The 509,279-nt window shown below is 49.2% G+C and overlaps 10 protein-coding genes, 4 long non-coding RNA genes, 1 other non-coding gene and 2 pseudogenes across 78 annotated transcripts; 10 read left to right on the forward strand and 7 right to left on the reverse strand.

Annotated features, from left to right (window-relative positions):
• The first annotated feature begins 6,339 nt into the window (after positions 1-6,339).
• On the forward strand, positions 6,340-77,980 carry CIITA (class II major histocompatibility complex transactivator). 48 transcript variants are annotated; one of them, XR_010152261.1, is made up of 21 exons: positions 6,547-6,653; positions 36,359-36,505; positions 36,746-36,841; positions 39,747-39,809; positions 39,999-40,079; positions 42,593-42,637; positions 43,117-43,263; positions 43,737-43,880; positions 44,809-44,973; positions 45,822-45,890; positions 47,569-49,219; positions 50,099-50,257; positions 51,258-51,329; positions 56,631-56,711; positions 57,428-57,520; positions 59,494-59,580; positions 63,233-63,316; positions 63,473-63,556; positions 64,299-64,396; positions 76,230-76,314; positions 76,713-77,394. XR_010152261.1 is itself a non-coding variant. In XM_054668196.2 (21 exons), exons 2-20 carry the CDS (start codon positions 19,015-19,017, stop codon positions 64,372-64,374), a joined length of 3,441 nt encoding a protein of 1,146 aa, XP_054524171.1. In that variant the 5' UTR covers positions 17,240-17,451; positions 18,603-19,014; the 3' UTR covers positions 64,375-64,396; positions 76,230-77,394. The 48 variants fall into 48 exon arrangements, 41 of the variants coding, with proteins under 41 accessions (XP_063652699.1, XP_063652697.1, XP_063652698.1 ...); XR_010152263.1 differs by lacking the exons at positions 6,547-6,653; positions 76,713-77,394 and adding exons at positions 17,228-17,451; positions 77,751-77,980; XR_010152262.1 differs by lacking the exon at positions 6,547-6,653 and adding an exon at positions 17,228-17,451.
• Positions 69,983-83,629, reverse strand: DEXI (Dexi homolog). 4 transcript variants are annotated; one of them, XM_063796656.1, is made up of 3 exons: positions 82,696-83,599; positions 74,958-75,118; positions 69,983-70,650 (listed from the first exon to the last, which is right to left on the reverse strand). In XM_063796656.1, exon 1 carries the CDS (start codon positions 83,130-83,132, stop codon positions 82,845-82,847), a length of 288 nt encoding a protein of 95 aa, XP_063652726.1. In that variant the 5' UTR covers positions 83,133-83,599; the 3' UTR covers positions 69,983-70,650; positions 74,958-75,118; positions 82,696-82,844. The 4 variants fall into 4 exon arrangements, with proteins under 4 accessions (XP_063652726.1, XP_003315015.1, XP_009428562.1 ...); XM_003314967.6 differs by lacking the exon at positions 74,958-75,118 and having other exon boundaries at positions 82,696-83,629; XM_009430287.4 differs by lacking the exon at positions 74,958-75,118 and having other exon boundaries at positions 82,696-82,846.
• A 1,984-nt stretch (positions 83,630-85,613) lies between these two features.
• On the forward strand, positions 85,614-322,189 carry CLEC16A (C-type lectin domain containing 16A). 11 transcript variants are annotated; one of them, XM_054668203.2, is made up of 24 exons: positions 85,614-85,910; positions 98,915-99,043; positions 103,602-103,735; positions 110,306-110,454; positions 112,267-112,372; positions 114,079-114,202; positions 118,356-118,530; positions 120,459-120,512; positions 124,011-124,124; positions 143,244-143,475; positions 160,420-160,552; positions 164,910-165,010; positions 179,812-179,934; positions 182,319-182,428; positions 184,094-184,138; positions 187,367-187,417; positions 191,582-191,710; positions 200,947-201,067; positions 260,645-260,796; positions 263,786-263,990; positions 266,022-266,189; positions 306,434-306,598; positions 314,206-314,329; positions 318,375-322,189. In XM_054668203.2, exons 1-23 carry the CDS (start codon positions 85,831-85,833, stop codon positions 314,280-314,282), a joined length of 2,877 nt encoding a protein of 958 aa, XP_054524178.1. In that variant the 5' UTR covers positions 85,614-85,830; the 3' UTR covers positions 314,283-314,329; positions 318,375-322,189. The 11 variants fall into 11 exon arrangements, with proteins under 11 accessions (XP_054524178.1, XP_063652730.1, XP_063652731.1 ...); XM_063796660.1 differs by having other exon boundaries at positions 143,244-143,427; XM_063796661.1 differs by lacking the exons at positions 306,434-306,598; positions 314,206-314,329; positions 318,375-322,189 and adding exons at positions 296,602-296,710; positions 296,794-296,901; positions 297,115-297,267 and having other exon boundaries at positions 143,244-143,427.
• Positions 165,396-168,983, forward strand: LOC129137277 (ribosomal protein uL30-like). The gene has a single exon (XM_063796662.1). It carries the CDS (start codon positions 167,096-167,098, stop codon positions 167,861-167,863), a length of 768 nt encoding a protein of 255 aa, XP_063652732.1. The 5' UTR covers positions 165,396-167,095; the 3' UTR covers positions 167,864-168,983.
• A 313-nt stretch (positions 322,190-322,502) lies between the features above and the next one.
• On the forward strand, positions 322,503-333,350 carry LOC134808735 (uncharacterized). Its single transcript, XR_010152269.1, has 4 exons — positions 322,503-322,644; positions 327,093-327,235; positions 329,110-329,435; positions 333,229-333,350. It is a non-coding gene; the product is annotated as an uncharacterized LOC134808735 (long non-coding RNA).
• A 1,023-nt stretch (positions 333,351-334,373) lies between these two features.
• On the forward strand, positions 334,374-336,647 carry LOC129137278 (uncharacterized). The gene is made up of 4 exons (XR_008539739.2): positions 334,374-334,469; positions 334,583-334,670; positions 336,156-336,260; positions 336,572-336,647. It is a non-coding gene; the product is annotated as an uncharacterized LOC129137278 (long non-coding RNA).
• A 7,597-nt stretch (positions 336,648-344,244) lies between these two features.
• LOC104002516 (uncharacterized) lies at positions 344,245-364,778 on the forward strand. 2 transcript variants are annotated; one of them, XR_010152268.1, is made up of 11 exons: positions 344,321-344,598; positions 345,235-345,319; positions 345,414-345,526; positions 345,937-346,148; positions 346,564-346,682; positions 347,830-347,990; positions 350,398-350,520; positions 351,642-351,793; positions 353,107-353,265; positions 363,935-363,958; positions 364,056-364,778. It is a non-coding gene; the product is annotated as an uncharacterized LOC104002516 (long non-coding RNA). The 2 variants fall into 2 exon arrangements; XR_008539743.2 differs by having other exon boundaries at positions 344,245-345,319; positions 350,398-351,793.
• Positions 364,779-382,452: 17,674 nt separating this feature from the next.
• On the forward strand, positions 382,453-383,427 carry LOC737021 (heterogeneous nuclear ribonucleoproteins C1/C2-like; annotated as a pseudogene).
• A 5,987-nt stretch (positions 383,428-389,414) lies between these two features.
• LOC129137279 (uncharacterized) lies at positions 389,415-476,693 on the forward strand. Of its 2 annotated transcripts, XR_010152270.1 has the most exons (4): positions 389,415-389,598; positions 471,736-471,855; positions 475,092-475,152; positions 475,463-476,693. It is a non-coding gene; the product is annotated as an uncharacterized LOC129137279 (long non-coding RNA). The 2 variants fall into 2 exon arrangements; XR_008539744.2 differs by lacking the exons at positions 475,092-475,152; positions 475,463-476,693 and adding an exon at positions 471,071-471,139 and having other exon boundaries at positions 389,513-389,598; positions 471,736-471,821.
• SOCS1 (suppressor of cytokine signaling 1) lies at positions 390,598-396,023 on the reverse strand. Its single transcript, XM_016929424.3, has 2 exons — positions 395,883-396,023; positions 390,598-395,332 (listed from the first exon to the last, which is right to left on the reverse strand). Exon 2 carries the CDS (start codon positions 395,280-395,282, stop codon positions 394,647-394,649), a length of 636 nt encoding a protein of 211 aa, XP_016784913.1. The 5' UTR covers positions 395,283-395,332; positions 395,883-396,023; the 3' UTR covers positions 390,598-394,646.
• Positions 407,636-412,588, reverse strand: TNP2 (transition protein 2). The gene is made up of 2 exons (XM_001141940.6): positions 408,642-412,588; positions 407,636-407,791 (listed from the first exon to the last, which is right to left on the reverse strand). Exons 1-2 carry the CDS (start codon positions 409,039-409,041, stop codon positions 407,775-407,777), a joined length of 417 nt encoding a protein of 138 aa, XP_001141940.3. The 5' UTR covers positions 409,042-412,588; the 3' UTR covers positions 407,636-407,774.
• On the reverse strand, positions 412,974-414,644 carry PRM3 (protamine 3). Its single transcript, XM_001142027.5, has one exon. The coding sequence runs from the start codon at positions 413,380-413,382 to the stop codon at positions 413,059-413,061; it is 324 nt and encodes a 107-aa protein (XP_001142027.1). The 5' UTR covers positions 413,383-414,644; the 3' UTR covers positions 412,974-413,058.
• LOC112205948 (small nucleolar RNA SNORA48) lies at positions 413,900-414,023 on the reverse strand (annotated as a pseudogene).
• PRM2 (protamine 2) lies at positions 415,441-416,250 on the reverse strand. 2 transcript variants are annotated; one of them, NM_001009084.1, is given in 2 exon segments: positions 415,441-415,707; positions 415,870-416,198. In NM_001009084.1, coding segments are annotated over 2 exon segments (309 nt in total). In that variant the 5' UTR covers positions 416,141-416,198; the 3' UTR covers positions 415,441-415,669.
• On the reverse strand, positions 420,760-421,006 carry PRM1 (protamine 1). The gene is made up of 2 exons (NM_001009168.1): positions 420,895-421,006; positions 420,760-420,803 (listed from the first exon to the last, which is right to left on the reverse strand). Exons 1-2 carry the CDS (start codon positions 421,004-421,006, stop codon positions 420,760-420,762), a joined length of 156 nt encoding a protein of 51 aa, NP_001009168.1.
• Positions 434,794-434,897, forward strand: LOC112205968 (small nucleolar RNA U13). The gene has a single exon (XR_002940100.1). It is a non-coding gene; the product is annotated as a small nucleolar RNA U13 (small nucleolar RNA).
• Positions 476,694-485,791: 9,098 nt separating the features above from the next.
• RMI2 (RecQ mediated genome instability 2) lies at positions 485,792-492,065 on the forward strand. The gene is made up of 2 exons (XM_009430309.4): positions 485,792-486,140; positions 490,952-492,065. Exons 1-2 carry the CDS (start codon positions 485,846-485,848, stop codon positions 491,098-491,100), a joined length of 444 nt encoding a protein of 147 aa, XP_009428584.2. The 5' UTR covers positions 485,792-485,845; the 3' UTR covers positions 491,101-492,065.
• The last annotated feature ends 17,214 nt before the right edge of the window (positions 492,066-509,279 follow it).

Consider the following 509,279-nt stretch of genomic DNA (forward strand, 5'->3'; position numbering starts at 1 on the left):
GACCATATACAGAAAGCATCTAACTCCCCAATATTCTCACTTAAGAAATCATATCTGAATTTTAAAAATTGTTATCATCATTGATTTCCAGCTGGAGGAGCAGGAGCTAGAGAAGCCAGTTGCCCCCCACCCAACAGGTAGGTGACGTCAAGGACCACCTAAGCCCCAAGCCTTGAACTGGGGAAATAGAGCCTGAGCATTTTACATGTAACCAACTTCACTGCCCCTCTCAACAGATCCCTCAGCACCCTCTCTTTTCCCTGCTTTCAGCCTCAGGCCCCAAGCTTCTCATCCCCAGGATGTCTTGAGAATCAAGACCCAGATCTTGATTGGTAACAGAACCATGACACCAAGCACTAAACTGGTGTTTCCCAAAGTGTGGTTTCTGTGTCACCCTTCTGGCAGGCAAATACCTAAGGGAAAAGGGGTTCACCCATAGGTGTTAAATAACAACCAATCACTTAGTAAGAAAGCCCCCTCTCCATCATCATCATCTTCATCCTTATATTAGGTTACACCATATGAAACAGCAATTTTTATGAATCTAAAACAAACAAATATCAGCAGTTTTATATGACTCAATCTAATAGGATACTTTAGACATATAAAAACTTATAAAGAATAAAGGCCAGATGCAGTGGCTCACGCCTGTCATCCCCGTACTTTGGGAGACCGAGGCAGGCGGATCAGGAGTTTGAGATCAGCCTGGCTAAAATGGTGAAACCCTGTCTCTACTAAAAATACAAAATTAGCTAGGCATGGTGGCACGTGCCTGTAATCCCAGCTACTCCAGAGGCTGAGGCAGGATAATCACTTGAACCCAGGAGGCGGAGGTTGCAGCGAGCCGAGATCATGCCATTGCACTCCAGCCTGGGCAAAAAGAGCGAAACTCCGTCTCAACAACAACAACAAAAAACTTATAAAGAATAATGGCTAGGCTGAGTGCGGTGGCTCTCACCTGTAATCCCAGTCCTTTGGGAGGCTGAGGCAGGAGAATCGCTTGAAGCCAGGAATTCGAGACCAACCTGGGCAACGTTGTGAGACCCTATTTCTACACAAAATTTAAAAATTACCCAAGCATGGTGGCACACTCCCAGCTACACGGGAAGAGGCTGAGGTGGGAGGATCACTTGAGCTCAGAAGGTTGAGGTTACAATGAACCATGATCGCACCACTGCATTCCAGCCTGGACAACGGAGTGAGATCCTGAATCAGAAAGAAAGAAAAAAAAAGATGAACAGTATTTTCTTTAAAATGACTAGTTTTTTGTGGAAGAGCAGTCACAGAGAGCCCTGATGGCAAATAACTTATGATGATTCTGGAAGGAATTACAGGTTGGTAATCATAGATGACCAATGCTACCATTGGTGTGGAGATTGTACTAGCAGCTGAGCTCATGAGGAGAAGACTCTAGAATACCTATATCTGAATGTTGTACCTTTAGCAACCTGTGTTAAGGGTCTCTTCTTAGAAATGTAGCAGTCCCAGGTCATAGCTTATGGATTCACTTTTACATGTAACACTATACTATGATGAAACAGAAGGAGAGAAGATGATAAAAGATTCGACTATTAAACCTTTAAAACTCACTCACTGTCCCAATGTGTAATTTATTTGAATAACTTTATTTTTAACAAACATCAACTTCCTACACTTTGATTAAGTCTATTAAGTTTAATTGGTTAAAGGCATACGAACTCCAGAATGTTTATAAGACATTTCTATTTATTCTTACGGTGATTTTTATTTCTTTCTCTTTTTTTTTTCTAGCACAAACAAACCTGCTTTGTGTGTCATAATGCCCATGTGTAAGAATTTTTCTGGCATATATACTGAAGAGTGGAAATCCTGAGTATTATTTAATGATTTTGTAGGCATTACCAAATTACTACCCTAAGCAATTACACCATTCTACATGCTCTCCAACAAAGCAGAATTCCCATTTTTCTATACCCTTAACATTTTTACTTATCTGCCAATGCAAGAGAGCTTTAGCTTGGTGCTACTCTATCTTTAATACCTTTCTAACACTTGCTAACTACCTTTTGTCACAAAAGGAGATAGGTCCCCAGGATCAGAAACTCGAGGAAACTGAAATCTACACTTTCATATTATCATTTTCCATTCTGCGTGGGTTTTTTTGTTACAGTTGCCTACTATTCTTGCACAAGGGATACTGGCTTTCCAATTGTGATAAAGATAGAAAATTTCCTTTTAAAAGAAATTAAATCAGTAAGACAGAGTAAAACAAAATATTAGGTAAATAATAGTACAGATTGCATGTGATTTGGAGGAGAAAAAAATTATGCAGGGAGCTCTGAATAAGTAAAGATGGGAGAAGTAATACACTGGTGATTAATTGCAGGGGAATATTGTTGAGCTCAAGACCAGTGGGTTCTGCAAGTAGGTAACACCTCCCTGGAAACTGTAGTATTTCAGAAGTGAAAAATCCTGGGGATCATGTAATCCAACCTATGTGTTTCATGGGTGACGACATTGTGGTCCAGAGAGAGGAAGTTTCTTGCCAGGCACAGTGAGTCAGTGGCCAAGTGGAGGCTGGCACCCAGGTTTTCTTGACTAAGCACATGGCAAGTGGCCACTGGATTGATAGGAACAATCAAAGCAGACTTATTAAGTGATTACGACAGCAGATCCTTATCCCTGGCTCTGTGCACCCACTGTTGGTTGTTTCGTCATCTTGTAATGCAGATCTCCTGCAACCTATCCTTTTAGTTTTCTTTTATCTGAAAATGTCTGTTTCTGTCTGCGTTCTTGAGGGATATTTGCACTGAATGTAGAACTCAGGATGAACATATTTTAAAATCTTATCTCTTCTAAGATATTCTTCCACAGTCTTCCAGCCGCCATGGTTTCAAACAAGAAGTCGGTCATCATTCAGGTGTTCTCCTATGTGTACTGTGTTATTTTGAACTGGCTGCTTTCACGAGTATCTTTTTAGCTTTGATTTTCAACAGTTTGGCTATTATGTGCCTAGGTGTGGTTTTCTTGTATTTATCCTACTTAGATTTGCTAAGCTTCTCAAATCTGTATTCCTTGGCTATTTTTCTTTTTTCTTTTCTTTTCTTTTTTTTTTTTTTTTTTTTTGCTTAAAACAACACTAATTTATTTTCTTACCATTACTGTATAAGTCTTACATGGGTATCAATGGGCTAAAATCAAGGTGAATTTGATTCCCTTCCAAAGGTTGTAGGAGAGAATCTATTTCTGCGGTTTTTCAAGCTTCTAGAAGCTACTCACATACCTTGGCTTGTGACTTCCTTCCTTCATCTCTGAAGCCAGTAACATTGTATCTCTTTGACTAGTCTTCCACAGTCACACCATATCTTTTGTCCCCATTTTCTACTTTTTAAAATTTCAATAGTTTTGGGGGAAACAGGTGGTTTTTAATTAAATGGGTAAGTTCTTTAGTGGTGACTTCTGAGATTTTGGTGCACCCACCACCCGAGCAGTGTACACTGTACCCAATGTGTAATCTTTTATCCCTCCCCCACCCCAACCCTTCCCCCAGTCCGCTAAGTCCATTATATCATTCTTATGCCTTTGCATCCTCATAATTTAGCTCCCACTTACAAGTGAGAACATACGATATTTGGTTTTGATGAGCATATTTTCCTTTACATCTTAGATGTCTTTTTCCTCCATGGTTATAATCACAGCTTTAAAAATCATTGTCTTCTAATTTCAACATCAGCATCATCTTGAGGCCAGTTTTCATTGATTGTCTTTTTCTCTTGAAAATGTTACCTTTTTCCTGTTCCTTTATATGTCAACTAATTTTGTTTTTATTTATTTATTTATTTATTTATTTTTGAGATGGAGTCTTGCTCTGTCACCCAGGCTGGAGTGCAGTGGTGCAATCTCGGCTCACTGCAACTTCTGCCCCCTGGGTTCAAGCAATTCTCTGCCTCAGCCTCCCAAGTAGCTGGGATTACAGGCACCTGCAACCATGCCTGTCTAATTTTTGTATTTTTAGTAGAGATGGGGTTTCACCATGTTGACCAGGCTGGTCCTGAACTCCTGACCTCGTGATCCACCCGCCTTGGCCTCCCAAAGTGCTGGGATTACAGGCATGAGCCACCGCGCCCGGCCTATGTCAAGTAATTTTGTATTGAACACAGGACATTAGGGATAAGTTGTAAACACTCTGGATTCTGTTATAATCTGAACAGCATTAATATTTTTGGGTTTTATTTCAGTAGGGATATAACTTGGCTGGAATCAAATGCAAAATCTCCTACCCCTACACCCATTGCAGCTCAAATCTTAGTTCAGCTTATTTAGCCTTAGCTGAGCTGCTTGGAGTCTGACCTACGAATATATACATGGTCCAGAAGCCAGCCAGATATTTAGACAATTATATGCAGAATTTGGGCTACTCCTTTCTCCTTCTCTGTCTGGGATTTCTACTTTCCAGTAGGTATTTTTGCCCCCAAATTCTATCCTCTGATTATAAAGGGCAGTAAACCTTTCTCTTTTTTTTTTTTTTTTTTTTTTGAGATAGAGTCTGACTCTGTTGCCCAGGCTAAAGTGCAGTGGCACTATCACAGCCTACTGCAACCTCAACCTCTCCAGGCTCAAGCGCTCCTCCCACCTCACCCTTCCAAGTAGCTGGGACCACAGGCATGTGCCACCACACCCAGCTAACTCTTGTAATAGCAGAGATGGGGTTTCTCCATGTTGCCCAGGCTGGTCACAAATTCCTAGGCTCAAACAATCTTCCCGCCTTGGCCTCCCAAAGTTCTGGGATTATAGGCGTGAGCCACCATGCCCAGCCTTTTTTTTTTTTTTCTTTATTAAATAAAAGTCTTAACTGCCCTGCACAGCACTGATTGGAACTTGCCTTCAGACTAAACTCATGAACTGGGAAATTCACCTGTGAAGTTCTCATTTTCCATATATTGACTCCCTTCCAGTATCTGCCTGGCCTGTCACTCTCCAGTGCCTTCGGATAGTTGTTTTTTATATTCTCCCCCGGGTTTATAGTTGTTACCTGTGGTAGCGTTGATTATATGGGAGCTGGTCAGCCACACTGGAAATGGAAATCCTTTGTCTCATTTAAATGAATAATGCAAATGGCCCCATCTGAGAGATGGTAATCCTGAGTCTGGAAGGAAACAAAGTCACGGCATGTTACAGAATGGGCAGGAGAACAGTCGCCTATGGTTCTTTAAAACTGGGTTGGGGATTTTTAGAATCATAAACCAGACTGGCTTCTATGCAAATCCTCTGTTTTGTGCATTAGTAAGTTGGGGATAGTATTAACAAATAGTCAGTGTTCGTTAAGTGCTTACTAGGTCCAGTGTTGAGACCCTCAAATGCATATGAGCTCGGATTGCTTTTAGCGGGAAATTTTGCAGAGGAGGAGACTGAGGATTTGTGAGGTTAAACTCAAGCTGATAGTAGTTTGCATGATTAATCAATAATAATGATGGCTCATATTTATTGTATTATTATCATGTTGTAGATAATGCACTAGGGACTCTATTTATGTTATCTCATTTAATCCTCCCAACAACCCTATAATGTAAGTACTGTTAACAAACAGAGACTAAAAATGCTAAGTAAGGCAGGCGTGGTGGCTCACACTTGTAATCCCAGTACTTTGGGAGACTGAGGCAAGAGGATCACTTGAGCCTAGGAATTCAAGACCAGCCTGGGAAACAGATTGAGACCCTGTCTCTACTAAAAATAAAAAAATAAAAAATTAGCGGGGCATGATGGTGTGAGTCTGTAGTCCCAGCTACTGGGAAACAGAGATGGGAGGTTTGTTTGAGCCTGGGAAGTTGAGGCTGCAGTGAGTTATGATCACGCCACTGCACATCAGCCTGGGCAACAGAGCAAGACCCCGTCAAAAAAAAAAAAAAAAGGCTACGTAACACGCCCAAAGTCACATAATTGGCAAGGAGCAGCAGATCTGGGACTTGAACATAGGCAGATTAACTCCAAGCCTATTTGCTTAACCTCTATACCGCAATGCCTTCTTGCTATGGTAAAACATCTGAAAAGACCTATTACCCTATAGGTCCTCCAAGGAGGCATGTCACCTTCCTCTTAGCAATACTAGATTGGCTCCAACAGAAGGCTGTGGGCTTCTCTGGCACATGCACCTGGGTGGGACCCAGAGAATATCTGTGGAGTCTGAATCAACCCAAAAGCCAATATCCATCCGTTCATCAGGAACCCCAGCCTACAACGCAAAAGAGGAAATCTTCCTAAGTAGAAATAAACTGTAATAAATTGCAGAGGTTCCCTCGTCCTGGTTTTCACTTCATGTTTTGGATGCTGCATGCTGGGTGAGCGGAGATTCCAGGCACTGGCCAGGGCAGCTGCCCTGACTCCAAGGGCTGCCATGAACAACTTCCAGGCCATCCTGACTCAGGTGAGAATGCTGCTCTCCAGCCATCAGCCCAGCCTGGTGCAGGCCCTCTTGGACAACCTGCTGAAAGAGGAGCTCCTCTCCAGGGAATACCACTGCACTCTGCTCCATGAGCCTGATAGTGAGGCTCTGGCCAGGAAGATCTCTTTGACCCTACTAGAGAAAGGAGACCTGGACTTGGCCCTCCTGGGGTGGGCCCGGAGTGGGCTGCAGCCCCCAGCAGCCGAGAGGGGCCCCGGCCACAGTGACCATGGTGGTAAGTTGGCATCACTTTTAATCAAGGAGAAATGACAGACTGTAGACAGCTCAAGGATTTTCCCTCCTCTCTGAAAGGGAAGTCAATGGGAAGGCAGACTGGTGAGAAATCCAAGTGTCTAGTGAGCTGGCAGGAGCAGTGAAAACTTGGAGCACTGTCTCTGTTGCTGGGTGTGCTGGAGCGAACGGCGTGCTTCCCACTCTGCTGGAAGGAACCATCCCAGGGGCATGCAGCCAAATGCCTGCTTGGGTTCACTCCCTGAGCCCTGATGATACACCAACATTAATGGGGCATGGATGGACAGATCAGCTCCTGCCTTCAAAGGGGTCTGCTCTCTAGTGGGGAAGATGGATGCAGGCACAATCAGTGTGAGTCAAAATGAGAAAAATGGGGCCGGGCGCACTGGCTCATGCCTGTAATCCCAGCATTTTGGGAGGCCAAGGCAGGTGGATCACCTGAGATCAGTTCGACACCAGCCTGGCCAACATGGCAAAACCCTGTCTCTACTAAAAAATACAAAAAACAGCCAGACATCCTGGTGGGTGCCTGTAGTCCCAGCTACTCAGGAGGCTGAGGCAGGAGAATTGCTTGAACTCGGAAGGCAGAGGTTGCAATGAGCCGAGATCACGCTACTGCACTCCAGTCTGGGCAACAGAGCAAGACTCCATCTCAAAAAAAAAAAAAATAGAGAAATGGGGTGCAGAGAAAGGAGGAGCCAGAGAAAAAGCTGAAAGCAGAGCCCACTGTGTGTGTGGGGGGGGGGGCATGTGTGCGTTTGCATGCATTTGCTTATGTGTGCATGTGTGTGTCTGTGTGACACACAGAGACAGAAACCAAAAGACAGAGGGAGAGCGAGAAAGGAAGGGAGAGAAAGACAGACATAGAGACAGAGAGACAGGCAGAGACAGGGAGAAAAGGGAGGGAGAGGAAGGAAGGGGGAGGCTGATGGAGGAAGAGAAAAAGGGAGAAGGTGGGGGAAAGAAAGAGAGAATAAGAACTCGCTTACGGGAGAGAGAATGAAGGCCTTATTTTTAAGAGCGTTGGTGGCACACAATCATCTCAAACCAGAAAGACAAGCCTGCACTGTACTCTTTCCACACACATCCTTGGCTCCTCCAACTGTTTACGTCTCCTACCCAGTTACAAAGAAGTTCTCCCTTCATTGTAATGTCACAACTTTCTTTCTTTTTTTGAGACGGTGTCTGTTCTCTTGCCCAGGCTGGAGTGTAGTCGCATGATCACAGCTCACTGCAGCCTCCATTTGCGGTGCTTAAGTGATCCTCCCACCTCAGCCTCCCAACTAGCTGGGACCACAGGCATGCACCACTATGCCTGGCTAATTTTTTTTTTAATTATTTTTTGTAGAGCTGAGGTTTCACTATGTTGACCAGGCTGCTCGCAAACCCCTGAGCTCAAGCGATCCTCCCACCTTGGCCTCCCAAAGTGCTGGGCTTACAGGTATGAGCCACCACACCCAACCTGGTCATAACTTTCTAAAGACGGTGTTTGTTCCATCTCCTTCTGCAATACAAGTCTTGAGAGAATAACAGTGATTGACATTGATTGAGTATTTAGTGTGCCAGAAACAGCCTAAGCACAATCTAGAACCCTCTTACTTCTCCCTTGACCTTGAGCCCTTTGATCCCCATCCTTATTTAACACTTAAAGAAGAAAACAGACTCTGCCCAGGGGTGACGCAACTTGCCCAGGTCCCCCAGGTGGGAAGCGGTGAAGACTGGATTTGAAGACAGACAAGCTTGGATCTTCAACTTAGCCTTCAGGGCATCAAATGCATTTTGGTGGCCTTATCTTGGGCACCAGGGCAGTGTTGTTTACCAGCTTTCCTGCCAAGACATACATTTCTACAGGGCTGACTCTTCTTGTCGTCAAATTCTCACCCAAGTGGTTTCCATCGTCTATTGGACTCCTCTTTAATTCTCTTCCTCCTAACAGACACCTAGGCAAAGGGGCATCTTTACCCCCCAAACATTCTCCCTTGGCTTCTCAACAGGGGCGCAGAGAACCAGTGTGGTCTTGATGGTGGCACAGATGCCAACTGGGGGAGAAGCCAGAACCTTCCTCTCTCCCTGGCTGCAGCCCCTCCTGCCCCAGCCACATGTGCCTTCACTGCCGGACACTTCAGCCCCTCCCACCCCCTCTTTCCGAGAGTGCTGGTTCCTGTTATTTAACTCTGTTTCCTCCCTCGGGAGGTAATATATTTATTTCTGATCCCACGTGACTCCAGAAAGTGGAACTGCACTCGGGGCCCAGTGTGGTCTTCGGGGAGCTGGGAGGGGTGCAGGGCAAGTTGCTCTTTTCCTGCTTTCTCTTTCTGCCCTCCAGCCAGCTTCCCTCCAGGGCTGCCAGGCTTGACCTGCGACAGTGGGCAGGTGTGCTGCTGCTGGGCAGCTCTCAGAGGGGAAGAAAGAGGACAGGGCAAGAGAATTGCATGGTTTGTAAACAAAGGGCACTGACTTTCATTTTGATGGGGGTTTGGAAAAGGAAATCATCCATGTGGGGTTTTTGTGACCCTCCCTCTCAACCACTCTATAATGACCTTGGCCCTCTGCTGTGCTAAACGCTGCACTGGCTCCCATGTTACTCAGAGAAAAAGCTAAATCTGGACAATGGCCCACAAGGCCTTTCCTACCTCATCAGCTCCCTGCTCTCATCCCCTACTCCTGTCTGCCTTGTTCATCTACTCCAGCCATGTTGGCACCCTCGCTGTTCCTAAGACACGCTCAGCACACTGTCTGCCTCAGAACCTTTGCACATGCCGTTCCCTCTGCCTGGAGCACTGTTCTCTAAGCATTCTCTTGGTCAACCTCCTAAATTCCTTCTATTCTTTGCACCTTATCAATGAGGCCTGCCCTGACCAAGCCATTTAGAATTGCAACTCCTCCCTCCACACTCTGAGCCCCCTCCCCAGGTTGATTTTTTCCCCACTTTTTTTTTTTTTTTTTTTTTTTTGATACAGAGTCTTGCTCTATTGCCCAGCCTGGAGTGCAGTGGTGAGATCTCAGCTCACTGCAACTTCCATCTCCCGGGTTCAAGCAGTTCTCATGCCTCAGCTTCCCAAATAGCTGGGATTACAGGTGTGTGCCACTATGCTTGGCTAATTTTTGTATTTTTAGAGACAGGGTTTCTCCAAGTTGGCCAGGCTGGTCTTGAACTCCTGACATCAAGTGATCCGCCCACCCCACAAAGTACTGGGATTACAGGCATGAGCCACTGCGCCTGGCCCCCCACCTTCTGTATATCTTACTTTTGTATTGCGTGTGTGTTGTTTATTGTTTGATCCTCCCACTGGAAAATAAACTCCACATGGACATGGATCTATGTTTTGATCACAATATGTCCCAAATACCTAGCACAGGGCCTGAGCACAGGGTAGGTATGCAATATATATTTGTTGAATGTTCAGTGGATGGATGGGTTGATGAGTGGGTAGATGGATGAATGGATAGTTCATGTAATGCCATTATTCCTACTTTACCAATGAGTAAACTGAGGCACAGAGAAGTTAAGTGATTTGCCTCTGGTCATGACCTGAGGAGGGAGACTATGGGGTCTCATGAGTCCTGGCCAATTGCAGTACTTCCTGCAAAAAAAAAAAAAAAAAGTACTGCTTTAGCTTCCTCTTCTAAACAACCCAAGGGGCTACCGTAAATCTACCCCAAATAGGTTCGCAGTCTTCACACTGAAACCAGCCTGATGATTCAGAAGTCCCCTTCAGATATTGCAGTGCCTTAGGTGCAATTGTGCAGAAAGCCCAGTTCTGGAGATGGGAGCTTAAGGGTTTCGCTCTGTGCTACACTGAGCAACCTGTGTGCATCCAGCCCCAGGAAAGTTCCAGTGAGTCCCAAGAGTCAAAGTCCTTGCCCTGGAGGAACTCAGGTGCCTCAGTGGGAAGTTAAAGCAAACATTTAGGCAGTCCCTGGTCAACAGTGGGTCATGACATCTGAACAACATCTATCAGAGGCCAAAGAAGGGGGAGCTAGGATGGGTGATGATGGAAAAAGAACCAGGCTGGAGGCTGGACAGCTGGACAGCTCTGGATCTGAAGCCATGTTCTGCTCCTTACGTACCATGTGACCTTGGCCACATGACTAGACCACTCGGAATCTCAGTTTCTTCATCTCTGAAATGGGAGCAATGATACGAATCTCCCAGGGCTCTAGTGAGGGTTAAATGAGATGGTAGGTAGAAACCTTCCAAGGCAGTGCTTGGCATTATGTCGCACTGTATAAATATCAGACCACTCTGAGTCTAACAGCAAGGAGAATGGAACAAGAAGAAGATAAACCAGGGGTTTGAGGCACCAAGAAAAATAATTACTGCAGTCTGGGGGCCCCAGACAATATCTAGACACCTACCCCATGCAAAATGCAGTGCTGAGTGCTTGGGTACTGTGCATATTTGAGAAACAAATCAATGTGGCCCCTGCCCTCGAGTTGAACTGGCACATGGGCCATGTCCTCAGACAGCCTGAGTGCCTGTCCTGCCCTCCCAATTCCAAGAGGTATGACTTTGAGCACTTCCCGGGCACCCCGCCTCAGTTTCCCCATCTATAAAGTGGAGATGATAATAGCATTCAGAGTCATTGATCTAAGGGCTCAGGGACACCATTCCGTGTAAGCCCCATACACTCCCTGCAAGAGGAAGCTGGTTCTGACTCAGCCCTGAGGCTGGCGTCTGAGGCAACCACAAGCCCAACGTGGATGGTGGAAAGATGACTCTAAGTGGGGGCAACCTCAGCTGGCCTTGGGTTTGACCATGGAATGCGAGGCACAAAGGGGCCCATTTTGCATACTTTCTCAGAGGCTGTAGGGCACCTGCCAGGGTCTTACATTTTATTGATTCCTCTGACTCTACTTTGTTGCTTGTTTTTGTTGTTCTGATTTCATTGTGTGATATTTTTGCCCATGAGGTCTCAGTTCCAGGAATGACAGAACAAAGTCTCCCTCTGGGAAGTCGCCTGATTTATTGGAAAGGGAGGAACACCCCACAGATCGCTAAGCTCCCTTCCTCCAGCTTCCTTCCCCATCTGGCCCTTAGGATGTGAGAAACCAGAGCTGTGACACACCAGAGAGGAGAGAGGCTGTGCCCTCCCACCTTCCGGGCTTACTTTCCTGAGAACCAGCCCCTGTTCTGATCTTGGGAGTCTCCTTTGCCTCAGGGAAAGGGATGTGTTGGCGAGGAAGACTCGTGCCTTTCATCTTGGACTGCTTCTCTGGCCCTCTACCCCAGGAACCACAGAAGGAGACACACCTGCACCCGGAAGCTGGCATTTCCCCATGGGTTTTCCCAGGCCAGCCTGTTCCAAACACAGCTTGCCCCCAAGCCTGGCACTTCTCCAACCAGGCACGGTTTCTGTTCTCTGTTGCTATGACCTTGAGCGGTTCACCTGCATTCCTTACTGTCTACTTTCCCATCCACCTACCTGCCTGCCCTCCAACTTTCCTGATCTGTCTACCTACCTTCCTATATCTACTTCTTTTTATTATTATTATCATTATTCTCACCCTGTCTTTTTTTAATTTAATTTTTTTTGGGGGGGGGGCACACAGTCTTGCTTTGTAGCCCAGGCTGGAATGCAGTGGCGTGATCTCAGCTCATTATAACCTCTGCCTCCCAGATTCAAGCAATTCTCCTGCCTCAGCCTCCCGAGTAGCTAGGATTACAGGCGCCTGCCACCATGCCGAGCTAATTTTTATATTTTTAGTAGAGACAGGGTTTCATCATGTTGGCCAGGCTGGTCTCAAACTCCTGACCTCAAGCAATCCACCCATCTCAGCTTCCCAAAATGCTGGGATTATAGGCGTGAGCCACTGTGCCCAGCCTCTCGCCCTGTCTTATGGTGGTAATCTACTTCTCAATTTATCTATTTATATCTACTGTCTACATACTTATACACTTATTTACTCATGTCTACTTATCAGTTAATCCATTTCTCTACCTACCTAATCACCCATATATTTCCCATATATTTACATGTCAAAGTATTTCCCTGCGTTCCTACCAGCTAAGCCCCCTATACAACAATCCATCAGCAGGTCCAGGTTCTCATACACCCTCCCATGTCCCTCCCTAATTTGGATACATAGCAGTTGTATTCTGCTCACCTATCTCCCTATTCACCGATCTCTTTCTCTCCCTTTCTTGCCTCCTTTCTTTCCTTCTCCTGAATCATTTATTTAGCACCTGCTAGAAATTATGGTGGACTCCCCACCCAGTGCTCTTTCACCAAAAAAGCATGAGATGAAGAAGCACTTTTAACCTAGTAGGGGAGGAATCTTCATCCATTTGGAACTGCCTTGATCATTCAAATCTAAAACTCCATTCATTCCTTCAAATGGTCTTAGAATAGTGTATCTTTTATTTTATTATTTTATTTTATTTTTTGAGACAGGGTCTTGCTCTGTCGCCAAGGCTGGAGTGCAGTGGCACAATCACAGCTCACTACAGCCTCAATCTCCTGGGCTCAAGCCATCCTCCCACCTCAGCCTCCCAAGTAGCTGGGACTACAGGCAGGCACCACTATGCCCGGCTAATTTTTTTATTTGTTGTAGGGATGAGGTCTCGCTGTGTTGCCCATGGCTGGTCTCAAACTTCTGGGCTCAAGCGACATACCTGCCTTAGCCTCCCAAAGTGCAGTGTGCCACTGCACCTCGCCTGATAATGTGTCTTTCAAATGCTCAGTTCTGTGTAGGTATTGGGGTAAGTGTAGAAAATTAAAGACCTGATCGTAGACATTAACAGATGTATGATCTAATCAGAGGTAGCAGGGATGATGCTTATGAACTTGAAAGTTAAAGTTGTATTGCCAAAAAATGTTGCAGCAAGTTTTGTAAAACACAGCAAAGCAAGAAAATTATAGTTAGCTGGAAGCGCGATGAAGGTGGGAACTCGAGCTTTGCAGGATGGCTAAAATATAGACCAAAAGGGAGAAGGCAGGAGAGCAGCACCGGGAGGGAGCAAGTTCCCAGCATTCTTCCTTGGCTTGCAGGGAACCAAGGTGCGAAGGTAGGACTGAGCAGAATCTGTTTTGGGAGACTGCAGCAAGGACCGGCAATTTTTCCAGAACAACTGTTCTTTACTTGGAAGACCTAGTTAACTCCCCATCTCTCCCTGGGACTTGCCAGGGGACCCCAGCATGGCAACCTTAATGATGGTTCTGCTGGGTGCTAGTGGTTGCTGGCATGCTAGTTTCTGACTCGAGACAAATAAATTCAGATCCCTAGGGTAAGACCGGCTTCAGCAGCACCTCTCCTGACAGGGTTCCCGTCTCAGGAGAGAACTGACTTTGTCCCAAGCAGACCTGGGCTCGGGGAATCCTCATCACCTCTGCAAGAGTTTTTTGTTGTTGCTGTTGTTGTGTTTTGTTTTGTTTTGTTTTTGTTTTTGATTTTTTGAGATAGAGTCTCACTCTGAAGCCCAGGCTGGAGTGCAGTGGTGTGATCTCGGCTCACTTGCAACCTCCACCTCCCAGGTTCAAGCAATTCTCCTGCCTCAGCCTCCCAAGTAACTGGGATTACAGGCGTGCACCACCACACCTGGATAATTTTTCTATTTTTAGTAGAGACAGGGTTTCACCATGTTGGCCAGGCTGGTTTCGAATTCCTGACCTCAGGTGATCCGCCCGCCTCAGTCTCCTAAAGTGTTGAGATTACAGGCGTGAGCCACCACGCCCGGCCTGCAGGAGTCTTTAAGAGGCAGGAACAAGGATGCAGGTGTTTCAACAGAGAGGAAGCCTGGGGTGGGCTTCATTCCTCCTCGTGCTCTTTGCCCCCATTCACTTAGTGCTAGAGGTTGTCATTCTGCCTCTGAGACATCCGGCCCCCTCCCTCTCCATCCCCACACCCTCACCTGCCACTGCTGAAATCCAGGTGCGCCTCAGCTCCTGGCTGGGTACCACTGCCACTCATCTGTAGACTCTCTACCCTGGTGCCTTCAGGTGCCAAAGTGCATCCTCTGCCATCAGTCAAACACACAGGTTGACGGATGTCACTTGCTCTGCTCAGAGACCTGCACCGACACAGGCATGGTCATGTTCAGGTCTTGTGGACAAGAACTGGGTCTGGAGGAGTCAGGGAAGATGTAGATGAGGAAGGGGTACTGAAACGAACCTCTGGTACAGGGAAGATGTACCAGGCAGCTGCAGTCACCCAGGTGAGAGATGGTAGTCCTGGCTGGCCCATTCTAAGTTCCAAAGCTGCCTTGGCCATCGGTCTGAGGGTGGGATAGGGGGACATCAGAACCAGCTGTCTCTGAGAACATAAAGGGACCCCCATATGGGACCTCAAGACAGCTGAGCAGTCAGAGGCGCCTCTCCCATGGCACCAGGTCATAGGATAATGAGACTTCTTAGAATTTCTTTCTTTTTTTTTCTTTTTTTTGAGACTGAGTCTCACTCTGCCACCCAGGCTTGAGTGCAGTGGCACGATCTAAGCTCACTGCAACCTCCACCTCCCGGGTTCATGTGATTCTCATCCCTCAGCCTCCCGAGTAGCACACGCACCATCACGCCCAGGCTAATTTTTGTATTTTTAGTAGAGACAGGATTTTGCCACGTTGGCCAGGCTGGTCTTCAACTCCTGACCTCAAATGATCTGCCCACCTCAGCCTCCCAAAGGACTAGGATTACAGGCATGAGCCACTGTGCCTGGTCCTTCTTAGAATTTCTGACATTCACCATGTCCGTTTGTTAGCCCCACTAAGCAAGGCTGTTTCAAATTGACTCAGCATTTCTTATTTGTCAATTTCTACCCCACTCCTCACCCGGGGACTTCTGAAAACAATGAAGGCTTCAAAGTAATCACCTTACAAAGAAGGGCATCATCCTCATTTCACACATGGGGAAACTGAGGACCACAGAGAGGAAGTAAAGAGGCCAAGGTCACACACCTGCTACTAAGTTCCCCATCCAGTGCTCTTTCAGCAAAAATGCATGAGGCACACAAGTCATGTTTCCAAACCTTCATTTCAGTACCACCTTCATCATTTTTGTGTTTTCTACATAACACTTTACTATTATTTATGACAGGGTTTTTTTTAACCACTCACCTTTTTTACTTATCTTTCTTTTCTTTTTCTTTAGGAGAGGCAGGATCTCACTCTGTTGCCCAGGCTGGAGTGTATGTCATGATCATAGCTCACTGCAGCCTCCAACTCCTGGGCACACTCGATCCTCCCACTTCAGCCTCCAGAGTAGCTGGGACTATAGTTGTGCACCATCATACATGGCTAATTTTTAAAAAATCATTTGTAGAAAAATTAGCTGGATGTAGGAGAATGGCGTGAACCCAGGAGGCAGAGCTTGCAGTGAGCCAAGATAGCGCCACTGCAGTCCAGCCTGGGCGAAAGAGCGCGACTCCGTCTCAAAAAAAGAAAAAAAGAAAAGAAAAGAAAAATTAGCTGGACATAGTGGCAGGTGCCTGTAATCCCAGCTGCTTGGGAGGCTGAGGCAGGAGAATCAGTTGAACCCAGAACCCGGGAGGCGGAGGTTGCAGCGAGCCAAGATCATGCCATTGCACTCTAGCCTGGCAATAAGAGTGAAACTCCCGTCTAAAAAAAAACAAAAACAAACAAAAAAAACCCCAACAATTTGTAGACATAGGGTGTCACTATGTTGCCCAGGCTAGCCTCCAACTCCCGGCTTCAAGCAATCCTCCTGCTTCGGCCTCCCAAAATGTTGGAATTACAGGCACAAGCCACCTGGCCCAGCCATCTACTTTATATTCAAATAAAACTTTATGTCCCATTATAAAGGGGAAAAAATGGCAAAAACAGGAGGTAACCATTTAACAAGAAAGCAGAGTGATGTTAGATTATAGCAAGATACTGTTGACTGTAGAAGGCTCTGAGGCTAGAGAGCTGCTTTCTATAAAACGGAGTGATCATATATTAGAAGAGGTGTTAAAGACATGTTCACACCAAGCTGAGACTTCCTCCTTGATACCACCAGGAGGATGGGCAGAGACTGGAAAAGACACTAACTTTCTCCCTATGGGAGTCAGTATTATTTAGCATCACTTTGGCGGGTCACCCCAAACCATCTGACTACAAGGGTACCATATTTGGGTTAACACTCTTTTAGGTATAATTTATGTTTTAGTCCAATGTCTTGGGATGAAAATGACAGGTGGGCCACTTATGATCTCCAGAGAAATTCAGGGCAATTTGGTGTGGGAGTAGGCATGGTAGAGGAGAGCAGCATCTAAGAAGTCCCCAGCAGAGGCTCTCAGCTTGTCTTGAGGCATCTGGGCGGAGGGCTATGATACTGGCCCCATCCTGCAGAAGGTGGCAGATATTGGCAGCTGGCACCAGTGCGGTTCCATTGCGATCATCATTTCTGAACGTCAGACTGTTGAAGGTTCCCCCAACAGATTTTCTGTGCAACTTTCTGTCTTCACCAAATTCAATCCACAGTAAGGAAGTGAAATTAATTTCAGAGGTGTGGGGAGGGCTTAAGGGAGTGTGGTAAAATTAGAGGGTGTTCAGAAACAGAAATCTGACCGCTTGGGGCCACCTTGCAGGGAGAGTTTTTTTGATGATCCCTCACTTGTTTCTTTGCATGTTGGCTTAGCTTGGCGGGCTCCCAACTGGTGACTGGTTAGTGATGAGGCTAGTGATGAGGCTGTGTGCTTCTGAGCTGGGCATCCGAAGGCATCCTTGGGGAAGCTGAGGGCACGAGGAGGGGCTGCCAGACTCCGGGAGCTGCTGCCTGGCTGGGATTCCTACACAATGCGTTGCCTGGCTCCACGCCCTGCTGGGTCCTACCTGTCAGAGCCCCAAGGTAAAAAGGCCGGGAAAGCATCTTAATTTAGCGTGCAGTCTCAGCTGGTCCTGCCATTCCAGATAAACAGAGAAACCATTCTGAATTGGGGATGGGGGTGAGGATGGGAACAGGAGTCTGTGTCCTGCTGGGGCAGGCCATTGGAAGATGTGAAAGAGTTGTCTATTTCCTTCCACCGGAGGGAAACTTCAGGTCAGCCAGGTGTCTGGAGTATGAACCATGTATCAGCACCGAAAGGTTCTAGAAGTCAGACTTTCGGGCAGTGTGTCACTAACTCTCAGCATGCTGGCCTGGCTTGGCCCACAGCAAGGTCTTCTCGCCTCCCTTTGGGTAAATACTGAGGGGTGCCTCTGCAGGACGGGACCTCTGCCAGACTCTACTCCATACCCAGAGAAGCAGGGAAACCAAAATTGGAGTCAGCCTTGAGGTGTAGCTGTTGAGCCCTCAGCAGCTGGGGAGAGCTGGCGGATGCCGCCCTCCCCCCAGTTTCCAAATGGTGTTGTTTAAAAAGGGTCAGGGGACGGGGGAACAGATGGTGGGAAGAGCACAGTGCAGACACCTGGCACCGGCTCTGAAGGCAGCATGGCAGCTACACCGTTGGCTGGGAAGGGTGTGCCCCTGAAGAAGTCATTTACATTCTCGAGTCACTTTTCCTGGAGTGTACAATGGACCTGTGGGAAAGCCTGTATGAAAGGGTAATGATGAGGGACCTAGCACAGTGTCCAGTATTTTATAGGAACTGGAATTGAGCTCATAGGAGCTCAATTTTATTGGCATTGCTGTTGTTGGATGGTTAAAGGGGTGGTATCCCTTTTCTCAGACTCCCCTGAAATGTATGGTTTGCTTTGAACCCAGAGACTGATGACAGGTCTGCCGGTGTGGTTGGGTGCAGCCTTAAGTTGCTACGGGAAAGTGTTGGAGGGGGAGAAGTCAGAGGTAACCTTGCCCCCTCCCTCAATTCCAGATGAGGAAATTCAGGCCTGAAAAGGGAAAGTGACCACCTCAAGGTCTCCTGCCCTGGAGGACCCAGCAGGAATCCAAGACCTCTGAAAAGGACGGGCAGGGCTCTTGCCACGGCTGGGGGTGTGGTCATGGGAACACAGGTTTTCCATCCATGGAAGGTACCTGAGGGATTTTCTCTTCCTCCCTAGGGCCAGCATCAGAGGAGTGAATAGCTCAGTTAGCTCATCTCAGGGGCCATGTGCCCTCAGAGGTGGTTTGCCACTTTCACGGTTGGACTGAGTTGGAGAGAAACAGAGACCCACCCAGGGGTGGGGACAAGCTCCCTGCAAATCAGGACTTGCAGATCACTTGCCCAAGTGGCTCCCTAGCTCCTGGCTCCTGGCCCGGGGCCTGGGACTCTCCCCGAAGTGGGGCTGGCCACTGTGAGGAACCGACTGGAGGCAGGGACCTCTTGGATGGCCCAGGCAGTTGGGATGCCACTTCTGATAAAGCACGTGGTGGCCACAGTAGGTGCTTGGTTGCTCCACAGCCTGGCCCGAGCTCAGCGCTGTAGAAAGAAAGTGAAAGGGAAAAAGAACTGCGGGGAGGCGGGGAGGTAGGATGACCAGCGGACGAGCTGCCACAGACTTGCCGCGGCCCCAGAGCTGGCGGGAGGGAGAGGCCACCAGCAGCGCGCGCGGGAGCCCGGGGAACAGCGGTAGGTGACCAAAGTCTCCTCTGTAACCCCTAAGGTCGGGCTGAGAATCGAGGCTCCGAGACTGTCAGCTACTTGCTCAAGGTCACACAGCAAGTCTGGGAGGATGGGGGGATGGAATATGCAAAATGTAGGGCCGGGAAACACCTCGTTTCCAGCATCCCTGCAACGACTCTGCGCGGGAACCAGGAGCCGGGAACCCGGAGCTTGGCTTGCTGTGCCCAGAGCTCCGGGGCCGTGGGCGGGTGGCAGGAAAGCCTGGCGGCAGCTTCTGCAGAGAAGCCGGAGCGCAGACTGGGAGCGCGGAGCAGACACACTCCCCCGGCCACCCTTGGCCGACTCCGCGCGCCCGGGATCCTGCAGAGGTACGCGCCCTTCTTGTACGCCAGACTTTGGACCAGGGCCGCCGTTCCCTGAGCTTCACTTTCCCTGTAGGGTCATATTCCATCTCTAACTCTGGAATCTTGGGTATTGGGCTCTCCAGGCGGGGGGCCCTGCGCAGGGAGGCAGTAGGGAGCCAAACCTTTAACCAGAGGATGGGAGAAGTCCTCAACTCTCGTTGAACATCTTGGCGAAGGTGTGTGCTGTTGGGAGGGGTGGGGGAGGGATCCCCCGGACTGAACCGATCTCTTGATCTCTCACTTCTCTACCTCGCTTTGGGGCCCTGAGTCACACCCTCTAAGGAGAGAGGCTAAAGCGCCCCGGAAAGCCAGCGTGCGAATGCCGGGGTGGGAGTGGGAGATTGGATCTCCCTGGGGTCCAGGAAAGCCGGAATCGGAGCCACCATGCTTAGCTTAGTCTGGAACTCTTAAAAGCCGCGGTCCTCCTGAGTCCCACAGCCCCTCTCCACCCTAGGTGGCACAGGAGAGGTGGCAAAAGCCTAGAAGTTCAAGGCATGGCTCCCTCCCCAGCCGCAGCCTGGAGTGTCTAACTTTGGCAGGAAGTCTTCCGTTTCTGCTCCCCATTCCAAAGAAAAAATAAATAAATACTTCTCCGGAGTGAGATTAAGGAAACAGGTACTACTTCCTCTTGGAGAAAGAGGAGCCAAAGGAACTTGACTCCAACAAATGATCACCTTGCAAACCCCCGGCTCCCTTAGGGGATGACCTGGTCTCCAACAATCTCAGAACGTTTGGAGGCAGGGTCTTTGGAGATGACTGAGTGGGGAATCCCAGGCTCCCCACACATGAACATCACCTGGGATGATCAACCTGTTCAGGATGTAGGTTCCCGGGCTCACCCCCAGGCCCGGTTGGCTAGGCCTGGGGTGAGGCTGAGATCCTGCAGGTTAAACCATCTATCCCAGGTGACTCCAATGTTCGTTTGTGGGGCAAAAGTCCCTCAAGTCAGAGACACTGGGAGGCGCTGATGTGGTCTCATCTCTTTACTCTCCCTGTTACAAAACCTCTATCAGAAAAGGAGTACCAGGAGGTGTTTTGTTTTGTTTTGTTTTGCTTAACGCCACATAGCAAGCAGTTTGCAGACGCAGGATTTGAACCCTGGTCTACTGAGAGCCCAGCCCAGTGCAGCAAGCAGATGTGAACCTCCACAAATGCAGGGCAGGACCCAGGCAGTCAGAGAGAAACCTGTTGATACCCAGTCTGTCTGATGGCTGGGGCTTGGTTTCATGTCCTAAGACCCAGCCTCAGATACCTTGAGAAGAGCAGAATCAGAAATTAACCCAAGGAAACTCTGGATCAGTTCCAGGCAATCAGGGAAGTGGCTGGAGGGAGGTAGGAAGCTTCTGGACTTAGCCTCAGATTTGCCTTGAGTCACACTGACAAGTGACTTCCCCTCTCTGAGGTTCATCTGTAAAATGGATAAAACATGAGAGCTTGCTTGATGACGTCTGATGTGTACAGAAAAAGCACTTTAGAAAACCACCAAAGAATATTCATGCATTGGGAATAATTATTATAGATCCTAAAGGGATTGTTTAGAAAGATCAGAGAGGGGCCGGGAGCAGTGGTTCACACCTGTAATCCTAGCACTTTGGGAGGCTGAGGCGGGTGGATTGCTTGAGGCCAGGAGTTCAAGACCAGCCTGGGCAACCTGGAGAAACCCCAACTCTACTAAAACACTTTTTTTGTGTTTTAGCCAGGCATGGTGGTGCACACCTGTAATCTCAACTACTTGGGAGGCTGAGGCACGAGAATCACTTGAACCCAAGAGGCGGAGGTTACCCGAGAGGTGGAGGTTACCCGAGAGCTGAGATTGCACCACTGCATGCCAGCCTGGGCAACAGAGCAAGACTGTCTCAGGAAAAAAAAAAGAGAGAGAGAAAAGTCAGAGAGGAAAGCATAGGCAGATGGGAGGTTTCCAAAGACCAAGACACACACAGTCAAAAGACAGTTCAGAAAGGGGCATTAGTTACCATCGATTCTCATAGGAAGGACATAGATAGTTTTCAGATTCCTTCAATCCTTCTGACATCAAGGACAAAGTCTCTGATTTTCCCTGATGTTTGACAGTGCCCTAATGCTTGCTAAGATTTCTTTTTAACAAAGTGGTAAAGAAGCTGAGATTATTTTAGTAACATTGTTTCTTTTTCAACCACAAGTGATACTGTTGGTTTGGTTTTGCTTTTCCGTTTATACATGGAAAAAAAAGTTTTCTTTTTGTAAAATCATGGTAAAATACATATAACATAAAACTTACCATTTTAACCACTTTCAAATGTACATTTCAGTGGCATTAAATATTTCAAACTGTTGTGCAACCTCCGCTACCATCCATCTCCAGAACTTTTTCATCCTCCCAAACTGAAACTCTACCCAATAAGCAATAACTCCCCACTGCCCCTTCCACCCAGCTCGTGGTAACTCCAACTTCCTGTCTGTATGTTTTGGGCTACTCTAGACACCGCCTATAAATAGAATTACGCGATATTTGTCTTTTCGTGCCTGGCTTCTTTCACTTAGCATAATGTCTTCCAGGTTCATCCATGTCGTGCCATGTGTAATTCCTTTCTATGGCGGAATAGTATTCTAATATGTGGATATCCCATATTTTGTTCATCCATTCATTTGTTGATAGACACTTGGGTTGTTCCTACCTCTTGACTATTGTGAATAATCTTGCTAGGTACATGGGTGGACAAATATCTGTCTGACTCCCTGCTTTCAACTCTAGAAAGCTTTCTTTTAAAATCGGTCTATTTAAGTTTCTTTAAAAAGTTAATTTAAGAAAAATACTAAGGTAAATTGTAGAACAGGTGATATGTCAATATGACCCCAAAAATTGTAAAGATGGAAGACGAATGCCTGCAGTTTGGGAAACCGGATGAGAGGAAAGACCTGGAAGCTATTGTAAAATCTATGCTGACGGTCTGGTAACTACTAGACCAAGGGCATGGCAGCAGAGGGCAGCTGAAAGACTTCAGGAAGGAAAGATATAAGAATTAAGAAAGGGGCCTGGTGCAGTGGCTCATGCCTGTAATTCCATCACCTTGGGAGGTCAAGGCAGGATGATGGCTTGAGACCAGGAGTTCAAGACCAGCCTGGGCAACAGAGCAAGACCTTTTTTTAGGAAAAAAATACATAAATTAATAAAAATAAATTTTTGAAAATACAGATTCCAGGCCGGGCATGGTGGCTCACACCTGTAACCCCAGCACTTTGGGAGGCTGAGGCCGGTGGATCACCTGGGATCAGGAGTTTGAGACCAGCCTGGGCAACATGGTGAAACCCCGTCTCTCCTAAAAATACAAAATTAGCCGGGTGTAGTGGTGCATGCCTGTAATCCCAGCTACTCGGTAGGCTGGTGGAGGAGAATCGCCTGAACCCGGGAGGCGGAGATTGCAGTGAGCCGAGATCACACCATTGCACTCCAGCCTGGACAACAAGAGTGAAACTCCGTCTCAAAAAAAATGAAAGAAAATACAGATTCCTGGGCCCGGCTGCAGACTCCCTGAATAGAATCACCGGGGGTGAGGCCCAGGACGCTGTGTTTTTAACACCCTTCCCAGGTAATTCTCACTCACAGCCAAGCCTGCCAATGGCTGGACTCCGTAGTCAGATCTCAGCAAGCAGGACTGGCTCGTGGTTCATCTTGGGGTCTCCAGCACCCAGCAGAGTGCTGGTGGGGGGACTGTGTTAAGTAGAGCCGGATGGGTCAGGACTGGAGTGTGGGGCCTGGCTTTGCTAACTGCAGTCACAAGATCCTCATCACTCCACCCCCTACCCCAGCACCAGGGTCAGGTTCCCTTCCAGGAAAAACTTGTTGGACTCCTTTCCAGGTCATTGACTGCAGTTAGGAGTGGCATGCAGAAGGGAGGCTATCTGGAGCTGGGACAGACCAGGCAAGCGGGGAAGGGAACTCTTATCCCAACCCTGCATTCTGGACAGGGACTGAAGGTCTCCTGGCTGCAGCTCATACAACTCATCTTCATTCTCATCCTGGGACCACCAGGCCCCTCACCCACAATAAGTTTACCCTTTACTGGCAAATGCACAAGCTGGAGATGATGGCTCGTTTGAGTTTTAAGATTTTCCAACTTGTTATGAGGTCAGTGTCCTCAATCGGGACCCAGAGAAGATAGGTGGCTTGCCTGAACTTTCAGAGGGGGCATCTGTGGTGTCTTTTGTGGGGTCCTGTAGGATTTCCAGGCCCCTCTTGGAGGAAAAATAGAAGTAAGTTGTCTCAGGTCAGATTGTCTGGGAAGCCAAGTAGGAGATGGAGATTTGCATATAGGAGGTTTACTGGGGACATTCACAGGAGGGAACACCCGAAGGAAAAGGGAAGAAAGCAGGGTTGGGAAGCAGCAGGAGTTGAGGTGCAATGCAGTCACAGCAGAGGTCTTAGCCAATCCCATAGGGAGCACTCAAGCTGGGACAGCAAGGAAGCTAGACCTTCACATCCCTCATCTACCTCCGTCCTCCCATACAGGCATAGCCTCCCCCATGATGAACACTCAGCACCAGACTGATACATTTGTTATAATCAATGAACCTACATTGATGCATCATTATTACCCAAGGTCCATGGTTTGTTTACATGAGGGTTTACTCTTGGTGGTGTAGATTCTGTGGGTTTGGACAGATACATGATGTAATGTATATGACATTATAGTATCACACAGACTCATTTCACTCCCCTAAAGATCCCCATGCTCTGTCTATTCATCCCTCCCTCTCTCTCCCATAACCCTGGGCAACCCCCGACCTTTTTATCTCCATCATTTTGCCTTTTTCAGAGAAATAGCTGGAGACATACGGTATGTAGCCTCTTCAGATTGGCTTCTTTCACTTGGTGGAGTTGTGTTTTTATTTTTTTTAATTATTTTCATGTATTTATTTATTTTTGAGACAGGGTCTCACTCTGTCACCCAGGCTGGAGTGCAGTGGCACAACCACAGCTCACTGCAGCCTTGACGACCTCTCCAGGCTCAAGTGATCCTCCCGCCTCAGCCTTCTGAGTAGCTGGGATTACAGATGCACACCACCATGCCCAGCTAATTTTTGTATTTTTTGTAGAGACGGGGTTTTGCCATGATGACCATGCTGCTCTCGAACTCCTGGGCTCAAGTGATCTGATCCACCCACCTCGGCCTCCCAAAGTCCTAGGATTACAGGCATGAGCCACCACGCCCAGGCTGAGCTGTGCTTTTAAATTGTACTCTGTACAGCTTATTTTAGGCAAGAGAGGTTTCAAGGACAGAAATGAATCCTGCCTCTCCTTGCCCCAATAACCCATCCCTTCCAAGCCATCATCTTTCCAGAAGTCAGAGCTAGAAGGGACCTGAAAAGGGCCTCTAAGCCACAGATGTCAAACCCAAGAACCAAAAAGGCCATAATGGTGAGAAATGTGTCCCAGCAGAAGGCAATAGGAAGTAATGGAGCCTCTGGCAATCCTATTTAACCACAGCGCTCTCTCTTCACCTGTTCAGGAAGTTAGGATCCATGTAAAAGTTCATCTGAAAACCACTGCTCTTGTGTGACCCTCTTATTTAACAGATGAGGGCCCTGGGGACCAGAGAGGGGAACGAGCTTGCACAAAGTCACACAGCCTCTCAGAAGCAGAGCAGTGCCCAGATCTCAGGTCTCATGACTCCTGGGTCAATTCCATCCCACCAGGCTGTTGTAAACACCGCCATTTCCATGACTGAGCTTGTCCTTCTTTCTTTAACCTGCCTCCAACTGCTGAGAAGCCCTTTGGCTAGGGATTGCAGCCAATTTTGCTTTGTTTTTCACTTTCCTGCTCTGAAGTTACTTTGTTTGCCAGAGGCTGGTTGGTTCAAACCCAAAGGGCAGGGAGCTGCAATGGAAATCCATTCAAGGGTACTGGAATTGGGATGGCAAAAAGGAGCAGCAGGCAGGTGTCAGCAGGGAGCAGCTCTTTGCATCCCACAGTTCCCAGGGAGCTTACCATTCTTTCATTCATTCATTCGTCCTTTCATTTATGAGACAAGGTCTCACTCTGTTGCCCAGGTTGGAGTGCAGTGGCACAGTCATTGCTCACTGCAGCCTCAAGCTCCTGAGCTCAAGCCATCCTCCTGCCTCAGCCTCCAAAGTAGCCGAGACTACAAGGGCACTCCACCACACCCAGCTAATTTTTGTATCTTTTATTTCTGAAGCGATGGGGTTTCACTATGTTGCCCAGGCTGGTCTCAAACTCCTGGCCTCAAGTCATCCTCCCTCCTCAGCCTCCCAAAGTGCTGGGATTACAGGTGTGATCTCAGACAGCTTACCTCTTAATCACCTTTCCATCTGAGCTGGCAGCAGAGCTGGGAAAGTGCACCCAACACCCCAGATGCTGCAACTTTAGTGCTTCCTGCTCCTTCTCTGTGTGGAACTGGCCTGTTTGGGTACCCAGGGCCAGTCCCCTCCAAGACCCTCTGTAGAAAAAGACCCTACTGTACACCTCAATTCCATTGCAGGACAGGACACAATTGAATCCTGCCTCTCCCTGCCCCAGTCACCCATCCCTCCCAAGCCATTATCTTGGGACCTGCAAGGGCCTCCAAGCCAAGGGTGGCAAATCCAAATACCAAAGGGGCCATAATGATGTAAAATGTGTCCAGGCAGAAGGCAATAGGGAGTAGTGGGGCCTCTGGTAACAATTGTGTGTACTCTATATAGAGACATTGTGATGGTGATTTACACACACACACACACACACACTTATATTGGCTTGGGAAACAAAACAAATAGGCCTATCGACTGGATTCAACTTTTGATTTTGCAGCCAAGCCCCTGTGGCACAGCTGAGGAGCTTGCAGGTCAGAAAGGGGATTTAGAGCCAACCAATAGCAATATTTCCAGACCTCTCCTGACATGAAGCTCATCTGACCTCCTGCCCCCATTACACACATATACATGCACACCCATGCATGTAGGCACATGCGCGCACGTCTTCTAGTCTCCCTGCCTTGAGGACAAATGATCAGATCCTGCAACTGTTTCCAGGCCCATAAGCCCCTGAGCATTGCAGTGTTGCTACATGCCTTAGTTTCCTCTCCATCTCCTGTGACCTCCTCGTGCCACTCCAGGAAGTGAAAGTCTTGAGTGAGACCAGTAGTTTCTCTTAAGTCCTCTCTCTGTCTCATTCTCCTGGGATATCTACACTTGGTTTGCAAACAGCAGGCTGGAGAGTGAGGGGCTTCTTCCTCTACATCCAGCTCCTCCCCCATCCTGCTCCAAGTCCAGCATGTTCCTATCTCTTCCCCAGGATCCTGGGCTCTTGGGCACAAATCAAGCCATCCCCAGACAGCCTATGGGGTGGCAAGAGCAGAGGTTTGTTTCTTTGTGAACATCTATAGGTACCAGGCTCTGTGCAGGCCCTATTGTTGGTGAGCCATAGAGGTACCAACCTCACCCCATGAATCCTCCTTTGTTTCTTTTCTTTTCAACCCTTGGGCCTTTAAACCTTTGATTAACTGCCCAGTGCAGCCCAGGTCATGGTACACTATGATCTTTGGTTCACATGAGGGTTTTCTCTTCATTAATGTCCCTATTTCCCATACTGGGTGCCCATTCTAATGCATTTCAGGTGTATCTTTCTGTTTGTATGTGCTCTTATAAAACATGTTTTGCCTTTTTTTTTTTTTTTAGATGGAGTCTCACTCTGTCACCCAGGCTGATTTTTCTATTTTTAGTAGAGATGGGGTTTTACCATCTTGGCCAGGCTGGTCTCAAATTCCTGACCTCAGGTGATCCACCCGCCTCGGCCTCCCAAAGTGCTGGAATTACAGGTGTGAGTCACCATGCCTGGCCACAGTTTCTTACTTTTGCATTCTGTACTATGTTTTAAGGATCTACTTGCCTTGCTTCTGATGCATTTGATCTTTGCTTCTAATCACGGACATTGTTCTCTATGGAGTGCAGTGGTTACTTTTCACCTGTCCATACCCCCAGTGATGGACACCTAGGTGACCTCCAACTCTCTGTCACCACAAATAACACAGCAGTAACCATCCTCAGATGGGTTCTCCTGGGGAGTTGTGGGAACATTTCTTCAGGATATATAGACCCAAGAGCTGAATTGCCAGGTGGTAGGATCTACATATCCTTAGATATTCTACATGATGCCAGGTCGTTCTCCAGAGCGGCCCCATCCATCTACATTACCACAAACCCGTGTAACCAACACTTGGCATTTCCCAGATGTCTAACTTTTGCCAGTTGTACAGTATCAAGTGTCACCTTACTGTTTTATTTTTGGAGTTTACATCTTAGTACCACTTACTCGCTAAGTCACTTTAGGCAAATCACAACAACCCAGTGAGGTAAGCACTGTGCCAACAAAATGCAGTCGATTCTGTGACTCAGAGAGGTTGAGTAACGTTTGCAAAGTCACACAGCAAGTGTGGAACTGAGATTTGAACCCAGAGCCTGCACCCTTAACCACTATGCTATTATTATGTTTTGTCTCTCTCCTAAAATATCATCTGGGTCTACATTGCAAGCCTCTTTGGCAGGGACTGTGTGGTAAACCTCTTTGGGGCCCGTAAGGAACTGAGCTCAGTGACTTTCTTACGGGGTGCTCAGTAAATCATTGTTTTACAGCTTTAGAGGGGAAAAGTGAGAGATGTTTCTTAAAGTTTATCTGGAGGACTACAGGGTGCATGAGCAAAAGCGGAACTCATTTGAGCTACTACCCCCACAAAGAAGCTGTTTGGGGTCTGGTCGTGGTAGATAGGCATTCCTAGGCCCCTGGCTTCCCAACACCATTTGGCCCCCGGAAGCAGCTTGTCATGAGGTTGGGGAGCAGGTTGGTGTTGGGGGGGCCTTGGGGGAAAGGAAAAGGAGAAGACTGCCAGGCAACGAGGAATCAGAATCTCAAAAAGACTCAATTGAAGGGGCTCCAACACTCGTTGAAACGGAGGCTCAGAGGGCTAAGGTAATGTACTCAGGATCAAAGGCAGAGCAGAAACTCAAACCATGTCTCTAGGCACACAGTTCAGAGGTCTTCCCATTATTCCTCAGGAGGAGAAGTTCATGGTCAAGAGTAGGGAAGTATTCCTTCTCAAGCTTTTTTTTTTTTTTGTCTGAGACAGAGTCTTGCTCTGTCACCGAGGCTGGAGTGCAGTGGCGTGACCTCGGCTCACCGCAACCTCCGCCTCCCAGGTTCAAGCAATTTTCCTGCCTCAGCCTCCCAAGTAGCTGGCATTATAGGCACCCACCACCACGCCCAGCTAATTTTTGTATTTTTGTAGAGACGGGGTTTCACCATGTTGGTCAGGCTGGTCTTGAACTCCTGACCTCAAGTAATCCGCCAGCCTCGGCCTCTCAAAGTGCTAGGATTATAGGCGTGAGGCACCACCCCTGGCCTCCTTCTCATGCTCTTTAATCACAGTTCAGAGCAGTGCTGGAGGCTTTTAGGGGTAGCAAAAGAGCCTCCTTCTCCCTTGCAGTGCCTCCTTAGACCCTCAAAGATAGACTCCCCGCGTCTGGGAAGAAAACATCTAATGAACTGGACGTAATCTCAGCGCCTGCGTCTGTAAAATGGCTATAATAACACCAATCTCCCAGAGTTGCCGTTAACAGTTGAAACAGAATAGTAAATGCAAGGCATCTAGCACAGCCCCAGACACAAAGAAATCTCCCCTGGTCACTCTCACAGAGGTAAGAAGCACATTAATAATAAAAATGGTCATCACACATATTGTACTCACCATGCAGAAGTTGTGCTGCCTTAAGCTACTGTTCATTGAGCACTTACTGGTCGCCAGTCCCCTTTCTAAGGGCTCCATGCAACTTAACTCCCCTAATCCTATGAGTTGCCAATTATTATCCCCCACTTTACAGATAAGGAAACTGAGGCTCCAAGTGGTTTAAAAAACGAACTTACCCAGATTGTAGTGCGTTGGTAGGTAGGGATAACCTGAAAGTTGGGAAATTTCACCCCAAAGCTCACCATCTGAGCTCCCATTCATCTCCCACCAGCTGAGATGGAACGTTATGCTGTGCACAGAAGAGATGCACGCACTGATCTTCAGATAGTTTAAGTCTGAGTTAGAACATTCTGGCGACACCTGATTTCCCTCGGGGGAGAGAGAGGTGAATTGTTATTTCAGACACCTGTTTAGCGTCTACACTTAGCCTTTCAAATCCTGCATGCAGTGTGAAGTGGGGACGAAAATAAACCCCAAAAAGGACTTTTGATGGCAAAACGATCAGGAATATTTTCTCGAGTTGGATGTGGAAGGTGGTGGCCCAGGGGGAAGCACAGTTTCAAAGAGGACCTTCTAAAAATACTGCCCATTTACCAAAAAGACACAGACCGCGCCTCTGCCCTGCCCCCACATGGCTCCTCAAAAGGAGAAATTGTCTTGCCACCCACGCCTTCCCTCGTCGGGGTGGTGGGGGGCCAAGAGCAATTCAAAAAGGCTATAGAGGGGGCTGAGGCCTTGGAGATGGGTAGTTTGGTTCAAATCTCAGCCCACTAATCTCTCTGAGCCTGTCTCTTCATCTGAAAAACAGGAATACAAATAGCTGATGTGTAAGTTAGACCAAATGGGGTAATGCCTACGAGTCATGTCATTTGGTACCTGGCACTTGCTGGACACTGTGAATTCTAGTTCTATATCATTGCCACGAATGAAGAGAGGCTGCCATACGCAGAAACATGCTGAGAGCTGGGAGAAGGTGAGCTAGAGGGATTCGGTCCCTGCCCTCAGGGAGAGCTGAAGGGCTCTGTCTCCTGCCACAGGATGATCAGGGCCATCTTTTCCCTCCATCCCGCTCTGGCAATGTGGGTTGGAGAAACAGTCCAATGAAGGGACCTTTGAAGCACTTCCTAAGCATCTATAGACATAGGAAACTTGGCTCTGGGGATAGAGGAAGGTCCCATGCCAAGATTCAAGTAGATCTTGGTGTGACTGGGAGGCAGCTGTGGCGTTGTGGGGAAATCTAGAGTCTTGGGCCTGAATTTCAGCTTTGACACCCTCTAATGTAATGGGCTTCCTTTGACTGTAGGCTTCCCACGTAGCTGGCACCCCACACAGACCTCCCCTTGGCCTTCTGATGATCCCGCAGGACAATCTTTTTGTTTTTTGTTTTTTGTTTTTTTTTTTTTGAGATGGTATCTCACTTTGTCGCCCAGGCTGGAGTGCAGTGGCACAGTCTTGGTTCACTGCAGCCTCTGCCTCCCAGGTTCAAGCGATTCTCCTGCCTCAGCCTCCCAAGTAGCTGGGATTACAGAAGCACACCACCATGCCCGGCTAATTTTGTATTTTTAGTAGAGACGGGATTTCACCACGTTGCCCGGGCTGGTCTCAAACTCCTGACCTCAAGTGATCTGCCTGCCTCGGCCTCCCAAAGTGGTGGGCTGCAAGGCAATCTTCATTCTCCGGATCTAATATTGGGAAAACTGATGTTCAGAGAGGTCAAGCGACTTGGCTAAGGCATCACAGCCAGAATTCAGATGCAAGCTCCTAAACCACGTGACCTTGGACAAGCCATTTCACTGAGGCGTGTGAACCTCCTCTAAGCTCAAATGGGCATAACACTCTACCCTGCCTTTTCCCCAGAGCTTTTTGGGAACTCAGATGGTGTGGAGGATGGAGGCAGAAGTCCACTGTGAGCTGCAAATCCTTGATCACCCAAGAGGAAGTGCTTAAGGTGCAGGCTTCGGTCTTAGGGAAGCAGGAAGTGGGGCGCTGAAATGTGTATCGGGGGCTTCTGGGAGGGGGTTTCTTCTTGTCCAGATTGAGCCAATGACGCAGATCTTAGGCCCTCTGGTGACTTTTTCCCTAGGCAACTTCTCAGTGGTGGTGATGGGGGGCGTGGCCAGACCATCCAAGCTGCCCTGCTGGCTGTGGGGGCCTTTTTTTTTTTCTGAGACAGTCTGGCTCTATCACCCAGGCTGGAGTGCAGTGGTGCAATGTCAGTTCACTGCAGCCTTGACCTCCCCAGGCTCAAGCGATCCTCCCACCTCAGCCTCCTGAGTAGCTGGTTCTACAGATGCACATCACCACGCCCGGCTAAGTTTTGTGTTATTTGTAGAGATAGGGCTTCGCCATGTCGCCCAGGCTGGTCTCAAACTCCTGGACTGAGGTGATACTCCTGCCTTGGACTCCCAAAGTGCTGGAATTTCTACAGATGTGAGCCACCATGCCCAGCCTATGGGGCCCTTCTTGTTCCTATGAAGTCTGCAGGGTCCCCTTATGTAAAAGAACAGAAAGCTCGGCTTCACAAAGTTTGACCTCAGAAGAAATGGAAGGAAAAGGGTCCCTTTGTCACTCTCACGAACGTAAGAAGCAAACTAATAATGATGGCCATCACACATATTATACTCACCATGTAGAAGCTGTGCTGCCTTAAACTTCTGTTCATTCAGCACTTACTGATTGCCAGTCCCATTGCTAAGGGCTCCGCGTGACTTAGCTCCCCTAATCCTTGTGAGTTGCCAATTATTACTCGCATTTTATAGATATGGAAACTGAGACTCCAAGTGGTTTAAAAGATGAACTTGCCCAGGTTACAGTGTGTTGGTAGGTAGGGGTAGTCTCAAAGTTGGTAAATTTTACCCCAAAGCTCACAATACTTGCCTTCTTTCCCTTCTCAATTTATTTCTCTGACTGTGTGCTTAACCACACAGCAGTGTCATCCAGAGTTTGAAGCAGAGCTCATCAATAAGTGGGGGTGGGCTAAATGTCTCCAGGCTCCTCCCTGTGGTCCCTCCCACCATCCCCCATCTGTGATACCACCTGTGTCTCTATGCTTGAGCCCAGACAGGACAAGGGTGATCATTTCATTGGGAACATTTTGACTGGGGGGAAAGAGCACCAGCCTGGGAGTCTTGGTGGGGGGAGTGGGGGAGAAGGGGCAGGGGCAGCCACCGACAGGCTATGAGGTCTTGTGCAAGTCACGTCCTTCCCGGGGTCTCAGTCTTGTCATCTGCAGAGTGAAGGAAAGAGGTCAAGCTTGAAGGTCCCTGGCAGACCCAATGCCCTGTGAGAAAACTGAGTTTGGGTAACTTATTATTTTATAGATATGGAATTATCTTATAGAAATGTTATAGATATGGAATCATTTTATAGATATGGCCCAAAGTCCAAAGTCACACAACTCATTCATGGAGTTGCTAGGATCAGTCTGGAGCTCTTGTCACGAGATCACACTGCCTCAAAGAGGAGGCAGATTGCTGCAATGTAGGTTCTTAATAAAGAGCATGGGTGGAATGGGAGGCGGGCATCAGGCAGGAGCTGGGGCAAAGGTGTCTTTTCTCACTGCTCTGAGAGAACAGATTTCGTGCCTGTGTCCCTGACCAAGGGGCTGGGAGAGGTGGAGCATCTCACCCCCAACCATCTCCCAGCTTTGGCCCTGCTCCAGGAAAAGGGCGGTGGCCCCATCTTTCAGTTCTGCTTCCTCTAGTCATGGTTGGCTGGGATCTCGCTGCAAGCCGGTTATGTTTGGGTTCCTGCAGCCCCCGCTCAACCGTCATGAACAAGTGGCCCCAGCCAGTGCCCCAGCTTGGACTGGAAAGATCATTCTCTGTGACATCCGGGGGTCTGTGCTGAGCCTCTACACAGGCAGTGAAAGCTGTGGATGCGTGAAAGAAAATGGGTCTCTGGGCCGGGTGTGGTGGCTCACACCTGTAATCCCAGCACTTTGGGAAGCCAAGGCGGGTGGATCACCTGAGGTCGGGAGTTCTAAACCAGCCTGACCAACATGGTGAAACCCCATCTTTACTAAAAATAAAAAAATTAGCCAGGCATGGTGGCGGGTGCCTGTAATGCCAGCTACTTGGGAGGTTGAAGCAGGAGAATTGCTTGACTCCGGGAGGCAGAGGTTGCAGTGAGCCAAGATTGCGCCACTGCACTCCAGCCTGGGCGACAGAGTGAGACTCTGTCTCAAAAAAAAAAAGAAAAAGAAAAAGAAAATGAGTCTCAGGAATGGGATGGCAAGTTGAGTGTGTGTTTTCTCATGAGCTTACTCTTCAATGTATTCTCTTCTGGGCCCAGAACAGGGCAGTAGGAGGCTCCCTCTGGTCTTCCAGCTTCAGGGCCAGCTCTCCTCTTACCTCCTCCAGGAAGCTCCCTCTGTTTCTTTCCAGCCTTCATCTGCATGTCATGTGTGGTGGGTTGAAAGGTGGCCCCCCAAAAGATATGTCCATATCAAATCCCTGGAACCTGTCAGTGTGACTTTATTTGGGAAAAGGGTCTTTGCAGATAGAATTAAGTTAAGGGGCTGGGTGCAGAGGCTCATGCCTGTAATCCCAGCACTTTGGGAAGCTGAGATTGGAGGATCACCTGAGGTCAGGAGTTCAAGGCCAGCGTGGCCAACATGGCAAAACCCCATTTCTACTAAAAATACAAAAATTAGCTGGTCATGGTGGTGAGCACCTGTAATCCCAGCTACTCAGGAGACTGGGGCAGGAGAATCGCTTGAACTGGGAGGTGGAGGTTGCAGTGAGCCGATATAGCGCCTCTGCATTCCAGCCTGGGCAACAGAGCAAGCCTCTGTCTCAAAAGAAGGGAAAAAAAGAATTAAAGATCTTGAAATGACATCATCCTGGATTATCTAGGTGGGTCCTAAATCCAATGACAAGTGTCTTTATAAGAGAAAGAGACTTGCTACATGAGGAGTAGGTGATGTGGCCACTAAAGCTGAGTTTAGAGTGATGCAGCCACAAGACCACAAGTCAAGGATCACCAGTAGTTCCCAGCAGCTAGAGGAGGCAAGGAAGCATTCTCCCCTCGAGCCTCCAGTGGGAGCGTGGCCCTGCTGACACCTTGGCTTCAACTTCTGGCCTCCAGAACCTTGAGAGAATAAACTGCTGTTGTTCTGAGCTACCTGGATGCTGGTACCTTGTTTCAGCAGCCCTGGGAAATGAATATACCATGGAAAGATGGACCTGAACCACGGATCCTGGCAGAGGCCTTAGAGCCACACAGATGAGCCTTCAGCTTGGCTTTCCCCAGCAAGAGCTACATGATCTTGAGGAAGCTGCTTGTCTTCTCTGGGTCTCAAGTTCTTCATCTGCCAATGGAGACAATAATGCTTACTTCCTAGGTTTTAACAGCTTTATTGAGATGTAATTCACATATACAATTTGCCCACTTAAAAAGTACAGTTCATGCCTGTAATCCCAGCACTTTGGGAGGCCGAGGAGACAGGCGGATCACTTGAGGTCAGGAGTTTGAGAACAGCCTGGCCAAAATGGTGAAACACTGTCTCTACTAAAAATGCAAAAATTAGCTGGGTGTGGTGGTGGGCGCCTGTAATCCCAGCTGCTCAGGAGGCTGAGGCAGAAGAATGGCTTGAACCTGGGAGGCAGAGGTTGCAGTGAGCCAAGATTGCACCCTGCACTCCAGCCTGGGTGACAGAGACTCCATCTTAAAAAAAAAAAAAAAAAAGTACAGTTCAGTGTTCTTTTGGGAATACTCAGAGAGTTGTGTGACCATCTCCCATCCCCACAGTCAATTTTAGCACATTTCATCACCCCCTAAAGAAACTCCAGACCCATCAGCAGTTGTTCCCCATTTCCTTCCAAAATCCCTCTCCGCCAAGCCCTAGGCAACCACTAATATGCTTTCTTTCTTAAAAAAAAAATTAATAGAGATAGGCTTTTGCTATGTTGCCCAGGCTGGTCTTGAACACCTGGGCTCAAGCGATTCTCCTGTCTCAGCCTCCCAAAGTGCTGGGATTTCAGGCATGAGCCACCATGCCCCGCCCCTTATACTTTATGTCTCCATGGATTTGCCTGTTTTGGTCATTTCAAATAAATAGAATCATACAATATGTGACCCTTTGTGTCTGGTTTCTTCACTTAGCATTTTTTTTAAGTTTCATCCATGTTCCAGCATGTATCAGTGCTTTCTCCCTTTAATGGTAGAATACTTTATTGTATAGATAAGCAACATTTTGTTTATCCATTTATTTTTTGGTGGATATTTGGGCTGTTTTTATATTTTGGCTATTTTGAATTATCCTTCTGTGAACATTCGTGTATAGGTTTTTGTGTGGATATATCTGGTTTTTCTTGTTTTCTTTTGTTTTATTAATACATAATATGATACATATTTATGGGGTACATGTGAATATTTATTACATGCATAGAAGGTATAATGATCATGTCAGGATATTTGAGGTATCCACATCTGGGATTGTTTAAAGATTAAATGAAATAGTGTTAAAAGTATTTAATATGCCCTTCAACAAATGATGAGGAAATCTTAGAATCTGCTCAGACTCCTTCAATTTACATATTAGGAAACTGAGGCACAGAAAGGAGCAGAGACTTGCTCAAGTCCACCCAAAGCAGTAGAGCAATGTGGTTAAATGCAGGGCTTCAGTCAGACTGTCTGGGTTCAAATCCTGCTTCCACTTGGACATGGTTTCCTTACATAAATCACTTCACCTCTCTGAGCCTCGGTTTTCTCATATGCAAAGTGAGGATAATAATAATACCTTCCTTACATGGTTGCTGATATGAGTATTAAATGTGCCAGCTCATGTGCCTGGCATATAGGAGGTGCTTTATAAATCTTAGCTGTTACCACTCATGGCATTGCCAAATGTGGGACGGGTCTCCTGACTCTCTGGTGTGAGATTGATGGAATCCACACTTTCCAGTTCCCTTTTCTACCTCCTGGGTATCTTCTCATATGGTTGTAAGTTCCTTGGAGGAAGGGAATGTGGCTTCCTCTCTCCACCACCCTGAGCATATAAGAGGTGCTGAATGAGCGCTTTTATTCACTCCCTCTCATCCCCAGCCCTCACCAGCTGGGAGTTGTTGTAGGTGTCAATTTTCTGCCTCTTTCCAACACCCTGTGAGGTGACTGAGCATTGTCTTCCCTCCCAGGCAGCTCACAGTGTGCCACCATGGAGTTGGGGCCCCTAGAAGGTGGCTACCTGGAGCTTCTTAACAGCGATGCTGACCCCGTGTGCCTCTACCACTTCTATGACCAGATGGACCTCGCTGGAGAAGAAGAGATTGAGCTCTACTCAGGTGGGCCCTCCTCCCTCTGGTCTCTTCCGGTATCCCCCACCACTCAGCTTGCTGTAGAGACGGCAATCAGGGGAAATTCTGGTCCCTGTGCTCCCGTCAGCACCACGGACAGCTCCCACGTCTGTGGGACGCTCTCTGCAGATGGGGATGATCTCCCAGCCCTGCCCCGCCTCTCCCTCGTTCCCCACCAGCCCTCTTTCCAGAAATTTCCTTCTTCATCCAAGGGACTTTTCCTCCCAGAACCCGACACAGACACCATCAACTGTGACCAGTTCAGCAGGCTGTTGTGTGACATGGAAGGTGATGAAGAGACCAGGGAGGCTTATGCCAATATCGGTGAGGAAGCACCTGAGCCCAGAAAAGGACAATCAAGGGCAAGAGTTCTTTGCTGCCACTTGTCAATATCACCCATTCATCATGAGCCACGTCAGGCCCCTCCCACAGAAATCATTGCAAGGGGGATGCGGAGCAATGGCTGGAGGAACGGAGACTCCAGGGAAGAGAGGGGAGATGGAGGCCAGTGGGGGAAATAGGCCCCTTCACTAATGACCACCAAGAAAACAAAATCTCATGTTTACATCCTCCACCTCCATTTCTATATGCATTTCTGCTTCTTGCTCTTCTGTCCATCCTTTCTACAAAGCCCATACCATACACTTCTTTCCCTTTTCCTCCCAGCTCCTTAGCCAAGCTACTCTAGTATTTGTAATAACTAGCATTTACTGGATACTCATAGTATGCTCATTGCTGTCCATACATTATCATCTGGAATCCTTACAACAACAAAGGAAATACATATTATTAGTTTCTGTCTTTTACAAATGAGGAAATTGAGGTTTAGAGAGGTGAAACGACCTACCCAAGTTTGCATTAGAGATAGTAATGTGCAGATCTGAAATTCTAATCTAGGTCTTTCTCATTTCAAAGTCTCCATTTTTAACCACAAAAAAAGAAAGTGTCTGGGGTTGGAAGATTTGCTAAGGCTTAAGCAGAGAAGCTAATTTGTAGCCTTAAGAAGAGCTACAGCTTTCAGACAAGGGCAGGACTCTTGGGGAGAGGTGGTGGTGGTGTTGCTGCTAGTGGTTTGTTTTTTGGGGGAGAGACGTGGGATAGAGAATCCCTTCTCACCAGCATCACCACCACCTCATACAGAGCCTATGTTGAAATAGAAAAAAGTGGCCTTTTTCTGGAGGATGCAGCCCCTACCAGGAAGTAACTGCTTGGCCATCAAAGTACAAGCCGGAGTCCTGCCCCCATTTTCTTTGTTGGCTTGGGCACCTGTGTGCAGTGAACAACCTGCAAAACTCTTCTTAGTGGTCTTTTTCCTGGCAACCCAGGAACAGCAGCATTCAGCAGTTCTGTGCTTGATCCAAATGTGGCCAATTTTTCCCCAGAGCACAGTTTATTGAAAATCATACCAAGGAAGAAAATGGAGGAGACTAGTAATTGTTCATGTTTCAGAAATTACAGAACTGAGAGCTTGACTGCTTCCTTCCCTTCCTGGGGATTTACATGGGGGAAGCAGAAGTGATTGGGGCTGAGGACATTCACATTTCCTCACAACTGGAGGCAGTCATTAAGGATTTGGGCATGTCATAGGATTTGGGTGTTTTTTTCCCCCCTTAGTGGCATCTCCACAGGCAGTGAAAGCTGTCTAAGCAAATAGGTGAGGCAGTGCGTTAGTCCATTTTTTGTTGCTTAAAACAACATACCTGACACTGAGTAATTTATAAAGAAAAAAATTATTTCTTACAGTTGTGGAGGCTGAGAAGTCCAAGGTTAGGGGCTGCATCTGGTGAGGGCCTTCTTACTGGTGAGGACTCTCTGCAGAGTCCCAAGGCAGTGTGGGGCATCACAAGGCAAGAGGTTTCGGTGTGATAGTCTCTCTTCCTCTTCTCATAAAACCACTAGTCTTACTCCCATGACAACCCATTAATTTATTAACCTGTTTATCCACTAATCCATGAACGGATTAACCCATTCGTCAAGGAAAAGCCCCAGTCACCTCTTAAAGGCCCCACCTCTCAATACTGCCACATAGGGGATTACATTTATACATGAGTTTTGGAGAAGACAAACATTCACGTCATAACAGGCAGCTTCACCCAAGTCTGCTCCTCAAGTCTGTGGGTTTTCTCTCTGCTTCTGGAAGGTGAAGCCCAGGCCTGGGCAAGTATTCTTTTGCAGCATCCTGAAATATGACCTTAGCTTCTAAATATGTACAATGGAGATAATAATCACACCCACCATCATGGGATGGTTGTAAGACTGAATAAGTTACAATGTGTAAAGCATTTAGAAAAGGAATTTGCATAGAGTAAGCATTCAGTAGATGTTAGGTACTACCCCACAACCACCATTATCATTATTATCACCATCATTATTATCATCTTCATTTTCATCACCTTCATTATGGCCATCATTCCATTCCTCAGCTCAGAAGCCTTCTATGGCTCCACATTGCTTATAAAATCAAGTCCTAAATTTCCCCAGCATGAAACTTCTACCACCGTCACCTATCTCTCAGGGTTTCCTAAACATACTCTGAACATCTTTCCTCACTCTGCCACTGTGACCCAGAAAGCTATCTGTTCTCCTTCTCCCAGACTCTGCCTCATCTTTCAAGGCCTGGTTCCAGGATCCCTTCCTCCAGGAAGCCTTCCCTGATTGCCCTATTCCACTATAAACTTTTTTTCTCGGACCTCATGTCATGGTGCCTATATTCCAAGGGCTCTGAGCCATGTACCCCTTTATATAGTTACCACTATTTATTGAGTGCCTACTGTATACCAGCTACTGTGTTGGATGCTCTAGATGTAGAACCTCTAATTATCACCATCGATTCCTGGGTAGTAGGCATTATTTATTCATCTTTCACAGATGAGAAAATGGAGGCCCAGAGTGGTTAACTAACTAGCCCAAGATTGCACAGCTAGTAGGGCTAGTGGAAAGTAGAGGTGGAATTTGAACTCAAATCCTGCAGTAACTCTACCATTCTGCCTTGCTCTTCTTTGTAGCAGTAGATAAGTTTTCATGGATACATACCTCACCCTTTTGATTAGATTAAGGGCCCCTGGAGTGTCAGTGTTCATTCATTTGTTTGATCATTCATTCATTCAACAAACATTTCTTGAGTCCCCACTGTGTGCCAGGCCCAGAGGGTCCCCAGCCCAAGGCCTGGCACACAGTAGGCCTTCAGTTAGACCTTGTTGATTGACTGCGCTTTTCCTTGTCTGGGCAGCGGAACTGGACCAGTATGTCTTCCAGGACTCCCAGCTGGAGGGCCTGAGCAAAGACATTTTCAGTAAGTTTGTGGTGGGTGGGGAGGTCTTGGCTCAGCCTGCATTTCCTGCCTTGTTCCCTGGGGGGTGCCCTAATACCTGATGACCATTCATTGATGGGCAGTCAGACCCCTCTCCCCAAGGTGGGGACAATAGAGACTCACCTTGGGCTTTCATTGATTGTGTGAGTTGGTCTCTGGTTTTTCTCAAAGTAGAGCACATAGGACCAGATGAAGTGATCGGTGAGAGTATGGAGATGCCAGCAGAAGTTGGGCAGAAAAGTCAGAAAAGACGTGAGTGAGCCCCTCCCTGAACCAACCTAGCCTTGCTTGAGACCTGGCCTTTCCTTGACTCCAAAGCCTGCTGTGGGTCCAACTTCCTTCCCTAGCTAAGTCCTGTCTGGTTGGGAGGCCCTTTAAAAGCCAACAGGAGCCTTAAAATGTACATCTGATTATTTCATGGCCCTGATAACCCTCCAATGGCTACAAAATACATGCCACAAGGCCTGTATGGCCCTTCCACCCTCTCCAAACCCACTATGAGACACCACACTTCAGCCACCACCAGCTTCTCCACTCCTGTAACCCATGTGCCCTTTCAAGCCTCGGGGCCTTTGCAGTTGCTGTAGTCTCTATCTGGAATGCCCTTCCCCCAGTTCTTCCCATGGCTGACTCCTTTGAATCTTTCTGGTCTTGGCTAAACTGTCACCTCTTCCTGGAACCCTTCTCTGACCATCCTTCCATGTAGATTAGCCCAGTTATTCTCACCTTGTGTGTCTTTTTCCTTGCAGTTTAGCACTCATTACCATCTGGACATATTTTACGCCTTGCTCTCCCACTGTGAGGACAGGGACCTTGTCTTTCTTGCTCATGACTGTTTCCCCAGCATTTAGTGCAGTGCCTGGTATGCAGTAGCACCTCAATAGATATCTGTTGAATGAAAACATCTGTAAAATGGGTGTAACAGTTAACTGCGTACTTATTATGGGTCTGACCATGTGTAAGCCCTGTATCTATTTATTCAGTTCTTAAACAGGTGAATCGCACACAGGGTATGAGATTTTAAAAGTGCAAAGAATATTCAGTGAAGGCTGGGCACAGTGGCTCACACCTGTAATCCCAGCAGTTTGGGAGGCCAAGGGGAACGGATCACTTGAGGTCAGGAGTTTGATACCTGCCTGGCCAACATGGTGAAACCGCATCTCTACCAAAAAATACAAAAATTAGCCGGGTGTGGTGGTGCACACCTGTAATCCCAGCTACTCGGGAGGCTGAGGCAGGAGAATCGCTTGAACCCAGGAGGTGGAGATTGCAGTGAGCTAAGATCACGCCACTGCACTCCAGCCTGGGTGGCAGAGTAAGACTCTGTCTCAAACAACAACAACCAAAAGAATATTCAGTGAAAAAAAAAATCTCCCTCCCACTCCTGTTCTGTAGTCCCTCAGTTTTGCTCCTGTCTTAGTCAACCTATGTGACCAGCTTCCTTTTTGCCTTGTCAGAAATAAAGCGAGCTCCTGTATTTGCTTTAATTTTCCATGCAAATGACCACATTTTATTTACACTATTCTGCACTTTGCTTTCTTCATTTACTTCATTACTCCCTGTCTGGGAGGTCATATTCCATATTATTGAGGGAGAGGACATGGTCCTATCTTCAGCAGCTTCTTTATTTTCTTTCTTTTCTTGTTTTTCTTCTTTATGTTTTCATTTGATAAATATTTCCCCCCAAGATTTTGTTGTGAAAGTTTTCGGCCAGGCGTGGTGGCTCACATCTGTAATCCCAGCACTTTGGGAGGCCAAGGCTGGCAGATCACCTGAGGTCAAGAGTTTGAGACCAGCCTGGTCAACATGGTGAAACCCCATCTCTACTAAAAATACAAAAATTAGCCGGGCATGGTGGTGAACACCTGTAATCCCAGCTACCAGGGAGGCTAGGGCGGGAGAATCGCTTGAACCTAAGAAGCAGAGGTTGCAGTGAGCCAAGATTGCGCCAGTGCACTCCAGCCTGGGCAACAGAGCTAGACTCTGTTTCAAAAAAAAAAAAAATGTTTTCAAGATACAATAAAGGTGAAAGAATGGTACTATGAACGTCCATATACCCACCATGTACCATTTTGATTCTACAATTAATGTTGGGTTTTATTCATCTTATCACATCTCTATTCATCTGTCCATCCCTCTATCCATCCACACACCCATTCATTATATTTTTGGTACATTTCAATGTACATTTCAAATGTAAATTGCAGTTTTACACTTCCCCTCGTGTACTTCAGCATCCTTTCTTTTAAGGCCATGCGGTGTTTCGTTGGGTAGATGAACCATAATTTGTTTAAGCAGTCCCTTGCTAAGGGACACGTGGGTTTTTAATCTGTTGCTGTGAGTGCGTGATACTCACTCACTGATTTCTGGCATACTCCTGCAATGTAGGAACCACCACCCCCATTTCATAGGTGTGAGATCAAAGGTTCAGAGAAGCTGCATTGCAAAGGCACACAGCTAGCAAGCGGTTCAAAAGCAGGTTCCTTTGTTTTGTTTTGTTTTGTTTTTTGGCTCAAACCCATGTTGTGTCCGTATTTGTGACTCGGCCTCTTCTGCTGCTACACTGCCTGGTATGGTTTGAGATGGGGTTTGGGTTCAAGCCAAGGAGCTGGGGTTGGAATGGTTAGAGGAAGGGGAGGAAAATGGACCCCCAAGACCACTTCCCAGCCTTGAAGTTAAGGCCATATAGCCTGCTAGAGTCCTGAGCCCCTTCTGGCTTGGGACATCCTCTCCCTGGGGCAGCTGATCACATGTTTTCTCTGCAGCCTTCCCAGAGGAGCTTCCGGCAGACCTGAAGCACTGGAAGCCAGGTGTGCGGGGCAGGTGGGCTGGGGTTGGGAAGGGTGGATGCCTTGGGGAGGGGATGGAAGAGATTGAACTCCTGGCCCAAGTCTGATGGGGACGGTGCATGGTGCAGCCCCTGCCCTTCTTTGGGTAGAGCCTGAGAGCTTGGGGCCCCTTAGAGTCCTCTAAGGGGCTCACGACTGTTTGTGGAAGGTGGTAGGGGCTTGGAGCTAACAGATTGTTCATAGGTTCTATTCTGCCCCAGCTCTCCGTGTGGAGGCCCTAGTGTCCTGCTCAGCATAGCTCTCAGAGCCAAGTCACAAGGAGAGGACTGGGGGACTGCCTGGCACAGAGCAGTTGCTGATCAACACAGCTGCAGCCAGGGCTGAGAAGATGACAAGCATTTCCTCTGTCAGGAGAGACATCCATGCCACTCCAGGGCCCTCCCCATCCCAGGAAGGCCCCTCCAAGCACCCAGCCTCTAACACAGCCCACTTCCTCACAGCTGAACCCCCCACTGTGGTGACTGGCAGTCTCCTAGTGGGACCAGTGAGCGACTGCTCCACCCTGCCCTGCCTGCCACTGCCTGCGCTGTTCAACCAGGAGCCAGCCTCCGGCCAGATGCGCCTGGAGAAAACCGACCAGATTCCCAGTATGTTAGGGGGCTTGGAGAGGGTGGGCTTTGTCCCTCTTGGGAGGTGGATAAGGAGTTGACACTAAGGCAAGGACTGTCAGGAACTGGACCTCACCTCTCCCCAACCCTATCAGTGTCACTCACCTCTGCCCCAGCCAGTTTTATCCTTGGGGCCCCCGTCAGCTCAATCCCTGGCAGAGAACATGCCTCAGAAGGAAACACATCCGTGCGAGCATCAGGAGGGAATCTCCACCAATTAGAGCATTCATCTGCCAGCCTTATTCATTCATCAGCTCTTCATGGAGCCCCTTCTCTGTGCCAACTGCTCTGCTAGGTGCTAAGAATTCCATCAGGGCAGGACAGAAACAGCTACTGCTCTTAGGGAAATTAGGGCCCTTTAGGGGGGTCAGACATTAATCAAATAAGCAAAAGCAGAATCGCAAACACAGGTGCTATGCAAGATCCCACCTCACTGCCTTTGTCTCTTGCAGTGCCTTCCTCCAGTTCCTCGTTGAGCTGCCTGAATCTCCCTGAGGGACCCATCCAGTTTGTCCCCACCATCTCCACTCTGCCCCATGGGCTCTGGCAAATCTCTGAGGCTGGAACAGGGGTCTCCAGTATATTCATCTACCATGGTGAGTGCAGGGCCTGGCTCCCCGACCACCTCTCCCTCCTACCTGACTACTCCCTGACCTCATCCTCCCCATACTCCATGCACTTGGCAGTGGTGCCCTAGCACCTTCTCATGATCCTCCCTCCCCAGCACAACTTTCTCTGTCCCTATTTCCCAAAAATCAAAGCAGAGGAGCAGAGATTCCTGAGGTGGTCTGGGTGCATGACCAAGAGTGGTTGTGTGGCCTTCCATATGTTGCTTTCCCCTTCTGACCCTTAGTTTTTCCTTATTTTTTTAAATGTTTTTGTTTTTAAATTGCAACATCAATACATGCTCATTAATAAGCTAATGATAAGTGATGTTTACAAGAATTCACTGTCTCTCTCACTCTTTTAGTATACTGATGTGAATAGTTTGGTGTGCATCCTTGCATAGCTTTCTCTGATTTGTCTTGTTTCCTAATCAGTAAAATGGTCCCTACTGACCCACGACACTGAGGGGTTATGACTTGTCTCAGGGAAGGTGTGTTTGGGCTGTCAGGGATGAGACCAGGAGGATGCTTCCACTCAAGTCCAGAGCATCCATTCATGGTTGCATGACAGTTTCAGTATAATGCACTGGTATCTCAGAAGCAGAGAAGCAGTTCCTGATATCTAGGAAAATGAGCACTGACCACACAGCAGGAAGAGTGCAATAGTAGTACCTGCCCTAAGCTCCTTATGAGCTAATTGCACCCATTTCACAGATTGGAAAAGCAAGGTTCCAGGAGTTAGACGTAACTCCAGAGCTCTTTCTTCAGCTCTGTCCTGAAATATCTTCCTTTGGAAGTTCTACTCTCTTCTCTCCAGACTTCCTGAGCTCCACAGCCCAGTTTGGAGTAGGGGTGACCCAAGTGCATTTCTGGAATCAATACCTGGTTATTCTCACACCCCTCTCCACCCCCAATGTAGGTGAGGTGCCCCAGGCCAGCCAAGTACCCCCTCCCAGTGGATTCACTGTCCATGGCCTCCCAACATCTCCAGACCGGCCAGGCTCCACCAGCCCCTTCGCTCCATCAGCCACTGACCTGCCCAGCATGCCTGAACCTGCCCTGACTTCCCGAGCAAACATGACAGGTAAGGACCCTTAGGGCCTGTGAGAGGTACTAGAAGCAGGATCGAGGCCCTGGGGAAGGAATTGTCTCAAATAAGATCCACAAGCAAAGCTGCCTGTAGGGACAACAGGTCATGTTTAGGGGTCAGTCAGGACAGGGAGGGTCTCCAGGGAGTGGAGGCATGGTTGTGGGGGAATGGACAGCTAGAGAATCCACATCCCATCCAAATACAGCCATCAGCCTTCAGCTGCTTGTTACCCAGCAGAAAAGCCAGACAATGTGGTCAGATCTTTTGAAGTTGAAAACCCTGATTTTTACATAGATATTGTGATTTTTTAATTTTTATTTTATTATTTATTTATTGTTGAGATGGAGTCTCACTCTGTTGCCCAGGCTAGAGTGCAGTGGTGCGATCTCAGCTCACTGCAACCTCCACCCTACAGGTTCAAGTGATTCTCCTGCCTCAGCCTCCGGAGCAGCTGGAATTACAGGTGTGCACCATCACACCCAGCCAATTTTTGTAATTTCAGTAGAGACAAGTTTAACCATGTTGGCCAGGCTGGTCTCGAACTCCTGATCTCAAGTGATCCACCTGCCTCGACCTCCCAAAGTGCTGGGATTACAGGCGTGAGCCACTGCACCCAGCCTGATATTGTGATTTTCTTTTTTAAACCTGAGTGAAATTTTTAAAAGTACAGTTGGCCAAAGAAAGACATATTTGAGCTAGATACAGCCTCAGGACGCTATCTTATAACCTCCGTCTTGGGAAACTCAGCCCATGAAGGCTGTAAGGACTAAGTGGCCCAGAGGGAGGGGGGTCCCCAGGGGTAACCCTCACCCTAAATCTGGCACCTGCTTCTCCATCTCCAGAGCACAAGACGTCCCCCACCCAATGCCAGGCAGCTGGAGAGGTCTCCAACAAGCTTCCAAAATGGCCTGGTGAGTGGTGCGGGATCTCTCTGCCCTGGGTGCTGGAGATGGAAGCCCATATCTGGCTTCACATTGCTCATTCACTTGACGCTTATTCAATCCCTTCTTTGTTGGCTCACACACTCATTTATTTATTTATTCATTCATTCATTCACTTATTTGATTATGCCATCATTTCACCATTCACTCCACCACTCCCTCAAATAATATTTATTGCCCTTCAATAAGCCTGCACTGGGTGTTAACATTTCATTTTCAGGCTGAGAGAATGAATGAGGGGCAAGCGAATGATGAAGTGAGTGAGTGGAAGAAGTGAGAAGTTGATGAGGATGGGAGCAATGGAAAGTGGGAATAAACCAGTGAATAAGAGAATTACTAAATTACTAAATGCTTACTCTCACATACTGGTCTAAGCATGTTAGGTATGTTAAATCATTAACGTCTCACACAATCCCAATATTATCCCCATTTTTCAGATGAGGCTACTGAGGCATGGTAGGATGTATAGCATGCTCAGAATTGCTCCAGCAAGTGGTAGAACCGGGATTTGAACCCAGACACGTGGGCTCCACTGTCTTAACTCTTAACACTCCCTCCCATGACCTCCCCATGGTGAGTGAGTAGTGATCAAGCGAAGAAAAAGCTTAGTGAGTAAATGAAGGAATGAGAAAAGATGGCCATGCATGGTGCCTTACGCCTGTAATCCCAGCACTTTGGGAGGCCAAGGCAGGTGGATCACCTGAGGTCAGGAGTTCGAGACCAGCCTGGCCAACATAGTGAAACCCCGTCTCCATTAAAAATAGAAAAATTAGCCGGACGTGGTAGTGGGTGCCTGTAATCCCAGATACTTGGCAGGCCGAGGCAGGAGAATCGCCTAAACCCAGGAGGTGGAGGTTGCCGTGAGCTGAGATTGTGCCAGTGCACTCCAGCCTGGGGCACAGGGCAGGATCCATCTCAAAAAAAAAAAAGAGAGAAAAGGTCTAAAAGGAGTGGACACTTAAACAAGAGAGAGGATGAGTGAAGGAATGGGTGTGGAAATGAGTGAACTAATGAATGAGTGGGTGACTGAATGAAGCAGTTGATGAAGACGGTATGGGGGCCAGATGTGGTGGCTCACACCTGTAATCCCAGCACTTTGGGAGGCCAAGGCAGAACGACTGCTTGAGCCCAGGAGCTCAAGACCAGCCTGGGCAAAATAGTGAGAACTTATCTCCAAAAAAAAACAAAAAAGAAAAATTAGCCAGGCATGGCAGTGGGCGCCTGTAGTCCCAGCTACTCAGGAGGCTGAGGTGGGAGGATTGCTTGAGCCTGTGAGGTTGAAGCTGTGGTGGGCCATGATTGTGCCATTGCACGCCAGCCTGGGCGACATAGTGAGACCCCATCTCTACAAAAAAATCGAAAAATTATCTGGGCTTGGTGTCACATGTCTGTGGTCCCAGCTTCTTGGGAGGTGGAGTCAGGAGGATCGCATGAGCCCAGGAGGGTGAGGTTGCAGCGAGCTGTGATCACACCACTGCATTCCAGCCTGGGCAAAAAAGCCAGACCCTGTCTCAAAACAAAACAAAACAAACAAAAAAACTGTGTGGGGAACAGATGTAAATGATGGTGGCAGTGCTGGCCTTGTGGTGGCTGGCCCTGGCCCTGCCTCTCGCATACCCCCACCCTGACACGCCCCTGGCCTTTGCAGAGCCGGTGGAGCAGTTCTACCGCTCACTGCAGGACACGTATTGTGCCGAGCCCGCAGGCCCCGATGGCATCCTAGTGGAGGTGGATCTGGTGCAGGCCAGGCTGGAGAGGAGCAGCAGCAAGAGCCTGGAGCGGGAACTGGCCACCCCGGACTGGGCAGAACGGCAGCTGGCCCAAGGAGGCCTGGCTGAGGTGCTGTTGGCTGCCAAGGAGCACCGGCGGCCGCGTGAGACACGAGTGATTGCTGTGCTGGGCAAACCTGGTCAGGGCAAGAGCTATTGGGCTGGGGCAGTGAGCCGGGCCTGGGCTTGTGGCCGGCTTCCCCAGTACGACTTTGTCTTCTCTGTCCCCTGCCATTGCTTGAACCGTCCGGGGGATGCCTATGGCCTGCAGGATCTGCTCTTCTCCCTGGGCCCACAGCCACTCGTGGCGGCCGATGAGGTTTTCAGCCACATCTTGAAGAGACCTGACCGCGTTCTGCTCATCCTAGACGCCTTCGAGGAGCTGGAAGCGCAAGATGGCTTCCTGCACAGCACGTGCGGACCGGCACCGGCGGAGCCCTGCTCCCTCCGGGGGCTGCTGGCCGGCCTTTTCCAGAAGAAGCTGCTCCGAGGTTGCACCCTCCTCCTCACAGCCCGGCCCCGGGGCCGCCTGGTCCAGAGCCTGAGCAAGGCCGACGCCCTATTTGAGCTGTCCGGCTTCTCCATGGAGCAGGCCCAGGCCTACGTGATGCGCTACTTTGAGAGCTCAGGGATGACAGAGCACCAAGACAGAGCCCTGACGCTCCTCCGGGACCGGCCACTTCTTCTCAGTCACAGCCACAGCCCTACTTTGTGCCGGGCAGTGTGCCAGCTCTCAGAGGCCCTGCTGGAGCTTGGGGAGGACGCCAAGCTTCCCTCCACGCTCACGGGACTCTATGTCGGCCTGCTGGGCCGTGCAGCCCTCAACAGCCCCCCCGGGGCCCTGGCAGAGCTGGCCAAGCTGGCCTGGGAGCTGGGCCGCAGACATCAAAGTACCCTACAGCAGGACCAGTTCCCATCCGCAGACGTGAGGACCTGGGCGATGGCCAAAGGCTTAGTCCAACACCCACCGGGGGCCGCAGAGTCCGAGCTGGCCTTCCCCAGCTTCCTCCTGCAATGCTTCCTGGGGGCCCTGTGGCTGGCTCTGAGTGGCGAAATCAAGGACAAGGAGCTCCCGCAGTACCTAGCATTGACCCCAAGGAAGAAGAGACCCTATGACAACTGGCTGGAGGGCGTGCCACGCTTTCTGGCTGGGCTGATCTTCCAGCCTCGCGCCCGCTGCCTGGGAGCCCTAGTCGGGCCATCGGCGGCTGCCTTGGCGGACAGGAAGCAGAAGGTGCTTGCGAGGTACCTGAAGCGGCTGCAGCCGGGGACACTGCGGGCGCGGCAGCTGCTGGAACTGCTGCACTGCGCCCACGAGGCCGAGGAGGCTGGAATTTGGCAGCACGTGGTACAGGAGCTCCCCGGCCGCCTCTCTTTTCTGGGCACCCGTCTCACGCCTCCTGATGCACATGTACTGGGCAAGGCCTTGGAGGCGGCGGGCCAAGACTTCTCCCTGGACCTCCGCAGCACTGGCATTTGCCCCTCTGGATTGGGGAGCCTCGTGGGACTCAGCTGTGTCACCCGTTTCAGGTGGGGCGAGGGCCTTGGGGAAGAGGCATCCTTGTGTTGGGCATTAACTGCGGTCTTGGTGCCAAGCCCAGTGCTCTGTGGGGTCTCTTTTAGTATGCAGAGCAGCCGGGTGGGGCAGAATGGATTCTCTCCATTTTTAAGATGAGGATGTTGAGGCTCAGAGAGGGGCAGCCACTTGCCACATAGCAAGTGAGAGGCAATGGCATTCTCCCAATCAATATTTGAAGGCCCGCCATGTGCCAGTCACTGGGGTATGTCTAGAATCTGAGACTGACCTGGGCTCAAATTTGTTTTATTCTTTCCACCCCCTGAGCAAGCCACCGTTTTCTTATGCTAAGAGTAAAGCCATGGTCTCCCCTTGGACTCTATGCCTCCATTCTCTCCTCTTCCACTCCATTTTGTATTCAGCAACCAGACCAATCTTCTCAGAACTTGAATCTGATTGTATCCCATTCCTGCTTACAGTCCTTCAGGGACACTCCACCACCGTCAGGATGAAGGCTAAATTCCTTAATTTGGTTTCATTAAGTCGGTCTGCAATCTGCTTGAGCATTTCAGCTTAATCTCCAGAGGATTGCTTCCATATTTCCCCCTAAACATACTTTACCCAAGCTGTAAGGTCCTACATAATTGTGCCAATAATTTAGCAGTGAGCTTCCTGGTAGCCGAAGCAAAAAGGGAAAGAAAACCACTGTGTGAGTTGTGAGAAAGTAGGAATCAATAAAGGCTGGAGTGGTCATGGAAGGCTTTCTGGGAAAGGTAGAGGTTGAGCTAAGGAAAGAAAGTATTTTAATAGGTAAGAGGACCCTTCATGGAGCTGCCCTTCCATTAAGGTCTAGCCTGGTCACCATGCCTGGGTCTGAGGCCCTCCCTCCACAGGGCTGCCTTGAGTGACACAGTGGCGCTGTGGGAGTCCCTGCGGCAGCATGGGGAGACCAAGCTACTTCAGGCAGCAGAGGAGAAGTTCACCATCGAGCCTTTCAAAGCCAAGTCCCTGAAGGATGTGGAAGACCTGGGAAAGCTTGTGCAGACTCAGAGGTGAGGGGAGAGGCGGATGGGAGGTGGTTCACGCCATGCAGGTTGAGGACATGTAGGACCCATTCTCAAGTTTGTCATGGGCATTTCCAGTGCCCCCTGTCCTCTGGGACACCCCATGCCCTCTTTCTGGGCAATGGCTAACCAGAGTCTCTCACTGCACTCGCTGCCCAGGCGGAGCCTCCAGAATTGAAAACTTTGCTGCATTCAAAACCTGCCATCATGTGCGCAAGTCTTAGCTAAAGCCATGGAGAACCTCTCCCCTTCTAGGAGTTAACAAGGATGTCTTGTGCACCTAGTAACAGAAGTGACACCTACTGCCACCCTTTGAGGCATTTAGGACAACTGTTGTCCCACATTTATAGATGGCAGAGCTAAGGTCCAGAAGGCAGACAAAACTTGATTACAGAACAAGTTAACCGTCTTTCATTCATTCCTTCATCACACATTGTTTGAGCACCTCTTAGGTGCTGTCTGGGATAGGTACTGGTAAGTGCCTAATCTGAGGCTCATTTCCATGAAAGATACAGTCCTGAGACCTTTTATTTTTATTTTTATTATTTCTTAAAGACAGGGTCTCGCTGTGTCTACCAGGCTAGAATACAGTAGTGCGATCATAGCTTACTGTAGCTTCGGAACTCCTGAGCTCAAGCGATCCTCCTGCCTCAGCCTCCCAAGTAGCTGGGATTATAGGTGCACGTCATCACACCAGATGATTTTTTAAGTTTTTGTAGACACAGGGATCTCGCTATGTTGCCCAGGCTGGTCTTGAACTCCTGGCCTCAAGCAATCCTCCTGCCTCAGCCTCCCAAAGTGCTGGGACTACAGTCACGAGGCACCACACCCAGACAGATCTTTTTTTTTAAGAGGGGGACAACAATTGCCCCAAGGAAAGCAATCCCCCTGGGGAATTTGGGGCACTGGGGCAGCCACCATGGAACCCATGGGTAAGGGCTCAGTGACAGCAGTGCCTGCTCCCCCTAACATTGCCTGTTCTTTCCAGGACGAGAAGTTCCTCGGAAGACACAGCTGGGGAGCTCCCTGCTGTTCGGGACCTAAAGAAACTGGAGTTTGCGTAAGCAAAGGGGTGGATTGTCTTGTGGGTCTGCGCAAGGTTTCCCCTGCAACATTAGCTGGGCTTGTACCACCTGAATGGAGATGGATCTCCAGAATCATTCTTACCCTCTTGCCCACCACTTTGGAAATAGCTTCCAGCAGCTGGAAAGTGACCAGTGTGGGCAAATGCTGGAGGTTCTCAGATTTGAAGCTAATGGACCCGTTTGCTGGTTAACATGGTCATTCCCATCACTCATTCAACAGACGTATTGAGCACTTGAATGACTGAGGCTGCTGTCCTCATGAGCTGACAGTCTAATCAACTCCCCTCTGGAGGAGGTCAGGGGGACTTCCTGGAGGAGGTGATATATGCATTGAAGCTTCAGTGAGGATAAGGAATGAGCTGAGTGGGGAGAGGGGAGTAAGAAAGGCTTTCCAGGAATTGTAATTTGGCCAGGGATCAGAAAAGGCCCAATGTGTCCCCAACCTTCCATAGGAGGATGCCACTATGACTATGGAGTCCTTTTCCCTCCTGTGGCCAGGAACTGCACAACGTCCCTTGTGCCTGAGCTTGTTTACTTCCGCAGCCAAGGGATGGCCTCCCCGGGGAGAATCTTTCCCCCATTTTGAAGGATTCCCAGGAGCTTTTGACGTGCAGCTAGGATGAAAAAGCAACCCTACTTGCCTGGGACTATCCTGGTTTGAAAACTGAAAGTCTTGCATCCCAAGAAGCCCCTTAGTCCCAGGCAAACTGGGACAGTTGGTCGCTCTATGTGTGGCCAGGGCTGGGGGCCAACACCCTAGGCAGTGCTGCTGGGGTGACAGAAATGGAGACCTAGGCAAGGCTCTAGGGAGTCCAGTTGTGTCTGGGTCACTGAGGAGGGGCAGCCCACCATACATGGGCCCCAAGAAAGCACAATAATTATTATATTTAGATCTGTCAGAATATAGCTTTTCTTTCTTTCTTTCCTTTCTTTCTTTCTCTCTTTCTTTCTTTCCTTTCCCTTCCTTTTCTTTCCTTCCCTCCCTCCCTCCTTCCTTCCTTCCTTCCCTCCCTCCCTTCTTCCCCTCCTTTTTCTTCTTTTTCTTTCTCTGTTTCTTTCTTTCTCTCTCTCTTCCTTCCTCCCTCCCTATCTCTCTCTTTCTTTCTTTCCTTCTTTCCTTCTTTTCTTTCTTTCCTTTCTCTCCTTTCTCTTTCTTTCTTTCCATTCTGTTTCTTTCTCTGTCCTTCCTTCCCTTCCTTCCCTTCCTCCCTTCTTTTTCCTTTCCTTTCCTTTCCTTTTCTTTTCTTTTTTCTTTTCTTTTCTTTTCTTTCTTGAGGCAGAGTCTTACTCTGTCCCTCAGGCTGGAGTTGAGTGGCACAATCACAGCTCACCACAGCCTCAACCTCCCTAGGCTCAAGTGATCCTCCCACCTCAGCCTCCCTAGTAGCTGGGACTACAGGCATGCCCCACCTGACTAATTTTTGTATTTTTTGTAGAGACAGGATTTCACCATGTTGCCCAGTCTGGTCTCGAGCTCCTGGGCTCAAGCAATCCTCCCACCTCAGCCTCCCAAAGCGCTAGGATTACAGGTGTGAGCTCCCGCACCTGGCCAGAACAGGCTTTTAAATTTGCAACTCACCTTCCATCTCAATTATCTCAGGCCACCCTCCTCTACAGGCATTGTCATCATCTCCCCATTGTACAAATGGCAATGCTGAGAACAAGAGACTTTAAATTGTTTATCCAAAGTCATAAAAGTCAGGTCAGCCTGGCCCTAAGCTCCTTCCACAGAAAAAGCTAAATGAATGTTTGTTCCTTGGTAGGGGTGTAGATCATCTAATGATTAGGAAGGAGTTGTTATGCCTATGGTATATTCGGTGCTGTTTTTTTTTTTTTGTTTTTTTTTGTTTTTTTTTGGAGATGGGGTCTTGCTCTGTCGCCCAGGCTAGAATGCAGTGGTACGATCTTGGCTCACTGCAATCTCCACCTCCCGGTTCAAGCAATTTTCCTGCCTCAGCCTCCCGAGTAGCTGGGATTACAGGTGTACACCACTACACCTGGCTAATTTTTGTATTTTTAGTAGAGACGGGCTTTCCCCATGTTGGCCAGGCTGGTCTTGAACTCCTGGCCTCAGATGTTCCTCCCACCTCAGCCTCCCAAAGTGCTGGGATTACAGGCGTAAGCCACCATGCCCAGCCTATAATTCAGTGCATTTTATATATAATCTCATTAATCTCAAGAGCTACTGTGGAAGACAGACAGTCATCATCTTCCCCATTTTACAGATGAGGAGACTGAGGCCTGGTGAGGTTAAGTGACTTGCCCGTGGTCCCCCAGCTGGTCACCCACAAGCTATCAGCTCTCCCTGATCACTGATCCCCTGTGCCCCAGAAAAAAGCCAGTGTCTCTTGTTTGGAACAGAGACAAGGTGCTAAATTTGTCCAGAGGTAAAAATGATACTGAAAAGGGGAAATGTCTGAAAACAATAACTGAGGGCCCTTTCTGGCCTTAAATTATTTTCAGCTGAAAAAGCCCCTAGTTTAAGATCGGAACTGCGCTCTGGGGAACAGCGGCCACGGGGTGGAACAGCCTAGAGCCGGGTGATCAGCCACCTGGAGACCGGAAGCCCCCGAGGAGGTTCTGAGGAAGGAAGGAAGGAAGGAAAAGACTATTTCTGGCATTTTCTCAGGCTTCTACTGTGCCAGGCACCCTGTAGACCTCATCTGTCTGTCAAATCAGGGTTCTTAGCCACTCACAACCCTAGAGGGACTTCGTTTGTACACAGAGTCCTTCCCCAGTTCAGTCCCCACTCACCTGTTCACTCTTATCTCCTACACTCGCTGGGTGCTCTCTCCATTCCAGCCACAGAGCCTCCTTGCTGGCTTTCAACCTCCTAGGCATGCTTCTGCCTCCAGGCCTTTGCACCGGCTGTGCCCTCTGCCTGGAATACTTCTCCCCAGATATATGCATGGCTCATGCCTTCACCTCCTCTGGTCTTTACTCAGTGAGGCCTTTTCTTTTCTTTCTTTCCCTGTTTCTTTCTTTCTTTCTTTCCCTTTCTTTCTTTCTTTTTCCTTTTTTCTTTTTTCTTTTTCTTTTTTTGAGATGGAGTCTCGCTCTGTCACCCAGGCTGGAGTGCAGTGGCACAATCTCGACTCACTGCAACCTCCTCCTCCCAAGTCCAAGTGATTCTCTTGCCTCAGCCTCCCGAGTAGCTGGGACTACAGGCACATGTCACCACACCTGGCTAATTTTTTGTATTTTTAGTAGAGACGGGGTTTCACTGTGTTAGCCAGGATGGTCTCAATCTTCTGACCTCGTGATCCCCCCACCTCGGCCTCCCAAAGTGCTGGGATTACAGGCGTGAGCCACCACACCTGGCCTCAGTGAGGTCTTTTCTGACCCTCACAGTTAAAAATAAAACTCTGGCCAGGCGCAATGGCTTATGCCTGTAATCCCAGCACTTTGGGAGGCCGAGGTGGGTGGATCACAAGGCCAGGAGTTTGAGACCAGCCTGGCCAACATAGTGAAACCCCATCTCTACTAAATATACAAAACAAATTAGCTGGGCATGGTGGCAGGTGCCTGTAGTCACAGCTACTTGGGAGGCTGAGGCAGGAGAATCATTTGAAACCGGGAGGCGGAGGTTGCAGTGAGCTGAGATCGCGCCACTGCAGTCCAGCTTGGATGACAGAGTGAGACCCCATCTCAAAAATAAATAAATAAATAAATAAAACTCCATTCCCCTCATGGTTAAAAAAAAAAACTCCATCCCCCTCACCACTGTATATTTCCATATGATTCATTGTCTCAGACATCAGCTTGCTTTCCGATTTCTTTGATTATCTGTCTATCTTCCCCCCTGGAATGTCAGCACCCAGAAGGCAGGGATTTTCGTCTGTTTGGCCCACAACTTTCCTCCCTGGGCCTGGCACATAGTAGGCAAGCGGTCAATATTTAACAACGAATGCCTTAATCCAAGAACCCCCATAAGATTGGGGTGAAATATTTGAGGAGATCAAGACTTAAGGGTGAAGGGATTTGCCAAGGCCTTTAGCAGGGAGCCAAATGCCAGATCCTGGAGTCAAACTCTGATCCTGTGGCCTTTTGCTGAGGCCAGTGTTCTCAGACTTCGGGATTTCAGAGGCCGAGAACATTTCAGAATGAATTCGAGTGACCGTGCGCGGTTACTGTTTTTTAATGTTTATCAAGGATGCTCATTCAAACAAACAAATAACAACAAAATACCCACTGCTGGCACCATAATTTTACCAAAGAATGATCATTCTAATATTGAAAAAGTTCAAAGGACATAATTGCCGAATAAAAGACAGCTCTTTATATGGAATGCATTTAACCATATTTTTAAACTAAACGGCCCTTCGTTGTCCTTATTTTTCTCATCCCCTTGAAGTCTGGTCTCAATGTTGATCCAGGCTGTGTGACCCTGTGTGAGCTATTTGATCGCCTAGTGCCTCAGTTTCCCTATATGTAAAATGGAGATAAGAGCCCATAGCTCAGAGTCTTGAGGAGTAAATGAGATCTAGGCCTAGGGAAGGGCCTAGCATGCCCCTGGCTTATAATAAATGCTCAACAAATGGTTCCTTTTGTTATTAAAATGCAAAGGCATATTAGTCATCCACCTGGTTTACCACTGGCAGTGGTCGTCAGCTGGCATTTCAGGACCCCTTCCCCAGGCTGCGGCGGGAGAAGGGTATCTGTGGATGTTGGGAAGAGTAAGAACTGGCTCCCTACTTAGAGACAAAAGCTGGGGAGCCCCAAGCTGGGAGCCCAACTTACCTCTTTTTCTTTTCTTTTTTTGTTTTTTTTGTTTTTTGAGACAGGGTCTCACTGTTACCCAGGCTGGAGTGCAGTGGTGTGATCATGGCTCACTGCATCCTCCACCTCCTGGGCTCAAGCGTTGCTTCCACCTCAGCCTCCTAAGAAGCTGAGGCCACAGGACACACCATCACACTCGGCTAATTATTGTGTTTTTTGTAGAGACTGAGTCTCACTATGTTGCCCAAGCTGGTCTTGAACTCCTGGGCTCAAGCAGTCCTCTTACCTTGGCCTCCCAAAATGCTGGAATTACAGACATGAGCCACTGTTCCCAGCCTCAACTGGCCTCTTATGGGGGGCTATGAAATCTACCCCAAGCAGAAAAGATTGGGGTCCTACGTGGAAGGGTTGCAGGGACCTAAGAGGCTGGGGTGGAAGGGAAGAGGAGGGGCCTCAGACAGGACCTGACTTCTGTGCCTTGTCTCTGCCCCACCCTGGGGCTGAATGAGGGGCTGTGACTGTGACTGGAGGTCTTACCCTTGCTCTTTGCCTCCTAGGCTGGGCCCTGTCTCAGGCCCCCAGGCTTTCCCCAAACTGGTGCGGATCCTCACGGCCTTTTCCTCCCTGCAGCATCTGGAGTGAGTATAGACTCTGGGACCCCTTCCTCTCAACATCTGGGTGCAGTGCTGTGATCATAGTTCACTGCAGCCTCGAATTCCTGGCCTCAAGTGGTCCTCCTGCCTCAGCCTCCTGAGTAGCTGGGACCACAGGTGCATGCTACAGTGCCCAGCAACCTCTGGGTTTTGACAACCCCAAATCCTGCCCCCAAGGCACATGCAGAAAGAAAAGCCCTCACTTTGTCCCTTTTTTTCTCTCTTCCGCCTACTGCATCCTCAATGTGGCTGGCACATGAGTGATGAGATGACGCCACATCAGATGGGAATCCCCAATGACAAAAAAAATTGTAGATCCTTTCGTGACCTTTGAAACTCCTTTCCTCACAACCTCATTTGCTGCTCTCAGCAATTCAGCTGGGGAGGGATTGGGGAGCATAGTCCTACTTTACAGTGGAGGTTAAGGAAGTTGCCAAGCCTCAGGGGCTTAGTTCCTAAGAAGCTAAACAGGGATTCAAGTCCATCATGAGTTAGACTTTGCCCTCTGGCTGCCTGGTTGGAGCCCCCAGGTGATGAAGTCCTCGTCTGAAAAGCTCAGGAATGTGCCGGCTGCCTATGGTGTATTAGAGCTGGGGGGTGGGAAGGGCAGGTGCCAGGGCTGAGGAGGCCCTCACTGGGATGGGAAGGGTCAGATGGCCCCAGGACGCTAGCTGATGGCCCCCATCTGATTCCACCTGCAGCCTGGATGCACTGAGTGAGAACAAGATCGGGGACGAGGGTGTCTCACAGCTCTCAGCCACCTTCCCCCAGCTGAAGTCCTTGGAAACCCTCAAGTGAGTGAGCTGGGCCTGCCCTTCCTGCTGAATCGGGCCCCCAAAGTCCAGCTGACTTTTTCAAAATTAATTTAAATTTGTTTTTTTAGACAAGGGCTCGCTGTGTCACCCAGGCTAGAATATAGTGCTATGATCATATCTCTGCAGCCTTGAACTCCTGGCCTCAAGGAATCTCCTCACCTCCACTTCCCAAAGTGCTGGGATTATACCATGCCCAGCCCCAGTGGATTCATCCATTCACTCATTCACCTATTCAATCAGCCATTCATCCTTCCATTCAATGATTCATCCATTCACTCATGCAGTCATTTCTTTACTCCCTCATCCAACCACTCACTCAATCATTTCTTTATTTAATTATCCAACCATTTATTAATTTAATCAACAAATATTTAAGGAGGACCTACTATGTGCAGGCACCTTTCTAGGCCCTGGAGACCCAGCTTTAAACAAAACAAATAAATCCCCTGACCTCAGGAATCTTAAATTCTAGTGAGGAGACACAATGAACAAGTAAACAAGTCGGTAATTATAAAGTATACAGTAATGAAAATAATGTTTGGTGACAGAAAATTATACTGGGGGGTGAAATAGGAGAGATAGATTAGGATTTATCAATAAAGCATTATTATCAAAACAGTAAAATTTTTAAAAACTGTTCTGGGCTCTGGGAAGTTGGAGATGGATAAGATACAGGAGGATCAATGTGATTTTTTTTCTTTTTTTCAGACAAGGTCTCGCTCTGTCACCCAGGGTGGAGTGTGGTGGTGTAATCATGGCTCACTGCAGCCTCAATCTCCTAGGCTCAAGCAATCCTCCCATCTCAACCTTCTGAGTAGCTGGGACAGGTGCATGCCACCACGTCCCGCTAATTTTTGTATTTTTTTGTAGAGACGTGGTTTCACCACGTTGCCCAGGCTGGTCTTGAACTTCTGAGCTCAAGCCATCCTCCTGCCTCTGCCTCCCAAGTACTGGGATTACAGGCATGAGTCACTGTGCCTGGTTCAATGGGATTTTTTTTTTTTTTTTTTTTGACACGGAGTCTCGCTCTGTAGCCCAGGCTGGAGTGCAGTGGTACGATCTATTTATTGCAAACTTCACCTCCTGGGTTCAAGCAATTCTCACACCTCAGCCTCCCAAGTAGCTGGAATTACAGGCATGCACCACCACACCCAACTAATTTTTGTATTTTTAGTAGAGACGGGGTTTCACCAGGTTGGCCAGGCTGGTCTTGAACTCCTGACCTCAAGTGATCCGCCCACCTCAGCCTCCCAAAGTGCTGGGATTACCCGCATGAGCCACCATGCCCAGTTCAACATGATTTTTCACTGAACCTAGAGGATATCAAAATCTTCCCACACTCCCCCTCACAACCAAGGTCTTAGGATGGCCAAATAATTTACCGGAATTTACTTAGCAATTTCCTTAATTGTAGGACCGTGGGACTTCTCCAGTAATTTCTAGTGTCCTAGGTAACACTGTAAGCTAGATTTCTTCTCCTTAGTCCTTCCCTCCCCCTCTTTCTTACCCGCCACCCCACTTAAGTATTTATTGAGCACCTACTATGTGTCTGGCAGTGCTCTAGGCACAGGGATACAGTAATGAGCAAAACAGACACAGCCCTGCTCCATGTGAAGCCCACAACCCGGCAGAAAGGATTACACAGCCATTAAACAAATAATGCCAACACTTATTTCATTATAGTGCTGAAAAGTGGCGCAGAGGGAAAAGAGGGGATGTTGTAAAATCATGGGACAGGTGGGGGCAGGAGGGTGCACTCTCCCTCCCATCCACCTCCTCATCCCTGCCCTTCCACTTGGCCACAGGACCTAACAGTATCCTCCTATTTACCGAGAGGTAGCTTAAATCTGTCGACAGCGCCATTCATAGCCTATGACCCAGAACTCTCCTTGAGGTCAAAGTGAGGCATGCAAGTTTGGTTCTGAGCCCTCCCCCTCACTGTGTCCCCGCAGTCTGTCCCAGAACAACATCACTGACCTGGGTGCCTACAAACTCGCCGAGGCCCTGCCTTCACTCGCTGCATCCCTGCTCAGGCTAAGGTGAGTGGGGCCCCGGATACTGGTCAGGTGCTGAGCTGGGGGGCTGCAGAGAGCAGGGAACCCACATCGTGCTGGCTGCAGGGGACACTGAGACCCTAGAAGCAATCACCACAGCCCTGAACAAAAGGATTAGCGGGACGTGGTGGAAGAAACTCTGAGCAACTCACTTATTCATTCCTAGCCCCTGTTTTCTTACCTGGAAAATGGGAACCATCCTAATGGTCTATGTAAGCACTTGTCACAATGCCAGGTTCTGTTATGCAATAAATATTGGTCCTTTTCCCCCAGGGATGGCGGGACCAGGCTTTTTCTGGAACCTAGGGGTGGTGGCTTCTGGAAGGCTAACCACGCACGTCAGCTTTTGCTGGCCTTGTCACTTACATGCCGGTCAGTGTTTCACTGCCACCTTCTGGTAGGCCTTGGCATAGCACCTCTTGCTTTTGAGTGACTTCCATCCAGGCCCTGGTGTGGTCCCAGAGGTAATGAGAGGACTGAGCTTGGACCAGAGCCCCAGTCATCCAACTCAGCATTACCAGCTCTTCTCACTCGCCAGACTGAGAGAAACTGCTCTCCTCTTCGCCAGAGCTCTTCACTTACTGAGGACAACCAGAGTCAGATTCCCAGGAAAGATGGCATTTGGTCCCTTATTATTTATTTTTAATTTTTTTCATTTCTGTTTTTGAGATGGAGTCTCGCTCTGTCACCCAGGCTGGAGTGAAGTGGTGTGATCTCAGCTCACTGCAACTTCTGCCCCCCAGGTTCAAGCGATTCGCCTGCCTCAGTGTTCCTAGTAGCTGGGATTATAGGCGCCCACCACCACGTCCAGCTAGTTTTTATATTTTTAGTAGAGACAGGGTTTCGCCATGTTGGCCAGGCTGGTCTCAAACTCCTGATCTCAGGTGATCCACCTGCCTCGGCCTCCCAAAGTGAGTACTAGGATTACAGGCGTGAGCCGCCATGCCCAGCCAACTTATTTATTTATTTATTTATTTATTTATTTATTTATTTATTTGGAGATGGGGTCTCACCCAGGTTGTAGAGCAGGGGTGCAATGATGGCTCACTACAGCCTCGACTACCTGGACTGAAGCGAACCTCCCACCTCAGCCTTCCAAGTAGCTGGGTCCTATACCCTCCTGAGCCTTGTTAATTTCTTCCCAGCATGATCACTGTTTTACAATATTTTATTTATGTAGGTGCTTACTTCTTGCTATGCAAAGAAACTCAGAAGCAAAAATAGAATCTATCTGGTTCATAATTGTGCTAAAAACTAGAGATACAAGTATGAACTAGAGAGATGTCGTTCTTGCTTTTGAGTTTCTTTGCGTAGTAGGAATTAGGCACATACATAAATAAAATATTGTAAAACAGTGATTCATGCTGGGAAGGAAACTAACAAGCCCCAGCAGGGTACAGGACCTCTGGGGAGATGATTCTTCCGTGGGAAGCTCTAGGGGAAAAGGACTCTAGGAAGAAAGAACAGCAGGTGCAAAGGCCCTAAATGGGAAAAGGGGCTGTGTTTTGAGGGTCAGAAGGGCCACTGTGGCTGTGTGTAGTGAATGAGGGACAGAGGCTGGGTAATGGTGGAAGTAGGGGAGGTCAGGGGAATCCAGATCACACAGGGAGGCCCTTGTGGGTCACAAGAGGTATTTGCAGTTTTTCAGTGTGAATGGAAAAGTAGGTGGGCCTGGGAAGGTGACACTTGATCTGATTTACACTTTTCTTTTTTCTTTTCTTTTCTTTTTGAGACCAAGTCTCGCTTTATTGCCCAGGCTAAGGTGCAGTGGCATGATCTCAGCTCACTGCAAGCACTGCCTCCTGGGTTCAAGTGATTCTCATGCCTCAGTCTCCCAAGTAGCTGGGATTACAGATGCCCGCCACCACACCAGGCTATTTTTGTGTTTTCAGTAGAGACAGGGCTTCGCCATGTGGCCCAGACTGGTCTTGAAATCCTGGGCCCAAGCGATCCACCCACCTCAGCCTTCCAAAGTGCTGGGATTACGGGTGTGAGCCACCATGCCCAGCCTGATTTACCCTTTAAGAAACATCATATTTCATGGAATCTAAGATGCCATCCATTGTAAGACCCCAATATGAGGCCAAAATGCAAACTGTGACACGCTATTGGTTATAAGACACATCCTGATCTCAATGATATTCAAATGGTGACATATATGTCTTGGCATCGATGAAATATGGTCAGATTACTCTCCCTGTGGGGTGGAGGAAGGGTCTCCAGGGTTCAGAGATTGCAAAATCCCCATCTAGTTTCTGCACTGGTACCGGCCGACCCGTGATGTGAGTTGATTTAGCCTGAATCCACTTGGCAGCAGTGTAAACCTGCTGCTTTTATTTATTTTTTTTTTCTTTTTTTTCGAGATAGAGTTTCGCTCTTGTTGCCAAGGCTGGAGTGCATGCAGTCTCAGTTCACTGCAACTCCACCTCCCGAGTTCAAGCAATTCTCCTGCCTCAGCCTCCCAAGTAGCTGGGAGTATAGGCATGTGCCATCACACCCGGCTAATTTTGTATTTTTAGTAGAGACAGGGTTTCTCCATGTTGGTCAGGCTGGTCTCAAACTCCCGACCTTAGGTGATCCACCCGCCTCGGCCTCCCAAAGTGTTAGGATTACAGGCGTGAGCCACTGCACCTGCTGCTTTTATATGCAGCCCTGCAAGGGAGTTCTGAGGCTGAATCATGGCAAAGTCATGGCCCTGAAATCATACCCGCAGCAGCACCTGACCTGTTAAAAGGCTGCTTGGTGTCGAGTAAACAGCTGAAGTTGGCATCAGTGACACTCATCATGCTATTTTCACTGCTACTGATGCTGGTTGTGAATACGCTGCAGAAACTGGAGCTGGTCCAGTGACTGGCTTTTTCTCTTCCTGCCCCCAGTGCTGGTCACACCCTCTATGTTAACTCATGCGACCCTCACCAATGTTCCTGTGAGGTAGTCAGAACCATAGCTAACGTTTAGTTCATTCTAGGCACCAAGGCATATTCTAAATGTTATACCAGCATTGATTCATTTACTCTTCCCCACAATGACTCTATCATGCCCATTTTACAGATGGGTAAACTGAGTCTCAGAAGAGTTGAGTAGCTTGCCCAAGGTCACATAGGCAGTAAGAGGCATAGCTGGGATTTGAACTTGGGAAGTTGTTCTGACAGTTTCCACACAGTAAGGCAAGAAATGACTTCCTTTTAGTCCTGCTGTTTTCCTGGGCTCACTGTTTGACCACAGAGAAGTGGTCTCAACTCTCTGGGTCTTGGTTTGCCTGTCTTTAAAATAGGGCAGTAATCCCAGTAGGTGGTGACTCCCACGGGGCTGACCACCAGGCTGCAGGGGACACTGAGACCCTAGAAGCAATCACCACAGCCCTGAACAAGAGAACTAGTGGGACCTGGGGAAAGAAACTCTGAGCAAGTCACTTATTCATTCCTAGCCTCTATTTTCATATCTAGAAAATGGGAACCATCCCAATGGCCTATGTAAGTACTTGGCACAATGCCAGGCTCTGTTGTGCAATAAATATTGGTTCCTTCCCCCAGGGATAGTGGGACCAGGCTTTTTCTGGAATCTAGGGATGGTGGCTTCTGGAAGGCTGACCATGCACGGGCCTCCAATCCCTCCCCCTGGCCTCTGTTTCCGACAGCTTGTACAATAACTGCATCTGCGACGTGGGAGCCGAGAGCTTGGCTCGTGTGCTTCCAGACATGGTGTCCCTCCGGGTGATGGAGTGAGTGTGGGAGTCTGGGCGGTGGGTGGCTCAGCCCGGGGTGGGAGACACTGAAGTCTCTCCCTGGTGTCCTGGAAGAGCTGGATGTGGGGGTGGCCTTGGTCTGGAGCTGGAGAGTCCCAAGGGCCAGGCCCCAAGGTGAGTTTCTCTTGCCAGCGTCCAGTACAACAAGTTCACGGCTGCCGGAGCCCAGCAGCTCGCTGCCAGCCTTCGGAGGTGTCCTCATGTGGAGACGCTGGCGTAAGTCCAGGCAACCCTGGTGGGTGGAGAACAACTCACTCCCCAGGTGTGTGGCCCAGTGTGACCCCAGAGCTCAAATCATGCTCTTCCCTTCACCAACCTGCAACCCTGGGTGAGCAGACACTTCCCCCTCTGGCTTCAGCTTCTTCATCTGTAAAGTGGGGATGGTAATAATATCCACCCAAGAGGTTTTGTGAGGCTTAAACTAATCAAGCCCTACAAAGCTCTTATAACAACAGTAGCTGGCACACAAAAATGCCAATAAATGCTATATTAGGCTGAACCATATGAAATTGCTGACATCCACCCATTTTTGACCTGTAAAATTGGCAATTTCATATGGTTCAGGTTTATCTTTTATTAAGTCACCATGATGTCCAATACTGGTTACTTTATATTCTTTCAAAGCACTTTTATCTCCACAATCACTCACCTCTTCTCTTCTAAGATGCACAGGGTGGGTCTTACAAGACCCATTTTACAGATGAGGAAAATAAAGCACAGAGCAGTTAACTAACCTTTCTGGGGTCACACAGCAAGTCAGCTGCAGAACCATAAAGGAATCTCGGGCCTCCTAGGCTTCTCGTTTTCCCCATGACCCACACCGGTCGGTATCTTGCCAGGGGAAAAGTCCCCAACGTTCTAGGCTGGGTGGAAGGAGGGATTTGGGGGCAGCTGTCACTGGGGCCCCAGGCCGCCCTCTCTCCTCTAACCTGGCTCTGAGTCCCATCCCCCCTTGCAGGATGTGGACGCCCACCATCCCATTCAGTGTCCAGGAACACCTGCAACAACAGGATTCACGGATCAGCCTGAGATGATCCCAGCTGTGCTCTGGACAGGGTAACCAGGGTGGGCTTGGGAGGGGAGAGCCGCAGTGGGTTGGGGGCAGTGTCCTTGTGAAGGTGGCATTCATAAAATGTGGGCGGGACACAGGTGGGGCTAGGCCACCACCCTTGGACGCATGCGTCATCAGAGACATCCCCTCATCTCCACCCTGGGCTCGGTGGAGCTGTCCTCCAGGCTTTGCGAGCTTGGTCCCTGTGGTCAGGCTTAGAGATCAGGGGACAGGAAAGTTGGCCATCCACATCCCACAGCCTCAGTGCTTGGAAGAGCTTCCTTTGGGGACTCCAAGCCTTCCCAGCTGCTGTTTCGGCTTGGTGGCTGCCCTGATGCTCCGGGTTTGTCTCAGATGAACTTGCTTGACAAGTCTCCTGCCCCTCATTATGAAGATCACTGTCCCCCAGCCCTGTGCTCCCCTCCCTGTGCTGCATGTCCACCTCCATTCCACTGCCCCTCCCATCCCCTCATCTTGATAGCACCCTTCCCAGGTGTCAAGCTGCCCCTCCTAGAGTGTCCTGCCTAAACCCCCTCTCCTGGCTCCTCCCCCTACAGCATGTTCTCTGAGGACACTAACCACGCTGGACCTTGAACTGGGTACTTGTGGACACAGCTCTTCTCCAGGCTGTATCCCATGAGCCTCAGCATCCTGGCACCTGGCCCCTGCTGGTTCAGGGTTGGCCCCTGCCCGGCTGCGGAATGAACCACATCTTGCTCTGCTGACAGACACAGGCCCGGCTCCAGGCTCCTTTAGCGCCCAGTTGGGTGGATGCCTGGTGGCAGCTGCGGTCCACCCAGGAGCCCTGAGGCCTTCTCTGAAGGACATTGTGGACAGCCACGGCCAGGCCAGAGGGAGTGACAGAGGCAGCCCCATTCTGCCCGCCCAGGCCCCTGCCACCCTGGGGAGAAAGTACTTCTTTTTTTTTATTTTTAGACAGAGTCTCACTGTTGCCCAGGCTGGCGTGCAGTGGTGCGATCTGGGTTCACTGCAACCTCCGCCTCTTGGGTTCAAGCGATTCTTCTGCTTCAGCCTCCCGAGTAGCTGGGACTACAGGCACCCACCATCATGTCTGGCTAATTTTTTATTTTTAGTAGAGACAGGGTTTTGCCATGTTGGCCAGGCTGGTCTCAAACTCTTGACCTCAGGTGATCCACCCACCTCAGCCTCCCAAAGTGGTGGGATTACAAGCGTGAGCCACTGCACCGGGCCACAGAGAAAGTACTTCTCCACCCTGCTCTCCGACCAGACACCTTGACAGGGCACACCGGGCACTCAGAAGACACTGATGGGCAACCCCCAGCCTGCTAATTCCCCAGATTGCAACAGGCTGGGCTTCAGTGGCAGCTGCTTTTGTCTATGGGACTCAATGCACTGACGTTGTTGGCCAAAGCCAAAGCTAGGCCTGGCCAGATGCACCAGCCCTTAGCAGGGAAACAGCTAATGGGACACTAATGGGGCGGTGAGAGGGGAACAGACTGGAAGCACAGCTTCATTTCCTGTGTCTTTTTTCACTACATTATAAATGTCTCTTTAATGTCACAGGCAGGTCCAGGGTTTGAGTTCATACCCTGTTACCATTTTGGGGTACCCACTGCTCTGGTTATCTAATACGTATCAAGCCACCCCAAATCATAGTGGCTTAAAACAACACTCACATTTATTCTGCTCACATATTTGTCATTTGAGCAGGGCTCAGCGGGGACGGCTCCTTCTGTCCTACTCTGTGTCAGGTGGGGCAGCTTGAGGGTTGGGCTGGGGTCACCTGAAGACTCATTCTTCTGTACGTCTGACAGGCAATGCTGGCTGTTGGCTGGGGGCCTCAGTGCCACTACGGAATAGTTGGCTAGGACCCCTCCATGTGGGCTAGTTGGGCTTCCTCATAGTATGGTGGCTGGGTTGGAGGGTGTCCCAAAAAGAGAGGAGGGGATAGAGAGAGACCACTTTTCATAACCTAGCCTTAGAAGTCACACAGTATTACTTCTGCTACATATATATGTTTTAAGAGGCAGGGTCTCGCTCTGTCGCCCAGTCTGGAATGCAGTGGTATGATCACGGCTCACTGCAGCCTCAACCTCCTGGGCTAAGTGATCCTCCCACCTCAGCCTCCCGAATAGCTGGGACTACAGGTGTGAGTCACCAAGCCCAGTTAATCTTTAGTTTTATTTTTGTAGAGCCAGGGTCTCACTATGTTGCCCAGGCAGGTCTTGAACTCCTGGCCTCAAGTGATTCTCCTGCCTCAGCCTCCCAAAGTGCTGGGATTACAGGTGTGAACCACCACACCCAGCCCACTTCTGCCATATTCTGTTGGCCAGTGTGACAAGGATTGCTACTGTCCTACCCACCCTCCTTTCACCACATGTGCACATGCACGTGTGTTCACGTACACACACATACACACACACGCGTGCACACACCAGAGCCCACCTTGGCTCAAGTCCTCTTTTCTGAGAGGACTTTTCTTTGTGGCTTCCTAAAATTCAGTGGAAAATTCATTGTTTGGGGATGAGAAAGGTTGAAGCACCAAAAGCTTACCAAGGGGAATGTTTGCCTCTGCCTCTGACACACAGCTCTGTCCTGGGAGTGAGCTGGTTTTTAGCGGAGATGGAGTCCCACCTTGGCTGCAGTGAGTCTGAAAGGGACTTGGCAGCTCCGCTTTCTACCCAGCGAGCTGCCGGCACGACTGTTGCTTTTCACTCGGGCATAGTCTGCTCAGAAGCCCCAATTCAAGACATCTTAGCTTACTCCTGGTGGCAGTGGGAGCTGACTGTTCAGCTCCAGTTCACCAGCCCCAGTGCCCACAGGATCAGCCTGATTCCCAAGCTCTGCTCCTCTCCCCAGCAAGTGAGAGCTGGGTGTCAAGAGGGTCTGAGGAATCCAGACCCGGCTGCATGGTTGATGATCTTTGCAGACAGGCAAGCACCTCCTGCCTCCAACTGGCTGCAAAGGGTATCAGGTGCTGCCATCCAGGTTCAGCTTGTAAATAGCTCAGGTGTCACCCTGCAAGGGATCCCTGCACTTGCAGACTCTACAGGGGCCATGGGCCTCCTGTGTGTGCAGCTACAGGAGTGTGCACTGAGGTGTGCTCTGATCATCCACTGTGCCATATGCCAGGTTTTTGGTCTGACCCACGCTTTTGGTCTGTGTGATGATGAAATGAGGTCAGAGCCTGCAGTTATTCACACTAACGATTTGTTAATGATAGCTACTGTTTATTATTTTATTTAATTTTTTTGAGACAGAGTTTTCACTCTTATTGCCCACGCTGGACTGCAGTGGCATGATCTCGGCTCACTGCAACCTCTGCCTCCAGGGTTCAAGCAATTCTCCCACCTCAGCCTCCCAAGTAGCTGGGATTACAGGCATGCACCACCACGCCTGGCTAATTTTTGTATTTTTAGTAGAGATGGAGTTTCACCATGTTGGCCAGGCTGGTAATCTGCCTGCCTTGGCCTCCCAAAGTGCTGGGATTACAGGGGTGAGCCACCGCACCCGGCCACTACTGTTTATTTAATGAGCAGATACATGCAAAGCCCTTATCTCAGTGCAAGGGAGATTCAAAGCGCTCAGAAAGTATTAGCTCAATAAGTGATGACTGTGTGCCAGACACTGTGCTAAACTCCTACTCAAGAGGGATAAGAGTCTAGGGGCGAGTGGCAGAGACTCTAGAATGAGATTGCCTGGGCTCAACGCCCACCTCACCACTTACTTATGCAAGCTAGTTCTCTGTGCCTCAGTCTCCTCATTTGTAAAATGGGCATAACCACAGCACCTTCTTTATAGGATTATGTGAAGGTGTGGTGAGCTAATACGTTAAGAATTGGAGCTCAATAACATGTTGGCTGTCATTATTACATATATCTGTGTTTCATTCTTGCCTCTGGCTGGAATGTTCTTCCCAGCTCTCCATATGGCTGATTTCTCATCCTTCAGGACTTGCCCCATTCTCCATCTCCATCACTAGTTTTATCTTTTTCACTTATTTATGCAGTCTGCTCTTGTCCTAGGACATGAGCTCCAGGAGGGCGGGAAACATCTTGCTTTGTACACTGCTGTGCCCTCTGTACCCAGCAAGGCGCCTGTGTATAATAGGTGCTCAATAACATAAAATGAACAAATAATCCTCACCTAACGGTTTCATTCATTCTACAAATACATACTGACAGCACAGTCATGAATAAGATGTTCCTGCCCTGGTGAGTCTTATATTTTAGCAAATTAAAAAAACTCTTTGGACAGGGCTGCCAGGTGAGGTTGGCCAGTCTGTACACTGCACAAAGGCACCTGGGACAAGGGGGAACATGGGGGCTGCAAACCAGTCTGGGTTCTGCTTGCCAAACTGGGAGTCCTGGTGTGGAGCCTTTTAACCCAGAGGGGGACCTTTTTGTAGTTAACGCACAGTCATCGTAAGATGTGGATAAATTACTGTCCCCGTGTCACAGACCTAAGTGATACTTATAGTCACACTCCTATAAAGGAATGGACTTCTGACTTCTTTGGAGGACCTCTCTGCAGGGACAGGCACAGTGTGCCGGAAGTGCCCCTGAACCCCATTTGTCAGGTGGTAAAGCGCTGCTCGGAGGAATCAGGGCATGATGGTGCAATTCCATGTCCAGTGGATTGTAAGTCCACGCACCTTCCAAATGGTCACTCTTCCTCGCAGGCCTCTCTCTGCATGCAAATGTCTCCCTCCTGATGCTCACCTTTTTCCCTGGGGCTCTCAAATGTCTTCTTTTCAGATTTCGTAGCTTTTCTTTCTTTAGCATCACATGAGGGCAAGTGGTGCTCCAACTGTCTCCCCCCAGAGTTCTGCCGCCTGTACTCTCCCACACCTCAGTCTCCTCGCCTGTAGAAAGGGGTCAATCGTTTGAACCCTGCTTCGCTTGGTGTGTATGTGAAGGTGCTTTGAAATCAAGTGCTCTGCAAACTGGAGAGAATTACTGCTAGTATTCCGTGAAACTACAAGCTGCCAATTCCACTCATTTAATCCCTCTCTTGCTCTGTTGCCCAGGCTGGAATGCAGTGGCGTGATCTCAACTCACTGCAACCTCTGCCTCCCTGGTTTCAAGCAATTCTCCTGCCTCAGCCTCCCGAGTAGCTGGGACTATAAGTGTGCGCCACTACGCCTGGCTAATTTTTTTGTATTTTTAGTAGAGATGGGGTTTCACCATGGTGGCCAGGCTGGTCTTGAACTCCTAACCTCAAGTGATCTGCCCGCCTCGGCCTTCCAAAGTGCTGGGATTACAGGCATGAGCCACCATGCCAAGCACTTCCCCCCTATCTTTAATGAAGGTCTACCATGTGTCTGACACAGGGGATACCCACCCCCACTTCTATGGGATTCAGGCCTGGTTTCCAGCTTGGCCTTCAGGCTTTTCCCACCACACCCCAAATGCTGTCCCTGGCTTGTGGAGTGGGGCAGGGGGCCAGCCTGGGACTTTCACGCCAGCCCGACTGGGGCAGACTCTCTGAACCCCACTGGATCTCCAACTTGGGAGGCCCTGATCTTCTGCTGTTTGTCAGCCACAAGGTTCTGCCTAGAACTCCTTTCCCGAATCTCAAAGTTAAAAAAAAAGGCAGGGCCCCAGGGGTTGGAGTTGCATACATTTTTTTAATCCAAAGAAGTAAGCCTCCTAAGTATTGCTTAGACAGGTTTATCAGAATTAAGTAGGCACAACACTCATACTTTCAGAAAAGCATTTCCAGCCAGGGGAGTAACGTGGCACTCACCAGCATGATGTCTGTTTTGCCAACTTGCTGAAGAACGAGTAACCTGAAATGAAGAAGCAAAAATCCCACCCTCAGCCCCCCAACAGCTTCCTCAGCTTCTTTTTCTTCTGAGTCACTCCCTGAAACAGTCGCTGCATCTAAGACCAGCCTCGGGCTAAACCCAGCTGGGCTGAAGGCTCAACTCACATCAAACGGAGCTGGGAGTCGCTTTTGCGTGTGTCCGCAGTTTGAAGTGTCCTCTCCGAAGGTGAAGTGGGGGAAGCAGGTGCGCTCCGGGATGAAGTGCAGGGAGGCAAACTCTGGCTGGGTTCCTGTAAACATCCATCGCAGCTGCAAATAATCAGAAGCCAAGGCCAGGCCATCGATTTGACACTGCAGGCAGATGAGGTCTTGGGATGCCCCTTGCGTTCCCCCTTCTGTGGGAGCAGGTGCCTTCCCAACCTCAGCACTCAGTCCCAATCTCTCTTCCACTCTCCTGGGTTCAAACAGGAACCTCTCTGTTGGCACGAAGCTTTTGAGGGGAGCAGGTCTAACAAGAAGGAAAAAGGGGGGTTATTAGCACGGAAGCCCCACCCTGCCACCAGGTTGGCTGGGAACAGGGACCAATCCACCAGGCTCGGGAGGCTTGGGGTGGGGCAGGGAAGTCTTCCTCCATCCCTCAAATTTAGGGAACCACTGGGAGCCCCAGACTCAGGCTGAAAATGTCTTTCTGCAAATATAAAACTCTTTTTAATGAGTTTGTCTAATTTCTCAGAGACCCTTGGCTGGAGAACCAGTGCAATGTCACACGGGAGAGGAAGGACTGTCCTGTTTATTGGGAGGGAGGAGAGGGATGCTGGTGCAGCCTGCTCAGGAGTCACCCAGGGTCTGAGGGCTGACTTGCAGCTCTGGGCCAGCTGAGCCAGCGCTGGGTAGTGGGCAGGGCTTGGCAACACCTCCCACCTTGCCCGGAAAAATGCTTTGCAACCTACAGGAAGGCACTAGCCACAGCCAAGTTACTCAGCAGCCCCACTTGGCTCTTTCTCCCAGGATGCAGCATCATCTCCATGGCCTGGCCCCCTGGCACGTCCCCGTTTCCCACTGCCTTCTCTGTGTGCCTAGCTGGGTGCCAGTGTCTCTGTAGCACCTCGTGTTCCCATGCCCAACCCCTCTGCAGCCCCCTCAAGCCCTGCTCTGATTCCAAGCCTCATCTCCCAGCTCACTATCCTTTCCGCAAACTTCACTGAACATCTCGCAGAACTTGTATGTTAAACATGTGACATGTATTGTTGTTTGACAGGGTGCTATTGACATTTGGGGTAGGACGATTCTTGGAGGTGGGGTGGCTGTTCTGGGCACTGAGTATTTAGCAGCATCCCTGGCTCCAGGCCACTAAATGCCAGTAGCACCCCTGGCCACTGGAACAACTAAAAATGCCCTCCTACCCTATTTCCAAGGTCGACCTAAGGGGGCGGAACTGTTTCCATTGAGACCCATGCATCGTATAGGATAAGAAACTGAGGTTCTTATCATTTAATAGGATAAGAAATTGAGGTTCAGAGAAGCCAAGTAACCTGCCTAAAGATGCACAGCTATAAGAGGCAAAGCTGGCACTGGCTTGGTAATAACAATGGAAACGGTCTGAATGAGAGCAGGTACCATTTCCTGAGCTCTTAGCAGACGCTGAGGACCCTGCTAAGTGCCATGAGACCTTAGCAGAGGCTGTGGGTGCCCCGCCCCATTCCCTCCACTCACTCTTCCTTGCAGGTCGACCTGCCCTTCTTTGCTGAGGCCTTTCTCTGCCTCCAGAGCCTGCTTGGTCCTCAGGCTGTAAGTGCAGGCAGAGCTAATGTCTCTCCATAGCTGCCCTCCACCAGCCTGCTCCTGAGACACCTGCTGGCCAGCAGCCTGAAGCAGAATCCTTTACTCAGATTCAGCCGCACAGATGCTCGCTGCAGAGATCTCCAAGGCCTGTGGTCATCCTTGAGCCCATCTCAGATTTGTGTGGATAGGGTGTTAGAGAACATGGAATCAGCTGGATAGAGTGGTTCATGCTTGTAATCCCAGCACTTTGGGAGGCTGGGGTGGGAGGATCACTTGAGGCCAGGAGTTTGAGACCAGCCTGGGCAACACAGTGAGACTCTGTCTCTATAAAAAATTTAAAAATTAGCCAGGCATAGTGTAGTCTCAGCTACTTGGAAGGCTGAGGCAGGAGGATTGCGTGAGCCCAGCAGTTCAAGGCTGCAGTGAACTATGACTGTGCCCCTGCACCCAGCCTGGGTGACAGAGACCCTGTCTCAAAAAAAAGAGAAGATGGAATCACTCGGTGAGGACCTCACTCCTCTCCCAGTCCTGTGACCACAAACCGCATCCCCGACAGTCCCAGCCAGGCGCTAGTCTGGCTGTAGCTGCCCTCTTTGTGCAGATCTCCAGTCTGAATGGGCTACACGTGGAATTTACTAACACTCCGGTTTTCATTGTGTTTATCTGTAGGGTTACCTTCTATTTATAGCAAGTGATGCCAAGTTTCCATTTCTGGTAGTAATATAGTTTTTCTTTTCAAAGTCGCTCACACCTGTAATCCCAACACTTTGGGAGGCTAAGGTGGGTGGATCAGTTGAGGTCAGGAGTTTGAGGCCAGCCTGGCCAACATGGCGAATTGAGATCAGGAGTTTGAGACCAGCCTGGCCAACATGGCGAAATGAGGTCGAGACTAGCCTGGCCAACATGGCGAAACCGCGTCTCTGCTAAAAACAAACAAACGAAAATACAAAATTCGCTGGGCATGGTGGCAGGTGCCTGAGGTCCCAGCTACTCGGGAGGCTGAGGCAGGAGAATCGCTTGAGCTAGGGAGGCAGAGGTTGCAGTGAGCTGAGATCACGCCACTGCACTACAGCCTAGGTGACAGAGTGAGACTCTGTCTCAAAAAAACACAAAAGTTTCTCTTTTCAAAACATTTTACTTTAAAAGGAGCCAATTTAAAGAAAACTGTTAATAGTTCAGGTAACAGGCAGATACAGGAAAAGCTGCTGACAGTGTTGTATGAGGTTTGAGGATTTTGATCCAAGCTGGTCCCACTCAGTCCATAGCAGAGAATGAAAGGGCCCAGAGAGGGTGGTGACCTCTGCCTGAAGTCACACAGTGAGTCGAGGACAGGGAGGTGACCCCAGGCTTCTATGTGTAGGGCTGGAGGATGTTCTGGGACACAGTTCAATTCTCATTTGTCACCCACTTTGGCTATTAGAGATCAACAACCCCTTCGCTCCTGTGTCTTGCAATGGCAGCCTTGGCAAACGCTAAATGAAAATCGTGACAACACTTGTGTTATGAAGCATTTACTTTGTGTTCACCTTGTACTACTCGAACTCATGTCTTAACTCACTTATCCCTCAAAAACAACTCTAGGAGGTAGGGCCAAGTAGGACCATCATCCCTGCATTTCACATGGAGCTCAGCCGTGCAAGGCCACACAGCTCATAAATGGCAGAGCCAGGATTTGAACCCCCGTGGCCTGACCCCAAAGCCGAAACCACTCGGCACTGCAGGTTCGTCCCTTTTCTCTGAGACGGGGTATCCAATCTTTTGGCTTCCCTGGGCCACAGTGGAAGAACTGTCTGGGGCCACATATAAAATACATAATGATAGCTCATGAGCTAAAAAATAAAACAAAATCACACACACACACAAAAAAACACAAACCAAAAAAAAATTCTTTTTTTTTTTTTTTGAGACAGGGTCTTGCTTTGTCACCCACGCTGGAGGGCAGTGGCATGATCTTGGCTCACTGCAGTTCCAGGTTCAAGCAATTCTCGTGCCTCAGCCTCCTGAGTAGCTGGGACTACAGGCGCATGTCACCATGCCTGGCTAATTGATGTATTTTTTAGTAGAGATGGGGTTTCACCATGTTGGCCAGGCTAAAATCTCATAACGTTTTAAGAAAGTTTATGAATCTGTGTTGGGCCACAGTCAAAGCCGTCCTGAGCTGTATGCAGCCTACAGGCCGCACCACGGATTGAACAAGTTTCCTCTAAGGCATCAAGAGCCCCAGGCTGAAAAGCACTCCAGAGCTGCAGCTTATAGAACCCAGGGCAGCAGGTTCTCCAACCTTCTGACATCATTAGAGCACAGCAGACAAGTTATCAACCACTAGATTTTTTTCCCCCTTTCTGAAACTGTAACCTTTCATTCCAGCCATTCCCCAGAGCTGGACAGAGGACGTGGCTGGCTGGCTGGTTTCCGTAGTCAGAATGACAGTTGGGTGCTAGATCCCCTTCGTGAAGCAATGTCTTAGCTCAGTAACTCTGCAGAGAAGCTGCCTGGTTCAGGATGTGGCTTAAGTAAGAAGATGGGCCTGGCGTTTTACGGGCACTGGTGGGTGAGGCTCTGAAAGTGGTAGAAGGGAATTCTTTCCTAGAGTTCAGCTGCCTGCTGTCCTGCTCCTCAGGGCAAATGCTGTGAGATCTGCATTTAGCCTGTCTGTGCTGATTGTGGTTCTGCCCCTTCCTGGCTGTGTGACCTCAGAGAAGTCACCCACCCTCTCTGGGCCAGTTTCCTCATCTGGAAAAGGGAACAGTGCCCACCACATTGGGCTGTTTGTGTCCATGGAGTGCCTGACAATACCCAACACACATGAGGCATCAGTATGTGGTGGTTCCTTCCCTCCTTAGCCCCACCTGTTCCCAGGTAGAAACCAATACCGGCAGGGAACCTTCTCAAGGCTAGGGGCCTTCTGAAAGCAGCAGCACTTTTCCTCCTTCAAAGACCTTGCCTTCTAGAAACCCATTGCTCATTCCTTTCTCCATGTACCAAACAATCAATTAAAGTGGCTAAAGACAGATGTCACCCTCCCCTACTCACGCAGCCATTCTGATCCTCCACGCTGGTGACAGGCTATGTGGCAGGAGGGTCTCTACCTTATCTCAGAATGAAGGCATGGCTGGGGTCTGGCTGTCTCCTGGTGGCCGGAAGGAGACAGATGGCAAAGGAGAAGCTGCCTGTCTCTGCACAGGTCCATGTCCCTGAGGAAAGCCAACGTCACAGAGAAATGATGACCACTTTCTCAAACCTGGCTTCGGATTTGCACGTTGGCTGCCAAAGCTGATCAGCAGCGGGCTTTGTGAAGATGCCTGGTCTACCACCTGCCTCCAGCTGGTCACGCCCAAGACTCCCTGAGGCCTCTGGAAGGGCAGCACTTGCCCAGTGCCTCCCTCCAGGTCCTGCCACATCCAAGAACCACCTGGACTATTATTTACTTAGTATTTTAAACCAATGTACTTTTTAAATTCCAATTTTTTAATAAGATCATTTATGTCACCATATAACACCCAAAGCAGTAGAATTTGTCATACACAGAAGGCAATGCTAAAAATACAATGAAAATGGAACCAGGAAGTCTAGCTTGATACCCTTGGCCTGTATAACTGAGCCTTGTGCCAGTTAAAAGGGCAAAGCAGTAGGTGCTCAGGGGGTGTCGGGGCCCTGAAAGCCGATCTGATCCGCTGCTGCGTATTCACTGCCACCCTGGGACGCCTCCAGCAGACCACCTCACTGGGGGAAGCATCAGGACAGTGTGGCCAGGAGCCCAATGCTGCCACCTCATAGATGGGTATCTGAGATGAGTCATCGAACTTCTGCAAGCCTCAGTTTCCTCCCTTGTCTAATGGAACCCTCCTTGGCGGCTTCACAGGGTGATGCTTGGGGCAAGTGATGGAGATGTGGGAGAGGCAGTTATTTTTAACCACCCAGCCGAGCCCCTTGCCAGGAGGGACTCCCAGGAATGAAGCCTTACCCTTGAGGGAGTTCCCCGCCACTCCAAGCTTGGGGCCTGGGATGGCAGCTGTGAGGGCACCAGCACCATCTGGGGACTCGCTGGGTACCAATTATCACCACCCTTGGGCTACTTCAAAGGCTGCCCACACAGACACACCCTCCTTGGTAACCAGTCCTCAGGAGGAAGGGCACCCAAGGAAAGGGGGAAGGCTTCCTGGGCTAGAGCCCCTTCAGGGTCTGACACGCCATTGACACTGACCACGTCATTCATTAAGCAAGCACCAACTATACATCATTCACTATCCCAATCTAATTTGCACAAGCCCTTAGGCAGGTGCTACTATTATCCCTGTTTTACAGAGAAGGAAACCGAGGCTTAGGAGATGAAGTCTGAGGTGTTGGTGGAGCTGGGATTTAAACCAAAATATGTCCAACTGCAAAGCATGTAAGTAACAATTTTAGAGGGTATATGGAGGTGACCCTAAGTAACAAGGAATCACATATAGTGAGCAAGCAATTTGCTTTTCAGTTTTTGGTCAATCCTTATGATTATTTAGAGGAGAAAGTTCAGTTTGGTGCTGGTATATCTTATGTTTATCACCTGACAGTTGTTATTCTCTTTTTAACAAAGAATACAGGCCAAGGCCCTGTGTCTTTAGCTGGCTTTGGTATTTGGCCAAAAGTTAATGACTTTGGCAGTTAGTGTTTTTATCCAATGCCAAGTGATGATGATTTTCTCTTTAGTGACAGACATTTTTTAAAAAATTAATTCACATACAAAAGTAGTTTTACAGATGAAGCACTAAAACTAGTGCATTTCATCTTAAACTGCAAATTATAAAGGGAATAATAGTAACTTGACAGCGGAGAGACCTGGCAGACACCACGTTCACCAACTGATCAAAGTTAACATCGTCAGAAAGGGGACAGACGGCATGTGCCTCTCGATAAGATGCACTGAAGACACACACTCACTTCTGCAATATTCCTGCCAAGAATGCCTCATCTGAATCTAATCTGGAGTATAACCATCAGACAAACCCAAATTGAGAGACAGTTTACAAAACACCAGCCTTGTACTCTGCTAATATGTCAATGTCACGAGAGAGAAAGACAGACTGAGGAGCTGATCCAGACTGAAGAAGGCTCGAGATTAATGCAAAAGCTGATCTGGGATTGCATCTTGGACCTCAACTCTCCCCTTTTTATTGTTAAGGGACACTATTGGGACAATTTTTTTTTTTTCTTTTTGAGACAGGGTCTCGCTCAGTCACCCAGGCTGGAGTGCAGTGGTGCAATAATAACTCACTGCAGCCTTGAACTCCCGGACTCAAGCGATCCTCCTGCCTGAGCCTTCCGAGTAACTGGGACTATGGGCGTGTACCACAACACCTCGCTATTTTTTTTTTTCCTACTTTTTTAGAGACGGGGTCTCACTATGTTGCCCAGGCTGGTTTCAAACTCAAGTGATCCTTCCACCTCAGCCTCCATAAAATTTGAATAAAGTTGTAGATGAGATTGGTCATGGGATTGTATAGTGTATCAATATTAGATTTGCTGATTTTGACAACCCTACTGTGGTTATGCAAATTTGTCCTTGTTCTAAGGAAATAAATACGGAATTATTTAGGAGTAAAGGTGCATAATGAACCCATTTTCAAATGCTTATGAAAATTACATATATACACGTGTGCATATACACAGGCATGCATATACAAACAGAGGTTAGAGCATGTACGTGTACATGAGCAAAGTGCTAACTGGTGCAACTGGTGAGTTTGGGTGGGCATTCTTTGTGCTCTTGCAACTTTTCTGTAAGTGTGAAATTACTTCATAACAGAGGTTTTTGTTTGTTTGTTTGTTTGTTTGTTTTTAATTCAGGAAAAAGTTGGAAGAGTGCGTATGAAACAGGCCTGGCAGAAAATATGAGCTGGTGTTCCAAGGTCGGGGATGGGGAGCCCTCACTGGAGGCACCCCTCAAGCCCTCGGTGCTGTGGCCAGGGAACCGGGCTGGCAGTCTTAGTTGGCTTTGTTCCCTCGGCCTCCACTTCCCCATTCTGTGCCTCCATTTATTTGTGAGACAGGGATAAAGAGGTCTGCCACTTTTATTGTGATCTTAGGTTTCCCAAAAGCAGAGTATGCTTTCAGAAGTTCTGGGAGGAAAGCTAGCAGATAAACCAGAAATATGAATATCCAAATTGAGAGAAGCCCTCACTTTCTTAGTTCGGCAAAACAGACACATGAGCTGTAAGTGGGGCAGACCCTGCCTGTTTCTTGGCTGAAATCTCCCGTTTGTGTAATTCAGGGCTAAGAGAGCAGGACTCTTGACATCTCACTGTCTTGAGACACATACTGGGGTTTTCTCCTGTCTGAAGACACAGCCGGCACCAATGTACCCTGTGGCCAAGGACCTTCTGGGTGAGCCTCATGTCAGGAGCAGAGCTGGAGAGGTGGCCAGGCCTGGGGGTATACTTGCCTCCCTGTGTCACCATTGTCTGTCTCTTGCTTAGATGACAGCCACAGCTTCCTGGCCTGGTTTCCTGCATCCGCCCTGACCCCTGGCTGTGGGATCTCCCATAACTCGAATCTGACTGTGTCCCTGCGGAAGGTTTGGGTTTCTGACCTGGGCAGCTCTATGTCCGGCACAGGGGTTCTGCTGATAGCACAGGCCACAGATTGGCAAGGAGGGACCAGGTTAGGAAGGAGCAGCTGTGGTTCCTAGTTGGGAGATAACCAAAGCCTAGGAAATCCTGGAATAAGATAGACCAATGCGTCGATAACCCTCAGCTCCAAATCTGAGCTGTACCAGGACAAGCTGACTCTGGTGGCAACGTTCTCCAGTCTCTGCATTTTCAGCTCGCTGTGTGCCAAGAGAGGGCTGGCAGGTACCAGCAGCTTTCACTTTCATTAGGAACCGGGACGAATAATCCAACTGAGCTGCCTCTGCACCAGAACTGCTGGGACGTGAGGACTCTCCCTGGCTCCCAGGCCAGCCACTGCGGCCCTTTCTCCTGGGAAGGAGGGAGCTCCCGATTCCCCATTCCCTGCTCCTGGGCAACAATTAACACTCTAGGAAAACCACAGAGCTGGCTCTCCAGGGTTCTGGTGCCCTGGGGACCACAGGGCAGCAAGAAAGTTCTCCTAAGGGTCCTGGGGCTGGGAAGGCAGAGTGGGAAGTCTCCCCCAGCTAGGCTAGACCTGGACCTCCCTGGCACTCAGGCAGCCTATCCTCTTCTGCTCACAGGATATAAATATTCATGCATGAGTATAGGTGCAGGTTTGTACATTTGCAAGGGCATGGGTATAACACACTTTCCATTGTATCCGACTATGACTATGAGTGGTTAATATTAATACATCTCTTACTATATACAAGGAGGTCTAAGTGCTTTATGTAGATCTCACCTAATCCTCACAACAAGGGAGATTTTCATTATTTCCATCTTCTAGAAGAGGAAACCAAAGTACAGGGAGGTTAAGCAGCATGCCCAAGGTCACAGCTACCCTGGGATGTGAACCCAGGGCCCTGGCTCTTAAGCATGACCCTAATACTGCCTCCTCAAGTAGGTGCTCAGCAAATGTTTGAGGAACTGAATTATGTGGGTCCACACATAAGAGAAAAAAAAAAAAAGAGGGAGCAAAAGTAGGTGCACCTGTTCATCTTGAGATTCATCCTGGGCCCCACTGTGTGACATGCTCCACACCCTTAGTCACCGTTTCCTGGATTGGCGTGTGGGGAACACATGTGACCACATGAGAATGGCTGAGAAAGAGCAGGACTGACTACCGGCGTTCCCCTGCTTATGGAAAGGGGCCTGGAGATGAGGCTCGGTCAGATCATCTTGAGGTCTTTCCTGGCGGCTTCCCTGCTGCTAGCCACCCCTCTCATACCCTGGGGTTCTGAGCTTCCTTGGCACTTGGGGGCAAGGCCTCCTTGGCTTGGATTTGAGGGTGGGAGGAGGGAAGGCTGTGCATGGCTTCCACCACTTCTCCAGGCCTCCCCACTTCCCAGGGTCAGGCCCTGACACCCCGAGAGCTTTGCAAGGGTGTCCCTGAGAGATATTTCCTGGTGTTTCTGCTTAAACAGCGTTTGCTGCAAAATATGTCGAAGCATTTGGGATTCAGTTTTTAGTTCAGAATATGCCAATGTTTTCACTTGGAAGGGGAAGTGTTTCTGTTGATGTGGTAAAGAGATAAAATAAGACGTTCCTCACCAAGTTACACTGCTTCAAAGTCAAAAGCTTGGCTTGGCGACAGGGATTTATCTTGGGATCACAGGCCCTTAGCACATGGCCTGGCAGAAGAGCAGGCAGGGTCAAAGTCTGTTGAATGAGTGAGTGCATATGCAAAGGGCCTAGACCCAGGAGTGCGATACAATCAATGCTCAGTACAGATTTTGAATGGATTCCATAGGTTCTACTTTTGAGAGTTGTTCTCAGTCTGTTCATGTTTCTCTATCTTCACTAAACTCCCCTCATCCAAGCCTCTGTCACCTCTGGCCTGGACAACTAACAGCATCCGAGGTGGTGGCCCTGCTTCCCCTCTTACCCCTCAGCTCATTCTGTCCACAATTGCCAGAGTCATTTTTGCAAAATAGGAATGGGATTGTGTCATCTCCTGCCTAGAACCTTCCAATGGCTTTCCACTGCTCTTGGCTATGGCCTTCCAGGTCCTCCATGGTATGGCTCCCACCCACCTCACTGACCTTTCCTGGGGCTGTTCTCCAGCCACATGGGCCTCCTTTTGGTTGCGGAAAAACCAACTCTCTCTCACCTGAAGGCCTTGGCACCACTGGTTCCCTCAGCCTGGACTGCTTTTCTCCAGATCCTTCTATCAAATTAAGGCTCAGCTCAAAAGCATCATCTCCTTAGAGAGGCTTTCTCTGACCCCTCAGCTAAAGCAGCCCACCATCTCTATTCTACCGTTTCACTTCTGTTTCACTCCATGTCTACACCTACAGAGACCATCTACTAGATGCCAGGCACAGTTTTAAGTGTTGAGGACATGGCAGTGAACACAACAGGGAAGCTCATGTCCTTCTTGCCTGCCTTCATAGTTCCGAAAAAATCTGATTCTCTTGTTTGGATTCCTACTAGTCTTCCTCACCAAGCGCCAAAGGGCCAAGGCTTGGTCTGTCTTGTTCACTGTGTTCAATCACCAGGCACTGTACTGAACCAACAAGCATTCATTCTGTAAAAGAACGGACGGATGGATGGCTGGCAGGCAGGCAGGCAGGCAGGCAGGCTGGGGAGGTGTGCAGAGCACCTGGCACACTCTCCCCCTGGCACTTGGTTCTTGCTAAGATCTTACTGAGCTCAACTGAAGCTTTCTTCAAAGAAAACTCACTGTGAACCCATTAGGAGAGCCCTCTGCCCCCAGCTATGCTGTCAGTAGGTCCTACCCCACCCTGTACCACCATCTGCAACAGACTCAATGTTTGTGTCTCCTCAAACTTCATATGTTGAAACTCTGATCCCAAATGATGGTATTGCGGGGTGAGGCCTTAGGGAGGTGATTAGGTCATGAAGGCAGAGCCTTCATGGATGGGATTAATGCCCTTATAAGAACAGTAAGAGATAAATGTTTAAGTCCCCCAGCCTATGGTGTTCTGTTATAGCAGACTGAACTAAGACACCCTCTGCCTGTGGTTGTCTTGGCAAAGCCAGGTAATGCAGGAGAGGGGTGGACTCAGCCTGCTTGCGGTGAATGGCATTAGTGTCCATTTTCCTAAAGGAGCCCTTGCCGACCATATCTCAGCATCCCCTCTTCATTGCCACTTAGACCCTGTGCCCAGTGACACTCCAGTACTGTCCAGTCTCAGGGGCTGAGCCAAGGCGTTCCTGCCTGCCCTGTGACCCTCACCAGACCTGGCAGCTGCCTGACAGCTTGTCTGGCTCATGTGTTCTCTCTAATTGAGTCTAGCTGCCTCTCTTCCTTGTGACTATGACCAAGTCTTACTCCTTCCTGGACCTTCATTTCCCTACCTCTCACATACACAGTGGGCTGGATGCTGGATGCAAAGCTCCCTCGTCGCAGCCCCAAAGACAGGACTTGACCATCTCAGTGCAATGACCCTGTGGTGCCTTCTCCCGAGGACCTAAGAGCCCCCTGAGCGCTTGCAAACACTGCAGACAAAGCGAGCCCTAGCACCAGCTCCCTGCCTGCCTGTTCTGTGAAGGGAGCCTACAAAACTGGCAGCCCCTGCAGTTCTGAGCTGCAGAACTGATGAGCTGGGGCACCCTGAAACCTGACTCCAAAATAGCAGCAAACCCAAGGCCAAAAGGAAGTACGGGCTTCTTTGCTTGCGATTTCTCCTCTCACAGCCTTGGCCTGGAGCCCCTGCACTTAATCCGCACCCAGCTACCCCAAGGGCCACAGTACAAAGGTGATTCGTGCCTGGCTCCCTGTGTCTTCTGACACCCCTAAATCTTTATCCTTCTAGGACGAGCGAGAATCCCCCAAAAGCCAAGGTCATCATCAAGCCAGGATGAGGACTGGGGGAGGAGCTGACAGCTCTGCCTCAAATGGATTTGGGAGCGAAGGCTTTTTCCATAAGCTTTGGGGGGTAAGTCACAGAGCTACCCCACATGTAACTTAGTCTCGGGGTCTCCTTCCTTTTCACCAGCTGTCCCCTTTGCTGGAGGAAGCTTTCCAGCCCAAACGAAGGGCTTAAGAGGAGTCTGGCCATTCCTGGCATCCAGTTAGACCTGGAGGAGGTGAACGGAGGAGAAGCCTGAGGGAGGGGTGTGTATCCGGCCTGGGAGTTCCTCCCTCTCCCTTGCTAGCGCCCCAACCCGCCCTCATCCTGTTCAGAGAGGGCACTTACAGGCCTCGGAGGCAGGGGAGGGTCTCCTCCTGGGGAACCATCCCCGTCCAGATGGTGCCCCCAACCAGCTGCGGCGGCATGATCTGGGCGGCTGGTCCAGGGCGTGGGTTGCGGATCGTGTAGGGAAGAGGGGAACAGCAGTCGAGACCCTACTCCAAGTACGCATCAAAGACGTCGAGCTCCGAGTCAGCATCGTAAAGGCCCGAGCCGGGGTCGGAGAGCACGCCGAGGTCCACGAGCGCCTGGTCCATGTCCTCGGGCAGGAAGACGAGGCCCACGTTGAGGACGATGTACTCCATGAGGAAGGCGTAGTACAGGATCAGCACATTGACGAAGAACAGGCCCACGTAGAACATAGAGGGCAGCAGCGGCGGCGGCACGTAGGGGACCAGGGGGCCCAGTGCGTCCAGGTGGGCCGCGACCCGGGCGCCGAGCATGCAGCGGGTGGCAAGGGCGGCGGCCCGGCGATCCCGGCGAACTCAGCCGCTGCGGCGCCCGGGCGGCCGGCGAGGGCACAGCGCAGCCATCCAGGGGTACCCTGGAGCCCGACAGAAGCAGGGCCGGGCTCCAGATGTCCCCTGGCAAATGCGCCCCGACCCCCGAAATGCGCCGGGCGGGTCACCGCACCCCGAGATGTGCCCCCAAGGCTCTCTCCACCGCCCGGGCGGCGAGGCGGGCCCCCCTGAAGTGGCCGGCGGCTGCCCGGCTCCCTCGAGGCGCCTCCCTGGCGCTCGCAGGGCCTCGCAGAGCCGGTGGGGATCCCACCGCGGCTCAGTGTCTAGGGCCGGTCCCGGCAGCCTTCTCTCCCGCCCCGCCCCGCAGGTCCTCGCGCACCCCCCGCGCCCCCGCAGGCCCAGCACCCATGGCTGCGGCCGCCGCGTAGCCCTCCCGGTCGCTCTCGGAGCTCCGCCTCCCGAGCGGCCCAGAGCTCATTGGCAGGCCGCCCCCTGCACCCGCTAATTGGCCGGCTCAACGCCCGCGCTGATTGGCTTCGGCCGCCAGGGGGCGGGTACCGCTTCGCTCCGCCCCTCGGGGCGCTCGCGTCTGAGTTGTTTCCCTGGTTCGGGTCTGCCCTCAGATCTCAAATCGAATTCGCTCTGCGTATGGAATAGGGGAAGGGAAAAGAGACTGAACACAGTTCAAACCTAGACATAATGCTAAGGCCGCAAAAGCCGAAAGAAACCCGGGCTTCCGCTGCACCTTGCTGCATGCCTCTTTGGGACTCTGTTTCTCCTTTAAAAGGAGGCGGGGTCGGGGAGGGGCGACGGACGGTTGCCCTGGAAATTTTGGACATTCCCAAAGCGCCAATTTTCATGGTGGAGATCCACCAGTGTCCCCTTCGCTTCTCCAAACTCTGGTTGCTGGAAGGTCCGCCCACTACGGAACCTGCATCCTAGAGTTAAGGAACACCTGAATAAAGAGATTCCGAGGTAGTTCAGATCTTCAACCATAAGGATGCTTTTCGTTTCTTTTTACTTTGTGAATCATGTTTAAAAGCAATAAGACACATGGCTAAACATTCAAACAACCGTGAAGTACACAGAAAAGTGAGTCTCTCCCACCCACTGGTTCCCCTTCTCTTGGGTAACCATTGCATGTCTTTCAGGAAAACATGATCTCGCCCAAAGAGCCTTCCAAAGCAGTTCAAGAAACCTTTAAATCTCAGGCCACACTGAGCTGAGTATTTTACATGCATCGCTTAATCGGAGGTATACAAGGCAGTGTAGTATGTATGTGCGTACTTTTTACAGATGAAAAATACGAGCCCAGGGATCCTACATTTCTGAGCCTGGGTGTGTTTCTTTGGAGGCCAGATCCTGTTCTTTTTTGCTCCATGACTTTGTCTTGCTCCACTCTATATGAATTACAGGACAAACCATTAAGCCTCCACTCTTACCCATTTCTCCAACTGCTGAAGGTGAAGCAAACCTTTACTCATTCATGCACTCTACCAATATTTGTTAAACACCTGCTATGTGCCAAACCTTGTGCTAGGCACTGGGGAGAACATTGGCCTCTGGCCCAGTTCTTTCTTGAGCAGAGTTAATGGGACACGGTGGACCTTTAATAAGGTTGATATATAGAAGTGACTGAATGAATGAATGGATGGTAAACTTGAGAAGTCTTGCCCACACTGAACTTACCACTTCTAATCCAGGGTAGAAGTTAGATATATTCTGGCTCATGCAGAAAGTTGGGTGTTTCCTTTCTCATTTTAACGTGGTACTTTGGGAAATAGCATGGATTCTGGGTGAAGACCAGAGGAATCCTCTGGAAGTACAAAATGTTCAGTTTGGTGCATTGTTGCTTCCAGCCTTTTCCAACACACACACACACACACACACACACACACACACACACACACTTAATTGAAGTGGAAAAAGAAAAAGGCTGTCAGGACAAATAAGGTTGTTATCTAGTGCCGTTTTGGTTTATAAAGGGAATGAAAAATAAGGGTGCGTGCGTGGTTATGAACCCTGGTTTTGCCACTTATTAACTGCATGATCTTGGGTAAGTCAACCTCTCAGTGACTCCGTTTCCGTGATGATAAAATAGGTTTGATAATAGTACCCAATTCATAGGATGGTTGTGAAAATTAAATACCTTAATATGTAAAGCCCTTAGGATAGTGGCTTTGCATAGTATACACCATCCAATACTATTCTTATTCTTATTATAAATCTAGTAATTGTTACTACAGTGGTGACTTTCCTTGACCCATCTACGCCGATTCCCTCTCCGGGACTGCGCCCAAAGCTTCCAATTCCCGCCCACCCGGACGATTCTGCGGTCGCTCCTCCTCTCGCCCCGCCTTTTCTGGATGGCCGTAGGCCCGCGGTTGCGCGATGCATGCCGGGCCTTGTAGTCCGTTCGCGGAGTCCTGCCGCCGAAGGCCTCGCGGGTGAACTGCATTTCCCAGCGCCCCACGCGGCGGCGGCCGTAAAGCGCGGCGGTCGAACGGCCGGTTCCGGCTGAATGTCAGTGCTGGGCTGTGGGCCGGGGAGGAAGGCGGCTCGCGGTTCGTCCACCGCCTCCGCCGCCGCATCCTCCGCTTGTGCTACCGCCGCGGGCGCTGGGCCGCTCTGCTGGTCCGGCATGAGACCGTGAGACGAGAGACGGGTCGGGGCCGCCGACATGTTTGGCCGCTCGCGGAGCTGGGTGGGCGGGGGCCATGGCAAGTCTTCCCGCAACATCCACTCCTTGGACCACCTCAAGTGAGTGTGGGGGGCGTAGCGGGAGGCCGCGGGGCTGGACAGGGGGACGGGGCGCCGAGCTCCGGGTCGGGGCTCTAGGAGGCGTGAGAGCGGCGGCGAAGGGCGCCCGGGGAAGCCCGTGTGGTGGTTAAGAGCGAGGGCTCGGGAGTCAGGGCGCCTGGGTTCGAACCCTGACCCCGTCGCTCTTGGCTGTGTGACCTTGGACAAGTCGCTTAATTTCTCAGAGTCTCCGTATCCCCACCTGTAAAGCGAGAGGATGCGATTTCAGTTTATGGACACAGACTTTGTTCTTGACGGTGTCCACCAAGTTTCCTGGCGGAGTACTTCTTAAACTGAACAGCTTAGGGGGTCAAAGGCCTGGGTCCTGGAGTCGGGCAGATCTGGGTCCGAATCTATCTGTGTGAATGTAGGCCTCAGGTTCCCCACTTGTAAAAAGAGTAGAGTGACAGCACCTGCTTCCTGCCATTGTGTTGAGGGTTGGTTGGATAAGAGAATGAACGTTAAGCTCAGAACACGTACAATTGCTCATTAAACGGCATTAATTATTATAAAAGAACAGATTATTTTCCGAGGGGAGTCTAAGCTGGGGGCATGCACGCTGAGACCCAGGATTTTGGGGCGATTGGGGAGGATGATGAAAAATAGAGACCTCTGAGGAGGGAATGACTCTACAGCTCTGGGGGAGGACAGGTGGCAGATAGGGTCTTGGGACCAGGAGGGCAGAAATTAAGTGGCTGGCTTTGCAGCCACACCTGCGTTCAAATCCTGAAACCACCATTAACTGGCTGTGTGACCTTGGGCAAATTACTTCACCTCTCTGAGTCTCCAGATTCCCATTTGCAAATGGGGATCGTGAACATTGTAATGGAAATGGAAGGTGACTGACCCAGTAGGTACATAGTAGGTGGCCAGTAGTGGTAGCTGTGTTTATTATCAGCTCAGCGAGGCCTTCCCAGACCACCCTACCTAACGTGCTCCCCCCATCCCAGTTCCTATCCATCACATCTTTCTCTTGCTTTCATTGAGTGCTTCTCCACTCTCTGCAATTATTCTTTATTTTTTATTTATACTTATTTTCTGTCTCCTGTTAAACTGGCACTTCACGAGGGCACAGACTGCTTGGTTTGTTCACAGTTGTATTCCCAGCATCTAGTACTGCTCTCTGCTTACTTAAAGAGTGGAAAAATGAATGATTGAATTGGGGAGAGGTGAAGAGCATGCAGGCCAGGACCCAGGATTTGGGGGCAGGTGTGGAGGATGATGAAAAATAGAGATCTGTTTGAAGGGAAAGGCTTTAGGGAGGGAAATGGCGGGGATGCTGAAGAGGGGAGTAGACAAACCTTCAGTGTCAAGAAATAGGCAGGTTTCCAGAAGGAGATCCTGAGACTACTAATGGGAAAGGAGGAGGATAGGGTTAGGGATATGGTGGGAAGCAGTGGAAGGGAGACGGGGCTGTGGAAAGGATTGGTGGGAGGGAACTAGATAGGGACTTCTCATGTGTCCCCGGGAGTGGGGTAGGGGTAGTGGCAGGGCCGCAGTTCTCAGCTGTGACCTTTCTAGCATGGAGCAGCATTTAGTAAACGTTTGTGAGTCTTGAAGAGTAGGGAGCAGGAGGGTTCACTATGTGGTAAGGGGCACTTTTAGAGCAGGAGGTGGTGAGAGAAGACAAGGGGAGGAAAGAGGCCCAGGACAAGTCTGGGGTGGGTAGGGAGGCGGGGATCTTAGATGGGAGGGCAGCTGGCCGGGAAAGGGAGTGGTTGAAGGATTTCAGGAATTTATCGAGTGGGTGGAGGTGGCTGAGGAGGGGAGGGGAGTTATCCAAAGGAGGTTGGGCCTCCTGCCGGCACCCAGGTACCTCCAGGTTCTCACCTAACTCTGCTTAACTCTAGCCCTTTTAAATTACCTTAATTTATTAATTTATCGAATGCATTATTCTGTACCAGGTATTTGCTAAGGACTGCCTGTGTGTTATTTCCCTTAGTCCTCACAAGTCTGAGTTACAGGAACCATTATTGTTTCCATTTTACGGAAGTGGAAACTAAGGTTCAAGGGGCTTCAGTGACTTGCCCCAAGGTGTCAGCAGCTGAAGGGTACCAGAGGCAGGATTTGATTCCTGAGCTTGTGTTCATTATACTGTCTTTCTGAATAAAACTTCCCAATAAGTCTGTTTGAGAACACTTGACTTGGCTGAGTCTCATCGCCAATGGGGCATCTTTGCCAGCCAGCAGGGAATGGTAAACGGTCTCTGGTTCCTTTGCAGTATCCTGGGAACTGCCTGGGTTCATTGTTTAGATCACATGTCTATCGGATGCTTCTTTGGAAACCCGAGTTGCCTGCCCTGAATCAGGCAGATCAGCTTAATCCATATTACAGCCCCAAGAACCTGAGATTTGTGTATTGGTGGGGGGGTTAGAAGATCCCCCAGTGACTTGGAAAAGAGTTTTGTAAACAGCCGGTGCCCACCCTGGGGCTTGTGCCACTCTGCATTTGGCTCTGTTAGTAAACATCTTGGGTCTTGGGTACAGAACAGCTCGTTCCCTGAGGGAGTTTGCAGGCTGGTGGGGGAGACAGCTGTAGAGCCAGTGACTGTACAGTGTGACAAGTGCTGAGATCGCCATGGACCCAGGGTTCTGTGGGAACCCTTATTGGGAGCTTTCTGGAGGAGACAACACCAGCACGGGTTCTCCAAGAACGAACAGAAGCCACCATGGGGGGGGCAGCAGGGGCGGGAGGCGGAGCACTGTGACCAGGACCCTGGGGGTTTTGTGGCATGTCCAGGTGGGGGCTGATAGCTGTGGGAAACAAGGCTGGAAGTAGGAAGGGGCTTGGGATTTATCTGACACTTCGGGTGACCAACCGTCCTGGTTTGCCTGGGCTGAGGGGTTTCCCAGGATATGGGACTTTCAGTGCTAAAACTGGGAAAGTCCTGGACAAACTAGTATAAACTGGTCACCCTACCAGTGACAAGTGACAGTTCTTAATACACTCTTGCCTTGATCTAGAGCAGTATGGATGGAGAGGGAAAGTTTAAGATAGTTAAAAGAATTATTTATTTATTATTATTATTTTTTAAATACACAAGGCATCTGGAAACCCTCTTCTTTTTTTTTTTTTGAGATAGAGTCTCGCTCTGTTGCCCAGGCTGGAGTGCAGTGGCACGATCTTGGCTCACTGCAAGCTCCGCCTCCTGGGTTCACGCCATTCTCCTGCCTCAGCCTCCGGAGTAGCTGGGACTACAGGTGCCCGCCACCACGCCCGGCTAATTTTTTGTATTTTTAGTAGAGATGGGGTTTCACCGTGTTAGCCAGGATGGTCTCGATCTCCTGACCTTGTGATCTGCCCTCCTTGACCTCCCAAAGTGCTGGGATTACAGGCATGAGCCACTGCACCCGGCCTAGACTTTACTTTTTTAGAACAGTTTGAGATTTACAGAAAGATTGAGAAGATAGCACAGAGAGCTGGAAACTGTTTTTAGCTTCATTATTCTTTGTAACACTCCCAGCTTGCAAACTGGTAAGGAATTTTCCTGTTAGGGTTTTACTTTTGCTAAATGGTAGAAAACTTCATACCTGTGGTCTCTGTCTACTGAACTGAGTTAGTGATTTAGCTCAGGCAGATTGAAGTAGTCAAGAGGTTATTTGCTACACACCATGGGTGGTTTATTGTCCAGATTAGTGGCAAGGCTGTGACATTGACTGACAAATGTCCACCACCAAGCGGAAGCCTGAGTGATGGAATCGTATGATTGCTACTGAAACATCATCTTTACCAGGGACTGCAAGTCTGCGGCTGGTAGAAATTGGTCGTTTTTGTATTGTGGCCTTCATTCTGGTCCACTTTGTGTGGGGGTCAAGATTTTTGGTTCCAGTTACAGAAACCCAGCTAGAATTGCCTTAAGCCTCAAATGGATTGAATAGCTCCTGTCACTGAATGGTCTGTCCCCGCTAAACCATGGCTGAATCCAGGTGTTTGGAGCCATCAGAAATCGGCCTTTTTCCACCTTTCAGTTCTACCTTTTTCCTGTTGGTGTCATTTTCAGGCAGGCTGCAGGCTTACATCATATCAGCTTAGCATTCCTGAGGAAAAAGAGAGCTTCTTTTCTCAATATTGCCAGCAGAAGTGCAGAATTGAGATTGAGTATCCCTGGACCAGCAAGGTCTCATGCCACCCCTGAACTGTCACTCTGGCCAAAGGTATAGGGGGATCTGATTGGCCATTCCTCACTCATATTCCCTTCCCTGGAGCAAGAGTGGGATTAGCTCCACTCAAGCTAGTGGAAAAGAATGAGAGAAAAGGGTGGTTCCCCATGGGAGAATCAGGGGTTATTGCCCAAAGAAGGCGGGGAATGGATCCATGGCAGGTAGACAGACGCACACCTACTCTTGGTGCTTTCAAGTTTTGGCTAAGGTGGCACTGACAGTGTTAGAGCTTGGGGTACAATATTGCCATGTTGATTTTCTTAAAATATCGTCTTCACCATGCCACACATTATGGGTCCTAGGCTCCCACTATGTCACGTCTAAGTTCTTCCAGGCCTTCCCACCATCTAGTTTGGGAGCACAGGGAGTTAGGAACATCCTTGGTAGGCAGACGCTGTTTAAATGGAGACCAACGGGGTGAGTAGTTGTTACCAGGCAGCGGGGTGTCAGGTGGAAGGAAGGATGTTTCAGGCAGAGGAAAAGGCATTTGAGAAAGCCTAGTGGGGCAAGGGGAGCAGTGCACATTGGCAGAACTCACGTGGTTCAGCAGGGGAGTGTTCACTGGGTGAAGAGGAAGTGAGGACCCAAGCTCAGAGCCATGCTTGGGAGAGTCTCCAGAGGCCAGGTCCCCTGGGGCCCTGTAAATCACTTTAAGGAATTCAGACTATGAGTGAGAACAGTAGGGAGCCACTGAAGGTTTTTTAACTACAGAAAGGCTGTGGTCTGGCTGAAGCTGGCAGAATGGATTGGACGACGGGCAGACTGGAGGTGGGCCTCCACATGTGTTGGTGGGGCGGGGAGCAGGGGCGCTGCTGCCGTCCCCTGGTGAGTTACGGTAGCAGCTGCTGTCATCCAGGTGTATCTCCTGTGGGTGGTCCACTCACACACATACCTCGCCTGCCCACTTGAGCTCCCCTGCTCTTTTCCTCCTGCCCATCCAAATCCCTAGCTCTATCCCGAAAATGCCACTTCTTCCCTAAAAATTGCCCTGGTGACTTCAGCCAACAAGAGTTTTGCTATCTTCTCTAACTTCTCCTGTGCCTGTTCACACTGTCCCACACAGTTAACACATTATTATGTACTTCTCATCGCCAAAGAGTGGGTCGGCTGTTAGCTCCTCTGCGTTCTTAAAGTTTCATCTCGGCCTTGAGTTAGACCCTCAGGAAGCTGGCCGGGGTTCCTGTACTTTGGCTATCAGACATTGTCTTCCTTTGTTACATATCTTTTTGTTGTTTTCTCCCAATTTGAACATAAGAATCATGAAAGCCTGTATGGCTTGTTCAGCTGGGTACTGGTATGCCAGCACAGGACGTGGCAGATAGTAAGCAATCAACAAATATTTGTCACAGGATGAACGAGAGGCAGACCTCTGTTTTCAGAAAAGGTCAGTCTTTTCCCAACAACTGCTTGTTCTCCCCAGTTTAGTCACAGCACCTATGCCAGAGCCATGACTTTCTCTAGGGCTAAAGCCCTAAAGAAAGGTAGGGTATAGCCCTGCCTATACCCTACACATCCCCGGCCCAGCCTCACTTGCCGGCCCTGTTTGACATCTTTAGGGGATGATTCACCAGGGGAAGCACAGCCTGTGAACACCTTCTCTAATCCTCTAGCCTGATTCCACCCTCCGTGAAGCTTCTCCTCATCCTGCTGGCCAGAAGGCTGAACACTGACCAGATGGTGGTTTTCAGGGCACAGAGTGGGACACACTGGGGAATGTCTGCAGGGCCTCTGCCCAAGTGCTGAATGGGCCAGACAGATACAGGCTCTGTGTCTCCCATCCCTCTACCACACCTGAGACATTGTTATTTGAAGCTGTGTGGATATTGGGGGGTAAATTTCTAACCCCCAGACCTCCTATCATTCTGCTTATCCTTTCTCATGCCCCACCTTGCAAATGTACATTTCAAAATCTTGAAGGAGGAGCATCCTAATAAGCTCATTATGGTGCAAGGCATAGCATGTGCAGAAAATGCTGTCACTGAAATGAACTTGGACCTAGTATTCCTGTCTCTGAAATGGACTGAATTGCTAATTTTTGAAGGATATGGGGCTTTATTAACTGTAGTGGTTTAACCTGTGAAATTAGTGACTCTTGAGAAAGCAGAGGCTATTGAGGCGAGATTTGTTTACGTCTGTCATCCTTGGTGATGCACCTCGAGTGTGTTGGTTACAGTTTCTCTTCTCCAGGCATTTCAAACTCTGAAGCTCATCTGTCGGTGGAGAGTTAGCTAACAGGCAAAGCTCGGATATTGAGACTGCATCTGCAGAGCTCCTGCTGGGGATATGAGAATACTGGCTCTTTTCCAGACAAATGGGAGTTAGAGCCTTTTATAAGGACTTTCCATAAGATCTGATAGTATTTTCATGCCTTTTTGGTTTATCTATTTGGTGTTTTTAAAATTTATTTTATTTTTTGTGTGTTAGGCATTCATAACCTCATGTAAATTCTTGGCCAATAAAATTGTTGCTTACTTCATTGTTTGCATTTCTGTAGTCCTAGAAGGGTTATAATCACGGGGTCTGGAGTTCAGTCTGCCTGGTTCTAACCTAGGCACCTCCTGTGCTGCACCAGGGCCCTGGGCAGATGCCTTAGCTCCCAGAGCATCATCCCCAAAGGGTCGATTGTTTCTGGGATTAAACGAAGCACTCAGACAGAGACTGGCAGTAATAGGAAGCTTCATCTGTTTTACTGAGGTACATACATAGTTTGAGAAAACACGTTGTCATTCTAACAGTGGTTATCATTGTAAGAGAAACATTTTAATTTGCTGCCAGTAAGTAGCAAGGTAATTATTCTGTCCTTTGAAACTTTTCTGAGATAAAGACACAGCTTTGCATACAAAGATGGTCATAGCAACATTGTTATCACTCACACAATTAGGAATCTTAATGCCCTTCAAAAGAGTTGCTACTGTGCTTGTCCTTTCAATGTCATACTGTGTAGCCATTACAGATATTTGCAAACAGTTGTTAATAACCAAAAAAAGTATTTTTGTTTTAGCTGAGGTGGGAAATAAGATTGGCACTGAAATGGATAATGCAACATGACCTCAACTATGTAAATATCCATAGCAAAGAAAAAGACCCGAGGAAATAGATTGCAACTCCAGCAGCAGTCATCTCTAGGCACCACGGTTGCCGTTTCTCTTTCATTGTTGTCAAAGTTTCCTACTTCTCTAAAGTGAATGTTACATTTATAATCAGAAGGTTTTATTAAAATGGGCCGGGTGAGTTGGCTCACACCTGTAATCCCAGCACTTTGGGAAGCCGAGGCAGGCAGATCACTTGAGGTCTGGAGTTCAAGACCAGCCTGGCCAACATGGCTAAACCCCATCTCTACTAAAAGTACAAAAATTAGCTGGGCATGGTGGCCTGTGCCTATAAACTCAGCTACCTGGGAAGCTGAGGTAGGAGAATCGCTTGAACCTAAGAGGCGGAGGCCGCGGTGAGCCAAGATCATGCCACTGCACTCCAGCCTGATGACAGAGCAAGACTCCATCTCAGAAAATGACAACAACAACAAAAAGTTATTAAAATGTTTATATCTCTGAGGTGGTTGAATTACCTAATCTTCCAAAGCCCTGGAGTTAGATACACCATTAAAACATTAAATCTTAATCCATTCAGCCTTTCCCCCCATTACATTCAAGCAAATGTATATTGAGCATCTCTTCCTAAAACACTGTGTAAAACGGTGTGCTAGGGCATTGTGGGACAGAAAGACGAGCAAGGTAAAGGTGTAACCCCCATTGGGCTTTGGAGCTTGCAGTCTACTGAGTATTTCTGTATACCAGCAAAAGACATTTAGAAAATGAATATTTGAAACAATATCATTTACAATAGCATAAAAAAAAATCGACTACCTAGCAGCAACTCTAACAATAGATCTGCAAGACTCCTGTCAAGTGAGCGTGGAAACAAATGCTGTAAATATCAGAATGTTACACTATTGTAAATATGTCAGTTCTCTCCAAATTTAGCCGTAGATGTAGGGCAAGTCTAAGAAAATTTTAGCACGTATTTTTGTGGAAATGAAGAAGGTGATTTTAAAATGTATATGGAGATTAAAAGGGCCAAGAATAGGCAATATTGAAAAACAGAAGGAAAGAAGTTGGAAGACTTAATTACCATATGGCAAGATTTACTGTAAAACTGCAGTAATCAGACAGTATGGTCTTGATACAAGGATAGACAAATAGATCAATGAAACTGGAGTATCCAGAATGAGACCCACATGGGTAGTCACCTGATTAATGACAATGGTGGCGCTGGAGTGCAGTAGAGAAGTGAGGGCCTTTTCTGTAAATGGTGCTGGGTCAAGTAGATTTCCATATAGAAAAACTTAATTTTGGCCAGTACCTCATATCATACACAGAAATCAGTTCCAGATGTACTCAAAGTCAGAATGCGAAGAGTAAAACAGTAACTTTGTTAGAAGTAAAAAGCATTTCCTTATAACCTTGGGGTAGGTAAGAACCTCTTAAGCTTGATACAAGAAACACCATCCAAGGGAAAGATTAATAAATTGAACTACATTAAAATTAAGAACCTCTACTCATCTAAAGACCCAGTATAAAGGGAACGAAAAGGTAAGCCACCATCAGAGAAAGTATTTGCAATATTTATCTCCAGTAAAGGGTTTGTGGTCAGAGTATATAAAGAACTCTACCAAACAAGCAAGAAAAAGCCACACAGCCTAATTTTAAAAATGGGCAGGCTAGGCGCGGTGGCTCACGCCTGTAATCCCAACACTTTGGGAGGCTGAGGTACGTGGATCACGAGGTCAGGAGATCGAGACCATCCTGGCTAATATGGTGAAACCCCATGTCTACTAAAAATACAAAACAATTAGCCGAGCGTGCTGGCGGGCGCCTGTAGTCCCAGCTATTCGGAAGGCTGAGGCAGGGAAATGGCGTGAACCCAGGAGGCAGAGCTTGCAGTGAGTGGAGATCGCACCACTGCACTCCAGCCTGGGCGACAGAGCAAGACTCCGTCTCAAAAAAAAAAAAATGGGCAAAAGACTTGCACAGGCACCTCACAAAAGAAGATATTCAAACAGTCCATAAACATATATGAACAGGCACCCAGTTTCACTACTGCAAGAAAGCCCCCACGCAATATCACTGCATACCCAGCAGATGGCGCCACCGACCAGGGCAAAGAACACCAAGTATTGAGAGGCCAAGAAACAAATGGAGTTCTCAGACCTTTCTTCCTGGCCACAGGTCTGTGGGCGAGCTACTGAAGGTCGCCAAACCTCACTTGCTGTCTTATCCTGTGCAGTGGCAACAGTGTGCACATCTTCAGGTTACTGTGAGTCTGTAGGTCACATGAAGCCCTCGCAGAGAACCAGGCACATGGGGGCTCCTAGAATCTTTTTTTCAGGACTTACTGCCCTGCCCTCTCTGCCTATAAGGGCCTTCTGGTAGTTACTAGGACTTTTCCCCCCAGAAATTATTTAATAAGGGCAACAATAACAATAGCTAGCACTTGTATCATACATAGTAACTGCCGAGTTAGTTATCTGTTATCTCCCAACCCCACCAAAATAGGTAGATACTAAAGTATTCAGGTACCATTGCTGTTTACATTTTACAGGTGAGACAACTGAGGTGCACAGAGGGAAAGTAACCTGCTCAGGATCACCCAGCTAATAAGTGATGGAGGTGTGCTCAGATCCAGGCATTCCAGTGTCTGTGATTAACCCTATGTTCTAATTATACCAGTGTTTGTAATTAACCATATACTCTAGTGCCTCTCAGGAAATACCAGACTTTCTCTACTTCCTGCTCTGGTTTCGCTGAACCTTCCCATCACGACTCCTGCCCTGAAGCCCTCTTTCCCTGTTTGAATCTAGCCTGATCTCTTTTCTACCTTCCTGGAATATTCCTTAGATAATGTAGTAATAATGTGAATAACGGCCCCCACCACAATGACCATAATCTAATCACCATGGCAGCCAAGCCTGCTTCTGTTGAGCCCTTGCTCTGTGCCAGGCGCTGTGCTTGGCTCTTTCTGTGCATGGTCACGTTGCCTCTCTGGAACAACCCAGTGAGGAAGCCTTGACTGTTCCCACCACTGTGTAGAATCTGAGCTGCAGAGAGGTGAAGCGCCTTGTCCAAGGCCACAGTTAGGAGGTGGCAGGGCCAAAGGTCAAGCCCAAGTCTGTCTGCCAGACTCCGAAGCCTGGCCTCTTCACCAGAGCTCTGCGCTGTCACTTGCCGTGTCTGGCGTTTGGATCCCTGGCTATGTTCAGTCGTGTATGCTTTGATCTAAGTTATGTTTACAAAGATCATCCCCTGCCCCATTCAGCATTTATTGAACACCTGCTGTGTATCAGACATTTGGAGTGTATTGGGGTCACCAAGATCAATAAGGTGATGGTGCTGACCTTGAGGAGCTCAGGTCTAGTATGGGAGGCAGATCTTTGCAAATGAGGGTGGGCTGTGCAGTAGCAAATATGTGTGGGTACAGAGGTGCCAATGAGGAGGGAACAATTAAATCCACCTGGGAGGGGGGCATGGGGAACGCTTTACCAAGAGATGCCCGAGCTGGGTTTTGAAATGTAAGTAAGAGTTTGCTGGTTGACAAGGACAGCAAGGGCATTCTAAGCAGAAAGCCCCATCAATTGAAGTCATGTGGTCCTAAAGAATTTAAAATTTCCTCTTCTTGTTGGGGATCTTCAGAGCAGACCCACCCACCTAAGCCACCGTCTCCCATTGACCAGGAGTATGATGTGTGATGCTAATAGATGTACACAGAAGAGAGGAGGGAGAATCTGCCCTTCTTCCATATTGCCAACAATGTCTTGTCACTGGCAGGGTGTCAGGCACATGGGGGCCTGTGTGGAGAGTGTCACTGATGGCCACAGCTGGAGTGGTGCGGTGACTGTCAGACTTCAGTGGGATTGGGGCCCTGCACCAAAAGTCCAATTCAATGGGTCTGGGACAACTTACAAAGGTGATTCTGATGCAGGATGCCTGGGAACTGCAGTTTGGAAAACTCTGCCGTTTGAAACTCTTGGGGAAGATGCACTTGAGGCAAGATGAAGATGTAGATTTGGGAGTGGGTCCTCCAATGATTCATCCCAGGGTGGTTCAAGTGCTGTTTGAGTTACCTAATTATAGAGGGAAACTGGGCCCATGCCCCCTCCCGCAGCCTTTTGGTAGATTTGGGTACAAGTGGTTGAGGATTTGTGTTTTTTGAGGGCTCTTCTAATTACTGCATGTTAAAAATTACATGCAATTTCTAATAAATTAATTAAATGCTTGATTATACTAGGTCTTTAAAGCATAACAAACAGTAACAGTATTCATAAATAAACCCTAGCCCCTTTAAATAGCAGATTGTTCTTTATTGTTTCATCTTCAAGCTGCTTCCTCTTTATGTCTTACCCATTTTTAGAGATTGTAGATGGGACAATCCTATCTAGACCTTTCCTTCCTTGCTCTCACCAGACCCCCAGCCCTGAAAACTGAAGTTAGCCATAAAAGAAATCAGGAGAGGAGGGCACTTTTCCTGAGTCACTTCCTCTTGGTGTCTGCTTTTCCTTCTCAAGCCTGAGCTCCCTTGACAGGTGAAGTTACCTGGGGCTGTGGGCCCTGGAGAAGCCATCTGAAAAGCCGTACCCGGTGGCACTCCCAGGGCATCCAGCTAGGCTTCTGGTCCCCACGCTGTTCAGGACTGGCCTCGGTGATTCTTTTGGTCTCCCCCACCAGCAAAGAGGCCTTGAGGACTGGAAGGTGTCTACCTGTCTCTGCTCCAGCACCTGGCATTCAGGCCTGTTTGGGTAGATGAAGTACAGCACCATAGCCTCTCCAGCCCTTATTTATTTATTTATTTAGAGTCTCGCTCTGTCACCCAGGCTGGAGTGCAATGGTGTGATCTCGGCTCACTGCAACCTCCACCTCCCAGGTTCAAGCAATTCTCCCTGCCTCAGCTTCCAGAGTAGCTGGGATTACAGACTTCCGCCACCACACCCAGCTAATGTTTGTATTTTTAGTAGAGACAGGGTTTCGCCATGTTGACCAGGCTGGTCTTGAGCTCCTGACCTCAGGTGATCCACCCACCTTGGCCTCCCAAAGTGCTGGGATTACAGGCATGAGCCACCGCTCCCAGCCAGCCCATTTAACTCAGTGAATTTAACAATCTGTTCTCAGCAAATAAGACCATTGCCCTTGGGCTGCAAACCACCCAGATCATTTGAGCCATAAGTTCTGATGGGCTCACTGCACTTGAGATGGATTGTGGGCATTCCAAGGGGAATTGCATGTGATTTTTCTCCCAGCAACTGCTGTGGGACCCAGCCTTCCTAAGCTGTGGCTCCATCTCTCTAAACCTCAACATTAGCCTGGCTGCAGGTCCCGTGTTAGGCATCCAGCCTGAGCTGTATGTCCCCACTTGCTCTGAAGGCATCAACATCATGGGAAGCATATGAAACAGGTGGCTACTTGCTCTTCTGTCAGTCCTGCTGAATCTGAATTTCCGAGGGGGCTCCAGGAGCCCCCACTTGATTCAGTTCTCCGGGTGATTCTCTTGCACACTGCAGTTTGAGAGTAGTTAACTTCAAGGGTTTGACGATTTTCTTGTCTCCGTCTGGGTTGGTGTGTCCTTGGTTTAACCCTTCAAAGCATTGTCTGCTATTTTTCTTGGGTTGTGAGTTACATCTAATCTGAATGGGAAATTGCATTACCCAAACCTGAAAAAGCAGTGCTGTATTGTCTCCAAAATATTGCTAATGGTCATGGAACTTGGCTTGCATTTCAGTTGGTAACCTTTAATTTCCTTTTCTCTCATTTCTCTCAGGTATCTGTACCACGTTTTGACCAAAAACACCACAGTCACAGAACAGAACCGGAACCTGCTAGTGGAGACCATCCGTTCCATCACTGAGATCCTGATCTGGGGAGATCAAAATGACAGCTCTGTATTTGAGTAAGGGTTTCTAATGATTGCTGTTCTTTGATTATTCTTCTTTGAATGTTTTTCTAAATGTATACTATGAGTCATTCTGGATGATTTCAGGATTTGACGCTAATTTGATCTTGCCTAGATATCTATCTCTGTCTAGCTGTAAAAAAAAAAAAAAAAAAAAAAATGCCCCTGAAGCACTATAGAAATGCAAGCCAAAAATGGGGAAGTTATGGAAATGAGTGTCTCTAGAAAACCTGAAAATGTCATGGGTAATTTTCCTCCAGGTTGTGTCTGATTATTTTCCCAAAGGAAGGAGAACATGTCTGGTGGTTAGATTTGACATGAACAGAAGGCCTGTGCCCTGGGGGAGTCCCTGAGGGCTCCCAGTTACCATGTTTACTGATGACCAGGCACAGGGCTGAGCTCCTGATGAGACGGTCCACCTAAGTTTCCCACCCACCCCGTGGTAGAGGCCCTGTTGGTGTCCCCTTTTTTGCTCAAGGTCACATAGCTGGTAAGCGGTGGAAAAGTGACACACCCAGAATCAGTGAGGGGTCTCGCAACTCACCACTTCCTAGGTGAGCAGTCCTCAGCCAGGCTCTTCATCTCCCTAAGCCTCAGTTTCTTTACCTTTAAAAGAGAGAGAAAAAGTTCTCTTTGTCTAGTGCCTGGTACAGGAATAAATGATAGCAAATGATAAAGACAGACGTGCCTCACTGGACAGTTAAAAAGCAAGGGCCGCCAGGCGCGGTGGCTCACACCTGTAATCCCAGCGCTTTGGGAGGCTGAGGCAGGAGGATCGCTTGAGCCCAGGAGTTTGAGACCAGCCTGGGCAACATACAGAGACCTTGTCTCTACGTATAATTAAAAAATTAGTCATGCATGGTTGTGTGTGCCTGTGTTCCCAGCTACTCAGAAGGTTGAGGTGGGAGGATTGCCTGAGCCCAGGAGGTCCAGGCTGCAATGAGCCACGATCTTGCCACTGCACTCCAGCCTGGGTGACAGAGTGAGACCATGTCTCAAAAAAAAAAAAGCAAGGGCTGTTAACTGTGAACTACCTCCCTAATAGATGTGCCTTGATGTCTTAGTGCAGAAGGATTTGGGGCTGGGTTATGACAACCACCAAACACGGGTGTGTGTGTGTGTGCGTGTGTGTGTGTGTGTGTGTGTGTGTGTGTGTGTCTGTATTATAAATATTGAGGCCACTTTTAAAACTCATTTTTGAAAAGTAAAGGTGTTCTATTTTTAACCTGGTTTCTTATTAGATATCCAAATAAGAAGGATATTACCTTTTCATGGATTCAGACAGAATTAGGCAGCACTGAGCAAGTTCCTGAATATAGGTTCAGGGTAGCTTTATATTTTCATCAGCAAGGTTATCCAATAAAGCTACTTGTGGAAATGCAGACTCTTTAAAATGCAAACCTGTAAACACTGGCTATGATCTCCAAAGCAGAACATGTGAGTCATGAATTTGTGTTTATATACAGACCTAGTTCCTTTAAGGATCCATGGGGAATTTTGTTTTTTTTGTTTTGTGAGATGGAGTCTTGCTGTGTCATCCAGGCTGGAGTGCATTGGCGGGATCCCGGCTCACCGCAACCTCTGCCTCCCAGGTTCAAGCAATTCTCCTACCTCAGCCTCTGGAGTAGTTGGGATTACAGGCATGCACCACCACGTGGGGCTAATTTTTGTATTTTTAGTAGAGACGGTGTTTCGCCATATTGGCCAGGCTGGTCTCAAACTCCTGACCTCAGGTGATCCACCAGCCTCAGGTTCCCTAAGTGCTGGGATTACAGGCATGAGCCACCGTGCCCAGCTGGAATTTTTTTTTTAATATCTTTTTGGAAATCAAAAAGACCCTTGGGTTAAAGATTAGAAACTGTGTCCCCCTTGACTAGAATGAACTTATTTTTTTTTTTAGAGACAGGGTCTTGCTGTGTTGCCAGGGCTGGTCTCAAACTCCTGAGCTCAAACGTTTCTTCCTCCTCAGCCTCCCAACATGGTGGGATTACAGGCATGAGCTACTGCACCCTGCCTAGAACGGACCTGTCATTCTAGGTCCCAAGATGACACCCTGTCCATCTGTCATCTTAGAAAAGCTGCTGAGCTCTTAGGGTCTCCATGATTCTTAAACAGTTATCCAACAAAGTCCCTAAGAAAATTTTGTTTTTACTACATTTTAAAATTTTGGAATAATTTTAGATTTATAAAATAGTTTCGAAGATAGTATAGAACGTTCCCATTGTAAGTGTCTTACATTACTGGGGTGAACTGGGCAAAACTAAGAAACTGACATTGGTACAGTATTATTGAGTCAACTTCAGTCCCCATTTGGATTTTGCCAGTTTTTCATTAATATCTCCTTTCTGTCCTAGGATCCCATCCATGTTCCCATAGTACATTTGGTTGTCGTATATCCCCAGCCTCTGATCTGTGACTCTTTTTTAGTCTTCCGTTGTTTTTGCCACCCTGAAAGTTTTGAGAAATGCTAGCCAGGTCTCCTGTGGAATGTCCCCCAATCTGGGTTTGTCTCATGTTTTTCTCATGATTAAACTGGCAGTTAAGGGGAAGAAAGCTATAGGAGTAAAGTTCCCCTCTCTTGCCATCATCACAAGGCATTCACGATATCCACATGACATCCTGGTGATGTTACCTTTATCACCTGGTTAAGGTGTTGTCTGCCAGGTTTCTCTACTATAAAGCTACTGTCTTCTCCTTTCCCCACACTGTTCTTTAGAAGAGAGTCACCAAGTCTACCCCACCTTTTCATGATGAGAGGGTGGGGGTTAAGGTCTACCTTCTAGAAGGGGGCAGTATCTACATGTATTATTTGAAATTCTTCTGCATGGAAGATTTATCTCTTCTCTCTCATTTATTTATGCAGTCATTTGCTTATATTAATATGGACTCATGGATATTTATTTATACTTTGGGCTATAATTCAGTATGTTGTTATTTTATTGCTCAAGTTGTTTCAGCTTTGGCTATTGGGAGCTCTTTCAGTCTGGTTCTTGTATCCCCTTGATATGCTCTCTTCCTTTTGTTTTTTGAGCACTTCTTACTTCCTGGTACTGTAAAATGCTCCAGTCCTACAATCACCCTTTTTTCCCAACGAATTGCCCACTCCCCTATGGAGTTTTAAAAAATCTAGGTTCATGGATTTTATGCTAGACCTACCCTGTCAATCCCTGGGGCAAGATCTAGGTACAGGCATTTTAACAAGTTCCCAAGTTGGTCACAGTGTGGCAGTGAGTTTGCTGGTGGCCCTTAGGAGTCACTGATTTATGCAACTTGAACTGAAGGTAGACAAAAATAGGCCAAATGACAGAAATACTCTGGAGGTCAACATGAATGGCATTTACAGGCAGATGGGCCTCCGAGTTGGAGAAGATTGTAAGGGTCTTTTTTAGGCCATTTAAATTTTTTCATCTATCCGTTCATGGATTCAGACAGAATCAGGCAGCACTGAGTAAGTTCCAGGCCCATGACCTCACCACTGTGGAGATGCCAGACGAGGACAGAGAGGCACCCACAACTGAGTCAGCCCGCAGGCACACCTCATTTCTTCCAAGTGTCCCAGATGCAAGATTATCTGGTGTTAGCTTGAGTACAGAGAACACATAACTAGAAACGTCATTCTCTTCCTTTAGAGAAAGGCACTGGATGGTCTGTTTGCTTTTCAAGACTGAAAGAGCCAACGTGTACCCCCAGAAGCCAGTGCCGCTAGGCTGTGTACAGACAAGTATCCTATCCACAAGGAGAAAGGCAGAAACAGACCTGGGGATGGGTTAGTAGGGTTTCTCCACCACATCAGTACCTGTGTATTTCTTTCTAGTTATTTTCCCCTAGAACTTGACAATTTGGGAGCCACAGTACATTTGGTTGTCATATCTCCCCAGCCTCCTGTGTTCCGTGACTCTTTTTTAGTCTTCTGTTGTTTTTACGACCCTGAAAGTTTTGAGAAATGCTGGCCAGGTCTTCTGTGGAATGTCCCCCAAAATGGGTTTGTCTCACTTTTCTCATGATTAAACTGGCAGTTAAGGGAAAGAAAACTGTAGGGGTAAAGCTTTTTGGGAACTTTTTTTTCTTTTTTCTTTTTTTTTTTTTGGCTCTGTCACCCAGGCTGGAGTGCAGTGGCCTGATCATATCTCACTGCAGCCTTGAACTCCTGGGCTCAAGCGGTCCTCCCACCTTAGCCTCCTGAGTAGCTGGCACTTCAGGCATGCACCACCACCTAATTTTTTTTTCTTCTCTGTAGAGGTAGGGGTCTTGTTATTTTGCCCAGGCTGGGTCTTGAACTGGCCTCAAGCGATCATCCTGCCTCAGCCTCCCAAAGTACTGGGATTGCAGGCATGAGCCACTGTGCCCAGCTCTAAAACTCATTTAATACTCATAATTATCTTATTCCTTTGCTGGGAATTCCAGTTGTGGCAGGTGACAATGGGTGGCATGACCTGTGCAGATGCCTTGGGGGAGAGGGGTGAATCTAATACTTGTGTTGTGAATGAAACCAGATAATAATTTCTGTTTCCACATGTGGAAGCAAGCCACTGATGCTTTTCCATTCTCTCCCCAGCTTCTTCCTGGAGAAGAATATGTTTGTTTTCTTCTTGAACATCTTGCGGCAAAAGTCGGGCCGTTACGTGTGCGTTCAGCTGCTGCAGACCTTGAACATCCTCTTTGAGAACATCAGTCACGAGACCTCACTTTGTAAGGACATTCCTTGGTATTTGCCTCTGTGCTGCTGTGCATGTAGCAGGGTGAAGTTGAGCGTGGTTTTCTGTGTCTGCGCTTACTATTCGTCGGCTCAGGCTATCCTAACAAAATACCATAGACTGAGTGGGTTAAACAATAGAGATTTGTTTTCTCACTGTTCTGGAGCATTGAAGTCCAAGATTGGCCAGGCATGGTATCTCATCCCTGTAACCCCAGCACTTAGGAGGCCAAGGTGGGCAGATCACTTGAGCTCAGGAGTTTGAGAACAGCCTGGACAACAAGGTGAAACCCCGTCTCTACAAAAAACCACAAAAATTAGCTGGGTGTGGTGGTCTGCACATGTAGTCCCAGCTACTCAGGAGGCTGAGGCAGGAAGATTGCTTGTCAAGGAAGTCGAGGTTGCAGTGAGCCGTGATTGTGCCACTGCACTCCAGCCTGGGTGACAGAGCAAGACCTTGTCTCCAACAAAAAGAAAAAGTTCAAGATCAGGTTGCCAGCAGGGTTGGTTTCTAGTGAGGGCTCTCTTCCTGGCTTGCAGACGGCCACCCTCTTGCTGTGCATGGCCTTTCATCTGTGTGTGAGTGGAGAGAAATTGAGAGAGTGCTAGCTGGTGTCTCTTCCTCCTTCTATGGGGACGCCAGTCCTATTGGATGAGAGCCCCCACCCTTATGACCTCATTAACCTTAATTACCTCGCCAAAGGCCCTGTCTTCAAATACAGCCACAATGGGGGTTAGAGCTTCAATGTAGGAACCTGAGGGGGACATAGTTCAGTCCCTAAGCCTGTGTTTGTTTCTGTGTGGTGGGTACTATGAGAGGGTTCCCCTCTGCTGATGATGCTGGGGGTGTTTGCAGTTCTTCTTTATGACTTGCTATTAAAGAGTTGGGGTCGCTGAATCATCAGCCAATGGAATAAGCACTGGAAGAAGTAAGACAAGGAAGACCTCTGCCAGAGGGCAGGCAAGGGTGTGTGCATTGGTGCCAACCCTCCTGCTTCAGTCCCTCCACCCAGCTAGTGAGTGTGTGACTCCGAACTTCTTACCTGCCCTCACTAAGCCTCAGTTTCGTCATCCGTAATAACCACCCCTGAGAGGCAGGTGCCGTCAGTGCTTTCATTTTAACCCCCAGGCGCCAGCTCTAGCAAAGCCAGAATAGAGAAGGGGTTTCATCCCAGGCGATTAGCTCAGTGGCCTTCAGTGAGGGGACATTTGGCATCATCTAAAAACATTCTTGGGGGTGCTGCTGACATCTAGTGGGTAGAGGGTAGGGGTGCTGCTAAGGACAGGCCCCCCACAACAGGGAATTACCCGGCCCAAATTGTCCCCAGTGCTGAGGCTGAGAAACCCTGGTTTGGTTCCTAATCCTCCACGCTAGACTGCTAGCTTTGTTATTCCAAGGTGACTTCACCAAGCCCTGGCCCTGCCCGCCAGAAGTGGGGGACAAGTGGCCAAATGTCTATATCAGAGACAGGCTCTAAGTCCCCAGGACAGGTCTGAAAAAAGTCTGCAGTGGGCAGAAAGAGGTAGAGATGGTGGCATTCCTCTGGCCAAGAGGGAGAGGTGAAAGGGCTGCTGAGTGATGGCTCTCGCAGCCACCGCTAGGTGGTGCTGCTGCCTCAGAGATGCCTTATGCTTCCCAGTGACCGCAAGTTGACAAATGTGGGCCGACTCCTGTCTCCCTAAATGGTTTCCCTTGTTACCAGCGCCTGTTTCACTGGATGTGAAATGACTGCGGTTTCTAAAAGCTCTGAGGGGAAGATCCAGCTCAGTGGCACAGGCCCTTGACTCAGACTGAACCAAGTCCCAGGCCCAGTTCTGCCCCACACTCCCTCCCTGCACGTGCCTGGACAGTGAAGGCTCCGAGCTGCTGTTTATGCATCTGTCAAGAGGAGAGCACAGTGGCTGCAGCATAGAGTGGCTGGGCGTGAGCGTGAGAGCAGGTGTTCAGAGCGAGGCACAGGGTCTGGCAGATAGGACATGGCCATGGTGTCGGTTTTGTCCTTTAAGGCAACATCACCCTCAGTGTCCCTGCCCTGGGAAGCCTCTCAAAGTCCAGCTAGGCACGGGGTGACTGGATTGAGATGGGGGTGGGGCAATCACAACTTACGGCTTTTAGAGTGTTTCTCTGAATTATATGGCTTTTAAAAATTGTATATATTTAATGTGTACAACTTGATTTAATATATACATATACACAAAAAATGTGTACATTGTAAAATAATCACGGCAATCAAGTGAATTAACATATCCATCACCTCACTTTTGTGTGTGTGGGTGGGGGTTGTGTGTGCACATTGTGTGATGAAAATATGCAGTAGATCTGTTAGCAGATTTCAAGTCTATAACACAGTAGGATGACCTGTAGTCACTGTGCTGTACATGAGAGCTCCGGAACTTACTCATCGTGCATGGTACCCTTTGATCAGCGTCTCCCCATTTCCCTCCTCCCCAGTCCCTGGTAACCACCCTTTGACTCTCTGCTTCTATGAATTTGACTGTCTTAGATTCTCCCTGTAAGTGAGATCATGCAGTATGCGTGGCTTTTCTTGTCCTGGCACCGAAAAGGGTGCCCTGCTGTGGGAAACCCAGGCAGATGCCCCTGGCTTTATAGCCCCTTCACCACAGTGCTTTTATAAGCCCTGCAAAAGGGGTAGAAATCATTGCACGTTTACAGAACTTGGATTTGTAAGGGGTGAGGAGGTTAGAAGACCTTTGCTTTTATTTTTATTTTCTAATCACAGAAGAAAAAATGTCCTCATTGTTAAATAACGAAAAGCCAAATGTTAGAAAAATGTAAAGTCAAGTTTCTGCAGAATTTAACCCTAACAATCCATTGTGCACCAGCCATTCTGCTGTTTGCTTTTCTTTTTCCCACCTTCCCAGTGTATCTTAGATCTCATTGTCCCGTTCTGTAACCCTGCCTGGTTTGGTTTAGGAGTGGCAGCTTGTTGTGCTATTATCTGTTTAACCTGACCACGGGCATTTAGGTGGTTTCCAGCTTTTCACTATTACAAGCTACCATTTCACAAATGCACCTGTTGCCTGTTGGGGTTAGTGACCTAAGTGACAGAGTCCCGAGAGACTGAGATTACGTACAGGCTCCCGGGTTTATTAGAAAAGGATACCACAGAAAGTCAGCCACATAGTGAGGGGGTAGTAGAAAAATCCCAGCCTGATAATAGAGGCACCTCCAACTGTCCTTTGGTGGCCCCCAACCACCCACAGAGTCATCTCTTGGAGGCCCTGGAAAAGTCCCTGCTGGGGAGTGGAGGGAGCCTGTCGCTGTTCCAGCTCCAGGGTACAGCTGAGAGACTCACAGTTGCACATCTGAAGCTCCCAGTATGGTGTCTGTGCTGCTGGTGGTCTGGAAGCCACTAACCAGTCACAGCAGGGCTCAGTAAGACACCCCAACACTCCTTATCCTGCCAGCCCATTACCCCTCCCTACTTCTCGCCCAGCAAGAGCCAGAATGACACAGAAAGAAAAAGAAGTGCTCTGGGTATCAGAATCACCTGGGTGACACGATACCCATGTTAGACTCCAGGTGGATAAATAAACTGTGGACTATTCAGAGAATGTACTACTATATAGCAAAAAAGAAAAGAAAATGGAAAAGGAAAGAAGGAATGAACTACTACCATTGCATACACAGCAACCTGGAAAGCCCTCAGATGTGGTAATAAGCGAAAGGGGCCAGACATAGGAAGTGTGCGTACTGTCTGCTTCCATTAGATAAGGCTCATGGACAGGCAAAACGAGTCTGATGTGCTAGAAGCAGAATAAGGGTTGCATTGGGGTAGCGGGTACTGACTGGGCAGGGGCATGAGGAGGCCTTCTGGAGAGCTGGGAACGTCAGATTTGGGATCTGGATGGTGCTTACACCGTGTGTATATGTAAAAATTCATCATGCTGGGCACTTAGGGTTATGTATCTATGTGTTTTATACATAGATATACCCGAGGCTGGGTACTTTATAAGGGAAAGAGGTTTAATTGACTTACAGCTCAGCACTGCTGGGGACGCCTCAGGAAACTTACAATCATGGCAGAAGGGGAAGCAAACACATCCTTCTTCACATGGCAGCAGCAAGGAGAAGAATGAGTGCTCAGCAAAGGGGGAAGCCCCTTACAAAACCATCACATCTCGTGAGAACTCACTATCACGAGAACAGGATGGGGGAAAGTACCCCCATGATTCAATTATCTCCACCTGATCCCTCCCACAACACGTGGGGATTATGGGAACTACAATTCAAGATGAGACTTAGTTGGGGACATAACCATACCATATCATACATGTATGTGTGTGTATATTTCCACATATGTCAAGCTGTCCACTTAGGATTTGTGATATACATAACCCCATCTCTAAAAACATTAAGATTCCTAAGATTCTGCCTTAGACCCATTGACTCCTTGCTTGGAGGGATCCCCAAGCACTGCCTCAGTAGTGTGATGAGCAGGCGATTTTGAAAACTGCTCTTCTAAGACTACAGACCGCACAGCCTGTCTGCCATGCCCGCTCAGAGTGCATAGTGGCTTTTCTGAATGCAGTGGCTTTCCCGGAGAACTGACTTCCAAGGAGTACCACGCCACAGGCCCACACTGTGGCTTCCGTCACAATCCCGGGCTCCCAGATTCCTCTTTGTGGTGTTTTTGATGATTCCCAACAGACTGTTGAGTTTGACTTTGATCGACCTCAGTTAGGTACCTCGACGGCTCCAAATAACTTAATGGTTTATTTCCTCTTCACCCAAGAGGAACTGTTTTCATTCCTGGAATATGGTAGAGATTTTCTTTGTTTGTTTTGTTTTTAGAGACAGGTCTCACCCTGTCGCCTAGGCTAGTCTCCAGTGATACGATCATGGCTCACTGCAGCCTTGAACTCCTGGCCTCAAGCTGGGACCACAGGTGCACACCATCACACCTGGCTAAAGCTGAGATTTTGAATCTCCGAATAATAGTAATAATAAGAAGAAGAATGGCAGTTAACATTATCAAGTGCTTGCATTGCGGCCCATGCTGTCCATTCACACAGCCAGTGAATCAGTGACTACTACTACTGTCCTGAGTGCTTTCTGTGCATTTTCTCCATTAACCCTTACCACTACTTCAAGAGGAAGTTTTGGCTTCATGAAACTGGGGCGTGGGGAGGGTCAGCAGTTTGCCCAAGGTCACAGCACAGCTAGGAAGTGGCAGGGGCGAGATGTGGACACAAGCAGGCCAGTCCAAGTCCACGATTGAACCCAGAGCTTCCCAAACACGAGCACGCATGGGGAGCCCTGCACACTTCTCACATGCAGAGTGCTGGGCCCACCCCTGGAGATTCTGACTCCGTGGCGCAGGGCCGGGGCCCAAGATCCTACAGGTCTGACAAGCTCCAGGGTTGCTGTGCTCCCCATCTGAGGACAAGACTCTGAGTAGCGAGGCTCCAAACCATGCCCCCAGCAGGTGTCAATCGTGTTCTGCCTTTAGCTGTCCTGGGGGCCGGGCAGGTGAGCTGGTGCAGCGCTCACACAACATTCCAAAGGACAGGCGATGGGACAGCAGTGCCTGCCTTGCAGGGTGGCTGGTAAGAACACAGAGGGAAATATGCCTGGCAAGGGCCCAACACTGAGATATCAAACTGCAGGCCATAGGCTGCAGCTGGCTGGTAGACATGTTTTTGCCGGCCAGCACAGCTTTAAAAGCTAGTTGATTTCAGTGGCAAACATGTCAGGATCAGGAGATGCAGTGTTGGAATCTGGTTTTGCCTCTCTTCACTGTTGAAAGCCCTCGCCATACTGGCCTGCATTTCTGCAGGGCCAGGCGCTGGGAGCTGGGGAATGGGGTTGCTCTTCAGTTGACCCCAGTGCCCTTGGGCCCTCATCACCCAGTTTTCATAGTTGGGCCCCCATGATGCATGACAAACTCTGACATCAGACCTAAGTTTGAATCCCTTCTCTGTGACTGTCTCTGTGCACGGGTAAGTTAACATCTCCGAGATGTTTTTGCTTATCTGCAAAATGGGAAGAATGAGCAGGATCATGTGATGGTTAATGGTCATGTAAAGCACTCAGCCTAGTGGCCGGCATGTAGTAGGGATTCAGCAGAAAGGGACCTTTATGAAATCATGTTGCTATATAAGGAGGAAAAAAACCCTAGTGTGGCCTGTTGTGGCCTTCAGAGTTGATGATGTGATTTGTGATGGCAGAAGGGGGCAGCTTTTTACCCTCATTCATGGGTGGTTTGTGAAAATGCCCACACACCAGCTAATTTCCCCCTACTCCCAGCTCTTTGTTACACTTTGCCATCAATGAAAAGAAAATGTTGGAGTGTCTTTTTTTTATTTGGTGTGGGAGGGCGGGGAAGGGCTGTTCTCTGGTGATGCATTTGAACTTCCTGGTGACTGTACATCGAAGATGATCTCTTTGCTGGTTAAAAGTTAAGCTCTTCCCAGTTAGTGTGTTTAATCCCAGCAACCCAGAGGCTTACCTGATTCAAGTACATTAACGTGGTCATCTGCTTGTTACCTGGCTTATCTTTCCTCCAGCATGAGTTAACCTGTTTTGTTTTTTCTCCCTCTAGATTATTTGCTCTCAAATAACTACGTAAATTCTATCATCGTTCATAAATTTGACTTTTCTGATGAGGAGATTATGGCCTATTATATATCGTTCCTGAAAACACTTTCGTTAAAACTCAACAACCACACTGTCCATTTCTTTTATAATGAGGTAAGTAATTGCCAGAGGGGCACATGTGGGTGTAAAGCCACACGTGGCTTTTTTTTTTTTTTTTAACGGCAGCGCCTTATATCTGGATGGTCTTGTGTCTGTTTACAAAGCTCTTATATGCTTGTTATGATTTTCATGGCAACACTTTTGACTTTGGCATGTTTAAAAAATTTTTGTAATTAAATAAGTTACCTTTCTATTTAAAAAATGTAATTTTTTGTAGAGACAGGGTCTTACTATGTTTCCCAGGTTGGCCTTGAACTTCCGGGGCACAAGCAATCCTCCTACCTTGGCCTCCCAAAGTGTTAGGATTACAGGCGTGAGCCACAGCACCTGGCCAGCCTTTCCATTGTTAATGTAAAATTCAGTTTGTTCTGAGAGCTTTATACTTGGTAGAGAGGAGACATGCCCAGATGTTGTCTTGGGGAAGTGTTGCCCTGTGGGAAAAACAGGAACTCCAGTCAGGGCTGGTTTTGTCACTTCCCTGCTGTGTCACCTTAAGGAAGTCCCAGTCCCTTTCTGAACCTCAGTTTCCTTATCTGAGAAATGGGGTTAAGAATATACATCTTGTAGGGTTATTAGGGGTTGAATTAAATGAGATGATGTCTTCAAAGTGCCAGTATGTACATAGCTCCCTAAAATCATAGACGTTGCTATTGTTGATAAGATAATGTCCCTGACATTCTTTGGGAGAATTATTAAAATGAACAACTTAAATAAATAAATTGCTCCTGTCCTCACACCTAAAAGGGGTTTGAACAATAGGGTCAATGTATCACCCATACCAAAAGGTCTAGGCACTGGTCGTGCTGGGGCTGGTTCATCCTGTGGTTCAACAATATCAGCGAGGACCCAGGCTTTCCCATCTTGCTGCTCTGCTGACTGTACAGCTGGCATCCATCCTCAGGTTCAACCCCTCATGGTCACAGGGTGGCTGCCACTGCCAAAATGCCTGATGAGATCACTTCCCTTCTTGTGTCCCTTTTTAACTTCCAAAGAAAACTTTCTCGGAAGGTTCCCACCAGCCTTCCCCTCATGTTTCCCTGCATCCCACTGAGTACTTCTTAGGTATCAGGTGCTGGGATAAGCACAAGACCAGAAATGATCTCATTTAATCTGGAAACCATAAAGTAGATGTTATTATCCCCATGTTATAGATGTAGAAACAGAGGTTTAGAAATACTGCATTGCACAGGTTAGAAGTGGTAGAATGGGTAATGAACCCAGGTCTGACATTATCTGGACTCATTTTCTTTTTAATTATAATTTTCGAAGTAGAGATGAGGTCTCGTCACATTGCCCAGGCTGGTCTCAAAACTCCTGACCTCAAGCAATCCTCCTTCCTTGGCCTCCCAAAGTGCTGGGATTCTGGGCATGAGCCACCACTCCCAGCCAATCAATCAGTGATTACTACTACTACCACTACTACTGCTCTTTTTTCTTTTTTCTTTTTTTGAGACAGGGTCTTGCTCTGTTGCCCAGCCTGGCGTGCAGTGGCACGATCACATCTCACTGCAGCCTCCAACTCCTGGGCTCAAGCCAACCTCCCACCTCAGCCTCTCCCAAGTAGCTGGTACTATGGGTGTGCACCACCACACGGACTTGGACTCTTCTGTTTCTTCCATGGCTTTGCCTTCCTGTCCCTTTCTACATGCCCCATTGGGAATGAACCACTGACTTACGGTTCACATTGGCAACTTTTTTTTTTTTTTTGTCTTTTTCTGAAGTCTCTGATGGAATTCAGAGAGTTGGGGTGGGGCCAGGCCTGGCTTATGGGCTTATAATTTGTTTTCGTTATTTCTTTTGTTTTAGCACACCAATGACTTTGCCCTGTACACAGAAGCCATCAAGTTTTTCAACCACCCTGAAAGCATGGTTAGAATTGCTGTAAGAACCATAACTTTGAATGTCTATAAAGGTAAGTGTCCTCATGGGCTTGCGTCTCGGCTGATTTCTGACTTGGCAGCAAGTGCTCACTCCCGTGTGTGTGCGTACAGTTCTTCGATTGTCACGAGGGAGCACATTGATGATGAGCCGTGGCAGCTTCTCTCATGAAAAACTTGGAATCCCCTAGCATTTAGCTGGCCGCTCATGGAAATCCTTGCCTTCTCCAGTCATGTCGAAGTCTTGCTCATGCTGCTACATAGAAGTAGGATGTCCTGAGAGGCACGTGTGGGATTCAGAGTGGCTATGTTTTAGAATTTGAGAAAGCAAAGTTGTCTTTTTAATGTGTCATTTAAATTTTTGTGTCTTGGCTTGTGAAATGTACTTTAATACAGCTAAGGGGTAATTTGACTTTTAAGTAATATGTAAAAGCATGTCACATTGTGAACAGCAGGGGGCAATGTTGTATTCCCAACAGGCTGCAAAGCCCAGCACTAACAATTCCTCCTTTCCCTCAAGATGTTCTTAATGCCCAAAACATTGCCCCAGGGAAAAAGCCATTCCCCCACTCTCCGCTGCACTGACACAAAGGCTGCCTGGCCACAAGTTTCCTGAACTGGAATTGCCCTTCCAAGGCGATGCTTGGAAGTTCTCTGCCCAATTCCTGGGTTATTTTCCCCGGAGTCACCACAGTGGAGATGGGACTATTTTCTCAGGGATGAAAGGGCTTTGACTTTCATGAGCCAAAATGTTATTACTCCCTAATGAGGGTGGGGGCTTCTCAGGGACTCACTCCAGCCTAGCACTGGGCTTACATTAAATTTAAGAACCTTTCTAAGAGCCCAACTGGACCCACCCAGGGGTCGCAAACTGAGGACCTGTGGGCCATATCCAGCCATCAGACATGTTTTAACTGGCTTAGTTTTTGAAAAAATGTGTAGTTGCCAGTATTTAAAAATTGGGAGATCTTCCATGATAATCTGGATTTGCACCTTGAAGATGTAGATTTGGCTAGTCAAGGCCCACAGTCCTGCAGTTGGGGGGGTCAGCTGGCACAGAAGCAGCTGCCCCTTTGGGGTCAAGGCCCGTGCTCCCAGGTCACACGCTGGACCTCTGGCAACTAGCCAACGTGGCAGGCTTGTAAGATTGTGACCCTGGTCCAAGCCACAGTTGGTTCTGCTGCCTCCTGCTCTGTTTTCTCCTGTCTCCTTCTAACCTTATCTCTCTGTGCAGATGCCTCCCGCCCTAGTCTCTCTCCCTCTGAGCAGCTCTCTCACCTTCCCAGGTCCTAACCCTGTTAACTGTTGTCTGTTTTTTGCTTTTCCTTCAATGACGATTCCTGTGTTCCTTATTCCAGTGTCATGTAAGTTATTAACCTCTGGTTTTCTGCTTTCTTAATCTACCCTTATATGTAAATACCTTGCTTGAGAATGGTGTAATTCTCAGTGTAACTAGCTCAGTCTGCTACTGATAAGTAGGCTCTCCCATGCACCATTAATGTTTAGCCCAACTGATTTATTTTTAAGTATAAAATATCATAAGAACTGCCTTGATGACTATAGTTTTATGAATAAGATAAACATTTTTAAGTATTTCCAGGAAAGACAGACAATTTCAGATTATAGCAGAGGGCTTTTTCATTGTGGTTTTTGGGTTTTGCTTTGTTTTTGTTTTTTTTTTAATCTTCCCCAAGTTATTTTTGGTAGCTTGACTTTTTTTTTCTTCTGTGAATTTTCTCAGTGGATAACCAGGCCATGCTGCACTACATCCGAGATAAAACTGCTGTTCCTTACTTCTCCAATTTGGTCTGGTTCATTGGGAGCCATGTGATCGAACTCGATGACTGCGTGCAGACTGATGAGGAGTAAGTGACACCCCCAGGGCCACTCAGTAGATAGACAGGGTGGTTAGGGGAGAATTCTGTTTTCATCAAGGAAAAATAAACACAAGAACCGCACTTCCCTACCTCTGTGTAGGGAGAGCATGGACTTCCGTACTGTAAAAGGTCCTGCTCACCTATTTGTAATAATGAAATGCTGGAAACAACTCAGACGCCTCCCAGAGCAGGCGGGGTAAATCAATTCAGTACAGCCATAGATGGGGATGCTACGCAGCTGGTGAGAAGGTCAAGGGGCTCTGTGAGCTGATGAATGCATTAACAAAATGTAGTCTGTCTGTACGATGGAATAGTGTTTGGCGATAAAAAGGAATGAAGTGCTGACACTTGGTGTGGCGTAGATGAACCTCAAAAGCATTATGCCTAGTGAAATGCCCAGAATAGGTGAATCTATAGGGGCAGAAAGTAGATTCCTGGTTTCCTAGGGCTAGGATGTTGTGTGGGGACATAGGAAGCAACTGCTAATGAGTATAGGGCTTTTTTTTCTTTTTTGAGACAGAGTATTGCTCTGTCACCCAGGCTGGAGAGCAGTGGGGTGATCATGGCTCACTGCAGCCTTGACCTCCTAGGTTTAAGCATTCCTCCTGCCTCAGCCTCCCAGGTAGCTAAGACCACCAGGCCTGTGCCACCATGCCCAGCTAATTTTTTTGATTTTTAGTAGAGATGGGGTTTCGTCATGTTGCCCAGGCCAATCTTGCATTCCTGGGCTCAAGCAATCCTCCTGTCTCGGCCTCCCAAAGTGCTAGGATTACAGGTATGAGCCACACATCCGGCCAAGTAGGGGCTGCTTGCTTTTTTTTTTTTTTTTTTTGAGACAGAGTCTTGCTCTGTCTCCCAGGCTGGAGTGCAGTGGTGCAATCTTGGCTCACTGCACCTCTGCCTCCTGGATTCAAGTGATTCTTCTGCCTCAGCCTCTGGAGTAGCTGGGATTACAGGCATGCACCACCACGCCTGGCTAATTTTTGTATTTTTAGTAGAGACAGGGTTTCACCGTGTTGGCTAGGCTAGTCTTGAACTCCTGACCTCATGATCCACCCACCTGGGCCTCCCAGAAGTGCTAGGATTACAGGTGTGAGCCACTGTACCCAGCCATAAGGTGCTTTTTTTTGCAGGGGGGATAACAGTGTTCTAAAATTGACTGTGATCATGGTCAGGCAACTCTGTGACTCTACCAAAAACCATTACATTTTGTACTTTAAATAATTGAATGTTATGGAATGTGAATTATACTTCAATAAATCTCTTTTAAAAAAGAGATTAGGATGGTGGTTTTGTCCTCAAAGGGATGATTAGAACTTCCAGAGCAGGATTTCTTTCCCTTGGCTCTATTGACCTCTTGAACTGGGTACCATTGTTGGGGGGGCTGTCCTGTGCGTTGTAGGATTTTTAGCAACATCGCCAGCCTCTCTACCTGCTAGATGCCAGTAGCACCCCTCCCCAGTCGTACCAACCAAAAATGTCCCCAGACATTGCCAAATGTCCCCTTTAAGGCAAATTCACCCTCACTTGAGAACCACTGCTCCAGGGTGACAGCTTTGCCCAGGCCTAGTGAGAGGTGCTCCTAGATGGGGTAAGGATGCTAAAGGGACCAGGGCAGACCCATTGGAGCAATTGGGAAAGCTAGAAGCCTTATGGATTTAAACAGTCATGGATGCGAGACATAATGAGACACTTAACTATAGAAAGAACAAAGTTATACAAGCAAGGAAATGAAATCATAGTCCTCTATTTGGCTCCACAGCGAATGTTATGACATCAACCCCAATTACTGATAACTACTTGTGGGGAAGGGGCAGAGAGAATGGAAGAGTTCTGTCATAACAGGAGGTCAATAGATAATACCTAAAATGGCTCAATTGCAAAATTGGAGTCCATGCAGATTTTCTAGAAATATGGGAGGAACTATCTGCAGAAACAAGTAACTGCCTCTGGACAGTGAGGAGAAGTAGAGGAGGGCTGGGTGCGGTGGCTCACACCTGTAATCCCAGCACTTTGGGAGGCTGAGGTGGGCAGATCACTTGAGGCCAGGAGTTGAAGACCAGCCTGGCCCCATCTCTACTAAAAATACAAAAATTAGCCAGACATAGTAGTGCACCCCTGTAATCCCAGCTACTAGGGAGGTCAAGGCAAGAGAATTGCTTGAACCTAGGAGGTGGAGGTTGCAGTGAGCTGAGATCGCACCACTGCACTCCAGCCTGGGTGACAGAGCAAGACACTGTCTCAAAGAAAAGAAAAAAACAGTGGAGGAGGCGAGCCTGGGCCAGGAGCTGCTCTTTTTCATTATCAGCTTATCAATGCTATTTGAGTTTTAAACCTAGCTGCATATATTACTTTGATATTTTTTAAACCAAAGTATTAAAAAGTGAGGCACTTTAAATATACCATTAGAGAAAATGTTCCAAAGTATCTTATTAAGTGGGAGAAAAGTGCAAAACATTGTGCATAAATGTTCTAGGTCTCAGGCGCACGGTGGGTTCATAGACATTCATTATACTGTTAGGCTTTACAACATGTATTTGCTATAAATATTTACCAAATATCTTTTTTCTTTTCTTTTTTGAGATGGAGTCTTGCTCTGTCGCCCAGGCTGGAGTGCAATAGTGCAATCTTGGCTCACTGCAACCCATCTCCCAGATTCAAGTGATTCTCGTGCCTCGGCCTCCTGAATAGCTGGGACTACAGGTGCATGCCACCACCCCTGGCTAATTTTTTTTTTAATATTTTTAGTAGAGACGGGTTTCACCATGTTGGCCAGGCTGGTCTCGAACTCCTGACCTAAAGCAATCTGCCTGCCTTGGCCTCCCAAAGTGCTGGGATTACAGACATGAGCCACTGCACCCAGCTGAAATATCTTGTTGAAGTATAAGAAATAATTGGTTGGGCATAGTGGTTCATGCCTGTAATCCTACCACTTTGGGAGGCCGAGGCAGAAGGATCACTTGAGTCCAGGAGTTTGAGACCAGCGTGGGCAACATGATGAGACCCCTCCACCCTCTATGAAAAATTTTTAAAAATAGTTGGGCATGGTAGCAGGTGCCTGTAATCTGAGATGCTTTGGAGGCTGAGGTGGGAGGATCCCTTGAACCTGGGAGGTTGAGGCTATAATGAGCTGTGCTCATGCCACAGCACTCCAGCCTAGGTAACAAAACAAGACCCTATCTCAAAAAATAATAATAAATAAATAAAAGGAATAATTATCCAGAATTATGTAAAAGAAGCAGAATTGATCTTGTTTTTACTTTTTTTTTTTTTTGAAGTATATACAGTTAGACGGATAGAAATGTGACATCTATATTTTAGATGTGACTACTACTAGGAGAGGTAAAAATGTAGAAAAAACAGACATTAGGGTTATAAGTCCCAAAATGTTAATAGTGGATATTTGTTAGTGGTGGGTTTGAGACTTTGAATTCTATTTGCTTTTATATTTTAATTTGCTGTTGTCAAAAATGATCATCTATCAGTTGGGTAATAACAACAATACAAACAAAATGCCTAGCTAGCATTTGCTGCATACTCCTTGGGGGTGGTTAAAGCATCCTCACCAGCTGTTTCTGGTGTGTGAGACTGACTCCACCCAAGAGACATTACCCCCTGGCCCCCCATCCCCAGCATGCTGTTGCTAACTGCTGGGAGACGGAGACCTCCAGGGCAGGGGCCTGGGGGAGGGGTGTCATGTCTTTGCTCTATGTCTGCATGTCGTCAGGGCCACTGGGGTGGCCACGGCTGTGGAGGCCTGCTTTTCTCTTTAGAACTCCTCTGGAGCATTTTAATTACAGTGGATTTATTGCTCCATTAGTGCTGCTTATCTGGGGAGCCAGGGGATCTTGCCACAGTGGCTAGTAGCTGTGCTTACGCAGTGGCTTGCTGGAAGAGTTTAGCAGCATTTTGCTTTGTTTACCTTATTCTGGGAGACCCCAGCAGTCCCCTGAAATTGATTGCAGTAAACCTGCCCATTTTCCCTTGTATATCTCCCCAGTAGGGGCCAGGATAAGTGTCTCTTGAGACTAACTCAAATATGTGGATGAACTCACAGTGACCTAAGTCTCAGGCCATTGATGTTAGGCTCAAAGGCTCCTAGTGTTGGCCTCCAGGCTGAGGTGGTCATTTCTCCTGGCAGGCATCGGAATCGGGGTAAACTGAGTGATCTGGTGGCAGAGCACCTAGACCACCTGCACTATCTCAATGACATCCTGATCATCAACTGTGAGTTCCTCAACGATGTGCTCACTGACCACCTGCTCAACAGGCTCTTCCTGCCCCTCTACGTGTACTCACTGGAGAACCAGGACAAGGTGGGTCCAGCCCCGTGGCTCCTGCTGGCTGAAGGCCATCAGAAGTGGGGAAGAACAGTCCCCAGTCCCCTGGAATGGGGCTGAGCATTGCAAATCAGGACTGAGGTTTTTTTTTGTTTGTTTATTTTTAAAAGACGGAGTTTTGCTCTTTTACCCAGGCTGGAGTGCAGTGGTGCGATCTTGGCTCACTGCAACCTCCGCCTCCTGAATTCAAGTAATTCTCCTGCCTCAGCCTCCCGAGTAGCTGGGATTACAGGTGCATGCCACCACGCCTGACTAATTTTTGTACTTTTTGGAAGAGACGGCGGCATTTCACCATGTTGGTCAGGCTGGTCTCAAACTCCTGACCTCAGGTGATACACCTGCCTGGGCCTTCCAAAGTGCTGGGATTATGGCCAGAACTGAGGTTTTGAGCCCAAGGGAGATTCCTTTCAAAGCACACTGGCTTTCCTTTCCTTTCCTTTCCTCTTATTTCCTGAGACAGAGACAGAGTGTGTGTGTGAGAAGACTATAAAAGTGAATGGGAAAAGATTACCGACATCAGGAGGAAACAGGAAACATCTACAAATGTAGGGTTTTGGTTTCTGTGCATCCTTCCCTGAAGTGTTCTCCTCCCCAGTAACTTTTCCTGGTAGTTGCCAGAACCCACTGATTTGGAGAAGATACAGACAGCGACAGAACTTGCGCAGCATGGAGGGAAGGGATGGAGCACACTCAGGGAACGGTCCCAGGGTGGTGACTGTCCACTGTTAGCAGGCCCCAGAGGCCTGTGGGGATGACGGCTGGTAACATGCAGGGCCTCAGGACCAGGAATCTGCATGTCTCACCTATCCCTCAGGTGATTCTGATTCTGTGCTGCTGGTTCTCAGGGCCCCCCTGTGAGGAATGCTGCTTCTGGAGGGGAGGCCTCTGTGCAGTTCCTCCGGAGGTAAAAGGGCCTCAGCAGGAGGCAGGACAGAGCCAGCTGGTCACCATGCAGAGGTGCTCCAAGGGGATGGAGTTTTCAGGATTCTCACTACAGATGAGTAAATAAAATAAAGTGTATTTTTAGTAGAAACGGGGTTTCACCATGTTGGCCGGGCTGGTCTCAAACTCCTGATCTCAGGTGATACGCCTGCCTCGGCCTCCCAAAGTGCTGGGATTACAGGCATGAGCCACCGTGCCCGGCCAGGACTGAGGCTTTGAGCCGGAGGGAGATTCCTTTCAAAGCACGCTGCTTTTCCTTTCCTTTCCTCTTATTTCCTGAGAGAGACAGAGACAGAGTGTGTGTGTGAGAAGACTATAAAAGTGAATAAGCGCCTTAGCTTTACCAGAGGCAGCTCTGGGAGGCAGAGACAAAGTATGAGAATTGGAGTTTTCAGACCTGCATTCAAATTCTGCCTCTTCCCTTTCCTAACTCTGTGACCTAAAGCAGTTAACCTGAGCCCGTTTCTTCGGCTGCAAAATGAGGGCCTAACGATTCTTCTCTAACAGGGTGGGTGTGAAATGGAGCATCTTGAAATTCAGTATAAACGAGGGGCTTTTCCAAGGCCAGAGTGCCCTAAACCTCCTCCCCCATGCTTTGAAAATAACTTCCCAAGAACAGGCCTCCTGGAGGCCTCTCCTGCCAGGGCGTCCAGTGCCCCAGCTGGTACAAATGAACGTGCTTGGTAACTTAAGGAGCAAGTTCTCGTGGGTCAGCCTCTCATCCGTGAGTAACGGTGAAAGGTTTCTCAGATGGAAAAATAGTGTCCTTGCAAACAGTATTGAGTGGGATTTTGCGGAGTGGACTTTTGAGTAGCACCAAGAAAGGACAGCCCTAGGGCCGTGGAGGAAGTCAGTGGGACAGGACGCCTTTGTTCACACAGAAGGCTTTTGGCTTTGTGTATTTTGTGCTGCTTGCTTGTGTGACCTGATCTCTCTCTCTCTCTCCTGCCACCCCGCACTAGGGAGGAGAACGGCCGAAAATTAGCCTGCCGGTGTCTCTTTATCTTCTGTCACAGGTATGCTTGATCATTCACCAATGTCCCCACTACATTTGGGGTCCCTTGGCGTGCCACTGCCTTGAAGAAAATCCCCAGGCCTTATCACCCCATCTTCTCTGTCCCCCCCATGCTGGAGTAAAATAACAGCAAAACAGAAGGGGCTTTCTGTTTTCCAGGTACTAAATAGAGGTAGTGTGTATCTTTTTCATGGTAGGAGATGGAAATCCAAAGAGAAATGAAAAATAAACCAAACCTAACTTGTGTAGTTGATTTTTACCATGAAGACTGAGGTTTCCAAAACAACTGAGGAGTGCTTGAAATGCCCTGGAAATGTGGGCTGCATCGCTTTTACTCTTGCAGCTTTGAATGAAGCCCCACACTGCAGAACCCACAGCGTGCATACACACAGCAACCTTGGTGTAACAAACTTCCTGAAATGAGTCTATTGTTAAAGGGCTTTATCGCGGTTCTAGTTCCCAGATTACCGTGTGGAAGGAATCTTGTAGCAACCTTAGCTCTCAGATTTGTGTCTTGAGCCAATTTTTCTCCCTCCCCTCCTTCAACAAGTGTGTTTCCTTCATGTAATTACGTAATATTTACAAGAAGGGAAAAACTCCATGGCGACCCAGTTACATAACTTTAAAAATATTTTTATTACAAGCAGTCCAGACTCTCAGGGCATCTCATTAGACTATTAAGTAGTCCAGCATTTACCCAGAACTCTGTTTCCGCTTTTGCAATGGCACAGGTATTTATTTGCTTTGATGAGGAACTGTCCTTCTGACTTGATCCCCAGCTGTTTTGAATTTGGGGCGGGGCTTTGTCTTTTTGGCCCAAGAGGAGAGGTTCAGAGGCCACCTCCTCCCCGGCAGGTAGGCCAATCCGGACATGTCCTGACCATCACTCACAGCCCAGAGTCCTATTCTGGGGCTGTTTGCTCAGAGCTCTGCATGGGGCCAAGTTTGTCTGAATGCCGCTCTGTACGACGGCGCTGAGCACAAACCCCAGCCTCTCCTGGCAGCTTTTTTCTGCTGCCTCTTTCCAAGTCTGCCGGCATCTCCTGCTTGGGATTCTGAGAGTCCAACAGGACCCAAGCAAGCCAGTTCTCAGCCCCAGGAATCATATGGAAAGCATCCTCAGGACCCTTCAGCTGTTGGAGCATTGCCCGGGCAGGGTCTCCTCCAGAGAGCATGGCCGCCAACTGCCCACAGCGGGAACGTCAGTGGAGAGAGTTAGGCCTTTTCTCTGAGACTCCTCCCTCACCGGTTTGCTTTGTAAAGGACCAGTAGCCCATGCACCCAATTACTTGTTTCAGTATCTCACAGAAAACATAGCTTGTAATTCATTGTTCCTCAAACTTGAGTAATACATCCCTTTTAAAGATAAACAACCTGAAGCCCTGTTTCCCCCTGCATTTTCATTTAGCTTAATGAAAATGTGACCTAAATGTGTGAAAAACCTAAAATCAGGTATAAATCCTGTGTCCTGAAAGCCCCTACCTCAATATAAAATCATTGCATACTTGCAAATTATTTTACAAGCATAGCTAGAAAACCATGAAAATTTTTATGGATGACGTTAATTTGGTGTGACAGGTGATGCTGTCCTCCTAAAACCATACTGCTAACAGAGTGTGGTGTAGGCAGCTGGGCCCAGCTTTTTGAGTCTGGCCTGCACGTGCTTCCACGTACCTTACAGTTACTCACCCTCCCTCTTTTTTGGGTTCAGAGCCAGGGAAATGAGCACTGTGTGTGTCCACAGGCAGGAATTGGTTGCTTTGTTCAGGGGGGCCTTTGTAGGTGCTCACTGAATGCTTGTGGACTGAAAAGAAGGAATAAATGATCAGTTAAGGCCGCATTCATTCAAGGTACGTAACAGATATTTGAGAATGAATGACCACAGTGATTGGTGTTTTGTGTTGTTGGTAGAGTGATGTGTGGCAGTAATTCGGCCATAAGGAAGGTGAGAAAAATCATCATTGCTAACATTTAAGGGCCTGCCAAGCCTTGGACATGGGTTAACTCATTGAATCATACTATGTGTTCTCTGTGATAGAAAAGGTTCCCAGTATTTTTTTAAAAGATGCAATTTTTTATAGGGAGGTGCCACATGGCCATTCTGCCTGTACCTTTTATCTAATTTGAATTCTATGTATTTGTTAGAATAATATATTCCCCTTGTTCAAACAGTACAAAACATGGCATGTGAAAAGTCTCTCTCTCACTCTATACCCTGAGCACCCAACTGCACTCCCCAGAGGCAGCCTGTGTTGATTTTTGCCTTCACTTTTTAAAAAATAATTTTTTTTTAAACAACGTTTTTTAAAGTTAAAAAGTTCAAACATGTAAAAACCGGGTTTCTGTTCTAGTTTTGTTCAGGCTCCTGACTTCTATCCCCAGAGACAATTAGGGTTACAGGGTTCTCGTATGTCCTAACAGAGACTTCTGTCAGGGGTTCTCAACTAGGGGCGATTTTGCCCCTCAGGGGATACCTGGCAATGTCTGGGGAGATGCATTCAGTTGTCATGACTGAGGCTGGGGTGCTACTGACATCTAGTGGGTAGAGGTCAGGGATGCTGCTAACCAGCCTGCAGTGTCTGGGACAGCCTCCCTCCATACTCAGTTACAGCCCAAAGTGTCAGCAGTGCCAAGATTGAGAAACCCTGGCCTATGCATGTGTAAATAAGCAAATACAAACATGCACACGCTTTTATATGCAAATGGTAGATAAGCCACACCCTGTGCTACACCCTCTTGCCTTTACATTTTAAAACAAAATAGCAGGCATGTCTAGGCCAGCTTTGCAAGACAGTTTTGAATACCCTGATTCTTAAAGCTGGTCCTCTGAACATTGGGCAACAGATGTGGGAGCAGGGCCAGCTTAGCCCAGAGCCAGCCCTCTGATTTTGCATCCTGGCCCACCTGGGTTTGCCTCTGTCTCGTGTGATTTTCAGCCCCGTAGTTCACATACCTCCTGACGATGCTGTGGAATCCCCGTGTGCTAAAACCCACCACAGGGTCAGAGCTCCTTCCCGTGATGGAATCTCTGTGTAGCCAACCCTCTGCCAAGTCCTTGATTGGAACAAAACTCTCCGGCCCCTTCTTCTTGTATCACTAAAGTATTGGGACAGTGCCTTCTAGTCTTCTCATAATCAAATTTGACACTAAAATGCCCATGGAAAGGAAGGAGTATGCTGGTTTGGCTGTTCTTTCCCGCATTGCTCCACTTCAGCCGGATTTGGCTTCACCCAGCCATGAGGGACAGTCTCGCATTAATGCACTTCCTTCCGAGGAAGAGCAGCCAGCCAAATAGGCAACAGTCTGAAGGAGAGACTGACCTTACAAGAGTGGAACCGAGTCCTGCTTCCTGTGGCTCATTCTTTGAATTTTGCATCGTAGGAATTGCTGCTTAATACAGGACTTAGGTAGCCCAGCCTGGTCGCTTCTGATCCAGGAATCAAGAGGTTGAAAATACCGCACACTTTCATGCAAATCCCGTTTCTTTTTTTTCCGCCAGGTCTTCTTAATTATACATCATGCACCGCTGGTGAACTCGTTAGCTGAAGTCATTCTGAATGGTGATCTGTCTGAGATGTACGCTAAGACTGAACAGGATATTCAGAGAAGTTCTGTAAGTCATTAGCTTCGGGACTGACCTAAATAGGAAACCATTGCTCATTTTGCTAATCTGTGTGTTTCTCTAAAATCAGAAACTAACATTCTGAATATATAGCAGTGATGATGCATAAGCTGGTCCGGGATTCAGTGAACCTAATCAGAGTCTTGATTGCATACCCAAGAGAAGCTGGGATCAGGTACCACCTGGATTTGATTGATTGTGTGTTCTTAAACGTGGAATTGTACCACTCCGGGCCTTAGGTTGCATATCTGTGAGACACTGTTATCGGGACACAGTGAGAAAATGCCTTATCAGAGGAACTAATGTCTACAGAAGTTGGGCGATGAACATCCATGAATGACTCAGGCCCCAGGTGAGGGCAGTAGAGAGTGGCGAGGGGTGTGGCAAATTGGAGAGTGTATGCCACCTTGGCGAGCAGCTCCTGTTCTACCCCAGGCTGCTGCTGTTCTGCAGGAATATGGATGTAGGATTACTAGGTTTTTTCATGTTTCTAGAGAAGCGGGAAAAACGCATTGTTACGTGTAATCTCTAGTTTTAAATGATCATCAAGCTTTGGACTAAGTAGCATGTTTGTGGTCTGCAGGAAGGAGCCTTGGCGTTCCATTTGGTACACTGCTGAGGGAAAACACCTGATGGCCAGTGTTGTGACTTCTCTTGAAGCTTTCCCATCTTGTCCTCTGTATATCTCTGCTGTCATCTCTCAGATCCTGCTCACATGTCCTCAGCTCCAGCTGCCTTAATCCTGGTCTGACTTGCTTTTCCCCCAGCACGTCCAGCATTTGTGCCTTTGAACCTGCGCCTTTACCGTACCTACAGCCTGGTTCCTGATGCACCTGGTTCCCTCTTTTCAAAGGTCTTACCCACTCTAAGCTCCTTATGGCAGGGATCTCACCTGTCACTGAATCAGCTGCAGTCTGGGCTGCACAAATGCTCATCTCACTTATGCGGAGCCCAGGCTGCAGCTGATTCAGTGACAGGTGAGATCCCTGCCATAAGGAGCTTAGAGTGGGTAAGTGAGATGAGCATAGTGCGTTTTATACAAGGGCTGTTTCGTAAAGGTTTCCTCTCTGCAGCCAGGTGCTCAGGCAGTGGCCAGGCTGGTGAAAGGGCCAGCTCGCCCTGGGGTAGTAGATTTGCTGCCCCACCTACATGAATGGGTGGAATGTGACCCTGTGGATGAAAGGCCACCACTGCATGGAGTACAATTACAAGAGGCCCCTGCCCTTCCACTGGTTTTGGTGTATGATGGTCTGGCCAGGTCATTTTGTTATTCAGGGGAGCATTAGCGCCTCTGAAAAGCTTCCCAGAAACTCTGTCCTTGTTAGTGGTGGTGGCATTAGTGAATTGATTGGGGCCTTTTCATGGCCCCTGTCTGGCCTATCCCTTTCTTGATTCATTCAGCAGTGTTGATGGAGCTCTTTCTTTGGGCCAAGTATCATGCTAGTTCTGGGGATACACAATGTCATAAAGAGTCTGTGCCATATTCGAGCTTTACAGTACAGTAGAGAGGTGGACATGGATCAGATATGCAAATAACTCACTGTCTTAACTCTTATAAGTGCTCTAAAGGGAAGAAGTGTTTGGTGAGAGGCTTTGGCCTAGAGGTGACAGGGGTGATGTGTTAAAGATTTTCCTAGTGGTCCATCTCATGACAACACACAGTCTGGCAAATGTACAGCTGACTCAGAGTTTATGGGGCCCTAGATATTTCTCTGCAACTTTCTTAAACTAGCGTTTGCTAAATGAATGTAAGTCACGGAAGGCTGAGTCAGCAGAATCAGCAGGGCCTCCAGTTAGAGGTGCCGAGTGCCCCGCCAGCCTAATGGGTTGTTTCACTCCATTTAGAAAACAGGCAGCGCAAGCCCTGCTCTAGAGAGCTGATGGAGATGGGGGCAAAATATAAAGTGCCCGCTGGGCACGGTGGCTCACCCCTGTAACCCCAGCACTTTGGGAGGCCGAGGTGGGTGGATCACCAGGTCAGGAGATCGAGACCATCCTGGCTAACACGGTGAAACCCCGTCTCTACTAAAAATACAAAAAAAATTGGCCGGGCATGGTGGCAGGCGCCTGCAGTCTCAGCTACTCGGGAGGCTGAGGCAGGAGAATGGCGTGAACCCAGGAGGCGGAGCTTGCAGTGAGCCGAGATTGCGCCACTGCAGTCCAGCCTGGGCGACAGAGCAAGACTCCATCTCAAAAAAAAAAAAAAATATATATATATATATATATATATAGTGCCCATCAACTGCCTGCTGGGTTGCAAACTGGCCACCAGACTCATTTGGTTTGGTCTTTGCAGTGTTTAAAAGAAAATTTTCTGAATTGCCAACATTAAAATTTAGGAAGAAAAGTCCAGATTTTTGGAATCTTCTCCAACAGTCAGAAGATCTGGTCCCCATCAATGCACGTTTCTACGGGAAGCTTCGCAGAGCCTGCCCCCCATCAGATGAGGTGTGTTTACCGTGAAACCTGCCCACTGCTAACTGGGACTACATTGATGTTAATATGTTAATAGCAACTGGAGATGTACTGGGTCCCTCGGGAATTTTTTTTTTTTTTTTTAGTTGCATGATTTCCAAGCCTGAAGATAGCTGCCGTGGCTTCATCTCAGATTGTCTTACTGTAAGATACCCTCTGCAGTGCTGAAGGCTAGACTTGTCGTTCTAAGAGATGAAACCAGAGATTGCTGGGCTCTGGGGTTTGCAGCATTGTTTATTTATTTTTATTTATTTATTTATTTTGAGATGGAGTCTCTGTCGCCCAGGCTGGAGTGCAGTGGCGTGATCTCGGCTCACTGCAGCCTCTGCCTCTGGGTTCAAGCGTCAGCCTCCCAAGTAGCTGGGATTACAGGCATGTGCCACCACGCCCAGCTAATTTTTGTATTTTTAGTAGAGATGGGGTTTCACCATGTTGGCCAGGCTGCTCTTGAACTCCTGAGCTCAACTGATCTGCCTGCCTTGGCCTCCCAAAGTGTTGGGATTACAAGTGTGAGACACTGCACCTGGCCTGCAGAATTTTTTTTTTTTTTTTTTTTTTTTTTTTTTTTTTTGAGACTGAGTCTCGCTCTGTCGCCCAGGCTGGAGTACAGCGGCACGATCTCAGCTCACTGCAAGCTCCGCCTCCCGGGTTCACGCCATTCTCCTGCCTCAGCCTCCCAAGTAGCTGGGACTACAGGCGCCTGCCCCCACACCTGGCTCATTTTTTGTATTTTTAGTAGAGACGGGGTTTCACTGTGTTAGCCAGGATGGTCTCAATCTCCTGACCTCATGATCCACCCGCCTCAGCCTCCCAAAGTGCTGAGATTACAGGCATGAGCCGGCCTGCTGCATTTTTAGAGTTGTGATAAGAACACAACATGAGATCTACCCTTTTAACACATTTTTATTTGTATAGTTAACATTATTGTTGAGTGTAGGCACAGCATCATTCAGCAGATTTCTAGATCTCATTTATCTTGCATACTGAAACTTCAGAAGTACAATATGCTATCCATTGCTCTGTGGAGTCACCTGCATGACTGATACTTCATACCCACTGGACAACAACTCTCCATCCCCCCAGCCCCAGCAATCACCATTCTCCTCTCTGCATGAGTTTGACAATTTTAGATACCTCATATAAGTAGAATCGTGCAGCATTTGTCTTTGTCACTGGCTCATTTCACTTAATGTAATGTCCTCGAGATTCATCCATGTTGTCGCATATATCAGAATTTATTTCTTTAAGGCTGAATGTGTGTGTGTGTGTGTGTGTGTGTGTGTGTACCAAGAAATATACCACATTTTCTTTTTCTTTTTTTATCCATTTATCCATCATTATGCAGTTTTAGTTTTTTTGATTTTTTTTGGTGTGTTTTGTTTTGTTTTGTTTTGTTTTTGACAGAGTCTGGCTCTGTCGCCCAGGCTGGAGTACAGTAGCGTGATCTCGGCTCACTGCAACCTCTGTCTCCAGGGTTCAAGTGATTCTCGTGCCTCAGCCTCCGAATAGCTGGGACTACAGGCATGCACCACCACACCCAGCTAATTTTGTTTGTATTTTTAGTAGAGATGGGATTTTACCATGTTGGCCAGGCTGGTCTTGAACTTCTGGCCTCAAGTGATCTGCCCGTCTTAGCCTCCCAATGTGCTGGGATTACAGGTGTGAGCCACTGCACCCGGCTTTTATGCAGTTTTTTTTTTTAATTGAAATTTTTTACTGAGATAATTATAGATTTGCGTGCAGTTGTAACAAATAATACAGAGAGATCTTCCTCAGTTTCCCCCAGTGGTAACATCTTGCAAAACTCTAGTACACCCTCACAAGCAGGATATTGACAGTGATACATAGGATTTATGTTTGAGCAAAAGCAAATTGCAGGTTACTGGCAACCTCTCAGTTTAGGACACTGGCTGTAGCTGAACCATTTAGTCAGGGGAAGTGTTTAGGAGATCTGTCCTCTCTCCTGATATGGCCTCTTCTTAGGATGAAGGTCTCACCTCCCCTGTGAGAGACACACAAACTGCCTTTGGGATGTAAGAGCCAGTTGTGGTGGACACCTGAACTGAAAATGAGACTCTGTAGCGTGGAGGGAATTGCCAGCCCACATGTGTCGGCTTTCTGCTTCCAGTTACTACCTTTCTCTCAGTGTGAAGTTGAAGTTGGTTGTAATCTGATGACTATCGTTCAGGTTTGGGAAGAGCACAGGCTGAATTCCTTCTGTGACTTGTTTGATAATAGTCCTGGTACGATTTACCTTCCTTCCCTATGAGCGAGAACAGACTCCTATTGTTTCCTGCCCAACTCGGATGTGGTTTGATTATACTTGTTTTAAGTTTCTTGGTCTTTTTTAACCTACTTTCTCCTTCCCGTAATTTGTAGATAAGTTACTGGTATTGCCTCATTTTTACCAGCAGACCTTTCACAAAACCAAACCAAAATTGAAGAGAGAGAAGCAGAGGGGAGATCACAGTTATTTGAAAGGACTGTAATTTAGGGTTAAATGGAAAACACATCAGCATGGTTAGATGAATGTCTAATTGAAATTCATCTGTGCGTTAAAATCATATGGTTCCTGCTAAAGGCTAATTCTTGCTATAATTCGAATGCAGAGCAGATAGTGTTTCTTGTGTGGGGAAATCGAGTAGGACAACACTAATTCTGAAACTGCTAACATCTCGTTGTTTTTGCAGAATGAACATATAGATTAGAATTTGGGATATGCATCATTACTTGTAGGTACTTTTTTTAAAGGACTTTTTTTCCTCTTGGGTTTCTGTGGAATGGTGTCCTTCATTTTTGCATTCGTTCATTTATTCATCTATTCATCCATTCCTTCAGCAGCCATCTGTTGTGTACTTGTGCTGAGAGATGAGGGATGTGGTGGTGCACTGGAACGACCTGACCCCTGCCCTCCCTGGGCTTCCGTCCTCCCATGAGGACAGGGACCATGTCTCGGAGATGCCTGTTCCACCTGTGCCATCATGGGGCTTGCCAGAGATGCCCAGGAGGTGTTCGGTGCAGGAATGAATGACTCAGTGGGTGAAGTGGTAGCAGAGTCACAAGGGCTCTCGTGACATTCTTGTAATGACTCTCAGAGCAGAAGTCACTTCCTAGCCTGCCCCTTGAATGCCGCCTTCTCTTTGCCTCAGTGGCTGGGTTTGCAGTGGGCTGCTTTTGGTGCTGTTCCATGTTCCACCTCCAGAGGCAGCCTTGTGGAGTGGGTGCTGAAACCAGTTTCCCTGGGCTCCTCAAATTGTGGTCCCTGCTTTTACTAGGTGTTCCCGGGCCTCAGTTTCTTACCTCTCCAGTGAGAATAGCAAACATGGGTTTATGATGAGAATTAAGTGCCGTGTAAAGTGCTTACTCCAAAGCCTTTTTATGTACACAGCAAGTGCATAAATATTAGATGTTATCATTATAATGACCTTAGTTCCTAAGGCTGCGCAGTGACCTTCCACCTCCTAGCTGGGACCTTCTTCCCTGGGCTTACGAGCTGTCTCTGGACTGATGAATGTGGAAACAGACACCATGCGCCCTTCAAGGGGGTGGCTTTTGAGCAGACACCAAGGCACAGAGGGAGAAGTGTTAGTAATAACAGTGATGATGAAACACCAATGTTAGCCATTGCCATTGAGTGATGGTAGGTGAAGCCCTCTGTGTGTATACTGTGTGTATACTGTGCTCTCCATTCAGCCAGACCCAGATTTAATTTCTGGAAAGTGCAAATACTGTTGTCGTTGTTGTTTTTTTTTTTTGAGACAGGATCTCGCGTTGTTGCCCAGTCTGGAGAGCAGTGGTGTGATCCTAGCTCACTGCAGCCTCAGCCTCCCCAGGTCAAACGAGCCTCCCACCTCAGCCTCCTGAGTAGCTGGGACTAAAAGCACATGCCACCATGCCCAGATAACTTTTGTTTTTTTTTGTTTTTTTGTTTTGTGGAGATGGGGTTTCGCCGTGTTACCCAAGCTGGTCTCGAACTCCTGGGCTCAAACAATTCACCCACCTTGGCCTCGCAAAGTGCTGGGATTACAGGCATGAGCCATCACACCCAGCTGGAAAGTATAAATACTTAACTGCTAATGTGGGTTCATATGGTTGGCTGGTTGTGAAGTCAGGGTCTGAGGATTCTGGGGCAGAATAGGCTTGCTTATCTCCACATAAGGACATTGACAGTCTGTCTGTAGATACCAGTTTAGCAGTTAGGATGGTTTCCAGATGAATCTCTGGACACCTGTCACTTCTAGTAGCAGGACTCTCTGCCCAGCCGGATACTCCCCCAGGATATGGTGTGTGGAGCCAGTGGCTAGGAAAGTAGCAGCCTTGCTTCTCTGGGTTGTGTGTTTGCAGATTCAGAGCATTAATCATTGACTTAGCTCCCCTGGTCGCTGCTGCAGGGCTTTCTTTACAACTCAAACTTGTATCCGATGTCAGCCGAGTCTCCCGTGTGCTGAATGCATCAGGCAGGATAGCACCCCTTCCGGCCAGGATTAGAGTTCCTGAGTCTTTTAGTGACCCTGACTGTACTCATGATCCCCCAGCTAATCAGTGCTGGTTCCAAGGCGCACACATTCTTCTTCCTGAAAATGCTAATAGGCTTCTGGGAGAAGGTTGATTGTGAATATCAAAGGGTAAAGATAGACTTCTATAAATTAAGGGCCTTAATTGACCCATCGTAGACATTCCCACAAGGGAATTAGAGCTTGGTGTATATTCTCCCTTTTGGCTTTGCCATTGAGGTCTATCCCCTAATCCCTCACTGCAGTTACGGCTCTGAGGTGCCATTCTTGCCCACCGAAGTATTGAATGTGGCAGCTCTGGTCTATGTTTAAGAGGATTTGATATAATCAAAATCCAGAGTGCAACATGAGGTCCAGTACTAAGGAGCGTATCGTTGTCTGAGAAACAGTTGTGTCTCCCTGTTTCCTGGGGCAGAAGGTGGGCTGGACAACTGAGGAGGGTCTCAATGTCCCTTAGTACTTGAGAAGGGAGCAGGCTTTAGCCAGGGCCGCGGGCGACTGTGACCAAAGGCCCGGGGTTTTCGCCTTGGGCCAGCTAGCCAGAGAAGGGGCAGGTGCCTTCATTGCTACATCCTGGAGAAGCCAACTGGTAACAATGGAGTGGGCACAGTGGGCAGGGATGGGAGCAGGAGGCAGATGGGGAAGAAGCCTTGTGACTTAGACCCTAGCTGGCTTTTCTATATCTGTCCTGCAGTGTGTGACACAGAATGGGCTTGGGGCAGCCACAAGGCTGGAGGCAGCTCCATGTAGAATGGGGACCTTTTCTGATTGCATTGGGCCATTGATGACTTCTTCTGGGTTTTAATTAAAATCAGAAAATTGAGGGTGAGGACAGACAAATGAGGTACGTGCCACCTCTGGCCTCTGTCCCCTGTGGCATTGTTAGTTTTCATGAGTGGGCTAGCCTCTTCGGATATTTGTGATTTTTAACCTGATTTTGAGTTACCTGAAGCCAGGTCAGTATTATTTATTCAGATATTCAGCAGATAATTATTGGGTATCTGCCGTATGCCAGGCACTGTTCTAGGCCCTGGAGATATATACCCAGTGAGCAAAACAAAAACCTTGACCTCCAGGAACTTGGGTCTCATGCAGAGAGACAGAGGAACAATAAAGCAAATAGTAACATCAGGGCACGTTAGATGTGAGAAGCCCTGGGAAAACAGTAGTGAAGCAGAGGATGGACATGGGCAATGCTCGGAGGCTGGAGTGTTACAGTTCTCAGTAAGGTGGCTGGGGTTGGCCTTGTTGGGAAGGTGAGGTGGAAGCACAGACTCAAAGGAAGCAAGAGAGTGAGTCATGTTGGTATCTGGAGGAAGAGCATTTTGGTCATAAAGAACATCGTGAACCAGGGAGGCGGAGCTTGCAGTGAGCCGAGATCATGCCACTACACTCCAGCCTGGGCGACAGAGCAAGACTCCATCTCAAAAAAAAAAAAAAAAAAAAAAAGAACAGCCAGTGCAAAGGCCCTGCGGTGGGATGGTGCCTAGTGTGTTGGAGGAACAGCAAAGGGCAATGTGGCAAGGGGATGGGAAGTAGGAGATGAGGTTGGAGAGAACAAGTGTCCAAGGCACATGGCACCTATGTGCCATTGGAGGACTCAGGAGTTGCTGTGGAAGGAGACTGGAACCTCTTCGTCTTTGTGTCCCCATGTCTAGCATGGTTCCTGCAGTCAACGTTGATTGTCTTGATGTGACAAGTCTCGGTACGGGAATCAAACACATATCTCTAATGAGCGGTGGACATCCAGTCTTGGGCAGTGTGAGAGTCCGCAGGCAGGTGCTGTGAATGAACAAGACATCTGTCCCTTCCCTGATGATCTATTTGTTGGGGGATAGACAGTAAGCCAGCTCATCCTCACAAATTTAAGATTTGGATATGGGAAGGAAATAGAAGCAACTTTGGGAGGTATGATGAGGGAAGCCCTCTAAGGAGGGAGCCTAATATTGAGAACTGAGGTCAGGGAGCTAGGCCTGCTGAGAGTTGAGGGGTTGGGTCGGGGGGCGTGGCCAAAACATGAGAAATGGTGAGTCAGAGGCCTCTGTGGGAAGGAGTTGGGTGTATATGGGATCAGAAGAGAGGCCAGTATTCAAGAAATATCCTGGGTTGGTGGAGGAGAGGGACGGTTTTCGTTTTATAGAAGATGAACCTGGCTGGGCTTGGTGGTTCATGCCTGTAATCCCAGCACTTTGGGAGGCCGGTGTGGGCAGATCACTTGAGGCCAGCCTAGACAACATGGTAAGACCCTGTCTCTTCAAAAAAATACAAAAATTAACCGGGTGTGGTGATGCGTACCTGTGATCCCAGCTACTCAGGAGGCTGAGGTGGGACCATCTCTTGAGCCTTGGAGGCGGTGGTTGCAGTGAGCCATGATCACACCACTGCACTCCAGCCTGGGCAATAGAGTGAGACTGTCTAAAAAAGAAAGAAAAGAAGTCAAGCTTACTTGTTTGTCTCATTGAACATCTCATTTCACGCCCATAATGAAAGAGAGCGAGGTGGTGTTATTGTCACACGCTCCCCAGAAGGAAGCCAAGGTTCCGTGATTGTTCCTTTGGGATTGCAGGTGACTAGCCCCAAATCGCACACTGTTTCTATTCCAAGTCTTTTTATCACCACTTGCAATTATGTTTTCCAGTTTGGCATGAGATGTCAGGGCAGTGTAGCATTTTGGGCTGTTTCGAGTAACAGAATAACCAGTGTTTCACAGTTCATCTTTTTCAAAGTATAGTAAAATACTCTTTCCAAAGAAATACCAAGTAAGTGCTTGGTTCGTCATTGTTTAGTAAGGGAGTGTGAGATGGCTCATTTTGTGTGATTGAAGAGGCCTGTTCAGTGCTCGTGATGATCTTGCAATTAATTCATCCCACAAGCATTCCCTCTTGATTGAATGCCAGAGACAGTGCCAGACATGCTGCTTGGCATTGAGAGGGACAGAGAAGGTGACCTGGGATGGGGAAGGCAAGGGAGAGGAGGCTGGCCCCCTACAGACTTAGTGACACGCCAGAGGTCACTTTCCAAGAAGAAATTGCAGCACCATCTTGACGTTAGCTGCTCCTCATCTCAGCGTCGAGTGCTGAGCACGCGGCTGCAAGAGGCCTGTTAGTGCTGTGAGTCTGTTCCAATTCCCGAGAGATGGACATTTCCTTGCTTTATGCCTCTGCAGCTGCAACACTTGATAACTGGTAATTCATGGAGAAGAATGCCGTGTTCTCCTTGTTAATGAAAGCGGCCTGCTACCTTTGCATGTTCCCCACTCCGTAGCATTCATTTTCTCCTTTACATTTCGGCAGTGCCATCAAATCGCCTCACTGATGTTGCAGCTGTGCATTCTTCATGCATGTTGGGCTTTGGTTCCACAGCTCCACGCAGCTCCTGGATTGGCGAGTAAGGCATATGTCTATACATCACCCTGGGGTACATCACCCATCTGGTGCTTGCTTGCCAATCACCTCCTTCTGGATGAGAACAGGTTCACTCTGCTGCACTCATCACCTGGCTTCCTTTTTCAGCCAATGGCCAAGCCATGTGCTACAGTGCTGTTGGTTACAGTGGGTGTGACCTCCTGTGACTTTTTGTCTCTGTGTTTATCAGATAAAAATGTGAAAAGATGTGTATGTCTGTGGTCCCAGCTACATGGGAGGCTGAGGCTGGAGTATCACTTGAACCCGGGAGACGGAGGTTGCAGTGAGCTAAGATCACACCACTGCACTCCAGCCTGGGTGACAAAGTAAGACCCTGTCTCAAAAAAAAAAGTGAAAAGAGTCACATTATAGACAACCATATAATTGTCAGGCTAGAGGACCACCTGTTGAGTGATGCATAAACTGTCACTGCATTTTTGTTGCAAAGAGCTACTGTTTCTCTGATTAGTGTGACGTCAGCATGGCCTAGTCTTTACATCAGTGCTCCCGGGAGGCTGGCCCAGCGTTGGGAGGTGCAGCAAATGCATATGGAAGGGAATCGTGTTTGAGCCATGTGGCAGGAAGGTTATGCACCTGGGCACTGGAGCTAGATTCTTCCTGGGTTCAAATCCTGCCTCTGCCTCTCACTAGTGGGTGACCTTGGGCAAGATCCTCACCTGTGTAGTTCCTTGCCCCATTTGGTTATTTGTAGGATAAAGCAAGACAATGTATATAAAGTGTTCAGAGCCATGCTGGGCACATTTTAAGTGTTCACTGAGTATTCAGGATGGCTGTTATTACCTGGAAAGAGTAACAAGAGTGTGCCATCTCTTGGCACCTCTCAGCAGCACTGTTGGGGAGATGCTAATATGATGCCCATTGATGGCTGTGGCAACTGAGACCTATAGAGGAGAAGGTAGGAAGCAGTGGAGCCAGGACTGAAACCACGGTGGATGGGACTCTGGGCCTCTGAATCCCACCCTGGCTTTGTACCTTGCTGTGTACCTTGCCAGTCCTGGCGCCTGAGGCCGGAGATGGGGAAGGTTAGCCAGGGGCCCAGGAGCATGTTGGGGAGGCTGAGTCTAGCCCACTAACAAAGCAGAAGGCCAGCGAGCAGTAAGTTGCTGGGAGCTTGGGAGTCAAGTTTAAAGCATAGAACCTGACTGTTCCTTAAAAGCCCCTCCCCTGCCCTCTCTTCCATCCTCGTGATCTATTTGCCAGGGGGTTGAAGGGCAATGAAAATTTCTCTGGTGCCCCCTTGTACCAGGCATTTTGCCTGTTGGATCCCACACTACCCCCATGGTGGCGTGTGATGATATGGAACTACTCTTGTCTCTGTTTTACAGATGAGGAACTGAGGCTCCTGTGGTCAGGGTCGCTTGGCTAGTAGAAAGTGGGTCTCAGACTTGGGGCCAGGTCTGCCTGGGCATGTTTTTTGTTAGTCACCATGGCCTGTCTCCTTTCTTAAGGGGAAAAACCTTTCTCCTACTTCTCAAATCGCTTAGCAGAGCTGTTTGAGGAAGCATCCTCAGAGGGTGAGTAGGCTCGGCCTGGGAGAGCCTGGAAGGGTCTTCTTAGCTTGATTATCACAACAGCTTTGATAGATTCAGACAGAATCTCAGGCCCTGGGATCTCTCCTTCCTTTACCTGATGCCTCTGGCCACCGGTCTCTCTTTCCTTCGTGCTCAACCAAGATTCTTCCCTGGGCAGGCTGCCTGGTGCCCTTACATCCCCTTTCCTGGTCACTCGCAAACAACTGCTTTCTCCCCTCCCTGCTGCACCACTGAATAGATGCTGAGAAACCCACTCAACTCGTTGCATCTATAGGGCATTGAGTCAAGGTATTTGATATCTCTTCTGAGGCTGTGAGCGTGAAGAACCCCTTTGTGAGCAGCACGGGCTAGTGCCTGACTGAGAGGCTACTGGCTGGCCCGGGACCACTGCCCTGACTTCCTGCAAAGTCCAGCGGCTGTGCATCTGCCCCTACCTGGGGAGCTGGCCGAGCACCTTGGGTCCAAGGGTACCACCACTGTCACCAAGCACCAGCCCCAGGTGACCTAGGCCTCAGCAGAAATAAAAGGTGAGTGGCTTCTGGGCACACCTAGCGAGCTGGCTCCTCCTGGGCTCTGAGCTGGCTTTCCTACTATTCTTTCCTTCCTGAGCATGCTGCTGAAGTCCTGTTGACATCCAAGACTTGTATCAGTCATTTCCTCCTCTATCAAGCCGTCCTAAGCTCCCCCTATGCCTCCCAGCCCTGGCGCATTTTCCCTCCCTTCCTCTGCGGCCCCATCACTCTTGTGTGAACCTCTTCTCTTCCAGCGTCTGCATGGGCCATGTGGCAATAAATGCAGGATTCACCAGGATTCACCTGTCTGGGGTGGACTATGGGCTCTGAGAGGGGTGGACTGTGGGCTCTGAGAGGCGTGGACTGTGGGCTCTGAGAGGCGTGGCCTGTGGCTTCCTGCGCTTGCCTGAGTCCCCCTCGTTTCATCAGTGATCAGTGAATCCAGCTCTCCCGCCTGTTCGCTTTGTCCTACCTTGTATTTAGGGCATTACAGCAATCCGACTTCATTGAAAATCCTCTTGGTAAACTTTTTGGTGTTTTTTGTTTCTTTGTTTTTGAGACAGGGTCTTGCTGTGTCACCCAGGCTGGAGTGCAGTGGCACGACCACAGCTCACTGCAGCCTCAACCTTCTGGGCTCAAGTGATCTTCCTGCCTCAGCCTCCCAAGTAGCTGGGACTGCAGGCATGCACCACCATACCCAGCTAAATTTTGTATTTTTTGTAGAGACAAGGTCTCACCATGCTTCCTGTGCTCATCTTGAACTTCTGGGCTCAAGTGATCCTCCTGCCTTAGCCTCCCCAGATCTTGGGATTACAGGCATGAGCCACTGCGCCCAGCCTGGGAAACTTTTTAAATTGAGGAATCACATAAATACAATAAAGTACATAAAAGTTTAGTAATCTTAGATGTACTGCTTGATGATTTTGTACACATGATTATATTCATGTATAATTCGAGTGAAGATGGAAAACATTTCTGGTATTCCCATAAAGCCCCTCCTCAGTTTGTAACCCATACCTCCACCCCACCCAAGAGAATCACCATCCTAACTTCTAAACTTGCCTTTTCAAAGTTTTTTTAATTGTGATAAAATAAACATAAAATTCACTCTCAACTATTCTTAAGTGTTTAGTTCAGTGGCATTAATGCGTTTTGTAAAGATGTTCTTTACGTTTAAATAGTGCTGGTAATAAAAGTTTCTAGTGCTGGTAATATCTAAATAGTGCTGGTAATAAAACAATTGAGTGATGTAGACGCAGGTAGAGCAGAAAGTGAAAGTTCCTCCAACCTCAGTATCTTCCTCAGAGGGAACCACTGTTCTCAGTTTGTATATTCTTCCAGACCTTTCGCTGTGTATTTTCATGTAAGTATCAACCCAGGAATACATGATATACACGTATGTTTCAGCCCTATAGTTTTGGTTTTATTTTAACCATAAACTGAATCATTAACTGTTGATTGATTGCAACTTGCTTTTTCCTGTGCAGCCTGTGTCCAGGTCTTTGTAAGCTGCTGTACCCACACCTGGTGGAACATGTTTGTTTGACATCTGTCTTCTCAGCCATGTGTCTCCTCTCGTTCACTCAGGCACCCAGTCTTTGGTTGTTTCCATCCTCCCTCCCATCCCGTTGCTGCCCTTTGCAGTTTCTGCACACAGATTCCTCCATTCCATGAAAGATTGATCCCTGGGGATTCACCTTTCCCAAAGTGTTTGACTTTTGAAAAAGCAAGGACCAAAGCCTCAGGTGAAGGGGTTCAAGACTGATGGAAGACATCATTAACCAGCAGGCAGGTGCAGACGCTTAGGGAGTAGTTAGGCCCCGGGGCACCTCTAAAATGTCGTTGCTGACTGTTAGCTGGCCCTCACCCCAGAAGCCAGCCCAAATATTCAGCTGCAGAGCTCAGGGCTCCCTTGTGTTTCACTGCAGTCAGCAAAGAGGCTCCTTCCCTTCATGCTCCTCCTGCAGCCCAGCCTCAGGCACCTGGGAGATGAGCGCGTGGTGAAACCTAAACCTGTGGCATTTGGGACATGTAGACCTTCTTTGCAGAATACTTTTCCCTGGGGCATGTGTTGTGTACTTTCTTTATGAGAAAATCAACCCAAACGCCTTGTGATTTCTTACTCTGAAGTGGGCTTTTCCACTTCTGGTTAGTTTGGGTGAGCTTGCTCTTTCATTGTGCTACGTTTAGCTCCTGAGAATGTTTGGCTTTTTTTCCCCTTCTTTCCCTCCCTTCTCCTTCTTCTCCTTTTTTCATCATTCTGTCTTGCCCTTTGGGTACAGCCTGGTACAAACATTCATTCCTATAGCCATGAGCTCACTCAGCAGCAGCCTGTCCGCCCCTGCTCTGGTCCAGGCACCGTGGGGTAGAGATGAGAGCACAGTGGCGAGAGGAGGGACAGGAGCCCTTCTCCTAGGGGCTTCAGACTGGAGCATCCTTGGAGGCTGGCAGCCAGAAGGAGGGTGACCGGAGCAACAGAAATGGTCACAAATCTCTGCCCACATTTCCCAGCCAAATTCTACCAGCCTCTGCATGCTAACTGTGATGTTTTGGTGTTAGCTTTAAGAAAAAACAAACAAACAAAAAACAGGTTTTTAAAATATAGAATAAAAGGGAGCAAAAATAGTCCTTAGTCCCAATGTCCAAATGACCCCTGCTGAATTTGTATTATGTATCTATTTATATGTATATGTTTAGAGACAGGGTCTCACTGTGTAGCCCCGGCTGGTCTTGAACTACTGGGCTCAAGTAATCCTCCCATCTCAGCCTCCCAAAGTGCTGGGATTACAGACATGAGCTCCACACCCAGCTGAATGTTTAAAATAAAGTTAATATATGTTCATGATTAGAAATCTCAAACCAAAAGGTATAAAATAAAAAAAGTGTGCTTGTGTGGGTGTGTACACAGTGCCACTGCTTTTTTTAATTCCCCCAAGATGCCAATACATTCTTAGGCATCTTTCCAGGAAAAGGCGCGTTTACACCATCACGTATAGCCTTTGAAAAGCTTTACTTGAAAGGGACCCTACTGCGTACTTGGTTCCTGCATTTTCATCCTGGTGCTGAGTCTGCATCAGTTTATTTAGGAATAAAAAGGCCCCAGTCTTCTTAGATTCCCACCCTTTGGACAAACAGATCATAATTACCTAACAACTCCCCTCTCGATGGACATTTAGGTTATTTCCAGTTGTTTACTGGAAGGTCGTGTTATAAAGGTTTGAAATTTCCCCAGTAAGCATGCCCTCCCACACCAGACACCTGATCACTGAGAAAAGTAGATCCCTTTGGAAAGTTTTAAAATTCATTCTTGCAGCTGATTTTTTTTTCTTTTTTTAGATGTAAGCAGGAAAAGAAGGTAATGTTTTGTGTTGGATGTTCACCGTTTCGGCACTCTCTGAAGGAACTTTATTACTTACTTATTTATTTTGAGACGGAGTGTCACTCTGTTGTGCCCAGGCTGGAGTGCAGTGCTTTAATCTTGCTTTACTTCAACCTCCCCCTCCCAGGTTCGATCGATCCTCTTGCCTCAGCCTCCCGAGTAGTTGGGACTACAAGCGCCCGCCACCACACCTGGCTAATTTTTTGTATGTTTAGTAGAAGCGGAGTTTCACTATATTGGCCAGGCTGGTCTTGAATACCTGACCTCAGGTGATCCACCTGCCTGGGCCTCCCAAAGTGCTGGGATTACAGGCGTGAGCCACCACACCCGGCCTCTGAATGAACTTTATATCCATGGGTTCCTTTGGTTCTAGGGGGCCAGAATTACTCTCCGTGTTTTAGAACAGGAACCTGAGGCCTAGGACAGGCCAGCTGGGTTGGGTTTCAGACCACTCTGGCCAGCCCCAGGCGCTGAGCACTTTATTTCACTTCGTCAGTTCTGCCAGTTTGTTCTGTATGTCTGAGTCCACACAGAGCTTAGGGAGGGGTTCTATATCTGTCTGTGTGAATTTCTGCTCTTAATTTCAAACTAGGGGACATTTTGCCCTGCGCTTGGTCTCTATTTTCTGTTTCTGAAAGCTTTGATTGCTGTGTGGCCGGCTCTGAAATTCACTAGGAGTTGGCAGTGATGGGAGGAAGCTAACTTCCTGGGTTTGGATGCTTCAGGAGAAGATGAGAGGGCGACTAGGCTGCATTCGATCACCCGGCATCCTAAGTGGGCTCTGATGGATGCTGTCTGTCAAGCAGTGCATTCTCAGAACGCTCCCATCTGGGGGCCCTCGGTTATTGGTGTCTGTAATACGCTATCTGGGTTTCCTGGACAGTAGAATCATGCAGCAATTTATGTGTCATTTTTTTGTGGTTGAATAATCCACAGTGGGCAAATAAAAATTAATGTTTGTATTTGGATGCTAATTCACCTTTCAGTTAGGTTTTGTTTTGAGCGTTATTGAAATTAATCTGTGTTCCTTGAGCACATTTCCATTTATTGGCAAGGTACGGTGTCCCCCAGCATATAATTGGTGGTCGTTTGGGGTAAATTCAGATGGATAATCTATATCAAGATAATGGAAAAGTTTATTTTGAAACTTTTTTTAAATGACAAAATGATATCTGAACATTATTCAGACTCTGGTAAGAGAAAAACACTTAAATCAAAATCCCGCCCTAAACAAATCAATTTTCTTCTGTCTTTTGTGCCTTTCTAGTCTGTTTGCATGTCTATACCCTTTTTTTTTTTTCTCTTTTCTTTTTTGAGACATCTCACTCGGTCTCCCGGGCTAGAGTGCAGTGGCGCCATGTTGGCGCTCTGCCTCCTGGGCTCGAGCGATCCTTCTACCTCAGCCTCTGAAGTAGCTGGGACTACATGGGCATGCCACCATGCCCAGCTAATTTTTCTATTTTTTGTAGAGATGGGGTTTTGCCATGTTGCCCAGGCTGGTCTTGAAATCCTTGGCTCAAGTGATCCTCCCAGCTTGGTCTCCCAAATTGCTGGGATTACAGGTGTGAGCCATGTGCCTGGCCTTCCTCTTTAAAGAGCATTAAATGTAGAATTAAGTTTTAGCTCCTGGTGAAACACTGTTCTTTTAGGAAGAGTGTGAGCTTTGGAATTGGCAAGCCCCAATAAGCCCCAATTCAAATTCTGACTCCAACTCAGTAGCTGTGTGACATTGGGCAAGTTATTTAACCTTTCTGCTCCTCTATTTTCTCAACGATAAAAATGGGACTGATAATTCCTATATATTATGGTTGTTATAAAGACTGAGATATACTAATATGAAGCATGAACCACAGTTGACACTAGCCTCATTCTGTCGCCCAGGCTGGATGGAGTGTAGTGGCACGATCTCGCTCACTGAAGCCTTGACCTCCCAGCCTCAAGCAATCCCTCCCACCTCAGCCCCGCAAAGTGCTGGGATTAGAGAGGTGAGCCACCACACCCGGCCATCTCTGACTTTTTAAAGGAAGAACTTCGTCCTTTGGGGCGAGCTGATCTTTGACTTATTGCTGATACTTACTAGGCTTCCTTTCTAATGAGAGCCAGAATTTGACAACACCCACTACACTTGGCTTTTTCTTTCTGGTTATTTATCTTTAATATAATAGCAAGGCACGCTAGTGTTCCATTGCCTGTAGTGATAGTTTTGTTTAAAATGAACTTATTTGGGTTAAAATTAATAATAATATCAGTGGGCTGTAGCTAAGACACAGCTTGTGTGGCTGGTACATGGTTTTGAATCCCGGCTCTGCCACCTCCTGGCTGTGTGACCTCGGGCAGATCCTTTTCTGTCTCTGTGCTTCAGTTTCTTCACCTGTAAAATGAGGATGACACAGTAATATCTCATGCAGTTGCTATAAAGTTCAAGTGAGATCATATAGTCAGAGCCTGAGAACAGCATCTGACACATAAGAAAGTACCACAGAAGTGTTCATCAGAATTTCTCCTTACACAAACAGCTAATATTTGGGGAGTGTAGAGCTGCTGCTGGTAAAGTGCACCATTTCTGACTTAGGGCAGTAGACAGTAAATGGTAGCTGGCACTGTTGTTTTGATTATTTGATGATGATGTTAATAATGGGCATAATAATAGATCTGGAGGTGGCATTTGTTTTGGAGATTAATTTCTCTTTATTAAAATATGTTTTTATTGTCTGTGTTCATGGGGTAAAATGGCAGTGTTGCCACATTGATGTATTGCATTTGTGGTGAAGTCAGGACCTTCATTGCATCCATCACTGGAGTAATGCGCACTGGACCCACCAAACACCCTCCCATCATCCACCCCCTCCAAGTCCACCACCCCTCCCAGTCTCATTGTCCATCATCCCACACTCTGCTGCCATGTGCACATGTTATTTAGCTCCTGCTTATGAGAATATGCAGTAAGTGTCTGAGTTATTTCACTTAAGATAATCGTCCCCATGTTGCTGCAAAAGACATGATTTCCTTCTTTTTTAGAGCTGAATACTATTCCATCGTGTGTATACATGTCATTTTCTTTATCTAGTCCTCTGTTGGTGGACACTTAGGCTGATTCCATGTCTTTGCTATTATGAATAGTCCCGCAGTAAGCATGCGAGTGCAGCTATCTTATGATATAATGGTTTCTTTTGGAGATGAGTTTCTTAGGACAGAAACTTTTGGGCAACTTGATAGCATCCAGCGGGATTCTAGTGTTCGAATTCACCTGTTGCCTTCGTTGGACTTTCCTAGGCCAAGCCCAGCATTCGGTGCTTCATTAAACCCACCGAGACACTCGAGCGGTCCCTTGAGATGAACAAGCACAAGGGCAAGAGGCGGGTGCAAAAGAGACCCAACTACAAAAACGTTGGGGAAGAAGAAGATGAGGAGAAAGGGCCCACCGAGGATGCCCAAGAAGACGCCGAGAAGGCTAAAGGTACAGAGGGTGGTTCAAAAGGCATCAAGACGAGTGGGGAGAGTGAAGGTGAGTGTCCCCATGAACGCCGCCCTGCGCCTGCGCCGCCAGCCAGCCCACCAGCGAGGCTGCCACCTGTGCCCTCTCCACCCCGACTTCTGCTCCCCACAGTGTCCAGCCAGTGATTCGATTCCTTCCTCACACTGGCGTACCTCATTCTATACAGCCCTGCCACTCGGAGGCTGCTGTAGGTGTATGTCATATGCAGGTCCAGGGCAAGTCCCGCCCTCATGGGATGGGTGACCTGGGGCCAGTTTTCCTCACCTATTAAAGGAGGGTAACAAATAGTACCTACTTTGTAGTGTTCATACAAGAATTAAATGAGTGAATATATGCAATGTGCTCCAAACAGTGCCTGGCCCATTCTAAATGCTACAAAGGCTTCGATGCTGCAGAAGTGTTTGTCATTATTATGACAGTAGGAGCAGCATGGAATTATTATTATCTTTATCCTTATTACTGATATAATTATTCCCAATAACCTGGGGTTATGATTTGCATCCTGTGCACTGCGGGAAGAAAGAGGATTTGTGTTTAATGAAATGATATGCTTGTAGGCCGAGTGCAGTGGCTCACACCTTAATCCCAGCACTTTGGGAAGCCAAGGTGGGAGGATCGCATGAGCCCAGGAGCTTGAGACCAGCCTCACCAACATGACGAGACCCTGTCTCTACAAAAAAAAAAAAAAAAAAAAAAAAAAAAAATTTAGTATTTTTAAAATACTGAAAAATCAAATATAACTCTCTCAATTCTTACGTTAAGGTTTTTTAAGTCCTGTCTGTTTAGAATGAGGTGCACTCGTGTGTAGTACGTATGTGCTCTGTAAGCAAAATCATTCATTCCTCGTTTTGCCCTTTTTGGGAATTCTGGTCGATTTTTCACCTCCCTCTCGTTGAGATGCTAAAACCTTCTTGAATTGGAGATCATTTACTCTGGGATTAAGCAGAATGGAACTGCCCTATTGCTTGTGTCATGGGCCAGGCTCACAGCCACACAGCTGGGGTCTCTGCCCGTGGTCCTGGGCACTGGGGCTGGGGACAGCGGGAAGTGATGGGGAGCTTGATACTTGGTAGAAGTGGAGCTGGGGCTCTTCTCAGGAAGGTCTGGCCACACTTTCTGGAATGAACTTGGCATCTCCTCAGCAGTCTGGTTGCAGTCTCTGTGGGTGTGGGGAACACTTCCTGTGAGCCGTCCTCCTGGGCCTTGGGCTCACAGTGGCTGCTCTGAAACCAGCTCTGCAGAGCCCTGTCAGCAAGGACTGCGTGAGCTTCCCAGTCCAGGGCATCTGAAGCTGTAACACAGAGCCACTCGTTCAGTGACTGGGAGCTCATTTGCTTTTGGGAGTTGCCTGAGATTCTGCAGCCAAAGAATGCCTCCGCCACCACCTTGCTTGCTCCATCATGACTTTCTTGGCAGTTGTCAGTGAATACCATGATCACATATCAACAAGTGTAACCAAAATGTCTCTCTGGTGCCACCGAGACCTCTTTTTATGGTTGAGATCTCCAGCCTCCTCTTATTTCTGTTTAAAGTGTGCAGTAGGTGTTTTGGTTTAGGAATTCATTTTTGGCCTGGGAAGCCTTTGCCAATAAATATCACTGTGGTGGGGAGGGGAGGGCCAAACACAAGGTAAGCCATGCTAATTTGCTTATTGGGGTCATTCTGATTATTTTGTTGTTAATGCAGAAGAAAAATGTCTGCCTAATCCCTAGGTTTAGTTGTTCTGTTGCCACACTGGGGGAGAAATGGACATCTTCACCTCATTTTGTGCATTGTGTTCTCATCGATTTTGTTTTGGAAAGATGCTACCTCTTTCATTCCAGTCCTTTTAAGGATGCTCTCTAACCAGGCCTCAGCTGTGACTAACAGTGGTGTGGATCAGACAGGCTTAGCCCCAAAATCACAATCAAATTAGTCAGCCAGCCAGCCCAGTCCTGGCACACAGGGGCTTCAGGCCAGTTCTGCAGGCTGCTGTTTCAGCTTGAACTGCTTGAATTAGAGTAGGGGCTCCTGGAAGCTGTGCCCGGCTGCCCTGGGCAGGGTACAAGGGAACGAATTTCTGCCACCTCCAAAAGCCTGTTTTCCAGGTGGTTACTTAGCCAGATCGTGCCACACAGGACCCAGGAATCTCCCCAGAGGCTTTGCTTGAACAGTTGGTGCTTCAGGGCTCAGTCACACATGGCTCTCAATGACCTGTGCAATTTTGATGCCCTCCTAATTTCTTGAGCACATTAGTCATTTCAAAATATGATGGATCTGTCATTTTGTCACTCAGCTCACCATAAATACATACAACTTTCATAGACCGGTCCTGCCAGGCAACAGCACTTGTATTCTGGAGCTTTCTGAATTATATATTTGCTCTCTTGATTATTTGTAAATGTGAAGGTGCAGTTGGTGGGTGTTCTCTCCTTAGACGGTATCTGTGTTTGGATGAAACTGCACAGCTGTTAATTCCTGTGAGTCGGAAGGGTGTCAGGCACATTTCTTCATTCACATTGCATACCAGAGAACAGTGTAGATGCTGGGCAGTGCCTAGAAGATGCGAGATCTGACTCGCGGTCATGTCTCAGCATCTAGGTTTATTGTGTGTCTTGGATGGCCTCTTGAAGCTCTGGACCTCATTGTTCCTGTCTGGAAATTTCTGAATATAGAAAATATAATTCACATGATGACTTTTTTTTTTTAAGTGAAGATACATTGATATTTGTGATTGCAAGATTTAGAAATCCAACTCAGACTGGCTTAAGCAAAGAGGGTGTTTATTGTTCATGTTCCTGGGAAGCTTGGACAGGGCTGGGCCCAGGTGCGCTCACATCCTCCCAGCTTGGCCAGCAAGTGGAGAGGGGGCTTCTCCTTCCCAGTGGCTGCCACTGAAGTCCTGGGGCCAATGCTTGTGGGTACTGTGGGCCTGACTTGGGTCCACTTCCCACCCCCAGAGATATTCTGGACCGATTGGCCTGGCCCACATGACAAATCTATGCTACAGTGGCTCCCTCAGTGAAAAATGAGATGCGTTTATCAGAAGCAAGGGGCATGGATGCTGGGCCAGCAGAAATAGCAGATTTCCCCCTAGAAAGTCACACTGTATTTCTGGGTACTCCCCTTCTCTCTCAAGGCCATCTTCTGCCATCCTATTTTGAGATAGACATGCGGCTCTTTTCTCTTCCACATTATTTCTTCTCTAGAAGCTCCTTTCATTGTCCCTAGATCCACGGACTTGTCGACAGATGGACATGGTGACTCTTAAGGAAAGAGATGCTGACACTCTGCCTCTGCATACCCTGCCAATCCCATTTTAGTAGTGAAATTTTGACTTTAAAAGACAGGGGGAAAATACAGGAGTAAAAAAGGCATGTGGTCACGAGGCACAGTTTTGCCATGACCCGATTTGGATATGGCATTAGTGTGTGTTGTTTTGTTGTTGTTGTTTTTATTTTTTATAAATGCAGCACCCAGAATTCACACCTCCTCCAGATTTAAGCTCAAACAAGGAAGTTGTGTGAAATGAATGTGCACCCCTAACCCATCCACTCCCTTCCCCAGTCTACAGAGGAATTTGCTCTGCCTCAGGTCCCAAGTAATGGGTGACTCATTCTGCAACCAAGAAATCACAGGGCCCCTAAATTTGCAGAAATTAAATACTAAAAAAGGAAGGATATCATCGTCCCTGTAGGCAAAGAAGCATTCACTCTGCCCAGGAAGGCAGACTTCCTAGGGTACGTGCTTGTTTTTTAGCTTGCCCTTGAGTCTGAAAGGACAGTTATCTCTTTTGGAATTTACTTAGAGCAGTAACTTAATAAGCATATCCTAGGGACTGAATCCTTCAAACTCCTCATGTAAAAATAGGGCTGGACTACTGTTTTTTTGCCTATGGAAAAAGTAATTGCCCGGCCTGACCTTCAAAGCCTACTCATTTGTTGAAATTCCAGCAAGGGCATGGAGTACAGATGATAGGCCTTTGAACCTGCCAGGTTAGCTGGGTTTGAGAGGGTACCTGGGAGTTTAGAGACCCATCTTTGCCTTTTTCTTTTTCTTTTGGAAGTCTCTACTGAAATGGGATGAAACCTGGCCTCATTTCCAGCTCCTCTTTCAAAATTAGAGCCAGCCCCAGGCCTGGCAGTGTCTTGGTTGGGGCAAGCCAGGGACTGACTATCGGAGAGTTGAGATCTGAATCCCAGCTCTGCCCCTGAACAGCTGTGTGGCTCTGGGCAAGTAATTGCCCTCTCTGCACTTCTCCACCTATAGAGGGGACTTCCTAATGCCTGGGCCTCAGATTGTCATAAGTGAGAACATCAACACTCTAGCGTTCAGCATGTGACACAGGAGCTTTCTACGAACCCTGGCCAAGGTGGAGGGCAGAGTGAGGCGCTCAAACAGCAATTTGAGTGTGGTTGCATGACCTCCGCTTGGGCACCAAGCACGTTTCTGTGGGACCCGTTTCTCTGTTAATTTCTACAGCTAGTAAGTGAGCTTAGTGAGTGTGCAGGTGAGTATGTGTGTGAGAGTGAGTGTGTTTGTGTGTATGTGTGTGTGTAATGGTGGGAAGAGAGGGAGAAGAAGGATCAGCAGGCCCAGGCGCTGCAGTAGAGAGATGTTGTGGGGCTGTCAGGTTTTCAGATGGGCTTAACTGGGATAAGGAGGAGAATTAGAGGTGAATTAGGACAAAGCCTCTGAAGAGCAACTTCCCGAAAACAGTTCTCAACTCAATCTCCTGCTGGGCAGTAGAAGATAATAAAAAAACAAAGGAAGGGCTGCCCCCAGTACTTAGAGCACTTAGAGCACACACTCTCGGTCATTGTCAGGGGCTGTTTGCTTCTTGAAATTCTGCTAAAAAGCCAGCCAATTACATGCAGGCTGTCCCTTATATCCTAGGTAACCAGCCAGGCATCTTTCCCCTTAGCCTTCCTTTGAAGGTCTTATTCCCCTCTTGCCATCTTTTTTCAGTCTGTCCTTGCTGTGATCGCTGGAATATGGAACACAGAGGGCAACTGAGAAAATCCTTGAATTTGTGAAGTCAAAGACTATTGGGAGGCCATGCCTGCCATTTCCCTGAAAAGCACTTCATTTACCAAATACTAATCAGATTCGAATGGACATCACCCCGGGCGAGTTGTTAAATTATTGCTGTAATTTGAAAAATGAGTGTGTCAGAGTATCGGGGAAGCTCAAGAATCTGGCCAGAGCTGTCATTTGGAGAGGCAGAAGTGGACGTCCTTGGGTGCTGAGGTCCCTCAGGACTCTCCTGGCCCACACCAGTGCCTCCCCACATAGGCACTAGTTGGACAACAAGTGGAAAGATGTGGCCTTCCCTGCTCCCTTTTTTTTTCCTTTTTTTAAACTTATGGTAAAATACGTATAACATAAAATTTACCATCTGAATCATTTCTAAGTGCACATTTCAGTAGTGTTAAGTACATTCAGCTGGGTGTGGTGGTTCACGCCTGTAATCCCAGTACTTTGGGAGGCCGAGGTGGGCAGATCACAAGGTCAGGAGATCGAGACCCTCCTGGCCGACACAGTGAAACCCCGTCTCTACTAAAAAAAAAAAAAAAAAAAAAAAAAAACTAGCCAGGCGCGGTGGCGGGCGCCTGTAGTCCCAGCTACTCGGGAGGCTGAGGCAGGAGAATGGCGTGAACCCGGGAGGCGGAGCTTGCAGTGAGCCGAGATCGCGCCACTGCACTCCAGCCTGGGCAGCAGCGCAAGACTCTGTCTCAAAAAAAATAAAACAGTACATTCACGTTGTATAACCATCACCACCATCTGTCTTCAGAACGCTTTTCATTTTTCATCTTGTAAAACCAAAACTGTGCCCATTTAATAACTCCCCACCCCACCCTTTGATGTTCTGTCTTTATGGGTTTGACTGCTCTAGGTCGTTTATTCAAATGGAATCATACAGTATTGTCTTTTGTGCCTGGCTTGCATCACTTAGCGTAAAGTCTTCAAGGTTCATTCATGTTGTAGCATGTGCTGGGGATTTCCTTCTCTTTCTTTTTTTTAGGCTGAATAATAATTCCATTACATGGCTGGACTACATTTCTTTATCCACTCCTTTGTTGATGGACACTTGGATTGCTTCCACTTTTGGCTATTGGGAATAATGCCGCTATAAACATGGGTATACAAATCCATTCCTGCCTTTGAGGCTTTTGTAGAATTGATAGAGGCTGCAGAGGGCCTGGGTGGTATTGGCCAAAGCAAAATGAGTTGGAGGTTTGAGTTCCTGCTCCCAGCTTTGCAGCCTCATGAGCTGTGGGATGGTAATCACATTACTCAGCTCCTAGAGGCTGGAAACTTCAGTTGTGTGATGGGGCCGTACCACCTACAAGGCTAGGCGCTGGAGTGTTGGACATGATGGGCCATGCTGCCTGGCATGGGAACTGATACTGTGCAGGCACTCATTTCCACAACTCAAGGGGGCAGTGCAAAGGAAAGAGCCCACAGTAGCCTGGGGCAGAGACTAATGCCTTGGTACTTCAGTTTCCCCTGCCTTAACATGCAGAGTTGAGGGTACATAAGTATTTCTACCACTGCAGAATATAGAGATGGTTTTAGATGGTACAGGGAGAGCCTTAAAGAATATGGTGGCCAGGCGCAGTGGCTCACACCTGTAATCCCAGCACTTCGGGAGGCCAACACAAGAGGATCACCTGAGCCCAGAAGTTCAAGACCAGCCAGGCAACATAGGGAGACCCCTGTCTGTACAAAAAATAAAAAACTAGCCAGTCACAGTGGTGTGTGCCTGTAGTCCCAGCTACGCTGGAGGCTGAGGTGGAAGGATCCCTTGAGCCCAGGAGGTTGAAGCTACAGTGAACTGTGATCGTGCCACAACTCCAGCCGGGGTGACAGAGTGAGACCTTGTTTCTTAAAAAAAAGAAGATGATGCAAGAGCTCTAATTCTAAATGATTATCTCCATGGCAGGGGATAGGGTGGGTGGGGGGAGTCTGCATATTTGCTGTGACAGGTATTTAGTACTTGAATACCTCATTCATAAACATGAATCTCCCTTTCATCTCCCTTTCTCAATGCACACAACAGGCCCTAGCACCTTTTTGTTTATTCATCATGTACATTTTTGTAGTTGCTTTCTATTTATACTGGTTTTATGCTTATGGTAATTTTCCCAAACTTTTTATTTGAAAATAATTTCAAATTTACAAAAGGTGCAAAGCCAAAAATAGTATAAAGAACACCTGTTTACCCTTTACCCAGTTTACCCCTGTAACATTTCATACCATTTACTTTCCTATTGTATTTTCTCTGTCTGCACACCCGCCCCACACACCCCACGCACATTCATCGTGCCCCTTTCCTCCTGAAGCATCATGAGCATTTGCTAAGATTAAGGTGTTCTCATTCATGAGCACAGCACAGCTGTCAAATTCATAGTATTCTCCTGCTGTGTTCTTGTTGTATTGGCCTAATAATGTCTTTCTAGCATATTCTCTCCTCCAGTGCAAGGTCCAATCCAGAGGCGGGTGGTGCCTTCCGTTGTCACGCCTCCAGCCTCCTTTACTCCGGAACATTTCCACGATCTCTTTCTCTTTTGCGACATTGACTTTTTTTTGAGGAATACAGAACCTCCTCCTTTTTTTGTTCTAATAAAACGTCCTTCATTTTGTCTTTGTGTGATGTGTCCTTGTGATTAGACTGAGATTATGCGTTCTTGGCTGGAACACGGCATGGGTGATGTCATGCACTTCTCAGGGTGTCACATCTGGAGGCACATGATGTCCTTCTGTCCCTCTTGGGTGATGTTCGTTTTGGTCACATGACTAAGGTGTTGCCCAGTTTCTGTATTGTGTAATGACCTTCCTTTTCTTCCCAACTAATAAGCAGTCCACAGGGAGACACTTTGGGATCATACAGATATTCAGCCCCTTGTTAAAATTCCCCCTTAGATTTGGCATTTGTTGATGATTCTTGCCTGGTTCAGTCACTGTCGTAATGGGCAGGAAAAGATGATTTTCCACGTTCAACATTCTCTCTGTGTTTAAAAGTCAGCCCTTGGCATTCTGTTGTAAGCAAGACCTTTCCCTTCTTCTCATTTATTTATTTATCTCTTATTGGTGTGGACTCATGGATTCCAATTTTCTAATGGTTTATAGTGCATTACTGTATTTAATTATTTTGGTGCTTAAATTGTCCCAGAGTTGGCCTGCAGGAACCCTTTCAAGCTGGCTGTCATGTGCTTGCCTGGTGATTTTTTGAGCAGTCCCTTACACTTTCTGGCATAACATGGTGTTCTGTGTTCATCTAGTACCTCCTCTGCCTGTCCTTGGAATTAACCATTTCTCTGGCTCCTGTCCATGGGCAGGGGTATTAGAGGCCAAGATTTGGGCACTGGATGTGCTCATCGCTACTGAGGTATCTTTGCAGTTTGGCCCTTTCAGTGGAGAAAGCTAGGAAATCTATGTATGTACATATACAAAGTGTACATTTATATGTGCCTACATATACATACATATAAGCATGCGTACACACACGTATTTTAGAAATCATATGTTCATACCAGTACCCCCAATTCCAGTGCATTTACAGGTTTTTTTTTTTCTTGTCCTCTCCCATCTTAGATTTGTATGTTTCTTCTTGTACACTGAGAGCCCTGACTCCTAACAACATCTACTCACTGATTCGCCCAATCTTATAATGCATCTAAAAGCTTCAGAATTGCTTCACTTAGAGTTGTTTATTGCTTAAAAAACAGTTCAGGATGTTTTTGCAATTTTCCCTCCCCCATGCCCACCCCAATACTTTACTTATCCCCATATAGAGGATATATAGCTGAGCACATTAAGTCCTCACTTAACGTCAAGGATAGGTTCTTAGAAACTGTGACCTTAAGGGAAATGATGTATAAAGAAACCAATTTTACCATAGGTGAGTTGATATCAACAGGAGTTAAGTTCATGTGGCATACTTCTGGTCACGAAAACATATCTAACTTCTAAATAAAGGCCCAAAATACTTCTAGCATTAAACATTGAAATAAATGTGAGCTGTACATACTCTTAAGAAAGATTTATGGGCCGGGCACGGTGGCTTACGCCTGTAATCCCAGCGCTTTGGGAGGCCGAGGCGGGCGGATCATGAGGTCAGGAGATCGAGAGGATCCTGGCTAATATGGTGAAACCCTGTCTCTACTAAAACTACAAAAAATTAACCAGGCGGAATGGCACGTGCCTGTAGTCCCAGCTACTCGGGAGGCTGAGGCAGGAGAATGGCGTGAACCCGGGAGGCGGAGCTTGTGGTGAGCCGAGATCACGCCACTGCACTCCAGCCTGGGCGATAGAGTGAGACTCCATCTCAAAAAAAAAAAAAAAAGAAAGAAAGAAAGATTTATGAAAACATGTAAGATAATTACCCGATTTTTGGTGAATTAATGAATGAACAGCAGTCATGGTGGTGGTGGGTTAAATCAAGGAATAAATGTTTGCAAAGTGAAAAATCATAAGGAGCACCTCCTTCCTGCACGAGGTTCAAAAACCATCACAAATCTGGTAGGCTTGTTGAATGCTTTCATACCACATCATTTATTGTCGTGCATTTGTATTATTGTCTACTTTATGAATTGTTATTTGACAATCATTTGTATTCATTTATTTTCCAACTCGCATATTTCCAGTTTAAGATCTTCTATGACCGGTGCCTGGGTACTTCAGGACGCCAGGTGGGAGCCAACTCTGGACAGGGCACCATCCTGTCACAGGGCAAACTCACACGCCCCCACACTCACTCAGACTGCGCCTGTGTGGACATGCCAGGGAACCTAACATGTACATCTCTGGGATGAGGGAGGAAACCAGAATATGTGGCAAAAACCCATGCAGACATGGCGAGAACATGCAGACTCCACATAGACGGTGGCCGGGACTGGGAATCAGTTTTTTTCTTTTTATCCTCATCCATGTTATAATGCAACAATGTTGAATGAAATGATGTTATTCAAAGATCTGCTGTATTGTGTTTATAAGCTACTTGGATTAATCTGAGCATCCTTCCTTTCCCCATTCAGAGTGGATTTGGTATTCATTTAAAATAAATTTGGATTCAGGCTAGGCATGGTGGCTCACACCTGTAATCCCACCACTTTGGGAGGCTGAGATGGGCGGATCATTTGAAATCAGGAGTTTGAGACCAGCCTGGCCAACATGGTGAAACCCCATCTCTGCTAAAAATACAAAAATGAGGCCAGGTGTGCTGGCTCACACCTGTAATCCCAGAACTTTGGGAGGCCAAGGCAGGCAGATCATTTGAGGTCAGGAGTTGGAGACCAACCTGACCAACGTGGTGGAGCCCTGTCTGTACTAAAAATACAAAAAAATTAGCCAGGCATGGTGATGTGTACCTGTAGTCCCAGCTATTCGGGGAGGCTGAGGCTGGAGAATCCCGTTAGACTGGGAGGCGGAGGTTGCAGTGAGCCAAGAGCACGTCACCGCACTCCAGCCTAGGCGATGGAGTGAGACTCTGTCTCAAAAATAAATAAATAAATAAAAATACAAAAATGAGCCGGGCATGGTGGTGCACACCTGTAATCGTAGCTACTCGGGAGGCTGAGGCAGGAGAATTGCTTGAACTTGGGAGGCAGAAGTTGTAGTGAGCTGAGATCATGCCACTGCACTCCAGCCTGGGCAACAGAGTGAGACTCTGTCTCAAAAAAAAAAAAAAGAAGAAGAAGAATAAGAAATTTGGATTCTTTTTTAAAATTTCCAGTTTAGGCTTCTTCTTTCTCATTCTCATTGATTTAATTTTCATTTTAAAAATTCATGGAATATTAGCAAACTGAAGTATCCTTCCTCCCTTCCACATCCCTTTCATTTAATTCCTGTCATCTCTTATAGATAACCAACTTGATTGTGTACTGAAGAAGTCTCCTTCCTGTGTTTCTTTCTGTAAAAATAAGCAGATTTGTGTATGTTTTCTTCTTTTCCTTTCTTACATACAGGGTAGCATATGTGTTCCTTCCACTTAGCAATGTCTCCGGAAATTACTCCATATCATTTCTCAGATCTTCTTCATTCCTTTTCACAGCTGTGCTGTGTGTATGTACCATAGTTGATTCCATTGGTCTGTTATGCCTGGGCATTTAGGTAGTTTCCAGTATTTTGCAATTACAAAGAATACTACAGTAAATATCCTTGTGCATGTGCAGTTGCATACTTCCAGAGGTGTGTCTTGCGGAGAAAGACCTACAAGTGGGCTGCTAGGTTGTAGAGTATAACGGTGATTTAAACTTTCCTTTTAAGCTGTATTTAAGTGAAAAAAAAAGTAATAGTTCAAATAAAATGAAAAATAGTACAGGTAACACAGAGACGTGACAGAAATCATAAAAGCAAGCAAATAACTGAAGTTTGAGCAAAATGGGCTAAACTATTGCTTCAGTCCCTTCAAACTCCAAATAGTATCATAACTGAGGTTCAGTCAGAGCCCCCTGGGAATCCAGCCTCAGTGCCTCAGTCCCGGCCTTGGGGACCATAGGTGGAACTCTGTATTCACATAGCCTATTGAGCTGCTTTCCTTGGTGGCAGCAGTGTGGCGCCCGCACCTTGGGAGGGAGGCTGGCCAGTGACAACAGGGATGATTGGAGTTGGGGTCCGGAGTGGCACAGAACCGTGCCAACTTCAGGTGTAGCACTATGAGGAGGTTCCCTGTGACCCTGATCATCAGGGGAGGTCAGGTCCTCTTTGATAACCTCTTCTAAAGATGATACTCACTTTAGAGCAGTGAGAATCTGGGGAGCCCTTTCCCCCAAAAACCTGCTACCAACTGGTCCCATGCCCACACAGCACTTTGCATAGAGCTTCAGGGAATTGGCAGACCTATAAGGGTTGTTTCAGTACCTATAAGGGTTGTTTGGATAAAACTATCAAAAAGAAGAGCAAGAAACCTTTCCTTGACATTTGAAGATCTGATCCGCATTCATCTAGAAAATTAAGTGGAGCCACTCACTCTACAGCTGTGCTAGCTGGATGAGGACTGTGAGGTGCAGCTGTGCGCACAGGTGTCACAGCCAGGGTGTGGAAATCCCATTTTGTGTGGAGAGGCCCATGTGGGTCTGGTTCTGCGTCAAGATGTGACACGGGGGTTGGGGGTGAGGAAGGGGGAGCGGTCCTGGCTTTGCTGCTGCATTTCCAGCTGTGTTAAGAATCACTGCACTTGTGGGTTTCTGTGCACTCATACTCAATATCCAGGGTTGGACCAGACGGTGGTTTTCAAGCAGTTTTGTGTGAAGCCGTAGAATTCCAGAAAGGGGCCTCATGGAGTGCACGAGGGAGCCCACGGCAGTCAGAGGCATTTGATGCCCACCACCCTTTCCTGGAGCAGCTCTGCGCTCATCTGCTGACTGTGGTGGGATGCCCTGGAAAATTGTCCTGCAAATTAGTATTCAGCTGCTTAAAAAAAAAGTTGGATGAGCTTGGTGCTGAATTGTCTTCACCCTCTTCTCTGCTCCGGAATTCTGCTGGTGTCCAACGAGATTAAGCCAGAAAGGGGACAACTACGTCACAAAGCTTGGCCTCCAGGCCAGGGTGCTAGGGCTTGGCCCTGTAACCTTAGGAAGTACTTGGAGCTGAGTTCCCACTGTGTCAACCAAGCAGGGCAGAGCTGAGCCTGGGGAAGGAGAACTTGCAGCTGGAGGGGAGGTGGGCCTATGCCACGTCCTCTGCCTCATGGGGCAGAGGCCAGAGGCTGGGAGACGAGGAGGAGGCTAGCCTCACAGGCTTGCTTGGGAGTCTTCAGATGTGTGATGGCAAGCCTTGTTAGTAAACACAAGCAAACATATACATATGACATTTAAGCATACATCTCCCAAATATGTGTAAAAATTTATGTATTATCAATTATATATAATATGATCATGCTAGTATTATGGACAGTATAAAACAAAATAGATTTTAAAAGATGAGAAGCGTTAAAAGACCTACTGCCTAGGGAATCATCTTGCATGCCCACTGAGGTCCATACCCACTTTGGAGATGACCAGGGTAGTTGGTGGGCACTAGGTGCCTGAAGGAGGCTGGTGAAGGTGAAAATGGCAGAAAGGAAAGAGTAATGTTTCCCCGACAGCAGTCTGCACCACGTTCGAACTCTTTTTTTTCTTTTCTTTTTTTTTTTTTTTTTTTTTGAAACAGAGTCTCACTCTGTCACCCAGGCTGGAGTGCAGTGGCCCAATCTTGGCTCACTGCAACCCCCACCCCCTGGGTTCAAGCGATTCTCATGCCTCAGCCTCCCCAGTAGTTGGGATTACAGGCGCCCGCCACCACACCCAGCTAATGTTTGTGACAGGTTTCACCATGTTGGCCAGGCTGATCTCAAACTCCTGACCTCAAGGGATCCTCTTGCCTCAGCCTCCCAAAATGCTAGGATTACAGGCATGAGCCTCCACGCCCAGCCCACATTCCAGCTCTTGGCCATATCTGTGTACTGTTTGCTCTGCTGTTTACGGGATAGCTTTCTTTGAATTGACTCACTTGTTTTTTTCCCAAAATTTAGCCTTATTCTAAGCACTAATATCCACAGAAGGCTTTCTGTGCAGCTAGAATTTTCTTCCAATGCACAATGAAATAAGTACAAAACTATGCAAACAAAGCATTTGTCCACACACCACTTAGAAAGCACTGTTGGCTCCCACCTGTGTGATGGGACTCGCCCTGTGGGAGACTCTGATCTTTGACATCTGACTTCAGATCAGATGGGAGGGAAGGGGGATGGTGAGAGTGAACCTCACATAGGGCCGGGGCCCATGTGAATATCGGGGCGGGGGGGGGTGCTCCTCCATGCCAAGGGGTGCCTGCAGGTACAGTCATGCCTAACAGTCTGGGGAGAGTCTCGTGGGGTATGAGATATCTCCCCACGAGAACACTTTGTGACCACATTGATCACAGACTTTGTCGGGGAGTGGCCCACCCCGCCTCAGATCACAGCTACCATGAATCATTGCCACCCGTGCCCGCTGCCAAAACATCTCGTGTTGGGCTAGACCAGTCATTCATTTATCACTTCAAGAGATACTTATTGTGTGCCTACTCTGTGCCAGACACTGGATTAGACAGTGGAGAACAAGACACATAAGACAGCTACAAAACCCCTGTTCTAGTGGAGGAAGGCAGACAGTAAAGAAGCAGAACAATAGAGAATGTAAGAGCCAAGTCACAATAAATGCTATTATTATTAAGTAAAATCAAGATAAGGGGGAGGAAGGACAAATCTCCTCTACAGAAGAATGCCAAATAATTTATGGAGATATGCGAAGACGTTTCAGAACCTAATGCCCCATTCTCTTAAGTGTGGCCTGTGTTTACTGACTTTCTTCCACAGAGTATGGTATGGAAGGAGGAGGAAAAGTGACTTCACAGTGGCGAAAGCTGATGAACATTAGCTTGGCCAAGTATTGGAGATTAACATCAACAGTCATAAGTCATACTGATAGTATGTGCCCTGATAGGATGTGATGAGCAGGGTACTTCCCCTCTGTGGTCCTCCTCCTCAAAACCTGTAACCCCAGTCTAAATAGCAGAAAGACATTGCACAAACCCAGAGTGAGGGACTCTCAAGAATGCCTGACCAGTACTCCTCAAAATGTCCAGGTCATCACAAGCAAGGACAGTCTGAGAAACGTCACATCCAGAGGAACCTAAGAATGAGGACTCAATGTAAAAGGGATCCTGGAACAGAAAAAAGACATTGGGAAAAACTAATGAAATCTGCCCAAAGTGTAGAGTTTAGTTTAGTTAATAACAATTTTTAAAGAGGTATTAAAAAAAAAAAAAAGGCAGGTGAAGGCCGGTGTGGTGGCTCACGCCTATAATCCCAGCACTTTGGGAGGCCAAGGTGGGAGGATCATTTGAGCTCAGAAGTTTGAAACCAGCCTGGGCAACATAGTGAGACCCCACCTCTACAAATACTAAAAAATTAGCTGGGTGTGCTGGCATGTACCTGTGTTCCTAGCTACTCGGGAGCCCAGGTGGTCAAGGCTACAGTGAGCCATGATCACACCACTGCACTCTAGCCTAGGTGTCAGAGCAAGACCCTGTCTCAAAAAAGAAAAAAAAAAAAAACAGGTGAAGAGGGGGTCCAGGAAGATGTCTCCGTGGAGGCGACATGTGAACTGAGCCTTGAATGATGCACCCCAGTCACACCTGGCTAGGAGAGACCTGGTGTGAGAGCCTTCCAGGCAGAGGAAATTACTGTGTAAAGATCCTTGGATAGAAACAAGCTTGGGCCAGGCGCGGTAGCTCACACCTGTAATCCCAGCACTTTGGGAGGCCGAGACAGGCAGATCATGAGGTCAGGAGATGGAGACCATCCTGGCCAACACGGTGAAACCCTGTCTGTAATAAAAATACAAAAGATTAGCTGGGCGTGGTGGCGGGTGCCTGTAGTCCCAGCTACTCAGGAGGCTGAGGCAGGAGAATGGCTTGAACCTGGGAGGCGGAGCTTGCAGTGAGCCGAGATCATGCTACTGCACTCCAGCCTGGGCGACAGAGCGAGACTCCATCTCAAAAAAAAAAAAAAAAAAAAAAATGGAGACAAGCTTGGGATGTTCAAGAGATAGTGAGAAGCCCAGCACAGCTGGAGCAGCATGAGCCAGCCAGGCAGGGATGGCCGGGAGGTAAGGTCAGAGGTGGACTGGGGCCAGGCCGTGTGTTTGGATTTCATCTTGAGAGTGATGAGTAGGCACTGGGAGTTTTGAACAGAGGAGTGACATGAGCTAATTTCATTAAAATCACTTGGGTTTGTGTGGAGAATACATTAGGGTGGCAGAAGAGGTGGCAGACGTCCCTGCATGAGCCAGGGGGAGGGAGACCATGGCAGAGGCGGTGTCTGAGCCCAAGGTATGTGTTCACATCCCTCTGGAAACAGAATTGCAGGTTCACATTTTATCATCTCTTTTAACCCCCTGTATGTCTCCCGAAGGTGGGGAAAAAGATGTGAACTCTGAGTGCCAAGGGCTGACTGTTTGAAAGTCCACGCCTGCACAGCCAAGAACTCTGATGGGGACACCATAAAGCCCAACCCTCATCCATCTTTAATTCAAGATGTTTTCTTTGGTGGTTCATAACTTTTTCTGAAAAATAAAAATGCACACCATGCTTAAGCTGATTGCTGCAGGTTACCCTTGTTTAATGGGGAGAAAAAATGAGGTTCCTAATCTCTCTCTGCCTTCTGGAAGTTGTAAGTAAAAAAGGAAAACAAAAGGCTTCAGTCACATCAGAGCTTTCTATTAAAAATGTAAGCAGCTTTAGGCCAGACATGGTGGCTGACGCCTGTAATCCCAACACTTTGGGAGGCCGAGGTGGGTGGATCACCTGAGGTCAGGAATTCGAGAGCAGCCTGGCCAACATGGCGAAACTCTGTCTCTACTAAAAATACAAAAATTAGCTGGGTGTGGTGGCAAGCGCCTGTAATCCCAGCTACTCAGGAGGCTGAGACAGGAGAATCACTTGAACCCTGGAGGCGGAGGTAGCAGTGAGCTGAGATTGCGCCACTGCCCTCCAGCCTGGGTGACAAGAGCGAGACTCCGTCTCAAAAAAAAAAAAAAAAAAAATGTAAGGAGCTTTAGAATATTGTCAGTGAGGTTGATTATGTTTATCAACCACATGTCATATCTTCTCAGCTGCCTGAAATCCTTTGGGAAGGAAATGTGGTATCAATAAAGTAAAAAAGACGATTTTAAACTCTCGAAATAGAATAAATGATTGCAATTTGTGTTTTGTTGTCAAAGACAGGAACACGTTTCTTGGTGTTGCCGTGATGAATGGAAAGAGAGGCTTCGGCCTCTGTCTTATTTCCACCCCAGTGTGTCTCTGGTGTTCAGGTCACTGCTGTCGGACATGTGCTTGATGTGTTTGGAGTCATTTATGCATATTTATTCTCCAACATGAGCATGTGTATAAATCTAGGGCTGAAAAGCTGTCTGGACTCATCCCAGTCTCCATTTTGGCTTCCAGAGATCGAGATGGTGATCATGGAGCGTAGCAAGCTCTCAGAGCTGGCCGCCAGCACCTCCGTGCAGGAGCAGAACACCACGGACGAGGAGAAAAGCGCTGCCGCCACCTGCTCTGAGAGCGCGCAATGGAGCAGGTAGCTGCCCGAGAGGTCGATGCTGAGTGCTCTCTCAGGGAAGAGGAGAGGGCTCAGTGGGGCGGTTGAGCCCTAGGGCCAGAGCCTCTTCTGTCCCTCAGCCCGACCATGCTGCCTCCCTTTCTTTCCCTGCTTCTCCAGCTCTGGCCACCCAGAGGCATGGAGACGGAGCCATCACTCAACACTGTAATGCTCACTCCTTTGCAAAGAGATTCGCCAGGATAGCGCAACTCTCCCTGCCCTGCTCCTGGCACTTTGGAGCTTGGCTCTGTCTAAAGGACATGGGTTGCTTCACATTGGCTGCTCCTAGAAATGCTCTGCTGCTCCGAGGAAGGATCCCCTCAGTAGCTGGGCTTGGATCTCCCTGCCTGGTTCATTCCCTGCCCTGCACACACAAACACATACCCCATCTATAGGGCCTGCCCTCTTGACTTGGCCGCATGAGTTGGTGCTGCCATCCACCTTTGACTTTTTGCCTGATTGTTCATTTCATCGATGGCCATCTGTAGCTACATCTTCTTAAACCTGGGTGACCCCAGATTTCCTGGAACCTTGCCATAGCACCAGCCCCTCCACAATGAGATTGGAGGGAAGGCTACTCCCAGCGTATGCTGGTAGCTGGTAGCAGGGCTTCATTTCAGAGTTATTTCCTTATCTCGCAGCCCCACTGCACAGACCCCTGCAACAGCCTCCTGATTAGCACTACCTTCCTGTTCATAAATGCACCACACCAGGATTTCTCTGTCAGCCTGCGAGGCATTCACTTCCTCAGCCCCTAGGGAGGGGTGGTGGAAATACACACGGCCCCCCATCCTCTTTAGTAATCCAACTTCAAGTGAAGATGTGAAGTCCACTAATTTTTTTCCTCCACATCTTATTTGTCTCTTTGCTTGGCAAATGTTTCATTGACTTAACAGATGGGATTAATTTTTATCAGATGTGCAAGGGAGCCATTTTTAGTTTTTGCTAAATAAAAAAATAGTGGAGTACAAAGACCTTTTAGATTTTGCTTCACAGCAAAAAATGTAACTCCCAAAGCTCTGAAAAATAAGTAATTCTAAACACAGACGGTTGGGGACAACCCTGGCACAGCATTCTTTAGACTATAAATAATTAGAAGAGCCCCAAATAACCAGTAGTGGGGTGTTGCTTAAGCAAAGGAAGAGGTATCTGCTTAATGGAGGATTAGGCCAGGCATGGTTGTTCACACCTGAAATCCTAGCGCTTTGGGAGGCCAAGGCGGGAGGATCACTTGAACCCAGGAGTTTGTGACTGGCCTAGTCACATAGTGAGACCCCATCTTTACGAAAAAATTAAAAAATTAGCCGGGCATGGTGGCAGGTGCCTGTAGTCCTGGCTACTTGAGAGGCTGAGGTGGGAGATTGCTTGAGGCAGAGAGGTCAAGGCTGCAATGCACTATGATTGCACCACTGCACTCCAGCCTGGGCAACAGAATGAGACTCTCGCTCAAAGAATATCTGCGGCTGCTTTTAGGTGAATACTGTCATGATGTGTTCAGTTCCTTAGGATTTGATAAATGGAAACAGAGAACATACTTTTCGTAGTATGGTAATACTGTGGCTTTGCTAATGGAAGAGAAACACCCATGTATTTCTCCCGCCACCAAAAAAAGGGTTAAAAAAACAGACCAAAATGTTATGTTTGAATATTGGGGTTGATGACTTCTTTTTTTCTGAATTTTGGTGGAGAGAAGGGTTTTCTTAGAGTTGATTGAGATTGTTTCTTAACTTTGGGCATCTTGAAGCACATGGCTTCTAATGGAAGCTGATTCAGTTGCCTTGAGTTAGGCCGCATGCAGTCCTGGGAACCTCCAGGCCAGATTTCTGCTAGACTGTGAGACTGAATGCCGGGTTAGAGACTGGCCCAGGTGGAGAGCAGCTTTCTCCTTTGTCAAGGTATCGAGTTGCAGCTTGTAAGAAACTGCCACTGCCCTCTGTCCCCCCACTTCTTGGCAGGGAGTGGGAAGGAAGGTGGCTGTTTGTTCTCTAGGCTGTGAATTGGATCTTGGCGTTGGTCCACTTGCCCCAAGAAACAGCGTGGTAAAAAACAGACTGTTTTTATATTCCCCATATATTATGGGCTCTATCTGCACTGGGGGTTAAATATAGGCCTAAGAGGCCAGGTGCAGTGGCTCACGCCTGTAATCACAGCACTTTGGGAGGCCAAGGTGGGCAGATCATGAGGTCAGGAGATCGAGACCATCCTGGCTAACACTGTGAAACCGCGTCGCTACTAAAAATACAAAAAATTAGCTGGGCGTGGTGGCGAGCGCTTGTGGTCCCAGGTACTCAGGAGGCTGAGGCAGGAGAATAGCGTGAACCCAGGAGGCAGAGCTTGCAGTGAGCCGAGATCACACCACTGCACTCCAGCCTGGGCAACAGAGCGAGATTCCATCTCAAAAAAAAAAAAAAATATATATATATATATATATATGTATACATAGGCCTAAGAAACTTAAAGCTTTCAAAACATTGTTTCTTTTCTTAAAAAAAAAAGTTTAAAATTATGAAAGTATGCAAAATGTTAAAAAGCATAAAGGGGGAAAAAAGTCTTCATTGCTAACATTCAGAATCAGGGGGACTACCATTTTGGTTATTTTTTTTTACCAGTTTTTTTTTTTTTTTTTTTTTTTCCTATGTGAACTTTCTGGGAATTTCACCCTCCCTTCTCCCAGAAGCTTGGACCGTATTGTGTCTATAATTTTGTATTCTTTTTTTCCATCTAATATCAACTCCCAAGCAAACTTTTCACCTTATTCTACCCTGTGTAAACAAAACGCTTAATGGTTTTATGATACTTCATCTCATAAAAGATGGTACCCACCCAGCTATTGGCATTTCGTTATTCATATTATTCCCAAATGAAAATATAATCCAAATTTCAAGCAGCTGATTTACAAGAAAATGTTATCCTACTCCTAAGTCTGGAAGTGTTATTGCTGGAGGCTTTCAAAACCCAAATCTACACATGGCAAAACTATTAACACATCTGAAAGGTGGTGCCCCATCTGGGGCTGTGGAGAAATGGGGATGGAACATAAATGTCCCCTTTAAGATTTTCATTTTTTTTTTAGTTTTTGTGTGTCACATGTGTGTTTGAAATGTTATGACAAGTACATTTTTCCTACTTTTTTTTTTTTGCATTTTTCAATGAAATATTTTGTATCAGAGATACATGTATAGAGTCAAAAATTCAAAACTGTGTCAAAGGTTATATAGTGAACACTCCCTGTTTCTCCCCAGTCCCCTTTCACTCCCCGTAGGCATCCAATGTTCATTGGAGCTTGGGTGTCCTTCCAGAAATTAAATGTGCCCTTGGTCACTCATGAAGGTGCTCTGTTCTCTTGGCCTCAGCCTGGCATTCAGAGGGGGCAGCCACAGACAGTGGGAGGATCAGAGCCTCTGGCCTGTGGGCCAGACGTGTGCATATTCTATTCTCCTGGTGTTGAAGAGTATTTTTCTGTGAGGCCCTTCACCTGGAAAGGCAGCATTTGGGATGTGCCATTTCCGATTCTTGCAGCCTCTCTACAGATCTCACCCACAAAGCATCAGAGGTGAGAGACCTCACTATCGACTCTTCGCAGTCAGAGAAAGTCAGCCTGAGAAATTGCTGGGTCAGGACCCTGCCAAAGTGAAATCATGAAGTAGTGCCCTTGGTATATTAAAAATAGAAATCAAATAGCAGCTCCCATGCATTGGCACCGTCCACAGTGCCTGACCCTGTGCTAAATGCTTTTCAGTCTTCATTGTGCTTGAATCCTCACAATAATCCTGCAAGGTTGGACTCCACCTCATACAGATGGGGAAATAGGTTTTATGTGACTTGCCCAAGGGTTTGCTGAATAAAAAGCTAAGAAGAGGCAGAATCAGAATTTGAACCCAGACAGTCTGGCACTAGGGCTCATGTTCTTGAACTTGTTTGGATTGTTGTTTGTGCCTTGTGTGACATCACACTGTCCTGTTTTCTTCATTGGCTTGTGACACACATCACTTTGTATTGATGTCTGATTGTTCTGTGTCTACCAGCTGACACGGGAGCTTTGGTGTGGGGAGTTTGTATAATTGATTCCCTGTGTCTGGAATACCTGGTGAATGATTGTTGTGTGACTAAGCAAGCAGTCTGTTCCTTGGTCAGGTTCCCCTCTGGATAGCATCTTCCCCAGGCAGAGCCTGTCTCTCATTTGTCTGTGTCCTCAGTGCGTGGTGCTGGACCAGGCACACAGTTGTGGCCTAAAGAGCTGTGTCAAAGGCAGCTAGCACCCCATGTGCAGGTTAGAGAGGGGAGGTGTTCACCCTTGTGCACCATGAGGCTCATACATGCCCCTCCTCTTTTCCAGACCCTTCCTGGATATGGTGTACCACGCGCTGGACAGCCCGGATGATGATTACCATGCCCTGTTCGTGCTCTGCCTCCTCTATGCCATGTCTCATAATAAAGGTAAGAACCCTTGCCTTGCCTGACTTCCTTGCTGGGCCCTGCATACCCATAGCATCCTTCCCCTCTGCTGCATGGAGGACAAAGAAAGGTGCTTTCTGTACAGAATTTCCTTTCTGGTTTTGGTGGTCCTTTTTGGTTTTGACTCCCGTTCCTCTTTAGCTTCTTTAGAATTTCTCAGGTGTTTTTCTACCAACTGAAGCCACAGGAATTGGTTACTCAGGCAATATGGAGGAAGGTGACTTGAGTGCCTAACCCAGGATGACTATATTCACCCTGTGGTTTTCTTTTGACCCCTTGATTTACAACTTACTTAGCATCTGACCTCTTTCCTAACATCAGAACTGAAATCAGTCAAATTGTAATCTTGGTTTTGCTATTTATAACACTTGGTGTTCTTATGCTGGGTTCAGAGCTGAAATAGACCCTGGGTGGACTTGGTGGAAGCGTAGGTTTCCTTTCTGAAGAAAGGTGTGGTTCTCTGGCTTCCCCTATTAAGGCTACTTGGCCAGGATCCCACTCCCATGGGGTTGACAGGTTTTGTTGGGATTCATTCATTCACCGCCTTGCTGCCGACCCCTGGGAATAGTTACTGTTGTTTGCCCCACCTGGCTTGACATGGGCACGTTCTGAAACCTCCACATCAGAATCTCTTCAAAGAAGAATTCAGGAATATTCCTTCTAACCCCTGCCAAGAGCTAGGCTTGGCATAGTAAAAAAAATCAAGTGATATTTTAGTAGGTTTTTTATAAGCTTATTGGGGAGTAGATAGAGTTGGGTTTTACTAAGACAGCCTATGGCTAGAGGCATTAGAACATACATGATATAACTAAGTTTATGTGTTCTTAAATCATTAATCATGATAAATAAGTTGATTGGTGGCAGAAGGGTATATAGGGAAAAAGTTTCCCACCTTTGACCCCAGCTCTCCTCTTCAAAGGCAGTTCCTGCTACCGGTTTCTCTTGTGTCTTTTTAAAGATAGCCAAACAAACCCAAGTAGGAGTATATATGGTTTTATTTGTATGACTGCCCACTTAGCTGTAAATGGAGATACCCATATTGTGCTTTCTACCTTGCTCTGCTCGCATCATCATATTTCAGCACATGGGTTCACATCCATAGAGAACTGCCATTCTTTTTTATCAATGTGTGAGCAAATCATAGATATTAAGGATTTTTGCATCTATGTTCATGACTGATACTGGTCTGTAGTCTTCTTGTAATTCTCTTGTCTGGTTTTGCTATCAGGGTTATGCTCACCTTATAGAATGAATTGAGAAATATTCTCTTCTCCTTGATTTTCTGGAGGAATTTTTGTAGTATTATTTCTTCCATAAATATTCCTTTAACCAGTGAAGCCATCTGAATATGGAGTTGTCTTTGGTGGAAGGTTTTTAACCACTCAATTTCTTCAGTAGGCATAGGGCTTTTTAAGGTTACATATTTCTTCTTGAGTGAGCTTTGGTAACCTGTGTCTTTTAAGGAATTTGTCATTTCATCTGAACTGTCAAATTTATTGGCATAAACTTTATGATTTTCCTTTATTATCTTTTTAATGTCTGTAGGATCTGTAGTGATGTTCCCTCTCTGATTGATGGTATTGATAATTTAGGTCTTCATTTTTTTTCCTAATCATTTTGGCTAGAGGATTATTAATTTTATTGCTACCCTCTATTGTTCTGCTGTTTTTTATTTTGTTGATTTCTGTTCTTATGTTTGTTTGGGGTTTTTTTTTTTTTTTTTTTTTTTTTTTTGCCTTCTGCTGCTTCCAATTTAATTTACTTTTTGTTTTATAACTTCTTATAAAGACGCTTTAGGCATTGTGGGAAGCACTTTATTGTCCACAGCCAAGCTGCTTGTGATGAAACTGTAACTTACAAGAAAAGGGCTGGGTTTTAAAAATGACACAGGCTCTAAAAACCCTGGAAGCGGTGCAACTTTTGGCAGGAATCGGGGTTAGCAGGACCTCAACGGCTCACTGTGGCTAAGTGAACGCTGACTGGGTCCTCCAGCGTGAGCTAGAACAGACGTCTCTATGGTCAAGTAAACAGCACGCGTGCTGTCTTCCCCATGTGGTGGGGTTGCGCATGATCAGTAGCTGCACCACTAGAAAGATGGCGGAGGAAGAGCAAAGAAAAATCCCTTTGGTTCCAGAAAATCTCCTGAAAAAGAGGAAGGCTTATCAAGCACTCAAAGCCACCCAGGCAAAGCAGGAACTTTTGGCAAAGAAGGAGCAGAAGAAAGGAAAAGGGCTCAGGTTTAAGCGACTGGAATCATTCCTACATGATTCCTGGCGGCAGAAACGTGACAAGGTGCATCTCAGACGACTAGAAGTGAAACCTCATGCCGTGGAATTGCCAGATAAACATTCCTTGGCCTTTGTTGTACGCATCGAAAGGATTGATGGCGTGAGTTTACTGGTGCAGAGAACCATTGCAAGACTTCGCCTAAAGAAAATTTTTAGTGGTGTCTTTGTAAAAGTCACCCCCCAGAATCTAAAAATCCTGCGTACAGTGGAACCTTATGTGACCTGGGGATTTCCAAATCTGAAGTTTGTCCGAGAACTCATTTTGAAACGTGGACAAGCCAAAGTCAAGAGTAAGACCATCCCTCTGACAGACAACACAGTGATTGAGGAGCACCTGGGGAAGTTTGGCATCATTTGCTTGGAAGACCTCATTCATGAAATTGCATTCCCAGGGAAGCATTTCCAGGAGATCTCATGGTTCTTGCGCCCTTTCCACCTCTCAGTGGCCCATCATGCTACCAAAAATAGAGTGGGCTTCCTCAAGGAGATGGGCACACTTGGCTATCGGGGTGAACGCATCAATCATCTCACCCGCCAGCTGAACTAGACCCAGGTGCCAAACTGCAGTATATTTTTGATCAATGAAGTGGAAGCATGTGTTTTGTTGTTTTGGGAATTTTTATCAAGTGTCTTCAGAGAAGATTATTTCCTGCTCTATCTTCAAAAACTGGAAAGGAAGGGTCAAAGAAAAGACAGTAGCTGGCTGGGCGTTGTGGCTCATGCCCGTAATCCCAACACTTTGGGAGGCTGAGGTGGGCAGATCACTTGAGGTTGGGAGTTCGAGACCAGCCTGACCAACATGGAGAAATGCCATCTCTACTAAAAATACAAAAATTAGCCGGGCATGGTGGCGCATGCCTGTAATCCCAGCTACTCAGGAGGCTGAGGCAGGAGAATCGCTCAAACGTGGGAGGCGGAAGTTGCAGTGAGCCGAGATCACGCCATTGCACTCCAGCCTGGGCAACGAGCGAAACTCCGTCTCAACAAAAAGAAAAGACAGTAGCTTATGTTCATGTCAAGCACCTCTCATCAGAGTCTAGTTCCAAGGAAAAATTCTAGCGTTTTCTACATTGGGTGCTGCGTCGTCTGAAATCGGCACATTCCATGGAGGAAGGAGTCCTGCTTTGTTGCATCTATCCTAGGGTTTAATGTTGGTAAATGAGTCACTCTAGCATTTGTACAAGGCTCCCTAAGACTCCTGCAGCAGTCGACCAAGCCCAAGGACATAATTGAATCTGGAGAGTCCTGGAGCCTTGTTTTGAAAAAGACTTGAAATACACATAGGAAGAAAGGCATAAAAATAAAGGTTCACTTGTCTCTGCTGTGAAAAAAAAAAAAAAAAAGAAGCTCTAATTATTGATTTTAATAGTAGGAAGGTTTGATCATTGATTTTTTAAGCAAATCAGCTTATTTTTTTAAATTAACATACCATAAAATTAACTCATTTTTGTATTTAATTCTGTGAATTTTGGGACATGTATGGATAGGTGTGAACACCACATAATCAGGAGATAGTACAGTTTCATTATCAGAAAAATATCCCTCAGGCTATTCCCTTTCCAGTCGTTGATTTTTAAACCTTTCTTCTCTATGACTTTAATGCTGTTAATTTCCCTGTAAGCACTGCTTTACCTGCATCCAGTAAATTTTAACATATGAGGTTCATTCAGCTTAAAATTTTATACAATTTCCCTTTTGATTTCTTGTGTTTTGTCATGTGTATAATTTCTAGCTGTGTTTCTCTTATTGATTTTTCTCCTGCTTTTGGATTCCTTCCCCCATTTTTTGCATGCCTGGTCATTTTTGATTGGTTGACAGTTACTGTGGTTTTTACACAGTTGGATGCTGGATTCTTCCTGTAAATATTTTTGGGCTGATGGTTCAGTTAATTGGAGTTGGTTTGATCCTTTTTTGAGGCTTGCTTTTAAGCTCTGTGAGAGCTGGTCCAGACAGCCTTCAGTTTAGGGCTCACTTCGCCCTATTACTGAGACATTACCCTTCTGAGACTCTACTGTGTCCCATGGTGAGGTGGTCTCTCCACACTGGCCCCCCCAGTGTGAGCTCCAGGAATTGTTCCACAGGCTTCATTCTGGCAGGTCTTTCCCTTTCTTCATGTGCATTCACAGACCAGAACACAGCAAGGTTCTAAAGGAACCCTCTGCACATGTCTGAGCTCTCTCTCTGCAGCTCTCTCTTCATTTCTCTTGTCCACGAATTTTAACCCCTTGATCTCCCTGAACTCCAGACTCTGCCTTCTCTGAGAGAACCACAGTCTTTGGGTTTTCTATCCCTTTGCTGAGGCCCAGATACTCTCACTGGACAGCAAGCTGGAGCAATCACTGGGCCACCGCCTTTGTGCTTCTCCCTCTCAGGGATCTCTCTCTTATGCTGCCTGTTCATCCAGAGTCTATAACCATTGTTTTGTATATATTGTCTTGCTTTCTAAGTTGCCTGAATTAGTAGAATAAATTCAGTCCATCTTGGCCAGAAGCATAGCACCTTTAAAGAAAAAGTTTGATTGAAGTCTAATTGATATGCAATAAACTGAACATATTTAAGGTGCACAATTTAATATTTTGACATATGTAAATACCCATGAAATCATCACCATGATCAAGACGGTGTATAATCCAGCATCCCAAACATTTCCTCATTCCCCTCCCTTGCTTCCCACACCCCTCTCCCCAAGTAACACCAATCTGCTTCCTGTCATTCTAGATTAGTTTTGCACTTTCTAAAATTTTGTATAAACAGAGTCATGCAACATGTACTCCTCTTCATGTGGCTTCTTTCAATCCACATAATTATTTTGAGATCCATCATGATGTTGTGTGTATCTGTAGTTCATTTCTTCTTGCTGAGTAACATTCCATTATATGAACATACCACAGTTTATTCATTCATCTGTTAATGGAAATTTGGGTTGTTTCCAGTTTTGGACTATTACCAACAAAGCTGCTGTGAGCATTTGTGTGGCCCCATACAATGTATGCCCATACAGAGAGTTGTATGAGCATATACATTCTTTTCTCTTGGATAAATACCTAGGAATGGAATGGCTGAATCATATTTCCCATATAATTATGGGAGATATGTGTATGTTTGCTTTTATTTTAAGATACTGCCAAACTGTTTTCCAAGATGCCTATATAATTTTATATCCCATCACCAGTGTACAAGAGTTCTAGTTCCTTTACCTCCTTTCCAACATTTGGTGTGGTCACCTTTTTAGTTTTCACCATTCTAATAGGTTTGCAGTGGTATCTTATGATCTTAATTTGCATATCCCTAATGACATTGAACATCTTTTCATGTGTTTCTTTTGCCATACATGTCTTTGTTAGTGAAGAGTCTTTTCGAATCCTTAGCCCATTTTTTAAATTGAATTGAGTAAAAAAAAATTGTGTTTCAAGACTTTTGGGTTTTTTTGTTTTGTTTCTTTTAAGACGGAGTCTCACTCTGTTGCCCAGGCCAGAATGCAATGGTGCAATCTTGGCTCGCTGCAACTCCGCCTCCCAGGTTCAAGCAATTCTCCTGCCTCAGCCTCCAGAGTAGCTGGGACTACAGGTGTGCGCCACCACGCCCGGCTGATTTTTGTATTTTTAGTAGTGACAGGGTTTCGCCATGTTGGCCAGGCTGGTCTCGAACTCCTGACCTCAAGTGATACACCCGCCTCAGCCTCGAGAGTTCTTTATGTATTTTGAATGCAAGTCCTTTATCAGAGGCATTTAGCAATGATTTCCCCCAAGTCTGTGGCATGTCTTTTCATTTTCATAACAACATCTTGGGAAGACCAGATGTTTTTTAATCTCCATGAGGTTCCTGTGGCACTTTTTAATACCGCCTTTTCTCTGTATTTTTTCTCTCCCATTCTGGACTGCTAGGCCTTGGAAGGCAGAAACCATGTGCTCCCTGCAGTACCTAGCCTACCGCCTGGCACTCAGTCAGTGCTCAGCCAGAGTTTGCTGATTGGTTGCTGCTCAGCTATGTGGCACGTCCCCAAGGCCATCTCTTCTTGGCAGCTTGTAGCTCAGGGCTTCAGCAAAGAAGGTGCTGTCTGTGTGGTGTAGATGCCAGGCTCCATGGGACAGTGGGCAAGCTCCTCATCTTGGTGACTGGTGTTCTCCATGGGCTTCCTTCCTGCAGCCCTGACCTGTACGGGGAGCAGAGACGTCATGGCTTACTGGGTGTGCTGCTGTGCACCTTCATCCATCTTATGCGCTGGAGAGACCACTCACCTGTGTTCCCGCCTGGGCATCCTACCTCTTTTTCTTGGGAATTTCTTCTTGGAAGAGTAGAACTGTATATTCAAGGAAATTGAATTCCTTCTCCCATTTTCTGCTAATGCTATGCATGTATTGATTCATTCATTCTTCCAACAAATATTTTGGAAGCCCCTGTCAGATGCCAGGCACTGGGATCAGTATTGGGGATGCAGTGGTGAACCAAACAAATGCTTTCATGGAATCTGGATTCTCTTAGAGGAGACAGACAGTAAACTAGTAACCAAGTAAAATAATCCCATGTAGCGAGAAGTGCAACAGTGAAAGTAAAACTAGGTAATGTGGTGGGGCAGGCTGAGGGTAGAGGGTACTACATCCGCCTGAGCAATCAGGAGAGGCCTCTTGGAGGCTTAAGTGATCAGGAGGAATAGCCTTGCAGTTTCTGATGAATTTCCTCATGTAATTAGTTATTCAGCAAATGCATGTGGAGCACCGGCCGTGTGCCAGGCAGTGTGCTCAACATGGGGACTACAAACTCCAGGCAGACCAACCCAGGCCCTTGCCCAAGAAAGCATCAGTCATTCTTCGACAGAAAAGTCCTACGAGGAGGCTGTCAGCACAATAGTGGGTCACTTGCCTGGTGGTGAGCATGGACTCTGCCCGCAGGAGTGAGGACCCGTTTCCTGAGGACACCTGGGCTATGGTAGAGGGCAGAGCAAGAAGGGGCATGAGAGCCTGTGGCATATCCGTCAGATCACTGCCCGTTCCCTAGGGTGAGCGGCAGCATGTCCGAGGCAGCGGGTGCCCCAAGAGGCAGGCATCTGGAGCCAGTCTGCAGGGGGTGGCACAGGCAGTGACTGAACTGTGTTCCTATGAGCCGTGTGGGGCTGCTGGGGGGCAGTTGGTCAGTTAGTGAGCTGACCCACTCTGCACCTCTCAGAATGGGTTTGCAGTAATTCAGCCAGCGGGTGGGAGGGATGAGAGGTGAAACTGAGAGGCTTTCTTATCATTCAGCAGATACTTGCTGAGCGCTTGCCAGGGCAAGGCCCCGTCATAGGCACTCAAACAAGCCCAGATGAGTCTCACTGAAGTGAACAAGAAGATTAATTGTGACTGTGACAAATGGTAGAAGGAAATGAACAGGGTGGAGTGATGAGGAAGCCTAGTGGTTGTGCTGCAGGGGTTACTAGGTGCTAGTCAGGGTGGTCAGGGAGGGCTCCTCTGAGGAAGGACCAGCAGAGCCACAGCCCAGAGAGTGAGAAGGAGCCAGCTCTGCAAAGACCTGGGGCAAGAGTCCTCCAGGTGAAGGGAGCAGCATGTACAGAGGCCCCAGGGTGGGAAGGAGCAGAAAGTGGGCCAAGGTGAGGCTAGCCAGGCGGGCAGGGGCCAGGTCATGAAGGGCCTTGAAGGCCCTGAAGAGGAATTGCCATTTTTTTTCCAAGTGCAATGGGAAACCCCTACCGAATTTTTAAGTAGGACAGTGATGTGGTCAGATGGAAGTTTTTAAAAGAAATGTTGGCTACCAGACGGAAAGTAGATGACTAGGGGTGGGGATGAGTTGCAGGAGGGAACACCGAGAGACTTGCTAAGAAGCTGTTGCAGTCGTCCAGGCGAGATAATGTGGATTGGATTAGGCTGCTGGCTGGGGAGTGGAGGAAACTGGAAGGACTTGTGATTATTTCAGCACTAGAGCCAGGACGTGCTGATGGATTGGATGTAGGGGTCGAGTGAAAGGGACGAGTCAGATGACTCCTGCGATTTGGCTTGAGCAACAGTGGGGGTGCATTTACTAGGATGAGGAGACAAGGAGAGTCACTAGGCTAGGGGTGAGGGGTTCTGGTTGATTTGAAAGGAGGGGGCATGAAGGGAGGAGCCTTGGTAAGGCTCAGGTTCCTGACTCCTTTCCCTGTGTGACCAATAGTGCCATTTCCAGAACTAACAAGCATGGGCCTTGGAGTAGGTTTGGAGAAGAAACGGAAAAGTTCAAGTCCGGTGCCCTGAGGCCCAGGTGCCTGGGGAAGCTGCCTCGTGGGGGAGCTGCCACCTGGTTTATGCTCAGTCCTGGCCTGTGAGCACAGAGTCTGCATTTGGTGGGGCTTTGCTGGTGGAGGTTGGTTGAGTGATTGGTTTTTGGTTATGCAGCAGCTGATCAGGCTGCACTTGACCTTCAGCCTCACTTTTCCAGATCCTTACCCCCCAAATCAGGTCCCAAGTGACCTGGTCGCTTTCTCATAGATTTTTTCCTCATAGACAATTTTAACATAAAAGCCACTTTAATAAAAACCAAATGTGAGCTCAGGCCTTCCAGTAATCATAATAGATTAGATGCTGCACCGAAATGAATATCCCACGGTGGAAAGGGTTGACCGGTTGGCGGAAGGCGCTTGTTGTGATTCAGTTGGGCCACATAATGAATTCTGGTTTGTTTCTGTAATAGAAAATGCAGCCTTCGCTCTTCTATCAAGTCCGCTGAGTCCTGGGCCAGAGGTGGAGGGATGGGGGTGAGTTTTACAGCTTTTGTATCTTGAAGGTTCCCCAGTTCAGTGACCAACCTTCTACTCCTGCCACTCCATTTGTCATTGTTTACCCAGGAAGAAGGAGTCTTGGGCTCTTTGTGTTTTGTGTTTTGTTTTGCTGAGAAGTTAATGGAACATGGATGAGCGATATGGAAAAGGTTGAAAGGTAATAGGCTAAAGGGAAGCTTTTGCCATGCGGAGAACTTGCACAACGTCAGTTTGGATCTTGGCTGACACATAACCAGAATTGGAAGTACATTGGAAATCGGCCCAACATCTGGTTAGCTTTCGAAATCTTTGGTCTATAGTCTTCCAAAGCTGGTAATACTTGTGTGACTGCAGCCAAGGAGACTTTGCGTGGTCAACAGACGTTTTTAAAAAGTTTGAGCATGGTTTACCTGGTGTTCTCGTGATCTCTTTATCCAGATCTGTCTAATTATTCTTATGCATCTTTGGTCTGGGTCTTTTACCTCTCTACCCTAAATGGGGGCTACTACTAAGGGGGAAGAATCCAGATATCAGAACTGAGAGGGAAGCTTAGTAAGAGTTACTGACACTGTGGGGCCACACCCTTCCCTTCTGTTTTGGATTCTTTGAATGAGTTAGTTGAGAGTTCCGCCCTCCACCCCTGTGGACAGGGGACACCCGTTCTGACTCGGTGGGCAGCTCAGGCTCTGACCCCTAAGGCAGGGCTGTGGGCGGGGCAGGGAACATGTGGTCTGCTGGAAGCCAGAATGAGCTAGTGCTCCCGTGAAGTGCAGCAGGGTTTCTTTGGAATTTGTCTGTCACAAAGCACTTAAGAGTTGAAGCAAATAGGATAATATATTATCCACAGTGTTTATTTCTGTCAGAGGGAAATGACTGGCAAAGAAGCTATTGGGTTTGCAGCAAAACCTGCCTTTCTGTGACCAAAAACCACGCGGTATGCATGCGTGTGTGAATGAGTGTCTGTGTGTGTATGAGTGTGTGTGTGTGTTTGTGTGTATGTCCTTGCACACAGGAGCCGTCTTACCTTTCACATGCATGCCCCTGTTACAGGGTGACATTGACCTTAGCCACTCAGAACCATCAGCCACCAGGTTGTTTCAGGCAGGAGGCTTAAACCTAAATCTAATGTTCGCCACAAATTAAATGCCATCCTAAGTACAGTGATGGTCATGCAATGATTGTTATAGAAAACAAAAATGAGAATAAGTTGCTTTTATAGTACCACCTTAAAATAACCAACTGCTGACAGTGTCGTATTTCTTTCTAGCATGTTTTCTGTGTGGGTGATGGTTGGGCTTTTTTGCACAGCTGTCGTATGGTGGCTTCTATTTTACGTATGTTTCCCCTTCATTTTGAGATTTGTCTAATCTTCTGCCCGAAATTTGATCAAAACTACTTAACTTTTTAAAAAATTAATTCAGCAAAAATGTATGGACTGTTGTGTTTGTGCCAAGATCACCGCTAGATCACATGACATACATAGCTTGGGAAGGTGGAGGGAAAGAGCGTTAACCAGCAGGGATCATGGTACACGGCAGAGAGGAGGGAGGTAAGAGCCACATGGCTGCATTCAGGGCTGGGCTTTCCACTCTCCACATGACCCCAGGCAAGCTTCATGTCTTTTTTGAGCCTCAGCTTCCTCGTCTATAAAATGCAAATATTATTAGCCACTTCATGGAATGTCATGAGGATGAAATGAAGCATTCTACGTCATATGCCTGGCTGATGGTCACCATTTCTTCAGGGCTTACCATGCGAAGGCAATCTTGTCATCTTAGCAGAATCCTCTCCTCCTTCCTTCCAAAGACGCTCTGTCCTTCCCCAGAGAGACTGGTGATTTTGTTGTTGTTTGTTTGTTTTGACTGAGTATTTTGGTAAATGATAAGGCCTCCTTGAAAACACTTGATAGTTCGGAGTCAAAGAGAGGATTTTAAAGGCCATGGTGGGAAAAAGAGCTGGGAGAGAGAATGGGGCCCCTGGCCCAGAAGGAGCTTTGGGGAAAGAAGGGAGATGTTCAGAGGGGTTTCTGTTATATAGTTTTGCCGTGTGCTGTGTGGAATCACCTCTGCTCTCTGCCTCCCAGGGCTGGTGGTAAAATCTACCTCACATGGACTGCATGGCACTAGTAGGTCAGTTTGGGGGAAAGGGCCGGAAGCATGGAGACCACTTGGAACAGTCAGGGGAATGGAACCACCCCAGTCAGCCAGGGCACAACCAGATTATGTTATGGCCCGCTAGCTGCCTCTCCTGGGCCCCTCCACTGCATCACCCTCCAGGGTCCTGGCACGAAGCCTTGCCTGTCCCTTCCCCCATCCTCCACCTCATCACCCCCTCCCCGGCTCTCTCCCACCCAGACCTCTCTGGGTCTGCTCCACTCCCTGCAGTCCCACCTTGGTTTGGCAAGTCCTGGCCCTCCCTGTCCAGTTCAAGGCAAACTCCTGTTCATCCTTTAGGATCCAACCTGAGCAGCTCGCCCCCTGAGAGGGGCCCCCAGCAGCTCAGCATGCCTCTTTTGGCTGTCTGTAACTTGATTTAGCTCTTGTTAGCTTTTATCCTTTTGTTCTTTTGTTCTAATTTTCCTTTTTTTTTTTTTGAGACAAAAGTCTCGCTCTGTCACCCAGGCTGGACTGCAGTGGTGCAGTCTCAGCCCACTGCAACCTCCGCCTCCTGGGTTCAAGCAATTCTCATTTCTGAGCCTCTCGAGTAGCTGGTACTACAGGCATGTGCACTACACCCAGCTAATTTTTGTATTTTTAGTAGAGACGGGGTTTCACCACATTGGCCAGGCTGATCTCAAACTCCTGACCTCAGGCGATCTGCCCACCTCGGCCTCCCAAAGTGCTGGGATTAAAAACGTGAGCCACCGTGCCCGGCCTAACTTTCCTTTTATAACACGAATGATAAGGGAACACATCAAGTCATGCTCAAACTAAAAATTCTCATCCATGCATTAAGCAGTGCTCAAACTAAAAATTCCCATTTGTGCATAATAATGAGAGATAAAGTTGTTGGCCTGTGACAGTGCTTTTTCTCTTTTGATCCTGACAGCAGTCGTGGGGCGGGTAGTTACCATAATTATTCCCACTTCACAGGTGAGGAAACTGAGGTTCAAAGAGGTAAAGTATCAAAACAAACTTCCTCCCTCACCCCACCGCTAGGCTTCTCATTCCTGCTGTACCCAGCTGTCCCCCTAAGAGAGGGTGAGCCCAGGGACACAGAGGGGTGGCTTTTGTCAGCCCAAGAGGACGGGCCCCCTGTGTGCTCCTGGTGGGCTGGCTGTGTGGGTGCTGCCACCCTTTCCCATTTGGACCCCACCCACCTTCGGGATCACCTGAAAGTGGTTTGAGCTGTGTCTCTGACTTGCTCTGTGACCTTGGGGAAACAACATAACAACTCTGGGCCTTAACTTCCTCATGAAAGGAAAAGGCTGGACTTGGAACCTGGTACAGAGAGAAGTGTTTCTATCCTCTGGGACCTTCCCTTCATGGAGAGTTGAGAAAAGTCGAGATCATCTTGGGACGTTTTTCTTCCTGTCAAGAAAAGAGCTTGCCCCAGATTTCCTCACTGTCCACAAATTCTAAGGAGACGGAGGGGCAATGATAGGAAAGAAACAAAATGGACCTCTCTCTGGAAATTCAAGGCCTGGTCCTAGTTTGCCTCTTTCCATGGTTCTGTGGCCACTGCCCCATTCTAGAAGGAGCGAGCAGCCAGGCCCTTTCTGCTGTCCTCTCGGAAGTGGAGTGACTGCTGATGGGTTATAAAGTTGGGCAATGCACCTGGGACACAGAGGAGCTTTTATTCCCCACCCCCACCCCCAGAACCACTGACTGGCAGTTCTCAAAGGGCCAGAAATTAACGAGTAGAGAGATGTTAGGACAGTGTTAACATCTCTGGAAAAAACAAATGCCAGAAAGATTCAGTTGACATTCTTCTTGCCGTTCAATAAGCCAGAATCCTTCAGAGTTACACATTTAGCATTAACATGGGATACAGAAGCCACAAATTAAATTTTCACTGCAATCAAATTTTTTGAGGAAACCCACATTTGTGGGGCGTTTTGGGGCATGAGAGAGACTACTACCCTACTCAAGTCTTGAGGCCGTCCCTCACCCAGGTCATCTCCTTGGTATGACTTAGCCTCTTTCTGGGAGCTGGAAGGAATTCAGAAAAGCAAGATATATTGTTACTTCTTATTACATCAATGTGCATGTGCAGGAGTTACTTAGAATCCAGACAATCAGCTCTTCAATGCTATCTTCCACTATTTTGTCAAGGTTCTAAATGAAGCGTCATCTGGTACTCAAGGGACCGTATTTTAAGAGTTCCGAGAAGTGCCACCTTTCCCCCTTTTGTAGAGTAACAGGAAAAGACGTGGTACAAGCGCAAATAATCCATTCAGTTCTCCAAGCTTGGATCAAGCAAAATATTTGTTTCTGTAAGTGTATTTCTCAAGAGCCACGTCAGTTGAGCAGATAAGGAGTTTGAAGACCTCTTACTCCAGGCAGGAACTGTTCTAGTAGCCCTAACAGGTCTTCTGTCACTGCAGGTCCTGTGTGCTTCTTTAGGAGAAATGACAACAGGGCTCAAAGTCACACACTTGCCTGTTCTTCTTTCCTTTCCCACTTACCTTCCCCACCCCCATCTAATATTTTATCTTTCAAATGCTGTTAGTTTTGGCAGGAAGAATTGTTGAATTTTCACTGGAGGAAAAATGATTCCCTTGCCTCTTAATGATAGATCTCTGCTGTATTGGTGTCATTGTATTAGGTTGGCACAAAAGTAATTGCGGTTTTCCAATTGCTTTTAATGGCAAAAACTGCAATTACTTTTGTGCCAACCTAATATGTGCACCTTTCTGTAAGAAAGGCTTAGCTTAGTGTCTTTCTGCTAATGTCACCCTCAGGGGCAGGCGTGGCCTCTGCCTCACCTGGCTCAGAACTTGATTCCTCCTACATGTGTTGAGGGTGGGGCTCAGCTTTTGAGTTTGTCATTAAAAGCTTGAGGGCACAATTGTTGGGGATGACTGTATTTCCTTCGTGTCTAGTCTCTCTTTCTCTAGGCCTGGGTTTCCCCAAGCGTAGAAGGTGCGTAATACGGGAGTGGCCTCAGGTGGCCCTCAGACCTGGCACACAGTGGCAGTGAATTGTGCTATGGGATGGTGTCCCCTTTTTCTACTCCCTTCCCTGTGTCTAGGAGAATGCCACCATTTGGGGCTAGCTTCTCTCCAACACTATTAAGTACCTGCCAACCTCCCTTTTTAACAAAGATCAGGTCTTGGGCCACCATGAGTAGGCAGTCAAAAGTCATTGGCTAGCATGCAAAAACATTTTTTGATTTTTAAAATATTATTACTGGCAATTATTGCATCAATCCTGATTTCCTAGTTATAAGAAATAGAAAATGTATGTTTTAATACATTTATGTAAGTTCAGTTTATGGAGAGCTCTGCGATAAGTTATGGCACCAACAGCAACCAGTCATGACAGCAGTTGCCAAGAGGGGACAGGCGCAGTGGCTCACAACAGTAATCCCAGCAATTTGGGAGGCCCAGCACTTGGGGAAGCCCAGGAGTTCAAGTCCAGCCTGGGAAACATGACAAAATCCTGTCTCTATTAAAAACTAAAAAAAAGAAAAGAAAAAGGAAAAGAAATCACCAAGAGGGAACATATGTGGCTGAAGTTGAGGAAACCCCACTCTACAGGACCTTTCGGTATGAGGAGGTCAGGTAGTCAGGAGGCCTCCACTTACATCCTTCTCCTCTGTTCCAGGCATGGATCCTGAAAAATTAGAGCGAATCCAGCTCCCCGTGCCAAATGCGGCCGAGAAGACCACCTACAACCACCCGCTGGCTGAAAGACTCATCAGGATCATGAACAACGCTGCCCAGCCAGGTGCCCACTTGGGGTGTTGTCTGTCCACAGGGCCACGCAGTTGTAGGAAGCAGACCCCACTGGGAGCCTGAGCCCTGGGTGCTAGGCCTGAGCCTTCTGAGAATCTGGGCCCATCCCAACCTCTCCCTCTGCCTCTCAACCCCTGCATCCTGGGCCAGCCCTCCTGCCTGCTGGGACTGTGTCTTTAGCTCTGGGTCTCCTTTTGCCATCCCATCCCCTGCCACTTGGTAACCATCTTTCTTCTTCCACACCCCGCACTTCTTTTGCTGAGATTGTCAATGTTTGTCGCCCCCACCCCGCTATGTCTGGGTGGCCCAAGGTAATATTATGAGAAAGAACTAGGCTGACAGTGGAGTGAGGGGAGAACATTCGAAGGTTTAACGGGCCAGTAGACGTAGGAGACAGAGTTTTGTTACCAGCAACAGTTGTGGGTAGGTATGGAAACAGGTAGGAGTGAGAATGCGCTTGGAGAAAAACTCACTTGGACTAGGCAGCTGAAGAGAGGTTACGCTAGTGCTGGGGCTGAGTGGGGTGGGGCCAGGAGAGCCGATGGAGCCGAGACCACCCAGTCCCTGGTCATCCCTGGGGCTTGTATTATGTTTGGGAAGACCTATTTTTTGTGATAGCGCTTTTTCTTTTCTTTTTCTTTTTCTTTTTTTTTGAGATGGAGTCTTGCACTGTCACCTGGGCTGGAGTGTAATGGAGTGATCTCTGCTCACGGCAACCTCCGCCTCCCAGGTTCACGCGATTCTCCTGCCTCAGCCTTCTGAGTAGCTGGGATTACAGGTGCACACTACCACACCCAGCTATTTTTTTGTATTTTTAGTTGAGACAGGGTTTCACTATGTTGGCCAGACTGGTCTCGAACTCCTGACCTCATGATCCACCCACCTCGGCCTCCCAAAGTGCTGGGATTACAAGCTTGGGCCACTGCGCCCAGCCTGCTGTTTCATTTTTTAGGCAGATCCCCTTTTCTCACTTATTTTCACCTGACTTACAATACATTAACAAAGGGACAGGCAGGGAGGTGGGCAGAGGGGTGTATCTGCCTTTTGTTTTTTCCCAGTGACCTATCGTGGTCTCTGATGTTTCCAAGGCCTTAGAGGCATAGCCTGAAGGCCTCCTCCTCTCCGCAGTGGGACCTTTCACCAGAAATAAACTTGAAAGACCCACAGAGGAGTTTGCATAAGAGCAGTTGTCCTTCAGTCAGTCAGTTACAGATGCTTCTAGGAGAGATGCCAGATGCGGGTTTTGGCTTTCTGAGCACCTGCAGTCTACCACTACCCAGCTATGAGACCTTGGACAAGTCACTTCACTTTTCTAAGCCTCAATCTTTCGAGCACTCATTTCAATAGGTTTTTATAGAGATTCCTTCAGGAGCTATATAAAGTGTTTGGCACTGTGCCTCGTTCACAGTAGTAAGTAAGTAATAGCATAGTAAGTAAGCTGTGTTAGAGCTCTCTTGGTCTTGACAGAAACCCGACTCACTCTGGCTTAAACAATACAAGCAGACAAAGTTGTGCTAGCTTATAAAGACTGCTGAGGCCTAGCTTCAGGCAAAGCTGGATCCAGGGGCTCAAACAGTATTTTTCTACCTTTGGCCTCTGCCACCTTCTGGGTTGACGAGATAAATGCCAGCCCCTCCAGCTAGCCCTTTCTCCACTGAGACTCTAGACTTACTCTACGGGAGACACTTAGATTTGAACAGTCTAGTTGGAAGAGAGATCTTGAAGTGATATTTGTAGAATACTTTACAAAGATTAAAAATGCTGGCAAGGGTGAGGAGGTGGCCGATATAGATTATAATGCTTGTGCCCCTCAGGGCGTCACCACGGTCCTCTGCTCAGCCCGGCACAAGGAGAATTTCTCTTAACCCAGCAGTTCCAGCAGATTGTGAGGTTGAGCCTTACTGGCTCTGACTGGCTCCCTTGCCTGGTTCTTACCTAGTCACTGGGACCAAGGGAATATGGAGCACCCCAACTGGCCAGGTGATGTGCCCAACCCTGGAAGGGGGAAGGAGGATCAGCTCCACCCAAATCACATGACCCAGAGTGGGACTGGCGGCTCTCTAAAGGAAGTGGGGGTGCAGGGCCACTTTCCAGGCCTCAACAGTGTTTAGTCACCCTCTTTTTCCTGCACCCTGTCAGTAAAGGGACTTCAGGGAAGTATTTGGTATAGGTAGTTTTGATGGAGAACATTGAATTCTAACTGATGGGGAATGGTTTGGGCATGGGGGGTTCTCACTGTGTCCCCACTGGATGTTGGGAGCCATGAGCAGTTGGTCTATCATCTGACCTGCTAGCCTCAACGTGGATAGGCAGGAGTCTTGGGTTTAAGGGCGCCCCACCCTGGGTGTGCAAGGCTTACCCTGGTGTGCTCTGCAGATGGGAAGATCCGGCTGGCGACGCTGGAGCTGAGCTGCCTGCTTCTGAAGCAGCAAGTCCTGATGAGTGCTGGCTGCATCATGAAGGACGTGCACCTGGCCTGCCTGGAGGTAACGCCCTCTCCCCTCCTCCTTCCTGTGGGCCAAGGGAGAGGGACAGGAGGGCAGGAGGGAAGCTGCTGGCATCCAGATAGGAGCCCTGGCCCGTGGTGTCATCGGTCACCAGCTAGAAGCAGCAGGGGAAAAAAACTCTTGAGACCCCACTCCAACCTACTTATTCAGCAGGGACTTCCTTTCGGCCGAGACTCGCTGAAGAGTCCACTTAATTGAGTTTTAGTAGTTTCTGTTGCAATTATTTGGTTCTGTATTTGTCCTCAGGATTTCTGAATTTTTTCTTTGGTATTACAAAAGTTTTTTTGCACATACAAACACATCAACACACATACACACATTGATTATGGTTTTTGTGTTTAAAATATACGTTAAATTTTCAGTGGCTTTTATGGTACCTCTTATTTTCTATGTTTATTTTAGAAAATTTAGGAAGTAGAAAGGTAAAAGTAACAACTATAGTTGACATTTTGGCTGTGTCTATGCACACACACACACATATTATATATGTAAATAATATATTTAAGTATTATATGAGCAAATAATTATATACATAAAGAAGTATATTTACATATACAATATGTAAATATACACTACGTATATTTACATATGTAATATGTAAATATGTACACGGGAATATATGTAAATGAAACATCTATTTACATATGTAAATGAAAATTCATTTATAAGTGTGTATATATGTTTGTGTATATATATAGACACACACACAGACATGCTTACAAATGAATTTTTTGTCTTATACAAATGTAGTTGGGCCAAGTGCAGTGGCTCATGCATGTAATTCCAACATTTTGGGAAGCTGAGGTGAGAGGATCACTTGAGGCCAAGAAGTTGAGACTAGTCTGGACAACATAGTGAGACCCTATCTCTAAAAAAACAAAAAAGATTAGCCAGGACATGCCTGTAACCCCAGCTACTCAGAAGGCTGAGGCTGGAAGATTGCCTGAACCCAGGAGTTTGAGACTGCAGTGAGCTATGATTGTACCACCGCACTCCAGCCTGGGCCACAGATTGAGACTGTCTTGGAAAAGTAAAATAAAAAAGGAGTCATGATGGCCATATTTTATAACCCATTTTCCCCCAATTAACTGTATATTAACAGCTTCTCATGCCATTACAATTGAATTACCTATCCTTTCCCCATTTTCATTTTGAGCTCTGTCTCCTTTCCTCTCTCTCTCATTAAGAACTATTTTATAGGCCAGGCATGGTGGCTCATGCCTGTAATCCCAGCACTTTGGGAGGCCGAGGCGGGCAGATCACCTGAGGTCAGGAGTTCGAGACCAGCCTGGCCAACATGGTGAAACCCCATCTCTACTAAAAATACAAAAATTATCCAGGCATGGTGATGGGTGCCTGTAATACCAGCTACTCGGGAGGTTGAGACAGGAGAATCACTTGAACCTGGGAGGCAGAGGTTGCACTGAGCCAAGATCACACCACTGCACTCCATGCACTCCAGCCTGGGTGACAGAACAAGACTCCATCTCAAGAAAAGGGGAAAAAAAAAAACACCATTTTATACATTAAGGATATTAGTCCAGATCTGTTTTATACACACTCATGTTTTAGAATTCGTAGTTTGTCCGAGTTGCTCACCTATATGAGACCTGCCTCCTTCACACCTTCCTTCTCTTTTAACAGGGTGCAAGAGAAGAAAGTGTTCACCTTGTACGACATTTTTATAAGGTAATTGGCAGAGCACAGATGGACAGCAGCATGGTGTGTATTGTAGAAGCAGGAGTGTGGTGTCTGGTTCTATGCAGATAAATGTTATATGTCTTCATTTATTTTTTATGCCTATAATTACTGAATAAAAATGCTCAATTTCATAGTCCCTAGAGTAGCAATATCTAAACTTTTCTGTCCATGCTGTCTTATCAGTAAAATTTTTGAGGACTCAGCCCCAGTATATGATCATTTGTTTCTCAGTAATACATAGATTTGGTTATTTGGGAATAATTATATGTAAATTATGAACTACGTACGTATAAACACATATAAATAAATTATATATGATGCACTTATGTTCATAAGTTATATATGCTTACACATATAAAATTACTTATGAATTACATATGAATTTATGAACCATATACATGTATATTATTTATATTCATATGTGCTAAGAAACCTTATACAGGCTTCTAAACCTTTATTACGTTTATTGAGATTTTGTAAAGTGCCACCATGACTTTCAGTATCTGAAGAATTTGCAGAGCTTTGTCTTCAGGTTCCAGATGGTTTTATAAATATCTAATTGCCGCCAGGCATGGTGGCTCATGCCTGTAATCCCAGCACTTTGGGAGGCCGAGGCAGGTGGATCACCTGAGGTCGGGAGTTTAAGACCAGCCTGACCAACATGGAGAAACCCCGTCTCTACTAAAAATACAAAATTAGGCATGGTGGCGCATGCGTGTAATTGCAGCTACTCGGGAGGCTGAGGCAAGAGAATCACTTGAACCCAGGAGGCAGAGATTGCGGTGAGCCAAGATAGCGCCGTTGCCCTCCATCCTAGGCAACAAGAGCGAAAACTCCATCTCAAAAAAAAAAAAAAAAAATCTAGTTGCCATGGTTTTGTTTTAGCTTTTAAGGCATATGTTTTAGTCCATTTGGGATGCTAAAACAAAACACCATAAACTGGGTAGCTTATAAACAATAGACATTTACTTCTGGGCCGGGCATGGTGGCTCATGCCTATAATCAATCCCAGCACTTTGGGAGGCTGCGGCGGTCGGATCACAAGGGTCAGGAGATCAAGACCATTCTGGCTAACATGGTGAAACCCTGTCTTTACTAAAAAATACAAAAAAAATTAGCCTGGCATGGTGGCAGGCGCCTATAGTCCCAGCTCCTCGGGAGGCTGAGGTGGGAGGATGGCATGAACTGGGGAGGCAAAGCTTGCAGTGAGCTGAGATCGCGCCACTGCACTCCAGCCTGGGTGATAGGTGAGACTCCATCTCAAAAAAAGAAGAAAAAGAAATTTACTTCTGTCAGTTTTGGAGGCTGGGAAGTCTAAGATCAAGGCAGATTTGATATCTTGTGAAGGCTCACTTTCTCATAGATGGCACCATCTTACTGGATGACCTCATTACCTCCCAAAGGCCCTACCTACTAATCCCATCACCTTGGGAATTAGGATTTCAACATATGAATTTGGGTGGTGGGGGGTGGTGGGGAGCAGAAACACTCAGGCCTTGCCAGCCTCGTGTGTCTTTCAGGGAAGGCTCATCACTCGTCAGCCATGGTGGATTAATCCATAGGTCAAATAGTCATTTTCTAGTTTGCTGGCCTCCGGATCAGGTCTCTGCAGATCCTGCGAGTGATGGTTTCCCCTCTTATCGTGGCTGATGAAGATCCTCCTACAGGGGGAAGGTGGCAACACTGCCATTTCCTTGTCCCCTGTACTTTCATTATTCAAGCCCTCTTTAAGCTGCTGTTTCTTTGCAGGAATCGTTTTAAGCGACTCCATTATTGTCAGTGTTTGTTGAGATAAAATGAAGTTATATGATTTGGAGATCGACCTTGCCAGGCTCAGATGACCCCATCCAGCTGCAGCAGTGGACATACCCAGACAAGGGTGGCACCGTGGTGGGCCCCTACACACTGAGGTGGAAATCCCACTTTCCCCTTAGAACATCCCAAACCGCACTTGGCCTCCAAGTGAGGATACACCCCCACTAGCAAAGCCCACGAGAAAGCAGAAACCTCAGGGTTGCATTAGTCATCTTTGAACCTCTTTCCAGTATAACTGCCCTAAGTTTATGTCCTCTAGAAAGCTTTTGGATTGCAAAAACAGAAAGACATATAGGTAGGCATTTTCCCAGAGGGTTATTCTTTATTATTAACAAAAGGAGAGCTTTATTTAAATTCTGGATCCCTTCTCCCAACCCAGATTTTTCTTACTTTTATCCCATAACATTTATTATACCCTAAGTATAATTTCTTAGCAGCTTTTAGATGTTTTCAGGAATTGTCTTTCCTGGTGGTGGTAGTTATGTCACACAAGAATATTCAAATTTAGTTGTAGTTCTGACAACTGAAAAAACCTAAAAAGGATCTATTCCCTTTCCCACCCCAAGTGTGGGGGTGTGTGTGTGTGTGTGTGTGTGTGTGTGTGTGTGTGTCTCACTCAGAACTTGTGAGAGAGATGCAGCAGTTCTAAGGGTCATTGTCCAGTAGAGATTATCATGACAGTGAGTGCTCACACTGACCCAACCCTGAATGAGTGCCTCCTCGCATTTCATGTGCATTAACTCATTTCATCTTCACAATACCCTAGACAGACATGCCATTCATGCAGTGGAACAAGGAGGCGAGAGGTGTAAAGCTGGATTTGGTTATGTGTATCAGAACCAAGATTATGCCCACCGTGCTGTTCTGAAGGGGCCCTCCCAGGCAGTCATGACCCTGAGGAACAACATAACCCCGAAAGCACTCCTCAAAAGCAAATAGAACAAGCCATGTAATTGTAATGTTTAACTTATTTAATTATACTCTTCCTTCCAGAGGTGTGGAGCCTTGTATCTTTAATGTGGTAACTTAAACAGGATTGTCCATTTCTCCAGCCGTTCTCGACAAAATAGATAATGTTAAACACTTGAAATATTAGCCTTTTCTATATTTTAATCCTACATAGTAGTTTTTTTTTTAATTAACTGCTTTGACAGAAGAATTCTAACTCCATATACTTAAAAAGGAAGGAGAAAATTTTGAATAGTGCAATTTGATATTTGGTCTGTCATTTGAGCATGTGTGTTTGTGTTCACGTGTGCATTTTACTTCCTGGTGATTTACGAGAACTCACTAATGAGAAACAGATGGCCTCTAAAGCCACAAACTAGAGTTTATAATACTCTGTTGTTTATGGAAAAAAATATGAATAATCTCCTCTTCCCTCCCTTCCTTTCTTTTTAGGGAGAAGACATTTTTTTGGACATGTTTGAAGATGAGTATAGGAGCATGACAGTAAGTGAGGGGCTGGGACACACTTGGGCTGGCGTGCGCCTGTGTCCCTGCCAAGCTCCCCCCTGCCCATCCCAGAGGGAGTTTTTTGACTTAGGGCTTTGTGACCAAATAGCACAGATTGATGGGGAAGCAGATTTAGAATGGTGTCTTGTGATCCCCACCACTGTTAAAATTTCAGACTATATTCTCTCCCTCTAACATGGGAGGTGTCCGATGAATCAGGATGATTCTCTGCTATGAATAGTAATTTTGGGGACAGTATCATTTTATTGAGGACTTACTCTGTGCTGGATGTATATAGCATGCTGTACAGATTATATCTCTTCATCCTCACACCAACCAACGGTAATAGCTACTGCCATTGTCCCTTTCTTGCTGAATTAGTCTCTTCTCGTACTGCTATGCAGAAATACCCAAGACTGGGTAATTTATAAAGAAAAGAGGTTCAATTGACTCACAGTTCCACATTGCTGGAGAGGCCTCAGGAAACTTACGATCATGGTGGAAGGCACCTCTTCACAGGGTGACAGGAGAGAGAATTAGTGCAAGGAGAAAAGATGCCAGATGCTTAGAAAACCATCAGATTTCATGAGAACTTACTCACTATCATGAGAACAGTATAAGGGAAACTGCCCCCATGATTCAGTTACCGCCACATGGTTCTGCCCTTGACACGTGGGGATTCTCATGTGTCTCACCATTCAAGGTGCGATTTGGGTGGGGACACAGAGCCAAACCATATCACTTGCTAATGAGGAAACTGAGTCAGAGAGGTCTAGTGATGTACCCAAGTCTGCCTGGCCGGTGAGTGGCAGAGCCACGCTTCTAGAGGAGGACAGCCCAGCCCCCCATCCCCCGTGCTTCTCCATGTATTATGTCCCTGCCTCCCTGTTTGCTGCTCCACTGGAATGTTTCACCATGCAGCTCTCCCTCCAGTCTGTAGTGCCAGCACATGGGCTTCCTTCCTCCTCCCGCAGGCAGAATCGCGGGAAGCCATAGGTTCAGAAGATCCCAGCTTTCTCTGCTTTGCGCGTTTGTCTCTGTTATCCCAGCACCTGCCCTTGGCTAGGTACTCCATAAGTACGTGATAAGTGATCCTTCTTGTGGATATTACCCACCAAAGCATGTGTGATTTGGGAAGTTTATAATAAACCTAAGTGTTTTAAGTGTCAAAAAGAAAAAGGCAGCGTGCACTAATTGGCTCCTTGGCTTCGCAGCCCATTCCCTAGGAATCGGGACAGCCGGGCCCTCACCACGTCCTTTGTCACTGCATGTCTGAGGCTGCCGTGGAGCCTTTTCAGGGGAAAGGTGTAAATTGGCATAAGTCATCTCCAGAAACACCCCAGCAGCACCCTGTGCCAGGCCCCCGTGGGCTGCGCATCCACAGCCCCTCATCATTCCTCCAGCCCCTTCGAGAGAGGCTCAGTCTTCCACCCTTCAGACCATTCATTAGAGTGGAAGGGATTCAGTTGTCATTTGTCATTTCCTCTTACCCCCGAGACATCCCCCTGCAATGTCATTCCCTACAGTTTGGTTTCCTGTTTGGAAATGTCAGGCTTCTATGGCACTTGACCATGTGGGAAAGCTTGAGCTCTTAAACCCTTGCTCAGTGTCTGCTTTTGACAATGCAACCTTGAGTGCATTGCTGAAATTCTGAGCCTTGATTTTTTTCTTTTTTTTTTCGAACAGAGTTTTGCTCTGTCGCCCAGGCTGGAGTGCAGTAGTGCGTTCTCGGCTCACTGCAACCTCTGCCTCTTGGGTTCAAGCAATTCTCCTGCCTCAGCCTCCCGAGTAGCTGGGATTACAGGCGCCCACTACTACGCCCAGCTAATTTTTGTATTTGTAGTAGAGACGGGGTTTCACCATGCTGGCCAGGCTGGTCTCAAACCCCTGACCTCGTGATCCGCCCGCCTCGGCCTCCCAAAGTGCTGGAATTACAGGCGTGAGCTACCGCACCTGGCAATTTTTTTTTTTTTTTTAATCCGTAAGGTGGGGGATCCCTACCTCAGAGCCACCCGGCTGTGTATGAAATAGCCAACAAGAGGCCTCATGGGTCCATACACAACAACAAATACTCATGGGTCTATACACAACAAATACTTCCTCCCCCTCCCACCATGGGGAGCTTCCCAGGTTTTTTTGTTTGTTTGTTTTAATCAAACATGTATTGTGTGTCCTATACAATCAATGCCTGGCATTCCAGAGAAATACAAAGGTGCCACGCCCTTGCTCTGTATCTGAAAATCAGTCCTCAGCCTTCAGGAATGCAGCTTCTGAGTGGAAGGGGGTGGGGACAGGCCCTCCAAGGCCAGCTGCTGTACCAAAGTCAGACCATGACTTGTGACCTTTCCTTCATTTCCCTTATTGCCTCTGGTTTAATGCAAAAGGTTCAGTGAGGTGATGGCCTAGCTCTGCCCCCAGCAGGCCTGAGGGGTTCACTGGGAAGGTTGTAGGGGGCAGCAGGAGTAGAGGGGAAGGGAGCTGCAAGTGAATGAGTGAGGCAGGAACTGCCACCCCTGCGGGGTTAGAGGATTTGAAGTGGGGGACCTCAGGCTTCTGGAGGAAGGTACTTAAAGTGTCCAAAAGAAGAAGGCAAGCAGCATGCACCAAGTGGCTCCTTGGCCCCCTGGCCCGTTCACCGGGTGTCTCAGTATGTTTTCTGCAGCTATAACAGAATACCACAGACTTAATTTATAAAAAAAAGAAATTTCTTACAGTTCTAGAGGCTGGGAAGTCCAATATCAGGTGCCAGCATTTGGTGACGGCCTTCTTGCCACATCATCCCATGGTGGAATGCAAAAGGGCAAGACAGAGCAAGAGGGAACAGAACTCACTCTTATAACAAAGTCACTCTCACCATCATTGAGCCACACCTGCGATAACAACATTACTCCATTCATGAGACCTAATCCCGTCTTGTTAGGCCCTACCTCTCAGCACTGTCACACTGGGGTTTAAGTTTCCAACACATGAACTATGGGGGACACGTTCAAACCATAGCACCAGGTATCTGGGCCACTGGGCCCTCCCTACATCCCTGCCCTATGTAGTCAGCTTTACCTAGCAGGAGGGGGAAAGTGGTATGTTTGAAGCCCACTTTCTGAAAAGAGAAGACACAAGGAAAGCTTGTGATGTTTGAAAGAGTAAAATGAATTCTGCAGAAAGCTTACCCTTCCTCTGTGAAGCCAGGGAAATGAAGTGTTAGTGTTCAACAACACGTGTGCATTGATTACTACTACTGATGCAGCAGAGATCTGGGAGAGGTGGCAGGGAGGGGATGTCACCCTGTGTCTTAGTCATCAAAGAAGGCTTCGCAGAGGTGGTGTGGAAAGAGGCCGTCAGCTCTGGCCCAGTGGCCGTGGGCATGCGCCTTTCCTCCTCTGAGCTCAGTGTCCCTTTTATGATGGGCCCACCAGCACCTGCCGTCCAGCAGGAGGTGATCCCAGCACGTGCCTGGCACTTAATAGATGCTCCAATAATGATTGTGTTATATTATCCCAGGTAAGATGTGAAGGGGACAAGGAAGGAAGGGGAAACATTGGTCCTAGGGTGGGAATCACAGAGGCCCTGGAGCAAGACAGGCCTGGGCTCATGTCTCGGCTCTGCCACCCACCAGCTGAGCGACCTTGGATCCATTTTTCTGCTTCTCTGAGGCTGTGTTCCCTCATCAGCAAAGTGGGAAGCAGCTCCTCAAAAGCCCTTAGGTCACAGCTTGCAGCGGAATCAGCTCTCGTTAAACGGAAGCTGCCATCGCCATAGCTGTTATCATCACTGGAAGGACAGAGAGGAGGAAGCAGGTGGCAGACGGGCTTGCACCCACAGGGATAAAGCATACCTGGCCTCCTGCTGAGAATCCCTGTCCCTGCTGAGGTGGAGAGAGAATGCGAAGAGGAGCAAGCTTTTCACAGCAAGGATGCAACTTCTCAAGAGTCTGAGCTGCTGCTTCAATTAAAGGAAAAATCTGCAATTTAGAAAACCAAAAGGCATATTGCTCCCTTATCTGGCTGCCTCTGTGCTTTACTTCAATCTAAATCCAGGGTTTAGATCACTCATTTACATTTACTAAATGCGGGTGAAGGCGAGGGGCCTGTGTAACCTCCCCCGGCACCTTCCTCCTTCCAAGTAAGGAATCTGCTTTGAGGTTTCCTGTAATGTCTCTTCTAGATGAAGCCCATGAACGTGGAATATCTCATGATGGACGCCTCCATCCTGCTGCCCCCAACAGGCACGCCACTGACGGGCATTGACTTCGTGAAGCGGCTGCCGTGTGGCGATGTGGAGAAGACCCGGCGGGTGAGTGAGCACAGGACCTGTCATCTCCTGGGCCACTGTTCTCCAGAACCACTCCCAGACCAGGGAGGAAAGGGCTTCTTTGTCAAAGTCAAGAGCCTGCCCTCAACACAGCTTAGACAGTGGATAGAGAGTACCCACTTGCCCCCAGGCATGACTTTCCAAGGCATGTTTTTACCCTTTGGGAAATAGGGTTTGGCATTCCGTTGCATCTGGCACCCAGTGTTGGCTGCAGAGAGGTAGCCTTCACCAGTGCAGACAGACAAGCCCTGAGCTCAGGAGTGGAAGGCAATGGGGCCAGTTTTCTGTGAACCGTCGGGGGTGAGCACGGTACATCCAGTGCAGGTGAGGTTGGTGTGAAATCGTAGCCCAGCGGTCTCAGGACCCCCAGAGATAGTGCGATGTTAAGGCATCTACTCGCTCTTGGGACACAGTCAAGTTAAATGTGAATCTCACCAGCCTGCAGGACAGATATGTGTGAAAAGATTAGTTCTCAGAACCAGCTGCAGTGTGTGCTTCCGTTATCAGCCCTTTTTTTCCGAAGCAGGTACTCTAGGAAGCAGTGTCCTCAGGGGTGTTCATGGTATTTTATCTCCCGGGTAAGATCAGAGTTTCTTAGAAAGCACCATCACCCTTTCCTAGAAAATCATTCCCTGGAGACATGAGTATTTGTGTATAGTTTAGAGGAATTCATTGCACAGAGCTCCCCTTGTCAGTCTTTATCATCTGAGTTAATTCGTGTGTGACAGAGGTGTTTCACTTTTGGATTTTGCAAAACAGGAATGACTTGTCATTTGCACCTCAGACACGAGGAGTCTGAACCTTCCTCCCTGCAGCTGGTGGTTCTACCTCGGAAGCCTGGGGGTGCAGAGGAAGTGGGACCCATGTGTCTTGAGTCAATCCACATTTCCAACTGTCTGACCAAACCCACAAGCCTCACCGCAGGACCCACCCTGTCCGGGCCACTGACGCCTTCCTTCCATGTCCTCCCTGCCAGGCACACGATTCTGTTTGTGGGTGGCAGTGTTTGCACTGGACGTCCTGGCATCAGCTTTCACTGGAGGACTGGTTCTGACAGATGTGTATGTGTTGCTTCATGATGCTGACGTGCTCACCCCCAGCCAGGGCTACAGCATCCTGTGCCAAGAAGGCCCCACCTGGGAGATCCCCCCGCACCCCTGAGCCAGAAGGTCCAGAGGACTGAACGCTGAGCACTGCTGCTCTGGATTCCACTTTGCCTTTTTGTTGTTGTTGTTGTTGTTTTGGAGGCTGCAGTGAGCTGTGATCCATCCTGGAGTGCAGTGGTGCGATCATAGCTCACTGCAGCCTCAAACTCCTGGGCTCCAGCCATCCTCCCACCTCAGCGTCGGTAGCTGGAACTACAGGCACAAGCTACCACACCTAGCTAATTTTTAAATGTTTTATAGAGATGAAGTCTTGCTAAGTTACCCAAGTTAGCCTTGAACTCCTGGCCTCAAGCCATCCTCCTGCCTTGGCCTCCCAAAGTGCTGAAATTACAGACATGTACCACCACACCCAGCCCACACTCTACCTTCTTTTGGTTCACAGTTCATCAGGGTTTTTCTTACCACTTCTATGAACACATAGCCTCTGTTATGAAGTAGATCAATTCAAATCAGTTCTTTATTTGGATTTCCTCATTAAATTCTATAACCATCCTAGGAGATTGGCACTATTATTATCCCCATTTTACAGAGGAAGAATTTTTTTTTTTTTTAGACAGGGTCCTGCTCTGTCACCCAGGTTGGAGTGCAGTGGTGCCATCTTGGCTCACTACAACACACTCTGCCCCCTGGGGTCAAGCGATCCTCCCACCTCAGCCTCCTGGGTAGCTGGGATTACAGGTGTGTGCCACCACACTCGGCTAATTTTTGTATTTTTTGTAGAAATGGGGTTTTGCCATGTTACCCAGGCTGGTCTTGAACTCCTGGACTCAAGCGATCCGCCCACCTCGGCCTCTCAAAGTGCTGGGATTACAGATGTGAACCACCACGCCCTGTCCACAGGGGAAGAAATTGATGCATGGAGAGGTCTGGTGATTTGCTCAAGGTCACCCAGCTAGTGAGTAGCTGAGCCACAAGTCAGCCCAGGCAATGTGGCCCCCAGAACCTAGACTCTTAGGCATTCTGATCCACTGCTTCCCACACTGCCTTCTTGAGATCTGCTGGCTCTGCTCAGGACACTGGGACAGCAAAAACACAGCCCCAGTCCTGAAGAAATCAGAGCCTTAGTGGTCAAAGTGGGAAGAGACAGTGGCAGGTCATGTGGCTAAGGCCATTATTCAAGCAGCATTAGGTCACTAATCCCACCTGGAGCAGGAAGTGGGACAGGCATCAGATAGGGAGGCATAGGCCCAGAGACAGGTGGCACATTCTGGCACCAACACGGCAGTGATTGCAGCTGGAGCCCACAGGAGGATGTGATGAGGCTGGGGGTGCTGGCAGGAGCCAGATCACGGGAGCCTTGGAGCCCCTTGAGAACCTTGGCTGTCACCTCTTAACACAGTTTCATGACCTCATGCCCTGCTGGGCTGGGGCAGATGGTCCTGATCCACAGGCGAGAGATGGGAGAAATGCGGGGGCCAGTTTGTCAGGCATGTGGCAGAAGGGAGGTTGCTTCTTGTCTACTCTGAGCTGCTGTCTCCATCTGTCAAGTAAAATGTGCCTGCCTTTCCAGAGTTATTGTGAGGACTCAGCAGCAAGCCAATGGCAGGTCTCGATGATAGTCTTTTTGCCCCTCACATGTCACAGAGTTGCAGGTTCCCAGGGCTGTGCTGCCCACCTCCCTTGTCCTGGATAGGATGCACAGCCCGAGTGGCTGGCTGAAGCACAGATAGAGAATATCTCAGCTTCTCTAGAGTCTCTTTGCCTGTCTGACAAGTTTCCAAAAGCAACTCTCAAGTCCTCCCAGGGTCCCTGGGTAACAGAATGATATAAAAGAGGCCAGGCTACCTCAAAGCCAAGGCATCCACTTTAGAAAAGCTTCCTTTGTGACTTTAATAATTTCTTTCTGAAGGGTAGCTTTGGCCACTCATCTCACTACGGTTCCTGTTGCAAGGGAGCCATCTAGAATCATCCAGAAGCTTAGCTCCTCAAGCCCACTTCAGAAATCAGAACACACCAATGTGCTTTGAATCTGAGCTAAAGGAAGTTACATGGTTTAGCAAGCAATTGAGGGCTTATGTGGTTCGTTTCAAGTTTTTTGCTTGTATCCAGAGAACATTCCAAGCTACCCCTTTGGATTCAAAGGTTTTCTTTCTTTCTTTTTTTTTTTTCCACCAAGTAGACTTTTTAAAGGAGGCTGATCCTTTTTAGAAACTCCATCCTTTATTTTCCTTAAGGACTTGTCAAAGAGGTTCAAACAATTCTCCTGGCAAATCATTCCTAAATATTCATAGATTCATCAAAGAGCTGCTAGATTCTTGCTATGTGCCAAATACTGCATTAGCCTTGGGGGTGAAGAAATGAGTGAGCACACATCCCTGCCTTCTGGACCGCTCTTTTTACCTAGTGAGGTAAAGTTTATTAACAAGTAAGAGAATAGCAGGTTTGGTATCAACTCACAGTCAGAGCTCTGGAGGAAAGAAACAGCATGCCATAGCCAGGGGCTGAGGAGCGCTCCTCCTGCAGATAGAGTGATCGGAAGAGCTGCTCTGCAGAGTTGACATCTGAGCTGAAACCTGGAGCACGAGGAGGAGCCGGGAAGGTTAAAGTGATAAAGGAGGCACTTTCCAAACAGGGAACAGCACACATCCAGTCCCTGAGATGCCACCAAGCGTGGCATGTTCAAGGAGCATAGTTAAGTGAGGGAGGGGCAGGAGCACAGCTACAGGAGAGGATGGTGGCAGCGCTTTGCAGGCCGTGGGGAGGCATCTCACGATAACGCCGTTTTCCCTCTTGCTTTTTTTTTTTTTTTTTTTTGAGACGAGTCTCAGTCTGTCACCCATGCTGGAGTGCAGTGGCATGATCTCAGCTCACTGCAACCGGCTCCTCCTAGGTTCAAGTGATTCTCCTGCCTCAGCCTCTACAGTAGCATGAGCCACCACGTCCAGCTGATTTTTTAATTTTTTTTGTATTTTTAGTAGAGACTGGGTTTCCCCAGTCTGTTGGCCAGGCTGCTCCCAAACTCCTGAACTCAGGTGATCCACCTGCCTCAGCCTCCCATAGTGCTGGGATTACAGGCGTGAGCCACCATGCCCAGCCCCCTCTTGCATTTTAAAAACCACATCACTTATTCTTTCTTTCAACATAGTTGTTGAACATATTCTAGGTGTCAGGCTCTGAGTAAGATGCAAGACAAGAATGGTGAGCAAATAATATAAAATAAGACCAAAACAGCAAGGGGTCCACTGAGCCATGCCAGCTGAGAAGGGAAATTCATGTTGAAATGAAGGTCATTGGAGCTGTTGGGGTCCAGTGAGAACATTGGAGCAGAACTTTGGGCTTAGGCTGGATCCATCCCACATGTAGGGGGACCTGAGAGAAGCAGTGAAGAAGGAAAACAGTGGTGTCAGTCAGACCAACCACGGGTCAAATCCCAACTCCAGCTGCATGACCTTGAGCGAGCCACTCACCCTCCCGGAACCTCAGGTCCCTCGTGGGTCTTGCCTCTCAGCTGTTGCCCAGAGTAGACGAGTGTGGCTGTGAAGTGACAAGCCCAGGGCCTGGCAGACAGTAAGTGCTCAGGAAGCATTGTCTGAACAGAAATGGAGCAGTCTAGTATGTAAGGTGGGAAAGAAATAGGGTCTTTCATGATCTAAATCTACCGAAGCTTAATGCCAGAGAAAAGAGAGTTAGGAATAGGATTTTTTGGTGAATATCAAAATCCAAGTTTAAGCCACTAGCCATCTGTATATAGTCATCTTGGAAGCGGTTATGAAACACCCATATTTGCACGAGGTTTTATTTGTCCCCACATTGTTTCCCTGTTCCTTTGTAAAACCACAAGCAGTTTTTGTGTTTATCACTATTGGCCTTGAGGAAATAGAATATTTTGCTTTATTTTTTCGATGTGTATTATACATTAAAGAAAATACGATAACATCTCATACAATTTCAAAAGTAAAGGGAACAGTGTTTCCCATGATTTCATCACCCTAAACAAACAATACTTAGACATCTTTTGTGCTCCTCCTATCTTTGTCTGTAAAAAGAGTGTACCGTGGTCTTGCTTTCATCCCTTCTTTTTCTTTCTTTTCGTCGTAGCACAAGAAGTTTTTCATGTTGTCATAGTTTAAATAAGTCTCATTTCTTATGGCCTCATAAAGGTTCATCTGGCATTTTCTTGCAAGTAGACATTTTGGTTGCTTCCAGTATTACATTATTTTCAACTAAACTATAATGAGCAGCTTCATGAATACAGTGTTTTTCTTTCTTTTGAATTATTTCTTTAGGATAAGTTCCCAGAAGCGGAATTTCTGGTTCAAAGGGTATGAATGTGTTTTTTTCATGATCCTCTGCATATTGCCAAATTGCTTTCCCGATGGTTTGTGCCCACATTAAACTGCTTCAGCCCTCTTTTAAGAATGACTGACTTTCACAGCTACATGGCCTCAGTGGGCTTCTAACTTGAGTGACTGTCGCCTAAACTAGGCAGCTTGCACATGCAGCAAGGAAGGAGGAGGGTGAAAACCGAGCCTTTGTTCCAGGCCAGCTCCTGGGCTCAGCACATCACCGGTGCCATCCTGTTGTACCTGCATGGTGGGTGCCCCATTTCCAGAACACAAGCCTGGGCTTGGGCACGTCACGTGATTACCAAGCCCCAGCTTGAGCCACAGTGTGTCTGACTACAGAGCCACCCACCTTCCCCTGCTCATTGGACTGATTCCCCAGTGACATTGAGTTTGCCAGAATTTGCTTCCAGACTCATTGAAGCAAAGAAACTGGAGAAATCTCTTTATATTTGAGCTTGGTCAGCTGTCATCCTTTTCAAAATCTAACCTGTTCTTCCTGGGTCAGTCCTTCTTGATATTCTATGGAAGAATCTGAAAGAATAATAATTTATTTTTCCTTTTTAATAATACTTTTAAATTTGCGTCTTTATTTAGCAAAGAAAAGCGCTCAATAAAACCCTGGGTCCCAAGCCTTAAATCTTTTGGAGGTCAAGGAGTGTGGTTGGAAGAACACAGAGCTTGGAATCTAGTTATTCACTAACTGACCTTGGGCAGGCTGCCTGTCATTGCTCAGCTTTGATTTCCCCATCTGTAAAATAGGAACCATGCAGAGTCATTAAAAGCTTAGATGAGACAACCCCGTACAGCTGGCATAGTATGCGGCAGGCCATGGGGAATCAGAGAGTGCTTATTGTTTTGGGTGTGGTGGGTTGAATTTTATGGCTCTTATGCTCATATTTTAGCTTTCTTTTGTGAATTTACAGAGTTGTGGGGCTGCCCAATGTGCCTACCAGGCCCTTATAACCCCCCTACCCCCATGGGAGCCCAGGTTTTGCCTCGAGTGGAGCTCCCCGCCCTGTGGGAATCGGCCCTCCTCACATTCATGGACATGGCTTCTCATGTGTCCTTCCTTCTCTTAGGAGTTGGGGCAGGAACCAGGAAAAACATTGAGGGATTTTATTATACAGTCATCCCTCGGTATCCATGGGGGATTGGTTCTAGGACTCCTCCAAGGATACCAAAATCCACAGATGCTCAAGTCCCTTATATAAACGGCGTAGTGTTTGCATATAACCTATGCACATCCTCCTGTAGACTTTAAATCGTCTCTAGATTACTTATGATACTGAGTACAATGTAAATGCTATGTAAATAGTTTGTTATACTGTATTGATTAGGGAATAATAAGGGGAAAAGTCTGTACAAGTTGAGTACAGATGCAACCCTTTTTTTTTTTTTTAATATTTTTGATCTACAGTTGGTTGAATCCACAGATATGGAACCCATGGATACAGAGAGCTGACTGTATGTGTATTATATTCTATTTTATATTTATGATGATGATTGTTATTATCCATGTGTTGTTTGCAAGGCAAAAGCAGATATTGGCCTATATTGGGAGCCAAATTCTGAACTTTTAAAGTATTTATTGAAAGGTTACAGTTTTTCAGAGTGGTGAGCTGCAGAAAGCCACACGTTTCTGTTTTCTCACCCACCTGCTCTGGTCCTGCATGAGTTATTTGCCTTCAAAACCCCGAGAGGAACAGGCATTTGGGCACAGAAATGAGCGTCTCCTTGACTTGGACCTGGCTGTGATGGGCCGTTTCCTTTCTTTCTCATCCTCATGGTCATGACTCCTTATTTGAGAGCTCAAGCTGCCAAATATTTCAAGTGACCACCCACGTCTTGGGCTTTCTGTACTTGGACTGCCATGGATGTTTAAGTTTCCTGGTGCACTTGGTTAAGTGACACACATGTCATACATTCCTGAGTTCACACCCAGCTCAGCCACTTAGCAGGTGTGTGAGCTGAAATAACTCTGCCCCTCTCAGCTCTGTTTCTTCCTCCATAAAATCTTCAAGTTACAATAAGGTGCCCACAGTTCCTGCCACCCCGTAAGTGCTTAAAAAATAGAAGTTCTTTCGAATTTTTTAATGGAACTACACTTCTTTTTCTCCCAATTGTTAGAGATGTCTTTATGAAGACTGTACTTTTAAAAACTGTTGACAATCAGATACGAATGCTACCACCACCATCATCATCATTATAACTTAAGAGCTGATCTTTCTCCAGTGCTTTCTGGTTTACAGAGGACTGCACTACCTTAGCATAGGGCCAGGAGATAGGATTGCTCTTCCAGTTCCAACATTAGGAAGTTGCTCCAAGGTCTCCCGCTGGTTAGGGCGCAAGGCAGCACTGGGTGTAAGCAGGCTGACCAGCTCCTCATTGCCTGGGGTATGAGGAGGCAGTGTGAGTGCACCTCTTTGCAGACAGTAATTTGGCCCCTTTCTAGTTTTGGGAGGCACACTGCTGTATAGAGGGCACCTCCCCTCACCTAGGTCCAGACTGCAGCCTTCAGAGCCATAAACAAGAAGACCCAAAGGCGCACTGGGATTCGCCTTTGCAGCTCCCTAGTGGTGACAGTGGTTTGTCCCCCCAACCCCACTGTGCTGGCTGCTTTCCCTCCTGCGTTATCTCAGAACCTCCTAGCAGGCATGCGAGCTATCATGCCCATTTTACAGATGAGGAAAAGGAAGCTCACAGAAGTCAGGGGACTTGCCCAGCCTAGTGGAACTGGGAATCTGATGTAGACCTCATGTGTCTGACTCTGGAGCTGTCCCCATCGGGCACTGCACCCTCAGTCAGGCCCAGCAGCTGTGCCTCAGGGAGAGAGGCCTGCAGGTGGCCTTTTCTGTGGACTGCCCCTCTGCTTCCTTGCTCTGGTTGGTGGGCAAGCCTGTCCTGGGGCTGGAGGCTGCTTTCTGCACACACGGCTCCGACTGCTGGGACTCTGCTTTGTTTCTGCTCTCTGAAAGTACCTGGTGGCCACACAATTCTGACCAGACACCACTTCTATGGGCCAGGAATCCCTGTGCTGGTGGATCCGCCTGTGCCCCTGGTCTGCTGGCAGGGAAAGCCTGAGGGGCATTCAGGGAACCAAGGTCACTGCCCACCTGCTAGGTGCGAGGTCTCTGCCCTGTCAGCAGCACGTGCCCTGTCGTAAGACCAAGGGATCGGGAGTTGAAGAGACTCACCCAGGAGTAGGATTTTCCTCAGGTCTCAGGCCCTGCAGCCCACAGGCATTTCATTTCACCCTCTTCTGTCTGCCCCACCCCCGTATTCAGTAGGTAGTACCTTGAAATGCTTTTGGAGTGATTGGGTTTTCCAGAGCCCATGCTGGTTTGGTTGGGACAGACTCAGGGTCTAGCCCTTGCTAGAAGTATGGCCTGGGCAGGTCACTTCACCTTCTTAGGTCTCAGCTGCCCGGTCTGTGAAATGGGGCTGACTGCTGGGCAGGGATTATTATGAAGGTCACCTGATACTTGGGGACAAGGTCCTGGCAGATGACAGGTGCTCAGTTCAGGTAAAGTAACCCAAACCTGAACCTGTGAATAACTGAAAACAGGCTACTCCCCCTTTGATTTTTTTTTTTTTTTCTGTCTTGTTGTAAAAGCACGTACCAGAATCACAACACCCGAAGAGGTGGGCTTTATTGCGTTTCTTTCTTTTTTAATAGAGAGTCATTGTGTCATTTTTGGGTGTGGGGCATCTCACTGAAATGACTCTGCAATCTCACTCTTCTCTGCTCTCTGAACTGTTGGTCCAGGCCATCCGGGTATTCTTCATGCTGCGTTCCCTGTCACTGCAATTGCGAGGAGAGCCTGAGACACAGTTGCCGCTGACTCGGGAGGAGGACCTGATCAAGACTGATGATGTCCTGGATCTGAGTGAGTTGGCTGCTCTGAGTCACAGCAGGGGGCTGGGGGACATGGGACATGGGACACCACTCTGCTGATTCACACGCCACTGGGAGGGTCAGTGTGCAACCTACGTTTTGTACTATTATTGAGCTGTGACCTTGAGCCAGCGGTGTGCATGTCCCATGCAGGTTTTGAAGAAAAGGCCCCTGGGTTCTCTGAGATCAGTTTGAGGGTTCTGCTTTCACACAGCTGGTTCTCTAAAAAGTCTCTGCAGAGCAACTGGAGGCTCAAGCAAGGGTGAACAAACTCCAGGGTTCCTGTCCTCCCTATAAACATAGTGGCATCGGTTTGGTTGGTTTTATATATTAAGCATTTTCTATATGATTCCAATGATAAAAGGGTTCTGCTGCTAAAGAAAGAAACTTGTAAAAAGCAAAACACCAGTGTTTAGGTAAGGATGAAGGCTTTGGAGGCTGGAGAACCACGTGCTAAGCCCATAACCTTGAGCTACTTGTTCCGCTGTGTAGTGCCTCATTGTTCTTATCTGCAGCATGAGGCTCAGCTTTAGAGAAGACAATGGGCATAAAGCCTGACCATGTTCCTGGAACCCCTCTCGTATTTGTATAGCTTTCTCTTTCCTCCATTTGCTACAGGGCACAGGCACACTAATGAGCAGCATGGTTTTCTGTTTCTTAACGGCATTGTGGTATATTAGGAGTCTTTGGTTATAAGAGACAGAAAACTCACCTTAGACCAGCTTAAGGAAAAGAAAGGGAAATTGGCTGATGTCACTGGGAAGTCCAGGAGTAGGCTACCTTCAGGCATGGCTGGATCTGGGTGCTCAGACACTGTCATCAGGAAGCTGCCTTCCTCCATCTCCCAACTCTGCTTTCCTCTGTTCATCCTCAGGAGGGCTCTCACCAGGTAGTGGCAAGATGGCCTTTAGCAGCCCCAAGATTTGTTGAGCCAGCTACACAGCCCTGATGGAAAGAGAAGCTTCTCTTTCCCTTTAATTCTCTAAAGTCTGGGGTAGAGGTGTTATTGGCCTAGCTTGGGGCACATGACCATCCCTGAACCAGCCAGTGGTCAGAGGAATGTGACTCACTGATTGTCTAAGCTGGGGTCGTATGTCCAGCCTTGGAGCTGGGAGGGAGGGCCAGTTCCTTTTGAACCCCATCACCTGAGAGAGGGAAGAGGTGACCCTCAAAGGAAAGCCACCAAAGAAGGGATGGTGGCTGGATGGGCAGAAACAGCACAGGGCCACTCTCTGTAGCACTGTTGTTGCTGTTTTAAATCAGCTTTATTAAGATATAATTTATATACAAAAAAACTCCCCAAGGGTTAGTGTATAATTCAATGAGTTTTGACAAAACTATAGAGTTGTGATCTAGACCCTGCTTTGTATTCCCTTGAACAAATGACAGGACCCCCACAGCCTCCGTTTCGTCTCCTGTAAAACGAGATGGTCTTTCTTAAAGTACAGAGTTGTTTTCAGGATTGAATGAAATAGAATATGAAATATCACGTGACCAAGCATAGTGCCTACCGTGTAACTGTACTCAGCAAACTGTAGTCAGTATTACAGGAGGTCATGCGTGTGAAGAGCATAGCATGCCGCCTGACACGTAGAGGTTCTCAGTGAATGAGTATTGTGTGTTACCTGGTTGTCTGGTTTCTTTTTCTGGCCTTATTTATGTTTTATCTTTCCCTTTCTTGGAAGAATAAAGCAGCTGTGACGCCTCTCTGCCTGCTGCCCAACTCCTTTGGCCCTTTTGCCCTTGAGAAATGGCCACAGGAATTTCTCTAAGGGTTTAAATTGATCAAGTTGGCTGCAAAGAATCATAAACCAGTCTTTCTCTGATTTGATTCAAGGAGAGAAAGAGCTTGCTTTGGGGGGGTGGGAGAGGGCAGTGGGGAGGGGGCACTTCATCAGGGCAGCAAGAATGTTTGCATCCGTGAAATGGAATTAAATTTTATGCTGGGAATTCACATTCCTTCTCTCCTCCCCCTAGGAATGGCCTGCTGGAATAAAGGTTCAAAGTTTTTCACTTATCAATTTTAATTGATTAGATTGCTAGTTGAGATCACTTAACTGAGCCTTTTTGGGTAGTTGGCCATTAAGAAAGTAATGGCTGTTTGTCTTTGCCCAGCCTGATTGCAAATTATGTCTTTTGCTAAGGAGGGCAACTTTCAGAAAATAGGGATTATGGAAGCACGTGGTACTAGGATAAGATATGCCTGTATTGTTGGTTTATTTGGTTTTTTTCTTCTTTCCTTTTTTTTTTTTTTTTTTTTTTTTTGAGGGAGGGATTGTAAATGCTGGAGCTTCTCCTCACCTTCCATTGCGGGGGAAAATCACCCTACTGTGAAATCTGACCAAACGCCTTCTGTATACAAAATACAGGTGAAGGATAGGTGAAGCCATTCTTGCTTGCTGCATGACTGGAAGCTGGGCATGTTTTTGTCTCCCTGATGAACTTGAGAAAGCTGACTCGGGGAGAAATGTTAGGGACTGCTCACCATTTTCCTGACTCCATGTGGTCTGCTAGGCTTAAAGGAGTGCTGTCTCCAAACAGCAGGAAGAGGTGGCGTAAAGTGTATTCACTGCCCCTTGTCACACTTCAGTAAGAAACAACAGCGTAAAGGATATTCCCCAGAAGCCACCCCAAGTGCTTGCTGACCAGCAGCAGGTCTCTCGGCCGGGTGTGACAGCAGAGCTCCGGCTGTCATAAAAGGTGGCTTCTCATGGGGAGCATTAAAGATGTGGTCACCACTCAGCAAAGAGGCAAACTGGTCATGCTTAAAGTGAAGCCTGTTTTGTTTTTCACTAGAGAGGAGAGTGGCAGAGGGCAGAGGTCAGGAACTGGCAGCCATGTGTGCCACATCTGCTGGAGTGATGGGGGGCTGGGGTGGGAAGGAAGAGAGAGAGGAAGGGAGGGAGGGAAGTGGAAGGAAGTTGAAGGGAAGGAGGGATTGGAGGAAGAAAGGGGAAGGGAGGGAAGGGAAGAGGGGAGGAACTAGATAAAACAGTGGATTTCTAGAGAAAATAGCATCATGAATCTCCATATACCCAGCCCTCAGCTTCAACAGTTTTTACCATTTAGCTAAGTTTTATTTTATCTGCCCTTTCATCTGTCTATTTAAAATACGCCACCCACCCACACAGTGTATTAAAGCAAATGGAAGACATCATATTATTACATCTAGAAATACCTCTCTCTAACAGAGAAGGACTTTGTATTGTTCCTTTTAATGGAATTGATTGCCACCATTTGCAAACCGAGTGCCTCCCCAGCCCCAGCTGCTGCTTTGGAATGGAGGCCAGGGTGCAGGGGCCTGTAGACAGGGCCTGTGCTCACCCGTGTGCTGCCGCCCGGGTCTTGTTGACATTTGATTTTGCAGCCACTGGCATCATTGGAGTAATCATCTTTGTAATCTTCCCCAGAGTCTTCATGCCTGTGAGGCTCAGTAGCCTTACCTTTGAAATGGTTCTAGGGCTGGATGTGGTGACTCACACCTGTAATCTCAGCACTTTAGGAGTCTGAAGTGGGAAGATCACTTGAGCTAAAGAGTTCAAGACCAGCCTGAGCAACATAGTGAGACCTTGTCTCTACTAAAATCCAAAAAAATAGCCAGTTGTGGTGGCAGATACCTGTAGTCCCAGATACTTGAGGGGCTGAGGTGGGAGGATCTCTTGAACCCGGGAAGTCGAGGCTGCAGTGAACCCTGATCATGCCACTGCACTCCAGCCTGGGGGACAGAGTGAGACCCTCTTTCAAAAAAATAAAAACAAAACCAAAACAGGGTTCTAAAAGACTTTCCAAGGAGCTCAAATGAGATCACATGTAAAGCTCACAGCACCATGCTTGGCACTTAGTAGGTGCCCAGTGAGTGGGAGTTGGCTGCTTCCCTGCTGCAGCTGCTGAATACGCAAGCTGAAACTCATCCTGCTGGGCTCCATGGGGCTGGCATTTTCTGCTTAAGCAACACTCTGAGAACAGTATCCTGAGACATTCAGGTCATTGCTCAGATGACGGCACTGTTTTGAGGGGTAAGAAAGATATAGCTCTGGCTGCTTTGGCCAGAGGAAGGGAGCTGTATCCCGTCTAGGCTGTGAGACTCACTCACTCCAGTGTGCCTCCTGAACAAGGACAAGCAGGCTTTGAGGAGAAACCACAGATTCCTTGGAATTGACCTCAGAGCCTCCTTAAAGGATTCTTGCCTGTTTCCAAATATCATGAGCAACCACAATAGGGGAGAAATCTGTCCATTATCCATACACCCCAAAGAGACACCTGGCAACCAGGTGTGTTCAGTGTCCAGTTTCCTTGCAGCCTGTTCATGTGGGCACCTAACATTCACATAGTTGCAGCCATAGCATGTGCTACATGTATCTAACTTGTATTCTGATTTCTAAAATCAGTTCGTGAAGCCCATTCAATGAAGACCCATTCATGCATTCAGCTATTTATTGAGCACCTGCTGTATGCCAGGCACAGTGCTAGGAGCTGAGATGTGAGAGTGAGCAAAAGCCAGACTTCACTTCGGTTCTTGAGGTGTTTCCAGTTGTGGAGGGAGCAACCACTAACAGGTAGGTTAAGCAAATGCATGATCACAGACTGATTGGGATGGCTCCGTAGAGGTGATGAGCAGGGTCCATGCTAGAGAATAACCAGGAGGAAAATCCTCATGGGCTGGTTAGGGAAGGCCTCTCTGAAGAGGTGCTGTGCCAGGAGGGACCAGAAGCTTCTACGAGAAAGCACAGAAATGAGGACTGCCTTTTAAGGATGGCAGAGGTGAGGCTGAGGTGGGAGAGAGGGTGCTGTGTTCCAGGGTCCTCACAGAAACTGGGGTGGCTGGCACACAAGTAGCAAGAGTGGGTCAGTGGCTGGGAAGAGCCAGATCTCAACTACAGGGCTTTCTCACAGGGACATCTGTCCCAAACGGACACTTCTAGAGCTGGCACTGCCTGGTCAGATGGTCCCAGAAGGGGCCTTCGAGCTGCACTGGGGGCTAGAAAGGCCTGCAGCAGGGCGGCGAGGAGCATGGACTCAGGGGCCAGACTGTGCCTGGATGGAAGTCCCAGCTTTGCTGCTTTCTGCTTGCCAGCTGTATTACCTTAAGGGAACTGAGTCTCCCGGCACTTCAGTTTCCACAGCTGTGAAATAGGACTTGCTGGGAGGAGTAGATGAGCATTATCTGTGCTGTGCCTAGAACAGTGCCTGACAGAATTGCAGAGAGGCCATTTAGGAGGCTGTGGCAGGGACCAGGGTTCAGTGCTAGTGGGCAAAGAGGGACAGGACAGTCTGGGTACAGCATTTTGTGACAGTTTGCAGTGGCGATGCCAGAGAGCTCGGTTAACTCTGGGGTTCTGAGCTTGGGGCAGTCCAGGGGGCAGGGGCTGGGAGGATGGTGATTCTGTCATCAGCAGGGCTGATCCTGGAGGAGGAGCTGGTTCCAAGCAGAAGGTGGTGAAGTTGGTCGGGCGGCCAGGTGAGACGTGCCATGAGGGAGCTCGGCCAGGATGTCCGGGGGGTGGGGGAGCAGTCTGGAAGCCTCCTCGCTACTTCATAGATGCAGAACTCTTGTGTTTAGTAGCCTGCATGATATTCTGTTGTCTGAGACTTCTGACGTAACCATGGTGCAATTTTGGGTCATTTTTACTCTTGCCTGGCATAACCTAGCTGGCTGTTCCTCAAAAGATCCTCGCGACAGTGTGTTAGATCATGTGGTGTGTAAGGGAAGTCCTGAAACCTGCAGAGAAACGTCTGTGAATAAGCAGACCGCTGTACACTGGGTGTGAGTGCTCTCCCAGGCTTGAACATACTTCCCAGGGTCTGGGGGCCTGGAAAATATTCATCAAGTACAGAACAGTAGGTCCCAGCCCTTAGGATTTCATAGCCCAGAAAAGCATCAAAACAAAAATAAAAAACAAAGCTTTTGGGGACGGATCGCCAACTTTTGTTTGTTTACCGAGTAGTCATTTTTAAAAAAAGCATTTATGAACAATCATTCCATAAAAGAAAAGACATTGTTAATATTGAGTAGGTAACACATTATTTCAGAACGAGGGTAGTCTTTCCAAGAAACAGTAGTGGCAACTGTATACCCACATACTGTGCTTTAATGGGGAGTGGGTTTGTTGTTGTTGTGGGGGTTTTTTTGTTTGTTTGTTTTTTTGTTTGTTTTTGTTTTTGTTTTTTTTTAAAAAAAGCAAGTGCAGACCAATTACTCTAGCAAAAGCCAGTGTCTCTGTCTTTCCAGGCTTATGGGGAAGGCAAACCCCAATCACGGCAGCACAGATCAAACTCAGATGGCCACCGTGTTTCCTGTTCTAAGAGCAGGTGACGGGGTTAACCTGGCTGGAGGTCAGGGAGGCTTCTGAAGGAGGGGCCCATTTGAGGGCTGCAGGGGGGGTGTGGGTGCCGAGAAGTGGTGCAGAAGAAGCAAAGGCCCTGGGGCCGATGGGGATTTGGGGAAGATGAGAGACAGCAGTGTGGCCACAGAGTCGGGGAGTGGGAGGGTGAAGGTGGTTGGCAAGATGAGGCTGGGTAGGAAGCCATGCAGGCCCTGTGGGCATATCAAGTGTTCAGGGTTCTATCTTAAAAACAGTGAGAAAAGTTTTTACCTGGCTGATGTGATCAGATTTGTATCTCAAAAGGCCCTCTCTGGCCTCAGTGGAAGAGATTTATGGGTCAGGGCAGCATTACAGCAGGGAGCCCCATGGGGAGGCCAGGCCTACAAGGCATGAATTAAGAGGTGGTGTCCACAAGCTGGCATCCACACCAGGCTCGGACAGTCTGGTTTGCCCCAGAGACTTGTCTTGAATGCTGCTCTGTCCACTCTGTGGCCTAGGTACAGGGGCTTTTATTGCACAGAGGTCCATCCAGTTGGATCCGGCGTGTTCTCCAAACCGTCGTACCTTTGAAGCTAATTATTAACAACAACCCAACTATTTGGGTTGTATTCACCTCCTGGCAAGGCAGGCTGCTGTGGACCTTCCCTTTGCTCTCCTTCTGGCTGTTTCCAGGCCAGGACTTGCCTGTTTAAAAGTCAGGCTGCAGTTATGGAGGAAGCCTTGGGTCCTAGACAAATGCAGACTGAATCTCAGCCATGCTTCTTCCTAGCCATGTGACTTTGGACAAATCTATTCCCCTCTCTGTGCTTTAGTTCCCTCATTGATCAAATGAGAACAGCGATGCCCAACTTTGCAGGGTTATTGTAAGGCAGAACAATAAGGTGGATATAGAGGTTGCAAACAGCTGGTCCTCAGGAAGGTGGGCCCACAGATGTAGCTTCATGGCTAGTAAAGCATTTGCAAGCGAATTTTATGTTGCTAACGTTTTAAAATCAGGATATTTTATCGTAAAAACCTAGCTATCACCTTGACTATGAGACAGTGACAGTCTGTCCACGCAGAGCCTGCATCCCCACAGGCAGCAGTCAGTTGCTCCTCTTCATGGGAGTGAACCCTTCTCCCAGCTGCTAGAGTCTCTGCTGAACTCCAGACCTGTGTACTCAGCTACCTGCCCAACATTTCTTGGTTACCACAAACACAAGATGTGAGCTTTCCCACAAAACCTGTCTCCCTGCAGGCTTCCAGACAGTTGATGGCAGTTCCATGCTGGTGGCAAAAACCACAGGCTCATCCCTGACTCCGCTTTCTCTCAAGCTCAACTTCCAGTTGGTCAGCAGACCTATTCAGCCTCTGCCGCAAAATACAGTCAGCCCTATGTGTCCTCAGGTTCTGCATCTGAAGATTCAACCAACCACAGATTGAAAACATTTCTATTTTTCTTTAATTTTTAAAATTTATTTATTTTTTGAGACAGAGTCTCGCTCTTTCATCTAGGCTGGAGTGCAGAGGCACAATCTCGGCTCACTGCAAGCTCCACCTCCCAGATTCAAGCAATTCTCATGTGTCAGCCTCCCGAGTAGCTGGGATTACAGGTGCATGCCACCAAGCCCGGCTAATTTTTTTTTTTTTTTTTTTTTTGTATTTTTAGTAGACATGGGGTTACACCATGTTGGCCATGCTGGTCTCAAACTCCTGGCCTCAAGTAGTCCGCCTGCCTTGGTATCCCAAAGTGCTGGGATTACAGGCATGAGCCATTGTGCCTGGCCATTTATTTATTTTGAGACAGGGTTTCACTCTGTTGCCCAGGATGAAGTACAGTGGTATAATCACGGCTCAGTGCAGCCCCAACTTCCCAGGCTAGGGTGATTCTCCCACCTCAGCTTCCCAAGTAACTGGGACTACAGGCATGCACCACCACACCCGGCTGAGATTTTGTATATTTTGTAGAGACAGGGTTTCACTATGTTGCCCAGGCTGGTCTCAAACTCCTCGGCTCAAGCAGTCCACCCACCTTGGCCTCCCAAAGTATTGGGATTATAGGCATGAGTCACTGTGTCTGGCCTATTATTATTACTATTTTTTTTTTTTATACAAGGTCTCGCTCTGTCGTCCAAGCTGGAATACAATGGTGCAATCATAGCTCATTGCCGCCTCCAATTCCCAGGCTCAAGCAATCCTACTCAGGAGGCCTCAGCCTCCTGAGTAACTGAGATCACAGTTTCGTGCCACCATGTCCAGCTGATTTTTTTTTTAATCTTTTGTAGAGACAGGGTCTCACTATGTTGCCCAGGCTGGTCTCAAATTCCTGAGCTTAAGCGATCCTCCCGCCTCAGCTTCCCAAAGTGCCAGGATTATAGGCATGAGCCACCATACCCAGACTGAAAATATTTTTAAAAAACAACAACAAAAAAATACAACCATGCAAAATGAGCAGATTTTAAAAACAGTACAGCATAACAACTATTTACATAGCCATCTCATTGTATGAGTTATTATAAGTAATCTAGAGATGGTTTAAAGTGTGTGGTAGGATGTGCATAGGTTATATGCAAATACGACACCATTTTATATCAAGGACTTGAGCATCTGTGGATTCTGGTGTCCTCTGAGGGGTTCTGGAACCAGTCCCCATGGATATGGAGGGACGACTGTATTGTCAGGATGTTACCTTCTCTCCCAGCTTCTCCCAGCACCTTGTTTGAACTGCCACCTTTTTTTTTTTTTTGAGACGGAATCTCACCCTGTTGCCCAGGCTGGAGTGCAGTGGCGCAATCTCCACTCACTGCAAGCTCCGCCTCCCGGGTTCACACCATTTTCCTGCCTCAGCCTCCCGAGTAGCTGGGACTACAGGTGCGTGCCACCACGCCCAGCTAATTTTTTTGTATTTTTAGTAGAGACAGGGTTTCACTGTGTAGCCAGGATGGTCACGATCTCCTGACCTCGTGATCTGCCCGCCTCGGCCTCCCAAAGTGTTGAGATTACAGGCGTGAGCCACTGCACCCGGCCTTTTTTTTTTTTTTAAGCTAGAGATGGGATCTCACTATGTTGCCCAGGCTGGTCTCAAACTCCTGTGCTCAAGCATTCCTCTTATCTTGGCCTCCCAAGGTGCTGGGATTACATTCATGAGCCATTGCACCCAGCTGTGCCATTATCTTTTACCTGAATTATTGCAGTAGTCTCTTGCCCAGTCACTTGCTTCTGTTTTGTCCCCTAGAGTTTATTCTCAGCAGCATGAACTGTCTTCCTTTTAAACGAGAAGCCAGATCGTGTTCTTCATTTGTTCAGAGTGGGCTCCCATGCCAGTCTGAATAAAAAACAGAGACCTTTACCCCTGAGGCTTATTATCTGACACCACCTCCCTGTCTCTGCTTCCTTGCTCTTCTTCAAACACACCTGGCATGTACCCACCTCAGAGTCTTTCCTCTGACTGTGCCTTCTTACCAACCCCAACCTGCAAACCATTTGTTCCCTAGCACAAGTACACTGGAGGGCACCACAAGGCCCATGAAAGCTCACACACGAAAACCGTACCCCAAATTCTTGCTCCATGTTTGAAATCCTGACCACATCGCCCTGTTTGTTTATTCTTCATTTGCGGATGAATGTGAATATCATAAAGATTCTGCAGGATCCAACTTCCTAGCATTCTGCGTGCTTCGCCCCAGCTTCTTTGCAGACAAGAGCTTTTAGGCAGAGTGGAAGTCCCTGGCTATTTTCATCGGATTGCCTGGAGATTCGTTTCCAGCAAAAGTATTATGAAGCTCCCCAAGCAAGTATGTGGTTTGACTGTCAGTCCGTGAAAATGTGAGCTCATTGATTTCTTTCTCTTGTAAAACCAGTACTAGTTTTGTGGTCCTGTCAGTTCTGGAAAATTCTCTGTGTTGGCTTATTTTGCTGATTACCCAGGCATTGTCATGTGCCTCTCATCCTAGTGAAAATGAGTGGCATAAATGAGAAAGACAATGAAAAACAAATCCAGAATACGGAACATTCTAGAAGACAGCCGACCTGAGTTTTTCAAGAATGTAAATGTTGTGGAAGACCAAAAAACAGGGGGACGAAGGTAGAGGGGTACTGTTTCTAGATAATTGAAACAAAGTGACATGACAGTTGTCAGCCTGGATTGATCTTGGATTGAGGGGGAAAAGTAGCCTTAAAGGACATTTTTCTGCAAACTGAAGACATTTGCATATGGATTGTGATTGAGTAATATAATTGAGGTCAATATTACGTTTCTTTTTTTTTTTTTTTTTTTTTTAAGAGATGGGATCTTGCTGTGTTACCCAGGCTGGAGTGCAGTATTGCAACCTGAAACTCCTGGGCTCAAGTGATCATCCCACCTTAGCCTCTTGAGTAGCTGGGACTACAGATGTGCACCACCACACCTGGCTGATTTTTTTTTTTTTTAAGATGAGGTTTCGCTGTGTTGCCCAGGCTGGTCTTGAACCCCTGGGCTCAAGCAGTCCTACTTCAGCCTCCTAAGTAGCTGGGACTACAGGCAGAACCCCTGGCCTGGCTAATATTATCTTTCTTGAGTGTGATAATGCCATTGTGGTTCTGTGGGAGTATGTTCTTGTTCTTAGGAAGTATGGGCTGAAGTGTGTAGGGGTAAAGTGTCTGATGCCTATAATGTTGGACTGATTCAGAAGATAAAACTGTGTGTGTGTGCGGGTATAATGAGAGAGCAGACAAATGCAGCCCACTGTCAACAAGTGATGAATCAAGGTGAAGGGTACATGTTTGTCTGTTACACTGTTGTTTCTTTTTGAGACAGGATCTCGTTCTGTCCCCTAGGCTGGAGTGCAGTGGCACAGTCTTGGCTCACTGCAGCCTCGAACTCCTGGCCTCAAGTGATCCTCCCACCTCAGCCTGTAGTATCTGGGACTACTGGCATGTGCCACCATGCCTGCCTGTTTTTTTTATTTTTTGTGGAGATGGGGTCTCTCTATGTTGCCCAGGCTGGTCTCCAACTCCTGGCCTCAAGTGATCCTCCTGCTTCGGCTTCCCAATGTGCTGGGATTACAGGTGTGAGCTACCACAGCTGGCCTATTCTATTCTTTAAACTTTTATGAGAATTTGAAAATCTTCAAAATAAAAAAGAAGGGACGAGAGAGAGAGAGATAATCCAGTCCTTGAAAATCCAACATTTAATAGATGGGGAGTATAATGTTTAGGAACTGGAGCCCCAGATTTAGAAAAGCCTGGGTTTTAACTCCTGCTGTGTAACCTTGGACAAATTAGTTAACCTCTCTGAGCCTTTCTTCCTCATCTGTAAAGTGGGTCTAATAGTGCCTACCTCAGGACTGTTCTGTTGATTAAAAGAGAAAAGTCCATCAGAAATACTCAGCATCACACTAAGTGTACACAAGTGTTTGTGATAGAAACAGTCATTACAGTTCTTCCTCTTGACTGCATATTGGGCACTGAAATATGTCTGTTCTCTTTGGAGGGTTCTTTGTAGGAATCCTAACAAAGCACAGCCTCGTGACTGCTTCTGTCCAGGGGACACATTGAAAAGCAGAGGAGGTAACACAGGCTTGTTAACTAGATAATAAGGTTCTTGGAAAGATGACTTTCAGGAAAGTGGGTGCCGTCTGATTGAAGAGCTGAAACCACAGGATGGGGTGGGAACTTGAATCAGACCCAGATGGCTCCTTGGGGGCAATTTAGTTCAAGCATCCAGGCATGGGCCCTGGAGAAGCGGTTTGCTTAGTGCTGACTCTGAAGTGGACTAATGTTAACATGAAACCCAAGAGGCAAGTATGTACATGGCATTCAAAGAGTTGGATTGCAAGGCGAGTGTGGTTTTGTGGCACTTTGGCCTGTTCTCTGCCCCCACCCCCGGGGTCCCGTGTTTTGTCTTTAAAGGAAGCACAGTCCTCAGTCCTCATGGGGTCGCTCCACAGGTAGACATTTAATGGAGCAGCTGCTCATCACCCGACCTGCTGACTTGGAATCACTCCCAACCCTCCTCCAACCTCACGATCGGGGGATCATCAGCTCCCTGGACTCCACAGCTCTGCCCCATCCCTGGTCTGGCCTCTCCACACCTCTCCCCTGCCCAGTATCTCCCCCATTCTACCCCAGCCGATGGCCTTGCGCCACGCTGCTTCATCCATCCTGATGCCCAGTATGTAAAAGGCGCCTAACCCGCCATCATGTCCCTGCTTGTAAACTCTCAGATCCTCGCAGTGCAGCGGCCCAAGCTACCCACGACACTCCTCTTCTGCCATATGTCTTGCTGCATCTGCCCACACAGTGCCCAGGCTGCTCACAGGCTCCTGGACACAGCCTGCCTGCCCTTGTCGCCCCTGCCTGGATGGCCCTCCCAGCCTCCTTCCTCCTGCTCCACGTGCCTTGTGCACATTTCAGACGTGCACTTACCGCTCTGTATATCCCTAGGGCCTGGCACAGGGCCTGGCACATAGTAGACACTCAAGGCTTCTTGGATTGAACTGATTAAAGCTTTAGCAGTCACTGTAATTATTCATAAACACTGAAGGACTTTCATTAACATAGAAATAGCATTTCCAAATCTCATCTTGAGTAATTTCAGGCAGTTGGATTGTGAGTTAGAAAAATGATGTTTGTTCATCATTAACATACATTTGAATAGTCAGGTTCCCACTGCAGACTTTTGTCCCCCTCTAATGACATATACCAAGTATCTTAAACCCATCTTGGCATTTTCTAAAAATGTAGATTGTTTTGATTTCAACGTTTGAGCTACCCCAAATTATTTAACCTCTCTAAGGGCTAAAATGCTTCCTCTTTTCTTCTCTTTTTTCTTTTTCCTTACCCCACTTTGAGGCAGGCACCCTGAACTTGACAGATTGGGAAAAAAATCAAGTTTCAGTTAAACCACCAATGCTCTAAGGAAATGGAAAACATGGAATTCACAATGTTTCCCCTCTCTATGAATTAAACTTCTTCCCTGTGTACTTGATGAATAATGTTGCTGGCCACTTTTCAGAAATGAAGTAGAAATATGGAGAAATGAAATGTGTGTCCTATAAACTGACTGGAAATGTGATTATAATAGAGCTGTCAGTTTTGTTCAAGTGGAAAATTTTTAAGTAAATCCAATTGCAGTATTATTTGGTTCTTTTAAAGGAGAGGGTGATGTAGCTGTTTCCTGTGTATTGATTATTTGATTGGTACCTGTCTGCTGGACCTATTTTTTTTTTCTCAGTAGCATTCATTGATGTGGTTTAATGTATATTCCTGTAATCTTTCCCTGTTTTATAAACTTACAATCATAATTGAGCCACATTAGAGAGACATGTTCTGCTGAGATCACAAGGTCACCTAATGACTGTGCCCTCTTTTGTTGTTGATGTATTGAAGTGGCTCTAGGACAGTTCTTCTGAAAAACACACACACACAAATTATTCTTTTTTCCTTTACAAAGCAGGATTTCTAGATTCAATTCTATGCATTAGAGAAATGAGGCATTTGAGTAGTAGAGACTGTTTGAGCTTTTTTTGCCTATTAACATTATTGTTTTTAAGCCAGGCACAGTGGATCATGCCTATAATCCCAGCACTTTGGGAGGCTGAGGTGGGAGGATTGCTTGAGCCCAGGAGTTGGAGACCAGCCTGGGCAGCATAGTGAGACCCTGTCTCTACAAAAATTTTTTTAAAAATTAGCAGTGAGTAATGATTGCACCACTGCACTCCAGCCTGGGCAATCGAGCAAGACCCTATCTCAAGAAAAAATATCTATATTGTTTCTGCTGAAGGCACTCTACAGTTGAAATACTTTTTCAAAATACCAGTCCTTCCCACACATTTGGAAATGGGACCATGGTTTTGATTTCTCACAAAGGAAGGGACTTAGTGGCTTAGATTTGCTCAAAAAGCAGTAACTTCCGAGGCACACCAACCCTTGGGATGTGGACAGCTTCTGGGTGCAGCTGCACCAGAGGGCTTCCAGGGAGGGGCAGGGGTCCTGCTGGCGGTTGAGTCCCAGCCCAGCACTGTGACCTTGGATATGTCTCTGTGTGTGTGTGTGTGTGTGTGTATGTGTATGTGTGTGTGTGTGTGTGTGTTTTGAGACATGGTGTCACTTTGTTGCTTTGGCTGGAGTGCGTGGCATAATCATAGCTCTCTGCAACCTTGAAGCCGGGGGCTCAAGGGCTCCTCCCACCTTAGCCTCTAGAGTAGCTGGGACCACAGGCATGTGCTACCATGTCCAGCTAATTTTTAAATGTTTTATAGAGATGGAGTCTTGCTATGTTGCCCTGGCTGGTCTCAAACTCCTGGGCTCAAGCGGTCCTCTTGCCTCAGCCTCCCGAAGTGCTGGGATTACAGGTGTGAGCCCCTGCGCCTGGCCTTGGCATGTTTTTTGACCAAGGGGAGGATGAGGTGCTTGGGAGGATGAGATGGCAGGAGCATGAGACGCTGCCTATCAGTGTTTAGCACGGTGCCTGGCGTCTTGATAGAGCCCAGTTGACGAGGGCTGGCAAAGAAGCTGGTTTTTGGGTTTCTCATCCAAACCCCACTACTCCTCTGTCAAGAAATGATCACTCTAGTTATTCAGCCAAACCTTGGAATATCCTTGTTTCTTCTCATCCCTGTGACCAAGTTCTTAGCAAATCCTGCCAGCTTAAGCATCACATAGATAGAGAACCCAGCTCCGTCTCACTGCCTTTAGCTCCCCCGCAGCTGGTGGGGACTCTAGAAACTGGGACTAGGGGGTCAGCTTCCTCCTCTGCCCTTTCCACACCAACAGCCAGTAGAATCCTTTTAAATAGACGTCAGACCCTTCAGTGGTCCTGGCTTCCCATTGTGGTGTCAGCTCACTGTGCCATGTGTGCCCCCCATCTGCTCCTCACTGTGCTAGCCCAGTCATACGGAGCTCAAGAGATTTCCCCCTTGGGCCACCGGCTTCAGGGTGCCCCAAAACCCCCACTCTGCCCCGCAGGGCTGCCAAAGCCAGCCTCCTTGACAACATCTGGCTGACGGGGAGGGGAGGGCAGTAAGAGCCGCCACAGAAAACAGGAATTCGTAGGGGGAGTGGGGTTGAGGATTAACGTTGAGTTTCAAGACATCCCTCGCTCCAGCCCACTCTGTGAGCTGTCTGGGGCTCCGCCTACACACAGCTCCTCACCCTGAAGCTGCTGGGTTCCCCTGCATCACACGCCCACCTTCCCCAGTGAACCCAGCCACCAGATTTGACACAGGATCCGGTGACTGCTCAGGCCTCAGGAGGGGAGGGTTGCCTTCTGGCCCTGATATCTGATCAACCACAGAACACCCAAAACAAATCTCTGAACCAGTGACAGACAGCGCGACCTTTAAGGAAGGTGTAAGTCAGGAGAAGGCCATCTCTCCTATACATCACCTCTCCCAGCCCAGGAAGCTGGCCTGCCAATTGCCCCAGAGTCTGGCCCAGCCACTGACCAGGTCCACCCTGCCCTCAGCCAATGCACACTCTGCAGCCCACCCCAGGGCCTGCTGGGGAGATCAGGAATCGAAGAATAGAGCAGCACTTCCTCCTACCCTCTTGTAGGAGGGAGATGGGTTCTATTCAGATTAGGCAGAAACGCTGAAAAGTATTGTCACCTTGAATCCTAAATCCCCGTTAAAGTTGAGGCTTAGGAAGCACCTGAAATCACAAGGACTGATCATTAGAATCTCTTTATTTAAAAACAAAGAGCAGGGCCGGGCACAGTGGCTTAGGCCTGTAATCCCAGGACTTTGGGAGGCTGAGGCGGGAGGATCACTTGAGCCTAGGAGTTCAAGACCAGCCGAGGCAACATGGAGAGACCTTTTCTCTACTAAAAAGATCAGGCGTGGTGGCTCATTCCTGTAATCCCAGCACTTTGGGAGGCTGAGGCGAGCGGATTGCCTGAAGTCAGGAGTTGGAGACCAATCTGACCGACATGGTGAAACCCTGTCTCTCCTAAAAATACAAAAAAATTAGCCGGATGTGGTGGCATGCGCCTGTAATCCCAGTTACTCCGGAGACTGAGGCAGGGGAATTGCTTGAACCAGGGAGGTGGAGGTTACAGTGAGCCAAGATTGTGCCACTGCACTCCAGCCTGAGTGACAGAGTGAGACTCTGTCTCAAAAAAAAAAAGAAAGAAAGAAAGAAAAAACATTAGCCAGGCGTAGTGGCGTGTGCCTGTAGTTTCAGCTACTTGGGAGGTTGAGGCGGGAGGATCACTTGAAACCTGGGGAGATTGAGGCTGTAGTGAGCTGTGATCGAGCCACTGCACTTCAGCCTAGGGGACAACGTGAGACCCTGTCAAAAACAAAAAGAGCAAAATCCTGATTTAAGACTTAAGAACTCTGGTGGAGGATGTGAGGGGTCTCTGTATTGCTGGTGACCAGCACAATGCGTGGTGCTGCAGGCGGCCTGGACAGATTTTTCAAATGAATGTCAAATGTTGTTCATACTTCTAAACTTTTAAGAAATGTACAGAATATGGCTAGGCGCGGTGGCTCATGCCGGTAATCCCAGCACTTTGGGAGGCCGAGGCAGGCGGATCACTTGAGGCTAGGAGTTAAGACTAGCCTGGCCAACATGGTGAAACTCCATCTCTACAAAAAAAAATGTGTGTGTGTGTGTGTGTGTGTGTTTAGAGAAATGTACAGAATACTGAGCTTGGGACATGTAAAAGCATAAATTTTCATTTTTACTTTGACCTGCCTGAAAATAGAAGTGAAAATGTGTTTGCCACAGGGGAACCGCTCTAGGGGCATCTGATTTGCTCCTAGGCCAGGCCAGGACAGAGCTGTGACCAAGCGTGAGGGTGGGTGGTGCGAAGGCCTGTGGTTTCTGGCCCAGCAGGACTTTGAAAACAATCTGTACCCAGACCCCACTCCAGAAGGTTCTGAGTCACTGGCTCCGGGGTGGGGCCCTGGTATCTATATTTTCAAATGCTCCCTAAAGGATTCCATTGCATAGCCAGTGTTGAGAACCATGGGGTTAGACAGAGTGACGAATGTTCTGGAACTCAGCACTCAGTGTCTGCTTTGCTGCTTTCCATGAATTCTAGTTCCCTCTAGGAACTCTCCTTGCCCACCTGCTAATCAGCCAGAGGCCATCAGGAATGCTGGCTTTGGTAGCATGGTACAGCAGTCACATCTCTCTAAGTTCCAAAGTCAGTTTCTCAGGTGGAAACCACCTGCCGTCCCAGTCACCCTCACAGATCCCTCATGGGAGAATGACATTTCTCAATGAGGAGTGGGTCTGGCACAGCCAGTCTGAACTGCAGGGCTGCAGTAGACCCTGTCGTTGAGCAGGTTTTAGAGGAAGAGGTTGGCCATGTCAGATGAAATCCTGGTTTCTTTACCAGGGAGAATCATGCTGGGCACTTTGAGGGGCGCTCAAGGGATAGGCAGGAAGAGCCAAGCCCATGAGGGAGGCAGATTCCCATCTGCCCCTAAGGTTCCCTCATGGGTCTGGCAGCCCGAGAGGCCTGTGGTATTTAAGCTGTTTACACTTCTCTCCCTCTCCTCTCCACTTTCCTGAATCCGTGTAGTTGAGTTTGTGGAAGTTAAGCTTGCATACAGTGTGCCTCTACCTGACTTGAAGACAAATCACTTGCCCTCTCGAGCCTTGGGCACCTGTCTTGAGAGGAAGGGCCTGCGTAATAGGTTGGGCCTCCTAGATGGTCCCCAGCCCTGCAGCCCTGCAGCCCCACACACAGCTACATGTGTGCTCAGAAGGTAGCTGAACCCATTCTGTGCTTGGCCTTGTGTATAATCACTTGCATGGGCTAGGCAGGAGATTCCCTTGCAGAACTTGAAACTCCCTGCAGCACCGAAACTCCAGCCATCCCTATCTCTTGTGGTTGTTCTGAACCAGTGCCAGTCTTGGAAATGGCCTGTTTTGTTTCAGGCAGTCATAAAAATGCCTTAGGAGTAGAGACTGTCCAGGCCAGAGTCAGCCAGCCAGACCATGGAGGCTCAGAAGTTGTTGGGGCTGAGCTGGCCTCCCCTAGTCCTCACAACTTTTTAGTCATTTGCTAATAATTAAGAGCTAAAAGTTCTCATCCCATCTTCCCTCCAGCCTTTGGACTGACTGGGATGCCACCATTTTTTATACAAGGTTCAAGGTGAGATAGACTTTCTTTCCTTTTCCTTCCAAATTCTCATGTAGAAAAGCCGCATGCAACTTCCTGGTTTTTCAACTTGGCACATCCACATTATCTTTTTGCATTTATCTTTTTTTTACTACCTATACCCTGGCCTTTGAATTTTATAATACACTTTGCATTTTTCTAAATGCAGTTGGGGTTTTCCAGAGCTGTGCAAAGCCAGGAAATATGCATGTCATTTAAATGACTCCGGTTAACCTTTAGCCTTTAACTGGTTTCTCATAAAACTCGACTCTCTCCCAGCTATGGTTTGCATTCTCCAGAGCAGCAAAACTGATGAACATCTACAGCTTTCACTGTTCTCTGCTGGGCCCCCTTCCCTTTGCTGCCTCCAGTCTGATGAGCCATGCTGGCAGACTCTGGGAAATGTGAGTCCCAAGCAGTGTCTAGCAGAAGGTTCCAGACTAGATTGATGCAGCCCCTGTTGCCACTTCCGGAGGTCTCCCAGGGCCCCTGGCTTCAGCGGCTTCCCTTCCTATCATGGCATCTTGTTCCTATCATAGCACAGTAACCATAATAGATCCCATCTATTTCCCACCAGAAACACAAGATCCAGACTGCAGATTGCACACTTGACTGTAGACAGGGATTCTGAGTGTTTCCTCACCCACTCCCGTGCACGTCCATCCATCATTTGCTGAATGGTAGGCACTGTGCTAGCCACCAGAAACACAAGGACAGGACAGAGCCCTCCTCCCTTCAGGCATCTAGCACAGTGATGCACTTCAGCAGGTGGGTGCAGGTGCTCTGCTGGAAACTGCAGGATCAAGAAGAATACAGAGTAGTTGGGCCCTTGCTGGGGGTGGGTGGGTAAACAGGGACAAGAATTGCTTCTGGGCGTCCGAGCCTTTGAGCCAAGGGTTGTTCTGAGCCAGTGTGAAGCAGCAGACAACCTGGGGAAGGGCCTTCCAGGCAGAGGGGGCATCTGCAGTGAAGACACACAGGTATGTTTGGCTACCAGGTCAGTAGCCCATCTCTGGAACATTGGGCGGTCCATTCGTTTCCTATGGCTCCTGCTACACGTTTCTACAACACCCAGTTATTCTCTTACAGCTCTGGAGGTTAGAAGTCTGCCACGGGTCTCACTGGGCTAAAGTCTAGGTGTTGGTCCTTCGTGAAAGCTCTGGGGAGAATCTGTTTTCTTGCCTTTTCTGGATTCTAAAGGTCACCTGTGCTTTGGCTTATGGCCCCTCCCTGCATTCTCAAAGCCAGCAGTGGCAGGATGAGTCCTTCTCACACTGCATCACTCTCACCTCCTCATCTGCCTCACTCTTTCACTTTTAGAACCCCTTCTGATTAGATTGGGCCTGTCCAGGTAATCCAAGATAAGCTCCCCCAGCTCAGGCTCTTTGATTCAGTCACACCCATGAAATCCCTTTTGTAAGGTAGCATGTTCACAGGTTCCAGGGATTAGGTCATGGGCATCTTTGGGGGCTATTACAGCCCACCCCAGGTGGGATGCAGAAACTGGCAGCAGATGGGGCTGGAAGGGTAGGCAGAGGCTCTGCGGGACACGCTGCAATTGAGGAGGCCTGGAGAACTAAGCAGATGAACAGGCAGGCAGGAGACAGCTACCCCTCAAATGCTCTTCAGTTGTATGGCCTGGGCCCCACCTCCTGCCCTGTCCTTGGCAGATCCCTCTGACCTTGCAGCCCCAGTGCAGGGTGGAGGCATGCCCAGTGGGCCCCTGGGTCTCAGAAACAGCAACCTTTTGTCCTTTTGTCTGGACAAAAGAGCCCCACTTTGTTGGTACAAGTTAAAATTCTTCCCTCAGCCCCCTCTCCACTCTAGTCCCATCTCTAGGATGCCCCTGGTCTGAGCCCGCTGATGTTCCCAGGTTGCCTCCTCTGTCCTGGGCACCCAGCCACATCCTGCCCTGCTTGCCCGTCTTCTCCATTCGCCCATGTCCTTGTTGCTGTGGCGCCTCCAGGTAGGGCTCCTCCAGGTAGCCCTGGCTCACGTCTCCCCAAGCTCTCCTTTCCTTTTTGCCCTAAAAGGCTCAAAAATCCTCCTCCATGGCCATCTGACCCTTCCACTCCCCTCCCCACCTAGTCACAAGGTACCCACTCCCTGGATTCCTCAAGCCATAGGGCCCTATCATTTCTTACAGGACAGCAGTTCCAAGCCAGGAGAGCATAGGGGTTCTCTCCAGCCAATTTGAGCCAGGAGGAATTTTAACCAAAAGCCCAAGTTGGCTTTTGAAAGAGGCCTTTCTCCAGGAAAGGATTAGAGAGTTCCAGTCATTAAATGGTCTGCTGCAGAATGCTAGTTCTTGACTAAAGTGGTTGGTTTTTAAATGAAATGAAATAAATGTGCCTTTTTGTTTTTTCAATAAATGAGAACAAAAGTAGCCAGGTGTGGTGGCATGCACCTGTAGTCCCAGCTACTTGGGAGGTTGAGGTGGGAGGATCGCTTGAGCTTGGGAGGCAGAGGTTGCAGTGAGCCCAGATGGCACTACTGCACTCCAGCCTGGGCGACAGAGTGAGAATCCGTCTAAAAATAATAATAATATTGTCGACTGTGATGGGAAAACATTCTGATTCAGGCCTCAAGTATATGGATGAGAATTGAAGTTCTGTGAAGGTTCGTGCGTGTCTCCCTTGATTTTGATGGCTCTTGTTAAAAAACAAACCCAAAATAACCTTAGAAACTGTGTGCACACGTGAGTGTGTGCATGTGTGTATGTACACCAGTACACGTGGGAAATCGCGACGGCGTGCTCTGTACAAGTGCAGATCTGCTCGTGGACAGTTTCTCACCCCTGCAGGGCCAGGGCCCTAGGGCTCCCAGGTGGCTGCCACTTCCCCATTGAGGCTGTTCCTTGCCAGAAGACCTAGGGTCCGGTCTTTCAATTCTCTTCCTGCTGTGAGGAAAGTGTTTCTCTTGAAAACAGGAGCCAGCCCACCCCAAATCTTGATGTTGGGTGACACCAAAGACAGCAACTCTTTTGGGTTAAAATTTGGGGCTACAGGTAAGACTTGATGAGGCTTATATCCCAGTGGGTTTACTGGTGAATTGGGAATGAGTGGTGTGTAAAGGCAGCCGGAGCGGCTGTGCATTCGTTCAGCAGCCGTTTATGGAGGCCCTGCTGCATCCTGGGCCAGCTCAGCCCTGGCGATCAAGCTAAGCTGGTGCTCCCTCTCCTCCACCTCTCTCTTCTGGAAGGAAAGGAACGCTTTCTTCCTTTAAGGCCTAAGACTCACAGCTGGCTTGAGGTAGAAGTCCTGCCTGCCCTGAATATAAAATTTTAAAACTTCCATATTTGGCAAATCTGTACCCTAGTTTTGTTTAGTTGTGTGTGGGCGTGGGGTTATATTCAGCACTGGAAATTGTGGGAGCCCAGCTGTGCATCAACAGCTTCTCCATCCAGTTAGGGAGAGTGGGAGCTCCCCATCTAAGTTTAAGGTTGCAGCTCTTCCTCCCATAGATCTGTGGTTTACCCTCAGCCCCAGCCCCTGCAACAACACTGACCCCTGGAGAGCCCAGACAAAGGCTCTGAGAAGTCCTGCAGACCCACAGCCAGCCAAGGAGGTTTGCTTAGTAAGAGCTGCCCCTCATCAGCAGCTCACCATGTAGGGGGATTGAGGTTTTGTTTGTTTTGTTGTTGTTGTTGTTTGTTTGTTTGTTTGTTTGTTGTTGTTTGAGACAGGGTCTTGCTCTGTTGCCCAGGCTGGAGTGCAGTGGCACAAACGTGGCTCACTACAGCATCAAACTCCTGGGCTCAAGCAATCCTCCCACCTCACCTTGCCAAGTAGCTGGGCCTATAGGTGGCCACCACCACGCCTGGATAATTTTTTTGATTTTTTGTAGAGACACTATTTTGCCATTTTGCCCAGGCTAGTCTTAAACTCCTGGGCTCAAGCTATCCTTCCACCTGGCCTCCCAAAGTGCTAGGATTACTGGAGGGAGCCACTGTGCCTGGCCAAGGCAGCTCATCATGTGCCAGGCACTAAGGATTTATGTGTGGAGGCCCCATGTGGGAGGGGCCCAGGTAGCACCTGACCCCAGGGCCACTCAGCTCCAGAGCCCTCGGTCTCCTCCGAAGCTTCACCTCCTCTCACTCCATCCTAGCATCACCCAACCATTTTTCTTTCCTTCCTAAGCCCATGTAATAATATCTGCCAGTTTCCTCCAACACTGATTTGGGCTAAAGGAGCCCAGAATAAACAGGTGGCCCTGGCCCTAAGCCCCAGTCCTCTCCTGAACTGGGGCAAGCCCTCCACTTCCAGCCTCCTGCTGCCTGTGGCGCTCCCCTGTCCGCTGGGAGGCAGGGAGGCTGGCCCAGGGGGACCTGACATGAAGAGTCTGTCTTACAGGGCTCAAGGGGATGGCTGTGGTCTCCCCTTGCCTGTGTGTGTTCTACCCGGAATGGAAACCAGCTTTTCACCTTGTCCAGGAGGTTGGGGACCTGAGGGAACACAGCACTGCCTCTGTCCCAGCCCCCCATTGCTGGTTTTCTCTCCACCAGCAGAATCCAAGCCCAAGCCGTATGGGCCCCAGCAGGACCACACTGAGCCCTCTCTCCAGCCCCGCGGCCTGGCTCTGGGATGTACCCATACCACCCCTTTTAGTCCCCTGCTTGCTGAGTGTGTCCCCTCCAGCTCTGGGCCTTCATACAGGCCCATCCCTCTGCTTGGGATGCTTATTCCTGCCACCATGGTCCCCTGTGTTTGGCCAACTCCCTGACACCTTCAACTCTGCAGACAGCTTACTTCCTAGCAAAATCTTCCCTGACCACCAGATCTCTCTCTGTTCATGGCATTTCCCACTGTGTGTGATTTTCTATTTTTATGTGGTTCTTTGGTTCATGTGGGTACCAAGCTGCTTGGGGGCAGAAACCCCAATTCTTGTTCAAAGTTGGATCCCAGGGCCCACAGTGTAGCAGGTACTCAGTGAAGACAGGCCAGATATGAATGAATGGAAATGCGAGTGGGTTAGGGTCCGAGCCCACAAATGAGGACATTGGCCTTGTTTTCCAAAAATAGACCATGACTCCAGGGCCCTAGAGGAAGCCTGTAAACCTCCTGGTCTGACAGACATCTGACACACTTTGCGTGGGTCTCTTTCTCCACAGAGAAGTTGGAATAAGATCAAGACTTAATTCGCAGGCCCAGCATTAGTCTTCTGAACTCGCCGGCTATATGAGTCATCTCCACTGTGGAGGGAGGCAATTTTAAACTGGAAAGGTCAATCGATATGTCAGAATATCTAGTAAATCATTCGCGTTCCACCTGGTGCCCCTTCCATTCCCCTGAAAAAGCCTGCCCTTGTTCAGTGCCTCTCGAAGACACTGTGGAGAAAGAGGTAGCCGGGGCTGGGTGGTGATTTACCTCGAGGAAAATTAATATGGTGCCATCAATTCTGAAGGCAGAAAGGGCCCATGGCCAGAAAGGGCCCATGGGCCAGTTATTCCAGGCTGGAATAACTCACGGCCCATGAGGGCCCTGAGTTTGGGGAGGCCTCTCCTTGGCCCTGGATATAAATCAGCAGCCCTTTTGCAGAGAGAGAGTCGGAGTTTTGTCAGGCCTGGGGGAAGGGAGCCAGCACCAGAAGCCCCTCTTCCCCAGGAGCCTGTCGTTGTCTGAAGGGTTGAAAGGCACCTCTGTGCCACCCTTCTCGGCCAGCACCAAGCACTGGACTCATTTACAGACGAGGCCATGAAGCCCCCACCCTGGGTTCCAGGAGGATCACGGGAAGGGGGCTTTCAGCCTGGCTGTCAGAGAAGAATGTGACAGGCCAATTTTCACTCCACAGGCCTTAATTGGATGGTCAGAGGGCACATCTGTGGCTTATAAGAAACAGATGGCGGGATGGGTTAGTGAAGGAGAAAGCACGCTTGCTTCAGGTTGAGTGCCCGTGGAGGTGCTGGGGCAGCACGCTGGCAAGCAGGCAGACTCGGCCAAGACCCAGCTTTGTCACGTGCGTGAGGCCTTGGCTGTCCTCTTCATCTTTCTGAGTGTCTGTTTCTTCAGCTGTAAAATGGAGATGGTAAGGCCCAACAACATAACGTAGGAGGATTTGGTGAGAAAATGCATTTGAAATGGCTGAAGACAGTGCCGTGTGTTATAAGTGCTTGGCAGTTGTTATTGTCCTGTGGTAGCCTTGGGTCTCTAGAGCCAAGAACAGCCTCCTGTCTGGATCTGAGTGGCTTCATCCCACTGTGTGGGACTCTGGTGCCAAGTGTTGTATGTGAGTAGCTGGGACCACAGGTGTGCGCCACCACACCCAGCTCATTTTTGTATTTTTTGTAGAGAAAGGGTTTCATCTTGTTGCCCAGGCTAGTCTCAAACCCCTGGGCTTAAGTGACCCTCCCACCTCAGCCTCCCAGAGAGCTGGGATTACAGGCGTGAGCCACTGTGCCTGGCCGGGAATCCCATTTCAACCTGAGATTGGGCGGGGACAAACATCCAAACCATATCAGTACCTGTGGGAAGTGACTTGGAGGCCTCTTGGGTCTTCAGCTAGTCCTCTGGGAAGTAGGGAGAATCCTAAGTAATAGCCGCTTCACAGGGAGTCAGTGAGGATGAAGTGTGTGGAGCGCAGAGCCACTGTTTGTTGAAAGTGCATTGTTACTGTTATTGCCTTTGTTTTGGTAGTTAGGCTTGTTTTGATTATTCTTTCCAGGGAACTTTGGCTTCCTTGGCTTCTGGGGTGTGCACACAAGCACTGGACCAAGGATGAGGCTCAAGGAGGGCCCTGGGCTCATGCCCTGGGCTGACAGTGGAGGCCATGGGGCTGGTGGGGAGGAGCACAGGCCTGAGGCCACCCCACCTGGCTCAAGATCCCCACTCGCTACCTCTGTGACCTGGACAAATTCCTCCACCTCATCTGTAAAATGGGGCTAGGAACTGTTTCCCCCTTACTGTGGGATTATTATGAGGATTCAGTGATGCGATCCATGTTGTTTTAACAGTGCTTTGCTATATGGTAAGGCTTCGGATAGTACCTCACTGGTGGGTAATTTCCTGTTAAGGACAGCCAAAGTGGAATTCAGATGGGGATGGTGAGAGCCGAGACATTATTTTGTTTGTTTGTTTGTTTGTTTGTTTGTTTGTTTTGAGACGGAGTTTTGCTCTTGTTGCCCAGGCTGGAGTGCAGTGTCGCTATCTCTGCTCACTGCAACCTCCGCCTCCCAGGTTCAAGCGATTCTCCTGCCTCAGCCTCCCAAGTGGCTGGGATTACAGGCGCCTGCCACCACGCCTGGCTAATTTTTATATTTTTAGTAGAGATGGTGTTTCACCATGTTGTCCAGGCTGGTCTCAAACTCCTGACCCCAGGTGACTGAGAGCCGAGACATTTATGCCCAGTTCCTGCCTTTCCAGAGCCTAGTGTCATCTTTTAAGTCAGCGCTACCCCATCTCCTTCAATTCAGTTCATGTCACCTCAGCTCGACAGAGGCAGTTCTGTGTCTGGGCACCAGGAATCCTCAGGGGGAGGCCCTCCAGCACCACCTGAGATGTTTGCCGTGTCAGAGAACCAACCTTGTGATCACTTACTTAGTAATTTTCTTTGAATCTACTCACAGTTTATCCCTGTCAGGGCAAGATGGAGTAAGTTAAGCTAGTCCAAACCTAAACCCGTGAAATCAGGAGATCCATAAACTAAATATGTATTTTCTCACAACATCTGAAGCTAAATAGAGGATGAGATAAAATTAGAAACCATTCACATAGGTGCCATCTAAAACCATCTTAGGTCCCTGTCCCCACCCCCATCCCCTACCTGCTGCCCCCTATAGTCTGCACACAAGGTGGACTTGTCAAGGCTCCCCTGGGACCCCTGCCTGCCCACAGAGCCTCACCTGGACCCGGTCCCAAGAGCCAGGCCCACTCTCACGTCCAGGAGGAAGCCCTGCCTCCCCAGGTGTTAGACTGGACTTTTCGTCATACAGCACAGGGAGAGTGAAGCAGTTAACAAACCACATTTAATATGCAGTATTGTAATTTTAAATTTGTGGAACAAACCTAAACTACTACTTGTTTTTTAATGCTACCTATAGATATTAAATGTGGACAGATTTTGCTTGGCAGACCATTGGTTTAGAAGGCTGGGTTAAGCCCTGTGTTTGAGTAAAAGTAGTATTCAAGTAAAAGTGGGATTCAACCCCAGGTTCTTTTTGGCCCCAGGCAAGGAAGTTCTATATCTGCCTCACCAACACTTCTTCTAGGAGGGTGGAGAATCAGATATGAATTATTTCTCACAGTCACCAGGAATGGCTGCAGCTCTGCTGGACAGATTCTGCATCTGTTCCCAAGCTCATCGGTCAGCTTTTACATGGGTACACCGAGGCCCAGAGAGGAGGACGGGGCTTGCCCAGGTCGCTGGCCAGGTCACTGTGCTGCTTCCACACAAGGTGGCTGGGAGGGGAGGCCTAGCCAGTTTGAGGCAGGAAGTGTCCGAGAAGCTGGTCAGAGCTCCCCCGCTGTGCAGCCGCCCTGGGCTCCTCCACCTGGGAGCTCTTGGGACAAGTCTGAGAGCCTTTGAAGCCTCTGCAGCCTGAGAGTTTCAGAGCTCTTGCTACCTTCAGATCCTCTTTCCATACAGAACACCCTGTTAGAGCTTTCTCTCAGCTGGGGGCTCTCTGTCTCGAAAGGGGCCTCTGTGCTGACAGCCCCAGTCCCTCAGTGCGGATCACACATGTGGCCTTGCCCTGTGCCGGGTGCTTGACTGGGCCCTTGCTGAATCAGATGAAAGAAATCCTCTGGAATCCTCCTGCACTTCTGCAGCAGCTAACAACTTTGTTTCATGCTTTTGAGGCCAGAGGCTCTGAGAGGTCACATGACCAGCCCAAGCATCCACAGCTAGGACTCCGCAGAACCAGCTCATCCTTGCCAGGTGGGAGGCAGTCTGTCCCCCACCAGGGTATCTGAAATGTTTCTGCTTCAGGTGCTGTGGCTGATGCTTCCGGGCCATTATCCGTGTACCATCTTCAGCTGGGTGTGGGTGAAAGCCTCGTTGGGGATGGGCCCAGAAAGACCTTGGTGTATTTCTCACACCCAAAGAAGGCCGCCAAGGAAGGCCCATGGTGACCCCTGGGTAGGAAGCTTGGTGCTCTCAGGGAGTGGGATTTGTGCCATCTGGTGCACAGCCTCGGGCGGGAAGTGCACCAGGCCCCCAGCCATGCGCAGAGAGCTTCTCCAGAGAGGGCTGTGATGTGCAGCTAGAGGCAGTGCTTGGCACCCCTGCTCCTTTCACAGGACCCAGAAGTTTGCCAGATCAAAACCTTAGCATTGGCTGGAAAATTGGCTTACTTATTGCCATCTGTACCCATCACTTACCCATGGAGTGGGCGCCGTCCTGGGCTGAGTCGGGTGGGGGTCCTGCCGTTGAGTTAGTAATTTCGGGTTTTCCTTTTGTTGTTTAAAGGCATACTTGTTAGGCTACCAAGTAATATAGAAACATATTCACATTGTAAAAGGCTCAAACAATGCAGTTTGTAGAGTAAAAAGTGAAAGTGCCCTGCCATTTCCCCAGCCACCCACAGTACCCCCCTTCCCCCCAGGCCACCTGCTTCTCCAGCAGGAACTCCCAGCCTCCGTTCAGGGGAGGGGGAGGGTGTCCTTCTGGACCAAGCTCTTCCCACCTGCACACATACGTATTCCTCTGGGTGGATAGCCTCGGGCTGTCTTGTTCACCACGGTCACTCCAGCCCAGCCACAGGCCTGGCACTTAGTAGACACCCACTAAATTTTTACTAAATGAATGACAGTAGCAGTAGTTTTTACATGAATGGGACCGTGGACATCTTGTTCTGCACTTGGTTTTGGCACTTTAAAGTGGGGTTTTCCTGCGTCGGGGCATCAGGGTATGAGGGTGGGCTTATCTGCCGTCATTGCATTAAATGGAAGCACCCGAGGGACCATCCCTTGTGCATCACCCTTGTTGATATGCATTGGCTGTGTCCAATTGTCCATGTTACAGAACGCTGAGGGGTCAGCCTTTTAGCAACTCAGTTCACAAACACAGCACTTTGTCAGGAGGGAGTCCTAGCTGTGAAACTGCTCAAATTGCCCTCCATAAAAGAAGCTGCCCATCAAACCTCCTGCCAACAGCGCAGGGAAATGCCTGTTCCTCCCCTCTGTCCCACACTGGCCCCTGTTGGTCTTTGTCATCTGTGCCAGCATGACGAGCAGAAGCTTACCCATCTGCTGAGCATGTCCACCTGGTCGCCTGGTCACCTGGTCAGAAGTGGCTATGGGAATTCCTCCCATATATCCCAGGTGGCCAGGGAAGGGCCCGACTCAGGAAATGGCATCTGTAAGAATGACAGGGCAGCCTACTGAGGGGTGCTGGGCATGACTCGCAGCATGGGCTGGCCCACCCAGCCACCGCCAGGCACCGGTCCAAACCAATCAACCCTGTGCTCTGCTCCGTTTTTTCCATCCCTGCCTTTGCTCATCAAAGAGGTGCCAGAAAAGGCTTCCAGCGGTTGGAATTCCTGCCTCCTTCATGTGTGTTTGGAGGCCACACAGCTGTGTTCTGTCAAACCTCCACCATCCTTTACACTCAGAATATCTGTTTAGACATTCCTAACTCTGCTTGGTCGTTGTTTATTTTAAAATAGTCCCAGAAATACGCTTGCTTATTTAGTTCTCCACCAAACACTCCATTGCGGAGAATCATGCATCCCCTGCATTCTGGTTCCCTGGAAGAACCGCAGAAGGGGGACCTGCCTCATACGACCAGGCTGCGTCAGTCATGGGAGTGAGCTGTCAGACATTCACTTTTTTAAAAAATAGAAACAGGGACTCGCTATGTTGCCCAGTCTGGTCTCGAACTCTGGACCTCAAGTGTGGTCAGAATTTCACTTTGAAATTCTTGGGTTGAAGAAGAGCTTAAGAATGGGCTGTTACTTTCCTGTGTTTGTGGATTCATGGAATGATTCTTAGGGGCCATTGTCAGGAAAGGGACCACGGACAACCCAGCTGGAGTTCTTCCATACCAGATGTCCTCAGGCAGCGGAGTGATGTTGATGGCTGTCTGCAGCATTGCCGGGGAGCCTGTGTGTGAAGCCTTCACGGTGGACCACTTTCCTATTACATTTCTCCGCAACTCCCCGCTTACCTAACATCCTGCCTGGAGGTCCAGAGAATCTACAGTCCAGTGTTTTAGGAGGCTCTCTGGATTTTTGTTTCTATTTTATTTTATTTAGTTAGTTTTTGAGAGAGAGTCTCGCTCTGTTGTTCAGGCTGGAGTGCAGTGGTGTGATCTTGGCTCACTGCAACCTCTCCCTCCCTGGTTCAAGTGATTCTCCTGCCTCAGCCTCCCAAGTAGCTGGGATTACAGGCATGCACTACCATACCCAGCTAATTTTTTTTTTTTTTTTTTTTTTTTTTTTTTTGGTATTTTTAGTAGAGAGAGGGTTTCTTGCCTTGTTGGCCAGGCTCGTCTTGAACTCCTGACCTCAAGTAACCCACCCGCCTCAGCCTCCCAAAGTGCTGGGATTACAGGCATGAGCCACGGTGCCCAGCCTATTTTAATTTTTTGAGATGAGGTCTCACTACGTTGCCCAGGCTAGTCTTAAACTTCTGGGCTCAAGCGCCCCGCCCACCTTGGCCTCCCAAGGTGTTGGGATTACAGGCGTGAGCCACCAAGCCTAGCCAGGATTTTGCCTTTAAAGCGCCTAATCTCCTTTCTCCATAAAGACGTGAGGTAAGCAATTTTCCCTCCTGTGTTTATATCTACCCCAACTCACACCATGAGCTGCTTTTATTAAAAGACACAGGAGATGGATAACTGGTGTTGAAAATGATATCACTTATTTCAAAGGGTAAAAGGGAAGTTGTGTGTGGCTTTCAGTAAAAGCTCACAGGCCTATTCAGTATCGGCCACTTGATGAAGAAGCCTTACTTTGTGGTGGATGCCCCCGGGTCTGGCCCCATTGGCGCCTGAGAGGCAGCAGGTAGAGGCAAGAGCATGCTCTGAAGGCTGTGATTCACCTCTTAGGGTGGGTGGGGCTGTGTGCCCTGGCAGCCTTCTGTACCTACTGAGTCTCAGGCCTCCCCCACCTCTGCAGGGCTGTCCTGAGGGGCTGGCACTGCACAGGGAAGGGCGCTGGCTCGGAGATGGGTAGAGTTAGCGGGTAAATGGGTACTCCCCAGAGTCTGACCGCCAGCATTCAAGCTACCTCTGCTGCTTGCCAACCAGGTGACCTCAGCACATGGCTTAACCTGAGCCTCAGGTTTCCTTCATCTGAAAAATGAGGAAAATTGTCAGGAAAGCTTTGAGCACGATGCCTGAAACACAGCAGGCTTCTGATAGGTGTAAGCTCAAGTTCCATGACTCAGGCTGCAGATGATCTGCTAGGCTTTCTGGTAACCCACGGGTAGCTGAACTTGATGCCTGAGCTCCCCCTCGTAAGTTACCCCACTTTTCTTTGCAGGAAAGGTGTGCTTAAGTAACAGGTACTCAGCAGGGGTGTTCTGACACCCTGGGACTGCCATGGGTTTGCTTCCTCAGAAGGCTTCCCCGTCGGTTGCCCTCTCTCACTGTAGGGTCTGCTTGGACTCAGTGTGCAGGAGCCCTCCATTATCGACAGAAAACAAGCTCCTTAAAAACACACTTAGGCCAAGCACAGTGGCTCACGCCTGTAATTTATCCAGCACTTTGGGAGGCAGGTGGACAGATCACTTGAGGTCAGGAGTTCGAGACCAGCCTGGGCAACATGGCAAAACTCCATCTCTACAAAAACAAAAAACTAGCCACGTGTGGTGGTATGCACCTGTAGTCCAAGCTGCTTGGGAAGCTGAGGTGGGAGGATCGCTTGAGCCCAGCAGGTCAAGACTGAAGTGAGCCAAGATCACACCACTGCACTCCAGTCTGGGCGATAGAGTAAGACCTGTCTCAAAAAACAAACAAAAACACACACACACACACACACAAACATGCCAGGTGTGGTGGTGGGAGCCTGTAGTCCCAGCTACTCGGGACTACTTGGGAGGCTGAGGCGGGAGGATCACAGCCTCCCGGGAGGTTCCCGTGAGCCAAGATCATACCACTGCACTCCAGCCTGGCTCTGTCTCAAAAACAAAAACACACACACACACACACAAAAGCCCATGCTTAAACCAATCCCTGGCTTGCAGGCATTTCCAGCATTTCCTTGAATGTTTTTGCAAATACAGGTTTGAACATAACTGAGTTCAGTTCCTGTCCCCAAAACTTTTGGTTCCTTCCTTCCTTTTGTTCGTGGCACAATGGTGAGAGTAGGTGCTCTGGAGTCAGAATCTATCAGGGTTTGAGGACTGGGTCTGTTGTCTATGAGCTGTATGACTTCGGCCGAGCTTCTGCAACTCTGTGGGCCTCGGTTTCCTCTTCTATAAAACACGGTGGTCGTGACAATTAAATATACTAACAAGCGTTTGATCCATAATAGAATCCCCAATGCATGGTGACTGTCATTATCCTCATCATCATGACTGTCCCCAGTCTAGTGGGAGACAGGCCAGGAGGCAGGAAGCTCCCCCTACCCCAGTGTCGAGGCCCCATGGAGCAGGGAGGAGCTGGGATGAGGAGCATCTTTACCTGGGCAATCTGTCCAGACCCATCTCAGGGATCTCCTCCTCCTGTACCCCCCACCCCCTCCACTTCCCTGCTGGCTCCTACAGCCTTTGCACCCCCTTCTCATGGTGCTTTTGGGGCATCACATGGTATGCACCCTCATCTCTTATGAATTCAGCTAGACCTGCTCAGCACAGCAGAGCGAGAGAGAGAAGGGCACTAGGCTTCACTGGAGTGGCCCATCCCTGCCATCCCTCACAGTGAGCCTGGGCCCTGGAGTTGGGACATTTGGAGAACAAAGCCACTTTTCCTCAGCCAGTGCGGTTACCATGGCCATACTCGTCCCAGTGAGTATGAGTCTAGGACTCAAAAAGTGCTTCAAGGCCTCCTAAACCCTAGCTGACACTTCCTGTGGCACTCAGGCAAAGGAACAAACAGGCTTCCAGTGTACAGGCCGGGAGCATGCCCTGCTGGACACTTCAGTGATTCTGCCCGGACTCAAGGGTTGGAAGGTGGGCAGTGACTGGTCACCTTTCTCTTCATATCTATACTGCCTGGCACTGAGGAGTCACCAAATGAATCTGTCTTAAAGCAAAGTGGGCGTATTTTTGAAGAAGTAAATATCAGCCAGGCGCCGAGGGTGGGCAGATGCACCCTGGGCACAGCACAGGTGGAAGAGGGCAGGGCGTGTACAAGACTGAGCAAGAGGAGGTAGAAGGCGAGCCAGGATATGAGGGTGTGGCAGTGCAGAGAAGGGGCTCTGCTGAAGGACAGGAAAGTGGGCTGGGAGCAGCTCCAGGAAGCCCACTTCCATGGCACAGTTAGCAGGGATGAGGTAGCAAGAATGGAGGCGGCAGCTGGTGAAACATGCCTCTCTCATTCACCCCAGGTGAGAGGACAGTGACCCAAGCCACGGTGCGTTCAGGGATGGGGCAGGCTTGGTTAGAAGGGAGGACCCACAGGCTTCCTAGCCTGTTGGGGTGGAGGGGTGACGAGGGCCTTTGGACGACAGGCAGGTCCTATCATGTGCTTGTAGAAGCCATGGTGGTTAATTTCTGCCTTCTTTTTTAACTGTGGCATTAGGAAGCAGGACTGACCCCATTCCTCTAAATCATGCCCTGGTCTCAACCTTTCCTCCAGAGTACTTCCTCTTTTGTACAGGGCCCCTTCCCAGCCTGTGGCTGTCCTAATGAACCACCTTGCTGTGTCACCTTCAGGTGACCAAAGATGAAGGCTCCAGGGGCTCAAAGGGGAAACTGAAGGGTAACATGAGTCAGGGGTTCCAGAGGCTTGACTCAGAAGCTCTGCGCCTGTCCTGGGCAGGCCGAGCCTGATAAGTTTCCAGCCCTAAGGTGTGATTGCAGTAAACCTTCTGGAAGCCAGAGCCGGCTTCATCTACAGACGTGAGGTTTGTGGGAGGAGGCAGAAGTGCTCTTGTGGCTTAACGGGCCCTCTTGGCTCCAGCTGCTCAGAGGAGGGGCAGCTGAGAGCCACACAAGGCCTTGCCTCTGAAGTTTGAAGCATTTACAGGCACCACCTCCCCCCTACAACTTTTTCCAGGCCACATCAGGCAAGCTCCTTTCTTAAGAACTGACCTTGTGTGTCTCTTTTTGCATCTGAGTTCTTTAGAAAAATCTCTCCCTTTTTTCCTGTGGGGCCCTGCATGCCTGCCTTGGCCCCACTGCCCAAATATGCCTTCTCTCATTTCCCTCCTGCCTCTGCCGTGTAGTTTCTAATGTAGCTCAAATGTGAAAAATTAGGTTTGCATGGTTGCCATGAATTTTACATGGATCACATTTAAATCAATAAAGCCTGTAGAATGAATCAAGTTATTGTTATTATGAAGTAGTAGGGGGCTATTTAAAGGGGCTGTGGGCCTTTAAGCACATAATGGAAAAAGTTTCCTACTGCTGGATGATCCCCGATAAAGCACTTAACCTTTTGCAGCTCTGGGCTCCCTCAGTACCCGAGATGCGTTTGAAGTTTCTACTTTCTTCTTAGCAGGTGTGATCAAGCAGAACTAGAATGAAAGTCACATTTTCCATGACTTGTTTCTTATTTGAACAGTTGCTAATCTTTTTTTTTTCTTTTTTTTTTTTTTTAAGTGGGTAGTCTTTTAAATGACATTCTGTTTCAAATGTGTGAGCTTGGGATCTTTGATGTAAATAGCAGGAAAAAGTGGGCGGTAATGTTATGGAACGTGGAAAGCCTGCCTTTTCTAGGTCGTGCTTTTAGAGCAAGAACCAGAGAGAAGAAAGAAAGGAAAGAGAAGATGAAAAAGAAAAAAGCCTGTGCAGGGGTCACGGCTGGAAAGGCCCTCATAGCAGCCTGGCACATCATGTTCTGACTCTGGGTGCAGGGCTCCCCCCACCTCCCCATTTTCACCTTGATCAGTCCTGACATTCTCTCCACGGGCCAGCTCTGGTCTGTGTGTTGGGAATGACCACTCCAGGAACAGAGTCCAGGCAGTCAGCATAGCTGAGGGTTTGCCACAGTGCTCTGGACAGTTGAGTAAGACAGGAGCTACAGCCGGGCACGATGGCTCACGCCTGTAATCCCAACACTTTGGGAGGCCGAGGCAGGCAGATCACCTGAGATCAGGAGTTCGAAACCAGCCTGGCCAACATGGTAAAACCCCATCTCTACTAAAAATACAAAAATTAGCCGGGCGTGGTGGCAGGCTCCTGTAATCCCAGCTACCTGGGAGCCTGAGGCAAGAGAATCACTTGAACCCAGGAGGCAGAGGTTGCTATGAGCCGAGATCGTACCACTGCACTCTACCCTGGGTGACATAGCGAAACTCTGTCTCAGAAAGAAAAAAAAAAAGGGAGCTAGAAGCATAGCTGTAGCGTAAGATTGGCACCAAATGAGACCTTCACTTTGGAAGTTAATGGACTCAAACTCCTGGGTTCAAGCAGTCTTCCCACTTCAGCCTCCCAAGTAGCTAGGACTGCAGGTGCACACCATCACACCCAGCCATTACCTTTTAATTACACAAATACTGTGCAAATACCTTGTCCTTGTAAGAAAACAAAACTAAGGCCAGATACCATGGCTCACGCATGTAATCCCAGTTACTTTGGGAGGCTGAGGCGAGGGTTGTGGGGGATCACTTGAGCCCAGGAGTTGGAGACCAGACTGGGCAACATAGCAAGACCCCATCTCTAAAAAAAAAAAATTTTTATGTAGCTGGGTGTTGTGGTATTCATCTATAGTCCCAGCTGCTCAGGAGGCTGAGGTGGGAGGATCATTTGAGTCCGGGAAGTCAAGCCTATAGTGAGCTGTGATGGCATCACCGCACTCCATCCTGGGTGACAGAGTGAGACCCTGTCTCAGAAAGTAAAATAAAATAAAAACTAAGTAATTTCCACCCCCCTCATCCCACTTCCCTGGATAACCACAGTCACAGTGGGTATGTTTTCTTCCAGACCTGTGTCCCAAGAAGCACACAGAGACCCACGGGAGGAATACAGACCATTGAAAGTTTTCTAAATTTATTTCCTGATTATAAAAGTATTATCTATTCACTGTAGAAAATTAAGAGAAACAAGCGTTTAAAAAACACTTGTAACCATACCATACCCCAAAGATAACCACATGAGTTCATTTTACAAAAATGAGGTCACCCTGTGCACGCTGTTCGATAACCTTAATTTTTCACTCCAGGCCTTGGGGGGGTGCCTTGTCCCTGCATCACCAAGCAGTGTGTCTCATCAAGACTTTTCCAGAGGTGGTGCCTGAGGCAATTCTTGGTTGGCAAATGTAGGAATATTTTGTCCATGTACGTAATTATGTCTTCTATGAAAGACGATGCTGATTTTGCGTTGATGTAAATGAAATTTTCCTTATAAATTTCAATACAAAGGGAGGGACATAATCTAAAGAAAACATCACATAAACGGTACAGGTGGTACAACTAGGAAAAAATCCTTAGGATGGTCAGGAAATGACTAAAGTTTAGGAACCACCATTTTAACAGCATTTTTAAAAAACTGACTGTATAACATGCCACCATGAGGGCCTGCCAAGATTTAGTTTCCCTGTATCTGTGAATTTTTCCCTTTTTAAGTCCTACCACCCCAAGTTTGAACTTCCCTGTAGCTGAATCTCTACATCCAACCATGAGAACGGCCGTAACCTAAAATTCTAGAACAGGTTCAAGGACATGCCCAGCTGAAAGACTTCTTTGCCAATTGCCAAGTTGCCCTCCAGGAAGGCTGTCCCAGTGTGAGCAGCTGGGTGAGTAACCAGGGGCTGTTTTCCTGATGAAAATTCACAACTGTGAGTAAATGCCTCACATCCCTTACCAATTTTCTTATCTGAAAGATTTAATCAGCTCCCTCGCCCTTGACAGGTTTCTTTCTCTGTGTTTTGGGCGCCTCTGTAAGTGCCTTTTAATATTTCCATTGTGTGTGTTAATCTTTCATTAGAATTTGATGCATCAGAAATATTTTTAAAAAGCTTAGTTCAATTAATTTCCTTCCCTGCCCTATTATTTTACTTCCTTCTTTACCTGAATCATTAATGGCAAAGAGCACCGACACAGAACTGAGTTCAGGGCTGTTCTAATTAACTCCCGGGGGTGTTATGAGCAATCCATCAGTCCTGGGGTTGCATTACAGCCTCCGTATTTACTGGTGTTTTTTCAGTGAGCTTTCCCTGTGTGTGAAAAATCCAGCAGCTTTTTGGCCCCATTGGTTTACTTCTGTTTTATGAATGGCCTGAAACATCTTGCCCCAGTGTCTGAGAGTGTGATGAGGAAAAGGATTTTGTGCTTTGCTTTGTTTTTCAATTATCCATGGGCTGTGAGTTCCTTGCATTATAATAGCAGGAGCACAAACCTATGATCAGACTCCACCAACTTCAGTGTTGGCTCAGGGTATGACCTTGGGCAGGTTTGTCTCCTCAGCTGGCCCACGGGCGACGGGTGTAGGGAGGTCTGCCTCCCACAAGTGATGCCACAAGGCCAAGTGGTATGTAGACTTGGCTGTGTGGTAGAATCACTTGGAGAGCTTTAAGGCGCCCGGTGCCCAGGTCACACCCCACACCAATTAAATCAGACTGTCTGGGGGCAGGAGCCAGCATCTGTTTTCAGTGATCCCAGGTGATCCTACATGCAGTAGAGTTTGGGAGCCAGCGCTCTAGGGATTAACCGAGGCCTCTGCAGCACGCACTAGCATGGTGGCAAACAATGAGTTCTCAGTGCCCACCCCTCAACAGAAAAGCCAGAAGATGGAGACACAGAAGTCAGATCCTGCTCAGCCCCATCTCCAAGGAATGGCCATGTGAGCCTGTGTACTGAGAATGCGTGCCTGTGCACGCCGAGGATGCAGAAAGGGACAGGGGACCAAGTGGCAGGTAGCCTTTTCTTCTAAACTGCTACCAGGTATTTGCATCCCAGCCTGTTTAGTGTTGCTGCTGAGTCCCCTCCACCTTCAAGAACTGTCAGCCTCTTCAGTAAGGAGACGTGGGGTCCCAGCTGTGGCTTCCTAAGAGCTGAGCGTGAGGGCCTTAGTGTGGCCATCCATAATGGTATTTGGGATCTGACAAGTCTCCAAACCACTTGTCCATAGACCCTCCAGGGCCAGGGCCCTGCACCCTGAGAACCAGCCTGGTGGGGCTGGAGTCCTAAAATCTGCACTTTGTCCCAGAACCGGGTGCCCCAGGCTGCCAATGGGCCTCCCTTCGAGGAACCCTGGATCTCTCCCAAGACGCTGTGTGTGAGCTTCAGCCTTTCCAGTTGCCTGCACATTCTCGCCCAAGTGCTGTGTGTGGGAGTAACTTTTCAACTCCTTCGTTCAAGAGCCTTTCCCGCCCCTCCACTGGGCCCAGTCCTATGTGGGGGCCAGGACAGAGAGATCCCCAGGCAGTGAGCAGGTCAGACCCTGCTCATCCTCAGAGGCCAGGGTGGAGGGAGGCAGGTGGCCCATGAGGAATCCCTTCCAGCAGTGAGACCTGTGGCACCCCATGCCCATTGATCATACCTACTTGCTCTGTGACACGGAGAGACAGCTGTGTGGGAATGGGCTTTCTGTGTGCTCTGCAGAGAGCGTGGCGGCTAAGGTGAGGCATGGGAGTCATAACCCCCAGGCTGAGTGAGCCAAGAGCCAAGAGTGCATGTGGCCAGAGCGCCCCGTTCCTTCCAGGTCAGGGAGCTCCAAGGCCCTGGGCCAGGCTGCTTCATGCCACCCGGGTTTGCCAGGACAGGTCATTCTCATGCACGGCTCATCGGCAGACGTGGAGCAGAGCTGTTTCCCACGGTCCCACACAGTGGGCAGGGTCTGGTTTTCTTCCCTCTAACCCTTCGCTGTCCAACACAGTAGCCACTTGTGGCTGTCTAAATCTACATTAATGAAAATTAAGGTTAAATAAAATTAAACATTTCTGTTCCACTGTCACACCACATTTCAAGTGCTCAGTCGTGGATAGCAAGACAACGGAAAAAGGATATTTAATTATATTTAATTTTAATTGAAATGCAAATAGCCACATGTGTGGTGGCTCTGTACTAGACAGCATGGTCGTAGGACATTTCCATCAATGCAGAAAGTCCTTTTGGGCAGCAGCGCTGTCTAGCACGTGGGGTAAAATCAGGAAACAAGAAAGGCATGGGTTTGGAGTCTTTCAGGATCCCAGCTCCGTCACTTTCTAGTGTGTGGCTGCATGCTGTCAACTCTGCTGGGGCCCAGGCGTCCTCGTCTGGGACTGAAAGCCCAGATTTGTGTGGCTACCTCCTCACCCAGGTGCGAGGACGGGGCAAAGCGAGGATGGTAACAGTAACAGAGGTGTGGACTGGGCACTTGCTCTCTGCTTTCATTCTTCCCTGCCTGGGACCCACGTGCTGTTTTCACCCCTGTTTACAGATGGGAAAGTAGAGGCCCAGAGCCTGTGCTGTGTTTAAGTGTCCAGCATGTGGCAGGAAGCAGAGACAGTGGGGATTGTGATTCTTACCTATCTAGCCAGAGTTGTACCTGGGGTTTGGAGGCACAGCTGACTGGGTACACAGGCTCTGCACCCCTGCCAAGTGTCTGACCACGGTGGCTCTGCCTATGACACACTTATTTACTATTGGACAGCCTGACTAGCTCTTTTGTTACCTTTTGCCTAAAAAAAATTCAATCCATGGCTTCCTAGCTCTGAACTTGCCTCTGTGCATCAAGCTCAAGAAGGTGCAGGAGTTTCAGAGCCAGTCATTCCTTAACAGGGAGGTAAGACTGCGGGGGATTCAGCAATTTGGAGCCTGGGCTTTCTCACCACCTATCATGCCCTCCTACGGTCCTGCCAAAATCTCCTGTCTCTCTTTCACCTTTCCCTTTCTCCGCCTGCTGGTGGATTTCCTCTGCCAAGAAATTAGCAAGAGCAGCTGAAGGCGGTGATGCACACCGCCCGGCCAAAGTGAAGTCACCCCTGCTCCTGCTGTGAAAGCTGCTGATCTCTTTCTTAGCACAGGCAGCCAAATGTGGTTTACCCTTCTGGTCCAGATTTCACTAACTTAGTGTGGCCCAGAGAATCTTTTTACAAGATTGGGGTTTGGTTTCAAGCACATGGAGGGACTTGGACCTGACTCACTTGGGCATTTCCTGCTTGGGGTCCTGGGAATTGACCTCCCGGAAGATAACAGTAGCAGCACAACCTCAAGTCAGTTACTGACCCTCTCAGGGTCTCAGCTTTCTCATGTGTAATGTGCAGATAATGGGACTGCCTGGGCTGGGTGGTTTTGAGTGCTTAGCTCAGTGTCAGATGCTTATTAAATATTACACTGTAACTGTTAGTATCTGAAATTAGCATGGGTATATGTTTGCAAGTGGCTGGAACTTTTGAAGAGTTTATTTGCAGGGTTTGCAGATGAACTTTTAAACAAAGTCTGTAACGGGTTGAATATACCTTCCCATTGTGCTGGTACAGTTTATACTCATAGATTTCTTTCAGTTACTGCTTTATGGTCTGTCTGTTCAGACTGTGGCTGCACGAGGGCCAGACCTTCATTTTCACCCCTGCAGCCCTAGTACCTGGGACTGTGCTTGGCCCATAGTAGATACACAGTAACTGTTCGATGAATTAATAAATAAAGGAACAAATGTCATGTTATTTTTTCTTAATATGCTTAGTAAACTCTTTGTTCGTGTTATATTTTAAGTTCCAGTCCAGGTCTTCATTATAAGCTTCCAATTAAGGGCCTGAGTTACATTTCACTGAATAATGATAGGCAAAAACCTTCAGTTCTTGCAGTGATCTTCCTAGTGTCCCCAGTTCCTGGGCAACTATTTATAGTCCTAGGTGTGGCTTTAATAAGCCACCCTTGTTGATGGGTCCCCACCCTCCGCAGCCTCACCCCCAACAGTCCTCACTGCCCTCTTCCTCATATCCCAGCCCCAACAAAGGACAGGAGTTTCCCAAACTCACCATGTTCCCTCCTGCCTCTGGCCCATGGTACATGCCCCTTCCCTGCATGTCCTTGACTGTCGCACTCTGCGTGTCACACTCTGCGTGTCTTGTTCATTCTGTTTTCTCCCTACTGGGCTGTGAGGTCCTACAGAGCAGGGACTGAGCCTTTTATCTTGTCTCTCCAACACCTTGGATGTCCAAGGTAGGCATCCCTCCTCTCCACAGACGTCTAGTGAGCACATACCGTGTGCCTGGCCATGAGCAGTGAACAAAAATGACAAAAATCCTTGCCCTCATAGAACTAATGTTCTAGAAGGTACTCCATAAAAGTTTCTTGAATGAATGGAGCTCCCTTTTTTATTTTGCCCTTCATGAATTTCATAAGTAGTTCATGTACAAGTTCATTTTTTTCTTTTCTTTTCTTTTCTTTTTGAAACAGGGTATGCTTCTGTTGCCCAAGTTGGAGTGCGGTGATGCAATTATGGTCACTGTAGCTTTGACCTCCCTGGGCTCAAGTGATCCTCCCACCTCAGCCCCCCGAGTAGCTGGGACCACAGGTGCACACCACCACATCCAGATAATTTTTGCTTTTTTTTTTTTTTTTTTGTAGGGACACGGTCTTGCCATGTTGCCTAGGCTGGTCTCAAACTCTTGGGCTTGAGCAATCTGCCTACCTCAGCCTCCCAAAGTGTTGGGATTATAGGTGTGAGCCACCGCACCTAGTTCATTTTTAAAAGAATTAAAAACTCAGAGGGAAAAATAGTTTGAGAGTCTCCATTTTTACCATGGCTGAAACATAGTTTAAATAAGGCCATCTGATTGGGGGTGTGGTATTGTATTACACACAGCTGTGCTGATAAGATTGCGTTTCACTTAAATCACATGCTTCCAGAATGTTGCTCTGCTGCCCAAAGTTTATTAGTAATCAGTTTGAACACAAAAGATTAAAAACGTAAAGCAGGGAATTTGGTTTGTGAGGTATACGCTTTTGTTTAAGTCCAAAGGTACAGCTTGTCTCCACCAGAGGTCTCCTATATTTTACTGTTAATGTTTGAAGTATATTGAATTCCCACAAGCTAATTAAAAATCAGACTGCTATGCCGGTAAGCATTCACTCTGTGAACTAATTTCTGCCAAACGGCTATAAATGTGTCCCCTGGTATGAAATTTAGACATTCTTTCCCATCAGAAAAGAGGCATGTGGTTTAGTCCCAACCGCTTCATTTGAGTGACAAGGAAGCTGAGGTCCACCTGGAAAGGTCGGTTGCCCTGACTGAGGCCACACAGCCTAGTAAGTGGCCCCACTGGGCATCAGACCCAGGCCCCTTCTCCATCTCAGCTCAGTGTTCTCCCCACCAAACCCTGCTGGTTCTTGCTGGGTGGAACTCAAAGAGCTGCTGTTACTCCTAAGTGCCAGGCACTATCCTAGCACCTTACAAACATCATTGAGTTTTCATAGTAACACTACAGGGACAGTATTGTTAATATCACCTCTATTTGCTGATGAGGTACCTGAGGGCCAGAGGGGAGACGGCAACAAGCCGAGGTCCCACACTGGTAAGGGGCAGAGCTCAGTCTAAAGCAGCAGGCGGCCTGGTCCTCACTGTGCCTTCACCACAAGGCTGCCTTCACCACAAGGCTGAACCTGTCCCTGGAGGCTGAAACTCAGGGACAGACACAGAGGGAGGGCCTGAGAGATGGGCAAGCGAACGCTCCCCAGACCTTCTGGCGGAAATGATGAGGCGAAGAGCCTCAAACCCCAGAGGTTTGGTGGAAAATGGGAGGCTAGTGCTGGGCCCACAAGGGTCAGATCCAAGAATATGCTGGGGAGGAGCCAGCAGTCCCCCCAGAGAGGCCCAGTGGCGCTGCTCTCCACCTCTGCTTGGCCCATCGCTGGGCTTCTTTCAAGATCAATTTAAAACATTACCTTCTGACTGGGCACAGGGCTCACTCCTGTAATCCCAGCACTTTGGGAGGCTGAGGTGGGCGGATCACCTGAGATCAGGGGTTTGAGACCAGCCTGGCCAACATGGTGAAACCCTGTCTCTACTGAAAATACAAAAATTAGCCAGGCGTGGTGGCGCATGCCTGTTGTCCTAGCTACTCAGGTGGCTGACACAGGGGAATCACTTGAACCTGGCAGGTGGAGGTTGCAATAAGCCAGGATTGCGCCATTGCACTCCAGCCTGGGCAACACAACAAAACTCCGTCTCAAAAAAATAAAAATAAATCACCTCCTGCAAGAAGCCTTCTCTGACCCTTGGGCTGTGTCATGGCCTCTCTTCCAGCAGTCTACATCCTCCTGGTCTTCCCCTGCTGTGGCTCTTGTCCCATGGTATGTAATTGTCACTTCTTTGGGCTCCCATGCTAGACAGGAACCCCTGAGGGACAAGTCTTACCCATCTCTGTGGTCCTCTTTGCCAAGCAGAGTCCAGCACCCCCAGAAATGTTTGAATGAAAAGTCTGAGGCAGTGATGAATGGGTGTACCAGTTCCATCTATGAAGGCTTTTCTTCCCCACAACTGGCCTATGTCGGAGGAGAATCTGGGTTGGATGTTAGCAGGAGAGAATGCCTCCTTGCTTAGAAGAGCCTTGAATGCCAGGCTCAGATCCATTTGACCAGAAGAGCTCCTTGAGGTCTGGCCAGCATCTGTGGGTACCAGGATCCCCCACAGATGTGTGTGGCACCCACAGATGCCTTCTCTAGCAGTGTTAGTAATATAGATCCCAGAGGTGAGTTTTGTTTTGGGGGGTTTTTTTGAGACAAGGTCTCACTCTGTCGCCCAGGCTGGAGTACAGTGGTACAATCTCAGCTTACTGCAACCTCTGCCTCCTGGGCTCAAGCAGTCCTCCTGCCTCAGCCTTCCAAGTACCTGGGACTACAGCCATGTGCCACCATGCCCAGCTAATTTTTTTTTTTTTATTAAAACTATCTCCCTAGGAGTCATAGAGATGGGGTCTCACTATATTGCCCAGGCTGTTTTCAAACTCTGAGCTCAAGCAATCCTCCCACCTCAGCCTCCCAAAGGATGGGATTACAGGTATATGCCACCACACCCAGCATATCCCAGAGGTTTTAACATATTCTCTAGACTATGTCCTCTGCCTGGGGACCTCACCCCCTAAGGAAGGAGAATACCCTGGGCCAGGATCTGCTCTCTGGAACACCCTTGTGTACTTTTCTGATGAGGTGCCTTATAGAGGAAATCCAAGGGAAAGAGAAGATGTAGCCCCATCTTCAAGAACTTCTCTCCAGAGGGAGGAAGGAGAGGTGGGCCCACACCACAAAGGTGGAGAAAAATCACAAGCCCTCTCTGCACCCCAGCTTACTTGTTCCCAACAGCATTCCTACAAAGTAGGGGTGTCCTCATTTTTCAGATAAGGAAACAGCTTCTGAAGGGTCACCCAGTGTAAGGATGCATCTGCCTTCTTCATCCCTGTAGGCCAGTACCCGACACACAGTAGCCCCAGGCACAAATGGGGTAGAGAGACCCTGACCACATCCTGTGGAAGGTCCAGAGCAGAGCCATCACAGAGGGCTTCCGAAGACCAGGATACCCTTGTTCCCGGGCTGCCGGGCTGCTGAACAGCGGGGAAGAGGAGCTGCATGAACCTAGATTCCGTGTGACTTTATCTGGCTGCATAATGAGCTTAAGTATTCAGATCTTTTCTTGGAAATCTCAAGTATTCCATTCGGCTGCCTCACAGAGTTAGGCAACTTTATTTACTCATGCTAAACAGGGCCATTTTCAGAGAGGAAATTATGCAATGTACTATGCAAATGTGGCATTCCGAGAGCAGAGATAAGTGTGGTCACCGATGCATTGTAAGATGAGATCGTGTCTCTGGCAGCTGGGTGTCACTTGATAAGGGGATATGCCAGACTGTACTTGGAACTGCTGCTCCCTTGGACTCGGTTTCTGGTAATTGTGTTTTCACCAAGTTGTCAAGCTGTGAACTGCACGTATTGAAGAAGGGGAACAAGGAGTGAAGCTTTTGCAAGTTGCTCATCCTTAAGTAGACTTCAGCAGTCAGAGAGGCTGCCCCCATACATGTTCTGGACACATGGGAACAAGGAGGGTAAAATTCTCATCCTCCATTCTCCCAAGAAGAGTCTTAAAATTTGACACGAGGGAGAGATGAAGACACACAACTGGTTTTGGCCACTGTGAAAACCAGTCACCTCATTTTACTAGACATGGCTTGTGCCTTTCACACTGAGAGAAAGGAAGTAGCTGTGGAAAACCCCACCTTTGGAAGCAGACAGAGCTGAGCCCAAAGCTAGCACTTCCCCCAGCCTGTGGGTACCTGAGATTGAGGCACCCAGCCTCCCCAAGCCTTCAGCTCCCTGCCTGAAAATGGCACTTTCAGTTAGTTATTGCTCCTGGGCCGTGTACCAGTCACAAAGACAGCCAACCCTTCACACAGTCACTGCTCAGATAGTTGCTGAGTGAGCCAGTGACAGATTTATCCACCTCTATCTGTAAAGTGAGCATTGATAGAGTGTCCTCAGTGGCCCTGAGTGTGCTGGGAGACATGAAGATTCTGCAGAGTTAAGAGATTCTAGAAAGAGTCCTACAGAGGGCTCCATCCAAACCCTTTCCATTCAAATCCTTGCTATTCAACTTGGGAACAAAATGGATCTTCACAGTGATAGGCTCCTGTAGTCATCACACAAAAGTGATATAAAGGAGGCCAGAAAACTAATAATTTGAGTGCAGATTCTGCATACTGACCAGTCACCTTGTGTCAAATCTGTTGTAATTTGCCTGAACTTCACAACAATGCTAGGAAGTCCATTTTTCCCCAAAAAATTTTATTTTGAAACCTTCCAAGCATACAACCAAGTTGAAAGAATTGTATAGTGAACACCCTCATACTTGTCTACTTGTCTTATCACGTGTCTACTTTATCCACCAAACTTTTTTGTGGGGGAGAGTTAGAGTCTCTGTCACCCAGGCTGGAGTGCAGTGTTTTGATCATAGCTCACTGCAGCCTCGAACTCCTGGGCCCGAGTGAGCTTCCCACTTCGGCCTCCGAAGCAGCTAGGATTACAGGTGTGAGCCACCACACCCAGCCCAATTTTTTTTTTTTTTTTTTTTTTTTTTTTTTTTTTTTTTTTTTTAGATGGGGTATTGCTATGTTTCCCAGGCGAGAATAGCTCTGGCTATGTTAACCAAGCTGGAGTTTACAGGCTTAGTCTTAGTGCTGTAGCCTCAAACTCCTGGCCTCAAGCAATCCTCCTGCCTCAGCCTCCTGAGTTGTGGGACTATAGTTGCATGCCACCACACCTGGCTTCTCTTCTTTTTTTTTTTTTTTTTAAGATACTTTTCCTTAGAGGTGAGGAAGTGAATCTTTTTAAAAATTTATTTCAAAGTAAATTGCGGGCCTCAGTACCCTTCTCCCCAAATACTCCAGCTTGCATATCATGAAGTAGAGCTATAAAATTATTTTATTACCCCCCGCCTATAGATGAGACAACTGAAGCAAAGTCACATGCCCAGGGTCACCACAGCTGGAAGGTGGCAGAGTTACCACTCAACTCCAGGCACTTGGCCCAGGCCCGGCTTGGGACTGTTCCCCTGCACAGCTTCCCCTGCATTCAGACCTGTGCTTCTTGGTGGGGAAGTGGAGCTGGAATGTGTTAGGAGAACACAAGAGTTTTCTTAACAGTGCTCTGCCGGTTACTCTTGGTGGTGTGGGCAGAGGGGTGTGGAGAGGCGGCAGAGGCTCGGACATGAGTGTGGCACCTATAGCGGGACGCCCAGTGAACAGCTCAAACCTTAAAACCAAGCAGTAGGTCCCAGTTTCCCCGGGTAACTGAATTTCAACAAATACCCCATTATCTACATACCTCATTGCTGGTTTCCTTTACAAATCCCAGAAATGCCACCAGTACATTTTTTTTTCCTCTTCATGTTAGAGGGTGCGGCTTATAGGCCTGGCAGTAGAAAGGTGCCAAGACCCACTCTCTGTCCAGGAAATATCACACTTCACAACTGCCCCCTTTTCATGCTGGGAAGGAATGCTTTAGGGAGCCACAAAGAAGAAAAAGTAATTGATTGCTACTTGCAGCAAATAACCCATAAGCTGTTGCTGGGTTGATGGAGAAATGGTTACTTAATTTTCTTCAAAGGATTGATTTGACTGTCAGGAGAAGCAGCCAACCTAATTGAGTGTGCTAGTTCACACCCTCGGTGGGAACAGTCTCAGCCCTTCTTTCGTCTTGAAAGTGTCCTGGATTATGAAGTCCCCCACTGGAGTTAGTCGAGGCTCAGGAAGGTCCAGGTGTCCTACCATGCTGTTCTGCCTCTTTCAGGTGATCTGTAGAATTTACCAGGGCCCAGTTCCTTGTCACTCCAGCTCTGCTGGGCTTACACTGGAATCAGCACTGGCTTCCTTTTCAAAGCACTCAAGTTAGCTCCCAAGGAAACGTGATTTGTTTATGCCCCAGAATGGCTGCTGTTTTCAGTTTTCAGTGGATTCTGACAGGGTGGTGACCTGGGAGAGATGCATTGCACTGTCCTCCTGGGCTGTTGATTGACCCCTCGGACCACTTAGGCTTCCTCTCCCCTCCACCCCGCACTGAGCCGTGACTCACCAGGTACTCCCCAGCAGTGCAGTATGGTGGCCAAGGCCCCTCCTGCAGCTGCATTCTGTCATCAGGGAGGCATGCGAGGCTGATTTTCCCTCAAGTCACCAATGTAATTCTGTGCCACAAAGAACCGTCTCCATCCCACAGAGGCTGATGCCCCAAGTGTCCAGCAGCTTGGAAGGGCAGCCATCCTTCTGCTGGTCTGAAGCACCATGAGGGCAGGCTGCTGACTGGTCTTGCTAACTGATGGATTCTAGCATCTGAAAAGAGCCCAAGGGGCGGACACCCAGCTTCAGTCTCTCCTGCATGCCAGGAAGAGAAACTCTCAAGGGTAGAAGAGAGACAGCATTTCCTAAGCCAAAGAAGGAACTAGGTCTCCTGCTCGAAGGGGCCACCGAGTGCCCTGTGAAAGGGGGACCTTGCCAAGGCAGTCCAGGAGCATGGAGGTGGCTTCAGATCCTTGGCCACCAGGGAGTTAAACCCTCAGGGCTTGCCTGTTGAGAGCTCACATCATTTGACTGTCCCCTTGCCAGAACCAGCCAACATCTCCCACCCTCTGCAGCTAGCCCAGGTAGAGGGGGCACCAGGCTGTGAGGCAGATGAGTGCTCTCTCTGGCCTCACCCAGGGGACTGGAATGCCAGGTTTTGATCAGCTTGTTCAGGAGAGTGTGAAGTTCACATGGCCATCTGGCTGCATCCCTCAGCCACATATGTCACTCATCAGTTTGTGTCATTGGGGAAGTCACTTGGCCTGCTGCAGTTTGTGGCCACCTCATAGGATCTGGGACCATGTCAAGTGGAAAGTTGGGGCTTGGCATATAAAAGCACTTTATAAAGGTTGGTCTTGGTGCCAGCAGCCATTGTCATTGATAAAACTACTGGGAGCAAGCTGGGCGCAGTGGCTCACATCTGTAATCCCAGCACTTTGGGAGGCTGAGACAGGCAGATCACGAGGTCAGGAGATCGAGACCATCCTGGCTAACATGGTGAAACCTCATCTCTACTAAAAATACAAACAAATTAGCCAGGCGTGGTGGCGGGCGCCTGTAGTCCCAGTTACTCGGGAGGCTAAGGCAGGAGAATGGCATGAACCCGGGAGGCGGAGCTTGCAGTGAGCTGAGATCGCGCCACTGCACTCCAGCCTGGGTGACAGAGTGATACTGTCTCAAAAAAAAAAAAAAAAAAAAAAACTGGGAGCAGGGGCCTTGATTCAAAACAGCCCTGACTTTTTTTATTAGATGGAGTCTCACTCTGTCACCCAGGCAGTGGTGCAGTGGTGCGATCATGACCCAGTGCAACCTGGAACTCCAGGCTCAAGCTATCCTCCCACCTCAGCCTGGGACCACAGGTGTGCACCACCACGCCCAGCTAATTTTTTTATTATTTGTAAAGACGAGGTCTTGCTCTGTTGCCCAGTCTGGTCTTGAGCTCCTGGGCTCAAGTAATCCTCCCGCCTTGGCCTCCCAAAGTAATGGGATTACAGGTATGAGCCACCTCACTCAGCCCTGATAATCTTTCAGTACATGGCTTTAGAGAACCAAAGCCTGGAATGGTGCTGCATCCCCAACTCCGGTGAAAGCCAGCAATGCTCAGTGTTTTTTGCCCTCCCTGCACCACCCACAGGCCACTGCAGTTCTCCCTCACTAATCCCTGGTACCAGCGCAGACTCTGGAATAGAAACAAGTCAGGCTGGATGGGTGTATGGAGGGGCCAAGACCACAGCCCCTCCCTCACACGTGCAGCCACGGGCCCTCCAGGTCTCCTATCAGCTGTGGGCCCTGCTCTTGGAATTCCAGGGTGAGCCTGCCTTTCCCTCAAGGGATCAGTCTTCCCTGTTCCTCAGTCCTTCCTGACCTCTGATAAACCACACGTGCTTGAAAGATTTGCTAATGTTTACTGAACTGCTAATTTAAACTCCAGCCGTGGCCTAAAACAGGCTATTGGATTTCAAAGCCTTGGAATTCTGCTGGCCTGGATATCCCCCTGTAAGGAAAAAGACTTCCATTCTAAATGCAGCTGGAGCCACCAATGCCAAGAATTAAATTATGGATTGGCATTCATATTTTATTGTGAAGGGATTATTAAAATACAGCAAAAGTCAGTCAGCCCCATTTATCGCTCAGTAATGGGCTACAGCCTGTCAGAGGGGGCTGTAGGGGAAGGCTTCAGCCCAGGAGCTAGAAGAACAGTTGATTGAGAAGTCCCTGGCCTCCAAATGGGAGCACCAAAAGACATTAGCTTCCTTCCTTCCCATCCACAAATACTTCTTCAGCACCAGCCGTTGCCCAGACCCCCTCCAGAGGGTACAGCAGCTAGTGATACCGGTCAGGACCCCTTGTTTTGGGAGCTTACAGTCTGGACAGGGATGCTTCAACACAGTCAAGAATGACAGGCACTGGGCTGGGGCTGGGGATTGGGGAAATGTAGAGAGGGACTGGGGTAGCAGCCAGGGATGAGGGGTCAGGGGAGGCCTCACTGCAGAGCCCGGGGGGCCTGTGTATCTTGCATATTCCATGACCTTACAGGAATTCTGAAAAACAACCGAAAACCATGATTCATTTTCTCCCTCTGAAGAGACTCATTTAGTCAAGAGTTTGCATTCAGAAAACATGAGTACCTTAGGCAGAAGGGTTCCAACGAGAGAGTCATGGCTCCAGAAATGTCATGGCACTTCCGAGCAATTTGACTTGTGCTGGGAGAACACTAGGACCACTTCTAACAATGACCACCATAGCTTGCCTCTGTGATGCATGCTGGGCACAGCCCCATGCCCCTCCCAGATACCCTGGGCAGTCCTGCAGGTGGTTAAGTGTTCTTCTTATAAGGCAGAAACCTGAGACTCAGAAAAGGGAGGTGATCTGCCCAGGGTCACACAGTTTAATAACTGGCAGAGCTGAGCTTTAAACCCAGTCTGCACAGTGCTAAAGCTCAAGTTGCCGTGATACTGCTCTTCATGGTAACAGCATGCTTTTTCTTTCATGCTTTTTCCTTTTCTCCTCTTCCTTCCCAGCATCTTAAAGTTGTGTTGGGAAATGGTGGTACTAGTTTCCCTTCATTCTGCTAAATACTTGCAGGATCTTCCAAGGTCCCCAAAACAGCCAATCCTGAGTTGTTTCTCTAGGCCAGTCTTCTGAGATGCAGCATGTAGCTTCTTGGTGGTACTGAAAGAATTTTAGAATTTTAGATGTGCCTGGATGTAGCACTAAATTAAATTACCATCACAATTATCTATTGCTGAGTAACCAACCACATATATTAACTTCATGGCTTAAAACAACTATGAGAATTCATTTTGCTAGCAAATGTATAATTTGCCCAGGGCTCAACGGGAATAACTCTGCTCCACATGGCATCAGCTGGCGTGTATAGACTGGGAGCTGGCTGTGGGCCTGGACCTTGGTTTCTCTCTGTGGGTGTCTCCATGGCTACTTGGGCTTCCTCACAACATGGTGGATAGGTTCCAAGAGCATTTTTATGACTTTGCCTCAGAAATCACAAAGCATCACTTCCATTGGTACTCTTTTGGTCTAGACAATCACTGAGGCCCACTCAGGTTCAAGGAGAAGGGTAGACCCCACCACCTGATGGGAGGAGAGTCAAAGTCACACTATAAGAAGAACATGTAGGTAAGAAATATTGCTGTGGCCATCTTTGGAAAGTATAGTCCGTAAGAAAATCCATTTCAGTGCCTCTCTAGTCTGTGCTGTTACACCAAGGAGAAGGTCTCAGATTCAGACTAGTTTGTCGTAGAGCCTCTGTAACTCAGATTTCCTCTTTTTATCAAAAGAGCAGGCATTAGGCTGTAATTTAATAAAAGGTCTTTTCTCCTCTAATCAGTTTTCATGTTTACCTTAATGATTGTAAGTAATTCTGTTTTTCCATTCATGGTAATGATATGAAGTTTCCTTCTGAAATTTATTTTAATAGAATACAAATGTTTTAGAAAAATTAAGCATAAGCTCTCCTTTGCTGCTATAAATTTACTCTCGCATGTGCGTATGAATAAGAATGTTCCTTTGAATGTTGTAGCAAAAGCTTCTAAACACTCCGAATGTCTGCCAGTTGGAGAGCTGTTAAATGGTGTAGAGTTCTCCCTACCGTGGGAGAGAATGCAGCTATGAAAAATCACAAGGAGTGTCTCAGTGCTGATGTGCCATCAGGAAGTGTCAAAAGCACAATGTAGGCAGTGTGGGTGGCATGCCACCATTTAAGAAAGGAAATGGAGAGGAGAACATAGCCCCATGAGTGCTTGAAAATGCACAGTGGACAGGCAACAAGAGCCCGTGCAGTGGTTGCCTCTGCAGAGGGGCACAGGAGACACTTACTATCCACTGTAAAAAGGTTTTATACCTGTTAAAATGGGAACCTAGGAATTTGTTATCTAGTGAAAGTGGTTGATAAGTTTAATATTTTCAAATAAAATAGAATGGGTCAGGTGTGGTGGCTCACGCCTATAATCCCAGCACTTTGGGAGGCCAAGGCAGGAGGACCACTTGATCCAGGAGTTTGAGACCAGGCTGGACAACATAGCAAGATCCTATCTCTAAAAAAAAAAAAAAAAAAGATTACCCAGGAATGATGGCACACCTGTAGTCCTAGCTACTTAGAAGGCTGAGGCAGGAGGATCGCTTGGGTGCAAGAGTTTGAGGCTGCAGTAAGCAATGATTGCACCATTGCAGTCCAGCCTGGGTGACAGACCTATCTCAGTCAATACATACATACATACATACACACACACATACATACGACATGCAGCAAATTTTCCCCCCTCCCCAAAGAAAAATAAAAGGTAGTGCCTGGGAGTAGGAGGGCTATGTCACCTTTCCTTGGAACAAGGTTCCGCTAGGAGGCATGCCATACCTTCAGGGTCCTGGGGAAGATGGAGACATCTGCCATCCTACCTTTTGCCTGTGGGGCCTGGTTCCTCCCCACAATGGAGGCTTGGTCTGCACAGCCTTTCATGGTCCTTAGCCTTCCACCTGGGCCCTGAACTCCTCTTGGTGGGGGCCAAGCCTCATTCTCAGTATAGGTACTTAGTGCCTAGTACAGAGCCTGGCCCCAGTAGGCACCAGACTGTGCACGTGCACATGTGAGCTGAACTGGACACCAGAGCTCTTGAACTCACAGGTCTGACTGTGAGAAGAACTCACACTTGGAAACATCCACAGCTATGTCCCAAGGGTGCTGTCAGAGAGCTCTTGGCTTCACGCCATCACCTGGTTCTCAGTGATTGTCTATCATCTGCATGATCAGGCAGAGCCCGGCTGGCCAGCAGCTTGGCCTAGTGCTGCTCCCCAACCCTGGCTGGGCCTCGTAAAGACCTGAGTCCCTTTGTGTAAAGCTGTGGAAAGAGACTCACTTATTTCTTTATTCAATTTTAAGTGTGCAAATAACATAACTATTTTCCCTTTAGAAAATCAGAGCAGTGTGTAGAAACTAAAATCGGCCTGTAATTCCAGCACTTTGGGAGGCTGAGGTGGGAGGATCCCTTGAGCCAGGAGTTCGAGTCCAGCCTGGGCAACATGGCACAACCCCATCTCTACAAAAAATAAAGAATTAGCTGGGCATGGATGGTGCATGCCTTTAGTCCCAGTAACTTGGGAGCCTGAGGTGAGAGGATCACTCGAGCCTGTGAGGCCGAGGCTGCAGTAAGCCATGATCGCTCCCCTGTACTCCAGCCTGGGTGACAGAGTGAGACCCTGTCTCAAAGAAAAAAAACAGAAAAAGAAACTAAAATCACCTTGGAGCTTCTTTTTCTACTCATCGTATGTTCTTCAGACTTGGCTCTCTTGAACTCTCTGGAGGGCGAATTCATTCCATGTCATTGCTCCTCGGTGTTACACAGAAGGAATAAACACATTTTAGTTAGGCTTTCCCTTCTTGCTGGAAAATTGACTCTTCACAGTCTCTTAGCCCACGCGTGTGAGTGTTTTTCTTGGGAAGATACCAATTGCTAGGTCATAGAATGTGAAACTTTCGGTTTTAATAAATAATGCTAATTTGTCCTTCAAAACGGCTATGCTAATTTATTCTCCCACTAGCAGCTTTTGAGAAATGCCAGTTTCTCTGCATCCTCATTACACCTGATGTTATCAGACATGTTTATTCTTGCCAATCCTATGGGCAGAAGATGGTATTTTGAGTTGTTTCCTGATTTCCCATGAGGATGGCCGTGTGTGTGTGTGTGTGTGTGTGTGTGTGTGTGTGTGTTTATTGGCAATCCCCATTCCTGGCTGCCCCCTTCCCCTCATCTGTGAATGGCCTATGCAAATCCTTCACGTTTACTACTGTATCTTTGGCCTCTTAAATCATAGGGATAATTGATCTGATCATTGTCTTCTGATAATTTTCTTAATAGATTCCTAAGCCCCACCCCTGTAGAATTGGAGATTCGATGGGCAGTGAGATCTGGGGATGGTGGATGGATGACCAGGCAGTCTCATGTCACCTATCAGCTGCACTGGCCTCTCCTTGCCATGGCCACTCCTGAGTGTCAGGCAGGGAGGCTGCCACATACCACGACAGAGCCGTCTGCCACCAAGTCCTTCCCATGGTACCTTAGCACTCAGCATACTCCTGCTGGCTCCCAAATGCACGCATGAAGCCTGCAGGCAGAGGCTTTAGAGGGTGGGCTGAGTTGGATTCCATTCAGCATTTCTCCTGGATTTCTCCTCGACCCAAGACCCCATGGCAGTCCCAAGGTGACTAGCCTGTGTCCCCCAGGGCTCCACAGCCAGGGTGTGGAGCAGCTGAGGACTGGGGCAGGGTACAGGAGTTCCCTAAAATGATACTGGCGGGACCCACAAAGCAGTCACCCAAAACCCGCAATTCCTTGATCTCCCTTGCGGATGGCATTTGCTTGTAATCTGTAGAAGCCGCTTCATTTCTCCTTAACTGCCCCACAGCCTCTGAAAAGCGAGAGCTCCCTCCCTGGGATCCTTCCTGTCTCACTGGTGTGGCCGCATTTTAGTTTTCTTATGAAATCTCTCACTGTGTTCTCACAGGGCTTTGATGTCTCAATTACATTTCTGAAAGCTGTTCCGTTCTGGGGTTTTATCCTTCCTTTTTTGTTCTTTGTGGTGGAGGTGGCAGGTCTTTCTTCCGCTGAAGCCCCTCAGGCAGCCAGGCTCTATGAGGGAGTCGCACTGCCTGGGACAAACCCCATTGACACTGACGTGTATGACTGTGTCCGTTTTCCCAGATCAAACTCTCAGATGAACTTCTTTTGTGAATGTGAAAACAGAAGGTAGTCAAGTTGTCCTGTGTAGAGTGAGGAAAGGGAAAGGAGAGGAGGGGGAAGGAGGGCAGAAAGAGAAAGAAAGGAAAGAACATGTTTATTGTTTTTGTTCTATTTTTAAAGAGTATTTTTTAAAAGATTCCCACTGAGAAAATGCTTTAAGTTTTGTTTGTTTGTTTTGAGACAGGGCTCATCACTCTGTCACCCAGACCAGAGTGCAGTGGTGTGATCACGGCTCTCTATAGCCTCAACCTCCCTGGGCTCAAGTGATCCTCCTGCCTCAGCCTCCTGAATAGCTGGGACTACAGGCACATGCCACTACAGCCAGTTGATTTTTCTACTTTTAGTAGAGGTGAGGTTTTGCCATGTTGCACAGGCTGGTGTGGAACTCCTGGGCTCAAGCGATCCACCCATCTCAGTCTTCAAAAGTGTTGGGATTATAGGCATGAGCCACCACGCCCGGGCTGTTTTAAGTATGGAGTAAAGAAAACAAAGCCTACCTACCACAAAGAAAATGTTTCTAAGAATGAATATGATGACTTCCTTTTTTAATAATGTAGAAGACTAGTCATCTAGAGAATCATCCAGTATGGAACTAAAAATTCATCATAAGATATACATACTATTGTACATTTTATGTTAATATAATATATTTCATAATATATTAAAATATACATATTATAAATTTTTTTAAAGACAGGGTCTCACTATGTTGCCCAGGATGAACTCTTGGGCTCAAGCAGTCCTCCCACCTTGGCCTCCCATAGTGCTGAGATTACAGGCATGAGCCACCGTGCCCAGCCCTAAAATATGTTTTTTAAAAAATATTTTCAAATACCCGGCTGGACTGTTGGGAAAGGAAAGAAGGTTCTTGCTGTAGATAATAAGAAAGCACAACTGGGCCAGATGTGGTAGCTCATGCCTCTAATCCCAGCACTTTGGGAGGTCAAGGCAGGCGGATCACTTGAGGCCAGGAGTTTGAGACCAGCCTGGCCAACATGGTGAAACCCTGTCTCTACCAAAAAAAAAAAAAAAAAAAAAAAAAAAAAATAGCCAGGCGTGGTGGTGTTTGCCTATAATCCTAGCTATTAGGGAGGCTGAGGCAGGAGAATCACTTGAGGCAGAGGTTGCAGTGAGCTGAGATTGTGCCACTGTACTCCAGCCTGTGCAACAGAGCAAGACTGTCTAAAAAAAAAAAGAAAAGAAAAAAAAAGGTACAAATTCAGTAAAGCCTATCTGGAGCTGGGATTTGCTATGGGGGTACCTGGCTGACTTCGGGGGTCATGTGCTGGAGAGCATAGAGGGAAACACAAGGCCTGTAAAGACCGAGAGGACCAACTGTGCGACATCCACACGAAACCAGAATCTCAGACAGGTTGCATTGTCAGAGGATTGAACCGAGGCGTATGTTGCTGGGGGTTACCCGAGAAAGGAAAGAGAAATTTACCTGTGCTTTTAGATCAGGATGAAAACTGAAAAAGGAGAGGGGGGAAGTCCTTGGAGAATGCATGAGCCCAGTTTGTTATCGTGTGTTTTGGCCAAAATTGATACCACCCATGTTACCCTTCTCCTCCCCTAATAAAGTTGAGCCAAATATCTGGTTAATGTGCTCCCAAGAGAACCTATTGGGGTGATGGAAGTATTCCACAACTGGGATGTAGTAATACATAGCCGTAAATATACTAAAACTCAGCACTATCCAAAATAGCAAACTCATGGAGTCAACCCAGGTGCCCATCAATGGTGGACTGAATGAAGAAAATGTAGTACATATACACTATGGAATACTGTGTACAGCCATAAAAAAGAACAAAGTCATGTCCTTTGAAGCAACATGGATGCAGCTGGCAGCCTAAGTGAATTAATGTGGGAACAGAAAACCAAATACCGCATGTTCTCACTTATAAGTGGGAACTCAACATTGGATACTCATGGACATAAAGATGGCAGCGATAGACACTGTGTACTGCCAAAGGCAGGGGGGTGACGGGGGTTGAAAAACTGTTGGGTACTATGCTCAAAAAAAGAAAAAAATTACTAAAACTCAAACCGTATACTTAAAATAGGTAAACTGTATACTTAAAATAGGTGAACTTTATGGCGTGTAAATTATACTTTAATAAAACTATGAAGAAACAACAAAACATCTCACCTACCCTCTTCTAATCAGAGGCTTCTGTTAATGTTTTGGCACATTTTCTCTGTACTAGTATTTCTTTGTAGGGATAGTTTTTTTTAAAACATACAAAACTCTTGGTAATAACATTTTTATCATCTTTCATTTAAAATTATAATGTTTTCCACAGTCATTGCAATTATATGTAAAACATGATTTTTAACTTGGGCTTATTATATGTGTTCGAAAGTATGTCTTGAATACTTTTCTCATTTTAAAATAATGTCCCAGTAGAGTGGGACATAGAATAAAAATGAAAGTTCTCCCCTTAATACTTCTCCCACACACACACACTCCTACCCCCAATTCTCACTTCGCTCCTCATGGGTAACCACTGTCCACAGTTTGATTAAACAATTTTTAAATGGGTATATAATTTTGCATCTGGTGGGAAAAAATTGGACTCAAATAGTTCTCCTGTTTAGGGACATTTAGGTTGTTTCCGGACTGAGCTCTCTTGTTTAAAACATAAGTGGCAGAGGATTGCATACAGCGGTAGACCATAGATCTAATGGTCCTATGTTACCCTGGTGATTTCCAAGTCAAGGGTAGGCATTAAATTAGACATTGAATTTGGGGATAACTTTCTTTTTCTTTTCTTTTCTTTTCTTTTTTTTTAGACAGGGTCTTGCTTTTGTCACCTAGGCTACAGGGCAGTGGTACACTCATGGCTCACTGCAGCCTCTACCTCCTGGGCTCAAGCAATCCTCCCGCATCAGCGTCCTAAGTAGCTGTGAGGCTAATTTTTTTTCTGCTTTTTGTAGAGACAGGGTCTCACTATGTTGCCCAGGCTGGTCTTGAACTCCTGGGCTCAAGCATTCCTCCCACCTCGGCCTTCCAAACTGTTGGGATTACAGGCACAAACCACTGCACCCAGCTGGGGACAACTTTCAAGTAAGAGAAGGAACCTAGCATATGCAGAGGACTCCTATGCACAAGACCCCATGCTTTTCCCGCCTTTTCTCATTTAACGCACCAAACAATTCAAGATAAGGGACGTAATTCTCATTTTACAAATGGGAAAACTGGTTCTGAAGGGCCAAGTGCTGTACACATCCAATGCCCATCCATGTACAACATCCAGTGCAGGGCTTGGCTTTAAATTGTCATACCCTGAGTTGAGGGCTTGGTGATTCTGTCATGGCTCAGGGGACTCTTGCTTTACTGTCTTTACTTAATTAGGTGAACTCAGTTTAACCATCACAACTGTAAACTGCCATTAGTCTTTAAAGAAGCACTGAAATGTTACTGAGGTTCTTGGTTTAAGTAAGTTCCGTTTGTCTATTTTTGGCTTTGTTGCCTGTGCTTTTGAGGTCTTAGTCATACATTCTTTGCATAGACCAATGTCCAGAGAGTTTTCCCCAGATTTTCTTCTAGGATTTTTATAGTTCTGGGTCTTACATTTAAGTCTTTAATCTATCTTGAGTTGGTTTTTGTATACAGTGAGAAAGAGGGGTCCAGTTTCATTCTTCTGCGTATGGCTGTCCGGTTTTCCCAGCACCATTTATTGAAGATGGTGTTCTTTCCCCAGCGTATGTTCTTATCAGTTTCATTGAAGATCACTTGACTGTAAATATGTGGCTTTATTTCTGGGCTCTCTATTCTGCTCTTTTGGTCCATGTGTTTTTCTTTTTGTTATTTTTTGAGACAAGGTCTTATTCTGTCACCCAGGCTGAAGTGCTGTGGTGCGATCTTGGCTCACTGCAACTTCACCTCTCAGGTTCAAGCGATTCTCCACCTCAGCCTCCCGAGTAGCTGGGACTACAGGCACACACCACCACGCTCAGCTAATTTTTTTTATTTTTTGGTAGAGACAGTGTTTCACCATGTTGGCCAAGTTGGCCTTGTAAGTCGTGACGTCAAGTGATCTGCCCACCTCGGCCTCCCAGAGTGCTGGAATTACAGGCATGAGCCACAGCACCCAGCCTATATGTCTATTTTTATACCAGTACCATGCTGTGTTGGTTATTACAGCCTTGTAATTTGAAGTCAGGTAGTGTGATGCTTCCAGCTTTGCTCTTTTTTTGTTTGTTTTGAGACCAGGTCTCTGTCATCCAGGCTGGAGTGCAGTGGCATGATCATGGCTCATTGCAGCCTTGAACCACCCTGGGCTCAAGCCATCCTCCCACCTGAGCCTCCTGAGTGGCTGAGACTACAGGTGTGGGCCACCACACTCAACTAATTTTTTGCATTTTTTGTAGAGATGGGGTTTTGCTGTGTTGCCCAGGCTAGTCTCCACCTCCTGAGCTGAAGCGATCCTCCCTCCTCGGACTCCCAAAGTGCTGGAATTACAGGTGTGAGCCATCACACCTGGCCTAGCTTTGCTCTTTTTGCTCAGGTTTGCTTTGGCTCTTTGGGCTCTTTTTTGGTGCCATATGAATTTTAGGATTTTTTTTCTAATACTGTGAAAAATGATGTTGGTATTTTGATAGGAATTGCATTGAATGTGCAGATTGCCTTGGGTAGCATGGTCACTTTAACGATATCATTTCTTCTGATCCATGAGCGTTGGATGTTTCTCCATTTGTTTGTGTCATCTTCACTTTCTTTCTTGGATTGCTGATTGTTTTGTTGTTTTGTTTTGTGTTGTGTTGTGTTGTTTTGTTTTGTTTTGTTTGAGACGGAGTTTTGCTCTTATTGCCCAGGCTGGAGTGCAGAGCGCGATCTTGGCTCACTGCAACCTCCACCTCCCAGGTACAAGCAATTCTCCTGCCTCAGCCTCCCAAGTAGCTGGGATTACAGGTGCCCACCACCACACCCAGCTAATCTTTTGTAGTTTTAATAGAGACAGGATTTCACCATGTTGGCCAGTCTGGTCTCGAACTCCTCACCTCAGGTGATCCACCTGCCTTGGCCTCCCAAAGTGCTGGGATTGCAGGCGTGAGCCACAGCACCCAGCCATGCTGGTTGTTTTTAAGCTACGGTTTGAGCACCTAACATGCAGTAAACATTGGACAGATGCTTTATGTACTTTATATGCTTTATATCAGTCCTAACTAGTAGCAGTTTGAGGGAGTGTGCATTCTCTTTATTATCCAGATGAGGGATCTGAGGTCCAGAGAGGAAAAGAAACTTTCCCGGCATAACTGTCAGAGAAGGGACTCAGACCTAGGTCTGTGTGATTCTAGGCCTGGGCTCTAACCACTGAGCTCTGCTCCTGATAGAATGAGAGTCAGCTTTGGTGTCTCCATCACCCTGGGCAGCCAGACTGTGCCTCATTCTCTTCTCACCTTCCTCCTCCCAGATAACAGCGACTTGATTGCATGTACAGTGATCACCAAGGATGGCGGCATGGTCCAGCGATTCCTGGCTGTGGATATTTACCAGATGAGTTTGGTGGAGCCTGATGTGTCCAGGCTTGGCTGGGGAGTGGTCAAGTTTGCAGGCCTATTGCAGGTAAGATGGCCAGGAGCTCTGGGATCTGTTCTCAATTGGCTACAAACACACACACACACACACACACACACACACACACACACACACCACACACACCACACACAATTGTCATCTTTATCATTAATTTCTAGTGATATTATACAAGGTGTATGTGAACAAATTGTCACCCAAAAAAAAGCTAAAATACCACATAAATGCACAGATAAGAGCAAAGTCCTCTTTGACCAAAACCCTCAATTCTTACACCTCCCCTCCACCAGAGATAATCTTCATTATCAGTGTGACCTTTCCAGATCTGTTTTTCTGCCAAAGGCATATATAAATGTAACTACATGTACTATTTTTAAAAATTATATACATATACTTGAGAGTATATGTGTGTGTTTTTTATGATATCACATTGAATATGTTCTAAACTTTGCTTTTTTCATTCAATATCAATAGTGTGTCTTGGAGAGCCAGCCACATTAGTACACGCAGACTTCCTAGTATTCTTTTTCACTGCTGTGTGACTGTAGCAAGGCATATTTAACCCATGCCATGTCGGCTATTTCCAGTTTTCTGCTATTTCAGCAGACGGTGCTGCCATGAACAGAATCACTCTTACTTCTTTATGCACTTGGGCAAGGTTTCCCTAGGCAGATACCAAGAAGCTGGGGTGTACTAATTTTAAGTGTTAGTAGACACTGCCAAATACCACTCTAAAATGATTGTTGCCACTGGCATTTTTGAGAATTCCCTTCCGCTCAACGTCACCCCAGCAGAGCTAGGCTCTAACTTGCCAAGTACCAAGCTGGGGCTTGGGTTTTGGGGATTTTTTGTTTGTTTTTTGTTTTTAATGTTTGCCAGCGTGGGCCAGACGTGGTGGCTCGTGTCTGTAATCCCAGCACTTTGAGGGGCCAAGTCAGGTGGATCACTTGAGGTCAGGAGTTCGAGACCAGCCTGGCCAACATGGTGAAACCCCGTCTCTACTAAAAATACAAAAATTAGCTGGGCATGATAGCAGGCATCTGTAATCCCAGCTACCCAGGAGGCTGAGGCACGAGAATCGCTTGAACCCAGGAGGCAGAGGATGCAGTGAGCTGAGATCGTGCCACTGCACTCCAGCCTGGGCGGCAGAGTGAGACCCTGTCTCAAAAAAAAAAAAAAAAAAAAGTTTGTCAACGTGATAGATAACTAGTACCAGCTCTTTGAGTGGATAAAGCAAAGAATCAGAAGGGTTGAAAGCAGCCTCCCAGGTCGCCCCTCTGCCATACCCCTTGTCCCTGGATGTCCAGCTGACACTTCAGGCCTGAGCTTTGCCCTACTTCAAGGCAGTCCATTTCTTTGCCAGCCAGCCCTGGTTTCTGGAAGGGCCTTGCTCAGGCCGCCCCACCTCTGCCTTGCCGCAGCCTGACCTGCTGTCTGTGTCCTGCTCTCTGCGAGAACCACCCACATACTTGAAGCTGCTGTTACAGCCTCTTCCCCAGCCTCCTCTTCTTCAGGATCTTTCTATTGTAAAAGTGTCTTTTACAAAGTGTGGTGTGAGAAACAACTATAGAAGAATCTTTCATTTAAAAAAACACTCCATGTAAGACATTGTCCATTAAGTGACTTATGCTTATCTATCTAGGCTTTATCTAGGCTTATGATTAATTTCTTTTAGAATTTAGTGTCAGGCAAGTATTTTTCTCCCCTGAAGAATTAATATGTGTCTTCCATCAGACAATGAAAGCCACATAAACCTTTTTTTTTGGCCATCTTCCAATGGGTGCTATTTGTCAGGTCTTTACTATACCAGACTCCCTGCTTTAAATGCAGAATGCCTCATCTGATCTTACTGCCGCGTTTTGATGGGGGTGTTATCTCCAAAGAGCCTGTGCCAAATGTAGTGCCTGAGAACCACAACCGTCTTCCTCTGTGAGCCTTTTCCAATGTTGTCCCCACCTCCTTTAACATTTTTGACTTTTGTGTTCATTCCCTCTCAGGCTTTTATATCAGATCACCTCAAACCTTCATGGGAGTAGATTCTCTATGCAGAGTCCGTTCTGAGGTTTTAGACTGGTTTGTCTTTATTATATTTTGCTACATGTTCATTTCTTCTCCACCTTTGAAACACAGTTTCCTTCAAATCTCTCCTCAATGACCTTCCCTATCCCTTTCTTTTTTTTTTTTTTTTTTTTTTTTTTTGAGATGGAGTCTCATTCTGTTGCCCGGGCTGGAGTGCAGTGGTTCGATCTCGGCTCACTGCAACCTCTGCCTTCCGGGTTCAAGCAATTCTCCTGCCTTAGCCTCCTGAGTAGCTGGAACTGTAAGCGCACGCCACCATGCTTGGCTAATTTTTGTGTTTTTAGTACAGACTGGGTTTCACCCTCTTGGCCAGGCTGGTCTCGAACTCCTGACCTCGTGTGCCACCCACTTCGGCCTCCCAAAGTGCTGGAATTATAGGCGTGAGCCACCGTGCCCAGCCCCTGTCCCTTTCTCAGGATTAGCTTTTCCCTTTGGGGACCAGAAGTTTCTCAAAGACATACAAATGGTTGCCAACGATGTCCCCTTCTTAGAAGAAATAAGGAAGAAATTGATGAGTAGATGAGTAACTATATCTAAGATCATGCCAGATGGTAATAGTAATTTTGGTTCATTATCTCTGGCTTCTCAGAAGTAAGAGTTTGCCTGTCGTGTTACCTGTGGCCCCTTGAAGAGGCTTGTGGGGGTAGGCTGTTATTCATGAGCCGACCCCAGTCCTCATGGAAAACAGGCACCAGCCACCACCACCAGCATCCGCTCCTTTGGGGTACTCTGTGCCTCCTCCCACACTGTCTTCTCCCACTGGGCCTGGTCTGCCTTGTGCCCATCCATGACTCTGTTGGACTTGGGAGGCTGTCGATCTTAGATCAAAAGCAGAGTTGAATTTGGAGACCTCTTTCTAGATGCCTCATGATGCCACAGCTCCTAGCCACCCTCCTCCCAAACCCAACGAATGCCTTTTCCTTTGCTTCTCACTGTGCAGGACATGCAGGTGACTGGCGTGGAGGATGACAGCCGTGCCCTGAACATCACCATCCACAAGCCTGCGTCCAGCCCCCATTCCAAGCCCTTCCCCATCCTCCAGGCCACCTTCATCTTCTCAGACCACATCCGCTGCATCATCGCCAAGCAGCGCCTGGCCAAAGGCCGCATCCAGGCAAGGCGCATGAAGATGCAGAGAATAGCTGGTGAGTGGCCGGACCCTGGCAGGGCATCCTCTGAGCACTTGGTGGGGCAGGGCTGTTTGTAGTTCTCAAACTGACCTTGAGAACCCCCATAGCATAGAAGAAGACACGTATGATTCAGGAATTGTTTTATACGAATACGAGGAAGTTCCATTTCCTGGGTGTTTGGTTTCTGGTGAGTTTGTAGGGCTGCATGGAAGAGAAGAGGAGCTCTCCCTAGCAGGCAGGAGGCCAGCAATAAGTAGACGTCAGTGTGGGAGCACTCTTCTCAGCCCTTCACACTGAAATTCTCAAGCATATGTTAACAAAGTGCTTTGACGTTACTCTACCACCTCCGATCCTTAAAACAACTCTGGAGTTCTGTAGGGCCTGCTCTGCCCATTTTACGGAGAAGGAAACAGGCTCAGGGACTTGCCCAAAGTCACACAGGCAGAACCCACAGGCAGAACTTCCTACTGTAAACTTACCCCTTCCTCCTTCCCCTTCCCAGTTCTTAGAAGAGGCAGCCCTGCTTGGTGAAAGGCTGGAACCCTTGGAAGGAAGTCATTTTACATTTCACGGGGATTGCGGTGAATTTCTGAGGAAGCCCAACACTGCCCAGTATTAGGAAGGCCAGGATTTCTTACAAGGAAAGTCACAGAAATGAGGGAGATGCGTTCATTGGGCAGGAAGGCAAGGCCTTCTCCTCGGCATGGGGGGAAGGCATGCTGTCAACTCCTAAAATGACAGTCTTTCTCAAGATACCCAGTGCCATTCAGTTCAGGCACCAGTGCTCATCCTGGTGGCTGCTGAGAGGATTTTAAGCCTACCTGGGGATGTGGGGGTGCTTTCTCAAGGGATAACTTTAAAATAAGCCCTTGACCAGGCACGGTGGTTCATGTCTGTAATGTCAGCACTTCGGGAGGCCAAGGCGGGTAACTCACTTGCGCCCAGGAATTCGAGGCCAGCCTGGGAAACATGGCAAGACCCTGTCTCTACAAAAAAATTACAAAAATGAGCCAGGCGTGGTGGCATACGCCTGTAGTCCCAGCTATTCGGGAGGCTGAGGCGGGAGGATCACTTGAGCCTGGGAGGTGGAGGTTACAGTGAGCCATGATTGGACCACTGCACTCCATCTTAGGAGACAGAGTGAGACCCTGTCTCAAAATAAACCCTCAGAGAGCCAGTTTCTGGGCGTTACCGATGCGATGATTTACTGTGCTGATTTGCACAGGCCCGCGTCCCACGTTGTCGTCCCTGTCTCATTTCTCACTTAGCTGAAACTTGGCCTACAAAATCATTACTGAAGCATTTTGTAATGTGCAAAGTGACTTAAATCATTCAGCCCTTTCTTTTAAGATTTATTTTCAGAGAGTTTTTTTTTTTTCTTCATGTAAAGCAATTTCTCACAGCTGGCATGAAGGCCAAATACTTCATTTGAAAATTGAGAATTATGCTGTAAAGTGGCTGTTAGAACTAACGCCTTGGGTATTTCTTAAATTGATTTTAAAAAGCCCCTCCGTATGGATATATTGGGAGATTTATTTATGGAAGGGAGGTTAGTGGCTGAGACAGATAAACACCCACTCAGAGTTACACATGTACATGCACATCCATATTTTCGCATGCTCCTGCACATGTGCGGATATACATACACACGTATACGTGTGAACTCTCTGGGCAGACTCGGCCCCACTCGCTTGGGGTCTGAAACAGCCTTTGTCAGGGTCCTTTACACATGGAAGCTGAGAATCCAAAGTGGAAATTGACCCAGCTTCCATTCCACTCGAGGAGCCCAGGCTCAAACCCCTTTCTCCTTGGTCTCAACCTTGGCCCGAAGCCCTCACTTGGCATCCGCTTGTGCCTTGAGCCTCAGTGGGATCTTTGATGTTCCACTGGTCTCTGCAGCTTGAGGCTGCCTGCCGCCCACTTGGCGTCTCCCAAGTGATGTGCCTGGCAGGGCCACAGCCACTACAATGTCCCCCCCCCCCAAATTCTCACCACCCCCCTCTATCCCACATGCTCAGAGTGAACCATGCTATTGTTTGACCGTAGCCCTCCTGGACCTCCCAATCCAGCCCACCACTGAAGTCCTGGGGTTTGGACTCGGCTCCTCCACCTCCACTCAGCACCTGCCTTTCCGCTTCTACGATCAGGGGCGCCGGGGCAGCAGCGACCCCACAGTGCAGCGCTCCGTGTTTGCATCGGTGGACAAGGTGCCAGGTGAGCCAGCCCCCCGCCCTGCGCCACAGCTCGTTCATCATGGTGGGCGTTCAAGGTCTTTCTCTCTGTGGAGCCTGTGTGAGCTGCCCTTCCTCTCTCAGAAGCCCCGTCGGCTGGCAGCACCAGTTTCTTAGAATTTGTCAAAGCACAGCGCAAGATTAAACACAGCCCCCAAAATAAATTTTGGCTTTCCCTTTAGAGTTTGGTTTGGTTTTCCAGAGATTTGTTGGGTATGTGGAAGAACTTCTCAGAATTGACTAAGAATTTTCTTGGAAATTTCTTGAAAACATTTAAATGATTAGTGCTGAAGTTGTGGGAGAGTAATTTCCTTCTCCATGTAAGATGACTAGAAAGAGAGAGTGTGTTTGGTTCCGGTTACAACCCCTTGAAGAAGTGAGACTTCAAAAGAAGGCCGTGCTGCCCACAGGTCAGCTGTCCGCTCCTTCCATATGAGGGCGTCTCCTCCCACTTTTGCCACAGCTCATCTCTAACCCTGCTCCTCCGCTCCTCCCAAAACAGAAACTTGAATGGAAAGTTCATTGCTGATTTGTCAGAGTGGAAAGGACCACTTCTCCAGAAGACCGAGTTCTCCCCTTCCTGTTCTGACATGTCTGCTTTAAGTAAATCTGTATGCACCCCGATCCCTCGAAAGAGAGCCTTTCTTTTGGTTGCAAAAGTTTAGAGCGCTGGCCAAGCTCTCCCTCACAACTTAACCCCTCCCCATATAGGGCTTCAAACTTAAGTTGCAAGTGTTGTGAAATGTTTTCAAAAGCAGTTATTGATTTAAGAACAAAACGCAGCCATATGAACCTGCTCAAAACCCGAGTCCTGGTTCCCCCATGTGATTTATTTTAGTTTCATTGTTTGATTTGATGAATTCATTATTTATATGTATATACCGTAGGCGTATGATTTTTTAAAATCCAGACAGGAGATGATCAAATGAAAAATAAGTCTACTTTGCTTCAGAAGTAACTATTGTTAACAGTTTCTTGCCTGTCTTTCCAGAAATATTTCTTTGTATGTCATGCATATGTTTGTTTTTTACACATGGGGTATACCGTATGTCTGATGCTGCACCTTGCTACTTCTTCCTTAATAGAAAGTGTCACACATTAACACGTATAAATCAACCTAATTCTCCTTAACTGTTACATGGTATTTTGTCATATGGATGGGCAAAAAAATCTTTTTTGCTGTTTCGTATTTGGGTCATTTCCAGTGTTTTGCTCTTACAGTGTCACAGTGAGCATCCTTAGGGTGTCTTTGTGTAATTGTGCAAATTTCGCATGTCTGTGTGATAAATTCCTAGCAGTGAATTTGCCAAAGGGGAAGTTTTTTAATCTTGATATATGTAGTCCCAACGTGAACTCTAGAAAACAGTACACCAATTCACTCTGCCACCCACAGCTTGTGATTGGTTTCTTTCTTAAATCCAGTCTCAGGGCTGGGCATGGCGGCTCATGCCAGTAATCCTAGCACTTTGGGAGGCTAAGACAGGCGGATTGCTTGAGCCCAGGAGTTCGAGACCAGCCTGGGCAACACAGTGAGACATCGTGTCTAGTATAAATGAAAAATTAGCCAGACATGGTGGTGCGCACCTGTGGTCTCAGCTACACTCAGGAGGCTGAGGTGGGAGGGTCACTTGAGCCCAGGAGGTTGACGCTGCAGTGAGCTATGATTGTACCGTTGCCCTCCAGCCTGGGCAACAGAGTGAGACCCTGTCTCAAAAAGAAAAGAAAAAAATAATCTTAGGCTGAGAGACTGATTGTGGCACCGCCTGTTTTCAGTGATGAAATGTGAGATGATTCTGCCTGTTTCAGGGTCAGGAGGATTCTTTGCTTAAAAAATTCTGCGGGTTGCTTCGTGTTCTGTAGCTATGATTGCTAAGTAAATATAAAGCGTGACTGAGTCTAAGTTAACTAAGTACAAATTGACCTGGTAAGAAATGACTTCTTTAGGGTCATTGAGGCGTCTTTCAGTTTCGGAACTTACTGGTTAAAGAGAAAAGCCCAGGCCTTATTTCTGCTCTGATCCCTTTTGGAACAAGGTAGAATGTAAATAAATAAATAGAGCCAAGCGGCCCATTCTTCAGCATCTACATGATCATTTCTCTGTTTGCAGAATGCTTTAGGATGACTTATTGCTTACCTCTTCTACCCTGCCTGGCCTTCCACCGGTGGGTGAGAACATCAAATGCCAGGAGTGTGGCCCGGCTCCAGAACCTGGTGGGCCTGCCTGCTGGGGTGGTTGGCACAGCTGGGATGCCCCATGTCCTGTTGCTGGCCCCAGGGTCAGCAAGTGTGAGGCTGTGCCACCTGGGACAACAGCAAGTCAGAGGTGGCTGCTGAAGGCAGCATCCACCCCTTGGCTGTGTCTCCCCTGACTGCCCCTGGAAGTGCCACTCAGCTATGAGGAGTGAGATGGAGACATTCTTATTTATCACACCACCCCCGCAAAGAGGGAGGCCTCGCTGCCCTCCCACCTTGGCTTGGCATCAGAGCTGTGTCCTGAAGAGCAAGTTGAAATCCCTGAGCCTTGGCATGGTGGGAGCATAGGCTGCCCCCACCCCCATCTCAGTAGTCAGGGTCCCCCACAGCAGCAGCCACTCAGCACTTTGGAATCATTCTTAAAACTTTTCACCCTGCTTCCACACCCACCAGCCTGCTTGGCCTCCAGAAAATACTGAGATCCGAGATCTCCTCTCCCAGATCTCCCAAGATTGCAACAGAAGCCTTCTCAGGATCCCTAGCTTCCATTCAGCCAGTGGGATCATTCTAGTACTTAAATCAGATTACGTCATACCCCTGCCTCCAGCTTTTTGGTAGTTTCCTGTTGCATTTAGAACAAAATCCACATCTCTCCTTCTGATCTTGGGTGGTGGCTGTGAGATCCGGCCCCAACTGGCCTCTCAGATGAAGTTCCCCCAACCCCAAGCTCACTCTAGCCCCAACCCCAGCCTTGCCAGCCCCTGCTGCTCCTCTAAGCTAGCATTTCTCAGAGTTTTAGCCTCAGCACCCACGTGTTTGTTTATCTGCTTAAAAAGTATTACAGAACTTAAAGAGCTTTCATTTAGATAGATTATATTTATAGATATTTATGACATTAGAAATTAAAACTAAGAAATGCTTTTAATATATACTTCTTGAATAAACCCATTGCATATATGCATAACTAACATAGTTTTCTATGAACAATAACTCTGTTTTCCAAAACATAGAAAAAAATTGATCTTGCACATTTCTGCAAGTCTCTTTAATGCCTGGCTTAATAGAAGACATCTGGATTCTCCTCTTTGCTTCTGTTTTCTGTCTGTTGTGATAGCATGCATTCTGTGGCCTCTGGAAAACTCCTCAGTACACCCCTGGGAATATGAACATAAAAATGTCTTACTATTTTTATGAAAACAAGGATTTCCAGACCACACTTTGAGACCCACTCCTGTAAATCACTGCGGCCTTCCCTGCCCCAGGGCCTTGCACTGGATGTCTGTACCCAGATGTTGGTGTAGCTGCCTCCCGCTAACGGCTCAAGCTTAGTCTGTGTGCCGCCTCTTCAGTGGCCTTTTCAGATCAGCTCCTGGCTAGGGTTGTCCCCTCCCTCCACTGCATTGGCCTGGTTCCTTTTTTTTTTTTTTTTTTTGAGATGGAGTCTCTCTCTGTCGCCCAGGCTGGGGTGCGGTGGCGCAGTCTTGGCTCACTGCAAGCTCCACCTCCCGGGTTCACACCATTCTCCTGCCTCAGCCTCCCTAGTAGCTGGTACTACAGGCGCCCACCACCACGCCCAGTTAATTTTTTGTATTTTTAGTAGAGATGGGGTTTCACCGTCTTAGCCAGGATGGTCTCGATCTCCTGACATTGTGATCCGCCTGTCTTGGCCTCCCAAAGTGCTGGGATTACAGGCGTGAGCCACCGCACCCAGCCTAGCCTGGTTCCGTTTATCCACAGCACTGAGGTTCCTTACCTGGCTGATGCCTTTGTGTGCCTGGTCATAGTCTTTCTCCCCTGCAGAGAGGGTTGCCTGCGTGGGAACCTTCTGTGCTGTTTACCCTGCATCTCAGCGCCTAGCTCTGTGCCCCCACTTAGTATCGTTGAGTGAAGAATGAGCCTGCATTTGTTATCTGCTCAGCCTTGGAACAGAGCCCATCAAAGGCCTCCTCCCTTCTCTGAACACGGGAAGACAAGGAAAGTCCCTCTGGGGCTCTAGATACTTGGTGGTTTAGTCCATGGAACTTTGACAAGGGAACACAAAGGAACTGAGAACCGAGAAGACCTTAAGCAGCATCCCTCGGCTAAATTTCTGTCACCAAGTGAGCAAGATGTGTGTCCAAGGACCATGTACCCAGGTGACAGATTTAGGTTGGTTGCATATCAACTGAATTTCACCACCCTCCTCCTACTCAGAGTTTTACAGAAGCCACAGAGTAGTGACAGGGGGAGCCGGGCAGCGGAGGGAGATTCGGTCATCAGAAACCTGGCCCGGGTTGGCCTCTGATACTGTGACATCTCACCATTGCCATCAAGGGCCCGTGGGTGCTGGGGCGTGACCACTTCCCACCCTCCACAATGGTGCCCCTCCCCATAGGCCGCACAGCGCATGGAGTCCTTGCTTCTGCCTGGATAATAATTCACAAGGAAGAAAACAACTCTGGCTGCTGCCTCGGGGTGGCTGCCAGACAAGGGTGTTTTATTAGGACACATCTTCCGATTTTATCTGCGGGCCCAGGTAATTGTCATAGAGCAGTTTGTCTCCCCTTTAGAAGCTATAAACGATTGTATTTGATGAAAATATGCCTTTCATTTCCTTGGAGGAGATATTAAAGTAGTGTATAAATCAGGGCTAATAGGTGACTAGCCACTTTGGTGTATTTTTCTTCTTCCATTTGGCTCAGAAAAAAAAATCACAAGTTCTATTTATTGGCTGGTTTTATGTTGATGGCTCTCACCCTCACAGAATGTTCAGCTTCACGAGGGATTGTGCGTGCGCCTGGCCAAGGAGGGGGGTCAGTGGCGGCCAGTATGTGGGGGTGGGCAGGCATGGCCAGGCCTAGACTCTAGCCTGAGCACTCTGTGGCTTTGAGGTGCCATGTTGCTGTGGTTAGTGCCTCATGGACCTGGCCCATGGCAACAGCTGCTTCTAGAGATAGAATCTGTCATGATGGGCAGGGTGTCCAAAACTCGCCTGCAAGGCCACCCTTTCCATAAACTCCAAGTGGACCAGCAGACCCCAGAGCAGAAGCTGTTCCCCAGAAATGACCCAGGGGTGTCAGGGGCTACGGCCTCCCAGAACAGCCTTGCTCCTCACTCTGGGCTCCTACTGGCCCAGAGGCTGCTTCAGGAGGCCGCAGGGAAACGGAGCTGCTTACAGGTGTTACCCTGGTGGGTTGGCGGGTGTGGGAAGGGCTGGCAGAGCACACAGCTCAGAGGAGCAGCCAGGCAGGTTGACATCTCTTGGCCCTTGCAGATGAGGGCTTAGTGACATGACAAAAAAGTGACCTGTTCCCACCTGGTTTACCATCAGCCGCTCCCCACCAGCCTGTTAACTCCGGGACAGGGACTTCTCTGCCTCTTCTGCTGCTCTCTCCTTAAAACCCACCAGCCCCTCCTGTCACCAGCCCCTCTCTGTGGCCCATGGTCCCATGCAGTCTGGCCCCTGCCCTCTTCTGGGATCAGCTCCCAGCCCTCTCTCCCCTCGGCTCTCTGCAGATGACACAATCCAGCCCTTCAGCCACACTGGCTGGCTGGCTGTGCCTCACCAGGGCCAAGTGCATCCCATTTCAGGGCCTCTGTTTTCGTGCTTCCCTCCGCCTGGAGCCCTCTGCATGGCTGGTTCCTTCTCAGCACTCAGGGCTCTGCTCCGATACCTCAAAAAGGGGCCTTCCCTGAGTGCCCAGGTCACCCTAGTTCTCTGCACGGCAGCTTGTTTTTAATTGAGGTGAAATTTAACACAACATAAAACTAACCACTTGAAAGTGAACAATTCAGTGGCATTTAGTACCTTCACAATATTGTGCCATCATCCTCTCCTCTAGTTCCAAAACATTTCCATCCCCTCAAAAGAAAACCCCATAGCCATTAAGTAGTCATCGCCCACCCACCCCCATCCAGCCCCTGGCATCCACTAATCTGCTTTCTGTCTCTATAGATTTATGTAGTCTGGGTATTTCATATCAATCATACAATCCATGGCCTTTCATGCCTGGCTTCTTTCAGTTTGCATCATCTATCCTTCTTTTAGCTGAATAATATGCATTATATGGATAGACGTTGTTTTGCTTCCACCTTCATCCATCAATGCATATTTGGGCTGTGTCTGCCTTTTGGCTATTGTTGAATGGGTTGCTGCGAACATTCATGCACAAGCTTTTGTTTGAACGCCTGTTTTGTTTTCAGTTATTTCTGGTATATACCTAGGAGTAGAAAGTAGGTCATGTGACAATCTAACTTTCTGAGGAATTGCCAGACCGTTTTCCCAAGGTCTTCATAGTCCTTAGCTTTAGCTGAAATTGCCTCTTGTATTCCTTGTTCTCTGACACTATCCTGCACTAGAATGGAAGGCACTTGGCCAGGGGGTGGGTACAGGGTTGTGGGGAACCTCGTTTGTCTTGTCCTTGACAGTGCTCATGGATGCCTATGAAGTAGTTGCTCAGTGAATACCGATGTGTGGGCGGATGGATGCATTGGTGGATGGGAGGCTGGGGGACAGAGGATGGGGCTGGAGGAATTGTTCAGTCTTGTTTTCCCAACAGACTGTAAACCCCTAAGGCCAGGGTATTTCTGTCTTACTCAGGTCTGGTACCCTGTGCCAGTTGGTGGTGGTTTGGGTGTGAGCTGGCAAGTTGGACTTCATCCCTTAAGGGCTAAGCTGGACTTTTTCACTTCCTGTCCCAGCTTCCTACTGGGTTTGGGGCTCCAGCTGTCTTGTGGTAGATATTTAACTCCCCTGTATCACCTGAGGTCAGGAGTTCGAGACCAGCCTGGCCGACATGGCGAAACCTCGTCTTTACTAAAAGTACAAAAATTAGCCCAGTGTGGTGGCGGGCACCTGTAGTCCCAGCTACTCGGGAGGCTGAGGCAGGAGAATCACTTGAACCCGGGAGGTGGAGGTTGCAGTGAGCTGAGATCTTGCCATTGCGCTCTAGCCTGGGTGACAGAGTGAGACTCTGTCTCAAAAAAAAAAAAAAAAAAAAAAAATTTTTGACTCTCCTGAGTATCTGGGCCATGCCTTGCTTTTCACCGGTGTTATCTTTATCAAAGGCGCCTAAACCGGCAGGGTCGGTCACGTGACCCAGAGCACTTAATAGTTCCGTGGAAAAGCCTCACCGGTTCCAGAGGCAGCCCTTGGCAGCTGAGTAACTTAGGAAGAATGCAGAAATGACAGTGTGCTATGAGCCAACTGAGCTGACCGCAAAGCCTCCGACCGCCATCCAAAAAGGCAAAAAGAAAATCGATGTTTCATTCATAGACATCAGTTCAGACCTCCCCTGAGGATAACGTCCTAGGTGCTAATGTCATCTCATGGTGGCATTTTCCAGGAACTAATTTTTTAGTCCTCTTATTTTTCTTGTTTCTGATTATAAAACTGGAGCCAGTTCTCTCCTTGCAGCTCCCCAAGGCAAAAGATACCCTTTCTGGAGTCACACAGGAAGAAGGACCTGGGGCTTCCTCCAGCTTCTCCAGCCTGGTCTTAACCCTTTCCCAGCCTTCAGCTCACTGCTTAGAGACTTGGGCCAGCAGGTTAGTGAGGCGGGTCCGTGAGTTATGGAAATTTGATTCCTACCCTCAGGCCTTTTATAAAGCAAAATTTATTGAGCTGCTAAGCACTTTATGCATTATTCTTATTCGAGCTTCCCAACAGCCCTCAGAAGGAAGAGGTTACCATTTTCCCTTTCGGCAGGTCAGAAAGTGGCCTACCCAAGGTCACACCAGATACCCTCCCTCCAGCGTCAGACCCTGAGTCCCACCACCATGCTGAACCAACTTTTAATTCATAGCTAATGTGAATTCCCCTTTTCTGATTTTTTTTTTTTTTTTGAAAGAAGGGCCTAACAGCAGCCACCTAAGGCCTCACTGGTACCAGGCAAAACTACGTTGTCGGCTCCAACTCTAAGCATATTTTAGACAGAAAAATTTGTATCTATTTCTGGAAGTGTGAGCTATAATTTGGAAGAATTAACCATGTTGGGCACTTTATATGCACGAATTCTATCCTCCCGACCACCCTGGAAGCTGGTATCACTTGCTCTGCCTCACAGATAGGAAACTGAGGCTCAAAGCAAGACTGCAGAGCTCACATGAGATAGGCTGAGATCTGTACCTCCCCTTCCTGCCTCTAAATCCCATTTGCTTCAAGGCTGGCATTGGTGCAGGTTGAATATTCCTTATCCAAGTTGCTTGGGACCATGAGTGTTTTGAATTTTGGATTTGGGGGAATTTTGGAATATTTGCATTATACTTACTTACCGGTTTAGCTTCACTAATGTAAAAATCCGAAATCTGAAATGCTCCGATGCGTGTTTCCTTTGAGTGTCATGTCGACACTCAAAAAGTTTTGGATTTTGGATTTTCGGATTTGGATTGCTCAACCTGCAATGACTGAGCTACTTCACATGGCAGCTCTGCCTGTCTCAGAATGTCAGAGATCAGTAGGATAGGCCCTCTCCTTAGAGAGGGGCCTCAAGGGATGCCCCTGGTCTAGACAGAATGTTCCCTACTCCCCTCTTCCGTCATCCACCCTGGCATAGGCCCACATCCTCGTGCCCCAAGACCCACTTCCAGTGTATCAAGGACAAACCTGCAAAGCAGCAATCCAGAAAGATGCTCCGTCCTGAGACCACCACTTCCAAACCAGGCTAGCGGTGCAGGGCTCGTTCCTGCACAGGTTTGTCCCTGGTGTGCATGAACAAAAAGCAGAAGGATGACTTCAAAATCCTGCCTGAACAAAAGCAGCAGGATTTGAGCCCCTTTCAAAGCTTTCCGGCAATTGCCTCTAAGAGATCAGCCTTCAAGTGGTGGGGCAGGGGTGTGGGGAACAGATCCTACTCAAAAATCAGCCCTGAGCTGAGTCCAAGGGGTCTCCTGTTTGCCAAGCCTCTTTTCAGGGCTCCAGAGCAGCTGTGGAGAGAGAGAGCCTCAGGGAATCTGGAGCTGGGCTCACACAGCCAGAGAAGGAACCGCGTTCTCGGATCCGGGCCTGCAAGGTTTCCCCACTCACAACATGCCCCCCTAAGACACTTTCCCAATAGACACAGTAGCACTTGCCATGGGGAGCCCTCTCTTGCTAAATATGGACACAGTAGGTAGGGCCAGCCATCTTGCCCAGATGCTTTTCTGGGAGGTGGAGGGAGGGGAAGAAGAGAGTTCCAAAGAACTGAGTGTTGCTTCACTCTTTGGGGTCATTACCTAACTCAGACTGCCAAAGCGACTGTATGCCCGGGAGCCTTCTGGTCATAAGAGTGTGTCAGATGGCAGGGAACACTCCCTGGTTGCTAATAGAGAAGCCCGTGCAGTAGGTGGGGGGAGAGAACAAACCCCATATGCAATCTGCCATTTGACCTGGGCCACGCCTTAGAATGTTCTGTAGGCTCGGGTGGGCCCACAGCAGGGCAGCCATACCGGCAGCACAGCACAGGCCAGTGTCAGTGGCAGAGCGGGTGGCTTGGCCGCACACCCTGTGTGCTCACCAGCACGGGCCTGGCCCCACACGTAGGATAGAGCTCTCCAGCCTCATCCTCCAGCCTCCTAGTCAAGCACATTTAGTGCATAACAGAAAAGACTGGAAGGCACCAAGAAAAGATCGAACTTACCAAATCTTCCCACCCCAGGGTGTCCATGATCAATCCCACCATCCTTTTTTTCATTGTTTTTCCTGTTCATTCACAATGGGGTTTCTTTTCCCAGCAGCAGAGTATTTGCCCAGGTGAGAAGCAGCAGAATGAAAGCACCCAGCACAAGCCAAAGAGTATGGGCCCAAGTCCCAGCCTTCCACCTCCACGGGAAAATTGTTAGGTGGCCTTGACCCATTTGGTTCACCTTGTTGGATCTCAGTTTATTCATATAAGAAACAGGGATGATGCTCAACAATGTGAGTGGACTTAAGAACTGAACTGTACTCTTACTAATGGCTCAGATGGTAGATTTTGTTATGTGTGCCACAACCGAAAAACAAAAAATGGGATACAAGTGTCAGCTCATTAGGCTCTTGTGACATAGAATGAGTTCATTCACCTAAGTGCCCAGAACAATGCCTAACACATATAAAACGTGCAGCAAAGGTTAACTGCTCTTGCCATTTTGTTGTTGTTGTTGTTGTTGTTAGTTAAGGGCTGAGGCTTGGGACCCCAGAAAATAGGTTCCTTTTCTACACATTAATCAAGTAGCACGAACAAAATTACGAATGTAGTAGTCCTTCTGCTGTCAATAACAGAGACATGCTGCAATGGCACAGAGTTGCTCTTTCACAAAGACTTTCCCTGGGTGTTGGTAAAACACCGGGGTGTAATAGAGCAGGCAGAATTTTCCTCCTCACACAGAAGAGATCCTGTAATCTGCCTGAGGCCCCACAGTTCTCAGAGGCTGAGCCAGGGCTGGAGAAGAGCACAAATTGGGCCTCCAGCCCAGCACATACCCTGTCCCCTGGGGTGCTGACTGCCATCATTGGCACTGCGCCCACCTGAGCCAGGCAGTCCCCCGGAGCCTCACAACAGCTCTGGGAAGCTAGTGTCATTCCTCAGTGTCCAGTGTTACCAGCTCACAAGTGGCCAGCCAGGGCTCCCTGGTTTCCACTCCGTGAACCCGCCATGCCCTCCGTTCTGAAGCATATTCAGAGGCAGAACACCTGGAAATCAGGTGTGCTTTGGGAACCCCACATATTCTTGCTGTATTCTACTCCATCGTGTGAACCAAGAGCACAGAAGTCATCAGAGAGCATGACTTGCATCTGTGTCTCAAGTCTGTATCTAAAGGAAAAGTCCATAAAATCACCCAAGGAAACATCCTAAGCCTTTTCTGTTGGTGTTTTTTTTCTTTGCTTCTGAATCATTTGTTTTATCAACTGCAAGTTCTCATTAACAGACAAGTGATAGCAGATGCCAAGGTGTGAAGGCCCCTTTATGGCAGAAAACCGAGAAACGAAAAATTCCTAGCCCTTAATTCTGTATGTAAGTTGGTAAAAGTCCATGTTGATTTGATTTTTGCCTTAAAATCTCTCTGACTAGCTCAAAGATAACCCCCTGGAACAAGGTTTGGGAACCACTTCCCAAGAATTAGAGTGCCTTTGGGATCCAAGAAAATGAAATGCCAGCTGGGCGTGGTGGCTCACACCTTTAATCCCAGCACTTTGGGAGGCCGAGGCGAGTGGATCACCTGAGGTCAGGAGTTCCAGAGTAGCTGGGTGACAGAGCGAGACTCCATCTAAAAAAAAAAAAAAAAAAGTGAAATGCCAACATGGTGAAATCCCATCTCTACTAAAAATACAAAAAGTAGCCGGGCGTGATGGTGTGTGCCTGTAGTCCCAGCTACTCAGGAGGCTGAGGCAGGAGAATTGCTTGAACCTGGCAGGTGGAGGTTGCAGTGAACCAAGGTCGCACCACTGCACTCCAGCCTGGGTAACAGAGCGAGACTCCCTCTCAAAAAAAAGGGAAATGCAAATAAGCAGTATTGCCGAGTGCACAGTTGGTGGGAAGGAGAGTTAGTTCGTGAGGACCCACTAAGGATGGGAAAAACCAACTGAATCAAAAGGCAGAGATGCAGCAATAATGGTGCCTCAGAGACAGGCAGAAGCCATTTGATTTTCCACGTGGCCCTTTCCTTCATGCTGCTGATGGCCTCTTCAAAGCACGGCAGCTCCTGGGGGCCAGGGTACGGGACCGCCTGGTGGAGAAGAATTGGGGTAGGGAAAGAATTGGCATTTTTTAAAGGAACTTTTACAATTCCAAGGAAGTGACAGGACAAACATGTTGACGAGGGTCAGGAAAAGGAAGGTTGGCTGAGCAAGCGTTTACTAAGGCCCTTGATGAATCAAATAAACACTGCACAGGGCTTACAGAGAAGCCTGGGGTCAGGGGGAGGGACTGTGAGCAAGTCTTGCCGGCTAGTGAGGCTCTGTGGTGCTTCTGGCTTGGCACATGCAAAGGTGTGGCTGCAGGGTAGGGATGAACAGAGAGCTGGGAAGCTCAGCAGGGCCCGATAGCAAAGCGCTTTGTGAGCTTGCCCCATGGTTCGAATTTTATCCTAGAAGCAGCAGGAAGCCATTGAAGGTTCTAAGACAGATCAGGGGACATGGGTGGCAAAATGGACTTGGGTTTTAATTGACTGGAGTTGGGAAGGACAGAGGAGAAGGGTGGAGTGGGAAGGCCACAAGACACACTCTGGCCCCTTCACTGCATGCTCACAGCTGTGCGTCAGGTGATGCCCGTGGGCGGATGAGAAAAGTCCCACAGGCTGGGGTGCGGCCTTCCTTACCTTTCTCTGGCCATTTGCCACTTACTTGTACTATAGGATTATATTGCTTTTTTCAAAAAACCTAAATGACCACTGTTTTCACTCAACAGCGTATCCTGGAGTGTTTTTCATTTTAGTTCGCAGGCGCACCCTCATTCGATTTTGACTGCTGCGATCATCTGGTCAAACCACTGTTCATTGAGCCAGTCCCCTACTGATGGATGTTTAGGTGGTGGCCAATTTTTTGTCCTTTAACAAATAATAGGCATCTCCAAGTGCCCTTGCGCAAGGATTTCCTCAGGGTAAATAACCATGAAGTGAAAACAGAAATAGCTAGGCTGAGAAACTAACAGGATTTGGTGACCAATTTGACTGAGGGAGTGGGAAGCCACAGAGCTAGCTTAAGGCAAAATCTTAAGAAGGCTTGGTTTCCCTCCCTGAATGTTCTCTGTGCATTTAGCTAGCAAGGGCATCTCGATGATCCCAACTTCTGACCCAACAGTCCTTGTGTGTCTTGTGGGTCTTGTTCTGTCCAGAAGGCCTTCGGGAGTTGTGGTGACTAGAAAGGTCCCCAGGAACTGGTGGGGGTCTCCGGGGTGGCCCACTCATAGCTTGGCTTGTCATCTCAGACAGAACCTCCAAGCTTGGCATGACGGAGACACCAGTGGGTTCTGTTCCCACCTCCTGGCACCTCTGCTGAGGTTACAGCTTTCTACACTTCTTTTCTCTCTATAACCAGAATCCCATGACTAAAATACAGTTTTCTTTATTTGCAGCCGTCCAGCCATGGCATTTAGTATAAATGTGCTTTTCTCCAAAAACACACACAGTATTATTTTTTTTTAACATCTCAAATTCCCAAAGGGCCAAAAGTCAATATTATCCCAGTGTGATAGGAATGGCTGTTTTGCAACATCTCTTCACACTTAAACAGCCTGCTTCCTGAAGCCTCAGAGTAATCACAAAAACACATTCCAAAACCCATCAGCCTGGCTGCTGGATTGTTTTACTGTCTCTGTCACTCCCTGCTGTGAGCTCAGTCCTTGAAAGTCGCCTCCTCAGTTTCCATGTTGAGGGTGAGAAATTCACAGCGTGATTTGGGGAGCAGATGCTTCAACTGTATGAACTGCAAAGTTTGGACTGTGAAGTGCAGTGACTCCTCTGAAAATATTTGCTAGCTGGTAAAATTCAGGCTCATGGCATATGTGGTCTACTTCTAGCCTTACAGACTTATTTAAGGTCCCAGGATAAAAATCCTATTTATTGAATGCCAACTATGTGCTAGGCACTGGGCTAGGTGCTTTACACAAAATAAGGAGATAAGTATGTAAATACTGTATAAAGTTATTAGTCCTACTTTTATAGCTGGGGCAAGCAAGAGTCAGAAAGCAAGGTCCCCTGCCCGGAGTCTCAAAGTTCATCCCTGGAGAGGGTGCCTGCTTCTTCTACCTCTTCTACCGGCTTCCTGAGAACAAAAGTTATCTCTTGTCCTTTGTTCTTTCTTTTCCTGCTAAGTTGATTTGAAGGCTCTGCAGAGCTTCTGGGGTAACCTACGTGCCCCTTTGTTGTGGCTTTCTGAGCGCAATGACCTCACCGGCCCACAGCTGGGTCTCCGGTGCTGGGTTCCAGGCACACTCCAGCCTCCTGGCTCACGGATGTCCTGTTGAACCTCACGGATGGCTGGGTGGCAGGAAGAGTCAGTGTGGATGGAATGAGCCTTCCTCAAAAACCCCCACCACCGCTCTTAGTAACCCGGAAAATGCTCTGAAATAGTTGACATTTACAAAGTCTTGGGCATTTGGGGAGAAAAACGTTCTTTTTTTGGCCAGATTTCCAGCATGAAGCCCAAGGGAAATGTCCATGGGCTCAGCACAGTGGTCTAGCATCTCAAAGCAGTGCTTGGCCTGGTGGAGGCCATGGCTTTCCCATCCTGCCCTCTCTCCACATCCAGCAAAGAACAAATGCAGAATCTGGCCTGTCCTCCTGTCCCCACCATGTCCCACAGAGTGGCCCTTTGTGCTGACCCAACACGAAGCACCTGAAAGGCTTGCTCAAGCTGCCGGACTTGAGCAGCTTGAAAGCCACCATCATCAGTGCACCTGCTGTGCCCAGGTGTAAGCCATTGTGTTGTTTAAACTGTGCCACAGCCCTGCCGAGGAAGCCATTGCAATCAAGAGGCTAGGGCCACACACCCTGGAGCCAGACCCCCCAGGTTCAAATCCACACCTACCCCTAGACAACTATGTGATGTCAGGAAGTTCTGTGAAGCTCCTGAGCCTCTGTGTCCCCTTCTTTCAAATGGGGCTGATGATAGGACCTGCCTCACACAGCAGGAGCTTAGCTGGGCCAGCATTTTACATGTGAGTGCTTCACATTATCGTAGTGTCATAATGGCCACAGCTGTTGAGGAGGGAGCCAGGGCTCAGAGGGATAGAGCTGCCTGCCCAAGGTCGCAAGCTCAGGGGTGGCAAGCCAGCACTCCCAGCTTCATGGCCCTGGCTGGAGTCACTTGCAGAGCAGTTGGCCTGGCTCCTCCAGGGTTTTCCATAGGGTCCTCCCAAGTATTCTAGCCAGTGCTTTTGGGCTCTGCCAGCCATATGGACAGCACCAGGCCGGTAGAGTTCTGAGCACCTGCCCTGTTGGAGCCACCATGGAAGGCACCATCTCTGGCATGGTTCCTTCTTCCAGCCAGTGCACACCAAGTGCCTCCTGCAACCCGTCCTAGGCCCCCGTGCAGAGGACAGCTCACTCACAGGAGGCAGACATGGAAAAGGATGACCATGGGGCCAGGGGGATACCTGAAGTGGTGGGGGCCTCAACAGGGCAAGTCACCCAGAGGGTTCATGCCGCCAGAGCACGGGGTGTGGGGGGCACTGGGTTGTCGGGGACCATGGGGGATCTGGAGGGGTGCAAGGAGACGTGTGAGTTTCATTCTGCGTGCTCTGGGTGGCCTCGGGGCCCCGAAGCAGGGAAGTGGCTAGACCTGATGCATGTCTGTCCAAGCTCCTTGCACGTACCGTGTGGGAAGTGGATTGGAGACAGCAGTGCGGGGCCACTGGGGTCCCACCAGAAACCAGGGCAGCTGGGTGAGGGACGGTATGGGATGTGGGAGGTGCCCTTGGCTAGCATGGTCAGTGATGGCGGTGGGGACAGCGTGCCTGGTTATGACAGATCTGCTCCTGAGAACGGCGCTGCCTCTGCACATCGTGTAGCATCTTGGGACAGGCAAAGCATTTCCCATTTGTGATCTCAGTAACCGCAGAGCGTAGTGAGATGGGAGAGGCTTGAGAGGTGAGCTGACCAGCACAGGTCACACAACAGGAAGCAGTAGTGTGCTTTGCACTTGGCCCCCGCACTGTCCTGAGGTTGAAAGGTTTAAATGACTCGGGCACTGGGGATGTCTGACAGAGCATTCTGTGAGACTCATCGAGCTGCCAGCACTGGGCTAAGTATCTCCACAGCCCAGGTTCACAGCAAGCAGGGAGGAAGGTGTGGTTACTCTCCCTACTTACCGGGAGAGGAGGCTGAGACCCAGAGAGGTGAGGTAACTTGCCCAAAGTCACTCAGTGGTAGGTGGTGTTGCTGAAACCCACTGCTAGGCCATCGGACCCCCACAGTCTGCTCAGTCCAGTGTCCAGGGATCCTCCTTAGGGCCCGGGAACCTGACAAAATTCTTGGCCTTGCCCTGGGGGAGCTGTAGTTGGAAGCTGGGGGCACTGTGATCATACCTGCAGCCTCACATGCGTGGCTCCTGGGCACGCCTGTCAGAGCGCTGTGATCAAGCAGGCCTGAAGATGCCTCTGCTTGGCCTTTGGCACTAAGCAGCTGTCTAGGCTTCATGAGCCAAGTGGCATTTGCCCGATAGGTGTGATGTGTCAACAGCTTTTTCTCCTGCTTTTCACAGCCCCGGCTGGCTCTGAGCTAGAACTCTTTTAAAAATCATAATAAGGCACTGACCTGCAGTGGTACACACTGGTGCAGCCCAGGCACAGGAGCCTCTGCAGTGGAGATTTAAGGTCTGCTGGTCAGGAGCAAATTTAGAATCTTTCTGGAAGGTTCTGGGTCTGGCCAAGAGTGTAGTTAAGCCCTTCAGTGATGTGAGTTTGGGACTTCTTTAGCTTATTGTCTTCATGGATCTACAGAGGAAGGCTTCTGAGGAAAGCAGTGGCTTGTCTTTTTATTCATTCCTTTTTCCAGTAAACTTTTTTATTTTTTTGGAGACAGAGTCTTGCTCTATCACCCAGGCTGGAGTGCAGTGGCACAATCTCAGCTCACTGCAACCTCCGCCCCCCTGGTTCAAGTGATTCTCCTGCCTCAGCCTTCCAAGTAGCTGAGATTACAGGCGCCTGCCACCACGCCTAGCTAATTTTTGTATTTGTAGTAGAAATGGAGTTTCACCATGTTGGCCAGGCTGGTCTCGAACTTCTGACTTCAGGTGATCCACCCGGCCTTGGCCTCCCAAAGTGCAGGGATTACAGGCATGACCCACTGTGCCCGGCCTATCCAGTAAACATTTACTGAGCACCTATTGTGTGCCACGCCCTGTGCTTGGGGTTGGTGACCTGGTGAGCTTGCAGTCTTGTGAGAGTGACAGACAGCATTCAACTAATCACACCCATTACTAATGCATTTATAATTCAGAGCCTGGCTGGTCTAGTAGGGATGGGGAAGACATCTTTGAGCAGGTGAGTGGGCAGATATCATGCCAGTCCTCGATTGACCTCAGTAGGGATGGCACCAGGTTCCAGAGGCTGAAGAAGAGACCTGGTGCCAGCAAATGAAACATAGGGTTCATCAAGGACTTAATGTACAGGGTCAGTCCAGTGGCAGCAGGCTGGATGGGAAAACCACAGCCGCTTGTAAAAACCATGCCACTTATATAGCAGTTTCCCTTAGCACCCTCCCCCTAGCAACCTCTACCTGGCAACCTTCATTTAACCTAAAACAAAGGGCTTAAGTGAAGCTACTGCTGTCAGCTGCATCTGCCGTCCAGCAGATCGTGGGAGTGTTCCTCAGAGCAGACAGGATAGGGAATAGCATGTGCAGGGGCGCCCAGGGTGAGAGCAGAGTAGGCTCCCCTGGGTCCCCATCGATGTGACACCTTCTGCACTTGAAGCTGTTAAAGGCATCTTCCATTCATTCATTAGCTCATCGTCAGAACCTCCCTGGGGAAAGGTAGGCATATGTTCATTTTGCAGTTGAGGTTTTCTGAGGCTCAGGGTGGTTAAGTAACTTACCTGGAGTTGCACAGCTAGTGCACAGCAAAGCCAGTGTCCTATCCTGGCTTGGCCTGACCCTGGCCTCCTGCTCTGTGTTCTCATTTTTTATTCTTATTCCCTATCCTGTGTTGTTACTGATACGGCTCAGAGGCCTGCCAGAAGGATCAGAACCCCATAATTATCAAGCCCATTGGAGGATAATTCTAAGTCATTGACCTTAAATCTGCAAACCCAGAACCTTGCCTTGAGAGTGCCTCCTAGCCCTGTCGCTCGGCACTTTCTCAGAATACTACTAGGCTGGTCATCTCCCAAGCTACCTTATCCACCTTAGAGTGAATACATCTCTGAAACTTGGTAGGCAACTGCACCCAAATGAGCAAATCATGCTATCCCAGGAGAGCAAGGAGCTGAGTGAACATCCATCCTCCTGGGGCGTCCCTGCAGCCTGCAGCTGGACAGCGGCCTCAGTCTCCTATTGCCAGGGGTGACGAGGCCTGCTCAGCTCAGCATAGCCCTTGGGTCAGCTCTTTGCTCCTCCAGGCAGACAGCTGTGTTCATTCTCCGTCCTGTACCTCCACAACTTCTGTGGGACAGCCAACTAGATGATCAGGAAGCCACTCAACTGGAACCTCACAGTGGCAAAGAAAAGCCACCCTCCCCTCAGCTGAGAGGGACCTACAGGCAGCCCTAACAGTGCCTAGGTGCCCAGAGGCATGGTTCTTTTGGAAGTACGGAGCCCTCGTGCCTGTAGGATCTTCCCCAGCTTGAGGCCCACGCCTGAGCCAGCCCAGCCCTGTGGTCCCCGGCCCTAGCTGTGCATTTTTAAAATCACCTTGAAAGCTTTTAGAAAAGCCCAACATCCAGGCCTAACCCAGTTAAGTCACAGTGAAGAGAGGGCCGTTGGTGACATTCTCTTCTGTAGGAGCAGTGGCTCTAGCGTGCTTGGGGTAGGAGGGATTCTGGGTATAGGAGTGGGATGTTTTGTGCGCTGGGCCCAGTTTCAGGAGAGGCCAATTCCACAAAGCTTGTCATGCCTTGGGGGACGGCTGTGCTAAGAACTGGGAAATGGGTTCTGGATGGCCCTGCCCTCATGGAGTTCATGGTGTCCTGGGGCTAACTCACTTTTGTACCAGACCTAGAGCAGGGAAGGCTCTGGAAGGAAGTCTTAAAGGATGAGCTAGGTTTCACGTGGTGCATCCCGGCAGGGGGAATGAGCGGGCTGTGAAAACCACCATGTGCACATGGGTCCTGCAGGCAGCCTGAGGATAGGGGTCAGCAGGAGATAAAGCCACGTGGGAATGGCCCCTGCTCCCGATTACCTGTCCTGGACTTGGTTGGAGGGCCCAGGGAATAGCTGATGGGCTTCAAGCAGAGGGCGAAGGTCCCACTCTACTCCGACCACACACAGCCCTTGGAGCGGGAAAACAGTCACTGATGGGGCCGGCCTTAGGGCGGGCTACCCGTGGGGCCCGATGACCCACACTTAGCTGGAAGGAAGAGGCAGCCAACAACACTTCCTTGAGTCACACAGCTGGAGCCCAAATCCACCCATTAGTCCAGGACCAAAGCCAATGTCATCCGCGGCCTCTCCCACTCCTGCATCCAGTCCCTCCCCAAGCCTGTCAGCTCTGCCTGGGAGATGCAGTCATGACAAGGACCTCTCACCACCACACCTGTCTCCTGGGCAAAGGGCTGGGTAACTTCTTTAAGCAGCAGAGAGTCAGGCTTTTAGGGCCATATGGTCTCTGTCGCAACAAGCCTCTCCCATTGCAGCCAAAGCAGCTGTAGAGCATACGTTACCGAGTGGGTGGGGCTGTGCCCCCATCAGTCTTCACTGGCAGGACAGCAGGTGGCTGGATTTGGCCTGCAGGGCATTGTGTGCTGAGTCCTGACCTTGGCCAAGCCTGGGCCAGTGGCTTTAAAGTCAGCCCCACTGTTTCTCTCCTTGCCCTCTATGGTCCATTCTTAGCACCAAAGATCCTTTCAGGGTGTGAGTCGGGTCAAGTGTCTCCTCTACTTAGATTCTTCGCTGGCTCCCATCACTCAGATGAAAGCCAAAGTCCTCACAGTAGCCCCAGGTTTTACACAGTTTGGTCCCTCTGCACTTCCTGACACTAACCTCACCCCCGCCATGGTCCCCTTGGCCCACTTCAAGGCAACTTAAGGGGCCTCTCCTCAGCCTTGACCTTGCTAGGTATGCTCCTATTTGGAGGGCCCTGACCTGGGTGGCCTCTGTTTGGAGAAGTCGCCCTGGGTACCTATGTGGCTCTGTCCTTGCTTCCTTCAGATCATTCTTCAGACCTCACCATCTAAGAAGGTCTTCCCAGATATTCTATATAGTGGCAACCCTGTCCCCACTCCCAGCACTCCAGGGGTCTCTACCCTGCTCATTCCTTCAGAGCACTCAACCTCTCCTGACATTTTCTGCTCCTTCACTGGCCCTGCCCTGTCCCATCCCATTATCAAACTGTAAGCTCCAGGAAAACAGGCACTGTGTTTTGTTTACAGCTGAATTTCCAAGTCCTGGGCTATACCAGACATATAGGTAGTGCTTGGTAAGTACTGGATAAATGGATCGATGGATGGATATTTGGATATAGAGGGATGAATGAATAAATAGATGAATATAGAGGATGGATAAATGGGTAAAGGGATAGATGGATGAATGGATGTAGAGGGAGGGAGGGAGGGATGGGTGTAGAAGGGTGGATGGGTATAGAAGGATGGAGGTGGAGGGAGAGGGGATGGATGGATGTAGAGGGATTGATGGATGGGTAGAGAGGGATGGATGGGTAGGTGGATTGATTGGTGTACAGGGATAGATAGAAGCCTGGATAGATAGATGGATTGGCAGATGGGTAAATGGGTAGGTGGCTGCTGGGTGGATAGATGGATAGATGTACAGGAATGGATGGGTGGATGGACGGATGGGAGGGAGAGAGGGATGGATGGATGGTGGAGCCAACAGATCTTTAATCCCCCCTTCTGTGTGCTAAACATTGTTCACTGGGGACTCAGAGGTTAGTCAAACAAAACACATCAGCCCCTTTGGAGCTCATGGGCACTGTGGACACCTTAGATAGTCTAGAACTTCCCACCATGTTTGGTGCCCTCAGGGAACTGGCAGATGCTGAGTTAATGTCCAGTAAGGGGATCTGACCCAGACCAGGTGTCTGGGAAGGCTTCTCTGAGGAAAGGATGTTGACCTGGGAGGAGGAGGTAGAGGAAGAGCGCCGAGAACCTTGTGTCCCAGACAGGGGCTGCCATAGACAGGAGAGCATTGATGTCTCAGCCCACAGGCTGCCCAATCCCCAAGGAATGAATATGTTGCTGCCCGTGTGACACCTGGCAACAGTTTGGCTAGGCACAGAATTCCCCTTTGTCATCAGTTTCCGCCCTGGCCAGATAAGGGGAGCTGAGACCCCAGTCCTGTATCCCAGGTAGATATTCAGCCCAGCATGCCCTGCAGTGGCCCTGACTACTCACATCATTAGCACAAAAGGAGGAATTTGACCTGGGATATTTTCCTGTAATGAATTCTTTGGAAAGGGAAAGTTCTTGGACTTGGGCCTGATTTGAAGATGAAATGTTTTGAGCCACGTGCAAGAGAATGGCCGACAGAACCTGGAGGGCAAGGTTCTCTGAAGGCGAGGTTCCAGGTTGTTCTGCAGAGCAGGGTTAGGAGTAAGGTATTTGTAATCCCCTGCTGCAGGCTCTACTCAGAACTTCTTAGGTAGGGGATGAAAATGTTCTAAATTGATTGTGGAGGTGGTTGCACAACTCTATGAATACACTTAAAGTCCATGAATTGTACACTTTAAATGGATTCATTGTACAGTATGTGAATTCTATCTCAATGAAACTGTTGTATTAAAAAATACAGCTCTCAACTGGTCAGACTGTCACAAAGCTGTCATCCGACAGCACATAAAGACCAGATTATCTCATTTGTGTCCCATTTTGATCATAAAATAGTTCAATTTATGTAACATTTTCCTTAAAGCAGTCCAAATGTAAAAAAAGAAATTGGAACCTGCAACACATTCCGGAATAATTTGAAAACCCTGATGCAATCCAGGCTCACCTGGCACCCTTTCTCTTCCCTAAAACGTGCCTTTTTTCCATTTCTTTTTGACTTTGAGAAAAAAACTCTGTTCTTACTGGTAAAATAGCCTCCTGTTCCCTTTTCTTTCCTGTAAATTATGAGATAAGTTTGCATTTCATACCTTTCCAGAAATCTCTGTTGATTGTGGTCTGACCTCAGATTCATGATTTCTGGGAAAGAAAGAATTAGAATCACTGCTGTGAACATTAGAAGTGCGGTGAGTAGTTCGTGTTGTGGATTTGAGATGGAAAACAGGTGACCAGTACCTGTTTGTTGCTCCGGAACTTATTTCCTGGTGCTGCTAGATGGTATGCCGGCAACTACGTCCAACTCATGCCAATGACTTTTAAAAATGTCATCTCAAATGCCACACGTTATGTCTTGGACGTAGTTAGGGCTAGCTGTGGCCTTTTTGTATGGTAGAAACCTCCACCTCCTGGTGGAGGAGGTCTGGAGGCACTAGAACTTGACAATACAGGTACTGTTTATTGAGCAATTACTGCATATCAGACACTGTGCCAAGCAAGGTTGTGTGTACTCTTCTCACTTAATCCTCACAATGATGTATGACATAGGGATTATTTCCCCCATATTATGCCAGGGAAATGGAGGCTCAAGGCTACAATTTCCATTACACAGCCAGTCAGCATCAGGGCTGTGGCTTGAACCCATGTCTGTCTGCCCCCAAAGCCCACCCTCTTAGCTTATATTATGCGCCTCCGTTTCCCTGTCCATACCCCAGCCTTTAGACTCCCAGGCCAGTGCTCCATCCCCTGTATGGCCAGGAAAGCACAGCCATCTTGTAGGACCAGGAGCAGCTCAAATAATGAGCCAACGGCTGGCACCCTTTCTCCGAGCACAGCGATGCACCAGAGTGCTCTCCCTCCTGGGACAGGTGATGTGCGCTTCAGCTCAGGCCCAGAAGAGCCACAAAAGAGAAGCTCCAGCAGTTCTGTGTAGGAGGCAGGATGTACTTCTGTCCATAGAAGGGCTCTCATGATTATTTATTAATTGTGAAAGGGAAGAAAAAACTAATAGAGTTTCCCGGAAAGGGATAAAAGTTCAATATGATAAACTCCCAAAAAGCAATCAAAGGCCAAAGAGGGCAGAAAAATAAAGGACAGGGAGAAAGAGAGATGGTGAATCAAAGTGGCCAGTATGTTAGCAGAGGCCAGGGGAGGGGCCAGGCTTCACAGCCAGGGAGGTGTGGGGCCATCGGAGCACAAGTCACCAGTGGTGGTGAGTCAGGCAGGCAGCGGGACTTGACCCCATGGGGTCACTGAGGCCCTGGGGATGAGCTGATAACAGGAATGGATGGAACCAGTCAGCTGTTTTGCTATTACTGCAGACCCGTTGTATTAATTTTTGTGCATTAATACATGAACGTAGAATATTATAAATGAAAACCGAGAAGCTACAGGAAGAAGAAATCACAATCCTATCAACCCAGAAGAAAGCATTGTTAATGTTTCTGTTTACTTTCCACTTCTGTCTTCCCTGTTTTGTCTCTTTCTCTCATTTAAAAAAAAAAAAAATACATGAGTTAATTGTTGATTTTTGAAAAAATCAGGCTGGGCACAGTGGCTCACGCCTGTAATCTCAACACTTTGGGAGGCTGAGGCAGGCAGATTGCCTGAGCTCAAGAGTTCAAGACCAGCCTGAGCAACATGGCAAAACCCCATCTCCACTAAAAATATAAATAGCCGGGCATGATGGTGCCCACCGGTAATCCCAGCTACTTGGGAGGCTGAGACATGAGAATGGCTTGAACCTGGGAGGCAGAGGTTGCAGTGAGCCAAGATCGCACCAGTTCACTCCAGCCTGGGTGACAAAGTGAGACTATGTCTTAAAAAAAAAAAAAAAAAAAAATTGCAACATTGCAGGTGCGACTTAAGACCCCATCAGTTACCACCCTTCCTCAGTCATCATTTGCCTTATTTTTATTTTTCCAGACCCTTCTCTGTGCAGTTGCATTTCATACGTGTGCCCAGAGCTGATGAACAGAGCAGAGCCACCACCCCTTCTCTGCAATTCTGAAACCCAAACAGCTCTGAAAATCAAAATATTTTTCCTCACTCGTATGATGGCAAAACCAAAACCTCCCTTCAGGTATTTATGGGCGGGTTTATTAGAGTCATTGATGCCAGTAATTGTGAGTTTATGTTTTCGTTTATGCAAAAATTCAGTGTTTGGTTTTAGCTGTTCACGACCCAGCTGACAGTGTAACATAATACCTATGTGTGCCCTGCATGGCCTTTTACCTCCTAAAGATTCTAAATTCCAAGACATATCTGGCCACAGAGGTTTAGGATAAGGAGTTACGTATGGATCTGTAATTGTGTTAAGGTTTGGGCTTCCCTTAAATAAAATCATAATTCTGTATACCCTGCTGCACCTTGCTCTTTTCAGACACCACTGTAAATCAGGAATCTGTGTTAGCACTTACAGATTTCACACATTCCTTTTCATGGCTGCATAGTATTCCAAAGCTTGGCTACTTGCGTTTCTTTGGCTGAGTGATTCAGTCATCCTAGTCTTTTTCTATCCCAGGCAGCGTTGCAGTGGGCATCCTTGGGCACACTTCTCTCTGTGTGCATGTGCAGTACAAGAAGCAGAACTGCCGAGTCACAAGGTTTTGTTTTCACAACATTGCCATCATGTCAGAAGCACTTCCCTGTACTGTAAAATGCCTCTTCTAAACTTCATTGTTGATGACTGCATAATAGTCCATTGTCTGAGTGTTAGTTTCCTGAGGTGGCCATAACAAAGTCCCACAAACTGTGTGGCATAAACAGCAGAAATTGATTGTCTCACAGGTCTGGAGGGTAGAAGTGCAAAATCACGGTATTGGCAGGGCTGGTTTCCTCTGAGGGGTGTGAGGAGGACTCTGGTCCAGGCCTCCCTCCTTGGCTTCTGGTGTTTTGCTGGCAATCTTTTCTACTTTTTGGCTCATAGAAGTATCACCCCAGTCTTGCCTTCATCTTCACGTGATGTTCTACCCGTGTGAAAATCTGCGTCCAAATTTTCATTTTTTAGGAGACACAGACAGATTGGATTAGGACCAAACCTAATGACCTCATCTTAACTAATTGCATCTGTAAAATGACCCCATTTCCAAACGAGGTCACATTCTGAGTCTGAGGTACTAGAGGTTAGGACTTCAACCTAAGAATTTGAAGGGGACACAGTGAAACACAAAACAGTCTGAATTTGCCAGATTTTACTTAATCCGCTTATACTGGCCACTTATGTTGTTTCTACTACCTTATGAAGCACCTTATGACAAACATCCTTATTCAGAAATCTTGGTCTACATTTCCAATTATTCCTCCAGAAACCATTCCTTAGAGTCAGGGGTCTGTCCATTTGTCAGGCTCTGGGTGGCACCTTGCCAAATTGCCTTCCAGAAAGCAGAGTAGGGGGATGCCCACTTGGTCACACCTGGGCCCTTGTCTTCATTCACCTGGGCTCTCAGATGACTCCTGCCCAGTGCTCCAGGCTGAAGTCCTCTGCACGTATGTGTGCGCCTCTGCCAGCATGTGCACAGGCATTGTTTCTATCAAGTCACTTTTTTATTTCTCATTCCTGCCAAAAAGAGAGAGAGTCTACGGGTTAATAGCAGAGTAGAAACCGTAGCTCAAAATGTCTGTTTAGGGCATGTACTCTTGCATCTGTATAGATGAATAGAGATTTCAAAAATACTGGGCCCTCTGGGCCTCAGGCATTAAATCAATCAGTGCAATTTCACTCACAGGGCAGCTTGCCAAGGGAGCCCAGGAGAGAGTAGCGAGTTCTCTGATTTAGTTCAGTCCGTTAAGCTCATGGCAGCCTGCACCAGCTCACTGTTGCAAAAGGCAATCAAATAATGAGTACTCAGCCACTTTCGGGGGGCGGGGGCCGGCTGGGGAAGGGGCTCTCTGGAGCCGTTCAAATGGAGCCAACTTTTGATAGCTTTTTAGGGTAGTTCTGAGAGCTGGAGACGGGTGAGGAACCCGGGAAATGAAAGCTTAATTAACGGAACTACAGAGAATGAGGCAGCAAAGGAATCTCTCAGAGAACCAGGGGGTTTTGTGTGTGTGATGAGCAAAAGGATAGAACTAGGTGCTTGAGTACTGTCGGCTAGGAACCAGCATTGAACAGCAGATGCCTAACTCAGCACAGCAAGGGCCAGCTTAGCACAGAGACCAGAGAGCAGGATGCGCGGAAGGATAAATTTAGCCTGCATTTCAGGGGAAAACATCGATCTCAAATGTAGTGCTGTCTTTTAAAAGAAAGTGGAAGCCTTAGGCCGGTCATCTGGGACAATTTCACTTGAACAGCTAAAAGCCCAGGAAAAACGAGTGCTCATAACCAGCTCATGCTGCTAGCACACCCACAAGATCTTCCCTCTGCAGGAGGGCGGCTGGTGTCTGCATGGGTCTGACAGATGGTCCTCCCTGCTACCCTTATCTGTTCCCAAGAAAAGGTGCTGCCTTGTTTTCTGGAGAGATTTGGGGTTTCTATTTCTGATCCCAAATGTTCATCTTCATGAGGAATGACGGGGGGCCCAAGCTCTGTGTTTGCTCAGCTGCTGGTCCAGGACATTGACATCTGGTGGTTTGCACCTGTCAGAGCAGGGCCAGTGCCAATCCCCTCTGTTGTCTAGAAGCTGAGCAAAAGACATCAGTTACTGGTGTCTGTAGATAGGGTTGTTTTGTTTGTTTTTAACCAGGTCCCCTGTAGCATTCAGACAGCATCCTGAGCATTGTTTCTACCTGGTCAAAGCTAAGGGCACCACTTTGGTCCCAAATAATAGAGCACCTGTCCTAATGACGTTCCCACAATCTCGCCAGTCAGGTGGTGACGGCATCTTTCCTCCAGCCTCCCTCTGACACTGCTCCCCTGTGTCAAAGGGGAAGAAAGTCCAGTCTGTCAATATTTGGGGCACTAATCATCTGCGTTCGGGCGCCAGGGGTCATTGAAAGGCTGAGACGCTTCCAGGAATTCATGGCTCTAAAACCGTGGGGCTGACTGGAAAGGATCTCCAGCGAGGGTATGAAGAAAGAAACCCAAATCTCCAGTCCACCCCCACCCCGCAGCCTCTGAGCATTGTCCATTGTGTCTTGGGTTCTTGGGAAGAAATGAAGTCAATGCACATAGTGATGTGGGCCCAAGTTAATAATAAATGTAGAGGAAGGAGAAAGGATGTTCAATATTTAAACATTTCAGAGCGCTGTGTTTGTTTGCCAGTTACTGCCCTCTGCCTGCTTCCTGGATGGGTTCTGTAAAACGGAGCCTTCCTTCCCCAACTCTGCAATTGGCCTCTGACACCAGCGATTTACATAGAAAGGGAAATGGTGCCTTTTCTAGGTAGTCCCCGCGCCAGCAGGACTCCTTCTCGTTTTCTGTTGCCTTTCTTGAAGGAAGAGGATGACAACATAGAAACTAAGGTTTTTATGACCCCTGGAGCACTTGTGAGGAGTTGACAGCTTTAGGGTCATGTCCAGAGTTGTCTTAATTTTCCCAGATTTGCTTCTTTGAAACTGTCTCATATTTTAACATAAATGTTGTGCTTTGGTTCTTACCTCTAACAGATTAAAAAGGCTAAACAATGAAACATACAGTTGTGTTTAAGAAACGTCGCTCTAAGTATACATACTAGATACGTTCCTTAAAAGTTGCCTGTAATGCAGAATTCTGTGAATCAATTCCTTTTTTCTTCTTGACGCACATTATAGAAAAGGAAAAGCATTCCTTCTGGGGGAGGGAAAAACATCTGACCCCAAGACATAATAAAATCATGCTTAAGAATACAGTAAACTTTAAAGTCTCTTAGTTAAAGGAAATCAATACTTTTATGATGAAATATTAATAATACTAAAAAAAAAAAGTCAAAACTACAAATGCAGAATAGCCAGGGTGATTTTTAATGTTGGACACATTAGCTTAGCATTTGTAAGGAGGAACAAAGGGAAAAGAGAGCAACCTAGCCCATTTGAGAAGCCCTTCCGGTTCCTAATAAGTCCCCTTTTTGTGGGTTTTCTGTCAAGAAGACACACACCTCCCCATAAGTGCCAACCTTATTTCTAAGCATTTTGTTGAAGCTACCGATTTTGGAAATGAAAGGATGAATGTAGCTGGAGAGAGGAACACACACAGGTGTGTACACACGCACACTCCTGCACACACATGCGCAGACAGGGCAAAGAGAAATGGAGAATTGGGGAAAGCCATTTATTTGTTTGCATACACTGCTGGCTGTTCCCTCCGTCCCCATCCTCCATGAATTATTCTGGTAGGGATCTTTAAGAGGGATGGACTTAGAGTAGATTGAACCATATGAAATGGCTGTTTCTGTAGGTCAAGTTAGTTGAATATTGGCAATTGCATATGGTTCAAGCTCATCCATTCAACTCTCTATCAAAGAAATGCAAATAGAATAGTCATGTGTCTCGAATGCAATGTAACATGAGGTTTTTAAGAATCTAGATGAAAATAACTTTATTTTTCTCATAAACGATTTTCATATAAATCCCTTAAACCTAGACATTTAAAGTTCCTTTAGAAAGGCTCTCTCGTATCTCACTTTGTTAACTCCTAAAACCTTCAGTCGTAACAGCTAATGTGAGGAAGACTTTTGTTTTGTGTCGCGTTCTTTTCTCCAAAGAGCTGGGCCATTTCTTTTGCTACATACCCCTTTGTCTAAAGACACTTACGAAAATGAAAATCCCAGGACAGGCGTGGGGGCTCACATCTGTAATCCCAGCACTTTGGGAGGCTGAGGTGGGCGGATCACCTGAGGTCAGGAGTTCGAGACCAGCCTGGCCAACATGGTGAAACCCCGTTTCTACTAAAAATACAAAAAAATTAGCCAGGTGTGGTGGCAGTTGCCTATAATCCCAGCTACTTGGGAGGCTGAGGTAAGAGAATCACTTGAACCTGGGAGTCGGAGGTTGTAGTGAGCTGAGATCGTGCCATTGCACTCCAGTCTGGGTAACAGAGCGGGACTCCATCTCAAAAATAAATAAATAAATAAAACCCACCGCTACAAAAAATAGAAAAATTACCCAGGCGTGGTGGTGTGCACCTGTAGTCCCAGCTACACGGGAGGCTGAGGTGGGAGGATCACCTGAGCCTGGCGAGGTCAAGAGGCTGCAGTGAGCCGGGATCATGCCACTGCACTCCAGGCTTGGTGACAGAGTGAGACCCTGTCTCCAAAAAAAGAGAAGAAAATCCCAGTTATTGCCTCATTGGGCCCAAGTTCCAGGCACCATAAATTCCAGCCGAGGAATCAAAACAGCGAGTGCTACCTAAACATTTAGATTGCGTTAATGCTTTCATCCTCACGAACCCTGTAAGGTGTGGTGGTGTCACTCTGCTTTAGAGTGACAACAGTGCTCTAGAGGACACAGGCTCATGGGGTAAACAGGTCCCCTGCTGTCACATGCCCAGAGCCGCGGCACTCTCCTCACCACCGTATCCTGTAGCCAGAGTAAAAGTGACAGGCCTAAAGCCAAGGAGCTGCTCTTCAGGTTTCTCCCCTGCAGATAGCAGAAGGCTCGTGTCCAGCCATCCGGTTAGCCATGTCCCACAGGTCTGCCAGGGCAGACGTCAGCAGAGCCCTGTCCACTTAACAACCTCAGCTGTGGGTTTTTGAAGCTTGTTCTGTGCTGATATCCATCACGGCCTTGCTGTGGCTCCGCACATACTCCCTGATTCTATCTGACTCACATAGTTCCAGATAGTATCTTCAGTTCTTGTTGTAGATGATGTGTCATAGAACGTCATCAGCCATCGGTCTGGCCTAGCCCCAGTCTGTTAAAACACACGGTAGGAGAGACTTTGGTGAGGTGGCCCAGCTGCAGAAGTTAACCACCCCACCCTGCAAAATCGGAGTCCTGGCGAACACAAGCAAATGGAATGGGTCCACAGGCATGCTGCTCTCTACCTTGGGTGCATACTAAGTATGTGTCAACTGCACATGCCTTTTGCAGAGAATCAAGACTAATTCCCTGGCCCCTTTGTACAGTGCCACCTCCTAGAACACACGGAGCAGGCCAAACATGTCAGTGTAGGATACACACTGTACGGCCTCCCTGCTTCTGGCCAAAAAGGTCAAAATGGGGCTGATGGGATAAGAGACTTGCTGGGGAAGAATCTGGCGCTCCTAGCCGGGCATGGTGGCTCATGCCTGTAATCCCAGCACTTTGGGAGGCCAAGACGGCTGGATCACCTGAGGTCAGGAGTTTGAGACCAGCCTGGCCAACATGGTGAAACCCATCTCTACTAAAAATACAAAAACAAAAAAAATTAGTGGAGCATGGTGGCGCACACCTGCAGTCCCAGCTACTTGGGAGGCTGAGGCAGGAGAATCACTTGAATGTGGGAGGCAGAGGTTGCTCTGAGCCAGGATTGTGCCACTGCACTCCAGCCTGGGTGACAGAGTGAGACTCCATCTCAAAAAAAAAAAAAAAAAAAAAAAACACAACTAATCTGCCACTCCTTGGCCAGCCAGAACCTTGGGGGGCCATCCTTTGCAAGCAGGGCCATAGTGACCCTCCCTGCTCCTGGTGCATTCCTGATTCTGCTCCAGCTGGGGTCAGTGAGCGCCTGTGCCTGGGAGTCTCCTGGGCGCTGTCTAACCCGCCTTCCTCCTGCTGCCGTTTCAGCCCTGCTGACTGCCGCAGTAGAGAGGCAGCCCAGATGGCCGCTCCCAAGCTTGCTAGTGCCTTGGCTGACAGACTGTTGTGGAGGTCTTTGCTTGCTAATTTACAGACGGTAATACCAGTGGAAGAGGGCAGGGGCTGGGCGAGGCAGGGACTGGGTCCTTGGGAATCAAGCCCAGCCCTGGCGACCTTCAGTTCTAGAAATCCAAAGCAAGGTTGCACCACTGCGAGAGATTCCAAGATCTGGTCCACCTGTGTCCCCCATGTGCCAGCCAACCCTCTGTGGCCTGGATAGGTGCTCATGTAAGATGCATGCATTCCTCATATTCACACAGCCCAAATGCCTGCCCCGCCCCCCCACCCACCCCCTGCCGGTAGCAAAAGGGGCATTAGACTCGGCAGCCCTCACAGGCAGACCTTCACCCGACAGCAAAAACATTTCTAAGGGCACAATTAGGACAGAAATGACACAGAGAGAAAGCAAGATACTGAAAGACCATTTTTTCTTTTCTGCAGGTTTTCAAGGATAGTGTTTAAAATCTGAGAGGATTTATCCATGGATAAAGAGCTATAGGCTAAAAGACTGTGCAAGTTCCCAGCTATTTTTGTATGTTGGACATGTTATCCCTTGAAAAGCAATCAGAAATAAAAAGTCTGTAAGCGTTGTGAGGTGCAGCCTAGTCAGTGATCAGTGATGTGGGGGTCGCCCATGGTGGCAGCTCAGGCTTGGCCCAGGGAGGCCATACAAACGTCCCTTCCCCAGGTGCCTGATGTGTAGACCTGCGCCCTGGGCTGGACAGGAAGTGGCTTCTTCAGCACCAGTGCACAGGAAGAAAACCAGATATCACCATTTGGGGGCAAGTCCTTCATTGCCCCGAAAGCACAGAGTTTTGTGCACTGAAACAGTAAATCATCTGAGACTTATTAAAGGGATACTGAAAAGGGGTCTCTGTGCATATACCTGAAGCTTTCCCAAACTTCAGGATTCTAGCAGTGAGGGAGGAAACTTCTGGGGCCCCCCAAGGCTCCTGCAGGCCCTTGGAGTCACTGCCATCTGAACCCTGCCCACATGTCAGTGAATGCTTTTCTCTCTCTTTGGTTTTTGTGTAGATTCCTAAGAGGAGTCCCGGGCAAGGACCCAGGCCTCACCTGGCCCATGTGGGTGCGCTGTTGCTAGACTTGAATCTGAACCCTGCCTCCTCAGCCCCCAACACGTGCTCTTTGAGCAGCCGTGGGTAGTTTGGGCCCTGTGCCCTGTCTTCCTAAGGTGGCTTTCCTAGGGTAGCCCCCCACTGAGTAGCTCCTAGCCCCCACCTGCCCTCGGGTATTGGGGTCATCTTGCCAGGGTGTAGGATCCAGAGCTGCTTCTTGAGTCGGAAGCACGAACAAGAAGGTTCTATGTCACCTGCAGATCTTTCTAGTAAGCCGCAATCTGTCCAGAGCCACCAGCAGCTGAAGTCCCAGACTTAGTCACCTCCCAGCCCCCCATCTCTCGCCCCAGGGACCTGGCAGGCTGCACTGGGAGGTGAAAGGGCAGATCCAAGGAAGGAGCCGACAAGGGGAGAAATAAGGCCATGCACACTTGCTGTCTTCAGTTTGTGTGCGAGGTCACAGGGCCGATTCATTTTTTCTACTGTTTCCCAGCATCGTGATGGGTGGTGAGAAAATATGAACACTGCATCGTCAGAAACCTGAGCCACAGCCTCGGAATGAATTTGCTAATGAAAGGCAAGCTCAGGGCACCCACGCCTCATGGTCCTCATTCATGGCAGAGACTGTGGAAAATGCACGGGTTGCTTCTCCCGAATCAGCCCTCAGCGGGTTTTATATTATGCTTTGCAATCTGCAACAACCATAAATAAGTGTAGGTTTTTCTTAGGGCAGGCAGCTCTCCTGTCCAAATCTTAGAGCTTTTTCCTAAAAGAGGGCTATTGAAAACTGGACTTCTTTGACACACCTCTAACTGAGATTTAAATGTCTTAGTCTCATACCTCAGACTCAAAAGCCCCCCACCTCCAGAGTTTGGTCAAGGAGGCCCCAAGGTATGACAGACGCCCTGGGGTTAAAAACAGAGGCTGGAGACCGGGAGCAGTGGCTCACACCTGTAATCCCAGGACTTTGGGAGGCCGAGGGAAGAGGATCACTTTAGGTCAGGAGTTCAAGGCCAGCCTGCCCAACATGGTGACCCATCTCTACTAAAAATACAAAAGTTAGCTGGGCATGGTGGTGCATGCCTGTAGTCCCAGCTACTTGGGAGACTGAGGCAGGAGAATTGCTTGAACCTGGGAGGCGGAGGTTACAGGGAGCCAAGATCGTGCCACTGCACTCTAGCCTGGGTGACAGAGCGAGACTCCAGCTCAGGGAAAAAAAAAAAACAAAAAAAAAACAGAGGCTGGAGACCCCTCTGGTTGCATACAAACGGCTCACAAGATAGATGGCCTGGCTTCGCTGGCTTGGGGTTACGCACTTCTTAATTTTCAAAAGGAGTATGAATGAAGCTGTCAACATTTTCAAAATCAGGAGGTGTTATGTCAAAATCCAGATATCCAGCTTCTCTTGACGAACTGGAGACTGTGGCCATACTGAGGTCCATGTTCTCCTGCAGCAGCAGTTAGAAGAAGCTGGAATCTGTGCTTTCTGATTTGCCCCAGTCTCTACCAGGCCCTGCCATCTCCCTGGCACAAAAGCTGAATGTCCCATGGACTGCATGTATTAGCATGCCTGCACTGTTGTTTTAATAGAAGAGAATGGTTTCTCAGTGTGCATGTGTCTATTAAATAAAGGGAAACAGATGACAGATAGAGAGGACCATCAGTGTTTTATCTCCAGCCCCTCCTCATTACATTACCGGGCTGGCCAGCCTTGCCCTGTCTGATTTTCAAAAGTAGGATCCACAGAAGTGTCTAGAAAGGGGAGGGGAAGGCCCTCCTTGGTAAGGCACCATGCCAGCCCGAGCAGTTCCATTTTCATCTCATGTATAAATTGGAGTTTCACCATTTAGAAAAAATGTTTGAAAAGGGCTGTCATAGGGTGTTATCTTTGAGGAATGAGGTTCCATCTGCAGTCAGGCAGTTGTATCTCCCATTAAGCTGCTTTCAAAGACATGCCCCAGGAGGGTTTCATGGGACAGAAACCTTGTGGGTGAATTGGTGTGTCGTGTAGATCGCCTGTTTTTTTCCCTGTGGTCTTAGCTCCTAGGAAGCTCAGAGTTAAATGGTGACTTTAGCTTCCCATAGCTTGAAGTCTTTCTGATATAACTTTTCACCTTTTATTGTCGGGTTCTTATTTACTTTTTGTTTTAGTAGCTTTCAGTGTTTAGTATCTATGGCATTTAGGCTTGGGTTTTAAAATATAACATAAGCCATCTCAAACCCTTCCTGGAAACAGGTAGTATGTAAGGGCATCTGTAGGGAATGAGGCTGCAGGGCGAGGTTAGTGCTTTTGAGTTGAGTGGAGAATCCCCAAATTGAATTCAGAGCCAACTGGGTTCCTTCCCTTTCAGCTCCCTAAAAGGTTCCTGTGGAATCCCCTATAATCTCAGGTAGTTTTCACATCTTCCAAGGGGAGATTTTTTTTTAAGCCTGAAATACTTGCACTTTAGTCACATGGCCAGTATCCTCAGAGTAATTACCAAGTGCAAAGCGGCACCAACTCCAGGCAGGCCACAGAGGTCGGGGGGCGTCCCTGCTCATTTGGAGATTCAGAAAACTTTTGGTGCAAGCCCACTAGTTTTTGTGCCTACACACATCCAAGCCCTTCCCACCCTTTAGTCTGTCTCGGGCCTCACTCTTTCTGGGTCTTAACAATTGTGTGTAATCTCTGTGACCAGGTGTGAACCCAGACAAAAACTCGGTCCCATCTCTGGTTTCTACCCAAAAAGTCCACTTGTACCACATGGGAAAGAGTTGACCAAGTGTTTCGTAAACCCTAGGTGGCGGGTCACCTCCCCACCTCACTTGCCCCTTTCCCTCTTTCCCTTCAGCCCACCACACCTAGATTCCACCCAGCAGGTACAGGGCAGCTTTTTCTGCACCAAAAACTCTGGGAGCCAGCCCGTCCCTTGTCCCTAGGGGACTTAACTCACATCCCCGCATTAACAAAGTTTTTTCCCTAACTGTATCAGTTAAGATTAAGTTCAACTACATAGTAAAGATAAACTCAAAGGGGAAGTTAATTTCCCTCTCGGGTAAAAGAAGCCTTGTAGTCAAGAGATACACAAAGACGTCAGGGACCCAAGCTCCTTCCTTTTCAGTGCTCTGCTGTCCCTAATGTGTGATTCATCCTCATAGCTCAGGGCAGCTGCTGGAGTTCCAGCCATTGCATCCATTTTCCAGGAAGCAGAATGGAGGAGGATATACCCCCTTTCCTTTTAAAGAGCTTTCCAGGAAATCCCACATGCCACATTCATTTCTATCTCACTGGTCACAACTTAGTCACTTGGCCACGACTAGCTTCTGGGTTCTGTAACTGCAACCGAAAGGGAGAATGGTTATTGAGAGACAGCTTACAATATCAAGAACACTGTCCAAAACCCTCTTCTTTTTGCTTTTTTGTTTTAAGCCTTCCCAATAAAGTGAACAAAACCCTCTTAACCTAGAGGATTCCAGGTGCTAGCTATTAATGTAATGATAATCATCACACTAAATACCTAAACATCTTTGCAGTCAAATTTCTTATGCCCTGCTTAGGTAGGCCGACTCCTACACAGCCATCAAGGCCCCAAGGTTGGACAGAGCTGCTGCAGAAGCACAGGGGAGAGAATAGTTAACCCCATCTTATGCAAAGACTCCTCCCAGGCTAATGCTGAGCTGTGTGAGCCATGAAGAATGGGGCAGGGGTTTGTAAAGACAGAAAAGAAGCAAAAGAGAACTCCAGACCGAGGGAATGGCCTAGCAAAGGTTGAGAGCAAGTGGTTCTTGGTAGGAGGTCTGAGGACTGACCTAGGCTGCTGGAGGCAGATCGCCATATTTCCACATCCCCACTCCTCCTACGCACACCCAGTGATTCTGGGGTTGTAGGAGGGCCTTGACTCGAAAGGTCTCTGGGGGTTCCAGCTTCCCTGAGTCCTGTGGATTTGACCAACAATCTAGGCATAAAGAGCAGAGATTATCAACTCAAACGCCCACACGGCCAGGCAAGTTGCAAGAGCAGGGACCCAGCTCTGCTCATCTCTCTCCCGTTGCTGTCCTGCAGGAATGGGGCCCCATAAAGCCAGATCTTTTCATTTTTTAAGAAAGCAGAAATCCAGGTCTGTGTGTAAAAGCTCCCAACGTGTCCATGGTGGTACCTCCAACAAACACACATATAACGTAAATAAGCAAAGCGAAACTCGTGTGCAAGCCCCTAGGCGGCTGCTGGCCGGCTCTGAATCTTGAATCACATGGTTAAGTGATTATTGGTGGGGAAGGCTTAAAGACCTGTAGAAGAGGAGGAGGGGGGCATGTCCAACGTCTCGAAGTCAGTTTGGGCAGAGCTTGGACTCAAACCTGGGGTTCTGACTCCAAGCCCAGCTTTCCTTCTGTCAGTGGGCCTAAAAATAGAAGACTGACCTTTTCTTGGTATTTTTGTGCTTCACAAATGCCAGAGCGTTATTCATTAGTTCATCTTCCCGAAATAACTGGCAGAACACGGCCAGAGGGCAACAGGAAGACTCTGGGCTGCGCCCCCCACCATGAAACTGGGGGCTCCTGGGAAGTGGGGGATGTGTCTCACCATGGGCGTGGTTCCCCCCACTGTTGGAGTGGCCTGCCTGGCCCTGCTCTTGGTGAGTCCAGGGGAGAGAGCTTCAGAGGGCAGAACAGATCTCAGGAGGATGTTAGGATCGGGAGCTTGAGTCTATCCAGTTCCCAGGCAGTTTGTGTTCCCTCCATCATGCTCCCTTTTTTTTTCTCTTTCTGGTTTAAAATAAGGTTTACAATAGGAGTCTTGGAAAATTCAGACAAGCACAAAAAATAACAAAACTCACTGCAATACAACTACCTGCTTCTCTCACTGCGTCAGCTTCAAATCTCCAGCTGCCTTCTCTGCTCTGGACAAAGGGGAAAGAGAGCACGAATTTTTTGCAGGAGCGGAAACATATGGGACTTGCTTTTTCTAACCTTTTTTCATTGACTCCATCTTGAGCATTTCCCCCAACACTTAATCTTCTCTTACCAGCGTGTTGGTTGGCAGCAGGGAATTTCATCATCTAGAGGGATTAGAATTCACTTAGCCTTTCCCCAGTTCTTGGACATATCAGCTGTCTTCTGTTCTCTGTTCTACACACCAATATGCTGAATATCCTTGTAGTTCGGTATGTGGATCCACCCACAGTGTCGTCTGCAGCATGGGATGCTGCAGGTGTGGAATTGGTCAGATGGTGTGAAAGTCCATGCAGCCTCTGATACACATTTTGCAGGCTGTCCTTGAAGCATACCCAGGGAGAGCCAAGACTGTTACCACTGGAGAGGATCTCAGGGAGGCCCGTTTGCCTGCACTCCTGTCGCACGATCTCTGGCTTGTCTGTGTGTTTGCACGTACTTCGCAGCCCAAGTGTGTTTGATTCATACACAAAAGCCTCTGGCACCTCTGCCAAAGCTAGTTCATCAGGGACTGCCTGGCTGGGATGCAGCAGGAACCAGAGGACAGGGCGCTCTGGCCATAGACATTCATCCTGAATTCTCCCCAGCACCCTCCTGATTCTCTGATGTGTTGCCACTTTGATTTGGGGAAAAGCCCCTTGAAATTGCAGGTGGGGGGCCTTGGCCATCCAGCAAAATAAAGGGAAAAAAAAGCCAAAAGTCACTGTGGCTTTCTGGTCTCAGTGCCACTGGCAAAGGGAGAGAGAGTGGAAAGGAGGGAAGTGGGAGTTTTAGTAGAAGCGGGTGACGGAGAGATGTGTTCAGTAACCTCTGCTCAGCTAGACCCTGCAAATGGATGGGATCGGTAATTGGTGATTTTTTTGTTTGTTTGTTTGTTTAACTCAGTACATGCAGATTTTACTGCCAATCTATGACTTGATCCCAACCCATTCCCAAAATAAAAGAATTTAAGCATCCTGACTGCAGTGCCAGCTTCTCATCTGCTACCCTACATGTCCCACTGCAGATGTCTTTTGATAATAAACCAGGTTTATGATGCTGTAATAAACCATGGCTTTAAAGAGGGCAAGAGAAAAGACGTGTCTTCTTCAATGGGCCTGTGACCACCTTGGCAACGGCTATGTCGTTGATCCCTTCCAGCCGGGGTCATTGTCGGGAGCATACAAGGTGTAATCCCAACTCTGTTACTACACTGGCTGGCCCTCTGTTCATGGCCCTGATAAATAGGCAGCTCGGGAAAAGCCATCTTGACATTTTGATTTGTTAAGGGGTAATTCATTTTCGAGGCAAGTAAACAGCTTGTAAACTGGGGAGTTTACCGCTCTAAGTGATTAAGAAGTGAGCAGCTATAAAACTGGTTCCATGTGGCTGCGGCTGAGTGTCCCCAAGGAATCTTCCTGCCCAGTGTTTGGATTTGCCGGATGTTTGCCTTAGTTCATCTGAGTGGGCCCCCGACACACACACACAATATATCACATTGTGCCTCTTCCTGATAACTCCAGCTACATTCATCCTGCCTTTCTCTCCGCAAGCAGACCTCTGCGGTAGGTGCGGGCAGGAAATACCCTCCACGCAAGAGGAGCTGGTGCTCAGGATGACCGCCTCACTCGGAGACTCACCCTGCTTTCACTGGGCCCCATGCACTTGCCATTATAGTCAGCGCTTGTTAAGTCACCCCCAAAACCCAACTGGGGGTATAAATAGGGCCCCTGCCTTTTAAGGAGCTGATCTTTAGACGAAAACAGCTTCACATGAACCTGAGTGGAAATAGCCCCTCCTTGATGGCCAGGAGAAGAGTCCTGCTAAGCCCTAAGCTGAGCCGCAGGTCCCATCTGTAGGTGAAAGGAAGGAGGCTGAGGGACATCAGGGACTTGCCCAAGGTCCCTCAGCTGGGAAGTGAGCAGAGGAGGGTTAAATCCCAGGCTTCCCTGTGCCATAACCTGGGTGTCATCCCCTGCACCAGATGGGCACACTGCTTCTGTCCAGAGCCAGGTAACCTGGCAAAAAAGCCTTTTAGGCTTTGCAGGCCATGTGGTCGCTATGGCAACTGCTCAACTCTGCCGCTGATCGAGAAAGCAGCCATAGTCTCTGTAAACAAAGGACCGTGGCTTGTTCCAGTAGAACTTTACTTACCAAGCAGGCAGCAGGTTGCAGGATGCCAACCCCTGCTAACACCCTGCAGCCTTCCTGAGTTTCAAGAAAGGTGAGGTCAGGGCCTAGAGGGCCTTCTGGAAGTAGTGTCAGCAGAGAGCTGGACCGTGTGAAGTTCAGGCAGGGCGGGTGGCGTGAATGGGGTCCGGGGCTGGCTGTGGTGAATGCATTCGCTTGAGGAGTGGCAAGGCTTGGGGGAATGACCAAGAGGGTTGACATCCCCTCTCTCAGCTGGAAGGAGGACTCGCCCCCCATATCTCCACCGCAATTTGGGGCTGCTTCTGTGCCATGAAGCGCCATCACCATGGGTCCTGCTCGGCTCCTAGGGGCTGAAGTCGTGGCCTGCAGAAAAGCACATGTCCACCAGAAGAGGGGCTCCTGGGCCGGATAAAAGGGGCTTTGATTTATCGTAAAGAACACGTATCGCCCAGGTGTGGTGACTCACACCTCTAATCCCAGAACTTTGGGAGGCTGAAGCAGGAGGATCACTTGAGTCCAGGAGTTCAAGACCAGCCTGGGCAATACAGTGGGACCCCCATCTCTACCAAAAAAAAAAAAAAAATTAGTTGGGTATGGTGGCATATCCCTATAGTCCCAGCTGCTCGAGAGGCTGAGGCAGGAAGATCACTTGAGCCTGGGAGCTCAAGGCTGTAGTGAGCTGAGATCACACCGCTGCACTCCAGGCTGGGCAACAGAGTGAAACCCTATCGCAAAAAAACATAAAGAACAAACATGTATACTGAGCTCTCACCATGTGCCACACCCTGTTCTGGGGTGTGATAATAGTTCTTTCATTTTATTCCCACAACAGCGGGAGTATGTAGTGACACTCCAGGTTGTGGCTGGGAAAGACTCAAGAGAAACACGATAGCTGTTCATGTGTCTGGTGCTTCTGTGCGGAAAACGGGTGCACCCAGGTCTGAGTGTCTCCAAGATGAGGGGCTCGTTCATCCCCGCTGGGTCAGTTTACCAAAGAAACATGTGGGCAGACTCCACCTCCAGGTCCTGGAGATGCTGAGGGCCATTTGAGACCATCATCACTAGCTCTTTGCCAGGGCTTTCGTTGTTCCTGAACCTGACTTCCCTAGAACCTCAAGGGCAGAGCAAATTCTCTGGAAGGAGCATCCAGGGCACTGTCCTCCTGCCCGGGTGTGACTTCAGAGCGTGGGTCCCCCAGGTATGACTTCAGAGCATGGGTCCGGTGCCCTTCCTTGGGCACCATCAGCAGAAGCCTGAGACTCTACCATGAGGGCATCTAGCATCCCTGGGTGAACTTGCCACGAGGCTGCATGTCCCTCTTCAAGGGCACAGCTGGCACGCTGCTGAGCCAGTATCAGGCACTCGGATTTACGACTCATGGCCCCACACTCAGCTCTGTGGCTGTTGTACTCTGTTCCTTGAAATAAACCTGTAATAAACCTTTTCCTTGAAATAGCTTCAAAATGTGGCTGGGTCAGGGCCACGACCAGTGAGGTCAGCCTGTTCCAGGGAACAGAGCAGGACTTTCAAGGAACTGAGGTTGGGTTGTTCAGTGGAACCATGACATTGAGGCCCTCAGGCCTGCTCTTTGCTTCCACTTGGTCACCTGGTACTTTGTCTTGCAGGCTTCGCCGTGGCCCAGTGCATAAACCAGCACAGCTCCCCGTCCCTGTCCTCACAGTCGCCACCCTCCGCCAGCGGGAGCCCCAGCGGCAGCGGGAGCACCAGCCACTGCGACTCGGGAGGCACCAGCTCGTCCTCCACCCCCTCCACAGCCCAGAGTCCAGCAGGTATTGGCCACGTGACTCAGTGATATGGGGACATTTGGAGAACCCCGTGATCCCTCGCCATTACCAAAACCCCTGACCTCCAGGTCCTCCTTGTCACAGCACTTGAAGGGTGCTGCCACTCAGGTGATCTGCACGTGAAGCCTCTAGAGATTCCTCTAACTTGATGTTCCCTCCCAGGCTGGGTCAGCTCCCAGATGGGGAAGAATTGCTCCTTTTTCAGGCCGGTCCCCACCGAAGCTGTCACTGACTGCAGAGCTGATGGGCAGCAGGCGGGCTGCACCTAAACCCACCCTATCATCACCTCCACAGTCTTAGGTGTCACAAGGAAGGGTCTCCCAAGGGGATTGTTTGCAGTCTGGGAAAAGAATCGCGTTCCTGCTAATTTTTTTTTTCCTCTGTAACATACCAGTTTTGTCCTTAAATGTGGTGCGGTCCAGTTGTTCGAGTAGGCACGCACTTTGCCACTCTTTGGTAGGATGTGATGAAGTCGTATCTTGCCATCCTTCAACTTACTCCACTTCAGACATGGCACAGAGGGAACCCGGGAGTGAATGGGAGCCCCTGGAGTCAGCCTGGAATGGGACATGCCCCAGCTCCTCGTTCTCGGCTGCTGTGAGCTATTCGCTGTGTGAGATGTGGGGAAGTACAGACACCAGGCCTCTGGCACAACATGGCCCCAAATTGTAGCCAGAGGAGCAGGGACGAGCATCCATGGCCTTGAGCCAGCAGGATGTTCTGTGCCCCAGCAGCATCCCCCCGCCATGGGTCAGGGAGTCACGCCAACTGCCTGCACCTCTGACTGGAGATCCTTAGTATCCTTCACTGTTCCTGCAAGTTCCCCTCCAGAGCCCTCACTCATCATATTTCAGGGACACCTGGCCCACCTCTCGTTGAGTTCTGGATTGATTGATCATGGCAGGAGGACACAGGCTACTGCAGAGCCAGGGAGGTCGAGGGCCCTTGGTCACCATCCTCTCAGCACCAGGAGCCAAGATCTCCCTGGACACCTACACCTCTCTCGGGCACTTCCAGTTTTTGCATTTCCAGTTCATGCCTGTGGCTCAGAGCACCCCAACCCACCTGTGTCTCTCCCATCCACACACAATGTTACCTGCACTTCATATTGACTTCACAAGGCCCAGGCAGGAAAGTCATCCCACAGCCACCTCACTGAGAGATCCTCTTCCACTCGGCACCTGCTCCAGGACATGACCACCCCTTCTGAGCTATTTCTGAGCCCAATTTAAGGTTGGCTGCACATCCAAGCAGATGCCACCCCTGTTGCCAGGCTTGTAGCTGGGAAACTCCAGCAGAGCTTCTTTCAGAAACTAAGACGCACTCTCAGTAGCCCTCTTGATCCCGTTTCATGCTTGCTCAGGGGTGGGCATGCAGGGTTGTGTGTTCATGCACCCCAACGCACATATTTACCATTGCACTGGGGATGAAAGCTTCCTTGCCCTTGTAGCTGTGGTCACCTTTCTGTCATTTTTAAGGACGTACAGCCAACAGCTAAGTGAACAAACAGCCATATACTTCTTTGCCTAAAGTTAACACCAGCAAAGACCCGCAGTATCAAAAATGATCAAAAATGGGCTTCTGTATATGGATGCCTACCTGAATGTGACCCCTGAGGCTTCAACTCTACACTTTCCCAGGGCCTGGTGTCTGCAGTGTGTGCTAGTTTCTTTTTTCTTGGCCTCCCTCAGCCCCTCTGTCCCTACGCCCACCATCCCCTGCATGGTACCAGCGTAATGTCTTTTCATCTCAGAAATCCAGTGGCTATTAACTTGGCTGTCAGGTGGCCAGGCAGTTCCAGTCGATAAGTGAGAGTCAGGACCTCCGAGGTGTCTGCTTCCATTTGGTGCGTCCCCAGCAGGCCTGCGGAGACAAGTGTGTAGGTCACCATTCTTTATGCAGCATGACAGTAAAAGCCTGAGGCCCAGCCTGCCTGTCCGGCTCTGCAGACACTGAGACAACTCACCTGATGAAGGGCCGTGCCCGGTGGGCAGCCTGGGCTTTACTCTTACAGATGCCTCAGGATGCAGCTATTGATCCATGGCAGGAGAGCTCATCAGAGCCCACAAGCTCCTCCCTGTCTTGAGGCCAGACTTCTAGGCCAGCCTGCAATCTCCCTCCCAGTCCACCCAGACCAAAGCATATGGGCTTCCCATGTTCCTTGTAGGGATGGGCCTAACCAGATGGCTCCAACATCTGCCTGCTGTTCCACCAAGCCGCAGAGGAGAGAAAGCCAAGGACAGGAGAAGGGAGACAGCTTTGTTGGGATAGGAGCCCTTCTGCCAGTTGCTGGATTTGACATTGGCTCAGAGTGCGACTCAGCATTCAGGCTTCTGATGAGGGAAGGTCACCCTGCGTGGCTAGCTCACCCAACTTTCCACCCACCAGGGACCTGGCCCTGATCCACCAGAGATGATATCCTTGGAGGGCCAGCCAGGCAGCGGGGTGGACCAGGGCCTCTCCTCCAAGCTCATTCATCCTAACCGCCCACTGCCTTCAGCCTGGACAGCAGAAGACAGCTGCAGCCCCCTACAAGGGGCAGCTTGTCCTCAAAGTGGTTTTTGAGGGTACAGTGCTAAGTCAGAGGCGATCCCGTCTCTGTGATTATGGAGCCTCCCAGAGTCCGGGAAGCTCCCTCTTGCAGAGAGCGGCTGCCAGACCCTCCGAAGTCAGAACTAGGAAACCCCAGTGGCTTCTTTGCCATTGATTTGTTTTTTGTTTTGTTTTGTTTTTTTGAGACAGAGTCTTGCTCAGTTGCCCAGGCTGAAGTGCAGTGTCGCAATCTCGGCTCACTGCAACCTCCACCTCCCAGATTCAAGCAATTCTCTCACCTCAGCCTCCTGAGTAGCTGGGATTACAGGTGCGCACCACCATGCCCAACTAATTTTTGTATTTTTAGTAGAGATGGGGTTTCACCATGTTGGCCAGGCTGGTCTTGAACTGCTGACCTCCAGTGATCCACCCACCTCAGCCTCCCAAAGTGCTGGCATTACAGGCATGAGCCATCACGCCTGGCCCTCCTTTGCCATTGAAAGCACACTTTGCATGGCCAGGTGTTTGGCTGGGCAAGTACACAAGATATGCCATCCCCCAAGTGATGAGACAGGCCCAGTTTTCCATAGCTCTAGCCCACGGTTTTGAACACTTGAATTGTTCAAGGATGTTGTTAAAAGCTGGGAGTGACCTTCATGCTGTTTTGACAGTTGGTGTGGCCCAGGCACCCACCAATCAGCGTAGGCTCCTGCTGTAGCCATGGCAGGGCCTTCTCAGTGTGCACCTGCTGTGTGGCGTCCCAGTAGACACTCCTCCTGAAATTGAGCCCACCTGTGCCAGACACCATGCTTATAGGCACTTCACAGATGTCCCCTTGTTGAATCCTGCCACACTCCGCCTCACACTGTACAGTAGAAAACACAGGGGCCCAGAAAGGCTGTGCAACTTGGCCCAGAGGATGCAGCTAGCCAGCAGAGGAGCCAGGATCTGAAGCCTAGCCTTGGCAGCCCTAAAGCCCCTGCCAGCAGAATATCCGATGCGGTTTCCAAGACTGTCTCAGGCACCTCCAGGGTGTCGCAGAGACCCGGGCCCCGATCTGGATCCTGGTTGGAGGCAGCCCATGAAGTATGTTTCTCCTTCCAACGTGCATGGCTGCTCTAGGGCCCAAGTGAAAAGTCACGGCCCCACTCGTGAAGGCCTGCTAACATGTACAACCCCAGCCAGCAGAAGGCTGGGTGGTGTGAACCCCTGGGGGAGGAAGGCCTGGTGCTTTCCTAAAATCAGCAGCAAAGTGGACCCCAGGGAGCCCACGTGGGTTCATCCCACATGAGGCAGTGAAACCAGCTGATGCTCAATTGGGTTTTCCGCCTCCACTCTGCGTCCAGCTCCGGGGACCTTAGATTTCCTGCCTGAGTTTGAAAACTCTCCACATTTATCCCAAACACGTCCTCACCTTCCCGTGGGGACCTCAGCCTGGCTCCCAGGATTTAGGCTCAGGCTGTCCTCTTGGTTTTGTGGACTTGAGACCTGATCCAAGAGATCTCTCCACCCGCCCAGCCCACACGTGGCCTTCCAACCTCTTAGTGGCTCATCTCCCTGCATCTTATCTTCCCTGGGTTTGGGCACCCCACTCCCTGTCTCAGTGAATTATTGTTTTCTAAGCAAGCAGGATTAGGATAAGTCCCTACTGTGCACAGCATTCGGGATACAATGTGGCAAAAAGCATGATCTTGCAGGCAGGCGGGGTGGCTGAGGCCTACAGGTGGCCATCCAGAGGCATGTGCAGTTACAAACTGTGACAAAGGAAAGGTGCAGCAGGTTCTGACAGCCAATGCAGAACAGTGCGGGAGGCTCCCAGAGGTGGCATCGCTGGAGATGACAGCCGGGGGATGAGGGGTTGGCGAGGCCCTGGTCCATGAGGAAGGTGGCCTTTGGGTCTCACATGAGGCCACCAGGGTCCCAAACCACATCTCCTAGAGACCAGTGGATTCCTTTTGCCCATCTCCCTGGGGTCTGCCTGTACATTCTGTCTTCCCAAATGCAGACGGGCCGTGGGCGGGGGGAGGACGCTTTTGAGGAACATTCCCCATGCCCATCAGGGCCGCGGCCTATAGCCCAGCGGTAGCTTCAGGCCCAGTACAGGTGAGGGCCTCTCAGCCAGAAGGGGGAAGGGGACAGCCCCGAGGGGTCACTGACTCCCTGGTCACCCGGAGGCTCCCTCCGTGTGCAGCACCTGCCTCTGAGCCTCCTTCACACGCCAGAGGCAGAGCTATGGGTGCCCTGGAGTGGCTCTGTCAGTGCTGGCCCCAGACCAAAGGGAGAGTCAACACTGAACTCCCTGATGACCCGAGCAACTGTGCCCCAGGGCACTTTAATGGCCAGTCCTTTTGAGAAGTGTGGTGAGATCCTCCAGTGCTCTGCGGGGAGAGCCCGACACCCTCCCCACGAAGTGTCCAGGAGCCAGGCATCTTGTCGCCCACACATCCAGCAGAGCTATCCTGGCAGGCCTCAGACAGCCCCTAGTGAGAAAATTGCAGGGTTGGAATCAGCATTTTTTCCCCTTAAACATTTTATGGTTTTGAGAAGCTGAACTTGCAAAGAATATACAGCGGGAAAGTGAAAAAAGACCCAATTTTAGAACCACATGTGGGGCCACAGGAAAACGTTAGAAATATCTTCTGGTATACCACTGTGCACCCACACAGTGACTCTTCTGCATACACACAGTCACACATGCCAATGTGCATGTTCATGCAGCCACACATACAAATGTGCATGCATAGTCCCACTCCCACACATACAGTCACACACATGCCAGGGCACATACACACTCACACATACAAATGTGCATACATAGTCACACACACCAGTACACACACACACACACAAGTGTGCATGCATAGTCACACTCCCACACATACACAATCACACACATACCAGGGCATATACACTCACACTTACAAATGTGCATGCATAGTCACGCTCCCACACACACATACATGCACACTGTCACACACATGCCACTGCACATGCTCACATATACAAATGTGCATACATAGTCACACACACACAGTCACACATGCCACTGCACATGCTCACACAGTCACACATATACAAATGGACTTACATAGTCACACTCACATAAATACACAGCCACATTCACATACATGCACACACTCATACAGTCACACACATACAAATGTATATACATGGTCACACACACATACCTGCACCTACACACACACTTACACATAGATGCACACAGTCACATACACACACTCACACTCTCTGAGTGAGATGCCGATAGGAAAACCATCTCCTCAGATAAGAACTCTGACCTACAGTGAGTTCCTTAAATAGCCCACTCACACCTCTGAGCTCCAGATTAGTTGGAGTTCACATACATTCCAAGTGAACTACCTTGGGGAAGACAGAAAACTGTTTGTTCAAAAATGAGGACAGCGTGAATGTCAGCCTGCTTATTTATTTATTTTTAATTTGGGGGAGCACATAGTAGGTGTAATTAAACATTCATTTTTAAAAAACAAAAACGGCCGAGTGCAGTGGCTCATGCCTGTAATTCCAGCACTTTGGGAGGCTGAGGCGGGTGGATCATGTGAGGTCAGGAGTTCGAGACCAGCCTGGCCAACATGGTGAACCCCTATCTCTACTAAAAATACAAAAATTAGCCAGGCGTGGTGGTAGGTGTCTGTAATCCCAGCTACTCGGGAGGCTGAGGCAGAAGAATTGCTTGAACCTGGGAGGCAGAGGTTGCAGTGAGCCGAGATCATGCCACTGTACTCCAGCCTGGGCAACAGAGCGGGACTCTGTCTCAAAACAAACAAACAAACAAAACCACATTGGGTTATGAGTCATGGCCACCTCGATTGTCCCCTGAGGTTTTATAGAAAGAAAGACAGGTCTGGCTGCTGTTGACGGCCCAGTGCAGGGAGCTTCCCCGGCTTCCCTCCCATCTGGACCCACCCCTGTGCCTGTGTCCAGGAGAGCCCCCTTCACCCCACCACACCTCCCATTTGGGCCAACTGAGAGTCAGATGACCTGAAACCCACCCACATGCCACTCAACTCGGTCACCACTGTCCCGCTGGAGTTTTAAGGACAGAAACCCCAAGTAAGATATCGTCCCTTTTCTCAGTTTTCTCTGTGCCATCATCCTTTTTTATTGTGGTAACATACGGGTAACATAAACTTTACCATTTTCGCCGTTTTTCAGTGTATAGTCCAGTGGCATCTAAGGACCTTCACACTGTAGTGCTCTATGGCGTCACATTCAAGCTGTGTGCTCACCCGCCTTCATCTCCGAGAGTGTGGTTTCTCCCTCCGCAGTGAGATGCTCCCGACGTTTTTATTTCAGCCAATTAGAAGCCCCACTCGGCCACCTGGCACCTGGTCTCCGCTCTCCTGCTGTGGTTCAGTCTTGATTTTCAAAGGCACGGGTCACCCAGTCGCTGCCCAGTTAGGTGGCTGAGGGAGAGGCTCGTGGAGAGGCTCGTGGAGCGCCTCGAGCATCTGAGCTTTCTCAGGACTCGGAGCTGTGCTGTTGGCGTCAGCGTGTGACACCAAGAACCTCCTCACTTGGGGTCAGAAATCTGCTTGATTCACTTAGCTGGTTTGATGCCAGTCCTCCAGCCACACACCCTGCCCTCCTCACACTGTCCTGAGGACGCCGGGTTTTCGTGTCCTGACTCTTGGGCCACGTCTGAAACTGACAGATGACTCTGTTCTTCCGTCCCCTGAGGCTTCCGACCAAGACCAGATGTTGCGGATGAACCCATCTTTCCTTTCCAACAGGACTCCACCTTCTCTGCCCCTAACCCGTTTAAGTTGCACGAGTGAACAATTTGGTTCTGGCGATCCCGACCCTGCCTCATCCTGGGGGTTGCATGGGGGGTGTCTTCTCTGCATGGGGGGCCAGCGCCCCATGCACCGGTGGCCACAAGCCCATGCTGGGCACTGCCCCACGACCCTCGCCCCTCGTCAGTGCTCAGCGTCCGCTGCTGCTCTGTGTCCCCTCCATGTCGCCTCTGCCGTCCCATTGTTAAAGGCTTTCTATGATCTGTCGCTGTGTTTTCCCTCTAGTCAGGAGTGGCAGGAAAGGACGCCGGCGAGTGTTCAGCCTGTCGGAGGCCGACAGTCATGGCGGCCACTGGGTTTAGTGCTCCGAACGGCAGCTGCCACGGCACCTCACGCACAGTCAATTCAGGCAGGTCTCCCCTGTGAGCCGCTCGGGCCGCGACGTCCACTCGCCACGCTGCGTTTCCACAGTCGGCAGGGTCCGCGCTGGCAAGGTGGGCCAAGCTGGGCCTGAGCACAGAGCCATTTGCCAAGGCGGCACTTCCCCATTTTCCCCCAAAGCTGGTTCTCCCTGCTCCCTGTCTGGCCTCACCTCATGTGAAGACCAGATCCTCGGCCCTTGACCTTCGCGACGGTCCTTCACCTTCGCGACGGTCCTTCTGAGCCAGACCTGTACAGCCTGGAAACGCTGTCCTTCTCTGTGACGTGTGCACCAGTGTCAGGCTCGGCCCGGGCCAGAAGCAGATGCTCCTGCCAAGTCCCCCAGGGGTCCCCCCAGTTTAGGCCATGGGGGTTGGGCGGCAGTTGGCTGGCAAAGTGAGAATTTGTAGAAAGCAACCAAGAAGTCTCCTCATTTCTTTTTTCCTTTCTTCCCCTAGTCTTGCTCTAAGATAAGTGGCAAATTCAGTCCTGTTTTGACCGGAAGCCAAGAGCCATTTCCCTCATAGACACATGGATGGATGTGGTCCCACCATCTCCCTTTCTGAGTGGCACCCACACAGCGGTGAGGCTGGTCCATGGGCCACCACCCAGCAGCCTGGCTCGCTGTCGGGGCCATCCCTGCTGCCTCCCCTATGACGCTTCTTCTCTGGTTTCTGATGCGCTTTTCTCCATTGGCCATTGCACTTGTCTGCTGGGAGCGTTTGCCTTCATTTGTGTTGAAATCCTATTTTCTCTGAGCTTTGCCCTCCACTTGCTCTACAGGTACCATCCTTTTCTTCCCCACAACACTCAGCCCCACCTTTTCCCAGCCCAGCACAACAAATCCAAGTTTTTGCTGGAAGTCACCATTTGCTTGACAAGGATGTGTTAAGGCCCCACCCTAGGCCTGCAGATCAGTTTCTGAGGTGCTGGCCAGGCACATGGGGGACCTGCTGCCTTGGTGTCCTCACTGGCCACAGCCACGGGATGTCTGTCCGCTGCTTATGGAAACGTGGCCTTCCTGAATGTCCCATTACCCCCTCGGCTCTGTCTCCCCAGCCCGTGGCCAGGAAGTCAGACTTTTCTCCAAATCCCTCATTTCCTGAGCCTGGCCTCAACTTGTGGCCCTAGAGTTCAAAAACACCAGCAGGCATGAAGCCAAGGCTTCACCAGTATCTTTTGCAGCTCAGCACTTGACTAGAAAAAAGTGTCCTCACTGGGTAATTTTCCCCTCAGTGAAAACCTGGCAGAGTTCTCCTTTTTCACCTGCCTTGGTTGGATACCCTTGTAGATCAAGTTCAGGAAGCAGTTCTTAAACAACAACAAGGCCATGTCATAGGTGATGGGTAAGAAGAGGTTATTTTTTCCCTATTTAAAAAGAGGCTACTTTTAGCGGGGAAACCAACCCTTTTAATAAAAATTGTTGGTCCTTTTCCTGAAGAAGAAATCAGTTCTGTGCGCATGCTATTGTTAGTTGGTTTGCTCTTTTTGATATATTTGCCTACAAGGTTTCCACATCCCTGATTATTCTCATAACCAAACACCCCATTAAGGAGCAGGGAACGAAGTTGGCCAGCTTCTTTGAATATCTGCATGCAAATGCAGACTTGAGCAAAGAGAGAAAACACTTACATCGAAATTTTAAGAAAACGTGAAGGAAACGCTTGGCTACTTTGTCTCCAGATGGTAGGACAGTGCCATTTGGGGAATTAGTCATTTCTAAACTGCCTCCTCAGCAGCAAAATTTATGTGTGGATCCACATGTGTGTGAGTTTGTCACAGGTCTGCTCATGCCCATTCGAAGCAAGGGCAGAGGCCACCAGAGCAGGTGAGCACTGCTCAGGGAACCACAGGTTCTGAGGAACAGCATGCAGATCGTGCTAGGTCAGGGCGCACGCCTGAGCTGAAACCAGCCCAGCACCACAAGCCATCCTTACTGAATGGAGCAAATCAGTTGAAATTCAAAGAAACCAGAATTCGCATGTAGTGTTTACTCAGCATTTCTGGGCTCAGATCACACCTCAAATCACTTTTTCCACTAGTGTTCACCGATGCCCATTGCCACCCTCCCAGAGCGAGGACCAAAGCCTCATGCAATGGTTTCCTCTAGATCTCTCTCTCTCTCTCTCTTTTAAAAAAGGCATTAGGAAGAAATTAATTGGGCTGGGCACGGTGGTTCACACCTGTGCACATCCCAGCACTTTAAGAGGCCAAAGCAGAAGGATTGCTTGAGCCCAGGAGTTCCATACCAGCCCGGGCAACGTAATGAGACCCCGTCTCTACAAAAAACTTTAAAAATTAGCCAGGTGTGGTGACACGGGCCTGTAGTCCCAGCTACTCAGGAGGCCGAAGCAGGAGGATCACTTGAGTCCAGAAGGTTGAGGCTGCAGTGAGCTATGATCATGCCACTGCACTCCAGCCTGGGTGACAGAGTGAGACCCTGTCTCAAAAAAACAAATGAAATGAATTGTGACCTTTTAGAGTTCATCTTGCCCAGAGTCTTGTGGGGAGAAATGCCGGTGTGTGCTTTGAAATCCAGTCTGTCTCTCGTGCTTTCGCTCTGTGATGGGAGCTCTCTTCCTCTCCCTCTTCCCTTTCTATATGCTGCCTGCTTTTATTTCGTTCTTTGTTTTTCCATTATTTTGCTTTACGTTCCATTTGCTCTTCTGTTTTATTTTGGCCTGACTTAAAAGAGAAAATAAACTAAACTGGAATCACGTTGAACAAAAAAAAATTCTACCATGCTTCCCGGGTCCCAGGCTGCTGTCAGACTCTTAGCTCGATATAGCATCGTCAGCACCTCCCGCCATGGCTTGGGGACCCCCAGCTCTGTGCAAATGAGAATTTGCCTCCAAGCAGGTTGCCCACTGTCTTCTTCTCAATGTTTTTAAACACCCAGCATCTGAAGTGCTGGAAGATGTTTTCCACAATGAATTCCAGCTGCATCTGGTGTTTCTGTTCAGGCAGGCTCATCACTGGAAGGCAAATGGGCCAGCATGTGTCTGTAGGATTTTGAAAAGGGCCGGGCACGGTGGCTCATGCCTGTAATCCCAGCACTTTGGGAGGCCGAGGCGGGCGGATCACTTGAGGTCAGGAGTTTGAAACCAGCCTGGCCAACATGGTGAAACCTCATCTCTACAAAAATACAAAAATTAGCCGGATGTGGTGGCAGATGCCTGTAATCACAGCTACTCGGGAGGCTGAGGCACGAGAATCACTTGACCCCAGGAGGTGGAAGTTGCAGTGAGCCAAGATCATGCCACTGCACTCCAGCCTGGGCAGCAGAGTGAGACTCCGCCAAAAGGAAAAAAAAAAAAAGCACCAAGGAAAGAAATTGCTGCTCCAAGAATAACTGCGTTGGGTGGAACCTCACCTGCCTTCGTCCTGGCGTGGTTTCTCAGTGGCCCCTGCCGGGAAGCTCGGGACAGTAATGGCCTGAGTAACCACAGCAGCCCCTTGGTGGGTGCTGGCTCAGCACTTTGAGGAGGAGGAGGAGACAGGCCAAGGTTTTGTTTTGGTTTTGCAAGCTGAAAAGTTCTACAGAATTTCCTTTTTTTTTTTTTTTTTAATATTGCAGTGGGTTCCCTCTTGGGTAAATGTCATCAAATGTATACTCTGGAAATGGCCTGATATTACGAGCACACCCAAGCCCATTTACTTCCTAAACAAGTATTTATCATCAGGCAGGCCTGAGATTTGCCCACACATAAAGCCTGTCAGCTGGGTCTCTGCACCCAGGAACTGTGCTTTCATAAGCCACATGCTGATTTTGCACAGGCCCTGAATTTTCCCCTCATATCACAAGTCAGGGTAATCCTAGGCCCTGCTGCATTTTCCCCAGGCCAAAGTCAGACTGGATTTTGCAGGTTCTGTGTCCCCAAAAGGAGTGAGTGGAGCCACGCTGAGCCCTCACGCCAGCCAGCCACCTCCCACCTAGCTCACCAGGGCCGCGGTTCAGGATGGGAGCACAGGGCGCAGTGCGACGGGGTGTCTCAAGGGCTCAGTGTGTTTCTGGTTTTTCTCCCCCAATCCAGATGCCCCCATGACTCCAGAACTGCCTAAGCCTCACCTTCCTGACCAGTTGGTAATCGTCAACGAAACGGAAGCAGACTCCAAGCCCAGCAAGAACGTGGCCAGGAGCGCAGCCGTGGAGACAGCCAGCCTGTCCCCCAGCCTCGTCCCTGCCCGGCAGCCCACCATTTCCCTGCTCTGCGAGGACACGGCTGACACGCTGAGCGTCGAATCGCTGACCCTTGTCCCCCCAGTTGACCCCCACAGCCTCCGCAGCCTCACCGGCATGCCCCCGCTGTCCACGCCGGCTGCCGCCTGCACAGAGCCCGTGGGCGAAGAGGCTGCATGTGCTGAGCCTGTGGGCACCGCTGAGGACTGAGTCAGTGCCGGGGCCTCCCTTTGTGTGTGTGGCCCCGCTGGTAGGGACCCCAGTGCCGCTGACTGGCAAGACACATTGGGAGCACCCACCATTCTCTGCGGCCCCCAGCAGCCATCTCAACCACCTATCCCTGCGCTAACCTTGAATGGGAAGAAGCCCCATGTTGTCCTTGAATTCCTTTTTCACTTTGCATCTCTTCACGTGCAGGCTGGGACCAGCGGAGACACCGCGGCGAATGCAGATGACTGCACCGGCCACTCAGGGAGCTGCCTGGGCTCCGTGTCTCTGAGCCCCGGGTGGCAGGACCCACCGGCACCTCTTTCTTCCTCTGTCATATGGCTCCTCTGTCACCAGCCCCAGTGTGCACAGAAGAATTGGACCAGGTCACTGTACGTAGAAATTTGTAGAAAAGCAGACTTAGATAAACATCTCCTTTGGATATTTATTTCCGCTTTTGGCAGCAGGTGAACATTTATTTTTAAAACTTCTATTTAAAAGAAGTCCAAAAACATCAACACTAAGGTTTGATGTCATGTGAAAAGTGTAATAATACAGTTAAGATTTCATGATCATTTTCACTGGACCTGTCCTGATATTTTGTTTTAGAGTTCTTAGTGTGGCTTTTTCCATTTATTTAAGTGATTCTTTGTTACTCACTAACTCTGCAAGCCTGTGGAATAATGAAGTACCTTCCTGGAAAGTTTAGATTATTTTTTAAACAAAAACAAGGGAGATACATGTATTCTCAGGTACACACAGAGCTGAGAGGGCTGAATGGTTTTCTGCCATAGCAGCCGAGAGGCCTCCCATCATGGAAAGATTTCTCCAGGAAAAGGAGGAATGTAGCCAGCTCCCCACTCAGGACGCTTCCTCATTTCTCTTCACCAAAACCAAACAGAGACAGCTTCCAGCACCTTCTTCAGTGTTACCATCTCTAAGAAGGAACCACTTGGGACCGTGAAGACTCCCGACCCTGTGGCCATGATGGAAATCAAAGGAAGACACCCTCTACGTCACCTGCCCTCGACTGTGTGTGCCCACATGTGCCGAGAGATGGCCCAGAGCCAGTTCCCCTCCAGCTGCAAGGGCATGGTGTCCCCAGAGCTCTGAGTCTGTCACTCTCCCTCTGCTACTGCTGCTGGTCTGAAAATGGAAACCCCATGGTTCCCTTCCCCATTCGGGCTGGGTGTGTACAAGCAAGGACCCAGATGCATCAGACACAGCCCCCAAGATGTTCCTTTCTACTCGGCCAGCTCGTGAGCCGGACACAGCACTCACAGCCCAGGCCGTGATCCACCCTCCCCAAGTCCACCAGGGCCAGCGGCCCCTCACCTCTCTGGTCACTGGTGAGACCTTCCACAACTTTCCTCCAGACCTGCCAGCAGATGTGCCCACCAGGGGCGTTAGGTATCCGCCGGAGCCTGGCCATAGGGTAGTCTTGGGAGCCGCGCTGAGATCTTTTGCCACCTGCATTTTAGAAGAACATAGTCTCTGTCTCCTCGGCCAAGCCAGCTGTCCCCGCAAGGCCTGCCGAGGGCAGTTTTCAACCTCATGAAGGAAACCCAGTCCTGCCTAGGAGGGGGAGTGGCGCCCATGGCGACAGGCCTCAGTCCTTAGAAGCCCTCTGGGTAGCTGTGCCCACCCAGCCTTCATGGCTACAGGTACAAGGACCTTTGCTTCCATAGAGAAAAGGCACAGCTCAGAAAGGGCACATGGGCAGAAACCCAAAGGAAGGACAAACCATGACCACCATGGCCATCTGCAGAATCCCTGGAAGAGAAGGAAGGCAGGGTAGGGCGGGGGGAAGACCATCATGGAGAGAAGGACCACAGCATCAGGAGACGGGACACGCCACACCCAGCAGGCAGCCTGTGTGTTGCTTAATTTTTTAAGAGCAAGAGGGGTAGAGAGGATCAAGCTGGCCCTGGCTGGAGCTGGCTAGCCCCTGAGACATGCACTTCTGGTTTTGAAATGACTCTGTCTGTGGGGCAGCAGAAACTAGAGAAGGCAAGTGGCTGCCCCACCCCAAGGCGTGACCAGGAGGAACAGCCTGCAGCTCACTCCATGCCACACGGGTGGGCCACCAGCCTGCTGTCAGAAGTCTCTGGGCTCCAACTGGCCTTGTAACCACTGAGCACTGAAGGAGAGAGGTCTTGGTCAGGGCTGGACAGCATGCCCGGGAGGACCAGCAGAGGATAAAAGGTGACCGGGAGGACCAGCGGAGGATAAACGACACTGCTCAGGGCAGGGCTTCTACCCTGCATCCCTGGCCAAGAAAAGGGCAGTCCCCATGTGGGCTTGCAGGGTCACTCTCAGGGGCCTCTTTCAGCTGGGGCTGGCGACTTGCCTCTGGGGGACACCTCAAGGTGTGTGGGGTGAGGATTTCCTATAACCAGGGCTCCCAGAGGCTTTGCTTATGTAAGGAGGTCTGGGAGCCCATTGGAGGCCACCAGCCATTTTGGCTTCAAAGGACCCCACCTCACCCAGGTCTCAGCAGCAGTGGGCACAGCTATGTCTTCAGGAGCTCCCAGACAGGCCAGTCCAGACAGGACACGCTGGGTCCCGGGCATCCAGAGGAAGAGCCAGGAGTGTGGGAAGGCCCACAGTGGGGGCTGTGGCTTCTGACACTCAGGTCATAGCCTCAGAGGTCTGAGGTCAGCCCCCACAGACCCATCCGGCCCGCCCCCCAAGTCCCTGCAGAGAGCACTTAGAGTTATGGCCCAGGCCCTGGTCCACCCTTCCCCTGTGCACCTCCGGCTGGGTTTGCCAAGTCAGGGAGCAGGGCTGGCCACAGGAACTCCCAAACCTTGGCTTTGAATGTTGTTGTGGATGTGTGCTCGTCCCTTTCTGGACGTGCAAGGTACCTGTCCCAGCAGGTCAGATGGGGCCAGCTGAGGCACTCCCCCAGGCAGGAAGGGCCAGCCTTCACCATTGCGTGGGATTGGGAGGAGGGGCCTCCGTGAGCAGCCCCTCCTCTGCCGCTGTCCCAGCCCAGTCCCTCTCCCAGAGCCTTGGCAGCCTCCCACAACCCAGACACTTGCGTTCACAAGCAACCTAAGGGGCAGGTGAAGAAGCACAGCCCTGCCAGACGCGCTAGATTCCTCTAAGGTCTCTGAGATGCACTGTTTTTAAAAAAGGCGTGGGGTGAACTGATTTTGATCTTCTTGTCTAGATGCAATAAATAAATCTGAAGCATTTAATGTAGTCATCTTGATATTGGGCCTACACTGTACGAGTTCCTTATGTTTCCTTGAGCTAAAAATATGTAAATAATTTTTGTCCCAGTGAGAACCGAGGGTTAGAAAACCTCGATGCCTCTGAGCCTCGGGACCGCTCTAGGGAAGTACCTGCTTTCGCCAGCATGACTCATGCTTCGTGAGTACTGAACACGAGGGTGGAAATGAAAACTGGAACTTCCTTGTAAATTTAAACTTGGCAATAAAAGAGAAAAAAAGTTACCAAGAATGTAGCGTGCTGCTCCTGGGGGCTGTGGCAGGAGGCCGTGGCCTGGCACAGGGGAAGGTTCCCAGCCAATGACCCCTCATCCCGGTGCAGCTGCTTGGCAGGGGTGTGGTGGCTGGAGCCCCTCCCTCTCCCTCCTCCCCACACCAGGTTCCCTCCCATCCCCAGGTTCCTAAGAGGTTGTCGGGGCTCATACAACCCGGGAATAACTGCTAAGGAGCAGTTGGCACCATCAGGAAGTGTCCCCGCCCTACCCCTGCCGGGTACAGGGAGCGTGGTCCTCATTCTGCATCTTTTCCCTGTTGGGCAGGTGGCTGCCCATCCAAGCCTCAGGCTCTGCATCTGTGGAGTGGGACAGCCAAGCCCTACCTCGCAGGACAAGCATAGCAAGCAGCCTCATTGTTGCCAGGCCGGGCCGAGGGAAGCAGGAAGGCTCCCCACCGAGGACAGAGGTGAAGTGCGGGGGTGGACATGACTTGGAAACACCAATGTCCACCAGCGTGAAACCCTGAAATCCCTGGAAACGGGATCACAGGTCCTCAAAATCTCACCATCCAGCTTAAACCCTACCCAGAAACGGCAGGAAACTTCTGGGTCTTGAGAGGATAACCAAGTTGAGTGGAGAAAGAATGAACAAGGAACCCCCTTCCCCCACCACATGCCAAGGGTTGGGGTTACGCCAACAGAAGGAGGAAGCCACTGCCCAGGGCAGAGCTGCCCTCCCATGCCCCCGCCTCACCCGGGTCTCAGGCCTCGTGGGCATTTACATGTCTGAGACCCGCTGGGTGACAGCTCCTCCCTCCTTCCATTCCCAGCCCAGGTTCAAACCCAGGGGTCGCCTGGGGCTGGTTGAGAGGCTGGGGCCACGTCTGTGGTGCCCCCAGAGCATGTCTGTATATCCCCTGCTCTGCGGTTGGCAGTGACCTGCATATACCAGCTGCTGTCAGTGTTTTCCCCAGGGCCTCGGGAGGGTTCCACTCGGTAGCCATGAAGCGAAGCCTCGCAGGGTCCAGTGATTATGCCCAACAGGCCCAGAGCGTCCTGACTCTAGCCGGAGGGCAGGGCCAGCAAGGGCAGGTGGTAGTGTCCTGCCTGCGGGTGACCTCTAGGGGAAGACCGATTGCCGGCCAGCCAGCTGCTGGAAACCCCCTTCCCCCACGTCCTGCTGCTCTGTGGCACTTCATGGCGTTGGGAAAAAACCCTTAACGTCTAAAGAGCTGTTCTCCAAAGGAAAGTTGGTTCTGAATCACCCATGGGGTGAAGGGGCTTCCTGGGGATTCACTTAAGGCTGCCCGATGGGCAGTGTGAAGCTTCCCTTCCCTCCACAGGCCCCAGGGCTGCTGGCCCTGCTCCAGCCCTGGGTCTACCTGCCCCACTTAGAGACCAGCCACCTGGGCTCCCCGGCCGTGCGCTTGCCTTGGGGCCCAGACTGCTCTGCAGGTCCCTGCAGTCCTGACACTGCCTGGCTGTCTGACTTCCTCCCAGAGGGCAGCAAGTGCCCCTTGAACACACGCCTGCCGCCTGCCTGTCACCTCCACTGTCGCTTCCTTGCCTTTTTTTTTTTTTTTTTTTTTTTTGAGACGGGGTCTTGCTATGTTGCTCAGGCCGGAGTGCACTGGTGCGGTCCCAGCTCGCTGCAGCCTAGATCTCCCAGACTCAAGCAATCCTCCCAACTCCGTCTCCTGAGTAGCTGGGCCTACAGGCAAGTGCCACCACACCTGGCTTTGCTTCCTTGACTCTTGGTTTGCCCTTTAAATTCAATTTTTTTTTAAGAGGAAGACTTTTCGCTGGAAACAGAAAACCAGCACCACTGCGGCATTCATTTCCTAGGGCCGCCATGACAAATGATCACAAGCAGGGCAGCTTAAAACAATAGATATTTACTCTCCCACAGTTCTGCAGGCCAGTCTAAAATCAAGCTGCCAGCAGGGCTGCTCCTCCTGGAGGCTTAGAGGGAGAAGCTGCCTCCTGCCTGTCTCCCGGCTCCGGTGGCTCCGGCACTTGGCGTTCCTCGCCCCATGAGTGAATCACTCCAGTCCCTGCCTCTCCCCACAGCACCTTCTTCCCCGTGTCTGTGTCAAATCCCCCTCTCCTTTCTCTTGAAAGGACAGCAGTCATTGGATTTAGGGCCCGCCCTGATTGACGGTGGTCTTAATCAAGATCCTTCGTTTCCTCTGCAAAAACCCTATTTTCAAATAACGTCACATTCACAGGGACCAGGTTCAGGACATGGACACCTTTTTAGAAGGGCTCACCATTCAACCCATTACCCTTGCCAGAAATTAAAGATATAAAAACAAATGCAGCACAAGCAAATCCATATCATTAAATTTTTAGCCAGGTCCTAGCACCTGCCACAGGCTCTGGGCCCAGCCTTGCCTGTGCCGTTAATAGGGGAGGCCTATTGGCGCCTAACCAAGATTTCCTCAGTGATAGGATCAGAAGAGCTAAAAGGCCGGGCATGGTGGCTCATGCCTATAACCCCAGCATTTTGGGAGGCTAAGGTGGGCAGATCACTTGAGGTCAGGAGTTCGACACCAGCCTGGCCAACACGGTGAAACCCCGTCTCTACTAAAAATACAAAAATTAACCAGGCCTGTGGTCCCAGCTACTCAGGAGGCTGAAACAGGAAAATCGCTTGAACCCAGGAGGTGGAGGTTGCAGTGAGCTGAGATCGCACCATTGCACACCAGCTTGGGCAACAGAGTGAGACCCTGTCTCAAAAAAAAAAAAAAAAATGCTGACAGAAGAAAAGAACCAGCTCACTCTGGGACTAGAGTATTTAAGTCTGAGTCCTTGTACCCCTAAATGTTATCCCAGATCAGAGATGCCACTATGACACACACATATCACAGTGTGTTGCGAACTGTGGAATTCTTTTTTTTTTTTTTTTTTTTGGGAGACAGGGTCAAGCTCTGTCACCAAGGCTGGAGAGCAGTGGGGCGATCATAGTTTACTGCAGCCTCCACCTCCTGGACTCAGACGATCCTCCTTCCTCAGCCTCCCAGAGAGCTGGGACCACAGGCACATGCTGCCGCTCCCGGTTAATTTATTAATTTTTTCATAGAGACAAGGTCTCACTTGCGCAGGCTGATCTCAAACTTCTAGGCTCAAGCAATCCTCCTGCCTCAGCCTCCCAAAGCACTAAGACAAGAGGCGTGAGTCACAGCGCCCAGCCTTGCAATTCTTATTTCAGTTCTCCCTCTCCAATAGACTCACCCACAGGCAACGACTGTGTTTTATTTTCACCTGTTCTGTGGGAGCTGGGTGCAGGCTCTGGCCCATGAGCTCTCTGTGCATGTATGTTGGATGGATGGATGGACTGATGGATGAAGTCATTCTTGGATACACTTCCAGATTCTTAAAGCCTGAATTCCATTCAGTTCTCCATGCCCATGGCCCTAACTTTCAGCCTCTCCCTATGTGTGCTCACTCTGGTGTCTTCCAGGCCTTACCAGGGCCAGCCAAAGATCTTCAGGAGAATTTGCCCGGGCCAGGTTGCCAAGGGTAGGAGTGTTTGAGGGATTTCCTCTGCCACCATCAGAAATTCTGTGTCCCCCAACCCTCCACAGGTATCTGAGCTGAGACCGAGCTGCTGCTGGTATCTCAGTGACGAGCGAGACCTCAAGCAGGGTGGAGTAGGTGGCAGTGCAGGCTTTGGAGTTGCTGACAAGGTTCAAGTCCCTGCACCAATGCTCCCCATCCCTGTGGCCTTGAGTACATGGTGACACCGCATGAGGCTCAATTTCCTCATCTGTAAAATGGGAACCTTTCTGGCAGTGTCCTTGCTTGTGTAGATGAAGTGGGGGCAGGTAAATCAAGCACCAGTACCCAGCCTGGCACATGCAATTTCAGCCAGGGGGTCTCACCAACGGCCCAGCCAGAAAAACAGGCTTCAGCCCAGGCCCAGGCCCCCTCAGGTACATGTACCCCCTCAGGTACAAAGCCAGCACCTGTGGGGTACAGCTGAGCCCTGGAATTGTTTAAGGTCCCCAGCTGATCCTCAGGGGCAGCTGTGATGATTCAGTTTATGTGTCAGCCTGACTGGGCTAAGGGGTGCCCAGATAGCGGCATGACATGATTTCCAAGTGTGACTGGGAGGGTGTTTCTGCAAGAAAGTAGAATTTGCGGTAGGGCGCGGTGGCTCATGCCTGTAATCCCAGCACTTCGGGAGGCTGTGGTGGGTGGATCACTTGAGGTCGGGAGTTCGAGACCAACCTGACCAACACGGTGAAATCCTGTCTCTACCGAAAATACAAAAATTAGCTGGGCGTGGTGGTGGGCACCTATAGTCTCAGCTACTCAGGAGGCTGAGGCATGAGAATCGCGTGAACCCAGGAGGCAGAGGTCTGCAGTGAGCTGAGATTGGCCACTGCACTCCAGCCTGGGTGACAGAGTGAGACCCTATCTCAAAAAAAAAAAAGTGGGGGCTGGGGGAGAGAGTAGCATTTGAACAAGTAGACTGAGTGAAGAAGATCGCCCTCACTACTGTGGGCGGCCACCATTCAATCCATTGAGGGCCCAAATAAAACAAGGAGGAAAAAGGTAAAATTTGCTTTCTGCTGGATCCCGTATGTCCATCTTCGCCTGCCCTTGGACATCAGAGGCCTTGGCTCTTGGGCCTTCCAGCTTGGACTGGAACGACACTGGCTTTCCTGGGCCTCCCAGCTTGCAGACAGCAGATTCTAGGACCCCTTGGCCTCCAGAATTGCATGAGCCAATTCCCATAATACAGATGGCCCCCAACTTATAAGGGTTCAACTGACAATTTTTCAACCTTATGACAGGTTTATCGAGGTACTAAAGTTGTTTTCAACTTAGGATGTGTTTATTGGGATGTAGCCTCATTGTAAATTGAGGGGCATCTGTAAATCTCATTTTTAATTTCATTTTATTTTAGAAACAGGGTCTCACTCTGTCACCCAGGCTGGAGTGCAGTGTTGCCATCAAAGCTCACTGCAGCCTCGAACTCCCAGGCTCAAGCGATCCTACCGCCTCAGCCTCCCGAGCATCTGGGACTACGGGCATGCGCCAGCACACTTGGTAATTTATTATTTTTTTTTGTCTCACTATGTTGCCCAGGCTGATCTTGAACTCCTGGCCTCAAGTGATCATCCTGCCTCAGGCTCCCAAAGTGCTGGGATTACAGGCATGAACCACAGTGCCCAGCCTGTAAATCTATATATCTATACCTGCCTACCTATCTACCTACCTATCTGTATCTCCTGTTGGTTCTGTTTCTCTGAAGAATCCTGACTGATACAGCACCCAAAATAAGAAGCCAGCCTGGCCCACCTCTGCAGCCCACCTTGGCCACACCCCACCACTTGGAGCACACAAGCCCTCTGCCCTGTCCTGGAAGACCCCTCAACTTATTCCCCTCCCAGGACCTTGGCACCTGCCTTTCCTCCCTCCAGCCCCCTCCCCAACCTCTGCACCTGCACCCATCCTCTGTCGTTATCCTTTGTCCACAGAATCAGTGTTACTTCCAGGGACTATTCTGACGTCAGACCCCTGCTTTCCTCCATCAGCAGCTGCCACCCATTTCTTTCCTGGCGTTTGTCACACCTCAAAGGATTTTTGTTTCTTTGCCATGAGCAAAATCTCATGGCTTTCGTTTGGGGAACCCCTGACATCAGAGGCCTGAAAGGAGGACACAGTGCAGCTGGTTTATTTGGGTAGTGGCCCCAGGAAGCTGGAGTGGGAGCTGGGAGAGAAGGGCAGGAGGCCAGTAGACAGGGCACAGCTGGCCTGGTCACCGCCAGACACTGCTGGGGGCACTTGATACTCAGCCTCTCTGGAGCCCCTCTGCAGAGCTGCATAGATGAGCCTTGGGACTGGTCCTGGGAGGGGCAGGAGGTCAGGCATTTATCCCCCAACTCTCATGCCCTGTTGGCTGAGGACTGTCCCATGCCATGAAGGTCCTGCTTCCTCCCAGCTGCCTCGCCTGGAGCTGAGATGGCTCCTGAGTGAGCTCCTCATTTGGACAGAAAATTGGAGACTCAACAGGCACATGGGCTGGAAGACTGGTGGGGGCCTGGGGACCTGGAGTGGATGCAGGGAGGCGCTACCAGACCCCAAACACAGTAGCCACAGCCCCCAAACCAGAGGTTATAAATGGGCAGCCCCTGGGTCCAGTGCAGCCCCTCTGTGTGTTCCGTTTAGCCATCAAAGGCTTTTAAAAGAACCATTGAGCCAAGATTTTAAACGTCGGGGATCTGGTACAAATACCTGGATTCCTGGCTTCTCTTTAAAAATCACATGTGAGGCTCTTGGGCCCTTGTCCACCTGGATAGAAGTACAGACTAGTGTTTGGCAGGTGTGGGCTCCCCACCCTGTCAGCTCCCCCAACACCTGGGTCTAGGGGCAGACTGGTGATCGGTGGCTGGTACAGTATTTTCTCCTTACCCTGACCCCTTCACCTCCAGTAGCCCTTCCGAACCCCTGGGTCAGGTGCAGGGAGCTCAATATTTGATTAGCCCAGCCCCTGTGGGTAAACTGAGGCCACCCTCCTGAGCACTCTCCACTGCTACCCGCATGTCCCCTCCCCAAGAAGGCAGCTAAAAATATTCAAGTTGCTGCCGTATGGGCCGAGACCCAGGGCCTCCTCACTCTCTCATTCCACCTCTGCCTGTGTGCCTGCTTGGGCTGCATCCTGGGGACACAGAGGTGACCTGAACACAGCCATTGCCCTCACAAAGGACAGGATCTAACAACAGACAGGCAGACCATGACTTCCCAGCTGTGGCATCTGCACACAGGGCACAGAAACTAACTTCTTAGGCCTCCATTTCCTCATCTGGAAAATGGGTCGCTCCCTGGGTTCCCTCTCCCCATTTGCATGCCCCAGCGGATGGTAGGAACCACTCCGCTTGTTCATTCAATCCCCGTGTTTGTTCTTTGGCTCCACTCTGCAGCACTAGCTCCTGGGCCAGGCTGGGCATGGCGTAGATGGAAGATGGTAAAGAAGCCAGCTAGAAAGGCAGGAATGCAGCGTGACGGTGCCATACCCAGAGGGCCTGCCTGGGCAGCCCCCAGAGGCCTTCAAAGCTACACTGGAGAGCTTGGCCGAGGGACCAATGGCAATGGCACACACTGAAGTGTTTTAGACAAAAAAAACCGCATGGCTGGATGTGGCTGGCAAGAAGATGGCCGGAGCTGCAGGTGACGAGTGATCAAGAGGAGCCCATGTCAGTGGGGACAGGTCACAGCTGAAGTGGGTGACCTGCAACATGTTCAGCAGGTAAAATTGACAGGTTTGGTCGGACTGGCCACAAGGGAGAGGACGGGTAAAGGACAGCTTTTGGTCTCTGGCCAGGCCGGCGGCTCAACAAGTGTCCAAACAAACCATCCGTGTGCCCGGTGTCTACCTGAGCTGCCGTCACCTCTTCCTTTGCCGGGTTTCATTTTTCTCTTTTGCTGTGTTGCTGCAACTGGTTGCCAAAAGGACTGCACAGCTCTCCTGGCAATTTGGCAAAGTCTAGAACAACAGTATTTCCCATAATCTCACCATTAAAGGACAACCCTTGTGGACATCCTGGCAGATTTCTTTCTGGTCTTTTTTCTATGCATTTTAGAATTGAAATAACACAGTGGGTGTCTTTTCATGTCATGCTTTTGACCCAGCGCGACATGATATGGTTCATCATTTCTCCACGATCCTGGAAACTCCATTTTTTTTTTTTTTTTTTTGAGATGGAGTCTCATGCTGTTGCCTAGGCAGGAGTGCAGTGGTGCCATCTCAGCTCACCGCAACCTCTGCCTCCCGGGTTCAGGCAATTCTCCTGCCTCAGTGTCCTGAGTAGCTGGGACTACAGGCATGCACCAACATGCCCGGCTGATTTTTGTATTTTTAGTAGAGATGGGTTTTCCTCATGTTGCCCTGACTCATCTCAAACTCCTGGGCTCAAGCAATTTGCCCACCTCAGCCTCCCAAAGTGCTGGGATTACAGGTGCAAGCCACTGAGCCTGGCCATGGAAACTCCATTTCTAAAGTGTGTAACAAGTTCTGCTGCAGGGAATGTATCCCTGTGGCTAGCTATGCACCCTCTTGGTCTATCCACATTTTATATTACCTCCCTAGAAGAGGTCCTGAGCATGGGAATTACTAGATCATAGAAAGGTAAACCATCTTAAGACTCTGGCTACAAATTGCCAGATTGCTTTCCAAAAATATTGGACCACTGACACTCTCACCAGCGATGTACACAAGTGCCCATCTCCAAATGGGCCTCCCCACCGCCAAATGTTGTACATTTTAAATCTTTCCCGATTTACAGCCCAGCTCAGAGTTCACCTTCTCTGAGAAGCCTCCTCAGATTTCCCCTCTCCATCCTCGACATTCCCACAGCCAGCGGCCCCCCTCCCTCCACTTGTCCCTAGTCCATCCCAGCTGGAGGTCTGACGTTCCAGGGCTGGAGTCTCCTCTGTTCCAGGTGAGGCCCCCAGCAGCTTCCCAGCCTCAATCAGCCTGCATATTTTGAGTCTCTTGTAGATGGTGGGAAGCCTTCTAGTAGTATCATCTTCTTTTACAGAACAGCAACTGAGACCCAGACCAGGGAGGCTGAGTGACTGATCCTGGGTCACACAGCTATGAGGCAGTGTTGCTGCAGCTAAAATAGCAGCAAAAACTCCCACTTAATGGGCACTTCCTCCAGGCCAGGCTTAGCTAAGCAGTTTCTACGCCTAATCGGAGTTCATACTCCCAGTAACCTTGCTGTGCTGGGACTATTATTATCCCCATTTTACAGATGGCGAACCCTTGAACCAGGGCCACTTGGCTCAGAAGCGAAGTCCCCCCTGGGACTTGGACCTAAAATCTGAAGTCGGCAGTGCCTTGAGCAGGAGTCCACGAGCCTGGTCCAGTGCCCTGGGCCTGGCATCCTTTGCCTCTCACAGAGCAGATACAGGCAGCCAAAGACAGAAGGAGCCCCCACCCCACACCATGACCAGGGCCAGAGCAGGCCTTGTGCCAGCTCCAGGTGCCACAGCAGGGCACCTGCCCCACCCCGCCCCCACCTTGGGTTGCCCTGCAGATTCACAGGAACAGCCTGGAGCCCACCCAATCTCAGTGGCTTCTTTCGAACATGCTTATCTCCCACCCCTTATTGACTTGGGGCTTTTCCTGCCAATCTGCCCAAGCGGGAACAGCCCTTTTCAGGGTAACTGCTGCCAAAATCCATTGGCGCAGCGCACCATCTGCCTGGGCCTTGATGGCATCTGTCACGAGAGGTGGGAACTAGAAAGCCCCATCCTCGGGCCCCTCCCCAGGAGGCTTCAGCAGGTGGAGAGGGAAGGCTTGGCTTCTCCCAGGACTTGAACATTTATCCAGCAAAACTTAGCTGGGCACAGTGGCTCACATCTGTAATCCCAGCACTTTTGGGAGTCTGAGGTGGGAGAATCACTTGAGCCCAGGAGTTTGAGACCAGCCTGACCAACATGGCGAAACCCTGTCTCTACTAAAAATACAAAAAATAGCTGGGTGTATTGGCATGCGCCTGTAGTCCCAACTACTCAGGTGGCTGAGGCATGAGAATCGCCTGAACACAGGAGACGGAGGTTGCAGTGAGCTGAGATCATGTCACTGCACTCCAGCTTGGGTGATAGAGTGGCACTTTGTCTAAAAAAACAAAAAACAAAGAAACAAAAAACGTTGACTGAGCACATACTGTGTACCAGACACTGTACAGGTCACTAGGGAGGCAGCAGTAAATGACTCAGACAAGGGAGGGAAGGACCTCCCAGCGGGGGACATAGGCAACAAAGAAAATTAAAAATAGGTAAATTCTATAAAAATACAGCCAAGGAAGGGGGATCAGCAGGCCAGTAAGGGGAAGAAAGGAGCTACCATTTTAAACCAGGAGGTCAGGGAAGGTTGTTCTGAGAAAGGACTTTGAGCAGAGATCGAAGGAGGTGAGTTAGAGAACCTCATGGATGTCTGGGGTGACAGCACCCCAGGCAGAGGGAACAGCCAGTGCAAAGGCCCTGGAGCACCCTGGAGGAGCTGCGAGCACTGGCATGGCTGGAGAGGAGCTAGGGAGAGTAAGGGTAGAGGTGTCAGAGCAATGATGGGGAAGACCGGGGAGGCCACAGAGGATACCTTGGCCTCTCCTCTGAGAAGGATGGGGAGCCCTGGAGGACTGGGAGGAGAGGGCTGTGGCACAACCCAGGTTTTAACAGGACCACTCAGACCTCTGCTTGGAGAACACCCTGGGGCAGGGTGAGGGTGGAGGCCAGGAGGTCAGCTAGGAGGTGACTGCCAAAAGTCCAGCTTACCAGTCTCACAGGGGAGGGCTCCCAGAGACATGTACACACACACACACACACACATACACAGGTGTGCAATGCATGTGTGTACACATATGAACACACATGTACAGAGAGACCCTGGGGCTAGACAAGCATGGTTTTAACTCCTGATTCTACAACCAACTTTCTGTGTGACCAAGAGCAAGTGACTGGACGTCTCTGAACTTCAGTTTCCCCTCCTGCAAGATGGAAGTTCAGACACCTTCTTTCCAGAGTGCCTGTGTGCAAAGTCTACACACCAGCTTCACCAAGAGGGGTCATGAGTGGCTGGCCCCCAGCAGGCACTCATACAGTGACCCTTTTCTCCTTGACGTGCCACAAGATTGGTGAATAAACCAGTTGCCCTTGTCTCTGGCTTCAGGGAGTGGCTACTGAGAGGTGCCTTGCAGTCCCATGACCCTCTGGGCAGGATTGTCCCAGGCTGGGCAGGGGGCTGAAGAAGCTACCACTGCCTTTAGGGAGCTGCAGTCCCTGGACAGGCAGCCCCATAAGCAGCCCCAGTGCAGGGTCCAGCCACCCACCTAGGACACTCCAGGCTCAGTGGCTACTCACAGAGCTTCCTCTCATGCTTTTCAGCTGTGAGAAGGTGACTGTGAGAAACGCTTTCTAAAAGCCAAGCCTATGCTTTGTTATTCTACTTGCCTTTGTTATTCCACAAACAAAAATCACCATCATCATTTTGTCTTCCCTGGCATCATCTTCATCATCTTTTTTTTTTTTTTTTTTAGACGGAGTCTGGCTCTGTCGGCTAGGCTGGAGTGTAGTGGCATGATTTCGGCTCACTGCCACCTCCACCTCCCAGGTTCAAGCGATTCTCCTGCCTCAGCCTCCTGAGTAGCTGGGATTACAGGCAAGTACCACCACCACCAGCTAGTTTTTTGTATTTTTAGTAGAGATAGGGGTTCATCATGTTGGCCAGGCTGGTCTTGAACTCTTGACCTCAGGTGATCCACCTGCCTCAGTCTCTCAAAGTGCTGGGATTACAGGTGTGAGCCATGGTGCCTGGCCCATCTGCATCATAACTTTTCTTCTTTCTCCTCTTCCTCTCTTCCCCTTCCTCTTCATCCTCTTCCTCTTCTTCTTTCTCTTCATCATCAGTCATTATCATAATGATCATCTTTTCCTCCTCCTCCTCCTCCTCATCTTTTCCTTCTTTGCCTCCCTCTTCCTCCTCCTCCTGCTCTTCTTCTTCTTCCTCCTCTTCCTCCTCTTCTCCTCCTCCTCCTTCCTTCTTCCTTCTCCTTCCTCCTCTTCTTTTTGGAGATGGGATCTCACTCTGTCACCAAGGCTGGAGTACAGTGGTGCAATCTCAGCTCACTGTAACTGCTGTCTCCCAGGCTCAAGGGATTCTTCCACCTCAGCCTCCCAAGTAGCTGGGAGGTGCACACCATCACATCTGGCTAACTTTTGTGTTTTTTTTGTACAGACAGGGTCTCACCATGTTGCCCAGGCAGGTCTCAAACTCCTGGCCTGAAGCAATCCTCCCACCTTGGCCTTCCAAAGTACTGGGATTATAGGTGTGAGTCACCACACTGGCCTTGTTTTATTCTCATTGCATTTATTTAGTTACCTGCTATTTGTGGCAAGCTGGGCTGGTGTTCTGCTCGTAGAGTATTGTGGGGTGTACTTTTAAGTTGAAATTACCTTTTAAAAGTGTTGCGTTTTAAATAAATTGTTAAATAATGGTGCTCAGCCATGGTTAAACCACAGAAGTGGTACTTTAAAGACTTGAATTAGAAGAAGGATGGCCTACAAGTTAGACCTGAGCCCCTTAGCCTGGCAGTCTAATCGCTGGACTGTTGATTTACTTTTCAACTATCTTAGCCTCCGAGAGGCTCTTCATTACCTTGACATTTGCTATTTTGTGTTTCAGAGCCTTTGCAGGCGATTTCTTGGGCCTGGTGAACTCATGCATCCTTCAAAGCCCTGCTCAAGCCTCAGCTCCCTGGGGAAGCGGGTCCAGGCTTCTGTGAGTTGTTGGGAGCCCCTCAGCTCTGCCCCCTGTAGCCCTTTGTTCATGGTTTTTGGGGTCAGTCACCCTCAGTGCCTGCCCAGCAGCCACATGCATGTCTCTGCCCATAGAGCCCCATTGTGTACACCAGGCACTGAGCCCAGCACCAAGGGAGAAATCATCGCCATCCTCTTTTCCTTCCAGTGATTGGTCCAGGGGGTAAGCATGTGACCTTCTTTTACCCAGTGAGATATAAGGAGTAGGGGAATTTTGGATGGAGAGGGGAGAGCTTCCTGAAAAGATATTCCTCCCTGACAAATTAAAGATCCTGGAAGAGAAAGATATTTTCCCCCCTCAGGATCTGTTCTCCTAAGGAGGTGATGTATGGGGCTGGGGCAGCCTTGTTAGAACCATGAGGCACAGAAGCCACAGCAAGAACAGGGGCTGTCTCGTGCCAAAGCAAGCTCAAGGGGGCAGATGGAGGGCAGAGGTTCAGAGGGTTGGGAGCCTGGGGGTCAGGCTGGGATAGGGTGATGGGTAGGCAGACCCCAGGCCAAGGGAGGGAGAGGAGCTGAAGCCTCAAACACAGAAGGCACAACCCACAGCCCCTCCTCCCCCTCACACCATTTCCTCCCTTCTGCCTCCTCTCCTTCCTCTTCTAGCTCATGTTTTTCACTCCCACATCCATTCATGCACTCATACTTCCTGTGTCTTTTTATTCTTTCCTTTTTTTTTTATCCTCCAGACAGAGTTTCGCTCTATCGCCCAGGCTGGGGTGCATGATCTCGGCTCACTGTAGCCTCCACTTCCCGAGTTTAAGTGATTCTCATGCCTCAGAAGTCAGGGAGTGGTTTCTCCAGCTGGTTCTGGCTCAGCCTCTCCCATGAGGCTGCAGTTAGGATATGGGCAGGGGTATTCTCCTGAATAGCTGGGATTACAAGTGTGCACCACCATGGCTAGCTAATTTCTGTAGTTTTCAGTAGAGATAGGGTTTCACCATGTTTCCCAGGCTGATCTCGAACTCCTGACCTCAAGTGATCCACTCGCCTCAGCCTCCCAAAGTGTTCGGATTACAGGCGTGAGCCACCATGCCCAGTCCACTCATACTTTCAATAAGCATTCATTATGTACTTACTGTGCTCAGGCCCCTTGGAAGGAGCAAGAGGATTGGCAGTAATAACAGCAACCCATGTGGATTCAGCAGCTTGGTGGTTTTATTTCTATTTTTATTTGGAGACAGGATCCCACTCTGTCACCCAGACTGGAGTGCTGGGGCACGATCATGGCTCTCTGCAGCCTTGACTTCCTGGGCTCAAGTGATCCTCCCACCTTAGCCTCCCGGGTAGCTAAGACTACAGGCATGCACCAACACACCTGGCTAATATTTTCTATTTTAAGTAGAGAAGAGGTCTCGCTATGTTGCCCAGGCTGGTCTCGAACTCCTGAGCTCAAGCAATCCTCCCACCTCCATCTCCCGAAGTGCTGGTCCTATAGGCATGAGCCACCGCACCTGGACAACTTGGTGGCTTTCAAATATGTCCGCAAATTCTTTGACACCCCTGCCTTCAAAAGATAGAGCTTAACTGTCCTTCCTCTACGTGTAGACTGCACCCACTTCTAATGAATAGATGTGGAAGCAATGATGTGTAACATCCAAGATTAGGATATAAAAGGCATTGCAGCCTCCTCTTTCCTCTCTCTCAGGTCACTTTCCCTGGGGGTAGTCAGCTGTCGTGTCACGAGGACATTCAAACAGCCCTGTGGGAAGACCCATGTGACAAGGAGCTGAGGCCTCCAGCAAACAGCCAGGTGAGTGAGCCATCTCTGAAGCAGAGCCTCCAGCCCCGGCCAAACCTTCAGATGATGCAGCCCCTGCCCATATCCTAACTGCAGCCTCATGGGAGAGGCTGAGCCAGAACCAGCTGGAGAAACCACTCCCTGACTTCTGACCCTCAGAAGCAGTGCCAAATCATGAATGTTTATTATTTTAAGCTGTTAAACTTTGGGGATAATTTGTTATGTGGCAGTAGATAAGCAACACAAGTAAAAGGCATTGCTTTACTAAGTGCCTTATGTGTATTAATGTATTCAATTCTCCCAACAATGTTATGTCTTTCCAGATGAAGACCATGAGGCACAGAGAGGTTTGTTACCTTGCCCAAGGTCACACAGCTGGTAAGTGGGACAATCCTGGAGGAACATTGAGTCCAGAAAGGAGATCAGACTTGCAGATTTTTTTTTTTTTTTTTTTTTTTTTTTTTTTTTTTTGAGATGGAGTCTCTCTCTGCCACCCAGGCTGGAGTGCAGTGGCACAATCTTTGCTCACTGCAGCCTCCGCCTCCTGGGTCCAAGAGATTCTCCTACCTTAGCCTCTCGAGTAGCTAGGACTACAGTGCCCGCCACCATGCCCTGCTAATTTTTGTATTTTTAATACAGAAGGGGTTTCGCCATGTTGGCCAGGCCGGTCTCGAACTCCTGACCGCGGGTGATCCACCCATCTCAGCCTCCCAAATTGCTGATATTACAGGTGGGAGCCACCGTGCTTGGCCAAAGATCATTTTAATACCAGGTAGGGAGTGTGGGAAGTGCTCGTTCCGGGGAGGTGAAGAAAGGAAGACAGCAGCCCTGGCTGGACCCTGAGTGTGTGGGCTGTGAAAGCCCACAGAGGATGGGAGTGGGCAGGTGCAGTGGAAATCAGAGGAGCCTGTGAGCTGCTTCTTGGTGGGACTGGGAGCGACCCATGAACACACAGGCTGAGAGTGGGCCTGAGACTGTGCCCACCCAGTACCCACGGCCTATGAGAGGCGCATAGAAAAGGCCGGAAGTCCCCCTGCACCCAGGTCCTGGGAATCCCAGAACCAGCGAGAGGCCTGGGTGTCTGTGTGTCTTGGTTAGGGCAGCCTAGGTTGTGCTGCGGAGTCAAGCCTCAACTCACAGTGGCTCAGCACAGCCGGGCTGTGGTTCTGGACCCACCACGTGTCCTGCATGGGGTGGCAGGGACCGAGCCCATTATAGTCACTCAGGTTCCTAGGCTGATGGAGGCCTCACGCTCTTACAGTGCTGCCGCCTCAACATGAGGTTTCAGGGCTTCCCACAGTGGAAGGAGACTGGAGAGAGCCACCAGCTCTGAAACGACAGCCCAGGAAGACACAGGTTGCTTCTGCTCACATTTCACTCCGTGAAGCAAGGCCCAGGACCACACTGACCTGCAAGGGGGTACACGCCCAGGAGGAGAGAACTGAACACCTTGGGGGATCTAGCAATGTCTCCCACACTCCAGAAGGCCGCAAACCCGAGAACCATGCTGCCCAGAATGAATGCCACAGTGGGACCAGCCACAGCCAGACAGATTCCACTCCAGGACACCCAAGGCCAGGCACAGCCCCAGAGCCAACTAGAGGCTCAGAAGACCCCTCTCCCATTAGGACGCCACCCCTAGGGAAAGGGATGGGGTGGGAAGAAAACAAAAACAGGAGTCCTGAATCGAAAGAGTGAACCCAGAAAGAGACTATGCGAAAGCATAGAGACCTTTAAGTGACAAGAGCAGGGTCCCGGCCATCAGCAGGAATGGGCGTCGGGAGAGAAGAGAAACAAGCTGCCCTGCACAGCCCCACGCCAGTGGGCCCTGCTCCATGCATTTCCCACCCATCAGCTCCTTCTGCCCTCCGACCCTAGGAGCAGGCTCTGTTGTTCCCCCATTTCACAAAGAAGCCAAGACCCAGGCAGGTTAGCGTAAGAATACGCCAAGGCAGGGAGATCGCTTGAGCCCAGAAGTTTGAGACCAGCCTGGGCAAAACCCCCATCTCCACCAAAAGTACCAAAATTCACCAGGCAGGGTGGCATGTGCCTGTATTCTCAGCTACTGAACAGGCTGAGGTGGGAGGATTGCTTAAGCCCAGGAGTTAGAGGCCGCAGTGAGTTGTGATCGCACTGCTACACTCCAGCCTGGGCAACAGAGCACGACCCTGTCTTTTTTTAAAAAAGGAAAGAAGGAAGGGAGGAAGGGAAGGGAGGGAAGGGAGGGAAGGAAGGGAAGGAACCAAGGAGGGAGGGAAGGAAAAAGGAAAGGGGAGGGGAGGGGAGGGAAGGGCAGGGGAAAAAGGAGAGGAGAGGGACCAAGTGCTTTTCCTACAGTTTCTGTCTCTCCCACTGTGCCCCATGAAGTGGGTGCTATCATTGGCTTAATTGTACAGATGGTGAAACCGAGGGTCAGAGAGAGAAAGCAAACTGCCCGAGATCCCAGAGATGCTTAGGACTCAGTCCCCCTGACCTCAGAGCTCAAGCTCTCAATCGCTGACCCTCCATCCTCACTGCCAAAACCTGGATGCCTGCACAGCCTGGGCATACAGAGGAGCTCCACGACAGGGTCCCCTGTGGGCTTAGGGAATGCTGAGACCAGGCATGGAGCCCTTTGTCTGGCCGGGGGACAGACTGTGACGAGCAGGACCCTGCCCACTTCTGTGAAGGAAAGCTCTAGGGAGCTTATTCCTAGAAGGAAGGGCCACACCCAGTATTGACTTGCCAGTCACAGGTGCCAGTGACCGGGTGTGTCTCACCACGTGTCTGCTTCTGGGGAAGGGAGAGAGTGGTTAGGCAGACTCAGGCAGTGGCTCCTGTGTGTCCCAACCCCCTCGGTTACAGCAGACAGCTTGGGGACTGGCACCCAGGGGGATGGACTGAGCAGGAGGCCTGGATTCTGAGTCTCCTTTCCCCCCGTGCCACCCTGCATCAGACAGGGCTCCTCTGCCCCTCCTCGACATCACCACCTTCTCCATGCCTCAGTTTCCTCATCCACACCTCGGACACAGTAATGCTTCCTTCCTGGCATTAAGCAAGTTAAATGATGAAGTCATGTGTGGGGCCTCTAGGGCTCCAGGAGCCTGAGGGCAGTGGGAAGCCATGGTGAGGTTTCCAGGGAGCTAGTTAATACAGGATCAATGAAACTGATTTAAAAATATCTATTGATAAGCCCCCACTGGGTCTGGTGCCTCATGCCTGTAATCCCAGCACTTTGGGAGACCAAGTTGGGAGGGTGGCTCAATTCCAGGAGTTTAAGAAGAGCCTGGGCAACATAACGAGACCCCATCTCTATCCAAAAAACAAAAAAATTAGCCAGGCATGGTGGCACGCACCTGTGGTCCCAGCTACTCAGGAGGCTGAAGCAGAAGGGTCACTTGAGCCCAGGAGGTTGAGGCTGCAGTGAGCTGTGATTGTGCCACTGTACTCCAGCCTGGACAACAGAGCAAGACCCTGTCTCTAAAAATTAAATAAATAATTGCAATTTATTTATTTATTTATTTATTTATTTTATTTTATTTTATTTTTGAGATGGAGTCTCACTTTGTCACCAATCTTGGTTCACCACAACCTCCGCCTCCCAGGTTTAAGCAATTCTCTGCCTGAGCCTCCCGAGTAGCTGGGATTACAGGTACGTGCCACCACACCCGGCAAATTTGTGTATTTTTAATAGAGACAGGGTTTCACCATCTTGGCCAGGCTGGTCTTGAACTCCTGACCTCATGATCCACCTGCCTTGGCCTCCCAAAGTGCCGAGATTACAGGCGTGAGCCACCATTCCCGGCCACAAATGTTTTTAAAAAGCTCAAAAGAGGCCAGGCACAGTGGCTCATGCCTGTAATCCCGGCACTTGGGGAGGCTGAGGCAGGCGTATCACCTGAGGTCAGGAGTTCAAAACCAGCCTGGCCAACATGGCGAAACCCCATCTCTACTAAAAATACAAAAAATTAGCCAGGCACAGTGGTGCGCATCTGTAATCCCAGCTACTCGAGAGGCGGAAGTACAAGAATCCCTTGAGCCTAGGAGGCGGAGATTGCAGTGAGCCGAGATCACGCCACTGCACTCCAACCTGGGTGACAGAGCGAGACTCTGTCTCAAAAATAAAAAAAGTGAAAAATAAAAAGCTCAAAGAAAAGCAAATTCAGGGGTCAATAATAAAAATGGAACTCAAGGTGGAAGGGTGGGGTGGGGAAGGGGAAAGGGACTCAGATTGGCCTTGATCCCTGGTCGTGACTTTCGTGGGAGCAGGAACAGAAACCCCAGTATGAAGGCAGGACCCTGAAGGGCTTCCCCCATCCCATGGGAAGGTACATCACCCTCTGCCCAGCCTAGGAACAGCCCGAGATTGGATAGCGGGAAGTCTAAGAAATTGAAAGTCTGAGCCTGGGAGTGTGGGGGTGGGGCAGGGCAGGGGAGACTGAGGTCTGGGTTGATTCTACTCTGGGTTGCTGGAATCTCATGCCGGGAATTCAGTGTGAATGCAGGTCCCCAGCTGGTGAAATCCCTGGAGTATTACTCAAACTCAACGCATCCCTTTTGGGAAACGTCTCGTCCTGAGGGGTGTGGGAGCCCGAACGTGCACAGGCACACGCAGCAAATCTCCCCGCTGAAGATGAGCTCACAATAAAGCTTAGAAACCACCAGAAAAATCCACCACACGGGAGAATCCACAGACAGAGCATCAGGCACAGCAGGTCCATCTGGGTGGTCTGTGCTGGAGTGGCTTATAGATCTGATGTCAATATGAAATCGCAGCTCTGTGGCTGCAAAACCCCCTTCCCGTTTACACCCCCAAATCCTCAGTCACCACCGCTTCTCACAAATGCCTCATGGGAGCATGAGTTTTGTTTTGAGGGATACAGGGAAGAACTGACATTTCTGCTGGGGTCCACGGGATTAAGGAGCAGAGGGAGCCCATGTACAGAGGTGGGACTATAGGAAAACCGGTCCAGTTCCGTGCATTTGGGAGACTGGGGCTGGAGAGGCTGTGAGGACGTGAGTCCTTGGAAATTAGAGATCTGCAGGGGAAGGCTTGGCTTTCCATAGGGGATGGAACTCAGGTTTGGGGGCTCTTACTTAGCCTGAAGTAAGACACTCGACTCTCCCAGGGTCAAGGGGAGGAAGCCTGTGCTGGACCCAGGTGGTGAGCTGAGGTCCCTGCTCTCGTGGGGTGAGGCTGGCCTGGGTAACTTTTACCTGGCCACGAGGCTACAGGAACACAGACGGGGAGGCACAGCTTTGGGGGACGGTGACTTTTTTTTCTAGAGACAGCAGCAGGTCTGGATTTGAATCCGGACTCCACAGGGCGTTAGTGAGTTTTCCCATGCCTCAGTTTTCCTCTCCATGTAATGGGGGTAATAATAGCTCTTCCTCCAGGGCACTGAGAGGACTGAATGAGAAAACCCACTTGACAAGTCAGCTGGCCCAGAGGACAGGCTGGGCGAATGGTCATGGAGTTTATTACTAATGAATGAAGGGCCAGACCCACAGATGAGTCACACAAGTGAGCCACTGATCGATCTGATAACAATGAATGGACAAATGAAAGAAATGAATCAATGAATGAAATGCTCAGGGCCTGCCTCCCAGCACCACAGAGAGGGGACCTGGCCCGGGGGAGGGGAAGGAGGGCAGGAGAGGCCCACCCCCTGAGTCAGCTTCCAGCAGCTCCAGCTCAGAAAAAGTTCAGCGGCCAGGTGACGGACACATGGCGCACACCTGTGACGCCCCCCTTAATCACTCCCCCACATCGTGCCAAGGGGATCGAAGGATTCCCCTGAGTCATCTTCCTGCAGGCCAGCCTGCAGCTCCTGCAGCTCCCAGTTCCTCCCCGTGGCCCTGCAGAGGGTGATTAAGGGCTTTTCGGGGGAAATGACAGTTAAAAGACTCAGCAAGGAGTGTCCAGCCTGGCAAGTCAGGGGCTGTGGGCAGGACTCGGGAAGGGCCCCCTGGCCTCTTCCTGGCCTCAGAGGGAGCCTCGTCCGAGTGGCAGGGCTTGGTGATCCTTGAAGTGGGAGAGGGATAGCCCCATCCACCACAATAAGTAATAGGAATCACAATGAAAAGTTTGTTGGGCCAAATTCTGTGCCCAGGGCTGCTCGTTTGTTTCTTCATTTAGTCCTCAGCTCCCTACCGAAGGCAGCCGTCTGCTGAAACCATAGGAAATTGCTGATTGCCTGTCTGATCTTGACCCACAAAAATGGCAATCTCATGTGTCATTCGATCTAATAGTCCCATTATTCCTATTTTGCAGAAAATCACGGCTCAGAGAGGCTGAGCAGCCTGCAAAGGAGAGCCAGGGACGCTGCCACCCAAGCCTGGGAGAGCCTTGGGGTGCCCAGGCTTGGGGCCGAGGGAGGCTCCTGGTCTGGGAACAGAAGTGCCCAGGGGACACTAGAGCAGAGCTAGGCTGCACCTGCCCCCTGGGGGAAGGGAGGTGGGGCCAACACTGGGGACGCAGGGCTCCCTCCTGGCGATCCCCAGGCTGGGGGAATTTGGTGCTGGGGATTTTGAGCAGTTGGAGGCTGGGTAGGGGCTTTCTTGCCTTCTGGCTGGGGCCCCGTGGGAGTGGGGGAGTTGGGGCTGCATCCATCTGTCCATCCATCCAGGGAGTCTCTCTCTCCAGTGGTGGCCGTCACTGGGGCCGTCTGCAGAGCCTCTCTGGGGCATTAATTTAACATGCAAAGGGGAACCCAGGGAGAGGGCAGTGCTGAACCCAGAGGGAGGGGGTGGGTGATGGTGGCATTTTGGGCAGACTTCAGTATGGTTTTCTCCCCAGAGAGTGTCTTTCTAGAATGTCTTTCTAGACTCCTGGGACACTGGTGTAATTGGCCTGTGAGGCCAACCAGCCCCAGATGTTTCTGGGAATTTGGAGACCTGCCCCCTGCAAGGGACTCAGATGCTTTCCGTGGAAGGGGCCAGGGAGGGGAAGAAGCACCAAGGTCTCACTGAACCCTCGTAGTCACTCTGAACATTCCTGCCACTTGGCATCAGCCCTTCACTCTCCAGACTGTAAAATCAACACCTGGCCCAAATAGCAACAACAAACAGCAACAATACCCCTTACCCCATCCACGTGGCACCTCCTGTCTGTCTCCAGGGCGCTGCGCTTCATTAAGCACCACACACCCAAGAGCTCAAGGGAGTCTCACGACTAGGCATCTGCAGGGGCTCCTCTGTTTCTCATCTTTCAGGAAACCAAGGAAAAACAGAGGGGTTGAGTAACTTGTCCACAGTCACACAGCTCTAAGAAGTAGAGTCACCTACTCCAGAGGCCAAGGCAGGAGGATCAGTTGAGCCCAGGAGTTCGAGGTCAGCCTGGGCAACATAGTGAGACCCCATCTCTTTAAACACAAAAAAGTGGAGTCAGAAACAAAACCGAAGGACTCTGGACCCTTGTACTCTTGGCTGCACACATCTTACCCTCCTGAAGAAATGTTTGCTGAGATTACAGACTTGGTTAAATTCATGACAGTCCATCTATGCCATGGGGCCATTAAAATAGTGATTTGAAGGCCAGGCGAGGTGGCTCACACCTATAATCCCAGCACTTTGGGAGGCTAAGGCGGGCAGATCATCTGAGGTCAGGAGTTCAAGACCAGCATGGCCAACATGGTGAAACCCTGTCTCTGCTAAACACACAAAAATTAGCCGGGCGTAGGCCGGGCACGGTGGCTTACGCCTGTAATCCCAGAACTTTGGGAGGCTGAGGCGGGCAGACCACAAGTTCAGGAGATCAAGACCATCCTGGCTAACACGGCAAAACCCCATCTCTACTAAAAATACAAAAAATTAGCCCAGCGTGGTGGCAGGCACCTGTGGTCCCAGCTACTGGGGAGGCTGAGGCAGGAGAATGGCGTGAACTCGGGAGGTAGAGCTTGCAGTGAGCTGAGACTGCACCACTGCACTCCAGCCTGGGCGACAGAGCGAGACCCCATCTCAAAAAAAAAAAAAAAAACAAAAAACAGGCGTGGTGGCACATGCCTGTAATCCCAGCTACTGAGGAGGCTGAGGCAGGAGGATCGCTTGAACCCGGGAGACAGAGGTTGCAGTGAGCCACCACTGCACTCCAGCCTGGGTGACAGAATGAGACTCCATCTCAAAATAAAATAAATAAAATAAAATGGTGATTTGGAGTATTGCTTCCCTGGGAAAATGCTCATGGCATGTGTATCCTTAGAGGAAAAAGCAAGTTGTAAGAGTGTGGAAACCATAACCCCATTTTGTTCATTCAAAAATTATTTGCATAGAAAAATGACCAGAAAATAGTTACAAATTACAGTGTTGGCAACGATGATGCTGAGGAGGAACAGCAGGGGCCCATGGAGAAGGACAGGGTGCATACCACCAGGTATGTGCCACCACTTTTGCCTGTGATGCCAGGAAAGGGGGCATCCCCATTGCTAGGGGTCTGAAGACCTGGAGTGAGAGAGAGAATGGCTGTGCCCATGACTGGAGGCTCAGGGCTCTGAGAGGTGGAGTCAGGGGTCTGTGGGGGAGGCAGTGGGTGATCTCTCAACCACGTGGCTTGTCCTTCCCACGCCTGCAGAGAAACACTGGTCACCCTGCCTTTGCCCCAGCTGGCTGCTCTCCTGGGATGTGACCTTTCACGTTGGTGGCCAAACCTGTCCATCCTTGACACTAGCTCAGACATCCCCTCCTCCAGGAAGCCTCCTCAGATGTCCCTGGCCAGGCATTTGCCTTCCTTAGTCCTCTGGATCCCTAGTCTAGGACCGAGTGCTTCCTGCCTCCTCACTGCCTCTGACTTCTCTGGGGGGTTGATTTAACACAGCCACGGGGGCTCATTTCCATAACCCCAGCCTCTGCCACAGGAACCGATATAGGGTTGAGCTTTACATCCTCTCGGTGGGCTCGTGACCCCCTCAACCACACCTTCCCTTTTCTCGGGTCTCTTTCATGTAGTGTCTCATCAACTCCTCACCATAGCCCTAACGGATGGGCATCACTATTCATTCCCATTCTACAGATGCAGAAACTGAGCTTCAGGGAAGCTGAGGAGCTCACCCTGGATCATATGGCCAGCAAGTGGCACAGTCAAGATCCGAACCCAGGTCAGGCTGTGTCCACAGGGTGTCTTGGTCAGGGCTAACCTTCCACCACGTTGTCTCTTCATATAATGTTGAAATCTGGCTTCTCTTTCAATAGCTGCCCCAACACGGCCGGAGCATTGGGACTAAGGCAGACGTGAGTGCTAGGATCGCAGTCACCAGCACTGCTACAGCGCCTTCCCTTTTAGTGCCTCCTGTCAATGCTGAGAGGTAGTCACAAGTATCCCCATGGCAGATGTGGGAGGACTGAGGCCCATGAGGTCCAGGGCTCCAGGGGCACCTGGCTCTGATGAGGCTAAACTCAGGCTTGCCCCTTCTCTGCACCCCAAACTCCTGGTTTCTGGATCCAGCTCAGCATGTGGAGCCTTGGGTCACACCCAGCACCCAGTGAACAGCATCCGAGAAACACTCTTCCTGCTGAAAGCCTGGCTTTCTGGAAGGGAGCTGGGGGAAACTGGGAGAGGATGGAGGGGGGCCAGGTAGCAGATAGGCACACTCCTTGCGGCAGGAAGTTCTACACATCATTTCTGGGAACCAGGATAGCTTGGCAGTAACTCGGCGCACTTTGACCCCAATAGAGCACCCAGCTGTCACTGTTGACAGCCCCCCTTCCTTCCCAGGGGATGTAGCTGAGTTGCTTGGAGCCTTCATGTCGGACATCCAGGTGGGCCTGGGGACAGCCTTGGAGCTCCCGGGCCACCTATCTGGCCACCACCGGATGGAGTGCCCAGATGGGGCTTCTGCCAGCTGTCCAGGAGGCAGCCCAGGCTGGGACATCCAAGCTGAGCCCTGAGCTGGCCTGGCCTGGCCCAGCCCGCACTGATGAGGCAATGTGAGTCCTGTTTCCTGTTACTGTGGCTATGCAAATGGGGGGAAATCAGGGCCTCTCCTGGGGTAGGCTTCCCGGAATGATGGCATCGATTGTCCCAAGAAACCTGGCCCCAGTGGGGCTGCTATGGGAGGGCAGTTGTCAACGGCTAAGATCCCTTTCCTGGTGCATCTCTCCTGCGTGCTGGGCTACATACTGCTGGGAAAAGCTTCTTCAGCCCAGACCTAGGTCATCACTGCATGTCTACTCCCGGACCCACTGCCCATGAGAGCTGGGCTGTGGCTTCCACTTCTTGTCACTGCATCCCCTGCTCCTGGTACATCGTGGGAGTGGGGCGGACAGGACCAGGAAGTGGGTGGCCTCAATGGCTCTCAGCCCCTGGCCTGGAGATCACCACACCCTTCTCTTTACACATAAGGAAACTGAGGACACCAGACTGGGCCAGGGACTTGCCCACGTCTCTCTGCCTCGCCCAGACATGCCGCAGCAGCAGTGGCAAACTTCTGCTTGCCACCAGAAGCCAGCTGAGTCTTCCAGGTCAAGTCCCTCTCCTGGTCCCCACAGTCCTGCCACACCCCTGGCTGCTCCCCAGGTCAGGCTCTCCTAGGGGTCGTTCTCAGCTCACATCTGACCATGCCACTCCCCTGCCCTGGCACCTAGCCCTCACTCAAAGCCAGGCCCCATAAGCCAGCAGTGATTGGGTACCTTCCACCCTGAGTGGTCTCATCTCTTGACAACTCTGCCTCACACATTACCCCTGGTGATGCCAGAACTCCTTGGAATTCCCCCTTGCACCTCTGTGGCTTTGTAAAGCTGTTGCCTCAGCCTGAGAGGATGCCTCCAACACCTTTCTTTCTCTCTTTTTTTTTTTTTTTTTTTTTTCTGAGACCGAGTCTCACTCTGTCACCCAGGCTGGAGTGCAGTGGCACGATCTCAGCTCACTGCAGCCTCTGCCTCCTGGGTTCAAGCAATTCTTGTGCCTCAGCCTCCCAAGTAGCTGGGATTACAGGCATGTACACCACACCCAGCTAATTTTTGTATTTTTAGTAGAGATGGGGTCTCGCCATGTTGGCCAGGTTGGTCTCGAACTCCTGACCTCGTGATCCGCCCGCCTTGGCCTCCCAGACTGCTAGGATTACAGGTGTGAGCCACTGCACAAGGCCTAACACCTTTGTTTCTATAATTCCTATTTTTTCTCCAACACTCAGCAGTGTCACCTCCAGGAAGACTTCCCAGATGCCCCCAGCTGGACCAGGTGCCTCCTCTAGGCTCCCTGCATGTCCCCATCACAGCATGTATCACACTGGGCTGTCCTCATCATTTTAGTGACTGTCTCCTCCACTGCACGGGAGACTCATCACGGAAGCTTGCACAGAGAAGGAGGCAGAGATGTGGAAATGCCCATGGGTGCAAGACACACACAGGAAGTCGAACCTGTGGACTTGGGGTGCAGCAGAGGGCTGTGTCAAGGACTGAGTGACCAGATATTTGACTGTGCCTCTCTTGAGATGGGGAATGCTGAGGTTTGGGGAGGCACAGAGCCTTAGTCTATGAGCCCTAACTCCCTGAACTCCCACCCCAGAGTTAGGAAACTCCTCCCACATAGGACAATGGGCAAGCAGAGCCCGCCTTCCATGGGAGGAGCCCAAATAGTCCACACCCACTTTCCCTGCCTCCCTTGCAGCTAGGGCATGGCATGTGACTGGACTCTGCCAATCAGAGGCACCTGCTCTGGAGTTTGAATTGGAGGCTTGTCCTGTCCAGGACTCTTTCTGGAGGGAGCCTGGGCCACATGGAGTTCCTGGCAGCTGTGAAGAAGAAGGACTTCACCAGGCTGGCTCTGTGGTAGGAATAGGGGTGACGTCTTGGCTCCCATTTTCCATGGGATCCTCCTGCCTTCCTGGGAGTTTTGCATACCCCAATATCTGTTTAATACCTTTTCTTCTGCTTGAGTGAGCCACATTTGGATTCTGTCACTTGTCACTAAGAATCCTGGAGGCCCCTCTTGGGGACAACCACTGGGACCAACCTTGAAGGAGGAGCCCATGTTGATGGGAAGGACAGCAAGTGCATTCGGGGTGTGGGAAACAGCTGACCAGGGTCAAGGTCAGGCTTCCGGGACACGACAGGGAGTGTTGGGGATGATGGCTCATCTGGGTCAGAGTGTGGGGTTCGGTGGGGAGCTGTTGGCAGGGGGTAGATCCAAGGCAGCTGATCCTGAATGCCAGGGTGAGAGCAAGCTTGGATGCCAGCCTGCGGGCAGTGGGACCCAGTGACATACTCTAAGTGGAGGTGGGACGTGGTCAGATTTGGGTTCCAGAAAGCTCAGTCTGCTGCTAGGAGGAAAAGCTAGACCAGATGGGGCAAGACTGGGAGAGTAGGAGACCAGGCAAAAGACTACTGCAATGGTCCCAGCAGACAGTCCTGGAGGCCAGAAAGAAGATCAAGGCAGCGGCAATGAGCAAGGGCAGACCTGGGATTCAGTGTGACTGGCCCTGGGGAGCCATTGAAGGCTTGGGTGACCTACCATGATCATAAGAAAGTGGGGTTGAGCTGAGCATGGTGGCTTATGCCTGTAATCCTGGTACGTCGGGAGGCTGAGGTGGAAGGATCGCTTGAGCCCAGGAGTTTGAGACCAGCCTGGGCAACATAATGAGACCCTGTCTCTACAAAAGCTAAAATATTAGCTGGGTGTGGTGGTGTATACACCTGTAGTCCCAGCTACTCAGGAGGCTGAGGCAGGTGAATCCCGTGAGCCCAGGAGTTCGAGGCTGCAGTGAGCCAAGGCTGTGCTGCTGTGCTCTAGCCTGGGCAACAGAGTGAAAGCCTGTCTCTCAAAAAAAAAAAAAAAAAAAAAAAGAGGAAGTGAGGTTGGAATTTCATGACTGCCTGGACATGTCACTTGCCTCACACTTGGACAGCCCTGATTCGTTCTCAGGGTTTCCCCACCAGGGCCGACTTTTGCCCTTGCCTCCCAGCTAAGCTGACACAGACTTGCAGATGTGATTCAGAAATGGAAAACAGGGCTGGGCTGAGTGGCTCACGCTTGCAATCCCAACAATTTGGGACGCCAAGGCAGGGAGATCTCCTGAGGTCAGGAGTTTGAGACCAGCCTGGCCAACATGGTGAAACCCCCATCTCTACTAAAAATACAATAATTAGCTTGGCATGGTGGTGGGTGCCTATAGTCCCAGCTACTTAGGCTGAGGCAAGAAGATTGCTTGAGCCCGGGAGACATAGGTTGCAGTGAGCCGAGATCACTGCTGCATTCCAGCCTGGGCAACAGAGCAAGACTCATCTCAAAAAAAAAAAAAAAAAAGGAATAGAAAGCAGGTCTGTCAACTCCATACCACTGCCAAGCATGCCCCTCGGGCCATGGGTTCCAAAGGAGAGGCACAGCCAGGGCCACCTCTGTCTAGACAGAAAGAAGGACTCAGATGGGACAGCTGGGGTCTGGAGGAAAAGTCAACAGGACTGGGAAAATGGGGAGAGGAGACACAGGGCACCCGGCCACCTCCTGCCAGCCCAGGAGTTCCCTGGGCAAGGAGCTTGGCCACAGGAAGCAGTGGATGGATGCTGCTTCAGGGGCTCACCCCTGCACCCCAAACAGCACCAGCCTCATCCCCCAGAGTCCCCTGAGCCTCATCTCTCGGGCGCAGAAGAATATCCTGAAACCATCCTGTGGGGTCATTTTAGGGATGAAAACTTGGGACACAGAGTTGCATAAGGTACTTGATTTTCTTCTTCCTCCAAATCACACAATTTAAAAACTGAGTGAGGGGCCCAGGGCTCCAATGGGCTCTGTCTGTGTCTGCTTCCTCGCCTCACCGCGTTTCATTTCCTCCTCCGTAAATGGGGAACACAGGCTGGGTGCAGTGGCTCATGCCTGTAATCCCAGCACTTTGGGAGGCCGAGGTGGGTAGATCACTTTAGGTAAGGAGTTCAAGACCAGCCTGGCCAATATGGTGAAACCCCATCTCTACTAAAAATACAAAACTTAGCCAGGTGTAGTGGTGGGCACCTGTAATCCCAACTACTCAGGAGGCTGAGGCAGGAGTATCGCTTGAACCCAGGAGGCAGAGGTTGCAGTGAGCAGAAATCGCGCCACTGCACTCCAGCCTGGGTGACAGAGGGAGACTCCGTTTCAAAAAAAAAAAAAAAAAATGGGGAATACGCACGGCCTTCAGCAGAGAGCCTGGAAGATGGTAAGCAGCTCTTTGGTACACCACCTGTGTATTCCTTCCTGCCCTAGTGCCCACAACAGCTCCGCTGGGAACCCGCCATCCTCCGAGAAGACATTTTAGCAACAGAGGAGGCCATTTTGCTTTGAGAATCAGAACCAAACCCTGCAAGGCCAGGACAGGGAAAGTCTCAGGCAAGTCACGACTGTGGCCAGGGCTTGCTGAAGACAGAAGGGCAGGGGGCTGGTGGCGGGGGCAGGCGGCCTCTGAATGGCTTTAAGAGGAAGCAGAGATGGGGGCGTCATGGCTGCACTGGGGATGACACCCTCTCCCTCTAGCTGGGTGGCCTTGGGCAGGGCCTTTCCCTCTCCAAGCTTTTGAGTCCTCAGCCTGCAATGGCGGACTCCAGCCCCCCTCACACCACCTTGCAGGTGAGTGAGAAAACCCAGCACCAGCACCTGGGTGTGCAGCGTGGGAGATGTTTTAGGGATTCCACCCCTTCTTGGAGCTTTTCTATTTAAAACAATTTTTTTTAACTTTTTGTAGAGATGGGGGTCTCACTGTGTTGCCCAGGCTGTTCTTGAACTCCTTGAAGTTCAAGTGATCCTCCCACCATAGCCTCTCAAAGTGTTAGGATTATAGGCGGGAGCCACCGTGCCCAGCCCCTTCTTGGACCATGTAGTGCTTCCTGGGTCCTTTTCCTCTTTATTCTCCCTCCCCCTGCACCCCAGAACTGATGTGGGGCTGATCTGACCTTACTGACAGGGTGGGAGCCCGGGTGCCCTTCCTACCCTCCCCAAGGGGCTCTACGACCCTCCAGGACAGTCTTTGCCCAGGTGCCCTGAGGGCTCCTGGAAGCAGCAGTGAGATGCACTCTGGAGTAGATGGCTCCCTCTCTCAGCCTCCAGCCTTTGAGTCCACTGACATGCAGCCACAGCCATTCCCGGCTCCACACTTGGCCCTTCAGCAAGGCCTCCTCACCACACCCTGAGCCCGTTCATCCCCTCCTCCCTGAGGCCACCGCCCGGGTCCGCACCTCCTCATCTCCCACCTGGACCATCCATGGCAGAAACCTCCCATCTGGTCTCCTGGCCCCTCCTCGATGATCCCAACTCTGCCCACACCACAGGTGATCTCCTGATCTCCTCTGGCGTGAATCACACTGCTCTGCCCCCCAGCCCACCTGGCTTGCTGTCAGTGCAGGGTCTAGGCCCCTCACCCCTCCTTTACCCCCACCTCCCAGCCCCTCCCCAGTGTTCCAGCCCCACTGGCCTTCCTTTGCATCTCCCGTGGTTGTGCCCCGCTCCTGCCCCAGGACCTTCGCACATGCTGTCCCTCAGCCCTGCAAGAACCATCTGCTGGAGGCGAGCAGAGGCTGCCTCCTTTGAACGGGACCTGTACCCTCCACTCCCCTACCGCTGCACCACACCAGTCCATCATCACACTTATGATGTCATCTTCTCAGAGGTGAGGCGCATTTCTCAACTGCTGTGTCCATCAAACAGGTATCTGGGGAGGGCTATGGGCTTGCAGTGGCCACCCTGGTTTCATTCATTCATGGCACCTCCCTGTGCCTGGGGGTGGCTGAGTCTGTGACCTCTAAGGGCTGGGGGAGCCCACCGGAGGGCAGGCAGTTAGAGTGGCTAGATTGGCATTTAGAAAATCGGCTTGATCTAGAAAATTGGCTCAGATAGGCATTAGAAAGTCCCTCTGCTCCTGGGTAGGTAGTAGTTAATGGAGCTGCAGGGAGTTTAGTTAGGAAACTCCTGGGTGTCCTGGTGACAGATAAGGGCGGCTGTGGGAAGGGAGAGAGGCAAATGTTTTCCAGAAATAGAGGTCAAATGGAGAGCATTCGGCTGCTCTCGCAGGCGCTGCCCAAGCTCCTCCCAGATTCCTCCCCTAGCCCCCATCCCTTTACCCCTCCCCCCAGGGAACTTTCTCTGCCAGCAGCAGCTACCTATATTTTCTAGTCAGGCGCCATCTTTTGCTGCTGGAATCAGCTTTGCCTGCAACCCCTGGAGAGGCAGAAGCTCCCAGGAATTCATGCACTGCCCAGAGGGCAGAAGGGGGGGATCCCTTAACCAATCACATGCGGTGGGCATAAAATTCCAGCTCCCTTGCCCCTGATCAGGACTCCTACGGGGTGACCCAGCACCATGTCATGGTCACCAAACCCCTGTCTAGGGTCAGCTTCTAGGGAACACGCACTAAGGACAGTGACTTCAGATTTGGGGGCTGAGAGAAGAAGAAGGAAAGGCGTTTGCACAAGCTTTTGACTTGTGCAAGGGTGGCCAGTCCCGAGACGGGACGCATCAGACAGGGATCCCTGACTCAGATCGAGGGAGGGCTTCAGGGTGCAGTTTCCTTGAGGACAAGTGGTTATATCAGTTTCGTGTTGCCAAAAATCATCAGGGCAGCGACCAAGCTGAGCACAGATGCAGTTCACTGTCCAGAAGAAAGGCCCCCAACATCTCAGCGCCGTCCCCCTCCCTGCCGTGGGGCGGAGCCGGCCAGCATTTTCCTGGCCTGGGCCAGGCGCAGCTAAGGCTGAGACATCTGCACAGGGCAGAAAGGGCCAGATCAGGCCCTTCCTGGCAAGCGCCTCCCAGGGGACAATGTCAGTCCCAGAAAGCGTGAGTCATGGGCAGAGGGCCCCCACATCCCTGGCCAGGCCAGGAGGTGCCTCCGCAGGGACTTGCCCCAAAGGGGCACCATCTCCAGTCATCCTCAGAGTCAGGCAGGATTGCCAACCTGTCCTTTCATCTCTGTCTTGCTCCCAGGCAACCCGTAAACCCCTTGGGGCCCAGAGGCCACGCCTCACTCGACAGCTCGGGAGAGCCGGGCACAGGGGCAGAAGCGACTTGCCGAGGTCGTGCAGTGACATGGAGCCACAGCCTGGCTTCCTGACACCCCTTCTGCCTTACCAGGCTGATGCACAGGTTTGCCATGTGGGAATTCCCCAGGCCCACCCTGCTGCCATGCCCTGGTACCCTGTAATCTGGAGGCATGTGGGTGCCTGTCACCCAAGCACCCTTTCTGGCACAGCAGGAGGAGAGAGCCAAGCACCCAGGGCAGCCCCCAACCTCAGGGATCCCCAGCTCCTCCTGTACCCCTTGACCCTCCCACTCCTCCAGGGGCTGCCTCATGGTTGGTGGGTCCCTGTCCTGCCCTGTCCTAGTGTGGGTCCTTCAGGGAGGGCTGGAACGCAGGGCTGTGTGGCACCCAGCACACACCCGGGGCCCTGGGAGAGGGTGCACCTCTTCCTTCTGAGTGTGAGCTGCCTCCTGCTCTGCACTTGCCCATCAGGCCAGGTGGTGGGGGAAGGGGCGCAGGCGTGGATTTCCCTGCGGTCAGGGCTGCCCTCCCACCATACTGCATGGGGAGAGATGAGGGGTAGGGGTGCTGGGTGCACAGGTGGAGTCTCCCTTTCTCTCTTTGGTGCCTTCATAACCCCTTGCCCACCTTCTATCCTGGGAAGCTTTGTTCCCCCATGGGCCACCTACTCCAGCCCACCTCCTCGGGTGGCGACAATGGGCTCGGTGTGTTCCTCCCTTCTCCTTGCCCAAGACAGGATCTTTGGCCCTTATTAATAAAAACAACCAAATCTGGCTGGTGCAGTGGCTCACACCTGTAATCCCAGCACTTTGGGAGGTCAAGGTAGGAGGATCACTTGAGGCCAGGAATTCGAGACCAGCCTGGACAACATAGCGGGACTCTGTCTCTACAAAAAAATTAAAAATTAGCCAAGCATGGTGGTGTGCTTCTAGCTACTTGGGAGGGTGAAGCAGGAGGGGATGCTTGAGCCCAGGAGTTTGAGGCAGAAGTGAGCTACAATTGTGCCACTGCACTCCAGATGAGGGAGAACCTATCTCAAAAAAAAAAAAAAAGTACAATAATAACAGTCAAATCTATTAAGTGTTTACCTCATGCCTGGCGTATAGCTGAACACGTGGCCCATATGACTTTATCCATGATCCCTGTTTTTCAGGTAGGAAATGGAAGCTCAGAGAGGTTAAGTGGCCCACCCCTAGCGCACAGCTAGTATATGATGGGGCTTCTATGTACCTCTCAGCCCTGGGCCTACCTTATTCTTCATAAACCCATGAAGGTTGCAGGTCTATCCAACATATACACACAGGAAGCTTCTGGCAGCTTGAGAAATACTTGTGACATGAATAATCACAGCTGCTACTTACTAGGGGCTGCCTAAAAACAGCACTTTGGGCTGGGCGCAGTGGCTCATGGCTGTAATCCCAGCACTTTGGGAGGCCGAGGTGGGCGGATCACGAGGTCAGGAGATCGAGACCATTCTGGCTAACACGGTGAAATCCCGTCACTACTAAAAAATACCAAAAAATTAGCCGGGCGTGGTGGCGGGTGCCTGTAGTCCCAGCTACGCAGAATACTGAAGCAGGAGAATCACTTGAACCCAGGAGGCGGAGCTTGCAGTGAGCCAAGATCACGCCATTGCACTCCAGCCTGGGCGACAGAGCGAGACTCCTTCTCAAAAAAAAAAACAAAAAACAAAACAAAACAAAAAACCAGCACTTCGTTTTTATTTATTGATTTGACATTTAGTTCATTTTTAAAAAAAGATGGTTCAAAATGCAAAAGAGATAAGAGGGTCTCTTTCCCTGCTGGCCCCTGTCGTCCCCAAGCCACCCCAGTTCCCTTTCTGATACCAGTTTCCTCAATTCCTTCCAGAAATACTTTTTATTTTTGAGATGGAGTCTCACTCTGTCGCCAGGCTGGAGTGCAGTGGCACGACCTCGGCTCACTGCAACCTCAGCCTCCCGGGTTCAAGCGATTCTCCTGCCTCAGCCTCCTGAGTAACTGGGACTACAGGCATGTGCCACCACACCCAGCTAATTTAGTAGAGATGGGGTTTCACCATGTTGGCCAGGATGGTCTCGAACCCCTGACCTCGTGATCTGCCCGCCTTGGCCTCCCAAAGTCCTGGGATTACAGGCATGAGCCCCCACGCCGAGCCATTTTTTGTTTGCTTGTTTGTTTGTTTGTTTTGTTTGTTTTGTTTTGTTTTGAGATGGAGTTTTGCTCTTGTCGCCCAGGCTGGAATGTAGTGGTGTGGTCTTGGCTCACTGCAACCTCTACCCCTCCAGCTCACATGATTCTCCTGCCTCAGCCTCCCAAGTAGCTGGGATTACAGGCGCCTGCCACCATGCCCAGCTAATTTTGTATTTTCAATAGAGATGGAGTTTCCCCATGTTGGACAAGCTGGTGTCAATCTCCTGACCTCAGGTGATCTGCCCACCTCGGCCTCCCAAAGTGCTGGGATTACAGGCATGAGCCACCAGGCCCGGCCTCCTTCCAGAAATACTTAATACATTTACTCAAATGTTAGACTACTATACTGATATGATTTGGATCTATGTCCCCACCCAAATCTCATGTTGAATTGTAACCCCCGATGTTGGAGGTGGGGCCTGGTGGGAGGTGATTGTATCAAGGGAGTGGATTTCTCCTGAATGGTTTAGCACCATCCCTCTTGGTACTATCCCTGTGATAGTGAGTGAGTTCTCATGAGATCTGGTCATTTACCAGTGTATAGCACCTCCCCCATCTCTTCTTGCTCCTGCTCCCGCCATGTGACATGCCTGCCCCCTCTTTGCCTTCTGCCATGATTGGAAGTTTCCTGAGGCCTCTCCAGAAGCTGAGCAGAGGCCAGCACCATGCTCCCTGTACAGCCTGCAGAACTGTGAGCCAACTAAACCTCTTTTCTTTATGAATTACTCAGTCTTTAGTATTTCTTTATAGCAATGTGAGAATGGACGAATCCATGTACATACTGTATTCATTATCTATTGCTATTGCTGCATAGCAAGTTAGCCCAAAATTTGGCAGCTTGAAATATGAATAAACCTTTTTTATCTCACAGTTTCTGAGGGGCAGGAATTTGGGAGCAACTCAGCTGGGTGATTCTGGCTCAGTGTCACTTGAGGCTGTGGTCAAGCAGTTGGCCAGGGCTGCTGTCATCTGAAGGCTCAACTGGGCTGGAGGCTCTACTTTCTGGATGGTTCATTATGTGGCTTTTGGCAGGAGGTCTCAGCTCCTCACCACATAGATGTCTCAATAGGGCTGCTTGAGTGTCCTCACAACATGGCAGCTGGCTTCTGTCAGGGCAAGTGGTCCAAGACAGGACAGAGTGGAAGCTGCAATATTATTTATGACCTAGCCTTGGAAGACATGTTTCCACTGTATCCTCCTAATTACACAGGTCAGTCTTAGTTAATGTGGGAGAGGACAACATTAGGCCCCAAGAGGTGAGAATCATTGTGGGTCATCTGGAGGCTGCCTAGCACACACGGTGTCCTGCACTTTGCCTTTTTTCACTGCACAATAGCATTCAGAATGGTTCTATATCAATATACACAGAATAACCTTGTTTGGTTTTTATTTATTTATTTATTTATATGAGCTAGGGTCTCACTCTGTCACCCAGGCTGGAGTACAGTGGCACGATCACAACTCACTGCAGCCTCAACCTCCCAGACTCAAGCGATCCTCCCACCTCAGCCTCCCAAGTAGCTGGGACTACAGGTGCATACCACCATGCCTGGCTAATTATTTTTAAAAAATGTTTTGTAGAGATGGGGCCCCACTATATTGCCCAGGCTGGTCTCGAACTCCTGAGCCCAAGTGCTCCTTCTGTCTCAGCCTCCCAAAAGATATTGGGATTCCAGGCATGAGCCACTGCACCCAGCCTATTTTTTAAACTGCATAGTATTCCACTGTGTGGGAACATCATGATGTATTTACCCAGCCCACTATTGATGGACCTTTGGGTTTTTCCTGATCATTTGCTGTTACCATCAGGTCTGCAGTGACCATCTGATTTGCAGAGGCATTATTTCCCATATCTGATGGGGTGATACTCTGGGATGGACTGGCCTAGTCGAAAGGGGTGGTGCTTTGAAAACACAGCTGTGAAGTCTTTGCCACTTCTTGGATTAAGAAGTGGGGTCTAGGCCAGGTGTTACACCAACACTTTGGGAGGTTGAGGCAGGTGGGTTGCTTGAGCTTAGGAGTTTGAGACTAGCCTGGGCCACATGGTGAAGCCCCATCTCTACCAAAAATACAAAAATTAGCTGGCCGTGGTGGCACATACCTGCAGTCCTAGCTACTCAGGAGGCTGAGGTGGGAGGATCATTTAAACCCAGGAGGCAGAAGTTGCAGTGAGCTAAGATCATGTCACTGCACTCCAGCCTGGGTGAGCCAGACCCTGTCAAAAAAAAAAAAGAAAAAAGAAAGAAAGAAAAAGAAAAAAGGAAATGGAATCTATATCTCCTCCCCTTGAAACTGAGTGGGCTTTTGATGAATTCAACCAGGAGAGTATTACAGAAGTAATGCCGTGGGATGTCTGAGACTTGGTCATAAAATGTCATACAGTTCCATCTTGTTTGCTGGAAGACTTGTTCTTGGAGCCTTTACCTGCAACTTAAGAAGTCTGACTCCTTCAGGCTGCCATGCTGAAAGGAAGACCAAGACACTTGAAGAGGCCACATGTCAGCACATCAGTCACTGTCCCCAGTGATGGTGACACCCACCCTTCAAGTCATGCCAACAAAGACACCAGACATGTGAGTGAAGTAGTCTGCAGACATTTTGAGTGACCCCCTCCCCAGCTGAGGCCTTAGTCTTCATGGAACAGAAATAAACCATAAAAAACTAGAATAAAGGATATGAGCATTTTTTTTAATGTATAGCAAGCATTTATACACTTTAGCTCGTTTAATTCTCCCAAGAATCTTGCAGGGCAAGTATTATCAACCCCATTTTACAGAGAAGAAGAACAGAGCTCAGAGAGGTTCAGCAACTTGCCCAAGGCATCACAGCAGGTGACTGAAAGACCTGGATGCTAACTTGGGTCTTTCTGGCTCCAGACCCACCCTCCTACATGGGTTGCTTGCTGAAAGAGGGAAACAACTCATTGTGTCGAACTTTCAAGCTCAGCCATAAGAAATTTCTAGACCCAAAGAATACACTGAAATAGATCAGAAGTTCCATGCCTGGGTCCTCTGGGAGCTATTTTTGGCAAAAACCGCTGGAAAACTGTGCATCCATTCTTCCTGCCAATGGTGTGTAGGCAGGGAGGAATGTGTAAACTCTCCACTGTTGCTGAGAATTCTGTTCATTGAGGATCTCAACTGGCCAGATGGTCTTACAGTTAACTACCCTGCTGGTTAACAAACAAATGAAGCTATTACTCCCTTTAGTAGGAGGAGACCTTTCTTTTAAATTTAAATTTACTTTTGCTTTCTGATCCAACTGAGGAACAGGTTAGGAGGAAAGCTTTCTAAACATGAAATTCTGCCAGAGCACTTGCCACCGAATGGGTTTCTCCCTACTGGTGATAAGTGGTATTGCAACTCAGCTCTAGTAGACAAAAGGGAGGTGAGAGACACATGTACATGGGGCAATCTCTGGAGCTGGAGACAATTTCAAGGGAAGGCTCAACTAAGAGACAGTGTCACAGAATGATTATGCTTGAGTCTCAGGAGTTACAGGATCTGGGTTCAAATCCCTGCCTTGCTGCATGTCCATTAGGGTCCACTCAGGGAAACAGAAACCACATCAGGTATTTCAAACAGAGGGAAATGGATACATGAATGATGAGACTACCAGAGATGAGCATCAGCAGGAAGCCAGTACCACCCGGAGTGCAAGAGGGAAAACCGGAGGACCCCGTATTACCAGAGCCCAGGAGCTGGGGCCATCTGAAATGCAGGAATGGCAACTGAACCGTTCCAAAGGCTAGACTTTGCCAGGGATGCTGGAGCCACAAAGAAGTCCCTGCTGCTGCAAAGATGCCACTTGAAGCAGAAAGAGGGAGAAATACCATGTTTATCCCTTCCTCTCACTCTTCAGCCTCCCACCAGGCTTCCCATTTGTTTAACTCAGTAGAGAGTCAATTGGCAAGGAGGCCTAGGATATGTTGGTTCTCACCATACAGAGTTGAGCAAGAGGACAGATATGAAAGCAAAGAGGCAAATGCAGCCTCTCTCTGTAAATGCAAGATTGAGCAAGAGCCTTAGGCCGAGTGACTTCCTGCTCTGGGCCTCAACTTCCTCCTCTGCAAAATGGGGATAACATCCTATCTCGGACCGGACCCAACATGATGACAGTCAAGAGAGATAATCCAGAGAAGGCTGCCAGTACCCAGGCTGACACGGGGTAACAAGCACTGCAGACTTGGTGGGGCTGTTGGTGGAACATCCCCAGCCCCCCAGAAGTCACCAGTGCTGCCCACTGGGGGTATTTTCCACAGGACCCTTCTTAGATTTTAATACAGGAGGGAGCAGGAATGGGGGGATTAGCTTTGAAGTAATGTCCCCTTGCCTGTCACTGCCTTTTTTTTTTTTTTTTTCTTTTTTTTGAGACGGAGTCTCACTCTGTCGCCCTGGCTGGAGTGCAGTGGCATGATCTCAGCTCACTGCAACCTCCGCCTCTGAAGTTCAAGCGATTCTCCTGCCTCAGCCTCCTGAATAGCTAGGATAACAGGGGTGCACCACCACGCCTGGCTAATTTTTGTATTTTTAATAGAGATGGGGTTTCGCCATGTTGGCCAGGCTGGTCTTGAACTCCTGACCTCAAGTGATCCTCCTAACTCAACCTCCCAAAGTGCTGGGATTACAGGCATGAGCCACTGCACCCAGCCTGCCACTGCCTTTTGTATAGAAGTGTTCCAGACTAGTTTGTGCTTTCTAAAGGCTGAGTGTAAGGGAATGTGTGGTGTATGTTCATAGTAGGTGTGTGATATGTGAATATATGCATGCGGGGTATTTGTGCGAGTGTGGAAGTGTGTAAGCGTGTGTGTGAGAATGCATGGCATATGTATATTGTATAAGAGTGTGTGGTGTATGAGATGTATGGTGTGTGTTTGCGAGGGTGTAATGTGTTTGGGCGTAGCATGTGTGTGAATGCATTTGTGTGAGTGTGTGTATGCTTGAGTGTGTATGGGTGTGTGGTGAGTGTGAGAGGGGCTGCAGGATGAGAGTCGGATTCTCCATCTATGCTTCTCATACAGAGCTCCAGAAGGTCCTTTTGAGAAATCCCCAAACCACAGCCTGCTGGGCCCTGTGTCAGGGCAGAGTCGGGGCCGGGGTCCAGGTGGGCTGAGGTTTTTCAACTCGAGACTAAGCTCCTTCTGCTGGGTGTGTGACCTCGGCAGCCCATGTGACTTCTTCTTCTGTGCTTCAGTTTCTGTTCGGTGTTTTGTTTTGTGTTGTTTTGTTTTGTTTTTTGTTTTGAGATAGGATCTCATTCTGTTGCCCAGGCTGGAGTGCAGTGGCACAATCATAACTCACTGCAGCCTTGACCTCCTGGGCTCAAGCCATCCTTTTGCCTCAGCCTCCTGAGTAGCTGGGACGAAGGGTGCACAACAGCTAATTTTAAAAATTATTTTTAGTAGAGATGGAGTCTTACTATGTTGCCCAGGCTGGTCTCCAACTCCTGGGCTCAGGTGATCCTCCCACCTCAGACTGACAAAGTGCTGGGATTACAGGCATAAGCCACCGTGCCCTGCCTGTGCCTTGGTAAATGGGGGTAAAATGGGGGTAATCACTGGACTTCCTAGGATGGTTGTGATGTGAGTGCTTGGCCCAGGGCTTGGGGTGGTGGAAGGCATTAGCCACCTATTATTATCAACTCTGGCTATTTATGTTGCTATTTTCTCTCATCATTATATTTATTTCATCTAAAGAAGTGACAGTGGCCCTCAAGAGGAGGATGAAAATCAGCAGGGCTGGCCATACGGAGTGTTGTTCAGGATGGGGAAGCCCAGCGACTCTCAGGTGCCACTATGGGCAATGGAAGTCATTCAACCCATCTGAAATATGAACGGTGTCCACAAAAGCTAACCATACACATACCCTATACCCAGCAATCCCAGTCCTGGGCAAAAACCTGGAGAAACGAGGCACCTGCCCACCACAGGCCTGCACATGCAGCATGGCTCAGGATAGCCCCCAAGGGGAGACAAATCCAGTGTCCACCAACAGGGTCATGGAGAAATAAAGTGTGAAAGAGGAGCCGGGCGCAGTGGCTCACACCTGCAATCCCAGCACTTTGGGAGGGTAAGACGGGCGGATCACTTGAGGCCAGGAGTTCGAGACCAGCCTGGCCAACATGGGGAAACCCTGTCTCTACTAAAAATACAAAAATTAGCCAGGTGTGGTGGCGGGTGCCTGTAATCCCAGCTACTCAGGCGGCTGAGGCATGAGAATCACTCGAACCCGGGAGGTGGAGGCTGCAGTGAGCTGAGATTGCACCACTGCACTCCAGCCTGGGTGACACAGTGAGACTCCTTCTCAATAAAAAAGTAAAATACAATAAAAATAAAGTGTGAAACAGCCATGCAGTGGAATACCACTCAGCAATGCAAAAGAACAAACTCCTGCCGTACACGATGTGAATGAAACTCACAGACATGGCGTTGAGGGAATGAGATGAGCTAGAAAACATCCCCACTGTCCGCTTTCACTCATCTGAAGCAACAGGCTAAACTCATCAATAGTGACAAAAGTCAGAGCAGGGGCTGCCTCTGGCCAGGAGGTGGGGAGGGTCTGAGGGACCGTGCTAGAGAAGCCCTGGACCTCAGTCTGGGTGGTGCCTCTGTGGGCATACAACTATGTCAGAACTCACCAAGTTGGACACTCAGATGCGTGCATGTAAGTGATTGTGTTTTCCCTTGATAAACACTTTTTTATGACACAGAGTCTCCCTCTGTCACCCAGACTGGAATGCAGTGGCACCATCGTAGCCCACTGCAGCCTCAAACTCCTGTGCTCAAACGATCCTCCAACCTCAGCCTCCCTGGTAGCTGGGACTACAGGCATGCACCACCATACCTGGTTAATTTTTGTATTTTTAGTAGAAACAGGTTCTTGCTATATTACCCAGGTTGGTCTGAAACTCCTAGACTCAAGCGACCCTCCTGCCTTGGCCTCCCAAAGTGCTGGGATTACAGGCATGAGCCACTGTACCCAGCCGATAAACACTTTTTGAAGTCCTTTTTTTTTTTTTTAAGTAATGAATGGATTGTAGGAATCATGGTAATAAAAGACTGATTCATGCTACATAAAGTGGATGAACTTGAAAATATGTTGAGTGAAAGAAGTCAGACACAAAAGGCCACTTACTGTATGATTCCATTTATATGAAATGTCCAGAATAGGCAAATCCACAGAAGAAGAAAGTGGATTAGGGTTGGCCGGGCATGGTGGCTCACACCTGTAATCCCAGCACTTTGGGAGGCCAAGGCGGGTGGATCACAAGGTCAGGAGATCGAGACCATCCTGGCTAACACGGTGAAAACCCGTCTCTACTAAAAAATACAAAAAATTAGCCGGGCGTGGTGACGGGCCCGTTTAGTCCCAGCTACTCTGGAGGCTGAGGCAGGAGAATGGTGTGAACCCGGGAGGCGGAGCTTGCAGTGAGCTGAGACGGCGCCACTGCACTCCAGCCTGGGCTACAAAGCGAGAATCTGTCTCAAAAAAAGAAAGAAAGAGAGAGAGAGAGAGAGAAGGAAGGAAGGAAGGAAGGAATTAAGGAAGGAAGGAAAGAAGGAAGGAAGGAAGAAAAAGAAAGAAAGGAAGAAAGAAAGAAAGAAAGAAAGAAAGAAAAAAAGAAAGAAAGAAAGAAAGAAAAGAAAAAGGAAGTGGATTAGGGTTTACCAGGGGCTGGGACAAGGGCGGTTGGGGGGGTGACTGCTATGAATATGGGGTTGTATTTTAGGGTGGTGAAAACATTCTGGAACTAGACTGATGGTTATATAACACTGTGAACGTACTAAATGCTACCTAACTGTACTTTAAATTGGTGATTTTTACGTGATGTGTATTTTACCACCTTTTTCTTTCTTTCTTTCTTTTTTGGAGACAGATTCTCACTCTGTCACCCAGACTTAAGTGCAGTGGCATGATCTCAGCTCACTGCAACCTCCGCCTCCCAGGTTCAAGCTATTTTCATGCCTCAGCCTCCCGAGTAGCTGGAATTACAGGTGTGTGCCACCACACCCAGCTAATTATTGTATTTTTAGTAGAGATGGGGTTTCACCACGTTGACTAGGCTGGTCTCAAACTCCTGACCTGAAGCAATTCTTCCACCTCAGCCTTGCGAAATTCTAGGATTACAGGCATGAGCCACTGTGCCTAGATGCCACCATTTGTTTTAAAGTAATTAATGGGGCTGGGTGCAGTGGCTCATGCCTGTAATCCCGGCACTTTGGGAGGCCGAAGCGGGCAGATCACCTGAGGTCAGGAGTTCGAGACCAGCCTGGCCAACATGGTGAAACCCCATCTCTACTAAAAATACAAAAATTAGCCAGGTGTGGTGGCATGCACCTGTAATTTCAGCTACTCGGGAGGCTGAGGCAGGAGAATGGTTTGAACCCTGGAGGCGGAGGTTGCAGTGAGCCGAGATGACGCCACTGCACTCCAGCCTGGGGGACAGGTGAGACTCCATCTCAGGAAAATAAATAAATAAAAATAAATAAATAAAGTAATTAATGGTAAAACAAAAAAAGTTGAACTTTGCTCTGAATCTTCACAGTATGCCTACATGTGGTGCCTTATTTTCTCTGTTTTGCAGGTGGGGAAGCTGAGGCCCAGAGAGGTGAGTGGCATGTCAGAAGCAGCCCAGCGCAGGGTGCGAGGTAGGCAGGGCTGGGCCCCCCGGCCTTCCCTGTGAACCATCTGCCCGCCGGTTGCAGGAGGCAGTTCCTGGAAAGCAAGCGGGCCGAGTTCCTCACAGAGATCAGAAGAGCAACAAGATCTCCAGGCCAGGGCAGAGGTCCCCGCCCTGGATGCTGATGACACTTCCCCTGGGCGGGAGGGGCTGGGAGCATGCAGATCTCAGCCCTGAACAGCCTGTCCTCTCGCCTCGAGGTTCTTGGTAGGCTGGGAACAGCCTGTCCTGCTGAGCTTCCTGTCACCTCTCTAGCTGCCCACACGCCGCACAGCTGCCACCGCCGGCCCTGGCCCGGGAGAGGGGGGTCTCTGGGGATCTTAGCAGGCCATGGTGGGGGTGTCTTGGGGCCAGCCTGAACTGAAAGACCATCACAGCTTGCAAGCCACCTCCCTGCTCTGTTGCTGGCTCTCCTTGAAGACAAGTGTTTTTCAATTAACCAAAGCGGTGCATGGCAATGTGATAAGGGAATCAAACACAGAGCAACAGAATCAATGCCCCACACTGGGAAATAGCCGACTTTCTGTTCCCTCCCATCCCTTCCTTCCCTCCCCGCCTCCTTCCCCTACTCCTTCCATTCCACAAACATTTATTGAGCACCTGCTGTGTGCCAGCCACTGTTCTAGGCCCTGAAGACACAGAAGTGAACAAAAAAAGGAGTCCCTATGCACATCCTGGAGGGACTTTCCCCGTGTGTGTGTCTATACAGTGTATGGAGACAGTGGATAATAAAAGCTGTTTATCAGGCACTTTCTCTGAGCTGTTCCATGTGCTTCACTTATACTCATTCAGCTAATCCTCAGGACACCCCCGTGAAGTCAGTGATATTAGTCACAGAGGCCCAGAGAAGTGAAGTGACTTGCCCAAGGTCACACAGCCAGCAAGAGGCCAAGCCCGGATTGAACCCCAGCCGCCTGGCTCTGGAGCCTGCAGCATAACCACAGCAGGGAACTGCCACCGGAGACAGACATCAACAGCGACTAGGAGATGTTAACCAACAGGCTTGTCTTCACGGCACGGCCCCCGCTTCACCAGCTGCGCTGTTTGATGAGTTTTGCAGGTCCCAGATCTTATAAGCTCATGGTGATTGATCCAAATGATGCAGAGGTCGGCCTAAAGTTACAAGTGGACCCCTCTCTGCCCCAAGACAGCCCTTCACCCCAATTCCATTCCCACAGTTTGGGCATCCACCCAGGCTGCCAAGCCAAGCGGGGCCTGCCCGGGTTAGCAGGGACCTGCCCATGGGCCTCCTCAGCCCCCGGAGCCGCCTCTCTGAGGAGTGGGTGCCCCGCCCCTCCGTGGGCCGCCTGGTTTCTCTTATTGGCAGCATCTGTAGTCCCCTGGCTCTGTCACCCGCAGCTATTCTAGGCCTCTGGTTCCTTTCACTTTCTGCTCTGCGTCTTCCTGCCTCGGTGGTTCCCCACCATCCAGCCTGAGACCTCCCCATTGCCCGCCCTGGGTTTCTGTCTGCTCCTCTCCGTGGTGGCTGGCCCTGGCTCTGCCCCAAAGCCATGGAGAAGGCCAAATGCAGGCTGTAGAAAGGTCTGGGATCAGATCCCCCCATCCCTCCATGGCCACGTGACCGGGCCCGCCTCTTCCCTCTGAGCCTCACGTCCTCATCTGAAGAGGGAATGCTGCTCATGCCCACCTTGCGGGGATGTGGGGAGGGGGTGCTGCCAGTGGAGACTCCCAGGGGACCCTCCAGGAGTCTCATCCTGACTCGAGACTGGGCACCTGGTGGGGGCACAGGCCCCCTCTCCCGCCATGGGACCGCCACATCCAGGCTCTCGTGGGTTGAGATGCTGAGGAAAGGAAAGAACAAAACCTGCTGGGGGAGCAGCCAACACGGCCCTCAGCTGGGTGACCTTGGGCCAGTCACTTCCCCTCTCTGGGCCTCAGTTTCCATATCTGTGAATGAGGCAGCTGGACTGAAGAATAGAGAGTCACAAAGCAGAGTGACACAAACTGGGCTACAGGAAACCCTGGAGGCCCTCGACCCAGGCTGGGGCCGGGGATGGTTCTGCAAAGCCTCTTGGGAGAGGGTTGCCTGAGCTGAGTCTCCAAACAGAACAGTGGCCTTAAGTCACGGGAGATGAGCCAGAGCAGTCCAGAGGGCACGGTCAGCACATGCTAAGGTCCTGGGGCACAGAGTACAGGGCTTGAGAAGGGTTCCTCTTGCTCCATGTGACTTTCATCATCCAACAGCCTGTGGTGGCACTTGCCTGTATCCCAGCTATCTGGGAGGCTGAGGTGGGAGGATTGCTTGAGTCTGAGAGGTCGGGCTTGTTCTCCTGGTGTTGGCAGAGTCCAGAGGGAGCAAGTGGAAGCCACAGGTGTCTTGAGGCCTAGGCTGAGATCTAGCACATCACCGCGTCACTTCATCCCTTCATTTCATCCTATTGGCCAAAGCAGCCCAATTCTAGGGATGGGGATCTAGACTCAACTTCTTGATGGGAGAAGTAGCAAAGTCACACTGCCAAGGGCAGGGACACAGGGAGGGATGAAGAATTAGGAATGGTTTTTCTTTTTCTTTTCTTTCTTTCTTTCTTTTTTTTTTTTTTTTTTTTTTTTGAGACAGTCTTGCTTTGTCACCCAGGCTGGAGTGCATTGTCGTAAGCTCATTGCAACCTCCACCTCCCGGGTTCAATCTATTCTCCTTCCTCAGCCTCCCAAGTAGCTGGGACTACGGGTGCCTGCCACCACGCCTGGCTAATTTTTATATTTTTAGTAGAGGCAGGGTTTCACCATGTTGGCCAGGCTGGTCTCGAACTTCTGTCTTCAAATGAATTGCTCACCACAGCCTTCCAAAGTGTTGAGATTACAGGCGTGAGCCACTGCGCCTGGCAGGGCTGGTTTTTCAATCACTCTGATGAACTCCCCAACAATCATCCTTTGTCAATTAAGTTCCAGGCCAGTCAAGGTGGCTCACACCTGTAATCCCAACACTTTGGGAGGCTGAGACGGGAGGACGTCTTGAGCCCAGGAATTTGAGACCAGCCTGGACATCATGGTGAGACCCTGTCTCCACAAAAAATAAAAACTTAACCGGGTGTGGTGGTGCTTCCCTGTATCCCAGCTATCTGGGAGGCTGAGGTGGGAGGATTGCTTGAGTCTGAGAGGTCGAGGCTGCAGTGAACTGTGATCACTCTACTGTACTCCAGCCTGGGAGACAGAGTGAGACCCTGTCTCAAAAAAAACTTCCAGTTCCTGGTCACTGACTTTCTTTTTTTTTTTTTTTTTTTTTTTTGAGACGGAGTTTTGCTCTTGTTGCCCAGGCTGGAGTGCAATGGCGCAATGTCGGCTCACCGCAACCTCCGCCTCCCAGGTTCAAGCAATTCTCCCGCCTCAGCCTCCGGAGTAGCTAGGATTACAGGCAGGCACCACCATGCCTGGCTAATTTTTTTTGTATTTTTAGTAGAGACGGGATTCCTCCATGTTGGTCAGGCTGGTCTTGAACTCCTGACCTCAGGTGATCCGCCCACCTTGGCCTCCCAAAGTGCTGGGATTACAGGTGTGAGCCACCGTGCCCGGCTAGGTCACTGACTTTCAACAATGGGCAGGTAACTCAATTCTGGCCAATGAGACATGAAGAAAGCTTTCCTTGCTCCTAAGGGAAGCCCCAGGGAGAGACATGGTTTCTGTTCTTCCTGATGTGATGCCTGAAACTTCACTGGCCCTCTTAGGACTGACCTCAGATAAAACCAACAGCGAGATATCAGCTGAAAGATGGAAGGAAAATGAACTTGGATTTCCTATTGAACAAGATATTGTATGTCCAGATTCTTCCTTTTTTTTTTTTTTTTTTAAGAGATGGGGTCTTGTTCTATCACCCAGGCTGGAGTGCAGTGGTGTGATCATAGCTCACTATAGCCTCGATCTCCTGTCCTCAAGTAATCCTCCCACTCTGGCCTCCCAAAGCACTAGGATTACAGATGTGAGCCACCACACCTGGCCCATTTCCAGATCCTTTTTTAAAAAATATTTTTTAAAATAGAGACACGGTCTCACTATGTTGCCTAGGCTGGTCTTGAACTCCTGGCCTCAACGATCCTCCTGCCTAAACCTCCCAAAGTGCTGGGATTACAGGTGTGAGCCGCACATGCTTGGCCCATTTCCAGATTCTTTAAGCCGGTTTACATCAGGATTCCTTTTACTTGACCCTGAAGACATCCTTAATGATGCCTCTGGTTATTTTGGTCTTTGTGAGCCGTGTCTGCCTGACTGTGCCAGGTCAGAGCTTGAGAGCTCCAGGCTTTTCTCCCAATGATGTTGGAGGGTCCCAAGTGCAGCCCCAAGCTTCTGCCCTTCATATACAGGGACCTCCCGTCTGCCCACTGTACCAAGGCCTCTCAGCCCCCACGGCCAAACCAGCAGTCACGATCCTGGATTCAGGGGACAGACCTGGGTTCTGGTGAATTGGACTCCACCCTTTGTCACTGTGCAACATCAGGTAAGTCTTCTAACCTCTCTTAGCCGTAGGTGGCTCTTCCACAAAACGAAGTAGTCAAACCTACATTTGCATGGTTCATACTTCATGACAGCACATTGAAAATGTTGAAAAATCTCTCTCTGGCAATTAAAATTTGCATCTCTGTGGGTTTCCATGGTTTCCAATGTGCTTCTTAGTCTCTCAATAATAACAACAGCAACAACAGTAATAGTAACAGCCAGCAATTAGGGAGCACCTGCTCCGCGCCAGGCACACTGCAGATGGTCGTGCATGCACCATCTCATTTAAAATCTTCTGTGCTCAGGACACTCCCGTCTTACTCTGCATCAAAGCCTCGCTCCTTTCCAGGACCCATGGTCTGTGCGTGATCTGATTCTACTCCTCACCTCTCCATCCTCACCTCTGACCTCTCACCCCTCACGCATGCTGCAGCAGCCACACTGACCTTTCTTTGAACACACTGGAAACAGTCCTACCTCAGGCCCTTGGCACCTGCTCTTCCACCTGCCTGAAAGGCTCTACGTCCAGATGGGCAGCTTGCTCATCCCTTCCAGCTCCCAGCTTCTTGGAGAAGCCTTCCCTAGCCATCATAATAAAATACCAACCCACACCTGGCACCTCCTAGCCACACCCCACCCGCCACTGCCTGCTTTACTTTACTTCCCTCTGACATACTGATTTTTTGTTTGTTAGTTTTTGCTTTTGTTTGTTTTGTTTTTGAGACAGGTTCTTGCTCCATCACCCAGGCTGGAGTGCAGTGGCATGATCTTGGCTCACTGCAGCCTCAGCCTCTCCAACTCAAGCAATCCTCCCACCTCAGCTTCCAGAGTAGTTGGGACCACAGGCGCACACCACCACACCCAGCTAATTTTTTAAATAATTTTTGTACAAACGGAGCCTTGCTGTTTTACCCAGGTTGGTCTCAAACTCCTGGGCTCAAGCAATCCTCCCACCTCCACCTCCCAAGTGCTGGGATGATGGGGGTGAGCCTCCGTGCCCAGCCCACGTACTGTTTAACAGGTTTGTTGGCTAGAGTTTGCCTCTCTCCCTGCTAGACCATACGTTCCTCAAGGGCAGAGGATTTGGTCTGTTTTATTCACTGCCAACAGCCCAGAGCCAGGAAGAATGCCCGTCCTATAATAAATGTTCAGTGAATGTTTGTTGAATAAATGAACAACGTATATGCCCCTATAGGATAAATGCCAGTGTTATTCCCATTTTTCAGCTGCGACGCAAGAGCTCAAGAAGTGAACTGGCTCCCATTTGCACGGCAGAAGGAGCCGTGGTGGGACTCTGATGTGGAGCCGCCTTGAGCTGCAGGGCCTTGAGCTGCAGGGCCTCGAGCTGCAGAGCCAGGACTCTGCACAGCACCTGCCTTGGCCCTTTTAAGGTCTCTGCTTCTGGATCTGCCAGGTAAGGCCTGATGCTGGGCCAGATGCCAGAGGGCCCTTCCTGTTGGCATCTCTGCAAAGCCTCATGTGTTGTCTGATGGCAACATAGTACTGGGAGAGCCCTGGAGGCCTGGAGCAGGACCAAGGGACAGTCAAGTGGACAAAGGCCTTTCTGAGGAGGAAGCAGGTGACAGGAGGGAGTCCTGAGTGGCAGGACCAGCCCTGGGAAGGACAGTGTCCTTCACAGCTCAGAGGTCAGAGTTGAATCAGGCCCACAAACCCTCCCTGAGCCTCTGCTCTGGGCTCCTCATGGATAGGCCTAAGAGCCAGGGGTGATTCAGACTTAGGTATTAAAGTGGGGGACAGACGCAGGAGGGTCCTTCAAAGGGGGCTATTTTAACTTTTATTTATTTATTTACTTACTTGCTTACTTACTTATTTGAGGCAGAGTCTCGCTCTGTTGCCCAGGCTGGAGTGCAATGGTGCAATCTTAGCTCACTGCAACCTCCGCCTTCCAGGTTCAAGCGATTCTCCTGCCTCAGCCTCCCGAGTAGCTGGGATTACAGGCACCTGCCACCATGCCCGGCTAATTTTTGTATTTTTAGTAGAGAAGGGGTTTCGCCATGTTAGCCAGGCTGGTCTCGAACTCCTGACCTCAAGTGATCCATCTGCCTGGGCCTCCCAAAGGGCTGGGATTACAGGCGTGAGCCACCGCACCCAGCTGCTATTTTTATTTCATTTCAGCCCTATTCTGATCCTTCTTGGGGATAATGTCTCCCCATTTCATAGATGCGGAAATACAAACTCAAATTGGTGAAGGAATTGTCCCAAGGTCATTTGGCTAGAAAGAAGCATATCGAGGTGGATGACAATGATAATAATAATGTGACTCCCGAGTAGCTGGGACTACAGGCACCCACCATCACGCCCGGCCAATTTTTTGTATTTTTAGTACAGGTGGGGTTTCACCGTGTTAGCCAAGATGGTCTCAATCTCCTGACCTCGTGATCCACCTGCCTCGGCCTCCCAAAGTGCTGGGATTACAGGTGTGAACCATTGTGCCCAGCCTCTAGTTCTTTCTTATTCTCTTATTCTGAGTGTTCCTTTTCACAGCATCTTATTCTTCTTATATGAATGCAATATATTTTATTTCTCTGAAGCTTCCTTATTTTCTCGAAGACTTTTGTTTCTCCCTACCTGGCTCTGTTTTTTTGGAGTCTTTTTCCTCTCTTGGTTTCGGTCTTTGACTTTCATTTTACAAGCTACCCTCAAGGGTTCAGTGACCCTCCATTGCACGTTCATATTGAAGAGCAGGGAACTGAAAAAGATACTGGGAAATGAAGACCCTTGGAAGCTCCATGTCTGTGGCAGGACGTGTGGACAGGGGAGGCTTGTTGGGATCTGGCTGTCCTTGTAAGATCCCAAAGCCAGCATCGGAAGTGTCGTCTGAGAGGACCCCTGTGGCCTCCTGACTGCAGAGAAAGCAGGCTACCAGCTTCCAGGAACCAAGCAGGGGGATGGGGCCAGGGGCGTCTCCCTGACAGGCATGTGGCCTTTCCCTTCACTCCTTGTTTCAGGACTGACCCACCCCAATTCACTTTGCTGTCCTCAAACTCTAAGCCTCCAGCACAGGTTTTATTTAGATAGTATATTTATGATGGGTGTTGATAAAGATTGGAGGGTAAATGGCCTCCCAACTTACCCCTTGGCACCCCTCGGATGCCAGGTGGTAGGGTATGAAAATGAACCAGACCTGCTGGTTGAAGACCTGCTAATTATTGAGCAACTACTATGTGCCAGGCGCTGAATCTAAATCAGGGTTTTGCCATGCAAGGAACATCTGGGCATGTCTGGAGACATTTTCAGTGTTACAAATCGCCATAGGGGTGGGTACTACTGGCATCTAGTGGGTAGAGGCCAGAGATGCCGCTAAACGTCCTAAAGTGCACAGTGCAGCCTCCCATACCAGGCTCTGAATGTCAGTAGAGCCAAGGTCGAGAAACCCTGCTCTAGAAAGATGAAAGACACATTCCCTGACATCACAGGACAGGAATAAAGAATTTCTGGTTCCAGCCGGGCACACTGGCTCACGCCCATAATCCCAGCACTTTGGGAGGCTGAGGTGGGCAGATCGTTTGAGGTCAGGAGTTCAAGACCAGCCTGGTCAACATAAATGAAACCCCATCTCTACTAAAAATGCCCCCCAAAAAACAAAAATATTAGCTGGGTGTGGTGGCACATGCCTGTAATCCCAACTACTTGGGAGGCTGAGGCAGGAGAATCACTTGAACCTGGGAGATGGAGGTGGAAGTGAGCCGAGATCATGCCATGAACTCCAGCCTGGGTGACAGAGTGAGACTCTGCTGAGAGAGAGAGAGAGAGAAGGAAGAAGAAGAAGTAGAAGAAGGAGGAGGAGGAGGAGGAGGAGGAGGAGGAGGAGGGAGAGGGGGGAGGAGGAGGGGGGAGGAGGAGGGGGGAGGGTGGAGGGGGAGGGAGAGAAGAAGAAGAAGAAGAAGAAGAGTAAAGAAGGAAGGAAGAAAAGAGAAAGGAAAGAAAAGAAAGAAAAAAAGAAAGAAAAAGAAAGAAAGAAAAAAAGAAAGACCCTGCTCTAGCAAGATGAAAGACACATTCCCTGGCTTCATAGGAAAGGGGCAAATAATTTCTAGTTCTCGCCAGGCACAGTGGCTCACACCTGTAATCCCAGCACTTTGGGAGGATGAGGTGGGAGGATGCCTTGAACCCAGGAGTCTGAGACCAGCCTGGGCAACATATCAAGACCTTGTCTCTACCAAAAAAAGAAGAGAAAAGAAAAGAGAAAAAAAATAACTTCTAGATCCTCAGCATCTGCTATGTTCCAGGGGCAGGAGGAAGCTCTGTCTTCACTTTGACAGCAAGCCTGTAGCCTAGGCATTCTCAGCCCGTTTTGCTGGAGGGGGCATTTGAGGCCTGGCCAGCTTAGCCAGCCTACAAGGAGTGTTACTGGGGTGAAAACAGCCAGCGGGGACCAGTCTGCTTGTGGCCCGCCAGGTGCCTGGGATGGGGAAGCAGCAAATGCCCACCTTCCTGCCCAACCCCCTCCTCCCTCTTCATGGGGGGAACTGGGGGTGGCAGCGGCTGCCGGGTGCGAGCGGGCTCAGGCCTGTGGCCCTGCCTGACGTTGGTCCCCATCAAGCCATGTGACGAGACCAGGCCACAAGAAAGAGGTTTCAACAAGCGTTATCGTTTCCTGGAACTCCAACTCGGCGACTTCCCCGAAGACCGGCTGTGCCTGGCGGGCGGGCTGCGCACAGCGGGGACAAGGCTGCCCCCTTCCTCCTCCGCTGCCTCCGCGGCCGCGTCTATCTCAGTCTGACTACCTGGAAGCAGCACTCCACCCTCCAGCCCAGCGGCCCTCGGCTCGGCTGCCAGGTCACCGGCAACCCCGCGAGCGGTGGGGCAGGGGCTGCTCCGCCAGCCTCTGTGATGTTCAGGCCGGGCTGCACCAGCCCAGGACCCCTAGGTGCCCAGAAACCCACTTCCTCTTGTTTCTACCCCTGAACAAGCTTCTCAGGGCAGCTGACAATCAGACTTAGCACAGATGTGCCTCAATGTTGCTCTCAGAGAAATGGACACAAGGCTAGATGCGGTAGCTCACACCTGTAATCCTAGCACTTTGGGAGGCCGAGGTGGGCGGATCATTTGAGGTCAGGAGTTCGAGACCAGCCTGGCCAACATGGTGAAATCCCGTCTCTACTAAAAACACAAAAATTAGCCAGGCGTGGTGGTGGGCGCCTGTAATCACAGCTACTCAGGAGGTTGAGGCACAAGAATCACTTGAACCCAGGAGGCAGAGGTTGCAGTGAGCTGAGAGTGCACCACTGCACTCCAGCCTGGACAATAGAGTGAGATTCCATCTAAAAAAAAAAAAGAAAAGAAAGAAAAGAAATGGAAACAAATCTCCCACCCCATTCTTCCTGCCCACCAGACAGGGGCCTCTCTGGATCCAGGCAGATAGTTTCTGTTTCTGGCTGCCTGGGCCCTAGAAATCCAGAGAAGGGGCTAAAACCTCACTTTGGTGGAGGTAGGGTGGCTCAGAACTCAGATTCTTGGGTACCACCATCTCGGTGATGACTCTGGGATAAGTCACTTCCTCAGTTCCCCAGTTCACAGAAACCCCAGTTGTAAATATAGACCTGGCCACAATGGGGCGGGGTGGTGGGCCCGGGGGCAGAGTGAGATGGGGAGTGAGGAGGAAGAACCAAGGACAAAATCTGATTCCTCTGAAAAGGCAGAAGCCTCCAGGCCAATGGGGTTTTCTTAACCTGCTTTTGGGAAGGAAAGACTGTCAGGCTTTTGGTCCCTCTGGGCCTCAGTTTCCTCCTCTATAAAATGAAAATGATGTTAGCTTGAGCCATATGAAATTGCCAACACTCTTGTGGTTTTGACCTCCAAAACCAGCAATTTCATATGATGCTCTAACATGACTTATCTGGAAAACTGCAGACTGAAATGAGATCCTGCAAAGTGCTTAGCAGAGTGATTGCCTATAATAGGTGCTCAATAAACAATAGGCCTTATGTTATAATACTTTTACAAATAAAAATATTATTTTTTTGTAGAGACGGGGGTCTCACTAGGTTGCCTAGGCTGATCTTGAACTCCCGGGCTCAAGCGATCCTCCTGCCTTGGCCTCCCAAAGTGGGATTACAGGTGTAAGCCACTGCACCCGGCCATAATATATATCTTATATCTCTTATATCTCCTATCTAATGATATGTCACCAGTAATAATAACGGCAGTGCTCCTAATTCTTTCACCCATCCTCTCCTTGTCAAACCCACAGCCACTTCCACTTACTGAGCACACCGTGCACCCAGGACAGATATAAATATTCTCCATTCAGTTTTCACCACTTACTGTCACCCACAAGCGTGAGCCTGTGCAGGCATGGTGTCAGAGCTCAGGATTCATGTGTACACAGCATATAAGCCAGCGCAATCTCATTCTGTGTCCCTTCTCATTCTGGCCATCTCACTCCAGAGTGAGACCCAGTCTCTCCTCATTTGGCGCATGCTTGCTGAGGATGGCCCTATTGCTACATTAACTTGTGCAAGCCACACCACGCTCATGGTTAATCTTGAGTTTATATCCTCCTATAGTGTTAAGATCAAAAGTCATCCTTGGCCAGGCGTGGTGACTCAAGCCTGTAATCCTAGCACTTTGGGAGGCCGAGGCGGGCAGGTCACTTGTGGTCAGGAGTTCAAGACCAGCCTGACCAACATGGCGAAACCCTGTCTCTACTAAAAACACAAAAAATTAGCTGGGCGTGGTGTAATCCCAGTTACACATTGAGGCACGAGAATCACTTGAACCTGGGAGGCAGAGGTTGCAGTGAGCCGAGATGGCGCCACTGTACTCCAGCCTGGGCAACAGAGCAAGACTCTGTCTCAAAAAAAAAGTCACCTTCTATTGGAGCAATTGATATTTTTAAGCCAAATGTAGGATATTTATGTCTTCAATTTCATCTTTGTACCCACTTAGTGTCCCAGTCCAGGGTTTGTTTGGGATCTGGCTCTGTTGCCCAGTGAATTCATTGTCCTTGCAATAAGCAGGTTGTCTGGCTTCTAATGAAGGAATCCAGGAAGAAGGAAGGAAGAGCATTAGCTGAGGCTGGAGCCCTGTGGCATACCACATAAGACCGCTCAACCAGCTGTCACATGTGTGTGCAAGCGTGTGGTGTGTGTATGTGTAGTTAATAATTTACAGAGTTGGCCGCCAGGTGCAGTGGCTCATGCCTATAATCCCAACACTTTGGGAGGCTGATGCAGGATTACTTGGGGCCAGGAGTTTGAGACCAGCCTAGACAACATAGACTCCGTCTCTACAAAAACAAAACAAAACAAAACAAAATTAGCCAGGTGTGGTAACACAGTCTATATAATCCCAGCTACTTGGGAGGCTGAGGCTGGAGGATTGCTTGAGTCCAGGAGTTTAAGGCTGCAGTGAGCTAGGATCATGCCACTGCACTCCAGTCCTGGCAACAGGGCAAGACCCCGGCTTAAAAAAAAAAAAAAAAAGTAAAACACATTTATAAAATTTCCAACCTGGATATTAATGCTTCTGTCTGGCTTTAAACCTCACTGAAGGGCCGGGCGCAGTAGCTCATGCCTGTAAGCTCAGCACTTTGGGAGGCCAAGGCAGGCGGATCACGAGGTCAGGAGTTCGAGACCAGCCTGACCAATATGGTGAAAACCCGTCTCTACTAAAAATACAAAAATTAGCTGGACATGATGGCACATGCCTGTAATCCCAGCTACTCAGGAGGCTGAGGCACGAGAATCACTTGAACCCAGGAGGCGGAGGTTGCAGCAGTGAGCCGAGATCACACCACTGCACTCCAGCTTGGGGACAAGACTGAAACTCTGTCTCAAATAAATAAATAAATAAATAAAAACACAACTCATTGAAGGCTAATTTTGGCCTTGCCACATGTTAGCTGTGTGACCTTGAGCAAGTTGTTTCACCTCTCCGGGCCTCAGTTTTCTCATCTGAGAAATGGAGATTGTAACAGTTTTCCCCCTATGGGGTGGTAGAAAGGATGACTGAGATGGTGTACATGGCGCTTCCAGCAGTGCCTGGCGTGCCATCGCAGTTTGAGCCAGAGCCATGGAGCGTCTCTGCACCAGATGGATCCTGAAAAGTTGAACAACAGCACGTCTCCAGGGCCAGCAATTTGGCAGAGGCAGGAGGGAGGCAAGGCTGTCCCTTAGGGACTGGAGTGCCAGGCCTCCATGCAGGCTCCCTAGGAGGCCAGTCTCCCTCCTCTCACAATGCAGCCTCAAAGCCTTGGTTGTGTCTAGTTTGACAGGGACTGACCAGCAGCCCCTTCCCACTTGGCCCAGGGCTTTGGGGCTCCCAGCCAGAGTGACTTCCCCAGTCTAAGCCTCAGTTTTCCCATCCATGAAAAGGGAACAAACCCGCAGTGGACGGTTAGGAGCACTTGGTGAAGTAAACCACATCCCAAGGTCAACACTGGGTCCGTTCCCCATTCTGGCTGGGCCTGGGCTTCCTTACTGCCCTGATGGGGATGACAGCTCCTCCCTAGCTAGTCAATGACCTAGAAGGATGCTCATGAAATGCTAAGTGGAAAAAAAGTGTGTTGCAATATGGGTCATAAGAAATGATGTCTTTTCTTTTCTAAAGAGAGAATAGGCTGGGTGCAGTGGCTCACTCCTGTAATCCCTACAATTTGGGAGGCCAAAGCAGGAAGATCACTTGAGGCCAGGAGTTCAAGACCAACCTGGGCAACATAGTGAGACCTCTGTATCCATAAAAAATTTTTAAAAATTAGCCAGATATGGTGGCACGTGCCTGTAGTCACAGCTACTCTGAGACTGAGGTGGAAGGATCACTTGAACCCAAGGAATTTGAGGCTGCAGTGAACCGTGATCACACCACTGCACTTCAACCTGGGTGACAGAGCAAGACCCTGTCTCAAAAAAAGATAAAGAAAAAACTATATATGTGTGTGTATCTGCAGAAATCAGGTTAGAAATACACACATTACACACACACATACATATGTGTATATATATATATAATTTATTTAATACTAACATTATTGATAGGTTCTTTAAACATTTTTTTAAACAAATGTGGAAATTTAAAAATAACATGGGCTGGTGGGGAATGTTAATGAGGGGGAGGCTGTGCACGTGGGGGCAGGGAGAACATGGGAACACTATGTACTTTCCACTCCATTTTGATGTAAACCTAAAACTGCTCTAATAAATACTAAGTTATTAAAAGCAACCATGAGGCCAGGCGCAGTGGCTGATGCCTGTAATCCCAGCACTTTGGGAGGCCAAGGCAGGTGCATCACTTGAGGTCAGGAGTTCCAGACCATCCTGGCCAACATAGTGAAACCCCATCTCTACAAAAAATACAAGAATTAGCTGGACGTGGTGGTACACGCCTGTAATCCCAGCTCCTCGGGAGGCTGAGGCAGGAGAATCGCTTGAACCCGGAAGGCACAGGTTGCAGTGAGCCGAGATCGCGCCACAGCACTCCAGCCTGGGTGACAGAGAGACTCCATTTCAAAACTAACTAGCTAAATAAAGCAACCACAAATCAGGGGGTGTGAAAGTGTAGAAGCCCTGCGTTCCACTTGCTCTCCCTCTAGCTTTCCTTGACCACAGACATCAGCAAGTGACGGGGGCCACTGTCGGCCCCAGCTCCTGGCGAAACTGGTCTTGCTCTTTCACTCTGGAAGATCATTGTGTCTCTTCTTAAGACATGTGGCTCCATTTCACTTCATTCCAGCCAAACCTGACCTCTGACCCATGCTGTTCTCCAGACTCCAGTTACCCAGGACTCTGGGTTGTAAGTGACAGAAACAAAACTCAGGCAGCATAAGTGAAAATGGAAATGTGGCGCATGGAACAAGGACATCAAGGTGGACTTCAGGCGTGGCTGGATGCAGGCGATCACACAATGCATCAGGGCTCTGTCTCGTGTCTTTCTCATCAACTCTCTTGATACAGTGGGCACATTGGCTAAATTAGGGCCAATGTGCTAAATTGGCTAAATTAGGGCCAATTCTGTTAGTTTCAGCTGAAAAGGGAGGTGTCTGATTGGTCCAGCTTAGGTCATGTCCCTACCCTGAATTGGGGCATGGGGAACTCTGATTGGCCAGGTCTGGTCCACACCCATCTCTGGCCAGGGCGCTGTGATTGACAGCTCCTTCAGGACCATAGAGCATGCGGGCCAGACAGTTCCCTGAGAGCAAAGCTCTGGCTCACAGTACGCTACACGTGATTTCTGCTTTCCAGCCCTCCAGCTCCTTAGAATGTGGGACAGAGACCATCGGCTCAGGTCTGTGTTCCTAGGGCTGGGACGCCTCATACAGCGGAAGGAGGAGGGACTTTGGGCTCCAACAGACCTGGGTGTGAATCCAAGCGCCGCAGGTCACTTTACCTCTCTAAGCCTTATTTTCGCTCCCAAACATGTCTCCCTACAGGATGGTGCCAAGGATTTAAGTTAGTCCCTAAGGGTAGAGTGGGAACCTAGGCCCTGGTCCGGACCTGACAGCCATGATGGGGATCGGGGCACTGCCTGTATCTCACGTGAGAAAAATTTGGATCTCCACTCAGGCTGTGCAGTCTTGGGCAGATAACACTTCTCTAAACCTCAGTTTCTTCCCTTGCAAAAAATAGAGAAACATGCTATCTTAGTCTGTTTTCTTTCTTTCTTTCTTTCTTTTTTTTTGTTTTTTGTTTTTTGTTTTTCTGAGATGGAGTCTCCCTCTGTCGCCCAGGCTGGAGTGCAGTGGCACGATCTTGGCTCATAGCGACCTCTGCCTCCTGGGTTCAAGCAACTTTTCGCCTCAGCCTCTTGAGTAGCTGGGATTACAGGTGCCTGCCACCATGCCCTGCTAATTTTCGTTTTTTTGTAGAGATGAGGTTTCGCCATGTTGGCCAGGCTGGTCTCGAACTCCTGACCTCAGGTGGTCTGCCTGCCTCAGCCTCCCAAAGTGCTGGGATTACAGGCGTGAGCCACTGTGCCTGGCCCTTAGTTCATTTTCTGTTGCATATCACACAATACCTGAAACTGGGTAATTTATAAAGAAAGGTTATGGAGGCTGAGAAGTCCAAGGTCAAGGACTGCATTTGGTGAGGGCCTTCTTGCTGGTGGGGACTCAGTGCAGAGTCCCAAGGTGGCACAGGGCATCCCATGGTGAGTGGGCTGAGTGTGTTTGTTCACATCTCTCTCCCTCTTCTCATAAAGCCACCAGGGCCACACCCATGATAACCCATTCATCTATTACTCATTCATCCGTTAATCCATGGGTCTCTCTTGACCCAGTCACCTCTTAAAGGCCCCACCTGTCAATACTGCCACACTGGGCATTCAGTTTCAACATGAGTTTTGGAGGGGACAAATATTCAAACCATAGCACATGGCTACTACAGGGACAGTTATTCCAATGATGGCAGGTAACACGGGCCCATTGCTAGAGATCACACCTCCAGGCCTTTGCTGATGCTGTTCCTGCTGCCTGAGATGTCTTTCCTGAAGCTTCTGGGGGAAACTCCTTGCCACCCATGTTTGAAGACTCAGACAGCAACTCCTCCAGGGAGCCTCCCCTGATTTCACATCTCCTATCATCCTCCTCACAATTCCTAGGCCTGATTAGCCATGCTCCTGCTGAGGCCTGGGTCGGGTAGTATTGAAGCCATGTCTGAGTCCGTTTTTTTGTTTGTTTGGTTGGTTGTTTGGTTGGTTGTTTGTTTGTCTGTTTGTTTGTTTTGAGACAGTGTCTCGCTCTGTCACCCAGGCTGGAGTGCAGTGGCGCAATCTCGGCTCACTGCAACCTCTGCCTCCTGGGTTCAAGTGGTTCTTCTGCCTCAGCCTCCCGAGTAGCTGGGATTACAGGCTCCCGCCACCATACCTGGCTAATTTTTGCATTTTTAGTAGAGATGGGGTTTCACTATGTTGGCCAGTCTGGTCTCTGACCTCAAATGATCTGCCCACCTCGGCCTCCCAAAGTGCTGGGATTACGGGTATGAGCCAGCACCTATATCCTTTTTATCCTAACTGTGAATGGCTCAGATTCCTCTGCCTGCTCTGTGCCTGGCATGCAGAAGGCACTGAATCAACGTTTGCAGGATCAGCAGATGCCCTCTAAGCTTTCTGGGGGTCACCCAACTCCAGCACAGGCCTCTGATGTTGGCTTTGCTGGCAACATGACACCTTCCCGGAGGAGGGGGCCTTTGGGCAGGAGAGGAAGTCCAGGCTGCATCTGGAAGCCCAGGTGGCTGATTTCTAAGAAACCAGTTGAGGGACAGGAAGGCTGGGGCAAAGGATGATTGGGACGGCTTTTACTTTCAGTTTTCTGGAGATGGAGCAAAGCAGGTGCCCAGGGTTCTCGGTGGGAAGGGGAGGGTGGCGCAGTCACAGCCTCTTAGAGTCAAAAATAGCCACCACTTCGGGACATAGACCAGGCCTGGAGCCCAGAGTGGCTCCGCTTGGCCCCAGCAACACAGACATGAGGGTGGGTGCAGTGAGCAGCTGTCACTGGGGGCTCCCAGGCAGGATACAGCATCTGAAAGCCTGCGTCCTCGCTCCTGGTCCCTGGCTCATCCATTTGTCCTTTATTTATTTATTTGCTTATTTACTGAGACATGATCTTGCTCTGTTGCCCAGGCTGGAGTGCAGTGGCACAATCAGCTCACTGCAGCCTCAACCTCCCAGGTCAGTCAATCCTCCTGCCTCAGCCTCCCAAGTAGCTGGGACCACAGACATGCACCACCACGCCTGGTTAATTTTTGTATTTTTTGTACAAATCAGAGACTCACTATGTTGCCCAGGCTGGTCTCAAACTCCTGGGCTCAAGCCATCCTCCTGCCTCAGCCTCCCAAATTGTTGGGATGACAGGTGTGAGCCACTGCAACCGGCCTCACCATTTATTTTATACATGCCTTAGATTATTCATTCCTTCACTCGCTCATTCATTCATCCATGTCTCCTTTCTGTTGTCCTTAGGTTCTCTCCCTGTTTTCTCTTGTCTTGTTTCCCTTCTCATTTTTCCCTCGTCTCCCCTTCTCTCCTCTCCCTCTCTGTCCCTCCATCTGTGTGTGTTGCTCCTTCTCTCTCCATCCTTTCTGGGTGGCTCCATCCCTTTCTCCCTCATCTCCCCAACTCTCTCTATCTCTCTGCCTCCTTTCCCCCAATATGCCTCTCTTACTTTCTTTTCTTTGTTCAGCATTCCTCAAACTGCCTCGTTCACTTAAGACAATGTTTTTGTTATTGTTGTATTTTTGTTATTTGTTATTTTGTTATTGTTGTCTCACTCTGTCACCCTAGGCTGGAGTGCAGTGGTGTGATCACAGCTCACTGGAGCCTTGACCTCCTAGGCTCAAGTGATCCTCCCACCTCAGCCTCCTGGGTATTGGGACTACAGATATGCACCACCAGGCCCAGCTAATTTTTGTATTTTTTGTAGAGATGGGGTTTTGCCATGTTGCCTAGGCTGGTCTTGAACTTCTGGGTTCAAGCAATCCACCTGTCTTGGCCTCCCAAACTGCTGGGATTACAGGTGTCAGCTACCGTGCCCAAAAACAATTTTTCACCGTATTGTTCTAAATAGATGTTCCCCTGAACATTAAAGCAATCTAAATGTCTACTGTAGTGTTGTCTCAGGGAATAATAACCATCACATCTAAGGTTTTATGAGATACATTTTTCCCTAATACACACTGAAATCAACACAACCATTAAGAGAATGTTTGCAGCCAGGTGTGGTGGCTCACCACTGTAATCCTGGCACTTTGGAAGGCTGAGGCAGGTAGATTGCTTGAGCCCAGGAGTTCGAGACCAGCCTGGGCAACATAGGAAGATTCTGTCTCTATTTTTTTTTAAAGGGGGTGGGGGATGAAGAGATGAAGACTGAGCGGTTGTGGCCGCGTTGCCGACCTCAAGCAGCAGTTGGCTTCTCCACGTAGAACCCGGGAGTAGGAGACTCAGAATTGAATCTCTTCTCCCTGCCCGCTCCTGTGAGACTTTTTTGATCTTCAGTTACATTTTCAGCTTTGTGAGAAATCTTATCATCAAACACAATGGCCAGCAATGTTACCAACAAGAGAGATCCTCGCTCCATGAACGCGTGTTCGTTGGGAATCTCAACACTCTTGTGGTCAAGAAATCTGATGTGGAGGCAATCTTTTAGAAGTATGGCAAAATTGTGGGCTGCGCTGTTCTTAAGGGCTTTGTTTTCATTCAGTATGTTAATGAGAGAAATGCCTGGGCCGCTGTAGCAGCAGCAGATGGCAGAATAATCGCTGGCCAGGTTTTAGATAGTAACCTGGCTGCAGAGCCAAAAGTGAACCGAGGAAAAGCAGGTATGAAATGATCAGCAGTGGAGACGTACGGGTCAGAAACAGAACACCCTTCTCCATTCCTCTACTCAGCTCCTCTTTTGACTTGGACTATGACTTTCAACGGGATTATGATAGGATGTACAGTTACCCAGCACGTGTACCTCCTCCTCCTCCTATTGCTCGGGCTGTAGTGGCCTTGAAACATCAGCGTGTATCAGGAAACACCTCACAAAGGGGCAAAAGTGGCTTCAATTCTAAGAGTGGACAGCGGGGATCTTCCAAGTCTGGAAAGTTGAAAGGAGATGACCTTCAGGCCATTAAGCAGGAGTTGACCCAGATAAAACAAAAAGTGGATTCTCTCCTGGAAGACCCGGAAAAAATGGAAAAGAAACAGAGCAAACAAGCAGTAGAGATGAAGAATGGTAAGTCAGAAGAGAAGCAGAGCAGCAGCTCACGTGAGACTCATGTGAAGATAGAGTCTGAAGGTGGTGCAGATGACTCTGCTGAGGAGAGGGACCCACTGGATGCTGAGGATAATGAAGATTGGGGGATGACCAGCTGGAGTTGATCAAGGATGATGAAAAAGAGGCTGAGGAAGGAGAGGATGACAGAGACAGCACCAATGGTGAAGATGACTCTTAAGCACATGGTGGGCTTAGAAATCTTCTTCCATTATTTCTTTCCCTAGGTGCTTGTCTAAGATCAAATGTTTCACCAGACCCTCTCCTCTAGTGTCTTCAGCACATGCTCACTGTCCTCCTCACCCTTGTCCTTCCCGTATTCATTAATTCATATTACCCTGCGCCTAGTCCCATTTTCACTTCCTTTGACACTCCTAGTAGTTTTGTTAAGTCTTACCCTGTAATTTTTGCTTTTAATTTTGATATCTCTTTATGACTTTAACAGTAAAAAGGATGTATGGTGTTATCAACTGCTTCCAAAATAATATCTTGTCATGCAGGGAGTACAGTTCTTTTCATTCATACGTAAGTTCAGTAATTGCTTTCCTAACTGCAAAGGCAATCTCATTGAGTTGAGCAGCTCCTGAAAGCAGCTTTGAGTTCGAAGTATGTGTTACACCCCTACATTAGTGTGCTGTGTAACAATGCACAATGTAACAAATGTACAAATGTAACAATGTATTTTTGTGAATGAGAGTTGGCATGCATAACAATGAACAATGTACAAATGCAAATGTAACAATGTATTTTTGTGAATGAGAGTTGGCATGTCAAATGTAGCCTCTAGAAAAATAATTAGTGTTATAGTCTGAAGATTTGTTTTCTAGGCCAGGCGCCGTGGCTCACGTCTGTAATCCCAGCACTTTGAGAGGCTGAGGCGGGCGGATCACGAGGTCAGGAGATCGAGACCATCCTGGCTAACACAGTGAAACCCGTCTCTACTAAAAAATACAAAAAAAAAAAAAAAAAAAAAAATTAGCCGGGCATGGTGGCGGGCGCTTGTAGTCCCAGCTACTTGGGAGGCTGAGGCAGGAGAATGGCGTGAACCCAGGAGGCGGAGCTCGCAGTGAGCTGAGATCGTGTCACTGCACTCCAGCCTGGGCAATAGAGGGAGACTCCGTCTCAAAAAAAAAAAAAAAAAGATTTGTTTTCTAAAGTTGATACTGTGGGTTATTTTTGTGAACAGCCTGATATTTGGGACCTTTTTTCCTCAAAACAAACAAGTCTTTATTAAACCAGGAATTTGGAGGAAAAAAAGAAAGAAAATGTTCACCAGTTTTATGCCTGACACATGATGGGGCAGGACACCATACCTGTACTTAGGGAGGGGCTGGGTTAGTGTCTCCTTCACCCCCCGTGCCCTGGTTCCTCCTTTCCTCCATTGCATTTTTTTTTTTCTCTTTTTGAGATGGAGTCTTGCTCTGACACCCAGGCTGGAGTGCAGTGGTGCAATCTTAACTCACTGCAAACTCCGCCTCCTGGGTTCAAGTGATTCTCGTGCCTCAGCCTCCAGAGTAGATGGGATTACTGGCACACACCACCACACCTGGCTAATTTTTGTATTTTTAGTAGAGACGGGGTTTTGCCATGTTGCCCAGGCTGGTCTCAAACTCCAGACCTAAAGTGATCCACCCGCCTCAGCCTCCCAAAGTGCTGGGATTACAGGTGTGAGCCATCGTGCCCCACCCCATTTACATCCTTGTCTCCATTGCTCCTTGGTTACTTAGCCCATTATCTGCACTCGATGTGGGACTGGTATCTGACCTCTAGATATATTTCTGTTTTGTTTTTTTGTTTGTTTGTTTGTTTTTTGTTTTCCTAGAGAACTTTCTTTGTACCAGGCATGCTTCTAAGCACTTTATGATGTTCATGCATTTACACCCCCTTAACAGTCCTGGGAGATAGTGACAGTGATAATTCATGCTTAACAAATGGGGAAACTGAGGCACCAAGTGGTTTAATCAGTGATTAAGTAAACTTGCTTATGTTACAGAGGTTAAACTCTCTCAAAGAGAGGTCCCTGCCCTCTTGGCACTCAATCTGTAAGACAGAGCAAACCTCTTGGCAGTCCCTCACGTGGACTTTAGCAGAGGCAGCGGGACCCAGCAGAAAAAGTTAAGGAGAGCTTCCTAGGGGAGATGTTTGCTGAGTTGGGTTTTGAAGGTTGAGTAGGAGTTTGTCAAGTGAAAAGAAAGCAAGGGAAACAGCAAAGGCTTTCCCTGGGGAGCTAGGAAGGCCTAGGGAACCATGAGAAATTGGGGTAAATGGGAGCAGATGAGGAATGTGACAGGAATGAGGTGTGGTTGGAAATGTACATTGAAGCCAGATGGCGGGGGGCCTCAAGTTTCACGGGAAAGGGGTCATATTTGAATATCTAGCAGTTGAGAGCTGCTGGAACACTGTGGAGTCACCTTGTTTGGTTCAAATACTGCTTCTACTACTTTGACTACCTTGAAATCATGGACAAGAAACATAACCTCTCCTGGCCTCAGTTTCCCTGTCTGTAAAATTAGACAATAATAATACCTAACTGGAATGTGCTAGATAAGGGTGAGCTGATAGTAATTTTTATCTCCAGTGGGAGCTAAGTGTATAACTGGGGGTGTAAGGTGATCAAATTTGCAATTTGGGTAATCATACCCAATTCCCTCCTAATGCCTGCAAAGGGAGCTGGGGCCCACATCTCTGGTCCTCAGTTTCCCCATTGTGAATCCAGTGAAGGGGAGCCTGCTTTAAGGCTTGAGTGTGCCTTCCTCCCCTGCCCCCACACCCCTGCCCAGGCTAGACCTGAGATAGTTTCACTTTGACCCAACTTCTGGCAACTGTGGCCTTTCCTGTCAGAAGGCTGGCTACGAGAGGACTTGGCAAAGGTGAGACAAATGGCAGAAATATGCCCAGGGCTGGGCATGCTGGGGGTTTCATTTTCAACAGTACAAGCTGGGGTCAGAGGCAGGGTCCCCTGACTTAGGATCCAGCCTGCCCTGGGAATATCATCCCTTTAGTTGAGCATGTATGCTGGGCTCCACAGTTTATTATCACTTTTTTATTTTTTATTTTTTTTGAGACAGGGTCTCACTCTGTCACTCAGGCTGGAGTGCAGTGGCATGACCTTGGCTCACCACAACCTCCACCTTTCACGTTCAAGCGATTCTTGTGCCTCAGCCTCTGGAATAGCTAGGACTACATGTGAATGCCACCACACCCAGCTAATTTTTTTTGGGGGGGGGTGGTGGGTAGAGATGGGTTTTCAACCATGTTGCCCAAGCTGGTCTCAAACTCCTGAGCTCAAGCAATCCGCCTGCCTTGGCCTCCCAAAGTGCTGGGATTACAGGCATAAGCCACCTCGCCGGGCCTATTATCACTTTCTTTTAATCCTTCACACGCTGTGAGCTCTGGGTGTCTGTGCCATTTCACAAGTGAGGAAACTGAGGCTCAGCATCAGTGAAGGGGCTACTTGTCAATAACACACAGCTGGCAGTGTTTCTCCAGGCGTGGGACGAGTGCCCTGGAGGGTCTCTGGGTGGGGGTTTTAGGTGAAACATGGACATTTTTATAAAACATCGAGGCCCCTCCTCCTCTGTGAAACTGTCATTTCATATTTTCATCCTCTTGTAGTCTTTCTGCTTAAGTCAAAAAGAAAGTCTCATATTGGTGCTGTTGTGTCATAAACACCACTCCAATGCTTGCTAATACTCCCCCTTCTCCTTCTCCTTTTTTTTTTTTTTTTTTTTTCCCGACAGAGTCTCACTCTGTCACCCAGGCTGGAGTGCAATGGCATGATCGTGGCTCACTGCAACCTCTCCCTCCCAGGTTCAAGCAATTCTCCCGCCTCAACCTCCCGAATAGCTGGGATTACAGGTACCTGCCATCATGCCGGGCTAATTTTTGTATTTTTGTAGAAATGGGGTTTCACCATGTTGGCCAGGGTGGTCTTGAACTCCTGACCTCACATGATCCACCCACCTCAGCCTCCCAAAGTGCTGGGATTACAGGAGTGAACCATTGCGCCCGGCCTCTCCTTCTTCTTTTTTTCTTTTCTTTTTCTTTCTTTCTTTCTTTCTTTTTTCTTTTTTTTTTCTTTTTTTTTTTTTTTTTTTTTTGAGACAGAGTCTCGCTCTGTCTCCCATGCTGGAGTGCAGTGGCAATGATCTCGGCTCACTGCAACCTCCACCTCCAAGGTTCAAGTGATTATTCTCCAGCCTCAGCCTCCCAAGTAACTGGGATTACAGGTGTGCGCCACCATGCCCAGCTAATTTTTGTATTTTTAGTAGAGACAGAGTTTCACCATGTTGGCCAGGCTCGTCTCAAACTCCTGACCTCAGGTGACCCACCCACCTCAGCCTCCCAAAGTGCTGGGATTACAGGCGCAAGCCACTGTGCCCGGCCTCCTTCTTTCTTTTTCTCAACCAAACATGGAGCAGACCTTTTGCTCAGCACACAGCAGTATCTAGCTAGAACTTACAATTTTTGGATTTCATTTCATTGCTTAAGGGTTACCTCTTTGTTGCGGGTGATTCTACCTTCCATCTATGGTAATAAAACATTTCCCTTGAAATAAAATTTACTTAAGGAAATCATGTAACTTAATTTGCAGGAAATATTAATTAAATAACAGAACAGCTGGGGACTTGGACAGATCTGGCAAAAAAAAAAAAAAATACAAGTGAAGCTCCAGTGACTGGTGTGACAGCCTCAGCTTGGAGATGAAAATGAAGGCATGGCTATAAAATTAGGCTGCCCGAGATTCGAATCCATGCCCCCCACCAAGGCTCTGCTACCTACCTGCAGTGTGACCCAAGCCCGTTATTTAACCCTGTGCCCCAGTTTCCTCATCTGCAAAATGAAGGTAGTAATAGTCATACCTGATTCATACAGTTATTGTGAGGATTAATTGGGATACTACGCATGAATTACTTAGAATCATGCCTAGCGTCTAGCGACATGGGTGAGCTGGCAGTCACTGCTGTTATTAGCAAGAAGCAACCTGAGAATGGGGCCAGGTGGGTCTGACTTCATGGCTATGCTGATTCAAATCCTCTGCACAGCTGGTGTGATGCAAAATAATAATAATTATTATAGTTCTGTCTGGGTGCGGTGGCTCATGCCTGTAACCTCAGCACTTTGGAAGGACAAGGTGGGAGAATCACTGAGGCTGGGATTTCGAGACCAGCCTGGGCAACATAGCAGGACCACCGTCTGCAGTAAAAAATAAAAAATAGCCAGGTGTGGTGTTGCACGCCTGTAGTCCCAGCTACTTGGGACGCTGAGGTAGGAGGATTGCTTGAGCCCAGGATTTTGAGGCTGCAGTGAGCTGTGATTGTGTCCTTGCATTCAGCCTGGGCGACAGTGAGACTGTTTTTCGTTTGTTTTTTTGTTTTGAGGCGGAGTCTTGCTCTGTCACCCAGGCTGGAGTGCAGCGGTGCGATCTCGGCTCACTGCAACCTCCGTCTCCCAGGTTTAAGCGAGTCTCCTGCCTCAGCATCCCTAGTCGCTGGGACTACAGGTCCATGCCACCACGCCCGGCTAATTTTTGTATTTTTAGTAGAGACGGGGTTTCACCACGTTGGCCAGGCTGGTGACGAACTCCTGGTCTCAAGTGATCTGCCCATCTCGGCCTCCCAAAGTGCTGGGATTACAGGCGTGAGCCACCGCGCCTAGTCAATGAGACGGTGTTTCAAACAACAACAACAAACAAACAAACAGCAGCAATGAATCAAGCAGAGAGGGCTGATTCCAATGACTGGGCACACATCACGTATTAAGCACTTTTCAGGCATCCTTTGATTGAACTTCACCCATGAGGTGGGTAGTTCTTAACCTCATTTCCAGGTAGGAAAAGAGGTTCAAGACCTAAGGCCTATGTGAGGTTGGGTAGGCAGGGGTTGCTATGGACCGGAATGGTGTGGGAGAACACGTTGGTCTCCGACGACTACAGGGCGTGGGAGAGGGCTCGCTATTGTGGCCTTGACCTGGCATGCCCTTGGGACATGCCCTCCCCGGGCCTGGGGTCTTCCAAGAGCCCTGAGATCCCGGCAGGCAGGACGTACCACGAGAACTGGGAACCACGTGAAGGCCAGAAGGGCTGCGGAGCCCGCAGTGCTTCCGAGAGGCCGAGAGGAAGCCGAGGGAAGCCGAGTGTGGCCGAGCCGAGCCAAGTCAAGCCGAGCGCAGCCGAGCCACGCCGAGTGGGCCTGGGGCAGCGGTTGGTGGGGAGAGCGGCGCAATGACGTCACTGGCGCGGCGCGTGGTGGCCTCTCAAGAGTGCAGGCGCTGTGGGGCGTCAGCTGGACAAAAGCTGACCCGACTTCATTTATCTGCCTCGACCCCGACCCCGGCTGGTAGACAGCACTCCTGATGCACGGGACGAGGGAGCAGCACGAGCAAAGGCCCTGAAACAGGAGGGAGAGCGGTGAGTGCCTTGCCCAGATCCCTGAGCCGTCGTGGGACTTGGGCCTTCTGTGCGCTGCGGGGAGCCATGCAGGGCTGCGGCGTGGGATGCCGGACTCGCCCTGGGTGTCAGGGGAAGGAGATGGGGGAGGTTATACTGGGGCCATACAGTCATTGTAGAACCTGTTCCCCCCGAGGGCCGTCTGTCGGGTCCCAGAGCCAGGACCACGGTTGGGACAATTTGAGCGCCCACCTGAGCACCGTTGTCCCTGTGCGAATGTGCTTTGGTGAAAACTGTGCCTCCTTCTCTAGAGGAAACTAGATACCCCTTACCCCCAAATCAGGCCAAGCCCACCATGTTATTCCTGGTAAGCTCCCAGCCCTGGGGAGGCTCTGAGTGATGGCAGTGGGAGGCCAGGTGAGAGGTACAAAGCTGGCATCCAGGTGGAACTGGCCACACCCACCATGGCCCAGCATCCACCAGGCAGGTCCTGTGGCCTTCCCTTGCCGTTGGTCTGATTGGCTGGAGCCAAAGGGCCTGGCCGAGAATGAACCGCTCCCTTGTAAATATACACCATGAGGCAGGAAGCCGAAGCCCATTTCACCAGGCCCTCTGCTTAGGTCATCTCCACCCAGCAGCCAGGCCAGATCAGGTTACCTCCACGTTCCCCATCAATCTTGAAATCCACACTTTCCACCAAGGTCTACAGGACCCCACGTGCCCGGGCCCCTGCCCATCCCTCCCGCTTCTTCACCCCTCCCACTCTGCCAGCCTTCTTGAACGGGCCGAACTCCTTCCTGACTGAGCGCCTTTGCACTCGCTCTTCCCTCTGCCTGGACTGCTCATCTCATCTCCTGGCTTTGCCGGGCTGGTGCCTTTCTGTCATTCCAGGCACAATAATTTCAGTGTCACCTCCTGACCTTTCTAAAAGAGCCCCATCCACTGTCCAACCACCCTGTCGAGTTTTCATCTGACCACTGTCACTATGTACTTGGAATGTTCCTTTTCCTTTATTTCATGTTTAGTTATTTACTGTCCAAGGCCCTGAATGTAAACTCTGTAAGCAGGGTTCAGACCCCTCTATTTTGTTCATTCCTGTATCCTTTCGGCTTAGATTAATGCCTGGCTGGGCGCAGTGGCTCACACCTATAGTCCCAGCATCTTGGGAGGCTGAGGTGAGAGGATCACTTGAGCCCAGGAGTTGGAGACTGGCCTAGACAACATAGGGAGACCCCATCTTGGCAAAAATAAATTAGCCAGACATGGTGGTGCATGCCTGTAGTCCCAGCTACTCAGGAGGCTCAGGTGGGAGGATCGCTTGAGTCCAGGAGGTCAAGGCTACAGGAGCTGTGATCACACCACTCCACTCCAGCCTGGGTAACAGAGTGAGACCCTATCTCTTTAAAAAAAAAAAGAAAGAAAGAAAAAGAGGAGGAAAAGGATAATGCCTGTAACGTAGGAGGTGCTCAGTGTTTGCTATATTAACCTCAACTATCATTATTGGCACCGCATCATTCAGAGATGTATTTAGCACCTACTGCATGCTAAGTTGTGCGCTAAGCACTTTCTACCTGTTATGTCATAGAAGAGGCTCAGTTCGCCACTTCCTGGGATAATGACAGTACCTACTCATAAGGTTGGGAGGATCAAGTAGGCTGAGGCCTAGGAATATGCATTTTCACCAGATTCCTCCCTTATCCCATCCCCTCTCCCACTATTTAAGAAACCCATCCTGCACTGGGCACAGTGATTCCTGCCTGTAATCCCAACACTCTGGGAGGCTGAGGTGGGAGGATCGCTTGAACCCAGGAGTTTGAGACCAGCCTGGGCAATATAGCGAGGCCACATCTCTACCAAAAACAAGAAAATTAGATGGGTGTGGTGGCTCACACCTGTAGTCCCAGCTACTCAGTCCCTGCGCTGTGGCGGGAGGATTGCTTGAACCCAGGAGTTTGATTCTGCAGTGACCTGTGATCTCGCCACTGCATTCCAGCCTAGGTGACAGAGCAAGACTCTGTCTTAAAAAAAAAAAAAAAAAAAAGAAGAAGAAGAAGAAGAAACCTGTCTTGTTGTTTAGAGTGGGATGGATTTGTTCCAAGTCCTGGCCATCACTTACGAGCTGTGTGACCTTGAGTAGGTGGCTGCACTTGTCTGAACCTCCATTTCCTCATCTGGAAAACGGGGGCCAGAGTTTTCGCTCAAGGGTGGCTTGGAGGCTGGTCACAGGCTGTCCCCACACCCACACACAGTCCTTGTCATTCCAAAGAGTGCCTCCTTTCCCATGGTGCCCGCCCCACACTGCCCTGGCTCACCCGCTCAGTGGGGAGGACACCTCCACTGCACCTGGGCCCCCAACTCAGTCTCTTGCACACACAAACTCTCCTCTCACTTTTCATTCTTGTAAATTGACGTCAGCGCTGCTGAATCATGAAGCTGAGGTTTGAGAGAGAGACAGAATCTGCACCACCCGGGAAGCCACATGGCGCTGGTGCGCGTACACACACACACACACACACACACACACACACAGCCTTTTCCCCCTTCAGTGGTGCCTGCACACACTTTGTCACACGGGACGTGGGGTGCAGCTCCCAGGGCTTTAGGTCACTGTACCTATGTTAGTATGGATTTATTTTAAGTAACTCATAAAGGGAGGAAGGGGCCAGCTCTGGGAAGTGTGATCAGAGGGGGCCTTTACTCTTAGCTGTTCTGCTTCAAGTTCTGCAAGGGGAATGGGTTTGGATGCCCAACACTTGCGTAAGGAAAATATGATTTTCATACTTTTTTCAAAGGAGGAAAAAAAACTAACATATTGCAAGCTACCTGCTAGCTGACCCCTCTTTCGAGGAGGACCTGTTTTCCCATCTGTAAAACAGGGATGTTCACAGTCCCTACATCGGAAGGCTGGGTGAGTTCAATGTTTTACACAGGTGATGCGGGACCTGGGAGCAGTTCCTGCACAGACAATGCTACATAGAAATATGAGCAGCTGCTATTATTACTGCAGCGGTTAGGTCCTCCGGTTGCCTAGTGGTACCCAGCCTCTGAAAAAGTCCTGAGTGGGTTTGCAAAACCTGGCTCCACCCCTTGTTGTGGTCCTGCTTTGCCTCTCGGAGCCCGTTTTCCCATCTGTAAAATGGGGCCAGCACAGCCAGTGAGTGGTCACTAAGGGTCTGTGAGTATACTAGTATTACAACCAGATCCCCAAGCATTGCCATCTTGGATTTCTGTTTCTCCAGACACTGCCCACAGCAGGCAACAGACAGGGAAGAACAAGGACAGGACTTAATTAATCCACAGCAGAGAAGAAAGGGCAGGGGTGTGGCAAAAGAAAAGAAAACAAAACAAAAAGCAAGATTTTTGGAGACAGAGACAAGACATCACCTCCTTCCCTCCCACTTCACCTTACTAAGGGATGAAATTGCCAAAGCTCTCTGAGATCCTAAATCTCTTCTGGCCATCCTTAAAGTCCTGGAGCCTACTTAATCCCCAAGACAGGCCTGGGCTACTCTGACTCTCTGACCATCAAGTTAATTTTATGTTGTACTTGCAAGTCTGAAAGGTATTATTAAGCATTAGAACACTATTATGTGTGTCTCCAAGGCTGAAGAGGGCCACTCTATCTTCTAAAGATGAAGTATGACGTGTCCACCAGGCTGCTTAACCCTAAACCTGAAAATGACTCAGTTCACCATGTGTTGAGTACAACCCTCAAGTTACCACCATGGCCCATGTGTCAGGCTGGCCAAAGACACAGAAGTTGCCAGAAACCCAGGTCCTGGACACTTTCTGGTGCTGTGGGCCAGCCCCACAAACGTCCTGGAGCCACTCTTCCCTTCCCTGGCTCCTGAAAACATCAACCTCCTCTATGATGCGCAGAAAGTTGCCCTTAGAAAGGTGGAGGCCCAGGGAGGCAAGGGGAATTGCCCTAGCCGCCAGCAGCACCCTCCCGCCACCACAGACCACACAGTCTCCTTCTGGCTCCAAGTTGTGTGTTCACCAAAAAGTACACAAGACAGAGCAGGGTGAGAAGAAGGAAGCTAGACCCAGCCCTGTATCCCCCATCTCATCTCAACTGAGTATCCCTTGATGCTGGTTCAGAATGTGCCACTCCTCTGTCCAAAAACTCACTAAGCCCCCACCCCCACCCCTTCCTGGAAGCTGTTGTGGTCATAGAACCAAAGAAGTTTCCTCTCTGTTATCCATTTCAAGCAGATGCTTAGTGGACAGCCAAAAAAAGGCCCAAGTGTTGTCTTTGACAGGAATGGCCACAGGCAGATTTACTCAGTTTTCCCTTCTGTAGAATGGAAATAAGAGCCCGTGCCTCACAGGGTTGTGCCTCTCTTTATAGGATTAAGTAAATTTAAGTATGCAAAGCACAGAATTAGGGCTGGCACGCACAAAGTGCTCAAACGCGAGCTGCTGTCTTACCGGACACACGCCAAAACTAGACCAACCGTTTCTCTCCCTGGAGAGTTGTGGGTGGAACCGTGAGGGATGCCCAGCCACAGAGCAGGCCCCGTACACCACCTGCAGCCCAGCAGGTCAGCCTTAGGACCCTCTCCCCTGGGCCTGTTCAGAACCAAGTTAAACTTTTGGCCAAAGCACACTCGCTAGAAAACTTATTTTTTTTTTTAAAAAAAAAAACTTTCATAATAAAGTTTATTACCTAAACTGACTTTAAAAATATAAAATAGGATTCTGCACAGCAGAAAAATAAAGCCAGAGACCCTCCCCCAACCCCTGGTTTGTGCAAAGATACTGGGTATATGTAAACATGAAGAGGTAGGAGGTGCGAGTTCAGGTCCTGGCTCCAGATACAGTTAAGTTAAGCTGCTACAACAACCAGGGGGACCCAGAGGGAGCACCAGGAGGGGGAGGACCCCCTCAAGAGGTGAGAAGGGGTCTGCGGCCTCGTCTCCAGCCGAGGGCGGGAGGCGCCTCGCCCCTACACCCATCCGCTCCCTCCAACCCAGGCCGGGGAGGGTACCCACATGGTTCCAGGCAAGTAATAACAGAAAATAACACGGCATCCCAGTTAATGCTGCGTGCACGGCGGGCGCTGCCGGTCAAATCTGGAAGGGGAAGGAGCTCAGGTAGTCGCGGAGGACGGGGTTGAGGGGGATGCGAGCCAGGTTCTCGCGGCCCACGGTAGCCACGATGCGCTGGCGGCACAGCTCCTGCAGCGGCCGCACGCGGCGCTGGCGCAGCGGGGCCCCCAGCATGCGGCGCGGCGCCGCCACGTAGTGCTCCAGCAGCTCGAAGAGGCAGTCGAAGCTCTCGCGGCTGCCATCCAGGTGAAAGCGCCCGGCCTGAAAGTGCACGCGGATGCTCGTGGGTCCCGAGGCCATCTTCACGCTAAGGGCGAAGAAGCAGTTCCGCTGGCGGCTGTCGCGCACCAGGAAGGTGCCCACGGGCTCGGCGCGCAGCCGCTCGTGCGCCCCGTGCACGCTCAGGGGCCCCCAGTAGAATCCGCAGGCGTCCAGGAGCGCGCTGGCGCGTGTGATGCGCCGGTAATCGGCGTGCGAACGGAATGTGCGGAAGTGCGTGTCGCCGGGGGCCGGGGCCGGGACCGCGGGGCACGGCCGCGGGCGCGCGGGGGCCGCGGACGAGGAGGAGGAAGAGGAGGAAGGTTCTGGCCGCCGTCGGGGCTCTGCTGCTGTGGAGACTGCATTGTCGGCTGCCACCTGGTTGTGTGCTACCATCCTACAGAAGGGGCCAGCCGGAGGGGTGGGCCATAGCGTCCGGGGGTGCGCTGCGGGAGAGACAAAGCGGTGAGCTGGGGCGCTGCGGGGCCGGGCAGGTGTGCGCCGGCCGGACAACTCCGGAGGGCGGCGCTCCCGGCGGACCCGGCCCTAGGGGGCGAGCACGGAGCACCAAGTCCGCGCGGATCCGTTCAGCCTCAGTGGACACAGCTGGAAAATGGGCTCTGTACTCCGCGGAGCTCTTCCCGGCGGGTGGGGGCTCGGTGGAGGCGGAGTCCGGCCTCCGGGCAGCACCGAGAGGGGGGCGTGGAGAGCAGCCGGCTCTGGCTCCAGCCGTCCGGCCCCGGCTCGCCGCCCCGCGCCCGCCGCCTGCTGGCCAGGCTGGGATCCGCGCCTGGTCTGGGCGATTTGGGCTAGGGCCGGAGAAAGGCTGTGCTGCGGGAGCCCCGCGCGCGGGGGGCGGCCTGGGTGGGGCCGGCGAGGGTCAGGGGCATCGCGGCCGCGACCCCATCCTGCAGCCCCCGAGGCCCGCCCGACTCCTGGCTGCCCTGGACTCCCCTCCCTCCTCCCTCCCGCCTCCTTGCCCAGGGCCCGGCTCACCTGGCGGCGGGGCGCGGGACGCCGCGGGCGGGACGGCGGGGGGCTCCGGGGCGCTCCGGGGCGGCTCTCGCGCATGCTCCGGGGCCAGGAGCCGCGCAGCTGCCACGGCCGCAGCTCGCTCTGCTCGGCGCCCGCCCCTGCGCCAGTCTTTTAAACCGGCTTGGAGGCGGGGCTAGCGACGGCGGGAGGCCCCGCCCCTGCCGGCCCCGCCCCCAGCTCCACTTTTGGTTTCTCTTTCCGCGGTGGCGTCCGGCGAGGACCGCTTCGGCCCTGTTTCCCTCTCTTGTGGACCCTCCCGCGGGGCCCTCTGCCCGCCTGTTCGCACCTGCCCCAGCACCCGCCTCTCGAGGGGCTCTGGCCCCGACCCTGCGCCTTCCGGCCACTTCTCGGACCTCTCCTTCGGACTTGGCGACCCCGATTTTGCCCCGCTACCTCCGGTTCCACTTTCTGCCGCCAGGCCCTCTTGGGACGCGCCCTGACACACCCTCCTCCGCCCCAGCTGTCTCCACACCCGCCGGGGGCAGAGCCCTGTCCTCTCCTCCCCTGCAGCCAGATCCCCCTAGGAGGCCACAGAAGGTGTCCCCAACCCTGAGCCTGACCCCACCCGTAGACCCCCTCCTAGCCCCTGCTCCACCCGCCGTCGACGCCCTCAGTCGCCCGCCCTGCTGTCCCGAAGCCCCGGCCGGCCGCGGTCTCTGATCTTGGCTCGGGCTTCCCAGGAAGCGGCGGCCTGACCACAGGCTTCAGAGGAACCCCTGGCGGCGCGGTCGCCTCCACCCCGGCCCAGTTCCTCGGAAACTGGGCGGGGCCGGGCAAGGTCCCTGGTGGCCTCGACTGCCCTCCCTGCGCTCCCACTACCCGGCTGCGGAAGAAACTGAGGCTGGGGAGGGGCTGGGATTTGCAATGGCTTGCAGATTGGGAGCTCTGGACCTGGATCTCGCCTTCCCCGTCTTCATTTTGGGGAGAGGTGCAGCTGGACGACATCAAATTGGAGCCCAGTGAAAAAATGGTGCATTCTCAGACGTGATGAATCCCCAAACCTGGTTTCCTAGCCCTCCTCTCCCCCGACCCCTTCCTCATAGATTTCCCCCTCCTACTGCTCCGTCAGGCATCTGCCCTTCAAAGACTGCCTTCCCACCACACACACGGCCGGGGCTTGGGATGGTGAGCGGTCGGTGGTCAGGGCTGTAATTTGCACACGTGTTTGTGATTTAGTGATTCCGATTGTCGTGCAAGGCCATGGAGTAGGTGCCTGGCTGCTCCGTGTATTTTTGAATGAAGGCATGTGAGGAGCCCCAGCATCACAAGGGGCCACATAAAAACCTGGCTAGGTTGGGCACTTGGTTACTGGCCTCACACTGGGACACACTGCCCTCTACAGACAGCTCTCAGACGGCTTCTCTCCTGGAAGCCCTGGTGCCCAGTCCCTTCCCGCCTCCCTGGCCCCACGATGCCTCCTTCCCCAGGCAGAGCCTAGGTCCTTATTAACCTCCTGAACACAGGGAGTGGCCCAGAATCAGCCCGGCTTAGCACCCCATCAATGCCCTGAATCTGCATGTGGCCAGGGCTGGTGGTGGTCATTGATGTAGCCTCCTAGGTTGTGCGTGTGTGTGCGTGCGCGTGCGTGAGGGGGTGAGAGAAGATGCAGAACCTTGCCTGCACCAGAGGTCAGGTGTGTGGTCATTCGAGAGATGTCCACTGAACATGTGCTGGAGGCCACACTCTGTGGAGGGTGATGGAATACAAGGAGACCCAGTTCCAAATCTGCACCTTTCTATTCTTGTGACCTTGAGCATGTAATTAACCTCTCTGCCATGGTTTCTTTATCTGTGAAATGGGGATAATAATAGTACCTCTAGCAGGGCGCAGTAGCTCATGCCTATAATCCCAGCACTTGGAAGGCCAAGACAGGAGGATTGCTTGAGCCCAGGGGTTTGAGAACAGCCTGGGCAACAAAGTGAGACCCCCTCTCTACAAAAAAAAAAAAAAAATAGTACAAAAATCAGCCAGGCGTAGTGGTTTGCACCTGCAGTCCCAGCTACTTGGGAGGCTGAAGCAGGAGGATTGCTTGAGTCCAGGAGGTCAAGGCTGCAGTGAGCCACGATTTTGTCAGTGCACTCCAGCCTGGGCAACAGAGTAAGACCCTGTCTCAAAAAGAAAAATAAATAGTACCTCCATCCCGGGGTTGTGTGGGAATTAAATGAGTGATTATGGGTCAGGTGCTTAAAACAGCCCGTAGTGTCTAATAAGCAGTCGGTAGATGTTTGTTGTTCATCTGAGGGTGCCTGTGGGTGTGGCAGTGTGTTGGAGCCCACAGACGCATGGCTTCAACCCCTGTGTCCATTTTTTTAAAGAGATGGAGTGTTGCTCTGTTGCTCAGGCTGGAGTGTAGTGATAGGATCGAGGAGGCACTATAGCCTCGACCTCCTGGGCTCAAGAGATTCTCCCATCTCAGCCTCCTGAGTAGCTGAGACTGCAGGCACATGCCACCACACCCGGCTAATTTTTTAAATTTTTTGTAGAGATGGGATCTCACTACGTTGCCCAGGCTGGTCTCGAACTCCTGTCCTTTAGTGACCCTCCTGCCCTGGCTTCCCAAAGCACTGCCTTATATCTATGTTTGAAGCCCTAGTCCAGGGACCACAGGCCAGGGAAGGCACAGCAAGGGAGCAGGAAAGCTTCTAAAGGTACACTCAGCACACGTGGGTTCTCCTCACTGCCACCAGTGACAGACAGCTTTGGTTTCATTTTCTGAAGTCCTGTGTTCAAAATGAAACCAAATCCAGATGCCGAAAGAGAAAAGGAAATCTGCTGGTTGACAAGCATCCACCTTGTGGGCTGTTCTCCTGGAGGGCTGGGCACCAGGCTCACAGGAAGCCAGGCAGTGCGAAACCCTGAGGGGCTCAGAGTGCTCGGTAGGATGGGACCAGGCTCTGACCCCAGACCTGCTGCATGACCTTGGGCAAGTGACCTGTCCTCTTGGGACCTCATTCGCCCCAACTGCAAAGTGATCTCTGGACATCTCGTACCTCACAGAGCAGCCAGACATGCAGAGCCAAGGGCAAAATGCCAGGCATGGAGTCGGTGCTTGGCACAATGACCTCTTGTCACAGGGCGGATGGACCAGCCCTATATCCACAGCTTACTAAACCACAGCCACAGCCAGATGTGTGGAAACATTCTCCTCCCTATCTTGGCAGATCCTCCTACCCCAAATGTGAGGGGCCCAGCCAGCATCTGGGGGAAGTCAAGATCCTGGTGGCTTATGGCACTTAGCTTTTCAGTTTCTCTTTCCGGCTTTGGTGGCGCCTTGCTGGGAAAAGTAGCTCCTGGCCAGGGTGTGTAATCGTGAAACTGGCCTCTGCCCCGGAATTCCTCAGCCCTGCTTTTCCTCTAACCCATGTGTCAGGGAGGTTCCCATGGGAGTCTGTGCCCCTGGGAACCCCGAGAAGTGGGGCTCACAGTGTGGATTCTGCTGACCGCTGGTCTGAATTTAAATGGGTCATTTCATAAGCATGTGGCCTGGGGCCAGCTTCTTAGCTTTTCTGTGCCTCAGTTTCCATATTTGCAAGATGGGATAGTAACATATCTATTTTCACTTCTTCAGTATTTATTCAGCAGATATTTACTGAGTTCTTACTGTGTGCCAGGCGCAGGGGACTCAGAGGTCTTCAGGCAGACCTAGGGGAGTCAGTGAATTCACACCATAAGTGCAGACAATACTGGGTGCTATGTGGGAAAGAAACAGAGAGAAAGGGGTGACTGGGTGTTTGTAGGGTGAGATAAGGAAGTTAGGGAAAGCCTCTTCGAGGTGGTGACATTAGCACTGACGTCTTTCTAAAAGTGGGATGAAGACCCCAGGTGGCGAGAACAGCCAGTGCAAAGGCCCTGTGGTGGGGGTGCTTGAAGATAGGAAAGGAGAGTTGGTATAGCGAGCCAGGGGGGGGTGTAGGGGTGAGGCATAGGGGTTGGCAGGGTCTGATCCATCAGGCAGGGCCTTGCTGGGCTGTGGCAGGGCTTTGGATTTTGCCCTGAGTGCATGGACCAGCCATCCAGGCCCAAGCGACAGCATAGGACTGAGTGTGGAAAGAACCTTCTAGCTGCTGACCTTCCCAGCTGCTGGGCTTTAGCCACGATGAGCTGTAGGAGTGGCCTTGGGACACTTTCCCATGGTCCTGTGAATTGGAAATTATGTGTTTCCCTTGATCAGATGAGGAGAGCACAACTCAGGGAACTGGTGGAACTTGGTGAAGGTGTTTTGGGGAGCCCTGGGGCTTGGCAGAACCTGGCCTGAAGTCCTCTGTCGGGAGAGGTTGCTTTGATGTTTGGAGTAGATCCTTTCTGCTCCCACCACAGGAACGATTGTGTGTCTCAGTGGCGGGTAGAGGGGTGTGAGCTCAGAGGACCCGAGTCCAAGGAGAAGGTGTGAGAGGCCAGGGAACGAGGGCATGAGCCAGTGGCTGACTCCAAAGTGGCGCCAGTCCTGGAGACTTGATGAGACTCTTCTAGCAGGCACAGGTGAAGAAAGGAGAGGTGAAGTCAGCTGTTACTTGAAGTAGTCAGTAGTCACTGGCTTTCAGAAAGCAGTGAAGATTGTTTCGTTAACAGCTGCAAAATAGGAGGGGCAGGAAAGTAGAATTCTAGGAATGCTGGTGGAGGGGTCCAGACACACCTGCTTCCAGTCCCAGCTCCCCTCCCCATCAGCTGTGTGGCTTCAGGCAAGTTGACTGAATCCAGTGGCCCAGAGAACTCTCACAAAGCCCGAGCCTGGGAAGCACAGTGCCTGTTCCTCAGTAAATCCCTTGGGATCTTTGTCGTGGCCTATTCACTCCATTTTTGCACAGTATTCCAACAAGCCTAACCAGTTTCTACCCACCCCACCCCATCCCATAAGTGACAAATTAGGTGTCAGCAGCTGACAGCAAGGACCAGTAGCGGTGACATAGGGGGCAAAGAACTTGCAGAAACTATGAAACTAGGCACAAGAGCTAGCACGCAGCAGACTGGGGACGTTAGAGTGTGGGGCAGGAAGATTCCTCATGTCCATGGGCCCTCACTGTGGTGATGCTGTTGAGAATGTCGGGTATCGCAATGAGAGGTAGAATTGGGCCCAGTTCTCTCTGAGGAGGCGTCTGGTCTCAGGGCACACAGAGCAGCAGCAGTCTCCTCACATGCCACGATGTGGGAAGCCCAGCGTCTACTGGCCCAATTGGCAGTGCCCTGAACAGGCTCAGGGAGGGGTAACCCTCAACCGAGTTGTAAAGAGTGAGCATCACGGCTGGGCGCAGTGGCTCACGCCTGTAATCCCAGCACTTTGGCAGGCGGAGGCAGGCGGATCACGAGGTCAGGAGATGGAGACCATCCTGGCTAACACGGTGAAACCCCGTCTCTACTAAAAATACAAAAAATTAGCCGGGCGTGGTGGTGGGCACCTGTAGTCCCAGCTACTTGGGAGGCTGAGGCCGGAGAATGGTGTGAACCCAGGAGGCGGAGCTTGCAGTGAGCAGAGATGGCGCCACTGCACTGCAGCCTGGGCGACAGAGCAAGACTCCATCTCAAAAAAAAAAAGAATGAGCATCACTTGAGTTCAAGGAGTTCAAGACCAGCCTGGGCAGCATGACAAAACCCCATCTCTACAAAAATATGAAAAAATTAGTTGGGCATGGTGACACATACCTGTGGTCCCTGCTACTTGGGAGCCTGAGGTGGGAGGATCACTTGAGCTCGGAAGACAGAGATGGCAGTGAGCTGAGATCACACCACTGCACTCCAGCCCGGGTGACTTAGGGAGACCCTGTCTCAAAAAAAAAAAAAAAAAAAAAAGAGCTCTCACCAAGGGAACGGAGTGAGATCATATTCCGGGCAGAGCATGACAAGAATGTGAGGCCCTGGGCAGTGCATGAGGCCAAAGGTAAGCCGGACACCCCAAGGCAGCCCTAGTGGCTTCTAGGAGGAGACTCGTCTGGAGGAAGGGAGAGGGCTGGACTGGACCTCTGCCTGCCCTGGAGTGATGAGTCCCTCTGTGGGAGAGCGTTCTGGGTCACCTTGCCCAGACCAGCAAGCCCAGAGCAGGAGCTGATGTTATATCCACATGCCTTTACTGCCTCTCCAGATTCAACAGAGCTTCGCTGAGCACCCATTAGACACATTCACTGATGCTCATTCCTTTTTTATCCTCTTTTTCCTTCAATTTTCCTCCCTCTAGGTAACCCAGGCACCAGCTTGGTCTGTTCTTTGGGATCTTTTTTATTTTTATTTTTATTTTTTGATACTGGGTCTCCCTCTGTCACTCAGGCTGGGGTGCAGTGGCGTGAACACAGCTCACTGCAGCCTTGACACCCCCACCCCACCCCCACTGTGCTGAAGCAATCCTCCTGACTCAGCTTCCCATGTAGGTGGCACGTATTGCCATGCCCAGCTAATTTTTTCATTTTTAGGGAGACAGAGTCTCACTTTGTTTCCTAGGCTGGTCTCAAACTCCTGGCTTCAAGTGATCCTCCCTCGTGGGCCTCGCAAAGCGCTGAGATTATAGGCATAAGCCACTGCTCCCACCCTGGGGTCTTTTTCTATGCATCTACATGCTTGTATTTTGACCCATAAAAATGATGTTCCTTGGCCAGGTGTGGTGGCTCATGCCTGTAATCCTAGCGCTTTGGGAGGTCGAGCTGGGAGGATCACTTGTGGTCAGTTCGAGGCTGTGGTAAGCTATGATTGTGCCACTGCACTCCAGCCTAGGTGACAGAGCAAGACCCCAATTATTTAAAAAAAAAATAGTATTCCTTTGTGTAGGACTTTTCCCTCTATCAATGTCATGTGTTTCTCCATCTTGCACTTTCCACCCAACAGATACTCTGGCAATCTGGCTAGATCACATATAGATCGACCCCATGCTCCTGAAGAACTGCATGATACTCCTCAGCGTACGTTCATTTAGCCGTCCCCGGTGGGTGGACACATAGGTTGTATTTTTGCTCTTGCAAACAGCGTGGCCTGCACCTCCCTGTACAGCCTCTTGGCACACATGTGATAAACCGTTCTTACCGTTTGAATGTTCATAGGTGCCACCCAGTCACCTGCCAGCGTGCTGTGCACATTTACCTTCTGGGCAAAAGCATTCAACAATGTTTCCCCATGCCTTCACCATTATCATACTTTTTCCATTTTTGCCTATTTGATGATTTCGTAAGTGGTGGCTTCTCATTGTTGCTTTAATGCCTGCTTCTTCTTTCATTTATTCAACAAATACTTACTGCACTCTTAATATGTGCCAGGCACTGTGCTAAGTCCTGGAGATGCAGCAGTGAACAGCATGGCCTCCTCGGTTCTCTTTACAAAGTGTGAGACGCACTTGAGACTCAGAGAGATTAAGGAATAGTCCTGGGGTCACCCAGCGAGGGAATGGGGGAGCTGGGATTTGAAGCTGGGTCTGTGTGGCTGCAGGGTTTGAGATGTTTTTCCTTCCGAATCATAGCTCATATGAGCATCTCCACCAGAGTCTGCCCTCTCATCTGACCCACTCCATTCCCGACTCCTGCCCCAACCCAGGACCACTGCATTTCCCCTTGGTAATCCCTCAGGCCCACAGGAGTGACAGCCCTGCAGGTAACCCCACCACAGGACAGGCTGCACCTCATTGCTCCCCAAACCTAACCTCACCCCCCAGTAGCCCACTGAAATTAAATCTCTGAGTATCAAGACAGCTCATCTTCAGAACCCACATACTCTCTTGCTGGCTGGATTTATTGTCTGTCTCTCTCCATTTCCTGAATTTGGGTCTCCAGCAGGCCTGTCCCCAACCTGCTGCCACCCACCCCAAGCCGAGCAAGTGAAAGCATGAATCTGTGGTTGGATTATTTTTTCCTGTCATCATTGTACGTCTGACTGTACAAGGGTGGCGTGTATTGTGAGTGCTTGCCTACATGTGTGTTTCCTGTGGGAAGGGTCAGGGGAGGTGACTGAGAGCCTTCATGCACATGTAGGGGTGTGTATGTGTATTTGGGGTCCACATGTGAATGTGGGTCTCTGTGTCTGAGTGGGTTTGAACAGCTGCTTCTTCATACATGTGGCCAGGAGTTCGAGGCTGTGGTGAGCTATGATTGTATATGTGACTATCCGTGTTTGTGCCACCTTTGTGTTGGTTGTGTTGGTGTTGGTTTCAGGGAAATGTGGAGTTAAAGGTAGGTCCATAAGCCACACGTGTGACCCAGTCCATTGGCTTATAATAAAAGATTTACCTTCAGTAATCATATCATAAAAGGACACTGCCCAGGAAGTAGGGAGGTCCTTTGGTGAGTGGGGCTCAAAGTCCCTGACTTTATGTCTAACCCTGTCTCCACTTCCTCTTTCAAAATATGTTCCCCAGAAGGGCCTCCCTAAGTCTTTTGCACCGATGTGTCAGTGACTCTCATGGCTTAATGTGGCCTTACATTTGGGAACCAGTAAGTTTTGGGCAAAACATGAATCTCTTATCTCAGACCTGCCTGCCAGGAGTCCTTGACCAAGTTGTTTCACCTCTGAGTCTCAGCTTCTTCATCTGTACAGTGGGACCAATAATGTCTCTTGTTGAGGAGTGTGGATTCCGTGGAAATATTTATGTCAAAACATCTGGCATCTAGTAGGTGCTCGATAAATGGAATTCCCGAGTATGCTTGGGTGCTTCCCCACACCCTCTCCTAATAGAAACAACCTGGAACATTTCCCTGCTGTGAGAGGAGGATAAAGGGACCCAAGGAAAGGAGACTGATGGTGACATTGAGTGACATTGATCGGATGGACCAGGCCCTCTCTTGGATGCTTGCAGGTGCATTATCTCAATGAACCTCCACTGGGACCCCTCCAGGCAGGCACCATTAGCCTCCCGTTTTACAGAAAAGACCAGGATGCAGACAGGGGACATGACTTGCTCAAGGCCACACAGCTGAGATCTGAAAGAGGACCTTCCATGTCATGCCACTGCCTGGGACGGGCTCAGCAAAGCTTGGAGTCCTGCAAGGCCTTCCCCAAGACTCCTGGGCCCATTTCCCTTCCCTGCAGACAGCCCATCACCACTCATTTCTACTCCTGCCCCACCTCCCTTCACCTGTTCACCCTGTTCCTTCAGCCCAAATGTCAAATGCAGCACAAAAGAAAACAAAGTGACCCTGTGTCTGGCGCTATGCTGGGCACCTTATCACACACCAGGCTGCTGGGTACCCCGCCCCCCAGTATGTCAGAATGATGAGCCCATTAGACAGAGGAGGAGAGTGAGGCTCAGAGTGGTCTAGTCCCAGCCGCCGCAGCTAGGATAGTGAGAACTAGGGCAGACTTGAGTCTGACCCTAAAACCAAGGCTGGTGGGTATGAAGGTCAGAAGCCAATTTACCCAAGACCCTGACCATTCCCCAGTCCTTTTGTCTGGCAGCCGGCATTCCTTCACGAAAATCTGCCTGGTACTTTTTATGCCATGTTAACAGCAGAGGTTTACTGAGTGCCAAGCACTGAGCCCAGACACCATGTCACATGCATGACACACTGACCTCTCCCAACCTCCCAGCAAGGGTGCCCATTTTACAAATGAGAGCAGGTTTCCTACTTGGAAGCAGGGTTCTGTCTGGTTCACCCTTATCTTCCCTCCTTGGCCTTAGCCCAAAGCCCACACAAGTGGGTGCTCAGTAAATGTTTGCGAAAGAGGAATGAGGAAGGCAGGACTCTGGGCATTATCTTGGGAGGAACCTCCAGCCCACCTGTTGTGGAAAATCACCCCGCTAGACCGGGCTGCCATTCTGCCAATTGCTGTACCCTGTCCCATCCCCTGCAATCCAGTCTCCACACAGCAGCCAGCACCACTTTGAAAACACACACCAGGTGGCTGGGCGCAGTAGCTCATGCCTGTAATCCCAGCACTTTGGGAGGCCAAGGCAGGCGGACCACGAGGTCAGGAGATCGAGACCATCCTGGCTAACATGGTGAAACCCTGTCTCTACTAAAAATACAAAAAAGTTAGCTGGACGTGGCGGTGTGCACCTGTAGTCCCAGCTACTCGGGAGGCTGAGGCAGGAGAATGGTGTGAAGCTGGGAGGCGGAGCTTGCAGTGAGACGAGATGGCGCCACTGCACTCCAGCCTGGGCGACAGAGCAAGAGTCCATCTCAGAAAAAAAAAAAGAAAAAAGAAAACACACACCAGGCTTGGTGCAGTGGCTCACGCCTGTAATCCTAACACTCTGGGAGGCCGGGGTGGGAGGATTGCTTGAGCTCAGGAGTTTTTAAGACCAGCCTGGGCAACATAGTGAGACCCCATCTCTACAAAAAGTAAAAAAATAAGCCGGGCACAGTGGCTCACGCCTGTAATTCCAGCACTTTGGGAGGCCAAGGCGGGTGGATCACTTGAGGTCAGGAGTTTGAGACCAGCCTGACCAACATGGTGAAACCTCTTCTCTACTAAAAAAATACAAAAATTGGGGTGTGGTGGGAAAGGAGAGGGAGATCATTAGGACAAATACCTAATTCATTCAGGGCGTAAAACCTAGATGACGGGTTGATAGGTGCAGCAAACCACCATGGCACATATATACCTGTGTAACAAACCTGCATGTTTGGCACATGTATCCCAGAACTTAAAGTAAAATGAAATAAAAATAAAAAGCAGGGACAAAACGCCTGCACAGTGGGAGAAAAAAATACAAAAATTAGCCAGGTGTGGCAGGCACCTGTAATCCCGGCTACTCGGGAGGCTGAGGCAGGAGAATTGGTTGAACCCAGGAGGCAGAGGTTGCAGTGAGCTGAGATGGCGCCACTGCCCTCCAGCCTGGGCGACAGAGCGAGAAGTCAAAAATAGCTAAGCATGGTGATGCATGTCATGCTACTCGGGAACCTGAGGCGGGAGGATGGCTTGAGCCTGGGAGATCAAGGCTACAGTGAGCCATGATTGCATCACTAAACGCCAGCCTGGGTGACAGAGTGAGATGGTCTCAGAGAAAAAAGCACACACCAGACTCTATCAACTCACCCAGTTGAGACCCTCCCCTGACTTCTCACACCAAGAATAATGTCCAAGCTCCTTCCTGCGGAGATTGGTACAACCCCGGCATGGTCTGGCCCCCACCTGGTGCCCCCAGCTCATGTCCCAGCACCTTCAGATTCTATGCCAGCTCCTCTGGAACACAGGTTCTAACCCAGGCTCATTCCCTCACGGGGACATGACATCACCCTGCTCCCTTGATACAGCTCATTCTGACAAGTCTTGTGTGTTTGGACTGTAAGTTCCATGAGGGCAGGGCCTTGTGTGTTCTCTAGTTCTGTTCCCAGAGCCCAGCACAGTCCCTGAACAGACTTTGGTCCCTTAGTAAAAGTTTGTTGAAATGGCTGCTTTGAGGAACGTTGAGGTTGGTACTATGTTACAGAATCAACAAGTGAGACTCAGAGGTTGGTCACAGTCCAGGGTCACACAGCGAGTACGAAAGATGAGCCCGGATTCAAACTCAGGATGCTCTGGATTGCAAAAGGCACATTCTGAACCCCTCTTCCTGTCTCCTGTCGTGTTCTTGGGCTACATACATGTGGATCACGTGAATAGGTTGTGGACATGTGTGCATCTTGTGTGTCCACACGTGTACACACCCATGTGGGAACGTACAGGGCAAAAGATTGTTATCCAAGCAGAGTGGACTCTGCAGGCTTCTTGGCATCCTACCCCCATTCATTTCTGCCCCTGTGCAGGCCCCCAAAACACATAACACCTTTATTAGTGAAATCAAAATGACTATGACTACTCAGGGATAGTCTTCCAGGTACAAGCTTTAATTAGTGTTGCGTAGAAATCACCATAGTAACATGTTCCTGCAAGAAGATTGACTTCATCCTAGCATTTTCTCCTTTGGGTGAAACACACAGGAACAAGCCAAGGAGTGCGGTCTCATTAGTTGGATTTCCGTCCTAAGGGATAAGAGTGGGAAAGGAACCTTTAATAGCTGAGCACTTCATGAAGTCAGTGACCTCCTTGACCTCCTGTAAGGTCTTACAACTACTCATTTGTGATTGAATATGGGACATAGATAGAGTTTAGACTACCGTCAGTGTCCTTTTGACCTATGTGAATCCAGGTATCCATCCATTTATCCCTTCCGTTTGTCATCCATCCATTCATTAGTTCACTCATTCCATTCATTTATTCAACATTTCGTTCCCATTCTATCCCATTAGTCTAGATATCTATTCTTCTATCTGTTTATTCAATTACTCTATATTACTCTGTTAAGATAATATTTAACCAATCAAACCAACCCATCAAAACTTCTACAACTATTTAACTCTATTTCTAACCAATTCATCCACCAACCACAATCTTCAAACTAATCATCTACCTAACCAACCAAATAACTAGCCAGCCAGTGCATTCATCCATTTATCCATCCATCCAGCTAATCGTATCCAAACTTCCTATCATTCAGCCAATGCATTCTTCCAACTATCCTTTCTATTACCTATTTATTGTTTACCCACCCAGTCATCCACCCAACCTCTCAACTCCATTCATGCTTTCATCTAGCTTATCTGCTATCTGTCCATCTTTCCATCCTCCTAATCAACCCATCCAATTTCAAAGATACTGTCCGTCAATGTATTATACATTCAGCTAGCCAACTGCCATTGTTTCTCTTCTCCCTCTTCCTTCTTGCCTGTGGTTCCTCTGTGACCTGGCTGCAGCCTTCCTCTCACTGCCCCCAAGGTCTGCTCCCCATCATCTGTGGGCTCGGTGGCCCTTCCCCACCTCCTTAAAGGGTACCTGAGCTCCGCGTCTTGGTTTTGTACACCTGCTGGATCCTCTTGGCCATTTTTTTCGTTTTCAGCTTGCCTTCCAAGTTCTTTCTGTTCTTGGGGCAGCTGCAGTGCAGGATGGTGGGCCGCATGGGAGAGTGGTGGGAGTTCATAGTCTTTTTGTGGCGCTTTGGTGGTGGACTAGTGTTGGGACTCTGGCTCTGGTGGCCGGATGAGCTGTGGGCTCCAGTTGGGTTGCGGTGGCTGGCCGGTCTCTGGCTGGAGCTCCGACTCCGGCTGCCACAATGGCTCTGTCTGCAACTCTGGCTGAAGGTTTGGCAGTGGCGGGTGCAGGTGCAGCTTTGGGGCTGAGAGTTGCTATGGAGCTGAGTGTGGGTGATAGGAAGGCTGTGAGTCTTGGTGTCCATAGGAGGCCACGTTTGGAGGGGCAGGGCCTCCTCCTCGTCCTCTCCCAGCAGGCCTAGCTTTACAGAGACCCTGGCAGCCCACCTGGTTACATAGTTGGGGCTGATTATGATGGCACAGGCCACAGGGGTGTGAGAGATGTGGCTCAGCCAAGACAAAGCCCCCTACCCCTTACCCTCACCCCCAGGCTGGGGCAGCTCTCAGGGGTACCCTGGGGATAGTCCCAGCTACTGGTTCAGGGTAGGAGCCCTTGGGTCAGATTAAGCTGAGTCTGCATCCCAGATCTGCTTTTTCCACATGGTCAGCCCTGGGGATTCGCCTGAACAAGTCCCAGTTTCCCCATCTCTGCAGAATAGGGATAATAATTGTACTGACCTCATTCGGACATTAGAAGAATTATTAATAAAGGAGAGAATTTATATCAAGCAGTTAGCTCAGGCCCAGCCCACAATAAGAGCTCAGTAAACATCACTGACCAGCATCGTCAGGTGTTTTTCTTAACGCCCTGGGCAACTTGGGTGCCAGGAGTGCAGCCCTGACCCTGGTGATGGCAGCTGAATGGTGGGCAGTTGTTAAGACAGATGATTAGTGCCCAGATGATGGGGAGGTGATGAATTGGTCAGATGGCTTGGTGGATGGATGAAAGATGAGTAACCACATGGACCAAGGGGTGGTCCTGGGGCTCGCTTGGCAAGCCTACCTCCCCAGCCAGATCTAAAGTCGGGAAATTCAGAGCCGGGTTCAAATCCCAGTTTGCACTGATGTCCAGTCTTGGGTAGGCCATTGTGGTTTCTGAGGCTTAATTGCCTTATGTGACAAAGGGGTGTCTTTCCTTCTTTCCTGGTATTCTTGTGAGCCTGAGATGCCTGTCAAGCTACAGGAGGCCCTTGGAAACCCGTCTCTCTCCTTCAGTTTCTGCCTCTTGATTCTCCTCCCCTCCCTGCTAACGAAGCCTTGCCATACCGTTTGAATCACGCCGTCCCTGCTCAGATACCCCAGTACCTCTAGAAGAAAGCCCAGACTTATGTTTGAACACTAAGCCATTTGATCTTCTAGTCTTTGGGTTTCCATCCAGAGCCCTCCACCCCTCCCTGTCTTGGCCGATGCCTTTGGGCTTAGCCCTTGGCCCTGTACTTTCCCACTTCTCTCTGCATGGAACTTCCTCTGTCTCTGTCTGTCCTCCCCGAGCAGGCCTCCGGCCCAAGCCAACCTCTCACTCTGCCCATGTGCAACTTTGCCTCTTGCTATGAGGATTTGCAATCGTCTGCTTTTATGGAAGTTTTTTTCTTTTTCTTTTTCTTTTGAGAAAGGGTTTTGCTGTGTTGCCTAGGCTAGAGTGCAGTGGCACGATTACAGCTCACTGCAGCTTCCACCTCCTGGACTCAAACGATCCTCCCACCTCAGCCTCCCAAGTAGCTGTGACTACAGGTGCATGCCACCACATCTGTCTAATTTTTTTATTTTTATTTTTGTAGAGATGGGGTCTCACTTTGTTGCTTAGGTGGGTCTTGAACTCATGAGCTCAAGGTTTTCTCCTGCTTTGGCCTCCCAAAGTGCTGGTACTACAGGCGTGAGCCAATATGCCCAGCCTTTGCAGTTTATTTCTTAATAAACATGTCAAATTTCTTACAGTGAGAACTGCTTTCATTTACTGAATGCTTTCTACGTGGCTGGGCTCTGGACCTTACCCTCTCCAGGCAGCTTTGCCCTCAAACCTCACAGTGACCCTTTGTAGTGGAATGAATGGCAACCCCCAAAAATCTATGTCCACGTTATAACTCCTAGAACTTGTCGATGTGATATTTGGAAAAGGGGTCTTTGCAGATGTAATTAAGCTAAGAATCTTGAGATAAGCATGTTGGCTTAGCTGGCGGGCCCTAAATCCAATGATAAATGTCCTTATGAGAGACAGAAGAGGTGTCACCCAGGGAGAAGAGGAAACCATGGGAAGATGGAGACGAGCTTGGAGTTGTATGAGCTAGAGGAGGCAAGGAGGGATTCTCTGCTAAGGCCTCCGGAGGGAGATCAGCCCAGCTGGCACCTCGACTTCACACTTCTGGCCTCCAGAACTGCAGAGAATACATTTCTGTTGTTTTAGCCACCAAGTTTGTGGTCATTTGGTATGCCAGCCCCAAGAAACTTATGCACCCCGTGAGGCAGATACTATGATTACATTTAGCAAAGAGGGAACAGGCTCAGAGAGGTGGAGTAACCAGCCCAGAGTCCCTTAGCCGATCAGGGGCAGAGCCAGTCATATTCAGGTCTGGCCTCCTCTCGAGGTCACTAAGGGATTCTCGGTGATTAGAGGGACACCTGCAGCAGGGTTCTCAGGGCCCTGCCTCGGGTGGCCTCAGCAGGTCCGGTTGTGGGGTGTATGCTAGACCAAGCCGTGAAGACTCTCTGGGTCTCTGGACCCCCCTTCCCATGGTCTCCTGCTCTTCCACTGCCAACGCCCCACTTTCCCACCCTCAAGCACATAGCCTGGAATGGGGATCGTGGCCTGCCATCAACCAGCCTCTCCTCCACACACCTTTCCAGTCCTCCCAGGGAGGGCTGACCTCTCCCAGCAGCAGGTGTGCGGCACGTCACATACCTGCCCCCGCACCCATGACAGTGAACTCTCTCCCAGGACAATGGGGACTTTGTTTTATTACCAGGGCCCCTTGTGACTAGCACCATGTGGGGCATACACCAGGGACTCAGCTCATGTTTCCTGGGCAAATGAATGGGTGGGTGGACCTTTGGGCCTTGGACAAAAGGACAAAGCTGACCAACCGAGTCATTTGTGGGTCTGGGAGTAGTGGGATAACAGGGCCTCCGTTGCCCTAGGCCATTGCAGGGCAGAGCCGTGGCCTCCCCTCAGGGTAGCCCAAGGCCCCTTCCTACCTCAAACATGGCCCCCAGAGAAACCGAGGCTTCCCTGAAAATTCCCCAGCCCCACTGCCACGGTACCAACTAGGATCCCCTCGGGGACAGGCGATCAGCTGATCCAGAGAATTAGCTCAAGGTGGCTGGTGCTTGGAGGACTGTGAGGGAGTGTGGTGGAGATCACATTTGTGGCTTCTTTGGGATGGAAGGAGTGAGGGAGGAGCCGGCAGGAGGGTGTGCAGCAGACGCACTCCGAAGCTCCTTGCGGAAGGCGCACCGAGCCCAGAGCGAGAGGATGGGGCCTAGGTTCTGTGTCTGTACCCAGTCGCCTCCCTGGGCCTCTTTTGCCTACTGCTCTCATGGGGCACTGTCTCTGCCCCCAGGGCTAGACCCCTTGAAGAAGGCAGGAGTGAGCTTCCAGGTAGGGGTGCAGATGGTTGCCAGCAGCATAGACTGGCAATGGAAGAGTCTGCAGCCAAGAAGGACCCAGAGGAACCACCATGACCCCAGCAACAATCCCTGTCCTAGCTCAGCACTGACTGGTGCCAGGCCTGGTCCCACCCATCACTTGAGGTAATTTTTCTGATCAGCTGACCCATGAGTAGCTATTAGCTTCCCCTGAACGCCGGGAGGGGCAGCCTGAGGCTCAAAGACACGCAGTGACTTGCTCAAGGACACGCAGCTACCAGAAAAGAAGTTTGAACCCAGGTCTGCTGAACTCCCAAGCCAGTGTTCTTAAAAGACTGTCCATAGTTGGGGCAGCACAGTGGAGACTGCGATGAAGGCAGTTACCCTGTCCTGCTGGGTGCTCTCGGCTGGGGTGTGCTGGGACTCGCAGAGGAATTTCCCCTGTCCCAGAGATGGGAAGATTTGGCGGAGATGATTTCCCCCTCTCAAAGCCCCTCAACCTCTGGCTGGGGCTTGGGAACAAGGTCACCGAGCCTTGCTGTTCAGCCTTCCTTGGCAGCTGGCCTCCCTCCATGTGCACCCACACACACATGCCTTCACACATGTGCACACGTGGGACCACAAGGGATAGGGTGAGGGGAACCAGAGACAGGGAGGATTCCTCAGAGACTTTTTATTGAGTCTTCTCTGAACACTGTCGCCGGAGCAGCAGTGGGCGTCCCTTCCTGGGCCTTCGTTGCGGGTCAGGAGGGTGTCTGCTTGGGCTCGGGGCTCTGCTGGGCCTCGGCGTTGTCCTTCTGGCCCTCCTCCTGCCGCTCAGGCTCCAGCAGCAGCAGCTTGCCCTGCACTGGCAGCTCTTCTTTCTCCTCCTCTTCCCCCTCCTCCTCCTCTTCCTCCTCTTCCTCGCCCGCTGATGACAAGGAGAAGTTATCCTTACTCACACAGGCCACGAGCTTTTTCATGGAGGATTCGTGGCCCCGGCCGTGGCCCATGCTGTGGCCCGTGCTGTGGCCCGTGCTGTGGCCTGGGCTGTGGCCTGTGTTGAGCTTGGCACAGCGGGAACCCATGGTCTACGTTGCCTGTCTCTCTGGACAAGGAGGTGAGGCAGTGGGTGAAGGGGCTGCGAGTGGGGGCAGGATGCTGACATCACAAAGGGAGCCCATCCCCACTTGGGAACCTGGGTCTGAGCCAACAGTTAACTCAGACCTCAGCCACTGGCAGCTCCCAGCCCCTACAGGGGAGGTCTGCAAGGCTGAGCACTGGGGCCAGTTCAGATGCCACACCATAGTCCTCATTTGCCCTGGAAAAAGTTTCCCTTGTAGCTGGGATGGGAGTTAGGGATTGAATTTCTAGAAGCAGGAAGGGCACACACAGACTCCTCCCCACATCCCAGAAATCGCCAGCCAGAGAGAGCTGTCTCTGTTGAGTTTCTTGACTGCTAACCCTTGGAAATAAATCATCAAGCTGTGTGTTTAAAATGTATGCACTCTGTAAGCTCATAAAACTCAGGAACCCTTGGAACTCTTCCTTCGGGGGCCTGAAAGTGTGAAATCTTCTTGAAAGGCAATGGCTCCTAAGCATTGTTTGTTTGTCCAAGGCATGGGAACAGGCCAGAAACCAAGCTGGGATGAACAAGGGGTTGCTTTGTCCCTGACTGATGCAAGATGGACACCACCAACCAGAGGCCACTCTACCCAGGTCAGGGTGGAGTGACATCCTCTTAAGTGTTTTGGGGCCACAGAGAAGACATCATGGAGCTGCCCCTTGGCAAGGTTCCACATCTGTGCAGCACAATTTCAGCATGGGGGGAGGGGGCTTAGGACTTTATCTTTTATACATTGAAATGAGTCGTTTGTACACTGCAATGGTATTTTTTAAATATAAATTTTTTGAGGCCAGGCGTGGTGGCTCACACCTGTAATCCCAGCACTTTGGGAGGCGAGGCAGGCAGATCATCTGAGGTCAGAAGTTCCAGACCAGCCTGGCCAACATCGTGAAACCCTGTCTTTACTAAAAATACCAAAAAAAAAAAAAAATTTGTTTAGCTCCTCCAGCTACTCAGGAGGTTAGGCAGGAGAATCACTTGAACATAGGAGGTGCAGGTTGCAGTGAGCCAAGATCGCACCACTGCACACCGCCCCAGTGACAAGAGTGAAACTCCGTCTCTTTTTTTTTTTTTTTTTTTTTTTCAGAAACTCGTTGCTTCCTAAAGATTGGTCATTTCTGAGCACCAGGAATCCATATTCCAACATATGGATTGGATCTTGCCAGTCTTATCCCCCCAGTCCTCAGTGGCTATGGTTGGCTAAATACCTCTCCGAAATGCCCCCTTCCTGATCCTGGAATCTATGATGTAAGGATTGTGAGATGGGGAGGTTATCCTGGGTTGTCCAGAAAGTCCCTCAGTGCAATCACAAGGGTCCTTTATTTCAGACAGGAGGTAGGAGTGATGCAGCCACAGGCCGAGGAGAGCAGGCAACAAGGATCATATTCTGCCTGGGTCTCCAGAGGCTTCAGCCAGCACAGGCCTCACACAGCGCAGCCCATTACTCTGCATTCATCTACTCCTTGCCTTTTGCCCTCTCTGTGCTGACCAAGTTGTTGCTGGAGCATGCCAGACCTGTTTCCCACCTCGAAGCTGTGGCCTGCACTGAGCAGTGCCCCCACCTCTGCCCCCACCGTTTACACTTCCAACCACCCAACACTCAAGATGGGTTGTGTTTTTAAACTGTGGCACACAGTAGGCCTTTAAATATGGCCACAAGGTGCCTTGACATCTTTGTGACTTCATTAGGACTCGATCTGTTCTAACCATTTTCTCCTTTCGTGAGGTAGGATCAGGTTCTTCACTGGAGGGGGATCCAGACAGACTAATGTGGCCTTTGACACCATGGAAGGATGCACAATAGACAGGACAGCATCATAGGGTGGCCTCCCAGGCACAGTAACCCTGTCCTAGGTGTCCTGAGAGCATCAGAGCTCCCGCCCTACCTGCCTCTGAGGAAGGGCTGCAGAGAAGCCTCTACCCGCCCTGGGCATGAGGGAAGCCAGGTTTGTGTGATCCGTGCAAAGAAAACCCGACAGGCCAGCGAGTGTCTTGTCAAGCTTTATTGGGCAGGTGACTTTTGCTCATTTCACTCAGATCTTGTGGGCTTCTCGGCGGCAACTCAGGGCTTGAGCATTTGATGTAGGGGAGTTGCTATGGCCTCACTCGGTGTTTCTTGGGCAGGTGACTTTCTCTTAACTTCCAGCTGGGGGCTTGAGCATTCGATGTAGGGGAATTGCTATGGCCTCACTTGGTGTTTCGGGCGACTTTTTCTTAATTTCCAGCTGGGGGTGAGGGGCCCAGGAAGCTTAGTGCTTTCTGCATGTTCTCCTCCTGGTTCTGCAGCCTTTTGGGAAAGAAAGTTCTGGTTGAGGGGGGCACCTAGGGACTCTGGGTGGGGACGGGGGTTAGGGGGCTGGAGCTTTTGTCAGGTGGGGTGGGTCCCCGCCTCCCTCCTGTGCCTGGGGTGGTCAGGGACACGCAGGGCAAGGCGGGGGCGCAGGCAGACCTCTGCGATGCCTCCTCCGGTGCCTGCAGGAGCGTCTTTTGCGCCTTCTGCAGGAGCGATGCTGCTGTCTGTGGATCCGACGCAGCCTCCTTCGAGAGCAGTGTCTGCGCCTATAGTGAGAATGGCCGTGGGTCCTCTCGTAGACCTCGACGTGCTCCGGGCTCAGCCCTTGCTCCTCTTGGCCGTGGTGTCCTTGCTCTTGCCCATGCAACTGCTGCCTGTACACCTCGTGCGAGGGTTCGCTCGGGCTCCTCACGCGGTATCGGACCATGGTGCTGGGAGATCTGGTGGCTCCTGGGCTGAGGCTGCAGTGGGCGCTGGGGTAGGGGAGGAGGGCGGAGGCCTGCCCACCTGCCCTTGGTGTTACTGTTGGTCTGGTCTGCAAGGCTCCCCGGGAGCTTGTATATAAAGGGGGCGCCCACTATGACTCTGCGGCCCCGCCCCGTCCCCACCCTGCCCAGCCTCCTCTGTGAGGGCAGCACAGGGCCAGGGGTCACAACTATCAGGGCCCTGGCACCCAAGCTGCAGGGCTGGAAGGGCGAGAGACCCCCTTGCCTTGCCTGTAAAGCATGTCCTCTGTCTCTTGCAGTAGGTGAACCATACAGATGGCAGGTGTTTTATTGCCTAATCCAAGCCCTCATCTCCCCAAGCCAGTGGGCACGCACGTTGTCATTTGGAAGCTTCTTTGCCAACTCACTGCTATACCTCAGCCACCATGTGGAAGGGACTTCTGTGCTTGGATGTCTGGGCACACAGCTTACTGTTAAGATGGCAACAGCAGCAAACAGTTCCCTAATAGCTCCTATGTGCCAAGCATTGATTCATTTATTTCTCATACATTCACTCATTTTCTCTCTCTCTCTCTCTCTCTCTCTTTTTGTTTTGAGGCACTGTCTGTCGCCCAGGCTGGAGTGCAGTTGTGTAGTCATGGATCATAGCAGCCTCTACCCCTCCAGCTCAGATGATCCTCCCACCTCAGCCTCCCGAGTAGCTGGGACTATAGGCGTGTGCTGCCACTCCCAGCTAATTTTTTGTATTTTTTGTGGAGATAGATAGGGTTTCACCATGTTGCCCTGGCTGGTCTCACACTCCTGACCTCAGTGAGCCTCCCATGTCGGCCTCCCAGAGTGCTGGGATTACAGGTGTGAGCCACCACCCTTGCATTCCTCACTCTTAAAATCCCCATTTTCTGTGGGGCAAACAGGCATGAAGAAGTTGAGTTGCTCAAGGCCACTCTGCTGAGAAGGCCAGGCCGGGCCAGCATTCAGACGGAGACAGCCTGGTTTTAGTCATACCCTTGGCTCTCCATCTACTCCCTAGCCCAGGGAATGCTCCCCTCTCTGCCTCTAAAATATTCATCTTCTCCCCTCCCGCTCGGCCTTGCTGGGGCTTCTCATTGAACTTTGATGATCCCATTAAAGTCCAGGATCAGAATCACAGAAACTGCAAAACCAGTTTCCCTTTCATGGAGGGCAGGGAGAATGTGGGAATGTGGCAGATACACAAATTTAAGGACTTGAAGATGCAGAGATCATCCCAGATGATCTGGGTTGGCCCAGTGCGGTCACGAGGGCCCTTAGAAGAGAGAATAGGGAGGCAGGAGGCTCACAGGAAGAGAAATTGGGAGACACCACACTGCTGGCTTTGAAGATGGAGGGAGAGGCTATAAGCCAAGGGATGCAGGCGGCCTCTAGAAGCTGGGATGGACAAAGAAATGGGTTATCCTCCCCTCGTGCATCCAGGAGGAACACAGCCCTGTTGAACCCTTGATTTTAGCCCCATGAGACTTCTTTCAGAATTCTGACCTGCAGACCTGTAAGATAATACATTTATGTTGTTTAAAGCTACAAAATTTGTGACGATCTGTCACAGTGGCAATAGGAAACAAATTCAGGAGGCTTAATCTTCAGATCCTTACAGGAGGTGATGGGTGATATTGCCATGCCCTTGGTGTTTCTATGCTGCCTCTCTTTAGGGATAAGAAGGTCCTTTATGATGGCCCTCAAGCTCTTCGAGGGCGTGTGTTAAAAATATGAATGCTGAGGCCTTACCCTACGTCCCGCTAAGTCAAATCTCCATGGCCAAAGCTTGCAGATGAAAATAAGAAGGGGCGGGGCAGGGCTCGGTGGCTCACACCTGTAATCCCAGCACTTTGGGAGGCTGAGGCGGGTGGATCACCTGAGGTCAGAAGTTCAAGACCAGCCTAGTCAACATGGTGAAACCCTGTCTCTACTAAATATACAAAAATTAGCCGGGAGTGGTGGCGGGCGCCTGTAATCCCAGCTACTCAGGAGGCTGAGGCAGGAGAATTGCTTGAACCCAGGAGGCAGAGGTTGCAGTGAAGTGAGATGGCACCATTGCGCTCCAGCCTCGGCAACAAGGGCGAAACTTCGTCTAAAAAAATAAAATAAAATAAAATAAAAATAGGAAGGGGCTGGGTGTGGTGGCTCACACCTGTAATCCCAGCACTTTGAGAGGCCGAGGTGGGAAGATCACTTGAGCCCAGGAGTTTGAGACCACCCTGGGCAACATAGTGAGGGCTCTGTCTACAAAAAATAAAAAAAATAGCCTGGGTCCATGGTGGCATGTGCCTGTAGTTCCTGCTACTCAGGAGGCTGAGATGGGAGGATTGCTTGAGCACAGGAGATCAAGGCTGCAGTGAGCCACGTTCACACCACTGCACTCCAGCCTGGGTGACAGAGCAAGACCCTTATCTCAAAAAAAAGAAAAAAAAAAAAAGGCACACCCAGGGGTCTGCCTGTCCAGCCAAGCTGCTGTCATGATCCAAGTGTGTTATGGGGAGTCATTGCTAAAGTGATCAGGGTCATGGTAGTGCCAGGGCTAGCACTGAACTCTCATGTGCTCACTTGAAAGAACATGGTTGTTGATACCCACCGTAGGTGAGTGCAGTGGCTCATGCCTGTAATCACAGCACTCTGGGAGGCCAAGGCGGGAGAATCGCTTGAGCCCAGGAGTTTGAGACCAGCCTGGGCAACATAGTGAGACCTCGTCTCTACAAAAAAATTAGAAAAATTAGCCAGGCATGGTGGTGCATGTCTGTGGTCCCAGCTACTCAGGAGGCCAGGAGGCTGAGGTAAGGAAATCACTTGAGCTCAGGAGATTGAGGCTGCAGTGAACTGTGTTTGCGCTACTGCACTCTATTCTAGCCTGGGTGACAGAAAGAGACCTTGTCTCAAAAAAAAAAAGGAAGTGATATATGCAGAATACCAGGCACACAGTTGGTGTCCCATAAACAGAAGTCATACTGTGACATTTCTGAGGTGCTTGGTGGGCCCTGTCACTTCAGGGAACTGGGTCTCAGAGCCTCTGGTCTCTGCCAAAATGCTCTGGGTTTGCTCTACCATCATGAAATCACTGCGACCCAGGGCCTGTGTCAAGGAATCGGAGAGGTGGGCTTTCTTAGACTGTGAGTGAGCCAAGTAGACCAGTGCCCAGTAGGACTTCTTGTGTCCTTCCCCAAATCTCACTGGGGTCTTAAACTCTTGCCTTAGAAATTTTAGTATAGGTGGTATATCAAGCAGCTTGAGTGTGGACTCAGATCCGACCAGATGGACAAGTTAACCTTTGTTTCTTCGGTGGACATAACATTGTGAAACCCTGCCCCAAAGAGTAAAGAAACCGGTGGTTAACAAAAATGTTTGAGTTTACAGGATGGCAGATAAGAGACTTCCTTAATGGTGCTTGATTAAATGTGAAAAGTTCAGCTCCACTGCTACCTGGACAAGTTATCTCTGTACCCAAATGGGGATGAAAACTTCTGGCACAGAGTGAGGAATAAGCAGTTTTGAATTTAATTTTCCTGACGGTGACTGGCTTAATCTATTTAAGTTATAACCTAAGAGTTCCTTTGTTGAAGAGTGGAAATTTCAGCTTTGGGCTGAAATAAACCCGGGTGGGCAGCTAGGGGACAGGTCAGATGGGATGAGCTGGTTCAATCTTGAGCTCCAGCTGGTAAATGTTTAACTGGCTTTGGGGTTCCTGGGATGGAGGGAACCCAGATTTGTAGCATTTGCTGAGTTCTGTAAATGCTCCGTGGTCCATTTCAAGCTGCCAAGATGAGGTCACCAAGCAGAGGGGGGAAATGTACACAGTGGGTCCTCAAACTCGAGAGACCTGGCTACAGCACCCCACTGGGTAGGGATCTGTTAAGAGGGTTTGGGAGGCAGGTTCTGGTTGTGACTTGGGGAGACTGGTTCTGGTTGTATCTTAGGGAGGCAGGTTTGGGTTGTGACTTGTTGGTACTACTAAGAGTTTGGAACAATGGCCAGGCGCAGTGGCTCATGCCTGTAATCCCAGAACTTTGGGAGGCCGAGGCAGGTGGATCATGAGGTCAGGAGATCGAGACCATCCTGGCTAACACAGTGAAACCCCGTCTCTACTAAAAATACAAAAAATTAGCCAGGTGTGGTGGCGGGCACCTGTAGTCCCAGCTACTCGGGAGGCTGAGGCAGGAGAATGGAGTGAACCTGGGAGGCGGAGCTTGCAGTGAGCCGAGATCGCGCCACTGCACTCCAACCTGGGCAACGGAGCGAGACTCCGTCTCAAAAAAAAAAAAAAAAAAAAGAGTTTGGAACAAAACCCAGCGTGACAACTGTCTTTCATGTCCCCCCCACCGACATCTTTCTCCCGTTGCATGCCCAGGCCCTCTCCCCCTCTGCTCATCCCCGAGCCCTCCCCACTGAGCCTCCCCTCTCAAGAACAAGGAGACAAGAGTGGGATGACTTTTCAACATTTATTGACAGGAGGCATTGTTCCTTAGCAGGCTCCTGATTTTTATTGGATGGTGGCATTTTCAAGATGTGGCAAGAGGATCTTGAAGTCTGGTAACATTCTCAGGCAGGAGTTTGGTGGATGTGCTATTCTGTGCAATTAGTGTCTTCTACGTCTCATTCTGGACCTGCGGCGGCAGCACCCTGGTGAGACCAAAAAAAGTGGTGAGAGGAAGGCTGGGCCCTGAGAGCTCCCAGCCCCAGCCCCAGCCCACCCTCAGCTGGGCCCACTTACTCATGGCTCTCCTCTGTGTCTGGCAGCTCTGCCTCTTTCGTCTGCGACTTCTTTGTCTCTGGCGGTAACATCTGCTCCGGCTCTGGCTGCGACAGCATCTGTACCTGGCCATGGTGTAGGATGGGCTTGGCCTGAATGCTCAGAGCAGGGCACCACCTTGGCTGAGCCAGCCAACCTGTGAGCAGGTGGAACTTGGTGGGCTGTGAGTCAGGGGCCAGCTCTGCGGCCTCTTATAGATGCCAGGGGGCCGTTGGTCATTGTGAGGGCAAAGGGGCTGGGACCTCACAAACCATGGCCAGGTGGCCTGCATCATGTCCATATATGGGCATGTGAGGGGTGGGCAGGCCCCCGAGTGTAGGGGCTGCCTATGTCACAGCTGGAGCGATACAAGATGACTCCTCCGTGGGAGCAATCATCTAGTTATTCAATTAACAAAATATTACTGTTAATACTTTGGCCTGTTCCATGCCGGATTTTGGCCTAGGCCCTGGTATATAGTGATAAACAAGACAGACATGCCCTTGTTAAGAAGTATTATTATTATTATTTTTTATTTTTTTAATTACTTATGTATTTTGTTTATTTTTTTGAGACAGAGTCTCATTCTGTCACCCAGGCTGGAGTGCGGTAGCACAATCTTGGCTCACTGCAACCTCTGCCTCCTGGGTTCAAGCAAACCTCTGGCCGCAGCCTCCCGAGTAGTTGGGACTACAGACATGCACCACCACACTCAACTAATTTTTGTATTTTTAGTAGAGATGGGGTTTCGCCATGTTGGCCAGGCTTGGTCTCGAACTCCTGACCTCAAGTGATCTGCCCATCTCAGCCTCCCAAAGTGCTGGGATTACAGGCATGAGCCACCGTGCCTGGCCATTATTATTATTTGTAGAGATGGGCTTTCCCTATGTTGCCCAGGCTGGTCTCAAACTCCTGACCTCGAGCAAACCTCCTGCCTCTGCCTCCCAAAGCACTGGGATTACAGATATGAGCCACCACACCCTGCCCCTAATAGACTTTATAATCTAACTACAGAAAGCATGAATGAAATAGCCCTGAAGAATAATTGTAATAGTGACAAATGCTGATAATGGAAACCTCGGGTTTCTGAGGATATGTGCTGGGAGAACTTGACCTCAGGTGAGGCTCTAGGGAGAGCCCCAAAGGGGTGCTGGCGAAGTGAACCCTAAAGGATGCTATAGTAAGAGGAGGGAGGAGCACCTGGGAAGAAAGAGCTGCTCCTGCAACTGTTCTGAGGCGGTGCAGGATGTGCAGTTCTGTTTCTATGCAGGGCCAGGCAGCAGGGGATCCGTGGAGACAGAAAGTGATCGGGGTGACCAGGGCGGGTGGAGCAGGGAGCAGCTGTGCCATGGGTGGGGTGCTTCCTTGTGGGCTGATGCTTTGGAACTTGATAGAGGCGGTGGTTACACAACATTGTAACTGTACTAAATGCCACTGAATTACACACTTTATTTATTTAATTTTGAATGAACCAATGACAGGGTGTCGCTCTGTCGCTCAGGCTGGAGTGCAGCGGCGCAATCTTGGCTCACTGCAAACTCCGCCTCCTGCTTCAAGCGATTCTCCTGCCTCAGCCTCCCAAGTAGCTGGGATTACAGACGCCTGCCACCACACCTGGCCAATTTTTGTATTTTTAGTAGAGATGGGGTTTCGCCATGTTGGCCAGGCTTGGTCTCGAACTCCTGACCTCAAGTGATCTGCCCATGTCAGCCTCCCAAAGTGCTGGGATTACAGGCATGAGCCACCGTGCCTGGCCATTATTATTATTTGTAGAGATGGGCTTTCCCTATGTTGCCCAGGCTGGTCTCAAACTCCTGACCTCGAGCAAACCTCCTGCCTCTGCCTCCCAAAGCACTGGGATTACAGATATGAGCCACCACACCCTGCCCCTAATAGACTTTATAATCTAACTACAGAAAGCATGAATGAAATAGCCCTGAAGAATAATTGTAATAGTGACAAATGCTGATAATGGAAACCTCGGGTTTCTGAGGATATGTGCTGGGAGAACTTGACCTCAGGTGAGGCTCTAGGGAGAGCCCCAAAGGGGTGCTGGCGAAGTGAACCCTAAAGGATGCTATAGTAAGAGGAGGGAGGAGCACCTGGGAAGAAAGAGCTGCTCCTGCAACTGTTCTGAGGCGGTGCAGGATGTGCAGTTCTGTTTCTATGCAGGGCCAGGCAGCAGGGGATCCGTGGAGACAGAAAGTGATCGGGGTGACCAGGGCGGGTGGAGCAGGGAGCAGCTGTGCCATGGGTGGGGTGCTTCCTTGTGGGCTGATGCTTTGGAACTTGATAGAGGCGGTGGTTACACAACATTGTAACTGTACTAAATGCCACTGAATTACACACTTTATTTATTTAATTTTGAATGAACCAATGACAGGGTGTCGCTCTGTCGCTCAGGCTGGAGTGCAGCGGCGCAATCTTGGCTCACTGCAAACTCCGCCTCCTGCTTCAAGCGATTCTCCTGCCTCAGCCTCCCAAGTAGCTGGGATTACAGACGCCTGCCACCACACCTGGCCAATTTTTGTATTTTTAGTAGAGATGGGGTTTCGCCATGTTGGCCAGGCTTGGTCTCGAACTCCTGACCTCAAGTGATCTGCCCATGTCAGCCTCCCAAAGTGCTGGGATTACAGGCATGAGCCACCGTGCCTGGCCATTATTATTATTTGTAGAGATGGGCTTTCCCTATGTTGCCCAGGCTGGTCTCAAACTCCTGACCTCGAGCAAACCTCCTGCCTCTGCCTCCCAAAGCACTGGGATTACAGATATGAGCCACCACACCCTGCCCCTAATAGACTTTATAATCTAACTACAGAAAGCATGAATGAAATAGCCCTGAAGAATAATTGTAATAGTGACAAATGCTGATAATGGAAACCTCGGGTTTCTGAGGATATGTGCTGGGAGAACTTGACCTCAGGTGAGGCTCTAGGGAGAGCCCCAAAGGGGTGCTGGCGAAGTGAACCCTAAAGGATGCTATAGTAAGAGGAGGGAGGAGCACCTGGGAAGAAAGAGCTGCTCCTGCAACTGTTCTGAGGCGGTGCAGGATGTGCAGTTCTGTTTCTATGCAGGGCCAGGCAGCAGGGGATCCGTGGAGACAGAAAGTGATCGGGGTGACCAGGGCGGGTGGAGCAGGGAGCAGCTGTGCCATGGGTGGGGTGCTTCCTTGTGGGCTGATGCTTTGGAACTTGATAGAGGCGGTGGTTACACAACATTGTAACTGTACTAAATGCCACTGAATTACACACTTTATTTATTTAATTTTGAATGTACCAATGACAGGGTGTCGCTCTGTCGCTCAGGCTGGAGTGCAGCGGCGCAATCTTGGCTCACTGCAAACTCCGCCTCCTGCTTCAAGCGATTCTCCTGCCTCAGCCTCCCAAGTAGCTGGGATTACAGACGCCTGCCACCACACCTGGCCAATTTTTGTATTTTTAGTAGAGATGGGATTTCACCATGTTGGTCAGGCTGGTCTCGAACTCCTGACCTCAAGTGATCTGCCCGCCTCAGCCTCCCAAAGTGCTGGGATTACAGGCGTGAGCTACCACACCTGGCCTTGAATTACATACACACTTTAAGATGATGAATTTTATGTTACCTGACTTTCAGCTCAATTGCAAACACGAAAAGCTGTGAGGCCAAAAGGTGCTAACAGGTGTGAGGGATTGGAGCAGAGCATGGTGCGGGGCACTGGGCATGGTGTGGTCTTTTCCACAGCCCCATGGATTTTAAGGGTAAAGAGGGGAGCAGTTAGAATTGGTTTGGCTACTTAAACAGAAAACCGAAATGAGTGAGTTGGGTGGAAGTTTTATGTTTTTCTTAAGGAGTCAGAGGTGATTTCGGGGGTCATTAGATTGTCCCTGTTTGGGGGATACACATGCTGGAGGATTTAGGGGTGATGACATATGTTTGCCAACTACTCTCAAGGATTTACCCATACAGAAAGAGGGAGAAGAAGGGAGAGAGAAGAGACAGAGATGGAGGGGGGGGAGCTGAACAGATGTGACAGAACATTCACAACTGGCCATGCCAGGCGCGGTGGCTCACACCTGTAATCCAGCTCTTTGGAAAGATCGGCTGAGCCCAGGAGTTCGAGACCAGCCTCGGCAACATAGAGCCCATCTCTACAAAAATAAAAAAAAAAATAAAAAAGATTTTTTTAAAAAAACAATTGGCCAATCTGTGTAAAGGGGAGGTGTTTGTCAGGGGTTCTTGCAAGTTTTCTGAAATTTTGAAATTATTTCAAAATAGATTATTAAATTTTTTTAAAAAGAACAAAAGAAAACCCAGGGAGGTCAGCCAGGGCTGGTGTGAGGCTCCATCCTTTTCAAGGGTCCAGGCTTTTGTCTTTTAGCTCTGCCTTCAGCAAGTGCTTTCCATCCTCAAAGTTGCCTCATAGTCCAAGATCAGGGCTGCCAGGGATGGTTGTGCAGTTTGTGTCCTGCTCCAAGCTCCCTGCCAAAGGGATTGAGTAGGGACTGAAATCCAGCCTGTGGTCTACTTGCCACTCCAGGCCCTGTACCCACAGGGAATGTTTCAGCCCATCGGAGCTGTCTTTTTCCTAATTTGCCTGCTCACAGCAGAAGTCTTTTCCAAATTTGAACAAAGGCACACTAAGGGCTAAACTTGGCCCTGCTGGAGTCCCACCCATATCCACCGTGCAAGCAGGAAGGAGAAAGAGGAGGGGTGGCAAAGGGAGTTCTTGTCTCTTTTTTAGAGACAAGGTCTAGCTCTTTTGCCCAGGCCGGAGTGCAGTGGCGCAATCATAGCTCACAGCAGCCTCAGTGGAATCCTCATGGTATAAAGAGCTTTCCCAGATGCCCTGTCCAGCAACTTCCCCTTCTGATCACTGGCCTCCCTGCAAAAGCACACTGCCCCCTGGGGTAAAGCAGGGCTCCTAGAAAGGAGAAGGGGCTGATGGATACCAGGTAGACAGTTAGTACTCTCTTCCCCAAAGGGATGGAGCCCACCCCTGACCCCAGCAAGGTGGGGAAACCATGAATTTGAAGCTAAAGTCTACTGTCACTAAGAGGGATACAGTAGCACATAGTAGGTTAGCAGTAACTTTTCATTAATTGATTCAGATCTAGATTGAGGTAAAATTGTTACCCCCAATCCTCTAACACTTAATACTTTGTTTGTTTGGTTGGTTTTTTTGTTTGTTTGGTTGGTTTTTAGATGGAGTTTTGCTATTGTTGCCCAGGCTGGAGTGCAATGACACCATCTTGGCTCACTGCAACCTCTGCCTCCCAGGTTCAAGCGATTCTCCTGCCTCAGCCTCCTGAGTAGCTGGGATTATAGGCATATGTCACCACACCCAGCTAATTTTTGTATTTTTAGTAGCGACGGGGTTTCACCATACTGGCCAGGCTGGTCTCAAACTCTTGACCTCAAGTGATCCACCCACCTCAGCCTACCAAAGTGCTAGGATTACAGGCGTGAGCCACCACACCCAGTCCAGGGTGACTATCAATCTTCGACATCTCATCAGGTTCCTCTGAGACCATGTGTTACCCTGTCTCTACTAAAAAGACAAAAATTAGCTGGGATGGTGGCACTCGCCTGTAATCCCATCTACTCAGGAGGCTGAGGCAGGAGAATCACTTGCTGGGATTACAGACATGAGCCACTTTGCCCAGCCACAGAGATTAGTTCTAAGTTCTGGGAAGAGGATGCCCTGGAGCTAGGCGATGGGGACATTTGGCCTCGTCTGGGGTCTTGAAGCCTTCAGTGGTCATCTGAAATTTTGGGTTTGTCACAGCAGCTGGCTGTTATTCTAATACAGTACTTGCCACTCACTGATACTGTTTATAATTTGTCTCCCCAAGTGGGATGGAAGTTCAGTGAGACTTTCTTTGGTTCAGTGTGACAATCCTAATACTGAGAATAACCTGAACTAAAAGGAACTGAAATATTTGTTGAATGAATAAGTGAATGGCAAATGGATGCTTTGTATGATGGGATTCTTTTCTTGGCTTTTTCCAAATCTAAAATCGTGTTATCATGATTTTTAAAATGACGTTTAGCCTCTCCCTGCCAGCCACCCCACTTCTGTTGGGTATGGTCCTTGGCGCTGGCGATTAGAAATCACCAAGACTCCTGCCAGTTAAACACACGCTGAGTCTCATAAGGGGACATCCAATACTGTTCCCTGAGGTCCTAATTGGGCAGCCACATGGCTTGTCCCTCTGCCGACCCCCACATCTGTGTTGTCACAGTGGCCTCTCACCCCCACCCTGTTGAAGGAGAGACATCACCAAAGGAGGAAGGCAGGGGTAGGGGATGGGTGCCCTGCTGTGCCACTGGGAGGGGTGAATGCAGGCAGTTCATTCCCAGAATAATGATAGGATAATTTAGCAGTAAGATGACAGTGTTTTAAATGTGCCATCATAGCCACAATTCCATAGTCAGGGATTTATCCCAAAGAAATTCTCCTGCGTGTTCATACAGGTGTGAGATGGAGGGTGTTCATTAAAGCATTATTTGTGGGGGAAAATTAGAAATCGCTTAATGTTCATCTTAAGGAAATGGTAAATCAGTTGTTTCACCCATGTTGTGGAATAGCTCACAGGCATTCAGAACCCTGGAGAGTGATGTGATGTGGACTGATATGGAAGGAGGTCTATGCTATATCGAAACTGAGTGAGTTGCTAAAATGTAGGGTGTCATCCCATGTTTGTAAAAAGATTAGAAATTAACACTCACATACACAGAGGAAAAAGTCTAGAATGTGATACATTGACCTGACAGTGGGAGGTGGAATAATGGAAGGCTTCACTTTCTACCTTATTCATTTCTGTATTTTGGGGGGATTTTTCACTGTAAGGGTATGTTGAATGAGTTATTTCCATGAACAGAAAGAAAAGAATGTCTGTAATCCTAGCACTTTAGGAGGCCAAGGTGGGTGGGTCGCTTGAGCCCAGGAGTTCAAGACCAGCTCGGGCAACATGGTGAAATTCCCTCTCTACAAATTGTACAAAAATTAGCTGGATATGGTGATATGCACCTGTAGTTCCAGCTATGCCGGTGGGAGGACCACCTGAGCCCAAGGAGGCTGAGGCTGCAGTGAGCCGTCATCCCGTCACTGCATTCCAGCCTGGGCAACAGAGTAAGACCCTGTCTCAAAAAAAGAAAAGAAAAGAGGCCGGGCGTGGTGGCTCACACCTGTAATCCCAGCGCTTTGGGAGGCCGAGGCAGGCGGATCACGAGATCAGGAGATCGAGACCACGGTTAAACCCCGTCTCTACTAAAAATACAAAAAATTAGCCAGGCGCGGTGGCAGGCGCCTGTAGTCCCAGCTACTCGGGAGGCTGAGGCAGGAGAATGGCGTGAACCCGGGAGGCGGAGCTTGCAGTGAGCCGAGATCGCGCCACTGCACTCCAGCCTGGGCGACAGAGCGAGACTCTGTCTCAAAAGGAAAAAAAAAAAAAAGTTACAGAGTTAGTAAGGGGATTTCCATATACCTCTCACCCAGTCTTCCAGTCTCCCCCAATGTTAACATTTTACATCACTGGGGCATATTTGTCACAATTAAAACACCAACTTTGGCACATTAGTACTTACCAAGCAAGCTATAGATTTTATTTGAATTTCACCAGCTTTTCTACTAATGCTCATTTTCTGTTCCAAGATCCAGTTCAGGGTGCCATACCCACTTTCTGCTACTATTAACATCTTATGTGAGGATAGTGCATTTCACAATTCTTTAACCAGCAGCGGTGCATTATTATTAACCAAAGTCTATACTTTCCTCAGATTGCCTTAGTTTTTCCTCAGTGTTTTTCTGTTCCAGGATCCCGTCTCCCTTTACGCTCCTCTGGGCTGTGACGTTCCTGTCTTTGATCATGTTGACAGTTGTTTTGTTTTGTTTTGTTTGAGACAGAGTTTTGTTCTTGTTGCCCAGGCTGGAGTGCAGTGGCACAATCTTGGCTCACTGCAACCTCCGCCTCCCAGGTTCAAGCGATTCTCCTACGTCAGCCTCCCCAGTAGCTGGGATTACAGGCATGCGCCACCACGCCCAGCTAATTTTGTATTTTTAGTAGAGTTGGGGTTTCTCCATGTTGGCCAGGCTGGTTTCGAACTCCTGACCTCAGGCGATCCACTCGCCTCGGCCTCCCAAAGTGCTGGGATTACAGGCATGAGCCACTGCACCCAGCCGGTCACGCTGACAATTTTAAGGAGTACTCGTCAGATATTTTGTGAATATTCCCTCTTCCTCTATTTTTGGAATAGTTTGATTGAGTAGGATTGGTAGGGTTTTTTTAGATGTTTGGTAGAATTCAGCAGTAAAGCCAGCAGGTTCTGGGCTTTTCTTTCCTGGGAGACTTTTTATTAAGGCTTCGATCTCATTACTTGTTATTGGTCTGTTCACATTTTGGATTTCTTCATGATTCAATTTTAGTAGGTTGTCTGTGTCCATGAATTGATCCATTTCTCCAGATTTTCCAGTTTATTGGCATACGGTTACTCATACTAGCCACACTAATGGTGCTTTGAATTTCTGCAGTATCTGTTGTAATGCCTTCTTTTTCTTTTCCTTTTTTTTTTTTTTTTTTGAGACGGAGTCTCGCTTTGTAGCCCAGGCTGGAGTGCAGTGGCGTGATCTCAGCTCACTGCAAGCTCCGCCTCCCGGGTTCACGCCATTCTCCTGCCTCAGCCTCCCGAGGAGCTGGGACTACAGGCACCCGCCACCACGCCCGGCTAATTTTTTATATTTTTAGTAGAGACGGGGTTTCACCGTGTTAGCCAGGACGATCTCGATCTCCTGACCTCGTGATCTGCCCACCTCGGCCTCCCAAAGCGCTGGGATTACAGGCGTGAGCCACCGCGCCCGGCCTTTTTCATCTCTGATTTTATATCTTTAGGTCTTCTCTCTTTTTTTCTCAGTTAGTCTGGCTAAAGGTTTGTCAATCTTATCTTTTCAAAAAACCAACTTTTTCTTTCGTTGATCTTTTGTATTATTTTGTTTCAATTTCATTAATTTCTGCTTTGATCTTTATTTCTTTTTTTCTACTAATTTTGGATTTGCATTGCCCTTTTCTAGTTCTTTAGGATGCATCATTAGGTTGTTGATTTGGTCAGGTATTTTGTAGAGTGTCACTCAATTGAATTTTTTTCTTTTTTTTGAAATGGAGTCCCGCTCTGTTGCCCAGGCTAGAATGCAATGGCATGATCTCAGCTCACTGCAACCTCTCCCTCCCAGGTTCAGGTGATTCTCCTGCCTCAGCCTCCTGAGTAGCTTAGATTACAGGCAAGCACCACCATGCCTGGCTAATTTTTGTATTTTCAGTAGCGATGGGGTTTCACCATGTTGGCCAGGCTGGTCTCAGACTCCTGACTTTGTGATCTGCCTACCTCGGCCTCCAAAGTGTTGGGATTACAGGCATGAGCCGCTGTCCTTGGCTCCCATTGGGATTTGACTGATACTTTTCTCATGATTAGACTGGGGTTATGTGTTCTGGGAGGAAGAGCCAGGAGGTGAGTGCCCTTCTCCTCACGTCCTACAAAGGGGACGTGCTCTCAGGAGGACTAACTGCCTGGCTGAGGCAGTGCCTGTCAGGTTTCTTTACAGCAGAGCTACTGTTTTCCCCTGCATTTGATAGTGTGCTCTTTGGAAGGGGGTCACTCTGTGCAGCCCATGCCTAAGGAATGGGGAGTTAAGCTCCACCTCCTTCAGGGCAGGGCATCTTCATCACTTATTGGAATTTTCTACCCTGGAGATTTGTCTCTTCTCCATTTATTTATTCATTCATTTATATCAGTATGGATCCATGGATCCTGTATACTTTGGGTGTAATCCAATTCTACTTTATTTTGTTGCTCAAATTGTTCCAGCATTGGCCACTGGATGCCTTTCAGTTGTCTGCCATGTCCCTGTGACACACTCCATCATTGTGAGATTTTGAGCACTTCCTTAACTTTCTGGCACCACAAGATGCTCCAGGCTCATCTTATCTGTTTCCTGTCTTAGACCTAGAATCAGCTGTTTCTGCAAGGAGCCCTGGTTCCTTTCATTGGTGAATGGTATTAGAAACCAAGATCAGGTTGCAAGATGTGCTCAGGGCTGTAGGGTGCTGTTGCTTCTTGGCCGTCTTAGCGGACAGAGCAAGGAAATCTGTGTGTGTACTAACCTGTATGTACACAAATCTATATTTCTATAGGTAACCATCTATGGTACTGTTTTAGCTAAACCTGTTCATACTAACATCTCCAACTCTAATCCATGGTCATCACATGGATCATTCTAAATACCTCTCCTTGCTCATCTGTAACAGTGGGAAGCCTGGCTCCTACCATCCTCCATCCATTTACTTAGTTGTTCCCGTTCACTCTGCATGTATGGTGGCTTTAGAATTGTTAACCTTTCTAAAGGCTGGGTATGGTGCCTCACACCTGTAGTCCCAGCACTTTGAGAGGCTCAAGCAGGAGGATCACTTGAGCCCAGGAGTTCGAGACCAGCCTGGGCAACATGGTGAAACCCTATCTCTACAAAAAATACAAAAATTAGGTGGGTGTGGTGGCGCAGGCTTGTAGTCTCAGCTACTCGGGACTGAGGCAAGAGGATTGCTTAATATGAGAAGTTGAGGCTGCAATGAGCCATGATCATGCCACTGCACTCCAGCCTGGGTGACAGAGCTAGACCCTGTCCCCCCAACCAAAACAAAAAACAACAACAAAAAACCCCACCTCACCCCTGATACCTTTCCAGTCATTCATTTATTTATTGAATGCCCTCTATGCTGGGCACTGTTTTCAACACCATGAACAAAACAAAGATCCCCGCCCTCGTGGAGTTATGTTCTAGTGCAGGAGATGAGCAAAACAATAAGAATGATAGATGGATAAATGATACTGTATATTGAAAGGAACACAGAAAAAGTAGGGCACAGTGAGAACCCTTGGGCCTGATGGAGGTAACTGGGACAAGTGGCAATTCAGGGTGCTCAGGGCAGGCCTTGTTGAGAAGGTGACATTTAAGCAGATTTTGAAGGCAGTGAGGGAGTTAGTCATGAGGACATCAGGGAAGAGTGCTCCAGGCAAGGGGAACATCATGTGCAAAGACCCTGGGGTGGGGATGCACAGCCCTTTTGCTGTGCCCAGGGAACAGCAAGGCCAGCATGGCTGGAGCAGAGAGAGGTGGGGGTTGGTAGGAGATGAAGTCACAGAGGTGGGAGGGGGGCACCACATTATAGGTGGCCTTGTCAGCCTCCCTAAGGATTCGACTTTTACACCAAATGAAATGGGGATCGTAAGAGTGACACTCTTTGTCTTAAGGACCCCTTTGCTCCTGTGCTGAGAAGAATGTAGGGGCAGATGTGGAGGTAGGAAGGCTGTTGCTGTCACACAGGCCCAAGGCTGTGGAGGCTCACACCAGGGTGGTAGAGGAGGATGGTGAGGAGTGGTCGGAATCTGGTTATGTGTTAAAGATGGGGCCAGCAGGACTCACCAGCAGCCTGGATGAGGGGAGCGATAGGGACAGAAGAGTTAAGGCTGGTTTCGAGACTTTGGGCTCAAGCACCTCAAAGGATAGCATTGCCACCAACTCTAATGTATGGAGAAGGCTTGGGAGGAGGGTCCAGAATTCAGACATCTCAGTAGAGGTGTCCAGTAAGTAGGCAGCTGAGTATCTGAGTGTGACATTTAGCCTGGAAGTGATATATTTGGGCATTGTCAGTGTTTACAATCAGGAGACTGGCCAGGATCACTGATTTAGTTTTTGCTGCTGCTGTAACAAAGTACCGTAAACTTTGTTACTTAAAACAGCACGAGTTCATTATGGTTTTTCGCCCCCAACTCTGTCACCCAGGCTGGAATGCAGTGGCATGATCACGGCTCATTGCACCCTTTACTTCCTAGGCTCAAGTGATCCTACCTCCTCAGCCTCCTTGAGTAGCTGGAATGGAAGCCTGGCTCCGTGTCCAGCTAGTTTTTTTCTTACTTTTTGTAGAGAGAGGTCTCCCTGTGTTGCCTAGGCTGGTCTCAAATTCCTAGCCTCAAGCGATCCTCCTGCCTCGGCCTCTCCAAGTGCTAGGATTACTGGTATGAGCTGCTATGCCTGTCCTATTATCTCACAGTTCTGCATGTCAGAATTTCAAAATGGTCTTAAGGCGCTAAAATCAAAGTACCAGCAGGATGACATTCCTTTCCTGAGCCTCTGGGGGAGAATCTGTTCTCCGCCTTTTGTTTTTCCTCATGTTTCTAGAGGCCTCCTCCTTGGCTCATGGCCCCTTCCCTTGTCTTCAAAGCCAGCAGTATAGCCTCTTCCAATCTCTCTCTGACTCTGGCTCTCCTGCCTCTGTCTTTCCCTTATGAGGTTTCTTGTGATTACACTGGACCTACCCGGGTAATTCAGGACAATCTCCCCATCTCAAGGTCCTTCATTTAATCATATCTGGATAGTCCCTTTTGCTACGTAAGGCAGCTTATTGACAGGTTCCAGGGATTCACACATGAGCATCTTTGGGGCCATTATTTTGCCTACCTCAAGCACGAAGGGGATGATGGAGAGAAGAGAGTGCCCAGGACAAAGCATTAAGAAGTCAGGAGCTGGCTGGGTGCAGTGGCTCATGCCTGTAATCCCAGCACTTTGGGAAGCTCATTTGGGTGGATCACTTGAGGTGAGGAGTTCAAGACCAGCCTGGCCAACATGGTGAAACCCCGTCTCTATTAAAAATACAGAAATTAGCCAGGCATGGTGGTGCATACCTGTAGTCCCAGCTACTCAGGAGGCTGAGGCATGAGAATCGCTTGAACCCAGGAGGCAGAAGTTGCAGTGAGCTGAAATCACGCACTGAACTCCAGCCTGGATGACAGAGTGAAACTCCATCTCAAAAAAAAAAAAAAAAAAAATTCAAGAACTCAAGAGTTTGAGACCAGCCTGGCCAACATGGCAAGACCCCATCTCTACAGAAAATACAGAAATTAGCCAGGTGTGGTGGTGCACACTGTAGTCCCAGCTACTCAGGAGGCTGAGTCAGGGAATCACTTGAGCCCAGGAGATTGAGGCTGCAGTGAGCTGAGGTCGTGCCACTGCACTCCATCCTGGGTGACAGAGCAAGACCCTGTATCCAAAAAAAAAAAAAAAAAAAAAAAATCAGGAGCTGAGGAGGAGCAGCTAGGTAGGTAGGAGGAACCAAGAGACCTGGGTCCAGGAAGCCCAGTGGACAAAGGGCACTGGGGAGGGGGTAAGCAGCAGCTGTGTCAATCACATCAGAGGTCGACTCAGAGGTCACCCATGGACATGGCAATGTGGCAGTCACTGGCGACCTTCAGAAGAACAGTTTGTGTGTAGCAGTGGGGGCCAGGCAAACCTGGTGGGAGTGGGATTTATTTATTTAATTTTAATTATTATTATTTTTTTTTTTTTTTTTGAGATGGAGTCTCGCTCTTCGCCCAGGCTGGAGTGCAGTGGCGCAATCTTGGCTGACTGCAACCTCCGCCTCCCGGGTTCAAGTGATTCACCTGCCTCAGCCTCCAGAGTAGCTGCAACTACAGGCGCCTGCCACCACGCCTGGCTAATTTTTATATTTTTAGTAGAGACAGGGTTTCACCATGTTGGCCAGGCTGGTCTCCAACTCCTGACCTCAGTGATCCACCTTCTTTGGCCTCCCAAAGTGCTGGGATTACAGGCGTGAGCCACCGTGCCAAGCCTGGGGGTGGGATTTAGAAGGAACACAAAGAGACGAGTTGGAGAGAGCCAGGACTGGCCACTCTTTCAAGGACTTTCACTGCCAAAGAGAACAGAAAAACGGGAATGTGGCTGGCAGCATAACTGGGCCGGGAGAATATTTGGTTTAGTTGGGGTTTGGTTTCCAGCGGGACAGCAGAGCAGGATTGTTTGCTGGTGGGAATGTGCAACAACAGAGAATGACAGATGAGGTGGTTTTGTGGCTCCCAAGCACGATGGTCTGGTGTTCACGAGGGTGTGTGAGATGCACCTCCCTCAAACCTTGTTACAAGGTTGGCATGTTACCCGCCTGATGTGAAAAAAAAAAAAAAAAGAAAAATAGATGAGACTGAGGAGGGAGTTGTTTGATGAATAAATGGATCACACCACACTTCTGCAACTTTTGTTCACTTAACTACATATCTCAGCAACATCTCCATGGGTAGTATTGCTCCGAGCAGTTCTGCTTGATTCTGCTTGCATAAATCTATCCTGTTGATCAGGGTCAGTAAATAGAAAGATAATGCAAGCCAACCAGGTAAGGTGGCTCATGCCTGTAATCCCAGTGCTGTGGAAGGCCAGGGCAGGAGGATTGCTTGAGGCTAGGAATTTGAGACCAGCCTGGGCAAAATAGTGAGACCCCATCTCTACCCTCCTCCCCCCACCAAAAAAAGCCAGGTGTGGTGTGATGCTCCTGCAGTCCCAGCTACTTGGGAGGCTGAGGTGGGAGGATCACTTCAGCCCAGGAGTTCAAGGATGCAATGAGTTATAATTGCACCACTGCACTCCAGCCTGGGCAAGAGAGTGAGACTATATCTCAAGAAAGAAAGAGAAAGAGTAGAGAAAGAAAGAAATATAATGCAAGAAACAAATGTGAGCTCTATGTCATTTAAATGGTGTTTTAATGTTTTATTTAACTCAGTATATCCAAAATATCATCACTTCAAGTTGTCAATATAGAATGGTTGGGCTACTTTACATACTTCTCTTCATACCTAGTCTTCAAAATCCAGGGTGCATTTCATCCTTACGGTACATCTCAGGTCAAACAAGCCACGTTTTAAGTCAGTGGCCACATGTGACTCGAGGCTCTATTGTGGTCAGCACAGCCCAAAAAAACTCACATAGCTTTGGGAGGCCGAGGGGGGTGGATCACAAGGTCAGGCGTTCAAGACCAACCTGGCCAATATGGTGAAACCCTGTCTCTACTAAAAATACAAAAATGAGCTGGGCGTGCTGGTGGGCGCCTGTAGTTCCAGCAACTCAGGAGGCTGAGGCAGGAGAATCACTTGAACCCAGGAGGTGGAGGTTGCATTGAGCTGAAATTGTGCCACTGCACTCCAGCCTGAGTGATAGAGCAGGACTCTGTCTCAAAAAAAAAAGAAAAGAAAAAGAAAAGGATCTCACATAGATGAGCAGAGGCTACATACGAAACAGATGATCGCAGTGCTGCTGGTATAACCACAAAGCTAGAGCCAGCCTCACTGTACCCTGGCATGGGGCTGACAATGTATATATTGTGGCTTTTTGCTTTTAAAAGCATTAAAAGGAAACATTCATTTGGGTTTAATTCGTTTATTTAAATTTTTTTTTTTTTTTTTGAGACAGGGTCTCACTCTGCTGCCCAGGCTGGAGTGCAGTGGTGCTATCTCAGCTGCAACCTCTGCCTCCGAGTTCAAGCAGTCCTCCCGCTGGGACCACAGGTGTGCAACACCACACCCAGCTAATTTTGTTTATTTTTTGTAGAGATAGGGTTTCATCATGTTGCCCAGGCTGGTCTCAAACTCTTGGGCTCCAACGATCCACCCACCTCAGCCTCCCAAAGTGCTAGGATGACAAGTGTGAGTCACTGCACCCAGCCTGAATCATTTTTTAAAGAGCATGTGTCCATTAAAAATTATTTTAATGAAGCTTGTCAGGCATTCAAAGTATCTCATCTCCAATCCCTGGCTTAAATTAGAAAACAATCTCGGCAGATTTGAAGCCCTCATTTACCCCTTCCTTCTGTCATTCCCATCCCTCCTCTCCCTGGACACTGGTGTTTATCGATTCGAAGTCCATCTTTATATGTGTAAGTATGTGTCCCCAAATGATCAGAATACCGTTTTGAGGTGTTGAAAGCTTTGTGTCCCCGAACAGTGAGAAGTTTTGGGGTGTTGAAATCTTGGTCTGGCTTCACACTCTCTGTCTCACATAATAACTTGCTTTGTCGCTGAGGGGTACCTGAGTGAGATTCATCGTAGATGCCTGGATGAAGAGAGGGGCCTTGTGCTTCTATTTGCCTTGTTACATAGTGGTAAGTTACATATTATGTTACATAGTAATCCTTATGTGCCTACCTTGTAACTGTCTTAATTGCCTCTTGTTTTTTGTGGGGGTTTTTTTGAGACAGAGTCTCACTCTGTTGCCCAGGCTGGAGTGCAGTGGCACAATCTCGGCTCACTGAAACCTCCGCTTCCCAGGATCAAGTGGTTCTCATGCCTCAGCCTCCTAAATTGCTGGGACTACAGACATGCACCACTACGCCCAGCTAATTTTTGTGTTTTTAGTAGAGATGGAGTTTGGCAATTTTGGCCAGGCTGGTCTTGAACTCCTGACCTCAAGTGATCCACCCACATCAGCTTCTCGAAGTGCTGGGATTAGAGATGTGAGCCACCGTGCCTGGCCTTCATTCCCTCTTGATGGACACTTGGGCTGTTTCCAATTTTCTGCCATTATAAACAGTGCTGCTGTGGCTAGAATTTCTCTGGAATATATTCAGTGGACTAGCAGTTCTCAAATTTTAGCATGCACCGGAATCACCTAGAGGGCTGGTAAAGACACAAGGTTCAATCTAGAATCCCACGTTGCATTTATGCTACTACTTTTTCTGTTTTTTCCTCTTAAAAATTAAAAAACAAAAAATAGAAACGGGTTCTCACCATGTTTCCCAGGCTGGTCTCAAACTCCTGGGCTCAAGCAGTCCTTCCACCTCAGCCTCCCAAAGTGCTGGGATTATAGGCGTGGACCACCATGACCAGCCCTATTTCTTTTTAAATTAATAGTAATAATAAGCAAACCTGGAAAAGACCCCACACGTCCAGAGGTGTTCAGGTGAGGAGTCGGGGGAAGGATCATGAGACAGGATCAGCATCTTGACCCAGACTTGCTTGGGCCCTGCAAGGACCTGTGGGACCTCTGGGCCCCTCTCACCTCCAGACAGGGCGGCTCCTCCCCACACCCAGCTGGGTGGAGTGGGTGACCTATCTATACTGCTGGCCCTGTGGGCCCTGTAATTAGAGAGATCTACTGGAGTTCAGCATCTCTATGACCTAGGAGAGTCCCTACAAAGAGTCTCAGGCTTCCCCTCTGTGGAGGAGTCCAGGGTGGGGGTGAGAGGCTCTGAGGGGCTGCACTCAGAACCTGGGTCTTTCATTTATTTGGCAAATCTTAAATGTCCCAAGTATTCACCAAGCCTTGTGCTGGTGCTGGGGGGACAGCAGAGAGCCTGACACTCCCAGGGGGCTCCTCATCAAAGGGGAGGTCTACAGTAAACAAATAATTACACAAATAAATATAGAAAATGAACTGTCACTTGGGGAGGCGTGGGCCTTGGGGTGGGGTTTTGAGGTGTGAATAGGAGTTCACAAAGCCTCAGAGGAAGGGGAAGGACTACGTTATTCATAAAAATCTCACTGGAAATGAAAAACACTTTGAGGGTTCCGCTGTCTGTTGTCAGACTACCCAAATATCATTGCCAGGAAATTCCAGCAGGTCCACACAGCAGAGCGGTCCAGGGCCAAATAACTTCAAAAAGTAAAATTAGAAAAGCCTCTCTGAAAAGTAGTTGTACACCTAAAGTCTATGTTTAATGTGGCCCATAGATGTGTTTTGTAGGTTTGCTCTGATGTGGATTGGGGCCCCCCAAGCAGTTGTACCAGTCACACCTCTGAGCTCCTAAAACAGCTCTGGCAGCCAGGCAGGAAAACCATGGGCAGTTTCTTATAAAGTTAAACATTCACCTACGCTGAGACCCAGCAGTCCCACTCTCAGGTATTTACCCAAGAGCAAAGAAAGCATGTGCCCATCAAGATCTGTGCACAGATATGCATAGGAGCTCTGCTCCTAATAATCCCAAACTGGGAAACGTCCCAAATATCCATCAACAGTGAGAATGGATAAACAAATTGAGGTACCTCCATACAATGGGACACTGCTCCCCAATAAAACATTGCAAACCATTGCACACACCACGTCATGCACAGCTCTCGCACGTGTTGTGTTGTGTGAAACAAACCAGACAAGAAGGGACGCATCCCAAGTGACTGATTGGTTTATGTACAGTTTAAGAACAGGCAAATCTCACTGCTATTTATAGATGGCACAGCAGTGGTTACCTCTGCTAGTGGGGCGGGGGGTCGCTTGTGTACTGGGAAGGGGCTCCAGGGAACCTTCTGGAGGCTGAGGGTGCCCTTGATCCTGATTTGAGTGGTGACTATATAGGTATAAAAAATGATCAAGCTGGACACTTAAAGTCAACATAGTTTATGCACTTTCACGTGTAAACATTATTCCTCAAGAAAATAAAAACAGCACCAGTGGCTCCCCCCTTCCCCGCAGACTCCCTCGACACCACCACCTCCTTCTTCGCCTTGCATCGGTATGATAAGGCACTTGCTTGACGGGAAAGAGAAACTCAGCTGCCAGCTGGGGTTCATTTGCACTTTCCCCGCCTGGTCTGCGGTCTGGCTGTGCAGCTAGCCGCTCTGACGGGGAGGAGGGGCCCAAAGCCACTGCCTGCCGCTTGGGCAGGGGAGAGGGGCACGTGAGGCTCATGGCAGAGGCACAGCCAGCTTCTTGCATGTGCCCTCCCCGGGGAATGGCTGCAGAGCCCAAGACTGCCACGCCGTGGGCACAGCCCTGGCAACAGACGGCCACTTGCCCAGTCACCATGCTCTACTTCTCAGCTGCAGCCCCACTGCCTGGACTCGCTTGCCCAGGCCCCCCAGCCACAAATCCTGGGCCCCTCCCTGAAACCTCCAAACACAAACTCACTTCAGGCTGGGGCCTTGGTTTCCCCATCTGGAAAAGGGGTGAAAAGCCCCATCTTTCCAGTGTAGCAGTCGAGGCATTTGCAGCACGTGTTTGTGCTCAGTGTATCGACGTAGGAGGCTCTCAAAAAGGATGTAGAAAACATGAATAGTTATGAGTCCTGTTTTAATAAAATTAGTATAAAAAATAAAAGCCAGGCAAGGTGTTGTGCGCCTATAATCCCAGCTACTCATGAGGCTGAGGCGGGAGGATCACTTGAGCCCAGTTCGAGCCCAGTTCAAGCCCAGCCTGGGCAGCATGATGAAACCCAATCTCTACACAAAATACAAAACATAGCTGAGCGTACTCCCTAGCTACTAGGGAAGCTGAGGTGGGAAGATCGCTTGAGCCCATGAGTTTGAGGCTGCAGTAAGCTTTGATCACACAAGTGCACTCTAGCCTGGGTTACAAAAAATAAAATAGGCCAGGCACAGCAGCTCACAGCTATAATCCCAGCTCTTTGTGAGGCTGAGGTGGGAGGATCACTTAAGCTCAGGAGTTTGAGACCAGTCTGGGCAACACAGCAAGACCCCATCTCTACAAAAAATTTTTAAAAAAATTAGCTAGGCATGGTGGCGTGTGCCTGTAGTCCCAGATACTCAGGAGCTTGAGGTGGAAGGATCACTGGAGCCCAGGAGTTCAAGGCTGCAGTGAGCTATGATTGCACCACTGCACTCCAGCCTGGGTGACAGAAAGACCCTGTCTTTAAAAAACAAACAAACAAACAAAAAGAGTGAAAGATAAACAAATAATTAAATTTAAAAATAAATAAAACTAGAAGGGGAAGCCCAAACTATTTCTGAATGTGTTCATCTGAGAAGAGGGCAAAATGTAAAATACACACCAATTGTTTCACCATTATTTTTCCCCGAAGTTCGGATTAAAGAAAGGGAGGGGATTAGCGCTTGAACACACCTCCCTTTGTCCTGGGTGTCGTGCTTCAGCATGTGTGGATGGTAGCTTTGTGGTTAAAAAAAAAAAAAAAAAAGAAGAAATGAGAGCAAAAAGTACTTTGAGAACTCTTTGTAGCTGTCACGTCCCCAGACCCTGTGGTGAGAACCTCCAGGGACACCTGTGAACATACATGTTCCCAGGCCCAGCCTCAGGGGTCTGCACGTTTAAGAAATGGATGTACTTGTCTAATGATGAGGGCAATGGTGCCGGACACTGCCCACATGTCTGCTCTCTAGGACAAGCCCTTGAGACAAGCATCATTATCCCCAGTTTAAAGACGAGAAAACTGGCAGGGTGCGGTGGCTCACTCCTGTAATCCCAGCACTTTGGGAGGCCGAGGTGGGTGGATCACCTGAGATCAGGAGTTCAAGACCAGACTGGCCAACATGGTGAAACCTTGTCTCTACTAAAAATACAAAGATTAGCCAGGCGTGGTGGCACACACCTGTAATTCCAGCTACTCAGGAGGCTGAGGCGGGAGAATCGCTTGAACCCAGGAGGCAGAAGTTGCAGTGAGCTGAGACCATGCCACTGCACTCCAGCCTGGGCCACAGCATGACTCCGTCTCAAAAAATAATAATAATAAATAACACAAAATAATAAAGATGAGGAGACTGAGGCCAGCATGGCTTTGATTCTGGCGTGAGAGTCCACAGTCAGGAAGTATCCGATTTGGCACTCCTATCCCTGAAGGCCCCACTTTACAGGTGGACCAACTGAAGCTGAGGGAGATGACCAGACTTATCCAAGGTCAGGGCCAATGAGGGGCACTCAGGTCTGAGGTTCCCTTCATTTCCCCCAGGGGAACCTGGTGAAAGTAAGCCATGGATTCACCCCCAGACTCTTCTCTTGTGCCCTGAAACCTGATTTCTCTAAGACCCACAGCCTAGGAAGGCTGGGCCAGGGTGAGCCTGGATAGCTGCTTCCCCCACCATTCCCCCACCCACCCCAGGCCAGCAGGCAGTCATTTCTTGTTTTCTGCCACCGCTGGGTGTTCTGCTCTGACGAGGAGGCCCCAGGTAAACACTAAGGCTGCCTGAGCATGCACTGCTGGCTCGACCTTCCCCAGGCCCCCCAGCCACAAATCCTGGGCCCCTCCCTGAAACCTCCAAACACAAGCCCCAGTTTTGCATCAAATGAGTCTGCAGAGGGAGGGAAAGGAAGCTGCCTGTGGAGTCAGGTGGAGCCTGGTCAGGTGTGTTTGTGTCTCTGAGCCTCAGTTTCCTCATTTGGACACAGAGCTGGTAAGATCAGCCTTGTAGATTCTGTGTAAGGATTAGAAACATCACCAGGGTAGGGCCTGGCACATGTGCTGAGAGGCCGGAGGGTGGTGGTTCTAGCAGGGGGTCTGGAGCCCAGTGCTTGGTTTAAGTCCCAGCATAGTACTTAACTTCCCTGTATCCAGCCAGGTCACACTCAGAGGATATCTGCTGAGCACCTATGGTATACCAGGCACTGTGCAGGGGTGCTCTTGGCCTCAGTTTCCCCATCTGTCCAATGACAACTCTCACGGCCATTGCCTAATAGGGCTGTTGGGAGGATTAAATACGTTAGCAGTGCCTGTCACAGCAAGCAACTGAGTTTGCTGCTTCAGGGTCAATGCCCCTCACGGGATGATGGTGACTCAATGACAAGTAGGGCAGAGAGTGCAGGCTGGGCCAGGACTGCTTTCCAAATTGGGCCTCTCTGTTCCCTTGCTGGCCTGGATTTTGAAACGCCTTGCTCAGGCTGGCCAAGCGTTCTTGGTCCTCAGCATCTGTCTCTCTCCTGGTGGCCTGTCCAGGGATGCATGGTGGTTTCCATGGACACCTTCTTCCATAAAAAAGAGAAAATGAAATTATACTTACGACCACATTGGTATAACGACAAACGTAATGCAGGATGGATTTGTTATTACATTGTCATCATGATCCCGTGTGTTCTCCTCCTTTCTTTTAAAAGAACTTTAAATGAAAACATTTCCGTGGGCGCCTGAAGTGTCATAGCCCCAGGAGCTGTGCCTGCTGAGCCCACAAGGGGTCCACCCTGGGTGGGCTTTTTCAGATTGTAAATCCCCCCCATTACCTCTTCTTAGAAGGTCACCCTTGCCCGGGCGCAGTGGCTTATGCCTTTAATGCGAGCACTTTGAGAGGCTGAGATGGAAGGATCACTTGAGCCCAGGAGTTCAAGACCAGCCTAGGCAACATAGTGAGACCCCATCTCTAATTTTAAAAACAAACAAAAAAACAAGCTAAGGTCATGTGCAGGTGTGTTTAAAAAATAACAAAAAATTGGCCAGGCACGGTGGCTTACGCCTGTAATCCCAGCACTTTGGGAGGCCGAGGCAGGCGGATCACGAGGTCAAGAGTTCGAGACCAGCCTGGTCAATATGGTGAAACCCTGTCTCTACTAAAAAAATACAAAAAATTAGCCAGGCATGGTAGGGTACGCCTGTAGTCCCAGCTACTCGGGAGGCTGAGGAAGGAGAATTGCTTGAACCCAGGAGGCAGAAGTTGCAGTGAGCCAAGAGCAGGCCACTGCACTCCAGCCTGGGTGACAGAGTGAGACTCCATCTCAAAATAAATAAATAAATAAATAAATAAATAACAAAAAATAAGCAAAAAACAAAAAACAAAAAACAAAACCACCCTTGTTGTGTTAGAAACTTGGAACTTCCCAAGGAACAACATTCCCCATCTAGACCTCACTGTTCTGAAACCTACTCCTCCTGCCCCTTTCCTTTCCTACTTTCCCATTTAAAGTAGGGTGCAGAGGACCCTGCTTGCCAAAGCCATTTGACTGACTGTGAGACTGTAGCCATGACCATGGAAATCACAGCTGCTAGCAGTGGTGGAGTATTTCACATATTTCACGTAAACCACTGGTCTCCCCAGTAGACAGAAGCCCAGGGAAGCTACAGAACGTGCCCAGAGTTACGCAGTAAGTGATAGAATCAAGATCAGCCAGAGATCCCCTGAAGTGTCTGATCTTCTTCCCCACAATATCATATAAAATATCAGCAAGACCCTCAGTGGTGGATGTGAACTTATTAATTATATACATTATATTCATTTCCCAACATTGTGGTAACAAATTCCCACAGACTGGGTGGCTTAAAACAATAGAAATGTATTCTCTCATGGTTCTGGAGGCCAGAAGTTCGAAGTCAAGGTGTTGGCAGGCAGGGCTGGTTCCTCCTAGAGGCTCTAGGGGAGAATCTGTTCCATGCCTCTCCCTAGCTTCTGGGAGCTGCTGGCGACCCCCAGTGCTCCTGGGTGTGGAGATGCATTAGTCACTCCAGTCTATGCCTCCCTCTTCACAAGGCCTCCTTTCCATTGTCTTCTACCCTTCTAAGTACACTTGTTGTTGGATTCAGGGCCCACCCTAATCCAGAATGATCTCATCTCTAGATCCTTCACTTAATCATGTTTGCAAAGATCCTATTTCCAAACAAAGTCACCTTCATAAGGCTTTGAAAGGGATTAAGATGTGAACTTATCTTTTTGGGGCCAGTACACATGGGACACAGATAAGTGCCAAAAGGAATCCCAGGAAGCTGTCAAAAGCAACAATAAGGATGTGAATAAAAGTAATATCTTAGGCTGGGTATGGTGGCTCACACCTGTAATCCCAGTGCTTTAGGAGGCCAAGGCAGGAGGATCACTTGGGCCCAGGAATTTGAGACCAGCCTGGGCAACATAGTGAGACCCCACCCGTACAAAAAAGTTTAAAAATTAGCCAGAGGTGGTGGCACAAGCCTGTAATCCCAGCTATTTGGGAGGCTGAGGCAGGAGGATCATTTGAGGCCAGAAGTTCGAGACCTGCCTGGGCAACATAGCAAGACCCCATCTCTACAAAAAATAAAACAAAAATTAAATAGTAATATATTGGCATATGGCCCAGCACCTGGCATATGACAAGTACATATATATGTATATATGTATGTGTATATTATATATATACACACACACACACATACTTTTCTTATATCTATAAAGTTTTCAATCTCAGAGAAAATGTTTGAATGCACTGGTTTTGCCCAGTTTCAATGTTTTCCCAAACACTAGCAGGTCTCCTCCATCTCTCTTGACTTTGTTGAAACACCTTTAGTCTCGTTTTCTGTTTGGCAGATGGCCAGTGTTCCTGCAGCTGCTTCAGGTCTGTACAAGCCCCACTTGTGACACTTTATCTGCAAAGGGGGCCCCTGATTTTTCCAGCCTGGGGCCTTTCCTCCTGCCTCCCTTGGCCCAAGATGCCTCCACCCTCCCCCTTTCACCTGTTGAGACGCATTTTGTAAAATAAGTTTGCCCTCTGTCTGCCCTTGTTACAGTAGGCAGTCAGACATAAGCAGGGCAGGAGAGGGTGCCCCCCAACCAGGACTGTCAGGCCACCATCAGGTGATGGTCAGGTGATTAACTGTCTCTCCAAAATAATAATTGGTTGTAGCCAGCACTGAGGAAAGGCAGGCTCCCAATAGATTAAAAAACACCAGAAATATGATCAGCAGCTTTGCGATAAGATCTCAGAGTTGGCTCAAGCATGCATACTAAGAGGCAGAATGGCAGAGTCTGGTCTGTGACCTGCTTCTAGGAACGCTGGACTGGTAAGGGAAAAACACCTCAAGTGAGCATGCACACAACTTCAGTAAACACACTGCGCATGCTCCCCTCCCAAGGACAGGCAGGCCACGGCTAAGGGGACAGCCCACCCCAAGGGAAGGATCGGGAGAAGTAGTGCAACCCTGGAAGCGTGCCAGCATATAAGACCTCAAGTCAAATGGCAAAGTGGGCAGTTGACTCGTTCAAGTCGCCCGCCTGGCACTCTTCCAAGTGAACTTGACTTCCTTTCATTCCTGCCCTAAAACTTTTTAACAAATGTTCACTCCTGCTCTAGAACTTGCCTCTCTTTGCCTTATGCCCCCTTGGTCGAATTCTTTCTTCGGAGGAGGCAAGAATTGAGGTTGCTGCAGACTCGTATGGACTCACTGCCGCTAACACACACTGGTGCCCTGTGACTCAGATATGTTCCCTAGTGCTAACATTCCCAGCTCCAAAAGAACTGGGTCAAGTCTGTCCTGTTTACATTGCTGGGTCCTTGTGCTGGAAAAGGAGCCCCCACCCGCCCCCACTCCACAAAACCATTTCCAATAGTCTTGAGATTTCTCACCCTGCCCCGACCCACCTTTCTGACTCCATCTCCCCCACCCCTCCACATGCGTTATGTTTCAGTTCCCGGAATTGAAATCACGTTGCCGTTCCCTCTGCCTGGAATGCTTTTCTGCATTAGGGCACGGCTGATGCCTTCCTAGCTTCCAGATCTCAGCAAAGTGTCCTGGGGCTGCTGTGCCTGGAAGGGACACATTTTGGGTGCCTCCTTACATTATCCGCCCATACCACTGGACAATCGGGTGCTCTGTCTTGCCTCTCTGTGTGCTAGCTGCTTCTCTCCACCAAATCACAATATCCTTAAGAACAAGGACGTTGTTTTGTTCATGGCTTCAGTCCCAGCACCTAGCAAGTCGTAAGTGCTTAGAAAATAATGTGTTCAGAGGCCAGGCGCGGTGGCTCACACCTGTAATCCCAGCACTTTGGGAGGCCGAGGCGGTCGGATCACGAGGTCAGGAGATCGAAACCATCCTGGCTAACACGGTGAAACCCTGTCTCTACTAAAAATACAAAAAATTAGCCGGGCGTGGTGGCGGGCGCCTGTAGTCCCAGCTACTAGGGAGGCTGAGGCAGGAGAATGGCATGAATCCGGGAGGCGGAGCTTGCAGTGAGCCAAGATTGCTCCACTGCACTCCAGCCTGGGTGGCAGAGACAGACCTTGTCTCAAAATAATAACAATAATAATAATAGTGTTCAATGTGTGAATTACATCATTCTCTCTCTCTGAAACAAGGGATTCAACTTACGGGTCATGGGTAGATTTCATGGTAGAGAATCTCCTAAAGTTGTAGGCAAAATATGGTCCCTGTGGAAGCATTTTTCTCACTGTGTCCATTTTAGGGGTCAGCATTCCCCAAAGACAGAACCTTCGCTTTACTTAAGTAATACTGCCTACCCCTGCAGTCGTCCTCTCCTTCCATTCTTGTTTCATTCTACTTGTTATTAAACATACACCAGGCCTCCTGTGCCAGTAGTTAAGGACACCAAACCATATGAGGGAAAGTCTCCGTCATGGTCATTTGGGTCTCACAGTGCCATGCATGCAGTCAGCATCTCATTCGTGCTGCCAAATGGAGGAAGGAAGTCAGATTCCACTTCAGCTGCAGAACCCCGGGCTGAAATGTTGCCTGTAATATCTACCCTGGAATCCCCAAGCAGAGAAAGCAGCATGAGTCTCAGCACTGGAAGCAGATGGAACCACCTGGAGGTTTCTACAGATCGTGGTGCCCCACCTCAGGCTACTTGGATCAGTGTGTCTCAGTTGGGGCACCAGCATCAGTATGTTTTAAAAGCTCCCGGGCCTGGCTGGGCGTGGTGGCTCACACCTGTAATCCCAGCACTTTGGGAGGCCGAGGCGGGCGGATCACAAGGTCAGGAGATCGAGACCATCCTGGCTAACACAGTGCAACCCTGTCTCTACTAAAAATGCAAAAAATTAGCCAGGTGTGGTGGCGGATGCCTGTAATCCCAGTTACTTGGGAGGCTGAGGCAGGACAATGGCATGAACCCAGGAGGCAGAGCTTACAGTGAGCTGAGATGGCACCACTGCACTCTAACCTGGGCGACAGAACGAGACTCCGTCTCAAAAAAATTAAAAATAAAAATAAAAAGTTCCCGAGGCATGCGATGGAATATTATTCAACAACAACAAAAAAAAGGAATGAAGTTCTGAGAACTGATTTTAAACCACGATACTACATTCAAACTACACCATGAGTGAACGTGGAAAACACGCTGTGTGGAAGAAGGCAGGCACAGAAGACCACTTATTATATGGTTCCATCTATGGGAAATGTCCAGAATAGGCAAATTCGTGGAGACAAAATTACATTAAGCCTGGGCAGCGTAGCAAAACCCCATCTCTATAAAAAACAAAAAAATCTGGCCAGGCGCAGTGGCTCACACCTGTAATCCCAGCGATTTGGGAGGCCGAGGCGGGCAGATCACTTGAGGTCAGGAGTTCAAAACCAGCCTGGTCAACATGGCAAATGCTGTCTTTACTAAAAATACAAAAATTAGCTGGGCATGTTGGCACATGCCTGTTTTCCCAGCTACCCAGGAGGCTGAAGCAGGAGAATCGTTTGAACCCAGGAGGTGGAGGCTGCAGTGAGCTGAGATCACGCCACTACACTCCAGCCTGGGTGACAGAGTGAGATTATCTCAAAAAACAACAACAACAACAACAACAAAAAAAACCTTTTGTACACCCATGTTCATAGCAGCACTATTCACAATAGCCAAAATGTGGAAGCAACCCAAATGCCCATTAATGGGTGAATGGATGAACATGATGTGGTTTATATTAGGTTGGTGCAAAAGTAATTGTGGTGTTTGCCATTGAAAGTAATGACAAAAACCGTGATTACTTTTGCACCAACCTAATACACATTGCTATGGTCTGAACGCTTGGGCCCTCCGGCAATGCATATGATGAAATTCTAACCCCCACTGTGATGGTGCATTAGGAGGCGGGGCCTTTGGAAGGTGATTAGTTCATGAGGGCACAGCCCTCATGAATGGGATTAGCACCCTTATAAAACAATCCCATGAGAATGGGTTCATACCTTTCGCCATTAAAGATCCAACAAGAATCCTTCTTTCCGGTCTGTGAACCAATAAACAGGCCCCCAGCAGACATTGGATCTGCCAGCACCTTCATCTTGGACTTCTCAGCCTCCAGAACTGTAAGAAATAAACGTTTGGCCGGGTGCAGTGGCTCATGCCTCTAATCCCAGCACTTTGGGAGATCCGAGGCAGACAGATCACCTGAGGGAAGGAGTTCAAGACCAGCCTGGCCAACATGATGAAACTCCGTCTCTCCTAAAAGTACAAACATTGCCCAGGTGTGGTGGTGGGCGCCTGTAATCCCAGCCACTCGGGAGGCTGAGGCAGGAGAATCACTTGAACCTGGAGGCGGAGGTTGTAGTAAGCTGAGATTGCACTACTGTACTCCAGCCTGGGCAATAGGGTGAGACTCTCTCTTAAAAAAAAAAAAAAAGAAGAAGAAGAAGAAGAAAGAAATTTCTGTTGTTGATAAACTCCCTAGTTTATGGTAGTTTGTTATAGTAGCCCAGATGGACTAAGATAACATGTAGTGGAATATAATTCAGCCCTAAACAGGAAGAGAACTCTGACACATGCAACAGCATGGATGTGCCTCAAGGACATTATGCAAAGTGAAAGAAGCCAGTCATAAAAGAACACAGGTCATTTGATTCCACTCACAGGAGGTACCCGGAGAAGTCAGATTCAGAGAAACAGAAAGTGGAATAGTGGTTGCTGGGGCAGGAGGGAGGGGAAATGGGAGTTGCTTAACAGGTGGAAAGGTTCAGTTTTGTAACATGAAAAGAGTTCTGGAGCTGCATGGCGGTTATGGTTGCACAACAATGTAAAAATGTACTTAACATTTCTGAACTGTGCCCTTCAAATGGTTCAGGTGGTAAGTCATATGTGTATTTTATTACAATTAAAAATTTTCTTAGGCTGGGCGTGGTGGCTCACGCCTGTAATCTTGTTGCATGATCCTTGGGGTGCTGCTTTTATGGCCAGAAACCTCTGTGGCTGGTGGCATCTTTTGGCCAAGTTTTGCTTGGGCCCACTGGGCTAGTTCTGCCCACTCAGCCTGGCAGGCTGTGCTCGGCTCACACTACCAGCCTGGATCCCACCCTTGCTTGGGCAAGCCAGGTGTGGCACAGTGAGGGGTGTGTGAGCAAGTGCGCATGGGGTCTGGCCACTGTGCATAGTCAGGCACACTGGCTGCTACAATGGGGCAGGGACCAGGTGCCCGAACAGGCGCCAGCTCTCTGTGAGGCTGCGGCAGGACCAGGTGTACCACAGGCAGCCTCCACGGCTGCCACTGGGGAATGCAGTGGTGCCTGGAAGCTTGGAGGCTCCAGGAACCACAGGGCCCCAAAGAGGGAGTCCCAGTCCTGACTTGGGCTCCCAGGTCTGGGCTCCCTGAAGGGCCACAGCTCTTCTCTCCTTCTCTTCACCCACAATATGGCAAGCAACGGGCGTGTTTCTGCCCTGTTTGTGTTACAGTTCCTTCAGCCCTGCCATTCGGCAGTTCCCAAGTTCTTGTCTTGCTTCCAAGAAGAATGAGGTACGCAGACAAGCGTAGGGCGAACAAGGTGAAGAGGAGCTTTACTGAGTGACAGAATAGCTCAGAGGAGGCCTTGGAGTGGGTAGCTGCTCTCTGCAGCTGGTTGACCTGACGTCTGCTCAGCTCTGGCTGAGTCTGGTGCTTTTATGGGTCTCAGAGAAGAGGAAATGCATGCCAAACGGTCCATGGGTGGCCGTGAGTGGGCCCAGAAAAGGCACCACAAGTTCCCACTCTGGTCCTGTGGGACTGGCAGCCTGGCCCACAGCCTTCAGACCCTCCCTGGGTGAAGGTGGGGCCTCATCGGGGACCCAGCGCCTGCACCAAGGAACCTGTCTGCCTCTTGCTGCCGTTCATGGACCCAGGCTGTAGGTGCCAAGGGGTGCCTGCAGGTCAGCACCAAGCTGCCCTCAGCTCCCCCTCAACTTCCCTTCTATGCTTGTCAGTGCTCAAAGTCCAGAGGGGGCTGAGGCAGCAGGGGACTGGCATGTCAGCACTGCCCCGGGTGTTCACACCTGGCCGGGCTTTGCTTTGCTCCAAGATCAGAGTGGGCACCAACAGCAGGGAGAAGCCAGGCAGTGGGAAGCCAGGCCAGGAAGCAGGGGGGTCTTCCTGGGCCACCAAGAGTGCAGGGATGCCTGGGTCCACAGCTGCAATTTGGGCAGCTGCAGGTGTGCTGGAGACAGGGAGTCCAAGGCTTCTGCCTGCTCTGTGGGGTGGGAGGCCTGAATCTGCAGCTGTGGTTTGGGTGGCTGTAGCTGTACCCAGGAGGGGGCAGGGCTCCTGCCTGCTCCATGGACCGGGATGCCCAGGTCTGCAGGCACGACTTGGGCAGTTGTGGCTGCGTCCGGGAAGCTCCCACCCCACTAACTCAAAAGGGGTGGGGCTCCCACTTGTCCCCAGCTCCTGCCACCTCCAGAGAATGTGCAGCCCCAGCCATGCCTCCTTGCTGCAGCTGGAGTGACGGCAGAGGCCGCTCCACATGGGCCACCGCTGCCATCAATCCTAGCACTTTGGGAGGCTGAGGCAGGAGAATTGCTTGAGCCCAGGAGTTCAAGACCAGCCTGGGCAACAGAGCAAGACCCTATCTCTACAAAAAATAAAAAACTAGCCAGGCATGGTGGCACACACCTGTGGTCCCATCTATTCAGGAGGCTGAGGTGGGAGGATCCCTTGAACCCAGGAGTTTGAGGCTACAGTGAGCCACTCCACTCCAGCCTCTGCTCTCCAGCCTGGGCAACAGAGCCAGACCCTGTCTCTAAAAAATGCAAAAATAAAATAAAGATACAAAAAGTTTTTTAAAAATTATTGGCAGAACGCGGCGGCTCACGCCTGTAATCCCAGCACTTTGAGAGACCGAGGCAGGCGGATCACTTGAGGTCAGGTGTTCGAGACCAGCCTGGCTAACATGGTGAAACCCTGTCTCTACTAAAAATACAAAAATTAGCTGGGCGTGGTGGCAGGCGCCTGTAATCCCAGCAACTCGGGAGGCTGAGGCAGGAGAAGCACTTGAACCCGGGGGGTGGAGATTGCAGTGAGCCGAGTTTGTGCTACTGCACTCCAGCCTAGGCAACAGAGTGACACCCTGTCTTAGAAAAAAAAATTATTATGGTATGCAGTAAGGTCCACAAATCTTCAAAGGAATTGTACATGAGTATACACTCCTGTGGTGACCACCCAGACTGAGATAGAGAACAGTGCCAGCTTCCTGCCTATTCAGTCCCTCTCTTCCCTCCCCCCAGCTCCCTGGGGATCAGACTCTATCACCAGAGTCTGTTTCTGTGACCAAACGTCCTATAAACAGAATCACGTGGTGTATGCTTCTCTGTGCCTGGCTTCCTCCTCTGAACATGATGTCCATGTGCTTCACCTTGTTGATGTGTGCAGTTGTTTCTTTGTTTTGTTTTCTGAGACTGGTTTTCATTCTGTTGCCCAGGCTGGAGTACGGTGGTGTGATCATAGCACACTACAGCCTTGACCTCCTGGGCTCAAGTGATCCTGCACGTCAGCCTTTCCATTTGCTGGGACTACAGACACAGGCCACCACACTGGCTGATTTTTGTATCTTTTTCTAGAGATGTGGTTTCACCATGTTGCCCAGGTTGGTCTTGAACTCCTGGGCTCAAGTGATCCACCCACCTTGGCCTCCCAAAGTGCTGGGATTACAAGTTTGAGCCACTGAACTCAGCCTGTTATGTGCAGTTGTATCCATTCCTTCTCACTGCTGTGTAATATTCCACTGTCTGAATAGACCATAGGTTTATCTGACCTGATGTCAACAAGCTCTGCTGTTCCCAGTTTGGAGCTGTCATGAATAGCGCTGATATGTGTGTGCTTGAACGTGTCTTTTGGAGAAGGTACCACCACATTTCTGTTGGACATATCCTTGGAAGTGGGATTGTGGGGTCATAGGCTGTGTATGTGCCCAGCCTCAGGAAATCTGTGGCAAGCAGATTTCTGAAACATTGCACCAACTTACGTTCATAGCAGCAGTGAGTGGGGGTTCCAGTTGCTCCCCATCCTCACCACTCTTGGTTTTGCCATTTTCACTTTGCACCTTCTGGTGGGTGTGTTGTGTGTGGGCAGCTCCTTATTTCAAAGTGATCAAGGTTAGGGCTCACTGGTGAGCCCAGGCCACAGGCTCTGGGATGTGTGTGGGCATCATGAGACCTTCCGTGAAGAATCTCTGGTTGGAGGGCCTTGAAGACCAGCTCTTGTCCAGTAAAGGCTCCTATGGAACGTATAGAATTACCCGGCGCTTGTTAGGAATGCAGACTCTTGGCTGGGCACGGTGACCCATGCCTGTAATCCCAGCACTTTGGGAGGACAAGGCAGGAGGATCCCTGGAGCCCAGAAGTTCAAGACCAGCCTGGGCAACATGGCGAAACTGAAACTGACCCAATAGTCCCATAGATAGTTTTTTGGATAAACAAAGAAATTGACCCTTCTTGTCTTAAAACTTGAAGCTTTTATTTGTTTACCTGAGTTCTTTATCAGGAAAGGACCTTCAGGCCTCTCAAAAAAGTATCAAAGAACTGAAACTAACCACCACATCCAGACAATGAGATGTGGAGGGGCAGGGAGGGGCCCTCATTCATCACGATTGTTCCCTTGCCCCTCCTAGTTCCTGTTTTCTTGCACATCGTTACATTTCTTTCCTGCTGTATAAACCCCTAGTTTTAGTTGGTCAGGGAGATGGGTTTGTGGCTGACCTCCCATCTCCTTGGCTGCCAGCACCGGATTAAAGCCTTCATCCTTTCCTTGGTAATACTCGTCATCTCAGTCATTGGCTTTCTGTGTGGCGAGCAGCAGGACCTAGTCTGAACCCCTGGTGTCTTGGTAACAAAACCCATCTCTACAAAAAAAAAATATATATATGTGTATATATATATATATATATATATATATATATATATATATATATATATATAATACCCAGGAGGCGGAGGTTACAGTGAACTGAGATTGCACCATTGCACTCCATATATATATATATATATGCATGCCTGTAGTCCCAGCTACTCTGGAGGCTGAGGTGGGAGGATGGATTGAGCCCAGGAGTTCAAGGCTGCAGTGAGTCATGATTGCGCCACTGCCCTCCAGCCTGGGCAACAGAGCAAGACCGTGTGTCAAAACAAAAACAAAAACCAAAAACCAGACTCTGTGGCTCACCTCCCACTCACAGGGTCAGGAACTCAAGAGGGGCCCAGCACGAGGTATTTTCACAGACCTGCCTGTGAGAGCCTCTGCCCAGAGCTCAGTGGTGAGGACAAGCGCTCTGCCTTTCCATAGCTCCATGGCCTTGGACTCAGTGCTTACCCTGTCTGGCCTCAGTTTTCTCGTTTGTAAAATGAGCATAATAACAGCACCCACTTCACAGGATGTTTTGGGGATTAAAGGGACTCATGTTTGTACTATGCTTGAAACAGTCCTTGGCACCTAGCTAGCGCTCAATAAATGGCCGTAAAATTTAAAGTTAAGGCCCTGGCCAGGCACGGTGGCTCACGCCTGTAATCCCAGCACTTTGGGAGGCCGTGGTGGGTGGATCACCTGAGTTCAGGAGTTTGAGACCAGCTTGTCCAACATGGCAAAACCCTGTCTCTACTAAAAATACAAAAATTAGCCAGCTGTGGTGGTGCATGCCTGTAATCCCAGCTACTTGAGAGGCTGAGGCAAGAGAATCACTTGAACCCAGGAGGCGGAGGTTACACGAGCTGAGATTGCACCATTGCACTCCAGCCTGTGCACCAGGAGCAAAACTCCATCTCAAAAAAAAAAAATAAATAAAGTTTAGGCCCTGTCTCGCCCAAGGGAGGTTGGCACTAGCATGACTTGACAAATCAGTGCCATATAACTGTTGTTCCAGTTGGGACACAGGAAACTTGCCACCTGCAAGCCCTGGCCCAGTGTAAAGCTCAAGTCCAGAGGGCTGGGGTTTGTGGAAGACAGAACTGTCACCCCAGGACTATCAGAGAGAGAGGGGCTCCTGGCTCTTATTTCTGCAGAAGCAGCTACATGGACAGGTCCCTCACTCCAAGGAGCCTCCAGCACGTGCCCACACCTTTCTCTGGTTTCACTTTCAGTTTCTTGGAAAGGCTGTCCTTCCCTACTCCAAGCCCCTCCCCTCACTCCCCACCCAGGATCTGGGCACTGGAGGCGCCAGACATCTTATGCCCTGTCCAAGGCTAGCAGATAAGAAATGCCCCTTGTATCTGCCAAGATCAAAATCATACACACCCAGGTGGGGCAGTCCCACCTCTGGGAGGTGTCTTGCAGAAGCACTCCCAGGAGTGTGAGGTGATTTGGCTCCACAGTGCTTGTGGTCAGAAACAACTGGAAAGAAGTTGTGTGCTCAGCAGCATGGTGGGGTGAGGGGGTTGCAGGGCATCCCACGCCATAACCCACGAGGCAGCCTCTATGGGCTGATGGGGGATCAGTGCAGGGTGGTAAGGGCCAGGGCCAGGTCTGAAGGGAGAGTGGGCTCCCATTCATGTGAGTGGGAAAAGCAATGTATGTGTCCAGGTGCGCCAGGTCGTGCAGAACATATCTTGAAAAGGCACACAAGGGATTGATCAAAGAGGTCGCCTCAGGCAGGATAACTGAGATCTGGAAATGGTGTGGGAGGGGAACCAGTTTTTTTTTCTGTGAAGTCCTTGGATGCTTTGAATTTTTGTTTAAATCATGCACATGCATGATTATTGTTTATTCCCCGCCCCCACCCCACCTCAAGTACAGAAGAAAAGAAAGTTTCTTTCTTAAACTAGTTTGCTGGAGGGCTGGACATCCTTTGTTGCTCATTTTCTGGGAGATGTAGGTTAAAATTAACCTACATCTTTGGAGGGCTTTGGAGTCAGACTGTCTGTGTTCAAGTCCTGGCTGCCCCACTTTGTAGCTTCTCGAGCAAGTCGCTTAACTTCTCTGAGCTTTTATTTTCTCTCCTGTAAAATGGCACAATATTATTGATATAATGTTGACATTATTATGGATACATTGAATTTTTTTTTTTTTTTTTTTTTTTTTGAGACAGGGCCTCCATCTCTCACCCAGGTTGGAGTGCAGTGGCATGATCAAAGCTCACTGCAGCCTTGACCTTCTGGACTCAAGTGATCTTCCCACCTCAGCCTCTTGAATAGCTGAGACTACAGGCATGCACCATCATGCCCAGCTAATTTTTTGTAGAGACAGGAGTCTTGCTTTGTTGGCCAGGCTGGTCTCGAACTTCTGGGCTCAAGCAGTCTTCCTGCCTGGGCCCCTCAAAGTGTGGGGATTACCAGCATGAGCCAACCCGCCCGGACTGATGTTAATATGTTGATATTAATGTGATACTAACAGTTTCTGCCTTATAGGCTTGTTGCGTGGCTTCAATGAGACAGTGCAGGGACATGCCTGAGAAAGTGCCAGGCACCCCCCACCACATGACAGCAAGACTCAGTGTCTACAGTACACTTCCACTGCTATGGGCGGCGGGTTGGGTGGAGATCTTCATGCCTATTTGCAGATGGGTAGGTTGAGGTAAAAAGTAGCAAAGTCCCAGGGTAAGAGGCCTGGTCGGGGCCGCTTGTGCCCTGGATCTATTAGTGACCTGCTATGGGACCTTGGGATGGTCGCTTCCCCTTGTCAGTGAATTGATGGGGTTGGAAAGGCTCTCCTGGGAATCGTGAAATGCAGGGTCTCCAAGCACTAGTGACAAGTGAGGTGGCAGCACCTCAGATCCTGTTCCAGGCCCTGGGGCTAGGCATCTGCCCTCAGGCTTAGGAGCCTCCGTCTGTGTCCTCTGCCAGCACACCCGCTTTAGCAAGCACACGACTTTCCCGGGGTCTTGTACAGTAGAATGCAGATCCTGACCCAGAAGGTGCTGGCGGGGCCTGCAGTTGTGCATTTCCAGCAAGGTTCCTAGAGAGGTCAGTGCTGCTGGTCTGAGGACCGCACTTTGAGTAGCCAAAGTCTGAATTTGATGTGGGTCATGGTATACACCTGTGTAAAAAGCTATCCAGGCCAGGCGCGGTGACTCATGCCTGTAATCCCAACACTTTAGGAGGCCCAGGTGGGAGGATCACCTGAGGTCAGGAGTTTGAGACCAGCCTGGCCAACATGGCAAAACCCTGTTTCTACTAAAAATACAAAAACTAGCCCAGCATGGTGGCACATAGTCTGTAGTCCCAGCCCTTTGGGAGGCTGAGACGGGAGAATTGCTTAATCCCAGGAGGTCGAGGCTGCAGTGAGCCATGATCGTGCCACTGCACTCCAGCCTGAGTGACAGAGTGAGACCCTGGCTCTTAAAAAAAAAAGGAAAAAAAAGCCATCAAGCTGCACATTTAAGATGAGTGCACTTGGCTGGTCTGAAGGTAGTAAGTTATCTCAGCCAATTGTTCACAGGCAGTTACAGATCCAACTCCTCATTCTACTCTTTCCCCTTTCTCATGACTGCACTTGACTAGTCTAAAAGCCAAAAAGGGCTGGTTGTGGTGGCTCACGCCTGTAATCTCAACACTTTGGGAGGCCGAGGTGGGTGGAGCATTTGAGGTTAGGCGTTCGAGACCAGCCTGGCCAACACAGCGAAACCCCATCTCTACTAAAAATAAAAAGTAATTAGCCGGGTGTGGTGGCACGCGCCTGTAACCTCAGCTACTGGGGAGGCTGAGGGAGGAGAATTGCTTGAACCCGGTGGCAGAGACTGACTGAGCCAAGATTGTGCCACTGCACTCCAGCCTGGGCGACAGAGCAGGACTCCACCTCAAAAAATAAAAATAAAAAAATATCCAGCCCAAGAAGGGCCGCAGGATGAACTCAGAATGGTTAATGAACCATGAGCCAAGTGGTGAGTACTGGCCACCCACGGTGCCCCTTAGCCCTCCCCTCCCCGTCCCCATCTCCTCCGTACACTCATCCTCCAACACACCCTCCTGGTCCAGGTGCTAGGGCGGGATGCAGGCGCCTCACATTCCAGCAGGGCAGCCGTGTCTGTCTCAGGAAATGCGTGTGGTCTCCAGCTCTGGCCGCCAGGAGACAAAGCCACCCGCTTTGTTCCTTGGCCCCCAGCAGGAGGGGGAAGGGGAGAATTTCCTTAGGAGAGGTTCCAAGAAGAGGAATTACTGCTTCAAAGGGAGTGCACCATTTCAGGCGGCTGAGAGCTGCTGCGCCGCCTTCCAGAAGGGGCCCGGCACCCCTTATTGTTCCCAGCATGTGGGTCCCGGCTGGGTCTGCCTTAGGGCCCACTCTCCTGTCACCTGCTCCCTCTCTTGCAGTTGGTGACCCCTGGGGTCTCCTCTGAGTGGCCTCTGCCCTCAGTTGCCCACCCACCCTGCCCCCTGTCCTTGCTGTCCTCTTGGTGGGGATGGATAGCCCCTTCTTTTCCCCTCCCCTACTGCCCCACTGCCTCACTCTCGTCATTTATTTCCTCACTTAGGTCCTTGTCCCTGAAGGGCCATGGAGCTAAGTGACCAGCGTGCCTCTCTGGGTCCCGTGTGTGTGGTCCCAGTGTGAAGGAATCTTCACACTGCCTTGCTGTGACCGTGGGCCATCGCATCACCTCCCTGTGCCTTGGTTTCCTGGCCTCTAAAGACTGACCTTATGGGGTTGTTTGTAAGGATGAAGGCACAAATGCAAGCCAAGTCCTTAGAATTCTCAGCACATAGCAAGTGCTCAATGAACCGCCTGGCTGCTGTTTGCTGGGGACACAGTCTTTTGCTCTCTGGATGTCTGACCGTGCCCTGTCCCTGCCTCACAGGGCCATCCATCAATGCTGGTGAGCTGAGCTTAGCTGAGAAGCCAGCCTGGCACGGAGCGCTGCCCCTCCTGCTGGTCCCAGATCCGTTCTGTCCGGAGGAGAATTTCTTATTCCCAGGAGATGCCTGGCCTCGTTAGGAGCCTCCTCACCCGCCCGCCCGCACCAACCCTCTGACTCCCTCCACCTCACCGCCTGGGGACAACAGGAAGAGAGCAGGACAGCAGCAGAAGGGAGTGCTGCTTATGTGGCTCTTCTCAGAATCAGGAGGCTCCCAGGCCAGGAATGTGAAACCATTTTGCAGATGAAGAAGATGAAGCCCGAGAGGTTATGAAACAGACCCAAGTGGGCTCGCTCTTCAGTCTCGGCATCAGGAATCCGGAACCTGGGCCCGTGTCCGGAACTGCTGTGCCCAGGCAGCCTGCCTGGAAATCAGGTAGCGTGGGGGGACCCCAAAATCCCCCTGTGACAGACCACGAATCTGCCGTGTTTGTGCACCTCTGTTTTGCTTCCCAGAAACGAAACTTTGGCAACTGGAGAGGGATGGAGTGGGGCGGGTGGGGTACAGCAAGATCAGGAAACAGAACTGTCATCAAATGCCTGCAGAAGGTGAGAGAGCCAGCAAGTGTGATGAAGCACCTGTGTGCTTCGCAGCCATTACCGTGTCTAAATCTCGCAACCACACAGTGAGGAAGGGTTTCTGTTTCCATTTTATAGATAAGCAAACTGAGGCTCAGAGAAAGTAAAGTCACTTGCCCAGGAGACACAGCTGGAAGGAGGCAGGGCGGGAATTCATAATTGTTTTTTGGTTTTTTTTTTTTTTTTTTTTTGGAGATGGAGTCTTGCTCTGTCTCCCAGGCTGGAGTGCAGTGGCGCGATCTCATCTCACTGCAAGCTCCGCCTCCCGGGTTCACGCCATTCTCCTGCCTCAGCCTGCCAAGTAGCTGGGACTACAGGCGCCCGCCACCGCACCTGGCTAATTTTTTTTGTATTTTTTAGTAGAGACGGGGTTTCATCGTGTTAGCCAGGATGGTCTCGATCTCCTGACCTCGTGATCCGCCCGCCTCGGCCTCCCAATGATAATTGTTTTTGAGTGTTCAAAAGATACTTTTTATTTGCCTGTTTTCAAAAAATATTTCTCCCTTACTTTAGACAATTAGTAAAAGTTACAGGAGCCAACAAAAGGTGAAGGAGAGAGCTATCATTCAAGGCCTTTTCAAAAAACATATCAATCTGAAGAATGATAAAAAGAATATGGAATTCAAAAATTTAAAAAACTCCTTGCATTAAAAATAAGTCAGTATTTGTAATAAAATCTTGTTTCTGGCTGGGTGTGGTGGCTCATGCCTGTAATCCCAGCACTTTGGGAGGCCAAGGTGGGCAGATCACTTGAGGTCAGGAGTTCGAGACCAGCCTGGCCAACATGGTGAAACCCCGTTTCTACTAAAAATACAAAAATTTGCTGAGTGTGGTGGCACATGACTATAATGCCAGCTACTCAGGAGGCTGAGGCAGGAGAATCACTTGAACCCGGGAGGCTGAGGTTTCAGTGAGCTGAGATTGTGTCACTGCACTCCAGCCTGGGTGACACAGCAAGACTCTGTCTAAAGAATAAAAAAAAAATTTTTAAAAAAATCTTGTTTTAACCAATTATTTAGTTTTGTATTAGTGTATTTTTTAATATTAAAGATGCATCTCTAGAAAGATTATTATAATTTTTAATTATAGCCAGCTGAATTATACAACTCCTTTAAAAATTCCTTTTACTGGGGAGGGATAGCATTAGGAGATGTACCTAATGTAAATGATGAGTTAATGGGTGCAGCACACCAACATGGCACATGTATACATGTGTAACAAACCTGCACGTTGTGCACATGTACCCTAGAACTTAAAGTATAATAAAAAAGATTCCTTTTACTAACCTTATTATGACTTACATAGACCATTCACAATGTTTTTTTTTTTTTTTTTTTTTTGAGACAGGGTCTCACGCTCTCACTCAGGCTGGAACCCAGCGGCATGATCATAGCTCACTACAGCCTCAACCTCCCTGACTCAAGCAATTCTCCCTCCTCAGCCTCCTGAGTAGCTGAGGCTACAGGCACGCACCACCACACCTGGCTAATTTTTTATTTTTTGTAGAGTCAGGGCTCACTATGTTTCTGAGACTGATATGTAACTCCTGGACTCAAGTGATCCTCCTGCATCAGCCTCTCAAAGTGCTAGGATTACAGGTGTGAGCCACCATGGCTGGCCCAGGGCTGGAATTCTGACCCAAGCCCTCATCTCACAGGCTGCAGAACTGAGCTCACATTCCATTGCGGGGGAGACAAGTGATGAACAAATAAATAAGATGAATTTAGGCAGAATGATGTTTTGGAGGAAGTTAAATGATTAGATGATATAACAGAGGATGATAGCAAAGGGGTGGAATCTAGACCAGCCAGATGGTTGGGGGTAGTGGGGGCTCTCGGCAGAAGCCGTGTTTGAACTAAGATGGGGAGGAAGAGGAGGAAGAGCCAGATGTGTGAATGTCAGAGGGAACAGTGTCCTGGGAGCAGTGACGGCACGTGCAAAGGCCCTGGGGTGAACTTAGCCTGGCGTGCGGAGGAACAGAAAGGCCTGCATGGCCGGAGCTCTGTGAGTGATGAGGATGGAGGAGCTGGGGCTGGAAAAGTAGGCAGGGGCCTGGCAGGTCACGTGGGGAGGAGTTTGGGTTTATTCTGAAGGTGGGAGGAAGCCACCAGGAAGGACTGAAGCAGGAGGTTAACCAGATTTTTGGGAGCCACAGCCTTACCTTTCCTCAGCCCTGGTCAGGTTGGGGTGGGTGCCTTGGAGAATGGTTATGGGACTGTCCTGAGGCCCCGAAGCCTGGAACTGTCCCAGACTTTGAGGTTCCCCATACCTGGGATCGCATTCTTGCTCTGCCACTTAATGGCTTGGTGATCTTGGGCCCATAGCTTCAGTTCTCTGAGGCTTAGTTTCCTCTGCTGTAAAAATGGGGATGTCAGCCAGGGGCCGTGGCTCATGCCTGTCATTCCAATGCTTTGGGAGACTGAGGTGGGAGGAATGCTTGAGCCCAGGAGTTCGAGACCAGCCTGGGAAACACAGAGAGCCCCGACTCTACAATATATGTATATATTTTTAATTAGGCAGGAGTGGTGGCACACGCCTGTAGTCCCAGCTACTCTGGAGGCTGAGGTGGGAGGACTGCCTGAGCCTGGGAGGTCGAGGCTGCAGTGAGCTGTGGTGGTGCCATCCTCCCTTTGCAGAGCAGGCCTTGAATAAATACCACGCCCTTGGCACAGAGCCAACAACCATGAATGGCGCCTGGTATTTCTGCAGTTGTTGCTGTGAGCCTCCCTGCAGCACCTTCTCAGACCCAAGGTCGGTCGTGTTCTGGCTCCCTGGGGGTCCCCACTGCCCAGGGGAGGCTCTGAGGAATTGCAGGAGCCTGGGGATGGCCCAGCTCCCAGAGCACCCCATTCCTGTTTCCTTGCCAGGGCCAGCTCAGCAAGATTTCCTTGGACATCAAGTGTTCTTTCCTGTGGGGGCAGTGCAAGGAGGGTCCAAAGAGCAAGCTCCTGTGCCTCCGGGGGTGGGGGTGGGTCAGGGAGCCTCAGTTTACCCACTTGTGAAAGGGCCATAGTAACCTCAGACCTCTTCAGCACTGGTTCCCTGATTTGAGGATTTCAAAGATCAGCAGACTTAAAAATATAAACATAGAGGCAGGGGTTCCCAAACTCCTGGCCACAGACCAGTACTCATCTGTGGCCTGTTAGGAACCGGGCTGCACAGCAGGAGGTGAGCGGCAGGTGAGTGAGCGAAGCTTCATCTGTGTTACAGCCACTCCCCGTTGCTCGCATTACTGCCTGAGCTCCGCCTCCTGTCAGATCGGCAGCAGCATTAGAGTCTCATACAAATGCAAACCTCATTGTGAACTGCGCGTGCGAGGGATCTAGGTTGCGTGCCCCTTATGAGAATCTAATGCCTGCTGATCTGTCACTGTCTGCCATCGTCCCCAGAAGGGACCATCTAGTTGCAGGAAAACAAGCTCAGGGCTCCCACTGATTCTACATTATGGTGAATTGTATAATTATTTCATTATATATTATAATGTCATAACAGAAATAAAGTGCACAATAAGTGTAAGGTGCTTGAATCATCCTGAAACCATCCCCTACCCACTAGTCCATGGAAAAATTGTCTTCTACAAAACTGGTCCCTGGGCCAGGTGCGGTGGCTCACGCCTGTAATCCCAGCACTTTGGGAGGCCAAGGTGGGTGGATCACCTGAGGTCAGGAGTTTGAGACCAGCCTGTCCAACATGGTGAAGCCCCATCTCTACTAAAAATACAAAAATTAGCTGGGCGTGATGGCGGGCACCTGTAATCCCAGCTACTCCAGAGGCTGAGGCAGGAGAATCACTTGAACCTGGGAGGTGGAGGTTGCAGTGAGCCAAGATCGTGCCACTGCACTCTAGCCTGGATGACAGAGGGAGACTCCATCTCAAAAAAAAAAATGAAAAAAAAAAAAGAAAAGAAACTGGTCCCTGGTGCCAAAAAGGTTGGGGACTGCGGTATGGAGGGATTGGTAGAGTTAACTACCAATTTTAAAAATTCGCCAAACATGGAGTTGCAAAGAAACCAAATACTATCTATGGTTTTCATCCCTTCCTAAAAGAAAAGATAATTAGCTGGTGCACGTGTGTCAGCTCCTATCGTCAGATGGAAGCTGGTCCCTGAAATGCCAAGTGCTGCTCTGGATGCTTAAGAACTCATTGAGAGATGCATGCCCGGGGACAGGAAGTAGCCATGCAACTGTGAGGTGGCAGATCTGGGATTCAAGTCCTCAGGGGCCGGCTCCCCCATCTGTACTTTGCATCCCTAAGGCCAGTGGTCCTCAAACATCAGTAGGCACCAGTGCCACCTGCAGCACCCACCTGGAGCTCCAGTAGCCGGGGTGGGCCTGAGAATGGTCATTCCTCACCTGTCCCCAGGTGGTGCCAGTGCTGCTGGCCCCAGGCCACCCTTCAAGAACTGCTCCTCATGGGGGCTGAGCAGGGTGGATCTGCTTGTAATCCCAGCACCTTGGGAGGCCGAGGCTGGAGGATCTCTTGAGGCTAGGAGTTCAAGACCATCCTGGACAACACAGCGAGCCCTCATCTCTAAAAGAAAAAAATACACACATGCAAACATACATATGTGCATACACATGTGCATACACACACACCTAATGCACATACACATACATGCATATATACATGCATGCATACACATACATATACACATGCATACACATGCATACACTTACATGCATATACACATGCATGCACACATACATGCATATACACATGCATGCATACACACAGACTTATATGCATATACACATACATGCATACACATACACACATGCATATGCATATACATGCATAAACATACACATGCATATACTCATACATGTATACACACATGCATGCACACATACATGTATACACAAATGCATGCACACATACATGCACATGCATGTACACATACTTGTACACACACATGCATACACACTTACGTGCATACACATACATACACATACATACACATGCACATGTATATACACATGTACACATGCATACATACACACGCACATGTATATGCACATGTACACGTGTATACATACATGCTTATACGCGTACATGTATACACATACATACGCACATGCATACACACTTACATGCACACGTACATGCATTCCACCACTCTCTGCTCTCCTATGCCCCAGATGGGCTTCTGCTTTATGAAAAACCTATTCACTTGTTCTGGTTTCTCTTTTTCCTTTGAAGATGTCAGGGAGCAAACCCATTCTGGGACCCATCACATGGGACCTGCGATTGGGGCTAGGACACCAGCTCTGGGGCTCCCCCACTTCCAGGGCTGTGTTCTCATCTGACAAGATGGTGACCTCCACTGTCTCCCTCCAGGAGGCCAAAAATGTGAGGAGGGGAATACAGAGAGATGCTTGGTGAGGAATTTTCCGGAAGATGGCCAGTTCCCTCAGGCAGTGTTAGCACTTACGGAGGGTCCGGGGTGTCCAGACATGATTTTCCCTTTGTTTTTTGTTTTTTGTTTTTTGTTTTTTTTTTTTTTGAGATGGAGTTTCGTTCTTGTTGCCTAGGATGGAGTAAATGGTGTGACTTGGCTCGCTGCAGCCTCCGCTTCCCAGGTTCAAGCAATTCTCCTGCCTCAGCCTCTGGAGTAGCTGGGATTCCAGGTGCCCGCCACCATGCCCGGATAATTTTTTGTATTTTTAGTAGAGATGGGGTTTCACCATGTTGGCCAGGCTGGTCTTGAACTCCTGACCTCAGATAATCCACTTGCCTTGGCCTCCCTAAGTGCTAGGATTACAGGCGTGAGCCACCACGCCCAGCCCCGACACCATTTTCTGTATTGATCTATCACATTTTTGTTGAGAGCTTTCTAGGTTCCAGGCAGCCACTGTTCTGATGCTTTACATCAACTCATTTAATTTCCCTCATGAGGTAAGAGCTGTCATCCCCATTTTACAGGTGAAGAGACAGGCACAGAGAGGCTGAGTTACTTGCCTGAGGTCCCACAGCAAGTAACAGGCAAGGCCAGGATTCCAGGCCAGGCCAGGAGGCTCCCGGCTCTCTGTTGGCCCAGCCCTGGTCTTCTTAATGAGATCCCAGATCAAGGCTGGGATGAGGGGAGAGCTGTGCCTGGCACTGCTGCTTGCTTTCCAGGTGTAGTGGGTTAAAAGTGTCTCCAAAGAGATAAATCCACGTTCTAACCCCCCAGAACCTGTGACAGTGACCTTATTTAGAAGAAGGGTCTTTGCAGATGTCATTAAATTTAGGATCTGAGGATCTGGAAACGAGAACATGGGTGGACCCCAAATCCAACGTGAGGTGTCCCTGGAAGAGAGAGGCAGAGAGAGATTTGGGACACAGACACGGAGGGGAGGAGGCCCTGTGCAGATGGAGGTAGAGGCTGGAATCACACAGTTCCAAGCCAAGGAATGCCTGGAGCCACCAGAAGCTGGAAGAAGCAAGGAAGGGGCCTCCCTTCAATCTTCTGGAGGAAGCAGGGCTCTGCTGAAACCTTGACTTCAGACTTCTGGCCTCCAGAACTGTAAGAGAATCAAGTTCTATTGTTTTAAGCCACTGAGTTCATGACTTGTTGCTTGTGGCCTCGGGAAACTGACATCCTGGGTAAAACTCCTCCCCTCTCTAGGCCTGTGTCTCTTCACTTCTGTGCCCACCATGCAGCTCCTGGGTCCCCTGCTCACTGGTCCCTGACACCAGCTGGCCAGGGACCCCTCAGTACCTGTGGGGAGTGCGGTGGGCCGGCGGCCTTCCAGAACTGCATTGGGTAGGCCCCGCCAGGTTTATGCCTGGAGCGGCCTCCCTCGACTGATGCACTGGGCTGGGATCAAGAGGCATGAGCTCTGCTGCAGACCCCAATGACCTTGGAGAAGACATTGTTGCCCTCTGGGCCTGTTTCTTCTGGGAGATGGGAGCCCTGTCACCTGCTAGGTTTGCTGGGAGGGTTCACAGGGTTCTTTAAACATGGCAGGGTCTCAGTCTGTTGTGGACGTCATTGTCATTGGTTTATTACCTGTCTGTCTGTCTGTCTGTCTATCTATCTTATCTATCTATCTATCTATCTATCTATCTATCTATCTATCTAATCTATGGAGATGGGGTCTCGCTGTGTTGCCCAGGCTGGAATGCAGTGACGCAATCATGGTTCACTGCAGCCTTGACTGCCCAGGCTCAAGCAATTCTCCCACCCAGCCTCCCAAGTAGCTGGAACCACAGGCTCATGCCACCACACCCAACTAAGTTTATTATTATTATTTGCATAGATGAGGTCTTGCTATGTTGTTAAAGCTGGTCTCAACTCCTGGGCTCAAGCAGTACCCCCACTTCGGCCTCCCAGAGTGCTGGGATTACAAACATGGTATGTTGAGCATTTAAAATTTCAAATTATTTTATTTTATTATTATTTTTTGAGCCAGAGTCTCGCTCTGTCACCCACGCTGGAGTGCAATGGCATGATCTCGGCTCACTGCAACCTCCCTGTTGTGGGTTTGAGCAATTTTCGCGCCTCAGCCTCCCAAGTAGCACCCACCACCATGCCCAGCTATTTTTTGTGTTTTCGGTAGAGATAGAGTTTTACCATGTTGGCCAGCCTGGTCTCAGACTCATGACCTCAAGGGATCCACCCGCCTTGGCCTCCGAAAGGGCTGGGATTACAGGTGTGAGCCGCTGTGCCCAGCCTATTTTATTTTACTTCATTGTATTTACAGAGACAGAGTCTCACTATGTTGCCCAGGCTGATCTTGAACTCCTGGGCTCAAGCAGTCCTCCCTCCTTGGTCTTCCAAAATGCTGGGATTACAGGTGTGAGCCACCATGCCAGGCCCATTGTTATTCTTTTAATGAGCTTTTTCCCTGAGCCCCTACTATGTGCTTGGCTGGACATGAAAACCTTCTCAAGGAAATAAGGTTTGTCTGATGCTAATAATGAACTTCATTTTAGTAATGAGGATTCTGAGGTCCAGAGAGGTTAAGACTTTTATGGAGGAGCACAAGCTGGCCCAGGACCCCCACACTTTAGTGCCCTGTAACTGCTGGGAGCTTCCTGGTTGGATGGGCAGGGGAGAGCTGGCGATTTGGCATGTTGGGACAGGGGGAAGAGCAGGCAGAAGGGTGTTCCAGGCCGAGGGCACACTCCAGTGAAATCCAGGAGTGTAGACTTTGATGCCGGGTAAGGCTGGGGCAGCAAGGGGCCCGGAAAGTGCCACTGGCCGCAGTCAAAGTGGGCTGAGCAAGGTGTTCTCTGTGTTTCTGAGGCTGACCTCTGTGAACTCAGAGAGAGAAAGAGAGAGAAGGGATATTGGTGTGCGCTTGTGTGCATGTGTGCACAACCATGCGGTCTGGCAGGCTTGTGGGACAGTGCCCGTGTACAAGCAGCTCTCTTGTGTGTGCAGGGCTGCTTGGAGGCCATGGGCCTGGGCTCTTGGGTGTGTGTGAGTGTGTGTGTTTCCACTGGTGGAAAATGGGTGTATCTCTTGGCAGGAGCTGGGAATGTGAGTGGGTCTGAGGTCCAGGGAGAGCAAGCCTACGGTTGCAAGTGGGCAGACTACGTGAGAGGGGTCTGGGAGCCTTTGCGTCTGTGTGCATGCGTATGTGTGCCTGCGCCTCAGAGTGTATGCATGAGTGGATGAGTGTATGCACACCTGTGTATGCAGTCATGCACACACATGCATGTGTGTGTATGTGCGTGTATATATGCTTATGTGTATGGGAGTGAATGTGCCGCCATGTGTCTGCTTGTGTCTGCAATAGCCTGAGTGTGCATGCGTGTGAGTTTTGCTTTCACATTCAGTGCTAGTCAGAGGCTCCAATTCCTGTAAACCTCATGGTCTCATTTTCCAGCAGACATCCCACAGCAGTGGCGGTGGGCACCACAGCCTAGGCTTGATCTGACTTATGGCTTCCCCTTTTCAAGCCTCTGGTTGCAGGGTGTAGAGGGGATGTAGGTGAAGGCAGGACACCCGGCCCCAAGCTGGCCGCAGGCCCCACCATCCCTGGCATCTGCGGCATGAAGCCACCCATGGGAGTCTGAGGGAAGTCACATTACTGGGACTGGCCAGGGTAGAGCTGCCCTGGGAAATGTGGGTTCACTTTCATTCTACTGAAGGTGAAAATCAGATCACGCCTCTCCTCTGTCTCTCTGAAAACCCTCCAAAGAGTCCCTGTTGCATTTCAAGCAAAACATGAGTCTCTACCCAGTATCTCAGATGTCACCAGGGCCCTGCTGGCCAGAAAGACTTGGGAAGGAACCACCCATGGTGTATCCACTGTGTCACTCTGGGCTTCGAGTCCCTTCCTGTAAAAGCTGAGTAGGAAGTCCTTGCAGGGGGCAGGGATGATTGCGTGCTTGTGGCCGTTCCTCTGTCCAGTGGGTAGACACTGGGAGGCTCTGGAGACTTGGCCATGAAGGAGACAGCCCTCCCGGTGGGCCAGAGCCTTTTCCCTTTCCATATAGCCATATGCGATAGTAAAGAGCGGTTGCTTCTCCATGCTTTAAAAAATTTTTTATTTTATATTTTATTTTTTGAGACAGGGTCTTGCTGTGTTGCCCAGGTGGAGTGCAGTGGTGCAATCACCACTTACTGCAGCTTCAACCTCTCAGGCTCAAGTGATCCTCCCACCTCAGCCTCCAGAGTAGCTGGGACCACAGGTGTGCACCACCACACCTGGCTAATTTTTAAATTTTTTCTAGAAACAGGGTTTCCCTGTGTTGCCCAGGCTGGTCTCGAATTCCTGAGCTCAAGTAATCCTCCCACCTCAGCCTCCCAAAGTGCTGGGATTACAGGCGTGGGCCCCCGTGCCCAGTCCCTCATGCCATTTCTGTGCCACTAGGAAGTAACACTGGCTAACCAGGTTGACATTTCTCTTGTTCCCAGAGTGAAACGAATGAGTGCTTCTTCTTTAATCCTGCAACTACCCCCACATGGTCAGCACTTATATTTTCCCTCTTACTTGGCAGATGAAGAAATTGAGTCCTGTTAAGGAACGTGCTTAGGATCACATGCTAGGAGGTGGTCGTGCTGGAATTCAAATCCAGGCAGGTGCTAGCTTGAGAGCCACTGCTCTATAAAGCCCTTCTCAGGCCTCCACTCAGGCCAAGGGAGGAGGAAGGGCCCTCAGGCAGGAGCAGCGTGAGCAAAGGTCTGGAGCTGGGACTGAGCATGGCATGTCAGGAGAGAGAGACAAGAGCTCTGTGGCCATGGGGAGCAGCGTGAGGTCAAAATGGAGAGGCAAGAGGAGGGAGGGGTGTGGAGGTCCCTGAATGCCGGCATGAACGCTCCGGGCCTTCTGTGGGGTGGGCGGCACGGGAGAAAGGGAGTCTAGCCAGCTCCGGCTGGGTGCCCTGGCTCAAACCATCCTTGCCTCAGGCAAGGACACCTGCATGGACCCAGTCGCTCAAGTCCCAAACCAAGTCCATCCTTGACTTCTGTCTTTGTCTCCCCTCATCGGGCCGTGGGGAGTAGAGTGAAACCGCAGCTGCAGCCTCCTGGCTAGTCTCTCCACTCGTCTGCCCCCACAGCCCAGTCTCCACGCGGCGGCCAGGGGCGTCTACTGAAAACGAAAATCAGGTCACGTCTCTCTCTTTCTCTTTCTCTCTCTCTTTTTTTTTTTTTTTGAGATGGAATCTCCCTCTGTTGCGCAGGCTGGAGTGCAACCACCTCCCGGGCTCAAGTGATTCTCGTGCTCCAGCCTCTCAAGTAGATGGGTTTATAGGCCACCCACCACCACGCCCGGCTAATTTTTGTATTTTTGGTAGAGACGGGGTTTTGACATGTTGGCCAGGCTGGTTTCCTGACCTCAAGTGATCCTCCCACTTTGGCATCCTAAAGTGCTGAGATTACAGATGTGAGCCACTGTGCCCAGCCTCCTCTCTCTGTCTCTCCCCGCCCCTCCCCTCAAAAATGCGCATTCCTGGTGCATTTAAAACAAAATCCAAATTCCTTTAAGTGGCCTGTGAGTCTCTACCTGATCTTGCCTCACCGACCTCTTGACTGCATCACTGACTGCTCCCCCATCACTGTGCACCCATACTGGCCTTTCTGTTCCTCATACACACAGGGTCGCTCCCGCTGCAGGGCCTTAGCATTCGCCATTCGCTCTGGTGGGAGTGCCCTTCCCCAGCCCACCAGCCCCTTCTGTCATTCAGGTCTCAGCTGAGGGAGCCTGTGCAGATAAGCCCCTCTCCCCACCCCTCCTGGTTTATTTTCTTCATCTGCATGTGCTTAGCACCCGAAATTGTCTCTTGCTCTCTCCCCATCCTTCACCAGATTATAAACTCCATAAAAGCAGGGTCTTTTGTTGGTTTTGTTCACCTCTGCATCCCAGGCATTCAGTGAGCACTTGTTGAGTGAAGAAATCAGACTCAGTCTTCACCTCTGTAAAATGGGACCACATCAAACCTCCTGGCAGCGTAGTGGTGTGGCTTAGAGGTAACGTTTGTACACAGTTGGACTTCTTCCCTACTGGCCCAAGGACTTACCTGGCCACCCCTCCTGGAACCCAGCCTCCTCCAGCTCCCCCAAGCCCTCTGCCTTGGGAGCGGACACCTTAGCAGAAGGGCCATCCTCCAGACCCTTTGCAGCCAGGCCTCTCTGCTCACAGATCCCTGAGGACATCCGGAGGTTGGCGCCCAGAGCCTAGCCCCAGGCTCATGCAAATTCTGTCTTCCAGTTCAGCAGCTGTGGCCTCCTTCACTCGGCCTTTTAAAAGAAATTCTTGGGCTGACTCACACTTCCTTTGTCTCCAGCTGGGTTCACTCAAGTGTCGCTGTTTTGCCAGGCTGAGGTTTGAGTCCCTCAGAAGCAATCTCTGATGCAGGGGCGCTGTGTGCTTCATTGAACTTCGAATGAGGGTCAGGCCCCCCAGAAAACCTCATACCAGGACAGTTGGGAAACTACCCCTCACTGGTGGTCAGGGCATTCTGGGTTGGAGAAACTGCTTTGGGGCTTTGGCAGGTGTTCATTTTGTCCATCCCCCTGCCTCCCACCCAACCCCATCCCAAACTCACTAAAAAAAATGCCCCTACTGCCCTGGGGGGTGCATTTCAACGTCTCATGTCCCCCGCTTTTCCTTCCCTGTGAAATCAGGCGTTTGGATTCAGCGCACTGCTCAGAAGGTTTGTTTCTTTCTGTGCAAACACGTGGAGTGATGCTCTGTCTCGATTTTCTAGAACACTTCCACTTTCACAGAATTGCTGTTATTTTGAGAAAAAGGGTCTGTTACAGGTACAACAATATACTGGTACTGGTCTGCATTTCTTGTTTATGTCCCTGGAAGAGTTTTTATGTAAATAAAGTCACACTGCTCCAGGGGAAAGGAATTCCTGAGGAATTCCCTGGAGAGAAAGGCATGAGTGATATTTAACCCATTTTCTCCCGTCTCCAGTAGAAAGAACTGGAGCTTTGGAGGCAGGCTGATTTCAGGGTCAACCTCTTCCTGGCTGTGAGGCATTGAGTAAGTTACTTAACCTCTCGAAGGGCCTGAATTTCTTGGGGGTAGATTTAGGGCACGGTTATCCCTGGATACTATTTTTGAGGGGGGAGTCGAACCTTTTTTATTTACTTATTTTTTTTTGAGACAGGGTCTTGCTCTGTCATCCAAGCTGCAGTGCAGTGGCATGATCACAGCTCACTGCAGCCTCGACTTCCTAGGCTCAAGTGATCCTACCACCTCAGCCTCCCAAGTAGCTGGGACTACAGGCACACAACACCATGCCCAGCTAATTTTTTAATTTTTTGTAGAGACGGGGGTCTCCCTGTTACCCAGCCTGGTCTTGAACTCCTGGGCTCAAGCGATCCTCCCGCTTTGGCCTCCCAAAATGTTGGGATTATAGGCGTGAGCCTGGCCTGGAACCTATTTTTAATAAATGGAAGTGAAATTCACATAACATAAAATTAACTAATTTGAAATGAACAATTCAGTGGTGTTTAGTACATTTACAGCGTTGTGCAACTACCACCTCTCTTTAGTTGGAAAACATTTTCATCATTCCCAAAGGAAACTCTGTATCCATTAAGCAGTCATTCTCTACTCCGTCTTCTCCTTGGTAGTTAACTTAGGTACTACTGGGCTTTCTTGACTGAAGTCCCTGAAGAGGAAACAAATATTTTCCAGCTGGGCCACCACCTGTGACAAGTTGTCATTTGCACGGAGCTGGGATTCTGTTCTGGGTATGTATGTGCCATTCTATATATATGTGTGTGTGTGTGTGTGTGTGTGTGTGTGTGTGTGTGTGTGTATATATATATATATATATATATATATATATTTATTTATTTATTTATTTTTATGCAGAGACTCGCTCTGTTGACCAGGCTGGAGTGTAGTGGCACGATCTCAGCTCATTGCTACCTCCGCCTCCCAGGTTCAAGCGATTCTCCCACCTTAGCCTCCTAAGTAGCTGGGACTACATGTGTCCACCACCATGCCTGGCTAAGTTTTGTATTTTTTGGAAGAGACAGGGTTTTGCCATGTTGGCCAGGCTAATCTCGAACTCTTGACCTCAAGTGATCCACCCACCTCAGCCTCCCAAAGTGCTGGGATTACAGGTGTGAGCCACTGCGCCCAGCCCCGCATTCTCTAAATTTTGACACAGCTGAGAGTCATCTAACCACCACCACAACCAGTACACAAAATAATTTCATCCCTCCAAAAAATTCCCACTTCCTACCCTTTTGTCATCATCCCCTCCCCTGCTCCCAGCCCCTGACAATCACTGGTCTGTTTTCTGTCCCTAGAGTTTTAGCTATGCCCAAATGTCAGATGAATGGAATCCTGTAGATGTGTACTTTTGGGTCTGGCTTCTTTTGCCCAACACCAAGTATTTGAGATTCATCCAAGTTGCTGGTTGTATCGATAGTCCACACCTTTTCACTGCTGAGTAGTAGTTTATGGTGTGGATGTACCACAGCTTGTTAAATTCCTCTGTTAAATTGGGTTGTCTCCAGTTTGGGGTGATGATGAATAGACTGCCCTCAACATCTATGTATAGGTTTTTGTGTGAATGTAAGTTTTCTTTTCTTTTTGACATAAGGTCTTGCTGTGTTGCCCAGGCTGGAGTGCAGTAGTGTGATCATAGCTCACTGCCCCCTTGACCTCAGGGGTTAAGTGATCCTCCCACCTCGACCTCCCAAAGTTCTAGGACTACAGGCGTGAGATGCCACACTCAGCCTTGAATCTAAGTTTTTATTTCTCTAGGTTAGACACCCAGAAGTGGAAACGCTGGGTTGTATGGTGAGCGGATGTGATTCTGCTCTGTTTGACCTGGGTAAGTTAAATCTCTGTAGACCTCAATCTCCCACTTCTGTAAAATGGGTATAAGAACAGTGCCAACTCCATTGGGTTATTGTGAGGATGAATGAGACACATAAGGCACAGAGTAAGTGCTCAATAAATGTTGCCTTTTGTTTTTGGGTTGGAATTTTTTTTTCTTTTTTTTTTTTTGAGACGGAGTCTCGCTCTGTCGCCCAGGCTGGAGTACAGTGGCGCAATCTCGGCTCACTGCAAACTCCGCCTCCCAGGTTCACACTGTTCTCCTGCCTCAGCCTCCCGAGTAGCTGGGACTCCAGGCGCCCGCCACCATGCCTGGCTTTTTTTTGGTATTTTTAGTAGGGACGGGGTTTCACCGTGTTAGCCAGGATGGTCTCGATCTCCTGACTTCGTGATCCGCCCGTCTCGGCCTCCCAAAGTGCTGGGATTACAGGCGTGAGCCACCGCGCCTGGCTGGATTGGATTTTGTTTCATCCATATCTTTGGCCATGTTTTTACCTGCAGCATGGGGGCCATTGGCCAGTGCTGTTGAAAGAGGTGGTGTATGAGGGTTTCCTTGAACCCCCTTTTTAGGGCCAGAGGTTGGACTCCTGGGGAATTCACTATCAAGTCTGGCTGTAGACAGAGGTCCTCTCTGTAGAAAAAACATGAGTTAGGATGGTCCAGTCCCTTTATTCCACAGAAGGGGAAAGTGAGGCTCAGAGAGGGACAGTGTCTTGCCCAAGGCCACTCAACCAGGCAGTGGCAGAGAAACAGTTGGCTCCAGAGCTCCTGACTTGCCAGCCCCATGTACCTCCACCTTGATTCCAGTAGCCAGTGTTTGTTGAATGACTGAGTGTGAATGAGTGAGAACACATTCCTAACACATCAGGAACACAAGCTCTGGAGCCAGCCTGCCAGGGTTTCATATGAGGTTCTTCCCTGCACAAGCTGTGTGATTTTGAGCACATTCTTTGACTTCTCTGAACCTCAGTTTCTTCATCTGTAAAATGGGTACAATCATTGTATCTGCTGTACAGAGTGATCAGGAGGCTTAAATGAGGTTACGTGTCCAGGCATGGTGGTTCACGCCTATAATCCCAGCACTTTGGGAGGCCGAGAGTTCCAGACCAGCCTGGCCAACATGGTGAAACCCCATCTCTACTAAAAATACAAAAAAATTAGCTGGGCGTGGTGGCAGATGCCTGTAATCCCAGCTACTTGGGAGGCTGAGGCAGGAGAATTGCTTGAACCCGGAACGAGGAGGTTGCAGTGAGCCAAGATTGCGCCATTGCACTCCAGCCTGGGCGACAAGAGCGATACTCCGTCCCCCCCCCACCCCCAAAAAAAAAAGATAATTTATGCAAAGACTTAAAACAGTGTCAGGCACACAGTAAGTGCTGAATTAAAGCTAACTTTCGCCAGGCGCAGTGGCTGAAACCTGTAATCTCAGCACTTTGGGAGAGTAGGGAAGGAGGATCGCTTGAGCCCCAGAGTTTGAGACGAGTCTGGGCAGCTAGTGATGACCCCATGTTTACAAATAATTTAAAAATTAGCCAGGTGTGGTGGCATGCACCTGTGGTCCCTGCTACTCAGTAGGCTGAGGCAGGAGGACTACCTGGGCCCAGGAAGTCGAGGCTGCAGTGAGCTATGATCATGCCACTGCACTCCAGCTTGGGCCACAGAGCAAGACTCTATTTTAAGATAATTTTTAAATGAAATTAATGACAAGGACATGGTGGGGGGCTGCAAACAGATGTTTCCACAGGGAGTGCACAGTCCTGCCAGTGACGGAGCAGGTCTCCTTCTTGGTTTATTGAAAAGTCGAGGAAAATGTGGATAATTCATGTCCAGGGACCTGTAGCCAACAGAAAAAAGCCCCTGCCTTCCCCGACTCAGAGCTGCTCTAATACAGAAGCCACAAGCCACATGGGGTGACTGAGCACTTGAATGGTGGCTTAATATGAGTTGAGATGAGCTGTCAGTGTCAGTTATACAATGGATATCAAAGATGCTGTATGAGCAAAGGTCCTGAGGCAGTTTACCTGGCATGTCTAGGAACAGCAAAGCAGTGAGTAGGAGATGAAAGCAGTGATGTGATCTTGTGGTGTCTGTTTCTGTGTCTGTCGCCCCACTTGACTATTGCTTCCTTTGGCAGTGGCTGCATCTGCTGTGTACGTCTCCATAGCCACAGGGGCTGGCATGGCATCTGGCATATAGTAGGTGCTTACCACATGTTTGTTGAATGAATGAATGGATGTTGGTGCTAACTACATGCAGCTGAGTTAAACTGAGCCCAAGGAGAGAGAGGACCAAATGCCTGCTGTAGTGGACACTGGTGTGTGCGCGGGTCCCCCTTCTAGACAGAGGCAGTCACTCCCCAGCTGCTGGGAGAGCTGGTGGCTGATGGTTCGTGCCCAGCTGAGTCCCTCTCTGGGCATGGCCCCCTAGACCCCCTACCCCACGGGACAGCACACCTCCAAAGACTGGTGAATATGGAGTACAAAAGCCCGGCCCCCTTTTCCCCAGGCAGGACAGCTCTACTGTGCTACTTCAGCTCCAGAACTTTCCCCAGGGATGACTGAGGCCTTTGTTGCGACTGCATCTGCATCGCAGCTCAACTCCTCTGCCTGGTCCTGCTGACCTCACTCCCACGCAGGTGCTGCCTCCAAGAGCACTCCCCAATAAACCTGCTCACTCGTCCGTGGGCTTCCCTGGGAACCTGACTTCTTACTCTTCTCAAGCCATAACCGTGTCATTCATCCATTCATTCAGTAAATATGTACTGAACAGCTATGCCCCAGGCATTGTTTTGGGATCCAGCAGCAACCCCAGACAGACCAGGACTGTTTGTGTAGGGATACTGGCCATCGAGTTTTTAGATTTCACCAAGACTGAACCTCATCATCTCCAGCCCCACCATGGCCATGCCACTCCTGGGAGGCCTGGCTGCTTCAGCTCCCTAGAGTGGCCCTTAGAAGGTGTGGACAGGTGTGGGGACAGGAAGGGAGCAGACCCAGGAGCCCAGGTCTGTGGAGTCAGGCAGACCCAGGTTCGAATTCAACTTAGTGCTTTTTTGCATTTCCCTAGTGACTAATGATATTGAGCATCTTTTCATGTGTTCACTGGCTTTTGTATATGGTGTTAGTCCACTTTTGTTGCTATAAAGGAATACCTGAGGCTAAGTAACTCATAAAGAAAAGAGGTTCGGGCACAGTGGCTCACACGTATAATCCCAGCACTTTGGGAGGCCGAGGTGGGTAGATCACTTGAGGTCAGGAGTTCAAGACCAACCTGGCCGACATGGTGAAACCTCGTCTCTACTAAAAATACAAAAATTAGCTGGGTATGGTGGTGCGTGCCTGTAGTCCCAGCAACTCGGGAGGCTGAGGCAGTCAAGACAGTGCACTACAGCCTGGGTGACAGAGCGAGACTCCCTCTCAAAAAAAAAGAAAGAAAAGAAAAGAGGGCTGGGCGTGGTGGCTCATGCCTGTAATCCCAGCACTTCGGGAGGCTAAGGTGGGAAGATTACTTGAGCTTAGGAATTCGAGACCAGCCTGGGCAACATAGCGAGACCTTGTCTCTATTATAAATAAAAACAAAAAGTTAGCTACCAAAAATTAGGTGGCGTGCACCTGTAGTCCCAGTTACTTGGGCAGCTAAGGTGGGAGGATCGCTTGAGTCTGGGAGACTGAGGCTGCAGTGAGCTATGATCACACCATTGCACTCTAGCATGGGTGACAGAGTGAGACCCTGTCTCAAAAAATAAAAAAAAAAAGAAAAGAGGTTTATTTGGCTCACAGTTCTGCAGGCTGTACAAGCATGGCACCAGTATCTGTTCGGATTCTGGTGAGGCCTCAGAGAGCTTTTACTCTTGGTAGAAGGCAGAGCGGGAGCAGGCATGTCATGTGGTGAGAGAGAAGGGAGGAGGTGCTGGGTTCTTTTAAACAACTAGACCCCAGATGAACTCATAGAGTGAGACCTCATTGCTGCAAGGACAGCACCAAGCTGTTCATGAGAGATCCGCCCCCATAACCCAGACACCTCCCACTAGGCCCAACCTCCAACACTGGAATGATGTCACATTTCAACATGAGATTTGGAAGGGAAAAAAACATCCGAACCATACCATATACCTTCTTTGGAGAAATGTCTGTTTAGGTCCTTTGCTCATTATTAAATTGGGTTTTTTTGTTGTTGTTGAGTTGCAAGTGTTCTTTATATATTCTAGATACTAGACCCTCATCAGATATATGACTAGCAAATGTTTTTTCCCATTCTGTGAATTGTCTTCACTTTTTGGATAATGTCCTTTGATGCACAAAAGTTGTTACTTTTTATAAAGTCCAATTTATTTTTTTCTTTTATTGCTTGTGCTTTTGCTGTCATCTCTAAAGATCCATCGCCAAACCCAAGGTTGTGAACATTTACCCTTCTGTTTTCTTTTACGAGTTTTACAGTTTTAGCTCTTATATTTCGGCCTTTGGTCCATTCTATACATAGACAGAGAGGTTGAACTTTCTTCTTTTTCTGATTGTTCTGGCATTATTTATGAAATGATTATTTTCCCATGGAATGACCTTGTTGGCCCTTGTTGAAAAGCCACTGGGGGCCGGGTGCAATGGCTCATGCCTGTAATCCCAGCACTTTGGGAGGCCAAGGTGGGCAGATCACCTGAGGTCCGAAGTTCGAGACCAGCCTAGCCAACACAGTGAAACCCCATCTCTACTAAAAGTACAAAGATGGCTGGGCGTGGTGGCTCACGCCTGTACTCCCAGCACTTTGGGAGGCCGAGGCAGGAGGATCACCTGAGGTCGGGAGTTCGAGACCAGCCTGACCAACATGGAGAAACCCCGTCTCTACCAAAAATACAAAATTAGCCAGGCGTGGTGGCACATGCCTGTAATCCCAGCTACTAGGGAGGCTGAGGCAGGAGAATCGCTTGAACCTTGGAGGCGGAGTTTGCAGTGAGCCGAGATCGCGCCATTGCACTCCAGCCTGGGCAACAAGAGCAAAACTCCATCTCAAAAAACAAAACAAAAAACAAAACAAAACAAAAAAACAAAGATTAGCTGGGCGTGGTGGTGCGTGCCTGTAGTCCCAGCTAATCAGGAAGCTGAGGCGGGAAAATCACTTGAACCTGGGAGGCGGAGGTTGCAGTGAGCCGAGGTCACGCCACTGCACTCCAGCCTGGGTGACAGAACAAGACTTTGTCTTGGAAAAAAAGAAAAGGAATAGATGTATGGGTTTATTTTTGGACACTCATTCTGTCCTCTGGATCTATATATGTCTGTTCTCATGTCAGTACCACACAGATTTCATTATAGTAGGCTTAGTGCCTTTTTGAGCCTCAGTTTTTTTTCTCCTATAAAGGGAGGGAGGGCAGAAGTAGGTCTCTGGTAGGGGTTTGTGGATGAAATGAGCTGGAATACATCATAGCAGCTAGCAGCATGCTTGGCCTGTAGTTGTAGTGGAAGCATTACTGTTATTATCATATCCAAGATGTAGATTGTGCTTAAAGACTCCTCAAGAGAGCTGGAAATGTGTATCAGTCAGTTTAGGCTTTAAAACAAAATACCATAGACTAGGAAACCTACAACAGAAATGTATTGCTCATAATTTCTTTTTCAGATGGGGTCTTGCTCTGTTGCCTAGGCTGGAGTGCAGTGGTGCAGTCACTGCTCACTGCAGCCTCCACCTCCTGGGCTCATGTGATGCTCCCACCTCAGCCTCCCAAAGTGCTGGGATTACAGGTGTGAGCCACTGTGCCCAGGCTGCTCATAGTTCTGGAGGTGGGAAGTCCAAGATCAAGGCACTGGGAGATTCAGTGTCTGGTGAGGACTCATATTGTAGCTTACTGTGTCTTCACAAGATGGAAGGGGCAAAAGAGCTCTCTGGGGACCCTTCTTAAAAGGACACTAATCCCATTCATGAGGGCTCCATCCTTATTCATGAGACCTAACCACCTCCCAAAAGACCTACCTCCTAACACTTTCACGTTGGGAATTAAGTTTCTTTTTCTTTCCTTTTTTAAATTTTCTTTTTACATTTTTTCCCTTTTTTTTTTGAGACAGAGTCTTGCTCTCGTCGCCCAGGCTGGAGTGCAGTGGCACATTCTTGGCTCGCTGCAACCTCCGCCTCCCGAGTTCAAGTGATTTACCTGCCCCAGCCTCCTGAGTAGCTGGGATTACAGGCACCCACCACCACGCCCAGCTAATTTTTGTATTTTTAGTAGAGATGGGGTTTCACCACGTTGGCCAGGCTGGTCTCAAACTCCTGAGGTCAAGCAACCTGCCCACCTCGGCCTCCCAAAGTGCTGGGATTACAGGCGTAAACCACCACATCCAGACTCTTCTAGTTTTTTGAGACTATACAATAAATTATAGTTAACCACATACAGTGGAACATATGAATTTGGGAGGAGAGGGCACAAACATTCTGTTCACGCCATGGCAGTGTGCCGTGGACAGCAGAAATCACTACTGGTGCAGAGGGCCCGAGAGTGTCAGTCATCAGGCACTGAGGTGTGACTTTACCCTATTCTACCCATGCTCCCTTGAGCCCAGCCCTGGGCCTGTGTGAAGTGGAGAAAAAGGGGCACCAGAGGCCAAGATGCATCGACTTTCACATGACCTGGTGATACTCTGTGAGTGAGAGAGCAGAAGTTTGCTTGTCACTGAGTAGGGGAGGGCTGGGCCCCAGAATCATTCTAGGGTCCCACCCCCAGACATTCCAATGCAGGAAGGCTGTGCTGCAGCCCTGGAACCTACAGTTGTCCCCAGATGTTGTGTTCTTGAAAGAACTGTGCAGTGAACATCAATCACCCACCATGCGGATTCCACAATGAACAGTTGACTCTAGTTGCCTTATCTCAGCTCTAGCCACCTGTCCTTCCCTCTATCCACCCATCCATCCACCTTATTTCTTATCTTTTTTTTTTTTTTTTGAGATGGAGTCTCACTCTGTCACCCAGGCTGGAGTGCAGTGGCGCCGTCTCAGCTCACTGCAAGCTCCGCCTTCCGGGTTCACGCCATTCTCCTGCCTCAGCCTCCAGAGTAGCTGGGACTACAGGCGCTCGTCACCACGCCTGGCTAATTTTTTGTATTTTTTAGTAGAGACAGGGTTTCACCGTGTTAGCCAGGATGGTCTCAATCTCCTGACCTTGTGATCCACCTGCCTTGGCCTCCCAAAGTGCTGGGATTACAGGCGTGAGCCACCACGCCCAGCCATCCACCTTATTTCTTGTTGCATTTCAAAGTAAGTTGCATCCAAAGTAAGTAAGAGACATGCATCCACTGCCCCTTTGCATACTTTGGCAGGCATTTCATTAAATACAGTTCAAAATTTGTGTGCGTGTATGTGTGTGTTTTCATAAAACCTGTATTTCAAAAAAAAAAAAAAATTCCCCAGAGTATTCTTCCACGGTGCCAATCCAGGATAGTGGGTAAGACGTTATGTTAAGAACCACCATCCTGATTACTGAGACACCTAAGAGGAACCCTTTATAAGGGTTCCCAGGGTGGGGATGGGTTCCTGGCTCTACCTTCTCCTAGCTGTGTGGTCTGGGGTAGGTCACATCACCTGTCCAAGCCTCAATGTCCTCATCTCTAAATTGGGCTTAAGAAAAGTATCTACTTCTTAGGGTTGTCATGAGGAATAACTGAGTCTCTGCACATGAAGTGCCTGGCATGGTGCTTGGCACATAGTAAGGGCTCAGCTAATAACAGCTTTTGCTATTTTGAAGTTGTCACTGTATGGGATACCCTTCCAGAACAACCCATTTTATTTTATTTTATTTTATTTTTTCCTTCAAGACCGAGTTTCATTCTTGTCGCCCAGGCTGGAGTGCAGTGGCATGATCTCAGCTCACTGCAACCTCTGCCTCTTGGGTTCAAGTGATTCTCCTGCCTCAGCCTCCCAAGTAGCTGGAATTACAGGCACGTGCCATCATGCCCAGCTAATCTTTATATTTTTACCGGGGACAGGGTTTCACCATGTTGGCCAGCCTGGTCTCGAACTTCTGACCTCAGATGATCCACCTACCTTGGCCTCCTAAAGTGCTGGGATTACAGGCGTGAGCCACCACGCCCCACCCAGAACAACCCCTTTTCTTAGTGTAGTAGGGTTGTTTCTGGAAACCAGAAGCATTTTTGGCCTGATTGGCCTGGGAACTGGTGAACGAGCAGATTGAGGATAAAGCCAAGGCCTACAATTCCTCTCACCTTACCTTTGTCCTCACTGGTGCAGGTGGCAGGAAACCGCCTTCCAAGGATCTTTGATCTCACTGGGAAGCTGGAGCTCGGGGAGGCTGGCACAGGGGGTTGCTTCAGGCCTGAGTGTGAGGGTGATGGATTGTGGTGTGGGGGAGGGGGGATAATCCTCCCTAGAGGGGAGGCTTACCCAACATGTGTCAACAGACCCCAGTTGTCTGCTCACGACTGTAATTTAAAATGCCGATTTTGCAACTCTTGGAGCTGGTGGAACACTACAGCCCCTTGGCTATTTTGCAGGAGATTTAAGGAGCTGCACGTTAGTGAACATGCAGGTTGCCTTGGTGCCTGCAGCAGAGGTCACGTTCTAGAGAGAGTTTGCAGATTGGAAGCCCACGGGCCAGAGTCAGTCCATGGATGACTTTCTGGGGCACATGGTTTGTTTTTGTTCCTTTGTTTCAGAATTGAATTGGTTGCCAGCATTTTTTTTTTAAACATGGAAATTATACATGAAAATGTCTTGAGCTGGGCGCGGTGGCTCACGCCCGTAATCCCAGCACTTTAGGAGGCCAAGGCAGGTGGATCATCTGAGGTAGGGAGTTCGAGACTAGCCTGGCCAACATGGTGAAACCCCATCTCTACTAAAAATACACAAAATTGGCCGGGCGTGGTGGCGGGCACCTGTAATCCCAGCTACTTGTAAGGCTGAGGCAGGAGAATCACTTAAACCTGGGAGGTGGAAGTTGTAGTGAGTTGAGATCGTGCCATTGCACTACAGCCTGGGCAACAGAGTGAGACTCCATCTAAAACAAAACAAAAACAAACGAAAAAAAGAAAATGTCTTGAAAAATCAGATCTAGCAACAATGGGCCCACAGTCCTGCATGACAACCACCGGCTGAGTGTGATGGACCCCTGTTGCTGGGACATCAGAAGGCCAGTTTGCCCCTGCTACACCAGGGTTACCTGTCTGTCTGCTGCTGACAACTTAGTTTGAGAACCCAGGCTTTACTGGTAAGATAGACACAGACACAACTATTTATGGCTCAAAACAGAGGGCAGTGAGTATTGTAGCTTAGGACAGTGGTTCTCCATAGAGGTGATTTAGTACCCTAGGGGACAGTGGCAATGTCTGAAGACATATTTTGGTTGTTGCAACTTGAGGAGGGTGCCATGGCATCTCGTGGGTGGAAAGCAGGGGTACTGCTCCATATCCTGCAGTGCACACGACAGCCCCCACGACAAAGATTATCCAGCCCCAGTGTCAGTAGGGCTGAGGTTGGGAAACTGGATTAGGGGCACCAGCAAACTGGTCTGGAAGGAAGAGGTTAATTCCAGTGGTGGAGCTCAACAAAGGCTCCCTGAAGAGAAGAGGTCTTGCTGCTGAGCAGGCACTTGATGACTAAGCCAGGTTTCAACTGAGAGCGACTGAGTGGGAGGCATGTCAGGCAGAGAACAAACAACCCAAGCAAAGGTCTAGAGGCACCTTTGACGGGTGGAGGTGGGTGAGAGTGTGAACAGTGAGATGGAGCCTGTAGTTCAAGATACATGAAGTTTGGGGTCAGGTGGATTTGGGTTTGAGTTCTGACTCTGCCACTCACTAGCCATGTGGCTTCAGGCTTGTCATTGGCTTGAACCTCAGTTTCATCATCTGTAAAATGGGGATAAGACATGAGGTTATGTAGGGCCAGACTCATCTATCCCCAGTCCTCCATTTCTACTCTGTGTCCCAGCCATCCTTAACTACTGGCAGTTTGCTACATGCTTCTTGCTTTGTCTCCCCTGTCTGGCCCCTCCATGTGCAGTTCCCTCTGCCTGGAATGCTCACATGCCAGATGTGTGGATTACACCATCAAGGTGTTATAAACCCGGTGCTGACATGCTAAGACTTGTGTTTTGAAAAGATCACTCTGCCAGCAACATGGTGTTGGGCTTGTGGGAGCAGGTGCAGGGAATCTGGAGGCCAAGGGAATGATGGGGGATTCCCAGGCTCATACAAGAAGCCTGGGGGCTTCTCCCTTCACGCTAACTCCCTTCTCTGTCACTTCTCTGTCCTTAAGGTACCTTGGGGGAAGGTCAGTGAGGACCCACCAGGCATGAACGGGTTGGATTCTCTCTTGGTTAATGTTCCTGCTCCTTTCTCAGCCTAGGAGCCTGGTTACTTCATAGGTCAGGGTTGAGGTGTTGTATTAGTCTGTTCTCACACTGCTATAAAGAACTGTCCAAGACTGGGTAATTTATAAAGGAAAGAGGTTTAATTAACTCCAGTTCCGCAGGGCTGGGAGGCCTCAGGAAACTTAACAATCATGGCAGAAAGGGAAGCAAACGTCCTTCTTTATGTGGCAGCAGGAAGAAGTAGTGCCGAGCAAAGGGGGAAAAGCACCTTATAAAACCATCAGATCTTGTGAGAACTCACTCACTATCACGAGAACAGCATGGGAGTATCCGCCCCCATGATTCAATTACCTCCCACGGGGTCCTTCCCACGATATGTGGGGATTATGGGAAGTACAATTCAACATGAGATTTGGGTGGCGACACAGCCAAACCATATTAGGTGTAGAGGCCAAAACCTCATAGAGGCTACTGAGAGTCTATGGGCCAGCCCTCTAGCTTCCTTAAGCCTCAGTTTCCTCACCTGTGTGGAACAGTCTTTTCAGGGTCTGTGGGGGTACATGGGATACTTCCTACAAAGTTCTTACAATAGGACCTGGCTCAATTTTATAAAAATGAAGCTCTTGGCTGGGTGCAGTGGCTCACGCCTGTAATCCCAGCACTTTGGGAGGCTGAGGCGGGCAGATCACGAGGTCAGGAGTTTGAGACTAGCCTGGCCAGTATGACGAAACCCCGTCTCTACTAAAAAATGCAAAAATTAGCCAGGTGGGTGGCGCGCACCTGTAGTCCCAGCTACTCAGGAGGCTGAGGCAGGAGAATCACTTGAACCTGGGAGGCGGAGGTTGCAGTGAGCTGAGATGGCGCCACTGCACTCCTGCCTGGGTGACACAGCGAGACTCCGTCTCAAAAAAAAAAAAAAAAAAAAAAATCAAGCTCTTGCTGAATACTCTCTGAATGCCTGGTACTGCAGGAGGCCCTGGGAACTCAAAGTTTCTCTTAAGAACTGACCTTGACTTTAAGGATTGCCTGATTTAGGATTTGTGGACTTTGCTGACTGGGGACATCCAATTTCTAGGGAGAGATTTCTGGGAATTTTATTTGAAAGATGCACACAAAGATTTAGCTTTTACGGGTGGATCACGAGGTCAGGAGATCGAGACCATCCTGGCTAACACGGTGAAACCTCGTCTCTACTAAAACAAAGTACAAAAAATTAGCTGGGCGTGGTGGCAGGCACCTGTAGTCTCAGCTACTCGGGAGGCTGAGGCAGGAGAATGGCGTGAACCTGGGAGGCGGAGCTTGTAGTGAGCCCAGATGGCGCCACTGCACTCCAGCCTGGGTGACAGAGTGAGACTCCGTCTCAAAAAAAATAAATAAATAAATAAAAAAGATTTATCTTTTAAGTAGGTCCACAGTGGATATATTTATAAAGTGAAAAATTGGAAATAGCCTTAATGTCCAACTGTAGGATATTGGTTTAATATGTGATAAGACAAATCGAGTATTATGCAGTCATTCAAGAGGAAGCAGATGGATATTTGCTGATACAGAAAGATGTTCATTATTAAGTGAAAACAATATACAAAACACTATTTGTATATCAGTAATAGGCCAGGCATGGTGGCTCACGCCTGTAATCCCAGCACTTTGGGAGGCCAAGGAGGCAGGATTGCATGATCCCAGGAGTTCCAGACCACCTTGGGCAACATGGTAAGACCCTGTCTCTACAAAAAACACAAAAATTAGCTGGACGTGGTGGTGCACGCCTGTAGTCCGAGATACTTGGGAGGCTGAGGTAGGAGAATCACCTATGCCCGGGAGGTGAACGTTGTAGTGAGCCGTTACTGTGCCACTGCACTCCATCCTGGGCAACAGAGTGAGACCCTGTCTCAAAAAAAATACACACACATATTTTAAAGCCTAAAGGCTAATATACCCCAAAATTAACAGTGGGTATCTATAAGCGGCTTTTACAATTATTTTCTTATTCTACATTTTTTCCCTATTTTTTTTTTACAATAAATGTGCATTTCTTGTCTGAAAAATAGCAATATATTTTATTAACCTTAAAATTATTTGATGCTATTAAAATATAACTGAAAATAATAATAAAAGAAAAGGCAAGTTTGCCAGCTCTCCCCGTCTCCCTCCCCAGCCTTATCTCCTGACTGGATTCTTGCTCACTCCCAATAAACACGGACTCTTAATTCGTTTCAGTATTTACTAACCTCAAAACAAGGCAATGTAAAGATGAATAATCATACTCTGTAGGTGATCTGCATCCACGCCAAATTTTGAGATGCGTTGAAAGAGGAAGTTCTTTACCTCTCTGCCTTCAATTATTTATTCTCGTTTAACCCATTTCCTCCGTTCATTACTAACTTGAGGGCGTTTATTTACTTTTATCTACGCATGCGCACTCCTGGCTGCTAGAGAGGGCCGCTTCGCCCGGCGGTCCCGCCTTCTGACGTCGACCATTGGCCGGCTCTGCCAGCGCGCTCCTGATTGGTGGCTGCGGGCCGGGCCCCGCTGCTTCTCAAAGTTGGCGGGAAAGCGGAGGCGGGGCGGAATGGCTGCGGCGAGGCGGAATGGCGGCGGCTGCGGACTCGTTCTCAGGCGGCCCCGCGGGGGTGCGGCTTCCGAGGTCGCCGCCACTCAAGGTGCTGGCGGAGCAGCTGCGGCGCGACGCGGAGGGCGGCCCGGGCGCGTGGCGGCTGTCACGGGCGGCGGCGGGCCGCGGGCCGCTGGACCTGGCGGCCGTGTGGATGCAGGGCAGGGTAGTGATGGCGGACCGCGGCGAGGCTCGGCTGAGGGACCCGAGCGGGGACTTCTCGGTCCGCGGCCTGGAGCGGGTGCCGCGCGGGCGGCCCTGTCTAGTCCCAGGTAATGCCCGGGCCTCACCGGGCGCCCTCTTCCCTGCTGCCCGCCGAGAAGTTGCCGAGGCCAGATTCGATCTTGTTTTTGACACTCGAACGGGGGCGGGGCGGGTCTGTCCCTCCTCCGGGCCTCTGCCCCTGCGGGTCCCCGCTTGGGTACCCTTGCTCCGGTCCCTCCTTGGTGAAGTTGATCTGATGATAAGCATCACCTGCCGTCCCTTTTACAAATACAGATTCCTGGGACTTTCCCACCCCTAGTGGGAATCTTCTGGGGAGGGACTCCGGCACCTTCGTTTGTCACAAGCCCCCTCTCCCAATTGATATCCTTGTTTTGGGAAATACTGTCCTGGGAAACTTCTGCTCATCCTTAACGTCTCGGCTCAAATGTACCTTTCTCAGGGAAGTCCTCCCTAGCCCCTAGGAACGGGAGACCCTCCTGTACTTCTCCTTAATTGAACTGTCTTGGGCTGTAGCTCACTCATGTTTGCCTCCTCTCTTTTTTTTTTTTTGAGACGGAGTCTCACTCTGTCGCCCAGGATGGGGTGCAGTGGCGCGACCTCAGCTTACTGCAGCCTCCACCTCCCGAATTCAAGCAATTCTCATGCTTCAGCCTCCCAAGTAGCTGGGATTACAGGCATGTGCCACCACACCCGGCTAATTTTTGTATTTTTTAGCAGAGACTGGGTTTTGCCATGTTGGCCAGGCTGGTCTCGAACTCCTGGCCTCAAGTGATCTGCTCATCTCGGCCTCCCAAAGTGCTGGGATTACAGACATGAGCCGCTGCGCCCTGCCTGCTTCCTCTCTTAAACCACTGATGCTCAAACTTGAGCCAGCATCAGTCTCTCCTGGAGGGCTTGCTAAAGCTGGGATGGCTGGGGCTCCACCCTCAGGGTTTCTGAGTCAGGAGGTCCAGGTGGGGCTGGAAATTTGCATTTCTAACCCCCTCCCAGGTGATGCTGATGCTGCTGGTCTGGGGACCATACTTTCGACTTTTTAAATGTTTTATTTATTTGAGTTAGGGGACTCACTGTGTTGCCCAGGCTGGCCCTGAGCTCAAGCAATCCTCCTGCGTCAGCCTCCTTGGGTAGCTGGGACTACAGGCCTGTACCACCACGCCTGGTGTTTGGGGGCCACACTTTGAGAACCACTGGGCCAGCCCAAGCTACTGGAGGGCCAGAGCTGTGTGGTCCTGACAACTGTATCCTCAGCATCTGGCCCAGTGCCTGACACATAAGTGCTCCAAGAACCAATAGTCTTGAGTGATAGGCAATGGGCATCCATCTCACTTGTTCCCTGGGATGTCAGTTGAGCACGTGTTGTACATCAGCCCCTCGTGTGCAGTGTTGGGCTGCAGCGCAGACCTAGATAAAGTCTCCTGGGAGACAGGCAGTGAGCAAGTGTCCCAGAGGATCGCTGATCTTTGGGGAGCCATGAGGATGTGCAAGGTGCTGAGTGGCCCGGGGAGGCTTCTAGAGGATGTGAGGTCTAAGCTGAGGAGGTCTGAGGCTCCATGGGCCTTCCCTCACCTCAGCTCCCTCCCCTGGGAAATCAGGCCAAGATCACTTCATTCCTAAGGGCCCTTCCTGCTCAGTCTTGGAGTCTAACTAGAGGCAGATAGGGCTGTGGTCTGGCCTGAGCTGCTCTGGACTTGGACAGGCTTAGGTCGAATTTCTGGTTCCACCCCTTCCCAACTGAGCTGCCTGGAGCACTCTTGTTAACTTTTCTGGACTTGTACTATTTTGTAAAAAGGAGCTAATCATTCCTGCGTGTTGTGTGGATTCAATAAGTAAACAACTGCCTTAGTACTGCACCTGGCTCACAGTGAGGATGCAAAATATCAGGACTCGTTTACTGCCACATGCTCCTGTTCCGTCCTCCCACTGCCTTACCCATCAGCCTTCCCTCTGTCTGCCTGCCCTCAGCCGCAGCGTTGGTCTAGGACAGGGTCAGCAAACTACAGGCCTCCTCTTTTCATGTGTCCTGCGAACTAAAAATGCTTTTAAAATTTTTATGTATTACTATTATTATTTTTGAGACAGAATCTCGCTCTGTCTCTCAGGCTGGAGTACAGTGATGCAATCATGGCTCACTGCAACCTCCACCTCCTGGGTTCAAGCGATTCTCGTGCCTCAGCCTCCCGAGTAGCTGAGATTACAGGTGTGCACCACCACACCCGGCTAATTTTTGTAGTTCTAGTAGAGATGGGGTTTCAACATGTTGGCTAGACTGGTTGGTCTCGAGCTCCTGGCCACCTTGGCCTCCCAAAGTGCTGGGACTGCAGGTGTGAGTCATTGCACCTGGCAGGATTTCACATTTTTAAATGGTTGAAAAGAAAATCGTGATATGTGAAAAGTATATGAAATTCAAGCATCAGTGTTCATAAGTTAAGTTTTATTGGAATACATTGGTAATTTACAGAATGTCTCGGGCCGATGTCCTACCCCAGCTAGAATTTTATTTGGGACAGAGACCCTATGGCGGGAAAAGCCCAAAATATTTGTCTCGCCCTTTACAGAAAAAGTTTGCCAACCCTTGGCCTTAGCCTTGGCCCAGCAAGTAACCCATGCTGCTTGGTGTGTTGGTTTGCAGGCAAAGCACCTTGCAGGCAGGCTGGGGCAGTCTCCTATCTGGTCTCAGCCCTGGCATAAGCCTGGCATCTAGTAAATACTTAAGTGTTTGAACCCATGGGCATTGGTGAACCTGTCTGACATACCCACTGGCCTGAATGCCAGCTGGCAGAGGCCATGTCATTTCTTCTTGTTAATTAATACTGAGTCCAGCTTGACAAAATTGACTCACTGCCATCAGGGAGGCAGGGAGGTAAGCGGGCCACTAAAACACAAAGTAACATTGCAGGCAAGAGTGAGGTGGCGCAGAGGAGGGACAGCTGATCTAGGTTTGAGGGCTCAGGGAAGGCCTCCTGGGTTGCCTGGGACTGAGAGGGTCCTGGGACGTGGGACTTTCAGTGTTAAAACTGGGACACTTGGGCACCCTCTGTCTGTGTGCAGTGGCAGGAGATTGTGCAGCTCCATGGAACAGCCTGTGCAAAGGCTTGAAGGGGATAGAGCCGCGTGCTTTTGGGGAGCCTGGGGCAGTGGTGGAAGGTAGGAGGGCTCTATCCTGATGAGCCTCAGTGGCTGTCTGGAAGGACCTGCCTGCTTCAAGATGGCCTTGAACTCTCCTCACTGCACTGCTGCTCTAGTGTTGTTCCTCCACCGCCTCTTCCTCTGGAACATCCAGGAGTTTGTTTCCATAAAACTAAGGTGCTGAAGAGGCAGAGTTGAAGGAGAAGCTCTTCCTGCCCTCAAGCTGCTCTCTGTCTGCAGGAGAATCAGAGAAACCATGCTTACCTAGATCGCGCTTGGATCAACTGAGTTCTGGAGGCAGGAGGTGGATTTGACAATGTTGACTGCAGCAGTGGGGTGGGGATGGTTTCGAAGAGGAGGAAGCTGGCAGGAGATGGGCTGGAGCCATTGGAATGGTCATGGCAACCACGGGGTGGGGATGCGGGAAGGAGAGGGAGAGACAACGGAGAGCTGCTTTGGAGTGGGAGAGGGTGTGGGTAGAACCTACAAGGCCAATTTGTCCCATCGCGTGCCTTCGAGTTCATCCGGCTGGCTGTGTGTGCCTTCTCAGTAGAGCTCCTGTTCCCCTCTCCCGGTTGGAATGCCCTTGGGCTTGTTCTTCTCTTCGTGGGCCTTCAGTCATTCTACTTCTGTGTGTTCCAACCCTACCAGCACTTTAGGCCCATTCAGAGGGGATGGCAAGTGCATTTTCAGAACTAGCCTCTGTCACGGAGGGACCCAGGTGGAATGTGGTGTGGGGAGTTCTGAGATACTTGAGCGCATCCTGCCTGGGGTTGAACAGCAGGATCAGAGGTCAGCTTGCCTGGGGCTTCAGTCAAAGCCCCAGTCCCCACGTGCAGTGCAATGAAAGCCTCACGGGGCAGGCAGCGGGGCTGGCACCGGGCCTGTCCTTCCTGCAGCGTTTGGAGTTTTCTTTTACACAATCGGGTTTTATGTGGTTGAGACTGGCCAAGTTTTGCTTTCAAGGAGAGTCAGTTCCCCAAGGGAATGGGAAGAGAGTCACAGTTAATACGTCATTAGATCATCCCGGTGGCAGCCGGCCCTTGTGTGGATTTGCTTGTATGTGCTGGAGGAGGTGGCAGGGATAGGTTCCAGCAGTTGGAACAGTGGGGCGGGGGGCTGCCTGCCCAGCCTTTTCAGCAATGTGGAGGGAAAATTGGATTGCTTAGTAACTGTCAGAGGGTGTCTGCAGAAAGAGGATGTGTCCTGTTCACAGAAACCAGTCACATACTCTGTAGCATTGAGCAAGGAACAGGATTAGAGGAAAGCTGAGGTTTTCTGCCCCTACCTCAGAGCCGCCTAATTATAACTCGCTCTGATGGGAGCGTCTCCTCCATTCCTTGGGCGTGGTTACATTTTACATGACAGTTTTGTTTGGCCTAGTAAAATCAGAAACCAAAGAAGATGGCTGGGTACAGTGGCTCACGCCTATAATCCCAGCACTTTGGGAGACCAAGGTGGGTGGATCACCTGAGGTCAGGAGTTCAAGACCAGCCTGGCCAACATGTGAAACCCTATCTCTACTAAAAATACAAAAATTAGCCAGGCATAGTGGCAGGCACCTGTAATCCCAGCTACTCAGAAGGCTGAGGCACAAGAATCACTTAAACTCAGGAGGTGGAGGCTGCAATGAGCCGAGATTGCGCCACTGCACTCCAGCCTGGGCGACAGAGCAAGACTGTCTCAAAAGAAAAAAAAAGAACTTTACTATGGGCTTTTCTTCTTTTTCTAGGAAAGTATGTGATGGTGATGGGAGTGGTTCAGGCCTGCAGCCCTGAGCCCTGCCTGCAGGCTGTGAAGATGACAGACCTTTCTGATAATCCCATCCATGAAAGTATGTGGGAACTGGAGGTAGAAGATTTACACAGGAATATTCCTTAGAGTATGTTGGAACTGTCGTTAAAAACAACCAAAATCCCGAAACTATTTAGAAGCTTATAATGATGTGGATTTCATGGACACTTTTCAATGCGTATTTTTCAAATGCATCTCAGAGAGCCTTGCTTTGGTTGACCTACCGGATGTAGGAATGTTTAAATCCTCGGATACTTCAGTGACACAGCCTCTGCTGCCCCTTGCTTTGCCTGTGTTTGCTGATGAAAAGCAGATGCTTGTGTTTCTTTTTCCTTCCTGGTTTGTGTGTGTTAATTCTCTCTCTCTCTCTCAGACACAGAAGTCTCATGTTGCATTTTCCAAATTTTATGAGTGATGATACTTTTTCCATTACTGCTGTGTCCCTGTTTTACAATGCAAAATTTAAGTACGGTCACTGCCCATGGTGATTAAAGTGTGGTTATGGTCAGGAAGACAGACTGTGTAAAAAAGGAATGACATCCTGGCTCCTCATCTTCTTCATCAGCAACTACCATAACCAGTTTGCAAGTCAAATGGCATTTCCTAACGGCAGGCATGGCGGCCCCTGAAAGACAACAGCTCCCTTTCTGCTTCGGACACCACTCAAACATTTAGACGCAGCTCTATCCCTTTTCCTAGCTAGAGAAGGTGATGCCTTCTTCCATTACTCAGAGATGTTGAAACGTTTTCAGAATTTCTTGTTGAAATGAAAAACATCAAGATAAAGGACGCCTTTCAGGCATTAGCTAAACTTCCACTTCATAACTTTGGGCGAGACATGGTGAGCCTCCTGGTGTAGAGTTCTTTTGTCTTTGTATGGAATGACTTTTTGCTGTGATGGTTTTGAATGTTGGGTTTCTGCTGTCTGCTTAGTACCCATGCCTGAATTTTTTGAGATTGTAAATATCAAAGGAGTTAGATTGTGTTCTGACATGGTTGTAGACTTTCACCTGGATTATTGATATTCTACCTCTAATAAATTTTTAATAGGCTGTATGGGTTTTTTTTTTTAATAGACTTTTAAGAAAACAGTTTTAGGTGTTCAGGAAAATAGAGGAGAAACTACAGCGTTCCCATATACTCCACACACCCCACTCCCAGTTTTTCCAGCTATGAACATCTTTTATTAGGATGGTACATTTGATAAACCAACATTACATTCTTATTAACTAAAGTTTAGTTTACATTAGGCTTCATTCCTTCTCTTATACATTCTGTGGATTTTGCCAAATGCATAATAACATGTATCCACCACTACAGTATCATCCAAAATAGCTTCACTGCCCTAAAAATCCTCTGGGTTCCCCTTTTTCACCCCTCCCCACCAACCCTGACAGTCACTGATCTTTCTTTTCAGTTTTGCCTTTTCCAGAATATCACATAGTTGGATCATACGGTAAGTAATTTTTTCAGACTGGCTTCTTTCATTTACTATGCATATAAGATTCCTCCATATCTTTTTTTTTTTTTTTTCTTTTTTAAGACAATCTCAGTCTTGCCCAGGCTGGAGTGCAAGGGCACAATCACAGCTCACCACAGCCTCAACCTCTCAGGCTCAGGTGATCCTCCCATCTCAGCCTCTCAGATAGCAGGACTACAGGTGTGCATCACCATGCCTGGTTAATTTTTTTGTATTTTTTGTAGAGACAAGGTTTTGCCATGTTGCCCAGGCTGGTCTCAAACTCCTGGGCTCAAGCAATCTTCCCATCTCGGCCTCCCAAAGTGCTGGGATTACAGGTGTGAGCCATTGTGTCTGGACTCCTCCAGGTCTTTTTGCAGCTTGTTAGCCTTTTTTTTTTTTTTTTTTCCAATAAATGCCCATGCTTATTACAAGATAGAAACATGAAGAATTCCTTAGGGACTGTTTTTTTTTTTTTTTTTTTTTTTCTGAGACAGAGTCTAACCCTGTCACCCAGGCTGGAGTGCAGTGGTGTGATCTCTGCTAACTGCAACCTCCGCCTCCCGGGTTCAAGCGATTCTCCCGCCTCAGCCTCCTGAGTAGCTGGGATTACAGATGTGTGCCACCATGCCCAGCTAATTTATTTATTTATTTATTTTGAGTTTTTTATTTTTGTTTGTTTGTTTAAGATGGGGCCTTGCCCTGTCACCCAGGCTGGCGTACAGTGGCGTGAACGTGGCTTACTGCAGCGTCAACCTCCCAAACTCAAGCAATCCTCCCATGTCATCCTCCTGAGTAGCTGGTACTACAGGCACAAATTCCTCGGCTCAAGCAATCCTCCCACCTTGGCCTCCCAAAGTGCTGGGATTACAGGTATGAGCCACCACGCCCAGCCAGCTCATTTCTTTTTATCACTGAATAATGTTCCATTGTATGGATGTACCATAGTTTTATCTAATCCACCTATTGAAGGACATCTTGACTCCAGTCTTTGATAACTATGAATAGAGCTGCTGTAAACATTCATGCCCAGGTTTTGTATGGGTGTAAGTTTTCAGCTCATTGGGGTAAATGCCTAGGAGTGCAATTGCTGGGCCATATGGTAGACCTATGGTTAGCCTTGTAGAAACTGCCAGTCTGCTTTTGCATTCTCACCAGCAATGAAGGGGAGTCCCTGTTCCACATCGTCTCCAGCGCTGAGTGTTGTCAGTGTCTCGGGTGTGCTGTGCTTTTAAACTATTTTCTTTTTAAAGCCGGGCAGATTGGAAAGTATGCATCATTTTTGTTGCCCACAAGAAGCTTGTTTTGAACTGTTTTATGTTCACAGTTTGGGATTTTTCAGGCAATATTGCTGAGCTTTAACAGGAACTTTGCAGTCCTGCCAACCTGAATTTGAGCCCTTCATCTGCAACTAACCTTGCCGTGTGACTATGAGCAAGGTACCTAACCTCTCCATTGTTCAGTTTCTTTATCTGTAAAATGCAGATTATGCCCAGCTCATAGCACTGGTGTGAGGAATAAATGAAGATGTAGATCACTTTTACATGGTATGTGACACTTGGTAGGCACCAAATCATTATTGCTGGGAGGATCAGTATGTTCTTGCTTGTCTACACACACACACACACACACACACGAGAGAGAGAGAGAGAAATTGCAAAGATAGTACAAAGAGTTCCCATATACCTGTACCCAGCTTCCCCTATTATTAACATGTTAGTACAGTGCATTTGTTAAAATTCATGAACCAATATTGAGATGTTATTAACCCAAGTCTGTACTTCATTCAGATTTCTCTGGGTTTTTCCTAATGTTCTTTCCTGTTCCAGGGTCCCATCCGGGACACCACATTCCATTTCGTCATCATGTCTCCCTAGGTGCTCTCCCTGGCTGGGTCGTTCAATCAGTTGCTTTTAATTGCATTTAAATTTAATTTTGGTGCAGACAGTGAGATCTGTTACAGAATTCTTAGGTTAAAACTTAGTCACATTGGCTGGGTGCAGTGGCTCACGCCTGTAATTGAAACACTTTGAGAGGTCGAGGCAGGCTGATCACTGGAGGCCAGGTGTTCAAGACCAGCTTGGGCAACATAGTCCCCCGTCTCTACTAAAAACACAAAAAAATTAGGCAGGCATGGTGGCACGCACCTGTAATCCCAGCTACTCTGGAGGCTGAAGCATGAGAATCTCTTGAACCTGGGAGGCGGAGGTTTCAGTGAGCCAAGATCAGCCACTGCAGTGGCTGGACGACACAGCCAGACTCTGTCTCAAAAACAAAAAAAGCAAACCTTGTTCACAAAATTATTATGGGGCACCCAGTAGTAGCCCCTGAGCTGGATGTGTGGTAGACTCCCAAGGTGTTAACCTGAAGTCTGCCCTACTGTGGCGAAACCTGCTTGTGTGCTAGAAAAAAGACCCAAGCTGCCGAAAACCAACTGTACCGTATCCTGCCCCATTTGTCCTCACCCAACTTCTGGTAAGTAATGTCCATCGAAAAATGCTAATTGGGCTGACATGGTGGCCTGAGCAATAATGCGTCTCAGGAGTCTGTTGGGGGGTGGAGGTAGGAAAAGGAGGGCACTGTGTGTTTTTCCTGACAGTCCCCTCAGAAATGCCGGTGGCTTGGTGCTGGAAGGGTGTTGCCTCAGCATGTTAGCTGAGCTGTGTGGTTTCTTTGAATGTTAATAACTTTCACTGTTTCGGCTTGAGTTTCCTCCCTGACATCACCAAATGAAAACATATGTCACAGGTTTTGGGTTTCTGGTGCCAAATCCAAGATGGTTTATCAGCAAGCGCCCCCCGCCAGACAATGGAGGCTGTGTGCTGAGGCAGAGCTGCTTCCCCTTTGACATTGTTTTTTTTCTAAAACCGAAAATAAGCAACCGTGGCTGTGACTTCACTTTTCTTGGAACTACTTTACATTACCCCCCCCAAATGGAGAAAAGCCTCATTTAGCAGCTTTTGGATTGCCAAGTTCTCTAATTCTTTCTGTTGCATATTCTTGTAATGCTCAAGTTTTACTGACAAAGTCTTCTGCATCAGGTGAAGCAGGAGGAGGAAGGAATGACCATGTGAAGTAACTGAGCGCTTTGTTGCCTGGCCTGTGGGTGTGTGGTTTCATGGTTGAGGAGAAAAAGCACCTGGAAGACACAGTGTGTGTAGAATGCCTTCCAGTTCCAAGGGTGACAACCCTGCGATCTGCTGGCCAGCAGATGGGCCAGGGCTGCTGTTGCTAAACATCAGGCTACAGCCGAAACTTACAGAGCAGCTGCCTGCTTCAAGGACAAGGGGAAAAATGCATTTTCAGTCATAATGACCTACATTTAGCAGATATTTCGGAGCCAGTGCGAAAGGACATCTTCAAGGGGCCTCTGCCTCCTTGTGATAAGGGAGACAGTGATGTTAGTCAAACGTGGGGCCCAGTCCTGGTCCTGCCCGTTCCTGTCTGACTTTGGCCCTGGAAGTCTGTGAAGCCGAGACAATTCATCCTTCAAAGGGTGGTACCGGGTAAGTTCTTGGGAATGGAAACCCAAGATCTACTCCTGAGAGTGGATCTTTGTAGACAGGCACATACGTTGTTCTGAAATCATCTGTTGCTATCTCTGTCCCTGTTGGAGGCGCTTCCAGTGACGTCGTGATTGTGTCCTACTTATCTCAGTATCCCTGCCCAGCATGGGGTCTTATGTAACATACGTGGGCAGTCGGTCAATGTTAGGACTGGCTGGGTTTTAGGCTAGGTTTTAGAAGACAGAGGAAATATACAAGCAAAGGCACAGTGTCTTAAATTTACACTTGGCCCGCAGCAGTTTTCAGATGAAAGGAGCCCCCTGCTTAGTAGCGCCTTTTGAATTGGGCCCCCTGTGTAGTTTATAGCAGGCCTGAGGGTGCTGGCTAGACTGTTGGGGAGTGCTCTTTAAGCACAGAGGAAAGACTTGGTAAAGACATAAAAGGGTGGAGGAAAAGGAGCGAGACAGCCGAGTCCAAAAAACGATTCATGTGGTTTGGGCAGAATCTGAAATGAGAGTCCTTTGAGATTGACTGAACGTCTCTTGATAAAGAAAGCAAGTTCAGCTGGGCGTGTTGGTTCATGCTTGAAATCCCTGCACTTTGGGAGGTTGAGGCGGGCAGATCACCTGGGGTCAGGAGTTCAAGACCAGCCTGGCCAACATGGTGAAACCCCATCTCTACTAAAAATACAAAAAATTAGCCAGGTGTGGTGATGTGTGTCTGTGGTCCCAGCTACTTGGGAGGCAGAGGCAGGAGAATCGCTTGAACCCGGGAGATGGAGGTTGCAGTGAGTAGAGATCGCGCCACTGCACTCCAGGCTGGGTGACAGAGAAAAACTTTGTCTCAATAAAATAAAATAAAAATAAAAGAATGCAAATTCAGCTAAGAGTTAAGTGCCAGGGCCTATGCTGGAAGGCGTCTCATGAGTCGCTTCATTTTACTGTCCCAGTACGCCTGGGAGGTCCGTTTCCCATCCCCTTTCACAGCTGTGAAAACCGCAGCCACGGAGATGAAGTCCTTTTTCCAGGGGCATCTACCTGGCAGCCGAAGAGCCAGGTGGTGAACCAATAGGTGCCACTTGTCGTTAAGGGCATTGTTGTTGTGGGTGGCCAGGACCAGGCCCTTCCCTAGGGCAGCTCTTCCCCAGGGCAGCTCTGGGAGCTGATGGTCTCTACACGGGCGCTGGCCCCCCCTGCTGGTCTATGCACAGAAAATGGGATGACAACCCGTCACCAGAAAACAAGGGCACAGAATGGAGCAAAGAAACAAAATGGGGTCATGAGAAACTTCACCCCTGTCTACCCAGGAGTTCTGCCCATTATGGCCAAGCCCAGGTGGGGGTGGGGAGAGTGCTGGATTTGGCAACCAGATGGGTTCTTACTTCTGATATCCATAGAGAAGGGATGACGTGGAGTCAGAGAGGTTAAATAGTTCATCTGCATGACTGTTAACTGGAATCTGGTGCTTCAAAGTTCACTTTAGTGGCCTTTCTGTCGCCAAGCACCTGCTGGGTTCCAGACTCTGGATACATGAGGTGAAGGAGACATGTGGCTGCCCCCTGTGTGCATGGTATCTTCTTGGACCTCCCATTGCTCCTTATCGTTCCTGTTTTAAGCCCGAGAAAGTCCTGTGCTTTTAAGAACTTGTGCGGTTAGATTGGGCTCACCTGGGTATCCAAGCTAATCTCCGCATCCCAATGCCCTGACTAATCCCATCTGCAAAGTCCCTTTTGCTACGTAAGGTATCATATTCAGAGGTTCTGGGGATTAGGGCGTGGACATCGTTGTGTGGGGAGGGACATTCTGCCTACTAGACCCCAAAGATGTGTGTTCATACCAAATACAAAATACATTCACCCTGCCCCAAGGTCTCATCCCATTATAACATCAACTGAAGAGTCCCAAATCTGCTCTCAATCACGTCACCTAATCACCTCAATCTGGTGCTGTGGAGGCTTTGGGTATGACCCATCCTGAGCAGTTCGTCTCCCTCTGTGAACCTGGAACTTACTAAACCAGTTACCAGGCCCTAAAGTGCAGTGGGTGGCCACCTAGAGGAGCACAATCTAGTTCTGTCCCTGATCCAAGGGACCTGAGATGTAATATGGGCAAGAAAGATAAGGAAGAAACAATGAGGCTGTACACCCAGAAATACCAAACTGCCAAGCCTCCCTTCCTCCTGCTCACACAGGACAGGGAAAGGAGTTTCTCCAAAGGGCCTGTCAGTACCGAATTCCACGTCCTGTGAGCTTGGGAAGACGCCAAGCTACACGCTTTCCTCCAGCGGGTACTGCTCATTTTACAAAGTGAGTCAGTCTAGGCGTGGTGGCTCACAGCTGTAGTCCCAGCACTTTGGGTGGCCGAGGCGGGTGGATCACCTGAAGCCAGGAATTTGTGACCAGCCTGGCCAACATGGCAAAACCCTGTCTCTACCAAAAATAGAAAAATTAGCCGGGCATGGTGGTGCACGCCTGTGGTCCCAGCTACTCGGGAGGCTGAGGCAGGAGAATCACTTGAACCCAGGAGGCGGAGGTTGCGGTGAGCCGAGATCGTTCCACTGCACTCCAGCCTGGGTGACAAAGTGCGACTGAGACTCCGTCTCAAGAGAAAAAAGAGTCAGCACCTGCCCTGGGGTCTTCCATCAGACAGCTGTGCATTACTTCAGGTGAAGGTTTTCCCAGAGCACAGCTGAGCCTGGTCATCCTGCATGTAGGACTCAGTGTTGTCAAAAGTAGTTGATTATCAGCTCCACCTGGGCTGTTTTTAACCTGGTTCCCTACCCATATCTTTAATTAGGATCCACGTGCTGGGGGCTCAGGGAAGTCTAAGCTTTTAGAAAGCTCTCCGGTGGGTCTCGTCATCAACCAGGCTTGGCAGCCACAGATTTATAGCTTCCTGGCCCAGAGGTAGCTGTGCCACAGGAGGGGGTCAGAGCTGCCCGTGGCACTGGTTGTGAACTGGTGAAGGCTTCCTCGGGTGGGGACCCTGGAGCCCTGAGTACCAGGACCAAGGGGTCCATGCATGCCCCAGGCTTCTGAGGAGGAGAAGAAAGGAAGGATGGAAAAAGCCCATGCGGAGGAACAGGGCTGCTCCACCTCTTGGACGTCCAGGGCCATCTTGATGCTGGGCCGTTGCAAGGTAGTGATATCAAGTTCCCTTTTTAAAAAGCCCGGTGGCTGAATGCAGTGGCTCACGCCTGTAATCCCAACACTGTGGGAGGCCAAAGCGGGCAGATCACCTGAGGTCAGGAGTTCCAGACCAGCCTGGCCAACGTGGTAAAACCCTGTCTCCACTAAAAATACAAAAATAAGCCGGGTGTGGCGGCGGGTGCTTGTAGTCCCAGCTACTTGGGAGGCTGAGGCAGGAGAGTCGCTTGAACCCGGGAGGCGGAGCTTGCAGTGAGCTGAGATGGCGCCACTGCACTCCAGCCTGGGCGACAGAATGAGACTCCATCTCGGGGGGGAAAAAAAGTGAGCCCTTTTACAGAAAACTACTAAGTAAACAATAGTACAGTGGTACCTGAGTGACTGATGTTTGGGTACTTTTTCCTGATGTTCTAAAATAGAGCTGCACTGTACAATGTGATTGTCACCAGCCTCATGGAGCTGCGGAGTACTTGGAGTGTGCTGGTGTGACAGACAGAGTTGCCAAACTTAGTAAATAAAAGTGTAGGGTGCCTCCCATTCCACCAGTGTGGGCTGTGCACAGTGACTTCCTTCCAGAATGGAAAGGGGGATGAAAGAGTAACTTTCCGGTGGTGAAACCTGACAAACTGCCTCAGCCAGCTGGCCAAGGTTAACATCAAGTGATACATCACGTTAATAGCACACATGAGTAAGACGCCTGAGGCCCTGGGAGGCCGGGACTTAGAAGCCTCAAATTCCACAGCCAGTCCTCACCGCCCTCACGTGGCTCCTGCAGAGAGTAGGGACAGTGCCCTAAGGGGACTTTGGGAGCCTCATGTGACCACATGAGGTCTCTTGAAGGCCTGGAGAGGCATTTGCGGACATGGCATCTTCCATAGGTATGACAGCCGGGGTTGGTGCTTGAGACCTCTGGTGAGAGCCTGTAATGCCACGTCATGAATTGCCACAAACTTAGCAGCTTAAAAAAACAAATGTATTAATATCTCACAGTTTCTGTGGGTCGGGGTCTAGTAGGGTGTTGTTAGGTTCTCTGCTCAGGACCTCTTTAGGCCAAAATCAAGGTGTCGGCCAGCTGAGCTCTCTTCAGGAGGCTCTGGGAAGAATCCAGAATGGGCATCCAGGCTCATCAGGCTGTTGGCAGAATTCAGTTCCTTGCAATTGTAGGGCTGAGGTCCCATTTCCTTGCCGGCTGTAAACTGGAGGCTCCTAGAGGTCCCCTCCATCTTCAGGAACGAGCCTTGAATCTGCCTCCTGCTCTCCAGTCTCTGATTTCCTGGGCCCAGGTTTAGAGAGGGCTCATGTGATTGGCTCAGGCCCCCTACCTTAAGGTCAGGTGACTTGGGACTTTACCTCTGCAGAATCACTGCACAGCAACACCTAGATTCGTGTTCGATTGAATGACTGGGGGAATGTGTATCCAACAGGGGTGGGAATCATGTCTGTGGAGGGGAAGGGTATCTTAGAATTCTGTCCACGAGGATCTGCCTGATGGAACAGCACAAGAGGGCTTCAGATCCAGACAGCGTGGTTCCAATCCCAGCTTTACAACCACTCAGTAAATGATTTGGGACACATAGCCTCTTTGGGCTTCCATTTCCTCACTTTGCAAAATTGAAGTAAGAACAGCCTTGTTTGCCGCCCTGTAGTCCCTACTACTCGGGAGGCTGAGGCAGGGGAATCACTTGAACCCGGGAGGCGGAGCTTGCAGTGAGCCAAGATCACACCATTGCACTGCAGCCTGGGTGACAAAGCAAGACTCCATCATACAAAAAAAAAAAAAAAACCCAAAAAACAAAACCAGCCTTGTTAAATTCTTCCCATGTGTTGATGCACTGGCTGTAATATTCCTGCTATTATTAGTCACTTGCTCCCAGAGCTGCCCTGCCCATTGCGAGAGCTCTTCTGTCTTCCTAGGTGGGAGAATCGTGTTTTCCCTGCCTTTACCACATTCTCCACCTCTCTGGCTGGTGTCACGGTCCTTTAAGGAGAATGAGCGCATTGACTCCAGGATCTTGGTCTCCCCAGTTTGGCGGCTGGCCCCGACTTGGCATGAGAAATAAATGTCAGTGGGAAAAATCTTTTAAAAGATGTACGTATGTAGTAAAATGCATATCCAAACACAAATGTCATTGCACGTGTTGATGTGTCTTCAGAAACCTGGGGTAGGGAAGTTTGGTAGGTGGAAGTTACTGTCCATCTCCTTTCTCATTGCATGGCGCATGGAAGATGAGATTTTGGCTTTAGTGTTTTGCTGTGAGTGTCCTGTTTATTTCATGGTCATGGGCCTTTAGTATCAAATTTACTTGAAAACCTTGTGAAATTATACAGAAAGAAAGAGTGAGGAATCTTGGGTAATGGGAAAGCAACCAGCCAGTTTTGCAAAAATTCCAACATGGGTGATTTATAACTAATTGGAAAAACATGTCTCTTCTCAGTTGACTTAATCCTTTTTGCAGTGCTGGGGGCCATAAGCGTTCCCAGGAGGTTTAAGGAGCATAATCAGCTCCTAAGGTGGTCTGCACAGTGACAAAAAAAGGACAAAGGGCTCTGCCTGCGTCTGAGGGTCCTGCAGTCATGGCCAGCTGTGTCTAGGGGAGCAAAGACCCTGTCTGTCATCAGCCTTCCTGGCTAAGGCAAGGGGATGAGTTTGGGATAGTAGAGTGTGGGCACTTGTTCTGGCTGGAAACTCAGCCTCCAAAACAAGATTCCAGAGGCAGAATTTGAGACCCAAACAGGAAAAGGAAATGCCCAATGTTGAAGCACTCAGAGCGGAGGGGTCCTGAGCCGTTTGATTTTAAGCAGAGTGTTGGGTCCTTACACACTTTTACAAAGTTGTTTTCAGAGACACGGAAATCGATGGTCCCCACTTTCTCTTCCTCATTGGAGTTCCCTGGAAAAGAGTGTTGCCAGGGACAGATGATCTGACGGGGCCACAGCCCCACCAGTGTCCTTAGGAGGGAAACCTGTCAGCAGAGGGACCTCAGCCCTGGCTGATCACATGGGTTATGCTAGGCCAGTATCTGCAGAAACCAACAGCCTGCCCTTAAAGCTCCCAAGTCGGAGAGACCCGGTCGGTCACGATCCTGGCTTTGCTAGCCACACTCAGTCCCCGGGTTCATCTCTCGGGGCCAATGCGATGTTGTTTGTGAGATGGAGAGAATGGCATTGCCCCTACCCCCACCAGGGTGGCTTCAGGATGAAATTCAACACGGGAAGCACCCTTCCCCCACCCCCATGGACCAAGAGGTGATACTATTAGAGTTATATGGGTTTGTGGTTTCCCCTTACTGTCTCCACTTCCTTCCTGAAACCCTGAAAGAGGCTTCGCAGGAAAGGAAGGGTCTTTCAGATGCCTGAGTGCAGCTGGGAATGGCTGTCCCCAGTTAGCCAGGCTGGTTGGAGCCTAGGGTGAGTTGGCTGGGTTGTGGGTTTGAACCACCAGAATCACTGAGGCACAGCTGGCCCACTGCCGAGTGCTGCCAGCCATCCTGCGAACGCCACCATTGCTCATCCCTGGGAGATGCTCCAGCATTGACCAAAAGGGTTGCCGGGTCTTGTCCTGCTTAGGACAGGCCACTCTAGAGTGATCTATAGTCATACTGTAAGGATAGATCTGGGTCCTTTGCCTCCCAGGGACCCTGAGCACAGAATACACATGACAGGGCCCCAGCACACGGGCAGTGGCCCCTCTTGTTAGTATTAATTATGCACTTATGTGAAATGCACCTGCTCTTGAAGAAGGGGACAGCCAATGATTAAAACAGTTGAGGGCAGGTCACCAGGCTGTTGCAGGCTCCATTAAGAAATGGCTCTGAGAGGGTTACTTTAGAGCAAGGGAAGGGTCTTCTGTTGCAGGGGCTCTGCGCCTGGCCAGCAACACCTCCCCCGCCTTTTTTTTTTTTTTTTTTTTGAGATGGAGTCTCGTTCTGTTGCCCAGGCTGGAGTGCAGTGGCGCAGTCTCGGCTCATTGCAACCTCTGCCTCCCAGGTTCAAGCGATTCTCCTGCCTCAGCCTCCCAAGTAGCTGGGACCACAGGCGTGTGCCGCCATTCCTGGCTAACTTTTTGTATTTTTAGTGGAGATGAGGTTTCACTGTGTTAGCCAGGATGATCTCAATCTCTTGACCTGATGATCCACCCACCTTGGCCTCCCAAAATGCTGGGATTACAGGCTTGAGCCACCACGCCCGGCCAGCCAGTCCCTTATTTTATGGAAACCCCAGCCTATTCCAGCCACCCAAGAACCTTCGTTAAGTGGCTCTGAAGTAGGAATGGCTACTTAATTTGCAGGGATCAGCACAAAATGAAAATCAATAATTTTCAGAAATTAAGATTCAAGATGGTAATAGAGCATTCAAGTAAGCATTGGGGACCCTTCTGAGCACGGGGCCCTGTCTGTGCAGTTTGCACACAGCCCAGGTCTGGAGAGAGTACCAGGCAGGCAGCTGGCTTGTAGCATGTGAATGAACTGAGTCACCCTGCCCTTTGTGGGAGTTGACCTGCATCTTTTCTAGGCTGTTGGCCAGGGCAGGGCTGATGACATGAGCGGGGCTTGCCCTGGTGTGGGCTGAATATGATACACTGTGAGAAGTTGAAGGGAGGGGGATTGGAGTAGGGTGCTCCAGGCAGCATCATCTCTGTACAACAGGAAGTCCCTGAGCTTGGACACATGACTTGATCACCTGTCACAAGGTTCAAGGTGAAACCCAGAAGGCCAGGCAATGATGCATTGAAACTGTCACTACCCAAGTCAGCATTTTCTAATACCATTAAACACTTTTGGCCGGGCGTGGTGGCTCATGCCTGTAATCCCAGCACTTTGGGAGGCTGAGGCGGGCAGATTACGAGGTCAGGAGACCGAGACCATCCTGGTTAACACAGTGAATACTAAAAATACAAAAAATTAGCCGGGCGTGTCGTGGGGCCTGTAGTCCCAGCTACTCGGGAGGCTGAGGCAGGAGAATGGCATGAACCCAGGAGGCGGAGCTTGCAGTGAGCCGAGATGGCGCCACTGCACTCCAGCCTGGGCAACAGAGCGAGACTCCATCTCAATTAAAAAAAAAAACTTTTTTTTATAGATACGAGGTCTCGATGTGTTGGCCAGGCTGGTCTTGAATTCTTGATCTCAAGTGATCCTCCTGTCTCGGCGTCCCAAGGTGTTGGGATTACAGTCATGAGCCACTGCACCTGGCCTCCAACACCATTTTGAAAATTTTGATATATCTGTGATTTTGGATTACATCTGTTTTGTTACTTCTGTTAGAGAAAACTGACCTGGCCGGGCACGGTGGCTCATGCCTATAATCCCAGCACTTTGGGAGGACAAGGCGGGTGGATCACTTGAGAATCAGGAGTTTTAGACCATCCTGGCCAACATGGTGAAACCCCGTCTATACTAAAAATCAAAAATTAGCCAGGCATGGTGGTGGGCGCCTGTAATCCCAGCTACTCAGAGGCTGAGGCAGGAGAATCGCTTGAACCCATGAGACAGAGATTGCAGTGAGCCGAGATCGCGCCACTGCACTCCAGCCTCAGTGACAGAACAAGACTCTGCCTCCAGAAAAAAAAACAAAACTTCAAAAGCAGATTTGTCATTGCCAGGTGACCTTGTTAACCATGGGTGTACAAGGACAAACCACATCTGGGTGAAAGAATTTGTGCCTTGTTTTCTTTGCCTTTGACCTTCAGCCCCGTGCATTCCTGCAAATGCATTGCCCCTGGTAAACCTTATGAAGACCTTAACTTTTCTGTTTTAAGTGAGATTTCCAAGTTAATTTAAGTTGTGGGGAACAGGACACTCCCTTTACTGGAGAGCAATTGGTATCTGAAGAGAATGAGATAGAGGTTGCTAAGGAAACCCTTGTTTGCAATGTTTGGTTTACATAAATTATTGGTGAATAAGAAAAATAAGTTTATTCCTTCTTCCAGATGGTAAACTGGAAGGGAAGCATGTTACTGGGTAAAGTGAGTCATGGGCCGTGGGAGGCTCAGATGGAACAGGGCTCTGGGATGCCTCTCTCTCTCTCTTTACTTGGGACCCCTTTCTAATTTACCTACCAGGCCTCAAAAGACAAAGCCCTCTAATCTGTTGAGGCAGGAACAGATAAAATTCCTCTGGGTGGATGGGTAGGGGAGGGAAGGAGGAAGTTTGCAGAAACTGAAAGAGAACTTTTTTGGGGGGAGAGGGAGAAATCTCTTGTTTAATTACGAAACCAAAACATCATTTGCAATGCCTGCCTTCTCCTACTAGTCTTAAGGAATTGATAAGTAATTCCCATACCACAAAATGCAGCACTTTAAAGTGTACCATTCTCTGATGTTTTTTGTTTGTTTTTGAGATAGAGTCTCGCTCTGTCACCCCGACTGGAGTACAATGGCACGATCTTGGCTCACTGCAACCTGCGCCTCCTGGATTCAAGCCATTTTTCCGCCTCAGGCTCCCGAGTAGCTGGGGTTATAGGCACCCGCCATCATGCCTGGCTAAGTTTTGTATTTTTTGTAGAGATGAGGTTTCACCATGTTGGGCAGGTTGGTCTTGAACTCCTGACTTCAGGTGATCTGCCTGCCTCGGCCTCCCAAAGTGCTGGGATTACAGGCGTGAACTACCGTGCCTGGCCTTTCTCTGGTGTTTAGTGTATACACAGTGGTACAACCATCACCACTACTAATTTGAGAACACTTCATCACCCTGAAAGAAATACCATACCCATTAACAGTCAGTCCCACAATCCTCCATCCCCCTCAGCTCTTGCAATCATGAATGTACTTTCTGTCTATATGAATTTGTCTGTTTTGGACATTTCGTTCCAATATAATCATACAATATGTAGCATTTCGTGTCTGGCTTCTGGCACTCAGCATGGTGGGTTTTTAAAATTTTTGTTGTTGTTTTGAGACAGAGTCTCACTCATTCGCCCATGCTGGAGGGCAGTGGCACGATCTCGGCTCACTGCAACCTCTGCCGCCCTGGTTCAAGTGATTCTTCTGCCTCAGCCTCCCAAGTAGCTAGGATTACAAGTACCTGCCACCATGCCCAGCTGATTTTTGTATTTTTAGTAGAAATGGGGTTTCACCATGTTGGCCAGGCTGGTCTTGAACTCCTGGCCTGCAGTGATCCACCCGCCTCAGCCTTCCGAAGTGCTGGGATTACAGGTGTGAGCCACCATGCCTGGCTCAGCATGGTGTTTTCAATATCCATTCATGTTGTGGCCTGTATCAGTACTTCATCCCTTTTTATGACTGATTCCTTTTTATGACATAATATTCCATCATATGGATAGACCACATTTGGTTTATCCACTCATTGGTGGATGGACTTTCGGTTGTTTTTTTGGCAAAAGGGACTTGTTGACACCTAACGGAACTGCAGGAGTCCCAAAGCTGGGCCTTGGTTTTAGGAAAGACTTAACCAGAAGTTAGGGAAAGGACAGCACAGTATTTGATGTTCCTCATGAAAAATGCCATTTTCTCAGGTGGCAGTTGTTACTGATAGAGATGAGGTCTCACTATGTTGTCCAGGATGGTCTCAAGCTCCTGAGCTCAAGTGATCTGCCCACCTTGGCCTCCCAAAGTGGTGAGCCACTGTACCAACCCCATTTTCTGCATTTTTAATTGTTCCATCAAAAAAGTAGGAAACCCACATATTATCTGTTTATCTGATGTTAATAGAGCTTTTTTATAATTAATGTTTACATAGATATCTTTTTTCATCCTGTGTTTTCATCTTATCTGTTTTTCTATGTAAAGTGTGCCTCTTCTACACATTATGTAGGTGAGTCATGTTTTTATTTGTGTTTTTTTAAATTTAGTCTCACTATCTCACTTTCACTTGGAGTGTTTATTTCACTTTCGTTCAATGGAATTTCTCTCTCTCTCTTTTTTTTTTTTTTTTTTTTTTTTTTAGAGACGGAGTCTTGCTCTGTCACCCAGGCTGGAGTGCAGTGGCGCAATCTCGGCTCACTGCAAGCTCTGCCTCCCGGGCTCACGCCATTCTTCTGCCTCAATCTCCCAAGTAGCCAGGACTACAGGCGCCTGCCACCATGCCTGGCTAATTTTTTGTATTTTTTAGTAGATGGGGTTTCACCGTATTAGCCAGGATGTTCTCTATCTCCTGACCTCGTGATCCGCCCGCCTCGGCCTCCCAGAGTGCTGGGATTACAGGCGTGAGCCACTGTGCCCAGCCCAATGGAATTTCTAATGTATGCTGTTTGTGTTTTTTGTTGTTGTTTTTTTTTTTAGACACAGTCTTGCTTTGTCACCCAGGCTGGAGTGTGCAGTGGCATGATCTGTGTGCAGTGGCTCACTGCATCCTCCGCACCCCTCCCCCCGCCCTGGGTTCAAGCGATTCTCCTGCCTTAGCCTCCCGAGTAGCTGGGATCACAGGTGCACGCCAGTGCGCCCAGCTAATTTTTTTTTTTTTTTGTATTTTTCATAGGGAGCCAGCGCACCCAGCCTATTTCTCTTTGTCTCTTGTTCCTCCTTTCTTGCCTTCTTTTGGATTAATGGAGTGATTCTTCACATTTCCTTTTATCTCTGTTGACTTCTGGCTGTATCTTTTTGCTCTATGTTTTTAGCTATATATGTTTTCTTTAGCGATTGTTCTAGGGATTACAACACACACCCTAAGTTTTCACAGTGCACCTACGGTGCTTATGACACCACTTGGGCAATAAGGCAGTAAAAAGGAATGAAGCACAGACATGGGCCACACATGGGTGAGCCTCGAACTGTATGCCAAGTCCAAGCAGCCAGTCACAAAGGGCCACCTATTGTATGATTCCATTTATGTGAAATGTCCACACATGGGTGAGCCTCGAACTTTATGCCAAGTCCAAGCAGCCAATCAAAAAGGGCCACGTATTATTGTATGATTCCATTTATGTGAAATGTCCAGAATGAGAAAATCCAGAGAGAGAGAGGGAGCAGATTACTGGTCACCTGGTGCTGGGGAGGAAGGAAGAACTGGGAGGGGTGATGACTAAGGATAACAGGGTTCCTTGTTGGGGAAATGAAAATGTTCTAAAATCAATTGAATTGTGGTGATGGATGCACCGTTCTGTAAGTATACAAAAAGCCACTGATTTTGACACTTTATTTTTTATCTCTGTCTATCTATCTATCTAGGAGACAGTCTCCATCTGTTGCCCAGGCTGGAGTGCAGTGGCATGATCTTGGCTCACTGCAACCTCTGCCTCCCAGGTTCAAGCTATTCTCCTGGCTCAGCCTCTTGAGTAGCTGGGATTACAGGTGTGTGTGACCATGCCTGGCTAATTTTTGTTTGTTTCAGATGGAGTCTTGCTCTGTCGCCCAGGCTGCAGTGCAGTGGCACGATCTTGGCTCACTGCAACCTCTGCCTCCTGGGTTCAAGTGATTCTCCTGCCTCAGCCTCCTGAGTAGCTGGGATTACAGGTGCCCACTACCTGTAACACCCAGCTAATTTTTTTTTGTACTTTTAGTAGAGATGAGGTTTCACCATGTTGGCTAGGCTCGTCTCGAACTCCTGACCTCAGGTTATCCACCTGCCTTGGCCTACCAAAGTGCTGGGATTACAGGCGTGAGCCACTGTGTCCAGCCCCATAAGGTAGATTTATATTCACCTTTTAAGAAACCGCCAAACTGTGTTTTGGAGTTGCCATGCCGCCACGTTCCCCCCAGCATGTGTGAAGCCTCCATTTCCACACACCCGCTCTTGATATTGATGTGACATCTTTTTAATGTTGAACCTTTCTCAATAACACATGCAGCATGGCCTTCTTTGCATTCAAAGTGTTTCATATCCCTCGGCAGCATTTGAAAGATTTCTTCATATGGATTGTGTGTGTATATTTTTGCACATTTATTTCTGAGAGTTTTGTTTTTTGGAAGTGTGCTGTTGCAAATGGGATGTTTTCTTCTGTTAACTTTTCTAACTGCTTGTTTGTACATAGGAAGACTGAGGCCAGGCTTGGTGGCTCACACCTATAATCCTAGCACTTAGGGAGACTGAGGCAGAAGGACTGCTCGAGCCCAGGAGTTTGAGACCAGCCTGGGCATCATAGTAAGACCGCATCTTTATGTTATTTTTTTTTGAGACAGGGTCTTTCTTTGTCACCCAGGCTAAGTGCAGTAATGCAGTCCCGGTTCACTGCAACCTCCATGTCCTGGGTTCAAGCAATTCTC

Source organism: Pan troglodytes, chromosome 18 (genome assembly GCF_028858775.2).
Source record: "Pan troglodytes isolate AG18354 chromosome 18, NHGRI_mPanTro3-v2.0_pri, whole genome shotgun sequence".
NCBI lineage: Eukaryota > Metazoa > Chordata > Mammalia > Primates > Hominidae > Pan > Pan troglodytes.

Coding starts and splice junctions, on each gene's coding strand:
- CLEC16A (XM_009430305.4), top strand. CDS start 85,831: ATGTTTGGCCGCTCGCGGAGCTGGGTGGGCGGGGGCCATGGCAAGTCT. Junction 103,736..110,305: donor CAGTCACGAGACCTCACTTT/GTAAGGACATTC, acceptor TTCTCCCTCTAG/ATTATTTGCTCTCAAATAAC. Junction 124,125..143,243: donor AGGATATTCAGAGAAGTTCT/GTAAGTCATTAG, acceptor GGACTTTCCTAG/GCCAAGCCCAGCATTCGGTG.
- LOC129137277 (XM_063796662.1), top strand. CDS start 167,096: ATGATCAGTAGCTGCACCACTAGAAAGATGGCGGAGGAAGAGCAAAGA.
- PRM3 (XM_001142027.5), bottom strand. CDS start 413,382: ATGGGTTCCCGCTGTGCCAAGCTCAACACAGGCCACAGCCCAGGCCAC.
- PRM2 (XM_009430285.4), bottom strand. CDS start 416,140: ATGGTCCGATACCGCGTGAGGAGCCCGAGCGAACCCTCGCACGAGGTG. Junction 415,752..415,869: donor CCGGAGGAGGCATCGCAGAG/GTCTGCCTGCGC, acceptor GTCCCCACCCAG/AGTCCCTAGGTGCCCCCCTC.
- SOCS1 (XM_016929424.3), bottom strand. CDS start 395,282: ATGGTAGCACACAACCAGGTGGCAGCCGACAATGCAGTCTCCACAGCA.
- RMI2 (XM_009430309.4), top strand. CDS start 485,846: ATGGCGGCGGCTGCGGACTCGTTCTCAGGCGGCCCCGCGGGGGTGCGG. Junction 486,141..490,951: donor GCGGCCCTGTCTAGTCCCAG/GTAATGCCCGGG, acceptor TTCTTTTTCTAG/GAAAGTATGTGATGGTGATG.
- CIITA (XM_063796625.1), top strand. CDS start 19,215: ATGGGGGGATGGAATATGCAAAATGTAGGGCCGGGAAACACCTCGTTT. Junction 45,891..47,568: donor CAAGCTTCCAAAATGGCCTG/GTGAGTGGTGCG, acceptor TGGCCTTTGCAG/AGCCGGTGGAGCAGTTCTAC. Junction 59,581..63,232: donor GCATCCCTGCTCAGGCTAAG/GTGAGTGGGGCC, acceptor TGTTTCCGACAG/CTTGTACAATAACTGCATCT.
- TNP2 (XM_001141940.6), bottom strand. CDS start 409,041: ATGGACACCAAGACTCACAGCCTTCCTATCACCCACACTCAGCTCCAT.
- PRM1 (NM_001009168.1), bottom strand. CDS start 421,006: ATGGCCAGGTACAGATGCTGTCGCAGCCAGAGCCGGAGCAGATGTTAC. Junction 420,804..420,894: donor GACACAGAGGAGAGCCATGA/GTAAGTGGGCCC, acceptor TGGTCTCACCAG/GGTGCTGCCGCCGCAGGTCC.
- DEXI (XM_009430287.4), bottom strand. CDS start 82,775: ATGCCGCCGCAGCTGGTTGGGGGCACCATCTGGACGGGGATGGTTCCC. Junction 70,651..82,695: donor CTCCCCTGCCTCCGAGGCCT/GTAAGTGCCCTC, acceptor CCTTCTTGTTAG/ACCTGCTCCCCTCAAAAGCT.